General features: G+C 41.3%; 38 protein-coding genes, 3 long non-coding RNA genes and 2 other non-coding genes across 82 annotated transcripts; 23 read left to right on the top strand and 20 right to left on the bottom strand.

Annotated features, from left to right (window-relative positions):
- Positions 1-31,036: 31,036 nt before the first annotated feature.
- Positions 31,037-35,712, top strand: LOC129164936 (spectrin alpha chain, non-erythrocytic 1-like). Its single transcript, XM_070544023.1, has 6 exons — positions 31,037-33,778; positions 34,202-34,294; positions 34,405-34,506; positions 34,577-34,609; positions 34,690-34,725; positions 34,932-35,712. The coding sequence occupies exons 2-6, from the start codon at positions 34,229-34,231 to the stop codon at positions 35,007-35,009; spliced, it is 315 nt and encodes a 104-aa protein (XP_070400124.1). The 5' UTR covers positions 31,037-33,778; positions 34,202-34,228; the 3' UTR covers positions 35,010-35,712.
- Positions 35,713-37,549: 1,837 nt separating this feature from the next.
- Positions 37,550-39,435, top strand: LOC107384646 (uncharacterized). Its single transcript, XR_011516304.1, has 3 exons — positions 37,550-37,602; positions 37,695-37,816; positions 38,985-39,435. It is a non-coding gene; the product is annotated as an uncharacterized protein (transcript).
- Positions 39,436-77,009: 37,574 nt separating this feature from the next.
- Positions 77,010-78,268, top strand: LOC129164939 (uncharacterized). The gene is made up of 3 exons (XR_008564410.2): positions 77,010-77,239; positions 77,941-77,998; positions 78,079-78,268. It is a non-coding gene; the product is annotated as an uncharacterized lncRNA (long non-coding RNA).
- A 262-nt stretch (positions 78,269-78,530) lies between these two features.
- On the bottom strand, positions 78,531-82,828 carry LOC129164938 (spectrin alpha chain, non-erythrocytic 1-like). The gene is made up of 8 exons (XM_070544022.1): positions 82,690-82,828; positions 80,223-80,345; positions 79,935-80,152; positions 79,419-79,511; positions 79,204-79,308; positions 79,099-79,131; positions 78,986-79,021; positions 78,531-78,777 (listed from the first exon to the last, which is right to left on the bottom strand). Exons 4-8 carry the CDS (start codon positions 79,482-79,484, stop codon positions 78,700-78,702), a joined length of 318 nt encoding a protein of 105 aa, XP_070400123.1. The 5' UTR covers positions 79,485-79,511; positions 79,935-80,152; positions 80,223-80,345; positions 82,690-82,828; the 3' UTR covers positions 78,531-78,699.
- Positions 81,701-88,628, bottom strand: LOC129164937 (uncharacterized). Of its 2 annotated transcripts, none has more exons than XM_054746818.2 (5): positions 88,251-88,623; positions 87,036-87,128; positions 86,525-86,671; positions 85,776-85,936; positions 81,701-84,499 (listed from the first exon to the last, which is right to left on the bottom strand). In XM_054746818.2, exons 1-5 carry the CDS (start codon positions 88,447-88,449, stop codon positions 84,482-84,484), a joined length of 618 nt encoding a protein of 205 aa, XP_054602793.1. In that variant the 5' UTR covers positions 88,450-88,623; the 3' UTR covers positions 81,701-84,481. The 2 variants fall into 2 exon arrangements, with proteins under 2 accessions (XP_054602793.1, XP_070400122.1); XM_070544021.1 differs by lacking the exon at positions 81,701-84,499 and adding an exon at positions 84,507-84,779 and having other exon boundaries at positions 88,251-88,628.
- A 6,241-nt stretch (positions 88,629-94,869) lies between these two features.
- Positions 94,870-103,985, bottom strand: jam2b (junctional adhesion molecule 2b). 2 transcript variants are annotated; one of them, XM_015966164.3, is made up of 10 exons: positions 103,839-103,985; positions 98,924-98,989; positions 98,331-98,441; positions 98,101-98,250; positions 97,161-97,342; positions 96,960-97,068; positions 96,775-96,882; positions 95,366-95,384; positions 95,228-95,276; positions 94,870-95,126 (listed from the first exon to the last, which is right to left on the bottom strand). In XM_015966164.3, exons 1-10 carry the CDS (start codon positions 103,978-103,980, stop codon positions 95,088-95,090), a joined length of 975 nt encoding a protein of 324 aa, XP_015821650.1. In that variant the 5' UTR covers positions 103,981-103,985; the 3' UTR covers positions 94,870-95,087. The 2 variants fall into 2 exon arrangements, with proteins under 2 accessions (XP_015821650.1, XP_054602792.1); XM_054746817.2 differs by lacking the exon at positions 103,839-103,985 and adding an exon at positions 102,405-102,532.
- Positions 103,986-106,238: 2,253 nt separating this feature from the next.
- Positions 106,239-109,695, top strand: si:ch211-160b11.4 (uncharacterized). The gene is made up of 6 exons (XM_015966165.2): positions 106,239-106,392; positions 107,694-108,311; positions 108,398-108,480; positions 108,563-108,700; positions 108,819-108,924; positions 109,047-109,695. Exons 1-6 carry the CDS (start codon positions 106,356-106,358, stop codon positions 109,154-109,156), a joined length of 1,092 nt encoding a protein of 363 aa, XP_015821651.1. The 5' UTR covers positions 106,239-106,355; the 3' UTR covers positions 109,157-109,695.
- Positions 109,696-111,758: 2,063 nt separating this feature from the next.
- Positions 111,759-114,948, top strand: mettl21cb (methyltransferase 21C, AARS1 lysine b). Its single transcript, XM_015966167.3, has 4 exons — positions 111,759-112,501; positions 112,598-112,764; positions 112,831-112,948; positions 114,018-114,948. Exons 1-4 carry the CDS (start codon positions 112,381-112,383, stop codon positions 114,413-114,415), a joined length of 804 nt encoding a protein of 267 aa, XP_015821653.1. The 5' UTR covers positions 111,759-112,380; the 3' UTR covers positions 114,416-114,948.
- Positions 114,949-115,131: 183 nt separating this feature from the next.
- LOC107389806 (rhodopsin kinase GRK1) lies at positions 115,132-120,266 on the bottom strand. Its single transcript, XM_015966166.3, has 7 exons — positions 119,318-120,266; positions 118,739-118,866; positions 116,421-116,578; positions 116,260-116,343; positions 116,057-116,181; positions 115,779-115,980; positions 115,132-115,704 (listed from the first exon to the last, which is right to left on the bottom strand). The coding sequence occupies exons 1-7, from the start codon at positions 120,014-120,016 to the stop codon at positions 115,415-115,417; spliced, it is 1,686 nt and encodes a 561-aa protein (XP_015821652.1). The 5' UTR covers positions 120,017-120,266; the 3' UTR covers positions 115,132-115,414.
- A 2,020-nt stretch (positions 120,267-122,286) lies between these two features.
- On the bottom strand, positions 122,287-127,744 carry tfdp1a (transcription factor Dp-1, a). 4 transcript variants are annotated; one of them, XM_015966169.3, is made up of 12 exons: positions 127,517-127,744; positions 125,301-125,385; positions 124,970-125,036; positions 124,668-124,789; positions 124,207-124,328; positions 123,952-124,117; positions 123,720-123,866; positions 123,571-123,639; positions 123,339-123,490; positions 123,093-123,259; positions 122,715-122,793; positions 122,287-122,637 (listed from the first exon to the last, which is right to left on the bottom strand). In XM_015966169.3, the coding sequence occupies exons 2-12, from the start codon at positions 125,310-125,312 to the stop codon at positions 122,499-122,501; spliced, it is 1,242 nt and encodes a 413-aa protein (XP_015821655.1). In that variant the 5' UTR covers positions 125,313-125,385; positions 127,517-127,744; the 3' UTR covers positions 122,287-122,498. The 4 variants fall into 4 exon arrangements, with proteins under 4 accessions (XP_015821655.1, XP_015821654.1, XP_015821657.1 ...); XM_015966168.3 differs by lacking the exon at positions 127,517-127,744 and adding an exon at positions 126,136-126,260; XM_015966171.3 differs by lacking the exon at positions 127,517-127,744 and adding an exon at positions 125,733-125,854.
- A 4,527-nt stretch (positions 127,745-132,271) lies between these two features.
- Positions 132,272-144,747, top strand: dcun1d2a (DCN1, defective in cullin neddylation 1, domain containing 2a). 4 transcript variants are annotated; one of them, XM_015966173.3, is made up of 7 exons: positions 132,272-132,354; positions 133,792-134,008; positions 134,123-134,291; positions 134,473-134,603; positions 134,689-134,771; positions 144,265-144,361; positions 144,435-144,747. In XM_015966173.3, exons 1-7 carry the CDS (start codon positions 132,352-132,354, stop codon positions 144,512-144,514), a joined length of 780 nt encoding a protein of 259 aa, XP_015821659.1. In that variant the 5' UTR covers positions 132,272-132,351; the 3' UTR covers positions 144,515-144,747. The 4 variants fall into 4 exon arrangements, with proteins under 4 accessions (XP_015821659.1, XP_054602796.1, XP_015821660.1 ...); XM_054746821.2 differs by lacking the exon at positions 132,272-132,354 and adding an exon at positions 132,380-132,502; XM_015966174.3 differs by lacking the exon at positions 132,272-132,354 and adding an exon at positions 132,678-132,855.
- A 2,173-nt stretch (positions 144,748-146,920) lies between these two features.
- Positions 146,921-149,670, top strand: LOC107389811 (growth hormone-regulated TBC protein 1-A). Its single transcript, XM_015966177.3, has 8 exons — positions 146,921-147,125; positions 147,446-147,591; positions 147,673-147,831; positions 147,912-148,036; positions 148,393-148,489; positions 148,582-148,754; positions 148,828-149,013; positions 149,136-149,670. Exons 1-8 carry the CDS (start codon positions 147,073-147,075, stop codon positions 149,232-149,234), a joined length of 1,038 nt encoding a protein of 345 aa, XP_015821663.1. The 5' UTR covers positions 146,921-147,072; the 3' UTR covers positions 149,235-149,670.
- A 464-nt stretch (positions 149,671-150,134) lies between these two features.
- lamp1b (lysosomal associated membrane protein 1b) lies at positions 150,135-158,127 on the bottom strand. Its single transcript, XM_015966178.3, has 6 exons — positions 157,824-158,127; positions 151,805-151,944; positions 151,603-151,731; positions 151,416-151,482; positions 151,071-151,238; positions 150,135-151,003 (listed from the first exon to the last, which is right to left on the bottom strand). Exons 1-6 carry the CDS (start codon positions 157,873-157,875, stop codon positions 150,864-150,866), a joined length of 696 nt encoding a protein of 231 aa, XP_015821664.1. The 5' UTR covers positions 157,876-158,127; the 3' UTR covers positions 150,135-150,863.
- Positions 158,128-159,651: 1,524 nt separating this feature from the next.
- On the top strand, positions 159,652-164,670 carry cd247l (CD247 antigen like). Its single transcript, XM_015966187.3, has 7 exons — positions 159,652-159,903; positions 163,075-163,169; positions 163,641-163,673; positions 163,761-163,790; positions 163,863-163,922; positions 164,016-164,045; positions 164,330-164,670. The coding sequence occupies exons 1-7, from the start codon at positions 159,840-159,842 to the stop codon at positions 164,405-164,407; spliced, it is 390 nt and encodes a 129-aa protein (XP_015821673.1). The 5' UTR covers positions 159,652-159,839; the 3' UTR covers positions 164,408-164,670.
- A 5,248-nt stretch (positions 164,671-169,918) lies between these two features.
- On the bottom strand, positions 169,919-187,434 carry pou2f1b (POU class 2 homeobox 1b). Of its 9 annotated transcripts, none has more exons than XM_070544009.1 (15): positions 187,271-187,434; positions 175,993-176,049; positions 175,489-175,571; positions 174,736-174,831; positions 173,956-174,138; positions 173,746-173,866; positions 173,573-173,652; positions 173,246-173,419; positions 172,607-172,747; positions 172,315-172,470; positions 172,009-172,197; positions 171,729-171,843; positions 171,086-171,416; positions 170,927-171,015; positions 169,919-170,394 (listed from the first exon to the last, which is right to left on the bottom strand). In XM_070544009.1, the coding sequence occupies exons 1-15, from the start codon at positions 187,296-187,298 to the stop codon at positions 170,129-170,131; spliced, it is 2,109 nt and encodes a 702-aa protein (XP_070400110.1). In that variant the 5' UTR covers positions 187,299-187,434; the 3' UTR covers positions 169,919-170,128. The 9 variants fall into 9 exon arrangements, with proteins under 9 accessions (XP_070400110.1, XP_015821668.1, XP_015821669.1 ...); XM_015966182.3 differs by lacking the exon at positions 187,271-187,434 and adding an exon at positions 186,328-186,515 and having other exon boundaries at positions 172,315-172,460; positions 172,606-172,747; XM_015966183.3 differs by lacking the exon at positions 187,271-187,434 and adding an exon at positions 186,328-186,515 and having other exon boundaries at positions 172,009-172,194; positions 172,315-172,460; positions 172,606-172,747.
- LOC139062633 (uncharacterized) lies at positions 181,912-182,492 on the bottom strand. Of its 2 annotated transcripts, none has more exons than XR_011516199.1 (3): positions 182,354-182,492; positions 182,210-182,278; positions 181,912-182,100 (listed from the first exon to the last, which is right to left on the bottom strand). It is a non-coding gene; the product is annotated as an uncharacterized lncRNA (long non-coding RNA). The 2 variants fall into 2 exon arrangements; XR_011516200.1 differs by having other exon boundaries at positions 182,045-182,143.
- A 396-nt stretch (positions 187,435-187,830) lies between the features above and the next one.
- Positions 187,831-221,168, bottom strand: LOC107389817 (dynein axonemal intermediate chain 1). 2 transcript variants are annotated; one of them, XM_054746824.2, is made up of 18 exons: positions 220,877-221,168; positions 220,448-220,528; positions 220,120-220,234; positions 219,796-219,851; positions 219,514-219,633; positions 219,328-219,384; positions 219,167-219,217; positions 217,379-217,463; positions 217,153-217,270; positions 211,436-211,479; positions 211,077-211,330; positions 210,872-210,961; positions 210,600-210,678; positions 210,436-210,515; positions 210,069-210,217; positions 200,983-201,082; positions 194,530-194,715; positions 187,831-188,365 (listed from the first exon to the last, which is right to left on the bottom strand). In XM_054746824.2, exons 1-18 carry the CDS (start codon positions 220,937-220,939, stop codon positions 188,297-188,299), a joined length of 1,797 nt encoding a protein of 598 aa, XP_054602799.1. In that variant the 5' UTR covers positions 220,940-221,168; the 3' UTR covers positions 187,831-188,296. The 2 variants fall into 2 exon arrangements, with proteins under 2 accessions (XP_054602799.1, XP_054602800.1); XM_054746825.2 differs by lacking the exon at positions 220,120-220,234 and having other exon boundaries at positions 219,796-219,856; positions 220,877-221,043.
- On the bottom strand, positions 213,062-213,792 carry LOC139062632 (uncharacterized). Its single transcript, XR_011516198.1, has 2 exons — positions 213,623-213,792; positions 213,062-213,285 (listed from the first exon to the last, which is right to left on the bottom strand). It is a non-coding gene; the product is annotated as an uncharacterized lncRNA (long non-coding RNA).
- A 590-nt stretch (positions 221,169-221,758) lies between the features above and the next one.
- On the top strand, positions 221,759-228,235 carry LOC107389818 (V-set and immunoglobulin domain-containing protein 1). Its single transcript, XM_015966190.3, has 7 exons — positions 221,759-221,927; positions 222,179-222,345; positions 224,647-224,860; positions 225,067-225,231; positions 225,314-225,430; positions 226,490-226,616; positions 226,698-228,235. Exons 1-7 carry the CDS (start codon positions 221,876-221,878, stop codon positions 227,608-227,610), a joined length of 1,755 nt encoding a protein of 584 aa, XP_015821676.2. The 5' UTR covers positions 221,759-221,875; the 3' UTR covers positions 227,611-228,235.
- Positions 228,236-232,617: 4,382 nt separating this feature from the next.
- On the top strand, positions 232,618-246,129 carry LOC107389819 (immunoglobulin-like domain containing receptor 2). Of its 3 annotated transcripts, XM_015966191.3 has the most exons (10): positions 232,618-232,770; positions 235,025-235,354; positions 235,480-235,599; positions 238,262-238,318; positions 241,875-242,021; positions 242,118-242,279; positions 242,578-242,691; positions 243,889-244,084; positions 244,164-244,827; positions 245,866-246,129. In XM_015966191.3, the coding sequence occupies exons 1-10, from the start codon at positions 232,713-232,715 to the stop codon at positions 245,899-245,901; spliced, it is 1,884 nt and encodes a 627-aa protein (XP_015821677.1). In that variant the 5' UTR covers positions 232,618-232,712; the 3' UTR covers positions 245,902-246,129. The 3 variants fall into 3 exon arrangements, with proteins under 3 accessions (XP_015821677.1, XP_015821678.1, XP_015821679.1); XM_015966192.3 differs by lacking the exon at positions 238,262-238,318; XM_015966193.3 differs by lacking the exon at positions 242,578-242,691.
- A 1,871-nt stretch (positions 246,130-248,000) lies between these two features.
- ildr1b (immunoglobulin-like domain containing receptor 1b) lies at positions 248,001-259,422 on the top strand. The gene is made up of 8 exons (XM_015966194.3): positions 248,001-248,194; positions 253,418-253,588; positions 253,707-253,856; positions 256,795-256,914; positions 256,998-257,144; positions 257,234-257,359; positions 257,512-258,392; positions 259,242-259,422. Exons 1-8 carry the CDS (start codon positions 248,146-248,148, stop codon positions 259,278-259,280), a joined length of 1,683 nt encoding a protein of 560 aa, XP_015821680.1. The 5' UTR covers positions 248,001-248,145; the 3' UTR covers positions 259,281-259,422.
- Positions 259,423-260,691: 1,269 nt separating this feature from the next.
- me3 (malic enzyme 3, NADP(+)-dependent, mitochondrial) lies at positions 260,692-268,003 on the top strand. 3 transcript variants are annotated; one of them, XM_015966197.3, is made up of 15 exons: positions 260,692-260,827; positions 261,333-261,562; positions 264,113-264,246; positions 264,634-264,783; positions 264,857-264,932; positions 264,998-265,159; positions 265,263-265,366; positions 265,443-265,552; positions 265,638-265,735; positions 265,813-265,926; positions 266,003-266,108; positions 266,568-266,710; positions 266,775-266,948; positions 267,026-267,124; positions 267,205-268,003. In XM_015966197.3, exons 2-15 carry the CDS (start codon positions 261,338-261,340, stop codon positions 267,364-267,366), a joined length of 1,857 nt encoding a protein of 618 aa, XP_015821683.1. In that variant the 5' UTR covers positions 260,692-260,827; positions 261,333-261,337; the 3' UTR covers positions 267,367-268,003. The 3 variants fall into 3 exon arrangements, with proteins under 3 accessions (XP_015821683.1, XP_015821682.1, XP_070400113.1); XM_015966196.3 differs by having other exon boundaries at positions 260,748-260,889; XM_070544012.1 differs by having other exon boundaries at positions 260,771-260,889; positions 261,280-261,562.
- A 509-nt stretch (positions 268,004-268,512) lies between these two features.
- On the bottom strand, positions 268,513-272,552 carry nxpe3 (neurexophilin and PC-esterase domain family, member 3). 4 transcript variants are annotated; one of them, XM_054746830.2, is made up of 6 exons: positions 272,414-272,552; positions 271,169-271,350; positions 270,265-271,043; positions 270,124-270,191; positions 269,825-270,046; positions 268,513-269,349 (listed from the first exon to the last, which is right to left on the bottom strand). In XM_054746830.2, exons 2-6 carry the CDS (start codon positions 271,259-271,261, stop codon positions 268,790-268,792), a joined length of 1,722 nt encoding a protein of 573 aa, XP_054602805.1. In that variant the 5' UTR covers positions 271,262-271,350; positions 272,414-272,552; the 3' UTR covers positions 268,513-268,789. The 4 variants fall into 4 exon arrangements, with proteins under 4 accessions (XP_054602805.1, XP_054602807.1, XP_054602806.1 ...); XM_054746832.2 differs by lacking the exon at positions 272,414-272,552 and adding an exon at positions 272,218-272,357; XM_054746831.2 differs by lacking the exon at positions 272,414-272,552 and adding an exon at positions 272,214-272,354.
- Positions 272,553-283,663: 11,111 nt separating this feature from the next.
- On the bottom strand, positions 283,664-290,192 carry cep97 (centrosomal protein 97). 2 transcript variants are annotated; one of them, XM_015966200.3, is made up of 11 exons: positions 289,899-290,192; positions 287,064-287,206; positions 286,817-286,975; positions 286,614-286,715; positions 286,415-286,528; positions 286,153-286,319; positions 285,903-286,067; positions 285,614-285,792; positions 284,870-285,518; positions 284,670-284,745; positions 283,664-284,369 (listed from the first exon to the last, which is right to left on the bottom strand). In XM_015966200.3, exons 1-11 carry the CDS (start codon positions 289,981-289,983, stop codon positions 283,896-283,898), a joined length of 2,313 nt encoding a protein of 770 aa, XP_015821686.1. In that variant the 5' UTR covers positions 289,984-290,192; the 3' UTR covers positions 283,664-283,895. The 2 variants fall into 2 exon arrangements, with proteins under 2 accessions (XP_015821686.1, XP_070400104.1); XM_070544003.1 differs by lacking the exon at positions 289,899-290,192 and adding an exon at positions 287,602-287,848.
- Positions 287,741-292,615, top strand: rpl24 (ribosomal protein L24). Its single transcript, XM_015966203.3, has 6 exons — positions 287,741-288,174; positions 288,302-288,377; positions 288,847-288,957; positions 289,660-289,796; positions 292,278-292,341; positions 292,489-292,615. Exons 1-6 carry the CDS (start codon positions 287,969-287,971, stop codon positions 292,567-292,569), a joined length of 675 nt encoding a protein of 224 aa, XP_015821689.2. The 5' UTR covers positions 287,741-287,968; the 3' UTR covers positions 292,570-292,615.
- LOC129165007 (small nucleolar RNA SNORA23) lies at positions 289,131-289,313 on the top strand. Its single transcript, XR_008564481.1, has one exon. It is a non-coding gene; the product is annotated as a small nucleolar RNA SNORA23 (small nucleolar RNA).
- A 155-nt stretch (positions 292,616-292,770) lies between the features above and the next one.
- Positions 292,771-297,067, bottom strand: mpc2b (mitochondrial pyruvate carrier 2b). Its single transcript, XM_015966204.3, has 5 exons — positions 296,733-297,067; positions 295,086-295,126; positions 294,504-294,588; positions 294,103-294,214; positions 292,771-293,654 (listed from the first exon to the last, which is right to left on the bottom strand). Exons 1-5 carry the CDS (start codon positions 296,824-296,826, stop codon positions 293,603-293,605), a joined length of 384 nt encoding a protein of 127 aa, XP_015821690.1. The 5' UTR covers positions 296,827-297,067; the 3' UTR covers positions 292,771-293,602.
- A 563-nt stretch (positions 297,068-297,630) lies between these two features.
- On the top strand, positions 297,631-315,873 carry dcaf6 (ddb1 and cul4 associated factor 6). Of its 4 annotated transcripts, none has more exons than XM_015966206.3 (21): positions 297,631-297,946; positions 300,709-300,770; positions 303,433-303,525; positions 304,813-304,998; positions 305,076-305,189; positions 305,918-306,053; positions 306,295-306,506; positions 307,443-307,536; positions 307,848-307,967; positions 308,038-308,367; positions 308,670-308,861; positions 310,486-310,545; positions 312,255-312,453; positions 312,696-312,787; positions 312,874-313,192; positions 313,986-314,015; positions 314,486-314,624; positions 314,697-314,853; positions 314,939-315,027; positions 315,114-315,219; positions 315,296-315,873. In XM_015966206.3, the coding sequence occupies exons 1-21, from the start codon at positions 297,859-297,861 to the stop codon at positions 315,349-315,351; spliced, it is 2,874 nt and encodes a 957-aa protein (XP_015821692.1). In that variant the 5' UTR covers positions 297,631-297,858; the 3' UTR covers positions 315,352-315,873. The 4 variants fall into 4 exon arrangements, with proteins under 4 accessions (XP_015821692.1, XP_015821691.1, XP_015821694.1 ...); XM_015966205.3 differs by having other exon boundaries at positions 313,974-314,015; XM_015966208.3 differs by lacking the exon at positions 308,670-308,861 and having other exon boundaries at positions 313,974-314,015.
- A 1,229-nt stretch (positions 315,874-317,102) lies between these two features.
- On the bottom strand, positions 317,103-321,365 carry gpr161b (G protein-coupled receptor 161b). Its single transcript, XM_015966209.3, has 7 exons — positions 321,276-321,365; positions 320,849-320,887; positions 319,474-319,861; positions 318,299-319,020; positions 318,099-318,206; positions 317,587-317,712; positions 317,103-317,430 (listed from the first exon to the last, which is right to left on the bottom strand). The coding sequence occupies exons 3-7, from the start codon at positions 319,815-319,817 to the stop codon at positions 317,159-317,161; spliced, it is 1,572 nt and encodes a 523-aa protein (XP_015821695.1). The 5' UTR covers positions 319,818-319,861; positions 320,849-320,887; positions 321,276-321,365; the 3' UTR covers positions 317,103-317,158.
- Positions 321,366-323,409: 2,044 nt separating this feature from the next.
- On the bottom strand, positions 323,410-330,253 carry otc (ornithine transcarbamylase). 2 transcript variants are annotated; one of them, XM_015966210.3, is made up of 11 exons: positions 330,166-330,253; positions 326,866-327,003; positions 326,662-326,791; positions 326,511-326,592; positions 326,130-326,217; positions 325,881-326,034; positions 325,690-325,812; positions 325,534-325,587; positions 325,314-325,463; positions 323,603-323,740; positions 323,410-323,507 (listed from the first exon to the last, which is right to left on the bottom strand). In XM_015966210.3, the coding sequence occupies exons 2-11, from the start codon at positions 326,946-326,948 to the stop codon at positions 323,448-323,450; spliced, it is 1,062 nt and encodes a 353-aa protein (XP_015821696.1). In that variant the 5' UTR covers positions 326,949-327,003; positions 330,166-330,253; the 3' UTR covers positions 323,410-323,447. The 2 variants fall into 2 exon arrangements, with proteins under 2 accessions (XP_015821696.1, XP_054602809.1); XM_054746834.2 differs by lacking the exon at positions 330,166-330,253 and adding an exon at positions 330,008-330,135.
- Positions 330,254-332,226: 1,973 nt separating this feature from the next.
- LOC139062711 (muscle M-line assembly protein unc-89-like) lies at positions 332,227-335,594 on the top strand. Its single transcript, XM_070544362.1, has 3 exons — positions 332,227-332,795; positions 332,863-332,942; positions 333,979-335,594. The coding sequence occupies exons 1-3, from the start codon at positions 332,357-332,359 to the stop codon at positions 334,429-334,431; spliced, it is 972 nt and encodes a 323-aa protein (XP_070400463.1). The 5' UTR covers positions 332,227-332,356; the 3' UTR covers positions 334,432-335,594.
- Positions 335,062-336,561, top strand: LOC139062731 (high mobility group nucleosome-binding domain-containing protein 5-like). The gene is made up of 3 exons (XM_070544383.1): positions 335,062-335,358; positions 335,415-335,481; positions 335,578-336,561. Exons 1-3 carry the CDS (start codon positions 335,062-335,064, stop codon positions 336,180-336,182), a joined length of 969 nt encoding a protein of 322 aa, XP_070400484.1. The 3' UTR covers positions 336,183-336,561.
- A 1,388-nt stretch (positions 336,562-337,949) lies between these two features.
- srpx (sushi-repeat containing protein X-linked) lies at positions 337,950-370,484 on the top strand. 3 transcript variants are annotated; one of them, XM_015966215.3, is made up of 11 exons: positions 337,950-338,162; positions 346,050-346,106; positions 358,053-358,082; positions 358,195-358,383; positions 360,357-360,533; positions 361,180-361,306; positions 361,426-361,547; positions 361,639-361,818; positions 365,239-365,372; positions 369,569-369,690; positions 369,894-370,484. In XM_015966215.3, the coding sequence occupies exons 1-11, from the start codon at positions 338,102-338,104 to the stop codon at positions 370,075-370,077; spliced, it is 1,383 nt and encodes a 460-aa protein (XP_015821701.1). In that variant the 5' UTR covers positions 337,950-338,101; the 3' UTR covers positions 370,078-370,484. The 3 variants fall into 3 exon arrangements, with proteins under 3 accessions (XP_015821701.1, XP_015821703.1, XP_015821702.1); XM_015966216.3 differs by lacking the exon at positions 358,053-358,082 and having other exon boundaries at positions 337,973-338,162; XM_015966217.3 differs by lacking the exons at positions 346,050-346,106; positions 358,053-358,082 and having other exon boundaries at positions 337,967-338,162.
- A 2,977-nt stretch (positions 370,485-373,461) lies between these two features.
- On the bottom strand, positions 373,462-389,856 carry sytl5 (synaptotagmin-like 5). 2 transcript variants are annotated; one of them, XM_015966213.3, is made up of 17 exons: positions 389,533-389,856; positions 389,234-389,452; positions 388,744-388,856; positions 388,489-388,606; positions 386,670-386,804; positions 384,499-384,607; positions 384,274-384,403; positions 381,686-381,786; positions 381,074-381,157; positions 379,201-379,266; positions 377,375-377,553; positions 377,163-377,265; positions 376,919-377,080; positions 376,731-376,839; positions 375,224-375,362; positions 374,918-375,126; positions 373,462-373,831 (listed from the first exon to the last, which is right to left on the bottom strand). In XM_015966213.3, the coding sequence occupies exons 1-17, from the start codon at positions 389,667-389,669 to the stop codon at positions 373,689-373,691; spliced, it is 2,256 nt and encodes a 751-aa protein (XP_015821699.1). In that variant the 5' UTR covers positions 389,670-389,856; the 3' UTR covers positions 373,462-373,688. The 2 variants fall into 2 exon arrangements, with proteins under 2 accessions (XP_015821699.1, XP_015821700.1); XM_015966214.3 differs by lacking the exon at positions 379,201-379,266.
- A 23,168-nt stretch (positions 389,857-413,024) lies between these two features.
- On the top strand, positions 413,025-415,001 carry LOC107389832 (dynein light chain Tctex-type 1). Its single transcript, XM_015966218.3, has 5 exons — positions 413,025-413,163; positions 413,716-413,757; positions 413,841-413,964; positions 414,055-414,132; positions 414,242-415,001. The coding sequence occupies exons 1-5, from the start codon at positions 413,137-413,139 to the stop codon at positions 414,310-414,312; spliced, it is 342 nt and encodes a 113-aa protein (XP_015821704.1). The 5' UTR covers positions 413,025-413,136; the 3' UTR covers positions 414,313-415,001.
- A 2,006-nt stretch (positions 415,002-417,007) lies between these two features.
- xk (X-linked Kx blood group (McLeod syndrome)) lies at positions 417,008-423,895 on the bottom strand. The gene is made up of 3 exons (XM_015966219.3): positions 423,505-423,895; positions 419,816-420,078; positions 417,008-418,808 (listed from the first exon to the last, which is right to left on the bottom strand). Exons 1-3 carry the CDS (start codon positions 423,747-423,749, stop codon positions 417,880-417,882), a joined length of 1,437 nt encoding a protein of 478 aa, XP_015821705.1. The 5' UTR covers positions 423,750-423,895; the 3' UTR covers positions 417,008-417,879.
- Positions 423,896-436,676: 12,781 nt separating this feature from the next.
- On the top strand, positions 436,677-442,575 carry LOC107389835 (gastrin-releasing peptide receptor-like). Its single transcript, XM_015966220.3, has 3 exons — positions 436,677-437,235; positions 438,592-438,943; positions 442,121-442,575. Exons 1-3 carry the CDS (start codon positions 436,826-436,828, stop codon positions 442,433-442,435), a joined length of 1,077 nt encoding a protein of 358 aa, XP_015821706.1. The 5' UTR covers positions 436,677-436,825; the 3' UTR covers positions 442,436-442,575.
- Positions 442,576-445,421: 2,846 nt separating this feature from the next.
- asb11 (ankyrin repeat and SOCS box containing 11) lies at positions 445,422-449,454 on the bottom strand. Its single transcript, XM_015966221.3, has 7 exons — positions 449,270-449,454; positions 448,971-449,050; positions 448,769-448,876; positions 447,839-447,989; positions 447,608-447,742; positions 446,236-446,424; positions 445,422-446,130 (listed from the first exon to the last, which is right to left on the bottom strand). Exons 1-7 carry the CDS (start codon positions 449,352-449,354, stop codon positions 446,006-446,008), a joined length of 873 nt encoding a protein of 290 aa, XP_015821707.1. The 5' UTR covers positions 449,355-449,454; the 3' UTR covers positions 445,422-446,005.
- Positions 449,455-451,159: 1,705 nt separating this feature from the next.
- On the bottom strand, positions 451,160-460,681 carry piga (phosphatidylinositol glycan anchor biosynthesis, class A). 2 transcript variants are annotated; one of them, XM_015966223.3, is made up of 7 exons: positions 460,551-460,681; positions 459,447-459,920; positions 459,095-459,365; positions 457,476-457,608; positions 457,095-457,227; positions 451,676-451,882; positions 451,160-451,603 (listed from the first exon to the last, which is right to left on the bottom strand). In XM_015966223.3, exons 2-7 carry the CDS (start codon positions 459,882-459,884, stop codon positions 451,367-451,369), a joined length of 1,419 nt encoding a protein of 472 aa, XP_015821709.1. In that variant the 5' UTR covers positions 459,885-459,920; positions 460,551-460,681; the 3' UTR covers positions 451,160-451,366. The 2 variants fall into 2 exon arrangements, with proteins under 2 accessions (XP_015821709.1, XP_070400116.1); XM_070544015.1 differs by lacking the exon at positions 460,551-460,681 and having other exon boundaries at positions 459,447-460,023.
- A 3,875-nt stretch (positions 460,682-464,556) lies between these two features.
- On the top strand, positions 464,557-480,153 carry appb (amyloid beta (A4) precursor protein b). Of its 2 annotated transcripts, XM_015966226.3 has the most exons (18): positions 464,557-464,818; positions 467,526-467,693; positions 467,794-467,923; positions 469,216-469,328; positions 469,656-469,846; positions 469,929-470,155; positions 470,265-470,432; positions 472,913-473,046; positions 473,122-473,196; positions 473,329-473,487; positions 473,567-473,695; positions 475,519-475,618; positions 476,433-476,500; positions 476,834-476,972; positions 477,071-477,124; positions 478,998-479,077; positions 479,220-479,366; positions 479,441-480,153. In XM_015966226.3, exons 1-18 carry the CDS (start codon positions 464,759-464,761, stop codon positions 479,540-479,542), a joined length of 2,244 nt encoding a protein of 747 aa, XP_015821712.1. In that variant the 5' UTR covers positions 464,557-464,758; the 3' UTR covers positions 479,543-480,153. The 2 variants fall into 2 exon arrangements, with proteins under 2 accessions (XP_015821712.1, XP_015821713.1); XM_015966227.3 differs by lacking the exon at positions 470,265-470,432.
- A 994-nt stretch (positions 480,154-481,147) lies between these two features.
- gabpa (GA binding protein transcription factor subunit alpha) lies at positions 481,148-485,564 on the bottom strand. 4 transcript variants are annotated; one of them, XM_015966232.3, is made up of 10 exons: positions 485,489-485,564; positions 483,964-484,055; positions 483,741-483,885; positions 483,558-483,642; positions 483,260-483,484; positions 482,987-483,181; positions 482,807-482,863; positions 482,475-482,597; positions 482,188-482,380; positions 481,148-481,766 (listed from the first exon to the last, which is right to left on the bottom strand). In XM_015966232.3, the coding sequence occupies exons 2-10, from the start codon at positions 484,038-484,040 to the stop codon at positions 481,544-481,546; spliced, it is 1,323 nt and encodes a 440-aa protein (XP_015821718.1). In that variant the 5' UTR covers positions 484,041-484,055; positions 485,489-485,564; the 3' UTR covers positions 481,148-481,543. The 4 variants fall into 4 exon arrangements, with proteins under 4 accessions (XP_015821718.1, XP_015821717.1, XP_015821719.1 ...); XM_015966231.3 differs by lacking the exon at positions 485,489-485,564 and adding an exon at positions 485,186-485,398; XM_015966233.3 differs by lacking the exon at positions 485,489-485,564 and adding an exon at positions 485,030-485,162.
- A 2,515-nt stretch (positions 485,565-488,079) lies between these two features.
- On the top strand, positions 488,080-490,824 carry u2af1 (U2 small nuclear RNA auxiliary factor 1). Its single transcript, XM_015966234.2, has 8 exons — positions 488,080-488,212; positions 489,046-489,133; positions 489,394-489,460; positions 489,537-489,586; positions 489,900-489,998; positions 490,105-490,238; positions 490,372-490,464; positions 490,544-490,824. The coding sequence occupies exons 1-8, from the start codon at positions 488,169-488,171 to the stop codon at positions 490,662-490,664; spliced, it is 696 nt and encodes a 231-aa protein (XP_015821720.1). The 5' UTR covers positions 488,080-488,168; the 3' UTR covers positions 490,665-490,824.
- Positions 490,825-493,937: 3,113 nt separating this feature from the next.
- On the top strand, positions 493,938-504,332 carry cbsb (cystathionine beta-synthase b). Of its 2 annotated transcripts, none has more exons than XM_015966236.3 (15): positions 493,938-494,014; positions 495,107-495,439; positions 495,566-495,672; positions 499,693-499,827; positions 499,928-500,007; positions 500,081-500,285; positions 502,022-502,113; positions 502,252-502,371; positions 502,445-502,529; positions 502,617-502,722; positions 502,863-502,940; positions 503,014-503,148; positions 503,254-503,362; positions 503,441-503,525; positions 503,679-504,332. In XM_015966236.3, exons 2-15 carry the CDS (start codon positions 495,114-495,116, stop codon positions 503,804-503,806), a joined length of 1,791 nt encoding a protein of 596 aa, XP_015821722.1. In that variant the 5' UTR covers positions 493,938-494,014; positions 495,107-495,113; the 3' UTR covers positions 503,807-504,332. The 2 variants fall into 2 exon arrangements, with proteins under 2 accessions (XP_015821722.1, XP_054602811.1); XM_054746836.2 differs by lacking the exon at positions 493,938-494,014 and adding an exon at positions 494,052-494,185.
- Positions 504,333-504,615: the final 283 nt, after the last annotated feature.

The raw sequence follows: 504,615 nt of genomic DNA, 5'->3' as shown, positions 1-504,615 counted from the left end.
ACTGAGTTCCTCTGGTGGAAGCTTGGAATAAACCATCAGTTAAAGCCCTAAGAACTCGTACTCGGAACAGCCAGTGCCACCCTAAGAACACAATTCTTTTGATAATTTAGCCTGATGCAAGATGTGAAACCAAAGCATGTGAATGGATCTGTTTGAAATTCTAAAATGACACTGAGACAATTTAGCCCACCATTACACCCCCACCACTATGCTTTCATGCTGACACCAAATTCTGACCTCTGAAGGTTGCAGCTGAAAATCAACATGCAGCTCAGGTCCAGTTCTGGTGATCCTGTGTGAATTGTAGCACCAGTCTCATGTTCTTGCCAACAGCCATGACACAATAATGCTAAATAAATAATAAATCCCTCTTAAATGATCATTTTTCCTCATTTTGATGTTCAACAGGTTGTCTTCACATCCAGATGTCTAAATGCTGAGTAGCTGTGATGTGGTTGGCTGATTAGATATTTATGTTAACAACAGTGTATATGTTAATGAACAGAGATACCGCTTATGCTAAACGAATGGTTTGAATGCATTTCTCAGGCTGATAAAAGAAAACATATTGTTTTTGACAAATACATTGACATCTTTAAAAACGGATGTTTACTCAGACATTAAAGGATGATTGTCCTACATTTCCTCATTTTTAATGTTGATTATCAAAACTACTGGCAAAACCTTTTGTTTGCTGCACAGAGCTGCTCTGTTCTCTGGGTGCAGTTTCAGTCTCCTTTTTAAAGCATGACTTTATCAGATTTGAGTTTTTTAAACATTGCATTAAAGGGGCATTATGGAAGTTTGACAGCCAAAACATGTATAGAAATAATAAATGTCTTCTTCATACATTCTCCTGCAATGCCCTGGTCCTGTAGAATGAGCCCTGGCATTTTTACTGTGATTGCCTATTTTTCTGTAAAATCACAGAAAAAGAGAGCTGCTCGGGTCGAGCAGGCTGCTTCATGCGCGTTCACGCTCAGGCATAGCCCGTAGCATTTGCTATCAGTAGCTTTAGCAGCAGAGAGAGAGGTAGTGCCAACTCAGCGACTTTGTCGCTGTTACTAACGCCTAGTGATGAACCTAGCTACATTTCTGAGGACCCTTAGCTACTTTCTTCTAGATATTTCCTGCAAATTAGCAACAAAATAGCCATTTTCGCTCCGAACCGTTCTTTGAACGTTGTTTCAGGTGTCATCGAGGATATAAAAGCTACAGTTATGAAAGATATAACTGGAGCTTTAGCTCATCTAAGATGATGGACTCCCATGCGGAAAATCCGGGTTTGAATCGAGATGTGAACAAAATTTATTTAGAGTTTCTTTTTTACATTAATGGTATACTTTTTTACAGTAAGATGCCCAAATTTTTATTTGAGACTTGCTGAACGGCATTGAATCCACAGATAAAAAGATGCGGGTTCAACTTTCACTTTGGAACAATTTTTCAAGCAAGGGAAGGGAATGGTCTGAGCATGCAGGAGGACTGACCCATCTTAAACCTTTGTCGGCTGTGCTGAAGAGAAAGGTACAGAACCAAATTTTTTAATTACTTAGCTGCGCGTTCTCCTGTCCTCTGTCCTCCGGGCCACACACACACACACACACACACACACACACACACACACACACACACACACACACACACACGGAGCTGACTGTCTCAGCTGTTATTTTCGTTAAGGAGTGTGCACGTACAGTATGCGCGCCTCGTGCACGAGCCTACTATTGAAGCTGCCGTTACGCTTTTTGCCTGAGGGGGCAATCGCGAGCATAAAAATTCAAAACTCCATAAGGTCCCTTTAAGGAGAAAAGGTGTGATGTGTGAGAGCACGTGAAAGAGAGCAGCTCTGTCACATCAATAGAAACAGCCTGAAATCTGCTTTATCAGCAGTCTGAAGTCTAAGATGTACATAAAAAACAAAAGTTGTTATTTGAAGTTTTCCCCTCAGATTAGGCTGGAAGAAGAGAGACAAATCTTGTAGACTTTACAGCTAACTGATTCAAATCTGGTCAGATTGGCTGCAAAAATTACAAAATTCAGTTCAATATTAAAATAAAGGATGTTAAGGTTTAGATATTTTGGAGAGAAAAACTCACACTTGTTTTCAAAGTTAATTTTATCCATTTATTTTAATTTTCAATTGGTTTTCACATCCGGTGGAAGGTAGACTTGGGACTTGAACTACCTTTAATTTGGCCAAGGTGGGTCTAAACATGACCAGGAAATTGTGTAAACGCAGGCTTGAGCCTGAACAGATGCAGGTTGTGCGCTTGTGTGTTGCTCTTTTTAATTGCCTCATCAGTAAATGTCAAATGTTCAAATGGCTCCAAAATCTAGATTTATTTATTCATTTGCGCTCCATCAGACGCAGGCGCTCCGGCTGCATGCTGCAATTACTGCTGTACGGCGAACTGTGCCAATGAATAATAAATCATAGCACAAAGGGATCTAACGGGCTGTCGGTGAACCGTGAGACCAGCTGTAGAGTGAACTTGCAGGAGACGGTGTTTACTGTGGGAGCATTCTCCGCATCCACTACAGGAATGCTCACATGACCTTTTAAGGATGGAGGAGGATATATAACAAAGAAAGAGATAAATAAACATTAACAACCACATGCATGCACACACAAAGATAGAGAAACACATCCATATGGATCGGGGAGTTAGAACTTGAAATAACCACAGGTGTTGACTCCATTGCATGCTTTCTGTTTTCTTTAAAGTGAGGTTCAATAACGGGAGCGTTTGGAGGCAGATGACTCACATGAACTCACTTGTGCTCTAAGAGGCTGCAACCGAAAACTAAAGAGTGTGAGGGGGCTACGGGAAGTGTGCTTCTGGCCTAGAGCATTATGTTAAGGCCTGTGCGCTGAAATGTCGGCTACAGTCATCCCAATCACCCCCCAAGCCGGTCAGAAGCTCTTTGTTGAAGGCCTGACTCAGGTGCTTATCATCCTCCTCCAGGTGCATGTCAGTCAGCTACACTTCATTATGCTGCAGCCTTTGTAGTGTGGGATCCCAAAAGTAGGAGAGAGTATGTGCATCATGACTTAAAGGGACACTTTAGGCATTTTCAAGTGTTTTGTTGTGTAAAAGTCATGAATATTTACCATCATTCCTGCTGTTGATGGCTTACTGAGTGACCTCAGTTTGGAGCAGTTGGGCTCACACCCATAGCGTGATGTCATCAAGGAGAGGAGGAGGAGATTTTGAAATTTGAACAGCTATAGCTCCTGTCCCTGATATCACACACACACACGCACACACACACACACACACACACACACACACACACACACACACACACACACACACACACACACACACACACACACACACACATGTTCTGGAAGGAGATGAACGCAATGCCCCTCCCACCACATGTACACAAATAGCCATGTAGTGCCAATGTTGGACCGCTGTAACATGTTTTCGATATGTTCCTGCTCAGACACACCTGAGTCTAACTACTGAATTATGTTCTCAGCCTTTATCAGGTTCTGCAGGTGCTACTAGTCACTCGTTTTAATTAAATCTCCGGTGTTCAAGCAGGAGAACATCAAAATCTAGTAGGAACTCATTGTGATTGAAGTTTACCCCTGCTAACGCTATAGCAGGCTAAAACGATATTCTGGTGTAGCATGAGGTGGAAGGCTGCGCTAATCACTTAACTCCAATACACAATGGATACCCCCCTTTTCCAGTTAGCTTCAAGTTTGCAAACAAACATTAATTCAATGCAGGTTGAGTTAGCATTCAAGCTAGGTTGGTGTGCTAAGTTGACTGAGGCCTCTGCGTCACCCCATAGTGCATGCTGGGGACTAGTGATGTGACGTTCACGAACAAATCAAATCTTTTGAACGGGTTTTCAAAGTGAATGATGACAGCCGACTCCCTGTAGAGAGCCAATCATCTTGTCTTCTGGTAACAGACCTCCCCTCCCTTGGCTTCGCTTCTTTCAAAGGAGCCAGTATTTTGAACGGCTCTTTGAGGTAAACGACCGACTAATGAACGGCTCCCATGAAAGAGCCATAAATCCCATCACTACTGGTGACTGGGGCACATTCATATTGACTGATAGCTCCCTCTTGTGGATACACTCTCTACTGAAAAACGTTCTAGGTTCACGTACATTATTTGTTAGCGGCTCTGCCCTCTCGGTCTGCCTGGCAACACCTCCTTGTGGCACATTTTTCTAACAGGAAATGGGAGTGGAGTTAGACTCTGGTAGGGGGTGACTTGTTCTTTAAAGGCTGATGAGCAAACAGATAATCCAAACACCTCCTAGACCTAAGGCGATACACACTTCAAAATAGCCAATGAGGAAAATTTAAATAACGTGTTTAGTTTCTGTGCATGAAACGTGTCTTTTAATGTTTTTGTGATTCAACAACCTCTAGTTGCTCAAAAGTTGAAGGGGTTGTTAACTACTACATAATTCCTTACAAACCATGTGTTCACAAACTCTCAGATAATAAAGAAATACACCATCCATTTTAAGATCACAGCTTAAACATTTATTTTGGTGCAAACATGATGTATCCTGATAAATATCAGCTTTCTGCAGGCTATGATGCTAAAAGCTGCTGGATCACCAGACATCCCTTTAGCTGCTTCATTGTATGCTGCTGGCTTCTGTTCTGTGCCTTCAAAGCTAATCTTATCACCGTCGCCTGCACAATCATCACTGAGACTCGTAACTGTGATCGATATGAATCATGACTGCAGTCAAAATGTTCCACCGCCGTTGGACTCACACATGAACATCTGGTCGTCTCTCTCTCTCTCTCTTGTCTCGCTCTCACATACCTGCTTTGTTGTTCCTTTCACTTAATTGTGGCCGTTAGAAACCTGTGAGACAGTGACCGTTTCTATGGTGATGCACTGACGTGCTCTGGTGTTTCAAACCTTTGGTGTCCTGGTCATTTTATGGCGTTAGAAAGAGAAGTGCATCAGCGTTTTGAGAGGCTGAAATTGGCTCTTTCAGGCCAGCAAAATTCAGATTTTGGACGAAATATGAACTGATATACTGATTGACGGTAGAAACCCAGGAGCATTTCATTAAGTCTGCACACACACCACTCAGCTGATTAGCTTAAATAAAAGGACACCGATGCTAGACTGTGAATTAAGATGATCATATCGCAGACTTCTTAATGCATCAGGTAGCTCTTTGCTGCCGTGTCTGGTTGTCAATTTCTTGTGGTTTTACAAGAGAAATCACCCATTTTCCTTCACAAGCTTCAAATGTGCAAAAGCCTGTATGTGAATTTGCAGAAACCAGGACATGCTGCAAATGTTGAGTGCAATCATTGTAACCTGGGACACAAAAGGTGACACTTAGGCTGTGGTGTAATTTAAGAAGAAGATATTACCTGGTCCAGATTTTTTGCCAGTGAGTCTCATTATTTATTTATTTATTTATTTATTTATTTATTTATTTATTTATTTATTTATTTATTTATGAGAAATTGTCAGTATTTGATACATTTAGAAGTCATTCAATGCAGGTTGACCTTCATGTTGCACTACAGCTCATACATGTCATTTAAAGTGAGGTAATATTTAGATGAATAGTACGTGTGGACCCAAATTCCTAAATGACCTTCATAAAAGTTTATTTTAGCGACTCACACTGTGGCCCTTCTTTGTTTATTTCTTTAGCTTGTTTCTATAGCTACCAAGATGGTGACCTCTAAAAGCAATGAGCCACGATGGCATTCAGGTGCCCTTGTGTGTGTGTGTGTGTTTTTTAGTTAGAAACATTTTTTCAATCTGCAATATGCTACATAACATAGAAAATAAATCTGTCTAAGTCACTTCTTCTGAATGTGCCCAAATAAAATTGTATGATTAATTTAGATTTATTTTTTACATGAAAAAGAAGCACGTTTTTTTTATGGGAGATAAACTTTCTATCTTTCTTGACAGAGAAACTTTCAGTAATAATTAAACTTTTCCATGATGTTAATAAGCAACCAAATGATCCGTAAAAGAACAATACGACTGGTGTGATCCTCGAAACAAAGTTGAGAACTTAACTGATTTTTAAACGGTTGTTCTACAAACGCACAGGACATTGAGATATTTTAAAAATTAACAAAAGATAAGATAATAAAGAAATGCATGTGGAGTTGAATGTCACCTTAAAAGTTAATTGTCTATACATTTTTTTATGATTATTTCATATTTCAGTGACTTTTCTTTCTTTCTTTTACTAAAGAACAAAGATCATTCTTAAAATCTCGGTCAGCGGTGGATCAATGGATTTTACAAGGCGTTTGCTCTTGGACCTGCACCATCATCCACCAGTGTCCAAACACTCTTTACCCAAAGTCTACTGCCTAAAAACATTTATACTATTTCAGTGTGTGTGTGTGTGTGTGTGTGTGTGTGTGTGTGTGTGTGTGTGTGTGTGTGTGCGCGCGCGCGCGTGTGTGTGTGTGTGTGTGTGTGTGTGTGCTTTAGCTGGTGGGTATTTCTGCATATTACACAAGTAAAATAGAGGAATTATTAATCCAACAAAAACATAAGACTTCTGCAGAGATCTTGTAAATTAATAATGTTTTTACCACACAGGAAGGAATGTAAGTAATGTGATGTTTTGAATTATGAATGTGCTTCTCAGAAACTCTGGCACCATTAATACAATCCCTCACCTGTCTCTCCTTCTGGTAAGAGATTCGTAGGGAAAACAGCTCTGGGAGCACCGACAAGTCTTCCTTGAATGAATGACTCATAACAGAAACTCAAAACCTGAGGGACTTTTCACCTCCTTTTGTTTTATCTAGATTTAAGATAACTAAATATGAGAATGGTAATTAATATTCATAATAAAGCTGCTCAAACCACACTGAACATCCTAAATGTGCTCAGACAATGTCAAAATAAAACATGTGAGGCTTTAATTATAATCACAAAATGTCATTGTAAAAATAGAGTCTAAATCCAAAGAGAGCATGAATGATTTATTTTGGATTAATGAGTGAATTTTAAAACACACAGTGATTTTACTCATTTGTGACACGTTTGAGCTCCTCTTTAACACTTAATGTCAAGAGGAGCTCTGAGATCTCTGAGCTATGAAACAGAAATGCTCAGGACAAGCCGGGAATATCACGCAGCAACGTAAGGCCACGGATAGTTTTTGGTTAACCCTCTGGAGGCAGGCATTGCAGATTGCAACGTTAAAACCTGCCTACCTGGTAACTCCACATACGTATTTCATGAGCATTTTTTAACTCAAAATACCCCTGAAGGACTTAGTTGTTCGTCATTTTATCAAAACTTATTTTGAGCCTGAGAGGGTTAAGTTTTAGGAAAACAAAGAAATGTAGCGTTTTGGGATTTGGGAAGCCTTAGTAGAGCAAATCTGCCCCAGGGTACACAGTCAAAAAGAGGGGTACGTAAAGGGTACATTGTTGTGCCCCAAGAGACAAAAATGACATTATTCATTCTGAGGACTAATATTGGACCTCAGGGTATCTATCTGTTCCTTTTTCATTGTCTGAAAGCTACATATAAGTTCCTTAGTATTAAAAATATACATTTGTACCAATTTTTTCAAAAGCTACAATTTCTAGTTATTATCTGATATTTTTATAATCTTTAAATAAACACACACACACACACACACACACACACACACACACACACACACACACACACACACACACACACACACACACACACACACACACACACACAGATGTATATGTACATATATGAATTTATGTGAAGGCTCACAGTGGTGTAGTTGTTGGTGCAGTGGCCTTGCAAGTAGGATGTCCTAGGTTCATATCCTGGTTAACAGTCTCTCTAAATGTACTTCTGTGGTCCTTTTTTGTACTTTAAATTAACTCATGCACTGCCATCCATTTCCTGATCAGGAAAGCCCTTCACTGCCAGCATTTTTCACCGTTTTCACTGTTTCTTTAAGAGTCAGAACGTTGTGCTCTCTGATGCTGTCAACGTCAAAACTACCAAAACAAAGAGTAGACTCACCTCTTACATCAGGAAGAATCCGCGTGTTTCAGACGTTATCCGTTCTTTCGTAATCCGTTGACGAATTGTGATCGGCAGAAGCTTTTCCGGTTCGCGCCTCACCTTTTTTATAGCAGTGGCTCAAAACGATCTCCTAACACATGGATTTTCTGCTTCCTGATCACGTGACGTGTGATGTATGCAGATGAAGATCAGCTTTAGAGCTGGGATGTTTGTTGTCACGGTGCAGGGGCTCGTTCCAACGCCCATACAGTAAAAAAAAATGCAGTGAACGGTTGGATTTAAAATGACGACTTTTGTTGTCAATGGCAGTTAATTAGTTAAGGGTACAAATTAGCTCCCTAAGGTACAGGTTTGGCATGTAAAAAGGTACAAACTACAAGAGTACAAACTTGTACCCACAGTTGATGGTACGAAATGGTGCCTTTGAGGGTACCACCCCAGTGACAAGACATTGAACCCCTGAAGGTACAATTCTGTAATTTAATTTCTGAGTGTGTATGCGTCAGTGTGGTGGAGCCCTTTCATGCTCATCATGTCTCTGACGAACAGCTGTGAAAACATGAAGGAAAAACAGACACATCTTAGCGGAAGAGAAAGCTGCTAAAAGCACAACTTTGTTTCAACCTTGAGTTCTCATAAACTGCTTTCTCCACATAAAAAACACAAGAAATAAATAATGAACAAGAATGAGAGATTTCTTAGGTCTCTTGGATTTTTATCACTCGCTGATGATGCTGTAACACAAAATATCAATATTACTGTGCATTCGATTTATGAATGTAGCTCCATTTATTACACATCAAAATGTTTTATGACCAAATAAAAGTGAACAAGTCAGATGTAATTATCCTCAGATTTGTTTGACTGATAAATATTATGAACCCAATGAGATAAACACCCTAAAAAGTTCAGAGAAATAATGAAATAGTGAAGGACAAACTTGATCAAATGCTTAAAAACAGCCACTTTCTTTAAATCAACTTGTTATTTTTCAAATATTTATTTCTATTACTAAATGAATCAAAGGCCAAGTATCATCCCGAAATTTCTGATGAAATCATCTTATGTTGAAAAACGATGACAATTTGGTCAAATCACATCAACTTAAGCTCAGTATCTGTAAAACCGACTGACTTATTGTCAGTTGTCTCTTGTTTTTGTGATGCTTTGACTTTCTAGTTCCTGATTTGTTCAGAGCGTTTTTTTAGTTCTGCCTATTATTTTATACTTTGGTTGTCTGATGTTATCTAGCTCTTCGTGTTTCCTATCCTTGTTCCACACAGTCCTTGTAACTCTGCTCACTGATCATTTATGTAATCTACTTGCCTGACCATCTGTCCCTTTGTTTCTCCCTCTCACATGAAGTTATACCTGCTCTCTGGGTCCTCTCCACAGCCAAACACAACAGTTTGTTGTTTTTCGTGTCTAAAATGACTGGCTGTGAATTAGATTTAATCCAAATCTTAATAATTTGTAGATGCTGGTGTTATGAAAACCTTAGAGTTTCACTAAAATCCTTTCAGTGGTGCAGGAGACATTTCCCTAACAGACCAAACAGATTAATACAAACAATTAATACTCGTTTGTTTCCAACAGATCAACAGCTGTGGATGATTTTGACTGGTTACTTTCACAGACCTTCCTTAAAACGTTTCAACTGATTTGTGTAAAAACACTATATGTGAACGTAAGCATTACCTCCCACCCTTTGCTTTCTGGCTGCTGAAGCTGATAGTAGTATGAAATTTCACTTTGCTCATTAAAGGCCAAAGATCTTGACAAATAGTCTTTAAAAATTGCTTTATTTACCTTTTAAGCACTTTTTGATCTCCAAACCCCTTTTTCAGTATGCCGTGTGGATGTGCGTGTGTAGCCTAGCATACACCCTGGAATGTATTTTTTATTGCAGCCAATCCAGAGTGTTTGAGTTTAACTAGTTGCTGTCACTAGCTGCCACTATATTAATCTGCACTGTTGTTTTCCCTGCTGACCCCAGGAGGTTACCCTGAGATCTCCTCACACATACCTGCCACTTCAGAGGAGGCAGCCCTACTCCCATGGGCTCAGACTGCCTCTCTCTCTCTCTCTCTCTCTCTCTCTCTCTCTCTCTCTCTCTCTCTCTCTCTCTCTCTCTCTCTCTCTCTCTCTCTCTCTCTCTCTCTCTCTCTCTCTCTCTCTCTCTCTCTCTCTCTCTCTCTCTCTCTCTCTCTCTCTCTCTCTCTCTCTCCTGGGCTATAGTGATGTTTATTACCTCCTCACACTTGTAGAAACAGCAATTAGGATTCTTTTTGCATGTCTTGTTTTTGCGAGATCACACTCATCACTCCTCTGATGAGTTTTATATTCCGCCGATTCCTCAGAAACCTAGTGTCCGTTTGTCTTTTTACAGTTTTAATGTTTATTTCTAAGAAAAACTTCCATCCCATGATTGAAAAGATGGATCGCATCAGATTAACCAGGTCCATCACCTTTTAACCACAAGACTCTGGTTCTGTGGAGACTGGCTGGTTGAGCTAAACTGATTTCAAAAATTTTAGTTTAGTCTGACTTGTTTTAATCGAATGGATTAAACTCTGATATTACTTCAACAGAATAAAACTTTCAATTACAACAATGGAGAGGACTGGGACATCGTATGTCCCGATCAATCCCCCCCCCCCCCCCCCCCCCCCATCAGAATTTACCCTGGACTTCCTACAATGGAAACATGCCTAATTACATCCTTTTTCTATATATAAGTACCTAAATAAATATATTAATAAATTTTAGTACTAACATAAAAGCTCAAGTCTTAATAGTGCAAATTTGATGCCAAAACTGTTTCAAATGAACCATGGCCAACTTTTATATTTTGCTCAGTTGCAGGAATGTCCTATCCACCAAACTGATAAAGTGCTGTGATTGGCCCACCCAACTGAAAAAGCGCTGTGATTGGCCCACCCAACTGATAGAGCGCTGTAATTGGGCATGACACCAGACTGGTCGAAAATTCTGAGGCTCCAATTTTGCTGTCTACACGGCAACCATTTTCATGTTTTTCTATGTTAATCAACTTAAATTGAAGCTAGCGACCCAGTCTTTACTCACTCTATTTTACTACACAAAGTAGTAACTGCTGTAAGATTGAGTGAGTTTTTCTGGATGTTCCTAACCCAGAAAGAAAGAAGCGGGCAGACCGAGGGTCCAACACAGCCAGTGACAAACCAGACTCTGCTGATCCATAACAAACAGAAGATTTAAAAGAATCTAAAACTCAACAGGCTTTTAAATGTAAACATTTTATATTTAGGGCCAATCAAACATCTTTTGTAATTTTTTTGAGTGTAAGTAAATTTCCAGCTATTAGTCAACTTTTTTGAGCTTTTTCAGCTTGCCGTAACAGTGGCTGCATTCTTCTTTTTCCAGTCTTTATTTGCTCCACATCCCCCACTTTGCTACATGGCTCCGGCAGTGATCTGTTCGTTATCTGACTGATGTAAGCTGGATGTAATACCTCTAATGATTGGATGTTGGTGATAAGATAAATCTTCTTGAGCTCTTTGAAAACCTTGTGTCAACCTTTTTGAAGCCCGATCATTTCCAGAGGAATGGTGGAGGAATGGTTGGGTCTGTCGGTTTCAGAAGAAAAACTGGAGCAGGCACACACAAACACACATGCACACGCGCACACACACACAAACACACACACACACACACACACACACAGATTTTATCCTGTGTATTTCAGGTACTTGAGGCAGACAAAGTGTCACATTTCCTCTCCCTTCATTTTCATTCTAACAAGCAAGGATGGGGATAAGGTTGGTTGTTGCATCTAAAGCAACACATCCCTAGGCTGGTCCTTCATTATTACCCCACCCGCATTGTGCCAGTTTGGAACTAGGTTGTTTCCATGACAACTGAGTGTTTGATGGACAGTTCCGTGTATTATGCCGAGTCTGCTGCTTCAGCTTCTACCATCTGCTGTGTTTTGAACTGGATGCTGAATGAATTTGGCACGTTTTGAATATCTGCACATAAACCTGTGATGCGTTCACTACCAAATGATGTGTTGAAATTAACCTGCGTACTTTCAACCAACACTAAAAAATGTCTTTACCCACTTCATTGTTTATTATCAGTAGTTCAGTGCTGCTGACAGAAAGGCACAGAAATCTCACATCAGAAAATCAACCATATGTAATAAAAAAAAACTTGTCATTAAGTTAATAAGTTATCAAAAATAAATAATCAGTTATTCAATCAAAACTTTTTTGTTTTAAATTTGATGTTATTTTGTAGAATTTAAATAGTCTTTCTTTTTTTATGCAATCAAATTGATGTTTAAAAATAAAACCTAAAAAATAGGTAGTTTTACTTTGGGGCTCATTTAAAATTGACTATCTTGATAAAATGAAAAAAATATTGTTGCAGAGGAAGAAGATATATAAGCACAAACTCAGACATTCACAGGATAAGAGCATGTAAGAAGCGGAGGGGGATTGGGAATGAGGGTCAGGGGACGGGGAGAACATTGAAACCACAGAGAGGGGATATGTCCGTGAAGTATTCCTTCAGTAGTAAGATGTAAGACCGTGAACTTTCTCCTAGTTTAGTCACAGTGTCCAGCATCTAAGATGAGATATGACCTCCTTGCAAGCTGATCAAAGAAGCTAACAGGCCCATGTCAAGAACAGGGTAGGGAGGGGCAGAGCATCTGCATTAAAGCCTTCAAGACCAACATAGTGGAGCCAGATTAGGATTACAAAAATTAGTTTTGGTACAGGCTAAACCTTGTTCTGTCTTGTGTCCTTCCATGGTCTGCATGCATTAAAAAATGTTCGCGGATTATTCTCTGTTCTGTATACATCGGTCACAGAAGTTCACAGAAAATGACGTACTGTACGTGACCTTTATTTATTTAAGTTTCTGGATGTTTTAACTTGTCCACTATAATGGCAGCTAATTGCAGCGTAATACATTTCGCAGCCGATTTGTGACACTTTGACTTGCAGTGGAAAGAAGGGGTGAGAGTTCAAAGCACAACCTATCCTTTCGTTGAGGTCAGGTAGCTTGCCAATTTCTACTTACAACTTCTGAAAATTCCAATACATCAGGAACCTACCTCCTCCAATTAGCAGAAACCCAGTTATCATAAATTCAATGATATAAATATCTGCTGTGGTCTAGTGGTCTTCTATTGGTCAACGGTTACAGTTATTTTACTGCCTATGTGTACATACATGTACTTTTTTTTTCTTCAAATTATTCTCTTGTGTGTTTGTGCTAACAAGTGCATTTCCCCACTGTGGGATCAATTAAGTATATTCTATTCTTCTCTATTCTCTTCTATTCTATTCTCTTCTATTCTATTCTATTCTATTTTGTTTTATTCTGTTTTATTCTATTCTATTCGTGACTGACACGTGATCTCCCACTCGCCCCAGGAATCCATCACATATCCAACATCACGTCAGGGCAGGAAGGCGCTCTCTTTGCCGTTTTTAATGTAGATAAAATTTGATCAATTGCATTTATTGACCAGCTAACCAGATCCATGGTTAAAAATCCAGAGGAGGATGCAGAGAGGCACTCCACACACACTGGCAGAACAAGTAGCAGCAGAAAAGGGAAGAGAGAAAGTAAAAAAAAAAAAAAAAAAAAGTGTTAATTTCCTTTTTTATTGTAAAAAATGTATTTAAACGACTGAGATCATATTGTGACACATTGATAAAACAAGACATTGGATTTGTGTTATGCAAATGTAAAGAATGCATACATGTCCAAAACTAGACCTTCTCTGGGACAATCAGATCACAATCTTGTTTTTCTCTGCTCAGAATACAAACCACTTGTTCAGAGGCAACCTGTGACAAGAAGAACTGTACGAAAATGGTCACAGGATGCTGAAGATGCCCTGCAGGGTTGTTTTGAGACCACAGATTGGATGACTCTCTGCCAAGGATATGAAGAGGACATCAATGCCATGATTGGATGTGTCACTGACTATATAAAGTTCTGTGTGGACAACATCATATCCACCAGAACAGTGAGGTGCTTCACTAATAACATACCCTGGATCACCAGTGAACTGAAAAATCTGCTAAATGGGAAAAAAGAGCCTTCAAGGAGGGAGACAGGGAATTATTGAGGAGTATACAGAAGCAACTGAAGATCAAGATCAGAGATAGCAAGGAGGCATACAGGAAGAAGCTGGAGAACAAACTACAGAGGAACAATATCAGAGATGTCTGGTCAGGGATGAAGAAGATCACAGGCTTCAAGCAGAGGAAGGATTGCACAGATGGCAGCCTGGAAACAGCCAATGAACTGAACAAGTTCTTCAATAGGTTCAGTTCAGAAACAAACCCAGCATCCTCCTCGCCTGTCCCCAGCCAATCAGACATCCCATCCTCCTCTGATCCAACATTTTCCTGTCACACGCCAACTCTTTTGTTCTGTAACGAAGTCATGGACTCTTCTGGTTCTATAAATCTGTCTTTAACCAAGTCAGGAGATGCTGCTGCCCCATTTACCTCCCCCTCTCACCTATCTGTCTCTAGAAGTCAGGTGAAGAGGCAGCTGGAGAGGCTGAACAGGAACAAGGCTGCAGGTCCAGATGGTGTCAGCCCCAGAGTACTGAAGGCCTGTGCAGAGCAGCTCTGTGGGATTCTGCAGCACCTCTTCAACCTCAGCCTGGCCAGGAGAAGGTTCCAGTCCTGTGGACGACATCCTGCCTTGTTCCAGTTCCAAAGAAAACTTGCCCATCAGTCAATGACGACTACAGACCGGCTGCCCTGACATCCCACATCATGAAGGTCCTGGAGAGACTCCTGTTGGTACACCTGAATAAGCAAACTAGGACATATCAGAACCTGCTGCAGTTTGCTTATCGCCATGGAGTTGGAGTTGAAGATGCCATCATCCAGCTGCTTCAACCAACCCACTGTCATCTGGACAAAGCAGGCAGCACTGTGAGGGTCATGTTCTTTGATTTCTCCAGTGCATTTAACACAATTCAGCCTGATGTACTTTGCCAGAAACTCCAGAAGACACAGGTGGGGGCCTCAACTATTGCCTGGATTAAAGACTACCTGACAAACAGACCACAGTTTGTGAGGCTGAAGAACTGCACATCAAACCAGGCGATCAGTAACATTGGAGCACCACAGGGAACTGCACTCTCACCATTCTTTTTCACCCCGTACACCTCAGACTTCCAGTACAAATCAGAGACCTGTCATCTACAGAAATACTCAGATGAATCTGCAGTTGTCGGGTGTATCAGAGATGGACAGGAAGCTGAGTACAGAGAGCTAGTGGAGCGCTTTGTGGCATGGTGTGGAAACAATCATCTGACCTTGAACGTAAACAAAACAAAGGAGATGATTTTAGACTTCAGAAGAAACAGGGTGAAGTCAAACACTGTTTCCAACATGGGAGAAGAAGTGGAGGTGGTTGAGGAATACAAATACCTTGGAGTTCACCTGGACAACAGACTGGACTGGAGAAATAACAGCAAAGCCATTTACAAGAAGGGACACAGCAGACTGCACTTCTTGAGGACGCTTAGGTCCTTCAATATCTGCAGCAAGATGCTGCAGATCTTCTACAAGTCTGTTGTTGAGAGTGTAATCTCTTCAGCCATCGTCTGTTGGGGTAGCAGCATCAGAAGCAGGGACCTGAAAAGGCTCAACAGCCTAATAAAAAAGGCTGGTTCTGTTCTGGGGACAACTGTGGAACCACTGGAGGATATAATGCAAAGAAGGATTCTCCAGAGAATCAAGAAAATGATGGACAACCCTGAGCATTCTCTTCACAAGACTGTCCGACAACGGAAGAGTGTCTTCAGTCAGAGGCTTCTTCAGTTTCGCTGCAACACTGACCACTACTGGAGATCCTTCCTGCCAACAGCCATTGTAATATACAATAACTCTTTGATGACTTAATTATTATTATTATTCTGAGCTACTACAGCAATCAATTTCCCTCTGGGTTTAATAAAGTATTTTTGAATTTGAATTGAATTTGATTTGAATACTGTCATAAGAATTATATTTTTGTTGTCTTTTTAGCAACAGCCACAGAATGCAGCTTTAATCACTCAACAATATTTGGCCTTGTAGGCCATTATGCAACAACAAAAACTATATTTCTCACTGAGTAATTGTTTAATAATGTAAATATTAATCTTTGCACCACATGAAGGATTTCCTCAGTGTGCTGATAAATAAAACATTTGAGAACAATTAACTCTCTGTCTAATAGATAAAGTTAAAAAATTCCAGAGACCTGAGGTCTTATAAGGATCTGGCGCTTGAGGCGATTTCATTTTCCCAAACTCTCTCTACAACCTCTGCTCCAAATAATTTAATTTCTTTCCTGCTGAAAAAAGATGTGAAACCACCAATCCTTCCTCCAGGATCACCTCAGAAATTATTCTGCTCTCGCCTTCTTTCACTATTATTTCCAAAGGCCATGAATGTTTGGCAGTGAAACGCAGCAAAGCCTTCTCTAAAGGATTACTGGGTGAGTAGGATGAGATCCTTCTCTTCTATTCCTCATATCCTCCTCCTGCTGCTTGGCATAAGAAACTTATTCTTGTTATTTTTGTTTTTTTATCCATGTACTAAAAGGGGGAAAGAAACACAATCCTAGTCACAAAGTTTAGATCTTACATAGAGATTGTTCTGTGAAAATCCAAAAACATGCTAAAAACACAAGAAATACAATTTGCTAGAAAAATACAGTTGACTGTGTCTGCTAGATCTTTAAAAATAAACAAGCTTTTCTTCATTTTCTGGCCTTTGTGTCCTATGAATTTTAATTTTCCAGATGGTTCTTTCTAGGTGTGATGCTCAGAAAAAACAAAATACCTAGACATCAAAAGATCAGAGAGGAAAGTTTGTTCAAAAGCTCAAACAAGACACGTGAATGGCCTCAGGCTGGTGGGAAACACCCCGAGAGGTGCTTTATGTTTGTGTTGCATCCTGAGAGATAAAACAGATGGTTGTCAGCCTTTTTTTGTTTACATATCTGTGTTAATATTTTTACTTTTGAAATATGATTAGTCACTCTAATTTTAGCATGTGGGCTGAACATGAAAATGGACATCTACCCCTTTTTCCTGCATTAGCCACAGATAGAAAATAGATGAGGAAATACTCGGATTTAAAAAGCCAAACAGTCAGTGAAAATTTGCATTCAGGGACTCACTCATCCTGGCTCGCAACAGGGAAGGCTGTTGTTGATTTAGCACCTGGGAGAGAGCAGAGCATGTCTCGGCTAGTAGAAGCTAACTGTTAGCATTACTTCCACAACATGGTAGAACTCCTTCAGACTTTAGTTATTTGTGGAGATAAAACATAAACATTGCAAAGCAAAAAGAATCAGCGGCAGATTCGCTTTGCTGCTAGCTAATCAGAGGCGAGATGTCAAAATATCAGGAAATAAGTCTCCAAATGCCTGCCATTTTCTGATACTTCTCCTCTTGCTCACTTCTAATTCCTGAAATAGGTGTACCGGAACTTTTTCCTCACATAAATCGACTCACAAGGCCTTTATTCATACTAGAGCCTATTGGAAACGTGTTAAAAAAATGAGTGAACTTGGTCTTTAAAATAAACACATAAATATGTTTGCATCTCTAACTTGCATGGCTTGGTGTGAATGCGCTACGATTCCTGTTCAAAGACAACATCTCAGTCCTTTTAGACTCCCAGGTCAACAAACCAACAACAACATTGCAAACAATTATACTGAAAGCAGTGAGATTTGTTACTGTTCATCATTCATGATGAATAAATTAGCTTTTTGCTATATTTCCTTTACGAATATGCACACAGCCCAGAGGCTCAAGGCCCCAGCAAAGGGCCTGTCCTCCCCATCAGGAAGTTTGGAGATTTTTAGAACAAAACAAATATTGTGCAAAGCCATTAAAGCAATGCTGAATAAAAGCAGCCTCTGCATGATTTACGAGCATGACCTCATTTTCTTATGCAGTAGCAGCACAACAGGTAAGCAACAGACATGCAGAGAGATTGCTAATTTATGTTAGTAATTTATAATTGCTTTCTTATGTGGGTCTATATATTTTTGAGTGCTTGATGGTAATCACTTTTACATTCACTCTGCTTGTTTTGCATCTATTACAACATAATAACGTGCATGCCAAGTCTGTGACCACTTTGACCGCCAAAGTCTCTATTTACAAGCGTGTGGTTTGGAGCAGTAATTCCACTGGAGCTCTGTTTAGGATTTGAAAGCTTTCCCCCAAACTGGCCAGACTCCCCATCAGTTATAATGAGGCAAATTGGAAGCCAAACTACAGGTTTGAAATAGTAATTAGTCAGACTCCCTGCTACAAGGAGAGACAGAGGGACTAATTTAGCTGAGCAGAATTAAAGATCGGGGAATAGTAACAGAGCACATTTGGATGACAGCGGTATATTTAGCTGTGGTGCTCAGATGTAGGGATAGAGCAAATTCAGACTTTAAAGGCATAAAATCTATTTTTATCAGACAGCAACACTCAGATGGCTTCAGATTGGTTCAACAACAGAGGAAAATGCTGTTTCACATTTAATAATAATTATCTGGTTCTGACTGAATAAACCACAAGCATTCAGGGTTATTCAAGGGTTTGAAAATAAACAATAAAGAAAAAGAATAACCAGAATGAAAACACTGTTATCTGTGAAAGACCAGGAAGCCTTTATGACAGTGTGATGGTACAGAACCCCCCAGCTAACAGTCCCTTCCTATTTACATTGAATTAACATTAGGGCAGACTGAGTCTGTCTATTTGCTTCTTGTATGTTTATTAAAAAAATGAGACAATTCCCACATGGCTGAATATCATTTATGCATCAATGGTGATTTTAGTTGTGATTTTGCAACATGTATTTAAATCCTAGCATATTGTAATGTGTTTATGTTTTATTCTGTTTAATAATGTATGAGAAAGTCTGCAGCTAACGTTTCTGGAGTCTTAGACTTTGTCGGCAGAAATAGCTCCAAGCAAGTCCTAAAAGTTACCCTGAGTCATCGTATGTGTATTCCAGTCTGGATCAGGGCTGTTTCCAGCTTTTTGGGGACCCTATGCAAAATGAAGTTAGTGACCCCTCTTTTGTGTGTTATAATGCTTATGAGTTTAAACCTTCAGATGATCTGTGGCAATGCCTTACTTTGTTCCACTTTACTGAAAAACAAACACACAGGTAGTGCTGGCTCGTCTATGGGGGCGCTAGGGTGTTGTCCCACCAGTTTCACAGGAAGAAGAAGAAGATAAAAATTACGAAATATAAAAAAACAAACATGAAAATTAAACTAAACGATCTATACGTCATACAGACTATAGGTGCTGTGTATAATCTGCATTTAGTTCTCTCGCACTTTTACCATGGCAGATTGTCTTGACGTACTTCCTGTTCCTTTTGGGTGCACCAATCTTTACCATCGACTTACGCAATAACGTGCGCATGTGCGCTGGATCCCCCTACAATGCGACCGAAACATTTGCAGAAGACTGGAGTCTCAGCTCAGGATGCTCACCCTGAACCGAAAGCTCTCCACTGTTCACCGTTGGGTTTTATTTTTTGTTTTGTTTTGTTTTGTTTTTTGGCTCGCCTTTCTTTGTTCATTTTAGAGCATCTGAGTACATCTCGTGAAGTGTTTTTATTACAGAGAACATGAAAATGATGGAGTGTTGCTTCAGAGACTTGTAAAGACTCCTCAGCAGGTAAAAAAAAAGCCCAAAACAGTCAAGAATCAGCTCAGTGTGACGTTGGGGCAAAAGATTACGCGAACCAAGTGGATTATTTTACTTTAACATGGATTATAAACCAGCAAACGTAAGACTGAATTTATGCTTTGACTTCATGAAATTTGCTTTGTTTTGCTTTTCATTTTGCAGCTGATTGTCATTGGGTGTTGTTGAGGAAAAAAATGTGGACCCTCTCGTTTGGATGAGCCTCTTTCCATTAGGTGCAGTTTGCATATGCAATGAATCAAAAGGGTCAATTTTCACCATATAATTGACACAGTAACCTTTCATGCACGCCAGAGCTGCAAAGTCAAGGTTACACCAGCTGGGGGATTCAGATGCACAAATCAACCTTTTGCTCACTCATTGTTCCTCAACGCAGACATTAATAAACTGTCAAGGTCTCCCGCAAAAGCCCTTCTCTCTCTGCTAAAAGTCAGACTGCTGGATTCCTCACTCTGAATAAAAGTAATCCACATGAATCCTACATGACTTTACAACTTACAAGTTAAATTATCATATGTGATGAATGAACAAGATGTTTAAATGAAATGTTTGAATAGCCTGTGCTTATTAAATCAATAAATTTGAAAATGAATATTGTTCTTACAATGATCCATTTATATCACAAATCACTATGTGTTTGATTTAACAAGTTAATCATTGTTTACACTCATACACATTACAATAAGATAAATACCAAGGTTAAAAACATTTTTGTATCTGAAGGAAGGCGTGGCTTTCTGAGGAATGTTTTGGTAAAGCCTTCCAGACATGGCAACATACCGATTAGCCAGAATACGCCAGAAATCATAACAAAGTAGTTGCATAAAAGAAGAATTATTGCCCGAGTCATTCAGCTTCTAGCGGAGTTCCGAACTGGCCAATTCGGAACAAGCATCCTTGAGACATCTCTTTTGACAAACAGTCAAAATCTGTTTGCACGCTGCAAGCTGACACAGCCAGACGGCTCCCTAAGAGCCACATCCACTTTGGACGCAAACAAGCATTCCAACTACTGTTGTGACCTGGAGACATCTCAAGACTGGACGGGTCATATCAAAGTTTAATCTATGAAATCCCGGTGCCGTGAGGTCCACCCGACTTCTGACAGTTCAAATCTGCTGGGGGTCTCCACCAGGGTTTGTAGACACAACAGATTGCGTCTGATGCTGTTTTATTAATAGTCAACTCTCTATTTTATAGCAGACAACAACTTCTTTTACACCCAGATTTCACAATTTCTTTCAGATACAAAGATTCTGATAAACATCTAGCTTACATCACATCACATTCCATCACCACATATCCACTCCATCACATCTCATTATTCATATCTTGTCATGTATAATCATTAGTTTAGAAAAGAATAAAATTCCTGTTTAACTAAATACTTTACTCTGTCTGAATTAGTACGAAGTGTGTTTATGGTCACTGAACAAGTAAAAGTAACTATAATCTTCTGATTAAACCTTCAAAGATCAATCTGATTGATTTTTCAAACTTACATGGACTCATCGCATCTTATTGGTCATAATTAATTTGCAGTCGTGCCGCTATAAAGTGTGACCGCTACACATACTGTATATTGGTTAATATTAAGCATGTTTTTTGAACAACTTTGCTGCTGGAAGTGCTGTGGGCCTGGTACCGGATCTGTCGGGATCAATTTGTGTGAGGCATAAGAATGGTAATTTAGCGCCCCCTAGTGTGGTTAGCGCATCTGAAAACCCGACTTGCAAAAATGCGCTCCACCAAAAAAAAAGATTCACCGGCTGCCACTGCACACTGGGTTTTTGAAATTTTGGACAGGAACAGAAAAGAGAAAATATTAAGTTGATCCAATAGTTATTTGAAGCTTTAAATGAGGGGTCAGGAACCCTGGTCCTCGAGGTCCAATATTCAACGTGTTTTTGTTATTTCCCTGCTGCAACAAATCAGTGGTTGAATCACTTGTTCGACCACTCACCAAGCTCTGCAAAAGGCTTTTAATCTCTTGCTGATTAAAAGCAGATGTGTTTGAACCATCAACATATAAATATTGGACAATGGGTTTCCATAGGCTCCAATAACACGTTTTTGAGGCTAAATGGGAGGTGGCCACCACCGCCATTTTGACCGTGTCACAGGTTCCATCAAGCCCAGACAATTCCACAAAAGGGAAGAGAGGTGGAGCTGAGGATGGGGCTGTAAGGCTGAGATCAACTGACGACACCCGGTCAAACTATCTACAAGCTAACCTGAAGCTAACCCAAAGCTAACGCAGAGGTGGGAGCTAAGCTAACAGAGGTAGCAACCTAGCTACAACCAGAGTTAACTGTGCACAACACCAGAGCTTCTGAGTCAGTTAAACAGTACATGTTAAAATCTAAGCTCAGCTCGGCAGTGACCTAAAATACATAAATATAATTTTACTTACCGAAAATATGAAGTGGAGACTCCTTGGATGCTCTATTAGTGCAATTAATGCCACAGCAAGTCATTTTGTCCAACAGTTGCACAAAAAATATCCAAACAAGAATACACAAACACAGAGACTCTAAATCCCGGAACAGTTTCCAAGCCAGATGGAGGCTCTACTGAGGCCTTTCCACGGAGCTAGCTCTGTGGTCACGTGGGTCGGATGCTCATTAATTATACAGAATTTTAGGCTTTTAATACACTTAAACAGAAGAGTGAGAAAAATATTCAACACCCCCCCCCCCCCCCCCCCCCCCAGAATTGTCATGAGTGTAAACTAGATAATTTAAACCAAAAACATGTTTTGGTACCAGGCTGTAAACATGTTTATTTCTGCTGTGAAACTGGTATTTTTAACATGGGAGTCAATGAGGATTTGCTCGCTTCTGACACCAGCCCCCAGCGGATGAGGGTGGAACTGCAATTTTTGGTACTTCCGGGTTGGCCTCAATTTTTGAGCCGCATTGTGGGGGCTTGGTTTGAACAAGCAAACAATGTGACAGATCATTTCCTGCTGTGGCCCCCAGACTCTGGACCTCTCTCCTTCTGAGCCTGAGATCAGTGGACTCAATGGTCTCCTTTAAAAAGCTGCTAAAAACTCACCTGTTCAGGCTGGCTTTTGCATGACCTTTGTCATCACTCTTTCCTTATTCTGTTCTTATTCCGCCTTTCCCGGGCTCCACTGATTACCTCTTCCCCATCCATTTTCTCTTTCCCATTCCTTATACTTTTTAATTACAATAAAAAAATTGTCTCTAATTTTACCCGTATTTTTTAATAATTAAAAAATTTTCTTTTTTTTATATTAAAATTGTTTGTTCTTGTGAAGCGCCTTGTGATTTTTATCGAGAGGCGCCATATAAAATATAGTTTTGTTCTTTCTCACCATCCTTAGTTTCCTAAGGATTGTTTATTTTACTGATTCCATCTTTAACATTGCATTTAATGCGACAAAAAATACAAAATGAGAGAACGTGAATGCTAAAAAGACTTTTACTTTCTATATATTTTGCTGTCTGTTACATCCAATGTTGCAAGAACACCTGAGACTCCAGATACTCACAGCTGTTCGAAAGGACGTCAGCTGCTTTCATGACCTGTTTGTGTTGTAATCCATCAAATATCTGTTGAGACACCAGCCAAGATAAAAGTTGTGGAGACTTGAGTCAATTTCAAAGGAAAGGTTGGGCTAATTTGCACCTGAGTGATCCAGGAACCCTTTAGGGTAACAATGGATTCAGGGTGAAAACTGATCCAGACATCTGTCAAAAGCTCCTCTGATGTGTCACTTTCTCATTCTAATCGTCTCATAATGAAACATCTGAAAGCCGTTGGAAATAAAAGAGCTGAATTAAAGCTTGTCTCAACAGTTTTTTTCCCCCTGATCAGCTCAAACTGAGAGAAAACCCCTCAGACGTTTTATTCTTTTGCACATGGTAACTCTTTACTGTGAACCCAGCATCAGAAATAGGATGGGAGGCTAACGTTTCTCTCTCGGCTGCATCCAACAGCTCCCAAAAGATCTCACACGTTAAACCTGAACAGTAAGAGGCTGAGTTGATGAAGCTGTCAGAACAAAAACATGTTAGAGATGCAGGATTACCAGCTGGAAACTTATTACAAACGAAATGAGAAATGAGGTTTTCATTAAAGTGTCTGCATGGTGGCTGGAAATGTGTGAATCTGAGGAACAAATCTTTAGTCCTGCTGAGAGCTTGCACGTTTAAAGAAAGTAAAGCCTAAGAAATGTCCTAGTTTAATCTTTTCTTTCTGCTCAGATGTTTATCAAGAAGGTCTTAGCTTTGTTTTGTCAACAACACGACTAGAATAGTTTCATTCTAATGATAATGCTGACTAAACATTCATTTCATTTAAAGTATCTGATCAGTCTTTTTCTGACAATCTATGCTTTATGACCGTAAAATCAGAGCTTTCGTTTTATCTTAATGTTTGATTCAAATGGAAAAAAGCAACATGCAAGTGTAATCTACAACAGAAGCAAGAGAGCTAAATGTGATGGTTTAATGAAAGTGAAGGAATTTGGGTGAGCTGCTCCTTTGAGATTTATTCTCAGCATTTCTCTGTTCACGCTTACTGTAAAAAAAAAGGTTAAAGCAAGAAAATCTAAAACTGCAGGTGGGCTTTAAATGTTCGTGCATCAGAGGTCTAAATCAACAAAAAGATGTAAATGATCTTAGGTCAGCCAGCAATTTGCTTCAATCCAATGGAGCTTTGATGGAAAAAGCCAGCTTTCCTGTCTCCTTTTTTTTCTCGTTTGTTTCATTCCAAATAAAAACAAATAAAACACATAAACAAAAAGAAATAAGAAATACATAACAAAAAAATCAAATTTGAACGAAAAGGAGCAGAATGAAGAAAAACATCTTATAATTTCTGCCCCCTTTTCCAGTAGAAATAATCAATTTATATATAATTACCATTTGTCAGACACACACACAGATTCATTTTAAAGTTTTTCCTGTTCTAAATTCCAGTGCGATCATGATCATTGATTTAATTGACATTTTCTTAATTTTGTTTTTAAACGAGAAACCACAAATTACATCTGAGAAGCTCTGCAAATATTGTAGCGGGACCGGGATGGTATTAATAAAGTGGTCAGGTAAGATGGACAATTAAAGTAAACACATTTAACAATTACAGCAACCAGTAAAGTTTCCACCCATTTTCATCCGAAGGCGAGGGCAGATGATCATGCATGACAGTGTTGAGGTAGAAACGGACAACGTAACACAGACACTGTTATAAAATCAGAGACAGACTACATCAGCATAATCTCAGAGTGATAACTAAAAGCTGAGAAATATGCTTTCTTCACAGAAGTCAAAGCAAATGTTTGAGCGATAAGTCTTTAGGTTAAAGTTGACCTCCTTGACTGGCTGAATACGCTTTTTGAAAGACCGATCCGGCTCAAGCCACACACCCAAATGTATAATAGAATCAGAAGCTTTCCGCAGTAAAACATCTAAAAAGTGTAAAATTAGACCGTAATGCAAAGTAAATAGATTTGTCTGGAAAAAACATTGAATAGGATTTTGAATTATTTAAAAGCTACTTATTATGAGCTAATCAGTGTTGTATACTGTTAAACTGAAGACACTCTTGGATTTCAGTTACATTGGGTTTTGAGCTAAATACATTTGTGTCATCAGCATATAAATGCACAGAACACGAAGAACACCACAATGGAAAATCATTAATTGATATAAAAAATAAGAGATGTAAAGACGTATGTCATAAACACGGCCGTTGAGGTTGGATTTACAGTGAAGATGACGGAGGCAGCATAAGGTAGAGGTAGCAACAGTTTATTCCAGCACATGCCAAACAAAACATCGCTCTCATCTATTTCTGCAGCCTTAAATAGTTTCAGCTGTCACCTGGACTAAACCATCTTCCACCCACAGGGGAGTTTAACCACTACCTCTTCAATCTATTATACCACCTATCGTTCAATCATTTTAAATACAAAACATTTTTCTAGCTATTTCTATTAAGATTTTTCAAACATAGCACCTGTACATTTTACAACAACAACAAGCTACATACAAAACACACCCCACCCTTCTCCTATGGCCTCTCCCGGAACCTTTAAAGAGTGTCTTGACCCTGTGGGAAACATTTGCCCAAACACCCTTAAGTAAGTAAGTAGTATATAGCGCCTTTCACAGATATAAATCACAAAGCGCTGTACAACATGATAAAGATACACTACCCTGTAGAGGACAAAGAAACAGGTGAGAAACACTTTAGCAACCTCTTTGCACTCACTTCCAAAATTCTAATTTACACTGCCTTTGCTTAAAGCTGAAAATCAGTAGACCTTTTTCCCCCCATTAACAATCCTCTTTCCTCACAGGTAATCACCACAATTCTCCACGAGGAGCACCTGTGCAGGACCTGGAACAAAGGCTACATCATAATTATTAAAATGCTAAAGACTCAATTAAAATCTTCTTGATGTGCAAGTTCATGCTTAAAGTGCGGTGCTAAATAAAGTACTGAAGTGCCTTCACCAAAGTGCAAGTATATATTTAAAGTGCTGTACAAACAATAGAAAACCCCTGAAATGAAGATCTCTTCCTTACAAGGTATAAGCAACCCTACAGCAACCTACTGTATCTAGCGCTCAGACAACGTTGGCGAACTAAAAAAGCTAACTGCTAGCCTTTAAATTAGTGTGGCAAGGTGGAGAAACAAGGGCCTGGGCAGGATTCAATCCCCAGACTCCCGGGTGAGAGTCATACGCGCTTACCAGTCAGCCAAAGGGACATCCCCTTGGCCAAGTAGCCAGGGCACATGATCAATCGAGACACTGTGACAGGACGCTCACACTGCCACATTAGCTACAAGTGGAGTAAACAGCTCACAGCTGTAAAGCAGGTAGAGAGCTCCCACTATAGTGTTACTACCCACACCACTAAACTGCTCAGAGCAGTTTCGGGTCAAAGGTGGGCTACAGAGTGCCGTCCAGCTTGAAGCTGCTCACGTTTCTGGATAAAACAATAGCTTCAAGTGTTAAAAATGTTTTAGTGTTGCTTTAAAATAAAAAGAAAGTGAATGCCGTTTCATTTCACTTCAACATTGAAACTGCAAAAATCTGAATGCATACTGGACACATGTGGGCTAAATCTGCTGTGTTTATGTTCAGTTAGGCCATAGCCACGGAATATTCTCCCCCACCCATCTAATCTTTATCCGGGACAAAATTAATGTGAGGAGATCTGTAAACAACACGAGGTGTCTCTACGCCACACACAAACACAACGGAGCACAAGATAAGATTAGATAAATCTGTACTGTCGTTGTCACTGTTTCCAGGAACAAAGAGATTGAAGGTGCAGTTGACGCACAAGCCTAAAACCGACTACATAAAAGAGATAAAACCAGAACAAAAAGTCTGCAGATATGTACAGAATGATATTGCACTAAGTTTTGTGCTATTGACCTGCGGTCAATGTGCCCATCTCGGTTGATTGTTCAGAGCCACGATTGCTCTTGGGTAGAAGCTGTTCCTGAGATGGTTCATCCTCGTTTTCATGGCTCTGTATCTTCTCCGCGATGGCAAAGGACCTGCCCAGGGTGTGATGGATCCTCAGAGATGTCTGTATGCAGCAACAAGAGACGTAGATGTCTTCCAGAGTGGGGAGGGTTAGGGTTAGGGTTAGCAGTTGTTCTATCTGCTGCCCTGATGACCCCAAGATTGACAATGACGTTGAACATTCTGTTCTGTTGCTGGCTTGATCTGACTCTGAACCCAGAAAGCAAGGCAGGAGGCAGAAAGCTCTGGAGCAACCAGTGACTCCCACCATAGTCAATCTGTGTTGCATTTTTGGAGGAACCACGAGGAAGCACGGACTGAAAAGTTGTGGAGAGTACCAAACCGTGCTGTTGGAAAAGGGGCATTATGAGCCAACCTGAGCCATTCCCAATCTCTCCCTGCCTTGTTCTGTGCACGGCCCATCCTCAGCTCCCCTCAGTCTCTGCCTCCCAGCCAGATTTTCAACCGTGGAAATCCAGCATTCTATCCCAACTCTTCTCATAGATCTCAGCAAAAATACGTCCCCTAATTATTTTTGCCTTTTTACCAGAACAGATCTCTCCAGCTATTCTGTTTTCTGCACTCTGACCAATGATCCGATTCCTTACCACCTTTTCATTTCATCCTCCCAGTTTGTTTTTTTCCCTTTCCACTGTCTCAGACATAACCCTTGCCTGTGTACTGATCATATGTTTGGGTTTTGGATTTTAGTTTAGTCTTTCAGTGTCCGTGATGCCCATAAAGAAAGTTCTAAACAAACCAAGGAGGATTGTGGAGCTGCAAGAAGATTCAGGAGTCCTGAATCTAGACTCTACAGCTCATTTTCCACTAACACTCACTCCTATGTTGGGCTCAATTTCTGGGTCCTCAGAATCAACCTTTACACGTTTTTAAGCATTCTTAAGGACGGTTTAGAATTGCTAAAGTGGCCATTAACAAATATTTTCTGCAGAGATCTCTCAAAACCCTCAGTTGTGACTCTGTGAAATAACAAGATACATCCCATAGCGACACCAAAATGTCTTTATTTTATAATGCATGTGACTTCCTGCTGGAGGCTTGTTATTAATGATTATTTAAAGCGGACACAAGAGTGGCTTTCAGTGCATTTGTTCATGTGTGACAGTCAGTGGGTAAACCGGGTACATCTGGTTAGGGAGTGGGGTCACCTGGTATGACGCCCTTGAACGGTCACTGGCATGTGAGGTAAACACTTAAACCTCTCGGCGTTGAAATGAAAAATCTGGTTTGATCATCGGGTCTACTGTGATAAAATGAAGGAGGAGAAGTGGCGTCAGAGGCGAGTGTTTCACCTAGGGTGTTTTCACATCTCCTCTGAAGTTCTGGTTCATTTAAAAGGTGTTTGGATCTTTTTGACTCTGGGGACACATGTGGTGTTTGGTGAAGATTAAACCTTTTGTTAAATAATTTTTACATCTTCACCCTGAATGTACTTTACTGAAACAACACAAACAGCAAACTATTCCAAATCTACAGACTCACAACAAGTTTCCAAAGACTAGGCGATCATTGAAACCAATAAAAAATCATAATTTAATATTTTGGAGAAATTTAACTGATGTTCTCAGATTGTCATTAGGGAGGCATGCAGTTATTCAGTAAGAGGAAGTGAGAATTGTGGTGAAAAACCAAAAATAGAATGTCAGCTGTACTGAAACATCTTTACCAAGACGAGTTCAACTCTGACTCGGCACGCAGTTTAATAAACTCACAGAACGCATTCTTATGATCTCTACTTTATTTTGACACCAGACCTCTTTTGGGTTTGTGTGCTATGGAGGCTGGTTCTTTGCAGCAAAGTTTTACTTCATACAGACTCTCACATCTGACTGTGCTTCATGAGAATGCAAGTGTAAATATAGGAAACTTGTACTCCTCACACTTAGACTACTGCAGCTTGCTTTTCTCTTGTCTGAGCAAAACCTCCCTGCAGGTGGGTCAGAATGCCTGTCCTCAGCTTCTGATCAAATCATCAAAGTACACCCGCATCACTCCTCCAGCTTCACTGGGTGCCAGTCAACTTCAGATTCTGGTCCAACATCCTGGTTCTGGTCTATAGGGCATTACATGGACAAGGACCATCTTGCATTGGTGATCTTCTTTGTCCCTACACCCCCAGCAGGTCCCTGAGGTCCAGTGTTCAAAGCCTGCTGGTTGTGCAGCACCAGGCTAAAGACCAAAGGTGACAGATCATTTGCTGCTTTGGCCCCCAGACTCTGGATCTCTCTCCCCCTAAGCCTGAGATCAGTGGGCTCAGTTGTCTCCTTTAAAAAGCAGCTGAAGACTTTTTTTATCTTTCTTATTTTTTACATTTTTGTTCTTGTGAAGCACCTCGTACTTTTTATCTTGAGAGGTGCTATATAAAAGATCTTCTTTCTTTCTTCCTTTCTAGGATGGCTTGCCAGCCACGTAACTTCATGGTAGTAAAATGTTTCTGACATTGTTTTAAGTCAAAATACTTGAAAAAAACATTTGATAGAAGTCAGTTCTAATATACGAAGTGATCCACAGTCATGTTTTGGTGTTGGTTTTGTATGGCTCCTCTCAAGAGAAAAATTACAAGTTGCCCAAGAACAAAAATGTAAAAACAAAAAACAACAAGATTAAAAAATGATTTAAAAATATAATATAACAGAGAGAAGTAAAAAATTGTTATTAAAAAAGAGAAAGTGAATAAGAAAGAGGTAAACAGCGGATCCTGCCAGGAAAGGCAGAATTGTTCGGAGGATCTGACTGAGGAGCAAGTATTCATGAAGCTTTATTGCATACCCCAAACCCAGCCTCCTTGTCTTGAATTGCACCAAACTTATTTGGATTTGATGGATTAAACCATGAGATTCATTTGTACGTGAATTTGTTTTAGAGAAATATGATTTTTTTTCACCAACTCTACTTTCTAATTAGGCTGCATTCATTTTTCCTCGGAAATGACAAATGAAAACTCAAACTTTTTTCTTGATTTACAAACTCACATTAGCAGTTATTTATTTAGCTCAAGAAAAAAGTTTAACGTTTACTTTTTCATTAGCACATTTAAATTTTGTTTAATGAATTTAAAATCTGACTTCTTGTTGTTTTACCCTGTTTAAAAACCTCACATTTGAATTTATATTGTCACTATGAGGGAAGTAAACAGTTAAAACATATCCAAACAGCAGCTCTAAACCCTACGACAGATGAATGAGAGTGAATCCATGTAGACCAAGCCCCCACAATGCCGCTCTAAAAATGGTCCCATCCCGGAAGTAAGAAAAATTGCAGTTCCACCCTCATCCGCTGGGGGCTGGTGCCAGAAGCGAGCAAATCCTCATTGACTCCCATGTTAAAAATGCCGATTTCACAGCAGAAATAAACATGTTTACAGCCTGGTGCCAAAACATGTTTTTTGTCTAAATTATCTAGTTTATACTCATGACAACTCTGAGGGGGGTGAATTTTTTTCTCACTCTTCTGTTTAAGTGTATTGAAAGCCTAAAATTCTGTATAATTAATGAGCATCCGACACACGTGACCGCCGCCTCAGACCCACGTGACCACAGAGCTAGCTCCGTGGAAAGGCCTCAGTACAGCCTCGGTCTGGCTTGGAAACTGCTCCGGCATTTTGAGTCTCTGTGTTTGTGTATTCTTCTTTGGATATTATTGGTGCAATTGTTGGACAAAATGACTTGCAATGGTATTAATTGCACTAATAGAGCGTCCAAGGAGTCTCCACTTCATTTTTTTCGGTAAGTTAAAATCTATATTCGTATTTTATGTCACTGCCACCTTTAAACTAGCTTAGTTTACCGAAGTAGCTAGCTAACTATCAGTTTAACATGTAGCATGTACTGTTTAACCATGAAATTTAAATGTAAAATACGGTAAAATAATTAATAGGGCATATTTAGATGGGTAATAGGGTAAAACCCAGTGCATTTAAGATAAAAATGGGTTGAAATATGACGGAGCGCTAAGAGGGAGACTTCTGTGTCCATTCTTCCATCCGGTAATCCCCAGCGGTCAGGCCGGGCAGCCTGACCGATCCGGCGCCTACTTGCTGCGCCTAGCTGCTGCGCGGTCTGACCGCTCGTGGAGTTTTTCATGTCTGACTTTAACCGCATCTACCGTATTACGGCGTGAGCGCAACAGCGACAACTTAATATCGATGTGTAAGCAGCCTGAGTGGTAGGGTGTTTTCATCTGAACCCTTAAAACCTCGAGCAGGCTATGCTGCACTATTGACGTGTTAGCGCGCGGCGCAACTTAGCAACGTGACATGTCTCTGAGAAAGCGTAAAACACGGACGCTTCTTCTGAAGCGGAAAATAACACTTCTTCTTAAGCAGAGCAGGATGTCGCCTCGGCTCGTTCACGGCCGAGCCGGACTGAGCTCGATAACATTGACCAAGCACAGCCACTGGGTCGTTGTAGCTGCCACCAGGCCTGCTGAAGGAACTCCAGCGGGTTTCATCAGACTCGTAAAGTTTCTTGTTTTTGATGGGGATTTCTGTATTTTACCGCTCCCTCCTGCAGTCTTCCCCTATTAAAATTTAAAATGTGTAACTTTATGTATTGTGATGAATGACTAATATTCATGTAAAACTAAAACGTTAGGCATTTAGGGGGAAAAAACAAAATAATAAACATTATACAGATGTCAAATAAATCAAACTGTAATTAAACTATATATTTTCAAAGTCATATAGACAGCATGATGGTTTGTGTGATCCGCGCGGTTTCACTTACACCCCTTTAATGATCAGGCTGTTTTTTATTATTTTTATCAGCTGATAGCAGTTAAAATTATGGTAAAAAATACTTTTATCTGTTTTTGATAACTTAATGCCCAGGAAGAGCATCTTCCTGGGCATTAAATATAACCCAAATGTTTTATTATGAGCAGATCTGATGAAGGTGTAGACAAGCAGTCTGCAAAGTAAAACTTGTTTAGAGTCCAAACTCTTACTAAAGCTTTTGAAAAGAAAAAATGGTTGAATTTTGAGAAGTATCCACAACAGGGGAGCGAGACCTCTGAAAAATGTATATTTTCTCTGAATTCATAGAATAATGTGAAGATTCTGGGAAAAGTTGGGATTCTGAGATTAAAACGTAAATCTTTCTAATCATAATTCTGGCAGTTTTTGTGTCCTTCTGCTGTGGAAAGTCGTGCAACATGAAGATACTGAGAAGATGCTTACAACCTGTATTTTTATTCCATCCATAAATAAAATCATGAGCTATTTTTTTAATCCAAATTTGATCCAAAGGGCCATCGTTGGTTCCAGACCCGTTCTAGAACATTCCTCTAATCTTAAAGTCATCATCAGTTTCTTCCTTTTAACAAATATTTATTTGTTCAAATATTTAATATTTATAACTGGAATATTTGTTCCTCCCTCTCCCACTGCAGTTAGTCCTGTCCTGCAACCCTGTTTTTGCAGCTAGCGAAGCCAACCATCACTAACCTGGGGGTGGTTTTGGACCCAGAGATGCGGATGGACTCCCACATTAGCCAGGTGGTTAGATCCTGCTTTTCCCGGCTTCGCCAGCTACCAAAGATGAAGTCCATCCTGAAAGACGTGTCATATTTTCTCCCCAAGCCGGACCTGACCGTCATGTATCGGTCCAAAATAGTGTGATGATATTGTGTTTTTTGTACATAACAGACTTTTTAACAGACAAATTTGTCGCATTCTCCTACACCTCTTCACGGGCTCGCCACAGTAAATATTCTATTAGGTGAGAGATAAACTTTATTGTATTTATCCTAGTGAATCTATAATTAAACGGGTAAACTAGTAGTAGCACATCCAACGTCAAAGAAAGTAAAATGTTACTATCAGGAGAGGGAGAATGTTTAAGTGGTTAGCAGCAGTGTGCTAGCCGATGGCCCCCTCCATGAGGCCACCACAGCTCAGCAGAACATCATTGTAGCTTCTTCTGGGGAGAAAAACACTTAGAGAGAAAATAAAGTTAACAGCTGAAATAGCAGGAAATAATACAGTTAAAGAGCAGATTGTAGAAGAAAGAAACCCCTGGGTTAAACTGGTCTGTCTACTGCATAATGCTGAACTCTAACATGTGTCCTCAGGGAAGGACCTGATTGGTGTCCAGAACCTGCTGAAGAAGCACCAGGCTCTGCAGGCTGAGATCACAGGTCATGAACCTCGCATCAAGGCTGTCACCCAGAAAGGAGAGACCATGGTGGAAGAAGGATGAGCAGGTCTGGTCCTGACATGTTTCTGAGGTGTCTGCAGGTTCTGGCTCACTTTTTTTGGGTCCAGGTCACTTCGCTGGTGAGGAAGTGAAGACTAAACTGTGGGAGCTTCATGGACGTTGGGACACGCTGAAGGCCAAGGCGTCCCAGAGGAGGCAGGACCTGGAGGACTCTCTGCAGGCCCAGCAGTACTTTGCGGATGCTAATAAGGCCGAGTCCTGGATGAGGGAGAAGGAGCCCATCGTTGGAAGTCCAGACTAAGGGAAAGACGAGGACTTGGCCGGGGTATGGAAGTCCCTTCCTGAGAAACTCCAATCGCTTTTCTTTGCTCTCTTTCCAGTCCTTCATAATTAGTGTTTCTGTATTTGTCATTTCCTTCGGTTGTCTACCAGACGTCGTTGCTCGTTTGAGCGTCTCATGGGTTAGGGGTAGAAGTGCTGGCCTCGCACAGGAAGTGATGACAAACGTGTTCCCGTCGCTCTTATTTCAAACGGTTTACAAGCTGTGATGTGTGTTCCCGCTGCAGGGCAGCCATGACACGTGGCAGCCGGCAGAAGGCTCACGCTTTTCCACTAAACACCCGCAGAGCTGCGTCTGCGGTGAACTGAGCAGGGTTTGTTTTACAGTGGCGGATCCGATTGGACCATCGCTGCGAGAAAGCTCCACTTGTGTCAGACGAGCTGAAGGTTCTGATGTTCTGCTCCACAGGCTCTCCTGAAGAAGCACGAGGCCCTGATGTCGGACCTGTCGGCTTACGGCAGCAGCATCCAGGCCCTGAAGGAGCAGGCCCAGTCCTGCAGGGTGAGTTCAGAACCCTCGGCCCGTCAGAACATTCTTATCCACCACGTTCTAACACCAGACCTGTTAACCCGACAGCAACAAGGTAATCAGCAGGTGCTTTTGTCCTGCAGGACCTGAAGGACAAAGAGTACCGCCTGAGGGACATCAACAAGGTGGCATCTGAACTGGAGTCAGGTCTGATGGCTGAGGAGGCTCCTATGGTTCCGGCTCAGGTGAGCGTCACCTGTCTGCAGCAGCTGGTCCCTCTCACTTCCTGGTTTAACTCTGCTCGTCTGTTTCTAGCAACAAGAACATCTGGGTTCTGCTCCTGGAAAGGTGCGTGTTGTCCTCCGCCTCCACCAGAACCAGACGTGGTGTTTATGTTACCACTCATTTGTTTGTTTGTTTGTTTACAGGATGAAGCCGACTCTAACACGGCGTCACCCTGGAAGGTGAGTTCATTCAGCTGATCAGAGGTCACCTCTGATGGCCGCAGTCACGGCCGACCGTGCTGACATCACACAGGAATTCAGGTGACCCGGCAGGCACCAGGTGCTGGTGAAAGTGGGGACATGTCAGCTGGTTGCCATGGCTACAGTTATTTTTATGCATCTGTATGACTGCTGACTGGTGTGTTTCCTGTGACCTTTGACCTCAGACCGTACGGTTGGGCGTTCAGACAACGGCTAACTTTAATTCCATCAAGGTAAGAGGAAGCTCTTCCCTTCCTTTCTGAGCGATCCGTCTCCAGGTTTCTTCGTCCGGCGTCCAGCCCGCTGGCGTCCACCTTCATCTCACCTTCATCTCATCTCACTTCATTTATAGTGCAATACTTTCACATTATTTTCCCACACTTCTGTATACCTGTATTTTGTTGTTTTTCAATAAAGAATGACAAATTATTTAAGTTTGGTTTTTGTTGCACACAAATATATATCTGTAAAAAATATCTACAAAGCTAATGTTTACATAACAAGTATGATTGGGTTTTGCAATACGGCACTCAAGTTTATTTTAGTAAGATTTTCAAACCAAGTAAAGTTAGTAAAGAACACATTTCTATTGTCTGCTAAGAAACTGTTGGGATTTAAAATGGGCCTGTTGTACAAATAACTTGTAAATGATTATTCCTCACTTTTGTCTTAACCAAAGAAATTCCAGTAATTGAGCAAAAACATTTATTTTTAACACTACATTTTATAAAACAGGGCGCAAAGTGTCGGCACATGTATGTATGTATGTCGATGGTCCGCCCCAACCAAACCAAGAGACACAGACGTCAGGGAGGCCAAGGTTGTCTCTGCAGCTCTCTGGGCACCACGCCTCACTCAGCTGTCTCCAATGATCCAAATGGCTATGGAGAAAAAATAACAGGTTTGGCCTAGCTGTTTAAAGTACAAAACCATACATGAAGTGGTCAAGACAAGTACTTGGTACTTACACTTGCTTTGTGTAGCTGACGTTGACATACAGGCTGCCATGGCGACCTTTTAATAGATCTAAGAAAAAAATGTAATAAAAGAATGAAACTTAAAAACTCCCAAACCTCATGTCATATTTACTAATCAGCTATGGCTGATTTATTGTTTGGATCACAGTGAGTTACACTAATTCTAATATATTTTTATTTCTATTGTACATACATACTTTTTAACTGTTATTTTCACATGACTGTTATCAGGCTCTCTTGTTCTGGTTCTGATGATAACTCTGTGTCTTCCAGTAAGTTATCTTGTGCTTACTTCATCTGTATAATGTCTCTTTACTTTTGGTAAATTGTACTGAGTCCAGAATAAAGGCTAGTTGGCTGTACAAGATACAAACAAGTATTACGTTTTGGAAATATATGAAACACCGCCAGCATCTGTTAGAGCCTGTGGCGGGGTGCTGAGGGACGGCTCCAGCCCAGGAATGAGCTCTACACGCCGGCCGGGAGGGTTTGAAACACCGCCATCCTCTCCTCTGCTGGCTGTTCATTCTGTTATGGTTACCGGTGCTTGTGTTGCAATGTGAAACGTTTGGTCTCAGATTTTGTAAGAAAGATAATAAAATGTCCCCCCAAAGTACGACTTAAATATATTTTCTCTTCTTCATGATACATTTAATGGCTGGTGCGACTCAGGAGTGATAGCGCCGAAAAAAACTACTGAAAACTTGCTCAAAGCAAAATGTATTCATTACGGAAATAAATTATAAACTTACCGATTTAAAACTTTTTTAATACAGGTACTTCTCACGAACAGGCGCAGAAAACCTCCACCTAAACTCCGTGTGAGGTTCAGGTCGATGGGTGTTCCAGTTAGCTCCGGTTGGGTTGAAGCTAGGTGGCTACATCCGTTAGCTCGGCTCCCACCTCCGCTTTAGCTTTGGGTTAGCCAGGGTTAGCTTCAGGTTAGCTCGTAGCTAGTTCGCCTGGGTGTCGTCACTCGAGCCCAGCCTTACAGCCACACCCTCAGCGCCTCCTCTCTTCCCTTTTATGGAATTGTCTGGGCTGGACGGAACCTGTGACACGGTCAAAATGGCGGTGGTGGACACCTCCCATTATGGACAGATAACGTGTTATTGAAGCCTATGGAATCGAATTGTCCAGTATATGTACAGTCTATGGTTGTACCCCATATTTGAAAATTAAATTTGTGTAAAATTTAAGTTGCTCTTCTGAGATATGTGAGTGAACATTATTTTCTAATATTTTTTTTTAATTTCATTGACAGGAGCACTTCTATGATGGGGAAAAAGGCACAGGATATTTAGCGTGGCGCCTCAAAACCATGTCCAGGAGTAATATAAGAGGCCAGAGAAGGTAGCCACCTCACCTCATGTGCAAGGACCAAACCGTAAAAGAACAGCAACCACAGTGCCTCAACAGCTTGATGGAGATGCCTGCAGGGAGGCAGTTTCATTTCTTCTTCACTGTAACGATGAGACAGTTGTCTTTCAAAAGATGAATATGACCTTTCAACATCGACAGGACCTTGTGCATGATCCACAGACAAGTGCAGATGTCTTCAAAACATTCCCACGTTTTTTAGACGTTAAAGGACTAGTAAGTGGTATTTTTAATACGACTGCAATTGACTGCAGTCTTAGCTGGTCAGATTTTGACAATGGTGCTTATTTAATTAAAGCATTTTCATGCGTTAATGATTAATAGGTAAACCAAGACTTCCAACTGTTGCTTGGAGCTGAAACCTCTTCTAAAATGCTTGAGAAATGGGACACGACATTTAAACCCAAGGTTATTGATGAGGCCCGAAATCTGACTCAATCGGCGGAGGTTCGCCAACTTCTGAAAGCTGCTGAGAACCTTTCAACAGATGATGACTCCAGTAAGGCTACTCACACTCTTGCATTGTAGTCCAGCAAGCTCAAGCTTTTTTATTTGTGAATTTTAATATGCCTTCTTTTTCCCTGCCAAAAGACTGGGACAGTGATATGGCTTCTCTGCTGCTCCTTCTTCATTTGTTGCCACCCACTGCTGGTCGAAAGAGGACAAAAATTAGCCCCTGTGATGCGGTGGACAAAATGGTGCACTTTCACAAGGTGAATACGCCTCTTCTATTACAGTCTAATAAACTAGGGTAACCCATTAGCAACAGACTATTATTTCCTATCCGTGTATCATTCGTTCTTTTCATTTTCTATTTAAACAAAGTTTAAAAAAGGCAAATTTTGTTTATTTGGTTATCCATTCATACATTTTCAGCTGCTTGTCCGGGGTTGGGTCACGGGAACAGTAGCTTCTCTGGCTCCTCTCAACGCAGAGGAGCTGCGAGTCGACTCCGAGCCCCTCCCGGATGACTGAGGTTCCCACCCTATCTTGAAGGGAGAACCCAGACTCCCTGTGGAGAAAACTAATTTTGGCCGCTTGTATCCGCAATCTTTCTTTTGGTCACTACCCAAGCGGCTGAAATGAATGCAGGGAACGCCTTGGGATTTCTCAAGAGGAGCCCAAGTGGCTGTGAAGAGGGAAGTCTGGTCCTCTCAGCTTAGGCTGCTGCCCCCGCGACCCGACCCTGGATAAGTGATTAAAAATGGATAGATGGAATAGAACGAATGATGCATGGATTATTTCCTATATGCAAGTTGTCATTACAAAAGTAATTTTTATAGTTTTCTTATTGCCATATGTACACACCATATGCAGTTTGCTGTATAGCATGCAGGAAGCATTTAAAAAATTTAAGTTGCTCATTTCTCAACTGCTTTTTTACTGGTGCAGCAGTAGCTCAGGTGGTAATGCTGGTTGCCTCATAAATGGAGGATCATGGGCTCGATTCCAGCCCCCGCCAGGTGTATTCTGCTGTTGTGTCCTTGGCCAAGACACTTCACCCAACTTGCCTGTGTTGGTGGTGGTCAGAGGGGCTGACGGCGCCAAATGGCAGCCTCGCCTCTGTTAGACCTCCCCAGGGCGGCTGTGACTACAAAGTAGCTTACCATCACTAGCAGTGTGTGAATGTGAGAGTGCATGAAAGCATCTTTGAGTGTCCTAAACAAGCGCTATATAAGTTTGATGATTATTAAGTGTTCTTTCCAGTTTCATAGGTTTATTCCCTTCACATAAAAGCAAAACATTTAATTAGTTTCTCACCATCTATTTGTGGAAAATTTTATACATTTGTTGGTTGCTGGATGACCATACTGGAGTGTTTCAGCAATAAATACGATTATAAAAATGTCTATTTCATTTGTATGTGTTTTTGTTTCTCAGTCAAACTGCAGCATTGATGAACACCTGCAGAGACGAGAGGGGAAGCAGCCATACATTCTTGCAGTTGGTCGCACACCAAACAAAACTGGTGCATTCTACATTGTTGTGGACAAGCACCTCATCCCCTGCCAAGCCACCAGCTCATTGGGTGCTTTTGATGAACTGTTCAAATGTCACTACGTTTTCAACCTGTCCTATGATGAGTCCCTGGTCCAGCTCTTCACCTTTGTGCAAACAACGATCTACAACATCGACGCTACAACAACAAGTGGATCTCCAAGAGTTTGTGAGCTTCGAGCAAAATTCTTTAACTAGGTTTAAAAAATGTTCAGGTGTTTCATCTGTCAAGCTGTTCATGCTGCTTGCCAGTTACTAATAACTCATTTAAGACTTGACCATAGTTTCTATCCAAGCACCAGGTTTAAGTTGGTTTGTGCACAAGATCGTTGTAGGCGACAGTTTTCTACATATTCGGGTTTCAAAAAACATTTAGCTGTTCGTGAAAAGGATCTTTCGCAAAATCTTGATGCAGAAAATCCTGTTAACTGTTCAGATGGTGACACTAAAGAAAGCGAAACCAATACCACGCAGAGCCCAGAAAATAATGGCTTTGAGGAGAAAGGAACTGATCTTATTGCAAATGTGAAACATATTTGTGCGTCAATAATTGGTAAACTGCAAGGAAGTGGTATGACAAATAGTGCATAAGAAAAATTGGGCCTCTAATACATATGTGGAGCATGAGGTTTGAAGCTAAACATAAGGTTTTCAAAAACACTGTTAAGAACTTTAAAAATGTCACAAAGTCCCTTGCAAAAAAACACCAGATCTCCATAGGATACCACTGGGAGACGTCACCTTTAAATCGCATCGAACATGGACACTTGAAATCATTTAATGTGGACACTGAGGACAATACAGAGATCTTTGCAAAAGCGCTGCATGCAGCACCAAAAGACTTATTTTCTTCTACCTGGATCAAAATAAGTGGAACAGAGTACAGACAAGGACTAATCATTTGCTGTGATGTTAAAAATGAAATGCCTGTATTTAGTCAAATAAGAAAGATCATTTTAGCTGACAGTACCACGTACTTCCTTGTGGACAAGCTTGTGGTCGATAATTTCAGTGAGCATTTTCATGCCTACAAAGTGTTTAAGATTGAAGAAAAGGATGTTGTGAAAGCAGACAATCTCATCAGTTACAAACCGTTTGACTTGCAATGTGCACATAGTGGTGTTGGTCAGTATGTTGTGCCTCTATTTTATTTTTAGTTGTATTAAAGCAGCTGATTGGTGGCCAGTTTGTTTTGGTGCTTGGAAGACCTTTGGAATTAAAGGATTTTTATTTAATTTGTTTATGTATCGTTGTATTTCTTGAGCCTCAAAGGCAATTACGTTCAGGCTTAATAGAGATGAATGGCATTTATGGCATTTATCTTTCACATTATTCTGTTGCCTCATGTGAAATGTGAAATTTTGTAAATTTTGATTATGGGAGTGTTTTCACTATTGCAAACACTTAACTACAACCAAACTGGTGTTTGCTGTGAATTTCACAATATCATAACAAATTGATAATTAGAACATGTTAAAAACACTTGTTAAAATTTTAATCAAATATTAGTGCTGATTAGTGTTAAATACACTTAAAAGTGACACTCCAAAGTGTCATAAAACAACACTCCAAAGTGACATAAAACAACACTCCAAAGTGTCATAAAACAACACTCCAAAGTGTCATAAAACAACACTCCAAAGTGTCATAAAACAACACTCCAAAGTGTCATAAAACAACACCATTGATGGTGTTATTTTATAACACTATTGAAAGTGTAATTTTAACACTGGACTGGTGAGGATTATATAAACACTGCAATAGTGTTAAAAATAACACTATCCGAGTTAAATTTACACTGACGATTTTGGTCAACATAAAAACAAAACACGCTTACAACTCTGGTGTTAAAAGGGAAGCATACATTATTACAAACAAGGTTTTTCTTATACTAAATTTTAGAACGTTTTTGAATCAAAGGATGCCGTTTTTCTTGAGTTACAGTGGGCACAGAAAGTATTCAGACCCCCGTCAGTTACTCACGCTTTGTGATTTTGCAGCCATTTGCTAAAATCAACTCATTAAAAATTTCTCATTAATGTACACACAGCACCCCATATGGACAGAAATATACAGAATTTTATGCAGATTTATTAAAAAAGACAAACTGAAATATCACATGGTCCTAAGCTCAGTATTTAGTAGAAGCACCCTTCTGAGCAAACATAGCCATGAGTCTTCTTGGTAAAGCTGCAACAAGAGTCCCCCTGTAGCTCAGTCTGGCTGGACGGCCTGCTCTAGGAAGGGTTCTCATCCCAAACATCTTCTATTTAAAGATTCTGGTGGCCACTGTGCTCTTAGGAACCTGAAGTGCAACAGAGATGTTTTTGTAACCGTGGCCAGATCACTGCCTTACCACAGTTCTGTCTCTGAGTTCTTCAGGCCGTTCATTTGACCTCATGGTTCTCATTTGCTCTGACATGCATCTTCTTCTTCTTTTTACTGGACAAAGCAAGCTGGACCCCTCGCGGCGTATTGCTGCCACAACAACATTATGCCCACTGCCAAACCCGTCTATATCCTTACATATACTCCGACTTCTTGCAGAACATAGCAACACCTCCACCCTGCGCCACTCCACCAACTCCAGTAATGTCCTCAGACTGAATGCAGTCACCCCTAATTCACTCAAAGCCTCAAATAAAGACTGCCGCTCCACTGCGTATCGGCCACACCTCAGAAGAACGTGCCCTACCGTCTCCAGATCTCCACACTCATACCTACCAGTCGAGTGCCAACCAATCAGAAACAACACCCCCCTCAAGCAGTAATGTCCTAGCCGCAGCCTGGTCATGACCCCAGATTCTCGTCTCCTAAGGAAAATATCCCGCCCACGACCACCCACCTGTCTCTGCAAAGCAAAATAGGACCATCCAGTGGTCCCCTCATCCCAGGAGGCCTGCCACAACCTCATAGCCTCCTGACTAATTGCAGATTGACACTCCGGAGGCCCCAACTCCACCCCCAAATCCACAACCTGCCTCCCCAGTGCGCCTTCAGCCTCAGCATCCGCCCGTTCATTACCCTCCACCCCCACATGCGCAGGAACCCAGGCAAAACACACCTCACAACCCTTAACACCCAACTGATGCAACGCCATCTTGACAGAAGCCAGCATGTCCGGTCGAGACTCGGAGTGCTGTCCCACCAGTGCTTCCAGGGCCACTGCCGAGTCAGAGCATATAACAGACCGTGGTGGAGCATGCTCCCCCACCCAATGTAAAGCACACATAATAGCCACCAGCTAAACTGTAAACACTGAACAGCCATTCCGAAGCCGGCGGCCACTGCTGTAACCCAGACTCAGACCAACCCCACCCCCACTCTACCACTTACCGAGTCCTGCGAGTCATCTGTAAACAACTGCAAATAAGATCCCAAACTCGTATCCAGAAAACCCGTAAAATCATCAGCCCTCCCAGCAGCCTGGCCTTGACCCAGGAAGGAAAAATCAACCTCAGGTTCAGGCAACATCCAGGGCGGAACCTCAGTCCAAACCAAATGAGAACTCACAGGCCACTGGAGAAAGCCCAACTCCTCCGCCTGTCTCCTCAGAAGATCCGGGAAACCACCCCCAACTTCTCTACCTGACCCCTCGAATTCCCAATGTCGGCTCAACAACGCCTTTGCAGGGGCTGACTCCCCCACGCCCTTAACCGCAACAGGTAACGGAGCCCAAATTTGACCCGCCGAAACTCCAACGGGATGTCTCCAGCTTCAACAAGGAGGGCTGCCACCGGGGACGACCAAAATGCCCCAGTACACACCCTCATAGCCGCTGCCTCCAACAAATCCAGCTGCTTCAGGGTCGAAGGCGCAGCCAAACCATACAGGAAACTCCCGTAATCCAAGGCCGACCTGATCATGCCCTCATAAACCAGCATCAAAGCGGCTCTGTCTGCCCCCCAGTCCGACCCAGCCAGACACCTCATTACATTAAGAACGCGGCCACACCTGTTCACCAAGCCCCGCACGTGCACCCTCCACGTCAGTCTCTCATCCAACCACATGCCCAATGACCTACACACTAACACGCGTTCCAAGTCCCGCCCCTCCAACCGCAGCCCCACCTCAGAACCCTTCCTCTTAAAACCAAAAACCATATATTTAGTCTTGGTAGGGGACAACGTAAAGCCCCAGCATCTCGCCCAAGACACCACACCGTCCGAACTCTCCTGTATCTTATGAATAACATAACGAAGATTTCGACCACTCTTCCAGAAAGCCCCATCATCCGCAAACAGCGATCGTCCCACATCACCACCCAAGGAGCCAAACAGACTGTTGATTAGGACATTGAATAAAACCGGGCTGATCACACTGCCCTGCGGAACCCCATTTTCTACCCCGACCGACTCGGAAAGCACCAAACCCACCCTTACCTGGAGTGTTCTATCACTTATGAAGCCCCTGATCCACCGCCTCATCCTCCCCCGCACCCCAGCCCTGTACAGAAACACCAGCAGCCCATCCCTCCACAGCATGTCATATGCCTTCTCTATATCCAGGAACACAGCCAAGACCACCTCCTTATTCTCCAAAGCCAGCCTGACCTCCAGATCCAGGGGTGCTACCGCGTCCATAGTGGAACGCCCCTGCCAAAATCCACACTGGTACTGGGCGAAGAAACCGCCGCTCTCCGGGAAGTGCACCAACCGGGAGGAAACCACACACTCCATCACTTCACATACTACAGACGTTAAAGCAATAGGCCTGTACGAATATGGAGCCCCTGCAGGTTTCCCAGACTTCAGGAATGGCACAATGACCGCGTGCTTCCACTCAGCTGGCAAGCGACCAGTCCCCAATACACAGTTAATAAAGGACAAGACCTCCTCCAGGAATAGACCTCCAGCGTGCTGCATCAGCGGGTACCCTATCCCATCCCTCCTAGGACTAGTATCTCTCCCAGTACGAATGGCTCTCTTAAGCTCCACCATAGCTGACATGCATCTTCTTCTTCTTCTTCTTCTTGTTTATTGGCAGGTGGCAACCAACTTCTAGGTGCATTTCCGCCACCTTCTGTGTGGGAGTGTGAGTCGCAATAGGGAGAAACTGTTCTAACTAAATTCTATTTATTAAATTACTAGTCTTTAAAATTTCAATTAGTAATTTATAAATATCTAATCCTCCAATTAATATATTCCTCAAATTCAGCTTTTCGTTATCTTTCATCTTTAATTGTCTAGTTAATATTTTCCTATTCTTTATATATATATTTGTCACATTTACACAATACATGTTCTACCGTTTCTCTATCCTTTCCACAACCACACATTCCTGTGTTATGTTTTCCTATCATAAAGAGTGTACTGTTTAAACCCGTATGCCCCATTCTCAGTCTTGAAATTATCATTTGATACCTATTACACATTGGAATGTTTTCCATTTTACCCACTCTGTCCCTAATTTTATATAGATGTCTTCCCTTTCCCTCTCTTATCCAATGCTCTTGCCATTTTTCCATAAGTATCTTCTTAACATATCCTTTAATTTCTGCCATGCTATACGGGATGTCCACCACATCATTCATTCGAGTAGCTTGTTTAGCATAAAACTTCGCCATTTCGTTGCCCTCTACCCCCCTATGAGATGGAACCCACATAAACCTAACAACATAATCAATCTTATGTAATCTGAGCAAACATTAATATATTTCATATAAAATATCCCGTCTTGTAGCTGATGACATCGTACTGATTGACGTTAATGCCGACATTGAATCTGAACATATCATACAATTCCCAATTCTGTTTTGTTCTATCCACTGTAAACTAAAAGAAATAGCTAACATTTCCACTGTATAAATTGACAAACCATTGGGTGTTCTACTCCTATTATACATATCTAAACTTAGAACCCAAAATGAAAAACCAGTTAAACCATTATTCAACTCCTTTGAACCATCAGTATAAATCAGAAGGAATGTACATAGGCTCCTTTAACCTATGTGCCACGATAAAATCCCAACTCCCTGTATCTTTCTGTTTAAAAATTTCATTCAGAATAAGAGTAACTGAGTATAAGAATTTATTAACATTACTTTATCATACAACTTCAGTTCCTCTGCTAATGTATACAATTTCCCTATTGCACTCTCATATTTCCTATTACCATAAGGTCCACCTATTATCATCTCTTCTTTTACCTCCATCTAAAAAGGCTAGGTTATCCAGAGTTATCTCTGTAGTTATGCTGCTATAGGCTTAGACTGCTGGAGGATACACAAACCACTTTTCACACTCTACTACTTTCTTCTACAATCTGCTCTTTAACTGTATTATTTTCTGCAATTTCAGCTGTTAACCTTATTTTTTCTCTAAGCGTTTTTCTCCCCAGAAGAAGCTACAATGATGTTCTGCTGAGCTGTGGTGGCCTCATGGAGGGGGCCATCATCTAGCACACTGCTGCTAACCACTTAAACATTCTCCCTCTCCTGATAATAACTTTTTGCTTTCCTTGACATTGGATGTGCTAATACTAGTTTACCCGTTTGATTATAGATTCACTAGGATAAATACAATAAAGTTTATCTCTCGCCAAATAGAATATTTACTAAGAAATCACAATGTAACCATAGACACATTGCTTGGTGTGTGTGTGTGTGTGTGTGTGTGTGTGTTACGTCCCCGACATGAGATGTTTAAAAGTGTGAAGGATGGGGAGAACATAAGAACTGGCGGCAGAGTTTAAAATGGGTTTATTTGTACAAAAGGTATTAAAACACGAGCAAAACTGATTTCTCTAAAAGGTTAACAGTACAAAGCACATTATCAACTATAAAACACCTGGTAAAATCTTATTTTAAAAGTTTTACCACAACGAAGGTGTTTTAAGATCCTGAAGTTGATAAAAGTCTAAAAACATTCTACTGACTAAAACACCTGGTAAAAACTTATCTTAAAAGCTTTACCACAACGGAAGGTGTTTAAAACCGAGGTCAGTAAAATAGCCACAGACAAAGTTAACCTTAAAACCCACACACACAAAAGATCCCACTGGATCGTTCACAATTTCTCCTTAAGAGTTAAAAATTACAAAAGTTCCAAAACTCAAAACGAACAGGGGTTAAAACTACACAAACCCAGGAGGACAGCAGAACCCCTGCACTGCTGCCTCCCAGACTACTGAAGGCACAGCCCTTTTATGCAGGTGTTTGCTCATTAGGTTGATTCCTCTCAGCTGTGCTCCTCAGCAGCCTGGGAGAGAGGAGGAGGAGCGGTGTCAGGCTGATTCACTACAGATGGGTGAATTTGGTTGCTTCTCTCCACTGGTCAGGCTGGCAGCCGTAACAGAGTGTGTGTGTGTGTGTGTGTGTGTGTGTGTGTGTGTGTGTGTGTGTGTGTGTGTGTGTGTGTGTGTGTGTGTGTGTGTGTGTGTGTGTGTGTGTGTGTGTGTGTGTGTGTGTGTGTGTGTGTGTGTGTGTGTGTGTGTGTGTGTGTGTGTGTGTGTGTGTGTGTGTGTGTGTGTGTGTGTGTGTGTGTGTGTGTGTGTGTGTGTGTGTGTGTGTGTGTGTGTGTGTGTGTGTGTGTGTGTGTGTGTGTGTGTGTGTGTGTGTGTGTGTGTGTGTGTGTGTGTGTGTGTGTGTGTGTGTGTGTGTGTGTGTGTGTGTGTGTGTGTGTGTGTGTGTGTGTGTGTGTGTGTGTGTGTGTGTGTGTGTGTGTGTGTGTGTGTGTGTGTGTGTGTGTGTGTGTGTGTGTGTGTGTGTGTGTGTGTGTGTGTGTGTGTGTGTGTGTGTGTGTGTGTGTGTGTGTGTGTGTGTGTGTGTGTGTGTGTGTGTGTGTGTGTGTGTGTGTGTGTGTGTGTGTGTGTGTGTGTGTGTGTGTGTGTGTGTGTGTGTGTGTGTGTGTGTGTGTGTGTGTGTGTGTGTGTGTGTGTGTGTGTGTGTGTGTGTGTGTGTGTGTGTGTGTGTGTGTGTGTGTGTGTGTGTGTGTGTGTGTGTGTGTGTGTGTGTGTGTGTGTGTGTGTGTGTGTGTGTGTGTGTGTGTGTGTGTGTGTGTGTGTGTGTGTGTGTGTGTGTGTGTGTGTGTGTGTGTGTGTGTGTGTGTGTGTGTGTGTGCTCTGTCTTCTCGATCCCCAGTGAGTCGTGGTGGATGGCTGCTTATACTGAGCCAGGATCCTCTGGAGGTTTCTTCCTGTTAAAAGGGAGTTTTCCTCTCCACTGTTGCTACATGCTTGCTTAGTATGAGGATTGCTGTAATTGCACTGACACTGACACTAATCAGTGACTTGATGCAATTTCCTGGGTTCCTTATATAGGAAACATTTTTTCTGATTGGCTTAATGAACTGACCTGAATTGGAATGTTTATTATGTGAAGTGCCTTGAGACGACTCTTGTCGTGATTTGGCGCTATATAAATAAAATTGAATTGAACTGAATTTTAACATATGTTCATTCCCTTCACTTCCCTGCACACTCACCCAATAATTAAGTTTCAACAAGTCAAATCTTAATTGTAAAGGCATCTCCCCCATTTCAACCTGTGACAAAACTATCGGAGTAGTTTTCATTGCACTACAGCATAATCTTAAAGCCTGATTCTGTATTACTTCCATCTTTCTAAGTAAAGTTTTACTCGCTGAACCATAAACTATGCTGCCATAATCAATAATTGACCTAATCATTACCACATATATTTTCTTTAATGCCTTAGAACTAACTTCCCAATCATTCCCCTTCATACATCTCATTATATTAAGCACTGTCTTACATTTCTCTTCAATTTTATTTATATAGTCTTTCCAAATTAATTTCTCATCAAATATGACTCCCAATTACTTGAAACTATGAACCTGCTCTAGTAAAGTTTCATAGAATTTGAGTTCAATTTTGACATTCCTTTTATTTGTAAAAACCATACTTTTAGACTTGTCAACTGAAAATTTAAAGCCCCAATCAAAAGACCAAATTTCTACCCTCATGATTTTCTCCTGTAGTTTCCTCTGTACATATTTAATATTTCGTCCCCTTTTCCATATAACACCATCATCTGCAAACAAAGCTTTACCAATATCAATCCTAAATCAAACACATCATTAATCATAATAGAAAACAACACTGGACTAATTAAACTACCTTGAGGTGTACCATTGTCAACCGTATAACTATTTGAAGTGCTATGCCCTATTTTCATTTGAATGAATCTATTAAATAAGAAATCCTTTATCCAATTATATGTTTTACCTACAATTCCTAATCTTCTTAATTCAATCAGTAAACCCTCCTTCCACACCATATCGTTGCCTGTGTTAGTGCGCAAGATGGATTTGATCTCGGAGAGGGTCGCCGGACGTTGCGGGGATGTTTAGAATGTAAAATTGGCTTCACTGGTGGACATGAATGACCACTTAGAGACTCCAAGGTGGAGAGGAAGATTATCTCTGCCTGCCCTAAACAAAGACATGTTTATCCTTATCTGACGCCATAGCAGCCTCTCAAGGCTGCCTCAACACACCCCCACAAAAGGAGGAATGCTGACAGATGCTGTGTCCCGACCTTCACCCTCTTCCTTCAGGCTGACATGTCTGCGGGAACTTCAATGTGCTCTCTGTTCCTTATCTCTCCCTCCCACCTGTTGGTCTGCAGCTGGTCGAAGCGCCGCAGTGGCAGCTCCCATTGGAGGCTTCAGGATCCCGCCCAACCCCGCCTCCCCATCAGACTCTGATGTTGTATCTGTGCTGTTTGTGCTTCCATGTGAAAGGAGTTTTTTTGTATAACAGAGTTACTCCCCGCTGGGGCTAACTCTGCTATGCCTTTTTTTTACCTACCCCCACTTATCCTCATGTAACACCCTTTTCATCTATCTATTAAGGTAGCGCGACTCATGTTGCGAATGACCGCAGTCACCAATTCTTGTTATGTGTCTTACCCACGTATGTCTGATCTTTGAATTGAGTGTGCTGAAACTGAATTTCATTTCTCTGTATGTCCTGCACATGTGGTAGAAAATGGCAATAAATGACTTTGACTGATATCATAAGCTTTCTCAATATCGAAAAAAAAAAACCCAACTATTAGACTTCCTTTATTATTAAGTGCTCTTCTAATTTCAGTTGCCATACTCACTACTGGATCCATTGTTCCTCTACCTTTCCTGAATCCGTTTTGATACTTAGTTAACAATTTCTTACTTTCTAAATACTAATTCAGTCTGTCCGTAATTAATCTCTCCATGATTCTCCCTAAATGCGATGTCAATGCTATAGGTCTGTAATTTTCCGGGTTACTTGGGTTTTTACCTGGTTTAAGTATTGGTATTATTAACGCCTCTTTCCAATTTCTCAGCAACTTCCCTTCATCCCAGACTTTATTGAACAATTCCAACAGTTTAGCTTTCATCTTATCCCCTAAATGATTAAGCATTACATAGTTGATATTGTCTTTTCCTGATGCTGATACCTTACTCGACCTCAGTACCTTGTCTAATTCAAACAATGAAAATGGTGCATCCATTGCAGATGATCTTTGTACGTCCCCTTCTCCCACGATATACTTCTGTTTAGTTTCTTCTCTTCTGTTATGTCTGTCTGATAAATTTTTATTACTATGTGTTCCCACATATGATTTTACTAACATTTCTGCCTTGTGTGTATTTTCAACAGCAATATTGTCACCTACATTAAGTACAGGATATCTAAACCCATTATAGACGCCTGTCATCTTTCTTATCATTCCCCAAACTTCACTTATTGATGTCGTCCTCCCAATTTTATCACAGAATCTAACCCAATTTTCTCTTTTTGCACCTTTAATCACTCTTCTTGCTTCCGCCCGTAATCTTTTATAGTTCATTAGATTCTCAAAATTATGCGTCTTTTTCAACAACTTAAAACTTTCATTCCTCTCTTTAATTACCTTGTCACAGTTTTTGTTCCACCATGGTACATTTTTCTTTTTCATGGTTCCTTTACTCTTTGGTATAGACACCTCAGCCACTTCAAGTAATAATTTCCTAAAAATGTTTTCCTCCAATCCTATATCTCCATTCATATTCAAACTTTCACAGTCTTTGTCACATATTTCTCTAAATTTAGTCCAATCTGCAGTATTAAATAACCATCTGCCTTCCCGCTTTTCCAACCTTTCTTTTTCACCTCCAAAAATTTCTGTAAAGACTAAATAATGGTCACTCCCAAAATTATTTTCTTTAACATCCCAGGTACACTTTCCCGCCAATTCATTCAATACCAACGTCAAGTCTATAGTGGAGGTTTTGCCTGTGTGTATATTTAATCTCGTTCCTCTCCCATTATTTAAACAGACCAAATTACTATCATCCATTAAATCTTCAATTATTTGCCCATTTTTATCTTCCTTAGAACCTCCCCATACTTTACTACGCAAATTAAAGTCTCCACATAATATCAAATGATTAGACGCATCCTGAATAATCAGTTTGAGTTTATCAACATCTAAAACTTTGCACGGATTATAATAATTAACCACATGTATTGTTTCATAATCCACATAAAATTCTATTCCTATATATTTGTCTTCCTGCCCAATTTTAATTAGTCTATTATTAATTTTATGATTAATAAAGGTCGCACAACCCCCTCCAATACCTTCTTCTCTATCTCGTCTACCTATTGTATATGGAAATAATTTAAAATCTAAGTTCTTATGCAACCAAGTTTCTTGAACACAAATAACATCCGGTTTATCTACTGTTATCTATATAACTTTTGAACAGTTGTCTATTCGCTAACAGGCTCCTCATATTCCATTGTAGTATCCTTACCATTTATTATCCTAGTCCTTCTTGTCTTGAATGAGCACACAAACTGTTCCTGATTTCCTCCCATGACAACTCGTTAATATCCAGATGATTAATCACTGCTTTCACTATAATTTGAATTCTTTCTGTATTTGATTTTGATTCCATAGTAGCATTTGTCACCCCTGAAATAAAGGTCACCAGTTTCTTAACATCGATTCATAGTCTTCCCTCATTCTCCATTGTTTTTGGCACCTCTTGAACTCTATTCACATTTATTCTTTCCGGTACCTCCCCCACCCTTTTCAAAGCTTCAGCATACGAGATTTTGTTTTGAACTCTAGTTTGCTGAACCTCCATCTCTCTCCTCATCACCTGACACCCTGCATAGGCTGCACTGTGATTTCCCCCACAATTACAACACCTTGGTTGCGATTTTCACACTCTCCCATATCTCCCCTTTCCTTTTCATTCACCACACAGCCATGCCTACCCGCCCTTGACTTTACTGCTTTCTTTTTCGCCATTCCATCCAACCAGATCCCTTGTCTTCTTTCCATCCGCGGTCAACCGACCATCCAGCGTTTCTCGCTGACATGCATTGTGAGCTGTAGGGTCTTATATATACAGGTGTGTGGTTTTCCTAATCAAGTCCGATCAGTATAATCAAACACAGCTGGGCTGAACTCCAATGAAGGTGCAGGACCATCTCAAGGATGATAAGAAGGAATGGAAAGCACCTGAGTTAAATATGAGTGTCACACCAAAGGGTCTGAAAACTTAGGACCATGTGATATTTCAGGTTGTCTTATTAATAACTCTGCAGAAAAGTCTACATTTCTGTGGTTGTTTTGTCAATACGGGGTTGTGTACATTAATGAGGAAAAATAATTTAGTGGATTTTAGCAAATGGCTGCAAAATAACAAAAAGTGAAAAAGTGTCTATGGTCATTACGAAACATGCTCATGAAGTTCTTTGCACTAAATCCCTCTCACCCAAGGTGATATCAGCAGTTTTATTAATTGACACTTTTAGTACCTTACAGAACGAGCCGAGCTGGCCACGCCCACTGCTCCTCCCTCTGGCTGTTCAGCAGCTGTTCTCTTCCATGTGAGAGGTGGTTCTTTTAGTTTTTGTGAGAAAACATAATCAACACAATTTTTTATCCTTTATGTCAAACACCCAGTGCTTGAGTTAAATGATCTATGATCGATACAAAACATGAAGATCTTTGCACTAAATCCCTCTCACTCAAAGCAATTTGAGCAGTTTTGTTATTGACATTTTCGGTACCTATCAGAATGAGCTGAGATGGTCATGCCCACTACTTCTCGTTCAGGCTGCTATAAGCTGAGAAGCTTCAATATCTTGGAAGGGGCTCAGAGTAGAGCCACTCCTCCCACAGCAGCTGTTCTCTTCCATGTGAGAAGTGATTTAATAGGATCTTCCCCGTTTGTGACATCACAAATGGGAATATTTTGACACAGCTTGTTTCAGGCACTTAATTCCTAAACCAAACACTGCCAGAAAATGCGTGAACAACTATTTTTCATGTTTGGACTGTTTATAGAGGCAGTAGAGACCCACACGACAGCACAAAAAAGATGCTAAAGGTAGTTTTGCATAAGATGTCCCCTTTAATATGTAGAAATTTCACAGATTGCCTGAAGTTTTGCAAACGTCATCGTTGTCACGTCGTCTAACCTCTGCTTATCCGGGTCCGGGTCGCGGGGGCAGCATCCCAACTAGGGAGCTCCAGACTGTCCTCTCCCCGGCCACCTCCACCAGTTCCTCCAGCAGGACCCCAAGGCGTTCCCGGACCAGACTGGAGATGTAACCTCTCCAACGTGTCCTGGGTCGACCCGGGGGCCTCCTGCCGGCAGGACATACCCGAAACACCTCCCCAGGGAGGCGTCCAGGAGGCATCGTGACCAGATGCCCAAACCACCTCAACTGACTCCTTTCGATCCAAAGGAGCAGCGGTTCTACTCCAAGTCCCTCCCGAATGTCTGAGCTCCTCACCCTATCTGTAAGGCTGAGCCTGGCCACCCTACAGAGGAAACTTGTTTCGGCTGCTTGTATTCGCAATCTCGTTCTTTCGGTCATTACCCAAAGCTCATGACCATAGGTGAGGATTGGGACGTAGATCGACCGGTAAATCGAGAGGTTGGCTTTCTGGCTCAGCTCCCTCTTCACCACGACAGATCGGCTCAGCGTCCGCATCACTGCAGACGCCAAACCAATCCGCCTGTCGATCTCTGGATCCCTCCTACCCTCACACGTGAACAAGGCCCCGAGATACTTAAACTCCTCCACGTGAGGTAGGACCTCTCTCCTGAAACGGAGTTGGCAAGCCACCCTTTCCCGGTCGAGAACAATGGTCTCACATTTGGAGGTGCTGATCCTCATACCAGCCGCTTCACACTTGGCCGCAAACCTACCCAGCAAGAGCTGAAGGTCAGAGCTGGATGAAGCTAGGAGGACCACATCATCCGCAAAAAGCAGAGACAAGATTCTCCTGCCAGCAAACTCGACACACTCCACACCACGGCTGTGCCTAGAAATTCTGTCCATAAAGGTTATGCACAGAACCGGTGACAAAGGGCAGCCCTGGCGGAGTCCAACCCTCACCGGGAACAGGTCCAACTTACTACCGGCTATGCGGACCAAACTCAAGCTCCTCTGGTAAAGGGACTGAATGGCCCTTCACAGAAAGCCACCCACCCCATACTCCTGGAGCTTCCCCCACAGGGTGCTCCTTGGGACACGGTCATAAGCCTTCTCCAAATCCACAAAACACATGTGGATTGGTTGGGCAAACTCCCATGCCACCTCCATCACCCTTGCAAGGGTATAGAGCTGGTCCACAGTTCCACGGCCAGGACGAAAACCACTTTGCTCCTCCTCAATCTGAGATTCAACTATCGATCGGACCCTCCTCTTCAGTACCTTGGAGTAGACCTTTCCAGGGAGGCTGAGGAGTGTGATCCCCCTATAGTTGGAACACACCCTCCGGTCACCCTTCTTAAAGATGGGGACCACCAGCCCCGGTCTGCCACTTACTGACCCCGATGACCACGCAATGTTGCAGAGACGTGTCAACCATGACAGCCCTACCACATCCATAGCCTTGAGATACCCAGGATGAATCTCATTTACCCACGGGGCTCTGCTGCTGTGTAGTTGTTTGACTACCTCAACAACTTCTGCCCCAGAGATTGAACAGTCCATCTCCAGGTCTCCAGGCTCTGGCTCCTCCTCAGAATGTGCGTTGGTGGGATTGAGGAGCTCCTCAAAGTATTCCTTCCACTGCCCGACTATAGCCTCAGTTGACGTCAGCAGCTCCCCATCCCAACTGTAAACAGTGTGAGCGAGTTGCTGCCTCCCTCTCTTGAGGCGCCAGACAGTTTGCCAGAACCTCTTTGGCACCAATTGATAGTCTTTCTCCATGGCTTCACCAAACTCCTCCCACTCCCGAGATTTTGCCTCGGCAACTGCCACTGCTGCACCCCGCTTGGCTATACGGTACCCGTCTGCTGCCTCCGGAGACCCACAGACCAGCCACGCCCTGTAGGCCTCCTTCTTCAGCCTGACGGCTCCCCCAACCTCTGGTGTCCACCAGCGGGTACGGGGGTTGCCACCACGACTGGCACCGGCCACCTTGCGACCACAGCTAGCAACCGCCGCCTCAACAATCGCAGAGTGGAACAAGGCCCACTCGGAGTCGATGTCCCCCACTGCTCTCGGGACGCGGTCAAAGCTCTGCCGGAGGTGGGAGTTGAATACCCTCTTGACAGGTTCTTCTGCCAGGCGTTCCCAGCAGACCCTCACTCTGCGTTTGCGTCTGCCAGGTCTACGCGGCATGTTCCCCTGCCATCTGATCCAACTCACCACCAGGTGGTGATCAGTTCACAACTCCGCTCCTCTCTTCATTCGGGTGTCCAAAACATACGGCCACAGGTCAGGTGATACGACTACAAAGTCTATCATCGACCTGCGACCTAGGCTGCCCTGGAACCAAGTGTACCGATGGGCATCCTTATGTTCGAACATGGTGTTCGTTATGGCCAAACTGCGGCTTGCACAGAAGTCCAATAACGAAACACCACTCGAGTTCAGCTGGGCCCCATGGGCGAAAGCCCAGCTCCAAAGTTCTCGCTCACGGGCCCCAACTCCAGGCCTGGCTCCAGGGTGGGACCCCGGTAACCCTCTGGGCCGGGTACTCCGACTTTTTGTTTTTACGTCCATGAAAGATCTTCTGAACCGTTCTTTGTCTCACCCTTCACCTAAGACCCATTTGTCATGGGAGACCCTACCAGGGGAACAAAGTGCCCCAGACAACATAGCTCCTAGGATCATTAGGGCACTCAAACTCCTCCACCACGATAAGGTGAAGGTTCAAGGAGTTTTGCAAACAAGTTACTTTAAATATTTATGCTAACTTCATATTTTCAGCCTCAAAATCAGAACCGAGCCTTGGAGGGTTGTTTAAATGTTGTATTTAGACACATAAAGGAAAGCTATCAGATGGCTGTTCAGAATCCTTCTGCCCATCTTTCCTTAAGACTGTGCTGCAGTGTGCTATTTCATAAGGCTGATTAACATTCAAGAAGAAGCATCAGCACTCAAGATCTCCTAGTATTATGCTTTTAACTCATTCCCCACAGAGGAACAGAGGGATAGTGAGCGAGGAGAGGAGAGAGAAGGAAAAAGCAGGCAGGAACAGAGGGATTCTTATGGGAAGAGGGGACATTTCTCAGGAAAAAAATGCCTGCTATTGAATTCCTGTCATGATTCTGTGGATAATAACCCCACTATCCAGCCCCCGACAGGCTTTTAAAAGCTTGCATCATTCCACTCCTGCTGGACTTCAGTAGCTGGAAGTGTGTTTCTGCATACAAGCTTTGGCATTGTCCTGATACCGCCCATTGGATTAGACTTTCCGTCTCTTTTGCGGAGCTTAGAAAACATCACGTTACATCCCCTCGGCGCGCACAATGACAAGCTGTCATTTTGCACAAGGCCTCCATACAAAGTCACTGTGTGCTAAAAAAGGAGTGAAGCTGCACCTGAGCGTTGAGGCGGTGCTGATCCCTCGACCGCAGGGGCCATGATTGGGCCTGATTGCTGTGTGATTTGAGCATCCTCTGACTCACAGCTCATCAATATCTCTCACAGCTCAGCCCCGTAACACACTGCACTGCAGCAGGATGCAGAAATCAGCAGGGTGAATATTTATCAAAGGCATAGAAGACACAGGTGACAATCTGTCGCAGAAAATAGGAGAAGGCCTGGCAGGTGATATTTAATAATTCAAAATGTTTTATAGACTTCCTGTTTTGACACATTTTTATCATGTTGCAGCTGATTGGGGAATGGGTTGAACGGGCTTCCTGCAAATCTTCTGGGATTTATTAAAGCAGTCAGGCAGGACAGACTCTGCCAGCAGGATTAAAGAGTAAAGAGGTAGCTGCAGCCCTGCAGAACATAACCAAACATGATGTCGAAAGATTTTATTCTCCTGCGAGTCTGTCCTCATCCTATCTTCAGGCAAAACACCTCCCTTTGTTTTTTTCTTGCTCTCAAACCCACTGAACTAGATGACAACAGGACAAGCGCCCCAACCTACCCAACCCTCAAGAATCCTTCATTCAATTCTGCCCCCATTTCTGCACGCTGCACACTCCAAATCCTCCTTTTTATGCAGTCAGAGTTGCCACTATCTTTTTCTGGCATCAGTAACCCTTCTTTTCTCATTTTTCTAAGCTCTATATTTCTTGTTTCTGATTAACTGAGAGGGCGTTTTCACAGCAGGCCACATTTGATGTGCTGGCTCTGATTAGAACGTGTTAAAAATACCACCAACTTGCTCCCCTCCATCTACTCCATCCCGCCTTCTGTCTCTGCTGTCTGTTCACCTCTCCCACTCCTCTCTCCTCTTCCAACTCATTCTCCAGATTGCATTCCTTGTGCCTCCTTCTCCCTGTGTTGTTAAAGGCTTTGCTTCAGATGTATTTTTGTCCAATTCCTTGACTCACGGCTATGATTATGTTTATTCCTTTCATTTCTTTTGTCACACTTTGCTTTGCTGGGAAGACTTGCTTGATTACAGCTTCTGTCCCTCTGATTACAAGCTCTTGTCTTGGTGAGGGCTGTCTGTCCTTCTACAGTGACCTTGGCAGGGATGAGAAACTCAAAATCAGTCATGATTCACAAAGAAAAAGGCAACTGAATATTTTGCAAACCTCTGTATAAAGTTACAGCTCAAGAACATCTAATCCTTTACTTCTGCAGGCAATTAATTAATACTTAAAAATGCACTAAATAAAAAATACAAAAACACTGTTTTGAATGTGTTTGGCCTCCTGGATCAGATCAAACTTGTTACAAACATGATAATGGAATACTGTTGATGAAGAAGGAATAATATTCGTTGCAAAGATCTGAGTTTGGAGGAATACCGAATAGTTCTGTCTGGAAAGATGAGCTAGTTTGAATAGATTAAATACCAAAGAAGATTACTGCAATCCTAAAAAAATTTTATGAACTTTTTCTGTGTTCAGATTCTACTAAGACTCTTATTTTCACAGAATCTTGTGGTTATTTATTGTCTGAGGCTCCTTCGGTGCAGCTAGTGCTGCGGAAATATAAAATTTGTTTAATTCAAAACGTACAGATGTAATGAGGTTCAGTCACATGAGACAAACAAAAACAGTCACCAGCTGACCTGATCCGATCATTTGGTTGAGTTTATGCAAAGAGTCGATATTTGAATATTTGCATTGTCTTCCAAGAATTTAGTATTTTACCCTGACATGCTGTTTGTGTTTTTCTGGGCCAAATTCTCAACCAGCCACACTCAGGAGCTATCTCAGGATATTTTATTGTTTGTATGACATGGGGATTCTCCATATACCCCAAAATACTCCGAGGGGGGATTCATCAGAGAAAATTACAGTCCTTATGCAAAATATCAGTCTGTCCCGGCATCAGTCTGATTTTGGAATTACTGATAGCTCATCGGATCACCTTTAATCTATAGTTTTTGTGAGAAAACATAATCAACAAGACTTCTTTATTCATTGTGTCAAACACCGAGTGCTTGAGTTAAATAATGTATGGTCGATGCAAAACATGAAGATCTTTGCACTAAATCCCTCTCACTCTAAGCGATTTCAGCAGTTTTGTTATTGACATTTTCAGTACCTATCAGAATGAGCCGAGCTGGCCATGCCCACTACTCCTCGTTCAGACTGCTATAAGCTGAGAAGCTTCGATATCTGGGAGGGGATCAGATTAGAGTCGCTCCTCCTCCAGCAGCAGCTGTTCTCTTCCATGTGAGAAGGGATTTAATAGGATCTTCCCTGTTTGTGACATCACAAATGGGAACATTTTGCAACAGCTTGTTTCAGGCACCTAATTTCTAAACCAAACACTGACAGAAAATGCATGAACAGCTATTTTTCATGTTTGGACTGTTTATAGAGGCAGTAGAGACCCACGTGGCTGCACAAAAAGATGCTAAAGGTAGTTTTGCATAAGTTGTCCTCCTTTTATATGCAGAAATCTCACAGATTGCCTGAAGTTTTGCAAACAAGAGACTTTAAATATTTATACTAACTTCATATTTTCAGCCACCCAGCCTCAAAATCAGAACAAAATCTGAATTAGTCTGACTTTGGAGTTAATTACAACTCATCTGATCACATTGTTTCTATAATTTTTGTGAGAAAACATAAACAACAAAACCTTTTTTATTCATTATGCCAAACATCGAGTGCTTGCAGCAGCAGTTCTATTCATTGTAGTAGATTGATTTCCACTGGCCCTTTGAAAACCTGCAGACCTAAGTCATAATATATCACAGGATAATGTATACAAAGACATTGAGAAGGGCATATGTCTCCTAGAACTACAGATAAGATACGGTGCCTCTCTCCCACTAGATCTCCTGCTGATTGTAGCTCCACACGTATGATTGCTTTGCTGCGCAGGCAGAAATCCATCCTGCCAAGGACAATATCAGAAGTGTGGTGCTATTTTCTACAAACAATGTTACAGGTGAGAAGGAGAGTGAGAAAATTAATGTTTGTTAAGATAAAATTACGTTTTCTCCCTCTAACTGTATGCCTCAGAAGACAGAAAGTAATAAAAATGTTTCCCAAATCGGGGGGAGAGTAGAAATGATCAGCTCCACCATCTGCAAGCTGCTGATAATCTGTGCCTGACTTTATATTTTATTACAAAAAACAGATTTATTAAAATGTCTAGTATGGAAAGAATATGCTACGGAGACAGAGCAGGGAATTCAGGCTGTAATTTCTATTTAGTACTAAAGCGTGTATGTGTTTAGAGGGGCTTGTACACACTCCAAATTTAATACACGGTCTCCATAGAATACACTGCATGGGACTAAGTAAGTAAGCAGGTAAGTTTGGCACATTTTATTTATATAGCACTCATCACAGAAAGAGAATCACAAAGTGTTTCAGAGAGGTCAAATAATGAAAACAAATCATAAAGTCATAACATCAAAATGCTTTTACAAAGCAAAACAGCAAATATCAGAAAATCTATAAAAATCAGAAAATCAAAGTAATGAAATTATAAAATGATCATAAATATCATAAAACAAATGAAAGATGATTATAAAATCTAGTTAAAAAAGAAGAAAAAGCTTTAGATAAGCGCAGCTTTAAAAGGGTCTTCAGCTGCTTTTTAAAAGGGTCCAGACTGTCAATGCTGCATAAGGATAAAGGAAGATCATTCCAAAGTCGGGGTACAACAGTCTGGAAGGAGCGATCACCTCGACTTTTGTATCTGGTCTTTGGAACTTCTAGAAGGTTCTGGCTTGTGGACCTGAGGGCTCGGGTTGGAGCATAAGGCTTTAACAGTTCAGTAATATAAAGAGGAGCCTGATCATGTAGAGCCCTGAAAGTTATAGTCAGGATTTTAAAATGAACTCTAAAGTTAACAGGTAACCAGTGCAGAGACATTAGAATAGGAGTGATGTGAGCTCTTCTGTTTGCTCCAGTTAGGAGCCTCGCTGCAGAGTTCTGGACCAACTGAAGGTGTTCAAGTGTTTTTTGTTAAAAAGTGAAGAGTGTGTTACAGAAATCTAGACAGGAGGAGATAAAGGCATGGATGACCCTTTCAAGTTCAGGTTTTGACTCCAACCTTTGCAGTCTGGAGATATTTCTTAAGTGATAAAACAGTTTCAGACCAACGTTGTTGAGTGGCCTTCAAGATTGGTCAAACTCAATGTCCCTTGGGAGATCAGGGTTAGATTCCTGGTCGGGTGTCATACCAAAGACTTTGAAAGAATGGGACCCAATGCCTCTCTGCTTGATACTCAGCATTGAAGGGTTGGATTGGGGGTTAAACCACCAAAAAGTTCTCAAGCGTGTCTGTGTCTGCAGCTCACCGCTCCCCCAGGGGATGGGTCAAATGCAGAGAACAAATGTTGCACACACATCAGTGTGTGCGACAACTAATGGGACTTTAACTTTAAAAACAACAGCCAAATTCCTCAAGTTTGACTTTTTGTTTGACAGAAGATAAATGACCAAGTTGTTGACTAATCAGGGGAACCATGCTTTCAGGGTCAGTGATCAGACATTCAGTCTTTTCAGAGTTTAAAGGAAGGAAGTTTTCTTCTAGCCAGTTGGTGATTGCTGATTGACACTAGTAATTCAGACAGTTTAACCACCACTGAAACAGGAAGTTGGCGCATGCTTACTGCATTCTGTCTTTATATTGCCAACGTACGCTTTATTTCAGATGTGCTGCGCACGATGATGTTTAGCAGTCTGTTTAACATAATTAATAACTGTGTAAGACAAATTGCGTCTTGAGAGGCGCTATATGAAATATCGTTTTTTTTTCTTGCTTTCCTAACCCTGCCTCTCTGATGGGAACATTGCTGAGCCCCATAGACACAAGAGCAAACTGGCTGCTCGTACACACACAGGGTGGGGGTGTGGAGCCGACAGGTATGTAAAGATGGATTAGCTTAAATTTGTTTTGACTAAATGGAAGATTAATGGAGTGATGTAGATGACAGGTTCCTGAACTTCATAAACAAACAAAGGTAAGGTCATACACAATTTTCATCTGTAATAAAAGAGCTATGCCAAAAACAACGAATACATTTTTTATTCAAATTTGCCCTAATATTAAATATTATTTTATATTTCTTGTTAGTGTTAGTATGAAATTAATTAAATCATAACCAAGAAGTTTTAAAACAACCAAATATTTCATTCAAGATCAAAAATAAAACACAAGCTTCTATTTCAGGATCATATATTTGTTACTCTGACTCCAGAGCAGTCAGTGCCTCCCCAGTCATGAGCCTCACCTCCCGTCACTGGATCTAACAATACTGACTGTACACTCCCCATTGTCTGCAGCCATCATGATGAAAACTATTCTTACAAACTGTAATGAAAAAAAAAGAACTGTGTCAGTTTAAAGGTCATGGGCTGTTGGACTTGTCTCCATGTGAGAATATTTGCTTAGAGTAAAAATTAGTTCAGAGAATTTGAATCCATCTGAAGCAGCATTCAGTAGCATTTTCAGGCCATTCTGAACAAATACGCATGTCAACACTTTCCTCATCATGTCCCCATCCCATGGTCCCATGCATGTGGCACAGTGCTCTCCTCCCGTTATGGCCCTTTTCCGCTTGTTCGTACTCAGCAGCTCCACTCTGCTCTGCTCTACACAGTTTGGGTGGTTTTGCAGCACAACTGAGAAATGGCTGTAGAGGGTGGGGTTATTATAGTGCTTCAGGAGTTAGAAAAATAGTGCGAGGTGTTCTGTACGCAACACAAAACGCAACAATGAAGGACAAGGTAGCGATCAACAGTCTTGGACATCACAATTTTGGCCTTGCATGGTACGCTTCAAACCACATAGAATTCAATTAAATGGGCGGCAACCATTGACTCATTACTAATAGAAGAGCTTTGGAACTGCGCCAAGCCGAGTCAAGCCACACTGAGTAGGTACTGGTGGAAAATGGTTCTGGGCTTTCATTTTCTGCCAGGTTGGCTTGCCTCAATGGTCTGCAAGGGTGTGCTAAGCTAGGGGCTACTGGCATAGCATCCCCCAGTGGGTCCTATCTGGCTAGGAACTGGTGTCTCTTAATTCTTCACCTGGTTCCCCTTCTTGCCCTCTACCCTGAGCTCCAGGAGGGGCTGCCAAAGATTTTGGGCCCCATGAAAAAATATCAAGTTGGGCCCCCTGGGGGCTCATCCATAGCTGGAGCTGGGGTTCCACCCTCCCAGATTCGAAAGGAGAAAAAAATATAATATATATACTTTATATTAAGCGCCGGCGCTCCGCACACACACCATGCACAGCGCGTAGGGCACCATGCCGGGGGAGGGGCACCAAACGCAAGCTTATGAAAAAATAATATATATATGATAAAGACAGATTTCAATTAGAAGATGTGCAAAGCAAGTTAACAGCATGTTTACAGAGAGAAAACAATACAAACAGTCAAGGAGATGGACCGTGTTGCACCATCCTGTCACCCCACCACCCCCCACCCCCCACCCCCACCCCAGCAGTACACCTGCGGATGATGCAGCGGGCACAGTCATGGCTCCGAAAAGGCTGCAGGATTCCAGGGCAGTAAAGAGACAAAAGAAAAAAACTGCGGAATGATGCTGTTGCTCCGATTGCAGGTAAGTCAAGTATTTTAATGGAAATTCTTAATTTTTTTATCTATTCCTAATTCTAAACACGTGTGGTCAAGTTCAGAGGGTCGTTTGACCTAGCTTAAATTCGGACTTGTTACTGCTGTTAATTAACCTGTTTTTGGTCAAATTTTGCCGAGTTTGTTAAGCATGCTGCTTTTCAGGACTTTTATTTGGTGTTTTTCGCACTCTGCTTCCGCACATTTAACATTTTGACTCTGCGTGGTTTGGGCAGATTTTGTTCTCTGCTTCTCCAGTCTGTTAAAAGTATAATGCACCACTCTGTCCCGCAGCCTCCCGTCCACCTACCGGGCGTTCATCAGTAGCTGAGTGAGGCCCTGTCCACACGTAGCCGGGGATCTGCTAAAACGTAGACATTTTTCTATGTTTTGGCCTGTTATCCACACAAAGACGGAGTTTTTTCACACGAAAACATATCTTTTTAAAAACTCCGGCCAAAGTGAAGATCTGTGTTTTCTCCGTTTTGGGTGTCTGCGTGTGGACAGACAAAACCAGAGTTTTAAGGTCCGCAACGTCACTTTCCGCGACAAAAAATGCTGACATCACGTGTGCGACCTGTGTTTACACTAGCCGACAGCATGGATGCCCTCAGAGCTGCTCTCGCTTTATCAATTGTCCAAGCGCTTTTTGCTTGTTTGTTTTTGCGAGCGGAATTACTGCTCCTTGCGGAAGACCACAGACGAAGGACGAGGTTAAGAACGGGGGATGTACTGCCGCCTACAGGTCTGGCATGTCCTTAATAACGTATTTATCCGGGTACGTGTGGACATTTTTTTTTTAAAAACAAGGTGGTGTGGATGCAAGTTTTTGGAGGGGCGGATATCAGTTTTTAAAAAAACCCGGCTACGTGTGGACTAGGCCAAAGAGGAGCTTGACCATGTAGAGCATTGAACGTTATAGTCAGGATTCTAAAATGAACTCTAAAGTTAACGGGTAACCAGTGCAGAGACATTAGAATAGGAGTGATGTGAGCTCTTCTGTTTGCTCCAGTTAGGAGCCTCGCTGCAGAGTTCTGGACCAACTGAAGGTGTTCAAGTGTTTTTTGTCAAAACATGTGAAGAGTGTGTTACAGAAATCTAGACAGGAGGAGATAAAGGCATGGATGACCCTTTCAAGTTCAGGTTTTGACACCAACCTTTGCAGTTTGGAGATATTTGTTAAGGGACAAAAACAGTTTCAGACCAACATTTTTGAGTGGCCTTCAAGATTGGTCAAACTCAATGTCCCTTGGGAGATCAGGGTTAGATTCCTGGTCGGGTGTGAGGGGACACCGGCTGACATATCATCAGCTGCTGATTCTGGTAGGGACAAGGACAACAACCCATTTACCATAATTAGATGAAACATAGTTCCTCACTGTGGATATCAAAAATAGCAAACAGGTTGAATTTAACCACTCACTAACCAAACCCACCTTTCTTTGAGAAAAACTGTGTGACATACTGACACCCTCTCTTCTGCCTGTACTCTTTCTCCTTTCTTTCTTTCTTTCCCTTTCTGTGACCCAGACTTTGTTTTTGCAGACATATTTACAGCAGCCTTGGCACACTCTGCTGTCTGACTGCTGCGTGAGCTGCCCTCGCCTGCTACGCGCCCCTCGGCCAGGTGGACTGTACCATTTTATGCCGTTAGGAAGGGGGGGTTCAAATTAATTAGTCAAAATAAAGTAGGGACCTCTGAATAAATACACATTTCATAAAGACTAAAAGATTGTTTGTTTAATGTCTTGAATGAGAAAAAATACTACAAAGTAAAGTACTTGTGATTTTTAAACTTTATTTTTTATTCAACTTTGAAACTTTTTTGGGCCCCTGACAGCTGTGGGCCCTTAGAATCTTTCTAATCTTTCACCGCTTTACGCGCCCCTGCTGAGCTCACTGGTTGCTGTCCGTTGTCTGGAGGCTGCCTGGGTGTCTGTGACCCAGTTGCTCTGGCACTACTGGGACCTGGGTTAGTAGTGAACCTCTCTCAGCTTATACAGCACTCCTAGTGGAAAATCCTCAAACAAACACACACACACCCTCAAAAACATAGTAATACAACTTAAATCCCAATACACACAAATGCACACACCCTAAATTACTACTGCATATACACAAAACCACACAGAAACATAGATGTTTTTTCAAATAGAAATATGAACACTGTTTTCTATCATGATGAGTTATTCATTAATTCAGTTTGTTTGCTTTCAACTAATAAAAAACATTGAAATCAATGAAATCAACTCAAGAAAGGTGTCCTCAAACACGCTTTGCTCACATTTTTATCACAAAACAACCATACAGGTGATGAAATATTTAAAATCTTCTCTGTAAAATGCTAAGCGGCTCTGCAAACCACAGAGCAACACTCCTGCTGTCATCACTTAATCATTTAGAACCGGTGGGTATTGTCCTTTTAACATATTAACAGAAGAAGTCACTTGGAATGAAAAGGAGGAGCAGAGAAAAGGACAGAGCTCAGGAGAGGAGCAGAGAGACGGCCACAGTGGGTTGGACCTGCGGTGAAGCCTGGCAGAAAGAAATCTTCCTCATTTAAAAAATATGGAAGTCATTTGTCATTCTCTCACTGCAGATGGTTCTGAAAAATTCTCTTTTTTCTCATCTCTCCATCTGTCACATCCATCTCACTACATCCATTACTGTCATCACTGCCTTAGACTCCACATGGATGCTGTTCCTTTGTTTTTCCAAGTTGCCACTCATTAGTGATTATATGTTCATTAGAAATGCTCAGCTGGAAGAAATATCTGGTGTAAACATTAAAAAATAACAAGCTTATTATTTCTACTCAACTCATTGATGTAAAAAAGAAAGATCACCAGCTTGATTTGGTGCTTGATTGCTGACCTTTGAGATAAATGTTAACCTCTACAAGCTGAGAAACTCCTAACAAAAACCCTTTAACGTTAGAGACTGAGGCTGATGATTATTGTTTCCTGTCCTGTCCTGGTTCAGCGGGATTGCTTTTGTGTTCTATAGTTTATGAATTAATGTGTTTTTAAGATGTTTTTTGTCTGTTCTGGAATACACAATCGTTAATAATATGTTGGATTTTGACAATCTCATCATAGAACACAGTTAATTGGAGATGGTGCAACATTTTACTTAACTTTTAAAATGTAATTGGTAATTCCAAGCCTGAGTGCAAAAGTCTTTTACCCCTATTTCCTGTGATGGCTGTCAAAATAAAATAGGCAAGGAAAAGCTCGGGTCAGAAAAACCTCACAGATCTACGTCACACTTTAAATTAGCATTCATGAACTCTATCTCACAACATGAGGGTTGTTGTTGATTCAGCATCCAGTAGAGAGCAGAGCACATTATGGCTGGTAGAAGCTAACTGTTAGTGTTAGCAGCTCCACAACGTGGCAGAACTCAATCAGACGTGTGTTATTTGTGGAGATTAAATATCAATGCTGCATTTCTGATAGCCATTCAGAGGAGAGATGTTTGAAAATAATCAATAATTATATGTACGACTCCAAATCCTGCAGTTTTCTGCCCTTCACTCATAGTCGTCTTCCTCCGCTTCTCCGGGTCCGGGTCGCGGGGGGCAGCATCCCAACTAGGGAGTTCCAGACCGTCCTCTCCCCGGCCACCTCCACCAGCTCCTCCGGCAGGACCCCAAGGCGTTCCCGGACCAGATTGGAGATGTAACCTCTCCAACGTGTCCTGGGTCGACCCCGGGGCCTCCTGCCGGCAGGACATGCCCGAAACACCTCCCCAGGGAGGCGTCCAGGAGGCATCCTGACCAGATGCCCAAACCACCTCAACTTACTCCTTTCAATCCGGGGGAGCAGCGGTTCTACTCCGAGTCCCTCCCGAATGTCCGAGCTCCTCACCCTATCTCTAAGGCTGAGCCCGGCCACCCTACGGAGGAAACTCATTTCGGCCGCTTGCATCCGTGATCTCGTTCTTTCGGTCATTACCCAAAGCTCATGACCATAGGTGAGGATTGGGACGTAGATCGACCGGTAAATCGAGAGCCTGGCTTTCTGGCTCAGCTCCCTCTTCACCATGACAGATTGGCTCAGCGTCCGCATCACTGCAGTCGCTGAACCAATCCGCCTGTCGATCTCCCGATCCCTCCTACCCTCACTCTTGAACAAGACCCGAAGATACTTAAACTCCTCCACTTGAGGTAGGACCTCTCCCCCGACCCGGAGTTGGCAAGCCACCCTTTTTTCTGCCCTTCACTCCTCCAGGTAACATCTACTTCCTGAAATAGACACGCCAGAGCTTTTTTTCTACAGAGAATGACTCGGAAGGCATTCGTTGGTACTAGGCCACACAAAATGTGTTGAACAAACAAGCTAATGAGAGCTTTAAAAATCTTGTTGATCTGAGTTGGTTTCCCACCCAGAAACACTCCACAAGACCTGGTGACTTATTATTGTTATCACAAAAATGATTCTAGTATTTTTTTAAAGTCAAAATACTTTTCAAAGATCATTTTCATGGCCTACTTTTCAGTGTATTATAGCTTTTACGGATTTGTTTCCTCCTTTAAAGTTCCTTTCAGCAAAAATGAAGCATTCCGTAACCAAATTTTCAACTGCCAGAATTTTAAAAGCGTTTCCAGATTTCCTATATTTATTAAACTACACCGACTGTTGCTAGAAGAGTTGAATAAGAAAGTAGTTCATATGTTTTGACATTGCTGTAATTTTTCTCCTTACTGGACGACTCCCATTGGCGCCGCCTGGACATGTTTTCCTCCCGTCTCTCAACAAGGAAAGTGTAAGATGTGTTATTGTTTTGTCTGGAACAAAGTCAATTTCTTTGAGTTGCAGAGGAACAAGTTTGGATGACGTCTTCCCCGAACTAACCTGCACCACGGCCCTGCTCATAAACAAAAACCCACAACAGCAACTTGCTAGTCATCTGGGCCTTTTGGTTTTGTCTCCATCTCCTGAGCTGCGTAATCTTGGACTTTTCTGCAAGTTTTACAGCAAGGACTGTCCTCCTCAAGGCTAGAGAGAGCTAATCACTACTCCGCTCACATTGCTAAAGTCTTTCTTTTTATTAGTTTATAAGTTCAAGACACAAAATTAAATGAAACCATGTTCATTTTCAGCAGCAATAACCCTGAACTGGTGCATATGGGAAGTTAATAATAGGTTTTAAGAATGTCCAGGTCTAAATGGAGCTTATCACGCTTTTGTAAGCAAATTACTGTAGTTTTGTCTTGAAGTTCTGCAACTTTTACACCTTAAAAAACGTTTTTTTTTTTTTTAGTTTTGGCAGCATACTATCATCTATTGTGTTCATTCTTGGAGCTGTGATAGTGTTATGGGGTCTCACGGCTGTTATCGCACTAAACAGGTTTTGACCCGCGGTTCGCCGCCGGAAGTACGGACTGCGTGTAACTTTGCAGCAGTATCCCGTAGACATAGACCCCATAGACTTGAATATGTAAATGCCCCATTGTGTGCAGGATAGCGTAACAGCATCACCGCCATATTGGATGAGTCTCCCTCTCCAAAGCAGGGACTGTAGAAAAGTCCAAAGTCAATGCAGAGTGAGCAACTTGTGTCTAGTTTTGTGAAAAAGCTTGAAAAAATGTGTTTATTTGAGTAGCACCTTCCTTAGTAGAAATGAATTCACTGGGGCCGAATGGAGACCCATCTACGATGGCGGCCGGCCACTACGGCAGCGCCAGTTCACGGGGCGTCTACATATATATATGTCTGTAGTAAACACACAGTTTAGAGACTTGAGCAATGGCAGATCCACCAAAGAAAGCTAGAAATCCCTGATCAGAAGAATCTAGGAACAGATAAATAGAATGCGATAGAGCAAGAGCAAAGACCAGAGTTAATATTGGGCTGGGTTTTCCTCGCTGATGAGCTCTTCTTAAAAGAACAGCAAGTAGTATGGACTCTGATATAGCCGTGCAGCTAATGGATAGATAAGTAATAAATTATTTCACAGGGGTTATTGTGTTTGGTTGGGCATAAAGTTTTTATACAGTCCTGATAAAACTTGATTCAATGCTGAAATGCTGCTTAATGTGTTTATTGGGGCACGCGAGTTGGAAAACAGCCAATAAACATGGCGAGATTTGATTTTACGACAGTGACGAAGCCTTGAGAGGGCGACAGAGAGCACATCCACAAAGTTCATGAGTGAGTTTTTAATTACGCCTCAATTTTTTCACATTTGAATCTTTTCATTCTTGCAGTTTGTTTAGAATCTTTCCAATTTGAACTTTTGACTTCAACGACAAGGCTTCCAGAAATCCTTAAGAAAACAATTTTGACTTTTCTCAGAAAACTCTTGTAAATTATTTCAGCACGCTAGAAAATTCCAAGGCTCTGAAGCTGAAATTCATAACATTTAAATTTTTCTGAGACACCTGCTGGTCCAACATTTCTTTGCTAGCACATGACACGATTCAGCATCATGAGTTTAGGAGCTGAATATTCAAAGCACCACCTCTTTCCAGAATTATAACCTCAAGTGGACACTAGGAACTCCAAAAGCCTGTTCTTGTCTGTTTCACTAATAATTGGTCAACCCACAACCATCCAAATGTGGAAGAGAAGAAAAATTGTCCTGTTTCTCGTGTCCATCAGAAATGAGACAACATGACATTACTACAACAGTTGTGTCATTTTCAAACCACGTTTGAAACAACTTCCTGGAACAATTTGACATTCAAATGAAATCAGCATCTGAGATGAAAATACTTTTCCCAGTATCTTCATACTGAGAATCTGTAAATCCAGAAAACACTTCAGGCTTAAATAATTATTAGGTAGATTTGTGTAAAAAGTGCAGGTTCTGTTGTTGCCTTGCAGACAAACACACCTTCTTGAAACTTGTCATTCTCCTGTTTATGCTTTTGGCTCTACTCCACCTCTACCGCTGTAAGTCACAACTCTGCTGCACATTCAGATCTTTGTCTGTTGACCTTTGTCCTTTGGTTGTTTTACTCTGCCATGCATCTCAGGCCTGCCACCTCTGGCTGTTTACCCCTCTCTGTTCCCCCATCTGCTTGACAGACTCCTCTCCCTCCCTCCACTCCATCCCCTTTCTGGCCTCAGGATTACTGATTTGCTGCTCATCACGTCAGTCCTCCAGGCAGTCAGGAAGTCACACAGGAAGCAGATTCAGTGACACTTCTAACAGGAAATTCAAAATGAGGAAAGGGGTGTTTGGTAGAGGCTCTAATCAGTCATCCCGAAACCATAATGGGTGGTGGAAATGTCAGATAGCAGACTCTGGGAAAGGAAAATCCAGAGTTTTATAAGAAAAATAACATTTAACTTTAATAATAGACATAAACTGAATACAGGTCTGATTAAGTGAACTTTGGGTAGTTTTGAAGTGTTTCTGTGTAAAGGTTATGTTTAAATATTACCTTATCTTCCTCTGTTTTTGTTCTATCTTAATGTCAAAACCATGGACTTAAAGAGCAAGTTCACTCAAGTTTTTGAAATATTTGCTTTGGTCTCTTTTATAAAGAAAGAAAAGAAACAATCACAAAAAAAATAATCAAATGTTTTCAACAGACACAGCATCCAAATACAACATTAAACGACGACCATGCAACATTGAACTTTTCATTTGAGCCCTCAGGCTGTGCCTGATCCTGTCCAGGTGTATATCAGACATAGACTCTGCAATCCAGTGACAGTTGGCAGGTGAGAGTCTTTCCTAGGCTGGCCTGCCAGACTCCTCCTCTGTTTAATTCTGCACAGAGAACGGGTCTGGGAACTGTCCTATTCAAATAACTCCACCCCGTGAGAATTCTAACCGAGCCAATCAGGGCTGAGTAGCGTACGTCACACACCACAACGCCGAGTTTGTCGAACATGGCGACTGAATCGGAGTTCGCTGCGGCTCTTTCCTCTGTTCTAAATGACTCGGACATGTCTTTAAAAACAACAAGTAGAAGCACTAAACGCCTTTCTTCTGAAAGATGTTTGTGCTGTCGCCAGACGCTAGTTTTGACCACAGCTAAAAAACTACAGCGTTGCGGACGACACACACAGCGACGCTCAGTTTCTCATAAACAACAAAGACAGCGGTGGAGTTAGCTGCGGCTCCTTCTTCTGTTCTGAATGACATAAATGTTAAAACCACAACAAGTAGAAGCACTAAAAGTATTTCTTTAAAAAAAAGATGTTTGCGCTGTTGCCAGATGCCTTTTGTTTACTACAGCTAAAAAAAAAACTACAGCGTTGCGCGGTAGTCAGCAGATCAGTCTTTTTTATGATTGGTTATTTTTGAGCTGCCTAGTCCCGCCCCTCAAGTGCTTTTCTGCCTGTGAGTTACCAGACTCTCTCTCTGTGCAGAATTAAACAGAAGACGAGTCTGGCAGGCCAGGCTAAATCTTTCCACCTATAGTATGAGTATTTCAGCCAGTAAACCGCCAAAATGACCATATTAGTGTGTGTCCAAAAGACAATCCACTCCCAAAAAAGTAGTCAAAGTGTTTGGGTGCACAGTGGTCCCACAAATCTTAGAGAGTGCATGAGAAATGAACCCCCAATGTCCGCAGTCTCGGGCACATCCAGAACACATGAAGAAGTAAGTAAGTGTTTATTTATAGAGCGCCTTTCACAGATTTAAATCACAAAGCGCTGTACAACATGATAAAGATCAGGGCAAAATACCAATACCAACCAATACAAACATCAGAAAAAACAATAGCAGTGATAAACGTAGAAAATAAAAATCATGAGTATAAACAAAGTGAAGGTGTGAACCCGAACAAAGCCATCTTTTTGAAACATTTAGGGAGGGAACGCCTGGATGAAAAGGTGAGTTTTTAGATGATTTTTAAAGACCTCTACAGTGTTAGAGAGACGGAGATTTGAAGGTAGACTGTTCCAAAGTCTGGGTGCAATAGTCTGAAAGGCCCTGTCCCCTTTGGTTTTCAGTCTGGTTCGAGGAACAGCCAGGAGGTTTTCAGATGTGGATCTAAGGTTCCGAGAGGTGGTGTGTGGCGATAAAAGCTCAGATAGGTAGCTTGGAGCCTGGTTGTTGAGCTCTATAGGTCAGGACTAAAACTTTAAACTGAATTCTATATTCTACCGGGAGCCAGTGGAGGGACTGTAAAACAGGAGTGATGTGAGCTCGTCTGCTGGATTTGGATAGGAGTCTGGCTGCTGCATTTTGGATGGCTTGAAGGCGTGAGAGGGAGGTTTTGCTGAGACCAGTAAAAAGAGCGTTACAGTAGTCTAAGCGTGATGACACAAAGGCATGGATTATTTTTTCCAGATCTGCAGTAGAAACCAGTTTACGGACTTTTGAAATGTTTCTCAGTTGAAAGAAACAAGAGCGGGAGATGGTTTTGACGTGTGAGTCTAAACTTAAAGCTGGATCAAAAATAACTCCTAGGTTTCTAATGTTGGCCTTGGCTGATGGGCAAAAAGAGGCACTTTCTTGCTCGATTTTTGGCTGAAGTTCCGGGGGCGCAGCGATCAGGGTCTCTGTCTTGTTAGCATTTAGGACAAGAAAGTTACTGGACAGCCAGTTACTGATCTGGGTCAGGCAGAGTACAAGGGTGGCCAGCCTGTCCAACTGGTGTGGCATAAAGGACATATAGAGCTGAATATCATCAGCGTAGATTGTGGCGGGTCACCGTCTGCAACGCTCACATTTCAGGTCCAAGTCTGGCTTAATTTTAGATAGCTGTCTCTGAAGCCACCCAACTCGGCTTATCATCACCTCCCCTCAGCCAGAACAACAATGCATTAATGTTAGAAGCCCAGTAATCAGGGGTGGACTGGGACGAAAATTTGGCACTGGCATTTTTATGACCCGTCGGCCCTCGGAGGGGTGGGGATTGTGCGCTGCTCGCGGACTCGTCCTTATGCCGCCGAATATGAAAGCCACAAGCTGGGCAAGCAGCCCACTTGGGTGAGCGACACACCGGGGCAGTGCCAGAATGACAGGCCAGTCCACTCCTGCCAGTAATAATACACAAAATTAGAAGAGGAATTAATTTCATTATCCAATAATTTTCACTGATATTCTTATTTTATACTGTCTTGTTACAAAGTCTTTTTGGTCATGAACACACTCTTTGTCCCACGTTTGTTTAGTTAATGCTGAGTCATTCTAGAGTGGCTCTGATTGTCACGTTGAGAGCAGGAGGTTTGGACCCAAGGTGCAGAAAATCCAGCACACACACAGGCAGGAGCGGTTGAAAAAGTAAAATCCTTTATTTAGGAAGATAACCAAAAATCCAGGGGGAGAAAGCCAAAACCTAATAACTAAACTCAGACCAAAAAACCAAAAGCTCACCTTCTGAGCAGAGACCTGGAGACTGGAGACTGGAGACAAAACAACGCTGAACAAGACAATGAACCAACAAACACAGAGTGACAAGACAAGGCTCATAAACACAGAGGGAGATAATCAGGGAAACAGGTGACAGGTGTGAGGAGTGTGAGCTGAGGAGAAACTGGTGGAATGAATTAACTAAATGGGCAGGGAAAGAGCTTGGCAGGTTGGGGCAGATAAACATTAACCTATAAAACAAGGATCTAACTAAACCTAAAAGACAGAGGGCAAAAATAAACCATTAATAACCAGATGGGTGAGGAGGACTAATCTAAAGACAACTAGGAAAACCAGGGAGAGACTAGGAGGACACAAGAGGAGAGCCTGAAGTGGGAACAGGAAGGGGCTGGGGGAACAAAGGGACACAGAACATGACACTGATGACGTAATCTGACACACCCAGTGGTTTTAAGGGCTGTGCTATTTGATTAAGGCCCTGTCCACACGTAGCCGGGGATCTGCCAAAACGTAGATATTTTTCTACGTTTTAGGCCTGTCATCCACACGAAAACGGATCTTTTTAAAAACTCCGGCCAAAGTGAAGATCTGCGTTTTCTCCGTTTTGGGTGTCTGCGTGTGGACAGACAAAACCGGAGTTTTAAGGTCCGCAACGTCACTTTCCGTGACAAAAAAATGCTGACATCACGTGTGCGACCTGTGTTTACACTAGCCGACAGCATGGATGCCCTCAGAGCTGCACTCGCTTTATCAATTGTCCAAGCGCTTTTTGCTTGTTTGTTTTTGCAAGCGGAATTACTGCTCCTTGCGGAAGACCACAGACGAAGGACGAGGTTAAGAACGGGGGAAGTACTGCCGCCTACAGGTCTGGCATGCCCTTAACAAACGTATTTATCCGGGTACGTGTGGACAGAGTCTTTTTTTTTAAACGAGATGCTGTGGATGCAAGTTTTTGGAGGGGCGGATATTCATTTAAAAAAAAAAACCGGCTACGTGTGGACTAGGCCTTAACCTGCTCATCTGTCTGGAAAATAAAAATTTAATTTAAAACACCATCTGGAAAGTTTTTTTTTGTTCTACCACAAAAAACAATTTTCATTTAAAACTTTAGATCATAAAAATAAATTGTCCTATCATCTACGAAGGTACAGAAGACTCAAACAATCTGGTGACAAATACTTTTATTGTGAGGGAAACAAGGACACACACACACACACACACACACACACACACACACACACACACACACAGATTTCATCAGCTGATGTTGAGCTCTGTAAACTTTCTGCTGATGGTTTTCCTGTCTGTAAGTTCAACAGGAAGTTCAACAGACAGACGTTCTTTCCCTTGGAAACTGAAGGAAAAAGACACTTTAGAAGAAAGTTATCTCCACACAGCAGGACGTTTTAGAGTTTCAGAGGAAGGAAGAAGTGCACTGCTGCGTTGTTGGGTGGAGTCACGCCTGCAGATGAGTCAGGTCTGAAGGTCGTGTTTTCCACCATCTTTAAATGCTTATTCAGCTTCTCTCTGTGGTGCATGAGAAGCAGCAGTCAAGCCTGGGGGGAGCATTCCCTTCATCTAGCTGCTCTTTCATGTGACTGAACTCCTCTCAGCAGCAACGGCCTCCGACTCCCTGCAGACTTCCACTTTTATTTTTCATCAAGGTTAAACAACACAAACGTTACTTGCAGCTGAAGATCTGGGTCTGAGTGTTTTAGTCGCAAAGGATCAGCAGAGGAACACCCCGGGGAGCGTTTATGCAATCTGAGTCATGAGACATATCTTCCCATCAAGACAACTGTATGAGAGCTTGTGTGGCACCTGAGATCAAATTATGTGCAGCTTGTTCTAGTCTGTTCCTGCGAATTGGGATTAAATTTTAAACATTAGTTTAGAGCCTTGCAAGGGTTGGAGCACAGGTACGCAATAGGTTACGTTTATTTAAAAAAACTAAATGAATAAATTACATATGAAAAGATGTTTCGTTGTTCAGTCCCTCAGTGATTCAAAACAAGTGCAGAAAACAACAATTATACTAAAAAGATGGAGCAGGGATGTGAAGGTGAACCAGTTTGTATCTTTTCATTCACATCTGGATCAGAAGAGCAGCCCGATGTGGTTTTAGCCAAAAATTATATTATTACACCTCTGTTCCAGTGGATTCAAATCCACTTCAACATTTAAATCTGCAAATGTTTTTTTCCAGGCATCTACTTAAAGAGCAAGTCACGCCCAAATCAACGTTTTTTTTGCTGATAAACTATAAAAAGTGTCTCTAATTGTGCTGTAGAAACATGTATTTGGCACTTTGGTGCATCTTAGTTAAAATTTAAATTTTCTGCCTAAAACTGTCAGTGTTGTGCCGTCTTCAGGTAAAAACTCTGCACTGCATTTAAATTTAAATCTGCCATGGCTATTGGCTAAGAGGTAGTCTATGACATTAGCTGGTACATTATGATGTCACAATGTCATTGTGAGCCTGTGTGTGTGTGTATTTGTCGCTGGCTCCGCCCTCTCGGTCTGCCTGGCATTTAGTTGGATTTTTCAAACATGGAATTGGAGTGGAGTAAGACTCTGGTAGGGGGGTGACTTGCTCTTTAAAGCCGGGCGTACACCGTGCGACTTTTTCACTTTTTTGAGCCGATTTTCCACTTGTGCGAGAATCCACAAGAGTTTTGCGCTGAGCATCGTGTAGTGTACAGGGGGTTACGAGAGGCGATTAACAGCACGTGACCAGCTACTGATCAGCAATCGTGAGCTCGCACGGGCTTCTGGCGTGTTTAATATTTTGCTCGTCCCTCGTGAGGGTACCGCACTGTTGAAGCGGTGCTGCGAGCAGCTGCGACCCAAAAAGTATCAGAACCGCTCAAGGCGCATGCGCAATCCTGCATCAACACCGCTCGCCCGCTATTTCTCTAATAACACACGTTGTTCGTTTTTGTTTCTACACGTTTTTTTACTCACAAAAATTGTCAAGAAAGCGTGTTTGTCGTGTTCTTGTCAAATTAAACTGATCACAAAAAACAGATTTACTTTCTTTATTTCGTTTTCCTCATCCAACCCCCATAAATCCCTGTGTGTCCTCCTGCAGCACTCCTGAAGGACAACTGGCAAGACAAAAAAGTCTGACGTGTTGAGTAAAAACTGCTATTTTTAGCATATTTTTAGGTTTGACGTGTTGCTACCAGACGTACAGTGTGAGCAGTCAGGTCGCATGACTCGTGAGATCTGCCCTGCGAGGAAGTCGTACAGTTTGAGCTGAAGCTGAGTGCTACAAGTGAAAAAGTCGCACAGTGTCCGCCCGGCTTAAGGTAGTGTTAACAAGCTGGCTGTTTATTTTTTTCCATTTTGCAATAAGTCCCATTTTTGAGTATCTTTAGTAACTTACAAGCCTGGTTTTATTCCTTTGCTTTGCCACTTTTTTGCATTGAAAGTTAACGATTCAGTTTCCCACTGAAGGTCAGGGCAAAGTGATCATGATATGTCACAATCATTGATGAAGCTTATTGAGGTACGTATTATACTGGTTACAAGCCTGGTCTACAGCACTTCTAAACTGTCTAACATGAAGCAGCTTTTCAGCTGAGGTTTATGTCGGAGCGAAATGATGCAAAAACAGTCAACACTCACATTTTCTGTTATTTGAAAAATTGTTATGACGTCTTCTTCATGAAAAGATCTCATAGGTTGACTCAGATATTGAGACATTCTTTGGAGAAATACATAAAAAAACACAATTTCAGTACGACTACTCTCCTTTGTACATCTTTCACTTTAGCAGTCAGATTTGAGGAACTGGAATTCCCATTTTACATTTAGAAACTGGTTTCATGCAAAAAACATCCACGACTGAGCAAATTGACTTCATTCCCTTTCTTGTATGAGATCATACTCAACAACCACCATTATACGTGAATAATGACTATGAGAAATTGTTTCAGATCCAACTTTTTGAGATAATCTTATTGAATAGTTTGCTATGCAGGAAGCTGCAACACAACTGTGTGGGGTTAGGTCTACATCATAGACTGTACATATACTGGACAATTCGATTCCATAGGCTTCAATAACACGTTATCTGTCCATAATGGGAGGTGTCCACCACCGCCATTTTGACCGTGTCACAGGTTCCGTCCAGCCCAGACAATTCCATAAAAGGGAAGAGAGGAGGCGCTGAGGGTGTGGCTGTAAGGCTGGGCTCGAGTGACGACACCCAGGCGAACTAGCTACGAGCTAACCTGAAGCTAACCCTGGCTAACCCAAAGCTAAAGTGGAGGTGGGAGCCGAGCTAACGGATGTAGCCACCTAGCTTCAACCCAACCGGAGCTAACTGGAACACCCATCAACCTGAACCTCACACGGAGTTTAGGTGGAGGTTTTCTGCGCCTGTTCGTGAGAAGTACCTGTATTAAAAAAGTTTTAAATCGGTAAGTTTATAATTTATTTCCGTAATGAATACATTTTGCTTTGAGCAAGTTTTCAGTAGTTTTTTTCGGCGCTATCACTCCTGAGTCGCACCAGCCATTAAATGTATCATGAAGAAGAGAAAATATATTTAAGTCGTATTTTGGGGGGACATTTTATTATCTTTCTTACAAAATCTGAGACCAAACGTTTCACATTGCAACACAAGCACCGGTAACCATAACAGAATGAACAGCCAGCAGAGGAGAGGATGGCGGTGTTTCAAACCCTCCCGGCCGGCGTGTAGAGCTCATTCCTGGGCTGGAGCCGGCCCTCAGCACCCCGCCACAGGCTCTAACAGATGCTGGCGGTGTTTCATATATTTCCAAAACGTAATACTTGTTTGTATCTTGTACAGCCAACTAGCCTTTATTCTGGACTCAGTACAATTTACCAAAAGTAAAGAGACATTATACAGATGAAGTAAGCACAAGATAACTTACTGGAAGACACGGGATTATCATCAGAACCAGAACAAGAGAGCCTGATAACAGTCATGTGAAAATAACAGTTAAAAAGTATGTATGTATAATAGAAATAAAAATATATTAGAATTAGTGTAACTCACTGTGATCCAAACAATGAATCAGCCTTAGCTGATTAGTAAATATGACATGAGGTTTGGGAGTTTTTAAGTTTCATTATTTTATTACATTTTTTTTAGATCTATTAAAAGGTCACCATGGCAGCCTGTGTGTCAACGTCAGCTACACAAAGCAAGTGTAAGTACCTGTCTTGACCACTTCATGTATGGTTTTGTACTTTAAACAGCTAGGCCAAACCTGTTATTTTTTCTCCATAGCCATTTGGATCATTGGAGACAGCTGAGTGAGGCGTGGTGCCCAGAGAGCTGCAGAGACAACCTTGGCCTCCCTGACGTCTGTGTCTCTTGGTTTGGTTGGGGCGGACCATCGACATACATACATACATGTGCCGACACTTTGCGCCCTGTTTTATAAAATGTAGTGTTAAAAATAAATGTTTTTGCTCAATTACTGGAATTTCTTTGGTTAAGACAAAAGTGAGGAATAATCATTTACAAGTTATTTGTACAACAGGCCCATTTTAAATCCCAACAGTTTCTTAGCAGACAATAGAAATGTGTTCTTTACTAACTTTACTTGGTTTGAAAATCTTACTAAAATAAACTTGAGTGCCGTATTGCAAAACCCGATCATACTTGTTATGTAAACATTAGCTTTGTAGATATTTTTTACAGATATATATTTGTGTGCAACAAAAACCAAACTTAAATAATTTGTCATTCTTTATTGAAAAACAACAAAATACAGGTATACAGAAGTGTGGGAAAATGATAATGTGAAAGTATTGCACTATAAATGAAGTGAGATGAGATGAAGGTGAGATGAAGGTGGATGCCAGCGGGCTGGACGCCGGACGAAGAAACCTGGAGACGGATCACTCAGACAGGAAGGGAAGAGCTTCCTCTTACCTTGATGGAATTAAAGTTAGCCGTCGTCTGAACGCCCAACCGTACGGTCTGAGGTCAAAGGTCACAGGAAACACACACCAGTCAGCAGTCATACAGATGCATAAAGATAACTGTAGCCATGGCAACCAGCTGACATGTCCCCACTTTCACCAGCACCTGGTGCCTGCCGGGTCACCTGAATTCCTGTGTGATGTCAGCACGGTCGGCCGTGACTGCGGCCATCAGAGGTGACCTCTGATCAGCTGAATGAACTCACCTTCCAGGGTGACGCCGTGTTAGAGTCGGCTTCATCCTGTAAACAAACAAACAAACAAATGAGTGGTAACATAAACACGTCTGGTTCTGGTGGAGGCGGAGGACAACACGCACCTTTCCAGGAGCAGAACCCAGATGTTCTTGTTGCTACAAACATAGACGAGCAGAGTTAAACCAGGAGGTGAGAGGGACCAGCTGCTGCAGACAGGTGACGCTCACCTGAGCCGGAACCATAGGAGCCTCCTCAGCCATCAGACCTTCTGACTCCAGTTCAGATGCCACCTTGTTGATGTCCCTCAGGCGGGACTCGTTGGCCTTCAGGTCCTGCAGGACAAAAGCACCTGCTGATCACCTTGTTGCTGTCGGGTTAACAGGTCTGGTGTTAGAACGTGGTGGATAAGAATGTTCTGACGGGCCGAGGGTTCTGAACTCACCCTGCAGGACTGGGCCTGCTCCTTCAGGGCCTGGATGCTGCTGCCGTAAGCCGACAGGTCCGACATCAGGGCCTCGTGCTTCTTCAGGAGAGCCTGTGGAGCAGAACATCAGAACCTTCAGCTCGTCTGACACAAGTGGAGCTTTCTCGCAGCGATGGTCCAATCGGATCCGCCACTGTAAAACAAACCCTGCTCAGTTCACCGCAGACGCAGCTCTGCGGGTGTTTAGTGGAAAAGCGTGAGCCTTCTGCCGGCTGCCACGTGTCATGGCTGCTCTGCAGCGGGAACACACATCACAGCTTGTAAACCGTTTGAAATAAGAGCGACGGGAACACGTTTGTCATCACTTCCTGTGCGAGGCCAGCACTTCTACCCCTAACCCATGAGACGCTCAAACGAGCAACGACGTCTGGTAGACAACCGAAGGAAATGACAAATACAGAAACACTAATTATGAAGGACTGGAAAGAGAGCAAAGAAAAGCGATTGGAGTTTCTCAGGAAGGGACTTCCATACCCCGGCCAAGTCCTCGTCTTTCCCTTAGTCTGGACTTCCAACGATGGGCTCCTTCTCCTTCATCCAGGACTCGGCCTCATTAGCATCCGCAAAGTACTGCTGGGCCTGCAGAGAGTCCTCCAGGTCCTGCCTCCTCTGGGACGCCTTGGCCTTCAGCGTGTCCCAACGTCCATGAAGCTCCCACAGTTTAGTCTTCACTTCCTCACCAGCGAAGTGACCTGGACCCAAAAAAAGTGAGCCAGAACCTGCAGACACCTCAGAAACATGTCAGGACCAGACCTGCTCTACCTTCTTCCACCATGGTCTCTCCTTTCTGGGTGACAGCCTTGATGCGAGGTTCATGACCTGTGATCTCAGCCTGCAGAGCCTGGTGCTTCTTCAGCAGGTTCTGGACACCAATCAGGTCCTTCCCTGAGGACACATGTTAGAGTTCAGCATTATGCAGTAGACAGACCAGTTTAACCCAGGGGTTTCTTTCTTCTACAATCTGCTCTTTAACTGTATTATTTCCTGCTATTTCAGCTGTTAACTTTATTTTCTCTCTAAGTGTTTTTCTCCCCAGAAGAAGCTACAATGATGTTCTGCTGAGCTGTGGTGGCCTCATGGAGGGGGGCATCGGCTAGCACACTGCTGCTAACCACTTAAACATTCTCCCTCTCCTGATAGTAACATTTTACTTTCTTTGACGTTGGATGTGCTACTACTAGTTTACCCGTTTAATTATAGATTCACTAGGATAAATACAATAAAGTTTATCTCTCACCTAATAGAATATTTACTGTGGCGAGCCCGTGAAGAGGTGTAGGAGAATGCGACAAATTTGTCTGTTAAAAAGTCTGTTATGTACAAAAAACACAATATCATCACACTATTTTGGACCGATACATGACGGTCAGGTCCGGCTTGGGGAGAAAATATGACACGTCTTTCAGGATGGACTTCATCTTTGGTAGCTGGCGAAGCCGGGAAAAGCAGGATCTAACCACCTGGCTAATGTGGGAGTCCATCCGCATCTCTGGGTCCAAAACCACCCCCAGGTTAGTGATGGTTGGCTTCGCTAGCTGCAAAAACAGGGTTGCAGGACAGGACTAACTGCAGTGGGAGAGGGAGGAACAAATATTCCAGTTATAAATATTAAATATTTGAACAAATAAATATTTGTTAAAAGGAAGAAACTGATGATGACTTTAAGATTAGAGGAATGTTCTAGAACGGGTCTGGAACCAACGATGGCCCTTTGGATCAAATTTGGATTAAAAAAATAGCTCATGATTTTATTTATGGATGGAATAAAAATACAGGTTGTAAGCATCTTCTCAGTATCTTCATGTTGCATGACTTTCCACAGCAGAAGGACACAAAAACTGCCAGAATTATGATTAGAAAGATTTACGTTTTAATCTCAGAATCCCAACTTTTCCCAGAATCTTCACATTATTCTATGAATTCAGAGAAAATATACATTTTTCAGAGGTCTCGCTCCCCTGTTGTGGATACTTCTCAAAATTCAACCATTTTTTCTTTTCAAAAGCTTTAGTAAGAGTTTGGACTCTAAACAAGTTTTACTTTGCAGACTGCTTGTCTACACCTTCATCAGATCTGCTCATAATAAAACATTTGGGTTATATTTAATGCCCAGGAAGATGCTCTTCCTGGGCATTAAGTTATCAAAAACAGATAAAAGTATTTTTTACCATAATTTTAACTGCTATCAGCTGATAAAAATAATAAAAAACAGCCTGATCATTAAAGGGGTGTAAGTGAAACCGCGCGGATCACACAAACCATCATGCTGTCTATATGACTTTGAAAATATATAGTTTAATTACAGTTTGATTTATTTGACATCTGTATAATGTTTATTATTTTGTTTTTTCCCCCTAAATGCCTAACGTTTTAGTTTTACATGAATATTAGTCATTCATCACAATACATAAAGTTACACATTTTAAATTTTAATAGGGGAAGACTGCAGGAGGGAGCGGTAAAATACAGAAATCCCCATCAAAAACAAGAAACTTTACGAGTCTGATGAAACCCGCTGGAGTTCCTTCAGCAGGCCTGGTGGCAGCTACAACGACCCAGTGGCTGTGCTTGGTCAATGTTATCGAGCTCAGTCCGGCTCGGCCGTGAACGAGCCGAGGCGACATCCTGCTCTGCTTAAGAAGAAGTGTTATTTTCCGCTTCAGAAGAAGCGTCCGTGTTTTACGCTTTCTCAGAGACATGTCACGTTGCTAAGTTGCGCCGCGCGCTAACACGTCAATAGTGCAGCATAGCCTGCTCGAGGTTTTAAGGGTTCAGATGAAAACACCCTACCACTCAGGCTGCTTACACATCGATATTAAGTTGTCGCTGTTGCACTCACGCCGTAATACGGTAGATGCGGTTAAAGTCAGACATGAAAAACTCCACGAGCGGTCAGACCGCGCAGCAGCTAGGCGCAGCAAGTAGGCGCCGGATCGGTCAGGCTGCCCGGCCTGACCGCTGGGGATTACCGGATGGAAGAATGGACACAGAAGTCTCCCTCTTAGCGCTCCGTCATATTTCAACCCATTTTTATCTTAAATGCACTGGGTTTTACCCTATTACCCATCTAAATATGCCCTATTAATTATTTTACCGTATTTTACATTTAAATTTCATGGTTAAACAGTACATGCTACATGTTAAACTGATAGTTAGCTAGCTACTTCGGTAAACTAAGCTAGTTTAAAGGTGGCAGTGACATAAAATACGAATATAGATTTTAACTTACCGAAAAAAAATGAAGTGGAGACTCCTTGGACGCTCTATTAGTGCAATTAATACCACTGCAAGTCATTTTGTCCAACAATTGCACCAATAATATCCAAAGAAGAATACACAAACACAGAGACTCAAAATGCCGGAGCAGTTTCCAAGCCAGACCGAGGCTGTACTGAGGCCTTTCCACGGAGCTAGCTCTGTGGTCACGTGGGTCTGAGGCGGCGGTCACGTGTGTCGGATGCTCATTAATTATACAGAATTTTAGGCTTTCAATACACTTAAACAGAAGAGTGAGAAAAAAATTCACCCCCCTCAGAGTTGTCATGAGTATAAACTAGATAATTTAGACAAAAAACATGTTTTGGCACCAGGCTGTAAACATGTTTATTTCTGCTGTGAAATCGGCATTTTTAACATGGGAGTCAATGAGGATTTGCTCGCTTCTGGCACCAGCCCCCAGCGGATGAGGGTGGAACTGCAATTATTCTTACTTCCGGGATGGGACCATTTTTAGAGCGGCATTGTGGGGGCTTGGGTACAACTCACTCACTCACTCACACACACACACACACACACACACACACTATTTTTTAGACCTTTTTTCTAACTGGTGAATTATATTATGTTAAAAACTTAGGAATGCACTTAGTTAACCGCTTAATTGCTGTTAATGTTGTAACCGGGTAAAATAGTTTTTCCCGGTCAACAGTTTCATATCCTGCTGCTGCGTTTCCGTGTAATATATTATGTGCCACTAGAGGGCGCAATAGTAACACTATTATAATGTTTCCCGGGCAACCACAGAAGAAATTAGCTTGTCAAACACTGAGCAATTAGCACTGTGGAAGCAGTTTATTCTTCGTTATTTCATTCCTGGAACACAATAGGCCTCCCATCAAAGTGCTGAGCCTGGCAGAACATGCCAGTGTAATTATTTCGTTTAATGTAAGGAAAGGAAGTATTTTTTTTAAACCGTGGTCTCCAGAATGCGCTTATGAGCGTGCAATTGCCAGCAGCGATGTGTATTTGATGCCAGACGGTTCACTGCACAACTAGTTCTGAGTCTGAAGGACATTCCAGCTGTCATCTCACTCTTTTCTTTTTGTTCATAAATGTAATGAGCGTTGTTGGTTGGTTCTGGTTAACCGGCTATTAATCGTTAAGGGGCATCATTAGCCGGTTAAAGAAATTTTCAAAATGTGCATCCCTACAAACATTGAACAGTTAGTCTGAGTAGATTTTTCTTCAGGTATACCGTATTTTCCGGACTATAAGTTGCACTTTTTTTTTTTCCATAGTCTGGTATATAAGTCACAGGACCAGCCAAAGTGACTTATATACCAAATTATGTAGGCTATACCGCGCTGCTGCAGGCCGGCTCCGACCCAGGAATGAACTCACCTGTCCCGCTAGGAGGGTTTCAAACACTGCCAAACTCTGCTGGAGATCGTGGCACGCTGCTGCGTACCGCTGATGCAACAGCTTGTTTTTTTATTCTGTTGTTACCAGTACTTGTCTTGCAATGTGAAATGCTTGGTCTCAGATTTTGTAAGAAAAATAAAATTTCACCCCAAAATGCAACTTATTCCAGTGCGACTTTTATGTTTTTTCTTTCTTCATTATACATTTTATGGCTGGTGAGACTTATACTCCAGAGCGACTTATACTCCAGAAAATACGGTATATATATATTTATTTATTTATTTATTTATTTATTTTTACTTACGTAGCCTTTTGGAGAAAAAGGATCCTTCAGTGAAGGAAAAAGCGTAATGATTCCCAGGGCATACTTCTCTTTCTGCTTACGTGAAGGAATCCTCCTTTACAACAAAGAAAACGAATACAAACAAAAATTAGTAAGTTATAACAAGGTTTTATAAAACCATAATTCAGTACATCTTGAAAACCAAACATTCCTTTTGCTAGATTGATCCTTTTAATCTGAATCAGTCCAGTTTCTTAGCCGTGCATCTCAGTCATATGACTAGCCAGTATGTTAACAAGTTGCCTGCGCGTGCGATGCTGCAGGGATTTCTCCAACTTGTACTCTTCCAAGACATCCTCACCTCCAGGTTTTACATGCAATGCATTCTCTACCATCTACAACAAGTTGTCAATTAACAGAGACAGGTTATGTCTTGCGAAATAAAACAAAAAGTATAAACCATCATTTTTCAGTTCTTACTAGTAATGCATGGTATAAACTGTACAAAATGTAACCGGTATGATTTTGGCCTACGATAAAGATTTACTATCGGCTAACTGGCGCTTGCTAATGACGTCATTGAGGAGTGCGACAGTTCAGCTCTTTAAGTAACAAGGCTGAGCGTAAACTTGTCCCGCTTTTACATGAATGTTGTCAATCTGCGTCAGCTCTGGACGAAACACAGAGAGCAGAGAGCGTGAAGATGTGATTGTAAAGAGCATGAGGTTACATTGGTTACACAGACCTTGTTTTGTAGTCTGATGCTGAGCAGAAAAACATCCTCAGAACAATATGATACATTATTGAATCATTATCGTTATTTGCATTTTTCACTTTAGTTCAGACAATTTAGAATCTAGTCTGTCACATTTAGCTTGTTTTTTAAAATATCTTCATCTTTATTCATGTTATAATTTTGTTGCATTGTTAGGAAAAATAACCTTAACATTAAAACTGAGATATGTTGTATTTAGTTAAGTTTAGAAAATTAAATGCAATTTATAATAAATAATATATATTGAAATTTATTGTATACTTAAGAATTATTTGTTATGCAATTTAACTGGGCATGTCAGATTGTTCAAAAACAGTGATTTTTACATTTATAAACAGAAGAGAAGAATAAATCGAGATATTTATCATTACAACATGTGCTTCAAAATTTAGCGCAATATCAGTTTTAGGTCATTTTGCCCTTTCCTAGTTCATACTAAAACAGACAGAACTACTTCCCTGCCAGCCAGTAAAAATAAAAAATAAATACCTGCAGCAGCTATTCATTCAGATTATCTTATCATACAATTTACAATTTTTTATGAAACCATATTTATATTGTAGCAATCTGAATTATGCCAATTACAGTAGAATTTTTTTAAATGAATCTGAAGTACCTCTTTTGCAGCCTCAGACTCTGAAACTTCTGTGGTAGACTTGTTCTTGACCCCAGAGCTCAATCTACTTCCAGTAACAGGGATCCCCAAATCTCTGTGAAGATCACTGTCACTAGACGATAGTGACACGGTATCCGTGAGGGAGGATGAGGTTGAATGAGCTATAAGAAAAAAAATTATAATTTCAAACATGAAGAAGAAAATAACTTGCCAACCTGGTGGAGGAGTGCAGTTCTGAGGTAATTCTGCCATAAGTATATGTGTTTAATAAAATCAGCTAAGTATGAAATATGTTAGTTTCATTCCATTTGTTTATTTTATACTAACATTTCATATTCAATTAAAGAGATTAAGCTATAATTTTTCATGAAGGTAGACAGAGTAAAGTGTGATTAGGGTGTATGGGCTGTTGAGTGCATGTGTAACATAGCTTTTATTCTTGTATGTTTGCACCATGTGTTATCCGCATATCATGTGTAAAGTCCTTATCTGTTTAATTATGTAGACCAATTTGCATTATCTTTTCAATAAAATAGATTTCTTAACAAAATTCAATTTGGCTGGATTTTATGCAACTGCAAACAACCACAATTTTAAATGTTTGCCTTTTGGATACTGTTGCTGATCGTAGTATTAAATATATTATTGGAATAGCCAGCTTGTTACAGCCAAAAGGTATTATAAAAATCTGCACCTGAAAATCCATGAGCATTCATTAAAATAAGATTTAACAATGAAATGAAACTTACCATCACCTGCTGAGCTGTCACTTACAGTCAGGCATATGTCAGGATTGGCCTCTATCAGTTCAAGAAAGATGTCTTCCTCCACTGCTGTATCAGTCTCATCAAAAATGTGCAGTTCTGTGACATCAGGAAGCCCAAACTTGTTTTTGACTAAAAGAAGATGATAACATGAGGTAAATATGTCTGATGCAAAATTTAGTTTGAAAGAAAGAAGAACTGTATTTCTAAAGCTACTCTAAAATTCCACATTGCTTTCACTTAAAAATGAAGTTTAGTGATGTGACACTTCAGTCACTAACTTATGTGCATACAAAACAAATTTCAGTTATTTACATTTGCTAACTCAACACTGCAAGTAAACATTTACATGTGATGTGAAAATCTACAAATTCTGCCTTTGTCGAAGACCAAATAAAATTACTAAGAAAAAGGTACAATAAGTATAAGTAGTTTAACATAACAAAAGATTTAGCTTGTTCAGATTGTTGTGAAGGTACACAAGACAGCTACCCACCTTCACTGATGAACTCCAAATATGTGAACCCTGGCTGTAACCGTATGTACTTCTTGGAACTTTGGTGTTTCACCTTCAGCAACATGATGATTTCTTAGGAAAAAATGTCAAAAGGAGAAAAGTAGTTAGTGTTTGATATAATAAAATAGATTTATTTTAAACAAAACAAAACTCAAAGCTGGCATAAAAATGAAAAATTCTCAAGTTTTAGTCTCTATATTTATTCTTGTTGCTTATTCTAAAATTTACATATTTCAAACAAACAAGTGTTTTAAATCAGTAGAAATCTAAACAATATTTAAAGAAAAAACTTAAAACAAGACATTATTCATGCTTAGAAAGAACAGAAATGGAAAATCTTTATATTCTCCGTTTATCCAATGTGCACGGATCGACTCGTTAAATCCGCTTGTGTGTGTTTGGTAGTGACTTTCTCTACTGTTTAAGCACAAAGAAGAACAATTACATGCATGGTGCTTAAAGAAAATAGATGAGCTCGCTCTTATCTGGAATTATAAAGTTCTAAATCCCGCTGAGTCATTCGGCTGCGGGTGTTTCTGCTTCAGGAGCAGTTTGTAGTTTACCTCGGTAGTTTACACGAGGAAAGCAGAACTACGTCCACACCCGACTGAACTGTTCTGTCCCTTATATTTTAACAATGTCAATCGCTGTGTCCTCCATCTTTTTCCCATTCGGAGAGCTATTTTTACCAGTCATGTAACCTGCAGCAGTGGGCTAAAGCTTCACAAACATTTGCCGTTAGCAGCGCGTCCGCCTGCTGCCGAGTGGCTGTTCTTTCCATTGAGATTCTAGCGACCCGTTCTCAAACGTCTATCAAGAGAAAGTGTTGTTTGTCTGTGTATGACCATTTTATGTTAGCATGATGCGAATTAGCTCCCCAAACCGGACAGGCGCCTAAAATTAAGTCGGTGCAACGGGACTTCCGGGAATCTCACGATAATTTCCCGCACATTTTGTGCTGCACTAATTAATTCCAGTCCATTTTCTCAGGGTTTAGGGCCAGCCGAACTAATTTCTAAAAAATTCAAAACGGCGCTAGTCTATAGCTAATCAACTCTGAGGCTACCGAGCATCTAAGCTAGCTTTAGCTGGATACAAAATTTTACATCTTACAGTCTAAAACCGAAATTACATTAAAGTCCCATTTTATGTGCTGTTTATGGCTCTTTATTAATAAATATATGTGGTACTTACCGTTTGACGTTGAAAACTTGACACTGCATCTGCTAGCCCGCGCTGCCTGGAACTTTCTAGAGTTGCCTGCTCTCCTCTCAGACTGGATGTAGAAATGAACTCGACAGGAGAGTTGGCGCTTAGCTCGCGCTGTTAGTTCCACCCCAAGAGCTATTTGGACACCGTGGGTGTTCAAACCACACCAGGATTCAACAACCATCAACTCTAAATCATTTTCACCAGAAAATTGACACTAATTAACACTGCAGATTTTGCTGTGTACAATATTATTGGATTTTGTGCCATCTGTTGGAGCTCAGACTCAAAAACACCCCAGAACAAAACGATCTTGTTCACACACAACGCAGATCTCATGATAAATGGTTTTTGGTATATAAAAATCATGCATCTGGTCATCACGTCTGCTTACAAACTGTGAGAGTTTTGAAAACAGAAGTGAAACGGAGAAAGAGGCTGCAGCACACACTCAGGTTTTTTTTGTACTGAGGAAATAGATTTCTGCAGCTCATGAAAACTTCAATAACCTGAACAGAATGTGGACTTGCAGATTTTATGCAGATTGCTACTGGTCTGATGAGAGAAAATCATAATTTTGTTTTTCACTGTAGTTACACATCACTCGGTTCTATACAAGCCAACACCAGTTTTCCCACTGGACGGTGCAGGATTTCTTTCCTCAAAGGTCTAAACAACTGGTTTGAAAAGGCAAAATGTGAGTTGTGGTTACACTTAATCACACTTAATCTCTTGTGATTTCAGATTCATAGCAGCAAGACAGAGGAAACACAAGAAAATGGGACGTGGCTGAGTCAGACTCTAAACTAGAGTTTTAATTGTTTGGTTAAGCATCTTTTTTCTTTTTCATATCTGATCAATATAGTTGCTTCAAATTCTTATGCTGGTTAATGTGCTAGTTTACTAGAAATAGTGTTTTTATGGTATTATTGGTGCAATAACGTAAGAAACCTGAATTATATATAAAAATAAACCAATATACCCAAAGATCAGCCATTTGTAACAGCTAAGGTTGAGAAAATGAACTATAAACTTGAACATGTGTATGTTCTGACACCGTTTGTGAAGCTAGATTTCAGAAATACATAGGTTGAAAAACTGGAAACGCCTCTAGTCGCTTACATGAATGAGGACTAAAGGCCTGAGCTGCAGTCACACAAAGACAAAACGTTTCATCTGAACAAGACGCTGCTGTTTGAGCTCAAATAAGAAACACTTTGTTTTGTGTGAGAGTTAAAGTCCTGGCAAATTGCTTTTGCAAGAAAGCAGGACTGTGTGTGTGTGCGTGTGTGTGTGTGTGTGTGTGTGTGTGTGCGCGTGCGCATCAAGGCAAAACCATTTACATCCTCCATTTCTGCTGTAATTACACATAACTCTGCTGTCAGTGAATGCTGCTGAACAACAGCAGGAAGACAACATTGAGATAACAGATGAAAAACCTTCTAGCAGCCCCTCCTTTCTGGTTCTCATGCAAACTCTCAGCAGGACTCCCCGCGTTACGAGAGACCTGCAGCATAAAGATTTAATGAAACTGCAGGGGATGTCGTCTGGTGAAGTTTAAATGTTTAAATGTTGCTATTTCTTTACTCCTACGGTGGGAACAGAGAGAGTTTCCTGTGGTAACCTCTGTGTCCGTAGTTGTCTCCCTGCACCACAACAAATTTCCCTTAGGCCTAAATACATTGATGTGTGTGTGATGTAAGCTTTGCATAACCCGAGAGCTGCTAACACTGAGGGACTGTAAAAGTGAAGGAAGCTGTGTGAAAGAATGCAAAGAGAGTGGGGGAAACAAAGCAGATTATTTTTGCAGATTTGGTGTAAAAAAGAAATGAGTGTCTGAATCTGTGAGGCCGTGTGTTGTGAGCATTGTGCCACCTGTTCTTCGCCGCTCCTGGAGGGCTCTCTTTAGAAATTATATTTAGAAGAAATCAACCCGGGGAAGCTGACTTCTCCACCGAGCTGCACATAAAGCCAGCTCCAAGTTTAATTGGAACATCTTGGTGAAAAAGGTAAAAAAAAAAAAAAGTGGTCTTGACACAGACTTTATCGAACGGCCGCCACCCACTCACGCTCAGCTGCTCCCTCTCACATATTTTCACACTATCTCAACTATCTTTCTCATGTACTCACATTTAAAAATGTGATGTAACAACCCCCCGAGCTGCGATCCAGAGTGAGCAGCCACAATGAAAGGCCTGCTGAGATGTTTGGAGGAGAAGACCAGAGCATGATGCAGCATGATGGTACCATTTATCAGCTGGCAGGTCTGGATGTTGGTGTTTTATCACTTGTGTTGCAGACACCCAGCGGAAAGAATAGCAACTTAATATTGCATGAGTTTTCCATGTGCTGCAAAATGTGTCCTGTGCAGAAACTTAACAAGAGGAAGAGGAACTTGCTTGATTTATTCAGACTGATGAGCAGAACATGTGAACAAAAGTTTAGGGGTGGGCGATGCAAGCGTTAAAGCAACATAAATTAATGAACAGAACAGCTGAGAGAAGAGCAAAACTTGCATGAAGTGGCTGAAGCGTGACTTATAGCTTGAACCAGTTCTGGCAGGACGGAGATGGAGCATGATGGGAAAACAGGTTACAGCTGGTGACCTGCAGCTCTTCCTCCACACGTCTGTCAGCTGCTGTAGAAAGTCAGGATTATAGGCTGTGTGAGGTCATGTTTTTTAATAAATAATGCAGTTTTTAAACTTCAACCCTCTTGAGGCAGGCGTTGCGGATGTGCAACGTTAAAACCTACCTACCTGGTCACTACACATACGTGCTGATGTGAAATATTTGATGTGAAACAAAATCTCTGGGTCCTGGAGCATAAAGGTGCCAAGAGCAACAAATAGCTACATGACTTTTGGAGTGACGTCAACAATCTGAGCAGACTAGATCAGAGTGGAGATATTTTCCCATAATGCATAGTTCCATCTTTGAGAGAGACGAAACACAGCTAGCATTATCAGATGTCAGCATGGTAGCAGAGGGCTGTGGCTTGTTTTAACTTGATCTTCTGTGGTGGGGACCGGTGAAACAGAACAATGATCCCAAACGCAGCAGAAGGCATGAAAAAGGGGTTAGGGTTCGAATGAAGGATGCTGAACTGGTCCAGATAAACAGTTTAGTGGAGAAATGTTTTATTGAAAACACCTTTTAATTCAAATCAACTCACATCAAAACATTGCCTTGTTCGTGTTTGCCTGTTGGGCGTTTCCTCTTACAGATATCATCGCACTGACATTGTAGGAAATCTGTTGGCAGCTGCTCTGTGTGAAGCAAAGATCAAACAGGAACTCGGACTGACGTGTTCGCAGACATTTTGTTTCTATTAATACATTGACATCTCTGGTTTCAGGGGAACTCCCCACACTGTCCAGTGTCCAATATTGGCAGAGCTGTCAGAGCACAGCAGCCTCTTCGTATAGCTCCAGGCAGTCCAACACGGCGCCATGGAAATGATTTCACAGAAAAACTGTCAGAATAAACCAGGTAATGACAGAAAATGCATCATAGATAAATCACTATGATGCACATGCTGTTCAGGATAAGAGCTCCACGGGTCTCTGAAAATGCTGCAGTTTAGCATAAAACGGTTACAAATAAACACTGTTTTCATTTTTCATGTGCATTCTGCAGGGAAAGTAAATTAAATCTTGCACAAATAAAACCTGCAAGAAAGTGGTTTAAGGCTGACAGCAGGATCAAAAATCAAGTATCACCTTTCTGTGTGTGAAATAAATCTGTTGTTTAATTGGCTGGATGCTTTTTGTTTATGTAAATCTGACTGTTTTTAATCTGTTGTTTCTTAAATTGGCAGTGGTATTATCCGTTAAATGTACTGACTTGTGCTTAATCTGCCCCTGGGTCAGGTCATGCGCAATGACAACATTGCCTATCATTGTTATGCAGATGACACCCAGATCTACCCAGCTCTATCACCTGGTGATTGTGGTCCTCTAGACTGACTCTGTCAGTGTTTGGAGATGGTTAATGACTTGATGCAGTCAAACTTCCTCCAGTTAAACAAAGACAAGACTGAAGTTACTGTCTTGAAATAAGATGGATAGGATGGAGGTTATTGCTCAGCTTGGCTCCAGAGGAATAAAGACAAAGACCCAAGTTAGAAATCTTGATGTTATTATTGATTCAGACCTGAGCTTCACTGGTCACATTAAGGCTAAAACTAGATCAGTGTTTTATCATCTTCATCAAATAGCACAACTCAGAGGTCTCATGTCCAGACAAGACCTAGAGAAACTCATTCATGTGTTCATCTCCAGCAGGCTGGACTATTACAACAGTCTTTTGTCTGGTCTTCCTAAAAAAGCTGTGGAGCAACTGCAGCTTATTCAGAATGCTGCTGCTAGAGTCTCAACAAGAACCAAGTGTCATGACTCCCAATCCTTCACCCTCCTCAACCTTCATGCAGCACACCTGGTTTCTTCATTAAGCCCCAGCCAAACCCTGTTTCCCTGACTACCACAGTCAGCTTCATCCACTTCACCTGCTCCTGACTCCTCAGCTCATCTCACACACCTGCTTCCCCTACTATATATTCACCAGTAAACCACCAGTTCCCTGCCAGATCATTTACAGCCCTGCCCGTAAATTCTCCAGCTATTCACCCTGCCTGATTTCTGCCTCTGGACCTTGTTTTTCTCCTGACCCCTGTCTTGAACTCTTCCTGCCTTTACGACCTTCGCCTGTCTCCGACTCTGTCTCCAGCCTCATCCACCTGGTAATTCTGCTGCAAATAAACATTTTTTAATCTATTTTTACTGTGTTTGGCGTCTTCACGGGTCTTCTGAGTTCTGTTCGTGACACCAAGAGAGCCGAGCACATCACTCCTGTTCTTTAATCTCTACACTGGTTACCTGTAAACTACTAAATCTATTTCAAAGTACTTCTGCTAGTTTATAAATCACTCAATGGCCTGGGGCCAGAATACATGTCGGATCTCCTTCCTGTTTATGCGCCCAGCAGGGCTCTGAGATCCTTAGGAGGTAGTAAACTGGTACAACTCTGGGTCAGAGCCAAACAGGGTGAAGCTGATTTTAGCTATGCACACAGATGGAATCTGCTTCCTCATGACTTCACATCTGCCCCAACTCTACAAACTTTTAAAACAAAATTGAAAACCTTCATGTTTTCATCAGCCTTTAAATAAATGTTCTTATGCTGCACCCTCTGCACTGTAACTGCTCACCCTTTAACTTTGTCTTTTTTTTTTCATTTTAATATTAATGTTCTTGCTCTTCTTGCTGATGGAAAGCACATTGAATCGTTTATAATCTATTTTATAAGTGTGATGTTTTATTGCTGTAGCTTTGGTTTATTGTTCAGCACTTTGGTCACCTTCGGTGTTTTTAAATGTGCTGTATAAATACAATAAATTTGATTTTATTTAAATTAGTTGGCGTGATAGCTTCTTTGTGTGCCTGAAAAGTCTCACATCTGCCTGTTTGGAGTCATTCAGAGCTCTAATGTAAAGTGCAAAGTGGTTATTTAATGGCCACCGACTGAGAGCTAGTGCACAAACTGACATTTTAAAAAGCAAAATCATCTAAAGAGGTGAGGAAATGAATATTTAAGTCCTCTATGCATAGAAGTCCCTGAATTTCTGGTTGAAATATTCAAAATCTGAATGTTGTGTTCTCGTTTTGTCATTATGCTGAATGCTGAAGCTGTTCCTTCTGATGAAACCCACACTTGTCAGAATGCCAGACTATTCACTATTGTCTTTGAGCACACAGCCAGTGTTCTTTGTTGGCAGCCTCAGCAGCCACTCGTGGACAGGTTCCATCTACCATATCTAAATATTTACAGAACAAACTGGATCCGCTCACTTCCCATTCTCAGATCCTGTTGTTCTCTTCAGTCTCTGTGTTTATGGACTCGAGGTGATCAAATCCTATTATATGGAAAGCGCGTGCAAAATCATCAAGTATGTACACAAAGAAAAACTCAAAAGGAGTGGGCAGAAATGTAAAACAGGCGAGGCTCTTTGGATTCATAGCCAGCGAAATAGGGAGAAAATGAGCACAATGGGAGGAGAACAATTGTGGATCTGTGCAAAGACAAAACGGATAAACAGTTGGCATCACGCAGGCTTTTGGAATCTGCAGCTGAAGCACTCATGCTGTCACTGCTACCCTCTAGTGTTGGCCTAAGGGGCGCAAAAGCAAAATATGATGTTTTCACATAAATTATATTGTGACCCCAAATGATTTAGAAAAAAAGCACACAAAAAAAGGCCAATTTTCTTCATTCTTTCATGGTTTAAATATTAAAGGGAAAATCACATATTTGTGTGGAAATGAAATTAATACAATGGTTCCATCTTTTTATTGATTATTAATTAAATTTTTCAGCATGTGTGTATAAAAGTTTTTATGCTTTAAAAGAGTGTTCAGTGTGTGCAGACACCTGTTCAACCACGCAGTAATCATAACAAAGATCATAAGACCATAGACATACATACAGGTCTGTGAAGTATTAAAAAAATGTTTTTAAATACACATTAAAAGATAAAAACTATTAGCTGAAGCCGATACAAGGCACAGTGTCATACGTGACATAATTTATATACAATTGTGACAAAATGCCTGCCGATAAAAACACTGTAAAGGTTTTAAAATTAATTTCACACAAAAAAAGCCTCATCTCAACACAAAATAGGCCAAAGGGGGCTGTGACAAATGTGATTCAGGTATGCATTTAGATGAGAATTATCAGAGCTGTACATGAAAAGTCTTTAAAAAGTCCTTTTTGAACTCCAGAGGGCGTCCGTCCGACCTCCAGATGAAGCTGTCGCTCAGCGTCAGATCATGAAGGACCGAGTCTGTTTGTAGTGTTTGAGCTGCAGAGGAAAAAAACTGAATCACTTCCTCTAATTAGCCGGAGAGCAGTGTTAGCAGCAAATGAATGCAAGAACAACAAGTCTGAGCACAAACAACTCACGTGGCGGGTGGGTGGAGGAGGGGGTGGTGGAGGGATGTAGGGCTTGGAGCTGAAGGGAGACGGCTCATTAGAGGCTCAGAAAGAGATCATTTAAAGAAAAAAAACTGAATAATAAGAGAGAAATTTAAATCTACTCACCTGTTTGTCTTCTTGTTCTCTGTTTAAAGGAACAACAAAGAGGAAAGGATCTGGGTCAGCAGCAGGAATCTGATAAATCTTCTCAGTCCATCAGAGTTTAGTCTTTACTACAGCTGCAGTTATCTATTTTTACTTTATTAAAATAATGTTTTAAATAAATAAGAGCTTCAACATGTGTTGCTTTAGATGGTTATCGCCACATTGAACACAAATCCTATCCTGGAGGAGTAATTAAACATCCCCGTCAAATCAGTCATATCAGCTCGCTGATAAAATCAGGGTAAGTGTTTCTGCATGCTGGTTTGCATTTATTTTACAGAAGCAAGATTACTGAGAAACCCACACGATAAAAACAAATGTCGATGTACTGGCTGTGGTTATTTAATGGAATGACAGTCCACCCATTTGTCAAATATGTGTATTAGTTTCATTCTATGATTAATTGGAAGCCTTTGCAATATTGATTTGTGTACTTTGATGTTGCAGTAGTGATAAATTGGTGATATTTGTGCAGCTTTAAGTCTCTTCATATGTAAAACTTCAATATGTAATTGAAAACGTAGCAACTTTAATTAAATTTGTTCATAAATCTGGACACAGAATTATTAATTTAGTAGTTTATGTGCAAGATTGCAAAGGTAAGAGGCTTAGTAAATAGATTTAATGTTTATTATTGGTCTGTGAGCTGAAAAATGCATAAATGTAAAATATTTTTTACTAAACTGATGTTTTCTGAACTGTAACTGCTGGCAGCTAAAATGGGAAAATAAAAACTATGAGAAAATAAACAAAGCATCAGCTGGAATCATGTTGAATTTCTACTTCTGGCATTTTAGTTTTATCTTTAACTGCAAATAAATGAGCAACATTTCTGCAAATTTAAAGATCAAAAGTTAGTAACTTTCTATGTTTTGTCTCTTTTGTCTCCGTTCAGTCACAATCACATTTCCTGCACATTCTGAGTCCTGAAGATGAGGAAAAAGAAGGGTTCAAGAAGCTGCAGCAACTATTTTGAGAGCAAACTTTTTGGTTTTGCAAATTTCAGCAACATGAGTGTGAAGCCTGTGACTGAAGGGAAGACACCTTGTGATGATTTAGAGACTTATTTGCTCTTAAATTAAAAGTCCTTGAGGCAAATTCCAGAACATGCAACTGTTTCATAGTTTGCATTGCCGTCTGCGTTCCTGTCGGGTCAGACGGGCCTCATGTTTTTATTGATTACTTTTTCTCTTTCTAAGATGTGGCAAGGTCTTTGCCCCTTGCAGTCCCAGTGTGGTCCATTGGATACTGTGCACCTTTTTGATTATTTCTTGCCTTTCTCTCAGTTTCTTGCCTAATCCTGCTGCAGCTAGCCCTCTGTTCAGAGTTTGCTGCTACACAAAATTAAAATAAAACTCAGTAGTACTCACTTTTGCAGCGTCCTCGGCGGCGGCAGATACAAACACAGATGCAGCAGAAAAGGACGAGCGCCACAAATCCTGAAGCGCTCGCTATTAAAATGGTTGTATTGAAGGGATCTGAAAGGACAGTAGATCTGTTTAGATTTGTGTTTTCATTTTGTAAAAATTAAAGTCAGTTTTTTTTTGGTACTTGCATTCAATGACGTTGAGCTGTTGAGCCACACAGCTCTTGGGAGCCCCGACGCTGTTGGAGGACTCACAGCGGTACATCCCTTCATCTGATTTGGATACACCTTTGAATTTCTGATCCAAACCAAGTATAAATGTAACAGATTAGTATTTCAGCTTGTTTGTGTTGTTTTGTCTGCAGGAATATAAAAACTGCATGTGCTGACCAGCGTGCCCTTGCTGGTGTCGATGCTGTAGGGCGTCTCTCCTGTGGACGTCAGGGCCTTGTTGTCTTTGTACCAGCGGTAGGTTGCAGGTGGCACGCTGAGCTTGTCCTTACACTGAAGCTCCAGGCTCGATCCAATGAACACGGAGCTCGGCACCTCGCAGGATGGAACGTGAGGAGGCACTGAGGTGGAAAATACAGGGGAAAAAATTCATCAGGCTGCAAAAAATAAAGTTTTCTGCTTAATCTACTTTAAAAACAAATATGAAATGTAAACAAGGTCACACCAGGGATACTATGCAACTTTTTCATATTTTCACATCCTTTTCTTGAGCCAGTATGAGCTAAAATGACCCTTTAATGAAATGTCACTCGGACCCCACCGCCCTCTGTGGCCAGAATACCGCATTTGCAACTTCAGAGTGTCAGGCCACACCTGTGGACTATGATCAATTGAGCTGACATACCTGGAACCGTAGTCTGCTTCCAGCACATTTCCTGCATGTTTTAGATCATGAACACAGCTGATTTGTTTGATTTAGTGATGAACCACTCCTGTAGAAATGAAGGCTGAGGAGACATTTCAGCTGTTAGATTAAGGTGTTAAAAATACGAGCGCACAGCGAGGAGATAAGTTTAGCTTTTGCTTTGGCCACAGATAAATAATAACGGACACTAAGGGGTGCGAAAAGCAAGTAAAGCTGCTTAGTATCCCTTTAATATTTGGTTAAAGCATCCAAGCTAAATAAAATTAAGTTTGTTTTTGGGTGATGTAAATCTACCTGCAGATTATTTGCATTAAGTTGCAATTCGAATTTCAGGAATAGTATCTTCATCTCGTCTGGTCATTTAAGAATTTGTTATTATTTATTTATTTCAGCAAAAACGATCTATTTTATGCATAAAATGAGTTTTGATGCATACTCAGGTTTGAACCCTACCGAGCACACTGAGAGTAACTGTTGCCTCGCCCAGGTTGACGTGGTCTTCACTGGCGGTCACCTCACAGCGGTACTCTCCTGAGTCCTTCTGAGTGACCGAGTGTATGGTCAGCGTTGCTCCTTCTATTTTAGACCGTCCTGCATAGGATCCTAAAGAGGAAGGCAAGCAGAGATGACTGGAGAAGTAAGGATTAGTGGTAAAGAAAGCTTCATGAAGGTCTTCCACTCACCAATAAACTTATTGTTAAAGTAAACAAAAGTCACCCCTTTTCCTTTCTTCTTCCACTCAATCCGAGGGTTCTGATCCTTTTCCGTCCTGAACTCACAGGACAGAACGGCATCTTGGAAAGGAAAACAGAATAACTCGTTTAAATTGTTAAGTCAAGTTGAGTAAGTGGTTTTTGGTGGCTGATGAGTACAACATCAAAAGGATCCCTATTTATTAAAGTAGTGGTTATGTGGAGTACCTGTGAGTATCTTACCTGCTGCAGACAGCAGTCAGAGTGGTTTTAGTTTAGCGAATTAGGGAGAAAATTCAGCTTAGTCACAACATCTAAAATAACAATTCAAACATAAAACTCTCATCTGGATGATTTTTGTTGCGTTTTCTTTTTGCACTTTGTCCCTTTAGCATCAGATACTGACTGTTGGTGTTGGAACACTGGAATACACAATTTGTTCAACAGCCTTGTGGTAAAAAAAACACATTGACTGGATTAACTTGAAACCTGAATTTTAAAAAAAACAACAGTTTTTTAAAAGTTAATATTTTGTGACTTCATCGGTTTGTCCTTGACTCTTTGGGGGATTAAAACAGTCTCACCTGTGTGTTCATGAATCTCCACTTTGGGTTTGCTGCTGCTGACCGTTACTGATAAGCAAACGGGGCCTGCAGGAGGACAGAAAATCAGTGTTTGCAGTTTGTTTAAGCTTGTTTGAGCAAATCCTGAAAAGACATTCCATCATATGATGCAGAGTTGTTTACAGCTTTGTGGGGGCCATGTTCAAGATGCTGCTTAGGGCAGTTTAAGATAGAATGTGCAACATATCGGTTGAATAGTTTAACACTAAATATAAACTAAACCTGATCAAATAGATCTGGTGTTGATAATTTACCAAAGGACAGATAACACCGAATCATCACATTCTATTAGAAACATTGACCCCAGACAACCACCCGGACCATTTTAGATGTGACGCACCCCAAGCCTGCTCTCTTCAGTGTGTATTGGAAGTTTCCATGACAGAAATCTTAGATGCCAGATTTTGGTAAAATGACACGATCAGTCAAGAGAAAGTCAAGTTTTAGCTATTTTGGGGTTAATTGGGATGTGTGCTTTGATGAGTTGAATAAATTATCCAAGGGAAAAATAAAGGTGTTAAGGTACAGTTGATTTTTCATAGTCGAAATTCATTCTGTAATCACTTTCCGCAATGTAAAAAACCCAAAAATTTTAGCAAAAATAAGTAATACAAGAAATGAATAAAACTGTGAACAAAAAAAAACTATTTATGTTCATGTGCACAGATTATACAAGAACAGGTATTTTAAGTTGTGTTTTTTAAAAATCAGTAACATGCAGGTGGACAATTCCTGCCAGAAAATGTATTTTACTAATTTTACATTCAGGGTAAAACTGGACTGCTCTAACCTATTTGAAGGTTTCTGTGTTTTTGTAATGAATGAGAATGATTAGGAAATGTGTTCCTTCCACCTTTATTTGTTATTTCAGAATATGGGTATTTATTTTGGTATGCTGTCTATTTTGTCCTTTAAACTACAGCAATTTGCAAATAACTTATTTATGACATAATTAAATATTAAAACTCTTGATTCAGATTCTAGAGAAGTTTAGCATGGACAGTCAGAACCATAAGATTTGTAAGGAAAGAAATAAGGAAACTGTCCAAACATTTTTCTCAAAAAGGTAGGAAGATAACAGTGATCTGTTTTCAATAATAATGTGCCAGTTGTTGCAACCATATGATGCACAAAAAATGGACACAGTTGCTCTCTTTGCATTGGCACTAGTCGAGTTTGGAGAGTGTGGAACCCACCCAATATGGCGGTGACCCTGCTGTGCTCTCCAGAGCCCAATGGGGCATCTATTTGTGCTGCCTTGAAAGAATGAAGAATTGCTAAATAGCTAAAAATGCTATTTTCTAATTCCGCTTGTTTTGTGCCATGGATTTCACATATCATGTCCGTGAATTTTAGACACATGTTAATACCAAGAACGTGCTTATTTTCGAATGGCGAGAACGATATTTTAGGTTTTGTGTGAAAATAAGTCCAGGACTACAAATGTGCTTCATGAAAGTGACGTCATCGAACCAGACAAGGGGAAAACTGAGGGAAAAGGGCTGTAAGTTCAGCAAACTTCCCACAGGAGGAAAGAACCACCATAAATCTGGTCATGAGGGAAGTAGCAGCTACACTAGGGGAGAGGAGATTATGTGGTGACGTCATACATGCAACGTGCCGATTCCTAGTTTGTAGTCATTCTAATTACGGACTTTTATAAGCTGATAAATCTCAAAGTACGTGACTGGCATGGTTGAAACACCCATCAATAGTTTTCATTAAAATTGCAGTACAACGTGTGTGCGATCCAGGGCGTAAGGCAAAGCGGATTAGAAAATAGCGTTTTTAGCCCCGTTGACTTGCATTCATTTTTTCATTCTTGCGAGGACCCATGGTGCGGATGTGACTTAGGTTCCCTAATATACTGTACCTCAAAGTGACATTGTGTATTTTTCCTGGCGATAGGAGGCAGTAGATACCTAAATTGTTGCAAGCAGTATTTTTGTGTTGGAGTAAGACCTTACCAATGGATCGCTATTAGGGTCAAAAAGCTCTGGGGAGTGCTAACTTCAGCTAAATAACGAGCACATCAGATGCCTGACAACAAGTGAAGAAGTAAATGTGTAAAACAACAATGTTTAACAATAGTGAACGTTTTGTAACTGTTTGTCACAAATCAGTAAATGCATTTTGTCCTCATGGGCTCCCGTAGAAGGAAACATGGCATCTAATGTGGCGTTGTCAAGAGACTTAGACTCGCTCCCATGCTTATTAGACCTGATTAGGCCAATATTTTTCATCATTTTGTTCGTTTTCAACTATATTTTGCTGGATATTTCCAGAAAAGAATGGTAAAAACTACACATTGTCCCTTTAATGAAACCTTAGAAAATCTTAATCTTTCTTTTTGTCCTCCAGGGAGTATTATTGTTAAGGAAGAAAATAAGGAGTAGTATAAAAAGAAGAAGGAACTTGATTTATAAAGTTAAAAGAGATCCTTAGTGGAAAACCTTCCTCTGAATTCTTCCACTGTGTATTTTTGCATTGAAAGAATGGAGATGTTGCGCTCTCTGCTGGCAATTAACAAAACAACACTGGTTTCCAACAGCATTTTTAAAAGATGGGAAGATGTGGAGTTGCTTCCCTCTAGTGTCCGAAAGATGTTACTACCCCTTTTTTTCTTTTTTGGTCGTAGAAGAAAATTTTTTGCCTTCTTATTTAATAAAGCCTTAAAAAAATCTTATTCTTTCTTTTTATCTTATAGTGAATGTTTAATTTAAGGAAGAGAAGAAAGAGGATTAGACAAAGAAGAAGTAATTTTTATATAAATGAGGAGGAGTGGAAAGAGAAGAAGGAAATGGATTTAACAAAGTTCAAAGAGACTCTTCGTAGAAACACTTCCTCTAACAACTTCCACACCCTGAATCGGTCTTTGACAGATGACGTATCGGGTGCTGTAGTGCGTTGCACGATGGGATAGCTGAGTGTATAAATAATGGAAGCATTGGTGGCTTTGTGAGCTGTGAGCTTATAAACCTGCAGAAAATGGTACACTTGTGTTGTGTGAAGGACTTCCATGTCAGGTCATGCCAGGTGCTCGCATGGTACTCTCACAAGTATGGATTCAGGTGTTAGGTTGTGGTTGGAACTAAATGTACTGTGAATTAATTATTACCAGGTGTTTTTCAGCAAAAATTGCCACTGGTATATATCCTTACGTAGTTTGGTGCAGTGTTGTATTTTTGTCTTTCCTTTTTTCTCTCTCTTTTTTTCTGCAGGTCTAAAAGTAGATTATTGTACATATTTCAGTGTTTTTTGTGAACCCTCTCCTCCTTTACTTTCCCGTCTTTCTGAGCCATTTCCACCTCCATGTTCTTTGGGATTAAAAACAACCGAAAGCATCTCTAATAAAGTTTTGATGTCAGGCGGGGCATAACAGCTGAATCTATCATGCTCCACCTGTGAGAGTAAAACTGTAAGGGTTGTTTTCGGCACTCACACATCAGTTCTGATTGCTTTACAGCCAGGACATGGAAACAAGCTGAGATCCTGCATGTTCTTACAAAACCAGTGAAACCAATGGAGGATCTGGTGCCAGGAGCGGTGGCGTACAGGAATGTATGTGATGCATCACTGTCTGACAGGCTGCTTCATCCCAGCCTGATAACCGCAGAGATGTGTTCCTTCAACCAGGATTAAAGACTCTCACACACACACACACACACACACACACACACAAACACACACACGCACACACACACATACAGCAGACAATGTCTATTTAACAAATGTGTGAAATCTTTAAAAGTCGTCTTTTTGCTGGGTTGTTTGAGGGATGAACTAGGAAGTTGTATATTTTTTGCATACAAATATAGTTTACCTTTGCAATAAAATAGACACCCTGTATGACAGTAACCAAACCCAACAAACCACACAAAAAACATAAGTAAATGAACCCAACACTCTTTGTGTGGGGAACGTTCAGTGTGAAGATACTGAGCAGTTAAGTCTTTTCATCTTTGCATGAAATAGATGTCTGCTTTGGTAAAGTAAACACAAGAAAGATCAAAACACACTCTCACACACGTCAAAGCTGCAATTACAAACATAAGGCGAGTTGTTTGCTGCCTTCAGAGCAACATCAAATGAATTTTTACTGACAGGAACTGGTCCTCCTCCCCGTCCAATTAACAGCCGGGTCAGTCAGAGGCTATCTGTGAAACTCAAACAATGGGATCTCAAACTCTGCTGCAGGACCGCGTGATCCATCTCATCTGCATGTGGATCTTGGGTTGAAACAGCATCAGAGCCAGATCAATGTAAACATGAAGCTTAAACACTCCCTCCAACAATCTGTCCTCCCCATACACACACACACACACACACACACACCCAGGAAACACTAAACACCCCCTCCTCCGCTGGTGCATGTGGGGGTCTGCACAAGCTCTGAGACACACAACTGATCAGTACAGTTATCAAGTCCAGTCACTGCTTTTCTAATGAAAGGTATAGATGAAAATCACTGCAAATGACTTTGCTGCAAATAATTTCAATAAAATTAATGTTTCATCAAATCCTTTAAAGAGGCTGAACACAAAGAACGTGTTTGCACCCGTACATGTCTGTTCAGGATTCGCAGCTATTTTCTCTTTAAATTATTTCCTCTTTAAGGTTTTGTTTTAAATCAGCTACCTAATAAATGACCTCATCCTAAAACCATGAAAAATGTGAAAATATTCTAAAGTTCACACTTTTTTAAACAGCAGCATTTACTCTTTTCTTTCATTTTATGCTGAAAATTCAGATTTTTCATCTTCATGTTGTTTCTCAATAACTTGTGCCAGCAAACTCATTTGTTTCACAATATGTGGAAAGCCTGAAGTAAAACAAAGTAGGGAACAATTTAAAGAATAATAATAATAAAGCTTACAGTGTAACATGAGCAGAAACAGCGCCAGCATCTCCATGGTCCGTCCAGGTTCTGGTGTTCTGGTCTGATGAGTCTGAAAAGATTCAACTCCAGAAGTTTCTTCTTCTTCAGGTTTCATCTGCAGCGGGCGGGGAGCACGCATTCATTTACAACTGGACAACTGTGAGGGGTGCGAGAGTCCACACACACACACGCACACACACGCAGAGGAAATATGAGCCACACAGGGGTCTGTGGGGTTTAACCTGCGTCAAATGTTAGCCTGAGGAATACAATGCCATCTCAGTAAAATTTACAGTCATCAGAAAGACGAGACCTAAAAGTATCTGACCTAAATGAACTTATTCTGATAGTTCAAAATATGTAGAACAAAGAGTAAAACTGAAATTTAGTGTTTCCTTTAAGCCCTAATTTCTGAGTTTGACTCTGATTTTAAAAAACGAGTCCACCATATAAAAGAAAAGATTATTTTTAAGTAAAGTAAACTAAATTCTGGACTGTATTATTGAGCCTGATGCACAAACTCCACTCAGATGGTTAAGGACCATGGTTTTTTTGCAGAAACTGTTTGCAGAGAGATCTGCCAAGTAACAAGCGAGTGTTATGCCAAATTCTGTTTCCCTGAACAATCTGATCCCACTTTTTGGCCTGTTCAACAAACCAAATATATCCCATTTTCACACATTCAGCTGTGAACTTGCATAGACTCACAGTGAGTGTTTTCAGGTGATTTGTACAGATTTGTAAATAAACATGTTAAAGAATCTTTTTCACATAAAGTTTTAGGGGCCAGCGTTACAGTGTTTGTTCAACAATTATAACTAAAGCTACAGGTTTCCTTCTAATGAATTATGAAAACAGGGCTAGTTCCAATTTTTTAGAGCTTTATATGATACAATTTTTTGTAATAAAGAATATTTAAATTTTGAAAATCCCATATTCTGCCATCTGATGGATGACGTAAGTACTGCAACACACATAGATCATTTATTTTCATTATTAGCAATTCATGATGGTCACATTAGCATTTAAACATTTTAGTTTTAAAAATAACTTTTCTGATTATTTGTGAATGCATGAAGCCTTAATGGGTTAAATTTGAATTCATCTTGAGTTTTGAGGACAAAACAGGATTTTTTCTTCTCATGAAGATGTTTCTGCAGACTTTCCAGTTAGAGAATTAGGCTAATACATTAAAAAAAAAAATAAAGTCAACTCTAACCTTCTTTTGAACAGCAGAAATGTTCCAGGAGCATGGATTTCTTATTAGTTTATATGTCAGTTTGTGTTTCATTAAATCAGTCATAACCAGACCTTGCATATGTAGCAAGGTTGCTGTTTTTTTTTATCCAATTTTATTAATTTCTCACCATTTATCCACATTACCATAGTTATTGTGCAACATAAAGAAATCAGTTTTCTATCTGCATGAGGAGGATGTCACAGCGTGGGTCCATGTGTCGGAGCAGGAGCAGAGACGGGACAGCTGCCGCTGAGCTTCTGTGTCCTTGGCTATTAGATTTCTAACCAGCAGCAGCATCCACACAACGACACATTGTTGCTGCCTTTGGTTCATGTGCACACATGCTTACACTTGTGGCCACATGCACACACAAACACACACAAACAGGCTGCTCATACACACACACACACACACACACACACACACACACACACGCATGCATGTGCAGAAAGCACACACAAGGAGAGGGACAGTGAAACACTAACCAGACAAATCTCAGCTGCAGCACCTGTTCACAATCAGCAGCCGCAGCTGCTCTGATTCAAGCAGGACACACTGATGTCATGTCACACACACACACACACACACATTGCAGCACTTGACATGTTTTACATTAACAAATGCTCTGAGATAGACCTGCTCAAGTGAGTGGAGGGTCATTTCTTTAAACAGCTGTGCTCTTCACAACAAACCTGTTAACTAGTTATAAGAAATCTTTACTCAACCAGAATTTTGTCATTTCCTTAAACATAAACCAAACTAAAGTCTAAACAATCTAATTATTTGTTCACATTAAATTCACTGAATCTGCTCATCACGTTGATGGGAACTTTTATTTTTCTTTCCATTTCCTCCTCTGAGATCACCTGAGAATAAATCATCAATGAAAGAAAGTCAATTATTTATTTTCTGTTTGAAGTCCAGATTAGAGTCTAAAAACTCTTCAAGTCAGACCCTCAACTATAATTAAAATCATCCATCAAGTTGCATTAATGTCTTCTATCCAAAAAGAAAAACTAGTGAAAAATGAAAACGTCTGCATCTTTTGTCCGTTTTAAGAAGGCTGCTTGAGTCAGACGGGAGTTTATTTTCTCCCGAAGAGACGAGGAACTTTTCCCCTCCATAAGGAAACAAAAGAGGGGAAACCACATTTGATAAGAGGAGGGGACGGTCATGCTTTATGACTTAGTGAGGATATAAAGAAACCAACCATAATCAGTTAAAACAGAGAGAAAGCAACAGGCATCACCCTGGATGATAGATTAGAGATTAGGATGAAGACTCTGGTGTTATTCTCACTGGGCCTCTCAGGTAACAGACTTAATTTCTGACTAGTTTAAAAACTGCTTTTTATTGTCTTTCTTTCTAGAAAATGTCTGTCCAAGGGTGGATTTTTGAGTTCATTTGTACTAAACCTGTTGTTATTTATCTTAAACGATCATCACATTTGTGTAATTGTTTAATATTTGGCACTCTGACTTCATTTAGGCACCTTTGTTAAGTTTTAACACAGCTCGCTGAACAATTCGTGTTTAAAGGCACACTTGACAGTTTTGCTCGCTTTTAGCACCTGGTGTGTTCACGATCTGAAACGTGCTGGAATTCAATTCAATTCAAGTTTATTTATATAGCGCCAAATCACGACAAGAGTTGTCTCAAGGCACTTCACATAATAAACATTCCAATTCAGGTCATTTCATTAAGCCGATCAGAAATAATGTTTCCTATATAAGAAACCCAGCAAATTGCATCAAGTCACTGACTAGTGTCAGTGACTTTGCAGCAATCCTCATACTAAGCAAGCATAAAGCGACAGTGGAGAGGAAAACTCCCTTTTAACAGGAAGAAACCTCCAGAGAATCCTGGCTCAGTATAAGCAGCCATCCACCACGACTCACTGGGGATCGAGAAGACAGAGCAGGCACACACACACACACACACACACACACACACACACACACACACACACACACACACACACACACACACACACACACACACACACACACACACACACACACACACACACACACACACACACACACACACACACACACACACACACACACACACACACACACACACACACACACACACACACACACACACACACACAAAGACAGAGTAATGTGTCTATAGTTATATTGTGATTTCTTAGTAAATATTCTATTTGGTGAGAGATAAACTTTATTGTATTTATCCTAGTGGATCTACAATTAAACGGATAAACTAGTAGTAGCTTCACCATGTCAGCTCCTCTCCTCACAAGCACCGACCTGCAGCTCTGAAGTAGCAATAGCGGCTTTCTGGTCACAGAGGGCAGTGGGGTCTGAGTGACGATTCATTAACCCCATGAAGGGTCATTATAGCCCATGCTGGCTCACGAAAATGATTAAAAAATATGAAAATATTGCATTTTATCCCTTTAAGTAAAATTAAATAAAGATACAACTTGAGAGACTAATCCTCTTTCAGCTAAAATCAGTGCTAAAATATTATTTTGCGCAAATCTGTGGTTGTTTGTTGTATTTTCATTTATTCAAGCTAACAGTGTCTTTGTAATTGGCTATCTGAAGTTTTCTGTGTCTACAAGTCTTCTTTTATGTCTGCAGTTGCCTTGGGGAAACCGATGTTGACCCCAGATGTGGATCAACCACCTGCTGTTAGAGGTGATGCCCAGAGTCCTGTCCTGGGAGACCTGGTACCTGAGCAAGGTCATGTGGTGGTGAAGGATCCTGGACCACAAGTCAATCTGAACTCCAGAGAGCTGCAGGAGAAACCAGCTGCTGTGGCTGAGAAGATGGAGGTCAAAGCAGAACCAGAGGTCAAGATGGATGACCAAGTTAAAGCAGAGCAAGAACTAGAACCTGTGGAGGGAGAGGTTGAAGTAGAGCCAGACAAAGAAATCGATCTCCACACTGACGCTGATTTTAAGGTGGAATCAGAAGTTCTGTTTGACTCTGAGAAGGGAAAATATGAGCCAGTCACGGAGAATGATGATGAGGAAGAGGAGGATCTTGTTGAGAAGAAAAAGGATTTCCAGGAAGGTGAACCTGAGATGATGGTGATGGAACCGCAGAAGGTGCCACAATTAGTGAATTATTTCTCTGATAAAGAGACCGTGATGGAGATGTCCTCCAGAGAAGATCATTCACCAACAGAGGACAAAGGTCTTCAGATTAACGTGGGACAACAGCAAGCTCTGATGAGAGGAAATGCCACGAGCTCAGGTAAATTCAGTTTAGGGTTTGTTTCGTTTATTTTATTTTTCAAAGACTGGAGGTGGAGGCTCTTGTAATTTTGTGTTTCACCACAGGGGGGCGGTATTGCACTGGCACGTTCACTGGAGGAACTTGTTACCAATTCTTCAAAGAGGCAAAGACTCATGGGGATGCTGAGGTATGATCATGCAGGGAACACACCGCAGACACTTGTAATGCAATGATCTCATTCTTCATCCCTGTTTTCCCTGTTTCCGTAGATGTTCTGCCAGGAACAGTTTCCAGGAGGTCACTTGACCTCCATCCCAAACCAGAACATCCACATGCATTTGATGAGTCTGATACTAAAGGAAAACGGAGCTTACACACGCACCTGGATGGGAGGACTACGACTGGATGTGTGTGTTTAGTGCATGTGCACGATTCCCTCAAGGGATGCTGGGAATTTTATTTCATTCTGTTCCTGCAATAACAGCACAGTACTTAAAGTGAGTCTTCTATCTGATTATCTTCCAGAGTCATCGGTTCATCTGGATGGACGGATCTCCCTGGAGCTATGATGACTGGCTGCCAGGAGAACCCAACGACACAGCAGGAGTGGAGGACTGCGTGGAGGTGTTGGGTACTTATCAGTATTTTATTCTAGCAACAATGATGGCAGCCTGATTGCATCCGTCCGTGTTCTCACGATGTTTGATGCGTTGATCTTATAAAACTGATTCTTGCTCCTTTTTTCTTTTCCAGGAAATGGGAAGTTTAATGACTTCACTTGCTGGGAACCTCAGGCTTTCATCTGCTCCTTCCCTCTTGATACTTGTGCAGGGAAATCCGTGACAAGCTGCCTCTCAGCCTGATTTAAAGTTTATTCAACTGTTTTCCTGCCATATGTCAAACAACAGGAACCATAATCTGATAAAACACCCCGGATGATTTCATCTGAATGAATAATAAAACCGTCCTGTCAGTCGAGACTCATTTTGGGATGCAGAGCAGTTTTAAGTTTGTTTTCTGCTTTCTTTACCGGTAAAAATGGGTGGAGTTTAGTTATATGAAATTATGTCACATGGTAATATGCTCCAATCAGATTTCAGTAACATTTGACTTGTAATAATGACAGCTGGTGGTTGTTTTATTTGTTTCTGGAGGTTTTTCTGTCAACTTTTTATGAAGCGGCAGCTTAAAAAATGGATGTGGAATTGTGTAAAATATTTTTCGACCACTAATTTTGTTATAGTCTGCTTCCATGAGGCCAGACTGTCTTATAATCTTCTTTTTTCAGAGTTTTTATGTGGGTTTTGATTGATTCTTTGCTCATTTCTGTCCTCGTACTCGACAAAAGCATCATACCATACAGTGTAAGCTCCAAATAATTATAAAAGGATAACTGAAAAACTCTGACTTTGTACTTTAATATGAACATTTATAATTACAAGAATGTTTGAATGTTTCTTTCTCTTCACATGATATGATTAATAATAACTTAAAGAGACAACGTTTGTTAAAAACCTTCATGAATTAATGATTTATTGCAGAATGTTAAACTCCCTATCAGGTTACGTAGTTCGCTTGGACACTGGCGGGGTTGATGTGACCCATTTACCAGGAAACCATGAGACAGGCATCCCTCTGTGAAGAGGACAATGTGCATAAACCCCCGGCTCATCCCGGCCCATGTACAGCGAGTGTTCTGTTGCACACTAAACCCAGAAGGTCCAGGGATTTCAGAACAGAATCAGGGAACGGCCGATTAACTGAGTGACATGTGTGCATTTCAAGGCTCAAATTCTTTGCCACAGCTGTTGAAATTCACCTTTCGGATCTAAACAGTCTGCATCACTGCGAGCTAATTACACGTGGGGTTCTTTCATTAAAGCATCAAATAACACACCCTTTAAATGGCTGCAGCTTAACACCCGATTAGTGATAGGTTCACACACTCTTGCTGCTGAAAGATGCTGCTATGAGCCTGCTTTTCCACCCCCGTGTGTGTGTGTGTGTGTGTGTGTGTGTGTGTGTGTGTGTGTGTGTGTGTGTGTGTGTGTGTGTGTGTGTGTGTGTGTGTGTGTGTGTGTGTGTGTGTGTGTGTGTGTGTGTGTGTGTGTGTGCGTGTGTGTGTGCGCGTGTGTGTGTGTGTGTGTGTGTGTGTGCGTGTGTGTGTGTGTGTGTGTGTGTGTGTAACTCATTTTCCACTAGTGTACATTATCTTTTCCTGACCTTTGCACACAGACATGGGGATTACAAACACTAAGGTCTTTATCCTGCTGTTGTATTTGCTGACTGCTCCACCTATGCATCCACCACCAGCATGCCCTGGTTCACCATTATTAATATTCACATGACAAGGACTTTTCTCTTGCTATAGCTGCCGTCTGTGAAGGTCCTTTTTTGATTTTCCATCCATCTCCGACCAGGAAAATGGATTTCTACTGGAATTACATCAAGAGATCACACTAAAACGTGCATCTTCTCTCTGTTCACTGTGCAGCGACACATCAGAGTCGTATTTATAGACAGGTTTGTTTCTGTGCTCATTACGAAGCAGGCTTGTTTGCTGAATTTCATCAGTAGTGATTAATGAGTAAAATCAAAGCAAGTGGATTTGTCTAGTTGAGGTCATGGTGCATTATTATGATGGAAATCCCCCTAATACCTGCACTGATTATTGGTGTTGCTGTTTAGATGGGAGTGACTCACTGTTTATGGTTTCCATCTGTCAGTTCAAGACATTTTCCAGATTCGTGTAGCAAGAATAGCCGTTTGCTGGCTCCTGTGTGTGTGTGTGTGTGTGTGTGTGTGTGTGTGTGTGTGTGTGTGTGTGTGTGTGTGTGTGTGTGTGTGTGTGTGTGTGTGTGTGTGTGTGTGTGTGTGTGTGTGTGTGTTTATTCATCAAAGCTACAAAGTGTTCACTCTCAGACTCATATGATAATAATAATAATAAACTTAGTGATAAGTGTTTTTTTTACTTGTTGTAAACGAACAACTTCCTGAAAGGCCTCAGTTTAGAAAAATAGAGACTGCATCTAACAGGAACGGCTAGTCAGTGTAAAACCAAAGTGTGTTGCTGTTGTCTAACAGCTCCAAGCTGAACTATTTCACAGTAAGGTTTATTTAAAAAATAAAGAAAAGACTGCACGAGCTGCTTTAGGATGGCAGCTGTAACATCAGGTTTTACTTCAGTCATGTCCGTTTCTGGCCCTCAGAGTGATCTTCTGCAGTGTTTTATTGTATTACTACAATGGTGGTTCTCCACCAGGCTGTTAATGTAGATTAAAATTTATAAAATAAAATAAATAATTTTTAAATATTTGAGATCTTTTTTATAAATATGGTGTCTATTTTAAGCAATAAATAAATATTAAAAACAAGGTTTTTCTAGTGTTTTTACAATAAAAAAATCACATTTTTGTGGCTGAAAGGAATTTTTACTTAACTTTGGCTTTCATCTTAAAAAGTTTGTACAACCCTGTTATAGTTGCATTTGGAATAACTCTGTTGGAGGCTGATCAAGAAGCAATCTGAAAAAAAAGTTTTTTTTTTTAGATTTAAACAAAAATAAACTTAAAACAAACAAAATCTTATATTACTTTTTTTATCATAGCCCCAGGAGTAATTGTTCATGGTAAGTGCATAATAAATGTTATTAAGCCATGTTCATTACCTTCTCAGTGGCCTAGTGGTGGAGTGTCTGCCCTGGGACTGGAGGATCGGGTTCAAATCCCAATGGGGCCACACCAAAGACTTTAACAATGGGACCCAATACCTCCCTGCTTGACACTCAGCTTTAAGGGGTTGGATTGGGGGGGTTAAACCACCAAATAGTTCCTGAGCGTGGTCACAGCTGCAGCTCACCGTTCCCCACGTGGATGGGTCAAATGCGGAGATAACTTTCACGAGCGTGTGATGATGACTTATGGGACTTTAACTTTCAAATGACCACAGCTGATGTTGAAGCTTCAGGGAGGAGTCCGGTTGTATCTCTCTCAGGGGTGGGTCAGAGACGATGCTGCCTCTGCGAACGTAAAATCACAGTAGACAGCCTGCAGCAGAAACAGAAGTGTACCAGCTTCCTACAGTCATCATGGAGGGATTGTTCTCGGCTGGCCAACCATTCCAACAAAAGCATTCTGAAAACAGAAAGGAGGATAATGATAGGAACCCAGATGGAAAGCTGAAGATCGAGGATAGTTCCACAGAAGAGGGTAAGCCTGAAATTCTCCCGTCTCAGATAATATTGAGCCTGTTTTTTGCTTCCATTTCTGATGGACTCAGCTTCGTTAATGTATCTGGCCTCTAAGGTTTAACAGACCAACACACGATGATGCAACAGGAGGCTCTGAGCAGGAGAAACATCTGGGAGCCGAGTGTTTACTACGCTCTGGGAACGGAGTCTTTTCATTTTGCAGGTCATGACATCAGCATCCGCGAGTCCATGGATACGTACGGTGCTCTGATCTGGCCCGGGGTACGCAGTCATGATTATTGCAGAGTCAGCAGCTAATAAAAAACTGATCGTTTAATTTCTGTAAAGGCTGTAGCTTTGAGTCAGTTCCTGGAGAACAACCAGCAGCAGATCAATCTAATGGACAAAGCAGTGCTGGAGCTGGGAGCGGGAACTGGTTTACTCTCCATAGTGGCCAGTTTGCTTGGTGAGTACACACATTGAGGGTACATTGCATGTGTATACAGAAGAGACACAGTCCAGTTAGGATGCCTCCTGGACGCCCCTGGTGAACTAGGAGGAGACCTAAAGGAAGATCCAGGACATGCTAGAGGGACTATGCCTCTCAGCAGGCTAGGGAACGCCTAGGTTTTCCCTGGAGGAGCCGGCCCAGTTAGCTGGAGAGAGGGAAGTCTGGGCCTCCCTGCTTAGATATCTGCCCCCGTGAGCCGACCCCAGATAAGCAGTCAAATGGATGGATGGATGAAAACAATTCAAAGCAATGTAGTCCAATTCAGTGTAAGTCAATAACCCATGTTTTAAAATCAAACCCAGTCCCTCTCTGCTGTGCTTCAGCGCCTTCCAGCAGTGGAGGTTTTCATGCAGACTGCTGAAGATGCATTATGCAATAATGAAATAAGAATGACATCCTGTGGTCAAATTTGTGTACGGCAGCTCCTTTTCTAAACACACGAGTTCATTTCTAAACAAAAACATGCCGTGGCTTCTAAGAGGTACAAAAAGAAACTTTCAGATCGCTCTTTCTGCTGTCTTTAGAAATCACTGCTGCGGTTTGCCGCACAGTGTCGAATTACAAATGCCGGCACTGCAGAGCCAGCTTGGCACAAACTTGGCAACCCTACTAGCTCACAGAGTGTAAAAAGTAACTAAGTCCATTTTTAAAGGACAAAAACTGACAACCCCTCCAGCCAGCTGAGAATAAAATCTGTTTCAATGTAAAATTCCTTCCAACGTGATTGAGACATTAGACTGTTTTGTAATTACTTAACTTATTTTCCCTTGAAATAACAGCAATCTGTGAATAAAACCACCTACAGATCAGTCTTTGTGGTTCTTGTGTGTCCAAGTAAGAGGAAAAGCTAAAATATTCTTATTTACAAATTACTGAAAGACACCGTGGGCTGATGGCTGATGCTAAAGGATTGTAACTGTGATCTTGGTGTAACAGATCTTACATTTCAGCACCACTTTCAACATCACATAACACAAAAACACATTGAATGTACAATTTCCTTGTAATCTCCTGTTTCACACAGGAGCTTGGGTGATGGCTACTGATTTGCCAGACGTTTTGACTAACCTGACCTTTAACCTTCGGCGGAACACCAAGGGCCGATCTCGCTACACCCCCCAGGTGGCTGCCCTGTCTTGGGGTCAGGACCTTGACCGTCTATTCCCCTACCCCTCCTACCGTTACGACTACGTGCTCGCGGCTGACGTGGTCTACCACCACAACTTCCTGGAGGAGCTGCTGAAGACCATGCATCACTTTTGCAGGACGGGAAGTGGGACGACCTTACTATGGGCCAACAAGATCCGATTCCCATCAGATCTGAGGTTTATAGAGCACTTTAACAGCAGCTTTAACACCACGCTGCTCACTGAACTCCCACAGCAGGATGTGAGGATATACAAGGCAACAGCAAAGGAGTGATCCAGGGTCGTGAACTTCCTGAGACAAAGTTTTGCACCTTTTTCTAAAAGGAATGTTTGATTTCCTCTCCTTAGTTTCAATAAATATCTGAAATATCTGATATGTGATCTCTGCTGGGGTTTAACTGTCTGTGAAAGTAAATAAAAACAAGCAAATCATCATAAATCTTGATGGAATTATCTGAACAGAATACACTTTTTATTTCTATCTTGTAAAACAGGTCATAAGGGTGGGGTCTGTGCACCCGTAGGTCTGTGTGAACTGGCAGGACATTCCTGGATGGTGCCATAAAACATTGTTTTTCCAGAAAAAAAAGCACGTCCTGATACAATTCTCCTCATGAAAAAGCGAATTCATTCAACAAAACATTGCTAAATGTTTGCTTCGTTTGAATTATCCATCTTTAGTTTGAGATTTGTAAGAAATGAGATGCTGTAACCTTTTGTTTATTGTCGTCTCAGAATGTACAGATGAAATCTGTTCATGGATGCTCCTCTTGATTATTCCTAAATAAAATGTTAAAAAAGTCAAAACCTTCAGGAATAATTCACTTTACTGAAACATCGCATTTGTTTGAATCTTACCTATTTGGTAACAAGTTTTTATAATAATAAAAACCACTTTACATTAAATAACTTGTTATCTATGAAGCAGAAAAGTGCAACAGAAACAAAGATGTTCAACAGCACCAGATGATCACTACAGCTGCTTGTTTTTAAAAGCTCTTAAAGAATTAGATTCTTCCTAAAAATAAGTGATTGGTGGGCAGGTTGACACTGAAGAAAAAGGAACGAAGGAACACAAAAGACATAAATTTAACGATGTGAATGTTTACGTTTGTGACAAAGTTTAAAATCCTTCATTTTCTTCTTCTTGCCTGCAGAAATGAAGGTCCCAGAATGATTTTAATCTGTGATCTGAAAGTTCAGAAGTAACTTTGAGTCCTTCCTGAGGAGTTTGAAAGATGCATATTCTAGCTAATTAAAAGTCCATATTGGTTCAGTTTATGCAGCACGTAGAAGACTTTGGCTGCTCTAGGATGGACTCCCTGCGGAGATCGTTTGGGATGGTTCCTTCAGGGCCCCAAAGGTTGAGCTCTCCATAAATGCCCATCTCAATCATTTCCTCCTGCCACGGGATGGAGATGTTCCCCGTGGAAAACTCGTCAAAAAAGGATTTATCAAGATCCTCCAGGGCGACGCCCCTCACCGAGGAGAAAGCCCCAACGTCATCCAGACTTTTGGCATAAACCACTTTAGGGTCGGGCACAAAAGGAGGGGGGAGAATACCTGAAGGGGTGAAAGGTAAGAGTTAGATGAACGTTTAGAAAGTTTCTGGAAGATAAAAGGTTTTCTTTAAATACCTGCATTCAGTTTCCTCCAGTTAATGCTCTTAAAAAAAGGATGTGCTCTGATTTCATCACAGCATCCATTCTTCAAACCCATCCTCTGATTGACCTCTTTGGCCAAGAGCCCGTCACACAGGGACTTGGCTTCCTCACTAAAACCATCTGGGTATGTTATCTCACGAGTCATGATGCGTTCCTTCATCTCTTCACGTTCGACCTGAGCAGAAGACAACCCCCCCTCCGTCAGCTTGTTTATTCCACACGACCTCCTCACCCTCCATTCAGGAACTCACCTTCTCCCCCCTGTTTCTGAAGGGGTTTTTAGCAGCAATGAACTCATACAAGGTCACCCCTAAGGTAAAGTAGTCCACTGAGGTGTCGTATTTTTCTCCTTTCAGCATCTCTGGGGCCATATAGCCTGCAGGAAACCAACATTTTACTGTAAAACCTGCGAAACAAACTCAAAAACTGCTTGATTTTTACTCATGACACTAACCTGGAGTTCCAGCATAGCCTTTCGTCATCGTTTTACCTTCTTTTAGCTCCACAGCAAGACCCAAATCAGAGATACGCACATTCCCTGTGTTAATCAATATTTTGTGTCATTAATCAGATTTCCTTTCTCTATTCTTGAATTTGATTAATCTAAATGAATACCATCATTATCAAGCAGCACGTTTTCTGGTTTAAGATCTCGGTAGATGATTCGGTTCTGGTGGAGATGCTCCAGGCCCTGGATGATCTGTGCGATGTAGAAGCAGGCTCTGGGCTCGTCGAATCCTGGGTTGTTTTCATCCACCAGGTAGATGTGATACCTGGCAGAGACAGAGAAATGTGAACTTCATGGCTCTGTCGTTTATTAATCCCATTTGCATCTGTAAGGTTTCTTCATTTTAAAGTTTCAATTAAGGAGACATGTGTGGTTTTTACTGTTAATCTTGGGAAATATCCATTGAAATGTTGTTGAAAAAGAACTAAATGACGCCCAAAAACCTCATAACACATAACCATAAAAATCGAGTCTAAAATACGTGGGAGCGGAGAGCGGCCCAATCCCAGTACTCGCACTTCCACACTTGTGCCCTTCAACTACACGATCCCGACCCGGGGTGCGAGTGCATAGGGTGTCCCGATTCTCAAGTGCTAAAGTTGATCACGCCTCTTTTGCACCCTTGAACCACACTTCACCCAAGTTCGCATCGATGCTGACTTAGCTGAAGTGTATTTACCCACAATTCATTGCTGTAGGAGAAAAGGCTCAAGGGCATTTTCTGAAAATATCTATTTTCAAATGAAAGTAGCTCATTTTAGTACAATTAATTGATGCTGGAATGTTTTGGACAAAGCAACAACAAATGTAAATTTATTTCAAAGAATTATTTGGTTGTTCATTTGAAAATTGTTAATAAAGGTTTCGGTTTTTTTAGGTTGCACAGCAACCAGCATGCCGGCATGCGTTGCGGTTGATGACGCAGTGCTCCCTGCCCCAGTTCGGCAATTTGCACACTTGTGTACCGCGCACTTGATGCCTTACAGCACAATTCCTCCAAGTGCATTTCACAGAAGATCGTAGGGTGCAGTGGAAGCATCAAGCGGCGCGGAACGTTTAACCCTCGAGCTTCAATGCAGTCCATTTCACATCAGGAGAGTCTTGGCTGTGGAACAACTTCCTCGCTGGACTCACGAGACCACAAAATTCCCTCGACTCTTCCACCATCCTCCTCGCTTGACTCGCAAGATCCCTTGAGATTTAAAGGTCATGGTTTGATCATGCAATCCCCCATTAGACCAAAAAAAAAAGGAAATCACATTTGATTTCTTGTTTGATGTCACATAAGATGTTGTTCCTCTCCACTGCCAGAATTAAAGCCATGAAAAAAAAACACTGCTGCACTTCATGAACGATACTGTGAGTAAATAAGCCATTGGGTCACACGTAAGCTTCATATATATGAAATTGCATTGCTGCAGTTTTTTTATTTAGAAAATTACTGGAACTTTTACACTGAAGCCTTTTGTGATTTCCTGTCTAGCCCTATGTTAACTGCTGAAACTGACGTGTCCCAGAAGCGGCTCGGGGCAAAGACAGAACTCGATCCTATCTTTAGCTGCGCAGCGTGCATCTTCAGGGACGCATCTGAAAACGGCTGCGTCGCGGCTGGTTTGAAACACTCCATAGACTATAATGGGTTCTATTTGCAGCACTGACGTTCTGCTGCCATTCCGCACCGCTGATGCTTTCACTGTGAAATAGGCTTAAGTCTCTGAGCGATGCCATATTAGTCGCAATGTTCCCTTCTACGTGAGCCTGTGAGGACAAAACACAGATACTGATTTTTAACAAACGGTTACAAAACTTTCATCATTCATAAACATTGTTGTTTTACCTCTTCACTCACTGCCAGTGATGAAAGGGAGTCTGATGTGCTTTTCCTTTTGCTGGAGGTTGCACTCCCAGGGAGTTTTGACCCTAATGACCTTCCATTGGTAATGTCTTATTCAAACACAAAAATACCGCTTGCTTGCAATGATTTACGTATGTACTGCCCCCTATCGCCAGGGGAAATACACACTGTCACTTTAAACCTGTTTTTTCCTCCTGCTTCTTTGGGGTTACTGTTAAGGTCATCTACAAAGATGAAAGCTTATTTTGTGTTTGTGAAAATTCCTCTGCAGCCAAATTAACATAATCTGACTCCAGATTTACACATTTTATGTAAATTTTTAGTAAATACTACACAAGCTTTCTCCTTCAAACATGCATAACTTTTATCCAGTTTTCTGCATCTGTTCAAGTTTTATAAACAACGTGCAAAATGCCAATCTGTCCCCCAATGTCATTAAAAAACACTTTACTACCAGGATGTGTAACGGTATGCTTAAAATTATTATTTTTTTAAATATCTAAAAAAAACTTCAATAAAACAAAATGAGAATAAAGAAGAAAAGTTTGTTTATAGGTTGTTCATTCGTACTTGAGATCTCCTCCGTTCATGATTGTCATGACCAGACACAGCTCTTCCTTTGTCTGGAAAGCATACGCCAGAGACACAATGAAGCGACTGTGGACTCTTTCAAGAATCTGCTTCTCCACCATCGCCCCCTGCAGGAAAAAAGCAGGAAAAGACATTCTGCATCATCAGCGACTTGTGGAATTAAAACTAAAAGGGAGTTTTGTCCATGAGGGTTAGAGGTCAGATCCATTGCCATTTTAGAAAGGGGGTGAACAAATGACCTTGGACATGTCAAGGGCAAGATGCAACCGTGCCAAGGAGTTTCCTTCAGAAGAGCTTTTCAGCAAAGCTCCCAGTAATCACTCTATCCCTGTCTCAGTGTTTAATTCTGCAGGGACAAAGGTGATTAAGCCGCACTTTCTCTAATGCACAAAAACTACTAAATGCATTTTTAATTATTCAAATCAACAGGTAATAAAACAAGAAACTGCTTGGAATAGCTTGCAAGGATACAAAATATACTTCCTGTTGCACAATCTACATTTTAAAAAGGTTTTCAGAGCACTTCTGCAATGACTGTAAATCAAAAAGTATCTTCACCTCATAGCCCTTCCTCTTCTTCAGCCTCTTCTTGTTGAGTTTCTTACAGGCATAAAGTTTTCCAGTGGCTTTCATCTGACAAGCAGACACCTCTCCAAACCCACCTTTCCCCAGCACACGGAAGTCCAGGAACCAGTCTGCATCCATGGGCTGCATCTCCAGCCACTTCCACTGCAGGAACCTCTTCAGGTACATGCTCTCCAGGTAGAACGTGAACGGAGCCTCTCGCAGGTACTCCAGGGTTTTATCCAAAGCTGCAGCAAACAGGTCATCCCCTACGGACTCCAGGTTTTCCTTCACCTTGGACGTGAGGTCCTCCAGCAAGTATGGACAGAAGTGTTTCGCCGATGGGTCCATGTACCGCTGAACGATCTTAGAGGCCTTCTTTGCCCTTTCAGAGTCCTCCACGAGGTCATACTCCTCAATGTCTTTCCACAGACGACAAGCACCATGATATTCTTGATTTGCCTCCAAAAATTCTCTAAAAAGGCGTTTGCCGATGGGCTGTTGGACACAGACGGAGTCAAAGGCCAAGTCTAGGGTGTCCCTCAGACCCTCACACACGGTGATGTGGGGTAGCTTGAGGCGAGAATGGTACTTCTTATCCCGAGCGGCTGCTGGGTTCGAGCCATCGATGCTTCCACGAGCGTTGATGTACGCAGAGTTTGCCACCACAGTGGTCAGTCCTCCGATGTCCATGTTGACGGTGGGTGAACGTTAGGCGACAGAGAGGAGAGACATCGCAGGGGGACGTCAGTCGAGGATGATAAACGCTGCTTTTGTATGAGCAGGGTGAAGGACAAGTCAAGCGTTAGAAAACAAAAAGCAGATCAGAAAGGAGGGAAGGAGGAAACTGGAACTCAGGACTGGTGTCTGAACTAGACTGGAGCACACTTTGAGGATCGTATCACACACACACCTGAGTCAACACCTTTCAGTAATCCATTAACACCTCCATGCCCCAGACAAAGTGTGCAAGCACATCTCAGAGCAGTGATAGTCACTTATAAAATCAGAAGGAGCTTTCTGCTGATGTTTAAAACTAACCTGGAGGTGACCTGCTAAAACCCCTGGAATTGTTTAAATTTGTGCAAAAATGTCTTTAACTTTGTTCATTCTACAGATCTTGAGTTAAAATGTGATTGATGCAGAATTAGCCAAATAGCTTAGGCTCTTCAGAAACATTCTTGGTGAATAAAAATCTGAAATATTACATAATAAAATGTACTATTTACTTATTTGGATCTTCAGAAGAGTGAACTATGCTCCACCTAAAAACAGATAATGGTGTGGTTTATTAAAAAGTCATTAAAAAAATAAAGCTATGATGATCCTGTTCTGAGATGCAGAAGTTTGCTGGTGCAGAAAACAGCAAGATTACTTATTATTAATGATATGCACACACCTCGCTTCTGATTAGCGAAAGTGTTCAGCCATGTTGCAAAGTCACCATCACCAAGACACTAGCCTAATCCCAATACTCGCACTGCGCCCTACAGTCTTCTGTCAAGTGCAATTGGAGGAAGTGTGCAGTAGGGTTTGACTGGTACACAAGCAAATAACTGCCGAATTGGGACAGGGAGCGTTGCGTCATCGACTGCAAAGCATGCCGGGATGCAGGTCGCTGTGCAAATAAAAAAAAACTTTAATAACTTTAAACAAACAATTCTTTGAAATAAATTTACATTCATTACCGATTTGTCTTGAACATTCAGAGCATCAGTTAAACGTCCTAAAATTAACTACTTTTATTTGAAAATGCATTTTTTCAGAAAAGGCACTTGAGCCTTTTCTCCCGCAGCAATGGATTATGGGTAAATACCCTTCACCCAAGTCAGCATCGAAGCAGACTTCAGTGAAGTGTGCATCATTCTGCACTTGAAAATCGGGACACCCTAAACACTCCCACCCCTGGCTGGGATCACACATTTGAAGGGTGCAAGTGTGGAAGTGCGAGTACTGAGCCTTGGCCACTCTCCGCTCTCCTCGCTGCAAAAAAAAGAAAAAACAGCCTTCCTGTGGGCGCCAAGATGGGTGAGGCCATAGATGTGAGGATCTTCAAATCCTAGCACTTCACCATCTATTTTCTAGGAGACTGTTTTAATGTTCAGCCTGTATGAAAATCTCAAAGTGACAGATTAGGTTTTCAGTGAACCACATCTTTAAATATGAAAAATGGGTGGAAGCTCTTCTCATTCACACGACTTTATAATAACTTGTCCAAAGATGAGACTAGTCCTTCATGACCTGCTGATGATGATGTACACAAACCGTAAATACAGACTTATTAAAACAATCTATATTTTTAATTTGCAAACTTATATTAGATTACAGAAAAAGTATTTGGAAGAGTCAGTACATGTGTCTCAGTTTTAAAAGGGCGATCTTTGAAGGGATTACACAAAGACCTATACAACCACACATTTTTGTTACGTCAATAAATCGCGATGGTCTATCTTCACCACTGGCCTCTAAAGGACACTATGAGCTACAATGGTGGTAGGATTTATATGTAATTAACAAAGCTGAATTACCTAGGAGCTTTACCTCGCTTCAGCCGTTTATTTGTAAACACTACCAAAGGCGTCAACAGGGTGGTGATGGGACAGCTTCTCAACTCCAGAATACAAAAAAAAAAAAAAAAACATACTAACAAGATCAGAAAGCAGCTGCCTACGAAACATACGGAAGCCAACCCAACGCAATGGGAATAAGAAACTATTTCAAACCGCCCCAACAGCCATCAGGATCCACGGCGCGCTAACACAGCAGACATTAACGGAACATTTTGATCATAATATCCATCGTGACAGTAAAATAATAACTATTCAAACAAATACACTTTACATTCTCCAACAGCAACAGCTTTTACAGAGAGCGGAGAGTGGGATGGCTTGTTGAAAAAGGATCACAGACGACGGTTCCCGCAGATCGTAGGTGTGGTGCAGGAGCATGTGAGTCAGCGGGGGGGTGGAAACAACAAATAAACAGGAAAATATAAACAAACAACTCCTCTGTTCTTTCAGAATTCATCTACACCCCTGAGAAGACCAGACAGAAACACGAGCGTGGACGGGGGGGGGCTTGGGAAGGAAGCACACACACACTAAAAGGGACCAGATCGCCGCTGTGACTGCTGTTTGGAGGACTGTGCTTGTTGGAGTGGGGACATGTAGCGCGGTTAGTCTTCATCGTCGTTCTCCTCGTATTCATCCTCATCATCGTCGTCCCCCATGTAAGACACCGGGGTCTCCACGCGAGAGCCGCTGTAGTGAGAGTCGTTGGAGCTGGACGCCATGGTGCCGTCGGTGCAGCCGTCACTAGAAACGGAGAAACCGGGTTAAAAAGGGACCAGGTTGAAACGGGAAACGTTCCCATCTTAGGTACGACTTCCTACCTGCTGGCAGTGTAACGAGCGCCGTTGGCTGAGGATCCTCCTGTGATGTACACGTTACTGATGGGACCTTTCGCCATCTCTGTGAGAAGGAACCATATTTAATGTAGACGTCCAATCGTTCCTGAGTGAACACAGACGCTTCACTGTACGTGTCAGAACCTGCAACATGCTGCTTGACATGTTTAGACCTTTCCTAACTATTACTGCAGCTTCGGGACAGAGGGAGGGCTTCCTGCAACCAGAAAAAGCTCCTTTACCCCAGGATTACTGAGGGGAGGAGGTCCCTAAACACATATCAGGCTCTAAAAGAGACAACATCTCAACGTTGTCCTGAAGCATCAACAAAAACCCTGGCCGTTTACACCATGACGTACGAACCGATAACGTAAGGCTCCAGAGCTTTGGGCACCAGGCTGCGTGCCACCTTCAGGTCCTCTGCTGAACACTTCCCCACCTCCAGACCACAGGCCATGCCCATGCGCTTCAGCACCTCGATGTCATCGTGGATCTCAAACATGCTGTCGAAATTGAACAAATACTCGAACCTGGAGACGGAGAAAAAAAGACGCACAATAAATTGGGGCTAAAATTCTCCAGTTCGAATGTACGCAGATGATCACGTACTTGTCATTAGAGATGCTGCAGTCGATCACCGTCTTCTTGCTAGTGTTGACTATTATGAAGGGAAGGTGGATGATGGAGTTAGGAGGCGGGGGCCTGTTTGCTTGCTGCTCTGTCTGTCGGTTCCTCTGAACGAGGTTCTTAAAGGCTATTTGCTGTAAAATATAAAACATTTAATCAGACAAATGCATCTTTAATCGCTGAGGTGTTGGTGAAGCTCTATCGCCATTCCCACCTGAAGTATGAGCTCCTGAAGCTGTGACTGTTTCTGCTTAATCCTCTCCAGTCGCCGTTGTCTCTCCACCTGGAGGCATGACGGAGATAGTTGTTCAGAACGGCTTGTTACGTAAAAAGAAGACAAAAGCCTTTGATTTGAATCTCCACCTCTAAATTTTGGCACTCCTGAGCCGAGTTAGTGGGCAAGCCGATCCACTTGATTTCTTTCTTCTCTTTCGAGATGATGTTCATGGCCATGAGCACGTTCAGCGCATCGTAAACACGCCGCCGAATGTTCTTCTGGTCGTATACGTGCTGGGATGGAAAACACGTGGGTCAGCGTTAAAAAAAAAAAAACGTCTCTGAGTTTTGTGTGTAAAATAAAAGCTGCAGCGCTCACCGAGTCATTCGGCGACATGTGGTTGTCTGAAGAACTGAATTCTGCCACCAGCTCGTCTGCCACCTCATTGTAGGTGGTCACTCCCTTCTTCTGCACCTTCTCACACACTTTCATGGAGAAATGCCTCAAGCCTTTCCCATTCTTCTCCCCCTTCTTACCCCGTTTTCTGTTTACAGAACAAGTTACACATAGTTTGCTTCTAAAACTTGTGTAAAGTAAAAGAAATAAAAACGACTGAACTATTCGAGGTCTTACCCTGATGACCAAGGAGAAGCATCAGCGGGTTGACTCTGAGTGAGGAACTGAGAACTTGGTGTGTGTGGACTGTTTACTAAAATAGTATTTGATACTGTTGGCCTCTGAGGGGTTCCAATAACCTAAAGAGAGCAGAGGATGAGACAGTAAGACAATAACGTGCGTGCAAATACATCTGATGAATGATCAAAGCAACAATTTGTCCCAAATTAATAATAATCTGATGTAGGAGACAGGTGATCTGTAAGCTGATTTCCGTTGTGTATACATTTCTTCTACATAATGAGATGATGGGTGTAATCCTGCTGACTGTAGAGTTGATAAGCTTAGGATCAAGTGCCTCCACCTCCCAGCAGTAATGGGAGGGGGCTTACACAACAGCAAGGAGGTGTGGACAAAAGCAGCATGCAGGACATATGTAACCGTTCTGGAAAAGTGTCAGACAGAGCACACGCACTCACCATGTGTGGCAAATGTTGCATGTGTGTGGCAACATTAACGTTAGACGGCCCAAGGGTTTTGGGTAGTAGCTGCTTGGCCCCGGGGACAGCTGTAGGCTGGACAGTAACCAAGGACAGGACACCTGAGAGAAGACACAAGAACATCGGTAATGAGGAAAACTCCTGGTTGAAACTTCAAAGCCCCATAGTTCACTTTTAATCGGTTCTACCGATATTTTTGCAGGATTGGTGGTCAGTGCAAATAGATTGTGTAAACTGGGAGAAAATAACAAAAACAAAGTCAAAAGATGGTTCAGTTATACCTTTGCTAGGGCTCAGATTCTGATCGATGAAAACCTTCAGCTCTCCATTTGTTTCAATCAAACCAGCCTGTAAAAGACAAAACTCATTATGCTGCAAATATAGAATATTAAAAATAATATAAGATAGTAGTGATGCAATAATGGATGCTTAAGTGTGCATATCTCCTTAAATTACACCAAATGGGTAATTGGATCATTTTGCAATTTGGGTTTATTGTCAAACATTAATGATGGTTTAGAATAATAGGTATGCTAAAACAACAAGAACCATCTCATCTGGCTACAAGATATAATGTGCATATGGATGAAAATATTGAGGGAAATTACTCACATCTTTAGCCATGATCCCAAAGGACCTGAAGGAGTTTAGTTCAGATTAAAAAATTGTTCCTTCTGTCACTCAAGTGTTCAGACCCCTGCAGAAGAAATGAAAGCTGTGAGCAAAAGTTTCAAGCTTCACTTATTTATAACATTTTCCTATAAATCCCCACGGCACAGATGGATTTGAATGAGCTTTTGCACTCATTTATGAACCCAGGCCCATTTCAATGGTTGGCTATGAGCACAGCACACTACACTAAGCTAATTCCATCATCATGTTTACTCCACTTTTTCCTCAGTTAGCAAAACAAACCTGGCGGAAATTACAGCTAATTGTACAAACCGCTGCGTCATTAGCCTTTAGATGTAAACACAAAAAAGCACAGTCAACCCTCACTTGATGCCCACAACTTTTACCAAGCTATGTGTGCACAAGGCCTACTTCAGGTACCGATCACGTCCGGAGGAGAGGCATCGTCCAACTTCTGCTACAGGTCACGAAAACGTGCCAACTTTGACGAAACTGTTGATTTTTCTCCACGGAGATTAAAATATAGTTACAGATAGTAAATCAGTCCACCACAGAAGCAGGTTTCACACCACATGTCAGTAATAATGAACAATCTTTTGTTGACTACAGCCGGCTAACCGTTACTGCTAACAGCCTGCTGCTCCTTAGCTTGCTAGTTAGCTTATGCACGTTTTCACACGATTGGCAGAAAATTCAGAGATTTCTGGTCCGAGCTGCAGATTATAGCCTTCTTTAAGTAAGAACTGATATTGGAAAAAAGCACTGCGCGTTTTGCACGATTAGAGGGGTTTAAATTGCGAATCCGTGCACTTACGAGTGCACTCTCTTGTCTCTTCGACGGCTGTTGTTGTTGGCATTAGAGAATGGAGGAAGAGGAGGTCTAAATCCCATCCAAACAGGAAACAAACTCAGCAATCCTAATGTACTTTTAAAACTATTTTATTCATAAATCAAAGTTATTCCTTTAAAGAACTTAAGCATATGATTAAAGAGTTGTTTTTCCTCAGGTCAGTTTTTTGTCGCTATGTCAAAAACTGATACCAGGATTTGCCTGTTGGTCGAGTCTGGCAGCTGACTAACCATTAAACATCATTCATCTCATCAGAGAAACTGATCACAAAAGCAAGCAAAATGAGCTGTACAACATTTTTGTCATGAATATAATGCACTAACCAGTTTTCAAGTTAAATTAAACCTAACATTTTAAAACTGCATATTATGGTAAATAAACAACAGTATGTTAACAGGTACTACATTTCAATTTAATAAACATACAACATAATGTGTGGATCAAGCCCATAGATTTGATCTACATTTCTTCTAAAAGGAGTTCATATTAAAGTAATTAAGTCAAAGAAGTGAATAAAAAACTATATTGACACCATTAATTCAGGGACCTGGGCCTGCAAAAGGAATCAGTTGAAATAGCAAATTTAATATATAATGTTAATCGGAAATAAACAAGTTATACAAATGTAAAGTAATTTTATATTTTGGGATTCCGCAATTATCTGCTACAACTGATCACATTCTCTTAAACGTTCTCAGTAGTTTTGATCTCATTCATGGGCCTCTTGGTCACAACAACCTAGTAAATCAGAACAAAACAAATCTAATTAATCGATATTTTAGCTTTTTGTGCAAAAAGTACACTTTTGAAAAAGTTAAAAACTTCATTGAAATGTTTCAAGCCAATTAATCACGCTTTAAATTTTTATTTAAATGAATATGTGGCTTAAACAAATAAAATTTGTTTATTTTAATTCGTTACAGTAAAAGAAAGTGAAAGCTCTTTCTACATTCAGATGAGTTACATATTTCAAACTTCATGTCTGCGGACTATTTAAACAAGTCCTGTTGCATATTCTGTTTAGTAAGTTATAACCGTGGTAATAGAAACCATGACAAGATCGTTAAGTAGATCGATGATCAACACTTCGCTAGTTAGCAACTGGTTATCAAAGCTACGAGCTAACTCGATATCAATGAGAAATCGCAACCTCCAGCGCTTTGTTAGCCCACTAGCTAGCCAGCAAGCTAACTACCAGCTGTCATCGAGAAAGTTTACCATTGTTAGCTTCGTGTGATATCAACACTTTTTCATGTCGACCAAGACATAAAGGCCGTTTAAACACTTGTATATGAGCTCTGGTCTGCGCCGGGTGGGAAGCCACCCTACAGTGGATGCATCTTACCAGAGCACTTCACGTTAGCACACCGTCAGCTAGCCTTTCCACGGCTCTCTGCTAGCCTGTCGCTTTCAGCAGTGCCTCTCACAATCTGATCTTGGCGGCGTCTCGCTACAGCGGCGTCTGATTGGACAACACTGGTGTGACGTAACCATAGCAGTGACGTGAGTCGTGCCCACAACCTACTTCTCCTGGGATTGGTGGAGAGCAGGCAGCTGCAGGGATGCATTTACCGCCATCTGTTGCGCAGGAGTAGGAGGAGGATTTTTCATTAGTCGCTATTATATCTACCAGGAATAGTTTTTAGGCCTGTCACTTTTATTTCCTCTTTAATTCGATTGAAAAAAATACCACACACCACACTGAATGATGCCAAATTTCAGCTGATATATCTGAATAGAATAGAATAGAATAGAATAGAATGGAATAGAATAGAATAGAACAATCCCACAGTAGGGAAATTCACTTGTTACAGCAGCACCAACACTTAAGAGAACAATTTGATTTAAAAAAATAACAAATACATTTGCATACAATGTATACAATTGGAAGGCTGCCTTTCCGTGTCTTGGCCCATCACTTGGTCAGATTATCAATGGGAGCCTCTGCACAGGTGTGGTCCCAGCTGCTTTGAAAGCAGCAGTTATTCGGCCGACCCTGAAGAAACCTTATGCTGATGTCTATGTGATAGAAAATTACAGGCCTATCTCTACCCTGCCTTTCACATCAAAACTGCTTGAGAAAGTCGTTTATCAGCAGCTGGTCTCACATTTAGCTGACGCTGATCTGTTTGAGGTTTTCCAATCAGGGTTCAGGTCTGGCCATAGCACAGAGTCGGCTCTACTGAGGGTCCTAAATGACATCTATCTATCACTAGATCAGGGTACATCTGTGGTGCTTCTGTTGTTAGACCTGACGGCAGCCTTCGACACAGTTGACCACGCGATTCTACTAGATCGCTTGGAACGATGGGTTGGGATCAAAGGGTCTGCTCTGGATTGGTTTGGATCTCCACAACAGAACATTCTGCGTTAAACTGGGTGATGTTTTTTCTTCTTGGGAGGGGCTCCGCTGGGGGGTCCCGCAGGGATCGATCCTTGGTCCTCTTTTGTTTGCCATTTATCTGCTTCCTCTGGGGTCAATCTTTCGTAAACATGGCCTATCATTCCATCTCTATGCTGACGATTGCCAGATTGATGCTCCATTGTGTCAGGAGAAAGGTCACTATATCCAGTCCTTTGTGTCCTGCATTAACGAGGTGGAGTCTTGGCTAATGGCCAACGTTCTGCATCTGAATGAGGGAAAGACAGAGCTCATTGTTTTTCACCCCAACAGCAGGAATGTGGATCGTCATGTTGATCTTGGCCCTCTTTCTCCCTACTCAAAACCAGTTGTCACCAGTTTGGGGGTGAAAATTGATGCTGGACTTAAATTTGATGCACACATCAACTCTGTGATCCGGTCCAGTTTCTTTCACCTGAGACGTCTTGCTAAAATCAAGCCTATGCTGTCAAGAGCCCACCTGGAGTAGGTACTGCATGCATTTGTAATTTCTAGGCTTGATTACTGCAACTCTCTATATGCAGGTTTGTGTCAGTCATCAATGTGTCGCCTACAGGTTGTGCAGAACAGCGCAGCCAGGTTCCTGACTGGGACCAGGAAACAGGACCACATCAGTCCGGTTCTGACCTCCCTGCACTGGCTTCCGGTTTGCTATCGTTCACACTTCAAACTCCTCGTCTTTGTTTTTAATTTCTTCCAGGGTGGTGCTCCCCCTATCTGGCCACTCTCCTGAACAGACATTCCCCATCACGTGCTCTGCGCTCCTCCAACCAAGGCCTGCTCGCTGTCCCTCGTTCGAGGTGTCGTACTCGCGGGGACTGGGCTTTGTTTGTCCTAGCACCGTCACTCTGGAACCAGTTGCCACCCTCAGTTAGGCTGTCCCCATCTCTGCCAGTCTTCAAGAGTCACCTAAAAACCCACGTCCTCTGCTTGGCATTCCCTGAACATGTTTGAATTTGGCCCTCTTTTATGTTGATTTTATTTCATAGTTTTCAATGGTTCACTCTATCCCTTGATTTACACATTTGTCCTGTACTAGAATGTTTCACCTTTTTTTGTAATTTGTAATCTGTATTTTGCATTGCTTTTATTTTCTGATTTATTCACTATATTTAACTTTCTGTACCATATTCAGCGCCTGTGGCTTCCTGACAGGGTTGCGGAAGGCGCTTTAAAAATAAAGCATTGATTGATTGATTGATTGATTGATTGATTGATTGATTGATTATTTATATACAGTACGTGTATATACACATAGGCAGTAGTCTAGAATTGCAATCTTCAACCACTAAAAGCCACTAATAAAAAAAGAAAAAAATATGTTTTCCAAATAGAGAGCAAGAGACAAGGATATACTATGTAACTATCATTGGGAATCCCATTCTTGATTGAAATTTTCTTCTACATTTACACAAAACTGAATATTTTACTGAATGGCAATCAAAGTGGTAATATGGGCAATAATTATTTCACCTTTAGTCATAGCTTTTGTATTTTATTTAACCTACTGAGCCACCCTGCTACATACTAGGTTTGTGATACCTCATAATCTCTTTATATGTCCACATAAGTCTAGTTTTCCTGCATTTACAAGTGAATATAATCTGTTTACCAGGATATTTTTAGACAAAAAGAACTAACTACTGACAAACAGACATTCTGTCTTCTTCATCATTTTCTTTTGAATTCAGTTTTTGTTAAATGAACCACCTCTGAACATGGACCCTAGGGGAATGTTGTTTACTAGAGGTGCTGAAAAAAATCGATTCAAGTCTGAATCGGGATTCTTATTTATAAAGATTCAGAATCGATTCACAAAGGTTCAGAATCGATTCCAGGAACTCAAATGTTTGGCATGTTACAGGTCTGAGATGCACTTTTGTATGTTTTTTTTTGGGGGGGGGGGTCTTTGTTAGGAGAGTCAGTACTCCGTTTACTTTTGTGGTCCCATAAATCAGGATGATTTATTTTTGAATCTGCTGATAAGTGGGGACTAGAATCTAATTTTTTTTCCATACTCAGAGATTTGAGATATTCTACTTATTTTCTAAGTTGATAAGTGAGTACTCAGGATTACACATGAGTTTATTTGAAGTTGTTGATAAATGAGAGAAAATATTTTCCTTTGTAAAAAATCTGAGGCACTTTTTTTTAAACAGGTTGAGGACTCAAACGTTAAACTTGTTTCCACAGATACTTAAAAAGTGTTTGACTGTATTACTTTCAAAGCTACTGTTAGGTAACTAAAGATTTGTTACATTTTACAAGGTAAGCAAAATAAATGTTGCCTTTTGATCTAAAGATTGTTTCTGTTTACAGTTTTAGAATCACTTTATTTTACCTTGTAAATTAGCTTTTTTTTTAGCATGACCAGTTTAAAGTAAAATAAAAATGTCCCATAGCTTTAACTAACTTGCACAACAAAGTAGTTTATCCTGGAACTGACACTCTTTGTTAATTTTGATTGTGAATCGAGAATCGATTCTGAATCGAATCGGCACCCCGAGAATCGGAATCGAATCAAATCGTGAGTTGCTCTGAGATTCACATCCCTATTGTCTACAACTTTTGCCGCCAAGTTCAGGTTTCATGAGTTTACAAATGCTGTAAATTATTAAGACAAAAGTATTCCCAAATGGCACTATTTTAAATCTCCCAATATATGTTCAGAATAGCAACAAACACATAAAAATTTGCTACAGATAAAGCACCAGCAATATGTTTTATAAACATTTCCATTTCTTAAAATAATTAAAAAAATAATAAAAATACAAATATATATTAAGTACAAGCATTTAAGAATAAAGCATCCACAGCTTGAATAAGTAGCAACGGGCATTTTCAAAAGTTTAAACAGCAACTCTTTCACTGTAAAATGACAACCGCAAATAAAAGGAAGCTGATGAGCACAGATACTCTATCAGCTCTGCTGCTGTGGGTTGTTATTAGAACTTGTTGAAGGGCGGACTTGTTTTTTCATGAGATAAAGCTGAGCTTCTGCCAGCTCCATTTACACTATTGACTTTTTTTGTGAAATAACTCTCCTACATATATATTTTTTCATACCAAATGTCTCAAATTGTTGTCCAAACTTTTTTCCTGTACATTTGTAATATGTGTGTGTATTTAGTTGCATATTACTTGCTGATGAATGTGTTATTCTTTTACCATCTAACAAGTGGTAATAACAGAAAATGCAACTTAAGACTGCATAGTTGATTAAAAACATTTGAAATACGTTTTGAAAAGACAACAAAAATCCATGTATAAAACTGTACTTAAACCTATTTTAATTCATGCACATTTATTGTTGAGTATGACCAAATATGAACTATGTTATACCTTTATTTTGTTATATTTAGATAGAATAAAGTATTTTGTTTCCTTTAAAAGGGTCCTTTACAGATAATTGAATTTATTCCTCTTCACCCACATTGAAAATGGCTAATCTTGGAAAACATAGTCACACATAAAAGGGATGTAACCTACAGTGTTTCTTAGTTTGTTGTTTAAAGAAGTTAAAAGAGAAAATTGGGGGTTTTGAGCAAAATAATGTGCTGCTTTTCGAAAATAAAATGGAATAACTCAAGTTCAAATCTAATATAAATGTTAGATATCTTTTTGTGGTAATTCAATTCAATTAAATTAATGTAATTGCTTGTTTCTGGGTCCTAAAAGATGGTACAGACACCTCTGGCATCTTTTCAGCTGCTTCCTCTGCGCATGCGCGTACCGAGCAACAGACGTGCTACTAAACTGGTCAAACAGCGAGTGTAAAAATGGTAGGTAACCAAAATAAACACAAACCCAGCCACTAACCTTAGTGCCATGGAGGTTTATCTTAAATACTGTTGTCGTCTTATTAAAGTGCTTGATGTGTCGCGCTTTGTCAAGCGTACATGGATCAGTTATCGCTGCTTTACAGGGAAGGTCAGTTGATATTTTGAGAGCAGCTAGCATTAGCTACTCGTCCCATTTTGGCAGTAGGAACTTCGGCTGTGAGCAGGTCAACCGCTGCTCCTCAAAAACGGACACACGCTGGCTCGTTTGGCTGAAATGCGAACTTATTCATAATAACACTGACAGTCGCCTTCTGAGATATTATGTTCATGTTTAATGTCAGTACCTGGCTAGCTCAGCTAACGTTAGCCAGTGTATGTAGACAAAGCTAACCCAACATTACCCCTGTTAGCATAATAATGTCTCTTATCTGAAAAGCATCCAGCACAAACAGCCGGTTTAACGCGTCATTAATCATATAAATTGGATAAATCGTCGGTGCAGTAAGTAGCAACTCTTTGAACTCTTTAGTTTTCAGTCCGGTTTCAGGAAATGATGTTCCTTAGAACTGTGTCAGCTACAGCTAGTTACAACATGGCTTTGGGATTTATTATTTTAACTATATAGAAATTAAGTTAATTTGTAGTTTTAAAAGCTAAGTTACTCATCTGGTTTATGTTAATATACCTCCTCACTACCAGGTAAGTTATATATGTAAAATTTAGACCTCTTAAGTCCAAAAGCAACAATTTTAGCTACGTAAGGAAGAGATAATTGACAGCTGGATACACCTGTATAACCAATCTAGGACTCGCTTCCTTTTTAATGAAATAATGTTAATGTTGTTGTTAAGAAACCAGATCTGGTTGTATCAGAGTCATTTTTTAATCATCATGGTTTCCTATCAATTAAATAGCAACACGTATAAACAGGAAAGTGTGCTAATATCACTTTATCCTGTGCTGTCTTCCCTCATCTCAAGCTATTAAGTAATTCACTTGTACGTGTTTAGGTATTTTATCAGGGTGCTTGTGTTACTTCAGACTCTTTACACCTCTAGGTTCTTGTGATGGCATCTCATTTCCTTACTCGTGTTTCCTCTATGACTGTAGTGCTCTGAGGGGCCTCTGAGGTACAACATGTGCTTTGAGTATCCACAGAACTCCGCCTCAAAAAAATCCCATGTTACTTTTGGCCAAGATATATTTACCTCCATTAGCTCATCTTGTGTAACGTATGTGTCGGTATGCTTAGACTAACAAAGTACGTGTCTCTGAGTGTCTTTTCTGTCCTCCCCACCGTTGCCTGAATGCCTCTAGATGTTTATGTTCTGTTGTGTGTTTTTATCTGCGTGTCGGTCTGCGTTTGTATTCTGTTGCCTGTGTTTTCTGGTCTGGTGGCTCCGGTGTCTTGACAGTCCCTGTCCTGTTTTTGCACAGCATAAGCTGAAGTCTTCACAGAGGGACAAGGTACGGCAGTTCATGTCCTTCACACAGGCTGGGGAGAAGACAGCTGTGTACTGCCTCACACAAAATGACTGGAAACTAGAAGTCGCAACGGATAACTATTTTCAGAATCCAGAGCTTTACTGTAAGGAATCCATGAAAACATCGGCGGATCGGAAAAAGCTGGAACAGCTCTACAACCGTTACAAAGGCAAGCAGATCAACTTCCAGCCTAACTATAAAGATCAATCAATTTTAGATTTATTACAAAAGTTTACCTTCAGTTAAAGGCAATATTTGACGTAGAGTGACTTTATCTCGATAGATCCCCAGGATGAGAATAAGATTGGTATTGATGGGATCCAGCAGTTTTGTGATGACCTCTCGCTGGATCCGGCCAGCATCACTGTGCTGGTCGTTGCGTGGAAGTTTCACGCTGCCACTCAGTGTGAGTTCACCAAGAAAGAGTTCATGGATGGAATGACAGAGCTGGGGTGAGTGTTGAAATCACATCCTCAAAGTATCTCCACATGATGCTTCTGTCGGTGTGGCTCCAGGAAAACATGGCTGGCTAAATATAGTCACCCACCGAGTATTCGGTTTCTTCGTGTTTCAGGTGGCCTCCTGTGTCGTTTATTTTTTTATAATCGTTTTATTTATTTTCTTTTTCTCCAGGTGTGACAGTCCAGAAAAGCTGAAGGCCATTTTGCCGAGATTAGAGCAGGAGCTAAAAGACAGCGGGAAGTTCAAGGATTTCTACCAATTTACTTTTAATTTTGCCAAAAATCCTGGACAGAAGGGACTCGGTAAGTGGAGGGATGTTGATGACACCAGCTGATGTTTTTGTTTTGTGTGCAGATAAAAAACAGTCATGCTTCTCTCTTTGTGCAGATTTGGAAATGGCTGTAGCCTACTGGAACCTGGTTCTGTCGGGTCGATTTAAGTTCCTGGATCTTTGGAATAGATTTCTTTTGGTGAGTGAAAAAAAAAATGAAGTCACCCGATTCAAAATTTATTCCATTTATGCTTATATTGAGTACTAGTGGTAATTTTCATTTTTTATTCGTGACAAATTAATTTTTGCGGACTAAAAACAAAATAAAACACACGCCAATAAAGACTCATTTATGAGGAATATTGACCGACATTTTCGTTGACGAATAAGAGACGACAATGAAAATTGACTGAAAAGAAAATCCAATCAGAAAACAGAAAAGATGGGGGAGCGGAAAAAAGAACCAATCAGCAAATGGAACAGGCAGGACTAGATGAGAAAAGTTAGCATTCCAACCAGACTTTATTCAGACGATGCACTCAGTGATCATAACGGATGGACCATGGTGGAGTATTCCAACCCATTTATTCAGAAATTACCGCAGACACATCGTAAGAGCTGTAATCATAACATAAACAAACAAGAAAATCAACATTCACTTCATATAACGTTTCACCTTTGCCAAATGAACCAAAGAAAAGACATAGCATGTGCTTTCATTAGCCTGCTAGTTCACTCAGAAACTCGTTAACAAATAAGTAATATATTTACAAATTTTTAACAAGAAACCATAAGCATACCTGTTCGACTTCCAGCTAGATGCTAAATTGAAGGTGGATGGAAAACGCTAACCTTCTCCTTAACTTCCTTCTAGTAAGCAAAACAAAATCCTTCCCATCTCCGTGTTAAAAGAGCGCCAGCGTAGCTACCAGCAAACACATAACTGATTAGCTAACTGCCTAACCTGCTTCCGTTAATAGGTTAACAGTGCCATATTTCTGTCATATAGCTTACAAGTCTGGCGCTTGGGTTTGAGAACAAGATAACGAGCACTAACGTTGGCAGTTAACATAGTGTGAGCCGTTTATTTAGTATTTACATGTAAGTAATTTGACGAAGATCCGAAACCGGAAGTCAGCATTCTGAACTTCAAAATAAGAGTCATGCGAATCCAAAAATTATGAATTACTCATGGATATTAGTATCTAAACAATATCTAAATAAACAAATAATCTGGGTTATTTACAAAAAGAACCAATCAGAGTCCAGAGCCGGCTGCTGTTTGAACAAGCTACCGCTAACCAGACATCATATACTGATGTTTATGCGGTAGAAGTTATGTCTAAAGGGAGAAAATGTATGCAGCTGGGAGTAAAAGCAGTAGATGTGACGATCTGAAAAGTATTTGCTTGGCAAGTACACATTCTTGGTTTCTCTTGGCTATAAAACTGTTACGGTGTTGTTGGCAGCTAGCGAGGGATGGGAGAGGGGTGCTGGATCGAACCGAACCAAGCTCACGGAGCAACGCAACACGCATTTTGTCTAGTCATTTTCATTTTTGTGGTTGTTATGGCCGATATGATCAGCATTCAGTGTTCTAGTGGTGTTATTTTGAAGGTAAACGTTCAGGTGTTCCACCTTGATCAAACAGTCTAATAAAAACAATAATTATACCTGAAAACAAATTTTAGGTTTGATATACCTCCACATTATTAGAGTAATACATTTTAATATTTTAAGGTATGATGTCATTTCCTGAATCCTGTCATGTAATATTTCTGCACATTATACGGATTTTTTGTTTTATTAATATTGAGAGGCACAGTTTCAAACTGTCAAGTGTTCATTTTGGGTATTTTTCAATAATTATTGTTATAAAAACAATTATAAGTATGGAGTTTTATTGATCCAAAGTGTGAAATGTGGATATTGCATATTTCTTTATAGGGATGCACAAAATATCGGCATCAATATTGGTATCAGCAGATGTTAGTCATTTTTTAACATATTGGTGTCGGTCCAATAAATAAAACCGGGCCGATATTAACAACTGATTTTTTTTCATCTCGTTTCTATTTCAATTCAATTCAAATTCAAAAATACTTTATTAATCCCAGAGGGAAATTGATTAAGATTTATCAGTTTCGGGGGTGGGGGGGTGTATATTTGTCATTTTCTACTGTACCATGTTCAGCGCCTTGTGCTTCCTGACAGGGTTGCGGAAGGCGCTTTATAAATAAAGCTTTGATTGATTAATTGATTGATTGATGTGACAGTGATTGTAATCATCTCAGAAGCGTAAATGTGTGTGGTGTTTGTATATAATAATGTAATTTCAGCTTTATTAATTTTCATTTTATACAAAATCGGATGGTTTTAAAAGCATTCATATCGAATAGCGATATCGGTCCAAGAATTTCATATCGTGCATCACTATTTCTTTACAGTTTCTAGTGGGTGTAGTTAGCATTTTTATAGGAGACATATACTTGTTTATTGATGTGTTTTTGGTGGATTTATTTGTTGTAAACGGAGGTCAATGTCAGGTCAGGTGATCATGGGTGGGGATTTAACATCATCTCCAACACTTGCTCAGATAATATGGGAAAAGGAGGAGTGGGTGAGCAGGTTGCCGCAAATTTTTGTTGACCGTCAGTTGATCGCTGTGATAATTGTACTGTTTGATTTTGAGCATGTTGTGTTTCAAGTTAATTGGAGTTACTTTAATAAAGTTTTTGAAAACGCAAGTTTGGAATTGCAGCGGAAATATTGTCAACAAAAGGTGTGGTTTGCCAGTATGATGGACTACAGCAACACTTTTAAAACCACTGTACAGAAATGGATTGTTGACCCAGGAAAGCGGATTCAAACTGGAGGCTCTGGTGAGCCAAAAGTCTTTGATGGTGGAAATAAAAATACAGATGAATCTGTTGAGTCAAAGCTGGCTGTTTGTCCAGATGTGGAGGTTCTACAAGATGAAATTAATCCGAATGACAGTGTGTCAAATGTGGAAAGCCGAGCAACTGGAAGACAAACTTCATCTACTGGAGGAAATTCATTTGCGTCATCAACCTTTTCTGCTCGTCTTAAAGCTGAAGCTGATCTGGCAGCTTTAATGGTGAAACAGAAATTAATGAAGCAAAAACATGAACTGGAAGAGGATGAACAAAGACTGCGGAAAAGGAAAGAACAATTGACGAGGAAATTGCTGCTCAAATGGCCAAATTATCTGTGTTAAAAAATAAGGAGCTCTGCGAGTGGAAAACAATCAAGAACAAAGCAAATCTCAGATGGAATGAACTCCTGTGTGGAAAAGACCAAAGACTATCGGTTGAGTCCCACTGCAAAGTCGTTTGTCCCAGAAGCAAAGAAATTAAAGGACCCTGAAAAGGAACAATATGCGCCTGCTGTAAGGCCAAAAGAACCCAGGGCAGCTCACTCTAGGCATTCTGCCCCTGTGTTTGTTGACGGTCATGGAGCTTTACAGAGGTTTCATTTTCATCATTCTCAAGAATGACCTCAAAATCAGCAACAGCCTCCCACTGAAATGAATACCATTGCAGGAAATGAAGACCAACATAAAATTCTGGAAATCATGAGAAAGCAGACCGAAATCACAACACTTCTTATTCAACAACAGTGTATTTCTTCTTTACCAAAAAGAGAAATTCCCATTTTTAATGGAGATCCATTGAAATATAATGTATTCATGAAAGCCTTTGAGAATGGAGTTGAAAGAAACACCAGCAGTTTCTGTGACAGACTGTATTTCCTCAAACAGTATACAAGTGGACATCCAAAGGAGCTGGTTAAAAGTTGTCAGCACCTGGATCCTGAAAGAGGCTACAATAAAGCTAAAGTACTGTTACAATAGCAGTTTGGGAATGAACAGAAAATTGCTCATGCATATATGGAAAGAATTTTCTCATGGTCTCCAATCAAAGCTGATGATGTCAAAGCCTTGGAAGAATACAGCCTTTTTCTCAGAGGTTGCTCCAACGTGATTGAGGAAGTACAATATATGGATGAACTGGACATGCCAGCAAATATGATTTCAGTCATCAAAAAGCTTCCATACAAGCTCAGGGATAAATGGAGGACTGCAGCTTGTGAGCTTCAGGAGAGATGCTACCAGAGAGCGACCTTTATTGACACTGTGAATTTTATAGAGAGGCAAGTGAAAATCCTGACTGATCCGGTGTTTGGAAATATTAAAGATGCTGCACAACCACTGAGTAAAGTTGCAAGCAAACCCAAAACACAGTCTCATTTGAAAATCAAGGAAAGCAGTTTTGCCACCACTGTTGCGCCTTTGGAGAGGAAAAATGCACAAAAAGGGAGTTGAGCATGATTGGACTGTGCAGAAAGGCTGCCTGTGGAAGGAAACATGCATGGTCACTATGTTCGGAGTTTGGAAAGAAGGTTCACAAAGAGAAGATTGGCTTCTTGACAAACAAAGGTGTCTGTTTTGGCTGTTTATGTATTGGACACATCAGCAAAGATTGCAAAAAACGGATAACCTGCGAAGAATGTGGACTCAAGCATCCAACCATATTGCACATTGTTCCCAGAAAAAATGCAAGTGATTCAAATCAGTCAGAAAGTGAGCCAAAGGTTGCAGTTGACAACACACTGGTGTCAAGCGGTCTCACTGGGGCTGGCGATCAAGATTATAAGCTTCCTATCGTTCCTGTTCAAGCAAATGTGGATAAAGGCAACACGATTGTCCATGTGTATGCATTTTTAGTTCAAGGCAGTACAGTGGTCTTTTGTACGGAAGCCTTAATGCATAAGCTTGGACTTACTGGAAGAAAGGCCCGAATACTCCTGAGGACCATGGGTCAGGAACAGGTTGTCAGCAGCTATGTGATAACAGGCTTGGAAGTGGCTGGCCTTGGACATGATCATTTTTGTCAGTTACCGAAGACCTACACACAAGAGCACATGCCTGTTCACAAAGGAAATATTCCCAAACAAACGGATTTGGTGAAATGGCCTCATCTGAGAGAAGTTGAGCTCCCAGCGATGGATGCTGACATTGAATTGCTGATTGGAACCAATGTTCCTAAAGCTTTGGAACCATTAGAAGTAATCTACAGCACAGGAAATGGACCTTTTGCCATCAGAACCATGCTCGGCTGGACTGTGAATGGACCACTGACAGGAGAAAGTGGAAATGAGGAAGAATATCGACAGCCTGACTTGATGGTGAATAGAGTTTTTGTGGAGAACCTGGATGACCTTCGGCAGAAGCAGTTCAAGACAGACTTTCCTGAATGCAGCACTGAAGAAAAGCTTGGAATGTCTGTAGAAGATCAAAGTTTCATGGAACTGGTCAGTTCAACAAACCTGGTTGACGGACACTATGAAATCAGTCTGCCTTTGAGAACAAAGGAATTCAACACGCCAAATGACAGGAAATTGGTGGAGCATCATGCAATACAACTGAAGAAAAAATTTCTAAATAGTGAGCAGTTTTTTGCTGATTATGTTGCATTAATGAACTATCTCATCATAAAAGGCTTTGTTGAGAAAGTACCTGAAAATGAATTGCAGCACACAAACAAGATCTGGTATATCCCACATCATGGTGCTTATCATTCCACAAAACAAAAAATAAGAGTGGTCTTTGATTGTGGAGCCAGTTTCCAAGGAACATCACTAAATGCTCAGCTGCTACAAGGACCTGATATCACCAGTTCACTGATTGGAGTGTTGACCAGATTCAGGAAGGAACCTGTGGTGATCATGGCTGACATAGAGTCCACGTTTCATCAAGTGAAAGTCCCACCTGGTGATGCAGACCTTTTGAGGTTTCTTTGGTGGTCAGATGGAGACCTAAAGGAAGATCTCTCTGAGTTTAGGATGACGGTGCATCTATTTGAGGCAACTTCATCTCCAAGCTGTGCCAATTATGCCCTTAGAAAATGTGCTGAATATAACAAGGATTATTTCAGTGAGGATACCATAGATAAAATGTTGCACTGTTTTTATGTGGATGACTGCTTGGTATCTGTGGGTTCAGAGGAGAAAGCTATGTCCCTTTACCACGAACTTGTTGCCATCTGTGCTAAAGGTGGTTTCCAACTGACAAAGTAGACAAGTAACAGACGCGCTGTTCTAGCAGCCATACCTGAATCCCAAAGAGCCAAGGATGTAAAAGAACTGGACATGGACAGTGACTACTCATCTATTGAAAGAGTACTGGGAGTCAAATGGTGCATCCAGTCCGATACACTGAAATTCAGGATCCAAATGAAAGAAAGACCGCTCACACAAAGAGGCATCATATCAATAGTAAGCTCAGTCTTTGATCCTTTGGGAATTTTAAGTCCAGTCGTGTTGCTGGCAAAGAAGATCTTGAGAGAACTAAACAGTAAAGGATGTGGCTGGAATGACATTATACCTGAATCAGCCACCAAGGAGTGGAACAGATGGTTACAGGACCTACGGCTGGTTGAGAACTTCAGCATGAGGAGGTGTTTGAAACCTGAGGATTTTGGCGAAGTGACCGTTGCACAGCTGCACCATTTTTGTGATGCAAGTGAATATGGTTATGGCACAGTGACTAATCTGGTGTCACAAAATGCAAAAGCCCAAGTGACCAGCTCGTTCATCATGGGAAAAGCAAGAATTGCTCCTTTAAAGTAAGTACCCATCCCCAGAATGGAGCTGATCGCAGCCACAATGGCAAGTCGTATTGATACCCTGTGGAAAGGGGAACTGCACACGGATCTCAAAGATTCGGTTTTTTTGGACCGACAGCGTTTCAGTGCTGAGATACATCAAAAATGAGACTTCAAGATTTAAAGTCTTTGTTGCGAACAGAGTCTCTGAAATCTGGAAGGCTTCACATCCTTCACAGTGGAGGTATGTTTACACTCTGAGTAATCCTGCTGATGCTGCTTCAAGAGGTTCAAGAGTGGAGACATTTCTCAAGAACTCCTCCTGGAGTGCAGGACCTGCCTTTTTTCTTCAGTCTGAAAGCAACTGGCCTACAAATCCAAATGAGGGTCAACTTTCATCGGATGACCCTGAAGTAAAGAAATCATTTGCTGTCAATGTTGTTTCAACAACAGAAGTGCTCGATCCTGTAACAAAGATGTTTCAGCATTTTTCTTCATGGATTCAACTGAAAAAATCTGTCGCTTGGATCTTAAGATTCAAGAAATGGCTGTTGTCTCGTGTTAAGAAGAAGAAACAGCTAAACGACATCACCAAGACAGAGCTAAGCAAGAAACAACAAACATTGGAAGAAAAAATGGAAAAAGAGGGGACATTCTGTACTTATCTGTCAGTGATGGAAATTGAGACAGCTGAAATGGAGATACTGAAATTCTCTCAAAGAAAGAGGTTCTCCGAAGAAATCCAAAGACTGAAAAAAGGGCAGAAGGGTGAAGAGCTCTAGCAGTATTCACAAACTTTGTCCGGTTATGGAAGAAGGTGTTCTGAGAGTTGGCGGTCAGCAAAGCAGGGCAGCTATGCCTGAAGGCTCCAAATACCTGATCATTCGATCTAAAGATTTGCACATCCATCAGCAAGTGGGACATAGTGGATGCATCCACATGTTATCCAAACTGTAAGAGAGGTTCTGGATAGCTGGGGCTGGTTCAGATATTAGGAGAATTCTGTCAAAGTGTGTCATTTTTCTAAAGGTTAACGATAAGCCAATATTACAACAGATGGCTGACTTAACTTCTGATCGGATTACTCCAGACGAACCACCATTTAGCTGCGTAGGGGTAGACTACTTTGGGCCCTTTGAAGTGAGAAGCAGAAGGAGCACAGTGAAAAGGTTTGGTGTTATTTTTACCTACCTCAAAATTCGAGCTATCCATATTGAGGTTGCAGCTTCACTTGAAACGGACTCCTTTATAAATGCACTGAGGCGTTTTATTGCAAGACGTGGCCAAGTGAAGGAGCTTCGGTCTGATAATGGCACGAACTTCAGAGGAGCTCATCGTGAGCTGAAGATTTCCATTCAACAATGGAACCAGTCACAAATCAACAACTTCCTCCTTCAGAAGAGCATTAAATGGACCTTAATTCCTCCTTCTGGTTCCCATCATGGAGGTCCTTGGGAGAGATTGATCAAATCACTGAGGAAGATTCTGAACTCCACTCTGAACGTACAGCGCTTGGATGAAGAAGGACTTCACGCTGTCCTATGTGAAGCTAAGGCTATAATTAACAACAAGCCAATCACTAAAGCGTCTGCAGACCCCAATGATTTGGAAGCTTTGACACCGAATCATCCGTTGCTTCTAAAGACACAACCTTCTTTACCACCTGGAACCTTTCATCAGACTGACTTGTAAAGACGATGGCGCCGGAGACAAATTCAGTACATGTCGAATTTGTTTTGGAAGAGGTGAGTTAAAGAATATCTCTCCCAGCTACAGGAACATCAGAGATGGCATGGAGTGCAACTCAACGTCATCACTGGAGACATCGTTCTGGTGATGGACCACACTGCACCACGCAACTCATGGCTTATAGGAAGTGTTGGAAACTTTTCCAGACAGAGGAGGATTTGTGCGTCAGGTGCGCATCAGAACCAAGAACTGCATCGAACGTCCCATAACAAAGCTATGCCTGCTTTGGGAACGTAAAGTATGAATGCTGAAGGGAATCATCGATTCAAGCATCATAAATGGACACATGGTTTGGACTTCAATCTATTTTTGATCAGGCTTGAACTGGTTTTCTAAAGGCTTTTCAGATTCGTAAAGTAGAATGGACTAACTTTGTCAGACAATTGAGTTATGGACTTAAATTTGTGGATTTTAATGTGTCTCCTATGCATTTTTAGATAATTATTATGTCATAAATGAATAATTAGGGGCTGGTGAATAGGAGACATATATATGTTTATTGATGTGTTTTTGGTGGGTTTACTTGTTGTAAACGGAGATCAATGTCAGGTCAGGTGATCATGGGTGGGGATTTAGCATCATCTCCAGCACCTGCTCAGATAATATGGGAAAAGGAGGAGTAGGTGAGCGGGTTGCCGCATATTTTTGTTCACCGTCAGTTGATCGCTGTGATAATTGTACTGTTTGATTTTGAGCACGTTATGTTTCAAGTTGATTGGAGTTACTTTAATAAAGTTTTTGGAAACGCACGTTTGGAATCGCAGCTGATGTTTATAAAGAGCGCGTCACACCGCCCCGACTCAGCCTCTCAAGCGGCTTTTAGTTTGCCTCTGAAGTCGCAGAAATAATTTTCTTTACACAAGTTGAAAGTTATTGCATCAGAAGAAAAATACATTTATTTTAGTCGATAAGACTAAAACTAAAACAAATTGGATGACTAAATTGTGACTAGAATTAAAAAGGTTTTTAGTCAAAGACTAAAACAAAATTTCTTGTCAAAATGAACAGTGTTGAGTACTAAAGACAGTTGTCTCAACTTTGACTCCATCAGAGAGCATCCAAACAATGTTTATTTCCTCTTGAACAACCAGGGAAAAAACAACTTAATGGTCGAAAAGTCCCTGATTCCAGTCGTTTATGCAGATTAGTATGTTAATACCATCCAGACAACTGTAGGGGGCACATTAGAGCAACAAAGCGTCAAATTTGTCCTCTAAACATTCAGGTTTTTGTGGGAGAGGTCAAACATCAGCTGATGCATATGATTAAATGTAACCCAGTAAAAATCAGTGAGCCCATACTTTTCCACCATCACAGGAACATCATAAACGATCCATCCCAAAGGACACGTGGAACCTATTGTTGGACTTTGGTAACATGATTGCAGATGACATGTCAAACTATGATGAAGAAGGTGAGTCTGACACCAAAAAATCCCTCTTCCTCTTCTGCCGCTGAGACACTAACAACTTGTTTTGCTCCCTCAGGCGCGTGGCCCGTTCTAATAGACGATTTTGTGGAATTTGCTCGACCAATTGTTACAGGATCAAAACGTAAAACTCTCTAAATCCGATCCCAGCTCTGGAACGCCAGGACATTGTTTCTTTTACAACGACTTCATAGTTTTTCTTCTTTTTCTTTTTTCTTTTTCTTGTTTCTTTTTTTAAGACTTGTACAGGAAAAAAAAATTCTGAAAACTAGACTTGAGAGAGAGAGAAAGCAGGAGCACTTGAAACTGTCAGGAAACCGTTTTTCAGGGAGCTGGGTGGAAAAACTTCGAAAGTGGCCACGTTCTGTGTCCAGTTTGAGCCTGAGGCATCGTAATAGACATTGCCAAATTCTCGGCACCCTGGATGCCCCAGCCACCCACCTCCCCCCCCCCCCCCCCCCCAGCCCCTCTGATCTGCTCCAGGAGGACCACGAGGGCGTTGGGCACGGCTCTGAGAGGAGGTCCCCCTGCTGTGTCTGCTCTGAATTGACTGGACGGGAGAAAGCCGTGTGTGTTTTAAGAGTCTCCCTTGTCATTTTTTTTTGGGTTATTTGAAGCTCTTGAGTGCAAACATCCCGTCTCACACCAACTCGTGGACAGCGTGCTCACCCCACCAGCACCGACTGAGCTGTTGCAGTTTGTAACTGTACATACTGTATCTAACGAGAGTTTACAGAGGGAGCTATAAGAAGAATAATATAAATACGCTCAGTCTATAAATGCAAACAGATGATTGTTTTATGTACAGTAAAGATCTCTAACGGGATGCCTCGATATTGTGGACGGTAATGCTGTTGGTTTAACTGTTTGTGGGATTTGTGAGCTTCTCATCAAAAGCATGTTGACATCATTTTACATCACCTCGAACTGGTTTCAGAAATAAATCCTCACTAAAGTACAGGTAGTGCTTTAATTTAGCTAACCGATGCTGATGTGTGGTATTCATTTTTTTGAGTAATCTCAGTTGGGAGTGCTTGTAAATTTAATATAGTCACGTCTTTTCCACTGTTTCTTAAAAAAACTGTCTTGTATTTTTATTTTTAAATCTGGTGACCCCCTTAAGGGTTAAACACGCGCACAGAAAAGACAGCATTTAATTCAGATTAGGAGCCTACTTTTAAGATTGCATGGCACACATCTGTATGTTATAGTGGCAGGAAGCTAATAAGGTTCAGAGGTCAAGATGACAAAGTACGCCTTAAGAATAAAGAAAAAATACCTGTCTGTTGAATATTTCTGTTCCTGTTCCACCCCCGGTCCGCTCAGTGTCACTGTAGCTAGTGAGACTTTATTGTTGATGTACGTAGCATAAATATATCACCCATCTAAGGAAGATGAATAAAGCATGAGGTTATTTTTTTCCATAATTGTAGAATTATTTATCTTGTTTGTTGGAAAATGGCAATGCTAAATATCCCAGCTGCTAAACAGAGAAGGATATGATGGTTGAAGCAACGAGCCAAAAGTTTGTTTTTCTGTCTCTGATCAACTTCAGTATTTGCTGACTGATGCTTTCTTTTGTCCTAAAATGTTTAGAGCTTCACTAAAATTCATCCATTTGGAGTTTTGTCATCTATTATACTTAATATTTGTCCAGAAACCTGCTGCACATCAATTTTTAGTAAACAGATCATGTTTTTGTCCATTTAGTCTTAAAGAGATAAATCTGGTTTTAAATATCTGCAGCCCTAAAGGATCATGTTGTTTGTTAATCACATGATTAATGTGATACCCTGGTCCTGATGAGAAATATTTAAGGGTTTATGCCCATAAAGCATAAGCATTTGTTTTATGAATTTTATGTCAAACGAACTACAGAAGAGGATTCCTAGCAGAAAATATTGTTGCACCCTTGAGATGTCGCTCATTCATCATCAAGGTAAATCATAAAAGCTCCCAGGTGTCAGTTTGACTTTCAAGGAACTCGTCCAACTTCTACCATCTTTTTGTCAGCACTGCGTTCTCTCTCCTCCAGCTGAGCATTTAACCTTTTGGAACAAACTTCAAAAAGTGAATAAAATTATTGTGATTAATGACTTATTTCGTCTTTTTTCTGCACAGATCAACCAGATGACAAAGCACATCTAGAATGAGAAGTAGCAAACGAGTCTGCAGGTTCAAAAAGGAAAATTAGAACAAAGATGCCAAAGCTGCAGCAATATGCACGTGAAATTTGTTTATATTTTTGATGACTTAAAGAGTTTGCAATAGATTACCTTTTTTTGCTTTTTATATTTTATTTACTATTAAGTTTGGTGATTTTATTCAAAAATGGCATTTATGAGCTTTTAAATTTATTTTTATGTGCAAATAAAGATTTTTAATGCATAATACAATCATTCAAAACTAGTTATTTTCTGAAAATGCAGGAAAACACTTCCAGATCCATAGCTGCTTATCATGTACCGTGACATTTAGAGCAAATAGTTCAGCTTCTCTTCCTCCAATTGTTTTGTGTGCAAATACACCAGTGGATGTTACCTGCAGGCTCCTCCTCTGTAAGGTGAGCCACAGTCACACCGCTTCATTATTGACCCTCACAGCCGCCTGTTCCTCTGCGGGCAGTGAAGATGAAATAATCCTCCTCCTGTTGTTTGCAGATTTTGGACGACTTTGCCACCGGCACATGACCCGAAATGGAGGGAGAAACAAAAGCTGGGGCTGAGACTGAGGGAGGTCAAAGCGACAGGTATCATCAGTAGATTAGCTTGTTGCTTCCTCACTCATGACCTTCGATGCAAAGTAGCTTTCGTCCTCTTTATGACTGCATTTTTTCAAGATTCCTATTCAAAAGCTTTGCTGTTCATGGAAAAATACAGGCACATTTGTGGAGTTTGCTCCCAACTCCACTTTGATGTAATTTGATGCTGGACTGTTGATTCAGCCGGGGCATTTGATCACCTGAGCACAGGATCGGTGGCAGCTGTAGGGTCACCGGATCAGGGCAGAAGAACTAAAGGACTTTAGTTTTATGTATTTGTTTGTTTAAGACTGTGTTCGTCCCTGCAGGATTGACCCCTACGGCTTCGAGAGACATCAGGATTTTGAGCAGTATAATCAGATGATGAATGAGTATGTAGCTGTGCTCAACAGAAGGTCAAAGAGGTGGTCAAAGCTCCTGCGGGTGAAGCCAAACGTCGAGAAAAACCTAACAGGTGCATGAAAAATAAACTCATCAAATTAGTAGTTTTATTACTCTGATTGGGATGTAAGAATAAAATAATGTGTTTTGAAAGTGAAACGGTACGTGCGTAAGGGTGTGCCCAACGAGCACCGAGCCAGGATCTGGATGGCAGCGAGTGGAGCTCAGGAGCAACTGGAGAGCAAACCTGGGTATTACCAGTCTCTACTGGAGATGGAGCATGACGCCAAGCTGAAGGAAACCATTCAAACAGGTTGATCCAAGTTTCACCTGATAAAGAAACTCCTCATTTTCCATCAGAGCTGCATCAGTGACCGTCCTCCTTTTGAGCAGACTTGCATCGGACCTTTCCTGACAACATCCTGTTCCAGAGCCGGGCGGACGCCGGCCTGCAGACGGCTCTGTACAACGTGCTGCTGGCGTACGGACACCACAATCAGACCGTGGGCTACTGTCAGGTGAAGGACACTCAAACCGTCTCCTGAGACGTGCCTTTTCTGCAGACTTAAGGATGTTGTTTACCCAGGTTTTATCAGGACTTCCTGTTCTTGATGAGTGGTTTGCATCTTGAGACACGCCCTCAGTATTTACATTCACCAGGAGTGTTTATAGAACAGATGCTGATGCTAACTTCCTCCTGTTGTTCTGCTTTTGTAATCTTCCACGTCAGTCATGATGAGTGATTACAAACTTTGTGTTTTTTTTTCAGAATCAACAACTTAATCCTCATGAAACTGTTATTTTCCTTCACTAGCCTCGACTCTTTGGGGAGTACGTTTATTCTATAACTAAATCTGAAAACTGTCTCTTCCAGGGAATGAACTTCATAGCGGGCTACCTCATCATCATCACCAAAGATGAGGAGAAATCCTTCTGGCTCATGGACGCGCTGCTGGACAAAATCCTCCCAGGTGCTCAAACGTTCATAAATCTGAGTTTAGAACTTGTTAACTGTTGAAGAAGACTCCTTGTCCATCCTTCTCATTGTGACCTGAACATCCAGACTACTACAGCACACACATGTTGGGGTTGAAGGTGGACCAGGAGGTCCTTGGGGAGCTGGTGAAGACCAAAGCCCCCGCTGTGGGACAACTCATGGCCCAGTATCCTGGTATCTGGACCCTGGTGGTGTCACGCTGGTTCATCTGCCTCTACATTGACATCCTCCCCATAGAGGTGAGGAAAATCTGGGGCGGGGGGGTTTAAAGATGAATCATGGAGCTCACAGGGCTGATTCTTGTTCTTACAGACGGTTCTGCGGGTTTGGGATTGTCTGTTCTACGAGGGTTCTAAAGTCCTGTTCCGGGTCGCTCTGACCCTCGTCCTCCATCACCATATGGAGATCCTGAGAGCGCGCTCGTTGCCTGATGTATGCATGTGCTTCAAGGAGATCACAAGTGGAGCGTTCACTCTCGACTGCCACACCTTCATGCAGGTGAGACGAGCAGCACGAGTCAAAAACAAAGAAACTGTAAATACATAAACGGCAACTCCAGTTGTTATTATAGACACTTAATACGGTTCTCTCTTTCCGGAACTGGATGTTGTTTCTTGCAGAAAATCTTCTCAGAACCTGGGAGCCTTTCAATGACGACTATTGAGAAGCTGAGAGAGAAATATAGACAACAAATTCTGGAAGAATCCCAAAACAAGTGAAGTTTGGAATTCACGTTACTTCCTGTTTATACTCCATACAAGGTCTGAAGGTTCCACCTGGAGGAAACAAACACTGCTCCACTTCCTGCTGAGTTTTAGTCTCAACAGCAGGACAGACAGAAAGATGGCTGCTTCTGGATCTGTTCCATATAAATCCAGTCTGCTGGACCCGACATAGTTCTTTTTTTTTTTTTTTTTGCTGCTGCTATTTTAAATGGTGCTTTGCAACACACGCTTAAATCTGCTACTCTGTGTAATTTTTACCATTTGGGACTAATATTACAAGGCTGGTCAGATTCATCCAGCCACTAGAGAATTGTTTTATGGAGTGAAATTGAAGCAGCAGTGTGAGCTGATCGTTGCCATTCAGACAACTAACACACATATGAAACTGTTTCTGCTGCATAAACTAAAGGAATGAAGTTATCGTGTTCAATCTGCAGCCAGTCAGCTTTAGATTAAGCTCTGGATCCAGTAACAAGATTATTTACTTAAGAGGCTTGTTTTTTCTTGATGAAAATAAAACTAGTTTTGCAGAAATTAATGGTTACCCAATTTATGATTGTTATTCCTTGACATTATAACCATTTGTCCCAAATTATAAAAAAAAAAAAAATTAAAGAAAATTTGCTTTTTCTTGTGTGGAAACTAAAAGCTTCGTACATCAGTTATGCTTTTAGCACAAGAATAAAAAAATACTTTTAAAAGCATTAAGACTCATTTCAGAAAACTACAAATAAGAAAAATATTTTCACACATTTAATTTTTCCTCAAAGTTTCAGTTTGAATATCAGATAAAAGTATTAATGCTGTTTTGATTTATTTTCTGTCCACTCTGGTCTCCAGAACAGGTCTGAGTGATCGCTGATGAGCTGCATGGATGCAAAACAAACCAGCCAGCATGTTTCTTCCATCTTTATTGGCAACTCCTTTATAAAACAGTTCAAACAAATCCCTTAAAACATTATTAAATCGCTATTTGGATGACATGAGGAAAAAAAAATTCATTGTCACTGGTTTGTGACATTGAGACATGGCAGCAGGTCTGATGTTGGCTTCACCTGAACCCCACAGCTGGGAAGGCACTGATGAACACTGACCAGAGAGTTTTGGCCACTTTTATTATTTTAACAAGCTTCTTCGAGATTTCAGTGCAACATCTTTTCCCTTTAGCAACCAAAACCACCCATTGGACTAGAATAAGTATAAATATGGGATCACTCATGTTTGAGATGAATGAAATGTTCCCTTTTTGACTCTGGTTTGGGCAAGACCAATAAAAAATGGCCACCAAAAAACAGATATGAAAAGTTAGTTAAGTAGCAATCTGCTAACATCTAACAGTAGGCATCTAACCCCACAAAAATCCTTTTCATAGAAATAAATAGAAACAAGAGCATGAGGACTCTCGGTGACCTTCTGATCAACATAAGCCCCTGCTTTACTTGGTGCCTTATTTTATTACAACCTCCCAACAGAGTCCCTTTTGTCAGTTCAAAAAGCAAATGTGCGTCTGCAATGGGATGACGAGTGTTATCAAGAAGCAAAAAACAGGAGATGATCAAGGGACAGAAAGAGGGTGTTAAATCTCAGAAAACAGTGGTTAATTCTAGTTTTAGACGAGTGACATCAGATGGTTTGGTAGCCAGCATGGCTCCTCTTCCTGCCGATCAGGTAGGCTGTGAGCACCACGAGGACCAAACCGGCTAAAGCTGCTCCGACTACGATGGGGATTAACATGTCGTCCACGTCCAGCTGGCATTCCTCAGCTGAGGACACATCGGCATGATCAAAGTCAGAGAAGAACAGCAGAAATCACTCTGGAAAAGTCGTTACCTGTTCCAAACTGGTTTCCTTTCACACCGAAGGGCTGCACCTGCACCTGGAAGGTGTTGATGGACACGTTTGGAGACACGGTCAGAGTCTGCTTCTCACGGCACATGTAGGAGTGTCCCAGGGTTCCCCTCAGGAAGTTCACGCTGCTGTTCGTCACCGAGACTGGCTCTACGGCAAAAGAGACTTTATTCAATTTGAGCAAATCAAACAATCCAACATTCAAGCAATTTCAAAATGATAATCACCGTAACTTTCAAGGATTTAAAGCACCTGAGCAGATAAAACTAAAGAAGACGCAAACGAACAGAGGCAAGATCATTAGGCTACAGAGAGGAGGAAGTTTACCTTGCATGTCTGGCCAGGAGGCATTCAGAGAGACTTCACTCAGCTGGTACTTACTGGTCGTAGCATTCTGGAAAAAAACGATAAAAATCAACATCCCTGCAGTGCAACAAGTTCCGTCTGGGACCAGCCTGCCATCTTGTGGCAGCTTTATGAATTACAAGCAGGAGGAAAAGGCTCCAAAACTCACCAGAGTGAAAACAAAGCTGAGGTTGGTTTTCTCTCCATCTGCAGTGAGCAGCAGAACGGCGCTCTCTGGCTCGCACCAGCCTGAAGCCACCGTCACATTGGGCTTAAGGTTCACAACCTCCTGCTTGGTCTGTAAAAACATCAAACAGTTTCAAAATCTGATATTTTGCTTCAAAAAGTGAGTTTTTGTTGTTTTTAAGTACCTCGTTCAGGGAGAAGGAGATGTTGAGCTGAAGACCCATGTGTGCCAGTAAACAGATGGTGCCGTTGCTGTTGGTGATGTTGTAGTGTCCTCGCTCAGGTTGTTCTGAGGCCTGCAGCACAGCGGAGGTCTGGGCAGCAGCTGCAAAACACATTTAAATGTTAACCAGACTCACAAAAAACTGTTTGACATCAAATAGGATTAGAAATGATCATCCTCTGGATTTTAAATAATGATCTTGTTTTTATAAAATGCTGATAACATTAAAATAAAATTATATAACTATTTACTGGTGGGAAAAAAAAATCTACAGGTAAAGGAAAATTTAACCAGCCAACAAAACTCTAAAAACATAAATAAAAAATGAAAACAAGACAATGTTTTATTTGATGTAGTCACGTTTTATGTTTTTTGCTTAAGAAATTAAAAAAATCGTCGTCGTCTTCCCCCGCTTCTCCGGGTCCGGGTCGTGGGGGCAGCATCCCAACTAGGGAGCTCCAGACCATCCTCTCCCCGGCCACCTCTACCAGCTCCTCCGGCAGGACCCCAAGGCGTTCCCGGACCAGATTGGAGATGTAACCTCTCCAACGTGTCCTGGGTCGACCCGGGGGCCTCCTGCCAGCAGGACATGCCCGAAACACCTCCCCGGGGAGGCGTCCAGGAGGCATCCTGACCAGATGCCCAAACCACCTCAACTGGCTCCTTTTGATCCGGAGGAGCAGCGGTTCTACTCCGAGTCCCTCCCGAATGTCCGAGCTCCTCACCCTATCTCTAAGGCTGAGCCCGGCCACCCTACGGAGGAAACTCATTTCGGCCGCTTGTAGCCGAGATCTCTCTCTCTCGGTCATTACCCAAAGCTCATGACCATAGGTGAGGATTGGGACGTAGATCGACCGGTAAATCGAGAGCCTGGCTTTCTGGCTCAGCTCCCTCTTCACCACGACAGATCGGCTCAGCGTCCGCATCACTGCAGATGCTGAACCAATCCGCCTGTCGATCTCCCAATCCCTCCTACCCTCACTCGTGAACAAGACCCCAAGATACTTAAACTCCTCCATTTGAGGTAGGACCTCTCTCCCGGCCTGGAGTTGGCAAGCCACCCTTTTCCGGTCGAGAACCATGGTCTCAGATTTGGAAGTGCTGAACCTCATCCCAGCCGCTTCACACTCGGCTGCAAACCTACCCAGCAAGAGCTGAAGGTCAGAGCTGGATGAAGCTAGGAGGACCACATCATACGCAAAAAGCAGAGACGAGATTCTCCTGCCACCAAACTCGACACACTCCACACCACGGATGCGCCTAGAAATTCTGTCCATAAAAGTGATGAACAGAACCGGTGACAAAGGGCAGCCCTGGCGGAGTCCAACCCTCACCGGGAACAGGTCCAACTTACTACCGGCTATGCGGACCAAACTCACGCTCCTCTGGTAAAGGGACTGAATGGCCCTTAACAGAAAGCCATCCACCCCATACTCCTGGAGCTTCCCCCACAGGGTGCCCCTGGGGACACGGTCATAAGCCTTCTCCAAATCCACAAAACACATGTGGATTGGTTGGGCAAACTCCGAGGCCCCCTCCATCACCCTTGCAAGGGTATAGAGCTGGTCCACAGTTCCACGGCCAGGACGAAAACCACATTGCTCCTCCTCAATCTGAGATTCAAAATTAAAAAATAATCCCTAAAATTATGAACCGATTTAGAGGAGTCTCATTTTAGAATTTAAAACTACTGACCACAAATTTTATAAAAATCTAATAAACATGTTTAAAATTAAAGCTATCATGTATTTTTATTCACATTTAAACATTAATAATTTACACCTTTTTTTCATTTATCAAAACTTAATTCCCTGAGGACACGTTTTATGCTATCTAAACATTCTGTTGAACTGTAGAATATGTTTAGGTTTTTCATGAAAAAAAATTTGAAAAGGCTTATTAAAGGAACTAGAAAAAAATATTTCTACATTTAAAGCTTTCCTCTTATGACACTTGATCCGCATTTGGAGTTTTACATCTCACATTGCTTACATCTGCAGAAGAAGCCGTTTTTCCATTTTTATCTAAAATCTGAAACTGTTCCATCTCCACTGCTTTGTACCGAGCTGTTTTGTACTAAGCTGCAGTGTTCACTCTTCATCAGGGTCATTTCACTGTCTAAATGCTGTTTTATATTTTTACATTTTTTGTTTTTGTGAAGTGCCTCGTGATTTTTATCTTGAGAGGCGCTATAGAAATGATACTTCTTCACTGTCAATGAAAATAAACAGAGATGGTCACATGACCAACAGCAATAACCACAAGCCAACCGTTTCTTTTCCACTTAAATGATGTTGAAACAATAATCTGCAATCATGCAGAACAACTGATATTAATAATCTGCACCTGCTGAATTCCCTCGCCCACGGTGTCCCTCAAGGCTCTGTGCTGGGGCCTCTACTCTTCCTCTGTTTCCTCTTCAGCACATCCTGAGCTCCTTTAACCCTCCCAATGTCCCCTTAAGGTTGGTTTAAGCTTGACGCGTCGGCGAGGTTCGCACGACTCCGCGCGGCAAAATTGCGTCATTTTAACAACCACGTCCCTCCACCGCACCTCCACATGGCCCAAACTTTCCGCACCACGCACCTAGGAAATTTTCTAACCATGCGGACGGTCGGACGCGGAAAAACATGGCGGACTGACAAGAACTAGTATGGCAGAGGTTCGTAAATACAGACATTTGTATGATTCAGCTCTCAAAGATCACTGTGATCAACATGTTGTTAATTCTTGGGAGAGAAATAGCTCGCACTGTCGGAAAAGACGAGGACGTTGTTAAAAAAATGCTGGAATGCCATGTTGTAAACAAGTAATTTTTACTTCTACTATGGTGTAGTGTTGGATGCATGCCGTATAGCTCCATGCTGCCCCCTACAGTTTGGGAGACTATTGGCTCACCGCAGAGACAAGCCGCATGAACCATAAACGCTGCAAGTGTGAAGCGCATTCCATCCGCGAGCCGCATCACCAAGCGGAAAGTGAATGCGTCAAGCATAAACCAAGCTTAATGGGTGTGACCCTGCGAGGAAAGGTGACCATTGAGCAGGGTTGATGGTTCATCCCTTGGGTCCATGTGGCAGGGGTGAGGAGTGAGCACCACCTCACCCTTGCAACGTGGACCTCAAGGGATAAACCATCAATCCTGCTCAATGGTCAACTTTCCTCGCGGGGTCACCCATAAAGACAGTGGGAGGGTTAAAGGAATATCCTACCCCCATGAGATTTCTAAGCTGCAGCTGTTACACACCTGCTTGGACTCCATTAAAACCTGGATGGCTGGGACCTTTCTACAGCTGAATGAAGATAAGACTGAGATCCTCATCTGTGCCCCAGACAAGCTGGTTCCCAAAGTTAGAGACTCTCTTGGTCAGCTTGCTTCTCACACCAAACCCTCTGTCAGGAATCTTGGGTGTGACCTTTGACCCAGCTCTCACCCTGGATTCTCATGTCAGTTCTCTTGTTCGCTATTCCTGCTTCCATCTCAGGAACATTGCTAAGCCGAGTCCCATTCTGTCCCACTCTGAACTTGAGACAGTTCTCCACACCTTCATCTCCTCACGCTTAGACTACTGTAACTCTCTTTTCACGTGTCTTAGCAGAACCTCCCTGAGCCATTTACAGGTGGTTTAGAATGCCTGTGCTCAGCTTTTGACCAAGTCCTCCAAACACACCCACATCACCCTCACTTATGAGTAAAAATGCATTTAAAGACTCTCCCCCTGAGCCTGAGATCAATGGACTCAGCTGTCTCCTTAAAAAAGCAGCTGAAAACTCACCTGTTCTGGCTTTGGTGTGACCTTCTGGTGAATCTTCCTCACTATTTTTTTTCCCTTATTTCCTTATTGCCATCTATCAATTCTGCCTTTCTCAGGAGCTTGTATTACCTTTTTCATTTTCACCTTCTCATTTTTCTGTTTAAATTTTCCAATTTTCCCCTTTTTCATTATATTTTTTAAAATCATTTATATATACATATTTATTTTGGTTCTTGTGAAGCACAATGTGATTTTTTTTAACACACAAAAAATTGTTTCTACTCGCCTTTAATGACTTTGAGGTAGGGCTGGGCAATATATCGAAAATGTATCATTATCGAAATTTCTGGCCCTTATGGAGATCATTTGTCCCATGTCAGCAAGTTTAGTAATTAAAAAAAAAAAAGAAGTGTGTAGGTCAGTAACGTTTGTGTCCCTTTAGGAAGCTGTACCATCTTGTCACTTAAAAATGTGACTCAATGTAATACATTTGACAGCCCCATCTAGTGGACAACTTTTGTTACTGCGCATACCTGTAGTTATCGTCCATTTATCATTAGAGATCAAATCCTCAATGTATCACCCAGCCCCACTTTGAGGTGGAAGAAAAAAAAAGTTGTGTCATGATCAGAGAAAGTTTAGCGCAGGTGATTTTGTGTTTTAGGTCCAATAGACAATTGATCGTAAAGCATAACAAAAGAACATTTCTTTAATCAAATGCATGTGCTTGAGATAAATATCACCTATTTGTTTGTATGTAATGATTTTTAACTCATGTTCATTTGCAACACAGAGATAAGTCTGCCTCTGCATGAAAACAAAAAATAATGGAAACCAAGCAGAGGAGATTTAACCAATTTGTTTATTTAGATCTGCACTACAAAAGCTCTGTATGATGAGAGCAAAGCCAGATGTGATTAAATGCAAATGTGATGCATAAAACAGACCGGAAATACTGGAGCACAGATAGAAGTGTTGCGTAAATATCAATGATCAACCAAGCATCAGCTACCGTCCAGGGTCTAAAACAAAATTACAAAGAGCTGCAGGATTTTGCAAGTTGCCCCAAAATTCTGTGAATTTTCCCTTTAAGTTAGTGAATGTCAACACTAGCATATAATAATGATTACGGTGGACTAAATAAAGTTTATGCCATGTTTTGTTATTTTAGTCATTTCTTAGCTTGAAAAAAAAAACTTATTTCACAATAGTGTGAACCAGTGTTCTGTCTACAAACAGTTGCTTTGGATTCCTTGGAATTTTATTTATTCTACACCTGGAATGTCTTATCTGGTCTTAACTCAGTAAATATAATCACAATACGCTTGCTGATGCATGCTGGTACATGTTGGGTTTATAAAACAGTCACATGTTATAAGGAAAAGTTAAAATCTGGTAGAACTGGTCTTTAAGAGAACATTATCAATATATATAATAATCGATGCAAATGTGTAGATTTAACTTGGGGGGGGGGGGGTAGTATAAATGGATTTACAAATTATCCTGGATCTGTTTTGTGTTTTACTGAAAAGACATATTAATTGATTTATGAATAATTACAACTCATCTTCAAAATCTCTTAACTAATAATAAAGCTCACCCAAAGCATGTTTTTCACGGCAATTTACTTAAGTGTTTTTTTTTAACAAGAAAGCTAATTGGTGGTGTTACATTATTTGATGGCTACTTACATTGTCACATTTCAGAAAAACAAACAGCAAAGATTTCTTGGTATTTCATTTATTCTACACATGTAGTGTCTCATCTGATCTTAACTCTCAATAAATATGATCACAGTTAGCTTGCTGATGCATGCTGGTACATGTGGCGTTTTGAAAACAGTCACATGTCACATTTAAAATCTGGTTTAACTGTCTATAAAGCGTATTTATTTAGAAGATAATCAATAATAATCACTGCAGATGTGTAGATGTGTAGATTTAAACTTGGGGTGTGTATGAATGGATTTAAGAGTGGTCTTGGATCAGTTTTGTGCGTTTTAATGAAGAAAAGACATTATTTGATATATAAATAATTATACGTCATCTTCAAAATCTCTTAACCCTAAAAAAGCTCAAACCCAACATTCATTTCACAACAATTTGCTTGTTACTTGAGTTTTTTTAACAATAAGATTTAGAAAGGCTAATTTATCGACTTGAATGTTTTGATGACTACCTACATTGTTTGTCAAAATTCAGTAACACAAACAGCAAAGGTACTCACCTAAAATGAGCAGAAACGCACACCAGGACTGGACACCAACAATCTGCGTCATATTTCTAGACTGAAATCACCGCAACAACAAACAACAACAGCTAGTTAGCTACAGTTAGCTAATGTTGTGCTAGGTAAGCTAAGGTTAGCGCATCGAATCGAAAAGGAGGCTAACGCAAAAAAGGCTGTTATGGCGCAGTTAGTGATAAAACACCAACTAATTCTGTTTATACGTCTCGGTTCTCTTTAAGTTAGTATGTGCAGGTAGAAGGTCGCATGACACTTAATCACCGCGGCTGCTAACGCTGACGTCTGTATCACGTGACAGCCAGTCGGTTAAGAAACACCGAGAAGGTCACGTGGGACAAATCCGCTGCAGTGAAACAAAGCGTGTTTTTGTTGTAGAGCTGCAAATAAAGCAAAGACACATAATTTATGTGGTGAAAAAATGTCTTACTTATTATAAAAGATATTCTGTAACCGTAAATTCCTGTTTTAAGGACAGAACAGAGTTCTAAAGTAATGTTTAAAAAAGTATTTTGAATCGCCAGAAAAATATGCATTTAGTTTTCTATATTCACAAGAAAAAAATATTATTTTTAAAGCAAGGCAAACAAGAAGACCAAATTTCTTACAACTTGCAAGTTCTACAAACTCCATTCATTTATCCATTGATTCATTCCTTTGACATACCCATAGTCAGGGATTAAAAAGGTCTCCCAAACACAGTGGGTTAAATCGTGAGACAAACTTATCCAGTAACTTTAATCATCACGGCTGTCACCTGCTGCTTGATTCACATATTTAGTTTGATGCATTTTTTTTCTGTGAATCTAAAAAATGAGAATTTGTATAAATTTTAGGTAGCATAGTTTGAGAATGGAGTGACTACGAATCATTCATAGGTGAAAGGTCACTAGTTAAACAAAGCAAATTAAAAATCATCTGCAAATGACGATGGACACACATCCAGGAAAATATCTTCAGAAAACTCAGTTAAAAGATCTGCAAATAATTATTTGTGCCATAGCGTATGTTTGTTATATTCAAGTGCAATGAATTAATAATGTGCCTGTATGTTTGTTTGTTTGTTTTTAGAATCAATGTTTTAGGAAGCATAAATCCACCATGATTTACATTTCAAACAAAGTAATTAGATTTAAAACTCATAAACATCACAAAATTACTCACGCAAAATCCATATTTTGCAGCATCAAATGCAGGATTGTTGTTGTTTCACTGGACAACAACATCTCAGCTTTATTTTAATTTATTTGAAATTGAAGATGGTGAAATTGGGCAACATCATGAGCATGAATCATGTGATTGAAATGGTTTCACAATAGCACCCTAATGATTGACACTGATAATGATCACAAGGGTGTGTTTCTTTAAGTAACTCTAGGTAAATTCATTGCAGAACTGGGCCAGAAAACACGAACGTGTGTCTCCTTCGTTCTGAAGCCCCTGAAAGTTTTACACCCTGCTGTCAAAAAAAACATTTCCATTCACTTCAACCGGTCTCACTCGTCTGTCTGCCTCATTCACTCGTTTCCTGAAGACTCACAGATCAGTGTGATTGTGCAACTCCAGTAAGCCTTTGAGTGGATGCAGGGGTCGGGGGTCGTTCTCCTGACCTTTAGAGCTACAGCCGTACAACTGTCAAAAAGAAAATCACTTCAAAGAGCAGAGAAACACTGAACATAAATCTGATAACTGATGATTTTTACTTAATTATTCTTCTGCTGACTTGAAAGCTGAGAAGAAACTGTAGCAAATCCTCTGGGCAAGCGTGAACAACTCACCAGAGGAATGCATGATGAATAAATAACTATGTGCTTATTTCCTTTTCCTCTCTAAAGCTAAACATGACCCAGCCTCTGCTTCACTGCTGCGTTTAGTTCAGTTTAAAGGAGGAAGAACGTCAGAGACAGCTGAGACCATCAGAGACGAGACGATAGAGACCTGCAGGTTGTGCAGAACTCCGTCTTCATCAGGTTAGACGTTGGATAAAGAGACAAAGACATGGACTCGCTCAGGACGAGTGTCTTTGTCCTGTTTCTGCTTCTGGATCCGGTTTCCTGTTCAGGTGAGTACGTTTTAGGAAAAACAGGATTTTATTCAGAAGGTTGTTGCTCAAAAGGCATTTTGGGAGAATTAAACTTCAGATTGGTTTAAAATATTAAATGTAATCATATTCAGTCAAGAATCAGAATTTTATTGTTTTACGTTTAAAGTTTTACAGAATAATTTTACTTCTGTACATTTAAATGTGCAACAAACACAACTTAAGTGTTAAGTTAAGGCAAAAGAATAATTAAAAATATATTTCTAAGTTTAGAAATTTACCTTTCCTTTCTGAGAATCAGGCTTTTAGTTTTCATTTTCATCTTTCCTCTTCTAAACATCATTTTATATTTAAAAAGGGGGAGATTTGAAACTTTTTTTCCATCCTTTCTTCATTCTCAAAAATTTTCCGTACTTGAAACACAAAACAAAAAACAACTTTCTCTCTAAAGACCCAAATTTAAATAATTTCTTACATTTTTTTATTCATGAATTATTTGAATATTCTATGTCAGTTTTTATATAAGCATATAAATTTATTTTTCTGTTTTCCTGGTTTAATTTTTAAAAATATGAATAATATTAAATATGAATAAATTACCAACACTCCCTTTTAGTTTTTAGTGTTATTATAATAATTCATGAAAACTAATTATGGTAAGATTTTCTTTACAATAAAATCTTTTCTAACCCGTCATTTGATGATTTATTGTGGTGAAGGGATAAAATACATGAATGGTTTTCTTACAGATACTTTAAAGTTGAACTTATTTTAATACATATATGTTTATTAGAATAAAGTAAAAAAACTGAAAAACCACACCAAACTTATCCATCCAGTTAACATTACGATAACTTTATTGCACAAGGGCATTGCTGCTCTTTCTGGACCTCTCAGCAGCTTTTGATACTGTGGACCACCATATTCTGCTAGACTGTCCTGAGTTGGGGTGACGAGGGTTGCACTTAAATGGTTTTGCTCCTATTTATCCAACAGATCCACTGTTCTGATTGGCGAACGTTCCTCCTCCTGACTCCCACTGACTTGGGGCATGCCACAGGGCTCTGTTATTGGGCTTCTTTTTTCTGTATACCACTGGGAAAAATCCTAAACCAGTATAGTCTCAGTTATTACATCTACGCCGATGATTGTCAAATATATGTGGCAGTGAACAAGAAAAACGTGGGCTCTCATTTTTCAGTGTGCTTGGCAGACGTGAAGGGCTGGCTGGCTGCCAGTTATCTAAAGTTAAATGATTCAAAGTGAGTCCATCATCTTTGACCCCTGCAATCCTTCTGGCTCTCACTTTGCTTTTGATTGTTTAACTCTGAACACTGAGCAGTGTGTAATAAGCCTCGAGGTAAAATTGGATGCCAACCTTTTAATGGCACCTCAGATAAACTCAATGGCGAGTGCTCTTGTTTTTATCAGTTATGCCGCTTAACTCGTCTAAGACCAATCCTGATGCGGAAGCACTTGGAATTACTCATCCATGCCTTCATCCCTTCTCGCTTGGATTGTGCAAACACAATACTTGTAGGTACTCCTGTGTCTGCCCTGGACTGGCTGCAGGTCGCGCAAAATGCCGCTGTTAGGTTTTTAACAAACACAAGCCAACGCAGCCATATCACCCCAGTCCTGACACATCTCCACTGGCTCCCCGTCACTCTGTGTATGTTTTAAGATATTGATGTTTGTTTTATTGTTGCGTTTTATCTACTGTTCTTATTGTTTTTACCCGCTATTGATGCCTTGTAGTAATGGTTAGAGATCCTTATTGCTTTTATCTTTTTCTGTTTTAATTGATCCTGCCTGTTCAGCACTTTGGTCATCTCTCATGCTATATTTTATTTTACTTTGTAGAAATAAAGCGGGTATGGTATGGTCAAAATATTGAACAAAAAATTAGCCAAACTGTAATGATGCATTAAAATATGTAGTTTTCTGATTTTTTATTTGATATTTTATTGTAAAAAGAATGTTTAAGGGACATAAACATCTGGTCTCAGTGAAAACTTATATTCAGTTGTTTTTTTTATTATTATCTCTCTGAGTTTTTCTTATTTGTACCCATCTATGACTTCATATTTTGCAATGTGTGTTTGAAAATGACCACAGCAAAATCCAAATATTGATAGAGACGTTTTTAAAAGACACCAGTAAATTCAAGGATGTCACACGTTTATAAATAGATCCTTTTAAGTTATAGCAACGTGATTTTGCACAACATTCCGGAATCCTGAATGATCTGCGATCCTTCAGAGTACGCGTTGGAGGTGATCAAGCCCAAATTTCTGTTCAATAACTGGAAAATTGATAGTTTTAGTAATTTTTTTGTTTACAAACCTCCGCTGGCTGTAGTGGCCATCTTGGATCAGATCAGCTGTAGGTGATGCCCTTCTAGTCAAGACGTTATGGGAATTTAACTAAAATCCCTCCAGTGGCTCATGAACTTATTTTCTAATGTTCCACCAATTGACCTTTGACCTCTGTGCTCATCGCACATGCAACAACTGATGACACGATTAATTCATTCATTGAACTTTATTCACATTTTTAAGTTTTTATATTGGGATTCCTACACATTTCACTACAAATTACGTGTTTACATGTTTGTAGATTCAAAACCTTAAAAGAAACGAATGTCAGGAGCATATTTATGACCAGCTCTTTGGTTCGTGAATCAAGTTGTTTTTTGCACAAGTCTTCATGTCAGAAGATTAAGAATAACCTCAGATGAGCTAGATGTGATGAGCCTCGGTGAATCACCACGGCCTGCGTTGCTGTCACAACGAGGCTCCTGTTCCAACCGCACACAGAGATAAGTGAGCCTCACTAAAAACCTCACAGCAGCCCATCGCACTGACAGGAAGACATGTGAGGGTTCAAGCTGCAGACATGTAGTGGCTTACTTCCTGTTTACATGGTTTTGGTGCACATTCACATACAAACAAATTCATTTATATCTATGTCCCCTACTTTTGTTACAGTTACTGGATCCTTTCATGAGTTTATCTAGCTTTTATTTTGAAATCCTTTGAGTTTTGGGTTGGTTTAGGGTAACCAGTGAAGCATTTATCTTCTTTATTGTGATTTGTGAAGCAGAAATATCCACTCTTCTTCTGAAAGCTCCCTCTAAAACATCCTGATTAACATGGATTTCCAACTTCTCCTCCTCTGTTTGAGCTGTAGAGGTTTTCTTCACTGATCCAGTTATCTGCTACTTTCTGGATGCGTTTCTGATGGTTTACTGCATCGTTGCCACAGCTCTGTTCTTCAGAGAAAAGGTGAGTTTTGGTAGCCTGGCAAGCCAGACTAAATAAATGTATTATTTAATTCAAACTTTGCAAAGCAAAATTTAATCTAGTTCACTAGGCTAGAGTTTTGGCTCTCTACAAGCAGAATTCATAAGGATTTTTGCATAAAACCTTAGCTTCATGACACTAGAAATCTGATTATTATCATAAGAGATTTAGAGATTGTCTCTTTTTTACTCATTCTTGATGCAACATCACATCCATTCAAAGCATTTTCAAACATCTACGTGAAAAAAAATGTACCACAGAGCTGCAGTCACATGAAGTGGTCATAAAAGTGATAAGCTGCAGGAAGAAATGGTTGATCTAAGATTTTTTTTTTTTACTTTATTCTGTGTCCTCATATTTTATATCCGATCAGCAGATTGTATTATCAGTGACCGACACGTTCGGATGTTTAAAGTAACTAATAACCACATGTTCTCTGATGTTTGGCTACAGTTTTCCCACATGCCGCGTGTCGAACTGATGCCTGTAAGTCGCTACTTTTCTCAGCTGTCACACATCCCTGTGGTTCACACGTGTATTTAAATCTCATTTGGTCTTTTTGTCCTTTTAAAGAAACATCAGGAGAAAGGAGGAATTTACCAGGTAAGATCAGATTGTGTGTGGCTCTGATGATGTGATTATTCTCTAGCTTATTCTTGATCTGTTGTTCTGCAGGAACTGGAGAGGCCACATGATGCAGATCCATACCAGGCACTCGAACTGTCAAAAGCAAAGGTCAGTTCGTCCTCAGTCAGCCATTTTATTTTCTAAATCATCACTCTCTTGTTCACCTCCATCAACACTCATTCTGTTTGTTTTCTTTTCTAGAAAAAAGGTGAAAAGAGAAATAGAGCAAAGGTACGACTGATCTCTAACTTTTATTGCGGAGAAAAATTATTCTTTGTGGATTTTGTTGACATGGACAGTTTTATAAAGTGAAAAGATGTTTATTTACAAAACCAAAAATGAACAAAGCAAAAGATTTTAAGAAATAATTTGAGCATCTGAAAAGGTTTAAAAAATAAATTAAGCCATCTACTAGTGTTTGATCACCCTTTTGAAGGTCTTTAGTCAAGACTAAATGAAGTTGATCAGACGTGTCTCCTCTGAAGGTAAATAACGTGTATCTTTTAACCCGACAGAACCAAGGCCCGAAGAGGGATAAGGAACTGTACGAGTCCATTCCCATCGCCAATCTTCCCGCTTCGTCTCCTTCGTGATTTAAGTCAAGACAGCTCTGCAAAATACAACTGCTTCCATTCATCGGTCACAAGTTTTTAACAAAATACCTGGCTTCCATCTCTTAAACGTGGTGATCTGCGCTAATTGATGCAACAAAAACGAGGCACGTGTCACAATGTTTGGAAAATGGTTTAATGATGTTTTACAACAAAAAGGAACTGTACAGTTACAGTAAAAGATTATCTTTGTATGTGTATAAAAACAAAAACAAAAATACAGCAGACAAATGCTTCAAAATCTACCATGTATCCTGATTCACATACTTAAAACTCCTACACAATCGCATTACTACACCACCATGACTGGAGGTCTTTATTTTTTAATGATTTTTATTTTATTATGTAATCAGATCAGAGCAGCGCCCCTCTCAGTGTTCGTGGTGAAAACCAAAACTCTTTACATTAGAGTCCTGGAACGTTTTTATATCAGACTGCAGAGTAAGAAAGAATAAAAACAGGAAATAAAACAAACATTCCTTTAGATAAGCCCAAGCTCCCCATGTGAAATGTTTGTACAGAAAGCATTTGTTGAGTTACAGCGACAGAGTATGTACATGGCTGGCATTATTTTTTTTCCTGTTTGTTTTTATTTATTTTACTGAAAGCCACGGTCACTTGGGCAGTGAACTGATAATCACACACATAACACACCCAAAAACATACAAAAATACTAATCTTCAACCTACCAAGAGTAAGACAGCTCTGCAGTTAGTTCCATGCTGTGACAGAAAAACGGTTACAACAATCAAACAAGAGAGGAAAATAAGAAAGATGCTTTTCACATACGTTTTTTCTCAGAAATATACCAAAATATACATCTAAGCTTTGGAATTACTGAGGCTGGGACTAAAGCCAGTGCTGGGTTTGTCTTTAATACACATGCTGCAGGGCAGGAGAGAGAGGAGACACACAGGACAGAGATTTCTTTGGTATCTGCATTTGTCAAAAGTTAAATATTTGGGTTTTTGCTTTGGGATAGAGCGCTTGTGAGGTCCTAGAACCTCACCTGGAGTAAAGCATTACACAAAGTGTCACTGAAGCCCATCGGGTCTGAGCCCGAGGGACACAGTCCATGCAGAGTGAAGGACCATGATGCATAGTGTCACAGCTGATCCGAGTCTGTACAGAAGAGACGATGTCGGAGGAAGAGGGAGGAGGGAGGGTGGAGAGGCGTCCTGGGACTACAGTGTACGAGATGATGAGAAAGAAACAGAAATTCTCACCACAGTCCTTAAGAGAGAGGAATAGGAAGAGAAGATGGGAGGAGGAAGCAACAGAGCTCAAGACAACAACATACAAAGTCCTGAGCAGGTACAGTGTGCACAGGATAAACCCTCAGTGTGTATTAACAAACGTCACCCAGCGATCACCACATTGGATGGTGCCCGCCACAGAAGCCTACTTCGGTCCCACAAACCCCCCCTCTGATCCCCGCCCACAGGCACTGAAACCGCTGCACCGACAGGACACACATTCACGTGGACAAAAAATGTAACTCTTACAGACCAACTGAGAGCGTGCAGCCGGCAGTGAGGCGGGGACGGGCGAGACGTTGGTGTTGTTCAGTATACAATCAGGTTAAAAGTCTTTGGTTAACGTTGGTACCACAGGAAGCCGAGAGCAGGGGGCTGTGACGGTGCACGGTCACGTGGGGAGACATGCACATACCTGTACTAGGTCAGACGGAAGTTTAAAATTAAACAAGATTGTCAAACTTAAAAAGAAGCTTTCCAACATAACGAGGGGTTAGAAAGTAACTTAAGTTGCAGGTTAGGATAAAAGTTCATCAACAAAAATCATTTGCTTAATGCTTAAAAAACTGTGCAGCATAAGTACACAAAGTTATTAAATAAAGAGCAGACATTCATAATCACTGTGTAATCTGTCGCCACCTTGTGGCAGAACTCATGAAGTACAGGTATGAGCAGGTTTCTCCACTGACAAGTGAGTATTCTTGTAGTTTATTCATTTATTTAAAAAAACATTTTCCTTGTTTCATAAGTAGATTAAAGCAGGTTTCACTCAGTCTCGAGTTAGAAATGAGGTAAACAACAGTTTCTTTCGTCTAACTGGAGCTCCACGTCCTTTTTCCGACACTATAAAACCAGCAAACCAGTGTGGTGGGCCAACGTACGCCAACGTGCCTGGCTGATCCACAAGAACATCTTAAAAACTGCCCTCACCTAATGACAGTGAAGCACTAAAAGCCAAGTAATTGCCAAGAAAACAGCCCACAACCATTTAAGCCGACTGCAGATTTAGAAAAGCAAACCCAGAGCTGGCTTGGCAACAACTTGCTAAAAGCCTTTGGTTATTCAGTAGCGGAACCCAGACAACAAAAATAAGTACTCTATTGTCAAACTTTTCTTAGAGAAAAAACAAAAGCCGCTCTTCATATCTGCTGGAAGATGGGGGAAAATGCACCATTAAAGTTTGCAGACACCTTTTGTCCTCCCCTCAAAAGAACGCACTCACACCCATCTGCTGGAATTATTAATAAAGCTTTCCTCTCAGGTATTTCCAACCTGCACAAACCTAAAAAAACAGGTGATCATTAAACTCTCTAAAACACCCAGAGTACATTGTATTGTTTCAGTGAAAGACAATGCACTGGTTGAGCTCTCTCTCTCACACACACACACACACACACACACACACACACACACACACACACACACACACACACACACACACACACACACACACACACACACACACACACACACACACACACACACACACACAAACATAATGCTACAATGCTGATGTCTTCTAAGTAACAATAAGGCATAAATGATAACGTTAATCTTCTCTGTTCAACTAAGAAAGCCAGTGATCTTGTCCTTTCACACCATCCAAAACAATTACAAGGCATAAAGTTAAAATAAATGATTGTTAAAGACGACACAGCAACTCAAGTCCACAATAACAACTCAAAAGAAAATTATAATTATGAAAAAGCAACCAAATACTCCTATCAACCACAGGAGTGTCAGATAAGAGCCACTCGCTCCCAGCTGGGGTGATTTCCTCTTATATTTTTGGTCAGTTTAAAGAAAAATAAAAGATCAAGGGGAAATATTTTTGAGTTAGCATGATAAACACTACATTCAGTCTTGATAGCATACTAGTTCAAATATAAAATATGAACATCTTACAGGTGTTTATATATATATTTATAGAATCAAGAAAAGATCTTTTCTCTAATTCTTAAGTCTTTCCTCAGATAAATATTTCAGTAACATCCTATGGTGCTAACTGGTTCCACGTGCTAGAAAGCTAACGAAGCTAACTGGACCAGGACCGAGCGCTCTGGGGCCCCTGGAAGGCCCCCGTGGGCAGATCAGAACCAGCAGCAGCCAAACGTCTAACAAGCTGCAAAGAGAAAGGCTTTTTACTTTGGCAAGAAAGATCAGCAAAAAAAAAAAAAAAAACATTAAATTAATATATTAAAACCTGGAAATACCCCCATAAATAGTAGTACTAGAGAATAGCAGTAGTAGGTTGTCCTTGTGATGTACGGTTCCTATGAACGGCGAGCCAGACGGTACATTCTAGAAGGTTCTACGCAGAAATGTCTAAAGGTGAGCCTTAGGTTGAAATGCTGCTGAGGTATATTCAGTCAAAATTAAAATAAAAACAACACGGACAACTTTCACTGCTTACATCCACTAAATGTTCACTGCTGTAAGATGCTACTTCTGTGCGTGTGTGTGTTGGGGGGGGTCTCAGTATAGTTTAGCAGGTTTTCTTAATTGTTCAACGCCACAAGAAGAGGTGACGGATGTTCTCCGATGATCAGATCTATGCATTTACAGAGTTGAGCCCTCCAGCTGGGGAGGTCGAGACTACGACCCTGAATTACCAGGACGTAGAGGTAAAGCTATAAGGAAGCATGCAGGCCTCTCGACAGCTCGGCTCTGCTAGGAGCTCCAGCAGCAAGTTGTTAAAGCTAAGTTTCATTTTGTGTGATCCGTATCCAGCAGCACCAAATCGGGAGGAATCTGGTATCAACCGAGGTGGGAGAGGAGGAAAATTATTTCTGGAGAGTAGAAATCGTGTGAACAGCAACTTGTGTGCTCAGACAGGCACAGCAACTACTGAGTAAAACCACTTTGGTTTCAAGCTGTTGTTTTATGGCTGAATATTAGCACAAAAACCAACAAAACAAACAAACCTGCTCCGCTGTGGTTCAGAAAACGCCACAAAAAGCTACCATAACAGATTAGAAAAGGAAGCGAGCCGTCAAATAGCCCACAGAAAACCAGATTAAGCATGAAGGGCAAGGCCCAGGTGGTGATGATTAAACAATAATAAAGTAAAACTACTTTCTCACAACCCACTGATCATCCTTGCTGTTTGGTCAGTTGTGTTGCCAATTTAAAAAATTCAGTAATGAGACGTCTAATCAAATAAAACATTTCTAATCTTTGGAAAATGATCATCAAAATATTGCATTTCTATAGTCTGTTGAGAACAAAGAGTTTGTACTCATAAATATATCAACTAGACTAAGCTACACTGACTACACACAGCAATTATTTGAACAAATATTTTTGGTATATCTTAAAGTATTCCTCCCAGAACAGGCAGACTGCAGCTCATCGATCCAGTTGGTTTTTGTTGTTTTTTTTGGTACAGATACTGTGCACAAGTAGATACGACAGTACTACTATCAAAAAGAAAAAAGGAAACAAATCACAATAAAATAACCCCATTCAGCCACCATACGACAGGTTCTAAAACTAACCCCTTCTCAGAAACACACCGCAGAAAGTCTGTGGATCAAACGTCGACTTCCTGCCTCTGATTTTAAATATCATACAGCTTTTAAACGGAACCCAGATCTGGCTTATTCAGAGGCAGGAAGCTCACTATGGACAATGTTTCAATTCTTTTTCAATCAGTGTCAAAACTCCACGGCTCCTAAACCATCATCCAACACCAGCTGGAGGGCGTTTTCACCACCACAGCTAAACGTACAAGTCAGTGTTTCCAGAGGAGACTCGGAGAGACACGTCTGGTCTCTCTGACCCTTAAAGCAATGATAACCTTTATATATCGGCCACTTATTACTTGTTTTTAAAGCATTATAACCACGATTAAAAAGTGATAGTTAAATCTTAACTTAATATTAGAATTACAAAGTTTTTAAAATATATATAAAAAGCAATATAGACAGTTAAGATAAAGAAAAGGTACTAAAGTATAACTCTGATATTATTTAAGTCAAGGCCTGTCAAAACAAAAGAAAACAAAACAAAAAAAGAATAAAAACAAAACTGATAGGGTGATGCACAAACCCCTGTTAGTGATAATGAACATTTAGTTTAGTAAAAACTGTTAAGTTTGAATGTTATGAGAAAAGTTTTTGGTTTTGTTTAGAAGTATTTCAGAGAAACCTGGAAACAGGAAGATAAATATGTACATTAATACAGACAGTTTGATGGTTTTCCTCAAAGAGGCAGGTCAAAAACAGTGTTTGTGGAAAAAAGTTCAATTAAAATAAAAATTATAACCCAATTACATTGGAGGTTGCTAACTTTTTGGTGGTAGCAAAAGGATTAAATAATGTTAGATACAATGTAAAGAAAGGGGGGTGGGTAGTGAAGCACGTGTCAGACCGCCACCCTGTTCCCTACAGGAGTAGTTCTCAGCGCAGGAAACGGGGCGTCCGCTCTGGACACCACCCAAGAGGCTTCACTGAGCCTTGGAGGCAGTGGTGATGGTCGAGGCCTGCACAGGCACGGCAGCAGTGGTGGCTTGGTGGTGGGCGTCTGTGGTGACCTGGAGCCCACCCGCTCCAGCTGACACCAGGCTGACGGGGTTACTGGTGAGCAGCGACAGGTTCTGGGGGTTCAGGAAGAGCGGCGTGGTCACCAGGTTGGGAGCGCTAGCAGCCGAGGTGTTGGCGAACAGCAGGTTACCGCCGTCCATTATGGGAATGGTGCCGCCAGATGTCAGAGCTGTGGAGGACAAAGGTTTGAGAGTTTGGAGACAGATGATCGACTCCAGTTTGAACAAAAAACAAAACAAACTAAAGGAAAAAAAATATTTAAGCAGTTAAGTTTGAATAAATTTATAAAAGTCTGCACGTTACACTAGACATTCTAAATAAGACGTCTTAACCTTTCTAATCATCCTTCTTCAATAAGATTAAACCTAGTGGGTGTGGCCTGATTTAATTTGGTTTTTATTATGCAAATGTTTTGTTCCAATTTGATTTTTAATCACTGTGCTAATTATCTCCATTTGTTACTTTATGAACCCATTCAACCTTTCATCATCTTTCAGTCCAATTATTCTTACAGATTCAATTATCGTTAGGGATTATTAGGAAACTAATAATAATAATTATTATTATCAGTTAAATTTGATAATGCGTGCATAAATTTTAATCCCCATACGAAACAAAAAATATAATATTCTAAGCTTGGAATAGTTTGTGAGCCCCCCCAACAATAACAACAAGTACATTGTGGTAGAATGAACACAAACCTTGAATGGTGGCCAGAGTACTGTTACTCATAAGAGCAGGACTGAGGGCGCTGCCGAGTCCCCCAGGAGCCAGACTCAGAAGGGCCCCCCTAAACACACATTAGCTCATTAAGACACTGGAACAGAGAAATGGGCAGTTTATGCGTGGCGTTCACTGACCCTGGTGTGAACTGGGGTGATGCCATCAGTCCGGGGTTCAGCCCTGCAGCAGCAGCAGCGGCCATAGCTGCAAAGCTGGCACTGGTGGGAAGCTGGGCAGCACTCTGCAGTGCCGCAGAAAGGCCCGGGGCCGCCACCATCACCTGACCCGTCCCTAAAGTCGTAGCTACAGATGACGGCGCTTGCGTGACAATCGTATGCATGCCAGCTTTGCTGTTTGTAGACTGAATAGTTGTGGCAGCTGGGCTTAGAGACGGCGAGCTTGTTGATGTAGAAACTACAGGTGCAGTGGAGATGACGGATGCAGTGTTTGTGGCTCCAACTGTTGTGCCTTCGAAAGAACAGAGCAAAATGAACATTCTAGAGCTTCAGGTCATAAAGAAAGGAACACAAATAAGAACCCATGTAAGAACAGATGCAGCTACGCATCTTCAGCTCTGAAGTGACTTTATGCTACACATCAGAACTCAGTTCAAGCCCTTATTTTTCATATGAAGCAACCCAGAATAAAAGCTAAGAAGATCAGGTAAGCAATCTACATATTCATAGATCTGTGAATGAATGATTTAAAGCTCAAGTCTAACTAAGACGCACAGGGAGTCAAGAATATTACTGGTGAGGACACAAGAAAGGACAACCCCACCTGTAAAAGACAGGCTGGAGACGCTGGTGCTGGTGAGAGGCATCACTGGGTTTACAGTCAGAGTGGTGGATGTGTTTATAGTTGGACTGCTAACAAGGCTTGCTGTGCTCGCCACCTGAAGAGGAGAAATTATGGACTCAATTATGTCTCGATGCATAATTTAAACTTTTGTTTTATTCCATCAAATTATCTTGGATTTAGAAAAACTTGAGTTTTCACTCTGATGTAAAGATAAAACATTTATAAAGTTCTGTGTCAGTATAGGTGTGTCCATTCCTACCAAAGGGCTACTGGGGGTGAAGATGGCTTTAATGGGGGTGTTGCCTCCCCCACTACTGCCACTGCTGGGGGGGTTAATCCTTTTCTCTTTCTGTCGGCGATTGCAGAACCAGACCCGAATCACCTCCTTCTCCATGTTGAGCTGGTCAGCAATAATGGTGATCTCTTCAGAGGTAGGTTTTTGGTTCTGCTTGAAGAGGACAAAGAAGCCAGAGGTTCCCTGTCAGCACTGGGGAGTCTACTGAAGAATTTTGTCCGTAAACACAAACTAAATGCACCCTAGACTTCAGGAATATGAGTATCTAACCTCTAGAAAGCTCTTTTCTAAGGCCACTCGAATGTTGGTCTCGATACTGGTCCTTTTCTTCCGCCGGCGGTTGATCCCCTCGATGCCCATGCCCGGGGAGCCTAGGGCACTGGGGCTGGACAAGGCCTGGTCCGAAGTCAGGTTCTCTGCACAAACAGCACCGACAAAAAAGGAAGGAAAGGGAGGTAAAGAAGAGGTATCTATAGCATTTACCAAGCAGTTTCTATTCTATAGATGCCCTCTGACTGTTGCCCCCTAACAGGAGAGCCCAGTCAGGGCTCAGGGACAAACCTGCATCATTAAGCCACTTCTCCAGCAAAGGCTTGAGTTTGCACATATTCTTAAAGCTCAGATTCAAGGCCTCAAAGCGAGAGATGGTAGTTTGGCTGAAGTCGTTTCCGTACAGCTTCCCCATGGCCAGCCCGACGTCTCCCTGTGGGGCAGACGGAAACAGAGACAGAGAAATATGAGTCCTATAAATTATTAAACTTCCTCTGGTCTCTTGGTTTTGATTAACACCCTAAAAACTCTGCTCTGTTTTTCAGAATTACATATTCATTTTTTTCCCATTTGTTCAACCAAAAAAAAAAAAAACCCATCCCATCCCAAATGTCACTTTAAAACCTTCCCCTTATTTTGTAAAGTTTGGATTAATTAGTTAGCAAACTGATTCCAACCAATACTTTTTAAATGCAGGAACTCAATTTCTGACCTGCAGTCTAGCTTTGGTACAAAATGTCAGTTATCAAGTTAAAGTAATGAGGCATAAAATGACTTTTTACTCATAAATCATATTTTATTTAAAAAATGTTAGCAACATTATAGAGATTATTTTTATTATAAGGAATACTTAAAGCGATAAAACTAGCTCAACCATTCATACATTTCTACAAATCTACATGTGAAAACAGGTGTTTAAAGTGAAAAGAACCTGTGTGAAGCCCAGTTTGATGCGTCGCTGCTTGAAAGTCTTGGCAAACTGCTCCAGCTCCTCCAGATCGCTGGGCTCCTCCAGGGTGGGGGTGTCCAAGCGTTTGGGTGGTGTCTGACTGTGGGGCAGGGTCTGAATATTTGTGGTTGCCGTGGTACGGGACGGAGATGCAGGCTGGAGGGAGTGGAAACAGAACAAATATGACTGCTTAGAAACTCCTTAAAAGACAGGAGGAAACCTGAGAAAATCCATAAAAGTTAAACTTATTGGGAAAAAATCGTCAACGCATTTTTAAAGTTTAGACAAGATCGTTGCATCGTTACAAACCTGAGTTGCAAGAGTGATGCTTGGCTGAGTCGGATGGAGGTTAGCTTGGCTTTGAGGTAGTTGAGTTAGAAGACTCTGGGCTTCAGGGACAAAAACATAAAGAGTTTAAACAACAATTCATTCATTCATTTAAACCCTTTCTACCCAATTCTGCTGTTGAGTGTTTTGTTCACCTTGCTGGACCTGCGGCATCTGTGAGATGATAAACTGGGTGGGTTGCAGTGGCGTGGCGATTGGGTGGCCAGGCTGAACCAGTACAAACTGGGGTAGGCTGAGATTCTGTTGCTGAAGCTGCTGCAGGAAAAAATAAAAATAAAACACATTATGAAAAAGACCATGTACTGAGATTTACAGAAACTGACGTTTAAACAAATCTGGCTTACAGGGGCAATCTGTATGGGCTGTGACAGGGGCAGCTGGGTGATGGGTGTGGCTGCGGTGGCAGAGATGTTGGCCCCAGTGGTGCTGTTCTGCTGGTTAGCTGAATGCTGCTGCACGGCTGCAGCCAGGATCTGAGCTTGGGCCTGTTGGATCAACAGCTGTTGCTGCTGCGGGGTCAGGGACAACTGAACAACACAAAACAGGTGTTACTGTGTTCCTGATATAAACACAAATCAAGGAGACCATCCAGCCTTAGACTTCAATACCCGCGAAAAGTTCATTTGAAAATTATGCTTTGCTCTACACCTGATTTTTTTTCCCCATTTCTCATGACAAAGTATTCAGGTACACAGGAATTCAACTTTTCACAAAGGTATGGAAGTTTAGTTGAAACTTTGGCTCTCTCTTTATGAGAAAACGTAGTCATGCATCTGGGCCAGGCAAATGAGCATGTTGATGTCGTGCAAACACAAATCTACATGCAACATTCCCTCCTGCACAGCAGCAGCCGCTTTGTCCACTCAACTACAACAGGGCCTCAAGAAAACATGGAAACGTAGAAATGAAAAGTGTCACATGTCTCAATGATGAATTTTTCAAACACGCCACAACGTTTTCTGTTGTGTGGGAATCTGGATGTAAACTAAAAACCACAGGGATGAGCAGGCAAGCAGGCAGAGAAGACACCTATTCATCAGCTGCCTTTGAGTCGGGTTGAGGAATTATGGGATGCATGTAATGAGCAGGCCATAACCAAGAGCAGAGGGGGGACACACACTTACTCCAGCAATCTGTCCCCCGGCCAACATTAGCTGGGTTTGAGGCAGTATGCTCTGCTGGACGGAGGTCGAAAGAGCACCAGAGTCTTCCAACTTAGACTAGTAAAGGTAAAGTAGAGGGGGGGGGGCGCTTTATTTTGGTGTCATAGCAGTTATTCTAGCAATAAGAACAAGATGCTAGTGGCTTTAATTAAAAGCCTTTCAGGAGAATTTTTCATAAAGAACATCCTCCATAAAATAAGAAACTATAAATCTAATTTCTGTGCCTGGTCTGAATGTGCCTTTAGTCTTAAAGCAGTGAGAGGAATTTAAATTAAAAAGGCTGCAATAAAGTGGGTGTTTAAAATGTGCCGCAGCCTTCAGAGACAAGAGTGAAGTGAAGGGAGGGGAGAGTCGAGATGCTAATTAAAATAACTGTTATGCAGTGCATGTAAATTCTGCATAGATTTGCATATTCTTGGCCATCTGTTTCCGAGCAACCGCAGAGCAGCTAATTAGCATACAGGGTTGATTAATCTGCCTAGTTGCCAGGCGACACAGAGTGCCTGGCTCATTTAAATGAACTCTAAAGCTTGTGAATATTTGTGTGAACATGAAAGGACTGCACATTTTTTACATGTAGTCACATGATTTTTCTTTCCATATCTATATGTATGTGCAGCTGCAATTAAACATCTGCTCCACATCTGCTGCTTTAATTAAGCAGGAAAAGGAGTAATGAAGATAGGCGATAGTGTTGCTGTGTGCATGCGTTACCTGTGAGAGGAGTTGTGCATGTGCATTAGCAATTGTGGTTGGCACCGTCTGCCTCTGAAAGTCCAATCCATTGGTTTGGATTCCTGAGGAAAAGGAAAACCGAATGAAACGAGCTGGATGGAGAAAACAAGGAACGTCAACAACCTGGTGGAGGATTACTTCAGGAAAAAGAAACTGGATAAAACATTTTTAAAAGAAAACATATGCAACAGCTGCATTTATCTGTTTATTTAAATGTGGGGAATCATCACATTTGTATTCATTCTTAAACAAGAGGATAAAAACAGTCATGAAGTTAGGGAAAAGCTGTGCTGTGATGCGCCTACTTCAAAATATCACTAATAAATAAATACAGCTAGGTATTTAAAAGTCTATAGACACAGTGGGAAGCTGGTTTATGTATACATTTGGTTTATGCAGCATAAATGTTATAAAACCTGTTGAATGTATTTCAATATTCAACATTCTTTTGTGAAGGGGAAGGAGAATATTCAGGTCACTCACCGGGGTTCCCGTCACCAATTTCCATTTCACATTTAGTTTCTGACTTTACTTTAACATCTGAAAGAGCCAGAAGGATACATAATGAGATACAGTCACACCTACTGGTGATCTAACCTCCCAGCTTTGCATGATATTCCTAATATTTAAATCAGACCTTTAGACACATTCGCCCCTCAAAGCAGCAGAACCAGTTTTTGAATTAAACAGAGCAAACATACAAGCTGATTTTACAATAGAGTAACACAAATCCAGTGAGATCTGGATGTTAAAGCGACCGACTAAAATCCCCGCTGAGCTCCATTACAGCCTGATGAAAAACTCACCCGCTCTCGTTCCACCTGTATTTTCCAGCATGGTTGCTGAACCTGTCAAGTAAAGCTGCCTGGATTGGGCAAGCCCACCGACAGGATGTCCAGCGCCGGCTTCTTCCTCCCACCCCTCCCTGTTTTCACTCTCCGCTGGTCAGCAGTGAGCACAGTTCAATGCAACCACAGGCGCACACAGACACGGTGGCGGTGTTCACCACACGGTCTGCTGAACAACACTGGGATACGAACACTGGGAAAGCCAACAGGGTTTAGGCAAACAGCTCTCCTTGCCTCCCTCTTTTCTTTTCTTATGGCTCAGCCCCTTTTTCTTGCACTGTGCCTTCTTTGCACTCCGTCTCTCTCTAGTGTGCCAAGACTGCCTGTACTTCTGAAAAAGTTCCCTCTCTCCCTCACTTGCTGGAATGAAACAAACGACAAGTGCAGCTGGCGGCCTCCTTCAACATCGCCACCTCCCTCCTCCAACTTTATAATGAAGCATAATCAGTATTCAGCTGATTAAAGCCATATGCAAATCTGCCCCTGCCTCGTTAGCAATGCAAGGCTTTGAAGTCCTGCGAGCAACACATTTCACACCAGACTCTGAAAGCTTTCTGCATAATTTAAACCCCTATAAATATGTATTAGCTCATTAGCATATTAATTGGATGGCTTTTGGAGGACGATAAAAAACAGGGGAATAAGGACGACAGAGAGAGAGGGGAAAAGTGCTCAAACTAGCACTTGGTGCAGCACAGGGAGGGGAGATGCCAGCACAAGCCCAATTACTGTGCATGCTTAGGTCCAGAAAGTAATTAGCTAAGAGAGCAGGTAAAGGACTGAAGGTATCCAAAATGCAACATGAGGTCTGTCAGCAGTGGTCGGGGTGAACCGCGCTGATAAACCGCCTGTAACCGCTCACCCAGAACACCGCCAAGGAGTCATGGAGACCGGGTCGAACTGCTTAAAGCACAGGGGGCTTGGGTATGATGTGGGAGGACGGGAGAGGGGGGAGTCACTCAATTGGAAAAAAAATAACTCCACATTAATCCTCCACAAGCTTGTCATTACTGCTGGAACCCTGTGGCTAAAGCATTCCACAGCGACTGACTGCAGAAAGTGGGTGGCGGGCTGCTGGAGCCTATGTTTATGAAGTGTTCAGGGATTAACATATTTAGATTAGCTTTACATTCCATTAGTGTTTCATTTAGGGGTGCTTTTAATTTCATTTTCAGCATGCACTGACAGTTAATGCTAATGCAGCCCAGTTATGAAGGAGGGAGGCTACACAGGTTTCCAGTGAATCAGAGCAACTGGAGTGGAATGCAAGGCTATTTAAGGGTCTACTGAGGAAGGGGCTTTCCAACTAAATCCACAACAACTCCTGACTAAAGCTCCCATCAACCTGTGCACTTATCCCACAGTCTAATGAAATAAATTTGCATATTAGCTGACCCAACGCCAAAGAAAGCCTGTTGATGTCAATGTTTTTAAATACAGAAGCCTTAAGTGCTAGAGCTGGTTATTTGCTCCTCCTATGTAGTCATCATGTCTAGACACTCAACATATTTTTTACTGGTCAAATGTTTTCTCTATATTTCCCAAAATAAAACGTAATTTTACTTTTGACTAGAAAACAAAACTAAAGCCAAATAATTTAATTTTCCATTAATTGGGTGATATTTAAAAATGCCTTCAGTATCTACTACAGTATAAGCTTTACACAAACATTTGGTCTAACTGACATTTATTCAAATGCATTTCCACCCAATGCAACACTTTGCTAAGTGTTAATAGATGTCAGACTACGTGTAAAATTAAAATCGAAGAAGCCGTCATCTCCACGAGGAGCTCCTGAGAGGTTAAGAAACTAATGAGCAAGTGGATGCAAAGGCAGCTATCAGCAGCACACTCCATCCAACACATGTACAGCAGCTCCTTGGTTGAACGGCTTGCAAAACCTTGCTGTGGAACAATGCATTACACAAATATCCTTCTTCGTAGAGAATCTTAAACCGTTATCTCATTAGCACTGTAATATAGGAAGGCTGGCTGAATGCTGCCGGGACGCTAATGCGAGCTGAGAGATTCAACGTGAGAAGGAGCAAAAGTTAATGGGCACATCTTCATTCAGCTCTACCACCTTTATGCTACACGCAGAACACAATCAGACTACTCAGCCGCATTTGGGTGCATCTAACTACCAACCAGATGTTTTTAATTGCCTAAATGAATGATCATAACAGACCATCTTGCTGCAGCAACATGAAGGTTATCTGCTAAATGCAGCATCGTTGTGAATATTTAAGATGTTTAAAATGTGTGTTAATTAAACCAGAAACAGTCTGACAAAAGACAGCAACAGCTGCAACACTGGACTGAGCCCACAAATAAGCAAAACACAGGATGTGGAGTAATTTGATGAACAGTAATGTGTTCCGCACCTCTGTAAGCTACTGCAGTGTCTCTCCTGGGTGGTCATTAGGCAACTGTCTATAGACTAGGTAGAAAATTTAATCTAACCACATTAAGGGGGGATTTCTTAGGGTCCACAAGAAGAAATATTCAGCTAGCTCCACTGAGTACAGGTGGAGGTTAGCTACATGATTCACTGCTACATATTTACATTCAGAGGATATTTGCATTTGCAACTCCAGGTTATTTATGGCATGTAAAACACAGGGTATCTGCAGGTTTACGGGAGCCAAATTCAAGAGTTTTTAAGACCTTTTTTAAGGCCACTTTGACCAAATTTAAGCTATTTTTAAAATTAAATTTAAGCTATAATTTCCAGCTATTGCCTGGAACCGGTGCTAACCTATGTCGCGAACGTAGGATTAGCCATCCAGTTACCATTAAACTTGCACTTCCCCATGGCGCAAGCTCCCACTAGCTTAACCAGCTAACGTGCTCATCTAAAAATGCCCCCTTTCACAACTAACTGAATGTGTACGGTTCCGCTTTTGCCAACATCATACACAAAAAACGCTGAACACTAACTAGAAATTCAGGAAAATGTTTATAGAAATAAAAGAATCTTGTTTATTAGGTCTTTGGTCATTTAAGACCTTTGAAAGCTGTATTTAAGGATTATTAGTCATTTTTAAGGATTGTTAAGACCTTAAATTTGGAAAAGCTAATTTAAGACTTTTTAAGGACCCGCGGATACCCTGAAAACAACGATACAACTAACCCCATCTAGTCATGCAACTGAAGAACTAATTTTAAATGTTATACATTTTCCCCACTAAGGCTTTTATTGCACATTAGGTCAGATGAATTAGTTGGTCAATAGAAAAAAAAATCTTTAACAAATAATCTTTAAAGTGTTAACTGGTGGTCTTCTGTCAGAAACACCGCAGGCACTAGCAACAACATGGTGCTCACTATCACAACAACACAGCTTACAGTGCATCCAGAAAGTCTCCCTGCTTCATGTTAACCTCGAGCAGCCTTTAGTTCTATCCTCAAAGTGAGTATTCTTTCTCATGGCAATAGTCAGTGAAGAAAGAAATGCCTCAAACCAAACTATTTTAAGAAGTGGTAATGCTCCCCTCAGTCTTACTCCACCCACGTATCAATTTTAAAAACTGCAACATTAGTAGGCGTTGCCTGGAGGACCGAGAGGGCGGAGCACCGGCTGTGACGAAGACAATGGGTAACGAGGCGATGCTAGCTCCCTTCACTCTGAGCAGTCATTAGAAGTGGAGACCGTTTCTCCACCTCCTTACCCAGACACTCGAGAAGAAAGGGACCAAGTCTATTTGGAGGAGACAAGCGGACCTGAGCCTTATTGTTTTGAGCTTGTGAGTTGCCTGAAACTACCGGAACCGACCCAACAGAACAAGCTCTGAATGGTAAGTAGCCGTTAGCCATAGCATTAGATTAGCTGCAGGGTTTGGCTCCACATAGGGCTGCTCGATTATGGCAAAAATAATAATCACGATTTTCGTGACTGAAATTGAGATCTCGATTATTTAAGACGATTTGTCAATTTCTGTTGATTTTATTTGTTTTTATTCAGTCATAAAATTGCTCAGGGCACAATCAGGACAAAAATAAATAAGAAACAAGATGATCACTAAAATAACTCCTGATTCCCAGTATAAAAAGACCAATATACTTATAGTTCATAGTTTATGACCTAAGGGCTATAGACCTTGGTTTAACTCATTTAAGTCTAACCAGTACAGACCCAAATAACAATATCTTGCAAATACTGACAGCAAGAATTATACAGCAGCATTTATAACAAATAAATGCAAATAAATTGATGTTCACAAAATGTTGCATAACATTTATTTAGTCAAGTCAAGGTGCTGTAGGAGCGTGCACTAGCACAGTGTCCTCAGAGAGATTAGTTATCAGCGTGAGGAACTTATTTCTACCCTATTTATAAACTATGTATTTACAGGTCCATCAGTTAATGTAATAATTGTCCCAACCACAGCTACACCCCCCACCCTCCAACCCGGTCTCATAGCAATCAGGGGCAAGCTGCGGGTGTGTTTTGCGCGCCGCACGTGCACATTTAGCCGTTTTTAGCGGCCCAGGAGCTCACAGGTACGGTGTGTGTCACTCACTCTGGTTAATCCTACAGGGAGCCGGCTCTGAGAGCCGTTTCTTTAGCGACTGACACATCACTACATCATTCCCTTTCCTAATGTCCTGAAGAACGGTTGGGAGCACAGGCGGCGAGTTTAGCTAACCTGCAGGAAATTTCAACGACAGTTATCCAGAAAGTAGCTAAGGGTCTCCAGAGATGTTTCTGAGATGTTCGCTAGGTATTTTTAAGATTTAAAAAGTCAAGAAGGGGGGTCTGAAAGGCTGTTAGAAATAGCATCAAAGTCGCTAAGCTGGCAACACTGTGGGAGGAGCGCTTCATTTGGAACTCAGGGCAGCGCAAGTGGGAGGAGCAAATAATCGGCTTGTTTTGTTTTTATAATCGTTCAAAACTTAGATCGTAATTGTGATTAAAATTCGATTAATTGAGCAGCCCTAGCTCCACGGCCCTAGAGAGCTAGTATTCAGCATATTTTAGAGGTTTATCTGCTTCAACACACTTGGTTTTAATCAGCAACAAATAGCTGAGTTGCTGAACAGCTAATCTAACCTGTTAAAGCAGGAATAACAATGAAACATGCTGGATAGCAGCTCTCCAGGAGCCCTGGGCTCAAGTTAGTCTGCTGCATAGAAAGTTATGAAACTACCCCATGAGAAAATTATTCTGTAATGTCTTCAGCCCACTAAAACTGCTCTGATTTCATTATTTACTGACACCAGCTGCTCTCTTGGTTGTAGGTCCTCTGGTGTCTGCAGCTGGTCTCCTGCTGGTGTCGTCAGGATCAGGAGCTTCCAGAAGAATGTGCCTTTCAATGACTCTTTCCCCCTTATTTGTTATATTTATTAAATAAATCTCAATTTATACATTTCCTGTTTTTGTTCATGTCCATAAATACTTAAACATGCTTGAAATTAAAACAAGCTTTTAACAGTGAGGTTCTAGTTTAATTCATCACAATAGAGCCAGTTAAACATGCAACAATGTGATAATTCAATTAATGTAATTTAGAAATATCCATTAAAATATAAAAACTGGAATCAAAATGAGATATTTGGCAGCACAAAAAACTTGTCAAACACAATATTTATTATAATAATTGTAGGCAGACAGGAGACAGAGCTGATGGAGGTTCTCCAAAGGATGGCTGAAGGCTTTCCAGGAACAGGAGACGTGGTGTTGTCTCTTCTCTATTCTGCCAGATGAGCTGATAGGTTACAGGTGTGTGAGGACACCCTCATGCTGTCATAACCAGATGACAGGAGTTATCAGGTGATCAGCCAGGCTTACGATGAGATGCAGAAAGAAAACAAATCCAGGACAGTGTACAGTAATATGTGGTGTTTCTCACCTTATGTGCTCTTATAAGTATTAACTTGTGCCTGCCTCATGGTGTAGAGTCCATATTTTGCTGAGTGTCCTGCAATAATGCAGGTTATTAGTTAATTTACTTTTGATAGCAAAGAAAGAAATATTTAATGTAAAAGTTATTTACCAGGTGAATCAGCTCACACGTCACCACCAAGCGTCAGGGGACAGAATCAGTAGCCTCCGTCATGATGTAACCACATACTTGTTTAATTGGTAATATCTTAAAAATTCTGAAATGTTTTAATTGTTTTTTTACCTTGAACAGTTCACTGAGTTTGCACTGTCACTGAGGTGGAAGCTGGAATCAACAGCAGACACCTCACACCTTGGTCTTTTCAGGGGTGTGGACGCTGCTCTGGGACCTTCTGGAAGATGAATTTCCGTCATGGTCCTTTTGTCACAAGACACACTACAGCTGTGAGCTCTAAACTGGGTGGCTATGTAAAAAACAAATAAGCAGCACATTTATAAATGTTTAAAAGAGCATAAAATCATGTTTAACAATAATCTGTAAAACAAATTAAAACTAGAAGGTAATAATAAAATGTTTACATAGACGATTATTAAAAATAATTCACCTTTGCTACGGGTAAGGCTTCACGTCAGCCTGGACAAGTGCATTCTTGCAGCTAAATCAGTCTGACAGCCAATGTCTTGGGTAGATTTAGCCTGAAAAAAAATAGAAGCACATTGTTGTTGGGAGTTTATAAAGTCAGATAATATACAAAAGAAACTGTCCTATAAAGGCGCTTTATAACATTCCTAGTGTGTGATCATTATAACGTAAAAGTCAGTCACATATGATGTGGAGAGCCTGAAATGCGACCTCCTGAACAGAATTCCTTACAGAACCTGTTCACAAGCTGGATTTCACGCTGTAATGCTGTCTGTCAACTAGTGCTGCGTTAGTTAAGAGCCACTGTTGCAGAATTACCGACTGACACAAAAACAACCCGAATTTTCTCCGAGCCTGACAGTAATAGTCATGTGGACCGTTTCGTCGGCCAGGGCTTCGAGATATGTTCCGATTCGCTGCTGATTCTAGCCTTACATCCCGTTCCACATTTTGTGAACTTGACAAATCAGCCCTAAGGCAGTGCAGGCTGATATTAGCTAAATTAAGTGAACCACGTCTCTCAAGCTTTGCATTTAGGTAGGGAATTGTCTTTAGAAGATGTTACAACTTTTATTTAGCTTACTCACCTCAGACTGGAGCCCGCCATGGTGGGGGAGCAGAGTTGGTGGGCTGCATCTAAATCGCAGAAGAGCCACGGTGGGCACAGCCCTCTCTCTTCAAAAGGAGACGTGCAGAATCGCGGGTAAAATAATGGTTGCAAACTACAGCACCAGTCGGGAGCTGACTGTTTTCCAGACACCGATTGCGCGCAACCACTGGCGCCTAACTTCTAAGTCCAGCGGAAAGGAGTCCAACTCCACAGAGCCACCGCAACCACACTACACTACACCGTCTCACCTTACTAACACGATATGGAGCACTAAACCCGAACTACTTTCCTAATTACACTAACAGCCAAACACTAACTAAACTACAATATCCAACAGCCAAACTAACACTAAATAAGTATGTATAACACTAAAAGCTATGCTAAAGACTAGGATATGCTAATGCTATATGCTAATGCTGAACTACAGCTAACCTCCTACACTCGCTTGCAAATCAAACTCCCAACTCGCCACAAAGCGTGGCCGAGACTCTCTATGCTTTATAACTTTGACACAGAGCTGCTACGTAGTACTCTACTGGTTTACGTAGTATCTTACTCTTTAGCCGTTGGCTAAAGTGTATTCAAAATGACTCAAACTCTATGTTTTAAGCTGAAGGTGGCGCTATACTGTGGTATTTAGGCAGAATTTTTAATTTTTAAAGAAAATGCACCAAAATGCTGAAATAATGAATACACACATTTAAAACACTACTACACACATTTATACAGTTCATCAGCAAAAAAAAGTTAATTTAGACATTACTTCCTCTTTAAGTCCTGAGGAAACAACAAAACTGATTATGTAAAAATTTCTTCATCCAAAGCAAAAGGGGAAAAAATAAGCTGCAGCTTGTCTGAGTGAAGCCTGCATGCAGGTCCTCTCAGTACTTTGAGATGGCATGTCCTGAATTTATTACAGCAAGTGTTGCATTATTCATAACAACTGTGTTTACATTAATGAATATTCATGATGAAACTACAAGGCTAGAATGAGGGTGGAACTGTAAAACTGATTAAATGAGAAAAGTAGCTTCAGTTTGAGGAAGACAGAATTATTTCACATTCTTGAGAAGCTCAGTGTAATAAATCAGCCCCCCCCCCCACACACAAATCTGCAAATATTCTAACATCTGAAAGATGCTAACAAAAAGACTTAATTTTTGAAAAATTGGACACTTCCCTCATGAAATAATATAAATTGTACATGCATTTGTATGTTTTTCTTAAAATTGTCAAAGTTTATCTTTGCCTTCTGTATAAAAACAAATTTAAGCAGGTTTTGGGAATGAACATGTTTTAGGAAAAAACAAAAGCAGCTTTCAGATGTGATCCTGAGTAGTCAGTAAAACACCAAATACTTTTACAAAACAACAATGACAATTGTTAATCAGCTACATAAACTGTTTGTGTTTTCATGACACATGCACCTAAATCTGGAACAATAAAAACTCCTTTAATCATATTTTAATCTTGTTTAAAATTTGTTTGACTCTCATTTATTAGTATATTTAATAACATACCACCTAATATTTTGTTAGCTGCAACAAACCAAGCCTTTTTTAAAGGGATGTCCAGTCCATATGAATTTCCTCACTGTGGGATTAATAAAGTCTATTCGAATCTATGCATAGAATAATCCACTAATGTTACCACATCTGACTGGTTTGTTTAGAGTAAGCCAGAAACGTTAACTACATGTAGTAAAAATGTTCTGTTCGTGTTGGGACTTGTCTGTTCATGAAACTAGTTAAGAATAAGAACAGAAAAAAAAACCTTCTGCTTGTTATTACTGTTGCCTTCCGGAAGTGGGCCTCACCACCCCACCCTTTGCCTGAGGGGGATACACAGGTACAGGCTTTGAACTCAACGAACTTCGACCACAAAAAGGGGAATAACGTACACACGGTGTTTGTCAGGAACAGATTAATTATATGTTGAAATTCGCCAGGCAAAATAAATCGAAGCCAGAAAGCTATCACTTAATAAAAGGCTCGATCCAACTTCTGTTCTAAGAGCGGCGAGAAAGACTATTACAATCGTAAGCAGCACAAACTGTAGATTAAGTGAATCATGTAAAATGAACCGAAAGTATCGGATTCAGTTGAAGCTAACTGAACGTCTTTCATTAGATCAAACAAACGCTACTCGTGTGTTATAATAGTGTGGTATTTATGATGGTGGAATATGCTGAACTCCGCACTCTGGTTGAGGGAGGCCTGCATGAATAACAACAGGCTGCTGTGGCTCTCCTGCGCCGAGCACAAAAGACCGAAGGCAAAATGCTCTCCCGTAAAAAAAAATCACGTCGAGCTGAGCAACACCAACCTGACACGGTGTTTGACAAAAGCCGTGCTTGTTGTTTAGAATATTATCAGTAGAAAAAGAAGAACAAACGAGTGGCGGCCACTACCCGGCCGGTGAAATATGAATATGCAAAGCTCTGAGAAAAAAGCCCCAGTGTGCATCAACACAAAGCCAAGCGTTAGCACCCGAGCTAACCAAGCTAGCATGCTCATTTCAATCAAACTGCCTTCAGAAAATAATATATAAGCGTTCCGCATGAACAAGTGTCACGACGGCGATTACTAATAAAATATGCTAAGTTGTATTTGTCGGCAGATGTATGAATATGTAGCGGCGTACATCCGTCTAATCACACAAAGGGGGAGGCATGTTTCCATGTATTTTACCGTCGCACTGCAACAGCTCGTTTCCTCCCTCTTGTCAAACTACATTTGTGTGTAAACTCAAACATCGCCCCTTATCCTCCTCATTTCCAGCTCCCTCCGCGTTTCATCACTATTGTTATTATAAATTGTATGTAACGCAGTTTGAATATGAGTATGAATATGTAAAATGCTGTAATCATTACCTGGTGCTGAACTCTCATCTTGACTCGCTGCTCCTCCGTCCGCCATTTTGAATATTTAACCCGAAATCCAGCCCCGAGCGCGCGCACACAAATACATACACATTCACACAGTCGCAAACACACGCACGAGCACTCACACACTACACACAAAACAACATGGGCAGTGAAAGAGAGGTGTTATCTTATTTACATACTTAAATAATCATCTAGTTTGTTTTCCCTCGGGTAGAAAAGCGCTCGAGGGACTTAGCTGAGAGAATATTAAAAACTTTAAACAACAGTTGAATGAAACACTAATAACCTGAAAACCTTAAACTTTCAGTCTTTTTAAAGACATTTTTATTTAGAATAATTAATTACTTTTAATGATCTATTTCATGTTATTTTCTTACACTGTTTAGTAAAAAAATTAGTTTTTTAACTTTTAATTATGGTTATATTACTATGGACATTAAGTTTTAGCAGAATTAATAGGAAATTTTCCTATTTGTTTTTTTAAGAAACTTTACATTTAAATATTAGAAATTTTGCTTTCTCTGTCTTCTTCCACATAAAACAATTCAAGGAGAAAATTCTTAAGACATGACCATTTGTTGACGATAGAAAACTACTTCACTTTTCCAATATGTAAGAGTAGATCTCCCTATGATCTCACCACTTCCTCCAAACTGACCACTGAGCTGAGCTGCACATCTTTAGTGAACCCATTAGACTACATCACCTGGTTTGATGCAGACTGATCAAGTGTTTGCATCTTATTCTGCATATTTCCTCCATTTTGAAACAAATCCCCTCCCAAAAGCATGCTGCCACTTGTTTCAAATGACAGAGACGCTCTTATATAATTTTCTGATGCTTTACAATAATCTGACCAACATTTGATTTGCTCACATGCCATCACACATTAATTATTGCAAAGTAATGTAACACAATATCGCTTTACCTTTGATCAAGCTCCTCATTTTCTGCATACCACCTGGGTTTGATCATTATTTTATTTTGCAACAACGCGAGTCAAATCTCAATCACTCAAATTTGAGCCTTGCCTTTTTTTATAGTAAGGCTTTGTGCTGGATTTCAGTTTATCCCCAAGGTCCCAGAGGATATATGGATACTCCAACAAGTTCTGGATCTATTCCTGGATAGTGTATACAGCCCAAACCACGTCTGCTGCCTTCTCTCAGTGAGGAGCAGGAGCTCTTCTCCAGCATTACGTGGATGATGGAACCCTTCGCCTGATCTCTAAGGCTGAGCCTCAAGTTTGTTTTTTACTGATGAGATTTTTAGCAGTGACTACAAATGTGTTGGACAAAAGCTCCTTTTACATCAATACAATGCTGCCACCTGCAGGTGTCATTTAAATAACTAATGAAGTTTGAAGTGAAAAACAGTTACAATTGTATTGAATTACTGTTAAAACCTTTAGTACTTTATTTATGATATTTTCTGTAACTGCAATGTATCTTTTTGACAACCATTTAGTAAAAAGATCTTTTGCTGAAGTTTCAGTCTGAACTGTGTTTATTTGATTGCATTGTTTCCAATTAAATATTACTGGTTTTAATTCTAATCATTTCTAAACTGAAAACATTTCTGTGAGATATAGATAAAAAAAACTAACAAATGTTGAGAAATTCACATTTTCTCATTCTAATTCTCACTTAAATTTAGTATCTGACGAATTTGTCTTTAACTTACTTACATTTTCCCCAGCAAAACACATTTGAAAAATCCTGTGGCACAACAAAGTTTGGGCAGAAATAAAATTAAAACTAACTAACAAACTCACTAAAGGTCAGTCTAAAATCCTGTTATCTTCCTAGAGATCCAGAACACTTGAAAAGCAAAGTGAAATGATCTAAACTGGAACCAAGCTGAACAGCAGCCGGTTTAAAAACAAACACAACAGACAGAAAGACACTTTGACTCAGAGAGGACAAAGTGGACACACACAGTCCAGAGAGTCTGGTTAAGGTAGGTCAGGGTTGTAGGTTAGACACGTCTCCATCTTGTCTACCTCTGGTTGTGGACCCCGAGCCTGCGCCGGTCCAACGGAGACATGCAAACACAAACATGACTTGACTTTAGCCATACGCTTAAGCAGTAAACAGGCAGAAAGGAAACTAAATCAGTTGACTAAAAAGCAGTTCAACTTAACTTTTAAGATGTTGTTTTTGTTTATTTTAACCTAAGAAGATCATATTTACCAGGCTCACAGTTTTAACACTTTTCTCAAACTGAGTTCAAATTTAAGAGGCAGAACTAAAGCATTTGCTGAAATAGCAACATTTAGATTTTGAGATTTTTTTAGGCAACGGAATTTTGTTTTTGATCAGGTTCTGGTTCACTCCCTCACTTCTTACTTCTCCAAACTGTAGGGATGGGTACCGAATTCTGTACTTTTTAAGGTACCGACCGAGCACCGATTCACGTCATTTCAAACGGTGCCTCGTTTCGGTACCCGTCCTTAGGGATGCACCGATGGATCGGCATTTGATCGTAATCGGCCGATAGTGCCCCTATCGGTTTTGATCGGAGTTTTCAAAATAGATCAAAGCAGACCGATCAGGTAGGGTTGTCACGGTAACCAATGTAGCGGTAAACACCGGTAAAAAAAAAAGTTGACAATAATAATAACCGTCTTGTTTAAAAAAAAACTATATTATCTTGGTGGGTTTACCGTGGCTGCGGTGTAGGCGCGGTGACCGTTACCAGCCACCGTATCATCTGCTGAAGTTGCAGGACTGGCGGCACATGCGCGCTTTGTTGTTTACAGCCAAAACTTTCTTGAAGCTAAAGCTGAAATAATGGCCAAAGGAGGAGACGGCAGCGCTCAGGAGGACATTTTTTATCCCTCAAAGAAGACAAAGTCGGAATTACGGGCATCTTTTAGATATTTGAAGAATGCCGGGGGAGTTTATAGAAGACGGACGGCTATCCTGTTTGCAGCACGTGCAGAAAAAGAGTCTGTGAAAGGCAGCAACGCTTCAAATCTCATGACACATCTGCGTGACCATCACCCACAACTCTACAGTCAACGCAAGGCAAACTAACGTTAGCGTTTTAGCTAAAATGCGTGATCCGAGGATTTGGGTTGAAGGAGAATGCAACGAGTCGCTATATAAAGCAGCTGCAGCGCCGCTACCTGCATGTAAACCGTGTCGCGGACACCCCCATGTTGAAATGACGCTATGCATTACGGGGCTCCCAGGGGCAGATAAGAGTTGGTCTCTCTCCGAGAATAATTATGAATTTAACAATGATTACTGCCTGATGACATTTTCCCCACATCTGCAAAGCTCACTGGAACACAAACCGAGGACATTATTTTCCTGATATAGGGTTTATTACTCAAGTAAGGGTAAAAAAAGTATCTGATTAGAAGGCTACTTGAGTACTGAGTATCATCTGAACTAATATTTTTAAAATGATGACATCAAACAGACATAAAATAAGTTATGGGCAAATATTGGTATTTTAAAGCCTAAAGGGGAAAAATGTAAACAAATAAACAACATAATTACAAAATAACACATTTTAGGCAAAATTTAGACACAAACTGAGGACAATATTTCCTGACATACAGGGTTTATTTAATTGTGTGAAAATGTAGCACGTTTAAAAAAAAAATACCACGATAATACCGAAAACCGTGGTAATTTTGGTCACAATAACCGTGAGGTTAAATTTTCACACCGTGACAACCCTCCTCCTTGAACCGTCACCTTATCGTGGTGGAGGAGTTTGAGTGCCCTAATGATCCTAGGAGCTATGTTGTCTGGGGCACTTAGTGCCCCTGGTAGGGTCTCCCATGACAAATTGGTCTTAGGTGAAGGGCGAGACAAAGAACGGTTCGAAGGATCTTTCATGGTGGTGAAAACGAAGAGTCGGAGTACCCGGCCCGGAGGGTTACCGGGGTCCCACCCTGGAGCCAGGCCTGGGGTTGGGGCCCGTGAGCGAGCGCCTGGTGGCCGGGCTTTCGCCCATGGGGCCCGGCCGGGCCCAGCCCGAACCGGATACATGGGCTCGTCCAACTGTGGACCCACCACCCGCAGGAGGAACATGAAGGGTCCGGTGCAATGTGAATCGGGTGGCAGACCAAGGCGGGAGCCTTGGCGGTCCAATCCCCGGACAAGGAAACTAGTTTTTGGGACATGGAACGTCACCTCGCTGGCGGGGAAGGAGCCGGAGCTTGTGGCAGAGGTTGAGCGGTACCGGCTAGATATAGTCGGACTCACCTCGACACATTGCATTGGCTCTGGAACCCGAGACCTGGAGAGGGGTTGGTCACTCTACTTTGCTGGAGTTGCTCCGGGTGAGAGGCGGAGGGCTGGGGTTGGCTTTTTGTTAGCCCCGAGACTCTCTGCCTGTGTGTTGGGGTTTACCCCGGGGGACAAGAGGGTAGCTTCCTTGCGCCTTCGGGTCGGGGAACGGGTCCTGACTGTTGTTTGTGCTTATGGGCCAAATATCAGTTCAGAGTACCCACCCTTTTTGGAGTCCCTGGGACGAGTGCTAGATAGTGCTCCATCAGGGGACTCCATTGTCCTGCTGGGGGACTTCAATGCTCACGTGGGCAATGACAGCTTGACCTGGAGGGGTGTGATTGGGAGGAACGGCCCACCTGATCAGAACTCGAGCGGTGTTTTGTTATTGGACTTCTGTGCAAGCCGCAGTTTGGCCATAACGAACACCATGTTCGAACATAAGGATGCCCACCGGTACACTTGGTACCAGGGCAGCCTAGGTCACAGGTCGATGATAGATTTTGTAGTCGTATCATCTGACCTGCGACCGTATGTTTTGGACACCCGAGTGAAGAGAGGGGCGGAGCTGTCAACTGATCACCACCTGGTGGTGAGTTGGATCAGATGGCAAGGGAACATGCCGCGTAGACCTGGCAGACCCAAACGCATAGTGAGGGTCTGCTGGGAACGCCTGGCAGAAGAACCTGTCAAGACGGTCTTCAACTCCCACCTCCGGCAGAGCTTTGACCACGTCCCGAGAGCAGTGGGGGACATTGAGTCCGAGTGGGCCTTGTTCCACTCTGCGATTGTCGAGGCGGCTGTTGCTAGCTGTGGTCGTAAGGTGGCCGGTGCCAGTCGTGGTGGCAACCCCCGTACCCGCTGGTGGACACCAGAGGTTCGGGGAGCCGTCAGGCTGAAGAAGGAGGCCTACAGGGCGTGGCTGGTCTGTGGGTCTCCGGAGGCAGCAGACAGGTACCGGATAGCCAAGCGGGGTGCAGCAGTGGCAGTTGCCGAGGCAAAATCTCGGGCGTGGGAGGAGTTTGGTGAGGCCATGGAGAAAGACTATCGATCGGCTCCAAAGAGGTTCTGGCAAACTGTCCGGCGCCTCAGGAGAGGAAGGCAGCAACTCGCTCACACTGTTTACAGTGGGGATGGGGAGCTGCTGACGTCAACTGAGGCTATAGTCGGACGGTGGAAGGAATACTTTGAGGAGCTCCTCAATCCCACCAATGCGCATTCCGAGGAGGAACCAGAGCTGGGAAGCCTGGGGATGGACTGTCCGATCTCGGGGGCAGAAGTTGCTGAGGTAGTCAAACAACTACACAGCGGCGGAGCCCCGGGGGCGGATGAGGTTCGTCCTGGGTATCTTAAGGCTATGGATGTTGTAGGGCTGTCATGGTTGACACGTCTCTACAACATTGCGTGGTCATCGGGGGCAGTTCCTAGGGAGTGGCAGACCGGGGTGGTGGTCCCCATCTTTAAGAAGGGTGACCTGAGGGTGTGTTCCAACTATAGGGGGATCACACTCCTCAGCCTCCCTGGAAAGGTCTACTCCAAGGTACTGGAGAGGAGGGTCCGATCGATAGTTGAATCTCAGATAGAGGAGGAGCAATGTGGTTTTCGTCCTGGCCGTGGAACTGTGGACCAGCTCTATACCCTTGCAAGGGTGATGGAGGGGGCATGGGAGTTTGCCCAACCAATCCACATGTGCTTTGTGGATTTGGAGAAGGCTTATGACCGTGTCCCCAGGGGCACCCTGTGGGGGACGCTCCAGGAGTATGGGGTGGGTGGCTTTCTGTTAAGGGCCATTCAGTCCCTTTACCAGAGGAGCGTGAGTTTGGTCCGCATAGCCGGTAGTAAGTCGGACCTGTTCCCAGTGAGGGTTGGACTCCGCCAGGGCTGCCCTTTGTCACCGGTTCTGTTCATCACTTTTATGGACAGAATTTCTAGACGCAGCCGTGGTGTGGAGTGTGTCGAGTTTGGTGGCAGGAGAATCTCGTCTCTGCTTTTTGCGGATGATGTGGTCCTCCTAGCTTCATCCAGCTCTGACCTTCAGCTCTTGCTGGGTAGGTTCGCGGCCGAATGTGAAGCGGCTGGGATGAGGATCAGCACCTCCAAATCTGAGACCATGGTTCTCGACCGGAAAAGGGTGGCTTGCCACCTCCGGGTCGGGGGAGAGGTCCTACCTCAAGTGGAGGAGTTTAAGTATCTCGGGGTCTTGTTCACGAGTGAGGGTAGGAGGGATCGGGAGATCGACAGGCGGATTGGTTCGGCGTCTGCAGTGATGCGGACGCTGACCCGATCTGTCGTGGGGAAGAGGGAGCTGAGCCAGAAAGCCAGGCTCTCGATTTACCGGTCGATCTACGTCCCAATCCTCACCTATGGTCATGAGCTTTGGGTAATGACCGAAAGAACGAGATCGCGGATACAAGCGGCCGAAATGAGTTTCCTCCGTAGGGTGGCCGGGCTCAGCCTTAGAGATAGGGTGAGGAGCTCGGACATTCGGGAGGGACTCGGAGTAGAACCGCTGCTCCTCCGGATCGAAAGGAGCCAGTTGAGGTGGTTTGGGCATCTGGTCAGGATGCCTCCTGGACGCCTCCCTGGGGAGGTGTTTCGGGCATGTCCTGCCGGCAGAAGGCCCCCGGGTCGACCCAGGACACGTTGGAGAAGTTACATCTCCAATCTGGTCCGGGAACGCCTTGGGGTCCTGCCGGAGGAGCTGGTGGACAAGGCCGGGGAGGGGACGGCCTGGAGCTCCCTAGTTGGGATGCTGCCCCCGCGACCCGGACCCGGATAAGCGGAGGAAGACGAGACGAGACGAGACGAGACCGTGACAACCCTAATACAGACCATTTTAGATTAGGTTGCATTTCCTTTATTCCCAGATTATGTAGTTTGTAGCACCCATTATGTTGTAGAAAATTTCTGGCCAATCCACGTGATCGGTATCAGTGATCGTATCGGTGATCAGCATTCTTTGATATCGGTATCGGCAACAAAAAACCTGATCGGTGCATCCCTACCCATCCTTCATAACGAGAACTTGCCAAGACAGCTGCGCATGCGCAAGAGCGTTATGTCGTCGGTCCCTGCGAGTGAGTTGTAAACAGAGCAGCATGGGTAGAAAGAACGCACGCTAACGCTTGGGTCCACTTCACTAAATGTGATGGGTAACTGGGTGATGATGAAACCAGCGACAGACAACGATCTAAGTGAGACATCCTCATCTTAATCTGCGCCGGTAGGTAAATAAAATGTTTAAGATAACGTTACCTTGATATGTTAGCTTCCGTTTCACTAATGGTGCGTTCGCTTTCTCCTCGGAACTCCGAATTTCCGACTAGAAAAACATGAACGCGCTCTAAAGTTTGGCTTCACTTTACTAAATGCGACGGGTGATTGGGTGAAGATTGAAACCAACGACAACAATCTAAGTGTGAGGCATCATCGTTTTAATCTGCTCCAGCAGTTAAATAAACTGTTAAAGATAATGTTAGCTTGATATGTTAGCTTCCATTGCCACCGTTGTTATCAGCTAATGGTGCGTTCGCTTTCTCCTCGGAAATTCTAACTTCCCAGTAGGAAAAATCAAATGAAAAAAGACGGCAAAAGGAATGAAGATACACAGTAAATTTAGTTCACAGTAAAGATGTTTGCTTCTGTTTAATTATCCGCTTATAAAACTACAAGAACGATGTTAAAATACAAACAGTTGAATGTTATTTATCATGATATTTATCAAATATTGTTATATATTGAGAAAAATATATATTTAATTATAAAAGAGAATTAAAATAATAAACACTCAAAAGTGTATCGATCCGTAGGTACCGGGAATTAGTACCGGATCGATTCAAATGTCAAAGGTACCCATCCCTACCAGACTGAGATCTTTCTGAATGCTGCAGGTATTATATTGAGGGCTGATATGCACTAAAAATATTGGAGAGCTTCTTACCTTGGACATTTTGCGGAGGTTAGGGGAGAGCTTGAAGCTGTTCACACCCCCTTGGCTATTACCCACAATGATCACGGGATTGACTGGATGGAACTGAATGCAGGTCAACTTGGTCTTCTCTTTGGCCACGACTCGCTGTTGGCAGATGGCCTCATATTTGCAGATGTTGAGGTCAAATACATGAACCTGAAAGAGACAAGTCAGTATGTGAAACTTTCTTTGACCCACTAAAGAAATTGACATCCCCATCACCATGACACACAGACAAACACACAAATAAGCCACTCACATTTCAACTCCACTCACCACATTGGTCAGGAACAGTGTTGCCATTCCTAACGACTTTTTGACTCCCCTCAACAACTTTTTTTCCAAAAAGCGACTAGCAAAAAATCTAGCGACATTTCTCAGGACCCGTTGCTACTTTCTGTAGAACTTTCTTGTAGATATTCCCTACAGATTAGCAACAAAGAAACCATTTGCACTCTGAACCGTTCTTCCGGGAGTAAGGAAAGAGAACGATAATCTGCACATGTGCACGAGGACTGACCAATCATAAACCGTTATCGGCCGGGCTGATTCGCTGACACGGTACAGATGCAGAGGCTGAGTCCGCCGATTTACGTCTGCTGCAGGCTCCCGCTTCTACTAGAGATGGCGCAGGCGTCAACCTGCGATCTCTGGTTTTGCAGCCGTCAGACACTTTGGCTTTTCCTGCATTTGGCAAATAAAGTCATTTGGAGTTTCAACTACCGTCCCGTTTACACACGCAGCTCTGTGGCTCATCTGAATTTCCTTCAGTGGCACAGGGATGGTTATACTATGGGACACCCGCTCCCTTTTGCTCGGTGCGCCGTTATTATCACGATGGAGAGAAAACACAAACTAGGAAGTGTAAAAAAACTGCTTTTTAGGAAAACGTCTTTGAGAATGAGGAGAGCAAGAGGTCTGAGTTATATCCTACAACAGAACTGTTTGGATCATCGCATCATATCTGTCTTAATGCCACTTTATTGATACTTTTGGAATTTATTGTACATATCAAAGCAATTTGGGCCATTTTATCATTCTAATTAATAACTTAAATACATAACAGTTTTTATTTTCCTCCCTTTTAGTCCTATCTATATATATATAGATATCTTTTAGATGCTATGGGGAAAATGAAGCCAATATGGCACGATGATGTCATCAATATGTAAATTAGCACGTGACGTCATCTGGCGACATCTAGCGACTTTTGGGGGAACTTCAGCTACTTTCAGTCAAAAACAGTTGGCAACACTGGTCAGGAAACATGTCACACAAAACACTCTGGAATTATTTAGTGTGACCAGCAGATAAGCATATGAAAATATAGTACACCTTATATCAGTGCAAAAATAAATACAACAAAAGAAAATAGTTCATCAATAAAATGTAAAATCTAAAAAGCTTTAAAGGGGCATTATGGAAGTTTGACAGCCAAAACATGTATAGAAATAATAAATTTCTTCTTCATACATTCTCCTGCAATGCCCTGGTCCTGTAGAACAGGGATTCCCTAAGTGTGGTGCGTGCACCCCTGGGGGTGCGCGAGCTGCCACTAGGGGGTGCGCTAGGGGGTATACATGTCGATGGGGTGCGCGAGGTGAAAAGTTTAATGGCTGCGGAGCTCAGAGAAGTCTGTCAAAAGTCACCATTAGCGTAGCCAGAAACTCATTTGTGGATGGGCCTAAGAAAATGTAAGTGGGCCCAATAAACGTAATTGAAAACAAGTATATTTTGCTTGTGTGTGTGTGTCCTCCGCATATGCCCTAGCTCAGGGGTTGGCAATCCGCGACTCTGGAGCCGGATGCGGATCTTCCATCCATCTGATGCGACTCTCTGTGCTTGTAAAATAATGACTGGATATTTAAATAAAAAGCTTTATATTTTACTGCATAAATTTTACATCTGTAAGCTAATTCTAAATGTAAAGATTGTCTGCGTAAACCTGAACAGGTCCAGCCCGGTCTTACTGTGAGACCGGGTTGACACGTCACGCTTGTGCGTAATCATATGCGCTTATGAGCTGAAGAGGATATGAGATTCTGGGATTGTCCTCAGACAGGCTCATGGATGCGTTGCCACATTGGAGACAGGAACAAGCGCTATTCAGCCAAAGTTTCATAATCAGGGAACATTTTCTAAGTGACAAGTCTCTCTGAGAGACAGGGTTTGGAAAACGCTCGCTTCAGTGGGAGGAATCTTGCTGCATGCGCTCTGGTTCTGCGACGCGCTCCATTATCAGCTCGCTGTGCACCGTACGTACACGCTGACAGTGAGCTGCGCTGAGCGGTGTCCAGCTCAGATGTCCAGAAGGAACTCTTTTCTTGGGTGATTTAGCTACATCTGCGATGTGCATAACGAATAAAATGTCAGTTCGTCTGCATGCGTCGGGGTAATTCTTTCTATTCCTTCTCCGTCAAAATAAACGGCCAAATACGGGAACTGTCCGGTCAACACAAGCCCTGCTTTTGACTGTTCTATTTTCTTGTGAAAATTGTTGCAAAGAGATATAATTTAACTTGATTAACACCAGAGCCACGCACACTGCGCCGTTGTCTCCGTCACTGTAAATGAGGGAAAAACAAATTGATCGGATCCTTTTCTGACCTTCCCCACCTACTAAGTTTAATTACAACAATCAAACGTGACAGAGCATGGATTTGTATTCTGAACAGTCTAAACATGTTTTAAAAAGAAACGTATGACAAAAGTGGCACCTGCTCAGTAAAACCACCAACAGGGTGAAAAATATCAAAATATTGTAGGCAGAGACGGGCTACAACTTCTGGATCCACTTTATATAAATCGTTTTATTGATTATCTTCTTATGAAAGATAACTTTGACGTACACGAGCGACCGGTACTGGCTGCTGTCACCTGTTGTGAGCAGCTCTCTGCTGTCTGAGGGTAGGCCCCGCCCACAACGCCGCGGCTGCTGTGGCTCCCAGTGTTTTCTTTACTGTGGGAAACGGGTAATAATGGCTCTTTGATGGGAACAGGTTGTCGACCCCTGGTTTAGCGTGACGTCTGATATATATATTTATATATATCTGGCTATATGTATATATATATATATATATATATATATATATATATATATATATATATATATACATATATAGCCACGCCCTGATGTGGGGCTGGGGGGTGCGTCAACATGGTCGGGACATAGAAGGGGGTGCGCGGCTAGATAAGTTTGGGAACCACTGCTGTAGAATGAGCCCTGGCATTTTTACTGTGATTGCCTGTTTTTCTGTAAAATCACAGAAAAAGAGAGCTGCTCGGGTCGAGCAGGCTGCTTCATGCGCGTTCATGCTCAGGCATAGCCCGTAGCATTTGCTATCAGTAGCTTTAGCAGCAGAGAGTGAGGTAGTGCCAACTCAGCGACTTTGTCGCTGTTCCTCACGCCTAGTGATGAACCTAGCTATATTTCTGAGGACCCTTAGCTACTTTCTTCTAAATATTTCCTGCAAATTAGCAAAAAAATAGCCATTTTCGCTCCGAACCGTTCTTTGAATGTTGTTTCAGCTGTCATCTAGGATATAAAAGTTACGGATACAAAAGACGTACTGGCTATTTAGCTCACCTAGTAAGACGTCGGACTCTCGTGCAGAATATCCAGGTTCGATTCTTGATGTGAACGTAATTTATGTAGTTTATTTTTTACATTAATGGTATATTTTTTACAGTAAGATGCCCAATTTTTTATTTGAGACTCGCCGAACGGCATTGAATTCACAGATAAAAAGATGTGGGTTCAACTTTCATTTTGGAACAATTTTTCAAGCAAGGGAAGGGAATGGTCTGAGCATGCAGGAGGACTGACCCATCATAAACCTTTGTCAGCTGTGCTGAAGAGAAAGGTACAGAACCAAATTATTTAATTAATTAGTTGCGCGTTCTCCTGTCCACTGTCCTCCGGGCCACACACACACACACACGCGGGACTGTCTCAGCTGTATTTTCGTTAAGGAGTGTACACGTACAGCATGCGCGCCTCGTGCACGAGCCTACTATTGAAGTTGCCGTTACGCTTTTGGCCTGAGGGGGCAATCGCGAGCATAAAAATTCAAAACTCCATAAAGTCCCTTTAAATAGAAATACAAGCAACACAAAATGCATTGAATAAAGACATTAACTCATTCACTGCCATTGACGACTAAATTCGTCATTTTAGATCCAACCGTTCACTGCCAATGACGACTAAAGTCGTCATTTGCATTTTTTACTGTTTGGGCATCGGAACGAGCCCCCGCACCGAGAGAACAAACATCTCAGCTCTGAAGCCGATTTTCATCTGCATACGTCACATGATCAGGAAGCAGAAAATCCATGTGTTAGGAGATCGTTTTTGGACCGTTCCTGTAAAAAAAATTGAAGTGCGAACCGGAAAAGCGTCAGCCGATCACAATTCGACAACGGACTATGAAAGAACGGATAACGCTCGAGTCAAAACACGCGGATTCTTCCTGATGTAAGAGCAAGCCCCCATAAAACTGGTATGAAATTGAAGCCAACAATGAAGTGACAACAATTGCAGTTCCACCCTCATCCGCTGGGGGCTGGTGTAGGAAGCGAGCAAATCCTCATTGACTCCCATGTTAAAAATACCAATTTCACAGCAGAAATAAACATGTTTACAGCCTGGTTGCAAAACATGTTTTAGGTTTAATAGATCTAGTTTACACTCATGACAACTCTGAGGGGGGTGAAATTTTTTCTCACTCTTCTGTTTAAGTGTATTAAAAGCCTAAAATTCTGTATAATTAATGAACATCAGACCCACGTGACCGCAGAGCTAGCTCCGGGGAAAGGCCTCAGCCTGAGCCTCGGCCTCGCCTTCAAACTGTTCCGTGATTTTCAGTCTCTCAACTTAGACCAGTAGTTGTAGCGTTTGTGCGTTCTTTTTGGATATTATTTGTACAATTGTTGGACAAATTGGGGGGGGGGGGGGGGGGGGCTGATGCTTATCTCCAGCGGTCAATGGGCAATCGGGCGGGGTACACCCTGGACAGAGTCAGTCCATCACAGGGCAACACAGAGACACACAGGACAATCATGCGCACACACACACACACACACCTAAGGACAATTTAGACAGACCAATTAACCTAACAGTCATGTTTTTGGACTGTGGGAGGAAGCCGGAGTACCCGGAGAGAACCCACGCATGCACAGGGAGAACATGAAAACTCCATGCAGAAAGATCCCAGTCTGGGAAGCGAACCCAGAACTTTCTTGCTGCAAGGCAACAGCTCTAACCACTGCGCAACTGCGCAGCCACAGCGCTGTTGTCCTGGCAGGGAATTGCTTTGCAACACTCCCAAGGAGATGGGGAAGCCCGAGAGCAAAACGTCTCTCCCGTGGGGAGCTGACGCAAAAGAAAAAACTGGGCTTAAACATGAAAATAACGTCTACCCCACCTCCTGTATTAGCTGTCGATAGAGAAATAGAAGAGGAAATGCTCGAATTAGAAAAGCCAGTCAGATCTACATCACAATGAAACTTAGCATTCATGAGCCCTTTTCAGATTGGCATTCTGGAATATGTGTGGACAATTCAGTCCGGTTTTTAACCAAAACTGTGTTTTCTGACACACCACTTTTGTACCTGAACTTGTCCTTTTGGCTGCCTTCACACAGCAGGGAAAAGTTCCAGATGTCTGAGGGGGAGGGGGAAGGGGTGGGAAGGCTGTACCCGGATTTGCGTAAACATAGTGTGGCGGGCATACATGCGTCATTTACCCAAACAAAGCTATTCAGTCAAACATGGCTGACGAAGAAATAGAATTCCTCTCACTGATCAGACTTATGTTAAGCATAATTCTGCGCACACGAAGACGCATAAGAGACCTGGATGATGAAGCTCAATGATTAAAGGAATCACAGAAGTGGTGTGAAGCGCTCCATCGCGCGTCTAGGAGACTGTACCGTAGGAGGAGAGCTGCCATGGTTCGTTGCATGCTACAGGAGCGAGCTACAGTATCTAGGTGCGCACAGCGTCCCCCGGACCCCTCCTCCTCCCTGTCCGGAACTCGACCTCACCAGTCTAAAGCAGCCACCCTGTCCGTGACAAGTCCGGTCCTGTTACTAGGGGCATTGTCCGGTTTACTTACGGAGAAGTTTATCCGGATGTTTATATTCAGACACAAAGGTCTTAAGGACAGTGTCCCGAACATTTCCAATTTTCATGGCCTGTCTGAAGGGGGGTTTGGACTCATGAACTTTCATTAACTGTGTAAAGGGTCATTTTAGCACATACTGGCTCATGAAAATAATTTAAAAATATAAAAAAGTTGCAAAGTATCCCTTTAAAGCAAGCATAATCTCCAAAAGAAACATTTTAAGAAACAAACAAAAAAGACCCAAACAAATTAAAGCTACAATTCTGAACTGAAATGACAAAGTACTGAGAGACTCTTACTATCCCATCTACTGTGACAGCAGCAAAGACAGTGGAGGAGTATGGAGCCCAGGCAACATCTCCAACTTGTGACCTCAGATCAAAGGTGAACACTGGATCTCTGCAGACACAAAAACATGACAGAGAAAGATGACATCTCCTCTTATGATTGACTTTACTTAAAGACATTAAACCCTAACATCGCATTGTCTCGGTCAGTGCGCTCCAGGGTGGCTGTGGCTACATCGTAGCTCATCACCACCAGCGTGTGAATGTGTGTGTGAATAGGTGGATAACTGGGTGTTGTGAAGCACCTTGGGGGGTTGTAGAACCCTAAGAAGGCACTATACAAATAAAGGCTATAAAAATGTTACAAGTCATGATCTTGGCGCCATCATACTTTACTCAAAAGTAGGGTTGTCACAGTAACCGGTGTAGCGGTAAACCCCGGTAAAAAAGTTGACAATAATAATAACAGTCTTGTTTTAAAAAATATATATCTCAGTGGATTACCGTGGCTGCGGTGTAGGCGTGGTGACCCTTACCAGCCACCGTATCATCTGCTGAAGTTGCCGGCGGCACATGCGCACTTTGTTGTTTACAACCAAAACTTTCTTGAAGCTAAAGCTGAAATAATGGCCAAAGGAGGAGACGGCAGCACTCAGGACATTTATTATCCCTCAAAGAAGACAAAGTGGGAAGTAGGGCTGGGGGTAAACGATTATTTTTAAAACGATTATTCTGACGATTATTTTATCGAATAGTCGACTATTCTAATGACTATTTAGAAAATTAATCTAATGATTATTTTTCTATTGCACAATTAACAAAAACCAGAAAATCTCAAATAAATTCCTCAAAAAATTGATAAATTCTTACTGTAAGAGAATAAACACTATGGGCCTTTCATTTTGTATAACACTGCTTTTATTGTGTTGCGGTTGGTTATGTTCTGGTGACGTGTAGAACTTGGGAGTGCAGGCTGCTGCCTGAGAGGTGGTCGGAGAGACGGAGTGTCTCCATGCTGCTTTGTTTTGGTCACTTATGTGCGGGAGGGGAGTGGTGTTACGACTCTTCCTGGGGAGTTTGGCTCGTGTGCAAAAAGGAGGGGACAATAACATGGGATTTAAAAGTTAAAATAATGATCAGGTTTATTTACAACAACAAAAATCATAAATCTTTCCATCCACAGGTTGGGAATAATAAAACTAATTCTGCCTGTGGGGAATTAAAACAAAGTACAAATAAGTAGGGATCCAAACTCTAAACTGGGTGGTTAAACCAAACTCAAGGTGATATTTTAAACTAAACCGAAAACCCACAACACTCTAAATGTAATAAAAGGGAGATCTGCACCACAAAAAAGATGAACTCTAAACCAAAACGTAACAGCTTATCCCAACGCAAGAAGCTGTTAGTGAAGATGCTAACAGTAGCTTTACCAACGTTAAGTTCAAGTTACCAAGTTTAAATAAACCAAAAACACCCAGCAGCAAACAGACCAGCACGGAGGAGAGACTGCTACCACCAAAACAGCTCTCCTAATGTCCGAAAGAAGCTCCTTTATGAAGGGAGAAACGCTCTTGGTGATTTTCTACATCTGCGGTGGAGACGAAGTAGCGCATCTGACCCCGGAAGTTGTTGTCCGTTGCCGGGAGACAAAGGCGGACAAAACAGGAAAATAATCTAGCAGTGGACGGACATTGTTCCGGGTCTTCGGTATTTGGCGGAGATGTTAGTGAAGGCGGAGAAGAGGGCGAACTAGAGGAAAAACAGGCAGATTCCACCTCTATTTACAAACTCCTGGGGATGCAACAAGTGGGCGCGGTGCGTCGACTTCCAGATCTGACGTCAACAAATTTTTAGAATCGAGCCGTCGACGTCGTCGAGGCTTCGCTACAGCCCTAGTGGGAAGTACAGGCATTTTTGGATATTTGAAGAATGCAGAGGGACAGTTGATAGAAGACGGCTATCCTGTTTGCAGCACGTGCAGAAAAAGTGTCTGTGAAAGGCAGCAACGCTTCAAATCTCATGACCATCACCCACAACTCTACAGTCAACGCAAGGCAAGTTAACGTTAGCGTTTTAGCTAAAGTGCGTGATCCGAGGATTTGGGTTGAGGGAGAATGCAACGAGTCGCTATATAAAGCAGCCGCAGCGCCGCTACCTGCATATAAACCGTGTAACGGACACCCCCATGTTGAAATGACGCTATGCATTATGGGGCTCCCAGGGGCAGATAAGAGTTGGTCTCTCTCCGAGAATAATTATGAATTTAACAATGATTGTTAATTGTCATTGTTAATGATAATTTAACAATTACTGCCTGATGACATTTTCCAAAATCTGCAAAGCTCACTGGAAGGACACAAACCGAGGACAATATTTTCCTGATATAGGGTTTATTACTCAAGTAAGGGTAAAAAAAAGTATCTGAGTAGAAGGCTGCTTGAGTACTGAGTATCATCTGATCTAATATTTTTAAAATGATGACATCAAACAGACAATAAATAAGAAGTTATGGGTAAATATTGGTATTTTAAAGACTAAAGGGGAAAATGTAAACAAATAAACAATATAATTACAAAATAACAAATTTTAGGCAAAATTTAGACACAAACTGAGGACAATATTTTCCTGATATACAGAGTTTATTTAGTTGTCTGAAAATGTAACACGTAAAAAAAAAAATACCGCGATAATACCGAAAACCGTGATAATTTTGGTCACAATAACCGTGAGGTTAAATTTTCACACCGTGACAACCCTAGTAGAGAATTGGCACTAGGGTAGGGCTGTCGCGGTTGAGGAATTCCTCCTGCGGTGATTCAGGGTGGCTTAATATTGCGGTGTGCGATATTATTGCAGCACTTCTTTTTTTTATTGCAGTACTATCTAAACATAAGGTTTACACATTTAAAAAAGGTTAAAATTGCCGTGCCTTCTTTAATAACACTTTACTGAATGCAGATCAAAGGGCAGTAACAACACAGATCGCAGTAACGTTTGTTTCTCCGACAGTCGGAGTCCGACTGAACTTAAAGACAACAAAATTCAGGAGGTTAAACTTTTAAATGCAAATTTGGCTGCAGCATCTAACAAATAAGAAACAAGTCCCCATGTTGTTTAGTTGTTTAAAATCAAGCATAAAAAAATTACATGTACCGGGCGCGCGCGCGCCGGGTGGCGGGCGCACTATAATTTCACTTTCACACACACGAATGACGGTGATTTATAGCTCGGTCACGTCCTTGTTACTTACAAGCAAAACCAGCATGTTAACCATATACGGTTTGAGACAGGATCTGAGAGGGGTGGCAACATTTCCAGCAACACTGAAAACCCTCTCGGATGGTGCGCTCGTTGCACTAACGCACACGTACTTGTGTGCGACTCTGGCGAGCAAAGGGAATCTCTCCCGGTTGCATTCCTCCTGCAGGTAGCGAGTGAGCTCCAGCTCGGCTCAAACTCTCTTCGGGACGGTTGCAGAAGCAGTGCTTGTCCGGGACTTCAGCAGGTCTCCGAGCGTTTATTATTATTTTTTTGCCGCTGGTGGCAGCTCTGTCTCGGCCAAGGACTCTGGCTGCGCAGCAGCTGACGTACTGAAAACCAAAGTGCTCCCAAAGGAGCGAAGTGACGTTTCGTTTTGATACCAGTGCAGCCATCCTTCTCAACATGCATCATTGAGTTGAACCAAGTTCAGTAATCGCGGTGGCCCATGATGCAGCGCGGTGGGCTTCTTCATATTGCGATATTTCATTTTTGCGGTTACCGCGACAGCCCTACACTAGGGTTAAAGTTTCACAATAATCAATACATTTTTATGCATTTAATCTACTGATTTATGTATATAATTTCTCAAGACAGCTTGAAGTAAGTTAACTTGTAAATATTTTACAGGAGAAAAAATATCGAGATATATATCATATATCAGAATTCAGCTAAAAGATAATGAGATATAAGTTTTGGTCCCAGCCCTAGGCTAAACATGTTGGAAATTGATTATACTGTACAATCAAACTCATGAGTGAGCCACCGTAGCTGCAATACTTTCTCTGAACTGCATGGCGCTAAAGAGTTGCATTTTTTCATCATGATCTCAATGGATTTCACACATGGGGCCTGCAAGGATGTGACCTCAATGGACACAACTGTTTGTTTAGGAAAATACTAAAAATGTCTGAATAGATTGAAATCTGGAGAATTTGAAGGAAAATACAACATTTTTTTATTTTAATGTGCGACTAAGTTCAGAGCTTCTGTTTGTTAAGAATCAATATTTTCAAAAATGCAAAACCTGATCTGCTACTGTAATGAAAAATCAATGCTTTATTCCACCTGTCAGGGGTTGTATTATTAAGTCAGACTGGTGAAGAAATTAGACAATCATAAAATGGTTATTGTAGAAGTCTTTAATTGATGAAATGAAGACCACGGAGCCACTCGTTAATTTTCACAAGACTTCCTTTATTCTTCTTCCCGCCTCAGCACCCATTCCTTTTTTCTCTCACTCTCAGTCACCCGGCGCCCCCTAGAGGCTCCATCCTGAACACCTCTACACCTCCCCCTTTTAGCTTGAAAAACTCTTTACTTGTAAGATAACCTTGTACTCAACATAATAATAATAATAATAATAATACATTTTATTTCAAAGCGCCTTTCAGGACACCCAAGGTCACTTTACACATAACAGTATCATTCTAACAGAAACCTGACTTATAGTCCAGTGTTTACAACCAAGCATTTTGAACTCTTTTGTTTAACAATATAATCTAACATAAACACCTTTGTTTTAGAAACATCACCCTTTTGTTTTTAAATGTAGGGGTCAACTAAAATGAAAATATTCACAAGTCCAGTCTCTCTGGTGGGCGGGAAACCCTTCCCGACCTGGTCACAGTGGTACCCGGGAGTCTCTGTGTCAGGTCTGACACCGGCTCCTCAGAGCAGGGCAGCTCTGTCTCAGGGAGTACAGTCAGTTGAGCCCTGTTTCTTCTAAAACTCCCTCGCTCGGTTTCCACTACATAAGACCTTGGGTTTGAGGCCGGACACTGGACCGTAGCTGTGGACTGTGATGTTCTAATCCACACTCTTTGGCCCGGAATCAGAACTGGTAAGTCTTTGGCCTTATGCCTCCTATCGAACGAATTCTTCTGCCTCTCCTTCAACTCTTTATCCTTTTTCCTGAAGGCTCCAAGGTTCGGCCAGGCTGGATTCAACGCTTGTGCTGTGGTGGGAACTGTGGACCTTATCCGCCTCCCCATCAGCAGTTGCGCTGGACTCAGTCCATGAGCTAACGGTGTAGCTCAGTAGGCTAAGAGAGCCCTCTGAGGGTCTGGACTTTTACTGAGCAGCTGTTTGACCGTCCTGACGGCCCTCTCTGCTTCCCCGTTGCTCTGAGGGTAACGAGGGCTACTGGTCACATGCCGGAAACCATAGTCCTGGGCAAACAGACTAAAGTCCGAGGAAGCAAACTGCGGGCCATTGTCCGTCACCAGGCATTCCGGCACACCGAATCTTGCAAAGTTCACCTTCAGCCGCTCCACCGTTGTAGCTGTTGTGAGGAATGGGAGGTTGGCTACTTCGATGTATCGGGAGAAGTAGTCCACGACCACAATATAATGACTGTTTTTCCACTGAAAGATATCAGCCGCTACTTTTTGCCAAGGGCGTGGTGGTAGAGGTGTAGTCATCAGTGGCTCTGTCTTTGTTTGTGAAAACTGGCAGCAGATTTCACACCTTTCCACCATGTCTTTGATCTGTCGTGTTATCCCCGGCCACCACAGGGATTCTTGTGCACGTGCCACACATTTAGTCACCCCCTGATGCCCTTCATGCAACCTGTCCAACATTTCTGTCTGCATGCATGCTGGAATCAAAATCCTCTTGCCTTTGAGAAGCAGGCCCTCCGCCAGATGAATATCAGTCCTTTCGGGCCAAAATGGAAGAAGGTGCTCTGGGACGTTCCTCCTGTTGGAGGGCCAGCCCTTTTCCATAAATGTTTTCAGCTGTTTACAAACGCTGTCGGAGCTTTGAACGTCCATGATGTGAGCCAATTTACTTTTTGTGGCAGGAAGTTGTTGTAGGATGTGGTCAACATACATACAACATTCCTGCTGCAAGCTGCTATTGGCTTCTCTGTCCTCCAGTCCTTGAGGAGCTCTGGAGAGAGCATCTGCTGTGACAAGCTGTTTGCCAGGGACATGAATAATTTTGTAGTTGAACCTCAGCAGTCTGAGCCTGAATCTTAGGATTCTTGGTGGTAGGTCGTCTAAGGCCCGAGAACCTAACAGGGAGACCAGAGGTTTGTGGTCGGTTCTCACTGTGAACTCCAAACCTAGCAGGTATGAGCTGAGTCGTTCACAGGCCCACGTTACAGCAAGAGCCTCTTTTTCAATCTGGGCATATTGTACCTCTGTGGGTGTCAGGCTCCGTGATATATACATAACAGGTCTCCACCTGTCGTCCGCCTGCCGCTGTAAAAGAACCGCTCCGAGTCCATATGAGGACGCGTCTGCTGACACCATTGTTTCCTTTGTGGGACTATACTGTGCCAGCACTGGGGGAGAACTCAGTTCCTTTTTTATCTTTTCAAATGCTGTCCTCTGTTGAGCGTCCCACGTCCATGTGCTGTCACTTTTTAGCAGGTCTCGCAGAGGTTTCGTGAGGGCTGGTAGGCTGGATGAAAACTTGCCGACATAATTCACCATCCCCAGGAAACGGCGGACCTCTTCCACATTTCGTGGTTCGGGCATGTTTTCAATGGCGCTTATTTTATCCGGATCTGCCTCGATTCCTGTTGCACTTATGTTGTGTCCTAGAAACTTCACTCTCTCCACCGAAAACTCACATTTTTCGTTGAGAGTTAGGCCAGCCTTCTCACATCTTTTAAGCACCTGCTGTAGCCGTTCGTCGTGTTCCGCTTTGTCTTTGCCGAACACTAGAATATCATCCGCGTGGCACAACGCTCCTTTTTGTCCTGCGATGATCTGCGAGATCCTCAACTGAAAATGTTCTGGTGCAGACGATATGCCAAAAGGGAGTCGCTGGAAGCAATATCGGCCAAAAGGGGTAATAAAAGTTGTTAATGGCTGGGAATCTTTGTGTAGAGGCACCTGCCAAAACCCAGATGTTGCATCTAATTTAGAAAACACTTTTGCCCCTTCCAGCTGAGCCAGCGTATCATCCACTGCAGGTAGAATGTGACGTTCCCTGCACACATTTTCATTCAGTCGAGTGAGGTCCACACAAATGCGGGGTTTTTTGTTTGGCTTGGGAACCACCACCATCCCGGCGCACCATGCGGTAGGCTCCTCGATTCTCCTTATAACCCCCATTGCTTCCATCCTCTCTAGCTCTTGTTTTACTTGTTCTTTCATAGGTAAAGGGACCCTGCGTGGGGCTGAGAGAGCATAGGGGACCGCTCCTTCTTTCAGTTTTATTTTATATGCCCCTTCCAGCTTCCCAAGGCCTGTAAACACTTTTGGGAACATAGTTTTGTACTGATGGCATTTTTCTTGCTTCTCCTGCTGGACTGAAGCTACCTGCTTTATCAGGTTCAGCTTTATTATGGCAGGGAGTCCCATTAAAGGCATCACTAGGTTTGACACCACATACACATCCTGTCTTGTTTCTGTTTTTTCGGATTTTATGTGTGCTCTCATGACCCCCAGGACTTTTAAAGGGCAGTTATCAGGACCTTTAATCTTTTTAGAAGGTGCTAGCAAGCTGCCATCCCGCACTTTGGAATACATAGAAGCTGGAACCGCTGTGACTGAAGCTCCTGTATCCAGTTTGAACGTCACATTTTCTCCATTAAAACTGAGTTTTTTCAGCCATTCATCCTCAGTCTCATCAGTATTAACAGACCCCATAAAAGCTATGTCCTCTTCTGGGTCGCTCTCCACTAATGTTTCCACTCTCTGTGATGATCTGCAAACTGCAGCAAAGTGTCCCTTTTTTTTACATTTCCGACACTCCGCCTCCTTGGCTGGGCACAGTTTCCAAGGGTGTTGCGGGCCCTTGCCGCATCTCTTACATTTTTCTTCATAATGACTCTTATCTGAGGCTTTTGGAATGGACATGAACTGCTCTGGCCTGCGTGGAGGTGTCTGTCTGTAGTATGGTCTCCCTCTATTGGTGTTTATGGCATCCACATTAGCCCCTTTACTTTCGGTGTGGCCCCCTCGCAGCAGCTGCTGTTGTTTTTTTATTTCCTCTTGCTGCCTGACCTGGGTTATGGTTTTAGCCAGCGTCAGGTCTGGGTCTAACTGCAGTCTCTCAGAGAGCCTGGAATCCCTTATTCCAACCATGATGCGGTCTCTTATCATTTCCTCCATTAAAGCTCCAAACTTACAGTGTTCTGCTAATTTATGCACATCCGTGATAAAATTTTCTGCAGACTCGCCCTGCTGCTGCTGTCTACTGTTAAACTTGGCCCGTTCATAGATAACATTGTGCTTACCGATGAAATGTTCCCCAAAGGCTCTTGTCACGTCTGCATAAACTGCCTTTTGTTGGTCAGAGAGCGGAAATGTGCCGAGGATGTCGTCGCTCCTGTCCCCCATCACGTACAGCAGGGATTTGACTTGATAATCCTCCGCTTTTCCATCGAGTCCGGACGCCCGCCGAAACCTCTCAAACCGTCTTATCCATTGCGGCCAGGAGCTGGGCTCCTCAAAGTTGAAATTACCCGGAGGTGCGATGGAGAATATCTGAGCCGTCATCTTCCTACACCCTCGTTCTGCAACTAAGCTTGCTCTGCCAAATCACAATAGGTCCTTCTTTTCTTCTGACACCATGTAGAAGTCTTTAATTGATGAAATGAAGACCACGGAGCCACTCGTTAATTTTCACAAGACTTCCTTTATTCTTCTTCCCGCCTCAGCACCCATTCCTTTTTTCTCTCACTCTCAGTCACCCGGCGCCCCCTAGAGGCTCCATCCTGAACACCTCTACAGTTATCTTTCTTTTTAAGGTGATAAACAGCAACTAAATTGAAACATCTGTAATGTTACTAATTGTTGTAAATGCAGCCCCACAATGTTTTTGTCCCTCAGCTCTACACGCATTTTATATTTCATTCAATCAGTTTGTGGGACACTTACTTGATGGTATCATCCCAGACCTTGACAGTCCTGTCAAAACTGCAAGAGATGAAAACCCTTGGATGGAAGTGGTTCCACTTCACGGTGCAGACTTCCGAGCTGTGGGAATCGTAGGTCATCAAGAACTTGTCTGAGTGACACTCGGAGCACTAGAGAATAAAAGGACATTCTTGATGAAAATGTTAAATAAACAAAGGCTTTAATGTGTGTTTTTCATAGCTGATGCATAAAAGATCGACCAAAATACATAATGCTAAAGAAAGATGTAAATGTTTTAATCATCTAATAATATAAAGGGAGGTTAAGTACAGGAAAAACAAAATGTGTCCCATAGCTCAATCAGCACAGCAAAACTCATTTTACATACCTTGTGTATTTTTCCTTGCACTGTGCCAACTAGGTACACATGATCAATCTGTTTATGGAAGTCAAGTGATGTCCCACCAGCTGTAGATGAGAAGTACAGCTTATAAACACTGAAATCAAATGCTGAAGTGCTGAATTTTGAATGAAGACATTTGTGAGCCATACGCAGGTTCTGCAGTTGTTCTTCATCAGAGGGATCATCTGTCAGTGATAGCCTGAGCATCTCTGTGCAGAAGAGCTCGTGCTACAATTGTGCAAACACACAGACACAAAAATAAATAGTTTATACAAATGGTAAAAGCAAATCAACAACAAAAAACTATGACAAGTGTGAAGAAACAAAAACATAATTATATTCAGAGCATATTTAATAAAGAAAAGCAATTAATTAGCCATGCAAAGTCATAACATTTACGAACATGGCTGATGTGGCTAACCTTGATCTGTGTCCAAGACAACACTCGGAAATCAGCATCCACAGAAACAAATCTGTGGTTATTGTCTGTTTCATTATTCTGCCAGCACACCTGGGTTAATTAAAAAAAATTATCAAAGTTCATTCCCACTCGAAACGTGGTGGTTTGAGAGATCTTGTGAAAATGTGAATCTGTCCATGCCTGCTCCCCCACCCCCCGCTGTTACCTGAAAGACAGGATTTGTGAACGAGCTAGGCTCTGGGACAGTTCCCTTGCAAACAGGCTTCAAGCCCTTCTTCCCCATACTGTAAATGGCCACACAGCCATCATAGAAGCCCACAGCCAGCAGACTGGGATGTTGTGGGTGGATGTCAAGGCACTTGACGCCAGATGTTGTGGGGAAGATGTGCTCAGGTAAAAAGGAGTTCTTCAGTGAGTACAAGATAATCAGGCCTCCTTCTTGTTTACTAATGTAATCCACTTGAAATGAATGACAATGAAGAGATTATCAATGAATTAAAAAAAACAAATACGATAAAAATAAACATTGATTAAATTTACCAATCAGCTATTTTTAGTACTTACCTGACCCCAATCCAACAGCAAACAGTTGGGGATACTTGCTACTCCTGTAAAGAACAGATTACTCATACACATGCTCCTCTTTCCAAGACAACAAATACATTTAACCCTCAGGCTGCATTAGGGACATTTTAGTCCATTTGGGCAGTTTTTTGTTTTTCTTTTTGACGCCATTTCACCACCGTTTGTGCATATGGTACAAGATTTTGTCGCTAAATCTCTCTCTGAACAAATTTTGAAATTCAATTTGGAATTTTTAAAATAGACTAACCCCCAAATTCGACTACCTCTGCTCCGCTCCACCCCCGCCTTCAGCAGCCGCTCGCTTCCGAACTCAATTTTTACTGGTACCCACTCTACAACGGCTCCGCTCCGGTGCGGAGACCTGAGGTGCTCAAACAAGCATGCGCAGGATTTTCGAGATCTTGCGATACAGTCCGAGCAATAAACGCGGAAGTTAGATCCAAACACCCGTTGTGTGGGAGAAGCATCGAAATGAACTGTTTAATCTGCCCATCATTTGTGTTGAGAGATCAGCAGGGTTTGGATCAACAAAGTGTGACTACTTTGATAGTGGAAACTGTGTTTATGGCTTATTTTTGTGCATTTAAAGAGCGGGTCAATTGAGCCTCGGAGTCCTTCTCTACCCACGTATCAATTTTAAAAAATGCAACATTAGTAGGCGTTGCCTGGAGGACCGAGAGGGCGGAGCCGCGGCAGTGACGAAGACGACGGCTAACTAGACGATGCTAGCTCCCTTCACTCTATGCAGTTATTAGAAGTGGAGGATGTTTCTCCCCCTCCTTACCCAGACACTCGAGAAGAAAGGGACCAAGTCTATTTGGAGGAGACAAGCGGACCTGAGCCTTATTGTTGTGAGCTTGTGAGTTGCCTGTAACTCCCAGAACCGACCCAACAGAACCACCTCTGAACGTAAGTAGCCGTTAGCCATAGCATTGGATTAGCTGCAGGGTTTGTCTCCACGGCCCTGGAGAGCTAGTATTCAGCATGTTTTAGAGGTTTATCTGCTTCAGCACACCTGGTTTTAATCAGCAACAAATAGCTGAGCTGCTTAACAGCTAATCTAACCTGTTAAAGCAGGAAAATCCACTGAAACGTGCTGGATAGCAGCTCTCCGGTAGCTCTGGGCTCAAGTTACAGTTTGCTGCATAAAGTTATGAAAATACCCCATGAGAAAATTATTCTGTAATGTGTTCAGCTCACTAAAACTGCCCTGATTTATTTATTTACTGATAACAGCTGCTCTCTTGGTTCTAGGTCCTCTGGTGTCTGCAGCTGGTCTCTGGTGTCTGCAGGTGGTCTCCTCTGCTGGTGCCATCAGGATCAGGAGCTTCCAGAAGAATGTGCCTTTCAATGACTCTTTCCTCCTTATTTGTTATACTAATTAAATAAATCTCAATTTATATATTTCCTGTTTTTGTTCATGTCCATAAATACTTAAACATGCTTGAAATTAAAACGAGCTTTTAACAGTGAGGTGCTAGTTTAATTCATCACAATAGAGCTAGTTAAACATGCATTGTGATAATTCAATTAATGTAATTTATAAATATCCATTAAAATATCAAAACTGGAATCTATATGAGATATTTGGCAGCACAAAAAAACTTGTCAAACACAATATTTATTATAATAATTGTAGGCAGACAGGAGACAGAGCTGATGGAGGTTCTCAGTCATCGAAGGATGGCTGAAGGCTTTCCAGGAACAGGAGATGTGGTGTTGTCTCTTCTCTCTCTATTCTGCCAGATGAGCTGATAGGTTACAGGTGTGTGAGGACATCCTCATGCTGTCATAACCAGATGACAGGAGTTATCAGGTGATCAGCCAGGCTAATGAGATGCAGAAAGAAAACAAATTCAGGACAGTGTACAATATGTGGTGTTGCTCACCTTATGTGCTGTTATAGAGTTATTAACGTGTGCCTGCCTCATGGTGTAGAGTCCATATTTTGCTGAGTGTCCTGCAATAATGCAGGTTATTAGTTAATTTACTTTTGATAGCAAAAACAAAATATTTAATGTAAAAGTTGTTTTCCAGGTGAATCAGCTCACACGTCACCACCAAGTGTCACGGGGGCAGAATCAGTAGCCTCCGTCATGATGTAATCACATACTTATTTAATTGTTAATATCTTAAAAATTCTGAAATGTTTTAATTTTTTTTTACCTTGAACAGTTCACTGAGCTTGCACCGTCACTGAGGTGGAAGCTGGAATCAACAGCAGACACCTCACACCTTGGTCTTTTCAGGGGGTGTGGCCGCTGCTCTGGGACCTTCTGGAAGATGAATTTTCATCATGGTCCCCGTGGGTCACCAGACACACTGCGGCTGTGAACTCCATTCTGGCTGGCTATGTAAAAACAAAGAAGCAGCACATTTATAAATGTTTAAAAGAGCATAAAATCACGTGTAACAATAATCTGTAAAACAAATTAAAACTAGAAGGTAATAATAAAATGTTTACATAGAAGATTATTAAAAATAATTCACCTTTGCTATGCCGGTAAAGCTTCACATCAGCCTGGACAAGTGCATTCTTGCAGCTAAATCAGTCTGACAGCCAGTGTCTTGGGTAGATTTAGCCTGAAAAAAAATAGAAGCACATTGTTGTTGAGAGTTTATAAAGTCAGATAATATACAAAAGAAACTGTCCCATATAGGCGCTTTATAACATTCCTAGTGTGTGATCATTATAACGTAAAAGTCAGTCACACATGATGTGGAGAGCCTGAAATGCGACCTCCTGAACAGAATTCCTTACAGAACCTGTTCACAAGCTGGATTTCACGCTGTAATGCTGTCTGTCAAGTGCTGCGTCAGTTAGAGCCACTGTTGCAGAATTGCCGACTGACTAGCTAAAGGAAGTGAACCACGTCTCTCAAACTTTGCATTTAGGTAGGGAATTGTCTTTAGAAGATGTTAAAACGTTTATTTAGCTTACTCACCTCAGACTGGAGCCCACCGTGGTGGGGGAGCAGAGTCGGTGGGCTGCATCTAAATCGCGGAAGAGCCACGGTGGGCAGCCTCCCTCTTCAAACGGAGACGTGCAGAATCGCGGGTAAAATGCCCACAGAGTCACCGCAAGCATACTACACTACACCTACTCACCAATACTAAGACGATATGGAGCACTAAACCCGAAATACTTTCCCAATTACACTAACAGCCAAACACTAACTAAACTACAATATCAAACAGCCAAATCTAACATTAAATAAGTATTTATAACACTAAAAGATATGCTAAGACTAGGATATGCTAATGCTATATGCTAATGCTGAACTACCGCTGACCTCCTACACTCACTTGCAAATCCAACTCCCACTCGCCACAGGGCGTGGCAGAGACGCTCATTGCTTTTATAACTTTGGCACGGAGCTGCTACGCAGTACTCTACTGGTTTACGTAGTACTTTACTCTTTAGCCATTGGCTAAAATTTATTCAAAATGACTCAAATTCTATGTTTTCAGCTGAAAGTGGCGCATTACTGTGGTTTTTAGACAGAATTTTTAATTTTTAAAGAAAATGCACCAAAATGCTAAAATAAAGAATGCACACATTTAAAACACTATTAGACACTCATTTATACAGTTTATCAGCAAAAAAAGTTAATTTAGACGTTACTTGCTCTTTAAAGTTCAACCGCCATTGATAGTTGTTAAAAGATGTTAAACCTGTGCATATGAAACAAAAAACACGTTTTGTTTATCGATTTATTGTGAAATAACGGAAGTTGTGCTTGCTCCCTTTCCTTTTGGGCGGTTGTGATTTCTGTCCATTGACTGCGGAGGTGCTCCGGCAAAAATAGGATCGATTCTATTTTTGCCAGATGCCGGAATAGAGGGCGGCGCATTGCGCCGCACTGCCGCAGCACGGCCGCAGTAGTGGAATTGCTCTGATTGACTACAACGGGACCGATTTTGCTCCGGAGTTCGTGCCGGAGCGGAGCGGAGGTAGTGGAATTTGGGGGTAAAGCTTGGTTTATGCTTGACGCATTCACTTTACGCGCGGTGATGCGGCTCGCGGATGAAACGCGCTTCACAACTCGCAGAGTTTATGGTTCGTGCGGCTCGTCTCTGCGGTGAGCCAATATTCTCCCAAACTGAACGGGGCAGCATGGAGCTCTACGGCATGCATCCAACACTACACCATAGTAGAAGTAGAAATTACTGTTTACAACATGGCATTTCAGCATTTTTAACAGCGTCCTCGTCTTTTCCAACAGTGCGAGCTATTTCTCTCCAAGAATTATTAACAACATGTTGATCACGGTGATCTCTGAGAGCTGAATCATACAAATGTCTGTATTTATGAACTTCTGCCATACTAGTTCTTGCCAGTCCGCCAAGTTTTTCCGCGTCCGTCCGTCCGCGTGGTTAGAAATTTTCCTAGGTGCGAGTTGCGGAAATTTTGGGCCGTGCGGACACGCGGTGGAGGGGCGTGGTTGTTAAAATGACGCAATTTCGCCGCGCGGACCTCGCGGACGCGTCAAGCATAAACCAACCTTAAGGGGACACTATGAAAAAAAAACACTATACACTTGAGACTTTAGAGGACAAAAACGTCCGCTTGTAAAAGTGGCCATAAGAAATGTACACATTAATATTTTGTTTGCTTTTTTTTCATAGATCTGTTGAACATCTTCAGCCCTGGGTTCAATAAAAACAGCAGAAGATCTAAAGAAATGTGTAAACTTTCTCGCCTGAGCATCATATGGAGAAATGACTGAATATGGGGGTGAACAGTAAAAATCATAAATTTGACTACTTTTGTCCAAAATGAAACCATAACATCACAGAAAGCATGATTATTTGATGCAGATGATACAGGATCAAAAACTGGTTTGCATTGACGTCAATGGGACGTTGTTGTCCATAACAGACACAAGAGGATGGTAAATTTTAAATCTGGTGCTATACAAAAACTAAAAAAGCATAAAATGTGCCAGACTCTTGGCATATCCAAGGCTGATTAAAAAAATGATTTGAGTCACTCAAAATATGTTTTATGTAAAATATCTCCTCTTTTGTCTGCTTTTTTCATGAAAAAATGAGCATCACATAATCAAACAGGCATATAAAGGGTTAAAATTTAGATACATATTCAATATTTGATTTTTTTGATCAGAACTGAAGTTGATCACAAGATTTAGATCCAAGAAGCAGAAAAAATATTAATCTGGACCATTTTTAAAGCAGTTTTAAAAATGGAAGTTTTTGTCCTCTAATGACTCGAGTGTATAGTACATTTTAAATCTGTTGCCATGTAAAAACTATAAATGCAAAAAATTCAAAATTTTAGATATTTCATAACATAATCAAGACTAATTTGTAGTAAACACCCCAGGCAAAAAAATGTCTTTTTTTAGAAAATAACTCAGTTTTTGTGATTTTTTCATAAATTACATCAATGACTTTGAGTATTCAAACGGGCATTTCAAGGGTTAAAAGCCTCAAAATGATTGAATTTTTTTTATGTTTGAGCAGGGCAAGTTGTTCAACAGATCTATGGAAAAAAAAAAGCAAAAAAAAATTAATGTATACGTTTTTATGGCCACTTTTACAAGCGGTTGTTTTTGTACTCTAATGACTCTTTAGGATGAAATTTAAAGTGAAGCCTGAGGGTTAAAAACAACAGAGACACTTAACCTCCATTCAGACGACATTAATGCAAAGTCGATGATGAGTCAACCTACCAGCAGAGGGCAGTAACAGAAAATCTTCTGGCTTTTTTATGCTGAAACTTCCACAGAGGCAGAAGGACGCCCTCCTGGCCCCTGAACCTATCAGCCTCATCCTCAAAGCATGCAAAATCTGAAAAAGCAGGAGAGGAGAGCAATTAGAAGAGAAGAAAGGACAACAAATTGTATTCATCCATTACAAAAAAAACTTATTGAGACAGATTTTAAATAGAAAAACAACCTTGTACTATATCAGCAACTGCATTTTGGTGGACCATTTTTTCCAGTATCTTGACTGTATTGGCTACTGCGGCAGGATAACAACTCTGTAACAGAAATGAAAACTTATGGATGTTGCCATCCCAAAAACATTCAATTATCATGTTCTGTGTCCCTGTGGTCCCCAGCCCCCTTCCAGGTTTCCCTCATGCTCCCCCTAGTCACTTCACGTCTTATTTAGTTTACCCATCTACAGTATTGTTAAGATCCCATGTATTAGATCTCCTCTTCTTTTGGTTCTGGTCTCTTTAAGTTCCTACGTTAAAACCCGAGTGTTTCCAGTTTCAGGTTTATCAGTTCACTTATCTTTAGTTTTCTGTATGTTTAGATTATCTAGTTCGTATCTCCCTTTAGTGTATTGTGTTCCTTCCCCATTTAGGTATTATCATCCCCTGCCTTCCAGTGTATTTAGTTCTGTAACTCTTTTAGGTCATTAGTTTATCTTTAGTTCTCCTGTGTCTTATTTCTACAGTGTTTAGGTTTATTTACGTAACTTTAACAGGTTTTGGGTTTGGTTTTCTCCCCTGCCCTGTTGCTTCTCCTCTCAGTTTCCCTTAATCATCCAGCCCCTGTGTATATAGCCCTGTTTTGTCTCTCAGTAACCCTTTTTACAAGACACACCATGCCGGCAAATCTGTGTTATATTACCGCAATGGTATGTCTTATAAACGTGTCATGCCGGCATGGAGTTGCGTGCATTTTGCGGCATTCGTTCCACCTCACTTGGTAGTAATATTGCGGTAATGGTCTGTCGTATGCGCCCTGGCGCAACAAAGGCAGATGTCATGATGACGTGGGGAGTTATTGAAAATGAAAGTAAACACAGGCAATAAGGTTTGCTTTTTGAACAAAATCAGCTGAGATGGCAAACTGGAGCGCCTCAGCGCTCCATGAGCCTCTCTGTTAGAGCTGAACCTCAGATCACCAGACTGCACAGGGACTGATGGGGCAGACACCTTTAGGAGCTGCTTGTTAAAAAAAACGTAACAATAACAGCTTCAATCGCAATAAAAAGCAAGTTATGTCCAAGATAAACGGAAGTCTGCGGCAGTGCAGAGACCGCCCCCAAACCCCCTTTATGCCGCCATCATCTAATCTTTTATAAAATTGTCACGATTGCACCACATTACCACCAAGGTCTGATCTTATAAACAACCGTTAGGATCTCTGATGCCACCACGGCATTGCGGCAAACTGACGGCATTGTTTTGTAAAAAGGGCAAGTGTTTGTTGGTCCATTGTCTCATGTCAGTGTGACTTCCGCTTGTGCTCCCCAGTCCTTTGCTAGTTTTGTTTCTAGGCTCTAGGTTTTTGGGCTCTTCCTTAATAAAGGAATATTACCTTTAATATCACCGACTCCTGCCTGTGTCATCCTGAGTTCCTGCATTTTGGGTCCAAACCTCCAACCCACTTTGTGACATCAATAAGCATGGCTATATTTAAAATGTCATTTGGCACAATGAACATAAACAGGTGAAAATGATAGAAAAGCATTGTAATTCTGTTAGCCTTAAAATTGAAAAATATTAGAATTTGTCAACAATTAGAATCAGTTTGCTCAAGAGACTAAACTCTGTCAATAGGGGTTACAGGTGTGTGCGTGCAAATGAATGTGACCTGTAGTGTAAAACACAATATGTGCTCTAATAATTTAGGTTAATTTACATTAAAAGGAATAAGCTAATACTGAAAGCGTGTTCGGTCAAGTAAGCAAAATTAGCAAGCAACAAATTTGGCTTTTTCTCACTACCTGTTTTATGCTTTCTTCATGCCTATGTTGGTAGGCATCATAGATATCCCACTGTCAAGACATTAGGGTAATTGAAGTCAACATGGCAACAAAGATTCACAAATGCATGGGATGAAGAAACACACCAGGGATACCAAATATCACAACATAAATCAGAGAACCTGATTAGCAGTAGCAGAGAAAGTCCTGCAAGGATGTTCAGGGCTGCAACCTATTTCCTGCAGAAAGGAAAACACACCTCCTTTTAAAACAGACATGTACATTTTCTTTATAAACTTCTATAAAAACACTATTTTCATTTAGATTAAAAAAAGAACCATTATGGAAAACATACTACTCATTCCTACCCTCTTAGAAAAGTTTAGAGTCTGAGTAGCTCTATCAACGAAGTGGGCTTCATTTTTACATTTTATTTTGTTCGTGTCAGCTTTGGAGGCCACACTGCCTTCCACTCTGTCCTTGTCAGCCTGAAACAAATCAGTAAAGGGAGTACTCTTGATCTAATGTTAGGTTATCACATGTCTATGTGTTTGATAGATTGTTGGAACACAAACTTTTAATATAAAAAACATTAGGCTACATCATAACATTTGCCAACTACAGAACAGTGGAATAATTTCTTAATTTACCTGGACTTTCAAGTCATCCTTATGGGATTCTACTCCCGCACTGGTTGCTGCATTTTCTGTACTTGTCAAAACACATAATTATAACGTGATGTAATAAAGCCAAAATGTTTCATATGCAATCTATATATTTTATTTTGTTCCATTGTGGTACCTAGTGACTGCAAATATACACACCAGAAAGAAAATTAGCAATAAAAGCTACAAAATCCTAGTTTTAAGTCATATTTTCCACATTTTCCACCTTTTAAGAGTAATAATGTGTATTTAAAAATTGGTAAAAAATAAAAAATAAAAAACTGCCTCACAATTCAGCAGCCACATCACCTTTAAAGAAACCCTGCTTTATCATCTGTCTTCGATGCTCTTCAGACTCAGTGTTGCTTTCCATCTCAAATAGAACAACTGTGTGACTCAAACTGACTTTCTCATATGCACCTTTCTAAGAGATGAATTAAAAAAAACTTTAATAAAGATGCCAAAAGTATAATATAATTTCAATTAAGTGGTATAAACTAAAAACACACTGAGATTGTTGCAAACAAATACAGTGACATAATATTACTATTACAAAACAATGATAGAGAAAATGTCTATTTTTGATCGTGAATTTACAATGCTGAAGTTGAATCTGAGGTTCTTTTAACTTTCTCACCTTAAAATTGAATCGGACAATATTTTGTGGTGCATGGGGGTTGTCTGTAGTCAGGACCTTTGTTATTTCTTCTTTTAGCTCCTAGAAAGATGTCAAGTTTAGAAGCAAATATATATATATATATATTGACAGCTTTTTAATAAAATATGAGAAAGGGTTAAAGATGTGAATTTACAACCAAGAGACAAAATTGACACATATATGCTAAAATGTCTGATTTAAATCTGTGAAATAACAATAGTGTAAAATGAATAAATATAAACGTTTCCATAAAATTTACAATTTCAAATCACCAAAACTGCTTTATGAAACAACTATAGTGGAAAAAAAATAAATGTATTTCCAAATGTTTATTTCTTGTGCCTATTTGAGATCTTGTCTTGCCCAGGAGCTATGAACACAACACCAAAAGTTTCACCCTTCACTTACATCCTCGGTGAGTGTCAGTTGATGCTGGGGCTTCCGTTTTTTCAATATGGCATACCTGTCCATCTCTCTTTCCTAATAATCCAAGTATAAAAAAGTGCATGGCTGTTTAGAGAACTATACAATGTTGTTATGCAAGTATTATCCAATCTGATTGTTAATTTATTTTTTTATCTTTTTCTGTTAGAAGATTTGGTTGACTACACCAGGTAACTTTTGACATTAAACCTCTGCGTGAAAAGGAATAATACCATCAAATAAATGAATTCTGTATACTTCTGAGCTAGCAACTAGCCAAAAAGAGACGCCTTACTTAGCGTTTTTGTCCTGCTCGGACCTAAAGGAAAACCAAACGTTTTAATAACAAAATACTTAGCTTGTCAAGTTAGCGTTGTCATCAAACAGTAAAAAAAAAAAAAAAAAAAAAAAACATTTAAATGATGTATAGCAAAATTAGCTCGGCCGCTGTCTTGTACCGGACACTGGTCAGAACTGGTATCATCCGGTCCAACCGCCCACGAACGTCGAAGTGCGCATGCGCAAACCATAAAGGTCACGAACGCGAACATTCTCCAGGCTCCTTGATGACGCTGATGTTAGCTTTTGGATTGTAAATAAGTTGCCTGAAGTTATTTTATGCTATGTCATTAAAAAAGCGATTCCACAGCATTTTTGCAATCAGGACCATCTTTGATCAGCAGCACTAGTTGTTCATATCCAGTAGCTACCTGTAAAACATGGGACTATGGTGTTAAAATATGATACATATATATAACAAAAGGATAAACTGTGGATAATTCAGGCCACACACACACATAAATAAAAGTAGACCTGTCATTGGACCTGTAGTGACACGTGACTCAGATTGTTAACTTATTACCTGGAATGAAATTTTCCACACCTGGAAGTTCACCTGAAGGTTAGACGGGCTCCCGCTCCTCCATAGAGCCAATCTGTCTCACTTTTTAAACATTTTATTTTTCACCTTATTGATAAACAAAAATGATATCAAGAAGACAGCTGAGTTGGCAGAAGTTGAGTGTTTTCTTCACAGGTAGGCTTTACGCTTATATGTTTTCCATTTATGAAAAGTGTTTGCCACACCTTGAAGGTGCGATCACTGCTGTTAACCATTAATTCAGCTTCCTGCTACTAGAAGTAAAATAACCATTTACTGAAGGGACATCTGGAAGTTACAATGTTGGATTGATTAGAAATATTTTCACCTGAATATTATTTAAATAGCCAGAATCATTTAAAACAAAATTTATTCTTTGTTATTGTACATTTGTTTTTGTAATCTAGTGCTTCCTTGCTGCTGGAGTTTGCAAGTGTCTATTCAAAACAAGGAATACAAAGTCACCAAGGGGGGAGAAGTGGCATTGGTCTGTTCTTTTATCCCTGCTGCTCCTGTTGAGAGCAACTTTATCCTCACATGGGATGCTCACCCAGATGTTACTGGAGATCCACTGGTGAGATATGAAAACAGCTGCAAGCACAAGTAAAAGATGATTAATTTTTATTTGTTACAGTGTAACTGAAACAGACATGTGTTCAGTTCATTCATCAATGTGATCATGAAGCGTTTGTGACCTTTGTCCTGTAGATTATTTATATGGAAGTGAGTCAGATCTGCTTTGTGTACACAAGGTTACTGCTGTTCAGGTGAACCAGAGGAAGAAGTCTTAATCTTTAACTTCTGCTTTCTATTTTGTAATTACTGCCCACTTTTGACTGGCATGTTTGTTTGTTTGTTTGTTTTGTTTTAGCGGAATATTTCACCAACCACTCGATTTATTTAAAATTTCAGAAAATCTTCACACGATGAATATAGCAATATCTAGCACTGATTAGCATTTGGAGTCAGTTCAATTTGAGATGGCTGCTGTGGCTACTAGGCTTATACCCTGTGAATAATGGCAGAATACATGACAGACAAAGTATGTCTCTTGCAGAGGCAGCTAACAGCGGTGCTTTGTCATAATGTAGTCTCCAGTCCAAATGGGCTCCTTTAATTCCCTTGTGTTACTTATTACTTTCATTTGAAGTTTATGTGATTATTAAGGTCACCAAGAAAAAAATTGGATCATTATTGAGTAATTTTCAAGACTTTTTCACATGAAATGCTAGCTGTCATCATTCACTTACAATGTTTATGCTAAGCTAAAGCAAACAGACTTCCAGATTAGGAGCATGACTGGGCTGGTTACAAAATGCTTTTTCCCACTCTGGGGAACATGGCAACAAACTAAAATTCATTTAGGGGTGAAATATCCATTTAAAAGCAGGTTAACTGAAAAAAAGTTGTTTTTTTTTACTTTTTATTTGTGAAAAATCATTAGTCACTCTGAGTCTCACATGCAGGCAGAACGTAAAAGTCTTCAAACCAAGGGGCAAACGTTGCCTGCCAAAAGTGAAGCCAACCAAAAGTGAGAAAAATTGCAGTGTTTCCCTCCCATCCACTAGGGTCAGAATTCAGAAAGGAGAAAATTTCCTTTGCCCCAAGTTAAAAATGCCAACTTCACAGCAGAAATGAACATGTTTACAGCCTGTTTTAAAAAAAATTTAGGTTTAATATGTCATCACGACAACTCTGAGGGGAGCTGATTTTTTTTTGTAACTTGTTCGTTTAGATCTAATCTTCCAGGGTTACAGGGCAGCAGTCAAAGCACAGAAGCCAAAACATATCTTTTCCCAGCCACTTGGGCCAGCTTTTCTGGGGGAAATCCCAAGGTGTTTCCAAGCCAGTTGAGAAATAGCCTCTGGCATATCTTTGCTTTGTGCCTTGGAAAAAATGATCCCATTTTGGTGGGTGGGAGCTTGGCAATCAATTGCGGCGTCAAAACCTTTTAAAATGGTTTATTATAACTCTTAAAACAAATACTGACAGAATACAAATTGACTTTTTTTTTTCTTTTTTTGCATTTGTAGTGTGTATTGAGGCAGTAGAAAGTTAGTTAACAAAGCTCGCATGGTTCTGGGTGGCCCAATGGATTTAGTTGCGGAGATGTGTGAAAGGATTGTGGTGAAGATTACCTCTATCTTAAAAATAAAAAAAAACCTTCCACCCACTGTTACGCTCATGGTTACACTGTGGAGACCATGGACAGCTCCTTCAGAGGCAGACTGAGACATTCCAGATGTAAAACTGAATGCTGCCGTAGGTCATTCACCCCCTCTGCAGTAAGAGTGTATAACTTCTCCGTTTAACTGGTACTGGCATTGTGCAGGTACACAATAACATCAGTGCAATACTCAGTATGTGTTGCTTGTGCAATACTGGATTGACAATGTAAGTCTGTGTCCTTTACAATATGCTGCATAGTTCTGGAACCCAAGTTTTTCAGTTTTATTTGTGGTTTTTCGATGGTTGAAGGTTACAATAATAGCTTACTGCCTATGTGTATATATATATGTACCTTTGTTATTAATTTTCCTTAAATTATTCTCTTCAGTGTTTGTACTGCTGTAACAAGTCATTGTCTCCACTGTGGGATCAATCAAATCTATTCAATTCTAAATCAATGTGGCAGCACTAAAGGTTTTAATTTAATCAGTGACTGTTGCACTATTAGTGACACAAGAACAAACATTTCCTGTAAAACACAGGTTCTGTGTTGATTAGGAACCATAAGGAGAAAGAGTCCAGAAATACAGTCCACACAGTCCACTAAACCTCTATCTTTACACCATTTGTTATGTCAGAATACTCTGAGTGTTTTGTTATGAACATTAAAATGCTCACTGTGAATTTTTTTTGTTTACTTATCCAGAAACCTGTGGCCACCTACATCCTGAACAATCCAGTTAGAATTTCACCCTCTTATGAAGGCAGAGCCTCTGTGGAGGTTGACATTCCTAAGGGAAAGAGCACGCTCCACTTAACAAAGGTGACAATGCAGGACAATCGTCATTACCAGTGCAACATCAGAATACTCGAGGATGATGAAGGAACAACAGCTGCGTCCACCTTCCTTTTGGTTCTGGGTGAGAGATTACACAAGGACAAGGTTCAGACATACATCAGTAACAGAACCTGACCATGGCAACCAAGAGTTCTTGAGCTGTTTGTAAGGAAACAGATTTTTATATGGAAGAGAACATGACTGCCATACAGTGTATTAATAATTATATGAAAAATATGCAGTGTTCATGTTGCCTTAGTGAAGTCAGTCCATTTCTTTCTCTACTAGAACCTCCTTCTCAACCAGTCTGCACCCTTCAGGGATCAGCAGAATATTTCCACAACATCACACTCACCTGTAAGTCCCAGGAGGGCTCCCCTCAACCGGTCTATCAGTGGGCAACCTACAGTGTGGAAAACATTCCCAGAGAATTTCCGCCAAAGACAACTCAAAGTATGCATTTTACCAAATGAGTGTTGATACATGACACATGCATTTTACAGGTTTCCGACTCATTTTTGTGATTATGTTGCAGATAATGGAGTTTTGTCACTCTTCAATATTTCAAGAGACTCATCTGGGTTTTTCATTTGCCTTTCATCAAATGAAATTGGTTCTGCCAGCTGCAACTTTACCCTAGCTGTGATGCCAAGTGAGTCTTCCAACACAACACATTCCAGCTAACTGTGAACTCTATATGTGAGTTCATTTAAGTTCATAATGTGTGATTCTTCTCATAACTTGATCTGCATTGGTACTGGTGAACATCCAGGGAAAAGACATTGAGGTATTGGACTCCTGTAAGTACCTGGGTGTTCACCTGAACACTGGCGTGACACTACAAGGGATTTTCTATTCTATTCTATTCTATTCTATTCTATTCTATTCTATTCTATTCAGTTCTATCCACAGAATTGTTTCTTTACCAGGTGGTTTACCCCTAATCCACAGTGGAGGCATCAACGGCGTGGAACATTTCTGCTTCAAATAGAATCCATTACAGTCTATGGGTTGATCAAAACCAGCTGTGGTGTGCATTTCAGGCATGTCCCAGAAGTGAGTTGCCACACTGTACCATGTAAGATAGGATTGAGTTCTATTTTTTCCGCAAGCTGTTTCTGGGACGTGTCAATATCCGAAATTAACATAGGGCTAGACAGAAAGTCATATCAGTGTAAAACGTCTGGTAATTTTCTAAATAAAATACTATGGCAGAGATGTAATTTATTATCTATGTACATTACAACAATACATATGACCTAATGGTTTATTTACTCCCAGCATCTTTCGAGAAGTGCAACAGTGTGTTTTTAATGGCTTTAATCCTGGCAGTGGAGAGGCATAGCATGTGACATCAAACAGTGATGCCAAACATGATCTGCTTCCTCTTTTTGGTTTTATGGAAGATGGAATAAAACAACTGTGACCTTTGAAGTCTAGAAGGATTTTGTGATCTTGTGCATCCATCATGGAAGTCGGCAGTGAAGCTGTGCCGCATCTGAGACACTCCTCCATTGTGGATTGGCCCTCTCACGAAGCACACAAGTAAACTGATGCCTCCAGTGTGGATTCGGGTTCACACTTTGTGATATATATAGTTTCTTGCTGTGTTCGGTTCCATTAGGCGTTTGTCAGATGAAAATAAGATACAAACATTGCCTGATCAATAATCAAAGTCTTGTTCTAAGTTTTTTGCACTTTCTGCCCCCAGGCAGTATGAAACTTGGGTCTACTGCAGGCATAATTGGAGGAGTCGTTGCAGGTATAGTGGTTCTGGGGATTATCATTTTCTGCGGCTGCTGCAGGAAGAAGGGAAAAAGCAAAGAAAATGCTGAAGAGTATGTAATGTATATTCAAGGTCTTTTATGCAAGTTAGCTGACACTGTATTATTATACTTAATTCCCATTTTGTGTTTTAGTTCTCCTAAGGATATGGTGTTTTATGACAAAGATGGTCTGGAGTCTGGAGAGCCGTACTTGGATGATAGGTCAAAGATTGAGAAAAATCTGGTTGAGCAGTTTGAAGACAAATATGTTGCTCATCAAAGCCAAGATAGCATACTGATACAAAAGGATGAGGATGATCAAAATAGTTACATTAGTAGTAAAAAGATACATGATGAGAAGGGCAGTGATCTTGGTTCTCATCAGTATCAGGAAGAGCAACAGAAACACTGCCACAGAAGTCAAGATCGCCGTGATGATCACGGTGACCATTATGGAAGTCGAGATTGCCTGGAAGATCGCCGGGATTACTATGGAAGTCGAGATCGCCTTGAAGGCCATCGGGATCACTATGGAAGTCGAGATCGCCTTGAAGACCGCCGTGATCACTATGGAAGTCGAGATTGCCTTGACAACCGCCGGGATCACTATGGAAGTCGAGACCGCCTTGAAGACAGCCGGGATCACTATGGAAGTCGAGATCGCCTTGAAGACCGCCGTGATCACTATGGAAGTCGAGATTGCCTTGACAACCGCCGGGATCACTATGGAAGTCGAGACCGCCTTGAAGACAGCCGGGATCACTATGGAAGTCGAGACCGCCTTGATGACCGCCATGATCACTATGGAAGTCGAGACCGCCTTGAAGACAGCCGTGATCACTATGGAAGTCGAGATTGCCTTGACAACCGCCGGGATCACTATGGAAGTCGAGACCGCCTTGAAGACAGCCGGGATCACTATGGAAGTCGAGACCGCCTTGATGACCGCCATGATCACTATGGAAGTAGAGATCGCCTTGATGACCGCCACCACTACGGAAGTCGTGATCATCTTGACAACCGTCATGATCGCTATGGAAGTCAAGATCATCTAGAATCTAGATGATTGATGAAACCATCTTAGGGTCAACACAAGAATTACCAATGTTCAGTTTGACTTACTGAATGGTTTATTAGAAGCTGAAAAATCTTTCAACATTTGCTACATGCAGTTAAGTTTAAAGTCTTGAAAAAAAATTAGGATGGATGGATGGATGGATGGATGGATGGATGGATGGACGGACGGACGGACGGATGGATGGATTGATTGATTGATTCCAGTGTGTTAAAAACTTGATTTGTAAACTAATAATTACAGGTAAATTTGTGTTGCAGCTCTTTGTGTTCATTGCCATTCTGCTATGAAATGTACTGCATTATAATTGACCATTTTAAATATTTTAGGCGTTTTTTGTGTTCATGGTTTTGCATTAAATGTCCTATTTGGGGTGTAAATAAAGAACTTTTATATTGATGCAGCCTGAGGAAGTTGAGGAAGTTTGCAGCCGCAAACAAAACGTAGCGGGAAAACAGGTAACAAAACTGTTCTGTGTTTTAAAAAAAACTACAGCATAGCTTGTCCAGTGTTAGCTGTTGGTTCCTTGTGTGTGTGTGCTGTGTTTTTATTGGGCTGTTCCTTGTGCTCGTGTAATCATCCTGCTTATCCATTAAAGGATTTATTTACTACTTTACCTGGTTGCCTTCTGGATTCTCTGCATTTGGGTCCTACAACCTCCTCTCCATTTTCATGACAATTTATGTTTATGTATTTAGCAGACTTTTTTGTCCAAAGCGACTTACAAGTGATAATCGGCATATTGCCCTTGAGGCTAACAACAGCAATAACAACAACTTGACATCAGTCGAGTAGGGAACAAGGAGTGGACAGTAGAGAGCGGGGACGGGTGCACTCTCTATAAGAAAATAATTAAGTTCTAAGAGAAAATGTAACAACATTTTTAGTTACTCTTTGAATTTAGAGTGTATATAATTTATTTATTTTTTATAACAGTACATTGAAAGTGACACAGAAAACAAAAACAAATAATAGAAACTAATAATTAAAAAGACACACAAAAGTAAAACTAGACTAGGATCTTGACTGTTATGTGTCGAAGCAAAATAATTTGGCTTTGCATATGTTCACATCTATATGGGATGGCTTGCCAAGCCAAGGCAAGTATTTGTAATAAATAATGCTACATGAGACAATCGTCCCTGCATCTGGGGCCAGTGGGGCTGGGCCCCACTAGATGGCGCTGTGGACCACTATGATCCTTTAAAGCAGGGGTGTCAAACTCAAACTCACAGGGGGCCGAAATGAAACTCTGGGATGGAGTCGAGGGCCAAACTTAATATTTTTTGAAAAAGTGACGGCAAATTTGCACATTTTCTTTATCAACATATATACAATTAAACCTTTAAACCTGCCGGTGTCTGCAATCTTTAAATTTGGAAACAAACATATTTCTGCATTAACACTGAATGTGGAATAACCAAATGACATACGAGCAAGTCAGTTTTAGATAAAAGGCATCAGCGGTATTCATTACTTGTGGTATAATCAGCATTTTTAAAATCTATTCAGGATTTATGTTTTCTTGTTTATTCCTTTTTCTTATTTTTATTCTCTTTTTTTCTCCTGTAATAAGTGTCATCGCTGCGGTGACATCTAGCTTTCCCCACTGAGGAACAATAAAGGGTTTTTCTATTCTATTCATCTATCTGCAGCCTTTCCACTTCCTGTTTACTGTAGGTTAAATCTTTTCTCACGGGCCAACAACAAAATAAAAATATCATTTTATCTTAAATGAAAATGCAACATCTCACCTGTTAACTTTCATGTTTTGGAGCAGAAAAAGAGCATAAAACCAACATATATAAAGCTCAGTTTGCTCCACTGGTTTACTGTGATGCTCACATGTTCCAGCCAGATACCTGAATCATGGGGTTGATTTGAGCTGAGGAGGAGACTCCTGTTGTTTTGTTCATCTTCATCATAATAATGACAACATTAGATGACAACAGGTGCTCACATAGGTTTGTGCTGCTGAACATGTCTGAGCAGCTTGACCACGTTGTTGTGTGTCGGGGAGGAAACACAACGACAGCTGCCACAGAGTCATGCTGACTTGAGCGTGTTGCTGCTCGCTGGAGTTATATCAGCTCTGTCTGGCCGTTAGTTGGAAAACTTCCTCTTTCAGTCGTGAACACATTACTGAGCGGCTAGAATCTCCGTTTCTGGGCTTCAACGTCAGAAAACAGCTGAGTGAACTCGGCGCTGAGTGAGAGGAGTGTAGTCTGTCCGAGACAGCGGAGCTGCACACACCTAGCCTGGCAAGCCAGACTAAATAAATGTATTATTTAGTCTGGCCACGCTCCATTGACGGGTCTCGGTTGTGGGGCGGGTTCTACCGTTGTCTTTCAAATGATCTCCGCATTCCACTGGACAATGAATGTGACATACTCTTGTTTCACTCTGTTGCATCATCCCACCCACCAGGCATATAGAGTGCCCTGATTGGCCCACAAAGCGGATAAAGCTCTGTGATTTGTTCACTAAGCAGATAGAGCACTATGATTGGCCCACCATTATGGACCAATCACAGCTCTTTATGTGTTTGAAACCCCTCTAGAGAGCTGTGACTGGCTAGCCAGAGTCCTGGTAGGAGCTGCTGAGGTTCCAATAGAGCTCCGGACCCCACATGACTCTCAGTTTGTGGATGCCATTTTGGCATGCAAAAAAGGTAAACAAACACGGATGTAACCATGAACATGAACGGGATCCGCTTGGATTTTACTTCGTCGGAGTTTACTTCACACTTTAAAACAGAAGAAATCGTTTTATATAGTCAGAAATTAAATAGACTAAACATCTCCGACCCTTACCGTGCCCCTGGGATACTTTTTAAAAACGCCAGAAGCTGTCAGAGCGGACTTCTTACCGGCACAACTGGACCTGGCCGGGGGAACCCCTTGGGATTCCCCCGGCCGGAGGAGCTGGGGCGAAGGTCTGGGTCTCTCGACTCTACTGCCCGCTCCGACGCCAGAAGCTGTCGGAGCGGGCTTCTTACCGGCACAACACCGGACCTGACCGGGGAACCCCTTGGGATTTACCCGGAGGTGCTGGCTCCGGCGGCTGGGGAGAGGGAAGTCATGCTACTGCCCACGCAACCCGACTCCGGATACGCGGATGAAAATGGATGGATGGACGGACAAATAACAGATTTACACGTAAGTAGTCTCGGTGTGTGATCTGACAATTGATCAACCATTGCTTAAAAATTAAATACAGCTTAGCCGGTTAATTGCTGTGATCATAAAACACGGAAACGGCAGCACGCAGAACTCACGAGGCAACGTTTTACGTGATGTTTACTTGCTGCTATGAGTAATAAGACAGAAAAAGCCACGCCAAAATAAGTTTAGGAAGCCCACTAAGAATCATAATAAAAGCATTTAAAATAAATACCATACACAGTTGAGGAAACGTTGGTTTAAGTACCTGATATGAAGTGGTCGCTGCATAAGTGAAAACCTTTACTCTCGGGATCCCACAGTTTCATTTTCGCCCGGTCACTAGCGCGTTTTATTACAATGATCCAACGTTTGCGGCACTCCGGATCTTGGGGAATCCTGTAGATGGCTCATTCCTTATGTCGTCCGCATCTGTTCTGCATCCTGGGGCACAACAGGAATCTACCATATTTCCCGTTTGATTGAGTTTTCTGACAATAACAAATAGTCCAGCTGCCGACTTCTGCATGCCAATATGGCGCCGTTTCGATTTGAACTGTTGCATGCCGGGAAAAGTGACGTCAACTCCCGGAGCTCTATGGAGCATGCCTAGACCAAACTTTGCAAAGCGAGAATGTGGTCTAGTTCACTAGGCTAGCACACACCGGCAGCAGGCGCTGGAAAAAACACAAAGGAGGGGGCGCGTTGGCTCTGCGCTGACGCCGCAAAGCTTCATGGGAATTGTAGTCTTTGCGGTAAAATTGGCCAGCGGGCCAGTTTTAATATATTTTTGATATTTATCTCGCGGGCCACATAAAAATGCTCCGCGGGTCGCATCTGGCCCGCGGGCCTTGAGTCTGACATATGTGCTTTAAAGGATGCAGAAGAATCATGTTTTAAAATATACAGTCATTCTGATTGTGCTTTAACATTTGTTTATATATAATTTTTAAAAATATTTCAATAACATAATATAAAATTTAATAATATTTATATTTTGAAATATTTTTGCTTCTAGAAATAGTTGGCAGAACTTTTGGATTTGGTTGTGGCTAAACATAAATAATAGTTCAACTCAAATTATCAAAATAAAACAAAAATCCTGCTGTTAGGAAATTGGAAAAATAAATATTATCAATAAAGAAAGAGTTTATATTAAATCTATATTTGTGTATTATGTCTGGCAGACAAATGTGGGTGTAGATCTATTTGTTGTAAAACCCTACTGACTGTCTGACACCGTGTTTTTCAATGACTTTATATCCAACCTACTAGTTTTGCCAACATTTTTAGGAAACTACATTACAGACACCTTTAAGAAATGTGACAGTAATGGTCTTGGCCTGTTATGAAGTGCAGCATTGCACAGGGGGATAACTTTTGCTATTTTCATTTTTTGTTTTCTGCAAAATGACCAGTTGTGAAAAACAGATTACATGAGCATGTTAGTGGTTGCACAACGACACACTGACTTTAACAGTGACATATCCACCATGGATTATTTGCTCTATATTTCAGCAAATGTAGTCTAACTCTCATTTACCTCTTTCGCAAACAGAAACTGGGTTCATTTTATTTGAATCCTCAGAAATCAGAGAATACAGAAACACAAGCGCACACGGTTCACTGCCATCTGTTTGGTTCGAAAACTGTTTGAATGGTTGCAAACATTAATCTGATTAATAAATAATTTCTTTACACTAGTTACTATTTGAACATATCCCAAAATAAAAACACACGAAGTTTAATTTATGTTTCCAGAATTGTTGTTTTTCCTGGTAAAAAGAGGCAATACTGCCCCCTGGAACCAGAGCGGTAGATCCGCCCCTGCAAGACTCACCTCCCCGGTGAAGTGGTTCCGTCCCGTTAGTCTGACTCCGGTTTGCTCACAGCGGACTACATGAAGAACATGCGGATTAAACACATTTTAAGATGAAATTAGACAATAAAATGAACTTTTACCGCCTGGTGATTCTCTTGGCAGCGTCGGGTGAGTAAAAATACTTACCGAAAACCGTTAACATGTCTTCTCGATAGCTACGGCGCAACAGGTTGATCCTGCTGGCCTCTGAGAGGTTTGTTGTTATATCATCACAAAGTCGAATGAGACGAACTGCCTTTTGCTCTGCACCTGATTAAAATATATTTTTAGGGTTTATTGTGTTTTCACAATGCATCAACGTGGCAATTATGTTCTGTTTATTTGTTTATTTGCATATTTAATAACAACTGAGTTAAGCAGCTTTTTTAAGGGTGGGGGTGTTAAGCAAACATTGCATGTATCAGCTTCTCAATTATAATGAATTTATGTGTATTTATAATAATAATAATAAACAGCATGCTTTTTTAGTTTGGGATATGACTCAAACACGTAAAGCTTTTTAAATGCACACAGGTAAGACAACTGTTATAATTTTACACATTTTCCATGTTACATTTAAAGGAAATGACCAGCTACTTGATTCCTACACAAATATTCTGTTGAATCCGTGTCCAAGTGATTTCTGCACCTGATCCATTTCCTGCAAGCTTTGTGGAACCAGAGAGAAGTCCTTTATATCAGAATGAAGACTAAATTCAGTCCTATCAGTGGCCTTAGTCAATGCGGAGGAATGCACAGCAGGAGTAAAGACAGGAAGTGTGAAGGCGTTGGAGAGGAAAAGGCTGATGGTTTTCAGGAAGCAACAGAGTTATGACCTGGAATACCTCAGACTGATTCAGTTGGCTGATTTAATCCTGAAATGAGGCCTCCAGTGAATGCAGGTGGTGAACCTGCTCATTAACCCACAGTCACAGTAAACAATATTTAGAAGGTGTGTTTGGGACACAAGCCTTCTCACACCTCAGGTTGATGGCTGATGGAGCTAACGGTTTGGTTTAAATCTCTGGTGGTTAATTGGTCTATTCACATCCAGCTGGATGAGGCTGGACACTCCCATTGGCTGTGCCCCCCCCCCCCCCTTCCCAGCTTCTCAAGAGGGACAGGAGGAGGAGGGGAGACTTAACAATGGTCTGCTCCATAAAAAAGAAACAAAGGGAGACCACATCGCTAGTAAGAATCCAGAAACCCCGGCAGTGTAATCTTGTTTAGCTGATTCTGATATAAAAATGTGGGGTTGAAATTTATTGTATAAGATCAGTTTGACTTAGAATTAGATACACAAAATAAAACTGGTGTGGGGAATTAACATCATCATTGAGGAATTAGAATAAATGTTTGTTTTACGATAAGTTTGTTGACCGCTGCTTCTCTGACTGGCCCTAAGCAGAGTCTGGCTGCATGGAGGTTTAAGCTTTTGTGTTGATTTCCTGTCAGGGGGGACTGTTTAGAGCAAGTTCCTGCCCCACCTAGAGCTAATATGACTCTGGATCTCCTCCCTGTATGATGATAACTCCCCCACTTCTCCTCCCGAGCCTCCCCAGCCCCCCCACAGACACAGGAATTTAACCTCCTGACCCCTGCACCGACCAGCACAGGAGCCCCCACACACCTAATCTCTGCCTCAGCTTTGAAATGATGCAAATCACAGTTTCTCATGGTGAATCATCAACACGGATGAAGACAATCCACAGCTGTTTCTAAAAATTTTTCAGTGGATTGTGTCTTAAGCCGTTGGCAGATTCAGCCTTGTGATCTTTTCTCAATGCCACTGAGGGTAGACACAATACTACGATAGCACAGTAAATAACAGCATGATAGCGTTCATCGTCATATTTCAGCCTCTAGCTTAAAAAGCATCCATTTATTGTGAAAAGTTCACCATTCAAAGCTGCATGAGGCTGGATCTGTTTCCTGTTTAAATCTGGGTGCATCGTCTGGTTTCCTTTTCTCATTCGAGCATGTTTTGCAACATGTACTACAGAATGACACTAATGATGGAAGAATTACCTAAAATGATTTGGGTTGTGTTGCTGTGAAGCTAATTTTAAAAATGTATCCCCCACTTTGGAATTCTACATTTTTCTAAACAGGAAAATGCAAATTTCTTCCTTATCACATACATAAAACAAGGACAATTGTTACAACATAAAAAAAGTAATTAAAAATGATTAAATATTTGATCTCCTACAGGTCAGTTAGATTATGTTGCTCTGTGCAAGTTATGTTTTTTTATTAGATCAAAAATCTGTATGAAGGAGTCATCAAATCAAAGGTCTTTAATAAGCAATAATTTCTTGTTGTAAACTCTTTCTAAACATTTTCTTTTTCTCTGCATGCATGCGTGTGTGTGTGTGTGTCTTAGTGTGTGTGTGTGATGGCGTGCATGTTGCTGTGCAGGAGAAGCAGCAGATCAGGATGCTCTTCCAGTCTGTGGCCCTCCACTGTCATTACCAAACAGCCTCCAAACAAACTCCGATGGTGCATTGGTGGTACAAGTCCTACTGTCGAGACCGATCAAAAGACTCCTTTAGCCTGCCGGAGAGTCTGGGCATTAAGACCACCGATCAGGCAGCCACAGCCCACCTGGACTGTTCCGACAGCAGCCGCACAGTTCGGCTTGTTGCCTCGACTCAAGGAGCCTCCCTGACTCTGGGAGCTCACTACAAAGGCAGAGACATTTCCATCGTAAACAGTTAAGTCTCCGTTTTTATAAAACACCACACAAAACTCATACCTCTGACTAAACCCAACATTACTCCAATCATTACCTTCACAAAACACAAGGTTTCCTTAAAAAATCCTGTCTTTTCTCTCCAGAAGCTGACCTTCGTATTGGGGAGCTGCAATGGGGCGACAGTGGAGTCTACTTCTGTAAAGTCACCATCGCTGACGATCTGGAGGGAAGGAACGAGGACCACATAGAGTTACTGGTGCTTGGTATGTCTTTGTTCTTGCTTTTCTCCAGTCCCTTTTTTTTATTTGTTCATATTTTAAACATTTGAAGAAAGGCTCATCCCATCTGTTGCTTGTAAACGTTTTAGAGAGCTGCATTCCCTCATGTCTGTATAGTAGCTTCCATGGAAACGGCCAAAATGGCGTTTGGCTCTTTACATTGCCCTTATCCTCCATGAGAGACTCTATTGTTCAGGTAGCTGTGTACTTTAGAGGGATGATGTGCATTTGAACAGGGAAATCTGCAGCAGTCTGAAGTCGGGATGTCCCGATCAGGTTATTTTTTGCCTTCGAGTCCGAGTCATTTGATTTTGAGAATCTGCCGATACCGAGTCCTGATCCGATACTTTTAATACATAACAAAAAGAAGAAGCAGTTCCAGAATGTACCTTATTTTTTATTTAATTACCTTTTTTTTTTTTAACAACAGATCACTTCTGTGTGGCAGCTTGAACAATCAAGTAATAAATAACATAAATTCGTCACTTTTGGACTTTATTGCAAATATTAAAAAGTCTAATATAAAAACAGATAGCACTTCAACTTAAAATACCTGGCAGGGGTCTATTTTGCCTCGGCCCCAGAATGCTTAGATACGTCCCTGGGCATGGGACGGAGTTTTGAAGATGATCTGAATTGTATCAACTATATAAATACTACATGCTGGTAAGTTATTGCTTTATACAGGTACAAACGTGTAGTGGGATCAATCTACCTACATTTTATTTTTTTAAGAACTTTGTTTTGTTTTCTTGGTTTTTATTTTCCCATCTTCCTGTCCTCTCTGTCTCTGATCTTCCTGCATCTCCCAGTCCTCAAGAAAAACTCCTGCCTGCTTCCTTCTTTTTCACCTCACAAGTAACTTTTTAACTAGGAGATCAAATTGATCTAATGACCGCAAAAAAAGCGGAGTGTGCGCTGCACTGCCCATCAACATAGAAATGGCGCTGCGCCCGTGACGAGTGCTGCAGCGCGAGCGCGTCCACAGGTCATGCTCAAATACAGACAGAACTTACCAGAGAGAAAATGAGCGGACACGAATGACTGTTTGTTAATTATATATTTTTGGTGACGCCACTTAGAGACATAGAAAATGTTACTGTGGCCGTGTGCAGAACGCAGCTGGAGTTCATGACTGATCAGCGGTCTGCCTGCCGCTCTCTGCATCTCTGCTCAAAAGAATCCCCGCTACTGTGAGTCCATGTAAATAATATAATATAGGTAGAAACTGGATCTCTTTTGTGCTCCTTCTGGGTGTGTAAGTTAAGGGCATCAGGGGAGCCTGACAACCATTAAGGAGAACCAAGTTGCTCTCCTGTAATTTGAACCCAGTATCCTACTCCGGATCGGGGCTTGGATCGGGAAGTAAAGCCCGATTCCCGATCAGTCTGAAACCACGTGATCGGGGCCGATTTCCGATCATGTGATCAGATCGGGACATCCCTAGTCTGAAGAACTGCATGAGTTCCATCTCTGGTTGGACAGCAGAACACTGTGTGTGTGTGTGTGTGTGTGTGTGTGTGTGTGTGTGTGTGTGTGTGTGTGTGTGTGTGTGTGTGTGTGTGTGTGTGTGTGTGTGTGTGCTTTCAGGACATTCAGTTGATAGATCTGTTAATAGGACTAAGGTAATGAAATATAAAATTTCCATAACACTCACTAATTCCTGCAGCTAGTCTTGTGCTGAGCTGAGCCAGAGACGGCATTTTTTGTCTTTTTTGTTTAAACCTCTCTGTGGTTCACTTGGTGACCTTATACGCAAACTCCTCAGCTCTCAGGTTACTCTTCGATACAGAAGGTATGTGTCTGAGTGTGCAAGTCCAAGGTAGCAGGATTACCTTTTTTTTTTGTTCACCTGAATAACAGCTTACTCAGCACACAATGTTGTGCTGTTAAGTTTCTGGTTACAGTCAGACGGATCAGTCGCTGGTCTTTAATCACAGTCCTTAAAGATCTCATAATAAGCACATGAAACACCACAAACACCTGCGGTAGTTGCTCAGACTGCATATGCAACAGTTTTCCGAGTACCAGCATTTATTTTGACCTCCTTGTTTTTAACATAAAGCACAAAAGACACATTGTTTCACTATACAACACTACTTAGTTTGGCCCTTTTGTGATGAACTGCCGTACTAAATTCCTGTCCTAGAAATGCTGTGGCCCAGTTTCCCTAACCTCCCATTTCTCCTCTCCTGTCTGTTTTTGACAATTAGCTGCATGTGTGCATGTATAATATAGAGCAGCATGCATATTCATCCATGTGTAACACCAGCAGAAACATCACTCTGCTGCTAAAATGAGACAACTTCTACTGCTTTTAAAAACACACACTTATAGATGTGTTGTATTTTATCGATAATTATCTTCGAAGACACTTTTAGGGAACTTTGCAATCGTGCCCCCAGCCGACGCATTTAGCATGAAAAATTGTTTAAGAGAAAAGAAAATGTGAGTCATAGATAGATGAGGCTGACTGATGCACATGTGAGGGTATTCTTCTAAAGCTTTATGATGCATTTCAGCTGCAGGTTGATTAATAGTGCATGACCAATCATCATCAACTCTTCTACCAGATTTGCTTGACCTTTTGGCTTCTGCTTCCTGCCCCCTCTGTCATCCTTCACCTGTGCTCTCCCTTTCTCTGCAGGCAGGACAGGTGAGCAGAACGATCTTCTACCTGAGTTTGATCTGCAGATTATGCCAGGTACGGCCAATCAGCTGCATCTTCTCCTCACCGCTCTGCTTTTTCCAGCTTTTCTAATTCCCCCTTTTTTAATTTCTCACTGATCAATTAAAAGTCAAGATTTTAGAATAAACATTATGTTAACAAATCGAACTCTTCATACTGATCATGATTTAAATGATAAGGTATGCTACAGCTTAGAGCAGTGGTTCCCAAACTTATTTAGGCGCCTTCTGTGTCCCGACCATGTTGACGCAACCCCCAGCCCCACATCAGGGCATGGTTTTATATATATATATATATATATATATATGTATATATATATGTATATATATATATATGTATATATATATATATGTATATATCAGACGTCACGCTAAACAGTTTCTCGACAGACAGGGTTAAAAGAATTTGATCGACCTTTTTCCCCATCACTTGCATTTTTATGTTTATGTATTATATATTTTTGAAATAGTGATTAAGAAACATTCAATACCATTACAATTTCCTTTCATTTAATTTTAAATCAATATTTAGAGTGCCCAGGTAGCACATAAACAATGCAATTTAACGGTTTTCTTAAAGCAGGAACGTTTAACCAGAGCGCTCTCCTTCCTTCTGCTCTGCGTAAAGCTGAACTGGCCACCTACTTGTGCGTAATCAAATGTCTATAGGGGAAAAGATGGAAAAGCTATAGCTAGGGCTGCTCGATTATGGCGAAAACAATAATCACGATTATGGTGACTGAAATTGAGATCTCGATTATTTAGGACGATTTTTCAATTTATGTTGATTTTATTTGTTTTTATTCAGTCATAAAACTGCTCAAGGCACAATCAGGACAAAAAGAAATAAGAAACAAGATGATCACTAAAATAACTCCTGATTCCCAGTATAAAAAGACCAATATACTTATAGCTCATAGTCTATGACCCAAGGGCTGTAGACCTTGGTTTAACTCATGTAAGTCTAACCAGTACAGACCCAAATACCAATATCTTGCAAATACTGACAGCAAGAATTATACAGTGGCATTTATAACAAATAAATTCAAATAAATTGATGTTCACAAAATGTTGCATAACATTTATTGAGTCGTGTCAAGGTGCTGTAGGAGAGTGCACTAGCACCATGTCCTCAGAGAGATTAGTTATTATTTATCAGCGTGAGGAAGTTATTTCTACCTTATTTATAAACTATTTATTTATAAGTCCATCAGTTAATGTAATAATTGTCCCAACCACAGCTGCACCCCCCACCCCCCAACCCGGTCTCAGCAATCAGTAGCAAGCTGCATGTGTGTTTAGCACGCGCACATTTAGCCGTTTTTAGTGGCTCAGGAGTCCGCAGGTGCGGTGTGTGTGTGTCACTCACTCTGGTTACTCCATCAGGGAGCTGGCTTTGAGAGAGGTTTCTTTAGCGACTGGCACATCACTACATCATTCCCTTTCCTAATGTTGTGAAGAACGGTCCGGAGCGCAGGCGGAGTGTTTAGCTAACCTGCAGGAAATGTCGACGACAGTTATCCAGAAAGTAGCTAAGAGTTACCAGAGATGTTTCTGAGGTGTTCGCTAGGTAGTAGGTACTTTTAAGATTTAAAAAGTCAAGAAGGGGGTCTGAAAAGCTGCTAGGAATAGCGTCAAAGTCGCCAAGTTGGCAACACTGTGGGAGGAGCGCTTCATTTGCAACTCAGGGCAGCGCAAGTGGGAGGAGCAAATAATCGGCCTGTTTTGTTTTCATAATCGTTCAAAACTCAGATCGTAATTGTGATTAAAATTCGATTAATTGAGCAGCCCTAGCTATAGCCATGAGGTTCACTTTTGCCTCAGACCGACTTATTGCTGTTTTATGGTGTGGCTGAATCTGCGATCCGCTGCCACGCGGACTGGAATAACAAATGCTGCAGCAACAGGAGTTGTGGTCAGGTTCTTGAGGAGTCATATGGCTGGAGCGTACTCGAATTTCATACGTCATCCCAAAATGGAAGCTAATATGACCTTGAATGAAAAACGTTGTTATACAACCTCCTAAAAGTTTTTTATCACGGAAGCGGCAGCGCTCATTTCTGCCTTCAGTCTGACGGCACAGAGCAGAGTGCACTTGTTGAATCAGTGTGTGTGTGTGTGTGCGACACAGCTCCATGAGCCGCTCCAGTCACCGCGTCTCGTTATTGGCGCTATTTAAACCAACGTTGTAAAATTACTTCTGCCCAGCCCAGATGTGCTCACTTGTGCACCCGTGAGCCGTGGTTCCGCTGGAAGGCGTCTGACCTCTGACAGACGCACTCTGAACTTCAGATCTTCAGTGCGCTGTTAATAGCCTGACACGTTTAGAATGCTGTCCCACAGTCAGTGTGCTAATAAAATAACATAATAATGCTAAAATGCTCAGATGGGAATCATTTCTTGATTTATTTTGTTACATCCACAATGTTCTGTGTGTGAGGTTTACAATGTCAGAACACCTGCATGAGATAGGGTGTTAATTACAATCTGCCAGAATGACTCACCACCTTCAGATTTCTCCAACCTCGTTAAAAATTATCAAATACGGAACATATCTTGCTATTGACAGCGTGTGCAGGTCAGAGTGCTGAAGCTCGGCACATTATTATTATGAAGCTAGGGCATGTGCGGAGGACACACACACACACATACACACACACACACACACACACAAAAGCAAAATATGCGCTGCCGCTTCCGTGATAAAAAACTTTTCAGTTGCATTTATTGGGCCCACTTACTTTTTCTTAGGCTCACCCACAAATGAGTTTCTGGCTACGCTAATGGTGACATATGACAGACTTCTCTGAGCTCCGCAGCCATTACACTTTTCACCTTGCGCACCCCCTAGCGGTAGCTCACGCACCCCCAGGGGTGCGCACACCACACTTAGGGAATCCCTGGCATAGAGAAAGATTTTTAGGGGGATTTTGTTTCTTGACACCCCCCCCCCCCCCCCCCCCCCCCCCCCGAGAAAATGTGTTGTCAGTAGAAGTTTGAGATGTGGTCACTAAGAAGTTCTTTAGAGATCAGGTATTTTAGCGTTTTGTTCCTCAGGATATCTTGGTCTGAATCTTGGAAGTTGGCATGTTAGTTTGACTGTCAAAATACATTAACAATGAAAGCAAAAATATAATAAATTGTAGAACAACCCTAATAACAGCAAAATATAAAAACTGTTTACATGTAGGGAAGTATCTGAAGCAAAATGGTAAATGTTTATTATGGACTATCTCCATGATACATTTACCCATCACTTGTAATTTTAGCATGTGTGAAAACCTGCATGATTTTTTGTTTTTTGGTGTGTACTTACTTACTTGCTTGTATTTATAGCGGCTTTGTTGCCTTTTGTTTGAGAAGAACAATGATCATCATGAAAGTACAATCAAAATAGTGATAAAAAGATTTTTATAAGCCCTGTTATGACAATTTGGGGGTTTGTCCGGGATATCAAACTTGGTCTTTTTGTTTGTTGTGTAAAAAATCGTGCTGTTCGGGTGGTGAATAGTGTTCTTTTGAATGTATCTGTTGTTTACCATATATATTTTTCTGTGCTTTTAATAAACCAGAGTGGGCATTTGTGGCTTGCGTAGCCCTGGGCAGCATCTTATTCCTGTTGTTGTGGGGAATCTGCTGGTGCCAGTGCTGTCCTCACTCTTGCTGCTGCTATGTCCGCTGCTGCTGCTGTCCCGATACCTGCTGCTGCCCACGACACTGTGAGTAACGTTAAAGATCACCTGTTTTCCTTCTTTGCATGTTTGTTTTTGCACAAACAAGCAATCTGTTCAAGGTGTTACTTTTAAATTATGCAGTGTACGAGGCAGGGAAGATGGCCAAGAGTCAACAGCCTGCTCCGATTCCTGTGTATCCATACTACATTCCTGGTGTACCTACTGTTGTCCCTCTTGCTCCATCATCGCATCTGGATGCAAAGATCTCTACAGTTACATCAACTGAAAATAACCTGGCTGGAGGTGAATTATAGTTCTTATACTCTTCCACTTGGAGGTCATGAACTTTTCCCTAAGGACTCACCAAACTAATATATACTCTGTTGGGTTTTTTGTAAACATTGTGCCCTTTTACCAGAGACACCCCTTTTCATCCTTCCCAAATGTGTCTATTGTCATGTATGTTTGTGATGTAACACATGAAGTCATTTGTGTCTCTTAAAAGCATGCGTCACACTCAGCTTTACTTTTGCAAATCCCTGCCTGTTCTTGTGTGTATATGTGTGTGTATGGATGTGTGTGTGTGTATCCATATCCACAGTGTGCAGTAGTTACCGACTGACCACGAGCTCAAATCAGGACTCCATGAAAGTTCTCTACTACATAGAGAAGGAGCTGGCTGAGTTTCCACCCAGCAAAATGCCTTCTCTCAAATGTAAGCCTACAAGCATTAGACCAGCTTGTTAGATCCGTGTGAAAGCCAGAGTGTGCATGTTTGTGTGTTTCTTCTGTGTATAATCCATCTAATCCCATTATTTAACATTCAACTGATTCTGTTTGTCAATTGGGTTCATTTGGGCAGGAAATTAGGAAAAACCCTGTGACTGATTTGGTTTCACATCCCACCTTTGAGATGTGACCAAACTGCCTGGTAATTTTGGGTGCCATTACCTGGAATATGTGCAGAGGATGAAGAAAAAATAGTTATCTGAGGGGATGGACTCTGGTCTGGATCAAACTGCTGGTGTGAAAGCACATTTAGGACAATGTCACACATCTGGTTTGTTTCCTGTGGTCCAATCAGTCCATCATTTTGTTAATTTTTAGTTTTTCCTGTGGTTCGGTTTCTTTTCACACAGCAAAACCTGAAGATGAAACACAAAGCCCCTCTCCCTTGGCTGTTCAGGAATAATTAAAATTCTCGTGTTTTTTCATGAGAGTTGATAAATCTAGCCATCTGCCCATTGTTATTCCACATGAGTTCTCAGGTTCATTTTGGGCTAGCCAGGACCTTCTTCTGCATCCCAGAATGCAAACCTGGCTACAGGAGGGCATTTGGCTCGAACTTGCAGTGTGCTGATGTTTATTGTGTCAGAGGGAATTTGGATCCCATTCACACTATAAACAAACCACTCTAGAGTTGATTTGGAGCCACATTTTTAACCATTTGGAGAATGATTTTTTCATTGCATGCTGCAATGTTCTGGTCCATTTTTATACTTTTCTTCTGCAACGTATCAGTTTTGTTTCATAACCCTTCATTTTGGGGGTTTAAATCAGTAGATTTGTCAAAATCCTCACAGTTTGATGTTAAATAAAAGCCAAAGTTGAGTTAATGTCAGCAAATTGTTAAATTGTTGCAGAATTTGAATAGTTTTGTAACACTTGTGGATTGATCAGGCTGTTTTGAGGTATTTTAAGAAACTTTGGGTTGAGATATTTTTGCAGTCATCTGTAACCAAGATGTTTGAACACTTTCAAACCTCGGGCCCCTCCCAGCAGATGCCATTCCTCTCGTTCCTCTTGTGTGCAATGCTGCAGTGCTTTACTCTGTTGATGCCAACTGTTATATTAATGTGAATTTTGCACCATGACTCTCAGATGTCATTTCAGTCTTGTGTTTGTCCACCAGCCAGCAGCATGTCAGAGCTGAGTTCACTTCACGACGGAGGAAACACAGATTTCAGGAACAACTATCAGGCAGTTCAGATGAAGGCGCTTCCACCTATCGCGGACCAAGACGACCAAGTGAGACCAGCTCCTCACACTCAGAGTCGACGTTCCAGACAAAACAGAGGCAATCAGTCAGATGATGAACTGGAACGCAGGTGATTTATTCAAACGAATGCAGGTTTAATCAGTTAACTGCTTTTGGATGGAGTAATACACAGGATGTTTCATGCCTAGGTGGAATCCTCGCTCAGAACACCTGCAGAGGAAGACGTTGGGCAGAAGAGGACGCACCGGCTCTCTGGATGAGCTGGAGGAATTTGCTCGATCCTACAGCTCTCGAGCTCGTCGACCTGAACCTCCAGACCGGACTTATAAGCACGACTACAGCCCTCCCAGAAGGTTCTACCAGGATGAAGAGGATGGATGGGGCCGCCGCAGCCCCTCCCCTTTGCAAAAGAGAAGGGACACATGGGACATTGACCGTCCATCTCGAAGGGCCTTGAGCAAAAGTTATGATGACGGCTTTCTCACTAGTGTGCTGGAGAATAAAGCGAGAGGACGAGGAGGGGACATGGGGGCTGGGAGACAGGAGGAGGACAGTGACACCCCTTCTAAAGGCAGCTCCAGAGGAAAGGGCAGTGATAGTTACTACAGCCGGTCACCAAGCAACCGTCCAGATGACGAGGACCCTCTACCTCCATACTCGGAGCTGGAGGCGGGGCGTTACCGTAGGGCTGACCCAACCTCAGACCGGTACCGTACAGCAGATCTACCCAGATCAGAAAGAACCAGGACCATTGAGCCCGGCCTGAGGCCCTTCTCCTACACTCGTCCTCACCTGGGAGCCGCTCAGACGCTACAGGGGCTCAGAGAGGAGCGAGACAGGACCCGTAACCTGGTGAGTTACTTATAGCAGAGACAAGGACTTCTTTCCTCTTCAGCTCTGCAGGAAAAGAGCCTCTACATCCTTGAATTAACTACGGGAAATGTCCAGTATTTTTCCTATTGTTAACAAAAAACTTTTCTGGACACACTAACAAGGGCTATTTTTTGTCTAAAGTGGTCAAAAACATCAGTGTAGTCTAAAGAAATGAAAAGATAGAGGTGAAGAAATGTTTTTAATGACAGAGAAAACAGAGTTGAAAGGGATAAATTCAGCCACCACTGAAATGTAAAATAACTGGAGATGTTAAACAATAATGCTATTTTTTTAAATTACTTTAAAGAGACTAAATATGTACACAAAGATTAGTAAAATGCACAAAATGAGTATTTAAACAACACAAAATTATCAAAATATGCAGCTGGACCAACACCTGACAACCAAAATAAGAAACAATAAACTCAGAGGGACAGAAGAAAAATAAATCAAAGGGACCCACCTAAATAAAGTTTGAAAGGCTACCAATGAATCAGAGGTTTATTATTATATCATAATTATATATACATATAAATATAGATTTGGGGGCTTTTGTGTCCTAAACACATCATTAAATAAATTGAAACCTTTTATTTGTTTGTGAGAAAATAAAAAAAAGCTCAACAGAAAGTTTTTGTGGTTAGTTTCGATGCCCTCAAGTGGACAGAAAAGGTAATGCAATGTTATAATGAACTTTCAGTAGAAAGTTTTTACCTGAGAATCTCAAGTGTTTGTCCCTAGGGGACATTTAGTTAGAAAAAATAAAACATAAAGTGTGATTCTGAAGATGTCTTAAAGTGTTATGTATATTTTTATGTTCTAACACTGTTTTTTTTTACTTTTTTGTTTCTCCTTTACAGTCATTTACTATAAATTCACTTCTAGAAACATAACATTTGACCCTCCTCCCTGTATTTTAACCATATAAAGTCTTACTAAACCATTGTTTCAGTCACCAGCAGCATGACCTATGTGACCCATGTCAGTCCTCTAACATCTCATGTGTTTCTCTAACAGAGCGCTGCGCTGAGCAGGGATTCACTCATAGTGTGATGAGGCGTTTGCACAGCAGTCCGTTCATTAAAACTGTCCTGCAGCTACGCAGGAGACACTAACGGTTCCACCACCAGCTGCATGAAGCCTGGCTCACCTCACTGAAACAAATAACCTCACTGGGAATTAAAGAGAATTACATGTGCACAAAGAGACCCGTGCTCTGTGGTTATTATCTTTGTGATCATGCATTAATTATACTTTTGTACTTGTGCATATTTTACAGTGTTTGACTCATTTATTGACATAAAACAGTGCCAAGATACTTATTATTATATGTTTGTTTGTTTTGGTTGCCAATATCAGAATAGTCTGGTGAAACAAGCGGCCCCCAGTTTTCTGTGACTCAGGATTACTGTGTACTTTTACATTCATTTGCTCTATTTTGTTACTGTAAGTACTGCACCTTGAATTTGTTCGTTATTGCACTGTTTAGAGACTTTTTAAATAAATAAATCTTTTTTGAACCATTTATTTTCATGACTGAATAATTGCCGACAATTCAAAGCACACGAAAGGTTCAACTAACCCTCTGCATCACTCTCACCTACAGCACCTCCTTGTGTAAAGTGCATCGAATAGTTGAACGATGCACAGTGACTCCATTTGCAGAAAAATTGTGTTGTACATCTTTGGTGCTGGTCTGTGGGTTGACTGACTGTTCTCACCATTCTTCACTTCTGTTTATCCAAGATTTTTCTTGGTCTGCCACTTTGAGCCTTAACTTGAGCTGTGCCTGTGGTCTTCCATTTCCTTAATATGTTCGTAACTGTGGAAACAGACAGCTGAAATCTCCAAGGCAGCTTTCTGTATTCTTCCTCTAAACCTAAACTGGTTTCACCTGTGTATGGAGGTCAAAGAATGTTAAAAAGAATGTCTGACAAAAAGAAAAGTTAGGTCAACATCAGTGGTCCTAATGGCAGCAATAGCTCAACAGGCTGAGCGGGTTGTCCAATAATCGGAAGGTTGCAGGTTCGATCCCGGCTCCGGACAGAGAATTCTGCTGCCTTGGGCAAGACACGTAACCCACCTTGCCTGCTGGTGGTGGTCGGAGGGACCAGTGGCGCCTGTGCTCGGCAGCCTCGCCTCTGTCAGTGCGCCCCAGGGCAGCTGTAGCTACATCGTAGCTCATCCCCACCAGTGTGTGTGAATGGATGAATGATACACTGTAGTGTGGAGTCCTTACTCTGAGAGGCGTTACATAAGTGCGGGTCATTTATCATTTTTAAAAATTGTATTTTGAATTTTAAGAATTGGAATTCAGCTCCAAATACATCCGAATTTTTTAGATCTTAAACTTTGTTTCAATACTACTATAAATGTAATTACTCTGCCCTCACTAGACGATGAAGCTGGATTCTAGCAAGGCAGATAGCAGGTCAAATATAAAACATCCAGGAGTCAGCAGGGACGTTTTAGACATTTACTGTAGAAGGCACTGTAAAACTGCAATACAGAAAAACAATAAATGAATAATGTTACATTTGTGATGTATTTTATATTAATAAACACTTAATAATGAACTTTCATGTACTTGATGTGCAAACCATAAAGGTATAATAAAACAATCAAGTTAGCTCAATGCTAATATATGTAAAATCACCTAGACGGGCTAACGCATTAGCATCGCGACCGTTTTTACTAGAGATAAAACTTCCTCACACAAGATTCTCAACTGTTACATAAAACTATAATAAATACGCTCAACAGAGCAAACATGTATGACTTACAGGCATGTGCTCTTTCAGGCTTAGCAAGAAAAGATTAACCAATATGCAGAATATATAACAGTTGAGAATGTTTATGGCAGGTCTACCGGTACAAGTTACGTACGCACGCACGAGAAGGTAAATTTATCTGCCTTACAGGGGCGGCACAGTAAGAATAAATCAATAGATCATGATTAATTGTAATACGAATAGCATTTTATTAATAGAAGTTTAATTTATGTTCAGAGACAGATACGTTTTGATTAAATAATAAAACGGTATGCCAAATATGGGGGATTTTTTTTCCCTCCACTGCACCTGTCCAGAGAGGCGGGGCCAGTGATGTCACCTGAATCTGACTGGGGGAGGGGCTAATCTTTCGGCTGGAAACTAACAAACAACCTGGCGAACATGTTTTAGGAGAAAAGCTTTGATCGTCAGCGCCTTCATGACGCTTTTATGCACACATTTTGGAGCTTAGAGGTTTTCAAGAGAAAAAGTGAAGCTTCCGCAGTAAAAGATAAAGAACAACGAGATGGGAAATTTGATACTGATGGTGTTTGTGCTGCTCTACCTGCCAACAGGTAATGTCTGGTTATTAACGCTTTCTGATTTTAATTGTGGTACAGGTAATATCACATCGTTTTATGCACAGAAACTGTGAAACAAAAAAAGAAAAGAGTCGAAACTAACAAAGTTAATAATCAACAGGTGCAAACAGGACGAGGTCCTTGCTGTCTCGTATTTACTCTGCTGGTGTAGATTAGAGTTCACGAATAAGAGCAGAATAAAAAATAATCAGGTTTTTGTTATTTTTGTGTATATTACTGTCTTTGTTTTGAAGTAAGATTTTACTTTATTGACCTACAGAAGTCTGAAGGTCACTAAATGAGACAAAACTATGGAGCTAGGATTGGGACAATATTCAGCGTAACTTGTACCAAGTTTTGTAACTTCGAACATGTTTCATCACATGTAACTTTGGATTCGTAACTTGTAACTTCCTAGCTCAATCCTAGCTCCATGCAAAACATGGCTACAATGAGGTAAACATAATGAAACATCATCAATTTCCAGGTTTCCTCAATTGGATTGGAATTTTTATAGGTTCAAGTATTTTCCTTCTAAAATGAAATTTCTAAATAAAATAATGTAATGTAAGGAGATTGGGAGGTTAAATTATGATCAATAAGATGTGATGATTCTATATAAATATAGAATATCAACCTGATTGAACTTTGAATGTTTAACCAGAAGAATTTAGGATTCTTTGCTTATTCAGTGACCATAAACACACTTCATATTAACTCAGACAGGCAATTATATAATTAAAATAAACTTTATTTTACATAAACTAATAATACATGACAAGTTATGAATAATGATGTGCGATGAACCTTTGTATCTGGAAGAAACTGTGAGTTCTGGGTGTAAAATAATTTGGTCTGTTATAAACTAGAGAGTTTTAGAGAGAACATCAGACACCAGTATTCAGGTCTGCCATACCCTTGTATGAGTTGCTCCCGGCCAGAGGCGGTTTTACCATTAGGCATAGGTAGGCGGCCGCCTGGGGCCCCCTTGTGTTGGGGGGCCCCTAGCCCTGACCGCTGGCACCCCTCTGTTAATGCCACAATATTCTTATTACCAACCTGTCGCCGCAGACGGGATTGGACATGCGCACTTCTCATTACCATAATTCCTGAACCGTTCAAGATATCATTAAAATTTCAAAAGTGCTGAAAAGATAAAAAATGGGGCTTTTCGTGCATATACAAGACTTTACGGTAACCACCGGGATTCCCTGTCTTGAGCCCATCGAATCACAACACAGATTCAGAGACGTGCTGAGTTTGTCATCCAAAATGCTCCGTTTTATAACTTTTGAATGGCTGACCAGATCCAAGAAATTCCAACGGTTCCTAAAAGTACATAAAAGCAGCTTTCCAACGATCTATAGCAAGAAGCAATCTGAGTTAGGGTAAATATTGCTACGAGGGGAAATCCTGTTGTAAAGCCTGATTGAAACGGAGCGCAGCGCCGCGGTGAAAGCGTATAACGGAACGGGGAAGCTAATTAGCATAAAAAGCCAGAATGAAATTATGGAAATGCCTCAAATAAAATAAACGCGATCCATTAGGTGTCCCAGAAGGCTTATATCTGAAGACAGTGACCATGAAGAAGGACAGATCTCCGGTGAACCAGGGTATGAATGTTTGTTCAGTCTTTATTTTTTTATTTGAACAACCCTCAACTATTTGCTAATTGTAAGATTCAGCTTCATTCCAGCATTATTTATCTTTTTACCATAAATAATTATTTTTGCTAAAACAAAAGTTTTTGGTATAGCAGTGCACGGTGTGCCAGAGAAGCACCCCATGGCGGTGTAAGGTGTGCAGGACTCTGCCTGCAGCTGGAGAGAAACTGCTTCAAGGCCTACCACATCAAATAAAACGTCTGAAAGTTTACAAAAATAAATGGTCTAAAAAACTGCTAAAAGACACCAAGGTTCAAATTTCTTTAAGAATAGATGCATTACAGTTCAAAGTTTAAATTGTTTGCCCAGTCATTTTGAAGTTCCTGTTCAGTAATAACTGTAAAAAATTCAAATCCGTTTTTTGCTTTTTTCACTTTTAAGCTGATTTTTTTAAAGGCTTTAATAGAAATGAATTCTAAATAGAAGAAGAAGAAGAAGAAAATATCATTTCTATAGCGCCTCTCAAGATAAAAATGACGAGGCGCTTCACAAAAACAAAAAAAAAACAAATATATATGTTTATATATATTGGGATTTAAACATATATAAAAAAGCATTTAGAAAATGTTTAAAAATATATTTAAAATGAGCAAAAAATAGGCAATTGGGATTCAAAAGAAAAAATGTTAAGAAAGAGAGAGAGTGAGCAGGAAAGAGGGAAATCAGTGGATCCTGAGGAAGGTGGAATAGGTGGGGAGGGCAGAATAAAGAGAGAGTGGTGAAGAAGGTCATACAAAAGCCATCTTGAACAAGTGAGTCTTCAGCTGCTTTTGATGGAGACCACTGAGTCCACTGATCTCAGGCTCAGGGGGAGAGAGGTCCAGAGTCTGGGGGCCACAGCAGCAAATGATCTGTCACCTTTGGTCTTTAGCCTGGTGCTGCACAACCAGTAGGCTTTGATCACTGGACCTCAGGGACCTGCTGGGGGTGTAGGGACTAAGAAGATCACCAATGTAAGATGGTGCTTGTCCATGTAAGGCCCTATAGACCAGAACCAGGATCTTGAAATGAACCCTGAAGTTGACTGGCAGCCAATGAAGCTGGAGGAGAAGTGGCTTCACGTTTCTTTTCGTGAAATGTTAAAGTGGTTTGGAAATACAAACCATACACTGAAAGCTGAGGTTGTTCTGAAAAAAGGAGAGAGTTACACACACTTTGCACTTTTTATTACAATTTTACAGCCATAAGATTAAAAAAATACCAGGCAGCCCTGTTATAATTATGGTCATAAGAGGGTTATTAAGACGGTAATGCACAAACAGGAAGTGATTGGTAGTCATTCCACTCCAGTCCAGTTGGTGGCGGTAATGCGCCAAAGTTGTTGTTTGCCAAGTGCCATAAGACCACAAATAACAATAAGAAGAGAGGCGGGAGCGTTCGTAACAAACTCTAAGCGATAGTCAAAACATTAAGCATGAAATGGAGTTATCCTGGTGGCTCCAATAAGAGAAAGAAGCAGCTTGCTTCATAAAAGCTTTTATCTTCACTTCTGAAATTGACGTCGTTTTTCTATGTAAAAAGGAAGCAGAAAGGAAAGACAATAGAAAATGTTTAAAGGGAGGAAAACATAGACCAAATTGGAAAATAGAAAAAAAAAACTAAGGCTAAAGCACAGGAGCACTGACAGGAAGAAGAAAGCAGAGCAAATATTGAAAGCGCTCAAAGGGAGGGAAATACAGGAAAAAGGAGGAGGACTAATAAAAAGGGAAAATAACTCATGTCAGAAGAGGGGAGCGTTTCGCAAATCCAGTTAAAGGTAAGATTGTCGAAAATTCAGTGTAAAGGGCCCCCATGTCTGTGTTTGCCTTGGGCCCCCAAATTGCTAAATCCGCCCCTGCTCCCGGCGGTCCGGAGGTTTGCGGTCAGAGTGGTGAGGTCACTGGACGTCGAGACCACGATCCTCAGAGACTTGTAGCTTCCTCTTCCCCGGCCATGAGATGCAACCTGGGGTCTGCAGATTAGGCATCCAAGATGGATGTCTTAAGAGTTGCAATTGCTCTGGAACGAGCTGTTGTGTTTGCAGCGTCGTGGCAAGGTTTTGACTAAGGTCAAAGGAGGTTGTTTCAAAAGGGCTTCTTTCTTGGCCGAATCGAGGTGTCAGCTGGAAACTGAATAACTCAGGAATTCATTCTAGTTTTATTAATCCCCATGTCATGATTTCTGGCGAATCAGAATTTGACATGTTGTAGGTTTACCAAACATCCCTCAGAACCACACCTCCATCAGATACAAAGATGTTCTAACTCTGTGGATAAATAATCTTTAAACTTACGTGAGAGGTGACCGTAACCGTAATTAATGTCTTATGAACCTTGTGTATGAGTGTAGATAATAATTAACTTGTTAAATCATACATTACTGATCATAAATATTTAAATGGATCATTGTCAGAACAATATTCATTTCAACTTAATTTATTTAGGCACATATTATTCAAACATTAATATTATTACTCATATAACATTTGTTTATTCAACCATGTGATTATTTAATAATTATTTACCTTATGAGTTGCAAAAGTTCATTTTTCATTCAGAGTGTGCAATCATGCAGTCTTATCAAAAGAAAGCTTTGTTTGGGGACACAGGCTGAAAATCTTGTCCCCCTGAAATGTCAACATGCACTGCAGAATCTTCTGGGCTTTAGAAGACAGAATAGAAACTCCACTCTGTTCTCGCAGATGATTTTGGTCAAATATATTGGTGAAACTGATCATTGCTGGATGCTACAATAAGTAACCTGTGACTTTTCCCTTACAAACTCATACTGTTGATTTGCGTCACATCTGTATTTCTTTTCTATACAAAATTTGATATATATATTTCGCTACAAACATTACACTAATTATTGTTTTCAATCCAGTAGATCAAGAATATTTAATCCATGAATTATCTTTTTTTGGTAACATTTGTTAAAATTTAATATAAAAAATTACACACACTCTAGGCGGCTACTCAGAGATTTCATCAAACTGATTATTCAGATCAGTTTATAGTTTTTATTAAAACATGTTCTGGTGATTTTTATCTGTAGTATTAACATATTTCAGGTGGTGCTGGATGATGATATTTTTTGTTTGCCTATTTATTTATTTAATTGCTTTAAATAGATAGTTAATGCATTATTTTTGATTGAAACATTTTGAATAGTTAAAAATGTTGTTGGAAATTAGGACTGTACAAATTCTGAAATAATGTTGTTTGTAGAGCAGAAAAGCCGCTACATAATGACTAAAGCGTTTGAACTTTCCCATTCACCTTGACTGACTCTTTATTATTTGTCCCGTCATTTTTAAAAAGCTGTTTACAGGCGATAACTAACAGCCTGTGTTGTTTCTGATGACACGGCAGAGTGTGTGAAGTAAACTGACAACCGGTTTGGTCAGATTCTTATCTGTCCAACATACAACCACAGACCTAAAGAAATGTTTGTTAAATTGTCTGCTTAGATGGCTTTCTGAACAGCCTCTGTTTAGAGAAACAGAGTTAAAGTCTAACAGGATTGACGGGCTAAAGGCTATATCATCTTAATGTTTTTATGTTTCTTCTATCAGAGCTTCTGGCCATTCAGGTGAACGTCCCACAGACTGAGAGAAGGACGATGCTGTTCGCCTCTGTGATTATTCGCTGCGACTACACAACGTCTGCAAACCAACGGGATGTAATGGTTACATGGAAGTACAAATCCTTCTGTAAGGACCCGATACTGGATTACTACTCCACAGGTAAGCCTGTCCCTGGAAGGACTTGTAAAATCTTTACTCATGTTAAGAAAAATAAACAATTTAAAGCTTTTGTGTAAAGTAAAAAACACAAACGCTATTTTTTTCTGTCTTTTTGAAGCTTATCAGGCAGTGCTGAATCTAGGCCAGGATCCTACCAACGACTGCTCAGACAGCCAACGTATCGTTCGTGTTGTGATCCAGAAGAGGGGCGTCAACGAACCCACACTGAGCGCAGATTACAGAAATCGCAAAATTACTATCCGGAACAGTAAGTTTGTTCCTCTAACACAGAGCAGCTTCCTGCTCCTCCGCCCTACTGGTTGAAAGTGGAATTACACCGGGGACACACTGGCCGCGGAAGCGCCGCGAAAATGGGACCGCCTTCATTCGGCGCCCTTGTTAAGCTAGTCTATAGGCCACATGGGCCGCCGAAGCGCCGCGAATCGCCGCGCGCCGGCGCTCCAGCCCGCGCCGTGCAGCGATCATTTCGGCGTTGGCTCTATTTTTTTCGTGAGCCACGAGTGAATCGCGTCAATTCTGGCAGGAAGTCAAACGTAGACATAAGAGGCAGGCCGGTAAAGTTAACAAAATAAAGCATTTCAAAATAAAATTCCGCAATAGTCAAATGTGTTCGTAAACAGACACTGCAGAAAAACCACACGAACACGCACACACATACACACATCGAACTTGAGTGCGTGTGTGACCACGTGAAGGGGGGTGTGGTTTTGGGTGTCTTTTCACCGGAGCAAACAGGACAGAGAGGCAGAAAGTCTGAGGCAAGCAGTTAAGATGGATGACTTTAAATTAATTATGGAAGTTGAGAAACACAAGGAGCTGTACGACCCCCGAAAAACACGTTTATTTACGTACCCATGTCGGAAGAAACTGCTAGGATACAGCTGCAGAATTGGAGCGGGTTCCAAGAGATTCAACTGGCAGAAACAACTCATACCATAGGTTCACACACACACACACACACACACACACACACACACACACACACACACACAAACACATGCGTGCGCGCGCACACACACACACACGCACACGCACACAAACACTCAAACGTAGAGGAAAAGAGCTGAGAAAAGGCAGAGAGGAAATGGAGGACACCAAGTGTTTAAAAGAAAAACTACAGCTGAGCCGAGGCGCGCCTCGACTGGGGCGCGTCTGATCTGAACTGAGGAGCGGCGAGCAGCGGCCGAATTTCGTGAGCGATTCGCTTCTCGGTGCTTCGCGGCGCTTCCGCGGCCGGTGTGTCCCCGGCGTTACAACTACCGTAAACAACCCGGCAGCAGCCTGCTGTAGCTAGCACTACCAACAAGCTAACACTAACATGAGTCAAGTCTTACTGATTAAGCTACAAATAAAAACGATCCACACTGTTGGACAAACAATATTACTTACAAGTCCAGTAGCAACAAAGCCAGGTCACCACCAGTCCGTGATTTCATTGCCTTTTTTAGCTTCCTCAAACTAGTGTAGGCCATGCTGATGCTTTCACTGGTTTTAGCTGTTTGCTTCACCTCCAAAGACATTGCTCTCTTACTTCCAGGGTCTGCCACAATGCCAACAGTAAAGCAATTATCTTTTTCTTCTTCTTGTGCTTTTTATTGACTATCAGCAAACTGAAAAAGCGAACTGCACAGAAAATAGCCAAAAGCCGTAATGCAGGTATAAGAGCGCCCCCTAGAACACCTACCCGCTCCACAAACTGTTAAGTGTAGTATCTGGCCAGCAGAGGGCTGCAGAGTGGTGTCAAATGTGAAACCGGCCACGTTTCTAACTCAACAACAGTGTTGGGCAAGTTACTTCAAAACTGTAATGCATTATTTATTACTTGTTACCCTCATTTTAAAGCAATTAATTACATTACAATATTGCTGATTTTAAAATGTAAGGCATTACACTACTTTTGCATTACTTGAAGTATCTTTCACCAAAACAACTTCAATATGAATCTGGTAATGTGACGTTCAGTGAGCTCATGACATATATGTGGAAAGTGATGTGGTGTCTGAGCTAGGATTGCTGTTAAAAACAGTCAGATATAATAACAGTGCTTTAAAATGATTGTTTATTAAATAAAAGCAACAACAATCTGTACTCTCAGCATGCTGCCATCTTATATTAACTGAGCAGGGAGTGAGGTGGTGGGGGCTCCAAGCCTATATTTGCCTTGGTCCCCAAATGCCTTGATACGGCCCTGGATGTGGGACTGACTTCTGGGGTGATCTGATTCTATCACATGTATAAATATTAAATGCTTATGTATATTATTGCTTTTCACTGGTAAAAATGTGTATTGGGGATAAATCTACCTACTTTTTTTTTCTTTTCAAGCACTTTGTTTTGTTTTCTTGATTTTATGTGAATAATTTCCCGCCCTTTCTCTCTCTAACCTTCCTGCATGCTGCATGTTTTCACCGTCTTCCAGAAAAACAGTTTCCTAGATTTCCTACTTTCTAACTAATCAGCCAAAGGGATCTACCGAACGCAAAAAAAATATAAAGAAATAAATAAAAAAGCTTCGCGCTGCGCTCCAGCAGCAATGAGTTGAAATCACCGGCGCACAGATTATGAACTCAGCTGAAAATTACATGAAGTACCAGAGAATATGGGCTGATATAAACGATCGCAAACGAATAACTTTGTTTTGGTGGAGCGATTTTGTGAATATAACAGCGACCGTGTGCAGGACGCAGCTGGAGTATTTGAGCCATTACCGCTGCGTCCTCTCTGCTCATAGAATGCCCGCAAAGCTGAGTCCATAAATGACGTCATATATGTAGATACTGGATCTTTTTTCAGGCTTCCCGCAATTTGAATTTTTAGGAAACCCACATCTTGATTCTGGGTTTAAAATGCATTGTAATTACCGCGTTACTGACAATTGTACCGAGTAAATATTACCATTTTCTTTCCCTGTAATGCCTTACATTACCACATTACAGCAAAAAGCAATGCATTACAGTAGTTAATTACTTTTGTACCGCGTTACTCCCAACACTGCTCAACAATCACTGACATCAGTGATAAAGCTCTAGCTTAAAGTTTAAAAATGTTTTGTGTTACATTCAACATTCAGTTTTTTTCCACATAAATTCATAATTCTATTCATTTCAGACAAAACCTTTTTATTTATTACATGCTGACCCAAGAGGCTGGATTATGAGTTTAATTATCTCTTTTTCTGTCAACAGATGCTGATTTAGTCATAAATGAAGTGATGTGGTGGGATAACGGCATGTATTTCTGCACTATTGATGCTACTGGTGACACAGTCGGAGACTCTGATCGTGAAGTCAGGCTCATCGTGTTCCGTACGTTTTTGCTATGGGTCAGTCTTCTGTTTGAGGTGTATTGTTAGGCTGATTTATTAGTTTTTCCCCACTTCCTGGTCCAGACTGGCTGACTGTCCTGCTGATCATCATCGGCTTCATCCTGCTCCTCATGCTCTTTTGCATATGCTGCTGTCAGTGCTGCCCTCACAAGTGCTGCTGCTACGTCCGCTGTCCCTGTTGTCCTCGGACGTGCTGCTGCCCGGAGAAAGGTTAGAGGCGTCAACAGGAAGCAGAGTCGACTGGTTTTTGCTTCTTGGCTCCATCGCGTGAACGGTTTGGGTCTCTGCTCTGGTTTCAGCTGTGATGCGGCACCGGATGGTGAAAGAAGCTGAGAAGGCCATGGCTCCTTGGATGAATGGTCAACCTATTTATACAAGCATCCACTCTAATGCCTCCTCCCAGGGCGTGCCGTTGATATATTCAGGTGAATAACCGTCACACAAAAGCCCGAGGCGACTTCTTTGTTAAATGATTTGTTATTTTACCCGGGGTGTGTTTAGTTTAGTTTACTGGGACAAAGGGTGTACTTTCCCCTTTTTTAGTGATTAATTAAATAACTTTTTCCAACATTTTCAGGTTCAGTCACTGACTACCCGACTAAACAGAACTTTGCCATGAGTCCCGTTCAGCTCCTACCCATGGCCCTGCAGCAGCCCCTTCCTCCCCAGCAACAGTACGTCCACAGCAGCCTGCATGGCAGCACTAAAGGTAACAGCAACATGCTGGACTACCTGGAGAATCAGGTGAGAGGGCTGGATGTTGGATTCCCCCAAATGGCTCCTCAAGCTGTTCAAGCGATGCACCTGCAGTCACACGTGCCGCCCCAGCCCTCTCCTCCAGCGGTGCCCTATGCCCCCGGACCACCAAGCATGTTGTCAGCGCTGGACGAGATTGGAGTGAAGGGTGAGGATAGAAGGGTCATCACTCTTCCTCCCATCATCCAGCGAGCACCCAGCTTTCCCTCCCGCAGGGGGCCCTCTGGTGGAGACGGAGCCAGAGGTTACCCCAGGATGTCCAGCCATTCCAGCGGGAGCACCAACCGATCTGGAGGAGGCGTCCACCGAGATGGCCGAGGATACAGAGACGCATCCCCTCCCAGACAGGGTATCCTGAGGGATTACAGTGATGATTCAGACTGGGACAACAGGCGAGGGAGAGCAGCACACAAGGGTTCAAGGTACGAGAGAGCAAGTTCAGGTGGGAGAGGAGGGGGGTCCAGGCCACGTACCAAATTCCGTGATGACCTGATGGAGGAGGTGCATGCTAAAGCAGGTCGGAGAGAGAGGAGCTACTCTCCTCCTCCGCACCGGAAAGGCTCCTGGAGCTCGGATGATGAGGACAGCGAGAAGAGGAAAGGAGGTAAAGGAAAGGAATGGCCAGAGAAACCTCCCAGCTACTTCTCCATCCAGCCCCAGCAAGGACGCAGTAACGGACGCCGGAACTACGACCGCTTCTCTGTAAGATCCTGAATTATGAATCTGTTAAAATTCTGTTTTTGTTTGTTTCCACCTTTGATTTTCCGTTTTGCTTTTGCCTTTCCTCTATCTTTTACCTTTGTGAGTATCGTCTTTCATGGGTTTACTAACAGCTAGTGGATTAGAAGCAGAGAGAGACATCTGCACGGTTGCTGCAAACTAAAAGTCATTAAGAAACAAATCTAGAACTCAGATATAATGTAAGAAACTTTTAAATTTGGGGAAACTCAAAAAAATTTACATTTTCATGTTTATAAACCACAGAAACTGTAGAATCGTGCTGTGGCTCATTTTTATGGAGGAAAATTACTCAAAATGCCAGATTTTGACCTAACCTAGAAATTATATTACCCGCAGCGAGGTGTTAATGCAGTAATTTAATTCCTGCTGTGCTTCACAAAGGTCGTCCTTTGATGTGTTTCAAAACATGCTCCAAAGTAAAAGATAACATTAAAATCTGCATTGAAGGCTGTCTGGTTGCAGCAATAATGTTTGAATTATTTAACATAATTTGGCATTTGCATCACTTTTTATTGACTAAAGAGAATATTTACCTACTCCGTGTTGCCAGAATGCTGTAGAGACAGCTCTACATAAATATGCCCCTAGTGGCAGCGGACTGCTTTTACTCACAATTCTGTTTGTAAAGCTCTGCAAGGCAAACAAATCATTTGTGTATTCTTCTTAAACCTGCATGCATGTTGCTTTTTTCTGTCTTCAACCCTTTTTTGTGCATCTTTGACATTTTGTATTTTCCGTCAACTTGCATGTGTTCATTAATATCGCTTCATATGCTCTCTGGTCTGAACTTTGTCCCCTTTTTCTTCTTAGGATAGAAGCTCCCATAGCAGTACCAGCGTAGTCATCTGAAACATTTCTTGTTTTTCCCTCCTTATTGTGAAAATGAGGAAGTTTATAACTAATCTAATATTGTGCAACTATTGTATTTATAGTTTTATTACAACGAAAATGTTTGTCTAATTAGCAAAACGATGTATCTGATTGTTCCTACCTGCTATTTTTTGTGTATGTTTTTACTTTACGGTACTTTCAAATACCATTTTAAGGCAGCAATAACAAATAGAATAGTCTACAGAAATATCTGTGGGAAAGATAGGTTATTAAACTTTTTGATGTCCTTATTGTTCACAGTGGTGTGAACCACTGAAATATGAATGTGATTTTCATTAATGTGTGCTTTTGTTACAAATATGAATAGTTATAAAAAAATGTGTTTGTAATAAAACATTTTAGATGCAACATAAATGAAGTGGTCTTTTTTTACACAGAGATGAATAATATGATGGAAATTTGCAAATGATATAATAAAATAAGTTTTATTAAATTTTTAACAGTATAAAGAATTTCCAGCAGAGAGATGCTACAATAAACAGTTTGATGTTTTGTGTTTATTAGATTTTTTAAGTATTTTTATTTGACTGTAGAATCAGTTTAATGTCTAGTTTATTTGACTAATATAGTTTCAATCTGTAAACAGTCTTATGCATAACTAATATAAGTTGACAACAGTCAAACAAAACATGCCAGGCAGATTTTAGTTTTCATAACAGTAAAAAAATCCCAATAAAATCGATTTTTCTACAGAGGAAAACAAATAGTCTTCCATTTAATGGAAAAATGCAAATATTGTGCAACACAGACTATTTTTGAGAAGTGTGATTTTTGTGTTTAGAAAAAAATGTTTTTTCGATCAACAGCTTGTGCATTTAGGTATGGTTGTCACACTTGCAGTTATTTAGGAACAATAAAATAGACGTAAATTGTAAATTACATTTCTCTAAAAAATACAAATATTGCGTTTATAAACATTTAGGTGGATAAGTAGTAGTATATGTCATAAAAGGTCGTCAGTTAAAAAACATAAATAGATAACTAAATAAAAATCAAGTGGGAAAAATTACAATATCGTGATTAAATACATTTTAAACGCCTTATGTCTAATTGAATTTTTTTAGAAAATGGTTGTTTTGAAATTTTGTCTTCTATTGTAACTTAATAAATGATTGCCTTTAGGTAATGTCTTTATTTTGTTTATGTTTTGTAAATACTTTAAAAGTAATTTTTGTTAGAATTTTAACAAGACATTGTAAAAAGGTTTTGCATTTTGATTTTTAACCAGTGACCGTAGAAAAAGATAATGGTTAACACATATTGGTTGTAGTGTCCCACAACCACCACAAGACGGCGACATTTTCTGTGGTGGAAAAGCAGAATCCAGCGATGATCTGTGGGCTGGGCCTCCTGGACCGGGAAGCTGCTCTCGTTGGAGGCTGCAGAGCTCAGAGAGGCGGGCTTACCCACACCGGAGGAAAGTGAAACTACCAGTGTCCAAGGACCCTGCATCAGCTGTCTAGCCTCGCCGCCTGTAAAACAACCACCGGCGGCAGCGGACAGAGGTATATAGCTACCTCCTCTGAAAATAGAAGCCAGGTGTTCTGCAGCTTTTTGTGTTCACCAGGTGAGGCTAAACTATTAGCTTCGGTTGCTAGCTGTAGCCGGGTTTCCCATTAAAAAAAGTTTGTGGTAAAAGCAGCGACAGCTAATGTGAGCTAGCAGATATGAAGCAGCTACACAGTATTATTCATATGTGGACACAGTTAACACCGGTGTATTGTTTAGTCTTTATTATTGAGTATGATTTACAAAACAACCGGGTCTGTGCGCGCGCCCGTAACACCCATTTAAAAACTGCGTGCTATTAATCAGCTTTAAGCTAGCAGAGGTACAATGTTTTCAATCAGGTTGTTTACAGACTAAATGACGACGAACTTGTATCATTTACGGTATGTTGGGCATCTCTGGGATTATGTGTCCGCTTCCCAAACTGTAACGCGACTTTCACCGCCAGCAGACTGAGACGGACAAGCAGGAGTTGTGATTTTCCACTCTGGATGTCTGCAGGCAGCATGAACTCCCTCTCAGGAAGAGCCGCTTTGTCTCTGTGCCGACGCTCAGCAGCGGGCGGCATGAGGGCCCTGGCCGCCTCTCCGGCTCACCCCGCCGGGGTGCTGGAGGCTGACAGGGCCGCTGTCCAGGCGGTGCGGGTCTGCCACTCCGGGACGGACAAATCGGGCAGCGTGTACACCAGGAAGCGGGGCTATGACATCACCAGGAACCCCCACCTGAACAAGGTGAGGCCATTAACAAGTTACTGTGCCGACAAAGCTTGACACATGCAGTGTGTTTTATTATGGTGGAACGTGCTAGCAACTTGACAGCTTTTTCAAACAAAATTTCTTCCCAACTTTTCTGCAACTGTTTATCTCTGACAGCTTTAGGACAGCAGGACTGCCCTGGAGATGAAAGCTGTGCTTATGGCTTACATTTAAAAAAATCAGAAATCGGTCTCATTTTCTTCTGTACAGAGTCAGCATTCTGACTCGGAGGTCAGCGGGGGTCAAATAGTCAGGAAGCGGAGCCTCTGCTTCTCCCTCTCAGCCTAGTTTGGAGTAATCTGATTTTAAAAGTGAGCAGCTGCTACAGGTTAAGGTGGTATTGTCTCTGGTTAGACTGCACCTCATGGTTTCTGCAAACTCATTTGACTCCAGCAATTAAACTGATGTCAAAGTCTGCACCCTACTGTTCTTTTCTCTATTAGGCTATAAAATTATACAACAGCGTTAGTAAGCTTACAGTAATGGTGATAAGGCATGGATAAAGGTTAATTTCACAGCAGATGCCACCTTTTTAATTCATTTCTATTCGTTTTATGTTCTTTTATCCTCATATGACAAGTATGACAGCCTTTATGGCAGGGGTGTCAAACTCAAACTCACACGGGGCCGAAATGAAACTCTGGGACGGAGTTGAGGGCCAAACTTAATATTTTTTGAAAAAGTGACGGCAAATTTGCACATTTTCTTTATCAACATATATGCAATTTTGAACCTTTAAATTTGGAAACAAACATATTTCTGCATTAACACTGAATGTGGAATAACCAAGTTACACACGAGCAAGTCAGTTTTAGATAAAAGGCATCAGTGGTATTCATTACTTGTGGTATAATCAGCATTTTTAAAATCTATTCAGGATTTATGTTTTCTTGTTTATTCATTTTTCTTATTTTTTATTCTCCTTTTTTTCTCCTGTAATAAGTGTCATCGCTGCGGTGACGTCTAGCTTTCCCCACTGAGGAACAATAAAGGGATTTTCTATTCTATTCATCTATCTGCAGCCTTTCCACTTCCTGTTTACTGTAGGTTAAATCTTTTCTCACGGGTCAACAACAAAATAAAAATACCATTTTATCTTAAATGAAAATGCAACATCTCACCTGTTAACTTTCATGTTTTGGAGCAGAAAAAGAGCAGAAAACCAACATATTTAAAGCTCAGTTTGCTCCACTGGTTTACTGTGATGCTCACCTGTTCCAGCCAGATACCTGAATCATGGGGTTGATCTGAGCTGAGGAGACGACTCCTGTTGTTTTGTTTATCTTCATCATGATAATGACAACATTAGATGACAACAGGTGCTCACACAGGTTTGTGCTGATGAACATGTCTGAGCAGCTTGACCACGTTGTTGTGTGTCGGGGAGGAAACACAGCCACAGAGAGTCGTGCTGGTTTGAGCTTGACGCTGCTCGCTGGAGTTATATCGGCTCTGTCTGGACGTTAGTAGGAAAACTTTCTCTTTCAGTCGTGAACACATTACTGAGCGGCTAGAATCTCCGTTTCTGGGCTTCAACGTCAGAAAATAGCTTAGTGAACTCAGCGCTGAGTGAGAGGAGTGTAGTTTGTCCGAGACAGCGGAGCTGCAGACACCGGCAGCAGGCGCTGGAAAAAACACAAAGGAGGGGGCGCGTCAGCTCCGCGCTAACGCCGCAAAGCATCATGGGAGTTGAAGTCTTTGCGGTAAAACCGGCCAGCGGGCCAGTTTAAATATATTTTTGATATTTATCTCGTGGGCCACATAAAAATGCTCCGCGGGCCGCATCTGGCCCGCAGGCCTTGAGTCTGACATATGTGCTGTATGGTTAGAAGTCTGACTTTAGCATCTTTTTATCTGCTTGTTATAATAAACCCTGTTAATCTGTTATTAACATCTGTGAATAATCCTCTTAATGCTGACAAGTTTTCCATCCACCTGTGAATATTCTTCCTGAAAGGTTTCCTCCCGGATGACTTTTGCTGTTCCCGAGTAGTTGTTTGAAACAACTAGTTTCCCTGAGAATTGTTGTTGTTTAGATTAGAAGTGTTTTCTCCTGATGCTGGTCCAGTATTTTTCTCCTGGGTGAGAATAGATCAGATCAGGGAGGCAGAGCAACTAAAGAAGCGGAGCTGACAGGGGAGTGGGTTCAGGCTCCCGCTCTATTGGATAGAATAAATAGCTTAAAGCTCACACACACACACACTCTAGAACCCTGCCAATGCAGAAACGGTGGAGGAGGGGTAAAAGCTCCGTGACAACAAAACCACATCATATCCTGACAAAGTCAAGATGCAACACAATCGATTATCTTGTAAAGTCGTTGCCAACTTCTCTACATCTAAAGGCTTTCCACTGTTTTTTCCTCATGCCATGATGATTAGAGGTCCCCATATGTGGGTATGAGTCATAACTAACCACTCAGTGGTGACTAAGGAATGAATCACAGGATTTTCTGCTTTCCTATTTAGTTTATGGGCTCCTCCCAGAGACCACAGTGTTTATAACGGTGTTTCTTCCACCCTGCAGGGAATGGCGTTCACGCTGGAGGAGCGCTTGCAGCTGGGCATTCACGGCCTGCTGCCCCCCTGCTTCCTCTCTCAGGACGTGCAAGTGCTGCGCGTCATGAAGAGCTATGAGACGCGTGCGAACCCTCTGGACAAGTGAGTGTCACACATTCCCCTACAGAAGCATCTGAAAAAGGAGCGTTTCACGAGCGTCACGCTGCAGATGTTCAGTCGCATCAGGCCGGGTGAAATTGTCCTTGGCGTGTGCCATCTGCTGGATGATTCCGAGTATTTTTTGTTTAGCATTAAGGAAGTATCCAAGAGCTGAACATCTGGATTACACAATCTACAATTCTAGCAACTGTCAGATCAGCTCATGGTGCCACACATTAATCCCTGTGTTCTTCGGGCATGGATTAGGATTAAAGTGGTTGTAAACCAGTCAACGCGGCAAATTTTAATCAACTTCTCCATCTAATCCGTCACGATTCCTTTATCTTAGAGAAATCTGAGACATGTTAACACCTGGCTTCTCTGTCTCAGGTACATTCTGCTGATGACGCTGCAGGACAGAAATGAGAAGCTGTTCTACCGCGTGCTGACCTCTGACATCGAGGAGTTCATGCCCATCGTGTACACCCCCACGGTGGGTCTGGCCTGTCAGCAGTACGGGCTCACCTTCAGGAGGCCGCGGTGAGGTTTGCACCCGCCCGTTCTGTTATGAACGGTCTCAGGATAACGGATTGAGTCATTCTTGGTTATTTAGAGGGCTCTTCATCACCATCCATGACCGAGGACACATCGCCACCTTGCTCAACTCCTGGCCTGAAGAAGACATCAAGGTAAGAAAGTTAAACACACACCTGGTCGTTCTCACACACACTGTTGTGTGTTTGGCTCCATCCAGGCCATCGTGGTGACCGACGGCGAGCGTATCCTGGGACTCGGCGACCTGGGCGGCTATGGAATGGGAATTCCCGTAGGAAAGCTGGCGCTCTACACGGCCTGTGGCGGCGTTCCTCCACAGCAGTGTCTCCCTGTGCTGCTGGACGTCGGCACGGACAATCAGGTGAAAATTCGGCAAACATTTACGCTCGTAGCCAAGCTCAGCTAAAGGGTAAAGCCCAGACGTGGGTTACAAATATCTTACAAACGTTCATATTTGAGTCCAGGCCCTGCTGGATGATCCGTTGTACATCGGACTGAAGCACAAGAGGATCAGAGGGAAGGAGTATGACGAGCTGATCGATGAGTTCATGCAGGCAGTGACGGACAAGTGAGTAATAATCATCAGAAAGCCCACACCGATGTTCTGGTTGTCTCGTATCTCCAACTGCTCTGCTCCTCTTCAGGTACGGGATGAACTGCCTGATCCAGTTTGAGGATTTCGCCAACAGCAACGCCTTCCGGATCCTCAACAAATACAGGAACCGATACTGCACCTTCAACGACGACATCCAAGGTGGAGTCTTGAGTGCATGACTCAGATTCCTCTCAGCTCTAACTGAGCGTGACGTGAAACGGTTTTTAATACTTCTGCCCTGCAGGCACGGCGTCCGTCGCTGTGGCAGGAATCTTCGCTGCCCTGAAGATCACCAAGAACAAACTTTTAGACCACACTTTTGTTTTCCAGGGAGCCGGCGAGGTGAGCCTCCCTCCAAGATTACCCCCAAACTAGCAGAAGCGTTGATGCTGACATTTTTTCTTTTCCTCCCCTCCCAGGCCGCTTTAGGGATTGCCCACCTGCTCATGATGGCCATGGCCAAAGAGGGCGTAACCAGAGAAGAAGCTGCTAGGAGGATCTGGATGGTCGACTCTAAAGGCCTGATTGTAAAGGTAGAACGTCTGCTAACGTGCCTCATCCTGCAGGAAGGTCATCATCAAGGTGCTTTAACGCTTTCCGTTCATGTAGGGGAGGAGCCACCTGAACCACGAGAAGGCGGAGTTTGCTCACGACCATCCACACCTGAAGACGCTGGAGGAGGTGGTGCACACCATCAAACCCACCGCCATTATAGGTGAGATCACTGGAAGCACCAGTGGAATATGTCTGCATCGTTTTAGTCCGTTTCATGCATTTTTAACCCACATTTTTCTTTTTCATTTATTTAAACATATATTTAAAACTCCTGTCCAGTTGTGGAAACAGTGAAAATTTATAAGGTGAATTTTTATTTCCTCAGCTGTTTCTCCTCACGAGTAGTTTGCTTCAAATCAGCTAACCAGCTTTTGTCTCCTAATTTGAAACAATAATTTAAAAAATGGGTTGAGACACAAATAAATGCTCGTAGGATGAACTGTTGAATAGTTTATCGTGTTTATCCAACATTTCAGCGTTGATTTTAAGGTGTGTAAGTCTAAGGAAGGACTTGCTGCGACGAAATTAAACTAACAAAACAATCAGAAGTGTAATCCTCCTAACCAGACTCCTTTGGGTCACTGCTGTGGGAAAACTGACTCTGGGGTTTGTTATGAAGGCGTGGCTGCGATTGGAGGAGCGTTCACTGAGAAGATCATCAAAGACATGGCGTCGTTCAACGAGAGGCCCATCATCTTTGCTCTGAGCAATCCCACTAGCAAGGCTGAGTGCACGGCCGAGCAGTGCTACAAGCTCACAGAGGTGAAGCTCTTGTTTCCTGTATGCTCTTCAACTCTGATCCATAAATAAAACTTTCTGTAATCAGGGCCGAGGCATCTTCGCTAGCGGGAGCCCGTTCGACAAGGTGACGCTGCCCGACGGACGCACCTTCTTCCCAGGACAGGGAAACAACGCCTACGTGTTCCCTGGAGTGGCCCTGGGAGTTATCGCCTGCGGCGTGCGCCACATTTCTGATGACATCTTCCTCACTACTGCAGAGGTAGCAGCTCTCTTGTGATGCAGCAAACAGGAAACCGCCTCTACAATCTTTAGTTATGATGCATCTGTTTCTGTCAGGCCATTTCTGATATGGTAACAGAGGAGAACCTGGCTGAAGGAAGACTTTACCCTCCTCTCAACACCATCAGAGAGGTGTCCTTCAAAATAGCGGTGAAGGTAGGTGACCTCTACTCCTCCTGTCGGTGTCTGGTCCTTTCTTGCTAAATTGAGAGATTCTCTGTTTTCCTCACTGACAGGTCGTAAACCATGCTTACAAACACAACGATGCCTCGGTGTATCCCGAGCCAAAAGACAAGGAGGCGTTTGTTCTGTCTCAGATCTACAGTCCGGATTACGACTCCTTCACTCTGGACACTTACAGCTGGCCTCAGGAGGCCATGAACGTCCAGGATGTCTAACCTGTCTCTAGACGTGTCCTCTAGTCTGAAGTTTCACATCATTCTAAACTTTTTTTTCTGTTCTGCAAGCAAACATTAGTCCTTTACATATCAGCAAATGGTAAATGATCGTTTCTGTATTTTATCCACGTCAGCGATCAAACACGTAGCTTAAATTGCACTCCACATCTTATTTTAAGGGATGCTTCATTACATAAATATCAAACCCTGTGTGCCTCTTCCATTGTGATCTCAGGACATCCCCAGATTATAAAGAGAATATTTCAGCCACCATCTTTTCAGTCTGATGCACTCCTCTAGTATTTGTGTTGTTTTAAAACCTCCCTGCAGGATAAACTTGTGCTTGTTTGAAGCTCTGCTTTTTGCTTGGATGAGGTTTTGGTGAATGCATTTAAAGAAGGAATATTCAGAGATTTAAGTGTAATCATCTTAAGTATTTTTTTCTTACACAGTTGAGTGTTCTGCTTTTTGCTTTGTACAAACATTTGCTGTGTGGTTTGTTTTTGCCTAAATTACTTATGAACCTTTTATTTTACTCTGAGAAAATCAAACTCCATCATGCTGTGCAGAATTTGGTGTTGGAAACAAATGCTTGAAGATGAAATTTTAAATTTTAAATAAAAATGTGTGGAAATTATTTAATTTCTTCAGTTCTGAGATTTGCTCCCCCCTGCTGGTTGACTTAAGCGTCTTCGTTCCTGTAACATGGGTTATTTCTCCCTGTGCAAAGTCTTACAGGAAGGTAATAGCACAGACGCAATCTCCAGTTGATATCAGAAAATTATTAATCCCTAATTTCTTCCAGGTAAATAATTTCTAAGCCCTTATTTGCTTAGAAATGACAAATATCCTAAATGACTGAACAGTTGGGACAAAGATTGGGGTGAATTCTAAAAGAAGCTAAACTTTTAAGGCTAAAAATGTGCAAAATCATTGTGTCTCCATGTAAACAGATGGTTAGGTTCAGTGTTCCCCCAACAGAACAGTTTAAAGATAATAAAAGCATGTGGGCCTTCTGCTCTTGAGGTTTTATGTAAAGAAAACGTTTTTAAGGTGAAAAACGAACATGTTCAAAGGATAGAAACTCCGCTTGTATTCAAATATTTTGATAAAGTTAATTTTAAACCAAAAGAGGACATAAAAATGTATTTTCCAGTGTTTTACGGAGTTGTGGTTTATTTTGAGTCATTGAGCTGTGTAGAAGCCCCAGGTGAACACACACACACACACACAAGCGAGCAGCAACAACGATCATCGTGCCAAAGTGTTTGGCACTAAAACCAAATGCAAGAGGATCTCTCACAAAGGGTGGAGTTTAAAGGAGATGAAGCTTTGGGATCACTATATCTGTTGTTTGTTCATTTGGACACACAATAAAGTCTGAGGGGTTTGAACAACAAACTTTCACCACTGGTTTGTGCTTCTATTTCAGGCTCGAGTTCTCTGGGCAAACGTAAGACAAAACCATGTCGATCATGTTCTTTACGATGACTGGAGGAGGATGGAGGGCGTGCGGGAGGTGGTGAGCTAGACTCATTTCCCAGGCATCCACCATTAGAACGTTCAGGCTCTTGAACATGGCTTTCAGCACCATGTCGAGCTGCAGGGAGAACCAGTCGCTGTTGAACAGACTCACCTCCTGGTCCAAAGCTTGGAGGTTGGCCGAGCGGATCACTACGAGCGTCCCCGGCGCTCGGCCCAAAAGTCTCACCACCGCCCGCCGAATGTGGCGAAGCCTCCTGACGTAGACCTCTACAGGAAAGGTGCTGAAGTGAGCCCAGATGCTGAGGACCACCACGGTGTTGGGACCTCCAGAGAGGCCGTCCAGCTCGTTGGAAATGTACCGCAGCTCACTGGACAAGACGGTGGAGAAGCGAATCGGGGGACCGTGGCAGCGGTACTTCAAGATAATATTATGATTGATGTCCACAGCCATGAAGGGCCCAACGTTTTTAGGGCTTTGTAGATTTAACTCCTTCATCTCTGGATGAAATAGAAGAACATCGGGTTACTTTTTTATTTGAATATGAAATCAAATTAAAGAGCAAGTCACCCCCTACCAGAGTCTTACTCGACTCCCACTTCCTGTTTGAAAATTGCGACAAATGCTGTTGCCTGGCAGACCGAGAGGGCAGAGCCGCTAACAAATACACACACAGGCTCACAGCGACATTGTGACATCATAATGTATCAGCTAACGTCATAGTGTACCTCTTAGCCAATAGTGATGGCAGATTTAAATTTGAATGCAAAGCTGAGTTTTTACCTGAAGATGGCGCAAAACTGACAGTTTTATACAGAACATTAAAATTTTAACTAAGATACAACAAAGCGCCAAATTATTGACTACATGTGTCTGCGGCACGATTAGACACTAGTTTATACAGTTTATCAGTAAAAAAAAAAAAGTTGATTTGGGGGTGACTTGCTCTTTAAAAAAGCCCCAAATCCAGCTCACCTGGTATAGAAGTGATCAGGTACTCAAACCACTGTCGCACAGTTGAATCTCCGTACATGTTGATCACCTTGTTCCTCAGACACAACGCAATGGCTGCCGGTTCATCGAAGTGACGCATTAAAACTCCACCCAGCGGCCTCCACGAGTCCTCAAAATAATATCCAGAAGGGGTGAGCTGGATGTGGTCTGGACTTAAGGAGTTGCTTTCCTCTTCAAACTTATCTAAAACAGAATAAAAAAGTTTGACAAATTAAATAAAATTGATGAAAAACAGTGAAAAGAGGAAGTTGAGACGTTACCTTTCGGAGGAAGCACGTTGATACTGTCGGCTCCTGATGCATGGATCTGAACTTTGATATTCACGCCACTGAGAGGAAAAATAAACATAAATGTTCATAATCAAATAAAGAATGTAAGTAGTGACTAATAACCCTACCGACCTCTGGAAGAGCAGCGCCTCCTTGTTGGTGATGAGGTGTTTCAAATAGCCTCCTTTGGCGTGGTTGATTCTGGTGTCACAGCTCAGCATCTTGGGCTTGTAGCAGTACCAGGGCTCGCCCGTGTACAGGTCCGTGTAGTTGCACAGAGGCTGCTGGTCGGCGGGCAGACACATGTTGCACACGGTGGTTTCTGACAAGAAGCCGAGGCGGAACAGGCTCTTAAAAAACACCCGATCGGGCCGTTCCTCCCTCAGCTGTTTCAGCACAGCAACAGCCTCGCTGGAGTGCACCAGAGTCACCTCCACCTGTGCAGAACCCACCCAGAGCAGCGGGAGCAAAGCAGAATAAATCCCATTCTTGTGGTCTACTACAGTCCCAGCTACAGCCGCTCCGAGCCCTGGAGAGTGCAGCCTAGCCAGGAGGAGGTCCCCGCCGTAGTGCTTTGGGCGACCCTGGAAGTCGTGCATTTGGACGAGGGCCTCCAGCTGCTCTCCCACGTGCCACTCTCTCCTCCCATTATTGGGAAGGATGGTGAACAAACTGTGAACTGGGTCGCTGGTCTGGCGCAGGCTGAGCGGCGTTGAGCGAGGTGGAGGACCGGGCCACTCAATGGAGTCCAATAGGTAGCGCTCTTCCAGCTCATCCTCAGGAGACGGTTTCTGGCCCAGATGGGCGCAGAAGGTCTGGTTTTCATTGAAAGATGGAAGACGTGTTAAAAAGGACGAATGGACCTGGCTCTGCAGCTGGTAAAGGGCTGAAATCGTGCGACAGTTCCAGTTCTGAAGAATAAAAAAAATAAAAACGTAGTGAATAATCCATTTATAGAAAGGAAAATCATATCAGATTCTCTTGTGATCTGAAAAAGCTACCAATTAAAATTCACATGTCCCACTTCCCTCCTGACCTCTACAATGTGGATGTTACGCAACAGGAAGATTAGCCCGGACAGCGCTAGGAAGAGGAAGAAGATGGCGTATTTGGACAGATTTCGGCACATGGCTGCTCCCTTTCGTCTCTCATGATCGGACCCTGTTTGTTCCTCTCGTTGGTACTACAGTGATGGTGGCATCATTTCATCCAAGAACTCTGTAAACGACACGCATGAGAACAGAACTGTAACTTCACGAGATCGTTAGAATTTTAGAACATTAATGCGACATGTTTAACTTGTTGAAATTAGGTTAAATTCTAATATTGGTGATATAATTAGAGTTTCATTACATAAAACAATCATCGACGAGGATATTCTGGGTCTAAAAGCTGAAATCAATGTCAATTTTGTGATTATAGTGAAAAATAGTTTAAATGTAATCCAGTTTGGGATGTTTGTGAACAGGGCGTTGTGGAAAACAAAGTCTGGTTTAGGAACATCTCTTGGTTTCTGCAGATGATGTGGTTCTGTTGATGTTCTCTGTCCACGAGCTTTTAGATCATGAGAGGTGCTGGAGCGAGAGATGGACCAAAAGATCGGAGAAGCTTGAGATCCTGCAGAAAGAGATGGAAAATGTCCCTCAAGGGAAGATTGTCCAGGCGTCCCTCTTGGGTTTGTTCCCTTTTGAGACCCTTCCTTGAATAAAATGGAAGAAAAGCAGACAGTTCCTAAGACCACTCACATTTTCCCATTATGTCCCATTTGAAGCAGATGAAAGAAAAATCAATACATCTCATGATTCAGGATAATCTTACTACTGAAAAGATCAATTACACACACACACACACACACACACACACACACACACACACACACACACACACACACACACACACACACACACACACACACGTCGACAAGCAAGATGGAACTATAGCATTTTGGATATTTGCATTGCTTTACCAATAATCAAAATTGTTAATGAATCAGTGAAAGTGTCGTTAAGGTGTTTTTACAACCTACACCAACAGGTTTAAATCAGGGTTATTGTGATGTATGACAACCAAAAATTTCAAACCAACGGCTGTGACGTCTCGACCTCTCCTCTGAGCAGCTGATAAACCGTCGCTTGAGCGCGCTTGAGCGTCACGCGAAGGCAACAAAGAGAGGCGGAAACGGAGTTGAATACAAATAAATAACAGTCACGATCATTTAACTGATATCATCTATATCTATACGAGGCTAAGCGGTTTAGCCGCGTAGTGTTAGCATGCTTACACTTTAGCCGGATGTGGGATCCCAGAGCGACCCAAGCAGAGCGGTGGGTATGGCAAGCCAAAACCGTCACAATACGCCACTTTCCCAACCCGTCTAGTTAAGAAATGGCGAAAAAAACGCCGTTTGATGTGCCAAGACGTCGTAAAATACGGCGAAAACTCTGCCAGAACGCCGTAATTTACGCCGTTCTGAACGGTCCCGTAGAACGCCCGTAAAATACGCCGTTTTTTCCGGACATTGAACGCCGTTTTTTACGTCACCCTAATCCCAGACGCGTTCTCTGTGTGGGTGGCGTAAAATACGGCGTTTGGTACGGACATTGAACGCCGCTTTTTTCGCCGTTCTGTGACATAAAACGCCGCTTTTAACGCCACTTTGTGACAGTTTTAACGCGTTTAAAATTCAACTTTACTCTCATTTATGCAGAGCCCTCCCCATGGGTTTCTCATCCACTTAATTTAAACTCCAGTGACCCAATGAAAGACGAGGAGGTTGAGGCAGCACTAATTCATCCCAGATTCGCCGGGCTGTCGGGCTGTGCGGATTGCTGTTTTCTAATACAACTCGGCTCTGTTTCAACTAATTTCACTGTATTGAAAAAGCCTTGAAATGTAGTAATATTATCAACAATGTGTCAACATTATTATTTTTTCTGTCCACCTGTAAAAGGCAGAAACGCTGTTTCAGTCAGACCTGATGATTACTTAAAAGTGTGGCTGCCGTATCAGTCTGTCCTCGTGGCTCGTGAGTCCAGCTGAAACATCAGTGCTCTTTCTGTCCAAAACTCCATTCTTCTTAAGTTCATCCACTTTCAGTATTTACTATTGTGACAGTGTGTGTGTGTGTGTGTGTGTGTGTGTGTGTGTGTGTGTGTGTGTGTGTGTGTGTGTGTGTGTGTGTGTGTGTGTGTGTGCTGTCGCAACGTCCCGATTGATCATGCGCCCTGCCTACTTGGCCAAGGGTTATGTTCCTTTGGCTGACTGGTTAGAGCATATGACTCTCGCCCGGGAGTCTGGGGATCGAATCCCGCCCGAGCCCTCGTTTATCCACCTGGCCACACTATTGTTTTTTTTTTTTTAACGACTGTTATACTTGTCTTACAGGAGCTTCTGAAGATGTTCTGTCTTGCTTCTCCATCATCACTCTCCAGCTCCTCAGACCAGCCACTCCAGAACCTTCCCAGATCCAGGATGAGACCACTTTAATTAAAGTTTGAAACATGTCTGCTTGTTGTTCTCCTATAGAAGCCTTAAACTAGAATTTGCTAATGAGCTTTCTTGGCTAAAATATGCTCTTAAATGTTTTTATTTACATAATCAAGAAACACGTTTTTCATTGCTACTTCACCAAGACATGACTGAAAATGTCCTCATGATCCTGAAACGCTGGTTAAAACAAATTACTTTTAACCTCTTATAAAACAAACGTGTCTGTTGATGATTATGCCACTATACTGAAGCACCTGCATACTTGCTACCGATTTGCTAACTTTCTGTAATATTTGATATTTAAGTTGAAAACATGAACTGCTGTAACACAAATTCCAAATGTTCTAGTTGAGCACTTGTTTCTAATCAACTAATCATTATTTCTGTGATTAGTCAGCTTTTTCCTTTTCAATAAACACATGGAAAAATTACAATTATCTTACTGAAAAATGGTTTAACAGTGTTGCACATGTATAATAATCTGCACTGGTTTTCACAGTTACGGCATTCTTCAAACTATAATAATAAAATAAAGTGAAAAGATATTTACAATTGATTACTTCAAGTTCCTACTATTTACATTTTATGCATCGATACTGTAAATGGCTGTTTACTAAGGCATACAGAGTCAGTGCCTGTACTTTTATTGGATTGGCTTAGTGTCTGGCTGCAGAAGCAGAACAGATCGACTGAAGCAACTGTCTCTTTAGGTTTTGAGCACTACAATTTATGAAAAATATTTACAAATTTATAATTAGATATAGATTTAGGAAGACATCGAATGAATGCAACATATCAGCTGGAGTTGTTCCTTCTGTAAGAATCTCTGGATGTTAAAAAGGTTTCTCGTGTTTGCACCTTATGACACAAAGCAGATCAGACTGTCAGGTCTTTGAAGTGATGCTTTTGGGCCTGGTCCCTGGTGGTTTCCAGACATTATTTAGTTTACAGATCTTTAGCTGCACATGGAATGTTCTCATATGGGTTCTTGCCTAGTAAGCAGGGGGTTGCCTCCTGTAAAAATGGAGATGATCAGCCTCATTGTTGTCTTTCAGCACACTCCGTAAAGTCCTAAATTTAAAAAATGTGGTTTGTGGGAGAGGCTCATCTACTTTCTAAGGCTAACACTTTTAAACTCCTCTTAAGCACACACTCAACTTGTTAATAACTAAAAGGATTGTTCAATACCTGCTCAAATAAATAAGGCAATTCTACAGACTCGTGGATTTGTAAGTAGCATTAATGAAGAATACAGGATCATATAGAACATGTAGATTTACAAGCAAACTACCTGTGTACAGGCACTGACTCTGTATGCCTTAGTAAACAGCCATTTACAGTATCGATGCATAAAATGTAAATAGTAGGAACTTGAAGTAATCAATTGTAAATATCTTTTCACTTTATTTTATTATTATAGTTTGAAGAATGCCGTAACTGTGAAAACCAGTGCAGATTATTATACATGTGCAACACTGTTAAACCATTTTTCAGTAAGATAATTGTAATTTTTCCATGTGTTTATTGAAAAGGAAAAAGCTGACTAATCACAGAAATAATGATTAGTTGATTAGAAACAAGTGCTCAACTAGAACATTTGGAATTTGTGTTACAGCAGTTCATGTTTTCAACTTAAATATCAAATATTACAGAAAGTTAGCAAATCGGTAGCAAGTATGCAGGTGCTTCAGTATAGTGGCATAATCATCAACAGACACGTTTGTTTTATAAGAGGTTAAAAGTAATTTGTTTTAACCAGCGTTTCAGGATCATGAGGACATTTTCAGTCATGTCTTGGTGAAGTAGCAATGAAAAACGTGTTTCTTGATTATGTAAATAAAAACATTTAAGAGCATATTTTAGCCAAGAAAGCTCATTAGCAAATTCTAGTTTAAGGCTTCTATAGGAGAACAACAAGCAGACATGTTTCAAACTTTAATTAAAGTGGTCTCATCCTGGATCTGGGAAGGTTCTGGAGTGGCTGGTCTGAGGAGCTGGAGAGTGATGATGGAGAAGCAAGACAGAACATCTTCAGAAGCTCCTGTAAGACAAGTATAACAGTCGTTAAAAAAAAAAAAACAATAGTGTGGCCAGGTGGATAAACGAGGGCTCGGGCGGGATTCGATCCCCAGACTCCCGGGCGAGAGTCATATGCTCTAACCAGTCAGCCAAAGGAACATAACCCTTGGCCAAGTAGGCAGGGCGCATGATCAATCGGGACGTTGCGACAGCACACACACACACACACACACACACACACACACACACACACACACACACACACACACACACACACACACACACACACACACACACACACACACACACTGTCACAATAGTAAATACTGAAAGTGGATGAACTTAAGAAGAATGGAGTTTTGGACAGAAAGAGCACTGATGTTTCAGCTGGACTCACGAGCCACGAGGACAGACTGATACGGCAGCCACACTTTTAAGTAATCATCAGGTCTGACTGAAACAGCGTTTCTGCCTTTTACAGGTGGACAGAAAAAATAATAATGTTGACACATTGTTGATAATATTACTACATTTCAAGGCTTTTTCAATACAGTGAAATTAGTTGAAACAGAGCCGAGTTGTATTAGAAAACAGCAATCCGCACAGCCCGACAGCCCGGCGAATCTGGGATGAATTAGTGCTGCCTCAACCTCCTCGTCTTTCATTGGGTCACTGGAGTTTAAATTAAGTGGATGAGAAACCCATGGGGAGGGCTCTGCATAAATGAGAGTAAAGTTGAATTTTAAACGCGTTAAAACTGTCACAAAGTGGCGTTAAAAGCGGCGTTTTATGTCACAGAACGGCGAAAAAAGCGGCGTTCAATGTCCGTACCAAACGCCGTATTTTACGCCACCCACACAGAGAACGCGTCTGGGATTAGGGTGACGTAAAAAACGGCGTTCAATGTCCGGAAAAAACGGCGTATTTTACGGGCGTTCTACGGGACCGTTCAGAACGGCGTAAATTACGGCGTTCTGGCAGAGTTTTCGCCGTATTTTACGACGTCTTGGCACATCAAACGGCGTTTTTTTCGCCATTTCTTAACTAGACGGGTTGGGAAAGTGGCGTATTGTGACGGTTTTGGCTTGCCATAGCTGGGGACAGAAGCACGCGCCCAGCATCGGTAGCGGAGTGCACGCGGCCCGACCAAGTGGTGCTAGCTGCAGAACCACAAAGGCGGAGCTCTGTGAAGCTGACCCCCGTTAGCTTCAAAAGTGCAGGCAAATAGACTGCTCGGTTAGTGCTTCGCTCGTGCTTTGTGCAGGTAAAATTGATGTTTGTGCAGCTATGGTTTCTGAGATATTAAACTTTATTTTATAGGTCATTCAGAGGTCACCGTCCCCCATACTGCTCCAAAATGGACCACAATAGTCTACTTTTTTAGTGCTTCATTTGTGCAGGTGAAACTGACGTTTGTGCTGCAATGGTTTCTGAGATATTATGAGTTTTATTTTTGCATGATGACATCATCAAATTCCCAAACTGCTCCAAAATGGACCATATTAGTCTACTTTTTTAGTGCTTAGTTTGTGCTAATTTGTTCAGGTGAAACTGACGTTTGTGCTGCAACGGTTTCTGAGATATTACACGTTTTAATTTTGCATGATGACATCAAATTCCCAAACTGCTCCAAAATGGACCATATTAGTCTACTTTTTAGTGCTTTGTTTGTGCTGATTTATGCAGGTAAAATTATCGTTTGTGCTGCAACGGCTTCTGAGATATTACACGTTTCCAAAATCAAAAAATTCAAATTTATTGAAAGAAAAATATAACCTTCAAGTTTATAGAGGTGAAGCTGACTGAGTTTGAAAAGCAAATATACTTTAGACCAGTGTTTTTCAACCCTGGTCCTCAAAGCACACTGTCCAGGGAGTTTTCAGGTTTTCCCTGCTTCAGCACAGCTAATTTCAATTGATGGTTGATTAACAAGCTTTTGCTAAACTGCAGTCAGCTGAATGGGGTGTGTTAAGGCAGGGAGAATACATAAAGCATGCAGGGCAGTGTGTCTTGAGGACCAGGGTTGAAAAACACTGCTTTAGACGGACAAAGGAAAGAGCACAAAAGTGACTAGATTTGATGATGTCATCGTGCAAAAATAAAACTCGTAATATCTCAGAAACCGTTGCAGCACAAACATCAATTTTACCTGCACAAATCAGCACAAACGAAGCACTAAAAAGTAGACTAATATGGTCCATTTTGGAGCAGTTTGGAGCAGTCCAGGGGGACGGTGAACTCTGAATGACCTACAAAATAAAGTTTAATATCTCAGAAACCATAGCAGCACAAATGTCAATTGTACCTGCACAAACGAAGCACTAACCGAGCAGCCTATTTTCCTGCACTTTTGAAGCTGATGACGGGGGTCAGCTCATAGGGTCAGCTTCACAGAGCTAGAATGTGGAGCTGTACCAGAGTCACCCCCGCCCATTCATGCAAATTTAAGGTCGAGCCGCCCGTGCATGTAATCTTAAAGGTTGGTTTATGCTTGACGCGTCCGCGAGGTCCGCACGGCTCCGCGCGGAGAAGTTGCGTCATTTTGCGTCATTTTAACAACCACGCCCCTCCACCGCGTCTCCGCACGGCCCAAGATTTCCGCAACGCGCACCTCGGAAAATTTCTAACCACGCGGACGGTCGGACGCGGAAAAACATGGCGGACCGGCACGGCAGAGGTTCGTAAATACAGACATTTGTATGATTCAGCTCTCAAAGATCACCGTGATCAACATGTTGTTAATAGTTCTTGGAGAGAAATAGCTCGCACTGTCGGAAAAGACGAGAACGCTGTTAAAAATGCTGAAATGTCATGTTGTAAACAGTAATTTCTACTTCTACTATGGTGTAGTGTTGGATGCTTGCCGTAGAGCTCCATGCTGCCCCCTACAGTTTGGGAGAATATTGGCTCACCGCAGAGACGAGCCGCACAAACCATAAACGCTGCGAGTTGTGAAGCGCGTTGTATGGCAAGCCAAAACCGTCACAATACGCCACTTTCCCAACCCGTCTAGTTAAGAAATGTTGAAAAAAAAAACGCCGTTTGATGTGCCAAGACGTCGTAAAATACGGCGAAAACTCTGCCAGAACGCCGTAATTTACGCCGTTCTGAACGGTCCCGTAGAACGCCCGTAAAATACGCCGTTTTTTCCGGACATTGAACGCCGTTTTTTACGTCACCCTAATCCCAGACGCGTTGTCTGTGTGGGTGGCGTAAAATACGGCGTTTGGTACGGACATTGAACGCCGCTTTTTTCGCCGTTCTGTGACATAAAACGCCGCTTTTAACGCCACTTTGTGACAGTTTTAACGCGTTTAAAATTCAACTTTACTCTCATTTATGCAGAGCCCTCCCCATGGGTTTCGCATCCACTTAATTTAAACTCCAGTGACCCAATGAAAGACGAGGAGGTTGAGGCAGCACTAATTCATCCCAGATTGGCCGGGCTGTCGGGCTGTGCGGATTGCTGTTTTCTAATACAACTCGGCTCTGTTTCAACTAATTTCACTGTATTGAAAAAGCCTTGAAATGTAGTAATATTATCAACAATGTGTCAACATTATTATTTTTTCTGTCCACCTGTAAAAGGCAGAAACGCTGTTTCAGTCAGACCTGATGATTACTTAAAAGTGTGGCTGCCGTATCAGTCTGTCCTCGTGGCTCGTGAGTCCAGCTGAAACATCAGTGCTCTTTCTGTCCAAAACTCCATTCTTCTTAAGTTCATCCACTTTCAGTATTTACTATTGTGACAGTGTGTGTGTGTGTGTGTGTGTGTGTGTGTGTGTGTGTGTGTGTGTGTGTGTGTGTGTGTGTGCTGTCGCAACGTCCCGATTGATCATGCGCCCTGGCTACCTGGTCAAGGGGATGTTCCTTTGGCTGACTGGTTAGAGCGTATTACTCTCACCCGGGAGTCTGGGGATCGAATCCCGCCCGAGCCCTCGTTTATCCACCTGGCCACACTATTGTTTTTTTTTTTTCGTTTTTTTTTAAACGACTGTTATACTTGTCTTACAGGAGCTTCTGAAGATGTTCTGTCTTGCTTCTCCATCATCACTCTCCAGCTCCTCAGACCAGCCACTCCAGAACCTTCCCAGATCCAGGATCAGAGCACTTTAATTAAAGTTTGAAACATGTCTGCTTGTTGTTCTCCTATAGAAGCCTTAAACTAGAATTTGCTAATGAGCTTTCTTGGCTAAAATATGCTCTTAAATGTTTTTATTTACATAATCAAGAAACACGTTTTTCATTGCTGCTTCACCAAGACATGACTGAAAATGTCCTCATGATCCTGAAACGCTGGTTAAAACAAATTACTTTTAACCTCTTATAAAACAAACGTGTCTGTTGATGATTATGCCCACTACAATACTGAAGCACCTGCATACTTGCTACCGATTTGCTAACTTTCTGTAATATTTGATATTTAAGTTGAAAACATGAACTGCTGTAACACAAATTCCAAATGTTCTAGTTGAGCACTTGTTTCTAATCAACTAATCATTATTTCTGTGATTAGTCAGCTTTTTCCTTTTCAATAAACACATGGAAAAATTACAATTATCTTACTGAAAAATGGTTTAACAGTGTTGCACATGTATAATAATCTGCACTGGTTTTCACAGTTACGGCATTCTTCAAACTATAATAATAAAATAAAGTGAAAATATATTTACAATTGATTACTTCAAGTTCCTACTATTTACATTTTATGCATCGATACTGTAAATGGCTGTTTACTAAGGCATACAGAGTCAGTGCCTGTACTTTTATTGGATTGGCTTAGTGTCTGGCTGCAGAAGCAGAACAGATCGACTGAAGCAACTGTCTCTTTAGGTTTTGAGCACTACAATTTATGAAAAATATTTACAAATTTATAATTAGATATAGATTTAGGAAGACATCGAATGAATGCAACATATCAGCTGGAGTTGTTCCTTCTGTAAGAATCTCTGGATGTTAAAAAGGTTTCTCGTGTTTGCACCTTATGACACAAAGCAGATCAGACTGTCAGGTCTTTGAAGTGATGCTTTTGGGCCTGGTCCCTGGTGGTTTCCAGACATTATTTAGTTTACAGATCTTTAGCTGCACATGGAATGTTCTCATACGGGTTCTTGCCTAGTAAGCAGGGGGTTGCCTCCTGTAAAAATGGAGATGATCAGCCTCATTTTGTCTTTCAGCACACTCCGTAAAGTCCTACATTTAAAAAATGTGGTTTGTGGGAGAGGCTCATCTACTTTCTAAGGCTAACACTTTTAAACTCCTCTTAAGCACACACTCAACTTGTTAATAACTAAAAGGATTGTTCAATACCTGCTCAAATAAACAAGGCAATTCTACAGACTCGTGGATTTGTAAGTAGCATTAATGAAGAATACAGGATCATATAGAACAGAAATATGTAGATTTACAAGCAAACTACCTGTGTACAGGCACTGACTTTGTATGCCTTAGTAAACAGCCATTTACAGTATCGATGCATAAAATGTAAATAGTAGGAACTTGAAGTAATCAATTGTAAATATCTTTTCACTTGAAGAATGCCATAACTGTGAAAACCAGTGCAGATTATTATACATGTGCAACACTGTTAAACCATTTTTCAGTAAGATAATTGTAATTTTTCCATGTGTTTATTGAAAAGGAAAAAGCTGACTAATCACAGAAATAATGATTAGTTGAATAGAAACAAGTGCTCAACTAGAACATTTGGAATTTGTGTTACAGCAGTTCATGTTTTCAACTTAAATATCAAATATTACAGAAAGTTAGCAAATCGGTAGCAAGTATGCAGGTGCTTCAGTATTGTAGTGGGCATAATCATCAACAGACACGTTTGTTTTATAAGAGGTTAAAAGTAATTTGTTTTAACCAGCGTTTCAGGATCATGAGGACATTTTCAGTCATGTCTTGGTGAAGCAGCAATGAAAAACGTGTTTCTTGATTATGTAAATAAAAACATTTAAGAGCATATTTTAGCCAAGAAAGCTCATTAGCAAATTCTAGTTTAAGGCTTCTATAGGAGAACAACAAGCAGACATGTTTCAAACTTTAATTAAAGTGCTCTGATCCTGGATCTGGGAAGGTTCTGGAGTGGCTGGTCTGAGGAGCTGGAGAGTGATGATGGAGAAGCAAGACAGAACATCTTCAGAAGCTCCTGTAAGACAAGTATAACAGTCGTTTAAAAAAAAACGAAAAAAAAAAACAATAGTGTGGCCAGGTAGATAAACGAGGGCTCGGGCGGGATTCGATCCCCAGACTCCCGGGTGAGAGTAATACGCTCTAACCAGTCAGCCAAAGGAACATCCCCTTGACCAGGTAGCCAGGGCGCATGATCAATCGGGACGTTGCGACAGCACACACACACACACACACACACACACACACACACACACACACACACACACACACACACACACACACACACACACACACACACACACACACACACACACACACACACACACACACACACTGTCACAATAGTAAATACTGAAAGTGGATGAACTTAAGAAGAATGGAGTTTTGGACAGAAAGAGCACTGATGTTTCAGCTGGACTCACGAGCCACGAGGACAGACTGATACGGCAGCCACACTTTTAAGTAATCATCAGGTCTGACTGAAACAGCGTTTCTGCCTTTTACAGGTGGACAGAAAAAATAATAATGTTGACACATTGTTGATAATATTACTACATTTCAAGGCTTTTTCAATACAGTGAAATTAGTTGAAACAGAGCCGAGTTGTATTAGAAAACAGCAATCCGCACAGCCCGACAGCCCGGCCAATCTGGGATGAATTAGTGCTGCCTCAACCTCCTCGTCTTTCATTGGGTCACTGGAGTTTAAATTAAGTGGATGCGAAACCCATGGGGAGGGCTCTGCATAAATGAGAGTAAAGTTGAATTTTAAACGCGTTAAAACTGTCACAAAGTGGCGTTAAAAGCGGCGTTTTATGTCACAGAACGGCGAAAAAAGCGGCGTTCAATGTCCGTACCAAACGCCGTATTTTACGCCACCCACACAGACAACGCGTCTGGGATTAGGGTGACGTAAAAAACGGCGTTCAATGTCCGGAAAAAACGGCGTATTTTACGGGCGTTCTACGGGACCGTTCAGAACGGCGTAAATTACGGCGTTCTGGCAGAGTTTTCGCCGTATTTTACGACGTCTTGGCACGTCAAACGGCGTTTTTTTCGCCATTTCTTAACTAGACGGGTTGGGAAAGTGGCGTATTGTGACAGTTTTGGCTTGCCATACATTCCAGCCGCGTCACCGCGCGGAAAGTGAATGCGTCAAGCATAAACCAAGCTTAAGGTGGAGCCACTAATTCATGCAAACATTGGAGCTGCTAATTCACTCGTCCCATGGCCTGTTTCACCTTCTGTTTTCATGATGAAACATAATCCCTCAACTTACTCTTGACTTTCTTTATATAAAGAAAGAGATAAAGATATGAGGGAAAGGATCAGTTGGATTTGTTTAATATTTTATGACTTTTTTTGTTTTTAATCTAGTTCTGTTTAAGATCATTATGATTTTATGACTTTTTATTTAGTTGGAGCAGAAACGGGTGGAGCTGACTCTAGGTGCATCTCCACCCTCTGGAGCAGCTCCACCTTCGTGGTTCCGCAGGGAGCACCCTCTCCGCCGGACGAGGCCCCCTCCCTGAATATAACATGAACCGAGATGTGGCTGGAGGGTAAATTTAGCTACCGTGCCCCCTCGTGGCGAAACACTTATATGATTTATATCCAGTCATTTTCTAATTCCCAAGAGTCTAAATTATAAGTGAGTATTTTGAAATATCTCATTAAATGCAACTTTTGCAGTCCGATGCTAATATGACTACAGGTTTATTTAAAATTTTAGATAAGGCAACATTTTTTCTATTACCCAATAACATTGTTCAGAACATATAACTGATAGTAGCGTGTTTGTAACAGACACGTGACATTTTAGAGGTTATTAATCAGTGAGTGGATTGCTGATAGTTTAAGCACATAAATTAACAGATTCAATAATATTCACACACCACATTCAATCAATTCAATAAAGAAAGTAAAAAATATATATATAAATAGCAGAAAGGATATTATAAAACATTTTGTATTACATTCACTGTTAGGTAATGTTTCAAGCTTTCAGTATTATGAGCACTTTTATCTGGCTTAACAAATCAATATGAGTGCAGCTTTAGGCTGATCTGTATCTCCAGTCCTATGTTACACACATTCAGTAGCGCTTTGGAGAAATGTTCAATATGAGAGGACGTTCACAGAGTCTGGATTGATTTCTGCTTCCTTATTTGTGGGGGAGTGGTTGGTCCTGCTTGGTGACTCTGATGGTGTTCCGATTATATCGCTGTTTACTTCTTCAGCCTCCTCCTCTCTCTGCTGCACAGAGGACAGGTACTCCTCCAAAAGGCTGCATTCTGCACTGTCCACTGCATCACCAGTGAGGCCACCTCGAATGGGGCTCAGCGTTCGCACGGTTTTTATAGTGTCGGCCGTCCCGCTGCTCAGGAAGCTGTCGTCCTGTGCTGCCTGGCGATCACTGGTTGATTGGAAGCCGGAGTCGGGGAAGGAGACGTCTGTGCTCGGTGGGTTTGTGGTGACAACAGGTGGGGGGGTGTTACAAGGTGCAGGAGATGAGATCTGAACTGCGCTGACAGACTTCACAGCTGCCAGCTTCTCCTCTACGGACTGCTTCCACTGCTGCATGGACTGAAGCTAAACAAAAATAAAAGTAAAGGATAAAAATATAAGTGATAAACTACATCTCAGAGTAGCAGGTTAAGAAAAATTGACCTGATTGCAAAAAAGAAATCTACATTTTATAATATTTACATTTTTTGCATTTTTAAATAAATCAGAAGCAAATTATCTGCACTTAAGCTGCTTAAAATGTCAAAACTGCTCCTTATTTTACTTTAAGCCTTCAGTTTTTTTAATTTACCTAAATATCTACTAAAAATGATTATAGCACTGACTAAACCGTTACTTAAAGTGATCATAAATGCAATTTCTAACCTCTTTCCACAGAAACTTCACAGCCTCCTCCTGAACCAGCCGTTGCAACCTTTCCTCCTCATACTGCTTTTGCACGCTGCAAAAAAATCAGGTTAAATTTAACAAAATCTCTCAACTTCCAGACATATATTAAGGTATAACTTTAAATAAAATGGTTAATAAAGAGATTTGTGACAGTTAATTCATGTTAAGTCACTCACGTGTCCAGTTTGTTCGACAGGAAGACGATGTGTTCTTGCATCCGCCGCAGACGGATTTCGCCGCGCACCTCTCTGGCTGCAGGATGACAACCCCGAGTGTAGTGTCCCCTCCACCAGGACTGGATTTTAATTGCTGCATTCTCTGCTTCTATCAGACTTGACTTGTTGACACACGTATCTGCTTGTTCCATCTTAGGTACTTTCACTTTGGCTTTACCAAAGTCAGGAGATATTTTTAGATCATTTTGCGATGAACTAACTTTGACTGCTGATGCAGCTGCTGTAGTTGCAACAGCAACAACCTCCTCTCCAGGAGCCTTCCTCTCATCTTTAGTCATCGGAGACAGGTTATTTGCCTTGCTTGTGTTGAGCTTTTTGGGTTGCGATGGGCGCTTTGGTGCCAGAGAGTCGGGCTCGAACGTCTCGGTCTCGTCTTCGCTGTCAGAGCGGGCCGTTTGCGACTCAAAATCAGACATGAAGGGGAGAAAGGTGGACTCTGAGGACAGCAAGCTGCTGTTGAGTTTGTCCTCATCAGTCTGCACATCCTCCAAATAAATGCACTCGCTGGCAGGTTTTGTGCTGCGAACCACTGGCAAAGATCGATGGGAACACTCAGAGCTCACCCATGTGTTAAACTGCACCACTGGTTCTGCACAAAAGCAGATAGTATCAGCAGCTGAGCATCAAAACACCAATAAAAACACATCAGAACAACTTCAACATGGAGGGAAAAAAACCTTTTACCGTTCTCTTGGACAGAAGGAGCAGCAGCTGGTAAATGTGAGGCGACTGGCTTCACCTCCTGAGCTCCACACTGCGGACTCGCACGTGAGGGACTGAGCTTTTCCACGTCAAGCTGAGTTGGACGAGGCGGACTGGGACAGCCACCTCGTATCTCCTCCAACAGCTGGCGCTGATGAAACCTGACACAAACAAAATTCCAAAACAAACTCAAGCTAATTTTAAAGGTGGATAAGACATCAGAATACTCTTGCTTTAATGGTTAGTATTTCCATTTGATTAACATGGATACCTCTGTTTACTGAGGATCTTCTCCAGTTTTGCATCTTCTGCTGTCTCCAGGGCTGGTGATGAGGTCAGAGGGCAAACAGTGGCCAAGTACTGAACCAGCTGGACATGCTGCCCTGGTCGATATGAGCGACCTTTACCCTGGCTGTAGAGCCACTCTGCTTTGAGACTGTAATTATAAAAATAATTTAAAAAAAAAAGTAAGATACAAAAACCTCCAGATTGTGGTCAATTAGAAGATTACAAGAAGACACCTTTCTTTTTGTGTCACCACATAGCCGTCGAGGACCTTCAGGTTCAGACACCAACTCATGATGTACGGTCGATAATCGCAACTCGGCAACATGGGCGTCGCCATGACACAAGGGTTACACATGATGGACAGCTGCTCCAGTTCATGAAGAGGAGCAAGATACGACACCTAAAGAGTAGTCATCATGGTTAATGAAAAACTATTGTGTTTTTAGGTCGTATCATCAAGATAAAAAAAAAATGAAAGCAGAAAAAGCTGATTACCTCATTAAGATCTCTTATCTCGTTTTCTGCCAGGGACAAGATGGATAAATGAGCAGGAAGGTGCACAGGAACAGTACGAAGGGTTGTTATGCTGTTTCCATGGAGTAAAAGTGTCTGCAGTGGGATTGAAAAACAAAATCAAAAGATACACTGAAGAAAATGTTTCGTATGCTATTTTTATGCACATATAACCACTGACCTTTAATGCCATCAGTTTAGTCAGATCACCAGTCGTTGAGATGTTATTGTCAGACAGATCCAGGTGCTGGAGCGACACACAGGTGTTAAGCTGTTCAATGACCTGTCACAGACCAAGGAATCTGTTAAACCTCTATCATCATCCATGAGGAAACGATGTTGGCAAATACAAGAATGTAAAAACAGGCATTAATCTAATCTTACTTTAATGTTGTTGCCAGACAGGTTGAGCCATTTCAGATGACGCAGATCTCGCAGCCCTTCGATGTAACCAATACTGTTGTTGGGAAGATTGAGTACTCTCAGCTCAGTCAGCCGAGAAACACTCATCATTCTCACCAGGCGATTATTGGCTACCGATAGCTGATTAGAAAATGATGAAGATTTTAAAGATAAGACGTTGAATTAGAAATCATGAGTTCACCCATTTACTGTAGGTCAATGCAGTTACCTGCTGAATGCTGGGGCATCGTTCCAGGTGATCCAGCTTCATAATGTTGTTACGGTCCAAGATGAGGGTGTGAGTATCCTCAGAACATGTGAAACTGGAATCTAGTTTCTGCATGCCTTGATCTGAAAAATCCTTCACAGATCCTGGCAGTATATAGAATATAGTTAGACTGACACAATACCAATTAAAAAGTTAATAATATATTTACTCTTTTTCTCCTTTACACAAATGGTTACAGCTAGCGAAGGGCAATTTCAAAACTGTATCAAACACCAAAATCAAGGGAAAATAAATGCATATTATCCCTACATTTAAAAGCAAAATGATGGGTCAGTGTAAGAATCTTTGCTTTGATGTGTTTAACACAAAACTGCGCGCATTGTAAGACGACAGAAATGACACAGGATGTTTTGATCTGCTCATAATCATGCTAACGGGCTAGCGGTAGTCATCTGATGCAGCCATCACTCCAATGTCCAGAAAAAACACGGAAATGTTACTTTTTCTGTAAAAACAAAACAAAATTTACACCACCTACCATCAACTATATCACTCTGTAAATCTGATACACCCATCTTGTTGCCCCAAACAACGGCAAGCGTTAGCTAGCAAGGGGAGAGCAAGAAGCGTCGTTAGGTTGTCAGATGCTGTGCGAAAGGCATTGTGGGAAATGCAGTTCACTTATTCACTTTCATTGGTATATTGCATCGACTTTCGTCTTAAAAAGACTACAGTTTTCCAAAAGCGCGCCGACGTCCCGACAGCCAAGTTGTAGTGAAAAACCATAATTAAAAAAAAAGACTGGATAAAAACGTCAAATTAAATATATAGGATTCAGTGTAAAACTATAATCTTTTTTATTTGCATCATACATTTGTTTTTTTCTTTACGTTTTGTTGCTGCGCATGTTTGGCAAGAGAGAAATATTGTATGAACTTATTGTAGTCATATTATTATTTTATTGGTTTGAGATTTTTGTTAGTATTTATCCAAAAGAAAGAAGAAAAGTGCCTAAAACGATATTAAAAGTGTACTTTGAAAGTACTCTAATTCTGTTTCCGCCTCCGTCATCTCTCTTTCCGGTTGTGAGCCGTCTCGTAGCCATCATGAAGTAAGTGTACCGAATAAAAATCTAAAGCCATCTCAACATTTAAATAAAAACGATTAATGCGTTAGCCATATAAAAATGTATTGTTTTTGTTTTCCCTTTTGTGATGTATTATATTTGTCATTTTCAGGGTTGAGTTGTGCAGTTTCAGTGGGTATAAAATATACCCCGGCCATGGCCGCCGATATGCCAGGATAGACGGAAAGGTAACTTCATCTTGTGTCCCACACCGGTTCTGTACTTAGCCGGTCTGTAATAGATATTAACATTTTCTCTAAATGAAGTTCATCGTATCGGAAATGTTATTGCTCCGTTTCTGTTGTATCTTCTGAAAGCCTTTTTACATGCTACAGTTAACGTTAGCAACCAACGTCATCATTAAGCGACTCATACGAATTTCCATGATCAAATGTAATGTTTCTAAATGTACAGCCACAAAATGTTACCAAGTGTAAATGCTATCTATTTTTGTAATGTATGTTGCATTAGAAGTAAGTTGTACGATTTAATGATGTATGACTTACATTTTAATGGACCATATCGCTTGTCAGTACAGCAACATTTACCATCTGATCTAGCCCTGGAAGTATTTTTAACCTGATCGTTTTAGTAATGTAATATGTGTTGAATGTAAGACGTTCTGTATAATCAAATATATTTAAATGTTTTTGGCAGGTCTTCCAGTTTTTGAACGCCAAGTGCGAGTCTGCCTTCCTGTCTAAGAGGAACCCCAGACAGATTAACTGGACTGTGCTGTACAGACGCAAGCACAAGAAGGGCCAGTCTGTAAGTGGCAGCTTTTTACTAGTCTTCAAGGACGAGGCACTTCTGATTTATTTATGTTTTCTTAGGAAGGTCCTTTTGAATGTTGCGGTTTTGAATTGATAACATTCATTGTAAATTTTCTTCTATTCACACCATTATTCATGCATTAAGTTGATCAAGCATATTTGGCTGCGAGTGAACGATGTGCATGGTGATGGTCCATGTTATGTGTTGTTGCTGAACTGTGTTTTGCAGTTTAACAGCAGTGCTCACACCACACCTGCAGCCATAGAACAACTGGGGATCATAGTACTGGCCTTTGACTGTCTTTCTTTTGGCATCTCTGCATTGGCCAGCCTCCAAACTCTCCAACATAATATTTTTCACCCATTTGTATTATTTCAGGTGTATTGCAAGATGGACAGTTTTCACAATTAAAATATGAAATTCCTTGAAGCGGTGCAGTCAGTTTTGCATTTTTGCTGTTTTAATTAACCCAAGTAAGGGTTTGTAGCATGCTCAATGTTCATTTCAAACTTTAAGTCTTTGTCCTTTAAAGTGTTCTTGTCCTAGAAATAAAATAGTTAAGTGTTTCATTAACTCGTTTATTTTGTGTTAGTGGTACCAGTTTTACTGATTTTAGAGTTGTGTGTTGTTGACATGCAAAGCACATTAAAATGTCACATTCAGCATGGTACAAGTAAATGTCATTTGTGTCAACAGGAAGAGGTGACAAAGAAGCGTACCCGCCGTGCAGTAAAATTCACGAGGGCCATCACTGGGGCCTCCCTGGCTGAGATCATGGCCAAGAGGAACCAGAAACCCGAGGTCCGCAAGGCCCAGAGGGAGCAGGCCATCAGGTCAGTGGACAAATTATAACTAAAGCTTGGAACCGACCCGGAGTACACATGACCAGACTGGTTTCAACAAGTGTGATTAAAGACTGGGATCACACACTTAACTGGTATTGATGAGGCTGTGAGGGATCACCGAGTACAGTTTCTCAAACCAACTTCCGACTGAATCCATCAAACTGCCAAGCTGCATCTACAGTAATAGTAGAAGGAAGTAAACATTAAAAACACTGCTGCTGTTTGCTAAGATTAAAAAGAAAAATTAGGGTTGGGTTAAGCCATGGAAGGGTTAACGTTTGAAATTTGGACTATCATTGTTTTGACATTCCTACTATTTATAAAATAATTTGAAGCCATTTCCCCACATCCCATCATTTCTTAAACATTAGCTGTTAACACATATTTGCAGATGAGTTTAACAATTTAATGCAACAAATTTATAAATTTAAACATGTTTGACTGCTGCTGACTTTAGGTCGGGTCTTTTTTGCACTCACATTTCTTATTTTTACCCCATTCACACATTTTGTTCCAACTAATCATGCAGACTAGACTGTTCCCAACTAGTGCAGACAGAAATGGTCAAATCTGACATAATGTTGTGTCTTTAGCTTTGCTCCTATTTTCTCAGTAAAACCATCAAATTTGACTTTACTGAGGTGAATGAAATGTTGGAGCTTTTTCTCACTGAACCTCAGTTTGACCTCAATGTTTTCAGTCCTAAACATGCTCTCACTTTATTCTTATCTGATAGCAACTCAAAGGGAAGCAGTTCTGACTATCAGAACAGTGATGCCATTACATTACTTTAGCTACAGCTTCTCATTCGGAGCAGGTAAAGGAAGAGACAATTTTCTATAACATGTTTTTGCTGGATCATTTAAATAATGACCGAAGCAAACTGTGTTTATGGATACTTTTTAGTAGTTTCAGCTTGTGTTTGAATTTTAAATTTAAAGTGCTACATAGGATGACTTTAAAGGGTGGGTTGTACAGCCATGTTATTAATAATGTAGCCTCCGCTTTTCCGGTTCGCGCCTCACTTTTTTTTTACAGTAGCGGCCCCAAATGATCTAATACATGGATTTTCTGCTTCCTGATCATGTGACGTATGCGAAGATCGGCTTTAGAGCTGTTTGTTCTCATGGTGCGGGGGCTCGTTCCAATGCCCACACAGTAAAAACATGCAAATGACGACTTAAGTCAATGGCAGTAAATGAGTTAACATTCAGCAAGTTAGAAAGGTTGATGAATGTGTGCGTCTGTTTTAGCCTGGTGTGCCAGACTCGTCCTCTTGTCTGTTCTACAGAGGACGAGTCGGGATACTCGGAGGCAGACAGCACCATGAGGGGTGGGACTCGCCAGCTCAAAAATAACCAATCACCAAAAAAAAAGCGAGTGACGATTGTAATTTATTACCTGTAGGCAAAGATGGCATCTAGTGACAGTGCAAACATCTTTTTTTTTAAACAAAGGCTTTTTAGCACTTCATGTTGAGGTTTTAAAGACATGTCCAAGTCATTTCGAACAAAGCCAAAGCAAACTCCGTTTCAGAAGCCATCTTTGTTTTATGAGAAACTGAGTGTGCGTGACGTACGCTGCTCAGCACTGATTGGCTCAGTCGGTGGAGTTATTTCAATAGGAATGCTACCAGGTCCTTTGCTTTCCATGAGAAAGCATTGGCATGGCTGTCCATGCTACATTTGTTATACAACAGTTACACTGAACTTCTGCGCCATTATAATTGCAAGTGTTTTATCATATATATCAGGGGCGTCAAACATGCGGCCCGCGGGCCGGATCCGGCCCGCAAGCGGGTTAAATCCGGCCCACAAAATGGTTGTGTTAACTTTATTTTCATACTTTACAATGTAGAGTGAAAATAAACTTATCATTGTGAGCAAGTTTTCTCTGTAATGAGTATAAATAAAACAAAGCTGCGCTCAAGGCTCACACAAGAACTTGAATCACATCCTGAAGTTGGCTGCCACTCAGGATGTGACTTCTGATATTGATGTGCTGGTGAAAGCTAAAAGGTGTTAAGTAAAATGAGTCAAATATACTTAAAGTGCTGCATGAAACAGATCTAGCCATGTGATCTGTAACTCTTTGAATCACTAAGGAATGTTTTTTTATTTATTGATTTTTTAGTTTTTTCAAATTTTCAAGTACACTTCAGGAGTTGTACTTGTACTATTTTGGATACACTGTCCTCAGGCTCCAGCCTTGTTTTATATTGATTGTATTAAAACAATCTGAAGTTGTTTTAAATTTACCGGTTCGGCCCACTTGGGACTAGATTTCGCGCAATGTGGCCCCTGAGCTAAAATGAGTTTGACACTCCTGATATATATGAATGCAGAAGCAAATGGGTAGTGTTTCCTGGCTTTGACCAAAAGTTTGTCTGCATCACTTTAAAATCTATAAAATCACACCAGACTGGTTGTCCCTCCAAATTAACCAGTATTAATACTTTTGTTCTTTCAGAGCTGCAAAGGAGGCCAAAAAGGCAAAGCAGGCCGCCAAGAAGCCTGCTGCTCCAAGTGCAAAGGTAGGATCTGCCGTTTAATTCTGTGGATGTAAATCTATGATCCCTGATGCTTAATTCAGCTTTTAGATGTTCTCTATAGTTGAATTGTACTTCAGTGCTTTCATTGTTTATTTTATTGTGCTGCATTAATGTGTTACTCTCTCATAGACCTCTGCAAAGACTGCACAGAAACCCAAGATCGCCAAGCCCATGAAGGTCAGCGCTCCCCGCGTTGGTGGAAAACGCTAAACCAACTCCTTGTTTATGCTTGTGAATAAAAAGTGGTTGAACCTCATTTGTATTGTTCATTCTGTAAGATGAGCCGTCTGAAATGGGAATGTTGGCTCTTAAGTGTTCAGTATGAGATGCAAAGTTTATTTTAGAAATGACCTCATTTTTAGAATGTTTAAATTCACAAACTTTCATGTGTAAAAAGTTAAAGCTCTGATGTTAAGGTGTTGGACAATCTTTATTACCAACACAGTTCAGTTAATGATCAAGGCTCAGTCGTTTACTTTTGAACAGTCTGCTGAATAATTAAACAATTAATGCTAAATTATGGGGATTATACATAAATACCAAAATTATTGTGTCAATTTTACACAAAAATAACTTAAAGGGCAGCAATATGTTAGAATAAGTACCAATGTTTACTCACGGACTTGCTGCAATGAGGGAGCTGCAGTTTCACAATTTAAGTATAAACATTTGTTCTCAGATAAAATTAAAAAAAAAAGCTATTAAAACGGAAGGATACATGATAATCAATGATAATTTGACTGCTGAGGTACAGTTGTCTGGACTCCAAAAAAAATATGTGATGAAATTCTTACTAAATTGATTATTTCATTTCCTAAACCACATCCTACATAGATCTAGATGCTATGATTTTTATCCTCTGGGAAACACCTGCCTGCGGTAGTTTACTACACCTGAAGAACAACGTTTGAAAAAGCAACTTTTCCCAGCTAGCTAATGAGACACAAATCATGACGTTAAGTCAGACGCTGTACAATCATAAAACTTGATGAGCAAGTAGAACTTGTGCGTTGATGATCACCATTCTTAATTAGTTTAAGAAAAAATGTTCTCTTTGTTAACGCCCTGAGGAAATGTGGTACTTAGGGGAAAGTGCATATTTCCTGCAGGGATATGAGGCTTGATGCGGTGGAAGGTGGTTATGGTGAGGAAGTTATGGAGACAACGTGGGATGGAGAAGGATGATGGTGATTATGTGAGAGTCTCCAAGTGAGTCATTAGTAACGTAGCAGGATGACGATCCTCAGGAGGTCTGAGCAGCTTCTTTAGCCTGTGCCTTCTTATCTTGCTCATGCCTGTTAGGAAAATAAAGATAAAAATCAGACAAACATGATCCCTCTTCAGTGCAGAGATGATTCTTTTGTAGTCTTGGGTTTTGTTTTTTAAATCCAGGCCAGGTGACATTCTTTTGTTAGCAAGCACCTTTATTTTTTACTTCCTTTTTTTCTCAAGTTTCTGATCCTATTTTTTCCAAACAAATACAAACCTTAAAAAAGAACAGAATGTTCTAAGTGAATTATAATTTTATTTACTAAAAAGTAATTTATTATTTTCACATCCATGTTTATAACTTCTTATAATCTTTGGAGTGTAACAAGCTTTAAACACAGACTTTTAGAGTTAAACATTTATTTGAGCTACACGACACTGTCAAAAATTAACCTAATTGTTTTATAAATCTGGTGTTATCAAGAACATTTATTAACAGAAAGCTACTGGGCAGCTGCAATTTCACAAACACACCTCCAGATCCTGTACAGCTGAGAAATTCCCGCGCCACCGACGAAGAAATTAACAGCAAAAAGGTTCCAGTTCTTCGGGATTATAACCAGAGAATATCTGGACCAGATGAGCCCTGAAGGAGGAGGACAGGGGGTTTGTGCAAAGTGATGAAAATCCCTCATTATCTATTAGAACAGGGTGCATGTTTTGGCAAGAGAGTAACAGATAAGATTTGTTTGAAGTAACAGATACTGCAAAAAAGATGCAAAAGGCAACCTTTGGCACACATCAGTGGAATGATCTCTGAGCTCAGAACAGTAAACCAACAGAGGGAAGTTTTTGTTGTGTGCACAATTCATGCAGATGTGTTGGTCTGAAATTTCTGATCAATTCTACAATAATCCTTTAGTATCCAGTCTCACCAGTGGCTGTCAGCACTCCAGACTGGGAGGTACTGAGTTTGTCTGCTGGTCGAGTCATGTCAGCTAAACCGGCAAGAACCAGACCCTAAAAAGAAGAAAATGGACAGTTTTTAATCAGAAAAACATTTAACTCATAATACCTTGCTTAAAATGCAATTTTTGTCTTTAAGGCATTTTTTGTACTTAATTTGTTTTAATTTTTACTATTTTAACCCTAAAATATTTAGCCTTTTGGTCATTAACCCTCTGGAGGCAGGCGTTGCAGATTTGCATCAGTTAGAACCTACCTACCTGGTTACTCCACATACGTATTTCGTGAGCATTTTTTAACTCAGAACTGAAGTACCCCTGAAGGACTTAGCTGTTCATCCTTTGATCAAAACTTGTTTTGAGCCTGAGAGGGTTAAACCTAATTATACTTTATGCATTACTGATTAGATGCTAACAAGATGAAGATAAATGAAAGCTGTGATGACGAGGTTAAATAGATCAAACTTTAATTCTGTCAGAAAATCGCAAAGGTTAGAAAACAACATGTGTTGGTTTATGTACACACGTTAAACTGTGTGAAAGTGCATTTACCCATTTAAACATCGGAGCCCAGAAGAAAACTGTTTTTGGACCTGGAATTACAAAAGACACACACACACACACGAGATTTAGAAGATTTAAAAAATGTATCATTTAAATTTGAGTCATTCACTTTACAGCTGAGGTAATGGAAATGTGACGATACTCATTTAGGTTTTAATCTTATTTAAATATAGTGTAACTAAAAACATACAAATATTTTTTATGTCAACTGTTCCACTCTGTATGTCAAACATCAACATGAGGAGTAGTGTCAGAACTACAGGAACTAAAGTCATCATGACAAACTAAAATAACAAATAAAGCTCTTGATCACAAAACTAAACCTTCAGATGCCAATTCATAGTAAAAAAAAGCATTTTCAATAATGCTTAAAACTACGTTTTGTGTCCTCTTTTCACTACTTTTTAATGAATTGATCCCTAATAACTTTAATAAACTTAATATATTGATTTGGTAAACTCGAGTCTGAACTTTGTTTTGTTTTAAAGCAACCGAATCCTATATGTATAAATATCTGGAAACACTCTTCAGTTTATCCTGGGCTAAAAAAAGAAAAACGTAGGACGCCGTTGCTGCAAATCGCTATCCAGGGAGTTGGCTTTTGTTTCCGCCCCTTCATACCTGTTCAGGAACACGTCCTTGACTTAATGAGCTTCTCGGAAAAAAAAGAACAAGGTTTGCACATTGCTGGATTTACTTTATTCTCACTTATTCTAATGAATGCAAGGATCCATGCTGGATATATTAGGTTAAAGGAGTGTTAAGCGAAGCTTATTCTTATATTTTGTGGGTTTCTGTCAAGAATAAAAGTCATTCTTTTATTGGCAAATGTTGCTACTATATTATTGTCATTCATAGAAACTAGACTGGAAATATGAACTTTTATAAATATAGAGTAAAGTTAAGATTTTAATGCTCTGAGTGTAGAGGTCAATGTGCTTTGGTATTTCACAATTCTTTCACAAAGGCAAAGGTTTTGTTGTAAATGTGTAATAATTTTCCAGTTTCAGATTAGCCAAAAACATCAAACAATTGCTTATGTACTTCTTTTGATACTTTGAAATTATTTATATTTGTTTAATAGACAAACTAAAGCATTTAAAAGGGTAATCTTATTTTCAATTAAAGTCAAATAAAATAGAAAACTAAATGTATCTGGTTAGGGTCCAACATTAATAACTTTGATAAAGATCTATAAGCTCATCTGTTTTTACTGATCTTAGTAAAGATATGGTCAGCACTGATAACTGACTCATTTGTGTCACTAGTATTTACACATGTGGGAAAAAAAACATTAGCATTAATAGTTGAGTTTGTTGAGAGGCTAAAACTTGTAAACAGGCAGGTCTCAGCACCACACAAAATAGACTTAACAGGCTTTAAAGTAGAACGCAAAAAAAAAAAATTCCTTCAAATATATAAATTCTTTGCAGCCTAAGAGGCTTAGATGGGCTTGGGGCAGACTTAGATCTGCTAGAGCGACATGAAAACATTGACTTTAAGTTCAGGCATCCAGACAACAGCTGCCTTTTATCTTCTCTGCAGGATGCTGTATACAAACAAAACATAAATTCCACCACAGCGGGATAACCCAAAAATTGGCTAAAGAAATCAAGAGTACATAGTGTACTTTACCTGCCGGGTGGTTGTACAAAGGTCTCAGTTTGGCGGGCAGCATATGCTCGATGCTGTCCAAAATCCTACGGTAGGACGCTCTGAGCGCAGCCATGATTGGAGATATTCAGGTACGAAAGAAGCGACTAAAGAAGCTAGCTAGCTAGCTAACTGGTAAATTCGGATGGTGTTTGCTTTGGCAGCCACAGAACTATATTACTTGGTCGTCTGTAAATAACGGGAGAGTTTTGCGTTAGTAGGACGCTACTGCCCTACTATCGACCTTCCACGGGAAAAACTAACACCGGCTAGCTGACACGACGAGGTGACTTTCCGTTTGACACAACCTTCCGTCTGAGGCGGGGTTACATGATCATCTCTTGGTTCCCACTGGCTCTGACAGTGAGAGCCTCAATGTGATTGGTTTATATGGGGTTGTTAGGTTTTTATTTGTTCCATCGAGTAGGTAACAAGGCGGTGGAAACTTCAGGTTCCTGTGGGCAAACTTAATAATCGATTGCAAAACAATTATACTTTTGTTTTATAACATTTTATTGCGCATACACTGCACACAAAAATGTGTGAATTAAGAAATTTGTTATGTTGGAGAAAAACATTTTCTTAGATATTATTATAACTAAGATATTTGGTACCATCCAAAAGTTTTGAATTTGTCATGTTAATAAAGTTACACTTCATACATACATTACATACTTAAAAAAATAATTAATTGCACCAAAAGCTATCCAACTTTCCAACTTTTCTGTTCATCCCCCGCCCCATTTTCCACCAAGCTTTTCAAAACAAACGCACCTGACTTCAACGTCAAGCCTCGCAGTTTCTCGCGTTATTTCGACACAGCTGACGGCTGCCAGCAGAAAGAAATAAACCAGGCTAGGCTAGAAAGACAGATAGTAGCCTGGAGAGCGGAGACACAGTCGGGGTAGGGGTGGACTCGGACGGTGGAGACCTGACAGGAGCATATATTTCTTTCCCAACAATGCTGAATACCAGCTAGCACCGTCCCGACAGAAAGGGACTTAATTGGACTAAAAACCCCACAGCAGATAAAAGACAACATCGTCAAGAGGAGGGTTAGCTCAGCTTAAATGTTATTGTCAATTCAAAATAAAGCTATTTGGTTACAATGTCCTACACTGGAAACCTGGTTTGGGATGTTAACAAACGTCTAATTGGATACACTGAGCCTAACACCATCAGGACCAACTACTTGGGTAAGAGAAAAACAACACATTGTTATGCTAGCCCTGATATGTGAACGTTAATTGAAGTTGGAGCGTCTGCAGGCTGTTTTTCTCTGCAGCTGAAGTGGAAGTGAGACTACTTCTGGCATGGATCCTCTTCCTGTGTAAACCCGGTTTATCTCGATTAAAGAGAAGCTGTGCTTTTTACAAATAACTCTTCAGATTAGGATTTATGTTTAATCCGCAACACATTATCAACTCTGTCAGGCTGGAGATCACATTTGTTATTTAGCCAGAGGCTGCTGCGCAAATGCATTTTCAGTGTTGTTACAGGACTGTTAGATTAATCATCTGTAAATTTACTCCGTAATACAGAAATGACTACTAATGTAATCAAAATAGGAATACGTAATTTTACTGTTTGAATAATTTACCAAGTTATTTTAGTTTACTAAAAATGTTGAAATTGCACTAAAATTATTACCCTCAGAAAAAAATGTGACAACCAGTTATTCTGGGTTATTTTTCATTGAATTAAAAGAGGTGGAAAAGCCAGACTTGGGGTGTCAGGGTGGATTATTACTTTTTCAAGACCCAACATTTTATGTTGTTATTTCAAATGAATCAATTGGCAACATATTGTAACCTAACTGGAGGGTAAAATAGACACAATCTTGATTTATGTTGTTGGAGACAGCCTCAAACAAAAACAAATTTGTGAGTTTTTGCAGTATTCTAAACTTTTCTTGACTTTTTCATGGTCATCTTTTTTGTTCCAGAAAATTGTAAATGTACAAAATTCCAAATATCATAATTAATATACATTTTAAAACTGAATAAGACAGGATCTCAGTTTCTGTTTGGTCACATGCCTATTATTCAGTTACAAAAGCACAAACAGCATTGATAATCAATTTTACTTCTGGATTAAAAGTGTTTGTCCACTCTATTCAGTGTCTTTGCAAACAAAATCAAACCAGAAATACTGCTCTTGTGCTCCACCTGTTAAAAACCTGCCACAAATTCATTTGTCCTGAACATTTTCAGCCAACAGCAGTGAAGCTAAAAAGTTTCACTGCCATCATTTCCTCTGTGTGTCAATGCATCAGCTATGATTGATCGATGGAGATGAAACAAACAGAAGCGGCGTAAACAGTTGGACACAGCTGCTGTAAGACAGTAGTCGATTAGGCAGACTTGTGTCCAACAGTCGAAGCCTCGCAGCGGTTGAATGAGGAGATATGAGCCCACCGAGGTGGAGCTGGTGCCTCAGAGGTTTAGTCAGAGCTGTTTTTAGCCTGGCTGAGATAAAGTCAGAGCTGTGTTTGTGTTCAGGGATGTGTGGGCCACAGCTCTTATCAGTTATATTTAGTGTTAAGAACCATTAGAGGTTATAATTTGGGGTACAGCAGCATGAGATGAAACAGAGATTCTGTCTAATGCTTGATAAGGTGGATTCATTTAATGGATTTCAGCTTTTTTATTATCTTTAGGACTTTGAACTGACAGTTGGACTAAAATGTTGCAAGTTTAGACAGAATAATTTATTTATTTATTTGTTTTTACAAATGTCTGGCTGTGAGTTGTCTCAGTCGTTAGATAAATAAAAATCTTTAAAAGTAGCTATGAAACAAAATCTTATCTGTCATTATGCACAGTTAAAAGTTTCTTCTAAATATTTGTAATGGAAATAATTTATGAAAGGTTTTTTTAATGTTACATATATAAAAAAGAGAATATTTAAAACTTAAAATCTTCACTTTTATTTTAAAATATTTTTGTAAATTTTTGTAAACTCTGTAAAGTGTGGATTTGGTTTAACTGAGCTCTTTAAACCAACACATGTTTATAGGATCCAGTAATATTGACAGAAATAGGAGTAAAAATCTACATATTTAAGGATTTAACACATATAATTGCGGATCTTTTTTTATGAACAGCAGATAGACGTTTGCACTAAATGCAGACGGATGATTCACTGTGGAGACTCTCTGGAAGGGAGAAGCCGAAAGAGAAAAGAGATCAGTGAAAACAGTTTTTTTAATTTAGGTCTCAAAAATCGAATCTGATATTTTCAACAATGGAGCAAAAGCGATCATAATAATATCATATTTAGTAATTAACACTTTCATAAACATTGTGACCATAAAGTGATTATGCAAGAACTGAAATAAAGCTATTCTTTTCCTCCCACAGCTCTGCAGCAGTAAAACCTGTAGCTGCAGGTTGTCGCTCTCATTTTAATAAACAGCAGCTGCAAAATCTCAGCTCATGTATTCAAAGCAGAAATGCAACTTTCTCTATATTTGAAGGAATCACATTCAGACTGGGAAAGATTTAGTCTTCTGCAGTTTTCCATAAATTGAATTTAATAATATTTAATAAGTGTTCTTTTTGCATTCATGCTAGCTAACTAACCTGTGCTGCTCATTTTGCTGCCCTTTATAATATTATTTATTCTGTTCTTTACTAATTTTTTGCAGCCGTAACATTTTCTTTCTGCCGCTTTAATTTGTGGATCGATGTGTTTCTCAGAAATAATTTATGTTTTAGCTTACATGCAAAGCTTTTATCGACTACTTTTAAGTCTTTTAAAATGTTTGAGTTCCTTTATTTTTATTTTCTTTCGGTTGAACTAAAATTTAAAACAGTAAAAAGCCCAAACGGTCTGGCTCACTTGGTGTTCCTGTAGAAATATTTTCCTGAGTACTAATAATAAACATATCCCATAATTCTACACTCGTAGCTTGACTAAAGTGGATGTTTTAATGTGTGTTCTTGTCTTTTTCCAGGTAGAAGAGAGTTTGTTCAAAGGCTAAAACTTGAATCGACTCTGAACGTGCACGATGGCTGTGTAAGCATTTACAATTGGTTTATTTTAGTGTTTTTCCTGTAGAGAGAAGCTCAACAGTTTGTTTTCCCCTCCGGAGTTTTGTGAAGTCTAGCAGATCTTGTGTCTAAAGTCTTGACTGCAGGTCAGGTGGTCGATGCTCCTGAGAAACCTGAAGCTGACAGATCAGTCACACATCTTGTCACGCTATCAGTGTCTGTCCGTCCAGAACACGTCAACAAACACGACACGCCAGCGAGGCTCGAGAGAGCTGCTCTTTAGATCCTGGCTGACGTTAACCAGAACTGCCGCTTTAAAATGTTGTTAACAGATTTTCTGGCTAAATAATGTCTCGACTGATAGAGAAAATCTGCATGAATGATAAGAACTTGGACTCAGATCCAACTGAAACAAGTTAATTTGTATTGTTTCTCTTCAGCTTTTCTTCAGGATCAGTGAAACACAACATGTCACTTGCAGCAGCTCATTTTAGCCCCAATTAACCTTAAAATGTGTCAATTACCTTTGAGAGCTCTGGTTGTTCTGAAATATTCTTCTGAAAATGAAAGGAGATATCACATTTTTAGAGTCTGCATCACTCAGTTGAACAATCTGACTCAGATTTTAAGGTGCTGTAGGATCCAAATATAGAGGAATGAATGTTATTTTTTACATAAAAGTAGAGTTTGCTGTAGCCACCATGTTCATCACTTTTTATCATTTGTGAGGCAATTGAACAAACATGGTCAATCATTAGAATAATGCAACTTACAGTAGGTAAAGAAAGTATTCAGACCCCCGTCAATTTTTCACTTTTTATGATTTGCAGCCATTTGCTAAAATCAACTAAATTCATTTTTTCCTCATTAATACACACAACACCCAATATTGACATAAAACAAGACTTTTAGAAATTTATGCAGATTTATTAAAAAGAGAAAAGCTGAAATATCACATGGTTCTAAGTATTTAGATCCTTTGCTCAGTATTTAGTAGAAGCACCCTTTGAGCTAATGCAGCCACGAGTCTCCTTGGTAAAGATGCAACACGTTTCTTGCCTGGATTTGGGGATCCTCTGACATTCCTCCTTGCAGATCCTCTCCAGTTCTCTCAGGTTGGATGGTGACAGTCATTTTAGGTCTCTCCAGAGATGCTCACTGGGTTTAAATCGGGGCTCTGGCTGGGACACTCCTTCGTTATTTTAGCTGTGTGTTTAGGGTCATTGTCATGTTAGAAGGTAAACCTTCGGCCCAGTCTGAGGTCCTGAGCACTCTGGAGAAGGTTCTTGTCCAGAATATCCCTGCACTTGTCCGCATTCATCATTCCCTCAATTGCAACCAGTCATCCTGTACCTGCAGCTGAAAAACACCACAGCATGATACTGCCACAGCCATGCTTTACTGTGGGGACTGTATTGGACAAGTGATGAGCGGTGCCTGGTTTTCTCCACACATGCCACTTAGAATTCAGGCCCGAAAGGTCTATCTTGGTCTCCTCAGACCAGAGAATCTTATTTCTCACCATCTCGGGGTCATTCAGGTGTCTTTTAGCAAAGTCCATGCAGGCTTTCATATGTCTTGCACTGAGGAGAGGCTTTTGATGGGCCACTCTGCCATAAAGCGCTGACTGGTGGAGGATTGCAGTAATGGTTGACTTTCTATAACTTTCTCTCATCTTGTGACTGCATCTCTGGAGCTCAGCGACAGTGGTCTTTGGGTTCTTCTTTACCTCTCTCACGAAGGCTCTTATCCTCTGTTAGCTCAGTTTGGCCAGATGGCCTTCTCTAGGAAGGGTTCTGTTGTCCCAAACATCTTCCATTTACAGATTATGGAGGCCACTGTGCTTTTAGGAACCTTAAATGCAGCAGAGATGTTTTTGTAACCTTGGCCAGATCTGTGCCTTGCCACAATTCTGTCTCTGAGCTCTTCAAAACTTATGGTTCTCATTTGCTCTGACATCCATCGTGAGCTGTAAGGTCTTATATAGACAGGTGTGTGGCTTTCCTAATCACGTCCAATCAGTAGAATCAAACACAGCTGGAGTCCAATGAAGGTGCAGGACCATCTCAATGATGATCATAAGAAATGGAAATCACCTGAGTTAAATATACGAGGGTCACACGAAAGGGTCTGAATACTTACAATGTGATGGTTCAATTAGTCTTTTTTTTAATAACTCTGCATACATTTGTAAAATAATGTGTTTTTCTGTCAATATGGGGTGCTGTGTGTACGTTAATGAGGAAAAAATGAATGTAGTTGATTTTAGCAAATGGCGGCAATATAACAAAGAGTAAAATATTGACAGGGCTCTGAATACTTTCCGTACCAACTGTATTAGAGAATCCAGTGGTGTTGATTTATCAGTGTGAAAATTTAATGGTATGAGTAAACAATCACATTATTTCTCATCTGAATCAAATGAAGCTTTCATTTGATTAGAGTAAGAGAGATAGATCTGAACTCTATTGCAGTTCCCTGAGTTGATTCAGTTTTCCAAGCTACACCCTGAGCAGCCAGCCAGCCTGTGAGGATGAGACAGAACAATATCGACCCACAGAGTAAAAGCTGTTCTATTGCTGACTTTGACCAGGAATCTCATTTAAATTAATGCCAATGAAATTACATTAAATTTTGTGGTGGGAGGTTGTGTGTCTAGATCCAGTGTTTGTGTCGCATCCCCTCAGGTCAACACGATATCCTGGAACGAGACGGGTGAATACATCTTGTCAGGGTCAGACGACACCTTCCTGGTCATCACAAACCCGTACAACAAAAAGGTATGAAGGCGTTTGTGAGTTGGCAATATTCACTACACCTGCTTTCTCCCAACACAACTTATTCATTTGTTGTTCGGTTTCCACCTGGGGCATTTAATCAGCTTCTGTTAATGTACTTTTAATAAATATCTATTAAAATAACTTTAAAAAGATAAAATTGCTCATAAAAATACACACAATACAGTGATTTTAAAATGTGTTTATGGAATATGTTGTTAAAATTAAAGTTTTGAAATGCTCTTTACATTTGTTAAGAGTCATAGAAGAACTTTTTTTAAGTCAGGAAACTGTTCTTTGAGTTTCTCTATAGCACATGAAACTTTGTTGAGGCTCTCAATGACCCAGGAGCCCTGAAAAGGCCAAATATAACCCCATAATAAAGCCCTACAACACCCTGCTTCAGCACACTTGATTTCAATTAGTAGGTGATTAGCAAGCTTCTGCTGAGCCTGATGTGCTGCAGCACAGGTGATTCAACTACTGAAGCTAGTGTGTTGGGCTAGATAAACCACTAAAACGTGTTGGATACCGGCACTCGAGGCACGGAACTGAATAGCTCTGCCCTACAATGGAAAGACTGGTTTTCTTTGCCCACTTGGCCACAGTATGAGTATTAAATGAGCTGTGTGCTGATTGGCCAGTGTATATTGATGTCTCTATGATTCTAGAACCTCTGTACAGCTGTATTTAGCATCCAGATTACTCCGTAGGTTCTACTGAGTATGGAGCTATCTGGCATTCATTCAAAGTCTGGATGTTCCCAGTACAGCTCAGAATGTTACACTAGTGCCCCAACTTTCCTCTTTGCTGTTTTTCTCTCATCCAACATGGCTGTTAGCAGTAGCTTTGGCTGGCCTTGTGTTGCAGTCAGCATTACCATGACAAATGTCTACATGCAGCTAATGTTGAAGTGGGTTGGGACTTGCAAATATAAGGGGCGTGTCTAAGCTTATGATGTGTGAAACCAGCTTTTCTCAGAACAAACTGTTTCTTGGTGGCCATTACATTATTGCTAATTTACATAAGAAAGTTGGTCAGACTTTTTGGTACATTTGAAACCTCAAACTGCCTTTATTCAACGGTAACATGGTATATGTGGTTTAAAATTCTAGGATCCATGAGAACATCTGGTCTAGGGTCAGCCAAAAGTTAAGGTGTCTGAGGCTTTGTGAGGAAACTGTAAAACTATCTGAATGGAAGCTTTAAATGAAACAGAAGAACTCAAATCCTATTTGTGATTTTGCACAAAACTCACAGCTGTTGTGTGTTTCTGCTCCTCCTCCTCAGGTCAAGAAGTCCATACGCTCTGGTCACCGGGCAAACATCTTCAGTGCAAAGTTCATGCCTCACACGAACGATCAGGAAATCATCTCCTGCTCCGGAGACGGCATCATCTTCTACACCCACACGGAGAAGAGCCCAGACTTCAACAGACAGTGTCAGTTCACCTGCCACTACGGGACGGCGTATGAGGTGCAGAACGGTGCCTCTACTTTAGCAGTAAAGCCTTTTTATTGGTTAATGTTCTGTCTTTGTTCCTGTTGTGTCAGATTATGACCGTACCAAATGACCCCTACACATTCCTGTCGTGTGGGGAGGACGGCACGGTGCGGTGGTTCGACCTGCGCACAAAAACCAGCTGCACTAAAGTAGACTGCAAAGATGTACGTGACACATGAGTTTTTTTTTTATTCAAACCCTGATTGTATCATTGTGATTTTCACAAGAAATCTACAAGTTTAAGCAAAATAACAGCAAGAAGATCTCCTTATGGCCTCTGCTTTCTGTCCCTTGAGCTGCTTGACAAACAGTTTTCTTGGTTTGAGTCCAGGATAATTTGGATGTCTTCTCCTATTTCCTTCTTTGTACCAGAACCTGTGACCTTAAAGCTGTTAGAATCATTTTTCCAGACGGTGTCACTGGCCCTTCTTAACCCTGAAGCTGTTGATGCTCCTCCATATGTGACAAAATAAAGAAAAAGAGTGACACAGCAGGCCACCAGAACGGCTACGATGCTGTTGGGGGTTAGTACGATAAGGTTCAGATTAGCTCTGATGGAGGAGTTCCTCTCTTTAGCAGTGAAATTGCTCTGGGTTCTTTGCTGTCTTATCCTAAAATTGACCCCAAAGGAAAATAACCAGATTGAGAATTTATGTAATTTTAGTTATTGATGTCCAAACCTTCCAAAAAAGTGTCCAGTGAACAAGAAATACGTTTTTCCTAAAGAATGCCCTATTTGGATTCAACATAGGGTCCAGGGGTTCAAGTGCAATTCTCTCATTATGGAGCTTCACCTATTACACACAAGAGTTCAACTTTCTTTAACATTTTGTATAAATCTTAATATGTTTGTGTTTAAACTTCAGCTTTGCTGCGTTTTCCGTGTTCCCAGGACATCCTGATCAACTGCACACGAGCAGCCACCTCCATATCCATCTCTCCTCTGGTGCCGTACTACCTGGCTGTGGGTTGCTCCGACAGCTCGGTGCGGATCTACGACAGACGTATGCTGGGCACCAGAGCCACAGGTGACATGTTTTTACTGAATATTCATGTTGATGAGGATGATTTACTCTGCATCAGCCAGTGGGGGGGGTGGGGGTGGGGGGGATGAGGGGGTTTCCTGTCCCGCTAAGTTGTTTCCCTCTGAGGGATCAGTCTAATATTAGATGCATTCATCCATGTTTTGACTTTATAATTGGTTTCCATCCTCCAAACACAAAAATATAAAGCAAAAAAGCAACAATTTGCTTATATTGTCATTCTCAGGTAATTACACGGGGCGGGGGACGACGGGCATGTGTGGTCGGTTTGTCCCCACCCACCTTTCCAACAAGTCCTGCAGGGTGACATCTCTCTGCTACAGCGAGGACGGTCAGGAGGTGCTGGTCAGCTACTCCTCCGATTATATTTACCTGTTCAACCCCAAAGACGACCAGGCCCGGGAGCTCAAGGGCCCGTCCGAGGAGAGGAGGGAGGAGGTGAGACCACTCAGGGATCCACTAGTGGGATCATAGTAGCCCTTTTCATCATCTTCCTCTAGAATTTTCCATTAACCCCCCTACTCTGTTAATGCACTTCCTGCAATAATGGAAACTCACCCGTAGGCAGACTTCAGTGAATTGTTGTTGGCTGTCAGCTGATCTGATCTGTAATGAGTTTGGAGGAAGAAACTGTAGCTTTAATGCTCTTTTTGTTATGAGAACTCTCCTATTTTAGCTTTCTGAGTTGCTGATTGGTTGCAGCGAGAGGAGACAATGTCTGTTAAAAAACAAGCAACAGGATGGATGAGAGACTAAATAAAAATCTGATTCATGGTTTTATTGTGAATTTATGTAGCTGAAAAATGAGCAATCAGGAGTTGTCTGAACGCGCAGGATCACACACACACGCACACACATTCCTTTCCAAATACAGCGACTAATGCAGGCGGCGTTCCTGTCCACTTAAATAGGTTCAGTGGAGGTGTGTAGGCGACGGGGTTTGGGGGAGTCAAAATAAAATCTTATCACCTGCTTAAACTGCCCCCCTTCTTCACCTCTGACCTCATTTGTTCTTTTTCTTTCTCATTTATTCTCTATATCTTCTGCTTTTCACCACTTGCTCAGACCTGTTGACATTTCCTGTGTCACACTCCCCCTCGACCTTGTTTTTCTAATTCTGGCTTCCAGCTGCGTCATGCTGCTGAGACAGCCATGGGACTGGAAAGAGGAGGCACCCTCCATGGGGTGGGGGGCTTAAGAGAGGACACTGACAGAGAGGATCAGTCTTTTGCTTTGGTAGCGAAGTTATTTTTGACCATCTTTTGACTGACAAACTGTGTGTGTGTGTGTGTGTGTGTGTGTGTGTGTGTGTGTGTGTGTGTGTGTGTGTGCGCGCGCGTGTGTGTGTGTGTGTGTGTGTGCGTGCCTCTGCAGCTGAGGCAGCCTCCAGTGAAGCGCCTCCGTCTTCGGGGTGACTGGTCAGACACCGGACCCCGAGCTCGACCCGAGAGCGAAAGGGAAAGAGATGGTAAGATCCCAGAATGCCCCGCTACTCGTTCAAAGCAGAGCTCAAGTTTCAGGTCCGACCTGAGGGAACATTTCAGACATTCAGGCCTTCCAAACAGTCAGACGTTTTATTTACCACATTTATTTTGTGATCAGTAAAACCAGAATGTTGGTATACCTGGGGAACAAGGCCTCTTTAAATACAAAATTACAGAAGAAATGCAGCTAAAGTTTAAGTTAAAGGTGGGAGGAGTCATATTTTTTACTTAAAAATCTGGGCTTCTTTTTTGTGTTTGTATCTTAAAATAATTTTAACCCCCTTCTTTATTTTAGGTGAACAGAGTCCAAACTTGTCTCTGATGCAGAGAATGTCGGACATATTGTCCCGGTGGTTTGAGGAGGCTAGTGAAGCTCAGAGCAGCAGAGGAACCCGACCTCAGACTCGACCCAGAGGTAAAACTGCTCCTTAATGTGTTTTCAGGATTTATTCGTTTGTAATAATGTGTTAATGTTTTGTAATCAGGGTCAGCTGTTCGTCCAGAGGGGCCTGCTCCACCAGGGGTGTCCAGCCCGGAGTTGAGCGCTCCTGAGAGGCCCGTGGGGACAGGGTCCCCCGAGGTACCTGGCAGTGCTACAGCCACCACTGCCATCTCTAAATCCACCTTCCCTTCCTCATCAAGGTCATCTTCAGCTGTCCCGGCTCCTCCTACTTCCAGCTCCTTAGTAGATACTTCAGCTCCTTCCTCCTCCTCCACTACTACCTCCACCCCCAATTCAGAGCAGAGGAGTCAGACTGACACCACCAGGACACCCACACCTACAGCCACACCTATTTCTGAACCGGCACTCTCAGGTAAGAACAAAAATGTTTTCTTTAAGAATTTATTTAAAACAAACAAAACCAAAATTCATCAACACTTTAATGATTAGATCATTTCAGGGTATCTTGGAGAGTGTGTGTGTGTGTGTGTGTGTGTGTGTGTGTGTGTGTGTGTGTGTGTGTGTGTGTGTGTGTGTGTGTTCACTTCACTCAAGCAGCAGCTGCACTCTACTGTCTTTTCCTCCAGCATCCTTGGTGTCCTCCTCCCTTTCTCACAACCTCCTCCCTCCTAATTGTTCATCCACTTTCCCTCTCTTCCTCTGCCTCTCTGTCAGAGTACGGTCAACATCGGCTGCCCATAAGTTTAGTGTGTAGGCGTTTGCAAAGGCTGCTACGGCTGGCCGACCCCCCGCGACAGGGTCAGCGAACGATCCCTTCCTCCTCCTCCTCCTCCTCTTCCTCTGCAGCCTCTGAGATACTGCCACAGAGAAGGGCTACCTCTGCTGCTGCTGATCTGCAGCCTACAGGTTACCTCCACCCCAAACCCCACCCTGCAAAAACTTTTCCATTCAGACCTCCTTCTGCCGCAGCTGGCACTAAAAAGACCTGAGCACTAACCTGATGCATCTTGAACCTTTTAAAGGTGTGGCTCACTGAAAAAAAAAACATTTTTTAATTATTTCTGAATTTAATCAGTCATTCTGAGTTCTTCATGCAGGCTGAACATGAAAATGGTCTTCTACACCTATCTCCTGCATCAGCTTCAGATAGGAAACATATGGTGAAACTGTAGGATTTGAAAATCCTGACAGATCTACATCACACTGTCACTTAACATTCATGGACTCACCCATCTTGACTTGTGACGGGGAAGGCTGTTGTTGCTTTAGCGTCCAGGAAACCGCAGAGAGCGTCTCTGCTAGTGGAAGCTAACTGCTAGCATTAGCAACTCCATCACATGGCAAAACACCTCCAGACTTGTGTTATTTGTGGAGATAAAACATCAGTGTTGCTAAGTAAATAGTCAGTTGCAGAGTTGCATTTCTGTTAGCCAGTCAGAGAAGAGATGTCCAAATATCAGGAAGTAAGACTCCAAATCTTACCATCTGAAGCTCACCTCTGATCTGGCAATCGTCTGCATTCTGAAAAGTGCACACCAGGGCTTTTTGTACCCAGAGTTCAACTTGAGTGGCATTAATTTCTACTAGAGAACACTGCAAATGTTTTGATTAAAAGAGTGAACCACACCTTTAACACCTCCAGCTTCCATGTTTGCTCCCCCCCAATCCATCGCTATACTTGTTTCTTGAGTTTTCACCTGCAGACTCACCTGTGGGAGTGGCATCAGCTGGTGTGAAGCTCTGTTCTGGTTCGTGTGGTTGTTCAGCCATGTTTGATGATGACAAACCGTTTGCTGCTTTGAACTGGCCATTTTCAGACACGAAATGTAAAACATCACTGACCAGTAAACCAAGCTCTAACGGTTGAATGTGGCGTCTTTTCTGAAGTGCTGCAAACCAGGCGGTCACTGATGGTTTAAAGAGGTTTTTAGGAATTCAAATAACAAATTTCTGGAATTATCGTTCATTGTTTTAGCATAAATCAGAATAAACGGACAAAAATGTTGCAGTCTTTATGGTCTAATGGAGGCGTGTTGGACTTTGGCTTAAAACTGTAAATAAAAAAATGTAGCCTCATGTTTTAATTTCCTAGCTGTTCTACTACAACGTCCTCGTATATTTTAAAACATAAAGGCTGTCATTTGAAGCATCATACTAGCTGGTAGGTTAGCTGCTGGCTAATTTACTCGAATTGTTAAGCTTTAGCTTGTTCAGCATTTTGTCTTTTGTTAGAGCTCACATCAGATTTCTAACATAATTTAATCCCAGTTTGCAGCATTTAGATTGAAGAGCATCAGACTTTAAAATTAAACTAATGCTCTTAGCATGTTTAACCAAATTTTATATAATATTTTTCAGATTTACTCATTTCTAACTCTCATTTTACATTTATAATGCCAAAGCTGCACCTAAACACACTGACTGTGGATTTATATGTTTTTTTTTTACGTGATTAAAAGTTTTAACCCTGAAGCTTTTCTGCTGTGGCGATCAGCTTAGTGTTCAGTGATGGCTCTTCTACGTGTTACAGATTCTCCTTCGTCTGTGGTGAATAAGCAGCTGGGGTCCATGACTCTGGACGAACAGCAGGGTGAGTCTAAGTCCCTCGTCTAACCCACCTCCTCAGAATTTGTTCTGTTTTCATCAGTGTTTTAATCCGATGAACCAGTTGTAACTATCTCTCGCATGTTGGTGCCAAAATGATGTTTACAGATACATTTAATTTAGTAAAATAAATGCAACCATCCACCAAGAAACACTTAATTTAATTATCTGAATGTGAAAATGTCCTGAAAAACTCATCAACACTGTAAATGTTTACAGATAAACACCTGAGAAACACCTGAGAAGTTGGAAATCTTATTTTTTGGGGGACTTTTCTTGTCTCTTCTGCTGAAAATAATCAACTTTATAAATTTACATTTTAATATGTGAATTATCTAAATATTTAGACACTTTAGTGAACAGTTTTCATGATAAATTAAGTTTTCCAGTTTAAATTGATCTGAGTAACATAATTAGTCTGTAAACAAATGTGGAAATGACTGTTATGCAATTCTATTCAGTTTATTTTTATAGCACCAAATTACGACAAGAGTCGTCTCAAGGCACTTCACAAATTAAATATTCCAGTACAGGTCAGTTCATTAAGCCAATCAGAAAAAAGTTTCCTATATAAGGAACCCAGCAGATTGCATCGAGTCACTTGAGTGTCAGTGACTTTACAGCAATCCTCATACTAAGCAAGCATTTAGCGACAGTGGAGAGGAAAACTCCCCTTTTAACAGGAGGAAACCTCCAGAGGCTCAGTATGAGCAGCCATCCACCACGACTCACTGAGGATTGAGAAGACAAATCAGACACACACACACACGCACGCACGCACACACACACACACACACACACACACACACACACACACCAATTGTGAGGAAAACCAATTGAGTCTAAGATATTACTGAAGGCTACATTGAGGCTATCACTTTCAATGTCAACATGAATGTTAAAATCCCCCACTACAATGACTTAATCAATATTTATCACCAAATCACATAAAAAATCAGAGATCTGATCCAAAAACTCAAGAGTAAGGGCCTGGTGGACGATACAAAACTACAAACAAGAATGGTTTTATGGTTTTGCACTCTGAATTAGGAAAACTACAAATAAGATGTTTAAAAGAACTGTAACTATTAATTGGTAAGGGATTGATTAATAGGCCTAAATGAAAAACGGTTGCTACTCGTCCTCCTCCTCCAATGGTCCCCCAAGGGGTGGCCATGGTCACCCCTAGAAATTTACTGAATACTAATGAATTAAATCATTAACTAACAGTCTTTGGAAAAAAATGTATTGTTCAATAAATACATTTAATTGTTCTAGTTTTCTGCTCAGTCAATTATTGTTCTAATTTTTATGAGATTTCCATGATTTTCTTTATCAAGCATTATTTTTAATCTGTTTAATTTTGGGTAGGACACTGTCTCAATGGGGTAGAGGGGTGTTTTTAACTACGACTCTGCTTCCTGGTCTGGACTCTGGGTTGTCATGAAGGACTAATACTATTGGCCATATTACTAGAAGGAAGAGCTGCTCCATCCAAAGAGGGATGGATGCCGTCTCTTCACATCAGACCAAGTTTTCCCCAAAAAGTTTTCCAATTATCAATGTAACCCACGTTGTTTTCAGGACACCACTTAGACAACCAGCGATTGAAGGACAGCATGCGGCTAAACATGTCGTCACTGGTCCGATAAGTTATTTAGTCCAACTTTTGCTTTGATCTGTTTTTCTGCACAGGAGCAGCTGTAGCTGCAGGCTCTCCTCCTGATGAGTCCGTTCCTGCAGCAGTCAGCCACTGCCCGCCCCCCCGTAGCACCCCTACCACCTCCGCCCCCTCCACCACTCGACCAAGCGCAGCAGAACCTGTCCTCAGCCTCCACTACAGCTCAGAGGGAACCACCACCAGCACCATTAAACTGGACTTCACTGATGAGTGGTGAGGGGCGCCCAGAAAAAGCTCTACGGGCAAACAGCAGAGAAAATCTGGCTCCTCTAGTTAATAAACTAAAGTTTCTGACTTCTATTAAGATGTGGTCATTTTTATGCTGATTTTATTCTCACATGCCGCTGAAGTGCCTACGCTTTTATTTAAATCTTGGACATCCTTTTCATCCACTGGTTACTTTGGTTAAATTCAGTGAAACCCTTTTATCATCTCAGTATTTATTTCCTATTCAGGAGCAGCAGCACCTCCAGCTCTCTGGGCAGCGGAGCCCCAAAAGCATCAGAGGCTGTGGCACAGAGCCAAGCGACTTCTGTACTAGAACCAGGTAAGTTCTTTCAACTTCATGATTATGGTTTTCTAGTCAAGCAGAGGCCATAAGAGACTCATGTAACCCCCCCCCCCCCCCCCCAGCTCCCCGTGAGTCCTCTGGGGAGCAGAATTTACCGGCTGCCACCACAGAACCACCAGGCGGCGTTTCCTGCTCCAGCTCAACGAGTCAGGGTCCAGCAGGGATCGTGTCTGAGGGGAGCAACGTGGGGTCTTCACCACAGGAGAGGAGTCAGCCAGAGGGGTCAGACGACACATCAGGAGGCTGCAGAAGAACAGAACCTGCTGGAGAAGGAGGAGAAGAGAGTCGGAGACAACCAGCGCCGAGCAGCCAGGACTCTGATGACAGCGATGACGAACCGATTCCAATCCCGCTTGCAAGGTTCAGAGGACAGGGACAGAGGTGCGTAAGAGACTAGATGATGTTGCTATGTAGTACATGATTTCACATAAGACTTCTAAAGCCTGATTCATGCTTCTCCGTAAGCTCCCAACAGGGAGAGACACGCACGCACGGACGGAGACATTTTGCTCTCATACTTCTCCGTCTCCTGGGGAGTGTTGCAAAGCAATTGCCCGGCAGGACAACAGAGGCCGTAGCGCTGTTCTGTGGTATCCTGTCATGTATCGGTCCAAGATAGTGTGTTTATATCGTGTTTTTTTTTGTATATTTGAGACTTTTTAACACGGAGACATTTGTCTCTCATTCTCCTCCACCTCTTCATGGGCTCGCCACCTCTAAACCCACGTTTCCTGTCATTTCCGTCCACAAATAAAACGCTTGCTGCGCATATTTTCACTCCTCCAGTCACGGGGGAATTAAATGTTCATATTTTTAGAGTTTTTTTCACGAGGTATTCTTCAAGCTTCTCTGTGTCTGCCGCTAGTTATTCTCGGCTCTCTTTATGTTTTTGAGGGCGCAATGGCGGCGCTGTAGACAACAGCAGTGCCCTGACCAATCACAAGCTTGCATTCTCCGTCTCGACGGACGGATGTTTAGAAAAGAGAGCTCGACTCCGTACGTCCTCGCGGGGCTCTCCAGCAGGCCCACAAGGATGGATAATGGCGTTGCGTGTCTCCGCACTGACGCAGACGCAGAAGCATGGATCAGGCTTTAGGCGTGGGTGTTTTACACAGAGGCTTTATTTGAAACCTTCTTGCTGACTGTTTCACAACAAATCTAGATTTAATTCCAGGGGGTCTGCTGTAGGAGATAGGATGATCAGGTAACGGATTTGTTCTGGAAACTAAAAACATCTAACCGTACAGGTGTCTGGCCTGCTGCAAAGCATTAACAACTCAATGCACTGCGTTGTTTTTATTTTTGTACCAGTTTGGAAATTCCACCTTAACTAACAACACACAGATCTGAGTGCAACATTTCTGCATCCGAGCACAAACTTGTGTGAATAAAGATGTCACGGCTACACATTTCTACCATAAAAATGTGAATAAACACATTAAATGCATGGTTTGTTGAAAAGATAATAGATAGCAACTGAAGATGAGTGATTTGAGTCACTTTTGATCCACCAAACAGATGTTTTTCTTTAAAAAGGGTTGCTTGAATAAAAAAATTGTAAAAAAAGAAAAAAAAATATTGAATACTTTTTAAGCCTGATTTGTTTTGGTCATCATGAGCATTATTTTGTGAGTATTTAGGCGTTTTATCTTTACTCCATTTTTTATCCCTCAGACGCTCTGCTGCTGCCCGTATCCAAGAGCTGTTTCGCCGGAGAAAAGAGAGACGAGAGCTTGAGGAGAGCGGGACTCAAAACATCAGGAGACCTTCAGTCAAAATGGTTTACAAAGGTCATCGTAACTCCAGAACGATGGTAAACCTCGCTCTGGTTCTTTTACACACCTAAACCTTGGTGTTGCGTTAAACTATTCCTTGAATTGTCCAGATCAAAGAGTCGTGTTTCTGGGGCAACAACTTTGTGATGAGCGGTTCAGACTGTGGGCACATATTCATCTGGGACAGACACACTGCAGAACACCTCATGCTGCTCGAGGCAGACAACCACGTGGTCAACTGCCTTCAGCCCCACCCATACGACCCCAGTGAGTTTCGCCCCAGCAGCACTCGGATCTAACACGACGTGATCGCATGTGTAAACCACCGTTCTCGTCTTCTGCTCTGTTTCAGTTCTGGCTTCTTCAGGTATCGACTATGATATCAAGATTTGGTCCCCCCTTGAAGAGTCGCCATCTTTTAACAGAGTCCTGGCTGTAGAGGTACAACACCACAGTTGGAACAGGTCGGATGGGATCAGAGCGTGATTGTGCAGATGTTTGACTTCTAGTCCTCTCTTCCAAACAAGGTAATAACCAGGAATGAGCTGATGCTGGAAGAAACTAGAAATACAATCACGGTCCCGGCTTCTTTCATGCTCCGAATGTTGGCTTCCATCAATCACATCAGATCAGGTAAACACATGAAAGTCATCTCAAAAACAGGAAGTTCGTCTTCTTCTCTTTGAAATCTAACTTCCTGTTCTCATAGATCGACTGGAGGGTGATCGATCTGAAGGGTCGGGCCAGGAAAACGAGGACGAGTAGTAACAGACTTTAATTTCAAGACGACACCTTTTGTTTTTGCTGTATAGCACTTAAAACACCCCTGAGATTTGTACTAGTGTAGAATACTTCCTTTTTGAATATTGGTGTCATTTCTAGGCCCTTGTGTTTTTTTAAGATGGCTTTCTTACTTGTGTTTCTGTAAGAGGGAAAAATGGCAGCAGTGTGAATGAAAGCAGAATGTCAGTACATTATATATATATATATGTGTGTGTGTGTGTGTCAAGTGTGAGAAAAAGGTGTGATGGCTGGTGTGAAAGGATGTTAAGTGCAATATTATTTCTGTTTGGAGACAGTCAGCATTGTTCAGTGTTAACGTTTGACAGTTTTGAATTTGTGGCAGAGATGTTGATGTGCTGCTGCAGCATGTGAACACAGACTTTAAACATGGATGCTTTAATTTTGTTGGAGAAACCAAACAGAGCAGCGCCTTTTCTCTCATGAAGTCTGTTTTCTAGAATTTGAAAGAAAAATAAAGTGAAAAAAGAAAGTTTTCCTCCTATAAAAACATTTATTTACTGGATTAGTGACAAACTGCAGCTACTCACAGCATCTGTTTTAATTCAGTTAGCTACTTTTATTGTGATCCATAAAGCTAATTATAGCCAAAATAGTAGAGAATGTTTCATTTGACTGGCTGCAGACAAAGGACAAAATGGTAAATATCAGACTTTAATGCAAATATTTCGTGTTAATAAAAATGCAACAGATTACATAACTTCTTAACTGCATAAATTACTTTAAAAAGTGGTACCAGGTCAAATATAAAAAGTAAACATACAAGGTAAGACTGAAGTTCTTTTTTATGAACACAAAAATAGTTGGAAGTTTTTACACTGATGTAAACAAAACATACCTCTGAACCTCTTCCTGTGTTTAAACGACAAGTTTATCATACCAGTTATGCTGAAACAAACCATTTCCTTTCATGTTGTACAGAAACTATGAAGTGCAAATACATTTATACCCCGTTACAAATATAAACATCTATCTGGTTACAAATGCTAAGCACCTTTCTTCAGCTCAGACAGATCTGATTCAGGCATCAGTAAACAAACTTTCAGCAGACCTGAGGTGTGTGAAATTAACAAAGTGTGTTAGAATAAACTGGTCTGTGTGTTTGATGTGGGTCATGATGAGGAGACATTATGAACAAGCAAAAACCCTGAAACTGACAAAAATCAATAACATTTAAATCATCACTTGCACATTGTGCACCAAAATTCCAATAAATGGGAGATTTTGGCTGAACAGTGGTCAGTGTTCGCAGATAATGTGGAGTTTCTTCTGAAGTTAAAGTAACAACTTTAATCAGATGTTGATGCAGCAGAATATTTGTTGTGATCATCATTTGCTGTTTGGAATCTTACATTTTCTTAATGTAAATGAAGGTTTTAACTCAGGGAAATTATGCAAATCTTCTGGATTAAATACATTATTTTAACTCTTTGACATTATGCAGCCCAGAGGCAGCACATCCCCTAAACACACCCAAAAAATATAAAGCAAATTATAATAATACTAATAACAGAACCAGTTTAGCTACAGTTGAGGCTTCCTACTAGAATACACTCGATACCAGCGTTTCATCCTTATTATTTGAAGTGCACACACACACACACACACACACACACACACACACACACACACACACACACACACACACACACACACACACACACACACACACACACACACACACACACACACACACACACACACACACACACACACACACACACACACACACACACACACACACACACACACACACACACGTTTGTCTGGTTCAGACAAGTTTCTCTTCCACATCCTGATCATCGTCCTCTACGTTGTCTTTAACGATCCCTTCATCGATACTCTCCAGCCTGAGTCTCTGACCGTCCAGGTATCTGGGTCTCTGCGCCGCCCTCGCCGTGAAGAATCCCCCCTGCAGAGAGACACTCTCCCCAAACAGTGCCAGCTTAGCGTCGCTCTCTATGGCTTTTGCTAAGCAGGAAGCGAAGGTGTCGAGGGATTTATGAACCTCTGCATGGACTTGGACTGACGACGTGTTTTCAGCTGAAGAAATAAAACAATTACTTTAACAAGAATTAAAAAAGGCAAATCTTATGTTTGCTGAGCTGTTTTGTTGCTCTTTAGCAAGTTCACTGTCCAAACACGAAGTATGTTTCTTTGTCTCTAATCATGTCTTTCAGGGAGATAAATGATAAATACCTTTGGAATGCTCCACCTGGTCTTCAAAGGTGACCGAGCTCCTCCTCTTCCCAGACAGATTCCCATGGTGCAGTGGGAAGGAGGAGCAGTCCGTGCAGGAGTTCTCTAGAAGCATCACATCTGTACCTGCATGGGCAACCAACACTCTTAAAGCCAGAAACTTTGTATTTACGTGCAACTACAATAACAAGCTACACAAATCTGACTGGTTTATGTTTTTCCTCATCCTGCAGACACAACACGTTAACAACAGGGGGTAACTTAACTGTTCCACATCCTGTCATGATTAGTTACAAGTTCAGGTGCATATTAATGTTTCAGAAGGCAGGTTGGGAGGAATACAAATGATTCGTAGAAACTTGCTGCTATTCTCTGCTTTGTCGACGATACAAGTCAGAATTGAAATTTAACAGCAAAAGTTATGAAAAGGTTTTTTTTTTTTTTGAGAAGCAGTATGTCACTTTTATAATCAGTTATCAGGAGTCTTTCTTCAGCCTGTGTCAGGTACATACCAGAGTCCTGAGTGAAGCTGAAGCCAGTATCTCCTGTGCTGCTCCCTGGAGCCAACAGGTGTCCTCCACCAGCCAGCATGGCCGTCAGGTGGGGGGACATACCCAAGTCTAAAGGGGAAAAAAACAAAAACATTTTATGGTTGAACATGACAAAGCTATCATTTATATCACGTGACAGAGAAACCCTGCTGCAGCCCTACCTGTGATCCTGTTGGAGATGCTGAAGAGGCGGGAATTTCGTTGCCTTGTGGCAAACGACTCTCTGTAGTAGCGATCTCCGAAGCACATACCCAGCAGCTCCTTTCTCACGGTTTTATTCCACAGGCCGTAGATGAGTGGGTGACACATGGCGCTGCACAAAGATAGCCACGCCACCAGAGTCTCCAGTCCCTGAGACACGCTGCCCTGACCCCACAGAGCCTCCGTACACACCACCCCGACATAAGGCCCCCACGTCACGAGGAAGGTACCGATCACCACCAAGATGGTGACTAAGGCCTTACATTGACTTCCCGCGTAGACGAGGCTCCGCCGGCTTCCGTTAGAGGAGGTCGATGTGCTTGAGTTCTTGCGCCCATTTCTTTGACCTCCTGTTGAGTCATCCTGGGTCACAATAACCGTCCCACAGTGTACTTTGCGGGCTTTCATGCGAGCCACACGGAAAATGACTCCATAACAGATCAGCATGATGAAGAATGGGGGAAGCATGCACCAAATTACCCAAAAGGCCGTGTAGCTGGGCTCTTTGGACCAAGACGCCACACACGTCCATTTAAAGCAGTCAAACTCAAAGGAGGACCAGCCAAACAGAGGAGGCAGACAGCCCAGCAAAGAGTGCAGCCACACGTAGACTATGACAACCACAGCCCGGTTCCCCGTGATCTTCATGGGGTAGATCATCGGGTAAAGCACGGCGTAGTACCTGCACAGATCAGACAGAATTAGTCAGCACAGTTCAGATTCTAACAGAGGCTGATGAGTGATGCTGAAAATAAAAGCTGTGTGTGTGTGTGTGTGTGTGTGTGGGGAATAATACTGCATTTTTTGCTAAAAGATGCAAACACAGCTAAGAGAAGGGAGCTTGGAAGGAGAACAAAAAGTTTCTGTGTAATCAGAAATCCCCAAAGGTGCCTAGGGTAATTAGGAAAACAGAGAACTGGGAGGCCTGCTGAAAACGTTTGCAGCAGTGTGGACAGTAGAAGCTTTGTGATTCCTGGGAACAACGAAATGATGCAGGGTTTACCTCAAGTTATTTACAACAGGAATTTCGGCAAATATTAGTCAGATAATTGATTGTTCCATTAAATAAAAGTCTATAAATCAAGATAAATAATGCCAAAATAACTTATAACTACAAATGTAAGTTGGGCCTCACCTGTCAATAGCAATAGCTCCGAGGGTGAGCATGCTGGCTGAGCTGATGAGCAGGTAGAGCAGAGCCGTGAAATTGCACCAAACCACCCCGAACACCCACTCTCTCTTCGCTGAGCTCACAGCCACAAACGGCAGCACCAGAACCGACAGCAGCAGGTTGGACAACGTCAGGCTGAAAACAAACTTGTTGCTGGGTGTGAGGAGGTACGGCCTCCGGTAAAGGGTCACCACAATCAGCAGGTTCCCCATAAAGGCCAGGAGAGTGATGGTCACGATGGACACGGACTCCAAGGCTGCCAGACCTTCGCCATTCCCCGCCGGAGTGCAGTTTCTGGTGGTGTTCATGGTGAGGGACTGGTCCACCGGACGGGTGACTCAAGAGTGGGAGACTGCAAAGGACAAACTCACCATCACGATCATGAAGAACCCACCAGAAAAATTGACTTTTTAACCATATTTTACCTCCTGAATGAGTCAAAAGTTCTAGAAAAAACATGGATATTTTATTAATTATAAAATTCATGATTTCTGAATTATATTTCTAAAATAAATACCACAGCAATTTCCTAATGATAACCAATTGTTTAGTGCTGTTTAATCCTATAAAACATATATTAGAGTTCACAAATTACTTTTTTGTTATTTACTAAAAGTTACAGAAATAGAAAAAAAAACATAAACATTTGTTCAGATTTAATTGTAATTTTTTTCTTTTTCTGTCAGTAGCCGAATTTGGGTCTAAGAAGACATTTAATTAGAAATAAAAATACATAAATATATAGAATCTGTTATTCACCCGAAAGTACATGCACAATACATTTAGTAATTATCAATAAAACTTACAGTTCAAGTAAAATGCACCAAAAGAACCCAAAAAGTCTTAATGCTAAAGCATAATTGTGTAGATTTAGATTTGAGATCTATAAAACTATATTTATTTATGCAGCTGCATTATTATAAATGTTTTGTTTTGTAAACGAACACATACTTGTCTGTATGGATCACAAACTTTGTTACATTTACAAACAAGGGACATAAACTCTTTTCAAACAGAAGGGTCTTTAATTTTGTCCATGAGGAGGATAAATCTCGTTCCTCAATAAAAAGCTTGAAATCCGAAGTTGTGCTCAGATTTCAGGCTATTAAATAAACAAATGTTAGCTTTGAACAACATCAGAACCATAAATTCTCCATAAACTAACTTTGTGTCTGGGAGTCAGGTACAAAAAGTTATTCTAACACAACTTTTAATCACAGCTAACAGCCGAAATGTTGTTGAATTAAGCAGAAATACTCGGTTCCGTTAACACGTTAGCTAAACATCCCGTTAGCCGAAAACTTTCCCCCATTGTCCTCCCTCGAACTCGTTTCTTTACCTGCTTTTGTTCGGCGCTTCGGCTCCACATTTCTCTCTTCTGCGAAGACAAAACGTCCATGTTACTTTTATGTTTCCACACTACGCTCTAGGAGGGGAGAGAATGGCAGAAAAAAGCACAAAGCTAGTGCTGAAAAGCAAATGTTTGGTATCGCTCATCCCTCTCCAACAGCCAGCTGTGGCTGCAATGGCGTCCTCCTCCACCTCCCACCTAAACTTCTATTCCCACTGTGTGCGTGGGTGGTCGTGGAGGGAAACTGCTCCGCTTTCATTTCTACATCTACTCATCTGACATCTTCAACGGGATTGCGTTGTTTAAGCCATAACGCATTTTGTAACCTCTCCGATGTATTTGTTTCTAAAAACCCTCATGTCTTTTTCATTCGGTTTCAAAAATGAAATGTAAAAGTAATTTGTTGTTTTGTTACCTAAACTGTTTGAATAAACATGAACATTCATGATGACCAAAACGAAATGACGCTCTGCAACAGTTCACAGACGCCTCGCTGCTGGAGCGGACCACACACGTAGAGATCATAGATTCGCGCAAAAATTCGTCATCATACGTCTTCCAATCAGAAATGAGGTGTTGTGCAGGAAAATGTTCCCATTTCCGGCAAAGGACCTGCAACCATAAGTGAGCTTCAGAATTACTAACATTACCATATTTTCAAATAACTGTGGAAGATAAACATATTTAAGCCCGCGAACGTTTGTCTTACAAAAAAGTTTTGAGGTGCATCTTTTGATTTCCTTCCTTTCCTGGATTGGAGATGGCACATATGTCCACTCTTTTATGACAGCTGCAGCCAAACTGGGTATTCATCTCAATATTGCTACATCAAAGGGTTTTCTCATATATATAAAACAAAAAAACTATCCTTTTGTCTAATCTTTAGAATCTTGTGATTTTTAAAGTTTTCATTTGTTTTTCACAGAGTATGACCCTGATGAAAGGCATTGAAGAAGCAAAGAAGCAGTCCAAACAAGGTTCTCTGCAGAAGTTTGAACTGTGTGTGTACAGGTCAGCTGGCAGACTTGACGGAGCCTGGGAAAAGATATATGTACGTATTTATGCAAATTGGTTTTTAATTTGTCAGAATATTTTGTTTGCTAATCCTTTCAATTGAGCTCATTAGGGACCAATCGCCAATCTCAGGAGACTATTAGGAGCAGCCAGAAATAACAAGCCTCCAAGGTATCTAAAGCTGTATAGGAACTTTTTTATGGAATTCAGACTTGTTAGTCCTTGCTGAAAATCCATTTCAGCCATGATTTAATATTAATAATCAGAACATAACAAGTGAAATAATGATTTAGGTCCCAATTGATTTAACAGATGAGACAAGTAAAATAAATTTGGTGCCACAATGTAAAAAATTATGCCAAGCATATACAAATCAAGTAAACAAATAGGAATTAAAGGCGTTCAAACACACATTTTAAGCTTTTATTTATTTAGGCATTCATAGTGTTTGCATTGTTTCATATTAAATGTTATTTTTCACGCCTGTTCTCATTCTTTTTTACTTAATGTAATGTATTACATGAACAGAAAAGGGGCAGAGCTTTCGAACAGTAAAAGAGGCAGCAAGTGTTTTCAGATCAGTTCCAGTCCAGTGGAAACTCTCATAAAGCCTTACTGACTGAGCTACTGACAGGCTCTGCAAAGAAATAAGTGTGAGTTCCAAACAAAGGAAAAGGAAAATGCAGTCTTAAATAAACCCCAGAAGATTACAAAGGAGTTTCCTAAAACTAAAACTCCAAAAGACAGAGAAGCTTTAAAAAGGCTTTCCAGATTATGGGTCCTCCAACAGTATGCCAAATAAATACATAAACAGGATTTGTGCATCAAATTACTTTTGTGGTAGTCAAATGATAAATGTGTACAGCAAACTGATTAATATCACAAACTAGTACTCAGATCCCATTTTTTTTTTTCATTTTAAAACAAATCTGCAAAGTAATTTTATGCTGTAGAAAATGTATTTCATTCTGAAATCTGGTACAAGTCAACATGCAATTTTGTTAAATTTGTGTGAAGTAAGAAGGACATCCTGTGATCAAATTTGGGTACTGCAATCCATGTATCAAAACAAACAAGGCAGCAGAGTATCTGTTACCAGTGGTGGACTGGCCATCGGGAGCACCGGGACAATTTCTGGTGGCCTGGCTGTTGCTCAACTGGCCCACTCGGTGATTGCCAGACATCAACCTGCAAAGGGTTCCTGCGCTTTTAACGGTCTCAGTCTAAATTACTGAATTACTAAAATAAATGTCATTTTGCACCATATTGTAATTTTCCAAGTTTCATCTGTTTTCCACAGTGAAATTCTTACTTATTGCACCTTTAAATTGTAAAAGTGGATTTTTGAATCGTTGAGCATTTCAGTATCATAGCCTAAAATACTGCCACACCAAATTGTGATTGGCTGGTTGTTTTGCATCTTGAAAAACTTGTTAAAACAAGATAATATTAGGCCTCACTTGCTCCATCCTGTTTAGATCTGTTTTAATGGATGAACAGCACAAAAAAGTTATTTTCAGAAAAAAACTACATAAAAGCAAACACTTGTTTTATAAACTATTAGGTCAAGAGGTTAAAACTTCAGCATGGGGGTCTGTGGAGTGTAGTCAGTCAGGAGAGACACCATAAGTCCCTAAAAGAGGTCAATTGAAGGGATTAGCAAATAGAATATTCTGACATATCACAAACCAATTTGCATACATTTTAAAAGTAATACAGATTACCCACCATGATGGTCCATTTCCGATTTTCTGCTTCAGAAAAGACAAGAGAGCGAGATGAGTAAAACACCTGGTCATCCACCTCCTCCATTTTTCGAGGAAGACAGTGAAGGAAGGTCCAGTCTGGTTTGGCTACACTTCCAGTCTGTAATCCACCAGATCCAAAACATGACAACAGAACTCATTCATGAAACTGTAGCTTTGCCAAGACAAAATAGGATGTTTGCACACCTTTTCTTACAATAAACTCCTCCATGAGTGGGCATCAGTGAGAATGCGTACAATGTAGAAATGTTTGTTTTAAGTTATTCACTTAAACCCGTTTAAAAGTCACTTGCTGCCACGATGGAGACTTAGTTTTATTCGGTGCTATCCAACCAAAGGGCAAACTCTGCCAGTCGAAAGTGAAGCCAACGTGGAAGTGACAAATTGCAATTCTCCCCTCATCCACCAGGAGCTGGTCCCACAACAGAGCTAACTCCCACTGACTCCCATGTTAAAAATGCCAACTTCAAGTGTTTCTACAAAAGAACTCTTAAATTTATAAATCAATTTCCTTCTTCTCCTAGTTAAAATTAAAATTCCCAAAGAGGACAAAAAAAGATTAAGAGTTTTTTTAAGCTTCAATAAAATAAGGATGACACACAATATTGCAGAGCTGCATCAATCATCACCGCCCCAAAACATCCAGAGCCGCAAGGACGTGTTTTTCTTGATCCTATTGGCACAAATCTACTCCCATAGACGTGCAAGTGAATCTCATCGACCCTGGGGGCGGATGTCGAACAGAAGTAAAAAAAACAAAAAACAAAAAAAAAAAAAACCCCAAAAAACAAATCACACTGAAGTTCAGATACGGGGTAACCAAAACCTAACCACATCTCTTCAGTTCTCATTGTTATTGCTCTGTGAGAAAAGCAAGGGAGTCACGTGGACTGCAAAACTGACGGGTAATCTGACCTGTTGTTTGGTGCATGAGCACTAAACACAGGCAGGGTCTACCCACACATATGTGGGAGGCTACCATGATGTTCACGATGGGGCCATCACTCCTGCTTGAAATCTCTCAGCGGGGGCAACTCTAGTGGAAGAGTGTCCAACCCCTCTTGAGGAAACTGGTTTTGGAGCCAGAGCCGTACATTGAGGTGAGTCCAACAGCTGGAACCTCTCAGTCTTGCTCATCATCCACTCGCTTTTTCCCAACAAGAAAGGTGATATTCCATGTACCGAGAGCCAGCTTTTGTAGAAAAGAATCAGACTGCCATGGACACTTAGACCACTGTTCATCTCACATCGAGTGATGGCTCAATGTGAAGAGGGACCCATGTTTCCTCATTGGGCTGTACCCAATTGGACTCAATGGGTAAAAGCCAACAGGTGCTCGCCAACGTATAGGTCTGGTGCCAAAGGGAGGCCCTACCGTGAGGGAACGCAGTTTCCATTCATGTTAATCATCATAAAGGCTCTTTAAGCTGCACTTTGTCTGATCCCTCACCTAGGACTTGTTTGCCTTGGATGACCTTACAAGGTGCAAAAAGCCCATGACAGCCTGGCTCTTAGGATCATTAGGAAACTCAAACCCCTCCACCATGATAAGGTGGCCGCCCAGGGAGGAGTGTATTGGTTTGAAAACTTTTTATAAAATAAAAATATATTAATAAATTAAAATTAACTCATTCCCTTTTCTATTGATGTTTGAAGAAAATTAAAGGTCATACATTCATGGTAATTTGGTATCCCTTGAAGTCTTTGAGTCTCTTCTTCTTCTCCTCCTCCTGACCCATGCTGACCCAGGTGTCAGTCACCAACACATTGCTGCCATGGGCTGCCTCCATTGGATCAGATGTCAGAACAAGTTGAGTCCCGTGCTACGACAGAAATTTGTTTACTAAGTTTTAAAAACTTTGGCCTGTTTACAGTTTAAACTGTGAACCTCACAAGCTCGGACTGCTTCTTTGCCTCTTCAATGACACTTTGCTCAGGCTCATACCCCTGTGTAAAACAAATCAGACATTAAAAAGTCAAAAGAATCTAAAAATGAGAAAAAATAATGGTCAAATTAGAAAATTGCATAAAAAATTCAACAAGGCAAACTTTTGGTGTAGCAATTTTAAGATGAACGCCCAGTTTGGCTGCAGCCATCATAAAAGAGTGGAGGACATTGTTCCCGTCTCCAATCCAGCTCACCGTCAGTCCACTGAGCGATCCATAATGCTCCTGTAATGATAATCGAGTTAGTGAGATAAATACTGTAATCTAGATGAACATTGTAGAAAATAACACACCTGTAAGGTAAGGAAGTCTGCCAGAATCTGGATGGGGTGATACAGGTCTGAAAGGCCATTGATGATGGGGATAGAAGCCTCCTTGTTCAGCTCCTCCAGCGTCGAGTGGCTGTACACTCGGGCCAAAACAATATCACAGAGTCCTGACAGAACCCTGAGGAGACAGATTATACATGGCATGCAACTTATTTAAAACTAAATTAAGAAAATTATTAAAAAATGTCTCTGGAAGGAAATCAAAAGACGCACCTTGCTGTATCGGTACGACTCTCATTCACGCCCAAATGGATGTCCTGGGAGGTGAGGAAACAAGGATGTCCACCCAGCAAAGCAAAACCTGAAATAATTATACAGGAAACAGTTTTAACAATAAAAAGTAATAAAAGGAAACAAATAAATCAGAGAAATTAATCAGGAAGTTGTTGCACTAGAATTTGCCTTTCAGCAGCTCTTTTGTTCCTGTTAACAATAGCAGGGATGAAAGGTTTCAGGCCCGTGAACAACAGAACACATTCTGTTTAAAACATGCAACAGATGAGCTTTCCCACAAACTTTTAATGTTTTCTTTTCTAATCTATTTGTGACAGAAATGTATAAACTGAGCCTGATGCTGAAATGTAAAATCAGCACCTGTTTCTGTGGACATTCTTGTTCTGGTGCTCCTCTTCTCAAATATCATGGCGATGGACTTTCCTTGTAGGAGAGGCAAATACTGAAATAGAAACAGGGTTTCTAAACGAGGATCACAGAGTAGTGATTTAATACAAAGTCATGTTTGTACCTGTTTTTCGTGCTTTATTCGATGTTTGAGGTCCTCCGACACCCATAAGAGCCTCTTAATTTCATCTGAGCTGAAGTCTTTAAGAGTGAGGCAGCTGCGGCCTTTTAAGTTCACAGAATTAAAGGAAGTGCTGAAAAGAAACTAGAATTAATTAAACTGGTTTTATTCTCACCTTTTTTCTGAATAAAGTTTGGCGTTACTCACACAAATCCTCGGTTCCATCTGGAATGAAAATAATTCAGGCATTTTAAAATCCGATTCCTGTCAGACAACATCTTTAAAGGCATCGTAGCTCAGTCTCAGTCGGAGATGATGATGAGAGTTTCTCGGGATTTTTTCAGTCTATGGAAAGAGATGATTTTTTTTCGATCAGTGAAGCTTTTAGATCCGCATCTTTTGTTTCACCACGAACATAACGGTACACTGAGTGAGCGGAGTCTAAAAGCGATAATTGAAATTCAGCTGTGAGATTAGCGTGATTCTGCCAAATACACAACATACTTCTACAGCTCTGTAAAACTGCTCTGGTTTTTTGAAATTTATTCAATGTATGAATTCTAAGTAACCACTTTAGGAGAGAACGTTCTCTCTCGTTTGTCCTTTTTCTTCCGGAGACAGGAAAAGGAGCGGACCCACAAAGGTCTCCGAACACGTGCGTCCACCATTGGGTGTCCACCAGGCAGCGTGGTGTCATCCGGGGGTGTGACACAAAACATAACATGCTGCAATTTTTTTTGAAAATGTATTAGAATCTTTGGTGGCCTCAAATTTAATTTGAAAGTCTAGTCTGAGAAATGAGGAATTTATTTTAAATGTTTAAATTATTTATGTAAAATCAAGACTGAAATTAAGCTTTTTAAAACAAGGTTTACCGAATTAACCTAGAGAAAACTGGACCAAATTCTTCCATTGCAAAGTTTGAATCACTTACACACACACACACACACACACACACACACACACACACACACACACACACACACACACACACACACACACACACACACACACACACACACACACACACACACACACACACACGTATGTTGTACTCATTTCATTTGATCTGATCTGTACAGTGTATTTTTTTCTCTCTCTACTTCTGTGAATTGGACTAAGGGTCCAGAATAAAGAATACCCAATTCCCATAGACTTGACTTAATTAAGCCCCTGTCCCAACTGCTTTCATTCACTTTAAAACCGAAATTGAATTTATAGTTAGACATTCTTATTTTAGATTTGTCTTCGTGTGAGGCAGGGCCGTGCAGAGACCTTTGAAGGGGCGGGTGCCCAAAGTTAAAAAAGGGGCACATATAGAGCAAAGTTTTTTTTAACAGATTCATGATGCAACAAGTTAAAAAATTCAGATAATGAGACCCTTGGTTTCAAACAACATAATGCAAACTAGGAAAAATATGACATTAATTAAGGTAACGTTAGTTCATAAAAAGTTGTTTTAGTTTTTAAAGCTGACTTATGTTACAACTATATTTTTGCCCCTGACCTGAATCCAAGTTGTTTGATTTTTGATTTTCTTACAATACTGAGTCCTGTTTTGATACCAGGTGGTGATGCAATGCATTAAAAAAGAAGAAAAAAAAATAGAGAAAGTCCCATAGTCATCATCACATACTGGTGATCTCAATGGAGGGCAGTGGTGAGATACAGCAATGGCTGTGCTCTAGAACTATTTGGTGGTTTTACCCCCAATCCAACCCTTAAAGCTGAGTGTCAAGCAGGGAGGCATTGGGACCCATTTTTAAAGTCTTTGACCCGACCAAGAATCAAACCTGATTGCACAGTCCCAGGGAGGACACTACCATGAGGCCACTGAGCTGGTCCCAAATTGTCCTTCTACCTGTATTTGTATTCGAAATTGACAAGAGACAGCTCATGTAAGAGGTGATAAAATATGAATAAAATAAAATAAGTCAAATAAATGCAACCACAGGAAGTTATCCAGCGTGATCTACAGCTACGTTAGCTGAGATCTTTTCCTGTCTGTAGGAAATTCCTGATCCAATTCCTTGATCTCACTCTGAACTTAACACTAAACATGAGAGCTCTGCTACCAACAACGCCCTTTACAGAAGGCCTCTCTCTCTCTCTCTCTCTCTCTCTCTCTCTCTCTCTCTCTCTCTTTCTCTCTCTCTCTCTCTCTCTCTCTCTCTCTCTCTCTCATTTCATACCATTTCCAGAATACTGCACATACTTTGCTTCATGGTGCTGATCCGCAATATTTACCTCATTATTTATTTCTAGTGTTAGAACAATAACATAATAGTCAACAATAAAAAAACATAATAAAGTCATAAAACTTATGCAGTTATGCTCACATTCACTTTTACCATCTCTTCGTGGGCAGAACATTCATCACATGTTTAACCCTCTTATGACCATAAATATAACTGCTATTTGTTTTTTCTGGCTGTGAAATAGTACCAAAAAGCTCAAAATATTTGTAACTGCTCCTTTTTTCAGAACAACCTCAGCTTTCAGTGTCTGGTTTGTATTTAGTATTTACGTTTTTCAAAGTCTGTAAAAATGCAGCTTAAATGAAAAAAAAATACAGATTTTAATTTTTTACATTTATTACTAAATAGGAACCTCAAAAGTACTTGGTCAAACTATTTCAAATGAACAGTTTAAACTCTGAACTTCATTAACAAACAGTCAGAAAACAGTGTGAACCCTGCCTCGCGTTTATCAGTTTAATGACTGCAGGCCTGTCTGTGACCACAGGCAGGTCTATGCTCTGGTTCAGAGAATGGCATGGAGTAAAAATAAATATTAGGTAACATAAAATAACACTCACACATCATCACAACTGTATGGAAATTTCTACCAGCATTATAATTATTGATAAGCCAGTTGAAAAGTAATACTAAAAGGTGAAATCTAAACATTTCATGACAAAAAGTCAACTAATAAAATTCTGCACGGATATAAAATTATATTTTCAGCTAAAAAATATTTATTGTACGTATAAATAATGCTGGAGTAAAGCTGAATCTTACATTCAGTAAATAGTTGATAAAAGTTTGACAGTGATCAGTCCCTTATGTCACCAGAAACTTCTGGGACACGTGATTAAGGTGGATTTTCTTTGAGATAAAGTTATAGAAAGGTGCTGATGCAGATGATTAGTTATCTCCTCCGCTTCGTTCTCCACTCTCCCGTCGTGGTTCGCTCCGTTTCCCGTGAAGCTGAAAAACTGCTTTCCCTCTAATAGCGATTTTCGGAATAACATGAATTACACCATGTAATACCTCGCAGGAAAGCTCGTTTTATGTGCTTTTAGAAACCGCTGGAACTATTTTCATTCGATTAGTTATTCAGAAGTTACCATGCCGAGAATCTCTGTGTCCTCTTTTCTGTCTCAGACACGCTGACTCTGCTCAACACCAACACGCACTAACCACAGACTCAAATGTTAATGTAAACAAAAGCTCTGATGTTAAAATCCATCCAGCTGACATGATGCAGGCAGAATAAAAAACTCACAGCTAGATGAGCGCAGACTCCTGCCAACAAGCAAAACACAGGTTTCAGTCATCTCCATGGAGACAGATTTAGAGCGACAGCAGGCACAGCCAATCAGACGTTGGCATGACGTGGCAAAGCTAATCAGTGAGCTTGTGGGTGGGTCTAAGGGTTCAGCTTGAGGAGGCTGCCTCCACATGGTCCTAATGCCTGACCTGTATCCAAGTATGACAGTTTTGGATGAAAAAAGGGCACTTTGGGCACTTTGGACAAAAGGGGCAGGTGCTCAAGCAATGTATTTTCTGTTTAAAAATACAGCAAAACTAGAACGATTTTGGTGTTTTAGCTAAAAAAATATCTAAACTATTTCAGCTTTATTTCTCTCAGCCTTAAAATCTGAAAAGGTGAAGCTTGTGGCTTGTGGGAGAGATCACACTATCATCTGCACATGTAAGATGCACATTTAAACTTTTTTTTATTATTTGGAACAGAGTGTACAGTTCTGGTAGTAACCAGAAGGGTCAGCTCGGTTTGGGTCACTTCAGCAACATCAAATCCTTTCAGCTTCTTCGTCCCTTCCGTGACCCGGCGCCTATCAAAAAGCTCGCTGCACCTTCGCTGCACCTCCGCTGCCCTGACAGGTGTGACCAGTGATCATAGAGCGTGTTTCTGCAGATGTTTGATGGTTTATGCAGAAGACGGGAGGCTGTACATGTGGAGATTGATTTAGGGGCCGACGGCTTTGCATCAGAACCCAGAGAGGTGAGCTTTGGGCAGGCAATGGAATGGATCTCCTGTGGACTCCGTCACTCAGCTTTGGTCACAGGTGAGACACCTGTTTATGGTAAGCATAAACCAGTAGAAACTCACCAGTTAGAAACCAGTATCTGGGTTTCAGTACATGGGAATCTCTACACGTTTGGTGAAAGGACGAATGGAAGACTTGGTTTGCAGGTGGAGCAGCTGGCCAATCGCAGAGTTCCTCAGCGGCTGCAAGGCATTCTGGGACATGTCACTCAGGTGTGCTGTGGAGGGGAGCACACTGTGGCTCTCACAGGGATAAAAATAATTTCTTATCACAAAACGCTTACATTTCTGATGTTGTTTCTAATTTGTGAAATTATACTTTTGATAATTTCAGTTATTTGTCTCGCTTTATGCCAGGAGAAGATGTTTACACATTTGGCAGGGGTCAGTACGGTCAGCTGGGACATGCAACATTTCTGTTTCAAGTTAATTCTCCAAAACGTCTGCAGCACTTCCACAACATCAGCATCCAACGCATCGCCTGTGGAGAAAACCACACCGCTGTGATCACAGGTGAGCATCTCTGAAGATCAGTCTCATAAAATGTGCCGTGCATTAATCATCCTGTTTGTCCTCCTCCACAGGTGTTGGGCTGCTCTACACTTTTGGTGATGGCCGTCATGGAAAACTGGGTTTGGGGGAGGAGAACTACTTCAATCAATTCACCCCAACCCTCTGCAGACACTTCCAAAACTACAGCGTTCAGTCAGTAGGTAAGTGATGCAGCTTTCAACATGTTACGTTTGAGGAACACATATAAATCTTGTCTTTGTTGACTTCCTTCATCATTACTTACAGGACACTTTGTCCTGTATCTACATAAGATTTTATGATTTTCAGGTGTCCTGCAGCGATCATCACATGCTGGTCCTGGCTGTGCCCAGACCAGCACAGAGTCTGGATGTTATTCCAGAGAAGGAAGCCCTAATCGGAGACTACTTGGAGACGACAGGAGAAGAAAATCTGTTAAAATACTCACTCACTGATCCAGATCCAGCCATTCCACTCTCAGCCCTGGCTGCTCGAGGCCGTCGCAGAGAAAAAGTGAGGATCTGCTTCTCTGTACTAAATTTCTAAGCACATGCCCTAAGTTTATTAATTTTTTTCATATAAATAGTTATTAAAATGCATTGATTCGTCTTCTGCAGAAACATAAAAGGATAATATAAAAGACAGAAAAACATGAAAAAGTAAATAAAGTAAATTTTAGTTTTTGTTGTTGCAGATCTGTGTAACTCCAGTAGGGGGTAGTGTTGCACTAGTATTCTGCTCTGCTGCGTCATCATTTTGATGGGGCTGCAGAGATTCATTTCTTGTCTTTCAGAACATTTCTGTGGAGCTGTTTGGGGAGTTGTCTCAGAATATTCCTCGTTTTAACTCTGGGTTCCTGAACGCCTCGGGGCAAATGTCCAGGAACATCCCAAAGAAAAAGACATTTTCAAATGATGTTCCCAGCCCTACACCTTCGCCCAAACACAAATCAGAAACAAACGTAACCCCACTTTTATCCCCTAGATCTCATTCGCTCTCCCCTCAGTTTGGTGTTTTTCTCAGAGTCACCAAGCCCCCCATCATCACACTCATGTCAGAGAAAAGCTTCCACCGCTTCTGGTCTAAATCCAAAAAGCTGCCTTCTCCAATAGCTCTAACCAGATCTGTCACTAAATATAACCTCAGTACTCCTGCGTTTATGAAAAGGAATGTAAAAACCAGAAGATACCAAGCAGCAGCCACTGAAAACGGCTTAAAAGACAAAGTTTCTCCACCTAAAGAGCCCTGCAGCCCCACCAGACCCCCGATCCATGTTTCCAATAAAAGCCTCAATGAAGAGGAGCCTCACGCAGGTAAATGAACCTGTTAAATGATGGCGATAAAATATGCAGGAGTTTATAAAACTCTGTTTCTTCTAAGGTGAAACATTTGAGAAACAACCAGGCGAGACTCAAGAAGTGGAGAGTAAAGGGAATTCTTCTAACTCTTTGCCATATAAGGTAAGAAAAAATACTTTTTAATAGCTTGTGTGCAACCGTTTCTCTTTGATAAATGCAGAACAGCATCCAGAGCATCATTAATATAGAGTCTGCTGAGTGTAGTTTCCCCCTGAAGGTTTCTTCTTTCTGCTCCAAATTAAAATACTCCAGGGCAGGAAGTTGCAAAGTTGAGCACACTCACTGACTTTTCCAGGAATTGTGCTTACTTCAGCATGTGTGTGTGTGTGTGTGTGTGTGTGTGGATATTTTCCACTGTGTATGACACTGAAGTCTAACAGTGAATAGAATTCTGGTTTCTTTATTTTCCACATTATTTTCCTCAGAATGTCCGATGATTCTCCCTCACGCTTCTGTCAACACACACACACACACACACACACACACACACACACACACACACACACACACACACACACACACACACACACACACACACACAGCTTTTGCAGTTACACAAACATGATCTACACATTAGTATTGCTTTGGAAAAGTTGGCAGGAATCTCGCCACATCTCATCAGCGTTTCCACAGCCAGCGTAGCGATGAAGCAAGCGGTGGAGGAGTTTCCCCACATTGTCAGGAGCACCAGTCTTCTCCAACATGTGGAGCCTCTTCCTGTTTTATCCGAAGTGCTACATGAGAAGCTGTATTTCAACACGATGAAAAATAAAACCCAGAATGACTCTGCGGGGGATCAGAAATCAGGATTTCAGTAAATTTCTCAATTTGGCAAATTTGAAAAGTGTTCAAGCTATTAAACGTTGAGTTTTTTTGTAATTTTGAACATCCTTAAAAGTGATTTCATCTTTATTGTATGCTTTATTTGCATGATCTAACATCTATCTGCAGTTTCTCACATGTATTGGTGATTATTTTCAAAGTGTGTTACACAAAGACAGTCCGACAAATAAAGTAAATTAAAAAGCACTTAAATCTTTACTTTTAAAGGCATTCCCAGTGTTTGTATAGTTTTATACTGAATCATTCTTTTTTATGCCTGTTTTCTTTTTTTTTTACGTTATGTGATGTATTACAGGAACAGAAAAGGCGCAGAGCTTTTAGACGAACTGCAAATGAGGCAGCGACACACTCAGACCAGTTCCAGTCCAGCGGGAACTCTCGTAAAGCCTTACCGACTGAGCTTCTGACAGGCTCCAGCTCTCCAAAGACAGCAAAAGGAAAACACAGAGTCACATCTAAAGACCAGCGGATTACGGAGGAGTTTCCTAAAACTAAAACTCCAAAAGAAAGAAAAGCTCAAACATTGCTTTCCAGTTCTACATCAGATAAACACAAGAGCAAATCACCACATTTTAGTCCTAAAACACAACCATCTGTGCAGAAGACTGATGTGAGTGAGACCACCAGAAAACAGGTGATAGAATGTATCCAAAATAACAACAAAGTCACGGAAAATTATTTCAAGAGAGGAACCCCAAGAAGAGAAAAAATGACATCACCGGTTTCAGACGAGGCAGGTCCAGTCTAACGATCGCAGATGGTGATCAAACAGTTGAAAATGTAAACATATACATTATGGTCAATTCTAACGAAGTAGAGGGGCAAAACATGATACAGCTGCCGAAATCGCCTCCAGCAAAGATGAAATGCAACGTTCCGTCTGCATCAGGATCCATCCGGGACACGAAACACGCTCAAACTAGTGTGAAATCTACACCTGTTCAAATAAAGGAAAACTAGGGCTGCACATTATATCGTAAATATATCTTTATCGCGATATCAGCATGAGCAATATGCATATCGCAAAGAACAAAAATATCGCAATGAATGGTCAGCTCATATGTTTGCTTCACATAATGCGTTCTGTCAATCAAACAGAAGCATGATGTTTAACAAATGAAATAGAGCTCTTCACCCATTTGGCCAATCGGGTGGGTTCTCGTAGGTTAGATTCCAAAGTGGCAAGAAGTGTCAGCAGCATCTCTTCTTCCTGCTGTTGGTGTGGCAGGGGCTGTTGGGCTCCTCAGTGAGGTTGTGACTGGTCTGGACAAATCTACACAACCTAAAACACCTCAGAATCAAACAATTCACAAAGCAGACAGCTGTTTCACAGCAGTCCTCCACCTCCTCCTCTTCATCACATTTCACCTCAAATGGGATGGAATACGGCATACAGAAAGTTGATCAGTCAGATTTAAGAACCAGCATCCAGGAAAAAGAGCATTTCACAGAAGATCCATCAGAACAGGAAGCAGCGACAAGTGTGATATCTGAGCAGACCAGGGAGGATGATGAAACTTTCCAAAAGGAACAAGAAGGAGGTGAAGATGGGAGCATTTTTAAGAGAGATAAAACGATCAGTGAGAAAGAGGAACAAAAGGGGAGGAAGAAGAAGGAGAGAGTGGAGATGTGGAGGCTGAAGAAGAACAAAGTAGTGAATTGGAGGAAGAAGATGGTGAGGAGAAAACAAGCTCCAGCACTGGGGAGGAAGATGAAGGTGAGGAAGAATAGAACAGTTTGGAAGCAGGTGAAGGACCAAGTGATTCTGAAGTGAGTGAAGCAGATGATGATGATGAAGGTGAAAGAGAGGAGATAAGTAATGGGGAGAGGGATGAAGAAGAAGAAACAAGCAGTGATTAATCAGAGCATGCACACACTGAGAGCTAAGTTTCAGAGGAAGAGGAAGAGGGGGAAAGTGACACAGCACAATCTTCAAAAGGAGATGAAGAAGTTAAATCTGAAGAAGGAAGTGAGGAAGATGAGAACAAATCTGACAAAAATGAAGAGACAGAGGATAGTGAGGGAGAAGAAGATGGTGATGAAAAAGAGTTTGAGGAGGAGGAAGAAAACAATAAAAGTTACCAGGGAGAGGAAGTTTCTGTAGACGATTCTAAGACTGAAAATAAAACAACAGAGGAAGAGGCCAGTGGAGAGGAAGAGGAGGAAGAAGGTGGAGAAGAGGAGGAAGAGGAAGAGAGAACAGAGAATGAGGAAGAAGATAATGTAGAAGATCCTGCAGAGGAAGAGAGTGGAAGTGATGATGATGATGAAAACGAGAAACAAACTGAAAGCAACCAAAGTGAAGAAAATGACAATGAGATGAATGAAGGGGTAGAGGAAGAAGAAGAAAGTAAAATACACTCTCAGGATCTGGAGCCTGCTCATTTAATATTTAAATTGTTACCAATTTCTGTCTTTTGTAGCTCATGCTTGTCATATTTCAGGAAACAGAGGAGCTGCAAAAGAAAATACTTTGTAAATCTGGGAAGCGTAACCTGACGCTTCCTGTAAATAGATGTTAATCTGAGCAGAGCTGTAAAATAGGCTGATTGTTGTGTGCATCAAAGATTTGCATAATTATAATTGTGAAGGAGAATTAGCTTTAAGGATGACAATCAGCTCAGGATAATTTACCTTAATTATTATAATCAGTAACCCTAATCATTGCTGTGTTTAAGAGCAATAAAGACGAAACTAAATTCGGTTTCATTTGATGCTTTTTACCATTTGTTTGATCTAAATGTCTTTTTTCCCCATGCAGATAATTTGAATTCCCAGCATGTTTAGTCACTCTGTCTCAGGAGGCAGGCGGTCAGAGAAAATAAATCTCTTCAGTGGCAGACAATCCAAAAAACGTCAATAAAAAACACTAAATTTAACATTTAAAAAGACTGAATTAAGCACTATACATATCCACACAATAAAAACAGTTTTAAAAATCTGAAAAACAAAAAATAACTCTACTTCAAAACACATTCTGAGTTTTATGCATAAGTTCGTGCCCTATTCCTGTTTCCTAATGATGTAAATATTTCACCAAGTCTAGTTAGAGCTGTTTCCTAGCAACACATTAATGATGCAATGCACCCTAACCATGTTATAATCAGTCGCATGGTTTTGTTTTTAGCAGTGGAAGAAGCAGAAGTTATTTTTGTGAGCTGATATTAAAATCACAAAGAAAACAGTATTATTCAGTCATCACAATCCTAATTATAACATGGTTATAATGTGGCATCTCATAATTATAGTGTGTGAGAAGGCTGAGTCACCTGATGATTATGGGATTTCCATAAATATGACTGCTGGTATATAATGATGACTTTATCTTATAAGCTGGTATCTAATACATAAAATAGAGGGTCTAGAGATCAACCTGATGTTTACATACATGCAGGCTACATGAACAGGAACATTAAAACAATACTGAATCAGCTTGGAGCTAACTTGTGACATTTCCTAATTAAAGATACAATCCTGTCCTAAATGGAACCCAGTGATCTATAACTGTATTTTAGGGCCACTCAGAATAAGAAATAAACAAAGATATGTTTTAATGTCCAGGGAAAAGCCAAAATGTTGCCAAAAGGAGTAAATTTCCAGAAAAAAAATTCTAAAAAGGTAAATACAAGTGAACCTATTGTAATCTTGAACACAAATGTATTTGTTTTGTTTTAAATAGTATAGTTATAAGTTTGTTTCAATATGTGAACTATTAAAAAACATGACATTTAATAAAGAGGAGCAGCCTTTTGCCCACATCCACAGCAGAGCTTCCGTTAACCCTTTCACAATAAAAGTCTAAAACGTGTGTACCTCAGGTCACCTGAAGCGTTTAAAATGATTATTATTATCTTTCTCTGGTGAAACCCCGGCTGCAGGCTTAATTCCAGTGAATACAGATGACTCTCAAATCCAGAAAATAATTTATTTTAAATTAAATCCTGTTTGGATTTGAAGTCAGGACATGAGTGGCTTAGGTATTTATTAACTTTCCAAGAATTTACATTTGAGTTTAATATAATTAGACTTTTTTTACTCAACATTTTGACTTAATTTTTTTTACAAATTTCTCTTTATGAATTCTAACAGTTATAAAGATATTTAAAAAATGTTCCAAAACAAGGCAACATGGCAATTATGACTAACAGGATATTATTACTATTGTTATTATTAATAAAAATAGACTATTATATTGATAGATAAGCCCAGAGTTCATAATATAAAATGAAACTCGTTTAGAGGTTTTCCCCTTTATTCCCTCCTGGCTATCTGACTCGCTCATACCGGTGGATGGCCTGCCTGCAGTAGGAGAATCGTCCCTTGTTTCTGGAGCAAGAGGCGGGCCTTTTGGAAAACTGGAATGCGCTGAAAGTTTTCCTGCAGGCTCTCCTCCAAACGCGTCCGTCCCGCATAACGACATGGACGTGAGACCATTGGTGCTCCTGCTTGTCCAGCTCTGTCTCTGCTCAGGCTATGAAGGTAAGAACTCTGAAGGCCTCAATCCATCTGCAGGACGTGTACAGACTGGAACCATCACATGGTTTGATCAAAAGCGCGCGGCGCTTATCGCCACCTTGTCCGGTGAAGAAATGTGGCGCACCAGACTCGGGGTTTTGGTTTGGAGTCAGACTGGACAGCTTAAATGACTTTTGGGAGTTTCTTGTTCGCGCTGCTTGCGTTTGGTGAACCGCGGATGTGTTTACGTGGAGGGGGTGTGAAGCGGGGGGAGTGCAGTGTGCATCTGGGAGACAGATCTCAGGTCTGTAGATCAGATTAAAGCTCGTTTTTTAATCTTTACTTTCACTTTTCAAAGTTTATATCTGCAGAGAGGAAATCAGAGCGACTGTCCCTCAGCTTTAATTGTAGGGAGTTATTACAACAACTTTGATTTTCTAAACACACAAGATAATTAAAGATCTATTCATTAACTTAAAAATAAATATTCAGGTTGTAGATGTTAGACTTATCTGTGCAGCTTAAATTGGATGAAGTTTTAAACACCTCAGTAATTTGTTAATTATCTACACGTTTCTTTAAATAAACCCACTCACAAAAAATATCATTATTAGCAAAGAGTCCTGAGCCTTTCAAACATTGTATATGACATGCATGTTTTCCACAGAGACCCTCATTAGAGAGCCTGCAGCCTGCTGCAAGGAGCTGAAGTTACTTCAAAGTTCATGCATGCATGAATGGTGTGTGTGTGTGAATAGATTAAGAGTGGCAAAGACTGCTGCTGAATGATCATGCAGGCTGGAACATGAACACACGCTGCAAAACTGATTCACGCTGGCAGATTACAAACTGCTCGTCAAGATGACAGGACTCTCGTCTGTACTTGTGTGTGTGCGTGTGTGTGTGTGTGTGTGTGTGTGTGTGTGTACAAGCCTATATTTATGGGAGATTTGTTGGACAAGGGCAGTTTGTGTTCTTGGAGGTAAATTATCCCTTTTATTAGTTCTGCAGGTGCCAGGGTGCACCGGATTGAGAAACTCACAGGCAAGCATCATTAAAAAAAACTATTGGGACTTTAAACTGACCCTGGATAAGTAAATTTATAACAGCAAATAAAACTAGTGATTTATTTTTCAGTTCAGAATTGATTGAAACTGTAAAAATAATAAGAGCTTAGTTAAAATACTTCTTTTTAGGGCTAACAATCGTGATTATTTCGGTCAAAACTGAAATGTCAACATTTTAACACTGTGGATTTACATCAGATGGTGGCAGAGTTGAGCTGTGGTGGTGGCTAGGTGAGACTACCTCACCTAGCCACCACCACCACGGATAATGGACAATAAAATGGACAGCCGTAGCTCAGGAAGTAGAGTGGGTTGCCATGTGATCACGGGATTGATTCCAGCTCCCACCAGGGGTATCCTGCTGTAGTGTCCTTAGGCAAGACACTTCACCCCTTTTCCCTCCATTGGTGGTGGTCAGAGGGGTTGTTGGGGCAAAATGGCACTCTGTCAGACCACCATAGGGTGGCTGTGGCTACACAGTAGCTTACCATAACTGGTAGTGTGTGAATGCAAGCGTGCGTGGCTGCATCACACGTCTTGTCACTCCTTGAAAATACAAAAATGGAGCTGAGTGTGTGGCTATGAGGTGGGGGCAGATGATTGACACCTAACAAACTTGGACAATGTAGCTACGAGCTAAATGAGCTACACTGAGGTTGAGGTTGTTGGATGCTTTTAACCAGAAAACTGCGGTTAAGTGACTCTAGTTCCCATTCCCTTTTGAGGCTGAGGCCTTCCCTGGAGCAAGAAGGAGGGCAAGCCGCAAGCACTAGTGCTGATGGCTCACGTGCTACGTGTCAATCAAAAAGACACCCCCCTAATAAATCCTATTTTCAAGGTTTCATTTAAACCTTTAATCTAAATGGATGAGTTAAAAAAAAATTCACAGCCCTGAAAAATGTCATGATGGTAAACCTGGCCTAGTAAACCCTAAACATTTTTGGAATCAGGCTGTAAACGTGTATTTCTGCTGTGAAGTTGGTATTTTTAACATTGGAGTCAATGGGAACATGCTCCTTTCTGGAGCTAGCCCCTAGTGGATGATGGGGTAACTGAAACTTTTGTCACTTTAGTGCTGGCTTCACATTTGGAAGGTTGAGTTAGACTACTATGCATTTTATCACCCTTTAGAGTGTCATAATGATATTTAGATCTATTTAAGATAAAATACATCTCAAATAAACATTTTTGTAACATTCAGACATGTGTACACATGTACTGATAAAAGTTTAAAGTTCCATTTGATCAATCAATTGCAGAAACAAAACATAGATAGACAGCACTGCTGTAAAATTTGAGCTGCTACGGGGGCCCAGAGGTCCAAACAGAGAGGCAGTGTCCATGGAAATGACTTTTATTCTTCAGGTGCAATCAATCAATCAATGCTTGGAAATTCAACTGTGTGAAAAAATATTGCTGGAGAGTGTTTGGACCACGGCTGACGATGATTGAAGAATATTGACAAAGTCAGTTTCTGCAGTTAAAATTTTCACTCCAGGAGTTTTGTTAGAAAAGCTGATGCTGTTTGATGTGGAAGATACAGAAACAGGAAGCTGATGCTGGATACTGATGCTCTTTTCATCATTTTGACAAATTATTTATGAGTGATAAAAATTATGATCCTGATTAATCCAACTAATTAATTTTTTTCCTGCAGTTTTAGATCCAATCATACTTTTGTCCCCTGTTGGCAATAACACAGCAGCAGCTGTTCAGAATTCACTTAAAGTCATCAAAGTTTTGATTAAAAAAAGTTAGAAGAGGACACACACTGCTTGTAATGTCCTTGTGGGAAATTTAAATGACAATTTCCTTTAAAATGTTTGTGTAAAGGAGCAGTCTGCACAAAATCTGCTGTTTGTGGTTATAAAAGCAATTCAGCCACTTTATGAGATTATTAAAATTACGAAGCAAAGCACTTTATTGAACACAAATGATTTTAAAATGCTATAAATAAATTTTCTGCTATATAAAGTAGATCTTATTTTTACCTTACCTTCCATAAAGGCCTGAAGGCGAATTTGACAAATATTGTTGCTTACTCATTTAAATTTCTACTGTATCATAATGTTACATTAAAGGGACTTTACGGAGTTTTGAATTTTTATGCTCGCGATTGCCCCCTCAGGCCAAAAGCGTAACAGCAGCTTCAATAGGAGGCTCACGCACGAGGTGCACATGCTGTACGTGCACACTCCTTCACGAAAATAACAGCTGAGACAGTCCCGTGTGTGTGTGTGTGTGTGTGTGGCCCGAAGGACAGAGGACAGGAGAACGCGCAACTAATTAATTAAATAATTTGGTTCTGTATGTTTCTCTTCAGCACAGCCGACAAAGGTTTATGATGGGTCAGTCCTCCTGCATGCTCAGACCATTCCCTTCCCTTGCTTGAAAAATTGTTCCAAAATGAAAGTTGAACCCACATCTTTTTTATCTGTGAATTCAATGCAGTTCGGCGAGTCTCAAATAAAAATTTGGGCTTCTTACTGTAAAAAATTATACCATTAATGTAAAAAATAAACTCTAAATAATCTATATACACATCCAGAATCGAACCTGGGTTTACCCGCAAGAGAGTCCCATGTCTTACTAGGTGAGCTATAGCATGAGTGAAATCTTGTGTATCTGTGACATTTATATCCTCGATGACACCTGAAACAACGTTCAAAGAACGGTTCAGAGCGAAAATGGCTATTTTGTTGCTAATTTGCAGGAAATATCTAGAAGAAAGTAGCTAAGGGTCCTCAGAAATATAGCTAGGTTCATCACTAGGTGTTAGGAACAGCGACAAAGTCGCTGAGTTGGCACTACCTCACTCTCTGCTGCTAAAGCTACGGATAGCAAATGCTACGGGCTATGCCTGGGCGTGAACGCGCATGAAGCAGCCTGCACGACCCGAGCGGCTCTCTTTTTCTGTGATTTTACAGAAAAACAGGCAATCACAGTAAAAATGCCAGGGCTCATTCTACAGGACCAGGGCATTGCAGGAGAATGTATGAAGAAGAAATTTATTATTTCTATACATGTTTTGGCTGTCAAACTTCCATAATGCCCCTTTAAGCTTTTATTGCATTCATGCTGCTATTCCTATTCAAGCCAGGAACCACAATATCAGCATGCTTTTTAATAAACACTTAGAATATATCATCATTTCCAAGGCATTCCCTAAAAACACAAGTACATGTTATTTTATAAATCCGTGCATACTGTGTTAGCCCCCATCTGTTATGAATAAACTGAAGTGATGCAAAGCCAATAAATGTGATAATATAATATATTCATTGATTTACAATTCATCCAATCCAAAGACGTACAGGCACTGAAAGTTTAGCTATAAAACTACTGTATTAAATATCAGCAGTGGTGTTCATCTTTACTGTGTACACGCCCAAGACAAGTTTTTAGAAAATTATTTTTCCTATTTTATCTGCAAAGCAACAAATGTTTATTGTCTGCAATCATAGGCAATCACGACCAATGTGAGGAGAAAAAAAATCAAGCATTTTGCAGATTTATCGGGTAACAGTTTAAGTTGTATGTACTTTGCAAATGGTTGGAAAGTTTCTTACTTTTCTGATATCAAATCAAATCAACCTTTATTTATAAAGCAACTTACAGGCATGAAACATGCCACCAATGTGCTGTACAATTTAACTTAAACAGATAAAACCACCAGGGATAATTAAAAACCAACAATATAAACATAACAGAATAAAGCATATAAAAATGTTAGCAACAGCTAACCCACAGAGTTAAAATCCAGATCATAAAAGTAGGTCTTTAACCTCATTTAAAAAACCTCTACTGACAGGGAGAGCATTACAGTTAAGGTAAGGGCATTCCATAGTCTTGGACCCGCTACCGAGAACACCCTATCCCCTCTTGTCCTCAGCCGAGCTCTGGAAACCGAGAGCAGCAATTGGTTCACAGAACGGAGTGACCTACCAGGAACGTGTGTCTTCAATACCTCTGACAAATAGGCAGGGGCCAATCCATTTATTGACTTGAACTCCATTAAAAGAAGGCAGCGGCTGCAAAGGCTCGATCCCCCATGGTGCGGTGTGCTGTTATGAAAGGGGAAAGGAGGTTGGAGTCAGCAGAACGAAGGTGCTGGATAGGAGAATGGCGATGGAGAAGTTCCGTCAGATAGGATGGTGCAAGGTTATTGAGGCATTTGTAGGTGATGAGGAGCAATTTGTAATGGATTCGGTATGGAACAGGGAGCCAGTGGAGTTGTTTAAATACCGGAGTTATGTGGTCCCTGGAGCGGGTGTGGGTGAGTAAACATGCTGCTGAGTTTTGGATGTATTGCAGTTTTTGTAGAGCTAAGGAAAGAAGTCCATAAAGAATGCTGACAGTAGACAGTAGTTATGAAGTCGAAGATGAGTGTTTGGGCAGCGGAGTCAGTGAGGGATGGACAGAGACGGAGATGGAAGAATGATACCCTGGTGATGTGGTTGATGTGAGACTTAAAGGAAAGGGAGGAGTCAAAGATGGCGCAGAGATTACGGACTGTAGAGGAGGGAGTCACTGCTAGACCGTCAATTTGGAGCGTAATATTTAGAACAGAGGGTAGGAGAGATTTGGGACCAGTGATGATGAGTTCTGTTTTGGAGCAGTTCAATTTGGGGAAGTTAGTGTCCATCCAATGTTTAATGTCAGAGAGGCATCTTGAGAATGTTGAAAGAATGGTTGGGGTGATTGATTTGCTGGAGATGTAGAGTTGTGTGTCATCAGCGTAGCAATGAAAATGAAGACACTGTTGGCGTATGATGTGACCGAGGGGGGGCATGTAATGGATGAAGAGGAGGGGCCCTAACACAGAGCCCTGGGGAACACCATGGAGGACAGGAGCACATTAAATTTAAGCAGAGCCGCCTGCAACATTGCCATTGATAAATAAATAATGATTAAATTTTGTGGTCAACAAATTTGTTAGAGGACATGCTAGGGCTGGGCAATAAATAGAAAATTTATCATTATCGAAATTTCGTACTCTTATTGAGATAATGTTTCTCATTTACATAAATTTGATAATAAAATAGCAAAACGATGTGTGTAGGTTGGCAACGTTCGTGTCCCTTTAAGAAGCTGTACCACCTTTAGTCACGTAAAAATGTGACTCAACATAATACATGTGACAGCCCCATCTAGTGGACAACTTTTTTTTCTGCGCATACCTGTAGTTCTCGTCCACTTGTCCTTATTGAGGTGAAATCCTCAATAAATCGTGATATTGATTTTAAGTCATATCACCTAGACCTATGACATGTCTCATGTCTTATTTAAACATGTGCTGAACCTGACTGGAAATAAAAGAAAATCTTTCTTTCTCAATCTTTCAAATGAATTAACGACAAAATGCTAAATTTTTTTTTGTTGTTGTTGACTGTTAAGGGTTAAAGCATTCTCTCACTCACTCACTCACTCACTCACTCACACACTCACACACTCACACACTCACTCACACACACACACACACACACACACACACACACACACACACACACACACACACACACACACACACACACACACACACACACACACACCTGTAATTGGATTTCCATAGCCTTCTCACTCCATTAAGAAGCAGACACTTAAGTTTACCCATTAGATCGCTAAATCTGACTCAGTATGTGGGTTTGCTCTTTGCCGTCCATGCTGTGTGATCTGACTTCAAGCTTAATGTGTGTGTGTGAGAGTGTGTGTTTGTCTATATTGCATTACAACATTTATTCCAGAAAAAGTTTTGTTAAACTCACAAAAATCCGCTATAAGGACTGAGAGGTTTTCTGTGTTGGTATCCACGTTCACCAGAACATGTTACTTTTGTGTGAATCAGGAGGGTTGAACCTTCTCTCCTGTGGGTCCTGAACAGAAGACATATTCACGTTGGGATTCATAACAACCCCCAGCTATGAGGTGGAACACCCTGCCCTCCAAACTTAACCCCTTCCTTTATGCATTTCCTCTTCAGCTCACTGACTCCAGGCCACTTCTGCCCTCTTGCCTCCATCATCACTCTCCTCTAAAATGATCCCTCTCGTAATTATGCTCACATTTGTCTCTTGCCGCTGCCTCTCAGCTGTATCTGACAGCAGCTCGGCAGCCATCAGAAATTTCAGCTCTTTGAATAATTGTGTTGATAGTTGAAGCTGACTCAGACCAGTCTCTGGTCCTGTGGGTCCTGAACAGAAGACATATTCACGTTGGGATTCATAACAACCCCCAGCTATGAGGTGGAACACCCTGCCCTCCAAACTTAACCCCTTCCTTTATGCATTTCCTCTTCAGCTCACTGACTCCAGGCCACTTCTGCCCTCTTGCCTCCATCATCACTCTCCTCTAAAATGATCCCTCTCGTAATTATGCTCACATTTGTCTCTTGCCGCTGCCTCTCAGCTGTATCTGACAGCAGCTCGGCAGCCATCAGAAATTTCAGCTCTTTGAATAATTGTGTTGATAGTTGAAGCTGACTCAGACCAGTCTCTGGTAGGTATTAGTCTGGAAGGTCTTGTGGAGCCAAAATCTGATAGACTTTCCATTTGAATTAAGACACAGCAGGGGACTGCAGAATAAATCTAGCACAGAGAAGATTTTTTCCCCTAGTCAGCTGGGAAAAAAGATCCTCATGAGATTTATTCTTCATGCATGTTTTGTGTCCAGAAGATTAGTCCCCTGGAGTCTAATTAAGATGGAAAGTTTACTAAAATGATTTTATTTACAGTAAGAAAAGCTCTTTAAGATCAGCCTAGGACAATGCTTTCAAACATTGTCTGGCATGTTGATCCTGGATGTGGCTTTGCTTTGCATTAGTACCTTTTCTTGTCTTCACCCCCAGGGTCTGGACAGTACGCATATGGAGACGACGAGGACTGGTATTCCCGTAGATATAAAGGTAGTTTGCACAGACATTCATTCATGCAGACGTTTGACACACTATTGCAGTGGTTGTGCTGCCTATGTAATCTTTTAGTCACTTTAATGTTTAAGTGTAGCTCAGGAACTATTTATGTTAAACTAGTACAAAAGCAAATATTAAACCATTTTTCTGTGACTTTTAAACTAACGTCGCTGAGAGATGTAAAGGCCGAAAAACTAACAGCTTTTTGATCAGCCTCAGCTTAGAGAAATAGAGTTCATATCTGGCAGGACAGATGATGACTAATTGTTGCCTTCTTAAAATAGCTCCAGTCTGCAGAATTATCCTGCAGCGTGTGCATTACTATTTTATAAACTTTTACACTACAAGGGATTTTGCATCATGTGGTTATTTGCATGGAATTCAAGCTTCATCAGCAGAAGCTAACTGTGGCACTTTCTGTGCATTCAGGGGTCAAATCTGACAGGATTTGTTTAAATAACAATGTAAAGCAAAATAAATGCTGTTTTAACTGTTTATGAAATGTCACTTCCACTGATCGCTCTGAAATCCAAGAGAATAGAATGATTTCAAAGGGGCAATAAGTAAGAATTTTGTAGTGAAACAATCACAATCTAATGTCTCAATCATGTTAGAAAGAAGGTTACATTGAAACAGAATGTAGTGGCTATTTGTCCATGAAACTCAAACCAAAAAATAATCAAATTCTTTCAAATGGCCACTGGGCTACGTCAAGGGTTAGGCTTTAAAAAGATTTCAAATCAAACAATGTCCATGCCAAAATTGCGTTTGGTGGTGGTTTATTCTCACAAGAAGCAAGAGCACAGATTTTTTGCGTCCTCTCTGTCTCTGTGGTAAAAAAAAAACCATGTCCCCTCGCAGCCCTGGCTGCTCCACCCACCTTGACCTATTTATACAAATAATCACCCACACCTGACCAATAAACAATAAACTAATTAGCCAAAATAATAAATAAAAAGCATAATGCAAAACAAACAAATGAACTTTAGCATAAAATAAAGAAAATAAACTAGGCTATAACTTAAGCTATAACTTCAACAACCCAGCCCCTAATTGCGAAGGTACTTTACCCGCAATTAACCGTAGCATTAGCACAAAGAAGCTATTTCCTGACTGAAGCCTAAGAACTAAGCCGGAATCTTTGGATCCTCACCATGTCCTTCCTGAAGGAAACAAATAGATAGAAGATTAAGTTGAGAGGAGTGTGGGTATCCAAGATGCACAGTCATTCATTGGCCTCCAGGAGGAGACAAAGCTTGGAAACCGGTCTGTTCCTGGATGCTGGTCTTGGTTTGGACCTTTGCAGAGCGGACCAGTCCTCTGGAGTCAGCTGTGGTGCTCAGAACTCTGCCCATCATCCAGGAGCCTCTTGGAGCAGTGGCATCAGCGATCACAACAAAATCCCCAGAGGAAAAACTTCTCCTTTTCTTTGTCCATGTTTGCCTTTCTTGCATTACAAGCAAATACTCTGGTATCCATCATTTCCAGAAGAGCTCCCCCATGTATTGCACTTGCCTCCATCTCCTCTTGATGTACAGGTCAGATTTTTCAAACAGTCCTGGTGGTAAAATAGGCTTGCCTTTTAGTAGGAGAATATGATTTGGGGTGAGTGCCTCCAAGTCATTGGGGTCTTCTGAGACTTTAGTGATTGGCCGGTCATTGAGTATTGCTTCGACCTCACAAAACAGCGTCTGCAGGCCTTCTTCATCCAACGTTTGATGTCCTACAACAGAAGTAAGTATACTGTGCACTGAGCGAATCAGACGCTCCCAAACTCCACCTTGGTGAGAGGCAGCTGGGGTATTAAAACTCCACTTCACTCCTTCCTACACAAAGGTTCTTTCAATTTTAGAGTGATTTAGAGCAGCCAGAGCCTGCCTCAGCTCTTTCTTTGTACCTACGAAATTTGTGCCATTATCTGACCTTATGCTTCTCACAGGTCCTCTTCTGCAGATAAATCTTCGCACAGCATTGATGCAGGACTCTGTATCAAGGGAGGTTGCCCCTTTCAGACAGGTGAATATCACTCCATATCGCTTCAGCAAAGTTCTCCCTCTTCTCACCTCCAGTGGTCCAAAATAGTCCACTCCAAAATTTGTGAATGGTGCTTTATCAGGCACAACTCTTTCCTCAGGCAAGTCTGACATCTTCTGTTCTCCAAGTTTTCCTCTGTACCGTCTACACACTGTACACTGCGACAGAATCTTTCTGGCTGCAGAGTTGGCATTAATTATCCAGTACTTCTGTCTCAATCTGTGCAGCATATGATTGCGTCCAGCATGTCCAAGTTGGTAAAGAATGTGACGCAATATAAGCAGGGAAACATGCAGATCCTTTGATAGGATCACAGGATGTTTTACCTCCCATGGTAGAGCAGACTTAGACAGGCGCCCACCAACTCTAAGAATGCCATCTTGAATTAAAGGGTCAAGGCGATACAGAGGGGTGTCTTTGGATCATGTTTTAGTGAGGCAATTTCCCAGCTAAATCTTTGGTTCTGAACAAACTGAATTATTGCCTTTTCAGCCTCCTCCAAACACTCTGGTGTCAAGCTGGATCTTCCAAATGTGGCTTTGAAAACTTTAAGCTCCTTTTCCACATTTACAGTTGACTTAACTGCATACTCTTTTCTCATGTTTATGTTTATGTATTTAGCAGACGCTTTTGTCCAAAGCGACTTTCAAGTGATAATCGGCATGTTGCCCTTGAGGCTAACAACAACAATAACAACAACTTGGCATCGATCATGGAGAGGAGGGAACAAAGGAGTGGACGGTAGAGGAGGGGACAGGTGCAGGGAAGGTGCTAGTTAAGAAGATGCTCTCTGAAGAGCAGGGTCTTCAGGAGAAGTAAAAGTCTTTCTTTCAATTCCAGCAACCAGGCCACGGATGTTTTCATTTTTCTCCAGGATGAGAAATAGTGAATAAGCCGACTGGTGGGATTGTCACTGTGTGTCATAATAGCACTCACTTTAAGTTCTCTTTTCACCTCTGGATCATCCGATGGGATGGTGGAGTCATTCAAGTCGAACTTTGGCCATTCGGTGGGAGGTAAGCTCAAGAAATCTGGTCATTTTAGCCATTTTTCTTTTCCAAACTCCTGAGCTCTTAGTCCTCGAGATGCTTCATCAGCAGGATTGTCTTTGGTGTTTACATATCTCCACTGATCTTTGTGGCTTCTCTTCTTGTGCTGACACGGTTGGCGACGTATGTATGAAAGCGCTTTGTTTCATTACAGATGTACTTGAGAACAGTAGTGCTATCAGTCCAAAAAAATTATTTTTGCAACGGCAACTGGAGCTCTTTCAACAGCATTATGTTCACTCGCACGGCAAGCGCTGCTGCAGCAAGCTCAAGACGTGGAATAGTAACTTGCGTCAGTGGAGCAACACGAGCCTTGCCTGTGACAAATGAAACATGCACACTGTTAATGCTCTCCAGTCTCAAATATGAAACACCATCATACAGGTGCTGGCCAGTAAATTAGAATATCATCAAAAGGTTGAAAATATTTCAGTAATTCCATTCAAAACGTGAAACTTGTACATTATATTCATGCAATGCACACAGACCAATGTATTTCCGATGTTTATTACGTTTAATTTTGATATTTATAGGTGACAACCAATGAAAACATCAAATCTGGTATCTCAGAAAATTAGAATATTCTAAAGGCCAATGAAAAAATGTTTGTTTCTCTAATGTTGGCCAACTGAAAAGAATGAACATGAAAAGAATGTGCATGTATAGCACTCAATACTTAGTCGGGGCTCCTTTTGCCTCAATAACTGCAGTAATGCGGCGTGGCATGGACTCGATCAGTCTGTGGCACTGCTCAGGTGTTATGAGAGCCCAGGTTGCTCTGATAGTCGTCTTCAGCTCCTCTGCATTGTTGGGTCTAGCGTATTGCATCCTCCGCTTCACAATACCCCATAGATTTTCTATGGGGTTAAGGTCAGGCGAGTTTGCTGGCCAATCAAGGACAGGGATACCATGGTCCTTGAACCAGGTGCTGGTGGTTTTGGCACTGTGTGCAGGTGCCAAGTCCTGTTGAAAGGTGAAGTCTGCATCCCCATAAAGTTGGTCAGCAGCAGGAAGCATGAAGTGCTCTAAAACTTCCTGGTAGACGGCTGCATTGACCCTGGACCTCAGGAAACAGAGTGGGCCAACACCGGCAGATGACATGGCACCCCACACCATCACTGACGGTGGAAACTTTACACTGGACCTCATGCAACGTGGATTCTGTGCTTCTCTGCTCTTCCTCCAGACTCTGGGTCCTTGATTTCCAAAGGAAATGCAGAACTTGCTTTCATCAGAAAACATAACTTTGGACCACTCAGCATCAGTCCAGTCCTTTTTGTCCTTGGCCCAGGCGAGACGCTTCTTGCGCTGTTTCTTGTTCAAGAGTGGCTTGACACACGGAATGCGACACCTGAATCCCATGTCTTTCATGAGTCTCCTCGTGGTGGTTCTTGAAGCGCTGACTCCAGCTGCAGTCCACTCTTTGTGGATCTCCCCCACATTTTTGAATGGGTTTGTCGTCACAATTCTCTGCAGGGTGCGGTTATCCCTAGAGCTTGTACACTTTTTTCTACCACATTTTTTCCGTCCCTTCGCCTGTCTGTTAATGTGCTTGGACACAGAGCTCTGCGAACAGCCAGCTTCTTTAGCAATCACCTTTTGTGTCTTGCCCTCCTTGTGCAAGGTGTCAATGATTGTCTTTTGGACAGCTGTTAAGTCAGAAGTCTTCCCCATGATTGTGGTGCCTTCAAAACAAGACTGAGGGACCTTTTAAAGGCCTTTGCAGGTGTTTTGAGTAAATCAGCTGATTAGAGTGGCAGCAGGTGTCTTCTATATTCAGCCTTTTCAGAATATTCTAATTTTTTGAGATACCAAATTTGGAGTTTTCATTAGTTGTCACTTATGAATATCAAATTTAAATGTAATGAACATTGGAAATACATTGGTCTGTGTGCATTGCATGAATATAATGTACAAGTTTCACGTTTTGAATGGAATTACTGAAATATTTTCAACCTTTTGATGATATTCTAATTTACTGGCCAGCACCTGTATGCTGTTTGACTGGCTTCTGAAAAATGATGCAGTTTTGCTATTACTTGTGTTCCAAAGTCATCTGGTTTGATGCACCGCTCCACTCTAAATCCACCCATTAGCAGGAGTTCAGAGAGCCACTCAGACCAACGTTGTGAGAAGACACTGGGGACTGGCTCATCCCATGTGAGGTTCATTCTGCACAGCTCCTGTAACAGTAACTTGGCAGGAATGATGAAAGGAGACAAAAAACCCAATGGATCATAGAGAGCTCACCAGAGAAAGGATGCCCCTCCTTGTGTGTGGACGTTCCTGCACCACAGCCCTGAACCTGAAGGTATCATCCTGAACACACCGTTGCATCCCCAGAGCTCTTTCCAGAGGTAATTGGTCCTTGTCCAAATCCACATCCTCCAAACCACCTCGGATGTTACGGGGAATCAGTGCAGAAACATTTGGGCTGTTTGTGACCCACCTTTGAAGATTAAAGCCACCTTTCTCAGAGAGACATGTTAATCCATGTGTGAGCCTCACTGCATCTTCAGTTGCAGCGGACTTAAGGCAGTCATCAACATAGAAATTTGTCTTTACTACATTGAGGACGTCAGCTGAATATTGCAGAGCATTATCCTGAGCAGTTCTTCTCAGTGCATAGTTTGAGCAGCTTGGGGATGACACAGCACCAAACAAATGCACACACATCCTGTATTCCTCTGGCTCCTTTGTGATGTCTCCACTGGGCCACCACAGAACGCAGGAAGTTGACATGTTTGTGTGGGACCCAGACCTGGTAAAACATGGCGTTAATATCAGCCATAAAGGCGACAGGCTCTTCTCTGAACCTGAGGAGGACACCAATAAGAGAGTTAGTTAGGTCTGGGCCTTGTAGGAGCTCGCTGTTCAGTGATGTAGCCACAATCCAACACAACACGCAACTTTCCTTTAGTTGGGTGGTAAACCCCATGATGGGGAACGTACCACACTTTTCCTCGTTTTGGAGTGGGCTCATCTGCTGGAACTTTTTCTGCATATCCTTGCTCCAGCATGTTGTTGAGGAATTCAATATACTGAGCTTTAAATGAAAGGTCTCTGTTGAATCTCCTCTTCAGACTTTGGAGTCTCTGTACAGCAATGCAACGGTTATTTGGCAAAACAGGATCTTCAACTCTGAAAGGTAAGCCAATGCAATAATATCCATTATTAAGCACTGTAGTATCGTTCATAATTTTCATGAATTTGATGTCCTCTCTTGACATCTCAGGTTGTTCATCATTTATTCTTTCATTGAAGTCATGATTGTACTGTAGCATTAACGTGTCTTTCAAGTGCTCCACAGATATGCGGATAGCCGTTACAACAGTACATCCTGATTTGACACCAGCACCTCCAGAGTCTCCAATACAAAGAGGCCCGTTTATGACCCAGCCAACCCTGGTTCTCATTGCATATGGTCCTCCACCCTGGCTGTTTATTATTTCCCATGGCTCCAAAACATTGGGAGAATCAGTGCCAACGAGTAACTCCACATCTGCATCCACTTCAGGTAGTCCAATGCTACTCAAATACGGCCACTTAGCAACATCGTCCTTACATGGTGCATTGACTTTCGACACAGGCAGTGTGGTTTGTGTCAGAACAGATGGCAGCTCAATAAAGTCCTCTTTGTCAAGACCAGAGACCTCCAAACGTCTTATTGCAGTGGTTTTAATGATTTTAGTATGACCCATTGTTCTCAACAATACATTGCAGCGTTTGCCTGTTACTCCCAGCCTTTCAGCCAGACTTGTGGTCCAGAAAGTAGCAGAACTCTCAGGGTCCAGAAAAGCGAAAGTATACACGGCTTTATTACTTTTCTGACTTTTCACCTGCAAAGCCACAATGGAGAAAACAACAGTGTCCTCTTCACCAGCCCCAATGTGACCACACGTCTGCTGCAGCTCATGTACAGTACTCACAGTTTCTTTGGGAACTATACTTGTGGTATCATCCTTCCCCACATGCAGGACAGATGGATGTTTCCTGTGGCACACTTCACAATCCAAACGATTTCCACAAAATTTGCTTGTGTGTCCATATTTTAAACGTCCAAAACACACTCCTTTCTCCTTTAGAAACTGTATTTTGTCCTGCTGTTTCCTTTTTTTAAACTGAAAGCATTTGTTCAGAGTGTGATTAGTAAGCTGGCAGAACAGACACTTGAGCTGGCTACTGATACTTTTTCTTTTCTTTAGATCCAACCCTCAGCGCATTGATGTTTGTCGCAAAGGAACCACTTTTCCTTTTGTGTTTTACTTGTGTGGATACCTTTGTGTGGCTGGCTGGAGAAACATCATGAAGGTTTCCGAACAGTGGGTCCGAAACAATTTTTACTTGGTTTTCAATAAAATTGTCAAGATCACCAAACACTGCTCTGCTGCCAGTTCGCTCCAATATGTCAGACGCCACATCTCTCCACTTTTCCCTCCACTTATACGGGACTTTGGCTAAAATTGTCCTCAGGTTGGTTGGCATGTCCAACTCCTTCATGTACTTTATATGATGGACCATGTTGGAACAACCTCGAAGAAACAAAGCAAATGACTGCAGAGCCGCAACATCCTCAGGTTTTATTGGGGCCAGTTGTTGATTTTGTCCATGTATGCAGAAGAGATTTTATGTTCACTGCCAAAATGTTCAGTCCAAAGTGCCTTTGCTCTTTGGTAACCAAGTTCAGAGGGGAGATGCTGGCAACTTCTTACAATATCCCTCGGTTGCGCTCTGGTATACTGTTCTAGGAAGTACAAGCAGTCACTGAGATTTTGAGTTTTGCTCTCAATACAATTTTCAAAGGCTTTTAGAAAGGATTTAAAATACAGTGGGTCACCATCAAAAACAGGAATATTTCTCATAGGCAAAGCAGAAGCTGTAATTTGTTGAATCAACAGAGCAGTGATTTCATTTTGACGCTGCATTATATTCACAATGTCTGGAACGTTACTTGACGGAACACTGCCATGAGTATTTTGCAAAACAGGTGAATCATTACTTTGTCTTTGAGGAACATCAATGACATTTTTCTTAGGAACTTGTATTTCCACATGCTTGGGTTTGACACTGACGATGGCAGAATCAAATGGAAGGCTGGGTGAAAATGCAGGACTTTGACTGGCTGGCACAAAATGTTCAGCATTTGGAGTTAGTCCATTTGTTTCTTTAGTTTTTGACTTTTCCAAGTAAGAATTCATGCCATCTGATGCAAGGACACGCTTTGACGCCCTTGAGCCACATTTTGAATTTACTTCCAGAACCTCCAGTTTTGCATTTGTCACTTTTATTTCTGCCTCCAGAGCCAGTTGCTCCTAGCCTGGCAAGCCAGACTAGCAAGAATTTAGTCTAGTTCACTAGGCTAAGTTGCTCCCTTTCTCTTCTTAAATGTTCCCGTTTCTTTCGTAATTCCTCTTGTTCCAATTTTATTTGTTCCTCCTGCGCCTCCAAAAGGTGCTTTTGTTTTAAGGCAGTCATGCACTCCTCTAATGCTGCTTTCTCTGCTTGTGCCAATAATTTTGCTGATGCCGTAGATGAAACCTTGGAGACTTTAGACTTTATTTTGGAATGTGCTGTGTTACAATTATTTGATGCACTGTCATCGGGTCCCATCTCATTTTGGATTTGGTTGTCAGGAGGCTTAATACAAAATTCATATGAATGGCCAACATTTGATAACCACCCTTTGACATCATCCGCAAAGTTCAAAAATACTTTTTTCTTTTCATCAAAATATGTATTTTGTTTTTCTCTTTCATCCTGAGGTAAGTCCAGCGACATGAATGACAAATGATGTTGTTTTGGCTCATCAACACAAATTATCATTCCATCCAAAAGAGACTTGAATTTATCAATATTGTCTGCAGAATGCATCAATCCATCCATTTGTTTCATGCATGTTTTGGTTTGTTTAAATTTCATTGATTGTTTTTCTTGGCACGTTTGTATGAAAAACATCAATCCTTTCGGAGTAAAACCAGTGCGCCTCTTTGATGAAAGCGCCACCTGAGTGTCACTTGCGGCTTTGGCTGCCACTTCAGACAATATGGATCACTGATGTTGAACAGGTGCACACATTTAATTGCAACGATTGGTGAGAGACATACCTTGCAACTCGGTGCTTATCCGGCGTGGCTAGCCTTTGCGCACAGAGTCGGGTGCGCCATTGGTTTCCTTTGCGCGCAGCCGTGTGCGTCAGCTGTGATGGCCTCGGGGCTTGGCCCGTGCAGATTGTGACGAAAAGTCTTCCTCCATGCGGTAGATGCGGCTCCAGCGCTCCAACAGCGTCACCGCTGTCCAATACGGCATCCAGGGGAGCTTCGTGTCAGATGCATCTCACCGCGTTGTTTGCACCATGCCCGGCTCACACAGCCTCCACTCCTAGGCCCAGCCCTTGTCCTCATCTCCACCGTCCAGGTGTGCGATCCTGGCTTTCAAAAAGATGATCCACGCGAACAAAAACGGTCCAAGTTCCAAATAAGCAAAACAATTTGCTTCCGGGGGGAGTTTTTTTTTTTTTTTTTACTTGTGTAGTGGCTATTTGTCCATAAAACTTAAACCAAAAAATAATCAAATACTTTCAAATGGCCACTGGGCTACGTCATGGGTTAGATTTTACGCACGGGTAAAAAGATTTCAAATCAGTCAATGTCCATGCCAAAATTGCGTTTGGTGGTGGTTTATTCACACAAGAGCACAGATTTTTTGCGTCCTCTCTGTCTCTGTGGTAAAAAAAAACCCACGTCCCCTCGCAGCCCTGGCTGCTCCACCCACCTTGACCTATTTATACAAATAATCACCCACACCTGACCAATAAACAATAAACTAATTAGCCAAAATAATAAATAAAAAGCATAATGCAAAACAAACAAATGAACTTTAGCATAAAATAAAGAAAATAAACTAGGCTATAACTTAAGCCTATATTAAACTAAATAGCTTCAACACAGATTTCATCCTCGGCCAGCTGGGGGATCATCAGTGTTTCTGCTTTTAAAGAGGCTGAAGAGGAACGTAGTCTTTGTTTACAATCTGTGCTGCCTCTATGCGTCCTGGTTCTAGAGTCAATCATCCGTGAGCCAGCTATTTGGTCAAGTCTGTGCTGACATTTATAATTTAACACCAACTGGTAAAGAGCAATAGATTTGTGGAATGTTAAACAGTAAAAGGAGTGGCCCAGAAGTTATTTCTTGTATCCCTAAGAAGCCTTGGCATCTTAAGCACTTTTTACAGGACACAATTTGCTAGAAAATCGGCGTAATATTACTGAAACGATGTGTCTTTAAACATGCAATGCTAGCATTACTTGGCGTTACTTCATGCACCTTTAAGACAGTTTAATTCCCTTTAGATGTGCATCTTTTAAAATGAATACATTTAAAACAAAGTAATAATTAAAGTCTGTTTAAAGTCTGTTTAATCTAATAATATTTATGCTTGTAAATAATCACGCATTGTGACATTCATCATGTATAAGTTTAGCTGTTTTAAGCAATGTGGTATTTGCTGCATTTAGACTAGCCATTAGCTTATCAATCCTGTCAGATGTAATAATTTAAACTTTAAAACAAAAACACATTTTAAAATGCTAGTGATAGCATTTTCCAATTAGTTTATTTAAAAGAAATAAAATATAAACCAAAAATACCTTTTGAGTTAATTTCAACAGGTTTTGTCTGCATCACTGCACAATGTGTAGCTATTTCTATGTGCACACAAAAATAAGATGTGCAAAAGTCTTGAACCACTCCTTATCTTTTTTTGCCACTCCAATGGAGACAGTTATTTTTTTGTATTTTGCAATAAAAAATGACCAATCAAACATTCAAACACACATAGAGGCAGCTGAACTCAAGCGATTGTTTCTGCTACGTAACAGAAAACATATCAAAGTTTTAAATGTTTGTTGCTTCTACAGAAGATCTACTTTGTAAACTGACAGAAGCTTTCAGTTTTAAATTGGGTCAGTAAAACAGAAGATTATCATTCAGGCCAAATTAAAACATACCCATTGTGTCATTCTGTTTTTCTTTTCTTTTCTTAGACTCAGTGGTGGTAGGAACTTGGCCAACACACACACACACACACACACACACACACACACACACACACACACACACACACACACACACACACACACACGCACGCACGCGCACACACACACACACGTGCACACACACAGCAAGATGGGGCAAGGGAGGCTGTCTGTGTCTCCATACTCATCTTTATTCCATTTGGACATTAGCCTCCTGTGTGTGTGTGTGTGTGTGTGTGTGTGTGTGTATGTGTGTGTGTGTGTGTGTGTGTGTGTGTGAGCACATTTAGCCACAGGGCTATGAGTTTGTTTCAAGCCAGAAAGAAATAAGAGTACAGATTTTGATTTCTCTGTATTCTCTGAAATGAGAAACTCTTGGCCTAATAAACTTGGCACCAGACATAAGCTTTTTGCATAAGCCTTGCAGAGACGGGCTCCACCGTGCTGGGGCAAGAGATGAAATTAACTATTTCTCAGAGAAAAGTGTGACATTTTGTTTCAATTTAAATAAACAATTTGATCTGGATGAAATTTACTAGTGTAAATTTTGATCTACAGGACAATTTAAAAAATGCAACAACACTAAAAGCTGCAGTTTAATAAGTAGCAACACTTCTAATTCGAACTTTAACCTTTTTCTGTGAAATTTTCTGAAACGCAGGCAATAGAACATAGATCCCAGTTATTTAGTCCTTTTGAGTTTTTCCCTTCTAGGACACTAATGGATGATCATAGAGAAGGTAATAAAAAATCCACCGTATCTGCTTGAACTCAAAGCGATGGGTGTATTTATTTTTTTATTTTTTTTACATTTTTCTGCTAAAGGAAGCCTTTCTAAGCCCTTATACTCCTCAGGTAAGTGCTTTTATTTAGGTTTCTCCCATTCAGAGTTATGGTGTGAGTGATGTTACTTCCTTGATGCCTCTAATTTAACCTCAGTACTTAAAAAAATCATCTTTACTCTCAGGAACCCCGTGGTGTGCCCCCATTAAGTTGAAGCATGGGGACGTCAGCTGTCGCACGCCTAGAGGGGAGCATTACAGGAACGTGATGGGGACTCGCTGTAAGATCCACTGCAAGCGCGGGTATGAATCCCAGAACTCTGAGGTGGTGTGTATGGCAAGCAGACACTGGTCCTCCAACTACGCTTGCAGAGGTGAGAAAACACACACACACGCACACACCCTCAGCAAACTTCAACTTGACACGGCTGATTGATTATTGGTTTATCATACAGAAGCCAACATTTCTGTTGTAAGATTGATCATTTTTGAGCTGAAAATATATAATTTTGGACAAGAAAGAGTTGGAGATTATTAAAACCCTCCAAAGCTGATTGGAATACAGATGATTGACCTGCAGATGAGTTTAGCCAGGCAGCCAATTAATTTTGGTAAGATAATCTTGTTTGGTCAGGAACTGGGGTCTCATTTATCAAACATTGCGTAGAATCCTTACTAAAACCGTACTTAAGCTCAGCAAAAAAATGTACTTATGCCAAGTAGGTTTGTGATCTATCAAACGTGGAGTACGCACAGCTGCACGCAATCTCCGCTTCATAAATCGGAGACTAACGAGAATGTTTCTCAGCTGCTTTTAGTCACATCCCGCCCTCACCACGCCCACTTACTGCCATAAATGATCAATGCAAAGTGCCTTGTGGATCTCATGCATATACATAAGCCGGCTTGTTGCAACATTTCAATCACGACCACAGATCAAGGAAGCGCTATTTCACAAGCAGAAATTCAGGTAACTGTGGGTGAGGTGGAGAAATGAAAGGAAGTGCTTTTGCAAAACAAATAAGACAAAATCCACAGAGTGGCACAGCGTTGCTGAAGCCGTCAATGCTGAGTTCTTCAGAGAGATCTGTGGCGGATATAAAAAAAGATCCGATTTGAATTTGATCCCCAGACTCCCGGGTGAAAGTCTCGCACGTTAACCAGTCAGCCAAACATAGATCTCCCTTGTCCAAGTAGCCAGGGCGCATGATCAATCTGGTCACAGTGAAAGGACACACACTGTCACAGACGCATGACATTCTGTCTCAATCTGTCCCCCTGCTGATAATCTGCATTCTGTATTCTACGCTTCAGGCTGTGTGTGTGTGTGTGTGTGTGCGCGCGCGTGCGTGTGAGTGTGTGTGCATGTGTGTGCATGTGTGTGTGTGTGTGTGGGGGGTCTTGTTCTGTGTGAAAACGAAGCAGTACAAGTAATAATGCTGCAGGATTTCATAATTTTATCCTTCTCAGCAGCAGCACTGCAGGTGCTCCATGCCCAACATGTGCGTAAGCCAGGTCTTTATTCAACTTAAAGTTGCGTACATTTTTCTGCTAAGTTTTCTTTCTTAAATCCCAAAGTTTGTGTGGAAAGTAGCTTACGCAGTTTTCCTACCCCGTTTTGTGCGTAAGCAAGCTTGATAAATGAGGCCCCAGGTCTTTAGCCAGTTTTAATCTGTAAATGGGACATATTCTGTAAAACTCACCTTTTGCATACTTTTGTGCTGCAATGAGGGTCTTTGCTGCCTCTATAAACACTCCAAACATGGGGAAAGAAATCAGTCCATACATTTTTGTCAGAGTTTGGTTTTAGGAATTATGTGCCTGAAACAAGCCATTTCAAAAAGTCCCTGTTTGTGATGTCATAATCAGAGAAACTAGAATAGAACCACCTATTCTCTCTCTCATGTGCAAGCAGCTCAAGTCAGAGCCCATCCCAGACATCTGAACTTCTCAGCCTATAGCAGCTTGAGTGGGGGTATGGGCATGGCCAGCTCCAGCTTATTTTCTTTTAGTGACAGAGCCCTGAAATGGCTCATTCTGTCAGGTACTGAAAATGTCAAGAATAAAACGGATTAAATTACTTCATGTGAGAGGGATTTAGTAAAAATTCCTTCAAAATCATGTTTTGTATCGACCATAGAACTATTACAACTGAAGAAAAAAGTCATAACCTTTAACCTCCTGGGAAAATATCATGAAGAGTGGTGGATGAGACTATAAGCAAAACATAGCAACAAATCTTCAGGAGTTTTTTATGCAAATATATCTGTGAGTTTTAACTTCCTTTTCTGATTTGTTGACCTGTTTAAACTCCAAATCCCTAACTCGGAGCTCTTTCTGCTGACAGAAATCCGCTGCCCGAAACTTGAAATGCCTATTAACGGTGGCTACAAGTGCTCAGATGGCTCCTACTTCAACTCTCGCTGTGAGTTCTTCTGCTCGCCTGGATACACTATGAAGGGCCAGAAGACGGCAGTCTGCCAGCACAGCCATGTGTGGAGTGCTGCAGTCCCCACATGCATCGGTAAGCCTGTTCGGACTATGATTTTAGTCTTCCACCAGGGAATCCTGAGGCACAAAGTCAGTCACAGCTCCTAAGTCATGATCTATGACAAAATTGTTTCCTCACACGTTTTTGTGATTGATGTTTGGAAGAAAACAAGCCTAACAACCCTGTAGGCAGTTTTGTCCACACACCATAAACTTTCACTGTTTTTACGTTTGTTTTTGCCAGAGTCTGAGCTGAAAACAACAGCAAGCTGAGAGATCTGAATTCTCTGAACATTTAAATGACAGAACAGTTTTTTAGCTACTGTCAGAGTTTTACCTCCAGCCAGCCTGATATGGCATAACGTCTGCTGCACCTTCGTCCACAAGGACACTCTTGACTCATTTTGACTGCGTATTGATTTATTTGATTTCTGTGTCGCCCAAAAAGGTCATTTTGTCTTGTTTCCGATGCTTCTGGCGTATCTCTGGGCTTTGCCGTGTTTGATAAATCTTCAGGTGTTTTTGGTCTAACACAGAGACAAAAATGAGGCAAAAAATATGCAAACACCCACAGTTGAATTTGAATCATAGTTTTGTCCAACATGCATGGTTTTGGACTGTGGGAACAATTAAGCCAACATCTTTCACTAAAGTATTTAAATATTTATGTTTTTCTGTAGATGTGGAATCTCCCAAAATCAAGTGTCCCAGTGTGAAGGACAAATGGGCAGACCCAGGAAAGCTGACAGCTAGGGTGACGTGGGACACGCCAGAGGGCGTTGACACGGCAGACGGGATCCTTACAGAGTCAGTCTCAGCAGATCCTCTTACGCTTCTGTCCCGTTTTGCTTCTGTGCTCTTGTGTTAAATCCTGTTCAAAAATGGAGATCTCAGTGAAAGATTCATCCTGAGCATGTGGTTTGCAGTGTTATCCTGAAAGGACGACCTTCAAAATCTGACTTCCCAGAAGGCCTCCATAAGATGACCTACACTGTGTTTGATCGGGCCGGGAACAAAGGGTCTTGCCATTTCTCTGTCAGAGTTCGAGGTGAGCTTGTAAAACGGGAAACATCTTCTCAAAGAAAATAAATAAAATCTCCGGCGCACAAGGATCAGGTTTGCTGTATTTCTCTATGCAGTGCGTCGCTGCAGCCCGCTGTTTCCCCCAGACAACGGTTACATGAAGTGTGACAGCGACGGAGACAACTACGGCGCTACCTGTGATTTCACCTGCACCGGCGGCCATGAGCTGCACGGCAGTGCTGCAAGAGTGTGTCAGTCTGCGCTCACCTGGTCCGGTTTGGACACAACATGTGCACGTATGTACCATAACACACTCACTCATGCATGCACGCGCGCACACACACACACACTACAGAAATACAAACTCTTTATGTTTATAACCCTAACCAGCTCATGCATAAAATAAACCACAGATGTGTACAGCTTTTTTGAGGCAGAAGTGAAAAGAAATTTGTTTATCTTGACAAAATTTTGACACAAATTCACTCAAACTTCCATTTAGTTTTTTCTTTATTTCTAATGCTGCTGCAGCCATTAGTGCTTGCAAATAATAGAGTTACATATAAATAACAACACAAAGCAAAACTTATGACTGAATTAGAAAATGTTTTGCATGAACTGCCAAATAAATCTTCAAAACTTTAGTTTGGTTTTAATCTTTTGTAGGCAGCGAAATGCTCTTTTATCTTGGGCCCGCCCAGACTCGCTATTAGGTCATCAGTCCAGTCAGAACTAATCCGTTTTCTCAAACTGAGTCAATCCATAATAGTTCACTGAACTGCTCTTTGGCCTGTCTGGCCATCAGTTTAATAACAAAAATTACATTTCTATGTGAAGCGGCTGGGATGAGGTGTTTTGTTATTGGACTTCTGTGCAAGCCGCAGTTTTTCCATAACGAACACCATGTTCGAACATAAGGATGCCCACCGGTACACTTGGTACCAGGGCAGCCTAGGTCACAGGTCGATGATAGATTTTGTAGTCGTATCATCTGACCTGCGGCCGTATGTTTTGGACACCCGAGTGAAGAGAGGGGCGGAGCTGTCAACTGATCACCACCTGGTGGTGAGTTGGATCAGATGGCAAGGGAACATGCCGCGTAGACCTGGCAGACCCAAACGCATAGTGAGGGTCTGCTGGGAACGCCTGGCAGAAGAACCTGTCAAGACGGTCTTCAACTCCCACCTCCGGCAGAGCTTTGACCACGTCCCGAGAGCAGTGGGGGACATTGAGTCCGAGTGGGCCTTGTTCCACTCTGCGATTGTCGAGGCGGCTGTTGCTAGCTGTGGTCGTAAGGTGGCCGGTGCCAGTCGTGGTGGCAACCCCCGTACCCGCTGGTGGACACCAGAGGTTCGGGGAGCCGTCAGGCTGAAGAAGGAGGCCTACAGGGCGTGGCTGGTCTGTGGGTCTCCGGAGGCAGCAGACAGGTACCGGATAGCCAAGCGGGGTGCAGCAGTGGCAGTTGCCGAGGCAAAATCTCGGGCGTGGGAGGAGTTTGGTGAGGCCATGGAGAAAGACTATCGATCGGCTCCAAAGAGGTTCTGGCAAACTGTCCGGCGCCTCAGGAGAGGAAGGCAGCAACTCGCTCACACTGTTTACAGTGGGGATGGGGAGCTGCTGACGTCAACTGAGGCTATAGTCGGACGGTGGAAGGAATACTTTGAGGAGCTCCTCAATCCCACCAATGCGCATTCCGAGGAGGAACCAGAGCTGGGAGGCCTGGGGATGGACTGTCCGATCACGGGGGCAGAAGTTGCTGAGGTAGTCAAACAACTACACAGCGGCGGAGCCCCGGGGGCGGATGAGGTTCGTCCTGGGTATCTCAAGGCTATGGATGTTGTAGGGCTGTCATGGTTGACACGTCTCTACAACATTGCGTGGTCATCGGGGGCAGTTCCTAGGGAGTGGCAGACCGGGGTGGTGGTCCCCATCTTTAAGAAGGGTGACCTGAGGGTGTGTTCCAACTATAGGGGGATCACACTCCTCAGCCTCCCTGGAAAGGTCTACTCCAAGGTACTGGAGAGGAGGGTCCGATCGATAGTTGAATCTCAGATAGAGGAGGAGCAATGTGGTTTTCGTCCTGGCCGTGGAACTGTGGACCAGCTCTATACCCTTGCAAGGGTGATGGAGGGGGCATGGGAGTTTGCCCAACCAATCCACATGTGCTTTGTGGATTTGGAGAAGGCTTATGACCGTGTCCCCAGGGGCACCCTGTGGGGGACGCTCCAGGAGTATGGGGTGGGTGGCTCTCTGTTAAGGGCCATTCAGTCCCTTTACCAGAGGAGCGTGAGTTTGGTCCGCATAGCCGGTAGTAAGTCGGACCTGTTCCCAGTGGGGGTTGGACTCCGCCAGGGCTGCCCTTTGTCACCGGTTCTGTTCATCACTTTTATGGACAGAATTTCTAGACGCAGCCGTGGTGTGGAGTGTGTCGAGTTTGGTGGCAGGAGAATCTCGTCTCTGCTTTTTGCGGATGATGTGGTCCTCCTAGCTTCATCCAGCTCTGACCTTCAGCTCTTGCTGGGTAGGTTCGCGGCCGAATGTGAAGCGGCTGGGATGAGGATCAGCACCTCCAAATCTGAGACCATGGTTCTCGACCGGAAAAGGGTGGCTTGCCAACTCCGGGTCGGGGGAGAGGTCCTACCTCAAGTGGAGGAGTTTAAGTATCTCGGGGTCTTGTTCACGAGTGAGGGTAGGAGGGATCGGGAGATCGACAGGCGGATTGGTTCGGCGTCTGCAGTGATGCGGACACTGAGCCGATCTGTCGTGGGGAAGAGGGAGCTGAGCCAGAAAGCCAGGCTCTCGATTTACCGGTCGATCTACGTCCCAATCCTCACCTATGGTCATGAGCTTTGGGTAATGACCGAAAGAACGAGATCGCGGATACAAGCGGCCGAAATGAGTTTCCTCCGTAGGGTGGCCGGGCTCAGCCTTAGAGACAGGGTGAGGAGCTCGGATATTCGGGAGGGACTCGGAGTAGAACCGCTGCTCCTCCGGATCGAAAGGAGCCAGTTGAGGTGGTTTGGGCATCTGGTCAGGATGCCTCCTGGACGCCTCCCCGGGGAGGTGTTTCGGGCATGTCCTGCCGGCAGAAGGCCCCCGGGTCAACCCAGGACACGTTGGAGAGGTTACATCTCCAATCTGGTCCGGGAACGCCTTGGGGTCCTGCCGGAGGAGCTGGTGGACAAGGCCGGGGAGAGGACGGCCTGGAGCTCCCTAGTTGGGATGCTGCCCCCGCGACCCGGACCCGGATAAGCGGAGGAAGACGAGACGAGACATTTCTAACCTTTATTTAATATCTGAATAATTGTATATCTTAAAATGCATCAACCATTATTTGCCATAACTGAAAACAATGTCTGAGAGGCGTGATCATCTATAAAACATGATCCGATTTAATAAATGTAATTTGTTATTACAAACCTGTGTGTGTCATTTAATACAGGAAACTCAGTTTCTTGTTTTGGTTGATGCTCAGTGGGGGAGAAAACAGCAGTCTGTTCATCGATCAGTAAAATCCATTCTGGCCTCATACTGTTTTATTTAAATATCTGTGAGTCTGAGCTCCGGGCTATTAGCAGTCAGCCCTCAGTTCTTCTGAGCAGCTAAAACCCTTTATTATGCAGAGCCTCCTGGTGACGGTGTGCTGTAATAAATCCTCACCTCTCATACTGTTTCTTTCATATCTTGACTTAATTATGCATTCAACGTCATCACAGCCATGAACATTAATGTGGGAGTGCGTACAGCTGCTGCACTGCTGGACCAATTCTACGAGAAGCGACGGCTACTGATTATCTCTGCGCCGACGGCTGCCAATCACAATTACCGCTTCCAGATGACTAACCTCCAGGTGAGGCACGACTCTCATACACACACTCACACACACACACACACACACACACACAAAGCACCGGCTGAACGTGAGTGGATGCAGTCGGACAGAGGAACGGCGAAACGGCGCTGCAGTGATTGGCGTCCTCTGTGATGTTTCTCACAGGCGCTCTACAGCGTTTGTGTTTTCACTTACATGCCAAAGTGGGACAAATGGCAAGGGGAGAGGTTGTCGAGGCGATGATCAAAAAATGTCACCGGGGTGAATAAATGCCTCTGACAGCAGCTCTGATAGGGCTATTTTGGTGTGGATGTTTTTCACCAGCCCGTCACAAACCATTAGGTCAGCGTCGTGTTTAAACACCTGACCTTTTGGATTCAGTTTGTTACAAGCTGAGAAACTAACCAGTGTCCGTTTGTGGATAAGCAGAGCGCGTATGCTTATGAACTGCACAGAAGTATGATTCGTATGGTTTTATGTTATTACTGAAAAAGAAAAATTCCTATTGAAGCTGATCCCTGAAAAGAATAAATTATCCTTCATTCTCAGGTGATGTGAAAGTAATCTGAATTAATTTTATTGCATTAGTACTGAGTAGGGACAGACGGATACATCGGTCGGCTGATTTTTAGCATTTTTAACATTTAGGTGTAGGTACCAGATGTACACAGGGTGCCAGATTGGCTTGGGGGCCTGCGCCTGCTGGTGACACCACAGTACATGATTTGCTGATGTTAGAGATTTTAGTTGGTTCGTACAAATTGTGGAAATTACATCAACTATTTTTGTTTGGGGTTGTAGCACTTCATAGAAAACATGAATAAAGAAATACATCATTACCTTTATAACTGATATTTAGTCCAATAAATAATCTCACACTGCACACCTTAAATAAATCACAATATAAACTCAAATTTATTTACTCACATGAGAAATTGGTTTTTGGGGGATTCTTATGGAATATTAGGTTACTATCAAGTACACAACATAAGAACAAATGAAGTATACAGAAGAATGCAGCACTTACACAAACAGCCAGGGGTGTTAGTTATGGAAAACATGCAAAAATTCTCATTTATTAATTGGTTTGAGAACCTTTTTGTTGGTAGAATTTGTGCAGTTTGTCCAAGCGATGTTGCCGTAGTGTGACATCATCGGCAGCCTCCAAGCTGATCTGACACTCCTCTGGTAACTACATGTGCACAAAGAACAAAGTACCTCTTTAGTAGAACCGATTTAAAGTCAGGCACATCAGCAGGCAGCCCTGTGCTGCCAAATTTTATTTATGTTCCTGAGAAACACCAGCTTAATAAATGCTTAAAAACATTATTGACATTTAATTATTTCATGTTTTATATTTAATACTTGATCAGCCTATTTGATTAACTTCATTTAAATGTTTGATTTTAATACCGAGCAGTGTGTAAAGTTAACACTCAAGAGTTGGTTAAATTCTGATTCAGGTTCAGACATGTTGCGCATTCACTGATGTTAGTAGTGACATTTTAGCACGCAAATAAACTCCGACCATGCAAACTAGCCCACAAAATCAGCAGCACATCTGCTGACTGTAACCTACCCATATCGGCATCGGCATTAGAAAAGCCCACATCAGTCGATCTTACCGAGCTGAAGTGCGACGGACAGCATTTGCTTATTTGTCTCCCATCATGAGTAGCTGGGTCTCAGTTGTCATTTTGAACATATCAAAAATAACCCTACACGACGAATGTCCTCTTAAAAAAATCAGACTCATCACAGTCATCTGCAACTATTCTCAGTTTAGTTCCTGTGAGTCCACAAGTGCCAGAAAATTGTTCATAGACTTTGTGACTCAATTGCGACGTGAACATTTGCACAACTGTTGAAATTTCTTTGCGTCATTTGCCCCACGTGACCCAGCCATGTGTAAAACAACTCATCCCAGTGTCACACACACCGATTTGGTGTGATCCCAGCAGAAAATTTATGGATTTTCCTTCAACTCATCACCAACAGCTGCAGCTCGATGAGACCAGTTTATGCAGGAGTTATTTGTACAGAGGAGGACAAAGGAAGCAGAAAGAAAGAGATGTTATAACTCACTGAGCCATTAACGGCATCAGTAATATATAGGCATTATGCAGCATCATGGAGACATCATTATTATGCATTGTTTAATTGTTTAAAAAGTGATCAGCATGAGGATGGCTCTGTAATTAACGATGAATCTATATGTTTAACGTCCCATGAGGTGCACGATGCTATTCACAAACTAGCTAATAATGAGGCTTGTGGTCTGGATCACGTCAGTGCAGAGCATTTGAAATATGCTAGCCATAGACTAGCTCCCCTTTTAGCTCTTTGTTTTACAGGGTTTATGATTCATGGCATACTACCAGACTCAATGATGGCAATTCTGTTTGTTCCAGTCATTAAGAACAAATCTGGGAAGGTGACCAGTATGGATAATTATATGCCGATTGCACTAGCCAGTGTTTTGTCTAAAGTTCTTGAAAGACTTATATTTGATAGAATCACTGTTTACCTCAGTTCCTTGGATAATCAGTTTGGCTTTAAGCCAAAACATGGTACTGACATGTGTATATACGCACTTAAAGAAATGGTCAACTGGTATAGAAATAGAAATTCTTCTGTCCTTATGTGTTTTATTGATGCCTCTAAGGCTTTTGATCGTGTAAACCACAGAAAACTTTTTATTAAGTTAAAGCTACGGGGGGTCCCTGGGTTTATTGTGAGAATCCTGTCTTACTGGTATGCTCATCAGACGATACAGGTTAAATGGGGTGCCAGCATCTCTGCACCTTTTGGCATTAGTAATGGTGTTAGGCAGGGTGGAACTCTGTCTCCTATCTTATTTAATTTGTATGTTGACGATCTGTCAGTGCAGCTGAGAGCCTGTAACACAGGATGTTTGATGGGTACAACTTTGATCAACCATCTGATGTATGCGGATGATCTGGTGGTCTTTAGTCCAAGTAGTGCTGGTTTACAGCAGCTCCTAAATATCTGCTCTGAGTATGGTGTGCAGTACGATATTCAGTATAATGCTGTTAAAAGTGCTATCTTGATATGTAGAACCAAGCAGGATAAAAAACTAAACTTTCCTGTGTTCAAACTGTCTAATAGTGATCTTAATGTGTGTGAGAAGGTGAAATACCTTGGCCACTTTATAACCGATCAAATGCGTGATGATGCTGACATCCACAGACAGTGCTGTAAGCTGTATGCACAAGCTAATACTATAGCACGTAAGTTTAGTTTTTATTCACCTCCAGTTAAGGTGGCTTTATTTAAAGCATATTGTACTCCGCTTTACACAGCCCAACTGTGGTCATCCTACAATCAAAGCAGCATGAATAAGCTGCAAGTTGCATACAATGATGCCTTAAGGATCATACTTAAAATACCCAGAGGGGGCAGTGCCAGTCAGATGTTTGCAACAGCAGGCATTTGTACTTTTAAAGCACTTTTAAGAAAACTCATATTCACTTTCATAGGCCGACTGGATAGCTCTGCCAACAGTATAATTTTAGCAATCACTGATCCTACTGTGAGCAGTTGTCGCTATTTGTCCAGTATAAGGAAACACTGGTTGAAGTGTTTGTGTGGTTAACCTTGTGTGTAACAGTTCATAGTAAAGTTTTTAAATTACATTTAGATTTTTATTCAATTTTATGCTGTTATCTTTTTATTTCTATTTATCTATTTTGTTTCATTGATCTGTTGTTTTATATGTATTTTATCTGGACCTAAGAGTCTGTCAATAAAGATTATCTGTCTATCTATCTATAGGGAAGGGACATTGTCCCCCACCTGCCCTGTTATTCAACTTGTGAGTCTGACATCAGTTTAATTTGGTTTAAACAGTAATGACATTAAAAGTTTATGTTTCTACTCATTCTGTGATTTGACACAAACGTTTTTGACCTCGTTCCCTGGAGCTCTAAGGGAGTAGCAGACTGCTTTACATCATTACCGCCTTGATTTTAAAGCATCTTTAACTGCCTGATTATTTATTTCTTAGTGTTTGTTTAGTGGAAGTTTGAATTTCTTCATCACAGCTGTGTACGCTCGAGCTGCGGTCGTCTGTGTGAGTGGAGTTGGAGTTTTATGTCTTCTGTTGTGGGAATTCTCGCTCCTTTTTCTTTTACCTGCATAGACATGAATAACCTTGTTGAATAACTCATGGATCTCTGTTTCTGTGGGAACAGCACGCTCAGTGTGGACTGGATCTGAGACATGTGACGGTTATCGAACTAGTCGGCACTTACCCGGCACAAGTGGGACGCATTCGGCACAGGCTTCTCCCACCTGGTCTGGCCCTCCAGCTCAGGTACTAACACACGCACACGCACACACACACACACACACACACACACACACACACACACACACACACACACACACACACACACACACACACACACACACACACACACACACACACACACACACACACACACACACACACACACACCTTCAGCAAATATGACTTTTACCTAGCTCCTGCTTGCTAAGCTGATGTGTGTTTCCTAGGTTACTGCTCCGGATCCCTCAGAGATCTTTTCAAATGGTTCTGGTAGATAAGCAAGGCATTGACAAACAGCGCTACCCGTTCCCCATCACAGCGGCTGAATTATTCACCACCATCGACACCTTCCCCCTCCGTAAGGACGAGATGATGCTTCAGCAGGAGGCGGGACAGACCTGTCAATCGTAAAGCACCCCTGAAGGGAAATGTCAGCTACATTTTGATCGTTTTCCTTCTTTGTTGAAAAACAGGCCGCCTCAGATCACTGGTTTCTATCCGCATGTCACACTCGTTCTGTCCTGCACCTGGTGTGTGTGTTTATGTGTGTGTGTGCGTGTGTGTGGTCATGGTGCTGATCTGATCACACTTTCATCAGATCACAGAGTAAATCACAGTCAAATTGATTCATATGTTTTATTTTTTATATATTGTCAAAACAGAAAAGGTTTTACTATTTTGTATTTTGTTTAAAAACTCTGGAAAAATGTTTCTAATATTTATGTCTTTTATCTTTCATTATGATCTCTGGCAGGTTACGCATCTGTGAAGCATCAGATTTAACAAACACTGATTAATAAATATGTGTACTGAGTTGATTTTATGCTCTTTCACATTATTGTGCCATTTGAAGTCCTTGATTAGATTACAGGTATGATTAGACTTTCAAATCCAGCCTAACAGAACAAAAATATTAATAATTCAAAGATTAATGCCAGAAAGAACACTCTATGAAGGAGCCAATAACAAGTTAGTGTCATAATAATCCATGTGGTTCAAACTGAGGCTCTTAATAAACAGAATCAGCTGATCTAAGTAATCCAAACTCTCTCTTCTACAATAAACATTAAGTAAACTCAACAGAGCAGTGAAAGTCTGGGAATAATAAGTTGCTGAATGTTAATGTTAAGCTTTTGGGATAAATGATGCAGATGAATGAGAAAAAAGCAGCTTTTTTTCTGATTGTGATTATATAAATATGTAGTATTTGCATGCTAATATTACAGTTTAATCGTATTTGTGTAACAGTGGATGCCGAGTGAACACTGGGTAGAACATTTTTTAATTTCAAATAAAAAACAGGCGTCAAATCATTCAGAAATAGTTTAATATCGTTAATATTCCTTAAAAACAAGAAAACCATCATGTATTTATTTCAAAATATTCTCGTAGAACATCAGGGAGAAAACAAGCTTTAGGAGAATGATGCTTAGAAACCAGACACAAACATGCTGTACAGTTAGCTTCTTCTTAATAAGATGACGCACGAGCATTTAGATTATTCTGGACGGTGAACAAATTTTATTACGAGAACTGTAACCAGAAGACAGTTTGCTCTGGTAGTTGGGAGCAGGCGGGTTTTGAAGGACAAGCAGGCAAAACTGGCATTCCACACAAAGAAAGAAAATGCCCTGATGGGAATTTAAATCTGGAGCTGTTTTTGTGAACTGTGATTCGTCAGAGGATGAATGATCACAGAGCCCTGGGCGACGAGGACAAGGTCAGTGTCACTGGCTCATTAATAGCCCCCTCCCTGAGATGACGACAGCTCATCTCGCTGCTGACTCATTTTGCAACACACACTTCCCCATCTCACGCTTCCTGAGAACGCACCGCACATCACACTTTCTCCTCTTGGTGTAAAGTGATGTCAGCATCAGTGCTTCGTGTAACCTTTAGTTCCTCTGTTTTCTACAGTACCATGCACTCTATGTTAACACACTGATACAGTGTTATACGAAATTACATAGAAGCTAGTCTAAGTTTTAGAAACTGACAAAACTTTGAGCCACAAGTTTATTTATTCTATTGACAAGCGAGGGAAAGCTATGGAGCTCAGAGAGTGTTGAAGAGAAATCATCTGGACGTACATCTTTCTGATGATGGTGGAGTAGAGCCTGGCTGTAATGTTTCATAAAATCAATATTATTGTCTAATATATCCCATTTATCAGATATTTATTTTATTTACAATATTTTCTCAGCAGTTTATTTTCTAAGTTATTGGAAAATGTGACTTTTTCTACAGTTTTCTACATTTTCATATTATTTTTCTCTAACATAAAGATATATTTGAGCAGATTCTGAAACTGAGGCAACACATTTCTACAACTTCTACTTTATCTGGCACCCTCTGGGCTTCGGCTAATATTGGGTACTTACTGCATGCAAATTTATTAAAGCATCAATTTACAAACAAATGTGATGCAATTTATTTATGAAAAATACTAATATTCAGTCTTTCTGTGCTAATAATTGTTCACAATGTTATGTATAACATTTGGTCCCTTGCACCTTTTTCCTGATTACCAAGGTTCAGTGGTTCCCAAAGTTGGAGGACCCCACCATGGGGATATTAGATAATTTTAAAAATCAAATGAAACTTTAAATGATTATTATTAGCATTTTAAAACATAATTCCTGCAGGAGATTCTCAAATAGATGTCAGATTAAAACAACTAAAAGTAAATTAAATATTTGAGTGATAGTTTTAGGTCTTTCTGTTGGTGTTTTGTGGGTTGGAGGCTGAAAAATGTGGGAGCCTTTGCACAAATATTAGCATGCTAATGTTTGTTGTTAGCAATCTTAGTTTAATGTGGGACAAATTGTATGTTTGTCACTTTTTTGCTGTAATTAGCCTTGTTTAAGATTTTTGGTACAAATATAATACTTTAAACTTTTCAGAAGAACTATTCTCTGTTTATAGTTATTTATTTCTTTTGGCCAAATTTTGTTGTATTAGATGAATTTCGTCCCCCAGCACACTGCAATTCACACAAGCCTTAAAAAATAATTAAGTTGTTAAGAAACAATGATTCAGGTGGATTCGGAGTCCTGGTTATAATAATAACAATAATAATAATAATAATAATAGTTTTGTTTTCGATTTACCTTGGACTGCATGGTGGCACAGTTGTTAGCACTGTTGCATGCGTGGGTTTCCTCCGGGTACTCCGGTTTCCCCCACAGATCACAACATGCCCTATAGGTTATTAATTGAAAGTCGCTTTGGATAAAAGCGTCTGCCAAATAAATAAACATAAACATAAACCTTGAGGAAAATTTCACAGTATTCATTAAAGAACTAGATTTGTGCTTGAATGATGAATAAACCTTCACTTGGACTTCTAGAATTCTTCATTACAATGATTATCACCGAATTACGGCAGACTTTTAAGAAATAATAATGAAGAAGTTAATTAATTTTTTCATTTTCGAGATTAAAGACAAAACGGGAAATAAACTCAAATCTTCAGGGTTGCATTAAACGGAAGCAGTATAACTAACAGTATGGATGAGTACTGTTAGGATGTTTTTCTAATAGTACTCCAATAGTACAATAACTAGTAGTTTTTCTTCTCTGCATCATTCTGTGCTTCATACCAGCTTAATAAAGGGAACTGTCTAACGTCTGATAAATGTTCTCCATCAGCTGTGAATACATGCAGAAACGACTCACAGATGAAACAGGGATGGACACATTAGGAGTCGCCGTGTGCTTATTTAGACGCTACAGTAAGTTAAATACAACAAGGGAGGTTTCTTTTTTTAGACAGCTGTAATCAGCAGAGGGGCGAATGTGGGTGAGTGAGTAAGGCATGACCGGCTGTGGTGGAAACCAGAAGAGGTCTGAACATGAAGGAAAGTCCAGAGAAAGAGCTTCTCTGCTCCTTTATTTGAGTCGTAGTTTGCTTTCTTTTCCCTCCGACCACCTCAAACTTTCTCCTCACAACTTCAGATCTCCTCTTCCTCCCCTCTCTCCTTCTGTTTAATCCCCTTCCTTTTTGCTGTGCTTGATCCAGCTCACGTGTAACGCTTGCGCATGCTCGAGCGCAGCATCAGAGTACACTCCTGAGGAACCTCTGGGTTTTCTATCATGCGCTGCCAAACCCGCTGTTCCTCTCCGTACGAGTCCATCCAGTCCACGTCACTCCCGTAGCTTTTGCCTTGAACAGAGACGAACATAAATTTCTGTTTTAGTTTGGTTTGAGTCCACAGGATTTCCATGTGCACCAGTCCTAGCTGGAATGATATCATTAAAGATTTATATATGATTAAAGGATCACAGTGGATTTTACTGCCTGACAAGCCATCCTATACATGTAAATATATTTTCTGGCCATAACCGATAGACAGAGCTCAGTTGTGGGGAGGTCTTTCAGATCTCAGCATGTAAATGGACAGCGCTAGGACCAATCAGAGCAAGGAACAATGTGGCACATTCATCATTAAGGTTTTCTGTCTACGGAGCATAGCCATACGCCATCGAGGACGAAGCAGAAACTACATCTTTGTCCAAAGCTGTTCAAAGTTGATGCCAAAGCCATTTATTTCAAATGAGCGTCGTTCTCGAGCCAACGCCATCTTTGTAGTTTTTCTCCATCGCAGCTCTGGCGCTAAGCCCACCCAACAGAGAGTGTGATCAATAGTAGACCTACTTAGGCTACAATGGTGTGTGGCTAGAAGGACCTCCAGAGTAAAATACTTTGCTACTGTTGCAGTTTCTAGGATAGTGGTCTCCAGTATGAATGAATGCTCTGGCGTTCCTGTTTCAGGTGGAGGAATGGAAGTCAGAAAACAGGATTTTGAGTCTCACTCATTAAAATTCATGACATTCGGACATCTCATTCCTGATTGGCTAACAGAAGCACAACTCTTCCAATGCCTGGGTCTGCTTTGCAACATAAAACGTTTTATCTCAAAATAGCACAAGTCTGAAGGAGTTCTGCCATGTGGTGGAGTTGCTAATGCGGTTAGCAGTTAGCTTCCACCTGCCGAGCCGTGCTGTGCTCTCTTCCGCCTGCAAAAAGCCAACACAGCCTTCTACTGTCACAAGCCAAGGTGGGTGAGTTTATGAATGCTAATTTAAAGTTTGACGTAGATCTGTGAGGCTTTTACTGACCCGAGCGTTTCCTCGTCTTTTTTCTATTGGCGGCTAATATAGGAAATAGGGGTAGAAGACTATTTTCACGTGGATGTGAAACTCAGAGTGACCGATCGTATTTCATTAAAAGTTTTTTATCGTCACTTACCTGTGCCAGCTCCCAGCCTGACTCCGCCCAGGAAGACATTGCTGGACAAAGCCTCTTTGTCCCACACAGTCAGCTCCAGACAGATGTTGTTTAGGTCTCCAGGCTGCAGGCCGCAGTAGGTGAAGGTGTGGTTCCAGTGTGGGTTCATGGTACGACGCTCCACCGCCGTCTTGTGCTTGGTCGATTTCTTGTTGTCAGGGAGGAGGTACCTATGAGAAAGAACAGGAATAGATGTAGGAACATGTGATCCAAATGCTCACAAAAAAAAAGTAATTTTGGAATGATTGCAAACATTTGTCATTTCACCCTTTCACAAAAGGATCAGAAGTGCCACCAGACTTGACAGCAGTTAGGTTTTTGGCCCCTTTGACCAACAGCTCAACCATGCCCCCTTTAGGCAGCGTGAAGCTGCTCGTCTTCTTGCTTTTCAGGAAACTCTTTTTTACTGCAGGAAGAGAGGTGACACAGAGATAGAGACACAAAGTCCATCAAGCATTCTCAGGTGTAACATTCCAGAAAAGTGCTGAATGTTTGCAGTGAAAATCTTCATGAGAGGAAAGAGAAGAAATGACTGACATACTTTCAGGTGCCTAGGACTCTAAAGATGAGTCATGGATGAACAAAACCCCCACAAAAATGGAGAAGAAAGACACAAAAATGATTTTAGGAGTTCTTGGTGAGCTTAATATATTTTAAAGAAGTCACCTTAGAACAAATGAACTCAAATAATAATAAATAAGTTTTACAGAAGCACAATTTGTGACAATACACATCAACAGCTAAATATTAGCAACCCAGCCAGGAATCTGACATTTAAAAAAGGCATTATTTTTGTTGAGTTTATTAATGAATAATAACCCTAACCAGGAATCGCTGCACAGTAATTTGCTCCTGGTTTCTTTTGCAGAAGATTTATTGGGATTGCTTACAACACATTCCAGGCCAGTGCATGAAACAGAATCCCAATCTCAGAAATGTGCTTAAAGGATGCTACTGGAGAACATTTCCCCTGCAAACGGCTCACTTTCTCCAACTCCACCTTACATCAGTGACATATGCATATCTTATCGTACCTATTATCTGAATTGCTAGTTTGTTGCTGCCTGACGTGCTTATTTGTATTATTGTGCAATTCTGACGTTTCACCACTACAGTTAAATTCTGGGAAATTACAGTTTTTTTCACAGGAGCTGGCAAGCTCTAGAATCCAGAGCTCTGAAGAACACAGCTTATTGATGTGCTGGTAGATGAAACACTTTCTAACAAGCAACACTATTCCTGCAAAATAACACTGTTATTGATGTGATAAAAATCCTTTTAGCAGAAATATTGACTGCAGGTTTTGAAAAAGTGTCAGATAAAGCAACGAGATTAAATTCCCTTGTGGGAGAGTCACGATTAAATGTTTATTTATTTTTTAAAATCTGACAACATTCATGATTCTGGTGCATGAAGGAGAAAACTGAGAGAGCCTCGAATGATTTTTCTGGCCTTTGAGATAATTGGTGACTAAATCAGAGCAAGTCTTCGGTAAAAAGGTCACAAGGGGGTAGGGAGAATTTTAATTTGTGACCAAACTGGGATGAAAGAAGTTGTTTTTATTCTTGTTAACATTTAGCAACACACTTGGTGATGATCACAGACTCCTGCTGCGCTGCTGAACATTACTTCCGCCTTCAAAGGTTCACAAACAATACTAAAATTTTCAGTATTGGTATCTAAACTTAATTCTTGGGCTTAAATCCAAAGTGAATACAGAAATAAATTAATGATAAAAATGACTTGATCGCTTTAGGGAAACAAATCAATGTACCTTGAACCTGGTCGAGAGGCAGCATGAGGTTTTTTTCTGCAGGAATGTACTTCAGCACCACGGTCAATTCTCCTTTATATTGCATCATGGAGTCGATGCTGTTCTCCACCTGCACACACAAATAAACAAACACAAGAGGATTCTTCACAAGTTTCCTGAGGACAACATGCTCTGATTCTGGCTCCTACCCTGGGCTGCAGAGAGTACCACTCCTCTATCTGAGAGTCAAATTCCCATGAGTCAAAGGTCAACTCCACCTCACCCAGGAAGCTGTTGTACCCAAAACGGTCATGATGCCACACAGACACCTGCAGTGATCGAGTCTCCAGCTGTGAGTGGCTGATCACATACTGAAAAACACACACAGAACATCAATTTAGCAAGATTAAAGATTTAGATTCAAAGAAACTGAGATTATTTTCTCCTACAAACCCTCAGATTCTCATTGAAAATGGGATTAATGGTGTTGGGTTTGACGCTGGTCTTCCTCTTGCTCTGCCGCGATGTGTCAGGAAGCAGGTAAGTCTTCACGTAACTGCAATAACAGCAAAACAAACTATAACACAACCCATACTGCATTTCAGTTTATTTTCAGCATCTGTCACTAGTTAAATGACATCTATTGCCACCAGGTGATCTCTTACGCGTCCGTGCGCTGCCTCCTCTCATCCCCTGTTGCCAGGTTGTGACACTCTTTCACCAGGACGTTGAGGGCACCTGTTTTGTAGTTGTAGCTGATGTTCAGGAGGATCTCACCGCTCACCTTGGCGTTGCTATAGTCACCGGTCTCGCTGTACATGCTCATCATGCTGTTGATGCTGCTCTGTGAGGCCGAGAGGAGAGATCAGGATGAGGATTCGAGTTTTTAATAAACACGGGGGAGCAAATAAACGAGGGCCAGGTTAGTCATGTTAATCATCAGGGGCACAAAAAAGCTATTATCGGACAGGATGTGCTGTTTTTTAAACTACATCTATATCAGGGGTGTCAAACATCCGGCCCGCCGGCCGGATCCGGCCCGCAAGTGGGTTAAATCCGGCCTGCAAGATGGTTGTGTAAACTTTATTTTCATACTTTACAATGTAGAGTGAAAAATAAACGTATCTTTGTGAGCAAGTTTTCTCTGTAACGAGTATAAATAAGACAAAGCTGCGCTCAAGGCTCACACAAGAACTTGAATCACATCCTGAAGTTGGCTGCCACTCAGGATGTGACTTCTGATATTGATGTGCTGGTGAAAGCTAAAAGATGTAAAGTAAAATGAGTCAAATATACTTTAAGTGCTGCATGAAACTGATCTAGCCATGTGATCTGTAAGCTCTTTGAATCACTAAGGAATGTTTTTTTTTTTAATTTATTGATTTTTTTTTCTTTTCCAAATTTTCAAGTACACTTCAGGTGTTGTACTTGTACAATTTTGGATACACTGTCCTCAGGCTCCAGCTTTGTTTTATATTGATTGTATTAAAACAAAGAAAACGATCTGAAGTTGTTTTTAATTTACCGGTCCGGCCCACTTGGGACTAGATTTCCCTCAATGTGGCCCCTGAGCTAAAATGAGTTTGACACCCCTGATCTATATAATCAGTTATATGTCATATTTTTTTTGAATGTTGATATATTTTAAATTTAGATTTATATATCTCCCTTAATATCGTTATGTTATTATATCCCCCAGCACACCTATTTTAAATTTTGATTAATAATATTATATCTCCCTGATGCACCTATTTTAAAATAAAGACTTTTAAAAATAAATTCAACATTTGCTGTACCTTGATATGTGATTAGTTGTCTTGATTTCCATTTTTTGTTTTCTGCAACAAAATTTTAACCTCTTGCTCTAATTTATTAACCAAAATGAGAATTATTTTCTTTAAAAAGTTGGAAAACAACTTAAATGCATTCTTCAAATTCTCTTTTTGTTGTCACAATCAGTAGATCAGCTGTATCATGACTGATAATCTGCCTGTGGTCCAAAATGTGTCCAATAATAATTGTTATATAAAAGGATCATAGAATTCAACTGAAAAATCTAAGAAACTCAACAGTTGAGGATCAGTGAAGCCAAACTTTTAGTGCTATACTGAAAAACGTATCAATATAAAGTTTAATTTCTGACTTTCTGACAGTTTTAGCTGCAAAATCCTTTTCATAAAAAGAGGTTTTAAACTATATCCTTTTTTTTCTAAATAATGCCAAGCTGTTAAACTGTTGCTTCAGTGTCTCCCTGCAGAGTCCCTCTGTGATAAATAGCGTGTTAAATATGGGAACTTTAGAGTTATTTAAAAAAAAGAGGAAAACAAGCATGCCCTGAACATGCAGTCTGGATGCAATTATTCTGGTCTACTAATGAAACAAAAATCTTTTTATCTCATTGAAAGATTCATGCAACATTTTTAGTTTGCTGGCGATATTTTGGGAAAGCAGAAAGCAACGACAACATGCAAACACCATAGCAGAAGCTTACAGTCTCAGCGTCTGAGTCGGGGATGTTCAGGTACCCCCACCTTCTCTCTGAGACGGGAGTGGACGACTGGATTTAACAGATTAACAGGAGAAGGAGGGAAGAAAAAGAGAGGTAGCTGAGCTTGTTGGCCATGGAGTCAGAGAGCCTGACTCCTCCACCTGGAAACCCCCATTACACACGGTTACCATGGTGATGTTCAGATAAAACCACAGAGGTCACAAGTCGACTAGAATCAGCAGTGAAATAAGAAGAGATGCACAGAAAACACACAAGGAGTTTAGAAACAAGTGGAGCAGGGCGTATGTCCTCAGAACTCAAAAGCAGAAGAGTTTTAGATATTAAATTAAAATTAATCTGTAAATCAAAAAAAAAAAAAAGATCATAGGGTCCCTTTTTGCTTTATATAAATAATATCAGAATTATTCTAACTTCTTACAATAAAGCAATTCGGAATTAACTTTTCAATGTGCTAAAGAATTATTATTTAATTAAATTAGACCAAAAAATAAAGTTGTGAAAGTCAATGTTGAGTGAAATGAAACAAAAGGTGCTGATTGGGTGCAGCATATCTTATCCATTTATCACCAAAAGACAAGTGGAGGAACATGTCGATGCACCTAAAGCTGCAGGAGGAGGAGTTTTGGTTGGTTTGGTTCATTAGGAGACAGACTGCTGCATCATCTCAAATAATCTCGTTATCAGGGGCCAAAGCAAATCGTATTGTAAGTGGAGGTTATTATTTATTTTATTTATCTTGGCTTCATGCCTCAGTGACATTCGTCACATGAACCTGCAGCTCGGTGCACCAGGTAATTACATTACATGGGCTGCATGGTGGCGCAGTTGTTAGCACTGTTGCCTCGCAGCACGAAGGTTGCATGTTCGAAACTCGGCTGCAGCCTTTCTGCGTGGAGTTGCGTGTTCTCCCCATGCATGCGTGGGTTTCCTCCGGGTACTCCGGTTTCCCCCACAGATCACAACATGCCCTATAGGTTATAAATTGTAAGTCGTTTTGGATGAAAGCATCTGCCAAATAAATAAACATAAATAAACATAAACATCTAAACAGATCAACAGCAGCAGAATCTTCTCCCTGCACCAGTGTTAATCTCAGGGTGTTTGATCTGAGCTGTCACTGGTTCCCCTGCAACTCCACGAGTCGTTCCAGCTTGGAACAAATCCCCTGGTTCAAATGTCAAGGCAAGATGCACCATGTGAAGCACACACACAGGAGAAGAGCTGCAGTATGGAATCAATATATAGAAAAGTGCTTGGGGCAGTTTGAGAACAGCACAAACCTGCTGTTACTCCTGCTGTGGGATTATCCAGAAATGCTACTGGAAAACATCTAAATCTAAGGTTCTGTTGTTATTCTTGCCATGATGTTTGTTTTTGTATAATGAACATGGAGATAGAAACAAATGGATTCAGGAGCATATTTGAACCTGGGTCACTGACCAAACTAAACCTAGAGTGAGCATTTTGCATAATGAAGTCAGAGACGTGTGTGTTAGAAACTGTTGCTTATTACAAAATCCAACAGAGTAGCACTGATATTTATCTGATTCTTTCGCCTCCACAAGGAAAATGTTTCGCTTTTAGGATAAAAAATGATGAAAAGGGTTGCAGATAAGGTGTTTTTATTGCCTGGTGCTGGCCAGGTGTTACAGGTGGCTTTATCAAGACGTTTACTAATACAGAAAACACGTCAAAACAGGACCTCCATGTTTGTTTAAATGCACCATGTTTCCTGTCTGGGCTCATATTATGTTTACTCTATGTGTATAAACAGAGAGCATATTTGTACTCTGTGCTTGCATGCAGAGCAACCCTGATCTCATGTTTAGGTGTCTGTGCCACCTTAAGCGTTTACCGTTGACACAGCGCTGCTGACGCTCCGGCCGGTGCTGTGGGCTGACATCAGAGCATCGATGTCTTCCTCCTCATCGGAGAACTCCTGTGAACGACAGCGTGCAGATTAATCAAATAAAGATGATGTCTGAGATGCTGATCTGTGCCTTGCTGCACATTTTTTCCATCTGCAGCAGCTGAACGGGCAGAAAATTCAATCAGACAGGTCTGGACGCAGCGTGGTAATGTGATTTTCACGTTCAAATCATTGGTTTTATTTGTCTTGCACGACAGGGTGACTAAGAAATAAAGTCATTTGAGTTTCAGGGGGTTTTGTGAGGCGCTACAAATGCAAATAAAAACAAAAGCTGACCATCACACCATCCACCTGTCTTTAGATGCTCTTTGAAGTGAGCTGTGATGTGGATTTAACATTCACACCCGCAGCTGAGGAGTCACGTTGAGTTTACTGTCTCACAAATGCAGAGCTTGACGGGATTATCTACTACAGGTGTGGATTTTGCAAGTGTTTGAGCTAAAATTAGTCATTTTTAAACCAAAGAATCATCTTTTTCTGTGACTGAAGAGAATTTGTTGTCAAACCGTGAAGATGAGCTGTGGTGATGAAGCTTACTGCATCGTTGAGTCCAGGGATGGAGCGACTTCTGAGGCTGAGGGCATCGTCGCTGTGTTCAGAACCAGGAGCTGACAGATCCATCTCAGAGCGGCTGTGATCTGGAAGGGCGCAGAGGCATAAATACAAAAACGGCTCATTACACATAGTCTCAGGCATCCCGCAGTTTGGCAAAAATCACAACAAAAAAGTATTTAAATGAATAAAACAGACATTATGTTTTTTTGTGACATTTGTTACTCTTCTAAGCTTCCTTAAGTCCCATCCATCCATCCATTCCTCCATCCATCCATCCATCCATCCATCCATCTTAATCCGCTCATCCAGAGTTGGGTCACGGGGTCAGCAGCTTAAGCAGAGTGGCCCAGACGTCCCTCTCGTCAGCCACTTGGGTCAGCTCCTCTGGGGGAATCCCAATGAGTCCCTTGGCCAGCTGAGAGACATAGTCCCCCCAGGGTGTCCTGGGTCCAACCTCACCAGGGAGGCGTCCAACAGGCATCCTAACCAGATGCCCGAGCCACCTCAACTGGCTCCTTTCGATGTGGAGGAGCAGCAGGTCTGCTCCGAGCCCCTCCCGGATGACCGAGCTTCTTACCCTATCTCTAAGGGTTGGTTGCGTGACCGTAGGTGAGGGTAGGAACGTAGATCGACCGGTAAATCGGGGTGTCACCTTCCGGCTCAGCTCTCTTTTCACCACGGCAGACCGGTACAACACCCGCATCACTTAATTTTAAGTATCTCGTGGTTTTGTTCACAAGTGAGGGAAAGATGGAGCGCGAGATCGACAGGCTTCCTTAAGTTCAAATTTCTATTTTTTGACTTCTCAGTGAAATAACAATGATGTGTAGAAAATTAGTATTAGAGTCAAAATGTACTTCCTTATTTTTGATAATTCAGTACTTTTGATGATAAAATGAAGATCCAGAGATAGTAGTTTAAAGTATGTGTTGGCAAAACTTTGTTAATGTTATTAACGCACCAATCTAGCTGCAAGGTTTACTTGGTTATAGTGGCTCTCATGTTGATTAGCTGTGGTGGCTTCTTGAATTGAGTTGAGTTCTGGTAAATAAAACAGATCTGATGCCATGCGAGGATTTAAAATCAAAACGTTCAAACTTGTCTCAGACTGAAACATTATAATTGCTCAGAATCACAAAGTTGCAGCTGTTGACAGAAAACCTCTGAGGATTTCCATCAGAGCAGCAGGATCTAACCGCATAACAAACAAAACTGTTAGTTAGAAACTCGCTGCAAAACCAACTCTTTTCTCCAGGTTGTGAATTATTTATTAGAGAGGGGAAAAAAACGAAAATACAGAACATTTGCCGCCTCTGGACTGTACAGCAGACACTAACATGTACGAGCCTAAACGTCCGCCTTAAAATAAAAAACACAGGAGTTTGGGTTGCGACATCCAGAGGGAGATGGTTTTTAAAAGCCTAATATATTTTATTCATCCAAAAATATATAACTGCCTGTTTGGATGTTCAAGAGAATATGAAGTCTGTTGACCTCACTTTTTACTTTCAGTTCTGTTTCCCATCAGCAGGAAAATAAATGTTTTATTAGTCCGTAGGATCCTGATTTGTTCATTTTATTTCATTTTGATTGTAAAAACTACAACCAAACATTTTTCACAAGCCTTAATGAGACATTTTGTGTTTCTGGCCACAAAACAGCTTAAAAATGCTGTTTGTGTACTAGTGGAGTAGATTCAATTTTAGTTATTAAACTTCTGAGCCAAAAGGCTCAATTATTCATCTTCATGCGAGCCGATGCTGTTTTCTTTCATTCTAGTTTTAAAGCATTAACATATTTTCCTTCAGGCTCCAAATCCATACTTAAAATACTGGATATAAAACTGATTTCCTCTAAAGCGACTATCACCTAGAAGTATGTTTATTTAACCAAAACATTGAATTATTCTTTTAAATGTTGAAAAATCTACACATAAACTTTCCTCTCAACTAAAACTGAATAAGACCGTTAAAAGCACAAAGTCTCCCATCGGCAAAGCAGATTAAACTTCATCCAAAGCTGCAGGAAGCAAATTTTCTCATGGATTTTTGAAACTTGAGTAAATATCTGAGAGATATGCTAATTATTTAGCATCTTATCTACCAATAAAAGTTTATAAAGCTCAAACTTAAAGTACAAAACTAGAGAGCGCTTCGGGTGCATCATCCTGAAATCTGCAGCCATGACTGGAGACCCTCACTAAAAACTGTAATTAGAGTCATTCTGAGATCTCTGCACTCGCCTGAGCAGTAAAAAGCTGGGATAAAAGGTTTGGACATTGATGGAAACAAGGTAGAGTGGATTATAGAAGAAAAGAGGAGCGACAGTAAAGGAGGTCAAGTTAATAGTGCGATTTGTGCCTGCTCCTGACAGAAGGACTCATTTTATCTTTTGTAAGATTCTCTGAGGTGGAGTTAGATGGTCTCACATCACCTCTGCTGCCAACACATTTTGAAGCTGTGATTCAGTTGTCAAAATGTTTGTGCACGAGCCGCAGAGCTGTGAGACAGCATAAGGAGTGGTATTGCTTTGACACAGAAAGAAAAATAAATAAAAGGTCCAGTTGTTACCTGATGAGACAGAGGCCCTGGACACAGAGATGGTCGGAGTGTCAGAGTTTGTTCTGTGATGGCCAGCTGCCTTCTTGTCAGGCGTTCCCTCGCTGGAGTGTAAACTGGCAATGCTTTCTGCTCCGTCAGGCTGCGTTCAAGACAAACATGTCCAAACTGTTAAAACAAAACTTTAACCTGGATGAAAGTGCTGCTGTTTGTCTGTTTGTGTGTGTCGTCGCTGACCCTGAACCTCCGGTTTTTGCTGGGGTTGGGGGATTTATCTGGAGTTTGAGAACGCAGGTTGTTGGGTACAGTGGGCATTCCTGAGGACTCTAAAGCCATCGCGCCTCCCCTGAAACCCAAAGAAACTTCATTAACATCCACAGTGTGTGTTTAACAACTGAAACTATGGCTGCTTGGAAAAATTAGAGAAGAATACAGAATTTTTTGCAGGAATAATGTTGTTTTATGTCCCCATGACTCTGTATTACAGTGATATTGCCTCAGATTGAAGAATTACGGCTTAGATGCAACAGGATTGATAAGCTAATGGCTAGTTTTAGTGCAACCAAGATCAAGGAACATTATTGCCATTTTAAAATAGCTTCAATCTCCACAGTTTCAAAACTGTCCATAAGGACATTATTTTGTTGTTATTTTCACATCATACTGTTATTTTGGCAGACATATTGGTTAAAATGACTTAAAGGGATATTCACCCAACATTTAAACTTTTATGTTATCGAAATTTTATATTTCATTATATATATTTGTATTCACAAATGTATTACCTTATGCCTGAAAGCATTCACACACACACACACACACACACACACACACACACACACACACACACACACACACACACACACACACACACACACACACACATTCTTGTTACTTTGTAACTAACTTCCCACATGCACACACATTGTTCTTCCCATACACACACACACACACACACACATACTGCCTCTCCCCTTCATGACCTCTCTCCCATTCATGCACACACGTCTGTTCTTTCCTTATCTCATGCTATAATTCGGGGCAGTTGTCTCGTTGCTCTGCCACAAATTGCAATTTGGTTCACTTGTCTGCTTCCTTATTGTCTCCTGTCTCTCTCTAGCTGCAGGAAATGGGTTTATTGATAAACATATTGATAAAATCCCTAACAGTTGATATTTCCCAGAGTTAGATAAGTGAGAAAAAATTATTTTAAAGCAGCCCAGTCATTTTCCTGACCCAGCTGTACTCCGTTCGCTTTAGCTTAGCATAAAACACAGTAAGTTAGTACGTTATCTAATGCTGGGAAATATGTCAACGGACTAAGTTTCATTTTTGGGTGGAATTTCTCTTTAATAAGTGACCCATGGATGCACCAGAAGCTCTACATTTTACTCCTGCTGGTCATAGTTAAGCTTTAAGCAGCTTTAAGCAGAAATCCATAGTTTTCTTTCTCAGAGGGCGCCACCTACAGGTAGGAAATGTACCACACTTAAGCCCCTCTGTATTTGCAGCTTTGTAGCAGCTCAAAAACGCTGCTCAGTCTAGGTACTTCCACAAACTTATGTGCACCTGCTCTGTGGTTGACTTTTGTATGTAAGCAGATGTCAAACGCTACTGGATATTGCTGAGCGGCGGTCAGTTCAAATTTAATGGGGCTGTACAGGATAGGGGGTGGGCCATAACTGACGTATTGCCTATCACAGTACAGGGTAAGACTATCAGTTTAATGGGTTTCTACAAACAGCATGCATCATTCCTGAAAAGGGGAAAACTCTGGATTTCTACTTTAAATAATCATGCAATAAAATTTTATAAAATAATGTTGCTTCAACTGCTGAGAAGTACTGAATCTGTTTTGGGGTGATGATATTCCACTAACTAGTGGTTAGCTTATCAATCATGTTAGATGTAAATTTTATTTCTCTGTACTGAGGCCAGTCTGGATGGTAGCTAGAAAAGATGAATTTTTTAAAACTTGTATACAGAAAAATACATGAAAAACTTCCTTCGGCTCTGCATCCAATAAAATCTTCCATGTAATTAAGCTCAACACTGGGAGGGGTTGGATTCTGAGGAAAAACAGCAGCCTCCCTAACTGCTATATTACACAGAAAAGATAGTGTAATCCAATAAATGGGAAGTTTATTGCTTCTTATTTGAAGGCAAAACTTCTCCGTATGCTTTCATTCTCAGAATGAAGGTGTGTTGATATATCTTTGAAGAGCAATGGACAAAAAATATCTTTTTCTTTATTTTAAACCCAAATGAAAAAAAATTGATGTTTTCTGAAGTAACATGACACCAACACATCTATTGTAGAATTAAAAAACACTTCTGTAATTATTCCTGATAGCATTAATATTATTTTACTGTATTGTGACAGTAATAGTGATGTGAGTGACAGATACCTGTTTGAACGTGGACTCGCCGCAGAGCGAACACTCTGAGCGTCTCCATCGGAAACAGATTTAACGCTGACGCTGTCGACTCCATTTTCTGGCTTCGGGGTGGGCTGACTGCCTTTCTTAGCCATCTTCATTCGTCTGCACACACACACACACACACACACACACACACACACACACGCACGCACGCATGCACGTGCACGCACGCACACACACACACACACAGGAAGGGTTTAATTTGCTGTACAACAGAGATGTCATGTCCATTGCTGTGAAGCCATTGCACCAGGTCACTCAGGTTCATCCTATAATTTTGGATCCTGCAGAGAAAATGTACTTAATGAAAGACATATTTAACTGACTTAATACTATTTTTCAAATTATTACAGTTTTGTTCATTTATTGGACTTTCCTCTCTTGTTTATGTAAAAATAATTAAATAATAAATTAAAGCACACTTTTGAAAGTGATTCTGAACCTACAACCTCATTTGATGTTTCAAATAAAATATAAAGTGACTCATCATCCAGAACACGAGCTTCTCATGTTACATACAGCCCAGCATTATCATGGTTCTGTTGATGTCATTTACTGGACTGACTGTGATGAAATTCTCTAGTTTTGATCCTTGTTATTAGCCTTTCATTTATGAAGGTCAACGCTCTTCTTGTGTGGCCGATAACAATCTCTCAATTATTGAGAATAATGAAAGATTTGTGCGAAGTTTACCCTGAGGCAGCTGTGTAAGTTATCTTCCATTAAACCACCTTAACATCTCTGATTTAACACACCGGTTTCGTGTGTGTTTGCTTTTCTCGATGCCTTCAGGAACCATCGGACTGCAGAGATGATGATCCAATTATTTCCTTATGAATTACATTCTTGGTCTCCAACAAATCAAATGAACATCCATTTGGGCTTTCCAAATGGTCTTATTTTAAAGTGGGCACTCATCTGCCTGCACATTTTTATTACGTTTGAGATAATATCATCCTGCTCTCTGAATTTTTCACAGAGCTTTAGAGGTCTGATTTGAACCCCCTTTGGTTTAGAATAGATCCATCACTGATTGTCACATTTAGAGCTGCTCTTGTTTAATTTTCCTCCATAAAACAATCTTCTGTTGATGATGTGTGCATTTCCTCAGCAGGCTACAGGCACGATGACGGCCAATCCCTGAGATTCCATATTTTCACTTCATGAACCAATATTTCCTATTTTATATTTTTGTGTCTTTGCTTTTTCCCCATTGATATTACATTCACATGGAAAATGTTGTTTATGTTACCTCTGTCTTTTATTCTAAGTGTAAATCACAATGGAGAACCCACTTGAAAAGGAGATGGTTCATCTCAAGTGGTTTGATCCTCCATATACCTCCATATATATATATATATATATATATATATATATATATATATATATATATATATATATATATATATATATATATATATATATATAATTTAATGTTTTCATTGTTTTCATTAGATTTTCTCAGGATATACATTTATTTATTTAAAAATATTAGGTCATCACAATTAGTGTTAAAATATACTAGTGAAAGAAAAAAAACAGATTACTATTTTACAATTATTACACATTTTTGGTAGTTAAACACTTACTTTAAAAACAACATGGGTCTTGTAACACATCCTTGGGGAACTCCAGAAGTTATTTTAGCATAAATAACAATATGATGATGATTTACAGAATATCTTTAAATAACTTTGTATAAATATGAGTTTATATCCAAGAGGTTCAGTGGCAACAGATTTTCCTGCTGAGATGAGTTCTTATATGTGGTACAATCCGTTCTTACCCCTTCTTTTTGGCACCATCCATAAGGCTGCGTACGGCGCTTCTGTTGGATTTTGGAGTGTCTGGTTTCTCTGGCTCAGATGAGACCAACAGATTCTCTGTGGACTTTATTTCTGTGGCTTATAACAAAAAACAGCAGTTTATAGTGTATAATAAAATCTGCACATTTCCTGCAGCACACTACCCAATATGCCTTTTCCACAGTAGCCATTATGGTTTGAGTTGTAATTTGCAATACATTAGTGGTCGAACTCACTTCGAGGACTGCTCAGGATGGAATTTTTGATGACGTCACTGCTCAGGGCTTTGTGCTCAAACCGTTTGGACCGCTCCTCCAGGAACCACTCTCCTGTCACCACTTTCAGCTCCCTGTCAGATAACAAACTGGACTAATATACTGCAACATTTTTTTTTATTTTAAAAATGTTGTTAATTTTACGCCTTGCATCACACAAAGATTCCTGAGGAACGATATTTTCCTTCTAGATGATCAAAGTTAATTTATTCTATGTTTCATGTTTTGTGTAAATGAGATAACAGATAAAATGAAAACATAGTAAATGCTTTAGCCCTCTGGAGGCAGGCGTTGCAGATTTACAATGTTAAAACCTACCTGGTTACTCCACATACACAAGCATTTTTTAACTCAGAAGTACCCCTGAAGGACTTAGTTGTTTGTTCTTTTATCAAAACTTATTTAGAGCCTGAGAGGGTTAAAAGTCTTTCCTCCTGCAGGTGACACTCACGAGATCTTGGCACACACGTTGCACCTCCACTGGCGTGAGCTAGCAATCGTGACGCGACACCCACCGCAGACACGTAGTTGACACTCCTCACACAGATCTCCACGGTCAAAAATCAGGCCCAGAGCCTTCAGGCAGCGGGCGCACTGACGCTCCCTGGAGTCCTGCAGGGGCTGACGAGGGCCCTTCCGTTTGATCTCCAGCAGTTCATTTTTTAACTTCCTGCCATGCAGATATAAAGAAGATGAGAAGACACACTACAGAAAAGAGCATGAGTTTAAAGATGACACTTAAATCCTCACCGTATCCTTTTCTCCTCTCGTTTCCTCAGCTTCTCATCTTTCTGTAGCACCTTCAGGATCACTTCTCTTTCATGCTCCAGCAGAAAAGAGAGGTTTAGTTGATCTATGGCCGTCTCCATTAGTCCCACAGTTTGCATTCAGCCAGAGAAATCAACCAAGTAAATATTTTGCATGAAGGGATGCAACTAAATCCACAATTGGCTTATATGCTCCAAAATGTTCTGCAACCAATCAGAGTGCCCATTTGCTTCTGGCATCATCCTCTTTCCTCTTTTATTTCTTCTTTTTGGTGGAAGAGAAGAGCCTCAAACAGGTGATTCGTCTCAGGAAACCTTGGCGAGAACAAGAAACAGAATATAAAAGCATATAAAACAAGAATGTGACAATATTAGCTTCATATTAAAATGTCCTCCCTCGCTTAGCTGTGGGTTTAAAAATCATTAATTAAAACAAGACAATACTTTTCAGTTTTAGAGGAGCTGCAGGGAATTTGTAGATATTTGACAGCAACTCAACAACCACTCATTTAGGTTGTAAACAGAGTGCAGCAGCCACATTTTTCTGCTTCCATTAGCAAAGCTCGACAGTCTATTACCCTGAAATCCACGACTAGACTTGTACTCATTATCTGTACACCTGCATACTCGTCCTCACTGCAGCATAACACTTATCTGACTAGGAAATGGGTCTTTCAGCACCTTTGGAGTTTGCATTAAGGATGGAAACGTCTCAGAGTGTGAGTGCATCACTGTGGCTGGAGGAGCTGAAATAAAGTTTGATCTCAGGTCACCATGAGGCATGTAATGGAGAATTTATTGGATCAAGTATTGGATGAATTGGCAATACATTTGATGAGCATAGATCAGAAGAATTTGAGATCTGTAGAGCCCTAAAAGAGCACCTTGTTTTGTGCACAATTTAGAATTTTAATCAATTTTGTTTTTTAATAATTAAAATTTGCAGTTTTTGCAAAAGAGTTAAAGAAAGCATGGCAGCAGTTTCTGGCTGGATTTAACTTTTGAGATAGTAACATATAGAAAACACAGGGCAGAAAACTCTACAGTGGATGTGTGTTCCACCAAGGGAACCGCAAACTCCCCCTCCTGTACTGTGGAAACGACGAGTGGTTCTGATTAACTCCTGAAGTCTATTAGAGATCACGTTCTTAGAATAATAAAACTCACCAACAATATGCCTCATCAAGTTGTTGGTCCTGAAACTAAAAAAATGTGTAGAAAAGAATAGAATAAATAAAATATAAATGAATAAACCAGCTTTTAAAGCACGTTAATCAGTAAAGTCTTAAGCTAATAAATGTAAAACATGGTGTCTAAATTAAGATTAAGGATCAAAATTCTGCTCTCACCAGCCTCCTTCAGCCTTCATTCATCCTCGTCCTTTCTTCTCTCGCCTCTTCCCTTCACTTTACATTAATTAACACTAATGAACCAACATCATCAAAACTCCATTTGCAGCCAAAGGCACATCAGTGATCAGAGCATTTTCAGCTTAACTCCAGCTGCTCCGTCGCCATTACCTACAAATAGTATGTACGATAGTGAAAACAATAAGAATTTACTTCATGCATGAATTATTTACAGATCTAAATACACCCGTTTTTTTGTTTCTTTTTCTTGTGCCTCCTTGAATTAGCCTGCAGCTACAAAGCAGCTCTGTGAAGCGGCACTCAGGCTCAGCGTTGCATGTGCTGAATACAAACACCACAATGAGGCAAAAATAAGATAAATGCATCCACTGAGCTCTCAGACCTTAATAATCTAGTCTGGGGTTTTGACATGTTCAAAGTCATCCTCACAAAAAGGCCAAGTGAAGCAAATAATCAAACTTTAACTGCTTGTTTGTTGGAAATCTAGTCTCCCCTGTAATTTAGTTCTGTTTTTGTGGTCTGTGCACATTTCCACGGCTAAAAGGTAAATGAAATACTGGAAAAGACATCAGACAGGTTGTGTCACATGATTTCCCCAATGTTCTAGGAAAGTATAACTAATACTGGGTCAATAGAGTTAAAAAATGAGTCTAATATTTATCTGAGCTTCTGCACAGCTACAGTGTTGGTGCATGTGTTTCTGTAGGGGTGGTGTCCTGAAGTTGCCCTCCCTGTGTACACACAGCACACATTCCCTCTGCCGCTCGCTCTGCCTTGAGTAAACACGACTGTGGAGGCTGAAAACTTTGGCGTCTCAGAAGAGGCAACACACTTGCTGCTCAGCGCTGCGCATATAATGTTGCTTGAAGGAAAAGTGCAATGACTCAGCTTTTTCAACTCACTGGCTTTCATCTTTCCCAGTGATCGCATAGCAGGGTTGTGCTATTCAAGTGTGATGGATTATGTGTTAGTGATCTGTGTTGGATCATGTTGCCACAAAGCCACGCTGTGGTCTTGTTGGTGTTTAGTAGCTTAGTGGAGTTTTACCAGCTGTCAGTCTGATGCTTTCTGCAGGTGGATGAGCTTACAGACAGAAGAATCCATCTGCTGAAGATCACAGCTAAGCTGCGAACAGCTGGTCTTCGGTTGGAGGAGCGGCAAAAAGACACTAGTGGAAAATTCATGCAGAAAAACATGTTTATACTCATCAATAACACCCAATTAAAGAGTGTAAAACACATGTCAGAATGTTTGTTCATTACAGCAGTGCTTGTTCTGATAACCAAGCAAGCTAACTTTGGCCTGTGTGGTCCCATATACAGGTGGTTGTACATTTATTTAATAAAATCACTCACAGTCAATACTGGTGTCACACAGGGCTGTTATCTCGGCCCCTTGCTGTACAGTCGTAATGACTTTGTGGTTAATTGTAGATGATTAAACAGTAAAAATAATTACATAAGAATGCTGTGATTTGCAGAGAAGTTATTATTATGTCACAAGAATTGATTCCCCCTGAACCCAGGAAAGAAAAACTACTTTGGGAATACTGAAAATATTCAGAGATCTATTGTTACGAGTAATTCAGAAACTTAAAAGATGTTAGTGTGTTAATTTTTTTTTAATTCTCAAATATGACAAAACAAAAACAAAAGGAACTTTATGTTCTGACATGTTTAAAAGACTTACAACATGAGCACAAGTTCCTGATCAAATTCTACCTGTCTACAACAAAAAGTATTCGAAATGGATAGAAACCAGTAAGAAATACCACAACATAATTTCATTACTAAATGATAAATGACCCTGCACTTGTATAGCGCTTTTCAGAGTCAGAGGAATCCAAAGCACTTTACACTACAGTGTTATCATTCATTCATTCACACACTGATGGTGATGAGCTACAATAGCCACAGCTGCCCTGCGGGCGCACTGACAGAGGTGAGTCTTCTGTTTCTACTAATGAAAACTGTGAAAACGTCCTCTAACATTATGAGGTCATCACTATTTTAGCTGCATCTCACACAGAGGAAATCATCCTAAATATTTGATGTTTAATAGCTAAAAGAAAAAAAAACAATTTAAAAGCATTGGCTGGGGAGAGGGCAGTCTGGGTCTGGCCACTGCCACCGCGACCTGACCCCGGATAAGCGGCAGAAGATGAATGGATGGATGGAAGGATGATATGTACTTTTTTAATTTGTGAGACAATAGAATTTTAAAATAAGTGAAACAAGAATGAAAACAACTCCAAAGCGATGCAGGGCTGTCAGAACAGCTTCAGTTCCTCAGTTCTGTCACTGGCTCTGATCTTGTTCTTCCTGTAACTATAAATACTGTCTTTTCACTGAGAAAACACCGAGATGACAATTTCCCCTTCTGAAAGAATCCTCCCAGTTTGTGTTTCACACCTAAGGACATCATATGCTTTGAATAAAGGATCTTCCTTATTTTGTTGATATCTTACAACTTTTGTACTGTCACCAAATCTCCCCAAAGACCAGAAATAAACAAGGAACCAATCCTGCTAACACGTGTTGCCTTTTGTAGCCAAAGCCGGCTTTGCTCCAGCTTTCTCCTCTGGCTCAGAGCATTGTCATTACAATGTTATTGACTTCATCATGAAGAAAAAGAAAGCTAACAAACAAATATTCTGATTATTACTCGGATCGTGGAATGTTTTATGGTACAGAAGATTCTTCTTGTTTTGTTAGAGTTGGTTTTCCCCTTAGGCCACATTGTTTTGCTCACCACCGATGCTGTGATTAAAACAACAAACATCTGTTCTCCCATGGTGTTTATCGTGTTGTCATTTGCTGAAATTATAAATTGGTCTTGTAGCTGAAACGTACTCCTCTGCGGACCTGTGTGTTGCTGCATCTAGCAAACACAGTGTAAATAACACTCTGTGTGCAGCCGAGACCAGGCTAAAAGCTTCATACTCAGTTATTATTATCACAATGAGCACATTTCTAATGTACATTTAGACCAAAACACAGTAAAACTTATGCTGAATCACAAGAAACAACAACAATCCCAACCCAATAGGGGTAGGGGGTGAGCAGCTCTGAGAGGTATAAGGGGGCTAGACCATTCAGGGCTTTGTAAGTAAAAGTTAGAACTTTGTGTTGAATTCGAAATTGCACAGGAATCCAGTGTAGATCCGTCAGAATGGGAGTGATGTGGCAGCGTTTATTTGCATTGGAGAGAAATCTGGCTGCAGCATTCTGGACTTTCTGCAGACGATTTAGGACAGACACATTTACACCAATTAGAACCGAGTTGGGAAAATCGAGTCTGGAATCACTGATTCTAAGTGTGGCCTCTTAAGAATGGGCTTTAGTCGGGCAAGGCGACAAAGCTGGAAGAAGCAGGATCGAACAGTGGCATTAACATGTGCACTCATTGATAAGTCAACATCCAGTTTAACCCCAAGGCTGGTCACACATGAATTAAGGTTTAGGGGGGAGAGATCAAAGGCAGCAGAAGTATGCAGATTATGTTTTGGTTTGAATAGAATGGCCTCGGTCTTATTGTCATTGAACAACAACAACATGTGTACAAACTGCTTCATTAACCATCATCAAATGGATCATTTAGTTCTTGAACATTTTCATGTTCTGAGCAATTAACTGTTGTCCATGTCAGTAAATTAAATCTCCACGTCTCTGTGAAAAACAAATGATAACATTCGGTTTGGTCTCATTTGGCCTTGAACACGTAATTTATGCCACATTTAACACAAATTCTTGTGAGGTGTTTTACACATGCAGCTGAAAATAAGCAACATGTGCAACTTAATTATGTAAATTGTGATGATTACGGTGAAACATAATATACTGAAACAGAATTCTTTAAGAATTGGGTGGCTAAACATTAAAAAAAGCAATGATACCTCGAATAAACACCAGACCACAACAACATGTTCCCATTTCTTTAGCTGAATTTCTGAAATTAACAGTTTAACAAGCATAAAATTGTGTTTTAGCACAAAATTTTTATTTTCATAACTACTTGCTTAAACTTGATTGACTGAAGAATGATGAATCTCTCAGGCCGTAGCTGAATTTTTTTTCCATTTTCTAAGAAAATATGTAATGTGTAGGAAGAAAGAAAGACCTCACTTGTTAACTTTTAGACATTTAATTATTTTCTTTCATTAAAAAGACCTTATTCCCCAATAATCTACTCTGACATGCTTGAGAAGTTGGCTTCAGCACAAAGCCATGAGAAAAGAATGGTACTGAAACATCCTCCCAGTGGAACTCCTCCCAACTTTACAAGAACAGAATAAACAACTTTTCAAGAATGATTAACCACAGTGCCATGCAATACTTTTTCTACTTCTCAGAAAATAATTTCTGATATCACTCATCTGCTGTCATTTATTAGACCCTGCATGATATTTTGTCTTGGTCAGGTGCAAGAACTTATGATGAAGCTATCCAGCCAAAGAAAAATCTAACTTGATCCTTTAAATTTTTTGCTTTGGAGAAAAGTAAAAATAAAAAATCAAGGGGTGTAATAAAACATTTATTGAGCACTGTTTGTGCATAAATGATCGTTCTTTGGTAGGAATTAGAAAAACAAGCTAAGCTGCATCTCAGATTGTAAACAGATCCAGTATCTGATTAGCTCCATAAAGGAGGTCTAAAGACTGAGTCCCACATGTGCAGCAGGTATTGATTCTTATTGATCTCAGCTCCATGGGAATGTTTAATCACCATTTACAACTAGACACCTACAGAAGGTTCAGTTTTAGGACAAGTTTAGCCTAAAGGGATCTTTGATGTCTTGTATTTGTATGACATATCTGTTCAACCTGCATTTTTAAGTCCCAGCAATAATGAAAAATGTCTATTTCCAACAAAGGAGACAATAAAACAATATATTTTTTAATGAAATGAGATGAAAAACACTGAAGTATTACAAAACATTTGGGTAGTCTGTCCAAAAATGTGAGTCATTCTAAGCTCCTTAAAATGAAACTTGGCTTAATTTTGCAGCTTTAGTTTGTTATTGTGGGAAGGAGAATTTCAGGGATTTTCCAGAGAGCTCCTTCACTTTATATGCTGTAAAAATTTCATAAAATAAGGTGGCTTCTTTGACTTGCATTGGTAGTTTATTTTTATAATTTTGATGTTATTGTCCATTTAATTTGGATAATTAACAAATAATTTCCTCCGTTAAAAAACAACTTTATTTTTATTTAAATCTGCTCTAAAGTCATGACTCACTGGACTCTGAATCATTAATGCAGCTCTGAAACTGATCGATGGCGTGGAACAGAATGGGTCCCCAAAGACCATTAATCATCAAATCATCTGACTCAGAAGTTCTTCAACATACCCAACATTTGACTTCCTCCATGAGAAAGCATGGTTTATTCATCAGCAGGTAATAACACGTTTCACAACAAAACACTGGATAATATTTTACATCTCTGTGTGTCTTATTTTACCTAAATATAAAGTTTCTTCACACGGCTTTCATCATCCAACATGTTTCTGATTATTCTGCACGTTTTCCATGTCAACTCAGATTTCGAATAGAAAAATATGAACTTCTCACAAATATATAAAACTGGCATAAATATAAACAGAAACTCTGACTTCACAGTAATCACGGGTAAAAATATTGAATTTTTTTTTCCTCTTGTAAAAAAGCATTTCAACTCCAGACACATTCAGCAAAACACACTGATTGCAATCAACTTTAGAGGAAATTTCAGTCGTTAAAAAAATCTTCTTTGATTCTTCCCTGAGATTTTATTTAAGTATATTTAGGAGAAACACTTTGTTTTGTCATTATATCATCATCTAAGAGGTTTAAGACAGAAAAATCAATATTGAAGATCTTTTTAAATATTGTTTTATAATTTTAAATGTCTGTTTTTGTCAAGATTTCATTTCAGATCAACGTCACAACAAAACAGACAATGGAATCCTCCAAAAGGAGCTAAAGAGAAAGAATAATTTGACTTTATTTATGTTTAGTTATTAATTCTTGGTAATTAACGGTCTGTTATGTACAGAGGATAATGCAATAATGGTTTGCTAAACTGTTTTTTGTTTTCTGTGCGTTAGAATATTTGTACAAATAATGATGTTTTGGTTCAATATTTCAATTAATTAAAATTAATATAGAAGATCTGACGTAAAAGTGTTTCATTTAAAGATTGGATCCTCATTTAAGTGTCACAGTGATTAAAAAAATATTTAACAGACATAAAACACGTTTTATGTTATGAGTTACAGGTTGAATTGAAGCCCCTCCGACTGACATAAAATGCAGAGTCAGGCTCATTTAATCATCGAGTCTACAGATGGGAGAGCAGTTTCCCAGGTCTCGTGCTGAGAGGAGTCTGACAGAAATCACGTTCTAAATGGTTTCTAGCTGGCTGATCCCAGTTTAGAGTAAATGAAGCCAATAAGATTTATCTGGTTGTCTGGGCTGGGCATCTGGCTGCATGTAGGATCGGATGTGGACTTGTGTTCACAGCGAGGTGAAATCAATAGACAGCCATCACTGCTGCAGAAAGCTAAAGATCTGCAAACCCAACACTTCCTTTGTTTTATAGAACATGATGTGCTTGTCCAACTGGAAAGAAGCCCTTCCTTCAGTTTAAAGTTGTGACTTCCTGTATATCCTGCCTGTGACACACACACAGCGCCCCGGGGCAGATAACATATCTGCGCTGCTGCAGTGCACTAATGACTCCCCTCTGAGTCTGAGGACCCATCAGAAACAACGTTCATGTAACTGCCAATCAGTGAGGACTTGCTGTCAGGCTGAATCCTCATCACTCTTCGTCATCCTAATGAATTCTCTGCATGGATGACTCTGCAGAAACACAGCACATCCTGCTGTCAATCAGAATCCAATCTGAGACCTTAATTACGTGGTTGGCTTACAGGTAATGAAGCGGCATTAGGAGGTGATATGAATAACTCCTTTCTGTTGAGTCTGACACTTAGCATGACGACTCGTGCTCCATCTTTGCCAGATTTGGCCTTTTGTCTCTAATTATGAGACGCCTCAGAGGAAGGTGATGCCAGGCCGCCAATCTGACTGATCTGATATCCTAATAAGCCGTCTGCAGGATTTCATGCTTGGACTGAAGATGAGAATCAGCACAAAGGAGATAAACAGCAAATAAGCCTCATTAATGCTGAGCTTTTTATGGTATTTTTGACCACTCAACACTCTTTTAAACAACAAACTGCATTCACCCACTCAGACACATTCATTCAGCACTTCTTACACAGAGGAGTGTGTAAGCGCTCTGGAAGCGAAACAGCTGCTTTCAAAGCTTTTGAACAGTCTGTCGTAACGGAGAGGGACGAGACTCTGGGAAAACATCACACACTTTTACTGACGGCTTCTACTCAAAGCCTGTCATCGCATTCGGCTCATTTGTAGACAAAACGTGAGAGGAGAAGCTGTGTGAAGGGTGCAAAGGAGAGCACGAGAGAAATCCAAATGCAGAAACAGAGATCCAGCTTCTGATTTATTATCAGGCAAAATAAACAAGCTACAATATGAATGAGAATAGGTGAGAATATCATCCCAAAAGAGTTGTCTCTGTCTGATGGATCATCACAGGTCAAATTAACCTGAGAGCAGATGGTTTGGTAAATGGATCCATCCAATAAGTGTTGGATCAAGTTCCGACCTACAGCTGGATTCATTTAAATTAGTCTCTTAAGTTGTTTTTCTTTTTGAACACAAAAGCCTCTGCTGTTAATAGGAAATTCATGACTGGAAAAGACCAGCAATTAAAATGTTGCCCGTACAGATAGTGAGCCTACATGTGACTGCAGCAGCTACATTACATCTGCCATCTGAGTCTTTTCCAGTAATGACCCAACAACCCTCCAGGACTGCATGTTTCCTGCTGAACTAAATGGAGCAGAAAATAAGAAAAAAAAAAAAACAACCAACACCATCAGAGCCTGTAAGAAATAAAAAACACATTTCCAAACCTCCCTTTTTAGCCGTCCTCCCCTGTCCTCGCTGCTATTATTTTATCCTTCACTGAACTATCAGACATTGTTTTTGTCTGAATTCTGCTTGTGTGATTTCACCTAATTAAGCAGAAAAAGCAGCAGGGTTGGGGGAAAGAGGCTGCTGCAAACAGAAAATAACTGCTCGGTTTCTGGTGGTTGTACTGTTCGGTTCTGTAGGAGTTATTAAAAACTTAGCAGGGTTAGAAAGTCCACCTGAACTTCAGGGGGCCGAAAATGAAAATGTGCTCCATAATTAGTGAAATTGGCTCTGACCTACTTTAGGTCACAAAGTATTTTATGGGAGAAGAACTAAAAGCATCTAGAAGATTATTTTTGTTCCAGTCCAGTGTGGTGACGCTAATGGCTGCTTTAAAGAAAATGTCTTTATTACCTGAATTGGCATTATACAACATAAGGACTCTAAAGAATATACATCTGTGATGATTTTCTGAGACAAATCTGAAGTAAATGTGTAATACATGGGAGAAAGGAAGAGCCTGCTTATTAACTTTTAGAAATGTAAGTGTTTTTCTTTCACAAATAACAAACTTAATATTCAAAACCTACTTTGACATGTTTGTGAAGTCGGCCTTAGGACAAGACCATGAGTAAAGAATGGTACTTAAGCATCCTCCCAGAGGAACTCCTATGAACTTTCCAAGAACAGATTAAATAACTTTTTAAGCATGATGAAGCACTGCACCTTAAAGAGCAAGTCACCCCTTACAAGAAGCGTACTTCACTCCCACTTCATGTTTGAAAAATGCAACAAATGCTGTTGCCTAGCAGACCGAGAGGGTGGAGCCACTAACAAATACACACACTCACGACATTGTGACATCATAATGTACCAGTTTACATCATAGCATGCCTCTTAGCCAATAGCGGTGGCAGATTTAAATTCAAATGTAGTGAAGAGTTTTTACCTGACAACGGCACAACATTGACAGTTTCAGGCAGAAAATTTAAATTTTACCTAAAATGCACTAAAGTGCAAAACTATTGACTACACGTGTCTGCAGCATGATTAGACACACATTTGTATAGTTTATCAGAAAAAAATAGTTGATTTGGGGGTGACTTGCTCTTTAAGTCTAAGTCATACGTAGCTTGAGAAAAAAAAAAGATCAGCCTGAATTTAATTCAATTCAATTCAAAAATACTTTATTAATCCCAGAGGGAAATTGATTACCCAGGAAACTCTCAGTACCTTAATCCTATTGAGAAATAAAGGGTCAGCCCTCAAGAAACAGGTAAACAAATATAAATCTACAGATCCTGACAAATGTCAAGCATTTATATAGCAACAATGAGCTGCCATTAGTCAGGATTTTACCTAAAGGTGATTCATGGAGAACCAGGGTGGACGGTAAAGAAAAACCAATACTGCAAATATGGACTTTTTGAATAAACTCAGTTTAATTTTAAAGATGGTTATTTACACTCTATTTTACTTCAATACAACATGGAAATATCAAAACAAAAAGTCATGATTTCATTTGTATTAATGTTATTTTAGTTAAAAGGGGCAGACAACATAAGTTTTTCCTTCTTTCTGTCCCCTTTTTTATTTTGGCTTGCAGCAATTTAGTTCTGTATTTTTATTTTAATGTCAATAAATGAAAATAAAAGAAAAAAAAAACAAAACAAAAAAAAAACATAAAAACACAGAAGCAACAGACTTGGTAAGAATACTGGTGGTATTCTCTAAACTTACGGCTACAGCCGTATTTATACGAGTCTACTGAGCTTTTCAGACTCACAAGGGCATCAGCTGTATCCGTAGGAAGAGCAGTTTGACCTGGCATCGGAATATGATGTTCTCTGTCACAGTTCTGTTGTACTTATAGCAAAAATCCTATTTCTCCCATCAGTTTTACCATGTTTACCTCTTAAAAACAACAATTTTCAAATACAGTCTTGAGAAATCAATCAATCAATCAATCAATCAATCACACTTTATTAATCCTAGAGGGAAATTAGAGTTTCAGTACACACAATTCAGAGATCAGACATACATGGGCAAGACACATGACAAGAATTGGTGACTGTGGCCAATCGCAACCCGAGTCGCGCTACCTTAAAAGAGATAAGAGGGTTACATGAAGATTGGTTCAGGTGGAGGAAAAAAGGCACTTCAGAGTTACCCTCCACAGGGAGGGAGGCTTTGCTCTGCAAAAAAAAAACACCTCAAACAGATATGCAACAGACTTCAGACAACACAACATAACATGAGACTCCAACAGGAAGGTGTGGGTGTGGGTGGGGGGGGGGGGGTGGGGGGGGGGCTGGGATCCTGCCTCCCCCAGCGAGAGCAGCCATCTAAGGCACTCATCTACTGTACAGTCACAGGTGGGAGGGAGATCTTGGGAGAAGCGAAGAGCACATTGACCTCGCCTAGCTGAAGTCCACCGATCCGAAGGCGGGGGGAGGGGGTAGGTCGGGTTTTCACAGCATCTGTCTGCATTCCTTCTTGGGGGTTTTAGTTGCTTGCAGCTCAAGGCTACCAGGGCATCAGATTCAGATAACAAGAATTTTTTTAGGTCAGGCTGAGATAATTTTCCTCTTTGCCTTCAATCTTTAAACTGATCATTTCCAGTCCTTCAGTGAAGCCAATTTTGGGTTTTAAGATTGTCCATACCGTCCGGTGACTCTCTCCGAGATGACATCCATTTTGCGCACTAATACCGGTATCGCAGATAGAACATTGTCCAGCTTACGATTCACCTCGAGTAACGTCCCAGTCTGAGAAGTCCCCACACGGACAGTGCTTTCCGTGGGTGCGGATCGCCCTCCAATCGCTCCCGTCCTCCCAAATTTCCAGAAAACCAGAAATTCTCTCACTCCAATCAGGAGAAATCCAGTGATCATCAGGCCAAATATCCACACGTCTTCGATGTCCTCAATGGACAGCTGGGAGAGGCATATGATCTTCTACTCCTTCCAGGAATCCAACATACATCCCACCGGGTTCGTCCCCTGTGGACATGTGGGAGCCCCCTGCTTCGTTCTCATTGTTGAAATAATCTTATCATTCGCATTGAATGACCAGTTTATCAAATCCATGGTTAGTAAAAAATAGAGTTTTTCAGAAGAAATGCAGAGAAGCGCTCTGTGGGCAGACAGAACAACGAGCCTTGGGAAAAAAAGATATTCTCAAGTGCCAGAAGAGAATGAAACATTAATAAATAATTCTGATTCAGGAGAAAGAAGCTCTTTATTCTATCAACACAAAATAAACCTAAAAGGTCTTACTAATGTATAAATAATATAAATAAAATCTCATTTCTATTATATGAGTAAGATTGGAGAAAAAAGGCACAGAACATGGGATCTATTGGATCTATGGCTGCTCCAGGACTCAACCTCCAGACCTGCATCCAGCTCAGGGTTTTTGGGTGGTGGAGTGAGGTGTGTTGTGTTTGTTAAGGTGCTGACGCAACAGGAAAGCTTGTCATTGTTCACTCACTGCTCACTGTTAGTGATGCTCTTCAGAGATGGTGCTCGTCATGTGCATAACGCTAAATTCACTTTCATCTTATAGCAGACTTTCAGAAGGTTCTTTATTATGATTAAAGATGTCAGTCTTAGGTCAGCTGCTCTCATCTTCAGCTTATTGAGGCTCACCTATGGGGCGTGGTGTGTGTAGATGAAGATTTATAACCCTGATTTGTCTTCTTGGCACTCCTATTGTTAATTCTACATCACCCATTTTTCCTGTGGGAGCGACTTATCTTTACAAACACAGAAAAGCTGGCTCAGAGGTAGTTTCTTTTTAGTTTGGGTGTTGTGGAGCAGCTATAAAGCTCACATCTTTTGCAAATGGTTTATTTCATTGGACATAATAATGACATCCCAGCACTTGGATGTTCTTCACTCTCATACATGAACCTTTTTTGTGCAAACATCTGTTAAGAGATTGGCAACATGATAATAATAGATCCTGAATGATTTGAGGTTGTTGAGGAAACAGAGAGATCTTCGACTTAGACTTGTCTTTAGAGATGTTCTATCAGAAAATCTGAGCTTAAGAATGTTTAAGGTCAATTTCCACCAGGACCACTTTTGAAGTGACACATCCAAGGCCTGAATGTTAGTTGCATCCAAGTTCAGGGATAGGATTCAACAGAGCACTCGTCCTATCGGTCCACGAAGGGGTGGACCGCTAAGACCAGAAGTGAGCCGCTGTAAATCTGGAAAGTCTAGCCTTCATATTTATTCCTGCCCCTACCTCAGTCTGTCTTTTCGCTTAGGAGCTGTGACAGTGCTAAACTTAGCTTCTTCTTTTTTTCTTTTTTCCCCCCACATAAAATAAATAAAAAAGCTCTACAACACAACACAAATGTCTGTAAGTTTTTTACCGCCTCATATCAAAAATGCTAACATTTAAAATGTTAGTCCTCCCCAGCTTCATTCACCATTATTACAAAATAAAAACTCCGTCTGAGTTTGGGCTCTTGTTAAGTTGGACGATATCAACAGCATTATAGGTGTGCCACAAGTTTGTGTGTTTAGTCCCGTCTGTGTGCTTTAGACTCATGAACAAGTAAATTGAAATTAGCTATTAGAAATGAGCATATTTTTAACAATACTGAACCCCACCAAGTGGTTTAGGAACTAACGACCAACTCCTAACAGTGGATTTTAGGAACTCTAAAGGGACTTTACGGAATTTTGAATTTTTATGCTCGCGATTGCCCCCTCAGGCCAAAAGCGTAACGGCAGCTTCCATAGTGGGCTCGTGCACGAGGCGCGCATGCTGTACGTGCACACTCCTTAATGAAAATAACAGCTGAAACCATGGACGTAATTTTCACTTTAGAAGGGGGGGGGGGGGGGTATCTTTACAGTATGTTCTAATGGGAAACAGGCTTCGAAACAAACGGTTGCGTTCTGCTTGGTCCTAGAGCTCAACCAGTGTCAATTTAATACAGCTTTATATTGTTTTTGGTTGGTAAAAAGTGCAGGGGTCAAAACTTGACTTTGGAAAAAGTGTGTGGGGGGGGGGGGCATGCCCCCCCCCCGAAAATTACGTCCATGGCTGAGACAGTCCCTTGTGTGTGTGTGTGTGTGAGTGTGTGTGTGTGTGTGTGTGTGTGTGTGTGTGTGTGTGTGTGTGGCCTGGAGGACAGAGGACAGGAGAACGCGCAGCTAATTAATTAAATAGTTTGTTTTTTTTACTGTTTGAGCATCGGAACGAGCCCCCGCGCTGAGAGAACAAACATCTCAGCCCTGAAGCCGATCTTCATCCGCATACGTCACAGATCACATGATCAGGAAGCAACATATCCATCGTTTTGGGCCGTTCCTGTAAAAAAAGTGAGGCACGAACCGGAAAAGCGTCTGCCGATCACAATTCGACAACGGATTATGAAAGAACGGATAACGCTCGAAACACGCGGACTCTTCCTGATGTAAGAGGTGAGTCTCCTCTTTGTTTCGGTTGTTTTGGCACACACATCATGCTAGCGCGCAACGTTCTGTGACTCTTAAAAAAACAGTAAAAACGGTGAAAAACGCTGGCAGCGAAGGCCGTTAGTGATCAGGAAACGGCTGGCAGTGAATGAGTTAATGATATATTTTTATTTAATAATTGAGAAATGAAAATGACGTGACCGTTTTTTTAAACTCTGTCGGTGAAAATGACAAAAATCTCTTGCACAGCCTCTGAAAGTACATATTGACTCTGTACCTGCTTGTATGAACTAACTTGCTTGATTAAGGCCCATCCAAAAGTTTAAACATGGCCCTTTTAGTGCAGTAATGTTGTTGGACGGCTTCTTTTACTTTTACTCGATTGTAAACATGTTGAAGTAGTGCTACTCTCACTCAAGTCAGTTTGGCCGTAATTTAATGTCTGCACGTTTCTCCTTGTTCTTTTTATCTATCTTTTTGACTCTTGTGTGCTGCTTCAACTTAAGCCGTGGCTTCCCCGAGCAACGCGAGTCAAACACCCAAAATGGCACTAATGGGGTGTGGTTGACAGGCAGGTCACATGTCTGACAAAGACCAATGTCAAACCGAAAATGAAACTTATCTCCTCACTGTGTGTTCATGTTTTTACCCCCTAAATTCAAGAGCAGAAATGTCTCCCCAGCCTTCCTTGGTTTCTACAAGAGCGATTCATCACTAGGTTAAACAAATCAGGTCTGTTCGTGATCTAAAACATGCAGAAAGCGTGCTGCAATCAGACTGAGTCAGGTATGTCAGTTCCATTTTTTTCTATGTCCAACAGGTGCCTGCCTGCCAGTCTTAAGTTGCAAATGTGGTGTTCTGGCCACAGGGTGCAATAGGGCAATATAGGGCAAATAGGTCAATGGTGCCAGATGACTTTTTTAATCTATAAAAATTCCCAATATATGTAATTTTTTTCTATTGCTTCTGGGATTTTTTTCTTTAAACTTGGGAAATCTGAGGGACGTAGACTTTTTTCTCCTGAAACAAAATTGGTCATTTAACACATTTTTTTCTTTCTAGTTTTTTTTTTCCAGATTCCGCTCTCAGCTCCACCTAGAGTGTCAGGATGTGTGACACGGCCAAGATGGTGGAGATCAGAACCATTCTTTAGGCTTCAAGTTGAAGCCTCAGAAACCTGTGGGTGATGTCTCGGAGGGTTTGACCATTATTTTAACAGTAAACGGTTTGTTGGTGCTCGGTTCAGTAACTTGAAAATGTGTTTTCTCTCATTAGCTCTGAGGTAGCTGGAGGCTTGTCACAACCGGGAATTGAACCAATGATTGTTTTGTTCGCTTGAAGAAACATCCACTCGGAGAAATGTGAACTTAAAGTTGATTATCCTCTTAAATCATTCTACAAACAAGTCAAAACAATGACCACTTTAATAGATTTCTGCAGCGCACCTTCCATAAATCAGCTGAATTCTGTTTATTTGGTTAATTATAAGAAGGGTTCTGTGTGGTCAGAGACCAGTACTGGCCTTTAGACCGTCACTCTTCACTATAATCAGCCTTTCCGATGAGTGCCGCCTGAAACAGGCAAGTTTATTCTGCCAAAACAGCAAGGAGAGAGTTCAGATCCGAGGGCACAATCTGCTGCTGGCACCACAGGCTGAACCCACAATATAAACTGTCAGATGGTTCAAGTGTTGGATGTCGGTTTGTTGGGAAACAAGCAGAAATAATGCTTTTAGTCAACCCACAGATGGTTGTGGACAATAATACTTTAAAAATGTGAATTTGTTTTCGAGAGGAACCTCTCTGGTTTTGAGTCTTTTCATTTAAAACAACATGAGAGCTTTCAGGATCGAGGCGGGATCTTATTAACCCAGATTCCGTTTGTGGCCCTTGCTGCATCTTTGAGAACGAAACCTTGGGGTTGTAGCTCTTTCACTAACATTACTGAATATTTCATAGCACTCCAGTCCTGCCACATTGTGCTGCACTTCTTTTTTAATGAACTACCAGCTAATGGAGAAAAGCCTGTGCTTAACTAATTCTGAGTGTAACAACTGTATGAGATGTGAGTGGATGCTAATGGATTTCTCTTTTCCACATTTATCTTTATGTCATCTCTGTTTTCTTTCATTGAATGCTGGAACATCAAGGTGACAGTCGCACAATTACATTGGGTAATAAATAGGTGGGATGTTAGACTTCTTTTTGTTTTAATTTCAGATTTAATTTGAGTTTATTGGATAGGAAGGATCCAAACCAACACTTTCAGTTCTGCATTAATCCAAAGTAATGGAAGAAAATTAAATCCTGAACCTAAAATAATCTGCATTCAGCAAACACAACGTAGAGCACAAAACACTTTGCTTGTTTGCTTTTTAGTTTACTGTATTGCAAACATTAAAGGTGTGGTCTACTTGTTTATTTAATATCTTTGCAGTGTTTTAGAGTAAATAAATGCCTTATGAGTCATTAAAAAAGCTATGATGCTCCTGTTCTGAGATGCAAAATTTTGCTGGTGGAGAGGTGGGCTGAAAACAGCAGGATTACTCATTAATTATTATTAATGATATGCACACACACCTCTCTTCTGATTGGCTAACAGAACGCATTCAGCCATGTTGCAAAGTCACGATCACAAACACACTCTCCGTTCTCTCTCCTCACTGCAAAAAAAAAAAAAAAGGACTTCCAGTGGGCAGGCATGAGCTAAGATCGGCGAGGCCATGAATGCAAATTCACATTGCGACATCACAATCTGAGAATTTTCAAATCCCAGAATTTCACTGTCTGTTTTCTATCAGAAGCTAACGCAGGAGATAGGTGTAGGAGACTTTTTTCATGTTCAGTCTGCATGAAAAACTTAGAGTGACTGATTATAATCAGAAAAAAATATGAAAAAATGTTTTTTTTCAGTCAACCACACCTTTAAAAAATGAATAAAACTAAAAAGACGATAGTTTACAATCAAAGCTCTCGATTTACCGGTCGATCTACGTTCCTACCCTCACCTATGGTCACGAGCTTTGGTTAGTGACCGACAGAATAAGATCGCAGACACAAGTGATTGAAATTAGTTTTCTCTGCAGAGTGTCTGGGCTCTCCCTTAGAGATAGGGTGAGAAGCTCAGTCACCAGGGAGGGACTCGGAGTAGACCCGCTGCTTCTCCGCATTGAAAGGAGCCAGAGTAGGTGGTTCGGGCATCTCGTTAGGATGCTTCCTGGACGCCTCCCTGGTGAGGGTTTCTGGGCATGTCCAACCAGTAGGAGATCTAAAGGAAGACCCGGGACACGCTGGAGGGACTATGTCTCTCGGCTGGTCAGGGAACACCTGAGGATTTCCCTGGGGGAGCTGGCCCAAGGAGAGGGAAGTTTGGACCTCAGATAAGCAGCTGAAAATGGATCGATGGAGTTTACAATCAATGTTGTTCGAAAAGGAGGGAGGTTGAAGTATATATTTTGATAGAAAGGTCACCCTCATCTGTGTTTCAACTAAATCTTCACTTTAGAGAGTTCACAGATGTCCAACAACTTTTAATTAGCTTTCTGTTAAAGTAAAATTAAACCTTAAAGTGAGAATACAAGATACCAAGCCATAGAAGTTGGATTAATGAGGCTCTGCTTGTTCTTCTGTGATATTTAAAACCTCTTTAATTAGAATTAAAGGTTCTTGTTTCTGCAAGAAACCCACAAGAAAAGGAGTCTCCTAGATGTTGTTTGCAAATACAAACATTAATATTAACAATATTCCAACTGTTTTCCTTCTATATGGTTAATTGGTTTATAGCTGCATGGATGCTGAAGGTTAAAGAAAGGTGTTACACTAATTACATGTAAACTTGATATTAATGCATGAACTCAATCACAATTATTTTTTATTCAGTGGTGCCTTGCTCTTTGAGAGCATAAAAGGTGAATGGGATCCAAGATCAAAACAATGATGATGAACTGAATAAAAATCATTTTCATCACATTTTCTGAACCTGTCATTTTGCCCAGCAGCAAACAGAAAATATCGGGTACATCCTGCTTTTTTAGTGATCCTAACACAATTTTAAGGACTCCACTGTGCCTGAAACCAGTCAGGTTTATTTTTAGTTTATTTACCACCTTAGTTCAAGTCATTCCCACTCATTTTTCTTTTTTTTTCAAACACATTTTTTTGAATCAACACGACATTATTGCATGGCTCACCAACAATAAATCTAATTAATGTTTGTGTTAGATGTGCGCAGAGCTCTGTTGACTTTTCCATGCTGCACATCCTGGTTGGTGCGCAGCAGGAAGGGAGTGAAACAGCAAAACTATAATGAGATTTAGATTACAGCGTCTGTATTTTTGAATCACTTTAATCCAAGCTGTGTCTATCGGTTGCACAAATACCCACAAAAGCATCTATCCTCACATTTACATGTGCAAAGGAGAGGCAGCATCCCTTCACATCACTCAACTCAGCTGTTTCTATCTGCCTACAAATTGCATCTCTGCTTTTGAGGTGATCCCCCCCACCCCCTCACCTCTGTAGGGTTGTCGTGCCGATTGGTTTCAAACTGATTTTCTCGCTGCTGCTCAGACTGATTGGGAGTGTGATGCATCTCTGTGGTCAAACAGGGCTTTGCGCTGCATGTTAAAAGAGCATGCAGCATCAGTAGGAGGGAGGGAAACCCCACAAAACACTGCACTCCAGAGATCAGATTTTATTTAACGCAGCAGCACTCTGAGGAGCTTTGATGCAGAGATTCAGACCAGCAGATTTGATTTGGATGCAATCAGGTCATAAAAAGACAATACTTGTGTTTTAGGCCTGGAGACGGTTTTATTAACCCTCCCACTGTCCTAATGAGTGACCCCGCGAGGAAAGTTGACCATTGAGCAGGGTTGATGGTTTATCCCTTGAGGTCCATGTGGCAGGGGTGAGGAGTGAGCACCACCTCACCCCTGCCACGTGGATCTCAAGGGATAAACCATCAATCCTGCTCAATGGTCAACTTTCCTCGCGGGGTCACTCATTAGGACAGTGGGAGGGTTAAAAAGAGACCTGGCAAATCTCTTCTGCACAGGTTAAAAGCATGAGTTGTCAGGCTTGTGCAACAGATAAATCCTGTTTTATATATTTTATGCTTGTTGTTTTGCTATATGCAGGGAAAAAAGGGCAAACCTAAACTAAAAATGACCTAATTAGGAGCAAAACCAATTAACTCATCTGATATCTAACATTTAAAGTTTACTTTCCCCACTTTAAATGTTATTTGTATGGAAAAGAAGGCAGTGGGGGAGAAATACCACAAAGTCAGACTCTGATGTTAAATTACTTGCTGCAGCATCGTTTGGGTATTCATTAATTTATTTATTATTTACCACACTGTATCCGTCTGACACACCGAGTCTGAAACGTCAGTGCATGTGCACGCACACTCACATGCATACATGCATCTCTGTTCCCTCCTGCCTCATCTTGGAGATGCAGACCTCTAATGCTGTGTGACTGCACTCCCCAGGGTTTCTTTCTGCTCTGCTGATCGAGCCCGGCTCCCTGAGTGTAGAAAATCAGGGAATCCCTGCATTCGCTGGCTTCTCGTGTACTTTAGTCGCCCATTTGTTCCCCCTCTTGCCTCCAGCCTGATCGTTGTGTAAAGGCTTGGCTATCATTAGGGAGCCATTCTTGTGACTGTAATACAAAAAAGCCTCGGCAGAGACAGCAAAGGAGCCAAATGAATCAATTTACAACAGTGTCACTATGACAGATTACACTATGATGGGATGTCTTGCACAGCTTTGTGGCATGTTATTCAGAATATCCACTGGATTTTAATTTTGTAACAATTATTTACATATTTTTAAGTAAAACAAGTGATTTCCTCTTTTATGGTGAATGAACAGACTTGTTGACAGAAACTGGTTAATAAAATCAGTGTATTGATAAAACTACGTTTTTGTAGTATTATTCAGAAACAATAATTCTATTAGCAATAACATAAATTAGGGGAAACTGCATTATCTGAAATTTAATTATTTATCTTTAATCAAATAAAGCAACAGAATGCAAACCAACATTTCAAAAATGATTCACATGCATTTGCAGGATTTTGAAAAATAACAAATGCTGCTCATTTTTACATCCAAGGATGCAGCTGACTGGACCTTCTGTGATCTACAGCATCACTAATTAGCTGTATTCTCTGCATGCTTTTGAGCTTTGGCTTTATATCAAACAACTCTCATCAACATTTGATGCAAAAACAAAACATAAAAAAGATGAAAATAAATCCTCTCCTGAAGTGGAATGAGGTCATCCTGCCTCCTGTGCACTGGTCATTGTGTCATTAAACCTGCAGACACCCAGCAACATCCCTGGGATTTCCTGGTGAAGCCACCAACAAGGTCAGCGTTTAACAAGGAGACACCTGTTAAAGGAACAGCATTCGTTGTCGTCGGTCATTAGATCTACACCTGATTTACACTCCCCAGGTCTGATCAGAAGTTAAACACCTCAGCATGTTGGATTTATCTGCAGGTAAAGCTGTCGAGCGGAGGCGACTGAGGAGGAAAAGGAGGCTTTTGCTGCATTGCACCTGGCTAAATGCGCCTAACTTTGGGACGCAAGTGGGCTGTCTGGTCCCAGGGACCTCCACCGAGGTCGCGATGGTGGACGCACACTTCTCCCTTCACCTCCCCTCCTCCTTCTGCCCAAAACAAGGAAAAGACTAAAACAAAAGCAACTGCAGAGCTCCCATTTCCCTGAGAACACACGGCGGTGTTTGGTCCCTGGTGGGTTTGTCGGCTGACTCGCAAAGCAGGGGCTTACCTGGGGGAGCGGCGGGGAGGCTCCGGCTAGGGGGGAGGAGGCTGCGGAGTCAGTCCGGGGATCACGGTCCGTGTGCGCGTCTGTCGGTGCGCCTCAGCACCGTCTGAAGGCACAGATCCACTGCCAGGGTGTTCCCGACAGGAGGGGGCGTGGTGTGTGTATGTGCGCGAGTGTGTGCGTGCGTACACACATGTGTCGGACGAGCAGTCCTCACAGATGTGGTTATTCTTGACAATGCGACAGCTGTTGTGTATAAATGATCCAGACAAGCCAGCCCGGAGCAGCAGCATCTCCACACAGGCGCAGGGAAACTCCCCACTGTCACAATGGATTTCCCTGCTGGCTTCCTCTGGGAGCCTGTTTCCCTGGAAGAGCTGTCAGAAGTGAATCCGGATGAAACCATGTTTGAGCTGGTTCACTTACATCAGCAGAGCAGAAACAGCATCAGCAGAATATTAGCAGAAGTGTCAGATATAACGTCTTTCAGATCAGAGTATAACTGATTTATCATGATCATCATCATCATCATCATCATTATTATTATTATTATTGTTGTTGTTGTTGTTGTTGTTGTTTTCAAATCTTAGAATGTTATGAACATGTTAAAATTGCTAAATGTAAGTTGTAACATGTAGAATGGTTCTTTTTCTAAATAAATGTCTAACAATGACCAACATTTTTTGCATTATATATATATATATATATATATATATATATATATATATATATATATATATATATATATATATATATATATATATATATATATATATATATACATACATGTATATATATAAACCATAACATTTTTTACGTTAAGAGCTTAATTTTATTCTGAAACTCAGTCCTAATTAAAGCTTCTTTCGACCTTGTAAGCTTTTCATTCCATAGCTAACATTATCTTTCACACAGGTTTTTATCCCCTATGTAAATGTTCTTTTAACAACTGAGCCAAGGCTGCTTTTCCATCATGTTAAAGTCTCAAAGAACACTCTGAGTAGAAACACCTCCACTTGAAAACAACCAGTAACAATGATTTAAACCACATCTAAATATCCAAATAATGCAAGACCTTTTAATTTTTCTCATGCATTCACTTACTGCTGAGAGCCAACAGAATCAATGGCACACAGTTTCCACTGTTTACATTTAGCACTAGTTAAATTACCTAAAATCATCTCAAGAGGCTAGATATCTCATGCAAAACCACACTGAATCCCTTACTGGTGACAATTAGTTTTCTCTTATATTAAAACTATACTAAAGTACAGAAGACAAAGTAGTTTTATATATTAAACACATTTCATACACAAAGGCAATTCAATGTGCTTTCCAGTTGCACGAATATACAACATCACAGAGTAGATTTTAAAATCTAGCCTAAATTATGGAGATTACATGAAATTAATCAAGTCACGGTGCAGCATAAAAAGCAAACAGGTAAAAGAAATCAAACGTTTTCTATTTTGATTTAAAAGTCATGGGGCCCATTTTAAGTAAGATGATTTAGTTTGTGTGCAGCTAGTAGCTAAAATCATTACTAATTTTTGCATTGTCCTCACAGGTATTATTGTATTTTCTTATATGTGCAAGATAATAATGTGCACAACATCTAAAATCAGAAAATTATCAGAGGGTATTCAAGATTAGTAAAATGAAAAATTGGTCCAAAATAGGGAAACTAAAAAAGTATGAAAAAAACAGTTTGAGACTCAAATTGACACCATGAGGCACTGAAGGCTAATGCTATTGATTTACATTTGTTCCCAGGGCCCCAATAAAACTGTAATTATCTGTTCACTATCACATCAGATACATTCTGATGTTGTACTGTCCATTTTAACCACACGGGGGCAGCGTAGCATCACGTAGTAACTTGTTTCTGGCCAATGGGAAATCTTATTGCGCACGTTGACTCTGAACAGGAACAAAAACAACAGGCACCGGCGATCATTAACAGAATAAAGAGGCGGTGTTACCGGTGGTTTTAAACATGGATGGGTACAACTCTGGAGAGGACGTAAGGCTTTTTTTAAACTAAATTTACATATTATGTAAACCTGAGCAGCTGACATTTTTAATCCGCCTTGTTTTAGCTAGTCGTTTCACCGTTAGCCGTGCTAGTTAGCGTTAGCTCATCCTGCTATCACGTTAGCTTTTTAGCTTATCTGGTTAGCTGATGGTTTTAATCAGGGCGTTGTTCCAGTTTTCTGTATTTCATTGCAATAATAGTTTCTCACTCTGAAATTTAAAATAAATCAGTGTCTTTGTGCCACAAAAGATCAAATCTGGTGTCAAAGCTCATTAAAGAGCTTCTCAGCAATCGGAAGAAGCCTAAAAAGTTACAGGAAGAAAATTGCAGATTTTCAGTGAAGTTGCTTTTAAGTTATTCAAAGGTTTAAATAGCTGTAAATACACCTCCTCCTAAGACCACAGAACGTTAAACCTTGTGCTAACATTTGTTGTGAGGAAACATCTAAGACAGGATAAATAAATAGATCTAAATAGAAATAAAAGAGATCTATTCATTTAGGATAATTTCATAAATTATTGACCTTTTATGTTCCTGCAGGTTGTTTTTAATCCCGATGAGACAAGCTCCTTAGTTAAGGAGGTAGGTTATAGTTTCATGTAAGCATCATAAACAACAAAAATTTTTCTTTTTCAATTCGCATCATATTATGTGCTTTGTGTCAGTGTATCGAAGGGATCATCGGTGGAGCCGATTATAACCATAGTAAAGTGAACCAGTGGGCAGCGAGGGTAGTGGAGCATTCACTGTCTCATCTGGCCAAACAAGGACGGCCGTTCAAATACATAGGTCACCTGCTGTTTTACTATTTTCCTTCATTTACAAACACTTTTTGTTTGCTTGGTTTAAAAATGTAACTCTGGTTTCTGTTTGTTTCAGTGAATTGTGCGATCATGCAGAAAACCGGTGCAGGTCTCCATGCAGCCAGCTCCTGCTACTGGGACACATCTACAGATGGTAGGGATCCAGTGTTTTAGCTGCAGTCTCATTGTAGTCATAGCTGACTTCAAAAAAATTGGATATTTATTGATATTGTGTTGGAACTGGTTTGATTTGTGTGTTTCAGGAAGCTGCACAGTCAGGTGGGAGAACCGCACCATGCACTGCATGGTCACTGTGTTTGCTGTGGCAATCTGAAGGCGAGGCTGGGCTTCATATGTTCTCCCTCAAAATGCCATCAGTCTTGAAGCAGAGCTGGTCAGCATCACACAGAGATCCTGACCAGAAACGCAACGTTTGTGTACCTGAGTGTGTTTGAGTGGATTAAAGTTGTTTGCAATCCAGGCTGATGGAAGTCTTTTAAGACGTACTTTTCAATCATGACACTTGTATTCTTTGATCCAAAAGGGTTAAATGTTAAATACTTCCTAAATAGCCAAAAAATTTCCAGCAGCAAACTTGTTCACCTTTAGCTCCGTTAGCATTAAAGTTTAAAGAATATCTCATGTTTTGTCCCTCAAGTGGCTTTGATTTTTCATTGTTTAATTTGTTAATTAAATTAATTTACATTCCTGCAACAATGAAGACATTCCCATCTGCCTTCACTGTACATTTTTAGAAGCAGTTCTGAATGCTAAACATTAAAACAAGTTGAAATGTTTCTGTACTGTAACATGTTTCAGAAAATTCTTATTGTGTTTCTAACTGCAGTATTACGATTGTATGAAGCGTTTTTGCTTCTATTCTAGGCTTTTAACAATTTGTGGACATCTGGCTTATTTGGTCCTCTGGTCGTTAAACAGGTACTTCTAATTTTGTTTCTTAAAATTCTTCAAAACTGTTTAAACTTTCTGAAATTGTTTAATAAATGTATTTATCAATATCAAGTTTGGTACATTTATCTTAATTTAAAAATATAATTGGTTTAATTAGACATGAAAGAAAATGACTAAAGTGCACTTTGGGACATTGTCCACTAGAGGTCAGCATAATGCAGGTAATGCAGTAATAAAAAGCCATGCAACTTTCGCATATAAATATAGATTTATTTTGAAATTTCCGTTAACTTTAATCAGCTTAACACTCATTTTTGCCATGTTTAATGATTTTTTTTGGTCTATACTTTTTTGGCATCAAATGTTGCTTTTTTGTACAAACAGAAACATTCGTGATTTTTTAAGTTGCTCCTTTGCAGATACCTTGCACAAAGGAGTTAGTGCAAAACCAAACACTAGCATTCTCTCCCCCTGTAATTTCACAATAAAAGTCAAAAACAAATATCTGTGAAGAACTTACAGTTGTGCACTTGTTGTAAGTCTGGTTTCCGGTGAGAGACAGACACATATGCAACAAACATGAAGGCAAATACACCCAAATAAAGCATTTCACATCAGTGTGGTTCCTGCTGCTCAACAGTCTGACGACACTCAAATATTTTTTTGTAAACATGCAAAATACACAACTCTCACTGAAAATGCCCGTGCTTTTTTATACAGTAACGTGTTTGGTGAAGTTTGATGGGGATTAAACATCAGGTCTTCAAGCATGAGCAAGTCACAAAAGCAGCGAGTGCTAGTTATAAAGCTCTTCTCAAGGAGTAAAAAAATGATTGCTTGCAGCCATAAAACTGGCGAGATTATCAATAACTTTCAGCTGATCCCAGGTTTCACACATGCACACCTTCACGCCAAAAACAGACACAATACAGTCGCTTTAAACGCTCGGCTCCTTGTGATCAGTAATGCAGCATGTAGCGTGTCCGTGGGTTTTTATGTGTAATAAAGGCGAACATGTTGGCTGAGATGCAGAGGCGGATTTAATCATTCTAGGGCCAAAGGTGAAGCTGCCCCCCCCCCCCCCCCCCGTTTAATTATTCAATAAAATTATTTCTCTATCCTGATTTGTCATAAACTTGTTGCTACATTTGCTAACATATGCAATAAAAATGTAATTGTTCTTGATTTACTTCATGTAAACATGAGGTTTATTCATCCTGTTACATTTGACTTCCTCATTAAACATTTTAGAGAATAAAAAGATTGAAAATTCAGATAGATTTAATAGTTTTTTTGCTCGTGGTTGGAAGTCAATAATCAAGGCTGTTCAAGAAAATCCACGTCTAAATCCATCTGCAATAAAATATTTATGGCTGATTCTGTTAAAAAGGAACAGGAAAAACATGAAAGCTTTTAAATGCACTCCCCATGAAAGGGTGCTTTACATATGGCTCTCTGTTGTACGAAACATCTGTTACTGGCAGCCACTAGCAATGCTAACACAAGCGCTCTAGAAAACATCTAGACATCTTCTTTTGTCTGCAGGTAAAATAAAAATAACTTGAACTTATTGGTAATTTTGCTAAACAAATTAATAACACATTCTTCTCCTTATTTCCTGTTTTCAGCACATCTAATGAAAGAATGGACACATTTCTATCCATTGCAGAGACGGTTCTAGGAAGGGTCCGAGGAGGGCCAGTGCCACCCTGAGAGCAAGCTTGGACCCCTTTTACTCCCCCGTACCCTAGGGCAGAGCCGAGGTATTAAAATGAATGATTTTGAGTACTGAAAAGCTGCTATTATATGGTTGTAATTACAAACTAAAATTTGAAACACTTTGAAGTAATGTTTGTAACATTTTCTTACAGTGCCTCTCTAATGGCACTTACACATTAGCATCGGCACGGCCTCAAAAGGTACGGAACGGCACCGGAATTTGGTTTTACACACAGGTCAGATTTGTGTTTTCGGTGCAATGGCGACTCTTTTTCTCAGACCTTCTCCCCAGCGGTCAGACTGGGACCGAGGCAACACTACGAAATGATTGGCTGGCTGAAAATACGCCTACCGCCTCCCATCTGCAGAAGAATGAGCCAGCAGGTGGGCGGGGGGGGGGGGGGGGGGGGAGGTTCCGCATGCTCGATTCATTGTCATGCTGGTTGCTGTTGAGTAAACTTCTGTCTGTAGCATGGAGCTGCCGATCAGTGTGTGTGTGAGTGTGTGCATGCGTGCGCCTGTTCTCTGCATCGGAGCTCTTGCCCTGGCGAGCAGACAACTGCTCAGGGGAGAAATCAGTGTGTGTGTGTGGCACAAGATTATGAGGACACACACAGCAAATTAATAAAATAATGTGGTTCAGAGTCTCCAAAAGCAACACAGCTCATGCCCACCTTTGTTTGCCTTATAATGGAGGACACCGCAGACTTTCCCGCGCACATTAAACGCTGCCCACAGGCTCGGGGATTTCCGCATTCCTAAGAAGTCTCTCAGATTTATAAGTGAACACTCCACCGCCCGTTCGAGACCGAACCCACGCCATCCAGCCCGACCAAACCCCGACCGTGCCGACGCTAATGTGTAAGCGCCATAACAGAGCAGCCGAACGTTCCCGATCCATATCAAACAACTGCAGAGAGTCCAACATTGTAACATGCAGGATGGAGAAAAATTTTAGTTGTTGATCATTTTTGACAGATTTAATTTTTACATAAAGAAAATAAATAAAAAAAAGAAAAGTTAAGATCTGCAGCACCCATGGTTTTTCTGAGGCTCAAAGTCAATGTAATTTTTTAATTTCTTTAGCCAAATGGATAAATCCGCCTCTGCTGATAAGACGGGTGAGCATCAGCTCTGTGTATTTGCAGAAGGAACACGTTCTAAAAGTCTAAAAAAGCTGACATGTGAGATCAGAGGACTCTGAAATCAGCTCACAGAGGGACGCGCATGGCACTTAAAACAAAATAGTCTATTGAATGGCTGTGATGCTTTAAACGTTGCAGGACACGTTGTGGCTGATCCCACCGTTGATTTCACCTCCTGTATTGTTTTCTGCCTCAGTGGGAATGTCATAGATGGTGTCATTCAGCATGTCATACGTTGTGTCATTGGGCACGTCGTCTGTGCTGTCACTGGCCGTGTCGTTGGCTTGGTCATTCCTCTGCTCTTTGTGCGTGGACTCCTCCGGCTCTGCCTTTCCAATTGGCCTGTTTGGAGGCGACGCAGATGTACACATGATACAGAGGAAAGCAGAGCAATCCCAAAACCCCTGCGTCATGCTGGAGGAGAAGAGCTTCCGACACGGATGACAAAACTGGTAGAAGATCAGCATGAAGAAGATGGCGATGGCGTAGGCCACTAGCAGCTGCAGCAGCAGCAGCGGGGCAAAGATGAACTTGTAGACGTCTGTTTTGTAAATGTACCAGAGCAGAAGCAGCGAGGCGTTCTCCACAAAACGCAGCATGTAGTACACAGCCATGCGATACCAGTTCTGGGACTTATTGATCAGGTCTGGGTCGTTAAGTTTCACCTGCACGGCCGACCAGCAGAACATGTTGATGCCTGCGTAGAGGAAGGTGAGGAGGCACAGCACGATGGTAGTTCCAACTCTGGTGAGAGTTTTTTCAATGTTTTCTGGGAATGGGGAGTGGCTCTGCCAGAACAGGATCCAGGGGTAGAGGAAGAAGACCAGGAAGTTCAGGAAAACCACCGGCAGTACCCAGAACTGCAGCACGGAGCTGAACAGAACAAGGACTACCACACGAGTGGCGATCTCAAAGCTTCTCCAGAGGAAAATAATCAGGTACGCCAGAGGCTGGATGTCCACCTCGTAGTCATCGTATTTGATCTTGATGGCTAGGATGTTGCAGCGCAGCGCTCCGTACACGATGGACAGGAGGGAGATCACCATCAGTGTGCCTGACATGAGAAAAAAAAAAGTTTAAAGGACAAGTTCACACATTTTCAGTTGGAGTTTTTACAGAGACAGCTCAGATTATTTTGAAGCAGTGTTCTGCAACCTCAGTTTGGAAAAATAGGGATTATGTCTTATGAGATTGACAAGCTAACAGCTAGTCAAAGTGGGACCAGGAGCAAAGTGGTTTGCTTCAATTCCTCTAAAGTCAAAAACTTCATGCAAACACTAAGCTATGAATGTTTACACTTAGGTCTATTTAGCATCACTTTATTTACACACACAAAAGCAGCTGCAAGTTATGGCGCTTCCTGCAGAAACTGTCCTGTTTCAGCTGGAACAAGCTTTATAATAAATGTATTTTAAAAGTGTTGCATGTAAGTGCAACATTTGTTTAATGTTTTTAATAATAAGCAACAAAACGCTCCCAAAAAACCTGCTTTTCTCTGAAGACTACAGAAAAATTAAGTCCACTTTCAAATGAGTGTGAGAAGTAACCAAATGTCTCCTTTGTTTACCGGCTGATTCAATGCAGCAGCTTTTGCCAACTGTCATCAGTCATCCTGCTCATGCATAATAATAAAATATGTGATGTGTTTAGAGTGACTGATGCAGATGTCACAAAAATCGTGTAAAGTTAATTATTTCAGATGAATTTAAATAACTTTGAATTAGCCTTTTATCGTGTAAATTTGCATGTTTATAATGCGGTTCAAGAAAAAGCTGTTTTGTTGTGTTTGTTGTTTAATTATTCCAACAAGACAGAAATGTCTCACGTTTTATTAAAATCTGAAGACCACGTGTCCCGGGTTGAATTTGGGATGAATTTAGGAATGAGTGGCAGAGCGAACCATCGTGTTCCCTCAGAATCAGAGCAGCAGTTACATAACACCCGTTGGACTCAACATCCTCTTGTTTCTAACATGGCTCTAAACAGACCAGCCCACATTATGGTGATGCTCATAAAAAAACCCTGAGTCCCACGTACGATTCCAGCTCAGCTTCCCCTCACCTCTCCCTATGGACACCCCCTGGCGTAGGACACAGATGTAGAGCTGCAGGGTGAGCTGGGGGGCCGAGCCCAGGAAGGCCTGGATCACAGAGGTCCGGGAGAAGGCCGCTCGGTGTGTGAAGAGTTTCCCCTCCGCCTGTCCCACCTGCCGCTCCACTTCTTCAGACTGGCCCCCGCAGGGGAGCTGCTTCTTCCTGGTGATGCTGACATACGGCTCCTCCACTCGGCCCTCGCTGCCATAGATACAGAACGCCTCCAGACACCTGAAACATCCGCAGAGTGGAGACCTTCAGAGGCAGCAAAAATTTAAAAAATAACAACATTTAAAGTCTTTTTCCTCAAGTCTCCATGTCTTTGTGTTACATTTAGTCCCAGCAAAAACAATAAAAAGCTACATTTACTGAGATGCTGCAGATGTTCAAGAAGTCAGCGGTAATTTTCCCATCGAGCATTGATGCGATCGTCATCATGGATGCCACAAGACACAATGGTGACGGTCAATTATCTGAACGAAAAAGCTGCAGTGTGGAGAGAGAAAAGGAGCAGAGGTCGAGGAGCTCTGATGAACAGCCAATAAAGCAACGTGGCAGCAGGATTAAAGCCTGAGAGCTGCTGAGAGACCAACTGTTCATCAGCCCAGATAAAGTGAACTGACACGTAAAGGGAACACGTCACTGAATTATTCAATGTAAGAGAACCTCGAGGGGGTTTTAGGATGTTTAACCGCATCTGAGTGTGTGAAAATAGGGATCAGTGAAACACTAAGACAGTGTTTAAGCTTTTAGCTCAGTGCATTCAGACTGACGAGCAGCAGCGGTCAGGAACGTTCAGGGAATTTTCTACAGAATGAAACAATCTGAGCTCCAAACCACTTAACCATCGCGAAAATAATCTCAGGCTTATAGACATCTGGTGTCGACAGCAAGGTTCAAAATTAGAGCCTTTTAACGGATCACCTAAATAAAGATCTAAACCTGACAGGTGATTATTTTGGGCAGGGTCGCGATTACCAGTGCCCTCCTACACAGTGTGACCTCACTAAAACTATTGATGCAGAGTTTCTATAATCAGCAGGTGAAGGTGATCCTCTGATGCTGCAGCCAAGGTCAAAATTCCAGCCTCTTACAATTTTATGCATCACTCAACAAATCTTTTGTCATTATTTACATGAAATTTAAGTCTGTCGTTGCTTCTGCAGGGTTTAAGAGGTAGTGTCACCCTGGTGACACTATTCTGGCCACAGGGGGTGGGGGAGTGGGGGGGGTGTCTAAGTGACATTTAATTAACCCAGTAAAGGGTCATGTTAGCACACACTGGCGCAAAATAATTGTGAAAAAATGTGAAAAAGTTGCTTAGTAACCTTTTAAACCGATGAGCTAAAGGTGCTATCAGCAGCTAGTTAACAAACACAACACATCAGATCATACGCCCTGTGGCGACTACAGGGTGGAACTACATCCACAGTAGCCACTGGTGTTTTATTCATAAAAATCTATTAAGTTATTAATTGGTCAAATAAATACCAGCACGGAGCAGTCAGCTGGAGGAGAGAGAGGCGGAACACGGCAGGTTGTGGAGTCTTATTTTTTGATATGTGGACATCTCGCCTTGAACTGGCTAACAGCAACACAACTCTACCATTAACTCTGTTTGCTCGACGAAATTAATGTTTTATGAATGTTCAGAGACAGTGTTACGTAGATCTGTCAGGATTTTTAAATCCTGCAGTTTTACTGTCTATTTTCTATCAAATGCTAATGCAGGAGATAGTTGTAGGAGACTTTTAAAACTTTAACCTGCATGAAAAACTCAAAGTTATCGATTATAATCAAACGTTTGTCAGTTTTCCACACCTTTAAAGTCTCTAGATGGAGTTTTGGGATTAGTACTTTCATCAATACTAGCCTTATCTAGCCCTTTATATGTTTACTGCCCTCTGGTGGATGATCTACGGGTAGTAAGAGCCAATTTTATTCCTTTGCTACTGTTATATTCTTATTTTTTTTACATGATTAAATAAAACTGATTATGTAGTTGTTTTATTAGTATTAGCACTTAAATGGTTCAGTTTCAAAATCTAACCTTTTAATTGATATTTCACTTTACGACATTAAAGGGTTAAGCAACAAAAAAGTACAAAACAAAATATGTGGGACTAATGCAGGTCTGCTAGTTAGAAGTGATTCATGATCAACACGGACACTAAAAACAAGTTGGTGAGTGTGGTTAGAGCAGCAATCAGCTGTGTCACTGCACAGAATGATAAAGGTTGTTTAAGTGTTGCTCTGGGCGGATAAGAGAAGGAAGTGCTGCCTCGCTGTCTGCAGCAGAGACGGACGTCCCCCTCTTAGCTTGTGTTGTTGGTGATAAGAAGCCTGCAGCGATGTGTGCTATTCTTAGAGCTGCTCCTCACTAAGGATAGACGTGCAAGTCTGAGGAGTGATCAGTCAGCTCGGGATCAATCAAATCAATGTGAGGAAAAATACAAGCTATCTCTGAATCATAAACATAGATGTCTCAGGGTGATTTCACTGTAGTCTCAGCTCACATGTTGAATCATAAAACCTCACCTGAAAACGGTATTCCTCGAAGTTTTTCTAGATTCATATTTTACTCTAAAAGGTTTATTATTTCTATCTTATTCTGTTCATTGCTGCAGCACCTTTCAACGTTCTGTAACACTCTGAATTAGCTGCTGTTTCTTTAAGGCCTATGTTTCCTTAATGTGGTTGTCTGTTCTAAAATGCTGCATCCAGAGACAGCTGCACTATCATCATCTGACTGGTGCCAAACTACCAGCCAGACTGGCAAGTTTTGCAAATGTAAGATGTAAATGACTTTACATGCAAATGCCTGCAAGGATCCCTCTAAGTAAAGCCCAGGGTTTTGACTGCAAGGCTGCACCCTGTTCAAAAGCTGGTGCAGATTTTAAAAAACGAGCCGTCTTAGAAACAATAAAATGTCCTGGAGAGGGTGTTTGTGCATCTTTTGTAAAGTTTCAAAGCAGATGCAATCAGGAAAACAACATTTAAGAAAACATTTGAAAAGCTTGCAACATTTTCAAAAAGTTGCAAAAGAATCTGTTACATTATTAATTTATATATATGATGTCTATGATACAGCAATATATATATATATATGATGTAGTTCATTAACATCATTTCTTGGTTAGAGCTGCAAAATCGAACCAGCAGGTGCAGCCACTTTCAGGAGGTGCGCGCGCGCGTGTGTTTTAAGGGATGCATCAGTGGATCTACTCCTGTTTGATAATTGCTGTGTGGGTGGAAGTTCATAGGGAGGCTGTGAATTAGCTGGATTAATCTCGTGTTCTGTGGTTTATGATTTCATGTCCTTCATGTCATCAACTGGTCTGAGATCAGGGCCGTGTGGAGTCATGGGAGCAGGTTTTAGTTAAAGTGCTGCACAGATTGGGAGCTGCAAAAGGGAACATATTGATGGTTTATTGATTACTTCTGATCTGAAAGACTCTGAGTGACATATGTGTAAACACCCAACCAGACAAAGGGCCACACAGCAGGATGAAAACAACAGCATGTGCGCAGTGTGGTTTTGCGCCAATTATGCACAATAAGCAGCCGGCGCGGGGTTTTAAAACACAACATATTAAAATCATGTCTGGCTACGAGGACAGATGCAGAAAACAGCTCCTTTAGTGATGAAGCACCGACCTGACGATGGGACCGAGTTGCAGGATGTGCAGCAGCAGGATGAGCGGTCTGTCCCTGCTCAGGTCCCGGTGGATGAAGGTGAGGGTGAGCTGCACGAGCACGGACGGCACGAGCGTGAAGAGCAGCGTGAGTCCCTGCCAGATCTGGTCCCCGTCGGAGCGGTACGTGGAGCTGAGGTACAGCGCTGCCGTGGTCTCAGCCGTGAACAGAGACACCGACACCAAGATGGAACTCGGGAATCTCATCCTCACTCACTCCGCCATCTGGGGATGGGGATGGATCTGCGCCTCTTCGCTCCGGGGGTGCGCGCGGCCATAACGGAGCCACCGAGCCGTCTGACAGGGGGTCCGGTAGGACGAGACGGGGCTGGGTCCTCTCAGCAGCAACGGCTCGGATCCGAGGCAGGGCTTTAGCCCAGTGTTGTACAGAGGAAAGACTGCAGGGGGCGCAGGCAGCCAGGCAACTACACACGCCCTGCAGACGTGGTATGTGTCCCGCGTATTTTAGATGTTTTCATTCTCATCTTGTTCAACAGGAACCCATTAATCACCCTCTGTTTCAAATCAAGTGTGATAGAGACACGTAAAACCTCCAGGGAAGGTAACCCGGAAGGACCTGGACCTGACCTGTTATTGAATATTAAGGTAAATCTGTAAAAACTCCTCATTCTGGAACATATCCTCATGCAAAAACTACATATTCTCTAGGATGACATCAATACTAGCTTTGATGACATTTCCTCTGAAAAAGGATGGTGCATGTTTGAGTCCCCACCAATCCTCCAAATTTGATCAGATGTGAAATTCGATTAAAAGAAGGAAGAAAAAAGTTCAAATTGCAATAATGTTTGTTGTTGCTGCTGGTTTCCCATTTTCTCACTATGGAAGCATCAAATATGAACAAATGGCTTTAAAACTTTAAACACAACTTTGTTTTTCTCAACAAGGCAACTAATTTTAGGTGATTCCATTTGTTCGTGTTACGTGCCGTGCTCCATTTCGGCCACAAGATGGCCTCAGTGGCCTTTGCCTCGCCTGTCTCCCGGTCCCCAGCTGTTGTCAATTACAGAAACCACTTGGCAGCTGTTAAAAGCTGCTTCCAGCCACCAGTCCAGGGAGAAGGTCCAAGGGTAGACTAGACTGGCAAAAGTTTATTCTAGTCTCCTCGCTCGCGCTTTTGGTAAAACTCGGAATAGTTAGTCTTCGGTGCTCTCGGTTTCTGGATTACGGATTTGGATTTAGGATTTTGACCATTTGTCTTATAGACTTCGGACCGGTTTTGACCTCGATTTAGGATCTCCCCTTTTGTATCATATATATTTATTGCTCTCGGTTTTCTTCCCACCCCCTTCTGGGGTGGCGCTTTTCGTTATCTCCCTTTTAAATATAGCTCCTTTTGTTTTGTGTATATAGTACTGGTTTTAGGTTCTTTGTAAATATTCCATTCCGTTCATTTTGTAATAAAGGTCTTGTTTTAAGCGACACAGCACCCTGATTATTATTTCACCCACACACTAATTTTATTACCCCCCTCCTCATCTCTCCTAGAGAGCCGGGGACGTAATAGTTCGTATCTTACAACAAAATCCTAGAAATCTCTAAAACTCATGACACTAGATGATCTAAGGACCATCATTAGATTTATTTCTTATTTATTTCTTACGGAGACGTGGCAGCAAGATGGCTATTTTGTACATTTCAATGAAATATGTCCACCAAACTGCTCTGTGTTTACCACACCACGCCCGACACGTCGTGGTGGAGGTCTTGCTGTGGTCTTTAAGGACAAACATGTCTTTAATCTGGTGTAAAATGGCCCTTTTACAACTTTTGAATGTCAGGTCATCAAAGCAGGGTTACAAAATGTATTTCACTGTATTTTAATCTACCGACCTCCCGGTCCAGCCGGCCCTTTTCTCTCTGAATTTGCAGAATTTCTATCATCAATGATCAAACGAGAAAGTTTTAATTCTTGGTGACTTTAACTTACACATTAATGATCCTAATTGTAGCACAGCAGTGGAGTTCATGTCTATTATGGAGTCTTTTAACTTAGAGCAGCACGTTTCACGCCCCACACACAAAATGGGCCACACTCTAGATCTTGTTGTCTCTTTGGGACTAAAAATCTATCTGAAGAGGTTCATGTGAGTGACCACAGCTGCATTTTCTTTAATCTCTCACAACCTAAAATCAAAGAGAAGTATCATTAATCAGTCAGCAGTGGATGGATTTTCTAGATTATTTGAAAGCAGCTCAGTTCAGGGTGATGATCCAAGCTCCAGTCATTGGATAAACAATGCTGCCGCATCTTAGATAAAGTAGCTCCTGTTTAGCAGGTTACTTTTTCTAGCAAGAGAAAAAGTCCCTGGATTAATCAAAACATTTACAGTCTCAGAAGGACCTGCCGCAGAGCTGAGAGACGTTGGAAGTCAACTAGATTAGAAAGTCACTGGTTGCACTTTAAAGAACTGATAACATTACTTGTAAGTCGCTTTGGACAAAAGCGTCTGCTAAATACATAAACATAAACATCTCTGAATGAGACGGTGAAAACTTCCAGGGCCACTTACTTTGCTCAGCTGATTGCAGTAAACAAAAATAACACTAAAGTCCTGTTTGACACCATAAACCAGATTGTTTCACCTCACCCCCTCTTATGCCAGTTTACTCAAGGTCTGACTGCAACAACTTTCTAGCATTCCTTGAGAATAAAATCAGAAATATCAGAGAAATGTCAAAGTTTTTCACCCCCATCTACTTCCTCCCCCTCCCGCCCATCCAATCCCCTCTCTCTCAATCATGGTCTGTCTCTACTCCTGTAGATCTCCAGAACATTTGCCTCATTCAGAAACCATAGAACCAACCTCATGCCCTGCTGATTTTATTCCTACTACCTTGTTAATCAGGATGTTTGACCAAACCGGCCCACACATTGTAGAGTTTATTAATTTATCCTTACAATCTGGCTCTGTACCATCTGTTTTCAAACATGCAGTTATTGAACTTATCCTTTAAAAACCAAGTTTGGACTAATCTCAGCCTAAAAATTACAGACCCATTTCTAAATTACCCTTTATCTCTAAAATATTGGAAAAGGTTGTGTCATATCTACTGATTACTTTTCTGGATCTACACAACAGTTTTGATAAATTCCAGTCTGGTTTTAGTAAAAAAACGTTCAACAGAAACAGCTTTGCTTAACGTTTCCAGTGACTTTATGATGGCTGCAGATGATGGGGAATTCACAGTGTTAGTATTGTTAGATCTTTCTGCAGCTTTTGACACTGTTGATCACAACACCTTAATTAACAGACTTGGTGACTTGGTTGGGATCTCTGGAACTGTTCTAGACTGGTTTAGATCGTACCTTTCTAACAGAAGTTATAGTGTCTGTATAAACCAAATCATGTCAGATCCCGCTGATCTGTTCTGTGGGGTACCCCAAGGCTCTGTTTTGGGTCCACTGTTGTTTCTGCTGTACACACACCCTCTTGGACAGATACTTGATTATTTTCATAATGTCTTATCACCTATATGCAGATGGTATTCAGCTGTACTGCTCCTTTAAGGATTCTGAGTTCTATAAACTGTCTGAATTACTAGAGTGTCTATCAGCTACCACCAGCTGGCTAGAAGATAACTTCCTTCTGTTAAACTCTGAAAAGACTGAATGTCTGATCATTGCCCCTGGGAGCATGGTTCCCCTGATTTTAGAAAAACATTCGTGTATTTGGATTTAACAATGAATGTGTAAAATATTCAAATAAATAAAATAAAAACCAAATGCAAATTAAAAACATTTGGTAAAAAAGCTGTCACAACCTGTCCTGTCTCCCCACTCTGTTCAGTCCTATGCCTTTCCTAATTGCTCCCATCTGCCTCTTGTCTCCCATTTCTGTCACGGTGCACGGGTGAAGTAGAGACGAGCTGAGGTGAGGATCCAAAATGCAGGGGAAAAAAGGCAGGCAGGTCAGAATGATCATGAAAAGAGGTTTTAATAGGGAGCGCACGGGACATGGAAACAATGAACAGACAAGGGACACAGAATTGGGACGGTTTAAATACACAAGCCTCGTGTTTGATTGCAATTAGCTTATTTAATCAGATTAATGAAAAATTTTAACAACATGCAATATATAAGAATATGCATTGCATCTTAATTATATTACTTTCTTTCTGAAATCCAACTCTTTAAAGGCAGTTTATAATAAAAATTACCTCAAAATTAAACTTCCAAGAGACACTACCCCCAGAGTGGCTGTTGTCTGATAGTAATAGTAACAACTAAAATCACCACCATTAAACCAACTCTGTTGCTTTTGAGTTCCTGTGTAAGCTGTAAAACTGTGCTTCAGTAGTTCAGTGTTTCTTCCTTCCTTGAAAGTGACTCAAACTTCGTTAGGTTCAGAATCATGAGGGAAATCACAACATTAGAGAAAAACCCTGAAAAAATGTGTTTCCATTACAGCAAAAGGTCCAACATCAACCAGCTCCAATGTATAATATTTATTGTGTTATGTGTTTTTATGTTGTGTGTGCTTGCTCGCGCACGCGCGTGTGTGGTTGTTTGACCTTGTTTTATCGTTGTTGGGTTTTTTGTTCAGAGTTGTTGTATAATTTTCACCAGCAGGGGGCGACAGAAGCCTGCCAATCCTGTTTGATGCTGTCCATGGTGCTGAAAGGCTGCTGCTGTCAGAGCAGGTGAGGGTGGGTCACTAGAAAGCCCTGGTGGTCAGAGGCGATCAGAGGATTACGTTTCACGTGTTTATTTAACAGAAATGTGGTTTCAGTCAAATAAATAAATAAATTACATATGAAGTGGTCACAAAGGGATTTAAAGTGACCCCAGAAACACATGAAGTGAAAAAGGAAATGACACAAAGGCACATATTAACAAATGAATACTAAATAAATATACCAAACCATGAAAAATACAATAAACCTAAAACTATAAAAATGGCCTGTATTTGATATAACGTGTTCTAGAGTCCTGGAACCTCCCAAGGCACTTCACAACACAATCAGACATTCTCTCACTCACACACACACATTCACACCCTGGTGGTGATGAGCTACATTGTAGTCCCAGCAGCCCTGGGGCGCACTGACAGAAACGAGTCTGCTGCACACAGGCACCACCGGTCCCTCCAAACACCACCAGCAGGCAAGGTGGGTTAAGTGTATTCCCAAGGACACAACAACAGCAACAGACTGAGCGGGACTCGAACCTGCAACCTTCCAATTACAGGGCAAGCACTTAACTCCTGTGTCACCATCGCCCCCAAAAAGTTAAACACAGACTCTGTCATGAAGTGAAGTTATAGGACCCAAATGCCCCTGAGGCATTCTAATCAGATGCCGAGCCACCTCAACTGGCTTCTCTTGATGTGAAGGAGAAGCAGATCTACACTGAGCCCCTCCCGGAAGAGTGAGGTTATCTTTAAGGGAGAGTCCAGCCACCCTGCAGAGAAAACTAACTTCTGCCGCTTGTATCCGCAGTCTCCTTAATTGAGTCACTACCCAAAGCTCATGACCATAGGTGACGGTATTAACGTAGATCGATCATTAAATCGAGAGCTTTGCCTTCTGGCTCAGCTCCCTCGTCACCACGACAGACCGGTACAATACCCACATCACTGCAGACGCAGCACCAATCCGCCTATCGATCTCCCAATCCATCTTTCCCTCACTCGTGAACAAGACCCCAAGATACTTAAACTCACTTGGGGCAGGACCTTGTCCCTGACCTGGAGAAGGCCTTCTACCCTTTTCCAACTATTTGATTACATGTAATATTCTGATTGTCTGAGATTTTGAGTTTGGGGTTTTCATAAACTGTAAGCCACAATCATCACAATTATAACAAATAAAAGCTTGAAATATCTCGTTTTGCATTGAATGAGTCTATGTCATATGTTAGTTTCACCTTTTAAGTTGAGTTACTGACGACATGAACTTTTGCACCATATTCATATTTTTCCAGTTTCACATGTATATTCCGTTAAGTACAAACACGTGAAGGTGCTCTGAACTTGTGTTGTAGTTAAAAAAAATAACAGAAGCACCAAGTTACAGGTGCAGAACCAAAAGACAAAATCTCAAACAGCCTCATCACTGCAGCTGCCATCTGAGAATATTTGGAGCAGATGTTCTTCAAATGTTGTGATGACAAAAAATTAAAACCAATTTTTGTGGACTGTTTTTTAACTTGAATGTGTCTATTAAAGGAACACTCTCTTGATCTTTGAGGCACACTCTGAATTATGTTAACAAATAAATCTTGAATTTCATTTATCTATATTTTGACTCATGATGGATGAGAATTATAATAATGAAAGCACTGAGGGACCCGTTCTACAAAAACACACAGTTGTGTCATTAGATTATAAACTGCTTCTCGCACAGATGAGGAGCAAGTTTATTGATTGCAAACATGTTTTTAGTTGGACAGATGATGGTTGGAAAAAAATCCACGGAGGCTAACCATTATCAAAACACGATGTGATAAATGTGTTGCCTTCTTTACATTTATTTCTCATATTTACTACACTTTTGCTACTCTGAGGCATCAACACCGGTAAGTGGGTTAGCAGCACACAATAATAACCTGAAATTCAAACAAAAATATCACATTCTGAGTCATTATATATGACAGATACCTCCTGTGTTCATTAAAGTTTTATCTCTCTGTTTGGCATTTCCAAAATGATCCATGCAGTTATCTCTAAATGTGGAAATTAAAAAAAAATAGGCTGAATGTCACGAAGTTATGAGAGAGTTAGTAAAGGTCGTTTTGTGTATGAAGAAGGAGTTAAATCTTCACCATTAAATGCAGTTTCTCTGCTCCAAAACTGGAGAAAATCAATTTAAAGAAAACCAAAGATTTTCTGAGCTATTCTAGTGAGGACGTGCGCGAGTGAGATGAGGATGAGGAAGACATTTTAACATCAAGAGAGGGGAAGAAGCTAAGCTCAGAGCTCTGCTTCTAGTTATTATGAGAAGCAGCATCAGTTTCTGGGGTGTGTTCGTGTTTGTGAGTTCAGATAAAAGTCCACTTCTAATTAAACAGTTTTGCTTTACTCTGATGGATATTTCCTGCTCAGATCCTTTAGGAATGCTGCTGGGATATTATCATCTTTGAAAAGAGTTTTGGGCAGTTTGGAGTAAAGTTCTCAGACATTGACAACAGAAGAGCTGTGGAAAAATGAAATGGCTCAAGTCATGCTCAGAGTAGCAGTTTTTTTTTTTTTTTTGGTCTTATCTGCTGCAGTGACACAGAAAACCTCAATTTGCATTTATATGAGAAAATGATTTTGGTCCCATCTGATGCCACTGAAAATAATGCCCCTTTTTGAGTCTTTAGCTAGAGATATTTTAACAATATGGCGGTGAAAAGTTAAACAATTTTGCTTTTATTATGTAGAAAATGTTACTAAACTTGGAGGATGTTTATTTTTGGGGAAGAAAAATCACAAAAACCTAATAGGTTAGCAAAACTTTTCTTTAGATTTTATAAAGGAAGCAAATGTGTAATACATTCTAGTTTGCATTTCTTATTGAAATAATTTCATATGTAGTTAAAAAGCCTTTGCAGAACATTACGAGCTCCTGCAGCTGCATGGTTTAGCTTTCAGACCAAACTGGGTTTATAAATGTTTGTAAAAGGTCATTCAGAAAGAGAGTTGTGGTGAATCTGGAGCAAGTGCAAATCAGCTGTGAAAGCAACTAACACAAAAAAATAAGTTACTTACAGAAAAGCACAAAATTAATCTTATTTTACTGTAAAACTATAATTAAAATGCCTACAGAGAAGCTGTCATGGATTAAAAAGAAGGTGATGAATCTGCAGTCGGAAAGGAAGACGATGATTAAAAGATGCTTAATAAATAAAATGACGAATATAAAGAGGCAGCAATGAGAATTGAATATCTGAGCCTCTTTTCCAGGAGAAGTTTAAAGGGGTACTAGAAAGTTTTGCTCACTTTTAGCACCCCCTAGTGTCCATTATTAATTCACAGAAAATTAAACTTATCTCCTAGCTGTGCCTACTTCATTTTAGCACCTTCTGTTGAAAAGTCTCCCCAGCCTTCCTTAGTTTCTACAGAAGCAGTTCATCACTACATCAAACAAATCAGTTGTGTTCATGATCTAAAACATGCTGGAAGCAGACTGCAGCTCCACCATGTCAGCTCCACTTCACTCCACTCCACAGCTTCCATCACCAGGTACCTGGTACCTCTGAAGTTGCAAGAGTGGTATTCTGGCTACAGGGGCCAGTGGGGTCTGAGTGACACTCCATTAACCTTGTAAATGGTTATCTTAGCACACACTGGCTCATGAAAATGTTTAAAAAATATGCAAAAGTTGCTAAGTATCCCTTTGCTTTGTTTGACATTTGTGGGAAGAAGCATGGGTTGATGTGGATCAAATCAAATCAATCAAAGATACTTTATTAATCCCAGAGAGAAATTAGAGAATCCCAGAGGGAAATTAGGATCTGCAGTCATGTGGTTGTGTCGCCTGCAAGGTGAAATTACCAATTGGTCCACATTCCAATCATCACATCAGGTTTTAACCAAAATAATAAGAAATTGAAAACAAGTGTTTCCTTCTGTGGGAGGTGTTTTTAGATACCTGGAGGTGCATCACATCTCACAGCTGAATGCTTTGGAGTCCTCTGGATGAGCTGGAGGAGGAAACATAATTATGGAACATCTGGGTGCAGACACTTTTTTCATGGGTTTAACTTTATGACATCTCCATGCGGATGTCACAATTAGTCATAACTTGGGTCTTTTGTTCTGGTTTTTGTCTTTAACAAAAGATTCTACTAGTTTTTTATTAGTTGATTTATTGTCTTGAGAACTGGACTATCACAAATGTCAAAATTTTGAGAGGATTTCCCTACAAACATGTTCTGCATGAGTGATTTTATTTATCATTCCTTTATTGGTAAACAAAGATTTTTATGCGTTATGTGTATTTCCTGTCCCTTTTATGCTTTTCTCACATCACTAGTAACATTTACACAACGGCAAAACGGTTTTTACAAGCTCCAAAACCTATTAACCTGCAAAATCCGTTTCACACATTTTTCCATTAAAGGACTCAAACAATGAAATGATGATTATTAGTTTTGCAAGAAATGACTATCCAGAATTCACGAGTGCATTCATGACTGACATGACATATGCTAATGAGAATGTTATGAAACAGCAGAGAATAGTATAGAAGCAGCTGATGGATGTCTGTTATGGATTTTACCAATATGTTTATCAATAACCCATTTCCTGTAGTCGAAGAGAAAAGGAGACAATGAGTCAACAAGTCAACCAGTTATAACTGTGGCATATGCACGAGGCAACATGCCCCGAACATCTGGTCACAGACTTTATTTAAACAAAAAATAAGAAAAAAATGGGAGTGAGAGAGAGAGAGAGAGAGAGAGAGAGAGAGAGAGAGATTGTGTGTGTGTGTGTGTGTGTGTGTGTGTGTGGGAAGAACAGTGTGTGGGTGTGTCTGACCTTAACCCTAAGCTTGGTTTATGCTTGTGCACATTTACTTTCCGCTTGGTGATGCGGCTCGCGGATGGAACGCGCTTCACAACTTGCAGCGTTTATGGTTCATGCGGCTTGTCTCTGCGGTGAGCCATTATTCTCCCAAACTGTAGGGGGCAGCATGGAGCTCTACGGCATGCATCCAACACTGAACTGTAGTAGAAGTAAAACTTATTGTTGTTTACAACATGGCATTCCAGCATTTCTAACAGCGTCCTCATCTTTTCCGACAGTGCGAGCTGTTTCTCTCCAAGAATTATTAACATGTTGATCACGGTGATCTCTGAGAGCTGAATCATACAAATGTCTGTATTCACGAACCTCTGCCATACTAGTTCTTGCCAGTCTGCCATGTTTTTCCGCGTCCGACCGTCCGCGTGGTTAGAAAATTTCCTAGGTGCGCGGTGCGGAAAGTTTGGGCCATGCGGAGGCGCGGTGGAGGGGCGTGGTTGTTAAAATGATGCAATTTCGCCGCACGGAGCCATGCGGACCTCGCAGATGCGTCAAGCATAAACCAACCTTGAAAATGCTTCAGGTCATTTGTTAACAGGATTAAAGCAATGAAATATAAAATTTCCATAACAATGTCCTGAAGCATTTCTGTTTGATTGATGGAATGAGAAAACACAACTATGATGAGCACAAGTGACTAAACGTGGGGGTTGAGGGAACATTATTAAGAGTTTTTATTCTGATTAGACCAAAAACAGTAAACCATTTTCTTTTTAACCTTTTTTTTCACAGTTAAGATTTACTCTAAATCAGATTTAGAGCCAGTGAAGGCATCTGGAGCTTGGCTCACTTCTGAACGTCATCTAAAGAGACAAACTGATTTAATAGAAAATGACAAGGACATCTAGCAGGCACGAGTCCGAGAAACTCAGTCAAGAGATGACGCCTGGACAAAGGCAAAGATGCAAATTACATCTTTTAACATGTTCCACGGTGACTCTGGAGATGTTACTGTCTGCTGAAATCCTGTTCACAGAAACAGGATTTGGGATTTGTACATTTTCCAGCTGCAGGATACCGTAGGGGTTTCAACTTGATTTAAATAATAAATGACCTGCAGTTATCAGCATCAGAATCAGAATAAGCTTTATTGCCAGCGCTCCAGCGACCCAGAGCATAGGAACTTGACTCCGCAAACACAACCTGACCAAGGTTAAACATAGACAAAAACAGGAACAGGCAGTCACGAGAGCAGCCAGGACGGCACTCATTTCGTTAGATGAAGAGGGTGTTACATGAGGATAATTGGGGTAAGGTAAAAAAAAAAAAGGCATAGCAGAGTTAGTCCCAGCAGGGAGTAGCTCTATTATACAAAAAAACTCCTCAACATAGAAGCACGAACATCACAGTTACAAAACATCAGACTCCAATAGGGAGGCGGGGTGGGGCGGGATCCTGAATCCTCCAATGGGAGCTGCCAGTACGGCGCTCAGCCAGCTGCAGTCAAACGGGTGGGAGGGAGAGTTGAGGGACAGAGAGCACATTGACTTTCCTGCTGGTTGACCTCGAAGCAGAAGTCACAATCTGAAGGCAGGGGGGGAAGGTCGGGTCACAGCATCTGTCAGCATTTCTTCTTTTGTGGGGATGGGTTGGTGGCAGCCTTGGAGGCTGCCTTGGCGTCAGATAAGGATAAACAAGACTTTGTTTAGGGCAGACAGAGATAATTTTCCTCTCTGCTTTGGATTCTAAGTGGTCATTCATGTCCACCAGTGAAGCATATTATACTTTCTAAACATCCCCACACCATCCGGCGACCCTCTCCGAGAAGACATCCATCTTGCGCACTAACACAGGCAACGCCGCGAGGACATTGTCCACCTTACGGTTCACCTCGAGTAACGTCCCAGTCTGTGAGGTCACCGCACGGGCGGCACATTCCGTGGGTACGGGTCACACTCCAATTGCTCCCGTCTTCCCAAATTTCCAGAAAACCAGATATCCTCCCACTCCAATCAGAAGAAATCCAGTGATCATCAGGCCGAATATCCACAAATCTGCCACATCCTCCATGGACAACTGAGAGAGGCACACGATTCGCCAGACCTCCCACAGCTTCCCTGGGGCACACTGACGGAGGCGAGGCTGCCGAGCACAGGCGCCACCGATCCCTCCAACCACCACCAGCAGGCAACGTGGGTTAAGTGTCTGGCCCAAGGTCCCTGGGTCCCGGGTCACTGGGTTCCGGGCTCGGCCAGCTTGGGGGTGAGAGGCTGCGGGCGGGCCTGTAGGCTTGCCGCTGATATCTCCCGGGACTCTGCCGGCTGCTGGTTGTGGCCTCCCGGGGCAATCCTCTGCACCTCTCGAGGGGGGCAGGGGCTTTTCTGGTCGCAGTCTCCCTGGGGTCCCTGCGCTCTGGGGCAGCTCCTGAATCTCTGAGACTTGGAGCTCCCTTCATCTCCTGCGCATCTTTGTGGGGCAGATCTGTGGTCCCTCACACTGTCTATTGGACGCTCCTATAGAGAAATCTTACATATACAAGCGCGTCTACACACACAGGTGCTCACATGGTGTTCTCTAAGTATGGACTTGGGCACGTTCAACACGTCTTAAGGCTGTGGTTGGCATTTAATGCACTGTGATTTATGATCGTGATTGTTCAGTAAAACAATGCTGATTCTATATTTCTTCATCAGGTTGACGCAGTGATAGTTTGCTCCTGTTGTATTGCTGTGTGTCCCTTTTCTTTTTTGTTTCTCTCCTTCTGCAGGTCTAGAAGCAGACTCTTGTTCATCATTGATTGTTTGTTTTTGTGGACCCCCCCTTCCCCTTCTTTTGTCTCTTCCTTTCTCTTTCACCTCTGTCTCCGTGTCTGGTCGTAATTACAAGCATTCAAAAAACAAGAACAATAAAGTTTTAAATATCAGGCGTGACATTAAAAGCTGACGTTTTGATGCTCCACCTGAGAGTAAATCCGTAAGGCTTGTTACCAGCATTCAGACATTAATTCTGTTTGCTTCACAGCCAGACAGGACACGATAAAAAATAAAAATAAATAAAATAAAATAAAGTGTCTAGCCCAAGGACACAGCAGAGTTCTCTGTCTGGAGTGGGGATCAAACCTGCAACCTTCTGATTACTGGACAACCCGCTCTACCTCCTGAGCTGCACTACTGCCGGTTAAAGATAAACAGCAGCAGATATTATATTTAAGGGATGATAAACATTTCCCCATGAAAGCTAACCTCTCAGATAAAATGCTCTATAACGAGCAGATTTGTCCAAAATCCCTTTATTCAAATAATTATGGAAACATGGAAGTTTAAACCTTTCAAAATCATTTAAACTGTACAGTTTAAACTTTGAATTGTTATTTGTTTGCTTTTTGTTGGATTGCTTTTAAACTGGTTTTCTATGTGGATTGTAAATTACAGCATACAGAAATGTGTTATTGGACTTAATTGGATTATTAGCAAAATTCCTCATTTTAATATGAATGGTAATGTTTGCTATCTGGTTACGATGAAAATGGTAAATTAAATGTTGCTTTCTTATCAGTTCCTCCTGTTTCTGTCCTCAGCAATAATAATACCCATGGATTTCTCAGATTTGCATCATGTGCAAAACTGCGCACAAATGAGCAGATTTATTGGAAGATGCACAGAGAACGATGTGATTTTTACCTGAAGGTGTAAATCAGCTCCATCTTTTCAGCCTCGTGACGCACGCGCGTGTAGGAGGGCAGAGAGAGTTTATAAATCAGCCAGGACGCAGGGAGGACGCACCAGTGCCCACTACTCCTCCTGAGCTGTGATGTCTCAGCAGGATCAGCTGGTTTTGACCCCAGAGGACAGCTCCCTCCTCAACGTATCCAAGGCGTTATGGGATCCATCCATGGAGCAGCAGCAGTACATCATCTGGATCCCTGGCATCGGGATCGCTGCCATATACGGGATCATCATCATCGTGGGTCTTGTGGGGAACGTGACTTTGATGAAGACGTGTCTGCTGGTGAAGACGATGCGCACGGTGCCAAACTTGTTCCTGTCCAGCCTGGCTCTGGGGGACCTGCTGCTGCTGGTCACCTGCGCCCCGGTGGACGCCAGCCGGTACCTGCTGGACGAGTGGCTCTTCGGCCGCGTCGGCTGCAAACTCATCCCGTTCATCCAGCTGACCTCAGTGGGAGTGTCGGTGTTCACCCTCACTGCGCTCTCGGCTGACCGGTACAATTCAGGCTGATCTCAGACCTGCTTTCACTTTACGAAAGAGTCCTAAAATCTATTAAACCTCACAAATGACCCAGAAAACGCCCTCAAATTGGGATTTATCTTGATCATGCTTAAAAAACCTAATTTCCAAAGCATATTCGAGCTTTTACACAAACTTACTGAGTGAAATTTTAAATTAAGCATAAGGAAAATGTCTTAATTTGAGCAGCTCTTTATTTTCTTGTCTGTGGACATGTTTTACTGTTTTGACAAACACAAATAAATTATGATCCAAATTATTGTGTTCTGAATACATTTTTTAAAGTTGTGATTTAATCAGATTGACTACAAAAATCAACAATAATCATCAATTTTGAATAAAATTCTTATGTTAGAGAAATGCTACAAACAATTAACTTATTGAACTTTAAGCCAACAGCATGAACATGCACAATAGCTTGTAAATTTTATTTTAATCTACAATCAGCTAAAAAACAAAACAAAAAAATACTTATATTCTTGCAGAATCATTGCTGCAAATCTTGCTTTTCCTGACTAAATTTTACTCCACACATTAGCTCTGCATGCTGCAGGCTACAAAAGGTCTGATTTTTTTACTTTCAAAAAAGAGAGAGCTGGGCTTTATTCTGAGCAACTGTGCTGAAACACACAGCGAGCCTGCACTTTCTCTTGGAATCTTAGAGTGAATGTTCCATTTCCTGTTTTTCTCACAACGAACAACAAGTCCACAGCCAGGGTTTGAGCAGCAAAATGCACAAGTGTTGCCATGCATTAAAGCGTTGAATCAACTGCACTAAAAGGCCGGCTCTTCTGAAAATATGAAATACACCAGAAACTTTCCATGAGTTCACATTATAGAAGAAAAGTCAAAATAAAAGAACTTCAGGAGATTTACTTTAATGTTGGTGGAAAATAGAACAAAACAATCTAAATGTACATGTTTGGTGAGATTGTTGCAGCTGGTGGAGAGAATAGTTCATAATAGTTACGTTTTCTTCACTGATGGACAGACAACCCAAAAGAAGCTTTTAGTGGAGAAAAATGCCTAAAACACGTCCAGTAACTCAGAAATGTGTTTTTAAGGAGAAAACTAGGCAGCTATGAAGCAGATTTGTGTCGGTTCTAACAGCTGTGGTGATTAATCCGACTGTCACCACATGCAGATAGGATCACCTTCTGTTTTCTTTGAATCAGAGCCTGCACTGATTTTCCATCTTGGATTTTTTTATCAGTATTTGTTTGAATTATATGCTGATTTTAAATTAAACAATAAAACATCCTCCCGCAGTTTGCTCTGATTACTTAAAAGACCTCTGATGAGCCTTTAAATGATGTTTCCACCTCCTTCAGGTACAAAGCTATCGTCAAGCCACTGGATATCCACAGACCCAATGCCACGCTCAGCATCGGTCTACGTGTCGGAGCCATCTGGCTCCTCTCTGTGATGCTGGCCATTCCTGAAGCCATGTTCTCCGACCTGCACGCCTTCACCACCAGCCACACCAATGAGACGTTTGTCACCTGCGCGCCTTACCCCCACGCTGGGGAGCTGCATCCAAAGATCCACTCCACCGCCTCCTTCCTCATCTTCTACGTAATCCCACTTCTCATCATATCTGTTTACTACTGCTTCATAGCTCGTAGTCTGGTCAGCAGCTCTGCAGACATCTCTGCAGAGGGACACCTGCACCTTCAGAAACAGGTTAGTAAACCCAGATTGGGTTGCTTGTTTTTACTGATGCACAATCATGCATGTTTTAGTTGTTTTCCTGCTCCAGTACGCCTGTTAACATGTCCTCAAGGTCTTCAAACTTGTTGTGTTGAATTAGATAAGCAGCTAAAAGAAACAGGATATGTACTAATAATGAGATAACCTGAGATTGTAATCAGAAAAAAGACTTTTACAAAAAAATAGTTAAGTCACACGTTCATTGTTAGTCAAAGAAAACTTTTTTGAAGCCAAGCTGCAAGGAAAAACAATTTCATGTTTGTATCAATGAAAAAGAAATTCAAAAACCAACCAACCAACTAACACTAAAAAGTGTCAGCAGTCTGTTACTTTTCATTTGTGCTCATTTTAAAGTCCAACAAGACAGCTAATAAGGGTACAGTAATTGATACGATTTCCTGAAGCATTGCATGATCTGTTAACACTCTGATGAGACGACATTCAGCTACAGCCACATTAAATTGTTATGCAATATCTGCAAAAATTGTTGACTTATAGAGATTTTTGTGTCTTCGAATGTCGGCCATCTTTAAAGCTGCAGTTGCAAATTTGGAAAACGTGTTAGCTTGAAGCTTTTTTTACGCCTCTTAATAACATTCTAACAGAGTATAGCTATAAATATGTTGTGGGGATAAAAAAAATGAAAAAATAAATAAATAAAATAAAGTGACTCTCTTGCATTTGTCAAAAATCTCTGTCAACAACACACTTCGGACCAAAAGCAACCATTGGACCATCCGCTTGTCGGTCTTGCCAAACCACCGAACCGCTGCCCTTCCCTGGATCCTCCATTCATTACGCACCTACGTATTTTGCAACAGAACACCAACGTTGTGAGAGGTTCTCCGCTCAACAGTGGTGCCCTCAAGGGGTGGCCAGGAGTAACCCTAGCCACCCCTTGAAAATTGCTGCCTCCCCAGGAAAGACCAAAGTTAATAAATCACATTAATTTTCACTCAGAACCATAAACTGATCTTATTAATAAAAGACATAAATGTAAAACACAACAAAAATACATAATCAATGAACAAAGAAATGATCAGAATTAAAAAAAAATTATATGTTTCTGCTCACCATTTAAAAAACCGTTCCACATAGTTTTTTGTGAAGACAGCAACAGGTAAATTAAACTAAAAAATTAAAATTCTAAAATAACATTTATAATAACTGAAATGTGTTTGGCTGAGATGTTTGTGTTACTCAAGTTTGAGCTAAGTTTTTTGGGTACACATTGTTTTTTATAATACATAATAAATAAAGAAGCAATGCAATGCATCGCCATGAGGACCAATTTGGTGTGCCATCCCAAAATTTTCCATGGCTATCTGGCCAACCTTATCAAAATTTTCTGGGGGCGCCTCTGCCACTCAGTAATATCAGAGAAGGAGAAACAGCTGATTGCTACCTTCAACTTTAGGACAAACCACCAGAGTCCCAAAAAGAAAACACCATTTGAAGTCTTGGACAACAAAAGACATTTGGACCTAGAAAATGACGGCTGGTGTTTAGCGCTATCTCGTTTCCTCTTGCAGTGTGTGTTTCCAGTTCTGGCAGAAGCGTCTCAGGAAAGATACCCAAGGGTCGGGATGAGTGTTTGCATTCAAAACTTAGCTTGTTTAACACATAGCCATAACAACTTTAACCAGTTTGACTCTAAAAGCTGATCAGTTGCAGGGGAACATATGAAGGTCATTTTCTGGGAGTTTTGCTCAAATCTGTCCAGTGGATTCTGAGATATTTTACCAACAGACAAAATCAATAAATTTTGTACAACAAAGGTCAGACTAGGATATTCTGGTAAAATCTTGCAGTGATTTCTTTTGTAGTTGGAATGTTGATCACATCACAATCCAAAGGTAAGGCTGTTGCAGCATCCTGTCCTCCTTCAGAGACACAAGACAAAGAGAAAGATGGGCAGACAGAGATTATGCACGTCTTGAAAAATGATCAGATTGCAAACAAATGTAAATCAGATTGAAGAACTAGTGAAATAAATAAATGACAAAACACTGAAGCTCTTTGGAAGTTGCTGTCATGGTCACCTGCTTCCTCATAGACCACCGCCTCCCTCCACGCTGCAGCAGGCGTGTGACGGGAGGCTAAAACAGAACCAACATAGTTAGGATTTTTTTGCTGCAGCTGCAATAAAAAAAAAAGAAGAAGAAACAAAAGCTAAACCGAATCCTGACAAAAATAACCCATGAAAGAGAAAAGACAATTCTCCTATTATATTGTCCACTTTTAGCAAACAAACACCATAATAGCAACCATTTTAATAGTTAGATAAAAATCTTTTTTAGAACAAGATTCCAAAAGCACAATTTTGACCATCTTTTAAATAATTAATCTGCACTGTTTTTATTTTTCATTTGATTTGTGAGCATTTCCTGGATAAAAGCAGCATTAATGAAATGTTCAGAGCATGCACAAAAATACCAGTCATTATAATATCTGAAATACTAATGTTAACAATACCTAAGGGCTGTAGCTCCGACAGCATTTCAGTGAAAAAAAAAATTGGTAGCCCAAGATTATCATCGTCCCGGTGTCTTAAATCTTCTAGTTGCTCGGCAACTCCTCCCAGCTCCAAAAGAGTCACAGCGAAACTGCAAATTGCTCTTTACACTCTTTATTCTTTATGGATTAAAGGATGGAGTTGTGATGCTTTTAAGTGCTGTGAGGAGCTGTAACAGGTGACCTGAAGTTGTGTCTCTTTCAGGTTAAACGGCTTCAGCCCAGCATGAACGTGATGCGGATTGTCTCATGTCAGAAATGTTTTAATTAAAAAATCTGCGTGACACCATTTACCTCGGCACTCAGAGGACATTTCTCACAGCGAGGTGCTTCAGATCTTTATTCTGTGTATTCACCGCCTGTTTGAAACTCTTTACAGTTTAAACTGAGCTGCAAAATGTCCTAAAAGGTCTAAAGGAAGTCATCTTTCAGGAATTGCATCAAGTCAGTGACTCGATGCAATTTGCTGGGTTCCCTAGCCACAGTTGGCGATAGGAGCTGGGTGGCCTTTCATTAACCATGTAAAGGATACTTTTAGCACATACTGGCTCAAGAAAATTTTTTAAAAATATGAAAAAGTTGCAAAGTCTCCCTTTAAAATGACAACAGAGTGATAGATTTGTCCTTTTCTGTCAGATCAAGTCCAGGAAGCGTCTGGCCAAGACTGTGCTGGTGTTTGTGGGTTTGTTTGCAGTCTGCTGGCTCCCCAGTCACGTGATCTACCTGTACCGCTCCTACCACTACGCCCAGGTGGACACATCCCTGGCTCATTTCATCGCCAGCGTGTGCGCTCGCATCTTGGCCTTCACCAACTCCTGCGTGAACCCGTTTGCTCTCTACCTGATGAGCAAAAGGTTCAGCAAACACTTCAGACACCAGCTGATGTGCTGCAGCTCTCCTAGATGGCTCTACAGCCAAAACAGCGCCAGCACCAACGTGACCACCGTCTGAAGGGACCTTGTAACTTTTCATCCAGTAAACTTCTGTGAATTCTTGTCAGATTCTTGCATGATGGTAACTTTCGTTGAGTTTGTTCCCTGCAGATTTAAACATGCCGTTTATAAAACCTGTTACAAAACCTTTCTCTGGTGGAAATGTTTTTTTTTTCTTTTTGTTGTGTTCATATTATCTGACATCTAAATGTAATATATAAAAAAGTCATGTCATGGTGGTAAACCTAAAGCCATTTAGATGTAGCAATTATGTGTTATTATATGGTTTTAAGGGAAACTGATCGCAGCTGCCATTAGAAGTAGACAGACATTAGTTTTTTATGCGTTTTTGTTTCCTCCTTTATAGCAGTAATTATTTAAGAAGCTTAGAGTGGAGCAAAGTTTCTCTCTGATCTTCAAATGTTTGACGAATGTAAAATATTCAGCTGAACACATAGCTGTCTTGTTCTTTGTAAACTGTATGTATGTGATGAATTACATTAACATGTTGCAGTAATTAAAAATGTGATTTTATTGAACGGTTGTGATTTAGGCTTTGCTTCTCTATGCTGCAGGTATAAATTATTTCTCAATAAAATGATTATAAAGTAAGTTTTGCTTCAGGCTGAATACTAAGTTTGAGTCATTCATAAAAATGCGAGTCTTACAAAAGCCCCAAACAGAAAAATCACCTGAAAAACGGCAAAACTACTTCACCTTCTAAGCAGTGGTGCTCCCAAGAGGTGGCCAGGGGGGCCACCCCTAAAATAAAATGCCCACACAGCACAACAGTAACATTTAAAACAAGAACTGTTTGAAATTTGGAAAATTTTTCAGAAATGTTTGTGTTTCTCTAATTTGAGGTTAATGTATATGCGTATTTTTAATGAAAAAAAAAATGAAGGAACAATGTAATGAAACAGAGGCGTTTTACCCACACGCTCCTTTTCAAGTGGGAGTGATTCTGAAATAAAACAGGAACAAAAGCATTCCACACAGCTGATCCTCTGAGGTCACAAGATCACAGGACAATTGCCAAATCACGCGAGATTTTGGAAGTTACGAGCAAGGACAAAGACAGCAGCATGTACTCACAAATAGCTGTGGCTTATTTTATGTTCTGTTTAACATAGACTACAGGGGTTTTAATAGGAAATTATGGACGTTTACCTGCACGTGACTTTTATTTAGAAAGTCTCGTCATATTTTGCACCGCTTTTTTGTTTGAATTTCTGTCTGAGGATTTTGATATGTTTCGGAAGTGTAGCCCATAAAAAATAGACTTGAAACATACACTTTGCTGCCGGTGGAAGAAGAACCCTTCCATTATAACGACAGCTAATTGCGACACTTTCTCGCCCGGTGGAAGGAAGCTTCAGTTACTACAGTGACCAATTTGGTGTGACGCCCCAGAAATTTCATTGGCCCCTCATGAAATATTTCTGGATACACCACTGCTTCTAAGACCTTTCATGCTGGAGCGTCTGCTTCCTTTTCACACTTCGTCATTGCTATAGCAGGTGGTTCCTGCGGGAAGTGCTACAGCTAGCTCCTGCTGCTACTTGAGCTCACAAGTTTTATCTGAAAATTGATGAAACACAAAACTGTTGGTGATGTAAAGATTTCCAAACCACCTTTCATATAAGATGCTAAAACAGCATATAGCTCATTGAATGTAGTCTATTTCTTCTAACTGAGGTTGTTCAAAGATATTAACTGATCATCTAAAAATATTTTTTTTTATACCTGCTGGACAATTAATTGAAATTACAAATTCTTATTTCCAGATATTTTTGATCTGATCACAAGGTTTATGCAAAATGGTAATTACTAAAAAATGTGTCTTAGCTTTTTAATTACATATCAGTGTGTACAATTCTACGTAAATCAACACTTCTGGAGGCAGGTAAGTCCTCTGCTTCTTCTTCTTTTAGAGCGATGCTCGTCCAAAAGCAGATGCACCAATTAAAACCCTTTAGATCATTTATTTTTCCCTCAGAGCTGCATTAGGGACCAGAATGAGATTCGTTGTCTGATCACGACCTGCCTCCTTGCTGTAACCTCTCCATGAACTCTAACGGCACTTTTTGCTTCAAATTGTATAAGTTTGTTCAGCTGCAGGAAAACATGAACTGTTTTTCATTTTTCTGAAGACTGAGGTTCTTCTTTGCTGTTTAGCTGAAGAGATGTCAATTTAAATCTGTCCAAACAACATTTCCAGGTCTCCGCAGAGGTGACCTTTTAGGGTGGCATTTGGAAATGAATTCCCCTTCAGCAGCACCGGCCCCAAATACAGTCCATCCGTCAGTTCTCCAGCCTTTACTCCTGTTAATCTTTTCCTGCAACTGTTTATTTCACTTCAGGAGATTTAATTGTTTTGCATCTGGTAAATCTGCACAAAACTACAGACGGCCCTATCTGAACAGTAATGAATCACTGATTGGTGCAACCCGATTAATAAACTTATTTTTGCTGATTTGTGTCTTCTCTAATAAATTGTGCAGCCTCCTTACCAGACTGCAGCAAAACATTTAGAAACAGAATCAAATTGGTTTCTGCAAGTTTGACCCGGCACAGAGACATAAAAGAGCAGATCTGGAGGAGTGGATTTTATTTTTAGGTTTTTCATTATTTGTTTTAAGTCTTTTGTGGTCAAGCTCCGAGACCCTGAGTTAACTCCACTTTCAATCCATTATTCACACTTCAGAGCCAAAGGTGACTTCTGGGTCAGCGTTTTCACACTGAAAGGCTCCTTATTCTTCTCTTGCATTTATGTCTGACAGAAAATGTCTGTTTTTAATCATTTTAAGTAGTTTTTATTCCACCTGTTCCTCTTATTACTGAATTTCTTTGCTCAGGAGGGAAAGAGCTTTATCATCTGAAGCTTCTCACAGGTGAGCAAAATGTGTTTTTCAGAGAGACCTTGAAGGGGTTTGTTAATAAATATGACTCGTGTGATAATAGGTTTTAAAAGTTTACATAATTTCTCAAGGTCAAAATAATCATAAAGCTTTGGTAAAATGTCTTTACTCTCAAACGCATTACCTCATTGCAATTTTTCATGATAACTTGGGTCATGATTCATCATTTCTCATCGCTTCAACATGAATTCAACTTTAAAACAGAAACTGCAGAAACAAACAAGGATCAAAAAGTCTCCCTTCATTTAACTCCCGCAACAAAATCATTTTTGTCCTTTTTCTGTTGTCTTCAACCCCAAGAGACCTCAGTTCAGGTGACATTCAGGCGGCTCCCTGTGAAGCTCCAAAGGTTTAGCACACTTATAGAAACAAGAACAACAATAAAAACACTGATCTGGCTGTGCTCATCTTTTGAAAGCATGCAAAAAGGGATGTCAGATTCTCAGCTACTGAATGGACGGCTTTAATTAAAGCACAAAACACACACAAAAAGCTAATTTGGTTAGCTATTTCTGTCTTAAACGTCTTTTTTAAAACAAAATTAATAAAAAAGCTCCATTCTCTGAATGAAAATGTGTTTTTGTGCATGTGTTCTTTTTAGGTCGGTAACAAAAAACAAATGAGACGGGTGAATCAGCGCATGAGACACACAGCAGGCCTCACACATCTTAATGGTAGAGCAGAAAGTCCTTGATGGTGTGAGGGAGGAAGAGGATGGAGGCGCGGTGTAGGCGGCTCCGACCAAGACTTCGACGGATGGAGGAGCGACACAGCCGAGACAGAGAGCCGAGACCTGGGTGGAGGATAGGATGCAGATGTTAATACTAGCAATCAGGCAGAATGACCTCTGAGACAAGGTGGAGTGCATGCCAGTTAGTCATGAAGCACTAAAACATACCTCTCTTCTGCAGCACAAGTCTAACTGAACTGTCTGGTGCTGAAAGATCTAAAGGAGATTTCCCATCTGTGTTTCTGGAAAACCTGTCAGCTCCGAAGTCCAGCAGAACCTCAACCACGTCTGATTCCCCAGCTTGAACCGCAGCGTGTAAAGGACTGTCCCGTCCGCATCCAACAGAAACATCAGCACCTAAATAAGAAAATAAACCCCAGCACCAAGTGATGTGAGCCCAAATGACCAAAACCCGCCACATCCTCTCCCTCCATTCGTCTCTGGCTAGAAAACTAAATTCAGCGACTAATGAAAAAAATTAAGAGATGGAAAATTACAGCTATGATTAGTAGTAAATAATTAGCTGCCACATTTGACAGTTCTACAAATGAGACGGACAAGAAAAGCTGTAAAATGCATGTGCTGCTGTGAGGTGTGAAGCACAGCGTCTGTTACCATGGAAAGAGAAAGTGGGGGGCCAAGAAAGACTAGACAGCAAATCACTCAGGAATAAAAGCTGCAGCTGCAAATGACTTTCTGCATGAATGAAACTCTGGTATGTTTCATCAGGTGGAGATTTCTCAATGCTTAGTGTACTCCTTTTATTCTGATGCTGAAATGATTTATTTGTTACGGCTTGCCAACTCCGGGTCGGGGGAGAGGTCCTACCTCAAATGGAGGAGTTTAAGTATCTCGGGGTCTTGTTCACGAGTGAGGGTAGGAAGGATCGGGAGATCGACAGGCGGATCGGTTCAGCATCTGCAGTGATACGGACGCTGAACCGATCTGTTGTGGTGAAGAGGGAGCTGAGCCAGAAAGCCAGGCTCTCGATTTACCGGTCGATCTACGTCCCAATCCTCACCTATGGTCATGAGCTTTGGGTAATGACCGAAAGAACGAGATCGCGGATACAAGAGGCCGAAATGAGTTTCCTCCGTAGGGTGGCCGGGCTCAGCCTTAGAGATAGGGTGAGGAGCTCGGACATTCGGGAGGGACTCGGAGTAGAACCGCTGCTCCTCCGGATCGAAAGGAGCCAGTTGAGGTGGCTTGGGCTTCTGGTCAGGATGCCTCCTGGACGCCTCCCTGGGGAGGTGTTTCGGGCATGTCCTGCTGGCAGGAGGCCCCCGGGTCGACCCAGGACACGTTGGAGAGGTTACATCTCCAATCTGGTCCGGGAACGCCTTGGGGTTCTGCCGGAGGAGCTGGTAGAGGTGGCCGGGGAGAGGACGGTCTGGAGCTCCCTAGTTGGGATGCTGCCCCCGCAACCCGGACCCAGATAAGCGGAGGAAGACGACAACGACGTTTTATTTTAAAATAACTCATCAATCCTCTTAAATCCTCATGATTTCATTATATTTGCTGTGAGTGTCCAGATTGTTACCTGATCGTAGCAGCAGCTCCACACTCGCTGTCGACCCCGCCTTACAGGCGCAGTACAGCGGTGACCCCACCTCTGGCAGCTCCACATCAATCGAAGCCCCATGGGACAGCAGCAGCTCCAGACACTCTCTGTGATCTGTTATCACACACACACACATGCATGTGCATGCACGCACACATCAACAAGCCTGTGCTGTAGCCTTTAAACTGCAGCATTTTAACACACATGCACCTTTAGATGCAGCCTCATGGATGGGTGAAGCCAGCTGGCTGGTGGTGAGGGAGGATGCTCCGTGCTGTGAGAGGAGTCTGACACATGCAGCACTTCCACTTCTGCAGGAGTTAAAGAGAGGTGTGGCGCCATCTGCTGAAACTGCCTGTGCCTGCAGGAGTTTTATAAACATGTGACTTTTATAAAAACCAAAACAAAACAAAAAAAAAACCCGGATGTTTAAATTCTGCAAAGTTTGGGCTTTTGAATTTCAGCAGAAATGTGCTTTTTATGATGGGTAAAACATGTAAATTTGTTCTAATCAGGGGTCATTCAAGCACTTTCTGCTGTAACTTCATAAATAAAAGTTTCCTGCACTGCAAAAAACGATTTTCAAGACAGTAAAAAGGGCTTGTATTTAGACATTTCATCTTTTTTTTGGTCTAGAAAAAAAACGTCTTATCTGCAAAAAACAGCAATAAAGAAAAATAAGATGAAATGACTAAAATCAAAACTTTACTTTCTTAAAAATCTGCTTTTGCAATGTAGAAGCACAAAACTCATTCTAAGCACATTGAATTGCCTATTTTTATGCTTATTTATTTAGCAGGCGCTTTTGTACGAAGTGACTTACAGGTGAAAATCCAGCCAGCAGGTTGCCCTTGAGGCTAACAACAAACACTATTCAGTCAATCCTAGGTGGCAGCGAGGCAGCATAATCAATGTGTATGAAACGTGCTATATAAATAAAGCTGCCTTGCCTAAATAAATAATACAAGCTCAAATAAAGTAATACAAATACCATAAAACTATATGTTAAACTCTATTTTCACACTAAAACCTAAAAAAGGACAAACTTCAGAAGAACTCTAATCTCTAGCCTGATATTTCTCAACATGGACGCCTCAAAATCAGACCCCATTGTACATTTTACTAATAGTGTGTTCTCACATTTGCACCATTGTCCAGCAGCAACTTGGCACAAGCATAATGACCGCCGAGGCAGGCTTCATGCAGAGGAGAGACTCTGTCTATGGTGAGTGTGTCCACATGGAGGCCCTGGAGGCAATATGGAGGATAAAATCTGTCTGGTTTTCATTCTAAAACGTGTGTGACGGATATAAATCTCATGAAGTATGTTTATTCTGATCACCTGAGTGATGAGAGTCTTGATGTGCAGGAGTCTGCCCTGACAGGCTGATTCGTGGAGGGGGGTTCTGTCTGACCACGAATCTGAGACAAGAGAAACAAAAACATTGACTTCACTGGAAATGAAAAGTAGATCATTGTTCTTCTTGTTTTAGTGGATGTTTTTATTTCTTGATGAACCGCAACACACCCATGTTTTAGTTGGACCGCAAAGCTGGCCAAATTTGAATAGCAATGCAGTCTAATCTAATCCAGCTGACTCCTCATTTCTCTCATATCCAAAACTACAAAAACGAAACTCACCGGCCATCAGAGAGTTACACGGCAGACCCCCGTAGATGTAAAACGGCTGTGATCTCTTGGAGACTTGCGTTTGACCTGCAGCCATGATGGAAATGGAGGCAGACTAGGCTCACAAACTGAAAACAGACTCTTATCAGAGTCCTCGGTCAACACCCCCACATTACCTCCCCCCTTCTGCATCTGCATCACAATAGCAGCTGGAATGTTCCTGATCACCTTTCAGACAAAACATTTAAAAAATGTGAGGGAACTGCAGGGCTGCAGGATTGGGTGAGTAAACAGCTGCATCAAGCTTCATGCACGTTATAATAAAGCTATGGTAATAGCTGTAAAAAGCCCAAAACCATCACATGCAAAATGTTTTATTCTTTCTTAGTTTTACTCAAATGTAAACAAGAAAACAAGGTTTTCCGCCATGTGTGAACTTACTACTTCCTGTTTAACAGCTACTTTGGAGCTTTCCCAAAAAACAAATTCCCAGGAACAAATGGTTTCTGTTTGTTTTCCAATGAAGAATATTCCTTTGAAACATGAATAAAGAGGTGAATGTTTTATATAGATTTAAACATCTGCTTTATTTTACAGATCTAGGCCAGGAGGTTCTCCCCTCAGACACAAAATAAAACTTTAGAGCCACAACTGTTACAGGGCCTGTTGCAAAACAAAATTTTACAAATATTTAAAAATATTCATGGAAGAAGACGACCAGTGAAATGTTTTTTCCTTCAGATTTATAAAAATAACTTGAGAATTATGAGGAAAAAAAGACAAAATTTGGGATTAAGTTCAGGAATCTTTTTTCTCCTTCAAATATTAGAGATTTGTTTTCAGTTCTGAAAAACAATTTTGTTTCCCTTTGGGATTTAGAAGAAAAAGAGAACAATTTTTTTTCAATGAGATGTTGATTTTTGAGGACAATTCTGTGAAAGAAAAAAAACAGATGTAAAAATATTAGATATTTTTGGAAAACAATATCAGAAAAGCTGCTTAAATCCACAATTTTAGAAACTATTCATGTGTTTTAAAAAAATCAGTTAACATATTTTCAAATTATTTTTAGCAAACGTTAGAATCCATCGCAGATGGCTGCAGACTCATCATCATCTGCAAAAAAAGAAAGAAAAAAAAAACCTTCAAGGTTGAATTAAAAAATCCATCCATCCATTCTCTTCCACTTATTTGGAGTTGAGTCGTGGGGGCGGCAGCCTAAGCAGAGGCCCAGACTTCCCTCTCCTCTCCCCAGCCACTTGGGCCAGCTCTTCTGGGGGAATCCCAAGGTGTTCCCTGGCCAGCTGAGAGACATAGTCCCTCCAGCGTGTCCTGGGTCTTCTTTTAGGTCTCCTCCCGATGGGACATACCTGGAAAACCTCATCAGGGAGGCGTCCAGGAGGTATCCTAACCAGATGCCCGGGCCACCACAACTGGCTCTTCTCAACGTGGAGGAGCAGCGGCTCTACTCCGAGCCCCTCCTGGATGACCAAGCTTCTCACTCTTTCTCTCAGTTGGTTTTTACAAAGCAATGCCGTCAATTTGCCGCTAAGGTGCAATAAGACAGACAATTACAGCAATATTACTACCAAGGAGATGGAAGGAATGCTGCAAAATTTGCGCATCGCCATGCCAGAACTGTGCGCCTTGTAAAAAGGGCTTGTGGGAGAGCCCAGCCACCCAGCGGAGAAATCTAATTTCTGCCGCTTGTATCCGCGATCTCGTTCTTTCGGTCACCACTCAAAGCTTGTGACCATATGTGAGGGTTGGAACATAGACTGACAGGAAAATCAAGAGCTTTCCAAAAATAAATATAAACGTGTGCTCTAACAAATAATTTATCAAACCAACTGTTATTTTATTAGACGTGATTAAGAGCAGATGCTGCTGCTTTATTGTAACCAGTGTTTTCACTGCTTTAGTTCAGAGCAGCAGGGAGTGTAAGAAAAAATAAAAAGTGCTTATTAACTACCGAGAAGAGCCTCCACACAAAGTTCCCTTTGTTTAGAAAAATGTAAACGTTGAGCATTTGATCGAGTACAGACAGCATTTAAACAGTCTGATGGCCGAAGGAGAGATGGGTTTTCTCGTTTTGTGGCAAGTTTGGAATCAGTCAAACTTTTTCCTGCTTGTTTTCTGTCTCCACAGTCCATGAGGGCCGGTGGCATCAACAGCCACGTCCATGAACCGATCTGGCAACAACCACTGCAGAAGCAGCAGGAAGAGGAAGTCCAGCATGGCAACAAAGGCAAAGATGGATCCAGCCACGGGGCCACAGTGAGACCGGAGTCTCCGCAACCTCTTGGCCAGAGGGAGGACCTCTTCTCCAACTACTTTATCATACACCTGGGAGGAAAAACATATGATGATGTCATTACCTACACCAGATATCCTATCATTCAAGTCATCCTCTGGTACCTTTTCTGTCCTCTCTGCGACATTTTTCCAAGTGTAGAGGTTTCTAACACGATTGTGGATTGAAGCCGGTGAGGGGAAAGAATCGGATCGTTGCTTAGCGATGACTTGTTCCAAACCATCACACAGCGACCGCACAGTAGGTTCACACAGGGTTATTAAGTCATCAGGCAACACCTCAGGAATGCCACCGACGCGAGTGCTGACAACCTTCCAGGGAGGATGGAAAAGAGCTGCTCAGAGTTGATAAAACCAACATTCTAATAAGGCAAATCAGAATTATTCCACTACAGCTAAAGATCAGTCTGAATCTGTTTGTTTTAGATAAAACAATGAAGATTTTTAAATTCAGCATCACTATTCCAAAGATATGGAGTGTTTCTGAAAATAAAATCCTTTCTATTAAAAAAAGATGCAGACTTAAACGAATGTGTGAAAGCGGACAGAAAAGAAGCACCCTACAGAAAAGTGTTCAAAAGGCATCAGTTAGTGATCCTGATACACGACAAATCAAAGACTCAAAAACCAGCTGCTTCCTACTTGGAATGCATACCAAAGAAATATTTTACTAATGAGGTTGTTTCACTTCTTTACACTTTCACATGTGACTAGATTTAGTTTGCTACTAGTTTATATCTGTTAACGATAAAGTTACACAATTATCATGAATTGTATGAAAGATTTAGGTCTGATTAGTTTATTGTTACACAGAAAGTAAAACCTAAGTAAGAGATGTAAAAGAGATCAAACTTTTGCTTGTGTGTAAGCTCAACCAACTGGAAACAGGAGCAGACACTTTCCATGAATCAGTGAGAAAACACTGCGTGGGGGCCAAACAAGCTATCTGATACCTTGCAAGAATTTACCTTAACCCTTAGAGGTCCCTCGTGCATTTTGTTGCGCAGGCAGTCATGTATTTTTGAATAACTTTGGCTGTGTTGATGAAATTCTTTTTATTTTTATTTTGCTCCGGAGTGTGTTTTTGGGTACGTTTACTAAAAATAAAATGTGTTTTCATAATTTATGTGACTGTGTTTTTTTCAGTTTTCATTAGAAAAATCAGTTCTCACCCAAAGTCTAATATCAGTGCAAAATCCTACACAACAGATGTATATGTGCTTTTTCTGTGTGATTCTGCACACTTACATACATGCACTTATGACTCAATGCAATCGACAAATGACCAGAGGAAAGATTTTTTCATGCTTTGGTGGGTGGTGGAGGTTGGAGCTTTTTTCTGTGTGAGGGACCTGGATGTGAGTTTTTCTGAATATCTGACACCATACAAAAGAGACAGATAAAACAAAAAATATTTTTTTGCTCATTTGTGACTCTCTAGAGCCCTCACAATTCACCCCCTAAAGAAGTCCTCTGGACATAACACACGAGAAATGATTTAGGTTTTTTGACAAAATATGGCCCTCTCCCTGGGCTGCCACCTTACCGTGGTGGAGGGGTTTGAGTGTCTCAATGATCCTAGGAGCTAAGTTGTCTGAGGCTTTCTGCCTCTGGTGTCACCCATGGCAAACAGGTCCTAGGTGATGGATCAGACAAAGAGCAGCCCGAAGACCTCTTATGATGAATTATATAAATGGAAACCGTGTTCCCTCGCCCGGACGTGGGTCACTGGGGCCCCCCTCTGGAGCCAGGCCTGGAGGTGGGGCACGCTGGCGAGCGCCTGGTGGCCGGGCTTTCACCCATGGAACCTGACCGGGCACAGCCCAAAGAGGAAACGTGGGTCCCCCTTCCCATGGGCTCACCACTCGTGGGAGGGGCCAAAGGGGTCGGGTGCAGTGTGTGACGGGTGGTAGTCAAGGGAGGGGACCTTGGCAGTCTGATCCTCGGCTATAGAAGCTGGCTCTTGGCACATGGAATGTCACCTCTCTGGTGGGGAAGGAGCCTGAGTTGGTGTGTGAGGCTGAGAGGTTCCGACTAGATATAGTCTGACTCACCTCAACACATGACTCTGGCTCTGGCTCTGGAACCAGTTTCCTTGAGAGGGGTTGGACTTTCTACCACTCTGGAGTTGCTCCCACTGAGAGGTGCCGAGCAGGGATGGACATACTAGTTGCCCCCCATCGTGGTGCCTGTACGTTGGGGTTTAACCCGGTGAATGAGAGGGTAGCCTCCCTCTGCCTACGTGTGGGGGGACGGGTTCTGACTGTGGTCTGTGCTTATGCACCAAACTACAGTTCAGACTACACACCCATTTTGGAGTCCTTGGAGGGGGTGCTGGAAAGCGCTCCTTCCGGTGACTCCCTCGTTCTGCTGGGGGACTTTAAGGCTCACGTGGGCAACAACAGTGAGACCTGGAGAAGTGTGGTTGGGAGGAACGGCCCCCTGATCTGAATTCGAGGGGTGTTTTGTTTTTGGACTTCTGTGCCAGTCATGGATTGTCCATAATGAACACCATGTTCAGACATAAAGGTGTCCCTATGTGCTCTTGGCACCTGGATACCTTAGACCGCAGCTCGATGATCGGCTTTGTTGTTGTTTCATCTGACCTGCGGCCGCATGTCTTGGACACTCGGGTGAAGAGAGGGGCGGAGCTGTCAACTGATCACTACCTGGTAGTGAGTTGGCTCAGATGGTGGGAGAGGATGCCGGTCAGACCAGGCAGGCCCAAATGTATATCGCGAGGGTCTGCTGGGAACGTCTGGCAGAGTCTCCTGTCAGAAGGAGCTTCAATTCCCACCTCCGACAGAACTTCCAAAATGTTCCGGGGGAGACGGGGGGCATTGAGTCTGAATGGACCCTGTTCCGTGCCTCCATTGTTGAGGCAGCCGACCACAGCTGTGGTCGCAGGATCGTCAGTGCCTGTCGTGGTGGCAACCCCCGAACCCGCTGGTGGACACCGGCGGTTAGGGATGCTGTCAAGCTGAAGAAAGAGTCTTATCAGGTCTTTCTGGCCTGTGGGACTCCAGAGGCAGCTGATGGGTACCGGCAGTCCAAGTAAAACGCAGCTCGGGTGGTCACCAAGGCAAAAACCCAGGCATGGGAGGAGTTCGGTGAAACCATGGAGCAAGACTTCCGTACGGCTTCGAGGAGATTCTGGTCCACCATCCGGCGCCTCGGGGGGGAAAGCAGTGCGCTACCAACACTATCTATAGTGGGGATGGTGTGCTGCTGACCTCTACTCAGGACGTTGTGGATCGGTGGGCAGAATACTTGGAAGGCCTCCTCAATCCCACCGACACGTCTTCCAGTGAGGAAGCAGAGTCTGGGGACTTTGGGTTGGCCTCTCAAATCTCTGGTGCTGAGGTCACTGAGGTGGTTAAAAAGCTCCTCTGTGGCAAGGCTCCGGGGGTGGATGAGATCCACCCGGAGTTCCTTGGTGAGCGATGTTGTGGGGCTGTTGGCTGGCGCGATATCGCATGGACATCGGGGGCAGTCCCACTGGACTGGCAGACTGGGGTGGTGGCCCCCTTACTTAAAAAGAGGGACCGCAGGGCGTGTTCCAACTACAGGGGGATCACACTCCTGAGCCTTCCTAGTAAGGTCTATTCAGGGGTTCTGGAGAGGAGGGTCCGTCGGATTGTTGAACCTCAGACTCAGGAGGAGTCTCTATACCCTTAGGGGGATCATGGAGGGTGCGTGGGAATTTGCCCAACCAGTCTACATGTGTTTTGTGGATTTGGAGAAGGCATTTGACCGCGTCCCTCAGGGGGCCCTGTGGGGGGTACTCCGGGAGTATGGGGTACCAGGCCCTCTGATACGGGCTGTTAGGTCCCTGTATGACCGGTGTCAGAGCTTGGCCCGCATTGCCGGCAGTAAGTCAGGCTCGTTCCCAGTGAGAGTTGGACTCCGCCAAGGCTGTCCTTTGTCACAGATTCTGTTCAGAACCTTTATGGACAGGATTCCTAGGTGCAGCCAAGGTGTGGAGGGCATGCGTTTTGGTGGCCTGAGGATCAGGTCTCTGCTTTTTGCAGATGATGTGGTCCTGTTGGCTTCATCAGAACGTGATCTTCAGCTTTCACTGGAGCGGTTCGCTGCCGAGTGTGAAGCAGCTGGGATGAGAATCAGCTCCTCTAAATCTGAGACCAGGGTCTTGATTCAGAAAAGGGTAGAATGCCTTCTCTGGGTCAGGGATGAGGTCCTGCCCCAAGTGGAGGAGTTTAAGTATCTTGGGGTCTTGTTCACGAGTGAGGGAACACTGGAACGTGAGATCGATAGGCGGATTGATGCTGCATCTGCAGTGATGCGGGCGTTGTACCGGTCTGTCGTGGTGAAGAGAGAGCTGAGTCAGAAGGCGAAGCTCTCGATTTACCGGTTGATCTACGTTCTTACCCTCACCTATGGTCATGAGCTTTGGGTAGTGACCAAAAGAACGAGATCGCGGATACAAGTGGCCGAAATGAGTTTTTTCCGAAGAGTGGCTGGGCTCTCCCTTAGAGACAGGGTGAGAAGCTCGGTCATTTGGTAGGGGCTCGGAGTAGATCTGCTGCTCCTTTGCATCAAGAGTAGACCCGCTGCTCCTCCACATCGAGACGAGCCAGTTGAGGTGGCTCGGGCATCTGGTCAGGATGCCTCCTGGACACCTCCCTCGTGAGGTTTTCAGGGCACGTCCAACCGGGAGGAGACCTAAAGGTAGATCCAGGACACGGTGGAGGGACTATGTCTCTCACCTGGCCAGGGAACGCCTTGGGATTCCCCAGGAGGAGCTGGCCCAAGTGGCTGGGGAAAGGGAAGTCTGGGCCTCTTGCCTTAGGCTACTGCCCCTGCGACCCGACTCCGGATAAGCGGATGAAAATGGATGGATGGATGGATGGATGGATGGATGGACAAAATATGGCACTAAAGGAGTTAAATCTCAAAAACACTCAAATATTTTATTATGTTTTGCGAGGACTGAAGCTAAGAAAATAATCTGTGTAAAAGATTTTTGACTTTTGAAACATTTTATAATTTTTATTACACATTTAGCTAAAATGCATTTTTCTGTGCGAGGGACCTGAATGTGAGTTTTGCTGAATATCTGACACTACACAGAAAAAACAGAGAAAACAAAAAATATTTTTTGCTCATTTGCGACTCTCCAAAGCCCTCACAATTCAGCCCCAGAAGAAGTGATGTGGACATAACACACAAAAAATTATTGTTTTTTATACAGTTGATTTTTTTGACAAAATATGGCACTAAAGGAGTTAAATCTCAAAAACTCTCAATTATTTTACTATGTTTGTTGAGGACTGAAGCTAAGGATAGAATCAGTGAAATTTTTTTTTTGAATTTTGAAATTATATTTTTTATACATTTTGCTAAAATGCCTTTTGTTGTGCGAGGGTCCCCAGTGTAGCTTTTTTTAAGGAACCTCCAAGGGTTAAAAAGATAAGCAAACAACTTAAACTGAAGAATGTTACTAAATTATCAGATTTTTCCCACTCAAGTCCTGCTGGTTTTACACCTTTGAATAAAAACAGACCTGCAGGCCACAGCTGGCTCCTTCCACGATGGCCATACAGAAGGCTTCGGTCAGCGACGTGTTGAGGAAGATGTGTCCCTGAACCAAAACGCCGCGGACGTCTTTATGCTCCAGAGCTCCGAGCAAACGAACTCTTCAGCGAACAGAAAAAAATATTTTAGCCTCATTAACAGAAAAACAATTTTAAAGGCATACTTGGATCAGATCCGACTGATTTCACCAGACAAACTTAAAGGATAAAAATCACCAACGCTGAAACGCTTCTAAATATAAAACATTGAAATGTCATTTCAGCCATAATAAAAACATATAAAACATTCTTAGTTGTCAAGTTTTGCATTTTTCTTCCACAATCTCAGGAACTACACCCATCCAACCTACCGATCATGCAGCTGGTATTTCTCTCTCACTTCCTCCAGCACGAGCCTCTTTGGTCCCTCTCCGCCAATCAGGAAATGAAGATCAGGATGTTTGAGGCAAAGCTCTGGGATGATCCCACCCAGAAGATCAATTCCTAAACAGAGAAGGTTTGTTTACAGTTAAAGTACAGCAGCCTTTTATTCAGCTATGTGTGTGTGTATATATATATATATATATATATATATATATATATATATATATATATATATACATACAAGCAGTTTTATTCCTGCAATCGATCTCTTTTTTCCTCCTTTATACTCTTTTCACACTTTGTTTTTGTTAAAAGTCTGGAGATGATCCCACGGGGATTTGTTCAGAATGACCTTTTGAAGTTTGTTTATTGTGCAGCTCTGAAACTACTAACAGATATCTGAGAAACCCAACTTTCTTGATCTGACCCTATGACCCACACTTTTATTAGTAGGGCTCAGAAACAGTAGACTGGAACTGAAATTGACTGAAAGTCATTATTCCAGAGAAAGGGAGCTTAACCACAGAGCTGTGTGCTTTCTGTTCCTTTGTGTTGCAGACAAATTACATAAAGGAAAATAAAGAAAGAAAGAAAACGATCTTTTGTATTTATATCTCTCAAGATAAAAATCACAAAGCATCATGAGCCCAGGAGGTGAGGTTAAAATGTTGGGAGTTTCCATGCTTTTTTAATTATTATAAAGGCATCAGGTAATACAGGGTATATGCTGGGCTCTAACAAATAAATGGTAAATAGCCTGTATTTGTATAACGCCTTCTTAGGGTTCTACAACCCCCCCAAGGTGCTTCACAACACAATCACCCATTCACACACTGGTGGTAATGAGCTACAGTGTAGGCACGGCCGCCCTTGGGCGCACTGACAGAGGTGAGACTGTCGAGCACTGGCGCCAACGGTCTGACCACCACCAGCAGGCAAGGCGGGTTAAGTGTCTTGCCCAAGGACACAACAGCAGCATTCAGCACCACTTCATCAGTTGGCGGGATATGTCACGTCCATGATAGCAGGGCTGTAGCAATGGTACGTAAAGGCACGTGTTACGGAAACGCAAGCAAAAAGCCGGCATGAAAGAACAAATAATTATTTTATGATATTAGTTTACTTTCATCTATTTTTATACAACCTTATGGTAAATACACATCAATACTAACTAAATTTAAGACTTTTTAAATTGATTCAAGATATTTAAATACTTTTTAAGGATCTTAATTTTCCTCAAATAAATTTATTAACTTTTAATGCTTTTCAAGACTCCCCAGATATTTGTTCTTCCTTTTCTTGATTGTCAGTGCAGTTTGCACGACAACTGGGTCAACCATCTTCCATTCTAGCTGTTAGGCGCTCCAGATGAGCAAACTCAAACTCAAAAAAGCCTCGCATGATTGATATTGTTTGACAATTTTAAAAATACTTGTGTCAATTTTATTCAGTACATTTTTGGAGTAACCTGTGAAATGCTCTAAATTTGGCCTATTTGGCCTACATTTTTACAATGTTCCAATGCAAACAAAACCAACACATACATTATAAACAAGCAGAAAAGAAGCAAAGAATGACAACATCCAACCCAACAGGGTCTGGGTACCTTTGCGGTAGACGAGCCGGCTGATGACAACTATTGTGATCCTGTCAGCTGGCCGCTGGGACGGGTCAGGAGTAAAATCTGTAGGGTCAACAGCATTGGGAATGACAGACACGATCTCTGGGTTGAGCACAGCCCGGAGCACCGTGTTCTCCTTACTGGTGTAGGAAACACACACAATGTGGTTGGTGTCACACAGCGTAATTGTCAGAAGCTTGTTGGTCAGCACGGAGCTGAGGTCAGCAAAGCCAAAAAGTGAGTGGTCAGTAAACACCTGGTATTAAAAGAAAAACATTTACATTACTGAACTGTGTGTTATTAATAAGGGAGACATACATGGCTTAGAGTCACATACGGTGTTGAGGCCCATGGTTTTGGCGTGGAACAGTGCATCGTGGGCCATGGAAGAGAATGAACTGTGTGCGTGTACCACGGTGATCTGCTCCCTGACAAACACACAGCGCAGCAGTGGGAGACTGTGGACGCAGGTGGTGGCTGTGGACTGGCTGTACATCACTTGCAGGGGCAGGTAGTAGACCTTCAGTCCATTGGTTAAATACCTCACACCCCTCCTCCTGCCGTAGGCATGAGTGGCAATTACCACCTTGTGTCCCTTTTCAATCAGACACTGAGAAAGCTGATAAATGTGGCTTTCTACTCCTCCCATGTTTGGATAGAAAAAGTCAGACACCATACAGATGTTGTGCTTCCTGTTGCAGATTCTGGCAACATCTGCGGAGTCTCTTTCAGATGACAGAGTTTTCACTGCTCCTGCTCTCCTTCGCTGGCCCATCGTGCAGTCCTCCTGTGGCTTTTCAATCAATCAGAGCTGAAATAATTTATGATGTGCCGAATAATATCACATAAAGCAAAAGATAACAATTAATTACAATGAAAGTCAAACTTATTTTATGAATCTCTTTCCTCAAATTTAACTGTGTCACATTCATTTTTCATTTTAATCAATACTTTTCTATATAGCATTATATTCCTAAAGAATTTTAGCTAATTTTCTCAAAACTTATTGTGATTATTACTTTTCTCAACCTCTGTTAATAAAACCAAAACTCTTAATAGCAGCAATCTACAATACAACAATGAAAACAGCTAGTACCATTACATTTAAATGATTCATAATGATTACACTGAACAACTTCTACACCTTCAGTTTACCAAAACTAATGCTGGAGGGTGTCTGTGCCTGTTTAAAAGGGATTGAAACCGTTTCTAAAATGAGCACACTTTATTCACATTGACGAATCTCCCGTTTAGGACCATGTACTTGACAGGAACCGTGGCTCATCGACACAAGTCATGACTAGTAAATGTAACTCAGACATGATTTTGAATAATAACTACCGGTAACTAGCGTCTGTTTTTATCAAGCTAATAAACCCATAGTTTATACTTAAAGTCAAATATTGCATCCTATACTTGTTTAAAGTTACAGCCACCTTACCGCGAAATTAAATGTCAGTCTTGTTCTAATCGGTGAAAACAAAAACGACTCTGGTTTTGTTGAAGATTCATGTCAACTCCGTAGCTCTTTGCTAGCAGATTAGCTGCCGGTCGCACTTCCTGTTGATGCCCTACGTCACTCGCAAGAGGCATGCGCGGTCCAGACCCTAAGCTTTGGCGCGCTCTAGAAAATAACAACGTTGTTAACAACAACAGAAAAATCAAGTTGGTATTAAAACGGGGGCTACACAAAAGAAAGAAAAAAAGAAGAGCAAAATATTTGTTGAATATACAATCAAATTTACTTTTTCAAATGAGAGAAAATGCTACAAATGTTTAGGAAAACAGCAAGTTTTCCACTGATTTTTGCACTGTCCATGCTCATAATTGGACATAAACTTTCAAAAATGTTCACTTTTGGCTGCAGTCATATTTTCACTTGTTAGAATCAAAACAATGATTACTATAACCTTTTCTAGGCATACACCACCTTGGAATGTGTTTATTCCCAAGAATCTTGGTAAACAGAATGTTGTTTTTGGATAACAATATTATAAATTACTGTAAACTTTGTATGTAGGTGTATATTTAGTATTGAAGTGCAGCAGCTGAAAACTCACCTGTTCAGACCTTTGGTGTTTTTGTGTGAGCTTCATACTCTCTCCTTATTCAGCTTTGTTTTTTACCACTTCTGCAGGATCCACTGATTACATCTTTCTTAATTTTCTTTCCCTTTCCTTACATTTTTTAAAATTACAATTTTTAAAATTTTCTCATTTTGTGATATATTTAATCATTTAAAAAAAAATTTTTTTTTGCTCTTGTGAAGTGCCTCCTGATTTTTATCCTGAGAGGCACAATATAAAATATTGCTTCTTCTTCTTAAGACTAAAATATTTGAGTGTGAAAGGTGTTTGGTTAGCCATGAAATCAAATATTGTTCAGCTAGCATCATCCACTATAGTAAAGGGCCTGCTCATGAGCAAAAAAATACTAAAAATGATAACCAAACAAGTTGGTTTGCTTCAGTAAGAAACAAGGGAAATTAATCACCAGATTTGTTTTCTCAGAATTTATTAGAAAAGTATTGAAATTCAAATCCCAACTATTTTAGGCTTGTAAACATATTTTTCATGTTTTACGTTTTCTTTTTTTATCCACTGAGTCTTGTCAGGTTTCACAGAGTGCATCAAAAACTGAAAGTTTTCACACAGCAACAATGACAAAAAAGAAGGTATCACACAAAAGCAAACAACAATAGTTACTATTTCAGGAGGCAGTGGCAATCTTTGCTCCTTCCTGAGGAGCATTATGCCTATTTTTTAATTTTGTTTACCTTGAAAACTTTACACTTTCACATTTTCTTTCTTCATCTTCTGCAAAAGCACCAGATGTCTGAATCAGAATTAATATCTACCCCCACACTTGTCCCACGCACCCCAAAAAAGAAAAGAAAAATCAAATTAAAAAATTCTAAATGTTTTTCTTTGACATCAATTATCATTGATATGCATCAATTCTACTGTCAGACCTCTTCAAAACCACAGAATTCTCACAAAATTGCAACAATAATCTGAATAAACAACATAATGTACACATGAAGATAAATAAAATATTTTTTACAAAAAATGGTTATAAACATTTACAGCAATATCTATACTGGTAGCAAATACATGACACTGAATCTTTACAAATTCATAATAATAAAATGAAGGCAATAAAATATTTACATGTGCAGAGACTTTAACTGTTTGAGCTGATCAATGATGTTCTCTTCGGAGATCAGCTGTTTGAAAAGGGACATATACACAAAACCAACATTTCCATTTAATAATGGCTCTTTGATGGGAACAGGTTGCCGACCCCTGGTTTAAGTGTTTCAATTTTTTTTAATGAATTTGATTAAAAATAAAGGCGCCCGGCCCGGCCAGTGTCCGAGGTAATTACACAGTCGTTGGCCCGAAGCCTGGCCCGAGGGCCGTCGGGCCGGGCCGACCCGAGGGCCTAGGGCTTCAGTGCAGGGCTCTAGAATCAATCTATCAAAGCTTTATTTATAAAGCGCCTTCCGCAACCCTGTCAGGAAGCCCAAGGCGCTGAACATGGTACAATACAAAGTTAAATAAAGTGAATAAATCAGAAAATAAAAGCAATTCAAATTACAGATTACAAATTACAAAAAAGGTGAAAAATTCTAGTAGAAGACAAATGTGTAAAACAAGGGAAAAAGTGTACCAATGAAAACTGTGAGATGAAATCAACATAAAAGAGGGCCAAAATCAAACATGCTCAGGAAACGCCAAGCGGAGGAGGTGGATTTTTAGGCGACTCTTGAAGACTGGCAGAGATGGGGACAGCCTAACTGAGGGTGGCAACTGGTTCCATAGTGACGGTGCTAGGACTGAGAAAGCCAGGTCCCCGCAAGTACGACACCTAGAACGAGGGACAACGAGCAGGCCTTGGTCAGAGAAGCGCAGAGCGCGTGATGGGGAATGCCTGTTCAGGAGCGTGGCCAGATAGGGGGATTACCACCCTGGAAGAAATTAAAAACAAAGACGAGGAGTCTGAAGTGTGAACGATAGCAAACCGGAAGCCAGTGCAGGGAGGCCAGAACCGGACTGATGTGGTCCCGTTTCCTGGTCCCAGTCAGGAACCTGGCTGCGCTGTTCTGCACAACCTGTAGGCGACGCAGTGATGACTGACACAACCCTGCATAGAGAGAGCTGCAGTAATCAAGCCTAGAAATTACAAAAGCATGGAGTACCCGCTCCAGGTGGGCTCCTGACAGCATGGGCTTGATTTTTGCAAGGCGTCTCAGGTGAAAGAAACTGGACCGGATCACAGAGTTGATGTGTGCATCAAATTTAAGTCCAGCATCAATTTTCACCCCCAAACTGGTGACAACTGGTTTTGAGTAGGGAGAAAGAGAGCCAAGATCAACATGACAATCCATTCCTGCTGTTGGGGTGAAAAACAATGAGTTCTGTCTTTCCCTCATTCAGATGCAGAACGTTGGCCATTAGCCAAGACTCCACCTCGTTAATGCAGGACACAAAGGACTGGATAGAGTGACCTTTCTCCTGACACAATGGAGCGTCAATCTGGCAATCGTCAGCATAGAGATGGAATGATAGGCCATGTTCATGAAAGATTGACCCCAGAGGAAGCAGATAAATGGCAAACAAAAGAGGACCAAGGATCGATCCCTGCGGGACCCCCCAGCGGAGCCCCTCCCAAGAAGAAAAAACATCACCCAGTTTAACACAGAATGTCCTGTTGTGGAGATACGATCTAAACCAATCCAGAATTGACCCTTTGATCCCAACCCATCGTTCCAAGCGATCCAGTAGAATCGTGTGGTCAACTGTGTCGAAGGCTGCTGTCAGGTCTAACAACAGAAGCACCACCGATGTACCCTGATCTAGTGATAGATAGATGTCATTTAGGGCCCTCAGTAGAGCCGACTCCGTGCTATGGCCAGACCTGAACCCTGATTGGAAAACCTCAAACAGATCAGAGTCAGCTAAATGTGAGACCAGCTGCTGATAAACGACTTTCTCAAGCAGTTTTGATGTAAAAGGCAGGGTAGAGATAGGCCTGTAATTTTCGATCACAGAGACATCAGCCCCAGGTTTCTTCAGGGTCGGCCGAATAACATGGAATGCAAACCTTGAGGCTGTTTCATGCACACTGGCACTGTGTCAAAAGGAAACAACTGTTAGGGTAGAAATGGCTCCTTCATCACGTTACATGGGCAGTTTACTCAAGACCTAATGAAACTCTTTTGAATAACTTTATTTTGATTATTAAAATACAATTTGTCAGTGGGTTAAAATTTGAAATTACAAATTTTAGGGTTGGATAAAAATTTAAAATGTAAATTTACATCTCTATATTTTTGGTTTAGCTCAATATTTTTAAAAAATGAGTTAAAACCTATTTCAAAAAGTGTTTATTTGACATTCTCGCGCAGAACATGCACGCGCGGGGGAGAGTGACCCCCTCCCTCCTTTCCCTTTCCCAGCCTCAATCCCAACATTCTTCAGCCACTCACATCGCCGCGGCCGCCGGGAGAAAACGGGGATAGATAGGATCAGCAGTGCCTCGACAGACGCTTTTGTCGACAAAATCCCTTTGAACGATTCTCTCCGTTTTTGCAAACGACAAACCTCTCGTGCACATAACGGCGGTGTTGTATTTTAGGAGGTCGGCATGGAGGAGCACACGGCGTTTCTGCTGTTACTGGTGGCGACCTTGACGCTTTCATCTGAGGTGAGTACCGCGGAGAAACCGCAGCCAGTAGCGGGGTGTGGGCCACTGTTCCCAGGCTCCGGCTGGCTCTGGCAGGCCTGTCGCTTCTACGGTAATTAGACGGCGCAAATCATGGCGCTAAATCGGGAAAAATGACGCAATTAAGTACCAGCAGTTACCAAACTGACGATTTTTAGATGATTCTATATCCCTGACTCTCTAAAACATCATGTTGAATATTTTAAACACCTTTTTTAATGGGTCTATTTTAATCCCCAACCTGTGATGTAAACAGATTTACTGCGCAGAACAAACAGGTATGTCAGCAGTGTTTAGGGCCTGCCATTAGATGTCAGTGATTGACAGCTTGCTCCTGCCGTGTTGGATATTTTTGTTTGCCTCGGGATATTTTTATATCCCTTCTTATTCCGTTTTCCTGTCGTAATAATAACGCATTTATCATACATTAATCAGCCAAACGAAGCCAGCGTGGACTATCAAAGCTAACATTCGCTAGCTTTTGGTAGGAAAATTGGGAAAATGGCTTCATGACCGACTAGCTAGCATCGACTTTGTTGGTGTAAAGCGATATTGCTTTATCAGGAAGCGCCAAGAGGCTAATGCGGGTTTTATGCGTGGCCTGTCGGAGCGGAGCTCCAGCAGCTAGCTGTTTGTGGTGAAATTGCTGAGGAGGATGGAAAAAAGGATGGAGCCCGATTAGCTCCACAAAGCAAGATGGCGCCTGTAGCTCTGAGCTTCTGATGTGCAGAACTAGAGATGCTGCTGAGGAGAAATTACACAACATTTTACAGACATGCTGTTTTCCACTCGTGTTAGCAGTACATTAGAGTTAAGTGCTGTAGGCACGGGGTACTTTTACTGAGTAACAGCGGCAGTCTGAGTTGCTGCAGTCAAATGTCGCTGCGCTGCAAAAATGTGCAGAAACGTTTTCTGTTGTGACCGATGGTTGTGACAATGTGAAGATGAAACAAATAAAAAAACCAACAACACTGTATTCAGAATTTCGCTTTCATGATGGAAACGTTGAAAGGTTTTTGTAAACTAGTGACCTGTTTTACTTCATTTATAAGTTAAAATTCACTAAATATCAATTAGAATATGAACATAACTGACATGTGGTTCTCACCCTTTCTTAGACTTTTTAAAAATAGTACTAAATCTTTATTATCATTTTTAATATTATTATTATTTTTACAAAATATGTCAGTTAATCAAATGCATCAAAACCTTCCTTCAGTGGAAGGCTGAGACATCCCAGATGTAAAACCGAATGCTACTGTAGGTCATTCTTCCCATCTGCAGCAAGTGTTTAACTGGTACTGGCATTATCCTGGTGCACAATAACATCAGTGCAATATTCAGTGTGTGTGCAATACCGGATGTACATTAGTATGTCTGAGTCCCTTGTGCTGCAAAGTTCTGGAAACTCAAATTTTCTTTTTATTTGTATTTTTTAGTGTTTGAAGGTTACAAGAAAAGCTTATTGTCTTTGCGTATTTACCCGTAATCGTATTAATTTTCATCTTCTTTTTGTTTAAGTGTATATGCTGCTGTATCAAGTGAATTTCCCCACTGTGGAATTAATTGTCTATTCTACGATAAAAAGCAAATAGCCTCAATAACTATTTTTACTGAATCTGTAAAATCTATTTAAGAAAACCCTAAAAGTAAAACTAAACTTAAATGAGAGCTTGACCCCAACTTTGGAAACCATTGCATGTTTGCAGATGTTTTGCTACCATTCTTATCTCGTTAATCTATTTTTAACATCTTGAAAATGTTCTTAATCTCCTCATAAGCTTCACAGTCTAGCCTTAGGGAGGTGTGTTTTGTTTTAACACGTTATCCTCATGCATTGTGTTTGAAAGTGTTTCTATAAAAGCTCCAGTCATTAGCCCAGAACTTATGGAAACTGGTAAATTATTTTCCCATGGTTGCCAAACTTGATTACTTTGTCTTCAGCTGTGTTATGAAAGCAGGTTGGATAGGTTGCTACCATGTGTGTATTACAGTGTCATTATTAGAGGATGTGAACTTTGTTAATATTATATGTAGAGACTGTGGCTTAGATGCAGCGTAAAAGATTACTACTTGAAATTGCTTTTTAACTAGCAGTATGTGTCATGAACCGACTTGTATGAACTTATTTGGATTGTTGCAGGTGCACCGATTCAGTTTAATTTAGTTTTTCAATTTCTTGTCTGTTGCTCCTTCACTCATTCATTCAGTTAGGTTTCAGCGGTCATTAACAGCGGTCATGACAAACAGCACCACACATGAATAACAAATGGAAAACATGATGTAAGTGTCCAGTTGGGCCAGTTAGAGAGATTCTGATTAGGCTGAGGTCACGCAGATATTTCTTAGTCAAACACAAGTAAGAATTTTTCATTTAAGAGATTTGTGAATTGTTTCCACAAATTCAAAATGAACGCAAGGGGTTTGCAATTTTCTTATTTAGTAGATTTTTTGTTTATTTTGCTAAAACAGACACCGTGATGGCCGGTGGTTCACTGTACTTTTCCACATGTGGTCTATTAACACTTTCATTGAGGATGTAACTTAATTTTTTTCATTATGTGAGTAAGTTAACGAGGCCTTGTTTTGTAGTTAACTGAAATGGGCTAAATACTGATAAGCTGCACAAGACCTTTGGGCTTTTGATGCAGTTTTAGCCATAAAGTCTTCATCTATGTTTCTGCTGCAGGTGCCTTTGGATGACTCGGTGGGTTTGCTAACTGAGCCCCAGGTGGCCATGTTCTGCGGGAAGCTCAACATGCACATCGATGTACAGACTGGGAAATGGGAGTCCGACCCCTCAGGCTCCAAGAGCTGCATCGGCACCAAGGAGGGCATCTTGCAGTACTGCCAGGAGGTGCTAAAGCGGAGTTAGACAGCAATGCAGATGCAAAGAAACAGCAAGAAGTGCATGATGTGATAGAAACCATTAAACCACAACTTTTTTTCCCCTCCAGGTGTACCCAGAGCTACAGATCACGAATGTCGTAGAGGCCAACCAACCTATCAGCATTCCAAACTGGTGCAAGAAAAGCCGCAAGCAGTGCCGCAGTCACACACACATCGTGGTGCCCTACCGCTGCCTGGGTAAGAATGTTACGAGTAGGGCTGAAACGATTCCTCGAGTACCTCGAATAACTCGAGTACAAAAAAGCCTCGAGTCAAATTCTCTGCCTCGAGGCTTCGTTTAATTCATATTTAATTAATTCATGGCTTTGCAATCGCATGGGGTCATGTTTCACCCGGACTGAAATAATTGACGCACATACACACTGCACTGAATGCACACGCGAGTAGCGAATATAACTTAACTTTCTCTTAAGCCATGGCGGATAATGTGGACCCGGTGGAGTGCGAAAAAGACAGAAAATGTCAAAGGTGAGGGACCAATTTTCACGTCGTAAGCCGGAAAACGTAGTCCAGTGTAAATACTGTAAAATGGATGTAGCCTACCACAACACCACATCCTCGATGCTGCAGCACCTGACCAGGAAACATCCACCTGTAAATGTCACTTCTGCAAGCGGACTCGGAGCCTCTACAAGATAATGCATTTTAGCCTGTATTTCTATATATTCTGCAGACACTGCAAATTTTTCATTTGTAGCACTCAGTTTCAGATCACACTGTCGTCTGGTAGCAACATGTCGGACTTAAAATGTGCTAAAAAAATTGCTGTTTTTACAACACGTCGGACTTTTTATTGTGTTGTTATTGATATTTGTTGTCCCTCGGGATTGTTGCAGGAGGACAGGTACTTATGAGTGGCGGAGGAAAACGAAAGAAAGTAAATGTTTTGTGATCAGTATAAATTGACAAAACCACAGCAAACATGCTTTCTCGACAATCCTTATTATTGGGTGAGAAAAAAAGTGTAGAAATTAAAACAGACGTGTGTTAATAGGGAAACAGCTGGCGAGCTGTTTGTGCATGCGCCGTGAGCGGTTCTGGTTCTGTTTGGGCCGCAGCCACTTCCAACAGTTATCCTCCTAGTTTTTGTCTGGCTTGCCGGGCTAGCAGATTCTCGCACGAGGAGAAAATCGGCCCAGGTTGTTTACTTATTTTTTGCACAGACGTTTGTTTACTGTGAAGTAAAGTTGAAGTGCTGAAGTTTTGAAAACTACTTTTGAATAAAACTTGAACAATAACTGGCAATTGCTTGCTCATTTTAAGAGGTCTTTCATATTTTATAACATGCTATTTGACATAATGGTTTACAAACACAAAAGGGTCATTTATTAGAGTACTCGATTAATCAAAAAAAGATTCGATAGAGTACTCGATTACAAAATTATCCGATAGCTGCAGCCCTAGTTACGAGTGTGATGAATTTGTTATGGGAGGTATAAATGCATTTACATGCTTTACCACATTTGCAGTTGGAGAGTTTGTCAGCGATGCTCTGCTTGTTCCTGATAAGTGTAAGTTCCTGCACAAGGAGAGGATGGATCAGTGCGAGAGTCACTTGCACTGGCACACTGTAGCCAAAGAGGTGAGGAGAATGTCTCACTCAATCTGTCAAGGCTGTTGTTTTCCTGATTGATCTCCACTAAATAGCTCGACACTCCTCTCATTTGTTATATCTCCTGTGGGAATTTTCTGCCACTTTTATACTTGTTCTTTTCATCTTTCTTTATCAGTACAGCACTTTTCCAAAAAGCTAATTTTCTGTAATTTGTTTGTTTATTTAACTCATTTTATGAATAAATATTCATCAGGCTTTGACCATCACAACAAACCCTCAGAGTGATTAAACACTACATGATGTGGTTTATGTTGTTTTTGGAAATCGGTGGTCTTTCTAATATCTGTCAACTAGTCTTGTGGAGACCGTTCCATGAATCTCCATGACTACGGGATGCTGTTGCCATGTGGAATTGACCGTTTCCGAGGGGTGGAGTTTGTGTGCTGCCCAGCGGAGGCGGAACGTGTCATGGACAACACAGAACAAGAAGGGGAGGAGTCTGACGTCTGGTGGGGCGGGGCTGACGCTGAATACGCCGACAACAGGTATCTCCTCTCGTGGTCGCTTTGCCTCCAGCTACACACACCTGTCAGTACATCGACCCAACAGGATGCTCTGTTTTTACAGCATGACCCGTCCAGCAGACACAGAACCGGCCACCACAGAGGACAACGAAGACGTTGTTCAAGAGGAGGAAGACTTTGAGCAGGATGACAACGGAGATGGCGAAGAAGACGATGATGAGGACATTGATGTGATCGATGAACGCGAAAGCATTGATGAGCGCAACGCTAACATTGCCATGACGACCACTACCACCACCACTACTGAATCTGTTGAGGAGGTTGTGCGAGGTAAAACATTCTGCTGAGTGTTTGATGTTTTAAGTTCTCCTTTCTGAACTTTTGTCTTTATGCGTTGACGTGTGATTTAAATGTGCCTGTGTGTGTCACGTGACCTCAGCGGTGTGTTGGGCTCGCGCTGAGTCGGGCCCGTGTCACGCCATGCTGCAGCGTTGGTACTTCATGCCTGAGAAGGGCAGATGTGCTCCCTTCTTATTCGGGGGCTGCGCGGGCAACAGGAATAACTTTGAGTCGGAGGAGTACTGCCTTGCTGTCTGTAGCAGCTCGTGTAAGTCTCTGGACCGGAGCCAGACCGTGACGTGTCCATCTAACCAGCCTGACTCCTGTCCTCAGGCTCCTGCTGACTGTTTCTCATCTCAGAAACTTTTTCTGCCTCTTGCAGTTTTAAAACTCTGGTGCCTGTGCATCACCTGTGTTTATTCCGGTTTCCTGTTGAGCATGAGAGCCACTAAACTGTCTTGCTTAAACATTTTTATTTTTACGCCTACAAATGAAGCTCATAAACAGGACGAGTTCGACTCTCGAGTTTTTATTTGGTGCTGATCCCGAGATCAGCTGGTTAAGATGTCATCACGAGGTCCAGATAGTTCAAATAGCTCTAATCGTTAACTGGAGTCTGTCTGTTGTGATGTGATATATCTGTGACAAAACGCTAAAAGAATGCCCTTCAGTTTTTGTTTTTCAGCCTTTTGTAAACACAGACCTCTTTACAGAGAGTGTTTGCTTCGCTGTATAAAATGACGAGTTGTTGGCAGTTAGATGATCAGATTAATTTACGGCTGCAGAAGTTGAAGCTGCAGCTGCAGGCTGTTAGGTGACTAAAACAAAGATGGTAAACTTCTAGTCTGGCTGGTTTCTTTCCTTCTTTTAGGGCTGCAACAAACGATTATTTGGATAATCGATTAATCGGATGGGATCTCGACACGATTAATCGATTAATCGGATTACATAGGGACATTTTTAAAAACTGCTAGGGAAACGTTATTTTTCTCCTTCCTTCACTTTATTAAACACATTATTAGAAAACAGTTCAATAGCAGAAAAACAACATGCCATCACCTAAATTTTCTTATAAGGTGTATAGACAGAGACCCTAAGCTACACCTATCTGTGACCTAAAATGCTTGGTCCAAGTTAAACAGCTTAAGGGCATTTCTCATCTGTTTTGTTTGATCTCATCTGTTGACATTTATTATAACTGGGGATGTCAAACAACTAATTTTTAAATGTAATCAAACATAGGCTGTGAATTAATCAAAATTAATCACTATTTCCAAAAATGACTGAAAAATACCAAATAAAATAAAAGTAAATGAATGCCATCCTCCTTGCGATGATGCCCTGGGCAACTGCCATAAAGTCACATCAAGAAATGCTGCTGATCATTCCAATGATCCCAAATAGACTCACATTAGGCCACATGAAAGCAACTGAACCCAAAAATATATTAACCAGTATATAACTGCACTCTCTAACAACACGCCTGCAGCAACAGTTAGGACTCCTCCCTCCCTTTTAAAAGCGTCTTCGCTTCTGAGGACATTGTGGTTGTAAAGCCACATGTTAGTAGTCTGGCCCCGGTGTGATCAACCAGTTTCTGCAGGAATGTGACGGCGGAACCGGTTCGCAGTGGCGCAAGTCCCCCCCCCCCCCCCCCCCCCGCCTATCTAATAGCGTCGCGCTTACAATTTTATAGACTTTTTTTAACGGGCTTAGGGCATGTCTAGCCTGTGTGATAATCCGGGGCTTGGGTGAATCACTTTTGAAAAGTTTTTAACTTACCCGGACACAGAGCTCTCTCCTGCCTCGCTGATGATTCTGACATGCTTGCGTTTAAGACGCTGCATCATCACTGCAGCACTCCCGTGCCATGCTAAGTCTGACCTACAAACGTTGCATGTCTTCGCCTGATTTAACTGAAAATGCTCCCAAACTTCAGAAGTTTTTACTTTTTTGGGGTCTCGCTGCTTCTGCCATGTTCCTCTTACAAACACCTGCCGGCTCTCCACCGGTCTGCGCACAACGGCGGGCGGGAGGGGAGGGGGCTTTTGGAAGAGTTGCGCAACACAACGAATCGATGACGCAATTCGTTGCCAACGCTTTTAGTAATCGATTTTCATCGAATTTATCGATTCGTTGTTGCAGCCCTACCTTCTTTATTTATTTATTTATTGCAGTAAGAAGAATTAATTAACCACTGAATGTAGCTTCATTAGTGAAATATGACCAATTATTTTATCCAGCTTTAGGCAGTAAAATCAATTTAGTTAATTTTGGCTCTGGAAGAAGCTGTTTGCCAAACTATTTAGTTGTGTTTTACCAGAAATACTAAGTTTTACAGCATGATGATGAAGCAGTGTGACCTCTGAACTTGTGTGTCAGCATGTTTCTGGTTCTGTGTCTGCATGCAGGTTTAAGGTTCTGCAGCTCTAGTAATATGACCCGTCACTGGGTGGGTGTGTGTGTAGGTGGGGCTAAAGGTCACAGCCCTGATGCTGACTTCATGCTTTGCTTCTTATCTCCAGAATCCCACATTAAGCAGCAAACTCACGCTAGCTCACCCTGTGACACTCAGCACCGTCTTTGTGTTTATTTTGTTTTTAACCTCCTTTTATGCGATTAACCCACTTGTTTATCTTTGGTGTTGTCTAGAAATAATTCACTATGTTTAACACAGATTGGTTCTCCTTTTTTTTTCCCAGCCTCTTAACTTGTTCTCTCTTTTGTCCCGTCTTTGTTCTCCCACAGTACCCACCGTAGCCCCCAGCCCTCCAGATGCCGTGGATCAGTACCTGGAGTCTCCCGGTGATGACAATGAACACACAGATTTCAGGAGGGCCAAAGAAAGCCTGGAGGCCAAACATCGTGAGAAAATGTCCCAGGTACTTGTGACCGCCTGCTCCCTCTGAACCACTAAAGAAAGGATTTGTGTTTCACTTGACTGTTTTCATATTCAGGTCATGAGGGAGTGGGAGGAAGCGGAGAGACAGTCCAAGAATCTTCCTCGTGCTGACAAAAAAGCTGTCATCCAGGTAGGAAATACGTGCATTTTTTATCCTAACTGTATTCTGGTGTTATAGTGAAGTGGGGTAGGGAGTATTTTACCTGTTATAGATTTCTTCTTTGAGTTTAACCTCGATGCCTGTTCAACATAATTTCTGCAGCACTTCCAGGAGAAGGTGGAGGCTCTGGAGCAGGAGGCAGCAGAGGAGCGACAGCAGCTGGTGGAGACTCACATGGCCCGGGTGGAGGCTCTGCTCAACAGTCGCAGACGCATGGCTCTGGAAAATTACCTCAGCGCTCTACAGGCCAATCCTCCACGGGTAAAAACACTTCTGCACATTACTTAACTGATGCAAGTGAGAAGCATTTTTCTGATAATAATACTTCTGTCAACACCAGCCCCGACAGGTGCTGAGCCTGCTGAAGAAGTACGTACGTGCAGAACAGAAAGACAGGCAGCACACACTGAAACACTACGAGCATGTTCGCACAGTCGATCCTAAGAAGGCAGCTCAGATCCGACCTCAGGTACCGAAACAGACTAGAGAAGAATCGATTCGATTCCGATTCTGAAGAATTAGAATCGATTATCATGATTTAATTCAATTCGATCCGATATATCGGGTCAGTGAACTCTGTAGTTGTGCAGTATATTAACATTATTAACATTCAACAACAAATTCATGAAATATTGGCAGTTTAAAATGGCTGTATGGCCCGATCCTTCTCTTAGAATTGTGCTCTTCACAAACATGCTGTCGGGCAGAATTAGCAAACCGATCCAAGACAGCCAACAGAGGAAGTAAGAAGTGTCAAAAACTGCATACTTGGACTGCTATTGGAGCACAAACCTAGGGCATTATTTAAAATAACACATTAACTCATTCACTGCCAATGACGACTAAAGTCGTCATTTGCATTTTTTTTTTACTGTTTGGGCATCGGAACAAGCCCCCGCGCCGAGAGAACAAACTTCTCAGCTCTGAGGCCGATCTTCATCCTCATACGTCACAGATCACATGATCAGGAAGCAGAAAATCCATGAGTTAGAAGATCGTTTTGGGCCGTTCCTGTAAAACAAAGTGAGGCGCGAACCGGAAAAGCGTCTGCCGATCACAATTCGACAACGGATTATGAAAGAACGGATAACGCTCGAAACATGCGGGTTCTTCCTGATGTAAGAGGTGAGTCTCCTCTTTGTTTTGGCTGTTTTGGTTGTTTAGGCGTCGACATCATCCTAGCGTGCAACGTTCTGTCACTCTTAAAAAAACAGTAAAAACGATGAGAAACGCTGGCAGCAAATGAGTTAAGAATTCATCCAAAAGCTGTTGCTGCACACACACACATTTTTTGATATTTGTATTGGCCTAACTCAAGACTCGAGCAATATTTTTTTTAGTATTGAAGCTGATTTTTTTAGTCTTGAACAGCTTCCGGGTTGACCTTCCCTTCAATGTAATGATCATGTGCTCCAAGAGAAGGTGCCTGTCTGGACCACAGATGGCTGGCATATGTAGAGTATTCATTTGATTATGTGGCACTCTTTGACTTCCATACTTGATGCGTCTGCCATTTTTTATGACTATTTATTTTTTTACATTCGCGCTACGTCTGTCATCATTAGCTGTGATTTTATTATCCTTTCTAAATCCACCATGTCCCGAACACGGTGAGAAAGCATCAGAATCAGCGTGTGGAACGTTTTAGCTCCATTAGCCTTTCTTTCTTCACGATCAGCACAGACTCTGTTGCGCCGCGCAGCAGCGTCACTGTTTCTGACTGGATGAGTGAATATCTTCATCAGAGACTATGTTCTTCTTCTGAATCAGAGTCAGTAATTACCAGTCAAAGCGAGTCAACAATGACCAGACCTGTCAGCGTTGTACGTTTTTCCCTATAATATTCGCTCTACAAGTTCTGCATTAGTTCCTCCTCTCGTCCTCCCCCATAACCGGGAGCCTCCCGGCGGGAGGTGGTTTTCAAGCTCTAAAATCTTAGAAACTTTCACTATAAACACAGGTGTTGCTCAGACTACTGAAGAGAGACATCGCCACTATCTTCTGGTGTAAAGTATTAACTTCATGAGGGATCATATTTGCAGCAGCGGCTCATTAAAGTCAGCAATGATGCTTGCTGCAGTTTTGTGACTTTGGTGCTTAAAGGGTTAAATCGATCTTTAGACGCAGGAATCGATCCTCATGAATATTTATGAAAATTGATTCAGAATCGGAAAATCAATTTTTTTTTAATGCAGCCCTCAAAGCATCTTAAAAGCCTCTTAATATTAAATTATTAGCTGTTATTTCAGGTTTTATATAGATGATCATTTGACCTGGAACTTTGACCTTTAGGTTCTGACCCACCTCCGTGTGATCGATGAGAGGATGAATCAGTCAATAGGTCTGCTCTACAAAGTCCCCAGTGTGGCTAATGAGATCCAGAAACAAGTTGGTGAGTGTTTATTACTCTGTTCACATCCCTAAAGGATCAGTCACTAATTCTTCCTGTTCAAGAAAAGGTTTTTATTTTCAAAAATTAATGTGTCTCATCTGCAGAAGATGGAAGTCATCTGTTCCTCACAATCCTGCACAAGTCTAGTCCAACAAGTCTGGGTTGATGTTGTGCCAACGTTTTTCATTAGGATTTGGTTTCACACGATAACCCTCAAAACTAGAACTATAAGCACCAGGCAGTGACGCAGGATCAGTGACTCACAGCAGCGCTGGCGTTTTTCTGTTGGGAGACCGGTGACAAATCGAGCAGATAGGTGAATAGAATGTGATTTCTAACGGCTGTGAAAGTTTTGAGGTTTTGGCTGTTAATTTGTCACATTCAGTTTTAACATTAATTTTTTTTTTTTCCATACTTTCACAAGCCGCCAAGTTTCCTCTTATGATAGATTTAGTGATAGTGGGGGAAGCATGCACAGAATTTTCTTTTTTTAAAGTGTTAAGAGTTGTGTTGAAGGTCTGACTAGGCAGCCTTTTCCAATCAGATGTCATCTGCACAATAATGTAGCTCCACTCAGAGTCTCGGTGTGAAGTGGTCGTTCAGAAAGTTACAGAAAACCTGGTGACTCAGACGCTGACCACGCAGAGTGTGGAGGAGTCGCAGATGCATTTTGGCACCAATTATGGACGTGGTCGTGTTGTAATAAAATATTATTCTGGTCTAATTTAGCTTTTTAACATCATGCGGCTGTAACTTGGCTAGCCTCTTATTTACCAACCTGCAGCTCTCACACTCACTACACTTCTCTTCGTAGCAATCGTAGTGCAGCGAGTTCAGTCTGAGCTCTCCCAGCAAGTGTCCTCCCTGCAGAGCGACGGGCGGGTGAGTCAAGATGCTCCCACTCACAATATGTCTCCCACTTGTAGAAATAGCGTTCCCTCTGAGCGAAGTGACACCTGAAGCAAAGTCACGATGCATGCAGAAACTTGATAAGGGTTGGAAATGGAGAATTTGATGCAGAAGTTGTTCAGTAGGAAGCAAAAGAACTGATTATTGTTATGAAACACTTATAATATTGATCAGATCAGGTCAAGAGTGGAAAACACATTTTTAAGAATACAATTTCTGAGTTAGTTGTATCAAAAAGATAAATCTTGTTAAGTGTGGTAGCATCGTCGTTAAATCAGGATCGTTAAAGTTCCTCTGTGCCTTCAGGTGGATGGTCGGGTGAGTTATGGTAACGATGCCCTGATGCCGGATCAGACCTACAGCTCTGCTCCTCTGGATCCCGGTTTGGACGGACTGGGCTTCAGTCATCCGGAGAGCTTTAATCAACCAAACACAGAGAACCACGGTAACATTTAAAAAAGAGAAACAGTGATGATTTTTCCTGATAATCTGTTGTAATCAACACTTTAATCTGATTTTGCGTGTTATTCCTTTAACCTGCAGTTGAGCCCGTAGATGCTCGTCCTAATCCAGACAGAGGATTCCCAACGAGACCTGGTGAGTGCGCCGCACAGTTACACCTCCAAACATCTGGGCCCTCACATGTTTATGTGGGGATGCTATGATGAATTCATTAAAGAACAAAATTTTTGAACATCCCACATTGTGAGAATTTAAACTAGAGGCAGGCGGGTACTTCCTGCTGTGGATCGGCCGATGTCTGTTCTCAGTAAAGCGGATTTAAAGTCAGGCACATCCTCGTGCAGCCCGGTGCTGTTGCATAGTTTAATTTAAATGTATTTTTATGTTCACTAATAACGTCTGCATAATAAATTCTCTAAATTAACTTTATTTAGACTTTGAGATTAGTTAAATTCAGAGTTAAAAAACTGATTCAGCTTCAGAAATTTTGTGGAACAACTGATGTTATTTATGACATTTTAGCATGAAAATAAGAAGTGTTGGGAAAGTTCGTTTAAAAAACGAACTAGTTCAAAGTGCAGTTCATACATTTTAAAACGAACTAGTTCATAGTTTTTTTTCTCTCATATATGTGTATATATATGGCGATACGATACATATCACGATACAGGGGAGACGATACGGTATATCACGATATATTGCAATACATTCAGTCAGACATTACAAGCAATTTTTTTTACTGAATTTATTGTAAGAATGTTCAATAAACAGTCCAAATTGATATGTAACATGTTTAACATGAGGTATCTGACCCATGATGGAGGGATTTACATTTCACTGGTGGAAACAAAACCCGTTGCACACTGCTGCCAACTAGCGGGTGACGATTGGATTGCACAAAGCGAAAAGAAAATACACAAATGTTTGCATGTAAATTCTTTCAAAAATTATATACACAGCTTTTGAATATCGATGTAATAATCGCAGGAAAAAAATCACGATATATTGCCATATCGATATTTCCGATACACGGCTTTTGAATATCGATATAATATTGTTGGGAAAAAATCACGATATCTTGCCATATCGGTATTTTCTTACATCCCTAATATATATATATATATGTGTATATATATAATTTGTATATATATATATATTTATAAGACGTATATATATATATATATATATATATATATATATATATATATATATATACATATATATATACATATATATATATATATTCATAAGACGTGTATATATATATATATATATATATATTTATATATATATATATATATATATATATATATACATATATATATATTTATAAGACATGTGTATATATATATATATATATATATATATATATATGTGTGTGTGTGTACCTGTGCTTGGCTGCATTTGCGGGTTCTACTTTTTATAAGCTATGGTTAACAGGATATTTTAGCTAGGCTTTAGCTCCGGAAAAGCGCCGTGGAAATCTGGAGCGAGAACAGCGAAGGAACGCGTTCATAAACTCGTTCACGCATGCCAGGACGAACGCACTCACTTTTACGTTCTTCAGGCAAAATACGAACGAGTTCAGTTCACGTTCACGAAAAAAAAAAAACAAATTCATGAACGATCGTTCAATGAACGCGTTCGGGCACAACACTGAAAATAAGTTGGAAAATAATATCGGCCATAAAAATTGTCCCATAAAAACTGGCAGTACATATCGGCCATTGGCTGGCCATGTCCCCTACGTGGCGGCATCGGTATCTGCAATAGAAAACCAAAGAAGAAGAAGATGAAAATATCATTTCTATAGCGCCTCTCAAGATAAAAATCACGAGGCGCAATTTCAGTCGAACTCTAGTCGAAACTTGTTGAAATGCTTTTATTTTCATAGCCTGATTTAGTTACTGAGCATATTACACCAAACATAAACACATGCTGATTAGAAATAATAAAACGTGATTTTTCTGTAGGAAACAGATTCAGGTGTTTGTTTGTTTGTTTTTAGTTTCTGCCCTGAATCCGGACGTTCGTATGGAGAGTAAAGACAGACAGAGCGCCGGTTATGAAGTTTACCACGAGAAACTGGTAGGAACTTCAGTCCTGTCCACTGGATTAGCCTTACCACACTTTATAGTCACCAATGTTAACTTATAGATATTTTACTGTTGTATTTATAACACCTTGCATGGGTTTGTACTGATGAATAATTGTTTTTTAATAATCGTAGGTGTTTTTCGCTCAAGACGTGGGGTCCAATAAGGGGGCTGTTATCGGGCTCATGGTTGGAGGCGTTGTCATAGCAACTGTCATTGTCATTACTTTGGTGATGTTGAGGAAGAAACAGTACACGTCCATCCATCATGGCGTGATTGAGGTGAAAGGCTAAAATGACAGTATTAGAAGTGTTTTTGTCCACGTCTCTAAAAGACGTCCTTCCTGTGTTTGAAGGTGGACGCGGCGGTGACACCAGAGGAGCGCCACCTCGCCAAGATGCAGCAGAACGGCTACGAGAACCCCACCTATAAATTCTTTGAGCAGATGCAGAACTGAAGAATATTTAACCCGACATTTGAAACCACCTTTTCTCATCACCCTCCTGGTATTTTTACTAATCTGATCATTGGCTCCTACACGTCTCAGCCCCTACCCTGTTGATGCTAAAAAGGCTGTTGGGTGGGGGAGGGGGCTTCACAGATTTTACTCTTTCATATTAAATAAATGATACATTTTTGCATGACAGTCAAGAGGTTTGGGCCAAAGAAAACAGGCATGGAACAAAACCTTTTTATCCTTTTCTTTGCTTGATTGTACAGAGCTAAAGTTTCTCATCAGCTGGTTAGACAAGGGTATGCTGATTTACCTGCACGTGTTAGCCAATCACAGTCCTTCATTGTGCTGTTGCTATGAGATGACTGCCCTCACAGCTGAGACGAAAACGTGTCCAACTGCCCCTCACACTCCCTCATTTGATGGGGACTCTGAGCTCCTCACTGCACGACTGAAGGGTTTCAAGTATGTTTTACAGAAAAGGATTTAAAAAAGAAAAAATATATATTCAATCAAAATATATAAAAGCTGAAACACATTTAATGTTTGTTTTTCTATGTGTAATATATTAAGACGGAGATTAGCTGTAATTAAATGTAGTGCATGGCAATATTGATGACTGAGAGTTGTGTATGTGGAAGTTCCTCAGGAGGGAAGGCGGTCCTCCAGGTATTTTAGCAGGATTGTATATTTTAGTGTCTACTTTGTGATCTTGTGATATGAAGAAAGTAAGTATTCAGACAGTTGTTTTGTCGTTGCACAGACTTGCTTTGACTGAACCTTTCTGCTCATCTCCGTGCTTCACCGTTGCGTCGGCTGCATGGGCAAATCGCTCGGGTCTGTAAAACATGATTAGAACCCAAAAGGAAGTTTATCGTCTTGCTGTTTGCGCTCTATGCACGCTGTCATTTCAGAAGTCTGATTATTATCACCAAATATTAAGATTGTTGTTATTTTGATGCCAACTGTTTCACTGCACTTTTTTTTTTAATTAAGCTTTAGACATCTTTTTTAGGAAAGCGTATCATTCCAGATTTAACTCTGCTCATCAAGATTGTAAATATTTCAGCTGTTCCATGTTCATTTCCAGTTCATGTGTCTCTAAACCCCCCAAAGTTCTCATGTTTATTCTCCTTTAGTCACGTTGTACAGTGCAGGAGTCCTTGTGTTAGGTCTAGTTTTCATACATTCCTTCACTAAATCACACTATTTTTCTACATTTGCTGTGTAAACATGTACAGTGCTTCTATTTATCCTGTGGTGAATATTTATTTACCCGCCTATTTGTTGTCTAGTCTGTCATAGTTCACAAGAGGCAGCAAATGTCCCCATCTGACTCCAGTGAGAGAAATGTAAAACCCTTTCTGTTAAACATGAATGTGACATGCATATTCTGCATTCTTATTGATACAACACATATCACCTCAGCAAGTGTACAGACACCAACTGAAGCTCTTAATCAGACGAATGTTTAAATATTTCTTTTCCTGTCTGTAGTTTCATGAAACATTTAGAGTAAAAGGCTTTCTACACCACATACCATGAATAAAATTTGAATGTACATATTAATGCCTGGCTGGTTTACTTGAACACATCACACCAAGCCTCTAAGAAAGCTTGTCACTTTATTCCCCCCTAGTGGACAAAAAGGGTCCAGCAGTTTAGGAAACTAAATAAAAATACAAAACAGTTCATTTATAAATGGAAAATATGAAAATACACTTGCCTTGCGTGGCTATCAAAAACAGGAAGTAACCGGTATATACAATGGGAACGCTCAACTACAGACATTCGGGGCTATGGGTTTTCAGTCACTCGAGCTTTCAGTCATGCGCTCATATCTGTTATCGTAAGCATTCTTTCTTCACGCTTCTCCGGTGTAGAGTTGATGAAAGCCGAGGAACTTCCCCTGCCTCAATCTGAAGGTAATAAAAGCATCTCATCCACACGGATCAGGGTTCGTTTTGATTTGCAGTCAGCGGTGGAGAACTAATGCTGCCTGCTTCAGCTGTCCTTGTCCAGCGCGGTGGTTGCCAGGGTCACCGTGGTGATGGGCTGGTTGATGCTGTGCAACTGCATAAGCGCCAGCTTCTTCTGCTCACATTCTGTCACAAGGCCGTTGAGCTCGGCGGCACTGTAGCCAATCAGAGTCCTCAGGTCGCACACAAACTTGTAGACGAACCGCTTGCCCTGCACCTTACTGATCATGTCCCCATCGTAGTAATACCTAAAGAAAAAAAAGTCACAATAAGAAGACGGCCACAACATGTTGTTTATGTAAAAACATCAAAACAAGAAGTGGAAAACAAAAAAGAATTGGGGAAAGTAGAAGCTTTAGTGTTTTTCGGGGCTGGTTTTCTGCTGAAGCTTTGATCGTGATCCAGGAATGTCAACAATCGCGGAGACCTAGAGAAAATAACTCACCTGATCTAAACTTTTAAAGCTTGAACTTGGTTTATCTTTGTTCTACTTAAAACTCAGTCATCCCAACCAGAGCACAAAAACACGAATTACAATTTGAAAACGGCCCTTATCCTCACTAATCTGAACATTTATGCTTTATTTAACTTGTGGTAGTCCCTAAACTGTAAGGTGTTTTATTGTATTTGTCATTTTTGAAAGTTTAACCTGGAAGAGGAGAAACCAACCTGAGAGCTCGGCTGAGCTTCTCATAGTTCATTGTGGGCTTGTTTTTGCGTTGGCCCCATTTCTGTGCTACGAGCTCCGGTTGGTTAAGTTTGAACTCTCCTTCCTCTCCAACCCAGGAGATGCAGTCTCTTGAATCTTTATCCGTCAGCAACTCCAGCAGGAACTGCCACAGCTGGATCTGACCATTGTTACCTGGCAACAGAAACAGGCTGTTAACTTCTAGTGACTTCTTTGCTTTTGTCTTTCTAGCACCATCGGGCTTCAGTGTTTGTGTGTTGTTTATCACCTGTGCGGTTTCCAGGTGAACTGCGCTCTTCTCCTGAAATTCGGGGCGCCCTTGGGCCACGGTTCTGTTTCAGCACCTTTATAGCTGTAGGCGTGCTCACCTGAGCTGGAATTATCTGCACAGCTGGGAGGCAAACATGAGTCACAAGATGTGGATTTACAGCCATCTAGAGCCAATTCAACCTCAATTCTAATCTCTTAATACCTCTGCAGAAAGTGATAATGCATCAGCTCTTACTAAAACCTGCCAACTTCCCTGATGATAAATGATGTTGCCATACGAGGTAAACCAAGCCGTTCACAGATCAGTGTCCAGAGTTAAGAGACACTTACGTTGATCGATAGTGACGGTGGCGTCTCCTCCGGACTGATCCTGGCTGGCCAACACATCTGAGATCAACACAAAGAATATTAAGATTAGTTTGTTTATTTAAAAACCAACAATCCGTCATCCCTGAAAATGTATGCTTCTTCTACAGTAGCATGTTCAAAGTGTAGCTCCTGCCAACTTACATTTACGCAGGAGTTCCAGGTGGCTCCACAGAATCTCTCCATTGGGAACTTTGTGAAGAAACTCTTCCTGACTGAAGCTGCAGAGCTCTCTGCCCGGGATGTGAATGCTGCCGATTTCCATCTCATCAATGTTAAACTCCTTCATTACCCAAACAGCCCAGTGGATCACCTGATCAGCTGTCCAGAGCATGGGATCTGACGAAAGGAGAGGCTCCCACAATTAACCATCCCATTCCACACATCACTGAATCATATAAGGAATGTGTTCCTCACCGTATGGAATTCCGAGCCGAACCTGCTCCTTGCGGTAACCTTCTAGTGCTGCGGCCCAGCGTGTGACCTGCTCTGAGGTCTCATCGGACAGAGCAGACCGCTCTACTGCGATGAGCTGTCCCTCCTCCACCAAGGTGCTATCCTCTCCCGCTGCATCCGGATCAATCACCACTTCCACTGTCTCTACCGGCTTCACGATTTCCAAAATGTTCAGCTTCTCCTCTCCTAGGCAAGGAAAAAGTAGCTTTATTAGTGTTTAACGATGTCTAGATTTTGTACCTTTTGGTTAAACTGGTACCTGGTTTGGTTATGATCTGCAGGCTGAGCTGCACCGTACCATCCGTTTTCACTCCCTGATCAAAAAGACTGTGATCGGGATGGAGCTATATATATATATATATGAAAAAAAAGACAGATAAGACGAATTACTAACTGTCCACCCCGAAATTAGCCTCAATAGTGTTAATTTGCTGATTTGTACCTGAATATCCTGCAAGCAGATGTCAAATGTGTCCAGTGGGATTTGGATTCGAGGCTCCAGAAGTTTCTTTAAATTGCCAATTGGTTCGTTGATGTCAATATCTTGTTGAATCAAGTCAGATGCAGTGATAGTCTGCTCTTCAGCTCTACAACAATGTTAATATATGGAAAAATAAGTCGTCGGGTTGTGCAAAAAGGCACTCATGAAATGTGTGTTTTCTTACCCTTCCTCCATGCACGCCTGTTTCTCCTGTTCGTCAATCTCTATCTCTATCATCTCTTCTGACTCACTTTTAGCCATTCTGTTTGATGATAGCTTTGGAACAGAGGTGTCAGAGACGTTTACTTATTTTTCATATTAATAAAACAAAATAACATATGACACACACAAAAAAAACTGAACCAGGAAAATGTGACAATATAACAAACTTGTGTGTATGCAAAGAAATTAGACTTTATTGTGACTGATAATTTGTATATTTGTTTAATCTGTTTATACGTTTTCTAACCCTGTATTGTTGCATCTTTCTTCTTAATATCACAAGACAACGCTGATCCCTTCAAATGCAATAGCTTATTGGCAAAACTTTCCAATTCTTGGGTTGCATAATTGCCTAAAATACCATAATAAAATCATAATTTAACAATGAAAAATAATTACAAACATTTTAAACATTGTAATCTTATTGTGATTTTACTGTCACATTAGTTTATCAGAAATGTGTGAATGTTTGCTGCAAGAAAGGCCTCAGAGCCCCGACTTCCCATTGGCTGTCAGGGACAGTTCCCTCTCAGCTAATGGAAGCTAACTCGAGGGCGAGGTTTAGCCGTTTTAAGGCTAACTTACAGGCCATGAGAGACAATTCTGTATATAATGCTCAGATATAACAGTTTATATAGCTACTGATTGCAAAAATACACAACACGTAGACTGTGTGGCAACACGAAACAAGTCCGAATGTTTAGCAATTTAGCTACAAAATAGAATCGCGGAGGCGAGGCAGAGCATTACACAACCGTCGGTCACCGCGTGCTAAACAACTGTTCAAATATCCGAAAAGCCCGTCACGATTTGTAACTTTAACGCGTCTTTATAAGTGAACAATCAAACTCTGGGCGAAGAAAAGTTTTAAAACGGAAATAGAATAAACGGAAACAAAACAGCATAGGGCAAATGGAAAGGAGCCGGAAATCCTGGCTAAGGGTTTTCAGGCGTTGTTAAGACTTCCGAGAGCAGCTCCGATCCGTACACCTCGAGCTTTAAATGAAAAATTAGCATCTGAAACTCACTGCGAGATCACCGATAGATTGCAACGACGTTCGAGTACTCGTTTACTAACGCTATTTTACGAAGAGTGGACTAAAACGTCGTTTATTCGCCTCCGGATGTACACCCACTGTGTGTTTGTTGCAGCAGCGTCACACGAAACGCTTCTGCTGATTTACCTTTTAGCTATCCAGCTAATGCTTCCAAGAACAGTTTGTTTTCAAGAGTGACAAAACACCAAACGTTGCTGTCTGTTGCGGATAAAGTTAGCGTAGCTTTCGCTTAGCTTAGTCAACAATGCGTATCTAGCTTAAAGGTGACCGCCTCTTCCCTGTGACTTCAAAATATTCAAAAACAGCTAGCCAGGTTAGCCTTGCTAGCCACGCTACAAAATAGCGGGAAGAGTGTGGCTTGATAAACAACCCGCCCTAGACCAAGTCCAGCTTCCCCACATTACACGGGTGTGTTCTACGATTCCATACCTCAGTCTTTAAACGATTATAAAATGTCAAAGGTGATAAACAACCCAAAAACCACACAGTAACGTTTCTTGTAAGTTTTAGGCCAACTGCACAGTTTGTGTAGGAGGGGCGGAGACTAACTGGGAATGAGGAAACAAAATCTGTAGAGAAAGGCCAACATTATTAACATTATTAAAGTATAAATACTATATTTTATGAAATGTTTTTCTCATTGTCAACAGTTTTTCTATGTGGTATTGTTACAAATTTGTGTCAGATGTCTATCGTTAAATTACATGTTCTTAAATGTTCACTATAAGCAGGTTTTATCATTTATACTCATAATGTTAGATAAGTCACATATACAAGATACATACACACACACACACACACACATATATATATATATATATATAAGATACATTGATGACATTATTCTGCTGTGGTCTGGTTCAGAATCAGAACTACTTCAATTCCATTCATATCTTAATAATACTAACAAAAGTTTGAAACTTAGCCTAGACTTCTCATCTGAAATTAATTTCCTCGACATAAAAATCTCAAAATATGATAATGGAGATTTACACACTTCTATTTTTAGAAAACCGACTGACTGTAATACAATCCTCCGAGCAGACAGTTTCCATCCATCATGGTTAATAAACAACTGGTCAGTTTCAGACTTAGACGTATTTGTGACGCAGAAGAAGAATTTGAAAGAAATGCTACAGTTATGGGCCAGAGCTTTACAAGAGGGTACCAGCAAAGAACTATACTCAAAGCGTATAATAAGACTAAAAGCCTGCCAAGAGAACATTTTTTGGTACCTAAAGAGAAGAACCAACAAAGATCAGATGGTGTTTATTTTGTGACCCAATTCAGTGATCAAGCCAACAAGATCAATAAAATAATTACAAAAAACTGGGGCATTCTGAAAAGTGACAGTGTTCTTAGGGAATCTCTCCCAGATACTCCTATCAGCTTCAGACGAGCCCCAACATTAAATGATCAGCTTGTTCAAAGTCACCTTTCTCCACAGCAACAAAAAAACTTGGTTATCAACTCGAAAAGGCAACTATAAATGTGGAAATTGTGTTCACTGCGACAACATGACTAATACTAATAGTTTTGCTGATGTTTTCACAGGATGTACATTTTGCATTAATACATTCATCAATTGTAATACTTCGTTCGTGGTTTACAGACTAGAATGCCCATGTGGTTGCTTCCAAATTGGGAGAACTAAATGTAAGTTAAAAGCAAGACTTGCAGAACACAAACAAGCAATCAGATCTGGTAATCATCTATGTCCTATGGCAGGGCATTATAAAGATACAAATCATGGAAGCTGTAACTCTTAAAATCACAGGGATTGAACATATAAAACATTCAATTAGAGGAGGAGATAGGCTTAAAAAAACTCTTGCAAAGAGAATCATTTTGGATTTATACTCTAAAAGCTACTAATTTCCCAGGTCTTAATGGAGAATTAGATTTCGCTCCTTATTTGTAATTTTATGTTTTCGTACCATATTTACTTATAATTTTTTCTCAAATTCTCTAAGTGTAATTTAATATTTGTAATTATTCATCCTTACATTAGGATTGTTTAGATGTAAAAAGTTGTTTGTGTTATACTGGCCATCCAATCAGAATGCTGTCTACCTGCCCAACTTCAGCAGGTGTCATTGATTAGCCTTTTTAACATGAAAGTGAGTGAACATACAAACATTTTGAGCCCTGACGAAGGCCCTGTGGGCTGAAACGCGTTGGCATTGATGTTTTTAACTATTTGAGCCATGTACTAATTAAGGCTTTTTATTTTTGTATCTCCTGAGTGCCTCAGATCTCCTTTTGCCAACATTTATGTGGATCCCTTGGCTGAAGAGCACCAGTGAGAGCACCAGATAAAATTTCTTACACCCCTGCAGCACTTCCAGCATTTTTTCTAATTTGCTGTACATCTTTGGAGTGGTGACTTTATTTTCAAATGACCATTATTTGAATAAATAAGATGTTAAAACAATCTGACTTAATATTAATCAATGAAATCATGGTGGCTCTAATTTTCTATGTGTTAAAGTGTCAAAAATATTGAGTTTTGTTTACCTTAACTCTAATTTTAAATATCTGGAGATAACAGACCATCAAAAAGAGGAAATTAACTAGTCATCCTAAATGTAAAAAAGTTTATATTAATTTATTGGCATGTTTTTTTAGACAAATTCTATCATTACTAATAACAGCTTTTAGCATTCATTCTGAACCTCGTGCAAAACGACAGAAAACTGAATTAGGATGTGCATGTGACCAACTTCCATCCATCCATTCTCTTCTGCTTATCAGGAGTTGGGTCGCGGGGGCAACAGCCTGTCATCAGTTTGTACATTCAGAATTTCTTGGCTAGGAAATTAACCAGCCTTTACATCTGGTACCGATAATAATTTCAATCAAGCATTTCTGTATTTTTCCTGGTAACAAAAAACCCCCAACAACATCCTAAACAAAACAAAAAAACAGCAAATGCTGGATTTATTTCTGTTATTTATTAGTGAGAGCTTGCCAATTTAGCAGGCGGATTTATTTTAAACAATATTTTGTATATGTTCTGATATTTGTCAATGAGTTGTGCTCTTATTGTGAAAAAATCGGAACGGAAGTGAGTAGTTGATTTAGCCTGCGTGAGCCCAGGCGAACCAAAATGGCAGAGTACCTTGCATCTATTTTCGGGACAGAGAAAGATAAGTGAGTCATTGTGTTAACTTGACTAATCAATTACATATGTATTATTTACTTTCTTAAAAACTATATCTGATGAACGGAGCTTAGCTTAGTTGTATCTACGTGCGGAAACACTCCATTAGCTGTAGCCACGAGTGCTAACACGCTAACCACCGTCAGCAGCGCGGCCAATTTTCTGCCATAAGCTAGAGAAAGAAATAAAGGCATTACTAAGAAATAATATTCTGTTTTTGTTTTGTAATACGCTCTAACTTGACCTAAGCATGGGTGCTACACTAACTACCGGCTCAATTGGGCTAGCTTCGACGCTTCTTTGTTGCCTGGAACAGGCAATCCTTGTGATGCATGGGTTCGCTCCTTACGGGTCTGAGGGCTTACAACGGACCCGTGCGGCGAGGGAGGAGACGCACTTGAACGAGTGGAGAAACGTTTTCACTCGTTTAGTACACCGTCAGGGCTGCTGGCATATAAATGATGTGAACCTAGTTTTTTTTCTAGTAAAAGGGCACTTCGGCCCAGTTTTGACTTCTCTTGTTTCACCCCTCAACTAACAACTAATCACTTATAATAATAATGATTGATCCAAACATACACACCAATATGTTAGCTTGTATTAGAAAAGTAAGTTTCTTAAAACTTTATTAATCAGGTCTACAAACCTGTTTAGCTCTAGCAGTAATTTAATTATATAAATCAGATTTCTCAATTAAAATTTATTTTTTCACACAAATTACATGTTTTCATTTATGTGTTCATTTAAACCCTGATATAATGGTCTTTTTCTTTTACAAACAAAATAAATCGTATTTTCTAATTTTTATTCTTGTCCTTTTCAGGGTCAATTGCTCGTTTTATTTTAAAATTGGGGCTTGTCGACATGGAGACCGCTGCTCCAGATTACACAACAAGCCAACATTTAGCCAGGTAATATCACGGCCCAGGTGTTTCCTTTTGAGAGGGTTATTGCTCCCTATCAAGTGGTTTCAACTGCAGAACTTGTTTTTTCTTTAATGTTAATAAAACATATTTTGTAATTTAGATGAACATTTTTTTCTCTATTCTTTTAGAAAATTAAAACTAGAATTGTAGTTTAGATGCAGAACCAGGCTAAAGTGATGAGAAGTATTTGACCTTTTTTTTTCTCATTTTGATCCTAATTAACCCTGAAAATGTTTGTCTTTCAGACAATTGCTCTGCTGAACATTTACAGGAACCCCCAGAACAATGCCCAGTCTTTGGACGGTCTGACCTGTAAGAGAGTAATGAAACATAAATATGAATGACACACACACAGATTTAAAATATTCTTTCCTCTTATAACCTTAAGGTACCGTCAGTGACATGGAGATGCAGGAGCACTATGATGAGTTTTTTGAGGTAACTTATTGACTCTGTTTTTTTTTTCTTCAAAATTAATGATCAGTCGTGCCTAACTTGGAAGTGAAACGGGTTCATGATGCACCATTTAAAACAATAATAATCGTTTAAAAACTTGAAAATGATCTTCAAATTACTGACAGCACATGGGTTGATTATTCATGATGAGAGAACTTTAACAGAGGTGTGAAACTTGTCCAGACCTTTTATCACGTTTCAGCATGATGTATCCGACTTATACGAAGCCAGCAGTTTCCCTTCTTTTGTTATGTTAAGCTATCCTGTTAAATTAGTTTTTTCTCCATCCTCTCAGGAAGTCTTCACAGAGATGGAAGAAAAGTACGGAGAAGTGGAGGAGATGAACGTCTGTGACAACCTTGGGGACCACCTGGTTGGAAATGTTTATGTCAAGGTGAGAATCTGGATGAAACGTCTGTTTTTCTGTTGTTTTAGTGTTTAAATTAGCCACAGAACCTCAGTTTTTGTCATTGAACACATTTTTCTTTGCCCTGTTGCAGTTTCGTAATGAGGAAGATGCCGAGAAGGCCGTGATCGACTTGAATAATCGATGGTTCAATGGACAGCCCATTCACGCTGAGCTGTCTCCTGTGACGGACTTCAGAGAGGCCTGCTGTCGCCAGTATGAAATGGGGTGAGTGACATGAGTTAGCAGAGCTTCTAACCACATTCAGAATACTTTTTTACGGAGATATTAGGATAAAGTCACCAGTATTCTCAACCCAAAGTGGACAACTTTCCAATGGTTCATTCTTGGCTCGGTTTAGGGAGTGCACCCGCGGAGGCTTTTGTAACTTCATGCACCTGAAACCCATCTCGCGTGAGCTGAGGAGAGAGCTGTACGGGCGTCGCAGGAAGGGGTATGTCACCATTAAATCCTGTCGTCTTAGAACACCCGTCCATGGAGTTGTTAAGTGAAAATGCGATCGTCTTCTACAGCCGCCACAGGTCTCGGTCCCGGTCCAGAGAAAGAGATCGAGACAGAGACAGAGGCCGAGGGGGCGGCCGCGACCACGAGAGGCGTCGCCCCAGAGACAGAGAGCGTTCAGGGCGATTCTGAGCTTCACGCCAGGACTTCTCACCGCTCCATCCATCACTGTTAGTTTTAAGTTTGTACCCTATCAGATTTGTTCTGAATGACAGCCAGTTTCTAAGTGTTGTTTTAAATTGATTTCTGATGACATTCACCTCATTAAATTAAAGTTTTTACTTAAAACTAATTCCTGACTGTTTTCATCCTGCTTCTGTTGATTATTGGTGGTTGAAAGACCTTCTGAAAACCTAAAGAACCATTGACCTGGATGACCAAGACTGTTTTCTGCTTCAACGGAAGCAAAATGTAAAAAAAATGTTGGTCCTTGTTCTGACCCGGCTTCTCAGGTCAGCAGTCAGTTACGATACACTCAACAAAAATATAAACGCAACACCTTTGTTTCTGCTCAGATTTTTCATGAGATGGACTTAAAGATCTAAAATTCATTCCAGATACACAATATTACCATTTCTCTCAGACATTGTTCACAAATCAGTCTAAATGCGTGATAGTGAGCACTTCTGCTTTGCTGAGATAATCCATCTCACCTCACAGGTGTGCCACATCAAGATGCTGATCTGTCATCATGAGAAGTGCACAGGTCTACCTTATACTGCCCACAATAAAAGGCCACCCTGGAATGTGCAGTTTTTTTGCTTTATTGGGGGTCTGGGGACTCAGAACCGGTAAGTATCTGGTGTGACCACCTTTGCCTCATGCAGTGCAACACATCGCATAGAGTTTATCAGATTGTCAATTGTGGCCTGTGGAATGTTGGTCCACTCCTCTTCAATGGCTGTGCGAAGTTGTTGGATATTAGTGGGAACTGGTGCGCGCTGTCATATACGCCGGTAAAGCACATCCAAAACATGCTCAACGTCTGGTGAGTATGCTGGCCATGCAAGAACTGGGACATTTTCAGCTTCCAAGAATTGTGTACAAATCCTTGCAACATGGGGCTGTGCATTATCTTGCTGAAACTTGAGGTGATGTTCATGATGTTCATGGATGTACGGCACAACAATGGGCCTCAGGATCTCATCACGGTATCTGTACATTCAAAATGCCATCGATAAAATGCACCTGTGTTATTCGTCCATAACAGATGCCTGCCCATATCATAACCCCACCACCACCATGGGCCACTCGATCCACAACATTTACATCGGCAAAGCGCTCACCCACTCGACGCCACACACGCTGTCTGCCATCTGCCCTGTAAACCGAGATTCATCCGTGAAGAAAATACCTCTCCAACATGCCAGACGCCATCGAATGAGAGCATTTGCCCACTCAAGTCTGTTGCGGCGACGAGCTGGAGTCCGGTGAAGACCCCGATGAGGACGACGAGCATGCAGTGAGCTTCCCTGAGACGGTTTCTGACAGTTTGTGCAGAAATTGTTTGGTTATGCAAACCAATTGTTTCAGCAGCTGTCTGAGTGGCTGATCTCAGACGATCTTGGAGGTGAACCTGCTGGATGTGGAGGTCCTGGGCTGGTGTGGTTACACGTCGTCTGCGGTTGTGAGGCCGGTTGGATGTACTGCCATATTCTCTGAAATGCCTTTGGAGACAGCTTATGGTGGAGAAATGAACATTCAATGCACGAGCAACAGATCTGGTTGGCATTCCTGCTGTCAGCATGCCAATTGCACGCTCCCTCAATGCTTGTGGCATCTGTGGCATTTTGCTGTGAGGCAAAACTGCACATTCCAGGGTGGCCTTTTATTGTGGGCAGTATAAGGTAGACCTGTGCACTACTCATGATGTCAGATCAGCATCTTGATGTGGCACACCTGTGAGGTGGGATGGATTATCTTAGCAAAGCAGAAGTGCTCACTATCACACATTTAGACTGATTTGTGAACAATGTTTGAGAGAAATGGTAATATTGTGCATCTGGAATGAATTTTAGATCTTTAATTCCATCTCATGAAAAATCGGAGCAGAAACAAAGGTGTTGCATTTATATTTTTGTTGATTGTAAGTTCTCCAACGCCAGCAGAGGGGCTTTAGCTCTTCTCAGAAATCAAACGTGATTAAAAAGTTTTTGTTGATTAAACGTGAGAGGCTACCTAAATGATGAGCGGGTGGGTCAGCCGCTCACACTGATCATTTCAACTGTAAACCTGAAACCCCTGATCTGTAATCAGTCTGATGTCCTCAAGAAACAAGAAAGGAAGTTTTGTTCAAACCCAATTAAGTTGTGACGAGATTTAAAAGGAAGCACAAGAACAAAAGAACTGGGGGAAAATAACCCAATGTCTCAAAAAAGCAACAAACCCCAAACGGTTGAGCCTTTAAGGAGGCAAAACTGTAAAAAAGCTTTAATTCAGTATATTATGTTTTATTTTTAATATTTGAAGTTGCTGTCAGGATTGCAGTCAGGTGTCAGGATGTTGAATATTTGTGGCACGGCCTCAAAATTATGGTTGCATCATTTGTTAGATTTCAAACAAATACAAGATGTGCCACACCAGATATGCTGAAACTGGACAGCTTTGTGGGTTTATAACTGAGCTAATAAGATCTGGAGCTAATTTTGTTGACAAATTAAAGGTGCAACATTAGCCAGATTCACATCGCCAGCAGATAATCAATAGTTGATAAATAATGTTTTTGCTCCAGCTATAGCCGTTTTGGTGTTTTCTAAAATAATTTGGCAGCCATTTTTTCTTTATTAGCTTGACTTCAAAGGTTAATTAGTTATAGATGTACATCCAGTGCTTACTTGTAACGTTCTTGGAACGCAATTGACGTCAAACCAAAGTTTACCAAAAGCAAAATAAGACAGTTCCTGGATCTTGTTCCAGCAAGATCCGGCTCAAATTAAGCCCTGTGTTCCTCCATTAATGAGTTTTCATAAAGATCATTTATGAAATATTTACCAACAGAAACAAAAACATCCATTTTCTGCAGCAGTATAATAATTATTAGTGATAAATCGATTCTCTCCGAAGCTCAAGTTTTTAACAGAATATTAAAAAACAAGTTTCATTTTTTTACATTTATAAAAAAAAACATCCTCTCAATCAAAACAACTGTTTACCTAGATTGCCCCAGGATTACATCCTGGGGGGTGGGGGGCGCGGGTGTGTGGAACCCCCCAAAACTAAATACAGCAAAGAGTTATACACCTCATGTTATCTATTTCACCACAAATCCATCTAAAGAATGCAATACCATGCATTTAAAATACAGATTAATAGTGAAAAACTAAAGTTTTCAGAGGCAGGAAAAACCGCCTCCCCCTCGGGTTGTCTCCCAGTGGTTTGATCCCCTGAATAAAGCTCCAAACCCCCACTCAGATTGCTCCTGGGAATGTGTGTGTCATTGTGTGGAGAAGTCTTTGAAAAGAGTCAGCAGAGCCCAACCTCCTGTAAGTATCCTCTCACAAACAAACTCCAGCTCAGACATTAGAGAGGCTTTCTGCCTCAGTAATGATTAAAGTTAGACCTTTGTCCATCAGCAGAAGCAGGATGTATAAAAACAACAGGTTATGAACATCAGATTTAACCATATGCTGCACCGGACTTCATCAACTCAAAGGGTAATACAGACTAAACTTCACCATTTGCAGAGTTTTCAGTTTTAATGTTAAACAATTTGAGCTAAATGTTATTTTATTATTGTAACGTGATTATCTATGATGATTTAGAAACTCATTCCTACAAAAATAATCATGAATATCTTTTTGTATTTGATTGTATTTTCAGTTAAAAACAAATGATCATTGTGCTTTTTGGCATTTTAAAATAAAGTTGATGGTTCTGATTGTGTCAGATAATCTAAATTTACTCTAAGGGGTCAAACGGATTCCAGAGATTCATTCGGTCCAACCGGGAGAAGGAAAAGTGTCGCTCAGCAGAATCAGAAAAGCAAAGTTTCTTTTTACAAATGCCAAACTGCACCTGTTCTCATGCACATTCTTTTTTTATTCTTGTTTTCGTGCCACCGTTTCTCCACGAGGCTCTTTTCTAACGGGATACCTTTAGACTGGAATCAAGAAGAAACAGACAATATTATTACTTTAATTAAATAGAAAGTTTTTGCTTTATTGGCAGATTTAGTCAAGAAAACCCAAATCTGTGATTTATGGATTATTTTTGATATATTATTTTTCGACAGTTTTCTGGAAGTGACCAGGCTCCAAATTTTCCCAGATTTTAATTACAATTTTTTTTCTGCATGAATTCAGTCATAAGCTAAATAAAAATATTGGTTCTAACAAAATAAAGCTCTTAGAAATGAAGGACTAGTTCTGCATTTGATTTAAAGTTTTCCTTGTTCAAGGAACATCCATTTTTTTATCAAGTCTGGTTTTAAATCTGGTTCAAAGTTGGTGTTTAGATCTGAATCAGTCTATATAAATCTGGGTTTTAACATTTGTGCAGAAAAAAATACCTAGAATCAGATTTTTGTTGGTTTTATGTTAATATTTTCCTGTAACACCAGTTTAATCTCCATTTAGGTGAGAGATGCCTTCTGTGTCTGGCAGTCCTTACCTAAAAGATGGCCAGGGACCATGCAGAGAGGGAGATAATCTCATAAATGCAGATGTGACCCTTCAAAAGGACGGAGTTTTTGATCTAGACGCTGTTGGTCACAAGCCTTCTGCAAACAGTGGAGATGCTTGTCAGAAAGTAGGAGAAGAATCCCAGAAAAAGAGTGAAACAAACAAAAGTGATCTGACTGAGGAGGAGGCTGATGACGAGATTAAATGGATTCGCCCAGATTTACCCAGCAGATGCACCTGGAGACTCGGAGCTCCAGTTTCAGAGTCACCTCACAGCCACCCACCACGGTAAGCCTCCCCCAGATGAACGATGAGAGCTATTGGCAGCTGATTAAAGGGAAAAGTAAACATAAAACTCTAATTCATTTACTTTTTACTTCTTCCACACTTCTGATTGTGTTCTTATCCGCCCAGCAATAAACCGCCGACCATCCTCCCCAGCATCCTCGGCCATATTGGATACACACCTTTGGTTCGCTTGAACAAAATCCCAAAGGAGTCTGGGGTGAAGTGTGAAATCTGTGAGTTCAAACAGCAAAATGCGACATATATGCAGCTGCAGAAACATGTTTTGACTGTGCAAAATCATTGAAATGCAAAGAATGTTAAAGAGCAAGTCACCCCCAAATCAACTTCTTTTCTGATAAACTATATAAATGTGTGTCTAATCGCGCTCTAGACACGTGTCGTCAATAATTTTGCACTTTAGTGCATTTTAGTTAAAATGTTAATTTTTTGCCTAAAACTGTCAGTGTTGTGCCGTTTTCAGGTAAAAATTCTGCACTGCATTTGAAAATAAATCTGCCATCGCTATTGGCTAAGATGTACCCTAGGACGTTAGCTTGTACCATATGATGTCACAATGTCGTTGTGAGCCTGTGTGTGTATTTGTTAGCGGCTTTGCCCTCTCGGTCTGCTAGGCAACAGTATTTGTTGCATTTTTCAAACAGGAAATGGGAGTGGAGTAATACTCTGGTAGGGAGTATGTCTGTGAAGGTTCTCAGTCATCCAGGTCATTGTAGTCTAAGGAGCTTTCAAAGAAAAGCGTCTGGACTTCTTTGAGTTGCTTGAAGACGTTTCACCTCTCATGCGAGGCTTCTTCAGTTCTAAGGTCAAATGGTGGAGAGTCCCAGATTCAAACCCAGTGGGAGTTTCCCCCCGAAGAGGGAACAAAAGACCCCCGATGATCTACATAAAAACATGAGCCAAGGTGTGAGGGTGGGTGTGGGTCCTATTCAGCCAGAGTTTCGGGTGAGCTCATTGTGAAGCCTGGCCCCACCCTATCATGTGAATTCCTGAGGTATACCTGTACAGTGCAGTGAGGAATGCCCAGACCTCTACATCGGAGAAACCAAACAGCCACTTCACAAGCGCATGGCACAACATAGAAGAGCCACCTCCACGGGACAGGACTCAGCAGTTCATTTGCATCTAAAGGACAAAGGTCACTCTTTCGAGGATGCCAACGTTCCCATTTTGGACAGATGGTTTGAAAGAGGAGTAAAGGAAGCCATTTATGTCCACTGTGAGCAACCATCTTTGAACAGAGGCGGTGGTTTACGACACCAACTGTCTGCCATCTATAATCCAGTTTTGAGATCCCTTCCCCGATGCCTCAACCCCCATGTATATCCTGGGCCATCTGACCTCAGGAATTCACATGATAGGGTGGGGCCAGGCTTCACAATGAGCTCACCCGAAACTCTGGCTGAATAGGACTCACACCCACCCTCACACCTTGGCTCAACGCGGAAAAACATGGCGGACCGGCAAGAACTAGTATGGCAGAGGTTCATAAATACAGACATTTGTATGATTCAGCTCTCAGAGATCACGGTGATCAACATGTTGTTAATAATTCTTGGAGAGAAATAGCTCGCACTGTCGGAAAAGACGAGAACGCTGTTAAAAATGCTGAAATGCCGTGTTGTAAACAGTAATTTCTACTTCTACTACGGTGTAGTGTTGGGTGCATGCCGTAGAGCTCCATGCTGCCCCGTTCAGTTTGGGAGAATATTGGCTCACCGCAGAGAAGAGCCGCACGAACCATAAACGCTGCGAGTTGTGAAGCGCGTTCCATCCGCGAGCCGCATCACCCCGCGGAAAGTGAATGCGTCAAGCATAAACCAAGCTTTAGACTCTGGTAGGGAGTGACTTGCTCTTTAAACTTTTTTTTAAATGAACATTTTAAAATGTAAATATTGCACGAATAAAGCTGCTCATAAGATCAGCTGCAGGGTTCTGCATGCAAACTTTTTAATATGAAGAAAAACAAACAAAAAATCACTATCTCAGAATAACCTACACTGATTGGCCATAAAGGGTGTCTAGATATCAGAATAGAAGAACCAAATGTGACCTAATGTGCCATCTTTATTCACAAGATCTTATGTTTATGTATTTAGCAGAAGCTTTTGTCCAAAGCGACTTACAAGTGATAATCGGCATGTTGCCCTTGAGGCTAACAACAACAATAACAACAATAACAACAACTTGACATCAATCATGGAGAGGTGGGAACAAAGGAGTGGATGGTAGAGAGGGGGGACGGGTGCAGGGAAGGTGCTAGTTAAGAAGATGCTCTCAGGGTCTTCAGGAGTTTCTTGAAAATTGAAAAGGAAGCTCCTGTTCTGGTAGTGCTTGGAAGGTCATTCCACATTTGTGGAACGATGCTTGAGAAGAGTCTGGATTGTCCTGAGCGTGGTGTAGGCACTGCTAGCCGACGATCCTGTGATGACCTGAGTGGCCGGGCCGAGACGTATGCCTTTGCAAGAGGATACAGGTAGGTGGGAGCCGCACCATCTCTGACTTTGTTTGCTAGTGTTAGCAATTTGAATTTGATGCGTGCAGCTAGCGGTAGCCAATGGAGCTCAATGAACAGAGGGGTGACGTGTGCTCTTTTTGGCTGATTGAAGACCAGATGCGCCGCTGCATTCTGGACCATTTGAAGAGGTCTCACAGTACAGCCTGGAAGACCAGTTAGAAGGGCATTGCAGTAATCAAGGTGGGAGATGACAGTAGATTGCACCAGGAGCTGGGTGGCATGTGTTAGGTATGGTCTGATTTTTCGTATGTTATACAGCGCAAAGCGGCATGAACGAGCAACAGAGGTAACATGATCTTTAAAGGTCAAGTGTTCATCAATCACAACACCCAGATTTCGAACTGCCTTTGAAGGAGCCAGAGATAGGAAGTCATTTTGGATTGAGATATTGTGCTGTATGGATGGTTTTGCTGGGATAACAAGTAGTTCAGTTTTAGAGAGGTTGAGTTGGAGATGGTGGGATTTCATCCATTTTGATATGTGAGAGAGACAGTTTGATATTCGTGCAGAGACAGTGGGGTCGTCCGGTGGAAATGACAGATAGAGCTGAGAGTCGTCTGCATAGCAGTGGTAGGAGAAGCCATGTGATCGAATGATCTTACCCAGTGAGGTGGTGTATATGGCAAAGAGAAGAGGTCCTAGTACAGAGCCCTGGGGGACTCCTGTGGCAAGATGGTGCATGGTAGAGGATTGTCCAAGCCAAGATACACTGAATGATCATCCTGTGAGGTACGATTCGAACCAGGCGTAAGCTTTCTCTGTGATGCCCATGCTAGAGAGTGTGGACAAAAGGAAGCCATGGTTGACAGTGTCAAATGCTGCCGATAAGTCGAGCAGGATAAGCACTGAGGATTTGGCAGTAGCACTAGCTTCTTCCAGAAGGCTGGTCTGAAGTGAAGGTGAGACACGCCAGTAGGAGAGCCATTTTTAGGCCATTTCTTCGACTCTATCCTGTTTTTGCTTCCTCCTCGCCTGCTAAGTAGAGAGTATCGTGTGGCTCTTGGCTTCATGTCGGTCACCTGGTGACTTGGGGTTTGGTTTGAGGAGGCAATGCCCTCTAAAGGATGGAAAGGTTAACATGAAAGACTGATTGTTCTTTGGGCCAAAAGAAAAAAATACACCAGTAAATAAAATGCAACTTGAAGCTTGCAAACATTCTGGGTGTTTGGTTGGGGGTTCTTATGTGCTGCATTTTTTCTTTGAGCAGAGCCAAGCACGGAAAAGTAGTTCCTTGGTGTCAAAAGCTCAAGCCTCAAGCCACTTGACTCTTTAGTTAATTTATGTTGCAACCCGCTCCAGACACTTAGTGGGTAAGGAAGTCAGTGCCTGCACACATTCCTGCAAGTGTCTCTGGGGTTCCTCTGAGCTGAGTGCACCTTCAACATATACTCCATTCAGATGAAGCACACTAGAAAAAGACACAACATGCAGAAGAACAACATGACCATTGTCCATGACCCATCATGACCCAGAATCATAAAACTGTAAACCAATTACACGCCCATGCACGGGATGCTTCTGTGCACCTGACCCGAAACGCCATATGAACAAAGCCGTGTTTACATCAGCAACCGGTCAGTGCACAATGAACACAAATATAGTCAGCTCTAATTAGAACCATTTGCTTTGACAGCAGAGAAAACATGCAGCGTCTGGTCACATCATCCTAAAAACCAGTTCAAGAGCATCAGATGTTTGTGCTTTATTTTGTGTTTAGTGGCCAAGTGTGAGTTCTTCAATGCAGGAGGCAGCATAAAGGACAGAATCGCCCTGCGGATGGTGGAGGATGCTGAGAGAGCAGGAATACTCAAGCCAGGAGACACCATCATCGAGCCCACTTCTGGAAACACAGGCACATCAACTTCCTGTTTAGCTAATCAGAATGAGCTCGTTATGATTTTATTAAGCCTCCCAATGAGTCGTTTTAAACTTCCCTAATGTTCCTCCTGCAGGTATCGGCCTTGCTCTATTGGCTGCTGTGAAAGGCTACCACTGCATTATAGTCATGCCTGAGAAGATGAGTATGGAGAAGGTAAGTTTGGATGATTTTCATACCAACTCATTACCAACCCACTGCCAGCAGCTGATCTTACTTTGTGCCTCAGGTGGATGTGCTGACAGCTCTTGGAGCAGATATTGTGCGCACTCCTACGTCTGCAGCCTTTGACTCACCAGAGTCTCACATACGCACAGCTTGGCGATTAAAGAGCGAGATTCCCAACTCGCACATCCTCGACCAGTACTGTAATCCAAGTAACCCCCTGGCTCATTATGACACCACAGCTGAGGAGATACTGGAGCAGTGTGATGGTTTGTATTGTCTCAGTTAATGAAGCTGTATGTGTTCTGCTTTATGGTGCATAAAAACAAAACAAATGGATAAATGTTGTAAACAAAACTCCCATTCTGCTTCCTTTTATGCTGCTATGTGAGTCTCTGCTGCCTCTTTAAAGTGACAGTGTGTATTTTCCCTGGCCATAGGGGGCAGTAGATACCTAAATCATTGCAAGCAAGCATTATTTTTGTGTTCAAGTAAGACCTTACCATTAGGGTAAAAAAAATCCCTGGGAGTGCAACCTCCAGCAGCACACCAGACTCCCTTTCATCACTGGCAATGAGTGAAGAGGTAAATGTGTAAAACAACAATGTTTATTAATGGGGAAAGTTTTATAACCATCTGTTACAAATCAGAACATGCACATTGTCCTCACAGGCTTCTGTAGAAGGAAACATAGCATCCAATATGGCGTCGCCCAGACAGTCACATAGTTGCAATTATTTTAGCTGTGTGGTTAGGGTCTTTGTCATGTTGGAAGGTAAACCTTTGACCCGGTCTGATTTTCTGAACACTCTGGAGAAGGTCCTTGTCCAGGATATCCCCGTACTTGGCTGCATTCATTGTTCCCTTGATTGCAACCAGTCATCCTGTCCCTGCAGCTGAAAACACCTCCACAGCATGATGCTGCCACCACCATGCTTCACTGTGGGGACTGCATTGGACAAGTGATGAGCAGTGCCTGGTTTTCTCCACACATACCACTTAGAATTCAGGCCCGAAAGGTCTATCTTGGTCTCATCAGACCAGAGAATCTCATTTCTCACCGTCTCGGGGTCATTCAGTTGTCTTTTAGCAAAGTCCATGCAGGCTTTCATGAGTCTTGCACTGAGGAGAGGCTTCCGTTGGGCCACTCTGCCATAAAGCCCTGACTGGTGGAGGGCTGCAGTGATGGTTGACTTTCTACAACTTTCTCCCATCTCCTGACTGCATCTCTGGAGCTCGGCCACAATGATCTTTGGGTTCTTCTTTACCTCCCTCACCAAGGCTCTTCTTCCCCGGTAGCTCAGTTTGGCCAGACGGTCTGCTCTAGGAAGGGTTCTGTTGTCCCAAATATCTTCTATTTAAGGGTTATGAAGGCCACTGTGCTTTTAGGAACCTGAAGCGCAGCAGATATGTTTTTGTAACCTTGGCCAGATCTGTGCCTTGCCACAATTCTGTCTTTGAGCTCTTCTGACCTCATAGTTCTCATTTGCTCTGACATGCATTCTTCTTTCTTCTTGTTTATTGGCGGGTGGCATCTAACGTCTAGGTGCATTTCCACCGCCTACTGTGCTGGAGTAATCTCTGACATGCATTGTGCGCTGTAAGTTCTTATGTAGACAGGTGTGTGGCTCTCCTAATCAAGTCCAATCAGTAGAATCAAACACAGCTGGAGTCCATTGAAGGTGTAGGACCATCTCAATGATGATCAGAAGAAATGGAAATCACCTGAAATATATGATCATTACACCAAAGGGTCTGAATACCTAGGACAATGTGATAGTTCAGTTTGTCTTTTTTAATAAATCTGCAGAAATTAAAAACATTCTGTGTTTTCCTGTAAATATGGGGTGCTGTGTGTACGTTAATGAAGAAAAAAATGTATTTAATTGGTTTTAGCAAATGGTTGCATTAGAACAAAGAGTGAAAAAGTGACGGGGGCCTGAATACTTTCTGTACCCACTGTAAGACATAACAATAGATAATACAAACAGATATATGTTTCTAGGTAAGCTGGACATGTTTGTTGCTGGAGCAGGGACAGGTGGGACGCTTACAGGTGTTGCTCGAAAGCTTAAGGAGAAGTGTCCCAATGTCAAGGTGAGACATTAACTCAGAGTTGCTTACCTATTACTAATATTTCAGTTAAAGCACACTATACAGATTATTTCTACATTACAAAGTTGAAACGCTGATCTTTATTCTAACTTTGATGAAACATCCATTCTTTCTTTGTAGATAATCGGTGTGGACCCTGAAGGCTCCGTTCTGGTTCACTCAGAAGAGGAACAAAACAAGAGTCATTTTGAAGTAGAAGGAATTGGGTATGACTTTGTCCCCAAGGTGCTGGACAGATCTGTGAGTATTATCATTCATGAGGATATTTACAGATATATACAGTTATATGTGTTTTAATAACAGATCTTTGCAGATTGTGGACAAGTGGTACAAATCTACTGATACAGAAACATTCAACATGGCCCGCAGGCTGATCAGAGAGGAAGGTCTTCTCTGTGGTAAACCTCAGATCCACTTGGGTTCTTACATTTCACATTCTAAGTGATTTATTTACCTCTAATTTTTGTTTGTTTGTTTGACTCCAGGTGGAAGCTCTGGTTCAGCCATTGCAGCTGCACTGAAGATGGCTCAGGAGCTGGAGGAGGGACAGCGCTGCGTGGTCGTCCTGGCCGACTCGGTTCGCAACTACTTGTAAGAACATCTTTAACAACACCAGGATAAGATTTATTCTGAATGGAAAAGATCCAAGTTGTGTTTAGAGATCTTCTGTTGCAGCAGGAGAAATGACGCCACACTTTTTAAAAATGAAAATGAGCACCTTCCTTCTCCAGGTCGAAGTTCCTGAGTGATCAGTGGATGTGTGAGAAGGGATTCCTCAGCCCGAAGCCTCCAAAAAATATCAAACCATGGTAAACTTTTAAAGTCAACAATTTATCAGTTATTAAAAGAAGACAGGTGGAAGTTAACGGGTTTCTCCTTAAGGTGGTGGGATCTGACTGTTCAGAGTCTGCAGCTGCCCTCCCCTCTCACTCTTGCACCTTCCCTGTCCTGCCAGAAAGCCATGGAGGTCCTGAGAGAGAAGGCTTTCGACCAGGCTCCAGTCATCGATGAGTCAGGGTAGAGCTTCCACGAATAAATGCTAGACATTCAGATCTTCTTGTATGTGATAATACATGAGATGCACTTTAATTCTGACTGGGCTGCACCGTTTTGCCTCGGCAGTGAGATCCTGGGGATGGTGACTCTGGATACCATGCTGTCTGACATCCTGGCTGAAAAGGTCAAACTGTCCGATCCAGTCAGCGCGGCGCTCTGCAAAAACTTCAAGCAGGTCAGAGGAGACATAAAGTGCACTCATGCAAATGTCATGTTTTTATCCTTCTTCTGAATTTTACTCGTTTGCTTTCAGGTTCATCTGACAGACCACCTGTCCAAGTTATCCTGCGTTCTTAAATCCCGAAGCTTTGTCCTGGTGGTGCACGATCACACCCGGTGTAAGTCTGTTTAATTCCTTCTTTTCTTTAATGTAAAAGCAGATTTTTGTTTGTTCTGATTTCAATTAAGCCATAAAGTAGTTTTTGGGAGAAATTCTGTTAATTAAGATAATGAATCCAAACACCTCTGTGTTAATGTGTGTTTTGGTCCAGATGAGGCTGATGGATCAGCTTCTCAGAGGCAGACGGTGTTTGGCGTTGTGACCGCCATCGACCTCCTGAACTTCATCACTGCACATGAGCAGCAGCAGAGTCAATCTCCATCCAAATGCTCGATCTAAAAGTGCACCTCAGGGGAAATGACCCGTTGAAGATGTTAGATCTGCTCAGCAAAAAAAAAAAAAACACCATTTAGGTTGATTTAGGAGAAAAGATTAGGAAAACTTTAGAAAAACAAAAGAAAAAAAAGCAAATTTGGCTTCTTATTTTACTTTTTAAAACCTGTCCCTTTATGTTTGAGAACGTTCTTCTGCAGAGACATACTAGCTGCTAGTTGGATTATTTTTTTAGTGGAATTTATTAGTATGAGCAATATGGAAAACATTTTTTGTTTCTGTCATTTTATTATTAGTTTGATTTAATGTATTTAACAATCCTTAAGTTTTTAACCAAGCAGAAGTGAAACGCTGCCTTTTAGACTCTAACTAGACAACAGTTGTAATCATTTGTGTGAATTTTTATGTTTTGCTGATAATCTTTGATTATATGAATTTGTCTGAAGTGGTTAAAGTGACGATAAAACAGACACGACTTAATTTCTGAACTAGCAACACTTTCATGATAAATGTAAGTTTTACAGAAAACAAAATCAACATTTTCTCTTTCCTTCCTCATTTTAAAGCTTTTTTTCTTTTCATTTGATTTTATTCATTTGTGTTTGAATGATAATATTCATCTTTTTGTGCTGATGTTGCTTACATTTACATTTAGATGTGCAGATGTGTAAAATGTGCTTTTTGCACACGATTGATTCATAAATCATGTAGATTATATCACAAAAGTTATGAAATCCTGACATCTGCTGCTGTGTTGTGCAACTGTTTCAATATCTCATGCTATTGTCGCTAATAGAAAGCACATTGAATGGCCT

The sequence above is a fragment of the Nothobranchius furzeri genome, chromosome 14 (genome assembly GCF_043380555.1).
Source record: "Nothobranchius furzeri strain GRZ-AD chromosome 14, NfurGRZ-RIMD1, whole genome shotgun sequence".
In the NCBI taxonomy this organism is placed as follows: domain Eukaryota; kingdom Metazoa; phylum Chordata; class Actinopteri; order Cyprinodontiformes; family Nothobranchiidae; genus Nothobranchius; species Nothobranchius furzeri.
This window is presented reverse-complemented; position numbering and strand designations above follow the sequence as displayed.

Excerpts from the sequence above, each read along its gene's own strand:
- LOC129164938 (XM_070544022.1), bottom strand. The coding sequence starts at position 79,484 with ATGTCGGACCTGTCGGCTTACGGCAGCAGCATCCAGGCCCTGAAGGAG. Across the intron at positions 79,132-79,203 it reads CTCCTATGGTTCCGGCTCAG|CAACAAGAACATCTGGGTTC; the intron begins GTGAGCGTCACC and ends CTATGTTTGTAG. Across the intron at positions 79,022-79,098 it reads TGGGTTCTGCTCCTGGAAAG|GATGAAGCCGACTCTAACAC; the intron begins GTGCGTGTTGTC and ends GTTTGTTTACAG.
- ildr1b (XM_015966194.3), top strand. The coding sequence starts at position 248,146 with ATGGGAAATTTGATACTGATGGTGTTTGTGCTGCTCTACCTGCCAACA. Across the intron at positions 257,360-257,511 it reads CGTGCCGTTGATATATTCAG|GTTCAGTCACTGACTACCCG; the intron begins GTGAATAACCGT and ends CAACATTTTCAG. Across the intron at positions 258,393-259,241 it reads GGAACTACGACCGCTTCTCT|GATAGAAGCTCCCATAGCAG; the intron begins GTAAGATCCTGA and ends TTTTCTTCTTAG.
- asb11 (XM_015966221.3), bottom strand. The coding sequence starts at position 449,354 with ATGGCTGCAGGTCAAACGCAAGTCTCCAAGAGATCACAGCCGTTTTAC. Across the intron at positions 447,743-447,838 it reads CCATGAGGCTGCATCTAAAG|ATCACAGAGAGTGTCTGGAG; the intron begins GTGCATGTGTGT and ends GTGTGATAACAG. Across the intron at positions 446,131-446,235 it reads ACTTGTGCTGCAGAAGAGAG|GTCTCGGCTCTCTGTCTCGG; the intron begins GTATGTTTTAGT and ends TCCTCCACCCAG.
- otc (XM_015966210.3), bottom strand. The coding sequence starts at position 326,948 with ATGCCTTTAAAGATGTTGTCTGACAGGAATCGGATTTTAAAATGCCTG. Across the intron at positions 325,813-325,880 it reads CAGACTTCCTTACCTTACAG|GAGCATTATGGATCGCTCAG; the intron begins GTGTGTTATTTT and ends TTATCATTACAG. Across the intron at positions 325,464-325,533 it reads CAAAGAAGCAGTCCGAGCTT|CACGGGACTCAACTTGTTCT; the intron begins GTGAGGTTCACA and ends TTTCTGTCGTAG.
- cep97 (XM_015966200.3), bottom strand. The coding sequence starts at position 289,983 with ATGCAGCTTGGCAGTTTGATGGATTCAGTCGGAAGTTGGTTTGAGAAA. Across the intron at positions 287,207-289,898 it reads TCACAGCCTCATCAATACCA|GATCTGTGAAGGATTTTTCA; the intron begins GTTAAGTGTGTG and ends ATATACTGCCAG. Across the intron at positions 286,716-286,816 it reads TGTCTGGCAACAACATTAAA|GTCATTGAACAGCTTAACAC; the intron begins GTAAGATTAGAT and ends GGTCTGTGACAG.
- me3 (XM_070544012.1), top strand. The coding sequence starts at position 261,323 with ATGTCTGCAGGCAGCATGAACTCCCTCTCAGGAAGAGCCGCTTTGTCT. Across the intron at positions 264,933-264,997 it reads GGCCTGAAGAAGACATCAAG|GCCATCGTGGTGACCGACGG; the intron begins GTAAGAAAGTTA and ends GGCTCCATCCAG. Across the intron at positions 266,711-266,774 it reads AGTGCTACAAGCTCACAGAG|GGCCGAGGCATCTTCGCTAG; the intron begins GTGAAGCTCTTG and ends TTCTGTAATCAG.
- tfdp1a (XM_015966169.3), bottom strand. Across the intron at positions 124,118-124,206 it reads GCTTCTCCTTGGTCATCAGG|AAAACGGGGTAAGAAGGGGG; the intron begins GTAAGACCTCGA and ends TTCTGTAAACAG. Across the intron at positions 123,640-123,719 it reads AGGAGTGCCAAAATTTAGAG|GTGGAGAGACAACGGCGACT; the intron begins GTGGAGATTCAA and ends TCATGCCTCCAG.
- cbsb (XM_015966236.3), top strand. The coding sequence starts at position 495,114 with ATGCCTTCTGTGTCTGGCAGTCCTTACCTAAAAGATGGCCAGGGACCA. Across the intron at positions 502,372-502,444 it reads CCAAGGTGCTGGACAGATCT|ATTGTGGACAAGTGGTACAA; the intron begins GTGAGTATTATC and ends AGATCTTTGCAG. Across the intron at positions 503,149-503,253 it reads CCAGTCATCGATGAGTCAGG|TGAGATCCTGGGGATGGTGA; the intron begins GTAGAGCTTCCA and ends TTGCCTCGGCAG.
- piga (XM_015966223.3), bottom strand. The coding sequence starts at position 459,884 with ATGGGCCAGCGAAGGAGAGCAGGAGCAGTGAAAACTCTGTCATCTGAA. Across the intron at positions 457,228-457,475 it reads AAATACCAGCTGCATGATCG|AGTTCGTTTGCTCGGAGCTC; the intron begins GTAGGTTGGATG and ends TGTTCGCTGAAG. Across the intron at positions 451,883-457,094 it reads GAGCCAGCTGTGGCCTGCAG|GTTGTCAGCACTCGCGTCGG; the intron begins GTCTGTTTTTAT and ends CCTCCCTGGAAG.
- LOC107389806 (XM_015966166.3), bottom strand. The coding sequence starts at position 120,016 with ATGGACATCGGAGGACTGACCACTGTGGTGGCAAACTCTGCGTACATC. Across the intron at positions 118,867-119,317 it reads AGAAGAGGAAGGGCTATGAG|GGGGCGATGGTGGAGAAGCA; the intron begins GTGAAGATACTT and ends TTTTTCCTGCAG. Across the intron at positions 116,182-116,259 it reads AGGCTATGCTGGAACTCCAG|GCTATATGGCCCCAGAGATG; the intron begins GTTAGTGTCATG and ends GGTTTCCTGCAG.
- pou2f1b (XM_070544004.1), bottom strand. The coding sequence starts at position 186,373 with ATGGCGGACGGAGGAGCAGCGAGTCAAGATGAGAGTTCAGCACCAG. Across the intron at positions 174,139-174,735 it reads CCGGGGGACAGATTGCTGGA|TTGTCCCTGACCCCGCAGCA; the intron begins GTAAGTGTGTGT and ends TGTGTTGTTCAG. Across the intron at positions 172,198-172,314 it reads TAGAAAAGAGCTTTCTAGAG|CAGAACCAAAAACCTACCTC; the intron begins GTTAGATACTCA and ends GTCCTCTTCAAG.
- cd247l (XM_015966187.3), top strand. The coding sequence starts at position 159,840 with ATGGACTCGCTCAGGACGAGTGTCTTTGTCCTGTTTCTGCTTCTGGAT. Across the intron at positions 163,170-163,640 it reads CTCTGTTCTTCAGAGAAAAG|TTTTCCCACATGCCGCGTGT; the intron begins GTGAGTTTTGGT and ends GTTTGGCTACAG. Across the intron at positions 163,923-164,015 it reads TCGAACTGTCAAAAGCAAAG|AAAAAAGGTGAAAAGAGAAA; the intron begins GTCAGTTCGTCC and ends TTTCTTTTCTAG.
- mettl21cb (XM_015966167.3), top strand. The coding sequence starts at position 112,381 with ATGGAGGGATTGTTCTCGGCTGGCCAACCATTCCAACAAAAGCATTCT. Across the intron at positions 112,502-112,597 it reads GGATAGTTCCACAGAAGAGG|GTTTAACAGACCAACACACG; the intron begins GTAAGCCTGAAA and ends CTGGCCTCTAAG. Across the intron at positions 112,949-114,017 it reads CATAGTGGCCAGTTTGCTTG|GAGCTTGGGTGATGGCTACT; the intron begins GTGAGTACACAC and ends TGTTTCACACAG.
- srpx (XM_015966215.3), top strand. The coding sequence starts at position 338,102 with ATGGACGTGAGACCATTGGTGCTCCTGCTTGTCCAGCTCTGTCTCTGC. Across the intron at positions 358,384-360,356 it reads CTCCAACTACGCTTGCAGAG|AAATCCGCTGCCCGAAACTT; the intron begins GTGAGAAAACAC and ends TTCTGCTGACAG. Across the intron at positions 361,548-361,638 it reads TTTCTCTGTCAGAGTTCGAG|TGCGTCGCTGCAGCCCGCTG; the intron begins GTGAGCTTGTAA and ends TTCTCTATGCAG.
- lamp1b (XM_015966178.3), bottom strand. The coding sequence starts at position 157,875 with ATGACGCAGATTGTTGGTGTCCAGTCCTGGTGTGCGTTTCTGCTCATT. Across the intron at positions 151,945-157,823 it reads TGCGTTTCTGCTCATTTTAG|CTGCTGCCCAGACCTCCGCT; the intron begins GTGAGTACCTTT and ends TGTGTTTTGCAG. Across the intron at positions 151,483-151,602 it reads TCAGCTTTGTTTTCACTCTG|AATGCTACGACCAGTAAGTA; the intron begins GTGAGTTTTGGA and ends GTTTTTTTCCAG.
- LOC107389832 (XM_015966218.3), top strand. The coding sequence starts at position 413,137 with ATGGATGGGTACAACTCTGGAGAGGAC. Across the intron at positions 413,164-413,715 it reads GGTACAACTCTGGAGAGGAC|GTTGTTTTTAATCCCGATGA; the intron begins GTAAGGCTTTTT and ends ATGTTCCTGCAG. Across the intron at positions 413,965-414,054 it reads ACGGCCGTTCAAATACATAG|TGAATTGTGCGATCATGCAG; the intron begins GTCACCTGCTGT and ends TGTTTGTTTCAG.
- LOC107389819 (XM_015966191.3), top strand. The coding sequence starts at position 232,713 with ATGAAATTAGACAATAAAATGAACTTTTACCGCCTGGTGATTCTCTTG. Across the intron at positions 235,600-238,261 it reads CATAGAGTTACTGGTGCTTG|GCAGGACAGGTGAGCAGAAC; the intron begins GTATGTCTTTGT and ends CTTTCTCTGCAG. Across the intron at positions 242,692-243,888 it reads CAAAATGCCTTCTCTCAAAT|CCAGCAGCATGTCAGAGCTG; the intron begins GTAAGCCTACAA and ends TTTGTCCACCAG.
- dcun1d2a (XM_054746821.2), top strand. The coding sequence starts at position 132,401 with ATGGAGGTTTATCTTAAATACTGTTGTCGTCTTATTAAAGTGCTTGAT. Across the intron at positions 134,292-134,472 it reads GATGGAATGACAGAGCTGGG|GTGTGACAGTCCAGAAAAGC; the intron begins GTGAGTGTTGAA and ends CTTTTTCTCCAG. Across the intron at positions 134,772-144,264 it reads TTTGGAATAGATTTCTTTTG|GAACATCATAAACGATCCAT; the intron begins GTGAGTGAAAAA and ends CCACCATCACAG.
- LOC129164937 (XM_070544021.1), bottom strand. The coding sequence starts at position 88,449 with ATGGTTGTTGAATCCTGGTGTGGTTTGAACACCCACGGTGTCCAAATA. Across the intron at positions 87,129-88,250 it reads CAAGTTTTCAACGTCAAACG|AAATCATCATGTTGCTGAAG; the intron begins GTAAGTACCACA and ends TTTTTTCCTAAG. Across the intron at positions 86,672-87,035 it reads TTTGGAGTTCATCAGTGAAG|TCAAAAACAAGTTTGGGCTT; the intron begins GTGGGTAGCTGT and ends ATCTTCTTTTAG.
- sytl5 (XM_015966213.3), bottom strand. The coding sequence starts at position 389,669 with ATGCAAACTGTGGGACTAATGGAGACGGCCATAGATCAACTAAACCTC. Across the intron at positions 389,453-389,532 it reads CGAGAGGAGAAAAGGATACG|GAAGTTAAAAAATGAACTGC; the intron begins GTGAGGATTTAA and ends TCTGCATGGCAG. Across the intron at positions 375,127-375,223 it reads TCTGATCCTTTTGTGAAAGG|GTACCTCCTCCCTGACAACA; the intron begins GTGAAATGACAA and ends TCTTTCTCATAG.
- gpr161b (XM_015966209.3), bottom strand. The coding sequence starts at position 319,817 with ATGAACACCACCAGAAACTGCACTCCGGCGGGGAATGGCGAAGGTCTG. Across the intron at positions 318,207-318,298 it reads CATCTCCAACAGGATCACAG|ACTTGGGTATGTCCCCCCAC; the intron begins GTAGGGCTGCAG and ends TTTCCCCTTTAG. Across the intron at positions 317,431-317,586 it reads CCAGGTGGAGCATTCCAAAG|CTGAAAACACGTCGTCAGTC; the intron begins GTATTTATCATT and ends TTATTTCTTCAG.
- LOC107389811 (XM_015966177.3), top strand. The coding sequence starts at position 147,073 with ATGGAGGGAGAAACAAAAGCTGGGGCTGAGACTGAGGGAGGTCAAAGC. Across the intron at positions 147,126-147,445 it reads GAGGGAGGTCAAAGCGACAG|GATTGACCCCTACGGCTTCG; the intron begins GTATCATCAGTA and ends TCGTCCCTGCAG. Across the intron at positions 148,755-148,827 it reads TTGACATCCTCCCCATAGAG|ACGGTTCTGCGGGTTTGGGA; the intron begins GTGAGGAAAATC and ends TTGTTCTTACAG.
- jam2b (XM_015966164.3), bottom strand. The coding sequence starts at position 103,980 with ATGCGTGCTCCCCGCCCGCTGCAGATGAAACCTGAAGAAGAAGAAACT. Across the intron at positions 97,343-98,100 it reads AGTTACTCTCAGTGTGCTCG|TGCCTCCTCACGTTCCATCC; the intron begins GTAGGGTTCAAA and ends TTTCCACCTCAG. Across the intron at positions 97,069-97,160 it reads ACACCAGCAAGGGCACGCTG|AAATTCAAAGGTGTATCCAA; the intron begins GTCAGCACATGC and ends GGTTTGGATCAG.
- LOC139062711 (XM_070544362.1), top strand. The coding sequence starts at position 332,357 with ATGTCCAGGAACATCCCAAAGAAAAAGACATTTTCAAATGATGTTCCC. Across the intron at positions 332,796-332,862 it reads TGAAGAGGAGCCTCACGCAG|GTGAAACATTTGAGAAACAA; the intron begins GTAAATGAACCT and ends GTTTCTTCTAAG. Across the intron at positions 332,943-333,978 it reads CTAACTCTTTGCCATATAAG|GAACAGAAAAGGCGCAGAGC; the intron begins GTAAGAAAAAAT and ends GATGTATTACAG.
- si:ch211-160b11.4 (XM_015966165.2), top strand. The coding sequence starts at position 106,356 with ATGAAGACTCTGGTGTTATTCTCACTGGGCCTCTCAG. Across the intron at positions 108,481-108,562 it reads AGACTCATGGGGATGCTGAG|ATGTTCTGCCAGGAACAGTT; the intron begins GTATGATCATGC and ends CTGTTTCCGTAG. Across the intron at positions 108,701-108,818 it reads TGGGAGGACTACGACTGGAT|AGTCATCGGTTCATCTGGAT; the intron begins GTGTGTGTTTAG and ends ATTATCTTCCAG.
- appb (XM_015966226.3), top strand. The coding sequence starts at position 464,759 with ATGGAGGAGCACACGGCGTTTCTGCTGTTACTGGTGGCGACCTTGACG. Across the intron at positions 473,696-475,518 it reads CAGCTCAGATCCGACCTCAG|GTTCTGACCCACCTCCGTGT; the intron begins GTACCGAAACAG and ends TTTGACCTTTAG. Across the intron at positions 475,619-476,432 it reads TGAGATCCAGAAACAAGTTG|CAATCGTAGTGCAGCGAGTT; the intron begins GTGAGTGTTTAT and ends TTCTCTTCGTAG.
- LOC107389818 (XM_015966190.3), top strand. The coding sequence starts at position 221,876 with ATGATATCAAGAAGACAGCTGAGTTGGCAGAAGTTGAGTGTTTTCTTC. Across the intron at positions 224,861-225,066 it reads CACCTTCCTTTTGGTTCTGG|AACCTCCTTCTCAACCAGTC; the intron begins GTGAGAGATTAC and ends TTTCTCTACTAG. Across the intron at positions 225,431-226,489 it reads TACCCTAGCTGTGATGCCAA|GCAGTATGAAACTTGGGTCT; the intron begins GTGAGTCTTCCA and ends TTCTGCCCCCAG.
- dcaf6 (XM_015966205.3), top strand. The coding sequence starts at position 297,859 with ATGTCCTACACTGGAAACCTGGTTTGGGATGTTAACAAACGTCTAATT. Across the intron at positions 304,999-305,075 it reads ACTACGGGACGGCGTATGAG|ATTATGACCGTACCAAATGA; the intron begins GTGCAGAACGGT and ends CTGTTGTGTCAG. Across the intron at positions 308,368-308,669 it reads TTCTGAACCGGCACTCTCAG|AGTACGGTCAACATCGGCTG; the intron begins GTAAGAACAAAA and ends CCTCTCTGTCAG.
- mpc2b (XM_015966204.3), bottom strand. The coding sequence starts at position 296,826 with ATGGCTGCGCTCAGAGCGTCCTACCGTAGGATTTTGGACAGCATCGAG. Across the intron at positions 294,589-295,085 it reads GGGCTCCGATGTTTAAATGG|GGTCTGGTTCTTGCCGGTTT; the intron begins GTAAATGCACTT and ends TCTTCTTTTTAG. Across the intron at positions 293,655-294,102 it reads CAGCTGTACAGGATCTGGAG|GCATGAGCAAGATAAGAAGG; the intron begins GTGTGTTTGTGA and ends TTTTCCTAACAG.
- LOC107389835 (XM_015966220.3), top strand. The coding sequence starts at position 436,826 with ATGTCTCAGCAGGATCAGCTGGTTTTGACCCCAGAGGACAGCTCCCTC. Across the intron at positions 437,236-438,591 it reads ACTGCGCTCTCGGCTGACCG|GTACAAAGCTATCGTCAAGC; the intron begins GTACAATTCAGG and ends CACCTCCTTCAG. Across the intron at positions 438,944-442,120 it reads ACCTGCACCTTCAGAAACAG|ATCAAGTCCAGGAAGCGTCT; the intron begins GTTAGTAAACCC and ends CTTTTCTGTCAG.
- LOC129164936 (XM_070544023.1), top strand. The coding sequence starts at position 34,229 with ATGTCGGACCTGTCGGCTTACGGCAGCAGCATCCAGGCCCTGAAGGAG. Across the intron at positions 34,507-34,576 it reads CTCCTATGGTTCCGGCTCAG|CAACAAGAACATCTGGGTTC; the intron begins GTGAGCGTCACC and ends GTCTGTTTCTAG. Across the intron at positions 34,610-34,689 it reads TGGGTTCTGCTCCTGGAAAG|GATGAAGCCGACTCTAACAC; the intron begins GTGCGTGTTGTC and ends GTTTGTTTACAG.
- LOC107389817 (XM_054746824.2), bottom strand. The coding sequence starts at position 220,939 with ATGGACAGGTATGCCATATTGAAAAAACGGAAGCCCCAGCATCAACTG. Across the intron at positions 220,529-220,876 it reads AACTGACACTCACCGAGGAT|GAGCTAAAAGAAGAAATAAC; the intron begins GTAAGTGAAGGG and ends ACATCTTTCTAG. Across the intron at positions 194,716-200,982 it reads CTGTCACAGTAGATGGGATA|GTTCATGTATTTGACCTCAA; the intron begins GTAAGAGTCTCT and ends TGTCTCTTTCAG.
- LOC139062731 (XM_070544383.1), top strand. The coding sequence starts at position 335,062 with ATGGAATACGGCATACAGAAAGTTGATCAGTCAGATTTAAGAACCAGC. Across the intron at positions 335,359-335,414 it reads TGAATTGGAGGAAGAAGATG|AACAGTTTGGAAGCAGGTGA; the intron begins GTGAGGAGAAAA and ends GAGGAAGAATAG. Across the intron at positions 335,482-335,577 it reads AGCAGATGATGATGATGAAG|AGGAAGAGGAAGAGGGGGAA; the intron begins GTGAAAGAGAGG and ends GCTAAGTTTCAG.
- xk (XM_015966219.3), bottom strand. The coding sequence starts at position 423,749 with ATGAGATTCCCGAGTTCCATCTTGGTGTCGGTGTCTCTGTTCACGGCT. Across the intron at positions 420,079-423,504 it reads CAACTCGGTCCCATCGTCAG|GTGTCTGGAGGCGTTCTGTA; the intron begins GTCGGTGCTTCA and ends CGGATGTTTCAG. Across the intron at positions 418,809-419,815 it reads GGGGGTGTCCATAGGGAGAG|GCACACTGATGGTGATCTCC; the intron begins GTGAGGGGAAGC and ends TTCTCATGTCAG.
- gabpa (XM_015966228.3), bottom strand. Across the intron at positions 483,182-483,259 it reads TCGGCTCGGAATTCCATACG|ATCCCATGCTCTGGACAGCT; the intron begins GTGAGGAACACA and ends TCCTTTCGTCAG. Across the intron at positions 482,381-482,474 it reads TTCACCTGGAAACCGCACAG|GTAACAATGGTCAGATCCAG; the intron begins GTGATAAACAAC and ends TTCTGTTGCCAG.
- nxpe3 (XM_054746830.2), bottom strand. The coding sequence starts at position 271,261 with ATGTGCCGAAATCTGTCCAAATACGCCATCTTCTTCCTCTTCCTAGCG. Across the intron at positions 270,047-270,123 it reads CAACGTGCTTCCTCCGAAAG|ATAAGTTTGAAGAGGAAAGC; the intron begins GTAACGTCTCAA and ends ATTCTGTTTTAG. Across the intron at positions 269,350-269,824 it reads CCTGATCACTTCTATACCAG|AGATGAAGGAGTTAAATCTA; the intron begins GTGAGCTGGATT and ends TATTTCATCCAG.
- u2af1 (XM_015966234.2), top strand. The coding sequence starts at position 488,169 with ATGGCAGAGTACCTTGCATCTATTTTCGGGACAGAGAAAGATAA. Across the intron at positions 489,999-490,104 it reads TTGGAAATGTTTATGTCAAG|TTTCGTAATGAGGAAGATGC; the intron begins GTGAGAATCTGG and ends GCCCTGTTGCAG. Across the intron at positions 490,465-490,543 it reads TACGGGCGTCGCAGGAAGGG|CCGCCACAGGTCTCGGTCCC; the intron begins GTATGTCACCAT and ends CGTCTTCTACAG.
- rpl24 (XM_015966203.3), top strand. The coding sequence starts at position 287,969 with ATGTTTGGCAAGAGAGAAATATTGTATGAACTTATTGTAGTCATATTA. Across the intron at positions 288,958-289,659 it reads AGCACAAGAAGGGCCAGTCT|GAAGAGGTGACAAAGAAGCG; the intron begins GTAAGTGGCAGC and ends TTGTGTCAACAG. Across the intron at positions 292,342-292,488 it reads CTGCTGCTCCAAGTGCAAAG|ACCTCTGCAAAGACTGCACA; the intron begins GTAGGATCTGCC and ends ACTCTCTCATAG.